The 549,503-nt window shown below is 44.7% G+C and overlaps 6 protein-coding genes and 2 pseudogenes across 13 annotated transcripts; 5 read left to right on the forward strand and 3 right to left on the reverse strand.

Annotated features, from left to right (window-relative positions):
- The first annotated feature begins 111,687 nt into the window (after positions 1-111,687).
- SPMIP3 (sperm microtubule inner protein 3) lies at positions 111,688-179,439 on the forward strand. 2 transcript variants are annotated; one of them, XM_070055623.1, is made up of 6 exons: positions 111,688-112,678; positions 133,306-133,372; positions 162,510-162,578; positions 169,490-169,585; positions 170,787-170,959; positions 179,247-179,439. In XM_070055623.1, the coding sequence occupies exons 3-6, from the start codon at positions 162,523-162,525 to the stop codon at positions 179,363-179,365; spliced, it is 444 nt and encodes a 147-aa protein (XP_069911724.1). In that variant the 5' UTR covers positions 111,688-112,678; positions 133,306-133,372; positions 162,510-162,522; the 3' UTR covers positions 179,366-179,439. The 2 variants fall into 2 exon arrangements, with proteins under 2 accessions (XP_069911724.1, XP_008266397.2); XM_008268175.3 differs by lacking the exons at positions 111,688-112,678; positions 133,306-133,372 and adding an exon at positions 151,181-151,306.
- On the reverse strand, positions 173,398-179,346 carry LOC127483576 (protein SET-like; annotated as a pseudogene).
- A 6,921-nt stretch (positions 179,440-186,360) lies between the features above and the next one.
- On the reverse strand, positions 186,361-229,582 carry ADSS2 (adenylosuccinate synthase 2). Of its 2 annotated transcripts, XM_070055619.1 has the most exons (13): positions 229,260-229,582; positions 213,912-214,014; positions 212,406-212,474; positions 209,766-209,816; positions 201,143-201,209; positions 200,783-200,890; positions 200,034-200,115; positions 198,510-198,636; positions 197,118-197,272; positions 195,315-195,439; positions 193,947-194,044; positions 188,797-188,946; positions 186,361-187,480 (listed from the first exon to the last, which is right to left on the reverse strand). In XM_070055619.1, exons 1-13 carry the CDS (start codon positions 229,440-229,442, stop codon positions 187,428-187,430), a joined length of 1,371 nt encoding a protein of 456 aa, XP_069911720.1. In that variant the 5' UTR covers positions 229,443-229,582; the 3' UTR covers positions 186,361-187,427. The 2 variants fall into 2 exon arrangements, with proteins under 2 accessions (XP_069911720.1, XP_069911721.1); XM_070055620.1 differs by lacking the exons at positions 209,766-209,816; positions 212,406-212,474; positions 213,912-214,014; positions 229,260-229,582 and adding an exon at positions 208,892-208,916.
- A 2,310-nt stretch (positions 229,583-231,892) lies between these two features.
- Positions 231,893-411,176, forward strand: CATSPERE (catsper channel auxiliary subunit epsilon). Of its 3 annotated transcripts, XM_070055618.1 has the most exons (22): positions 231,893-232,183; positions 236,183-236,231; positions 240,211-240,284; positions 240,909-240,982; positions 244,476-244,539; positions 280,379-280,403; positions 295,691-295,768; positions 300,146-300,252; positions 312,955-313,444; positions 325,241-325,718; positions 338,693-339,135; positions 344,625-344,683; positions 347,468-347,543; positions 354,627-354,679; positions 357,902-357,952; positions 359,326-359,359; positions 359,828-359,907; positions 367,453-367,552; positions 382,408-382,494; positions 391,783-391,940; positions 394,769-394,822; positions 402,083-411,176. In XM_070055618.1, the coding sequence occupies exons 1-22, from the start codon at positions 232,119-232,121 to the stop codon at positions 402,234-402,236; spliced, it is 2,853 nt and encodes a 950-aa protein (XP_069911719.1). In that variant the 5' UTR covers positions 231,893-232,118; the 3' UTR covers positions 402,237-411,176. The 3 variants fall into 3 exon arrangements, with proteins under 3 accessions (XP_069911719.1, XP_069911718.1, XP_069911717.1); XM_070055617.1 differs by lacking the exons at positions 231,893-232,183; positions 236,183-236,231; positions 240,211-240,284; positions 240,909-240,982; positions 300,146-300,252 and having other exon boundaries at positions 243,309-244,539; XM_070055616.1 differs by lacking the exons at positions 231,893-232,183; positions 236,183-236,231; positions 240,211-240,284; positions 240,909-240,982; positions 295,691-295,768 and having other exon boundaries at positions 243,309-244,539.
- Positions 322,582-325,217, forward strand: LOC103351012 (large ribosomal subunit protein eL31-like; annotated as a pseudogene).
- On the reverse strand, positions 327,805-328,552 carry LOC100350675 (large ribosomal subunit protein eL42). Its single transcript, XM_002717643.5, has one exon. The coding sequence runs from the start codon at positions 328,184-328,186 to the stop codon at positions 327,866-327,868; it is 321 nt and encodes a 106-aa protein (XP_002717689.3). The 5' UTR covers positions 328,187-328,552; the 3' UTR covers positions 327,805-327,865.
- Positions 411,177-411,309: 133 nt separating the features above from the next.
- Positions 411,310-486,590, forward strand: DESI2 (desumoylating isopeptidase 2). Of its 4 annotated transcripts, none has more exons than XM_070055622.1 (6): positions 411,365-411,406; positions 454,967-455,068; positions 466,543-466,615; positions 469,375-469,468; positions 470,663-470,804; positions 483,197-486,590. In XM_070055622.1, exons 1-6 carry the CDS (start codon positions 411,380-411,382, stop codon positions 483,428-483,430), a joined length of 672 nt encoding a protein of 223 aa, XP_069911723.1. In that variant the 5' UTR covers positions 411,365-411,379; the 3' UTR covers positions 483,431-486,590. The 4 variants fall into 4 exon arrangements, with proteins under 4 accessions (XP_051677464.1, XP_069911723.1, XP_069911722.1 ...); XM_070055621.1 differs by lacking the exon at positions 411,365-411,406 and adding an exon at positions 412,140-412,432; XM_051821504.2 differs by lacking the exon at positions 454,967-455,068 and having other exon boundaries at positions 411,310-411,406.
- Positions 425,045-425,521, forward strand: LOC100349941 (large ribosomal subunit protein eL33-like). The gene has a single exon (XM_051821506.2). It carries the CDS (start codon positions 425,128-425,130, stop codon positions 425,458-425,460), a length of 333 nt encoding a protein of 110 aa, XP_051677466.2. The 5' UTR covers positions 425,045-425,127; the 3' UTR covers positions 425,461-425,521.
- Positions 486,591-549,503: the final 62,913 nt, after the last annotated feature.

Consider the following 549,503-nt stretch of genomic DNA (forward strand, 5'->3'; position numbering starts at 1 on the left):
TTGGCATCAGGGCCCCTGATTGCCATCCAACAAAGAGGAAAAATAGGAATGATATAATGTGGTGGGATAAAACACATCCCACCTCAACCTTTTTTATTACTCACTGAAAAAAATATGGAAGATATTTATGGGAAAGTACCAATGTTTTTGGAAATATTGTACATACATTAGCTACAACACCATTTTTGCCAAATGGGAAATATATTTAAATTATGCAGTCTGCGTCTGTCTAAAAATAAATTGTCATCTTTTCTGATCAATGTATATGTCCAGGATATGGAAATGACTCTGCTAATTGAGGATGCTGTCAACCAGTGCACTTGGAAGTTACCAAGAAGGAAAGTTGTGAAGAAGTCTGGCTGTGTATGCGCATAAAATAGCAATTAATGTGGTTGTAATATAAAGTGAGTGTAAGGAAGATGAGGCTTTGGAAGAGAGGAACTATCCAATGAAGGTGGAGTGTGGAATTTCATAGTTGTATAAAGTATTAGGAGTTATGTTAGGCTGCATCAGAGATGTTTATAAAAAACTAGAATGCAGCAAAGAGTGATGTTAGCCAAGGCTCCAGGAGGGTATCCGTGACCCACCGTATGTGACAAAGGACCAGTATGTGTGCAAAATCCATTGTCATTTCTCCTCATCTGGCTTTGAAATGAGCAGATCAGAGTCCCTTTTGATAAGACTTGTGAAATTTCTGTTGTTGGGCGAGTGACTCCGAAGTCGACCTCTAAGAATGAGAAAGATCGAGATGGGGTCTTCTTAGGTGACCGTGGGACCCCAGCCTTCCCCCTCCACTCGTGCCCAGATTCAGTCACCTGCGACCCCGCCCGCCGCGCCTCTGTAGGCTCCGCGGTGCTGCGAGAGTTGGCTCCAGGAAGCTTCAGCGGAAATGCATGTTGCTTCGGCGCGTTATCACAAGCAAATTTGTCATGAGAGCTCGATGACAGGCATTTGAAAATAGGGACAATCTGTGCGCGAGCAAGGAGAGCGAGAGGGCATCAGGTGAGGCGAGCCTGCGGCCAGCGGGGGGCGGGCTCTGATCCCAGGGGATCCTGCCGGGAAAGCCACCTTCCTCGCTGCTTCTCCAGGTGGGAGCCTGACTGAATCTTCTGTCCCAAAAAACTGAGAATCTGGGACAAACACCTAAAAAATAAATACATTTTTAGTCTACCAGGCAGCAGCTTCTTTTTGAAGTTACCTATTTAAATATGAAGAATTGCAACTCCAATGCTATTTCTTAATTCAAGATCCATGGGTTCCTGATATGAATGAAGCAGACAATTAATTTGAAAATAAATCAGAAGTTCATTCCAGACAGGAATGATCAAATTCTCAAAAAAAATTAAAGTATTTATTTATTTGTTGTTTGTTTATTTGGAAAGCACAGAGACAGAGAGACAGATCTTCCATCTGTTGGTTCTCTCCCCAAATGCCTGCAACTGGCAGGGCTGGGCCAGTCTGAAGCCAGGAGCTCAATACAGATGTCCCACGTGGGTGACAGGGACCAAGGTCCTTGGACCATCACTTGCTGCCTCCCAGGAAGCTGGAAAGCTGGAGTGGAGCCAGGGCTGGAATCCAGCCACTCGGATCTGGGACATGGGTGTCCTCGGTGGTGTGTCTCGACTGCTGGGCCACACGCCCACCCTTCAGAAATTTATTTTTCTTTTTAATTGTTGTTATATTTTACATAGCCCTCACACTTCACAGCAAGGAATGTGGTCCAAACAGACAGAGCATTTCCACAGTAGGATCCCCGCAGATCTTCTAAAGTTGCCGGGTCTTGTTCCAGAGAAGACGATTGCCTTCCAAGGGTTGGGTTCAATCGCCTGCCAGTTCGCTGGGACGAGTGTGGATCCGCAGAGACACAAACGCTTGTCCACAGAGGCTCACGCACCCTTCAGACGAGGACCCCGGGGGAGAGCTGAGAGACTCGTGCTGGTGTTCAGATCCTTACAAAGCAAACCACCAAGGTCTTCTTGCACTTTGTAGCTCAGAGGATGCTGGTCACGGGAACAAGCCGAGTGCATTCCCATCTCTTGCTCCGATTATTATCTGTGCTCAAAGGGTAACAGGTGAGGCAAAAATGGAGACAAAAACATCTACAAGTTTACTCCTCAAAAAGCAACAAAAAGTTTTTTTTATTATTATTATAACACTGGTTAAACCGAGGACATTCATAAAAATGCATTTTCAGTGCATTTCCAAACGGGTGCAGGAGGTGAGGTGTAGCTCAGGTTAACACTGTTATGATATAAAGACAGATTCATCACTGTTAGGGCCAGAGCATCATACATCCCAGAGTGTCAAGCAAATCCCACGATTTGTGTCACTGCAGAGAATGATAAATCACTGCTGGAGACGCAGCAACCAGAACCGGCGCACCGTGTCATAGCTCATGATGCACCCCGATCTTTTCCAAGCGTTATTTACGGTGATCAGGGGTTGAGGACAGCAGAGCAAAAACGGATATTCATCTCTGCTCGCTCTCAGGGCTCGGCCGACCCGGGCTGCCTGTCTCCCAGACTCTACCCATAATTTCCAGCAACGTGATAAGCTCTAGTTATGTGCCGTCTGTCCGGAAGGGATCACATATAAATATTTCCAGAAAGAAAGAGTGTTTCAAAGCCCATCCATCAGCGAGAGCCTTGGGGAGCTCTGCTACTGTAGCATCCTGGAAAGGATTGCTGGGGGAGAATGTGTTCCGAGAGGAGCTACTGAAGACAAGGGCGGGGGCCGTGTCATGGAAAGCGGAGGGAGGCGGGTGGGCAGGGCGGCCACGCCCACAGGAGCCGGAGCTCTGCGTGGGGCAGCGCGCCGACCCCAGCACCGGAACCTGAGCGCTTTGCTGGACAGCGCACGTGGGAACAGCTCTTTTGTCTGCATGTGTCTGTGGAACGCGATGGGTGCTCGTGCCCGGACATCTGGCAGATCAGCCCTTGACGCCCCTACTTATGGAGGCTCTGTCCTCACTCCATGTCGCACGCATTAAAATGTACTCACAGCCCACATTATGAAATTCAGAGGGTATTTTTTTGCTATAAAAATACATTTTAAAATTGTAATTTTGCTTTTGAAATTTTGTTGGCTATGAGTAACAATTGTGATTGGTGGTGGATTCCTGGCAGTGCGTGTACCTCCTTAGGAATTCTTGCAGATATAAGCTTCATGGATGCCATTATTCTCAAGTATGGGGTCTTTTTATTTTTTTCATTAAAATATTTGCTTATTTATTTGAAAGTTAGAGAGAGGGGAGAGAGAAAGAGCGAGAGCGAGAGCAAGAGAGAGACTCTTCCATCTGGTTGTTCATTCCCCAAATGGCCGCAATAGTCAGAGCTTGGTAGGGCTGAAGCCAGGAGCCAGGAGCTTCTTCCAGGTCTCCCACATGGGTGCAGGAACCCAAGCACCTGGACCATCTTCTGCTGCTTTTCCAGGTGCATTAGCAGGGAGCTGGATCAGAAGTGGAGCAGCTGGGACTCGAACTGGAGCCCATATGGGATGCTGGCACTACAGGCAGTGGCTTTACCCGTTGTGCCACAGCACTGGCCCCCAGGATCATTTTTTGAGTATAGTTAGCTCTCCGTGTCTGTGAGGTCTGCATCTGAAGATTCAATGAACTGTGCAACGGAAAAAAAATTGCTTCAATCTTTAACTCTTTTCTTGTCATTCTTCCCCAAACATGATTCCCACATTTCTAACCATGTCCTTGTCAATTGTAGGTGATTTGCATGGCACTTACATTATCACTAGTGGAGAGATGATTGAAAGTCTGTGGAAGGGGCTGGCGCTATGGCGTACCAGGCTAAGCCACTGCCTGCAGTGTCAGCATCCCATATGTGCACTGGTTCGAGTCCTGGCTGTTCCACCTCCAATCCCGCTCCCTGCTGATGGCCTGGGAAAGCAGTGGAAGATGGCCCAAGTGTGTGGGCCCCTCCACCCATGTGGAAGACCCGGAAAGAAGTTCCTGGCCCCTGGCTTCTGATGGGCCCAGCTCTGGCTGTTGTGGCCATTTGGGGAGTGAACCAGCAGATGGAAGACCTTTCTCTCTGTCTCTCCCTCTCTCTGTAACTCTACCTCTCAAATAAATAAATCTTTAAAAAAAAGTCTGTAAAAGACACATGTGGGTTATATGCAAAGGATACACCATTCTCTTTAAGGGACTTAGCATCCTCAGATCTTAGTATTTCAAAGATTGTGGAAACAACCCCCAGGGGATACAGAAAGATGAGGAGACAAGTTTAGCAACTAAAGAAGTCATCAAAATGCCATTTCTGCAAATTAAATATTTATGAATTTAAATTTTATAGTTTTCTGTCAGGCAAATTAAATTTTTCAATTCTCAAATATTTTCAGAGATTCCCTAAACACCTCATACCTAATGGCTGAAGTCAGTTTGTCCCAAATCTTCAAGATCAAAAGTGTTATACAGGGGCCGGCACTGTGGCGCAGTGGGTTAAGCAGCCACCTGTGGTGCCAGCTTCCCATACGGGCGCTGGATCTGGTCCCAGCTGTTCCACTTCTGATCCAGCTCTCTGCTATGGCCTGGGAAAGCAGTGGAAGATGGCCCAGGTGCTTGGGCCCCTGCACCCACATAGGAGCCCTGGAAGAAGCTCCTGGCTCCTGGCTTTGGCCTGGCCCAGCTCTGGTGATTATGGACAGCTAGGGAGTGAACCAGTGGATGGAAGACCTAGCTTTCTCTGTAACTCTTTCAAATAAATAAAGAACACGGAAACCACAGCTCATCTGGGCGTGGCTCTCATCTTGCAGGTTTGCCTCTTGCAAGCTTCCAGAGTTTCAGAAATCACCCTATGGCTTTGCTACCTTCTGGGCCTCACTTGCAGGCACAAGCAGAAAGCTACCTCCTGTCCCTGTCAACAAGAATGGCTGCACTCACAGTCAGACAAGATCTCCTTTCTCAAAGCTATGGTTCGCAACAACTGGAGCACATTTAGCATTTAAAGGTAATGCTCCATAGTGTCTACCGTGACTTTGAAAACACTCAAGAAGGGCTGTCAGTGTGGTGTGGCGGGTAAAGCCACCACCTGCAGTGTCACCATCCCATATGGGCGCCGGTTCAAGTCCCGGCTGCTCCTCTTCCGATCCAGCTCTCTGCTATGGCCTGGGAGTGCAATGGAAGATGGCCCAGGTGCTTGCGCCCTGCACCTGCATGGGAGGACCTGGAGGATCCAGGCTCCTGGCTTCAGATGAGTGCAGCTCCAACCATTGTGGCCAATTGGGGAGTAAGAGGATGGAGGACCTCTCTCTCTCTCTGCCTCTCCTTCTGTGTCTGTGTAACTCTGACTTTCAAATAGATGGATAAGTCTTTAAAAAAAACACTCAAGGTAGCAGATCTATGCTTTACTTTCTCTTGGTTTTCCTCCTACCTCCCTAGTCTTTCCTGATAAGTCTCTTCATTCAGTTGTCACCTCCTCCATGAAGCCCACCCAGATGCCCTCTTTACAATAGCAACTTTCTCCTCCTCTTTCCCAGTATTCCTGCCCCTACACTTGCTCTCTGTCCCCCCCCCCCCACCTTTGGTTTTTCACCTTTTAACCTACAATGCAGTTTACTTATTTATTATAATGTTCTAATATACTTTTTAAAATCCCCTCATCATAATGTAAGCTTTAGAAGAACAAGAATTTGTATCTGTTTGTGCTCTGATGTAACACAAACATCCAGAACCAGATAGCTACTCAGCAATTATTTGCTGAACAAATAAATAAAAAACATTTCCTCCCACCCCTAAGGTAAGGGCTTAAATAAAATCCTCTCCGTACTAGTGCTGTGGTCTCCCGGTGTCGAGTGCTAACATTTATAAACATAAAGTGTCTCATCTCCAAGTCTTTTGCAAATTTCTTATATCCTTTGCTCACCGGTCAGACTTGATATGCAGCCATATCATTAGCTATGCAAACATTGCAGAGGAGAGAAAAGTCAGCATTCAGGTAAGGTTTAGTGATGTGTGGCACACAAATTGGGTTGTCGGTGTCTCAGATGCCAAACGTATCGAACAAGCATATGCAAAAGGCTTTCTGTCCCTTGTTTGATTGGGAGTTCACTGATAACAGGGGTGACCGGCACAAATGTGATGATACATTTCTTGTTCTCAAAATACTCTTCTACAGCATACCCTGCACAAGAAATACACTTGGCTGTCGGTACTGCGCGTTCTGCATCAGCAGATCCAGCCAACTATGACTTGAAAATATTTGGAACAAATATTGCATCTGTACTGAACATGTTCAGACCTTTGTTTCTTGTCATTATTCCCTACACAATACAGTATAATGACTATTTGCATAGAATTTACATTGCATTAGCTATTATAAGTAATCTACAGATGATTTAAAGTATGCGGGAGGATGTGCGTAGGTTATGTTCAAATCCTGTGCCATTTTATACAAGAGACATGAGCATCTGTGGATTTCGGGGTCTGGAGGGAACCTTGAACCAATCCCCAGAGGCTCCTGAGGGACAATTACGTGGCTCTAAGAGAAATCAGACCTGAGAGTTAACATGTGGGACGGATTGCTTTTGTTTTCCTTTGCTTCAAAAGGCAGAACTGAAACCATCAGGTAGATATTGTGGAATGGTGTAGGAGTAGAAGGAAGAATGTCCTAGCAATTAGACTTAGAAATGAAAGGATTGTCGTGAGCATGGACGGTTCCAGTCCCTGGGAGAACTCACTCTGGAGCCGAGTGCACCTGTCAGAGACACAGTGGAGAGCATTCCTGGGATGAGAGAAGGGTCAACCAGGGTGACCTTGACGTCCTTCCTTGGCTGAGAGTCTGTAAACACATGGTTTGTAAAGAGTTGCTTCCACGGCTCGCTCTTCATGGACGATGAGGAGTACAGACGAGTAAACTGAGGCATGAGAAAATTGAACAGATGACCAGAATTTTCAGAGTGAAAAATTCATGAAAAGAACACCCATATTTCTGAATTCCATTTTTCCTTCACATCAGATATAATTAGCTTTCCAAGTGAAAAGTATCAATCAAATGTGAAGGGCATGGCAGAAATGTTTCCATGTTCTTTCTACTTGGATAAAAAGGAATCTGCTCCTAGCATTCAAAATTCATGTCACAGAATCCAAAATTAAGTTAAGATAACCTAATGGGGCCGAGCAACCATTTTTTAATTGCCTCTCAGAGAGGCCCAAACGTTCCAAGACGGAGGAGACAGGGAGCAGATAAAGTGAGTGCCAGAGATGGATCGCGAGGAGAATGGACTCCCGGGCTTAAAGCAGAGAGATCACTGCTCCTGGGGAGACGCCGACTCACAAACTCAGTTCAGCAGCAGGTGCTCGCAATGGCAGTGACCGGCAGTGGCAGCCCCTTCTCCATCGCGCTCTCGGGGCAGTCATGCAGAATTTGTTTTTCTTTTTGACAGGCAGAGTGGACAGTGAGAGAGAGAGACAGAGAGAAAGGTCTTCCTTTGCCGTTGGTTCACCTCCAATGGCCGCCGCGGCCGGCGCATTGCGCTGATCTGAAGCCAGGAGCCAGGTGCTTCTCCTAGTCTCCCATGCGGGTGCAGGGCCCAAGCACTTGGGCCATCCTCCACTGCCCTCCCGGGGCCACAGCAGAGAGCTGGACTGGAAGAGGAGCAACCGGGACTAGAACCCGGCGACCCAACCGGGACTAGAACCCAGGGTGCCGGCACCGCAGGTGGAGGATTAGCCTAGTGAGCCGCGGCGCCGGCCAGAATTGTTTGTTTTGACCCTATCTATAAAGCTATTCTGTCTGTCATGTGGTGTGTCTCAGGAACCTGGTCATCAACTCCAAAATACCCAGCAGAGGGGAACTCTCTCTCTCTCTCTAATAAGAAAACACTTTTTTTTCTTTATAAAAGGATGACATGTAAGGAAAGTACTGCGTTAGAGATTTATCCCATTGAGGAACCTGAGATTCCAAGCTCACGGAAACCCATCAGTGCGGGGGCTTCAAGGGTCCCTGCCCTTCTATTTAATACACAGTGGCGCTGGGCAAAGGGCTTCTTAGCCTCACACCACACCCGCTGCCATCTCTGCCCCTGACTGCTCTTCTGTCCTCTCGCCCTGGGCCGACTTGCAACATGGCCAGGCACTCGCAAGCTGTGGTCTGAGAATTTTTTTAACTCCATTTTCCCCTAGAAGGGTGCAGGAGATGGTTCTGGGGAATGATTATTGATTTGCTTTAGTTCTTCAATCAACTGCAATCTAAACCCCTTCTAAAATGAAGAAGCAGTTTGCTAGAGGTAATTGGAAAGTTGACAGCATTACCGTGCCTCAGAATCGGACCTCACCCCTAATTAGTGACCCTTCCTGAGCTGAAAAGTACTAATTGTCAGAGCTATCTCTCTTCACGCTTTCTTTGCTCGAATGATCTCTTTTGGTTCAAGTTCACAAAGCTGGCATCTTACTTCTTTTTTATCTTTTTTTTTTCCTTAAGATTTTATTTATTTATTTATCTGAGAGGCAGAGTTACAGACATAGGAGGGAGAGACAGGTCTTCCATTCACTGGTTCACTCACTAAATGGCCACAACAGCCAGAGCTGCGCCAATCTGAAGCCAGGAGCTTCTTCCAGGTCTCCCACATGGGTGCAGGGGCCCAAGGACTTGGGTCACCTTCTATTACCCTCCCAGGCCATAGCAGGGAGTTGGATTGGAAGAGGAGCAGCCAGGACACAAACTGGCACCCATATGGGATGCTGACGTCATAGGTGGAGGCTTCACCCATTACGCCACAGCGGCAGCCCCTCTTTTTGCTCTTTTAAGGGTGCAGTGTAAGTCCTTGGCTGCTCTCTGATTCCCTGAATTTTGGAAGAAGTTCTGTCTTCCAAATTGCCGATCCCCGGTTCTACCTATGACTATTTTCTTGCCACAGAGGATATGTTGGAAGAAGAGAACAATCCAGAGCACCTTGGTTCAAATCCCAGCTCTGGCTCCTCACTCCAGGTTCCCACCAACAGAGACCCTAGGAGGCAGCAGTATGGCTCAAAGAACTGGGTTCCTGCCACCCATGTGGGAGGCTGGATTGCTATGGCTCGTGGACCAAATTGGACCCAGCCACCCATTTTGCTTAAATAAAGTTTTATTGGAACAAGTTTTGGGGTTACAGAGAGCTGGGCGGTGGCTCAGGTGCTCTATGGTGCACAAAGCCTTGCACTCTTACTATTTGACCTTTTATCGAAAGAGGGGCTGGCCTCTGGTCTGGGGCACAAGATGACAGAAATAGCCCTTGGTAGAGAGTTGAGTTCCAAGTAGAGCCAAGACCCAACTTTGCCTTCCGTCACCTCTCTGTCACTTTACCTCCCCGCCTCTCCACATGCAGATCAAGAGAGAGGGCCAAATGTCTGCAGAGTTCCCCTCAAGATCTAAAAGACTGACGTCTGTGAACAGGACACACCCTGCTGCCTCCTTCCCTCCAAGACCAGCTCGAAGCACACGGTGGAGCTGCCCAGGCTCCCGTGCCCTTCTCTCACCCCCATTCAGCAACCTGCTTCCATCCGGGTGTGTGTGCAAAGGAAGGCGCTCCCTCCATCCCTGTCATTAGCCGCCTCTTCCTTCTTCAGGTCCTTGCCCTGTGAGTGCTCAGCCAACCTACAGAAGCGACCCCAGGAAAGCCTTTCACCCAGGGCCCTGCAGGAACAAAGGACCAAGCTCTGGCTCGCCATTCCCTCTCCTTAAATAAATGACCAGAAACCAGAAACCCAACAACAACAAAACCCGCAGCATTGTCTTTCATCAGAATTCCTGCTTGGAAATTCTTTGTTGCGACTCTTTGCCCAAATCTTGGGGCTGTAGTTAGATAACCATCAGCCGAACAGCCGACCAGCGCCTCCTGTCTATTTTTGGAGAACGTCTGCCGTGTGAGTTCAAACGCGTGCTAGGTCTCTAGCTCGCTGTGAGAGGAGGCCTGGGGTATTTACCCGCTCTGGCCTCAGCTTGCTGCATGTGAAGAGGGGAGATAACAATGCCCACCTTGCACGCTCATGCCAAGATCACAGAGAGTGGCTGCAAAATCCCTGGGGTGGAGCAGACACTCACGGCCATGCTGTCATTAAGGACATTGCTTTCTAAAGAATTCCTCCTCCTGGGCAGTTGCTATCGTCCCTGCCTGCATTCCTCCTCCTGGTGGGGCCTGGCTGGGCTGTCTTTTCTCTGAAGTCCTCGGGTGAATTAGGGAAGCTGCAAAGACCTCAGGTGGGAGTCACTAGGCCAGCCAGGGAACCACACTCCAGTCTGCTCCAGTGTCGACCGCTGCCTCCTCTCTGAAGACATGGGGAGGTAGGAGGATGGTCGCATCATGGGATGATGACCAGGGATAGTTGTCCCAGGGACTGCTAAGTAAGTAGAATCAGCCTTCTCTTCTGGTTCTAATAGCAACCATGGTTCAGAGACCCTTGCTTAATGATCTTCTGGCTGAAGCTGATGTTTGGCTTTTGACCTCTCTAGATTAAGTAGAGAAGCTTCCAGAGGTGAGATGCCATGTCTACCTCCTATCTGTGCTATGTGTACTGTGCCTGGCCCAGGCCTGGCCTATAGACAAGGGTCAGCAAATGATGGGATGATTAATCTTGACTGGTTAATGGATGAGTTAATAAATGAATGAGTTAACTGCCTGGATTTGGGGAAGGGGGGAAGCTTGGACTTCTTTGTATAGAATCAGGATGGAAACAGAAGGGAAGAGAAAGGCGCTGTGGAAACGGAGAGGATTCTGAAAAGAGAAACGGCATCCAGCAGAAGCCGGAACTAGTAGCAGCCCGGAGTGGCCCAACTGTGAGCAGTCCAATTGTCCAACTCCCGGGTTCTCGGCGCCAATCCCCAATCTCCGAGCCGCCAGGCCTCCCTGGGCCTGGTGTCAGAGCCCATGCTGCTGCCGGGAGCAGTCATGCGTGTTACCTGTGCAGCCCAGGCCTGGCGGAGCCGTGCCAACTTACCTTCTGCTGCAAGGGCCAAGTCGCTTCCTCCAGCAGCTCTCCAGACCCTGGCCCTCTCTGACATTTGGGGGATGGTGGCTCCCAGCCCCCAGCGAGTAGCTGCGAAGGAGAATGCGAAAGTCTTTGCTTTTATTTTGGCTGCCAGAGTCCCTCCACCGTGGCTGGCTGAGGGCTGCCTCTGGAGGCAATGGTTAGGAATGGCTTCTGCCTGCTGTTCTCTCTCGGGGATACCACACAGGCCCACACACAGCTCCAAGACCCCACCCTCGACAGCCTGCGCAAAGCCCATAAAGCCGGACCAGCGCTGTGGCTCACTTGGTTAATCCTCCGCCTGTGGCGCTGGCATCCCATATGGGTGCCGGGTTCTAGTCCCAGTTGTTCCTCTTCCAGTCCAGCTCTCTGCTGTGGCCCAGGAAGGCAGTGGAGGATGGCCCAAGTGCTTGGGCCCTGCACCCACATGGGAGACCAGGAAGAAGCTCTTGGCTCCTGGCTCCTGGCTTCAGATCAGCACAGTGCTGGCCGTAGCGGCCATTTGGGGAGTGAACCAATGGAAGGAAGACCTTTCTCTCTGTCTCTCTCTCTCTCTCACTGTTTATAACTCTACCTGTCAAATAATTAAAAAAAAAAAAAAGCCCATAAAGCCAAGCCGCAAGCATGTTCTGTGGGTGCTGCTTACAAGGCTCCCTGCCCATTGGGAGACCGGCTGTTGGCTGGGCCGGGCAGGGGGCACACTCCCCAATGCAATCCCACTCACTGTGGCTCAGTTCCTCTCTGTTCTGGGGAGTTTGGGACTGAAGGTCACAAAGGCCCTTGTTGGGCAAGACTCATTCCTATGCGGGTGACATGTTTCCCTGCTGTTGGAGACTCATGGAGACACTCTCTGCATCCAGCCCTGGGCAAGCAGGCAGACCCACCGGGCGTCTCCCCCTCTGCCTGGACACGTATGGTGACCAACACAAGACAGCCCTCTGGGATCCAATCCCGCCTCTGCAGCTTACCGGCTGGACAACCTTGAACCTGTCGCGATTTCCTTGCTACCTCAATTTGCTCATCTGAAAAATGGGGATGAGGCTGGCACGCACGTCCCGGCTTGCTGTGAGAGTCTACGTGTGAACACAGTACGTTAGCCACATTAGGGCTTGAGTGACTTAGTGATGACAAATGACACCCGGGCTACCACAGTCTCAGGGACCCGGCCGTACTGTTGACAGTTGAATGGAAGCATTGGGTGTTCCCATCATGTCTGGGCGTGGCACTGGCCGTGTGATCCTGGACAAAGCCTAGCTGTTTCACAGCCACTGCTGTGAAAATGAGGTCCTGCCAGTGTGATCTGTGAACAGCATGGCGCTGGGTGGGTGCTCAGTGGCTGGGGAGTACGTCCAGAACTCAGGACTGATCTGTTCTGTCTTTTTTTTTAAAAAAAAGTCTCTCCTGGGAGAGGGATTCCCGAATCTGCCGCTGCCAAAGGCTGATGTTCTTTCTGCTCCCCAGTGTTGAAAAAGGTCTTCTTTACATGACTGAAATTCTCATTCTGTAAAAGCACAAACAAAAAGTAGTCCTCAGTGCTTCATCAGAGGGAAGCAGGAGAAGCCAGGGCAGGGGCAGTAGGCCTGTTTCCAGGGAAGCGCCCATGACACTGGTGCAGGCCACTCAGCTTTTTCTTTTCTTTTCTTTCTTTCTTTTCTTTTTTTTTTTTCTTTCTTTTTTTTTTTTTTTTTTTTTTTTTTGACAGGCAGAGTGGACAGTAAGAGAGAGAGAGACAAAGAGAAAGGTTCTCCTTTGCCGTTGGTTCACCCCCCAACGGCTGCTGCGGCCGGTGCACTGTGCTGATCCGAAGCCAGGAGCCAGGTGCTTCTGGTCTCCCATGCGGGTGCAGGGCCCAAGGACCTGGGCCATCCTCCACTGCACTCCCCGGCCACAGCAGAGAGCTGGCTTGGAAGAGGGGCAACCGGGACAGAATCCAGCGCCCCGACCGGGACTAGAACCCAGGGTGCCGGCGCCGCAAGGCGGAGGATTAGCCTAGTGAGCCACGGCACCGGCAGCTTTTTCTCCATGGAGATCTCGTGCACTAAGAGACCCAGTAGGCACACTGCTTGCTGTCCAGTTGCTACTTCAGGAGCTGGCAATCACAGCCTCGTCTGCCACCCGCCCTGCGTGGGCACAGAGTACGTGGACAGATCTGATGGGATTCTCACAGGGAAGGCGACGGGCCGGCTCCAGAGGCAACTCTGCAGGTCCTTTCCAGCTACTGTGGGAGCTCCAGCTGGCTCTTTTTCCATAAAGCACCCCCAAGTTACATTGCTCAGGTTGCACTTTCGTGGGTACCACAATCCTCCCATTCCAGACCCAAGCTCTCCATGGGTACTCTCTACAGGTACTGAGAGGCCCAGAGGTGCTATTCCTAGGTATTTTTTGTTGTCTCCTTTTGATTTCCTCAGTGCCTGCTCATTGCTGGACTCCCACATTGATCACCTCTGTGTCAGAGATGCTCCTAGAGGGTGCAGACCCCCAGGAGGGCACAGCCTGGAGAGAAGGCTCTGGTCTGGGTGCTCCCTCCAAGCTCCTCAACTCCACCCCCCCCCCCAGAAGAGCAGGTGCACTTTTCAATGTACAGGGAATGCACAGAGACCCACCCCTTCTTGTTGGTCCCCATGGCAGCAGAGCACCTGGGTCTTAGGTACAGGGAACGATGGCCACCCACAGGGGTTGCCTGGTCCCCAGAGTCTTTTCTGAGCAGCCAACCCCAGGGAGTCAGATCCCTCCGGAAAACATGCCATTCTTGCTTCCCTGAATCCACGGACTGTGGTTAGCGCCTCCTCTTCTGCCTCCATCACCCCCCACTAACAGAGCCCTGAGAGGCTGAGTTTGGCAGACACCCGGGCTCAGCATGTAGCAGAAGCCAGGGAGCCTTCCTGGCCGGAAATCCTGAGTGTTGGAGGTCAAGCCTCAGAATGCTTGTTTAACTGGCCGGCAGCAAGCACCCCTCCAGGCATTTTATTGGGCGGCAGGTGTGCGGGGGAGAGCCATTTGCCAAGCGCACAGTGTGCTAGATGCTTCACTAGGTGAGAAAACAGGACATACATGAAGGCGGCTGGACAAATGAGTGTCGCGGGGAACGCAGAGGAAGCAAAGAAGGCACGGACGGAGCAGCCCTCGCAAGAGCAAATGAAAACCAATAAACGCCAAGGTCGGCTGTGAAGAGAGGAAACTCCCTCTCCTGTACATTGCTACCAACCCTGAGCCCCAGGCTTTGGGTCCCGTTTCTTGGAGAGCCAAGTGGTGGTCCTTAATAAGGACTGTGGATGATCTCTATTATTGACCTAGTCACTGAACTTGCAAGTCTATAACCCAGAGAAATCATCCAAAACGAAAGGATGGACTCTATTCAAAGACGAATTTGTAAATTACAGATGTAACTATGTAAATATAATTATTCATCCCAAATGCTGAGGATTTTGAGGGTTGGGAAAAATATTCCGTATGATACTATAGTGGTAGATACACATTATTGTGCATTTGTCCAAACACATTGAATGGCTTACACCAACCGTGAACCTTAATGGAAACTCTGGACTCTGGTGACAATGACGTTCAATGCAGGTTCATCAACTGTTACTGTTCTACTCTGGGATGAAGACATCTTGGGAGGAAACTGTAGATATAGATACATGGATACAATGACCAAGCCACTGGGATAACACCACCTATTCTACACCCACCGAAAGAGATAATAATGGGGTCTCTGCTAAGCTATGGGCTATGTGCAAAAATCACAATCAGAACACCATGCAGTGTAGTAAGGATGGGGCGACCACCTCCTCCACGCCAGCCCCCTTCCTGACCTCCATCCAACCCGCTGCCAGGCTGCCAACTCTACCTCCTCTTCTTTTTACAGGCTTCATTTCTTATTTATGCCTTTTTTTCCCCCCTCTAAGGTGAGAAATCAAGGCCAGTGGAGCATATCTGAGCTCCTCCCTGGCCTGTCTGTCCCAGGTCTCTTCTACAAAGCCCGGTTGCCTGTGATGCAGGCTCCAGAGCTTTCCAAGAGACCCGACTCCACATGGCATGCCCCAAGCTCTTCCAGGGCAAGCGTGTGCAGGGAGAGAAGGCACACCACACAGCCCCAGAGTCCAGAGTTGCCACTGGCAGCAAGGCCCAGGGCCCCAGATCCAACACTGGGCTCCCCTGGTCCACCCGCGAAACATTTATAACCTCTCGAAGCAGTGCTCTGGCAGAGAAAGTGAACTGGGAGCTCAGGAAGCTAATGACCTTGAAACTATCCATTTATCTTGGCCTTTCCCCCTCCGTGTGAAATGCCACAAAAAGCGCCAGTCTCTCTCTTTCTCTCTGAAGAAGAGTCAGGATCGCCAGAAAGCCATGCCTCGCCCTCGCGTTGCCTCCTGGGCCAGCCCCAGGGTTGGAAGACCAGCGGGCACCAGAGAGGAGAGGAAATTATTCTTGATCATCCAAACTGCCTTCCCGAATCCTCGGTGTGGGGCAGAGAGCTCACCTGGGTTCTGTTTCAAAGCCTAATGTGTGCCGGCTTCTCCATAAATCTTCATAAGTAGACAATGCTGAGTGCTAACAAACCTCCTGCCCGGAGCCAGCGACTGGGGACAGCTCTCCCAGTTCGAGCTGTGCTGGCAGCCAGCGGCGGGCGACACAGCTCCCAGCTACCTCCACCCTCCCGGCAAAGGAGGAGGCGGGCGGCCACCCCGAGGAATCTGAGCTTCTGAAATCAATAGTTCTCAGTTGCCCAGCATCTGCTTCGGCGGCTGCCCTCACCCTGGCGCAGGGCGTCAGCTTCCCGCTGGGCGTAGCTGGAGCCAAGAGCTGGCAGAGTGAGCCTCCTCTTTGTTTACGGTGTGGGCCACTTGGGTGTGAGATGTTTCCTCTTCTCTTTCCTGCGACACTCAATTGGATTTGGGTTAAACAACAGATTCGTGGACCATGGCTAGGTTGAGAAGGCAACTTGTCTGAAACCCAAAATACAAACAAAAGAACAATGAAGGAAAACCAAAGGACCGTGCCTTGCAAAAAGACAAAGCTGGTTGGGGGATGAGGAAACCCATCTCCCCCAGTACTTGTGTCTTTGATTTTGTGAGGTCTCCATTTTCCTCCCGCCTCTTCCTTCTCAACCCTTCCCACCAAAGCCATGTTTCTCTTCTGTAGTGGAATCCTACCAGGGCCCTGTGTGAGCGCCCCATCTCAGAGCATAACCAGTTCCCTTCTCATCTGCTCTCGCTCACCTCAGTCCCAATGCCCTCCAGAGGACAATGAGAAGGAAGGACATTTGGGGAAAACAGATTGGGGAGGAAGGAAAAGAAGTAGGGGATGATATAATGGTCTCCCATTCAGATCACCAGTTAAGGGTTCTTTGTCTCCCATTCATTCTCTCAAGTTCTTTTGTTGTTGTTGCTTGTTTGTTTGTTTGTCTTTCTCTCATGTCTGCCTTAAAGGATAAAAATATGTTATTTTCAGGTAAGTCCACAGTTGCATTTAAAATTCCCAGGCTGCCTTGGATACATGAAAAGGGAGGTTAGTTTGTTTCCCACTGTATTAATGTGTGAAATGGCTAAATTCATCCTTCCATATGATGTCTGAATAGGTTATTATAAGGTGCTTAGAGATTTGGCAGGCTAAGCTCCATCTTTCTTTCAAGATGTTAAGAAAATAAATGTAAATGCAGGAAACACGGCATGTGGGGCATCTGCCGTCCAACTTTATAATTTGAATGTCAATGTAATATTTAGAAAATTTTAACTACGAGAACAAGGGCACACGATTCTCGCTGGAGTCGATTCTTCCTCTGACCCTCTGTTCACTTGCACTTGATCCCAAGGGACTTGAGACTTGATCGCCTTCCAGTTTCTCAACCTTTTTGCCTGAGTTAAGATTCCTTTGTCTTCTAACAGAAACCAACTTGACCTAGTTTGAACCAAGAGGGGAATTTATTAAAACGTTACTAGGAAATCTCACAAAAGCCAGAGGGAAGGGGGCCTGGCCAGGAAGACAAAATGGGAATCGGAAGGGCATCAGGAACCCAGGCCGTGGTCTTGCTCTGCTGGCTTTTCTCTGCGTTCGCTGTTCGTTCTGTTCTTTGGTATAACTCTGGAGGTCAGTTTTCTGTGTTGCTGCTTCTACATGGGGAAGATGGCAAGTCCAGCTCCCTACTTTTCAAACATCCCCAAATCCTATCCCAGCTAGGGATAGTGGCCACCCAGGGTTAGAAGCTCACGTTGTCAATCAGTCCTGCGTTTGACACACCGAGCTGTTTTTCATCTGCACTGCATCTCCTTTTGGCCCATTCCTTTCTCAAAGCATGCTGTTCTTGTTATATGAATGTGATACTTTTCATCTCTCCCATAGGAGACCACCAAACATGTGTGTTCTTATTTATTTTGTTGATTTATTGGCAGAGCCAGTTCACTGTGTTTCCATGCACGTCATCTTATTTTCATATTACTCGCTGTGTTCTGAGGTCTGCTTAACTTTTGCTTGCCCTTTCTAATGAAGGGCGGAGGAATGGCTTGATTCATTTCTGGGTAGCTAGGTGGATTTTCATTGCCATTCCACATGGCTGCCTGTTGCTTTCTCTTTCATAAGTGGACTCTTTGGGAAATTTGTACATGTGATTAGGGTTCAACAGATGGCAGAGTGCACTTATAAAATCAGCAAAGGAGGAGCTGGCCAGGTAGGGTACCAAATTTGGAGCTTGGGGGATTCACAGTGCAAGAATGGGACATTCTTTACTTTACTCTGAAACATTGATGTCTACCATAGAGATCCTAATTCTCCCTGGGCTGGGCCCTCCTTTATTTGCTTATGGATACAGAAATGGGCTGCCATCCTAGGGAGGCTGAAGAGGAGAGGGGAGGAACAACTGGTACTGTCGTTCAGTGGGAGACTCCCCAGGCCTCTGTTGGGCAAATTAACCCCTCTGTCTGCTTCCTCCCTCTGTTTTGCCTGTCAATAGATTTCCAGATTCTCTTTATATTCCAGAAGAATATAAATGAAACACCTCACCCCTTGATAAATATCTTCATATTTGTGAACCGATTCCTTTGCATTCTATTGGAGTGTCTAAATGGAGGAGAAACAAATACTTGTGCTCATTATACTATACATATTTTTAATGATTTGTTTATTTATTTGAAAGACAAAATGAAAGAGAGAGATAGACAGAGAGAGATCTTCGTTCTGATGATTCACTCCCTAAATGGCTGTAACAGCCAGGATTGGGGTCCAGGAGCCTGGAACTCCATCCAGATCTCTCACGTGGGTGGCAAGGACCCAAGGACTTGGGCCATCTTCTGTTGCTTTCCTAGGCATGTTAGCAAGGAGCTGGATCAGAAGCAGAGCATCAGGGACTGGAACTGGTGCTCTGATATGGGATGCTTGCATCACAGGCAGTGGGTTAACTGGCTGCACCACAATGTTTACCCCTCATTCTGTCACCTTGAAAAAGAAATTACTGAGTCCTGATTTGAAATGCCAAGAGAGAGAGAGAGAGAATGTGATTGATCTATGTCAGAGGATGTATCACCCCTGGTCCAATAATTTGGGGTGAAAGGGATTCATAGACTGGAGCACGGGGGTCATTACAAGGCAGGGTCTACACCACAAGTTTTAAGGGTTTAGATACTTGTTACGTTTGTGGGCTGTCTCCCCCCCCCCCCCCCCCGGTCATTCTGGCAAAGCCCTGTTCCTCGGAGTGTCCTCACTGCATCCTGAAGCAAGGTGAAGTCTGGTTGTGAGCTGGTAAATGTTTAACTAGGGGCCCACGCTGTGGCAAAGTGGGTAGAGCTGCCGCCTGCAGTGCCGGCATCCCATATGGTTGAGTCCCGGCTGCTCCACTTCGGATCCAGCTCTCTGCTATGGCCTGGGAAAGCAGTAAAAGATGGCGCAAGTCCTTAGACCCCTGCCCCTGCATGGAAGACCTGGAAGAAGCTCCTGGCTCCTGGCTTTGGATTGGCTCAGCTCTGGCCATTGTGACCATTGGGAGTGACCAGCAGATAGAAGATCTCTCTCTCTCTCTCTCTGCCTCTTTGTAACTCTGCCTTTCAAATAAATAAATAAATCTTTTAAAAATAGTATTAAGAATTCCAAGATGACACAACAGAGCATTAAATCAAATGTAGAGGGCCCTTCAAAGCACAGGGCCCTGTGACAGCCCAGGTCATAGGCCCATTACCTTAGCCTTGGCTGTGGGCTCACTCCTGCGGTCAAACTGTGACTTGTGCCTTTGATTCTCTCTCTTATTCTCTCTTGAAATCATCATCATGGAATATCATAAGGTAATCCCATGGAAAGACCACATAGCCAGGGACTGAGTTATCACCCATCACCTGAGTACACCCCTGCCTACCACAATTCCAAGTCCTCTGATGGCCTGGCAGCCCCGCATGGCCCTTTCAACCTCGTGAGAGATCTTGATTCAGAGACACCCAGCTAATTCATGCCCAGATTCCTGACATGCAGAAACTGAGAGGTAATACATTTTTGTGGTTCCAAGTTTCATTTATTTGATTTTTTGAGAGGCAGAGAGACCAAGAGAGAAACAGAGAAAACTCCCATTTGCTGGTTCACTCCCAAAATGTCCACAAGGGCTGTGGCTGCGGCTGGATCAAGACTGAATCCAGGAGCCAGAAATGCAATCCAGATCTACAATTGCCTGAAACACCTGCGCCATCACCGCTGCTTCCCTGGGTCTGCCTTAGTGGGAAGCTGGAGACAGGAGCCGGAGCCAGAAATCGAGGCCAGGTACTCGGATGTGGGATGTGAATGTCTTAACTGCTAGGCTAAACACCTGCTCCCATCTTGCTGTAAGTTTTTGAGGGTAATTTGTTTCTCTACCATAACAACTTTTATATAGTCATTCATTGCTTCTGGTTTATTGAGATGTATTGGATTTACACTTGAACATTTTGCATTAGTCTATGGATTGTATTGTTTCTATATCATCAATATATATCATATCATATATTATATCATATCATCTATACATGGCTGGACATGTATAAAATCACAAATGAGTAAATGTTTATATACATGTGCATATTCAAAAATATTTCACTGAAGAGTTGCATGATCCAAACAGCTTGGTGACTGTTGAGTCCCTCTGTGGAGTGAGGGTGGTAGGACCACCCAGTCCTCTGTTCTGAGGCCTTATGTTTATATCCACGTCCAGGGCAAGGGAGGGCACCAATCAGGTGGCCCAGATGCAGCCTGGGGGAGCAGCTGGGAACGAGAAAGCACTAAAAATAATCAGGAGACAACCAGTGTCTCCAAGTGACGGCGAGAAGACGCTCTAGGACGCTGGAAGGAAGAGGAACTCCTACGGGGCAGGCACTGGACGCGGCAGGTGAGTCACTGCTCGGGACTTGCAGGAATGCATGGTTTGAGTCCTGGCTCCCCTACTTCTGATCCACCTTTTGGTAATGCACACTCTTGAGAGGCAGCATGAGACGGCTCAAGAACTGGGGGACCCCACCATCCACGTGGGACACTTGGTTCTCCGCTCTTGGCTTTGGCGTGGCCCAGCCCTGGCTATTGCAGACATCTGTGGAGTGAACGAGCAGATGGAAGCTCTCTCTCCATCTGTCTCTCTGCCTCTCTCAGACCTCTCTGCCTTTCAGCTAAAACGAAAAATAACAAATAAAAGGAGAAGAAATGTGCACTATGAAAAATGTATAGTTTTCAAAAAAAAAAGTTTTTGTATGAAAACAAGCTTACTTTTTTAATATTCATTTGAAAGGCAGAGAGTTACAGAGAGGCAGAGGCAGAGAGAGAAGGAGAGAGAGAAATAGAGAGAGAGAGAGAGAGGTCTTCCATTGGCTGGTTCACTCCCCAAATGGCCGCAAGGGCTGGAGCTGTGCCTATCCGAAGCAAGGAACCAGGAGCTTCTTCCGGGTCTCCCACGTGGGTGCAGGGGCCCGAGGACTTGGGCCGTCATGGAGAGGTCTACTTCCGGGGAAGAAAGTCCTTGTTAAGGTCCCTGCGGGTGCCTAAAGGTCAACCAATGAGGATCAGACCCGCCTCAACCTTTAACCCCCATGCCCTGAATCTATAAAAGGAGCCCTCCCAGTCTCTGACGCACGACTTCCCCAGTCCCCGCTCTGTTGCTTTGTTGGGGCCGGGGCACCTTGCCCAGGAGCGGAACCCCAATAAAAGCCTATGAATTAATTGATTCATCTGCCTGGGAAGATCTGTTACGCGCCGGACACCTTGCACTTACCTTCTTTTAAATCTTATCCCATGACTTTTTTGAGGTACCCTCCTCTGGTTAGCAAATCCACAAAGTCCTTCACTGTCGGCTTTCCTCCATGTCGCCCTCTAGGAAGCCGGTGTTGCCTCTCCCAGGGGCTCCCCTCTTGCCCCACAATCCTCTTGTGCCGCTCACCCATGCTGAGCCCTGTTCCCTTCCCTTCCAGCCTAAAGCTCAGTGCACCTCAGGGCCCCAAGCTCCCGCACAGGTGCCAGGCACCTCTGTCATCTAGAGGGAATGACTAAAAGCAAATGAATAATAAACAGGAAGTGAATTGTGCGGGTATATGCGAGTTACGGAGAGTTTCTTACCAGGGGGCAGTCTTTCGAATGAAGCGAACTAATTGCAACTTCTTCGTGATAACTCAGTGATGAATTCCCCTTGGAGAGGATCTCAGGTAGAAACACCTTGTCCTGAATTGCGGTCGTAGTGAGCAGGGCTCCTGAGGGGTCTGCCACAGTGCACGCATGCATGGATGTGTATGGGATATAGCATATATGTGTATATATATATATATTTTTTTTGCTTTAAAAAAACTTACAAAAATAAAGAAAATGTCAAAGGCTTTTAAAGGGCGCGATCACGCTGAGTAATACAACCCTTCCTTTGGTTTTTACATTATTTCAGTAAGAGATGTTGTTATGGCTCTTGCTAAAAATAAAAGACATTTCAGTTTCTCAGTAAATGAAGCACTGCAGACTTTTCAGTTTTGTTGTTTCCCCTAAAATTAATATAATTAATGAAAATCCACTGTTAGTCTGATTTACAATCCGTGAGGGAATGAGTCACAGCATCTTATGCTAACGGGGCAGCCTTCTGAGCGCTCAGACCTCAACCCCATCCCAGCCAGGGGCCACCGAGGCCCATCGAGAAAGACCCTCTCACCTGGTGGGATCTATTTATGTTGTGTTTGCAATAGGCGGATCTGAGAAGGATTTGCAAAGACAACTGCTTTTATCAAGTGCAAGGACTTAGTTTAAATGTAATTACAGGGGCAGCTGGTGAAGGCTAATTTCTGTTCAGTCTGGTTTCCCATTCTGTTCCCTGGGACAGGATCAGGTTTCCAGCTTTACATCACAGATGCCACCCCAGAGGCCCGGTTTGGCCTGGGGGTCAGTGCTGGGGCCGCAGGGGTGACCCCCCCACCCCCCACCCCGGTGTTTACCGAGTCAGGTACGTGTGCGCCATTGTTGTGGAAGGCTCTGGTGTCTCTGTGGGGATGGCTGTCCCAGTGGCGCCTGACCTGGCATGTAGGAGTCTTCCAGTTCACGGTGATGGGTTCCTCTGCGATGAGAGTTGGTGACTTCAAGAATCGGAAAGTTCTGAAATGGCCTCCACCTTGGCCAAACTGCTCGCTTCACAGTTCAGAACTGAAACCAGGTAATCTGACTGCCAATCCAGTTCCACCACCCCATACACCATAACCCTACCGCCCCCAAATAGGGTTAAAACTCACCCCCTCCCACCTAGGTCAATATTCAGCTGTAAGGCTCACCTTGAATGTGCCTAACCCTGCACACAAGTATTTGGGCCTTTTCATATAACGCTACCTGTACTTCTTAAAATATCAACCTTCCAGAATGTGGAAGACTTTTCAGTCATTTACACTCTAGTATAAATGAACTGATAGAATTATGTATAGGAGAAGAGACTGTCAGATAAACAGGCCCTAGAGGGCTCTTGCCAGCTGGCCTTCTCCTGCCCACCAAAACCAAGCCAGGGCTGGGCAGAATGAGGCAGCATGGAGTTTGCCTGCAGGGGTCTTGAGAGCCACCTCATTCTGGACTCCCAGCTCCAAAAGTCAAAAGGAGAAGCCAGCTTACCATGAGCGTAAACAGGAAGTTGGTGGGGAAGAGAAGTCACAGCAGCACGAAGTTTTCGGGAGGGGAGCAAGGCGGGGAGAGGCAGGAAGAATAGGCGGATGAGGATCTCCATATATTTCAGCACCTTCATCTGCCTCATTGCAGGTCTGCTCCCACCTTCTCAGTGTCCCTAAAATCTCCTGGTACCTGTCTACTGCCTGCAGTTGACATGAGCCAGGGCAGGGCTCTGGGCTCCCACAGGAGCTGCTTAGCCGAGAACTTTCTCCCAGGCCATAACCTGGCTCCCCAGTTCGTCACCTGCATCCCACTCTGCGTGTTCCTCCTTCTTCAGTTTTGACACAGGGCTGCTCTGCCCATTCTTGTCCATTGCCTGGGCCTCTCCCTGGGTCAGAGCCCAGCCACACGTGTGCTGGAGATATGAGACGCCTTTGCACCCTAGTCCTCCTTGCAAGACTTTTCCTGTCCTGCAGTTCTCCTGTTTCCAGATCCCTTCTGCCCCTAACAATTCTCCTTAGCCCCACACGGGGCAATATCCAAGGGGTGGGGCAATATCCAAGGGGTCCTCAGATCGTCCCCATTGTTAGCATTAGTCTTAGACTGATTAACACCTACAAAGACTCTTCACCATAGCCCCACGTGGGTATTTGGCTTGCAACAAGCGAAGAGCTGCCTCACAGCACCAAGAGTCAAGACTTCCAGGTGCAAGTTCCCAACCTGATCCTTGTACAGTTGCTGCCCAGTTCAGGTAGGATGAACATGAAAAGTCTTCCTTCCTTTCTGCTGGGATTTGCACATTCCAGGGGCTTTCTCAAATTACTGGCAGAGGTGGAAGAGGATGGGGGAGTACCCTATACATATGCAAATATTAATAAAATCCACGGGTGGAGGGGCGAAGAGGGAATTCCAACATAAACACCAACCACTCACACACCCACCACCTCAGTTCCCTAGAAGGTGTGCAAGGAGGTGGGCCAAGCAACCCAAAGATCCTCTTCCAGTCCCTTGGTTCTGATGCTATTTATAGCACCTGCCAATCACTGGGAAGTGACCTGGCTGCGGAGAAGTGGTTTGTCTCTGCTTGTGAAGGGCGATCAAGCTGTCGGGAAGATCTCGCCCAGACCCTTCCCATCCTGGCTCAAATCACAGAGCCTGCAACCCCCCCCCCCCGCCCCCAAGCTGGGGTAGCCTCAGTGGGATGCTTCTGCTGTCAGGCAGCAGCATTCACTCTGAACTGACCGCCTGCCTGTTTCTTTTCTAGGCAGGTGTCTCTCTCTATAAAGTCATTTTGCTCAATCCCTGCTAAATGCATTGCTGCTAGCATTCCTTAAATAAGCAGCACACAGGAAAAGGTCAGGTGGGCAGGAGGGCAGAGGGTTGGGCATGGTGGGGTGGGGATAGAGTTACGGGCTGCCGAACACCACCGTGAGATCTTTCAGGGTCAGGCAAAAAGTTGAGCAGGCAAAGTGAACTTCAAGTTCAGCCGGCAAAGGCCGGAAGCTGGCCAAGCTCCTGCACAGGCCTGGACAGGAGGAGCCCTTTAGGAACAGACAAGAAAGAGTTTTGTTTTCTGAGGACCAACTCGCAGCTCAGCCCATGTGAGAGCTGTTCACCGAGGTGTCTCGGCCAGGTGGTGGCTTTCTCCTGTTGTCCTGTAACTTGGCTTGAAGCGGAAGATGACCCATGTCACCTGGCGCCCTGAAAACAGAGAGCGAATTCCAGCAAAAAGTGCCCATGCCTCGGTTGGCCATTACCATACCCAGCAGGCTGCTCCCTGCCATCTGGCTACCTTAGAGAGATCACAGCCGCTCTGCTCCTCGCCCACCTGGCTTCAGCTGCCTCCCAACCCCAGTGACAGGGTAGCGTGGCCAACACTGGGCACAGACTGGGCTCTGATTTACCTGCTTCCCTGCTCCAGGGACTCTGGGATCAGATCCCCTAATGCTGTTGTGCCCCAGTTTTCCACACAATTGATGCCCCCTTCCCTTGGGGTAAGCAATCTTTCAACCTTATTTGCAAATATTGAAGAATTCAAAGCTCACATGCATTTGTGGCATTCAGAACACTAATATTTGCAGTAGAGCGTTCTAAAAGTGTTAAGTGTAGAAAATAAGTACCTGGCTACAAAGACGGTCAGGGAAGAAAAGCACATGGACGCCTGGGTGGTCACTTATCCTGATGTAAAGTTAGGAGGAGGAGATCCAGACAGATTTCCCAGAGATCCCGGGCGGTAAATGATCTCCCATCATATCACCATGTTTCTTTTCCTTTTTTCTTTTTAAGCAAAGCCCCCATCATTCATCTTTAAAGTTTTTTAATTTGCCTATTTTCATTTTTATTTGAAAGGTAGAGAAGCAAAAAGAGACAGTGAGACAAAAGGAGAGAGATCGTCCATCTGCTGTGTCACTCCCTAAATGCCCACAACCACCAGGGCTGGGCCAGGCCAAAGGCAAGAGACAGGAATGCAATCTGAATCTCCCACAAGGGTAGCAGGGCCCCAAGTGCTTGGGCTATCTGCTGCCTCCCAGTGTGCATTAGCAGGGAGCTGGACTGGGAGCGGAGGAGACACTCTGATGTGGGATGTGGGAGACTCAGTGGCAATTTCCCCACTGCACCAAACACCGGCCTCATCATGCTTCTTGTAAAGGGGAATTAAATATGGCTCAGGGCATTCCTACAAATCTGACAGCTTCAGCTACTGGTCCACATGCGCGTTGGCTTCATTCACAAGTGGATGATAAGAATGCATGCATATTTGATTCCATGCAACGATATATAGAGGTGCATACAAAATGAGAGACAGCACATTTTGGATAGAAGGACTAAGTCTGGCAGCCGCCATATGGACATGGGGTTATCCAGAGGATATGGTTGAGCCCTGAAGATACATACGAAAACCTGTTGGGGAATGAATGAGTTCCGAATGCTTCCTCCTCACTAGTGTTGGTGACATTCATCGGTACCTGCATGAGCGAGGTATGGCTCCATGTGGGGTAGGATGCACTCTTAGCTCCCAGAACTCCCAGAAGCTCAGGGATCTGGAGCAAAGAATAGGGATTTTTCCTTACAGTTCTGTATTCATCCATTCTGTCACTACTATAACAAAATACCTGGGGCAGACTAACTTGATACATGAAAGAGATTTATTCAGCTCACAGACTTGGAGGCTAAAAGTCCAAGTAGCATGGCACAGGCCCCCTTCGGGGGTCCTCCTTGGCTGTATTGCATGGTGGACGGCCTCTTCTCTGTCTCTTCCGTGGCAAGAGACATGCAGTGCACATATGTGTGTGTGTCCCTCGTTCGTGTTTCTCTCCTGCTGCTTACAAAGCTACTAAGTGTCATGGAAACTCCATTCAAAACATGACAATTGGAGCTGGCACTGTGGCATAGTGGGCTAGGCCTCTGCCTGCGATGCCAGCATCCCATATATGCACTGGTTCGAGTCCCGACTGCTCTAGTTCTGATTCAGCTCTCTGCTATGGGCTGGGAAAGCAGTAGAAGATGGCCCAAGTCCTTGGGCCCCTGCACCCACATGGGAGACCCAGAAGAAGCTCCTGGCTCCTGGCTCCTGGCTTCAGATCAGCGCAGCTCTGGCCATTGCAGCCATCTGAGGAGTGAACCAGCAGATGGAGGACCTCTCTTTTTCTCCCCTCAACCCCACTGCCTCTGCCTTGCAAATAAATGAATAAATCTTAAAAAAAAAAATACACCATAATTGGTTTAAGTTCCCACCAGTTTATTTATTTATTTTTTTTAAAGACTTATTCATCCATTTGAATACCATTTAATACCATTGACATATGTCTTTGGAGGTTAAACTCCTGCAGGAGTGCGGGGAAACAAACCATAGCCCATATCCAAACAAGTTCTGACGTGAACTCTTCGGGGGAAAGAAGACTGGGGTCAGCAAGGTGACATCTCCGAGGCCGGGGCTAGGTACAGGTGGGAATCGACACTGTCCCTGCTCATGCCCGCTGCACGGTCCCTCCCTGGGGACCCATCCAGGCCCATGCAGAACTTCCCAGTGAGGAATTTCCCCCTTCCTAAATAGCCCCTTCGCTCCTTGCCCTATTCTCTGAAATGCTCACCGGTCACCCACATGGGAAACCCAGCTCCTGGCTTCAACCTGGCCCAGCCCTGGCCACTGAGGGCATTTGGGGAATGAACAAGCAGATGCAAAATCTCTCTCTGTCTTTCCATCACTCTGCATGTCAAATATATAAACTTTTTTTAAAAAAATGTTCAGCATTGGAAGCATGTCCGGTGGTTTAAGCAAGTCCTATTTTAAAGTTTAGTAACCGGTCACTAAGTATCTGTATGGATTTGCTAATCTGATGAATTGACTGGAAGACTGTCCCCAAGACAGGGGTTCAGTATGTGGAAGGGGGAGAAGAAGCCTGGACCAAGGGCCCAAGCTTCCCGCATCGACGCTTCGGGGGTCCTGGAACCCCCACCTCAGAACACCAGAATAGCAAAGAATGGAAGAGATGTTCCCCTATTTCCTAATTTTGCTGATGTGCTGATGACCAAGATTCCTGGATCAATTTTTAACGTCACTTAAGCAAAGTCAATGTTATAGTATTTTTTATTTCAGCACTGATTTGCTTTCCCAGAGCAAAATATTCTGGATTTGGTTTTGGTAATTTTGGAAAGAGACACATTGCATTTCAGTGCCCTTGGATTTCTCTTCACAGACCCTTCACAGACCCCACCCCTCAACACTCAAGTCTTGCACTGTCCACTGGGTATTCAATTTTTTTTCCTTTAACAGACATTAACAAGAGTAGTTTTTCCTCATCTCAATATCAAGTCATTAAATTAGCTAAATGTGATCACCAATATGTACTTACAAAAATAATTCAATTAAAACTGAAAACTGAGGTTTCCAGTTAATATTTCATTATTTTAGATAATTTAATGCTAGCATTTATTTTAATATCAAATTATCCAGAATTTTTCTTTCTGAGTTGAAATCCTGCTTGAGAATGAGTAAGGCTCTACACCAGCTCCATCCCAGAAGTTGAGCTTCAAGACCTGCTGGTGTCGAGCCCTAGCTGGGAGATGCCATCCATGCTTGGGTCCAGCAGACCAAGGGCCAGGGGCATAGACTGGGCTCCAATGCCTGCACAACCACTCTGCAACTATCTCTGAGCCTTGATTTTTTCACTGACATGAAGAAGTGCATAACACCTACTGCACTGGCATCCTATAAGGATTAAATAAAGTCATAAATGTGCAAAGTTTAGCCAAGTGCCCAGTGCTCAGTGCCTGAAATGGCCATCACCATTCTCCTCTTGTCATCATTTTCACAGCCACCATGAATTCTTACAATGTACCCAAGAACACAGATCACACTTTTCCTATAAATTTCTCATCACCAGTGGAAGGCTGACCCTGTGGAAAGACGATGAGATTCGGAGTCCATCCTGGCTGTTGGTTCTGTTCTGCCACCTCGGACAGTTTGCTCGGCTATTCCAAGACCCATCACTGCACCTGTGAGGTGGGGACCACAGCCACATCCTTAGGGGTTGCTGGGAGGATCACTGAGACATGTACACAATGAGTCTAGGTTAACGGAAGATTGGTTTCCCCTCCCCTTCATAACTATTTCTTTCCATGTGACAAAATAATCAAAGAAACCCCAACAAAATGAGATGGCACACATCAACCTAAAAGCCTGTTAAATGGCGTAAGCAAAATATTTAGTGTCATTTCATCAGATTCGATTCTCTTTAGATTCTGCCGGTTCACAATAGGTATTAATCACATAATCATACAAGCTAATTTATACTCACCTGTTAATCAGCTAATGGCTCTTCTGTTGGCATTTACATAATGTCTGTAGCCAGAAAAAAGTGCAGTACCTCCTGGAGGCTGCTCCAAAGTGGCTATGTGGTGAGCGTCTCTGGCATGGGCCTGCCGTGTCCAGTGACGGGGTGGCTGTTAGGTAGATTTAACTCTCCAAGAGCAGCCTGCCTGCCTGCCTGTGCCCCAGGTCGGCTGTCTGCTCCAGATTCCCAAGTGTTTGCACACATCCACCTTGCTGCCTGCCCTCGCTCGGCCAAGCTTCTTCCCAGGTCCAGAAGCACAGCACAACATACTTCCTTGCTACAATTAAGGCACAGCTGGACTTGCATCTTATGAGCAGGATGAGAAAGCCTTAACCTTCCAAATGTGAACACCTCTGTCTGTGACAAATACAAACCCTAATATGTAAACTTGGGGATGGGCCAGCACTGTAGCGCAGTGGGTTAAGGCCCTGGCCTGAAATGCCGGCATCCCATATGGGCGCTGGTTCGAGACCTGGCTGTTCCATTTCTGATCCAGACTGCTGTGGTCTGGGAAAGCAGTAGAAGATGGCCCAAGTCCTTGGGCCCCTGTACCCACGTGGGAGACCCAGAAGAAGCTTCTGGCTCCTGGCTCCAGATTGGCACAGCTCCGGCTGATGTGGCCAACTGGGGAGTGAAACAGTGGATGGAAGACCTCTCTCTCTCTGCCTCTCCTTCTCTCTGTGTAACTCTGACTTTCAAATAAATAAATAAATCTTAAAAAAAATAAACTTGGAGAAATTGGCATAAACAGGATGGATGGTCACTGTAGCAAAAAGGAGCACGTGTGATGTGAAGTTTACGTGCCTTGTAGAACAACTCTGAAAATCAAAGCTAAACGACTTATTGAGGTTACACAATATGCCCAAGACACAAGTGACAATGCCTCTTTGGGACTCAGAGTGTCCAATGTCACACAGTTTTGATTGGATCAAAGTGTTGTTGCACTGCTGTCATGGAACGGACGGCTCTCCACCTGTTGAACACAACTCAGCACGGACAGTCACCAGGGAAGATGCGTTAACCCCTACAGTGAGGGAGGCGTGTTCAATCCACTAGGCATTACTTTCAATCGTAGAGGAGTATTCTGGAAATCAGTCACTGCATCTACCAAAGGAGGAGAGATAGAAGGAGTCTAAATGGAGGTAGGTCAAAGACTGACCAAGCTGGATAACGATTGACAAGTGTGAGTGACACTCCCAGAAGTTAAGCGACTCTGCTTATATTTGAACACAAACTGCAGATTAATGCTGGAGCTTGGGCATTTGGCCACAACAAACACTTGGAAAAGGCTTTGGCCAGAGCAGCCACTAAAGGAGCACTTGACCTTTGTCTGTGCTGAGTAACGTGGATGTGAAGGGGCACAGCAAATGCTGTGAGATGAGTGTGGGTCAAGAAAACAAGGACTTCTGCAGACAGGCCACATCCTGGTGAGTTAATGCAGCTCCATGTTATCTTCAGAGTTGGTGCTGCTGCTGTCCTTGGGGCCACAGAGAAGATAGCCAAGGTCTGGTGTGGTCTCTGATCACTTCCAGCACACTGGCTTGGGACGCAGCTTTGGGCTCCAAGGATGGACGCATCCATGGCCAACCATCTGGTTAATGCTCATTGTTCTAGTGCGGGATACAGACAGAGAACATACTTAATCCATAATCCAGCAAAGAGGAGGAAGTCTGCAGTTTTGCAAAGCAGCTCTTTAATTTATTAAAGGTACATGATATGGCAAGCAATGTGGAGAGCTTGCTTGGAAGATGGAGGAGAGGTAAGATATTATAATAAAGACGTAGAAAAATACACCCCTCTCCGTATAAATATAAAACCCATTCTGGAGAAGCCATGTAGATATCTCATTAGAATACAACTGGATAAGTACTGTTTCTGTGGATGCATACAGAGTATCCTGGACTATAGAGGAGTATGCCGTTACCTGAGAATTCCATTAAGCTTCATGGAGGAAATGACACGAGGGCTATGCCTGGGATGATGACTGGAAAGGGTAAAGGAGAAAGCAATAGCCTTGAAAGTCAGAAAGAGCTACCTTCTAGTCCTGGAGCTAACTGTAAGCTTCTGTTCATTATCTAGCCTTGGCGGTACTCTGTTTCTCCTTCTGCAGAACTGTGAAAGGGATTTGAGGTCATCCGTGTTGAGTGTTTGGCAAAGGAGTGGACACAGACTAAGCGGGGGCTTTATTAAATATCCCCATGGGGCTGGGAACAAGGGCATGTCAGAGGCAGGGCATGCCACATGTGAAACCAGACATGTGTGAAGAAGTGGGCTGTTTCGGCAACAGAACGTGGTTTTCTGTGTCGGGAAAGCAGGCCTTCAGAGTAGAAAACAATACAAGCCGAGGTTGGATGGGTTGACCGGGGTCAGTTTATAATGGGCTCAGTCTTGTCTTAGGCGAAGACAAGGCCAGCATCATTCAGGCTTACCTGAAATTGCTCTACCGAGGTCTCTCTCTGAGTTTACTTTCACAGGTGGCTTCAACTCACGTCTTCCTCCTTCTTCCTATTCTTCACCCCTTCCCAGCCCATCCCATTCTGGAAGTCACCACACCATCTCCACGGCTCCTATCTTTGGCTGAGCCATATGCTGTCCCTCCTGATGGCTGAGCAGTCACGTCTATTTAGAGATCCATTGAAAGTCATTTCCATCAGTTCTCCTGCAGGTGCGTTGTGTCCTAAAAATACCCACCAACAAACACACAAACATGCAAACAAAGGAATGCCAGAGAGATTGCGACGACACCAAGGATTTGTTACTCTCAAGACATCAGTCTCTTCAGGGTTTAATTGGGAATAAGAACGTGCTGGCTTCATAGGATTAAATGAGATAATTACGGGAAGTACACAGGAAGTGCTCAAACATGTAAGCTGTTATTGTTATTATTATTAGCTTTATAAAACAGTTTACCACTCAATTCATTCGAGTGCTTCCTACGCATGAAGTATCAAAGAATTCTTTCACAATTTACCTACAAGTTTTCAGGACGCATAATTCATCTACAGCTTTTCAGGCAGTTAATATCCTGCATGAGAAGAAAGTGCAAACATATGGGGGCAACGCAATTTAATCATCACCTAATTAGCCAAACTATTGAAAATAGGCCCCACAATGACGATGGAAACATTCCCACTTGTAAATACCGGAAACTGTGTCTTCCCGTCATTCTCTCCCGCGGAAACTGTGAGCAGAGCGACTCGGCTCCTGGCTGAAGCTTCCTCCCCTTCACATGTAGGCCTCACTCATTTCCTTTCTTTGTCGTGAGAGGAGGCGAGCGCCGCTTCTGCATCTTTCCTCCTGCGATGCTTCTCCTAGTAAGGCTGTGCTCTGTGTGCCCGGGATGGACATGGCAAGAGCTCACATCCACGATGCCGTATTCCTCAGCAGAGGGTGCTTAAGCCTTTCACATCTGATCCTCCCAGCCACCCTATGAGATTAATATGGCCAATCTCTCCAGTTACTGGAAAGAACCAAAGTTCTAAATGATAAAGTAACCTGCCATGTTCTCTGAGCTGGTAGGTGGTGCGGGGAAGGGCCTCCCTCACCCGGGAAGTCTGCTTCCAGAGTCAGCAAATCCAGAGCCATTGAAGAGGTGGCTGTTGCGAGCTGAGCCAGTTCTTACCTTTATCTTCCAGTCAACTCAAAGCTTCTCTTGCAGGGTTTAGAACTATCCAGTAGTAAAATGGTGGGCACCCAAGCCAGGTGAATAAATGCTCAAGAAAAGATTTCTGTCAATGAATGACTGATAAAAACCTGTTATGATTTTTTACAAAAAGGACGGAGAAACCTAAAACTGGAAGTAAAAGATACTTTGAAGTCTTTGAAAGAGAACCAAAAAGGAAAAAATATTCTAACTACAGGGAGAGCTCAAGGCTTACTGAGATTGAAGTGCTGGAAGGTCAGTGGGAAAGTTGTAGAAAGGGGCAGGTGCAGTGGGTTAACACCCTGACCTGACGCACCCGGCATCCCATATGGACGCTGATTCGAGTCCTGGCTGCTCCACTTGATATCCAGCTCTCTGCTATGGCCTGGGAAAGTAGTAACAAGATGGCCCAAATCCTTGGGCCCCTGCACCTGCGTGGGAGACCCAGAAGAAGTTCCTGGCTCCTGGCTTTGGATCGGCACAGCTCCAGCCATTGTGGCCAACTGGGGAGTGAACCAGCAGATGGAAGACCTCTCTCTCTCTCTCTCTCTCTCTCTCTCTGCATAACTCTGACTTTCAAAGAAATAAATAAATCTTTAAAAAAAAAAAAAGGTCAATAAACAAGTGAACTAAATGGGATTTTTTTTTTTTTGAGATTATGTATTTGAGAGTCAGAGTTATGGGGAGGTGGGGGAGAGACAGAAAGACAGAAAAAGAGAGATCTTTCATCCTCTGGTTCGCTGTGCAGATGGCAACGCCAGTCTCAGCCAGGACTGAGCCAACCTGAAGCCAGGGCTCAGGAGCTTCACCAGGGTCTCCCACGGAGGCGGCAGGGGCTCAGATACTTGAATCATCTTTTGCTGCTTTTACCTGGGCATTAGCAGGAACTGGATCAGAAGCAGAGCAGCTGGGATATGAACCAGTGCCCTTATGGGACACCAGCATCACAGACCACAGCTTTACCCACTAGGCCACAACATCGGCCCTGAACTAGGTAGGTTTTAAGGACTTTCATAAACCTGAGATGCCATCACTCATTTGTTAAATGTCCAGTTGCATTACTTTCACTTTCAGGAATAACCCACGGTGGACCAGCACAGTTTTGTGCTTCCGTCTGCCTCCTGAGCATGTCCACACCCCGACTCCACTGTGCCACAGTCTCTCTGCATCGCAGACCCAACATGTTGGCTGCACTGCTCCCTTACTCTGTCTGCTTTCTTCCGTGGTGGTCTCGCTATTCCCAGCCACCCTGCCTTGACGCTCAGGGTGCTCAACTCCTCCCTGCCCCCCAGGCTCTATATCCAGCTGGTCAACGTCTTCCCTCTTCCCCAGTTCCACTGCTGCCCCATTGGGATGAGCAACTTATACTATGATATTTACTGTCAACTAAAGTTACAAAGATGAAAGCATCGTCCTTCCTCTCAAATAGCTCATGGCCTAGTTCAGGGGGCAGACATACAACATGTAACTGAAGATATTGTGGCGAGAGGTATAACGGATAAAGTAAACGTGCAATAGCTCAGGATGTGCACGGCATCTCTTTACCTCTCACCTGGACACAAAAGGCTCCTAACCCACTGCTTCCCTACTGCATACCCATGCAGCCACCCCTCACCCTGCCACGATAATGCTCTCCCGTGCAATGCCTCTTGGTGCTCAGGAGCTTTAGGTACTTGTCCATGGAGAAGTCGTGTGTGTTACGGGCAGATTTCTCAGTCATGGTATCTGTAACTTGGGCTTGAAGTGATGGGAGCATATGAGCTTATTTGGAGATGGCATCCAGGGTGAGAGAAGAAACAGTGAGAATGGGTTGCTGCGGAAACAACGGCCTTATAAGACTGGCAGAAGAGCCAGGGAGAGCCCTAGAAAGGAGAGGCATGGGAACCCAAAAGGAGAGAGAACACAAAGGTGATCGCTTAGCAAGAAGTCAAAAGCACTCAATGGCATTGAATGCCGCTACCATTTTAATCAAGAAGAGAACTGAAGATGGGCTATTTTTTCTTTTTCTTTTCTTTTTTCTTTTTCTTTCTTTTTTTTTTTTTTTTTTTTTTTTTTTGACAGGCAGAGTGGACAGTGAGAGAGAGAGAGACAGAGAGAAAGGTCTTCCTTTGCCGTTGGTTCACCCTCCAGTGGCTGCCGCAGCCAGTGCACCGCGCTGATCCGATGGCAGGAGCCAGGTACTTCTCCTGGTCTCCTATGGGGTGCAGGGCCCAAGCACTTGGGCCATCCTCCACTGCACTCCCTGGCCACAGCAGAGAGCTGGCCTGGAAGAGGGGCAACCGGGACAGAATTTGGCGCCCCTACCGGGACTAGAACCTGGTGTGCCGGTGCCGCAAGGTGGAGGATTAGCCTAGTGAGCCGTGGCCCTGGCTGAAGATGGACTATTGACTGCCTATTACTGATCTGCCGAAGTTACAGATTTCATTTGATCGGCAGGATTAAAAAATCAGAGTTCTCAGATTTGTGCTTTGAATACACGGTGCAGGGGGGACAGCAAGAGATGTGATCTCCCCTTTTGAGAAAGTTGGAAATTAAAGGAATATATATGTATATGTATAAGCTGCCTGTCATGTTCAGTTTATTTGAGCAGGTAAGTGTAAGTACTAGGAGCTGAGACCTTCTCATGTAGCTTTATCTCCTCACGCCACCCCCATCCCACGGCAACCAGCAGCGTTCTGTCCATGTGTGTTTATCTAGGACCGTTAGCTCTTCTAAAATGTTCGAGGGGAGCCCTCGAAAACAGTGTGTTTTATCAATGATTTTAAACATTAGTCATCAATGAGTCTAAACATTGCTCTATCAATTTGTATTCTCTGAGAAGAAACAGCTAAATAGACAAAGATAGACTTTCAGAGATTTACGTCTGACTTACCACAAATTCCACCCCTGTAACGGTCGGCCCAAACCAGGATTTATTTTGCAATATGGGCTGTCCGCGACCCTGCCGGGTAGTCAGGAAGAAGATGGTGTTTGATTACCAACTGGCTTAGCTTACAGCACCCAGAACAATTCATAACCGACTCTGATGGAAACCCCCACCGCATAAGGCAAAAGCTCCACCAGCAGGCTGCGTCGGGACAGGTAGTGGCACCAACTCCATGGTTGATTGAGATTTCTCAGTGCCTGACATTAAATGTTCCCTTTAGTATCAGAGTCATGATTCTTCCCAGCACTGGATCCCAAGCCGCCCCATTGGCTGTGCCTTGCAAAGCCACTTGGCGCACCTATCAGTAACGTGATGCCCACGTGCTTTCACACAGACCATCATTAGCCATTCAAGCAGCTAGGGCTCCCATCTAGCCATCCTGAGAGCCCTCTCCAGCTGCTCTTCTTTGGGTTAGCTCCAGGATATTCTGGAAGCCCCTTCAGTCATAATCCTGGCCCTACATCTACGAAATCTTGACCAAATCCACACGGTGGAGAAGAACCAATTCTCTGCACGGACCTGGAGCTTGCCAGATTCTCTCAACATCTTCCCAATCCTTCCCATAGTGGAGCTCTCACCCTGCCCGCCCAGTGCCATGGTCCATCAACCCTTACCTGCACAACAGACACCTAGCTGCCCCACTTGGACATGTGCCCAGGGCAGCCCATGAGTCAGCCATCTAGCAGGGCCTCCACAACACCCAGCCTATGCACAGAAGCCCTCAGCAATGGTGTCTGTGTCTCTCTGGGGTATGGGAGGCAAGCAAGTAAGCACACCATGAAACACTGGGTGAGCAAGTCCCATTGCTCCTGGCCAGAAAAGAAGCCATGGAGCAGAAGGAATGGGCGCTGTCCCAGCCATGGTCCTGGGGCAGAACTGGAACTTCCAACCACAGCGCCCTCTTCCTTCTGCAGGCTGTGCTGCAGGTCAGGGAGCGTCCAGGGCCTCCCCAGGGACAGGCGGTGCCAGAGTTCTGCTTGGCCAGAAAGTCACCTGGCATGCCTCCTTTTTGTTACAAATGCGAGGGAGTACCTTGCACACAGGCTTACAAGCACAAAGGCTCCTAATCAAGCCAGGCTCCGCCCTGAGCCAATCTGGGGAACAGAAGGGTAAAGAGAGGCATGACCCACGCTTAGCCTCTTTAGGAGGCATTGAATTTGTAACTGACATATCAACACGGTGAGTACTCGGACCCGTTGTCAACCTAACGTGGTTTGCTCCTGCTTCCTCTCAGCCAGAGAGGCACTTAGTCATTCCGTGTCCATCAAAACAGGCTCTGCTTCCAAAACATTGCCCAACTCCGATCCTGTAATTCCCTCTAAGTCTATCATAACCTTCCAAAATAAGCTTGTTAGTTTAAAATAGCCTTGTAAATAGCACTCACCAACCGAGCAAATAATGATTTATACCTGAAAAAAAAGGAAAAACTGTCAGCAGTTGAGTCATGTTGGAGGAAAGAGTGATGTATTTATGCACCGCTGTTTTAGTAATCTTCACTTTAAAACACAAATTTTCTTTTTTTTTTCCAAATGACAAGAACGAAATATGACCTTAGGAAAAATTTTAGGAAGTACAGCTAAGCAGCAAACTAAAACAGAACTCCAATGCCACCCCAGAAATGTAATTTGCGCTAACATTTTGGTCTGTATTCTTCCATATTACACACACACACACACACACTCTCCCTCTCTCTCTCTATCTCTCTCGTTCATCTTCCATGTGGGATCCCAGTGCCCATTTGCAGGGTCATTTGATGTGGTGAAATCCATGTCAAGAAATAACCCCCAAGCACTCTGTGGTCGCCAGCGAACCCCATCCAACCCCGCTGGAGCATCAGGTCCTGTTTTCGCTGGCTTCAAAACACAATGGCTTCACCGTGTGCTGGGCCACATTCTAATTCCATGTCCCAGTCCCAGGCACTGGGCAGGAGCAGGAGACAGGGGAGCCAAGAGGGCTTACTGTAAGTCAACATGTTTGTTGATCCTGGACCAGCAGCCCAGCCAGAGGATAGGATGCAGCCGTGGGGAGATGGTGTTTGCCTCTTGCCTCAGGGGAAGAGACTCGGGATTCTCTCTGTCTGTGGAGGGGACGGTGGTCAGTGCCCCGTGCTCTGCAAGGCTTCAGGTCCGGCACAGGAGACTGCCCCCCAGGGCGAGAATTGCTTATTTGGCAAGTCACCAAAGGCTCCTTTCAGAAACACTGGATCAGGGGACCAATTACTGTAGCAGATCCTGTGCAGAAAAGGAGGTCAATCTAAGGAAAGTGTAGGTAAAACAACAGCAGGAACAACAAAGCAGTCTCTTTAAGGGGCATCGATGTGAACGCTCGGTTTCTAGGGAAGGGGCACTGACCCCATTCCCTTGAACACGGACAAAGAAGCTCACGAAACCCAGGCAGTCATTCATAAGCATGAAAGAGGCCCTCCTGCCTCTGCCTGCTGGCCAGGACCCAAAGGCGCCATCAGCTTTGACACAATCAGTCCCATTAACATGGAGAGGCCCTAGAATGGGAGCACATTCCACTGGGCAGCCAGCTTGCCTTCCACAGCCTGCCAGAGCCTATCCAAGCACTGGTTGCACTCTAGTTGGGAAATATCAGTACTTCCTGCCGGGAGAAAGAGAAATGGAGCTCACGCTTCCTGAACTCTTGCTAACGACAGGGCACCCCATGTTACCTCAGGTAAGCACCACCACCCTGGGAGGCTCAGTAGTACTGTTCCCATTTCACAGATGAGAAAGCTGAGGTTCAGACTGCTTACGGGACTTGCCCACGATCTCCTAAGAAAGCATCCGACTTAGACTTCCAAGCCCTGCGTGTTGCTTCCAGAACTCACATTCTTAACCTCTATGCCTGGCTGATCCCAATCCCCCTTTGCTTAGGATTCTTTTGCTGTGCTATTGACCCTTTCCCTCCTCTTCATCAGAGGAAGAAGGAGCCTATCAGGTGATCACAATGAATGTGAAATCTGTTTTTCAGAGGCTTACACTTCATGTAGGGAAGAACCAGGAGCTAGGCTGGGGGTGACCCTCACGTAGATGCAACTTTTGCATCCCCTTGCCTTAGCTTAGGTAACAAGGAGGTGCGTGGTGTGATGACTACTTGGCCTGTACTATTTGCCTACTGCTTAGCCAATATTTCAAAAGACAGACTCAAGGGGAGTCCAGCACGAAAGGCAGGAGAGAGAAAGCGAGGCATAGAGAAGACACCAGAGGTTTGTCACCCTGTGCGGTTTTACATATTGTCATTCTGTGCCCGAAGCACGCCAACGAGTGTCACTGCACTTCCAGTAAAAGAGCAATGCTTCCCTAGGCAGGGAGCTGGCCACAGTGCACACTGGGAGACCCTGGTCCACAGGACATAGATTCCAATTGTGGTTTTCCAGGGGTGGGACCGATGGCTCTGGGCCATCTGTGCTCGGCCGGCCAGACCCCACAAGGCTTCACCATGACAGCTGAGCTGGGCTAAGATTGCAGCCTTCAGCACTCTGGAAAAAAACAGCTGCTGCGGTTCCTTTGCTTGCTGGCCTGGCCCCCAGCGGCCAGTGGGACATTAAGGTCTTTGTTATTCACGTAGCAGTTGGAATCTCTGTCCTTTTTAGGAAGGAAGCTGCAGGGTAATCCCGTCCTGGCTGTGCCATTGACGAGTGACTCACTCATTTCTGCCACGTGAACTGCGGATGAACCCGGGCCCTTCCTCAGACGTGGTCTACAGCCTGCACTCGATTAAACTTAATGGATTCCCGAGGAATATGTGCGGTCTATATATTAAGTCACATTGAACCCCATGCACCATAAACCGTGCTCTCTGTTTGTTTTGATAACATTAGAGAGTAGGAAGGAAAAAAAAATCCAGGTCTGGGAAAAGAGCAAGAATGTGGCCACATTGGTTTACCCCAAAGGGAATCCACGCCTGTGCTTGCTTGGTGGTCTGAAGGGTTTCAACCAGACGCACACCAGGCAGGGAAAGGCTAAAGAACAGCACAGGGCAGAGCCCAGGCCTTGGCATGAGGAGGCACTGCCGTCAACCCCTGCTCTGCTCTTTTCTAGCCACATAGCCTGCGTAGCTAACGAACATCTCCTCCCCACCATTTCCTCGTCTCTAGAATGGTCCATCCCTGTTTCCAGCAGAGTTGGCAAGAGACCAAAGTAAGTAAAGTGTTTGGCACAATCCATAGCAAGGTGCACAATAAGTATTAATAAAATGGACACATGTATATCTGTGTCTGTATATCTGCATGTATGTACATGTGCATATGCAAAAGGATATATGTATGCATAGGTGTATCTGTGCACGTGTGCATGCCTACATTGCAGTGTATATATCCGTGTATCTAATATACACCAGTATGTATACACCAATGTGTACATATAGAGAGAGAGACTCATAGATCTTGGGCCACAAGGTTCCCGAGCTTAGGCAAGATGGTTAGAGAGGAGGGCCCCCCACATCTCACAGAGGAAGGGGCGTGACTTCAGGGACCCTACCCCCCCTCAACAGTGCAGAGTACTCCCACATTGTCCCCTGCAGCGGGCAGCCCAGGGAAGCTGACGTTTATCGGGTGGGGCCCTTATCAGAGAAGGGTTGTCCTTTCAAGTTGTTTTCGCTGTTTCTAAAAACAGAAACTAGAGCCCATAACCGCTGCCAAGATCTTTAATGGGGGGAAAATCCATCGGGAACCAGTAGCTAACGTGCCACAAGGAGCAACGTCAGAAAGTCATGCCTGTGTCATCTGAGCCCGAGGGGAAAGGAAAGGATCGGGTGGCGCAGGGCCTGAGCGAGGAGGTGGCCAGTGCGAGCTCAGGAATGCCACCGCAGATGCCTGTTTTGCTGGGCCTTCCTGTCTCTGACCCGGGAGGGAGGCACTCAGTCCAAGCAGTACACAGAATGAGGAGGGGGGTGACTTTTAGGTAACAAACGCAAACGATCTGTTGCAGTGATGCCACTAGCCCTCGGGTGGCCCAACACTGTCTCCGACACATTTCTCTGCACAGCTGCCCTCGATGGCTCCTCCGCTGTGTTTGCAATGTGCTTCTGTTCCTGCCTCAGCCTTGCATCCGAGGACGGGTGGCGTGCAAAGGCGATCAGGATCCTCAAGGCAACTCTGTGCTGACTCAGGAAGGGGTCTCAGACCTGGTGGTTCCGCGGCCCTCGGTGGCCTCCTTTGCAAACTGGGACAGGTGTGCTGGCTCTGTGAGCCTCTCGGGGTTCTTGTGGGGGATCCCTGGTGATCCTGTGCGGGGGTCGAGAGAGAGACCTCCTGTGGAAATCAACAGATCTCTGCACGTGCGTACCCCTTTCAGGGACCTGTGCACGCCAGGGACTCCAACAAGTTGGCTCCTGTTTCATTAGTACAAACACAGCAGCGTACCGGGAAGCTGCCCCCTCTCCAGCCTGAGACAGCTGGGGTGAGACTGCTAGGGCAGCAGGTTGGGGTGTGTGTCCCCCAGTGCCATCCCAGGGGAAAGATTCCCAGCCTCCCCGCACGACCTCAGTAGCTGGGAACATCTAATTATTATGGGATGAGTGAGTACTGAAATTCTCAAAAAGGTCTTAACACCAATGTTGTTTTCCTTTGAGCTTTAAATTTGAATGACTTCCCCCAAAGATCCGGGGTTTCAATGTGGGCTGGGCGTCAGTAGCAGGAAAGCGCAATGATACAGGTTCTTTCCTAACGTGCAAGTCTACCCCACGCAGTGCTTTCGGGAGCACGTGGGTAGGTGAAGATGGGGACGCAGCAGAGAAGATGGCAGGCTGGGAGGAGACCCAGAAACCATGGCTCCTGGCTCACAGACATTGGCACCGCCACATTTGCCCTCTTTCACATAGAGCAAGTACACATGTCCCAGGCAGGATGCTAATCTCTGCCTGGTCAATAGTTCTTCGCCAAATAATCAAAACAAACTAAATCAAAGCCCCATTTTCACGTCCAAGGCGCTTCTTTTATTCTTTGTTTACACTCATGAAGGCTGGGGCCATATCTATCCATCTCTTCCTCCTGTTTCAGTCCACGCTATGGTGACTTCAGAGCCTGCCCCTTGCCCCTCCCCACCCCGGGGGTGGTGCTGACCCTGCCCTTGAAGGAGAAACCCTGGGCAGTGCGGGGTACGGAGGCTCCAGTGTGGCTGGAATGAACCAAGGCACCAATCCCAGGAGACTAGGTGGCTATTGACTCCACCTGCCAAGTGTGCAGAGGGAGAAGCACAAAGTGCCCACTGTCACAGGTGCCTATCAGAACGCCCCGATCTGTCAGGGGACCACAGTGTGTGCCTTTGTGAGCCTGGGGCGGGGAGGAGTTGAGAGACAGCCTCCTCGGGGCCTGCGCGCTCGTTCGGAGAGGACGCTCCAGTCTGCGCTGTGGCACTGTCGCTCCCCCATCCCACTGCAGGCAGTTTGCCTCGGGGAGATTCTGTGTCAAACGGAAGACGGAGGCCAGAGCCAGCCTGCGAGCGTCTCTGGGGGGAGAATGGAAAGGCCAGCTCCCTGCACCGCTGGACTCGCTGGGCAGGGAGGGAAGATGCCGCCAAGCAGCAAAGAGAAACGGAGGCTCTTGTCTCCCAGAGTGCGCATCTCGCGCCATCAGCGGCCTTGCTGCGCCACCACTGAGTTCGGGGGTCCCTGAAGTTCTGAGCTCTGAGCCTTGTAAACGGTGACCCTCGAGGCGCGTGCTGAACTGAAAAGGGGTGGGGACGCGCTGCAGAAATGGCCTCCTTGCTGCTCTTCTGCCCATCTGGCGCAGTACCAGGGATGCCGGGACGCAGCCAACCCGGGCTCTGCCGGCCTTTAACCCGCGGATTTTCCCTGGATGAAGGCGTTAATGCTGCACTGGGAAAAGGGGAAAGGGAAGGGAGAGGGGCTGATGAGGCAGGCCCAGTGCTGTGGAAACTGGGCTTGTCCTGAGGGCAGGAGGCGGAAGGAGGAGACGCGGATTCCGGTGCGGAGAGGGCTGGGCGGGGCTGGACTGGCCCAGTACCAGCTCCAGGAGAAAGAGCTGTGCATGTGGCCGGGCCAGGCAAGAGGGGCCGCCCGGTGCGTAGGTCCAGGGCTCCCTGCCAGGTATCCAAAGAGGAGAGGAGAGGTCAGCTCCCTATTGGGAGCCGCCGCCCAGATGCAGGAAGAGCCACCCAGCTGTCCTGCTATGCCCAGGCCCGCCACCAGGGGTTTGTGAGGACTGTGGAGGAGGATACAGAAGTTCCCAAAACCCTTCGTGAATTCCAGAATGGCAGCAGGAAACTACTGGTGCACTGCAGAGAGCCTGCCCTCCTCCCCCTCTCCTCTGTCCCAGGGTGCCGAGCGTGCCCTGTTGGGCAGGAAGGCAGAAGTGCTTCCAGGCAGCCCCTCCCTGCCCGGTCTCTTTATCTCCTCTCACCTCATCTGAAGGGAAAGAAGGCACTCGAGAGGAGCTGGACAAGTAGCAAGGACTCACACTGAGCCTCAACGTGGAATGTCAGTCCCTGGGACTATACCAGGTGTTGTGGGTTACCCTTGTCTCTCCCCCAACACCCAGCCACTCACACAGACACTGTGAATTCACTACAGAGCCAGGGGGTCTTCCCTCAGATGCGGCAAGACTGGGGTTCAGACAAGAGCACCCTAAACAGCTGAGAGGAGTTGAAGGCCTGGAGTCTCACAAAACTTGACATGGTAAGGGATGCGATTCTTTTCGTGAATTCCCTCAAAATCTGAAGCCTGTGGCCAAACTTTACCTCAAAGGGATAGGGCCTTGGGGGCAAGGGTCCTTTCAGCTGTTCTGTGGCAGCTCAACAGTGCTCTGTGTGTGTACCAACCACTGCACACCCACCAATCACTGCACACCTGCCAGTCGCTGTACACCCACCAGTAACTGCACACCTGCCAGTCACTGTACACCCACCAGTCGCTGCACACCTGCCAATCACTGCACACCTCTCAGTCATGTACACCTGCCAACCACTGCACACCTCTCAGTCACTGCACACCTCTCAGTCACTGTACACCTCTCAGTCACTGTACACCCACCAGTCACTACACCTGCCAGTCACTGTACACCCACCAGTCACTACACCTGCCAGTCACTGCACACTCACCAGTCACTGCACACCTGCCAATCACTGCACACCCACCAATCACTGCACACCTGCCAACCACTGCACACCTCTTAGTCACTGCAAACCTGCTAGTCGCTGTACACCCACCAGTCACTGCACACCTGCCAGTCACTGTACACCCACTAGTCACTGCACACTCACCAGTCACTGCACACCCGCCAGTCACTGTACACTCACCAGTCACTGCACACCTGCCAATCACTGTACACCCACCAATCACTGCACATCCACCAGCCACTGTACACCCACCAACCACTGCACACCTGCCAATCACTGTACACCCACCAATCACTGCACACCCACCAGTCACTGTACACCTGCCAATCACTGTACACTCATCAGTCACTACACACCTGCCAATCACTGTACATCAGCAGTCACTGCACACCTTCCAGTCACAGCACACCTGCCAATCACTGCACACCCACCAATCTGATGGTCTGGAAAAGCTCAGATAACGTAGGGATTATTGGAGTAGAAGCCAGAGTGTTGACACAAGTTATTGGGAAAGGGAGACTAACATTCTTGAATCCTCAGTTCCCACAAAACGTCACAGCCTCCTGCAAGCAGCCTCCTGCCAAGTGGAGAGGCAGTGGCCAGAGGTCCGGTCGCCCGTCGTCCGACTGACACTCAGCCGAGGGGACAGAATGCTGTGGAGAGTGGGCTGGCTGTGAAAGAGCGCTGCTGATCCAGCGAGAGGCAGGTGAGAGCCCAGGGCCGCCCAGCCAGGCCGGCTGAACTCCCTGTGATTGGAACATTGCCCTCCCACTCTGCCTGGCCAGCCCCTTGCACACAGCCTGCCTGCCTGGTCTCCAGAAAAATGATTCTCCAAACAGAAACCTCAGTTCACACCTCGTCCCTTCTTCCCAAGCCGCCCACCGCCCCGCTGGAGCCCACTCCTCACGTACACACCACGGCTACAGCTCAGGGCAAGGAGAAAGTGACGAGGGTCACGGAACTTCTCCTGGAGACCAGGTGGAACTTGAGTGAGGAAGTGGGGTCCCAGTGCAAGCACAGCACTGGTAACCTGGGTGGAAAGTGTGGGAAGCTCCATGGTCAAGGCTTCAGCGTCCCCCGAGACAAGCCTCATCTCAAATATTCCATCCTTGTAAGCCACTGACACTGTCCAGGCTTCCTGATAGATACAAACACACAAAAACGGCATCTATCAGATTGCCTCTCGCTTCGGGAAGCCACACAAAATCTTTTTTATTGTTCAGACAGTGTCTGTTCTAACTTGGAAACTGGGGTCCGTGTGAGCGACCCCAGGGAGGGTCACAGGTAGGGGTGGCCAGAGAAATCCCCCAGAGGAGAGGACAAAGCCGGGGAGCACTGAGCCAAGGAGTCGCAGACAACGGGGTCTCTGCACAGAGAATGACCAGAGCCACAGGCTGAGACCTAAAGCCCAAAATAAGTCCCAGGGTCACCTAGTGGTGGGCGTGGGTAACACAGGAGTGGAGAATAAAGCTGTGGCCCACCTGGTATGAGCTGAGAGTGTGGGATCTGGGAGGCCCAGCCCTGGGGTCCATGGCTTATGTCCATGCTACCTAGTTAGTGTTGTACCAGGACGGTGGCAGGTGCTGCATGGGGTGAGGGGGGAGCTGACTCCTACTGCCCACCCTTCTTGCTCTGCCCTGTCCCCTGGGAGAACTGTATGACCTGGGCTTCTGTGTCCCTTGGGTTTGGAGTGGGTGGAAAAGATGCGAGGGATTGACAGGTGACCGGAGCATGAGACGAAGAAGAGGCCAGTGTATCTACCTGTGCTGCTCGGCTCCTGATGGCAGCTTCAGCTTGCCTTTCCCAAGCCCCTGCCCATCCTGGGCTCTGATCTCCCCTCCTCGACTTGCCCCAAACAGAAACCTCAGTTCACACCTCGTCCCTTCTTCCCAAGCTGCCCCCCGCCCCGCTGGAGCCCACTCCTCATGTGCACACCACGGCTACAACTCAGGGCAAGGACAAAGTGATGAGGGTCACGGAGCTTGATCCTCCCCTGGCTGGTGTCCTTCCTCTGCCTCCACTTTTTTTTTTTTTAAGATTTATTTTATTTATTTGAAAGACAGAGTTACAGAGAGAGGTGGAGAAAGAGAGAGAGAGGTCTTCAATCCGCTGGTTCACTCCCCAGATGGCCACAACATATGGCCGGAGCTGTGCTGATCCGAAGCCAGGAGCCTCCTCCAGGTCTCCCATGCAGGTACAGAGGCCCAAGGACTTGGGCCATCCTCTACTGCTTTCCCAGGCCGTATCAGAGAGCTGGATGGGAAGAGGAGCAGCTGGGACACAGACCAGTGCCCACAAGGGATGCCGGCGCCTCAGGCCAGGGCGTTAACCTGCTGCGCCACAGCGCCAGCCCCTCCACTTTTGTTAATAGTCCCTGCAACTACCCCTTTGAAGGAGCCATCTGTTCCCTGTCAGGATCCCCAGCAAGTAAATGCCAGAGACATGCTCAAACCTTCACAATATTTGTGAGCTCATAAAGCACCAAAAAGTCCTGCCACAGAAAAAATCCTGCATTTTGTTTGGCTTCAAAACCCTTTTTCTTGGAATACCCATTGATCCTTACAGAATAAAAAAATTGCTGCTGTAAACTAACAGACAAATGAGGAGGGGAGTGACAGGCACAAAGCAATGCTTTAAAAAACAGATTTATTTATTTGGAAGGAAGAGAGACAAAGATACAGAGATAGACACAGAGAGAACCTTTCAACTGCTGGTTCACTCCTTAAATGCACTCAACAGCCAGGACTGGGCCAGCGCAAAGCCAGGAGTCAGGAACTCAATCTGGGTCTCCCACGTGGGTGGCAGGGACCCATCTCCTGCCTCCCAGCACGTGCATTAGCAGGAAGGTGGATCAGAAGCAGAGGAGCCAGGACTCAACCAGGCACTCCACAAAAGGGATGTGGACGTCCCCAGCAGTTGTACCAAACCCTCACTTCCAAAGCAACATCTTAACAAGAGAAATCTGGCTACTTGAAGGACGGATTGGGAACAGAAACAGGGAGACGTGGATGAAGCAGAGGTAACAGTCCCAGCCTGCAGGAGAGATCTGGGCTATGGCAGTGGAAGGGGGGAGCATGAACATGTTCTGTGTGTCCCTCCCTCCAGTCCCCCGGCACTGCGCAATTCCTGTTGCCTTCAACAACAACCAAGGCTCCGCCGGTGGTAAGTGCTATGACTCAGGCCCTGTTCCTCTTTTTTGTGTCATTAAACTTTACTAGAAATCTTGTTAGAGACTCTCAGAAAATACTCTCTGCTATCCCAAAACTCCATGAGACCCAAAAGTAGCACAAAATTTGTCCTTCCTAGTGGCTGTTCCAATAAAAATAGAAGTAATTGCAATGAGAAAACTGCAGACTTTAATAACCCAAATGGCACGTTATTAAAGAGGCGTGGGGAGGCTGAGGAGTAGGCTTTGGCTCAGAGCAGTTAATAGGCCCGCCTTGGCCTGTTAATGAGGAACTGCTTTTTTCCTGAGGATAACCTTGGTCAAGGGCCCCAATTTGTGAGGCTTTGTGTCAATAGGACTTTGGACGCAGCTGTCAATAAAACTGTTACTGCTCTGTTCTCCTGTCTACAAACTCTGTGGATCAAGGTTGTCCCAATATTTCCTCTTTTCCTTGCTTGGGTGTTGCATCATGACCTGGGCATGCCCTCATCCACTTCTGTCTTCCTGCACTCACGTTTCTGCTTAACGTTTCTACCCTAATCGAACTTTTTCACAGAAATCCAGAGACAGAGCTGAGAACCCCAGGCCTCCAAATAGACCTGTTGTTAAAGTTGTATAATCAATTCTCAATTATCTGCAACACGGGAAGGAAGCTCAGCAGGGCTGGAGTCACAGAGCAGGTGCACATCCTGCAAGCTCTAAGAGTTTTTGGTCAAGATCAGAAGCCAGCTTATTTCTCCTGGAGCCAGTGCTATAGCATAGTAGGTAAAACCACCACCTGCAGTGCCAGCATCCCATATGGGCACTGGTTCAAGTCCCGGCTGCTCCACTTCCTTGGGGCCCTGCACTTGCGTGGGAGACCTGGAAGAAGTTCCTGGGTCCTGGCTTCAGATTGGTGTGGCTCCGGCCATTGTGGCCATCTGGGGAGTAGTGAACCAGTGGATGGAAGACCTCTCTCTCTCTCTCTCTCTCTCTTTGCCTCTCTGTAACTGTGCCTTTCAAATACATAAATAAATCTTTAAAAAAAAAAAAAAAAAGAAGCCAGAGGTGGGGTGAGGGCATTTGACGCACTGGTTAAGATGCCCACATCCTATATCAGAGTGTTTGGGGTCAAGTTCCAGCTCTGCTCCAGATTCCAGCTTCCTGATAAGGCAGACCTTGGGAAGCAGCAGGTGTGGCTCAAGTGGTTGGGTCCCTGCCAACTCTGTAGGAGACCTGGATTGAGCTTCTAACTCCTGGAAGTCCCAAGCATTTTGGGGAGTGAACCCATGGGAAGGAGACAATCTCTCTCTCTCTCTCTCTCTCTCTCTCTCACTCATAATAGATACATAAAAGTTTTAAGAGCAAAGCTGGAAGGCGCCTTTTCCTGATCTGAACCCAGGGACAACAGCTGTCCTGCAGAAGAGTACATGGTGGCCTTGAAGACACAGTGACAATCACCAACACCCAGGGGCAATCATGGGAGGGGGGAGGGGACTGATCTCTGAAGCTGCGAACGGCACAGCGAGAGCTAATGGTCAGTGATGCTCGGGCCTCCACTGATAATGATGTGTCCATATAGGTTCATCAGTTGTAACAAAACTTCTGCTCTTGAAGGGAATGTTGGAAGTGGGAGAAGCTCCGGAAGTGTAGGCGGTGTGGAGCACTTGCAGAATCTCTGTGCTTTCTGCTTATTTTTCTTGTGAACCTAAAACTGCTCTCAAAAATAGTCTACTGAAAAAATTATGGACTTTGGCTCAATTTTCATGGAACTGAAAAAAAAACTGCTGGTATCTGTGACACCTCTCAGAGAACTGATAATAATTGCGCAGATTTGTCTATTACTAGGAGTTGATTGTAAATCAACTCTACCTATATTTCAATAGATAGTAGCTCTTCTTAACTTTCCCAAGCAAAAAGAAGCAGAGCTCTCCAGTGATCTCAATGCATCACAAAGACACGCAAGTCTGCTTCTAGAAGAGGCTTTCAGCATCTGGATGTGTTCAACATCTTCCCTCGACACGGAGTCTGCACAGTGGTCCACCCCACTTTTCTCAGGAAAGGGCGGGTCAATTTCAAAATTCCAAATCTTCATTTCCAAAGGGACTGGGCAAAAAACAAAACCTCTTACAGAGTTCTCCCTATTAGGAGCTGGAAAGTGCTGGGGAATGGGGAATTTCATGTCAGTCCAAGGGTACCACTGTGTGTGGTGTTTGGGATTATTACTTGCCAAACTAAAAGCTTAAACACACACACACACACACACACACACACACACACACACTTAGAAGACATAAGGATCTGAAAATAGACGGCCGGTGCCGTGGCTCAATAGGCTGATCCTCCACCTTGTAGTGCCAGCACACCAGGTTCTAGTCCCGGTCGGGGCACCGGATTCTGTCCCGGTTGCCCCTCTTCCAGGCCAGCTCTCTGCTGTGGCCCGGGAAGGCAGTGTAGGATGGCCCAAGTGCTTGGGCCCTGCACCCCATGGGAGACCAGGATAAGTACCTGGCTCCTGCCATCGGATCAGCGCAGTGCGCCGGCCGCGGCGGCCATTGGAGGGTGAACCAATGGCAAAGGAAGACCTTTCTGTCTGTCTCTCTCTCTCACTGTCCACTCTTCCTGTCAAAAAAGAAAGAAAGAAAGAAAAGAAAAAGAAAAAAAGAAAATAGACTTCCAGAGCTCTTCCTGCCTACTGCAGATCATGAACTGTATTGGCAGGGTATGGATAGCAAAAAAAAAAAAAAATTTCTTTTCCTCCCATCAGCTCTTCCGGTTTCAAGGTTTACGTAGACCCAAACAGAAGCAGCGGCCGTCCCACACTGACCATCAGAGGTGCTTTTTGTCTGAATGTGTCCCCCAGAGTTCCTCTGTTGGAAGCTTGATCCCCAGTGCAATAGTGTTGAGAGGCTGGACACTAATGGATGATTAGACTGTCCCTTCATGAATACATTAGCATTAACATTGTTATCACAGGAGTGGGTTTGTTTTAGTAACTGCATGTTTGTTATAAAAATAAGTGGGGGCAGGCACTGTAGTGTAGCGGGTAAAGCTGCTGTACACAGTGCCAAAATCCCATATGGGTGCTGGTTCGAGTCCCAGCTGCTCCACTTCTGAACCAGCTCTCTGCTATGGCTTGGGAAAGCATGTAGAAGATGGCCCCAGTGCTTGGACCCTTGCACCAGTGTGGGAGACCCAAAAGAAGCTCCTGGCTCTTGGCTTTGGATTGGTGCAGCTCTGGCCATTGTGGCCATTTGGGGAGTGAACCAGCAGATGAAAGACCTCCCTCCCCCCATCCCCATCTGTCTCTGCCTCTGTAATTCTGCATTTCAAATAAATAAATCAATCTTTAAAAAAAAAAATAAGTGTGGAGCCAGCGCTGTGGCTCACTTGGCTAATCCTCTACCTTCGGTGCCAGAATCCCATATGGGTGCCAGGTTCTAGTCCTGGTTGCTCCTCTTCCAGTCCAGCTCTCTGCTCTGGCCCGGGAGAGCAGTAGAGGATGGTCCAAGTGCTTGGGTGCCTGCACCCACGTGGGAGACCAGGAAGAAGCACCTGGCTCCTGGCTTCGGATCAGCATAGCTCCAGCCATAATGGCCATTTGGGGGGTGAACCAAGATCTTTCTCTCTGTCTCTCCCTCTCACTCTACCTGTCAAATAAATAAATAAAAAATCTTTAAAAAATAAAAATAAAAAAATAAGTGTGGTTCTGTCTCCTCCACACCCCCCATGCTGTCTTGACTTTCTGCCTTCCACCATGGGATGGCACAAAGAAGGCCCTCACCAGATGCTGGCCCCTCAGTATCGGAATCCCCAATCTCCAGAACTGTGAAAAATAAGTGTGCTTTCTTAATAAATCCCACAGTCTGTGGACTTGTGCAATAACAACATAAAATGAACCAAGACAACAGGAAAGATGTGGCTGTTGAGGCTACTAGCATGAAAAAGATTACTAACAGCTGAAGAGGGAAGCCACCTAGAGAAGACGGGGGATCTGATTACAGCTGCACTCGAGAACGGAGCCACCGACTCCAGGATGAACACAGCAGCTCCTCTGGTCGTGGCTGCATCATGTGGGCAAAACCAGTCAGCGGAAGAACCGCCTTGTGTGCGAACAACCTACGGCTGCTAGGTCTTCTAGCCACTGAGAGCCTGTGCCCGAGTCTCCCTGTTTCCCTCCAGAGGCCTCATTGTCACTCAGCCAGAGAGTTGGCTTCCTGGAAGTCAAGAACCTACAGACCAAGGGTCCCAGGCTCTTTAGGGAGAGGAACAGTTGTTACTTTCCCGGGTGCAGGACATCCTGGTGCCGTCTGTGGGCCAGGCCCCGGGGCACACCCAGCCGAGGGAGGACAAGGTAGAAAGCTACTGCTCTTTTTCTGGGGTTGTGTGGAAAGGATATCACCGTTTTCTCTTCTGTAGCCCCAAGTACCCCCAAAGAAGCATCCCATCTGCCCTCTAGCTGGGGCGTGTCTTGGATGGGAACAAATTCAGTGGACAGCTGATGTCCACCTTGCCCCAAGCACCTGGAGTTCCCCATGCAGTAGGAAAGGACTCTGTGCAGCCTTATTGGTTGTTGGGGTGAGGAGGAGGATGAGAAGGGTTCTCAAGCTTCTAAAGTTTTCAAGGAAGGAGGAGACTGGAGAAGGCTTGCCCTTCGTCTCCTTTCTCTGGGGTCTGTCTTAGCATCGGGGGGCTCTGGCTCCCTCCATGGAGGCCTGTCCAGGCCACTGCCTCTGCCCAAAGGGAGAATTGACCTGGAGAAAGCAGCAAGTATTCAGGCGTTGTACTGTCTGTTTTCAGGAGAAAAGCAAACATGTGACGGAAACATGGAGACTGTGTCTCATAAACAGGATCAGAGGAAGGGCAAGGGGAGAGAGAATGGTGATTAGCTGCCTGTTCTTGCCAATTATTATATGCTCTGTTTATGTTTTCAACAAGTGATTTTCCATTGCTGGTGGATTGGCCGAGGAGGGTCACCGAGACTGTCCCTCAGGCACCAGGAAAAATACAGACCCAAACAGAAGCAGCAGCCATCCTGTCCAGGGCCCAGCTCGTGCCAAGCTCGTGCTGATTCTACTCTGGAGTGTGGCTCTCCTCCTTGGGCGTCTGGGAACCTGCTTGCTAACTCCTCTCAGAGCTGCACGGGGGACCTGCGGGAGGCCTGTCCGCCAACATCCAGCTGAATCGGGATAGCCTGGGCCTCTCCTGCTCTGTCTGCTGGCCTGAAGTCATCAGCCAAGATGGAAACACCACCTCTTCAGGGAAGCCTTCCTTGATTCTTCCTGACAAGCGTCTCCCAGTATAGCTCACTTCCTTCACTGCTTGAAACACTACTATAACCAACCCATTAATTAGATTGTGTGCGTGCCCATTTGACCTTGGCCTCTGCACCATATGATAACCACCTATCATCAGGAAGTCATTGAACTTTTTGAGAGAGGAGACTCTGTCCATCAAGTTTATCTCCACCTGCTAGAACAGAGCCAAATATACTGTAAGTGCCTAATATCAACCTGTTGGGTGAATGGCCGAGCAAATGAGAGGCACTCTTCTCCAAGAAGACACTGTCACTTGGAAAGAAGGGGTGCATCTCAGAGGTCTTGGCCAGGAGTTCATCCCCCAAGCTGCTCAGTGGTACTGAAGGGCACAGGAAGGTCATAGGCTTGGGGATCCACAGTCCATGATGCACACTCCAGCTGTGCTACTGACCGACAGTGTGGTGTTGGGAAAGATGGACTGTCCCAGTTCCTCAGTGGTGTGATCTGTGAAGTGGGAAGAGCGCCAGGACCAAGTTCAATGACTTCCTGATGCTGGGTGGTTAGCACAGGGTCTGGCACATAAGAAGTGGTATATCAAAATCAGCTTCCTTGGACTGTCCAGGCAGAAAGCAGCATGACTGGAGAGGGGAAGCTGAGAGGGCCTCCTGTGGTGGGAGAGAGGGGGTGCTCTAGCTTAGCAAGGGCCCCCCAAGGGGAAAGATGATCGAGCACCCCTGCCTGCCTGCATTAGCTACAGGGGAACACTTCACAGAGATGGTCATGATTTCTTCAAAAGCAAGCATATGACAAAGTTGCAACATCCCAGAAGCAAGCCCAGAAAGACAACCATTCATCCCCAGGACCAAGGTCCTGAGCTCGGCGTGGTTCTGGCCCTGGGTTCCCTAGGCTTCTCTTCCTCCTGCAAGCTTGCCCTGACCAGGGCACTCCCTCCTCCCAGACTCAGGATAGACAAGGAACAGCAGGCAAGGAGGTGTGGCTAGAGAAGGCAGCCAGGAAGAGAGGGGACCTGCAAGTGGCCAAGAGGCAACGAAGCTGGGGAGAAGTGGAGGGAGAGAGAGGAGGGGACAGGTCTGGGGACCGGGGAGGGGACCCAGGGTTGCATATGTGACCCCGCATCTGTTCTTTGAATGCTCAGAGTCCCTCTCTTTCAAGTGGGTCCGGAAGCAGTGGAGGCGCTGAGCCCAGCCTCTGGGTCGCCCCTTCTGCCTTTCCAAGCCATTTCTCAAAGCTGCACTGTGTGCAGAGTCTGTGCTGGGGACAGTGGGCAAGGCAGAGGGTCCAGTGGGGAGAAGAGCCACCAGGGAAGCATCCCAGGCACACAGCGCCAGGACGGCAAAGGGTGTGTGCGACCAACAGCCTGGCCGGGGCGCCCAAGCCCTAATTCCTGTCCCCCTTTCTTCTGTGACTGGAGTGTCCTCAAGAGCCTCCCTTCTTCCCCAAGACCGGGAAAAAAGCAGGAAGCCAATGACTGTGCCTGCATGCTGGTGATCCCTGGGCCACAGCTGAATGACAGAGTGCAGGCCTCTGGTCCTGGAGCCAGGAGAGTCCCTGTCGCCGCTCTGCCTTCCTCACTGGGACCCACTGCCCTCAGTGCTTTACATAACGTCTTATGGAGTCCTAAGAAAGGACAGCGGGTCAGGTGTGACCTGCTCCATTTTATAGATCGGAGACTGAGGCCCGGATTGGCTAAAAAGGTTTCCCAGGGTCCAGGGGTAGAGCTGGGACCTGTCTCAGCTCCTCGTGGCTCCATAGCCCTTAACTCAGCACCTTTCCGCCTGGGCTTCCTGGGGCCCCCACCAGCCTGCTTGGAGATTCGCCACACGCCCCTGAAGCCGCAGCCCTGTCCTGGGGGACCCTGCGAAGCAGGCACCCGGTAGATCCTGGCACTGACGTTAATGCTGAGCACTCACTTAGCCAGGGCCAGAAACGTCCAGCCCCCTCCTTGCTCTGGGCAGCAGCCTGTGGGAGGCCTCGCCTGCCCCGCCCCCTCCGCAGAGGCAGGGCGCAGCAGAGCAGCTGGCGAGCAGAGCCAGACACCTGCGCGCCAGATATTACAGCTGCGTGTGTGAAACGGGATCTGTCCGCAGCGCCTGTCACATGCCACGTCCAGTTGTTGTACTCTGGGCAGGTTGGGAGAGGATCCAGTGGAGAGAACTTTCCGTGGCAGGATTTCAAAGCAGAGGCGGCCCCACCGCCGCCACCGCTACCCCCACTCCCCTTCCTCCCGCCCCCTGCATTTCATTCGCTTCTCTTTGGCACGCGGTGTTTCCGGCGGAGTTTGCCTTTCACTCACTCCAGAGCAGGCACAGTGCTGGGACGTGATTCCTCTGCATAGCGACACAGGCGACGCGGCAATAATCAAGCTACTGAGCGTGCTCCGAGGGCTTTTCATCTTCAAAGCGGTTGTTCAGCTACTTGCAACAGGGAAGCTACACAACTAGCAGAAGGGCCCAGGGAGGCCGACTCCGTGGGTTACCCTCAAAGCTGGGGGGCTGGGGGACACCTCCAGGTGTCCTGCAGTTCGACACAGCTCCCCCCACCCCTGGGGCTGCCCACACTTCCCATCCCAAAGTGCCTGCTCCTCACCTGCTTAGCAGAGACCTGTTCATTTTCTGCCAGGATCACTTCCAGGGCTTTGGCTGATGTTAGCAATTAGCTTGCATATGGAAAAGGGAAAAGATAGGACATTTTACAGGTGCTCAAGAGGATGGGAGAGAGGAGGCAGGGAGAGAAGAGCCCATTGTTTCCGGACATTAACTCACAGAATGTCTTTTCCCAAAAGGCAGCTTTGTAGGGGCATGACAGGGGTTTTAGCCACAATCACCTCTGAGGCATCTACCCTGATGGAGCAGAAGAAAGGAAATAAAGGCAGAATAATCAGAGCACCCCTCGACTGCGCCCTCCACCCCGAGCCTGCGTGTGTGACCCGTCTTATCAAACCCACACGCTTCACAAGGATTATCTCCGTTTATTCAGTTGGGCAGCCCGCTAATATTTGTTCCATCAATCCACGCAATGACCTCAGGCAGTGATTTCTATTATTATCCCCTCTTCAGAGATGAAAACACTAGGTTCAGGAAATTAAATAATCTACAAACGGCCATCCAGGTAGTAAGTTGGCAGAGCAAGATCTGAGCCCACAAGTGACAGCGGGGCCTCAAAGTGAATGGATCAAGCAGAACTCTGGCTGAATCTCGGCCCAGTACTGAAACACCAGGCCAGGGCAGGTGGGAGGGGGCTCGTTCCCTACATGCTTCAAGGCGACACTTAACAATCCTTGTTTCCCAAAGTTCTTCTGGCTTCTCTCTCTCAACTTTCAACTAAAACCAAAACAAGGGCAAATTGAAAGAGAAATCACTTTATGTGGATCAAGAACTCGTTCTTGTTTTTGTCACTTCGACAAATAGCACAGAGACCACCTCCCCGTGCTCCACGTCATCGCCAACGTCAGCCTTGTCACCACTCTAGGTGGCACGCTCTTGGGGCTGTACAAAATGTAATTCTCACTTGCCCCTGGAAGATCAATATGGAAAGGTTCTAATTCCCTAGATTTTGATTTTCCAATAAAAATGTGAAAATGAAACTCTGCGGGACTGCGGCCAAAATGGTGCCCTGAGCCAGTCGCAGCCTGGAGGAGGACGACTCAACCAAGAGTTTCAAAGAAAGACGCCAACTTTTCACATTGCTCTCCTCTGATGATGACCTGTACACGAGAAAGGGAGCAAGGAGGGCCCACAACGTGTGGGAGATGAAACAGTGCTCCAAGCGCGAGCGTGGGAGCCTTCTCCCTCTAAAGAGACCTGGTGCAAAGCTCAGCCTCCTCACCCATGGGCAGTGAGCAACTTCATCATCAAATGAACTAAAATCCTATCTCCCCCAGATAATAGCTGCTTTCCACTTAGCAGCTCTGAGCATCTTATTTCCTCAACCCAAAGGAGGACCAGGCGAGAAGCGGAAGTTGTTGATTGCATTTGGAATCGATGAGAGGAATAAATAAAACCATCTAAGGGAGGGCCCATGCCTGACTTGTCCGCTGGGTTAGTTTCCTTCCTGCCGGCTCCGCCCCCTCTTCCCCTATAACTTAAGCTGAACAGCTGGTACCCTTGGGTACATAGCGTTGCCAGTGGAGGGCCACCGGGAACTATTCTGTTACTTACTGGGGCCTCCTAATCCACCCGCGACGGCCTCAGACTTAATGAAAATGTCACCGCCCGTCACCAGACTCTGCCGCTAGGGACCCTCCAAAACGGAACCGCCCGGGCTCCGACCTGCCTCCTTCCATGGCTGTTTTTGCCACAGAACTGAGAGAAAGAGCAGCCCCCAGCTTGCGATTCTGCCCTGTAACCCGAGCCGGCTCCCTCACCGCTGCGTGCCCCGCGGGCGGCTCTGCCTGCAGCGCGCGCCCCAGGACTCTGCCGGGCGCTGCCACTTGATCCTGGGCGGGTCACGTAGCTTCTGGGCGCTTCAGTGTCCTCAGCTGTCGAACAGGTTAATAATAGTGAAGCATTCTAAACCCAGCAGCAGGCTTTAGCAAAGAGAATTCACCCTAAGAAGTTCACCCACGGGACAAAATGAGAGGAAATTGAAGAAAACGCAAGCACACACATAATAACATGGACGTTTATTATTTCAAGCCTTTGCCCCAAAGGAAAGGAGATGTTTAAGGCCACCGAGAAAACGCAGCGCCTTCTCTCTGCTGCAGACTGCTCAGTCTTGTGAGCGATTTCCTGCCAACCCCAGTGGGCTGCAAGCCTGGAACCCAGAGACTGTGGGAGCCAGCGGAGCCGAGGAGAGAAGACAGGGAAGTATGGGCTGGCTGTTGCCCACACTCACACCTAGGATGGCATGAGCTGAATCCTGCAGGAGACTGGTAATTCCCTGTGAATTACTGTTACCAGAAGGACTCTGAAGAGGCACAAAGAATTGATGCCAAGAACAATATAAAAGCATTGCTGAGTTTTCCTAGAAAAACAAAAATAAGTAAGCAAGCCCTCTTCCCTGTACTGTGGGTGGAATGACCAGAACCATTCGTGGATATCAAGCCTGGGAGCCTTTTGCACCGTTTTCCCACTGGGCATGGAGGGGTGGGGACTACTGGCCAACGGTGCTTTGGGATTTCCCAGATGATGATGCCATAGGTGATGAAGGGTTCAGCCAGCAGGACAAGAGCTGCCTGGAACACACCCAGAGAGTAGCCTGTGTGTCCGACCTTACCCAATAGCAGGAAGTTGGATGGGACCAGCATGAATGGCCATTTGCAATGCCAGCGTTCCGTTCCACATTGCAGCACCAGTTCGAAACCAGGCTGCTCCACTTTCAATCCAGCTCCCTGCCAATGCACCTGGGGCAGCTGCAGAAGGTAGCCCAAGTGGTTTCTGCCACCCACATGGAAAACCAAAATGGAGTACTTAGTCTTGGCTTTGGCCTGGCCCAGACCTGGCTGTTGCAGCCATTTGGGAGTAAACCAGCAGTTGGGCTCTCTCTCTCCCTCCCTCTTTCCTTCTCTCTCTCTCTCTCTCTCTGTGTGTGTGTGTGTGTGTATGTGTGTGTGACTCTGCCTTTCAAATAAATAAATCTTTAAAACAGGAAGTTGAAAACAGCCCAGTGTGTCTACCAGGAGGAAGTTGGCTGAGTTATTCACACAATGGAATGTCATTGAAGGCTATTAAAAGGAAAAGAAAGTAAAGAAAAAATGTGCTGAAGATTTATATATTTTGACAGAGAAAGATGCCTCCAAAATACAGTATAAGACAAAGAAACATCTAAGATGCATGGAGAGGTGTCCTGGAAGGTGTTCATGCAAATGTTCCCTGTGGTTTCTGCCCTTGAGTGAACACCTTTCCTTCTTCCTTGTTTTTCCTTCTGTATGATTTGACTTTTCTTTTCTAACAAGAAGGGAAAAGACTATCTCTAGGAGATATACAATTTCATCTTTTTATCCTGGTGAAAATTGGTGATTACAAAGTGAGGAGGGCATTGAACATCGTGATAATACAAGACAAACCATGGGGCCAGTGTTGTGATACAGCAGGCTAAGCCACCACCTGTGATGCTGGCATCCCATATCAGAGCACTGGTTCGAGCCCTGGCTATTCCACTTCCGATGTAGCTCCCTGCTTATGCACCTGGAAAGGCAGCAGCAGATGGCCCAAGTGTTTGGGCTGCTGTCACTGACATAGGAGACCTGATGGAGTTACTGGCTTCTGACTTCAGCTTAGTCCAGCCCTGGCCACTGCAGTCATTTGAGTCATTTAGAGAGTGAACCAACAAATGGATCTGTCCCTTCCTCCTTCCCTCCTTCAGCCTCTCTCTCTCTCTCTCTCTCTTTCTCTCTCTAATAAGTAAATAAGTAAAAATTTTTAAAGATTTATTTATTTGAGAAGCTGAGTTAGAGAGAGAGGAAGAGACAAAGAGAGGAGTATTCTATCTGCTGGTTCACTCCCCAAATGGTCATAATGACTGGAGTTGGGCAGATCCAAAGCCAAGGGCCAGGAGATTCTTCTGAGTCTCCCACATGGGTGCAGGGGCCCAAGCACCTGGGCCATCTTCCGCTGCTTTCCCAGGCCTTAGCAGAGAGCCAGATCAGAAGTAGAACAGCTGGGACTTGAACCCATGCCCATATGGGATGCTGGCACTGCAGATAGCATCTTGCCTACTATGTTACAGCTCTGGTCCCAATAAGTAAACTTTTTAAAATGTCTCCCTTGACTCCAACCAATCCTGTTTCTCAACCCTCTTGCAAAGAAAACTTACACAAAAGATCTGTCTTTACAAAGCCATGCCTTCCCCTTCTGTCTTTAGTGCTTTTCATACAAAATTTTTGAGCCAGGGCAGGAAGGCCTTCTGTGGGAAAGTCACTGCGTCATTGGTTGTCCATGTGTTGTTTCAGGCCCATTACCCAAAAATACTCTTGGGTAGTGGTCTTAGAGACCAGGCGCATGGTGGAGGCAGGTGGCCAGCTACTCAATCAGGGTCTCCTTGTCCATGGAGCGAGTCAGTGCTGACTACAGGGCATCTGAAGCCTCTTATGGTGAAGTGTGTTTGCAAAAACAGTTCCTCCACCATGCGTTCATACATGATCCCAAGAGTCGTGATACAGAGAAAGCGACAGGGAGCTCCCATCCACTTGTTCACTCCCCAAATGCCTGCAACAGCGGGGTCTGGGCTGGTGCCTTGCTGGAATCCATGTCTCCCGTGTGGGTGGCAAGAACCCCATTATTTGAGCCATCACTACAGACTCCTGGTGTCTGGATTAGCAGGAAGCTGGGGTCAGGAGCAAGGATGGAATGTCAAACCCAGGTATTCTGATGGGGATGCGGGTGTCTTAACCACAGGGACAAAGGCCTGTCCCAAGAGACACAATTTTAAAAGAGAAGGAGAAATGCACATGGATGTCATTCAGGAAAACAGAGAGCCCTGCTGTGGGTTTCCTCCTTTGCGTAATAGTAGTTCTATTGACCGTGCAGGAATCTGATGTCTTTCCCCAAAACGTAACATAAACAGTATTCAGTCAAGGATCTCAGAAAGCAGAACTGGCTGCAAGGCAACATTCGAGTTCCGAGCAAAGTGGTAAGTCCCTGTGAGTAACAGGGCCTTGTCCCTCCTTCTTGGCCAGAGTGGAGGGCGTTTCCCCATCTTTTCTCAGAACCTACCTTAACAGTAAGGACAAGCCTCAGTGCACCCTGGGCTGCTGCACAGAATAATGAGCTGATGCTTTCTTCATGTAAATCCCAAACCACAGTCCTGTCATGTTTTATTTTTAGCACTAAATTAATAAAAGAAACCAATGAAGCTACTGATAAAATTAATAATACCTTATATTTATGCGATATCTATCACGTGCTTTACAAATGTTTATATACCTTGCTAATTTCATTCTAAGAACTCTTAGATGCTAGCTTTCCCCACATTTAACTGTTCAGGAAACTGGGATCCAAGCAGGCCAAGCAACTTGGCATCCAGTTTCACGGGTGGTAGAACTGGAACCCATTTCTGTCTGCATTTAAATCCTGTGTTCTTAGCCTGTGAGCTACACTCCCTCTGACATGGTGCTGTCCACTAATCAATGCATGATGCCCATGGGCAAGCAGAAAGTCTCAGGTGCTCGAGAATTTAATAAAGAACAGTAGGGAACCACCAAGTCCAATGGAGAGAACAAAAAAGTGGGCAATGAAGTGCTAAAGAGAGGAGTCGGGCTGAGCATGCAGGAGTGGCCAGACCCCAGGAGCAAGTGAAGCACGGGCCATGGCATCAAGGGTTGTCACCATGAGCAGTGTACAGAGCTGGGAGCCTCTGTGTGTGTGTGTGTGTGTGTGTGTATGTGTGTTCACACTCAACACGGGCCAGCTAGGAGGAAGACATTCTCCAGTTGGGACAGAGGGTCTATTTGGCACCTACCAGCTACAGAGCTGCCAACTCCCAGCAGTCCAGGACTTAGAAAGATGAGCCTTCAGTAGATTTTCCTAGCAGCTGCCATCTTGCTGTGACCTGGACACTCTGCTAGGTGCCTGCTATGCATTAGTGCACCTAATCCTTACTACCCCAAGAGGTAGTTTCTCCATTTCACAGACCAGTTACATAAAATGGCCAAGGACTTATGGCTTTGTAGGAGCCTTGGCCCTATTCAGGTTGATTGAAAAGCCAGCATCTCAGAACCAGTGTTGTGACATAGCTGGTAAAGCTGTCGCCTGCAACACTGGCATCCCATGTGGGTGCCGGTTCAAGTCCTGGCTGCTCTACTTCTGATCCAGCTTCCTGCTGATGCACCTGGGAAAGCAGCAGAAGATGGCCCAGGTGCTTGGGCCCCTGCTACCCATGTGGGAGACCTGGAAGAAGCTCCTGGCTCCTGGCTTTGGTCTGGCCCAGCCCTGGCTGTTGCAGCTATTTGGGGAGTAAACAAGTAGATCTCTCTCTCTCTCTCTCTCTCTCTCTCTGTATAACTCTTTAAAATAAACACAAATAAATCTATCTATCTATCTTTTTTTTTTTTAGAAAAAGCCAGCAACATAATTTTCAGGCATTCAGAGGATATTCAGTTGGTATACACTGTGCGTGCGTGTGTGTGTGTGTGTGTGTGTGTGAGAGAGAGAGAGAGAGAGAGAGAGAGAGACAGAGAGAGACAGAGAGACAGAAATACTCCATCAGGCGCTGAAAGCCTGGGCAGAGTCTGCAGGCTCAGTCTTCACCCACACCAGCAGTGTAGTGTGCACAGAGGAGAGGGGTGTGGGGCTATTGTCCTCACCTGAAGTGCTGCCACTGTTTATAGAACCACCTTGCAAAGTCTCTCTCTCAGAACAAAGCAGCCCACACCCTAGGCTGGGCAGGTGTGTCTAAGGCTGGGTTTCCTGGCACAGCCGCACGGGCTGTAGGGCAGCAGCTGTTCCCAGGGCCTCCACGGAGGCCTCTTCTGCCTCCCTGCTCCACATCACTCGGTCAGGCTCACTGCATCGTGCACAGGGCTGCCTGCTGTTGGCTGCTCTTGGCACGTGTCCACCCAGCAGGCCTTGTCATATCGAGGGCCGTCAGTATCAGCAGATGGACTCGGCTCTCCAGGCTCATTGTGAGAGGCACATCTCCCCACCCAGGGCTCAGAGGAGATGGGAGACCACTGGCAATGGCAAAGCCTTCAATATGTGGAGAAGCGATGCTCGAGTAGGTCCTCACCTCAGAGCCCAAAGCACTGGAAAGCCCTGGTCACCTGCAGCACAGTGGCATCTGAGCTCCCAGTCTGGAGGGCGCATCCAACGATCGTGGACTGAGCACCTACAAGTCCTATTTGTTGTTTTGTCATTTTAAAAAATGACATTTATTACATCTTAAGAAATGTAAAAGGCTTTGTCCATTCACATTGGTGCATGACCTTCTATGCTATAAGTGACCATTTGAAAATCTTCATTTATTTGCATCAATTTGAATCAAGTCAGTCTGGGCAAGGTGTTTGGCCCAATGGTTATAAGATTCCAGTTAAGGTCCTTGCAACCCCTTCTGGAGTACCTGGGTTCAGCACCCACCTTCAGTTCCTGACTGCAGACCCCAGGAGGCAGAGGTGATGACTCAAGTAACCAAGTTCCTGCCACTCACATGGGAGACCTGGACTGCGTTCCCAGTGTCTAAATTCACCGAAGAGCCTCACCCAGTCCTAGCAATGGCCACTTCGCCATGTTGGGAGTGAACCGCTGAGAGCTCTCTGTCTCTCTGCCTCTCAGATAAAGAAATAATCCTTTTAAAAGATCTATAAATCAAGCTGATCTGAAAATGTTTAAAGTTTCACGTGCCTTACAGAAGCACACGAATGATCTCCTTTCTATAAAAAAGGAAATCCACACATGCACATTGTTCATGTGCACAGAGAGACATCCTGGTGTGTTCACGAAAATGCTGTCTGCATTTTTTTTTTACCAAGGATGAGGTTTTTTCCTATTTTTTTGTTCCTTTTTGTATTGTTTGGGAGAAGACTGAGGAGGAGGAGGATGAACACTACCTAGGCCTGGATAACAGCTGTACAGAGCTCAGTGCCTCTAAGGTGGTTTCCAACAGAGCACTGTAAGGCACTCAGAAGTGGGAAGAGGGGACCTAACCTCACCCAGGACAAAGGCAGATTTCTGTGAAGACGTGGTGAATCCTTAGAAGTCATGTCAGTGTTGCATTGCAGCCCACGCAGTCCTGCGTAACCACGAAGGTGTTCTCGCCAAGCAAAATCAATGCTCCAAGAAAACTGTCCCAGCTCACCCTGAGGCGCTCCACGCCCCCAGTGTAGACTCAGGGCCTCCAGGCCTCGGGTCTTTCTTAGCAGCAAGGAGTAGACCATGAGTTGACACTGAGACTCTAGGAACTTTCAGATTCTCTGCCAGCCTGTTCTTCCATTTGTAGAAGATTCCCCAGGCATGAGCGCAGGGCGCTTAAACCTGGAAATGCTAGACAGGGACATCTGAAATGGGCCTATTTGAAGGGCATCAGAATCTTTCCACTAGCATTGCTCCTGAAACAAGCTGCAGGCTCTAAAAAATCTGTTCCATGAAAGATTCCACTCTGATCTTTGATTGGTCTTTTAGATATGCCACACATGTCTTTGGACTAAGGGTTCCTGCTTGTTGGCTTTTGATCCAGTTTCTGGCTTTTTAGGACCTACCAAGTCTGTTTGACCAGTTATGTGACTCTGGTTTTTAAAGCCCTTATGAGCTAGATGAGCCTTCTAGAGGCTGACAGAGGCCAAGACACAACACAGGCCGGCACACATAGCTCAACCTCCACCAGGGTACAGTCAGTGCAAAGCGCCATCCTTTGTGATGTGTGACTTCAGGAACAATCGGCTGTGCTCTGTTTTCAGGTGACACTCATCCAATCTCGGGGCTGTTGCATAGCTAATGTGGATGGGAAAGCTTAGGGCTCTACTTTCTAGTTCTAAGACGATTCGGTTGTTTATGGTGGGAAAGACTGGTGTTGCCCATTTATACCGGAGAAAGGCCTGGCAAGGAATCATGGACTTTGACACAGAGACCATTCCAGGGCAGCATAGCTTAAGGTGCTGGGCCCTTCAGCACAAGGGAACTGCCTTTGCAGTTGGTTAAGCTACTGTGAAGACTACCAAAACACACAGTCAAATGTATCAGTTACATAAATACATGCATTTTTAACATAAATAAATGAAACATACATGGGAACATATGATCCTATTCCTTATGCTTTTTCTCTACCTGACATATGGCCAAGATCATGCTGTATAAACTAAAGTAATATGACCTTTTGGGGAATGCTGGCGTGTTCAGCAGTCGATACACAGGGCTTTGGCAGAAAGGGAGAGAGCAGAGACACTAAGTAGAAATATTGCAGTCAACTTGCTTTTTCATTAATGGAGAGATGGTGATAATAGCAGGGAGTACCGCATCATTGGAAGCACAGAACTGTTGCTCCTCACATGCTCAAAATACTATTGAGGGGCCAGCCCTGTGGCATAGAAGGTAAAGCCGCCGCCTGCAGTGCTAGCATCCCATAAGGGCACTGGTTCGAGTCCAGGCTGCTCTACTTCTGATCCAGCTCTCTTCTATGGCCTGGGAAAGCAGTAAAAGATGGAAGAAGACCTTGGGACCCTGCAACCTATGTGAGAGACCCAGAACAAGTTCCTGGATCTTGGCTTCGTATTGGCACAGGCTGTTGCAGCCAATTGGGGAGTGAACCATTGGATGGAAGACCTCTCTCTCTCTCTCTCTCTCTGCCTCTCCTTCTCTCTCTGTGTAACTCTGACTTCCAAAGAAATAAATATTTTAAAAAAATACTATTGATATCTGGAATCACTTGATCTGAAAAACAAGAAAAAAAAAACAGAAAAAGTTTCCTTTAAACTCAGTATTTAGACTGAAATTGTGCTCTCTTCTAGAAGAAGCTAATAAGTGGCTAAGTGAGTTTGGCTCAGGTTTTCTGGAGGAACGTTTCTCTGGATCAGCATCAGCTAAGACTGCATTTGGCCACAAGTCACAGAAAACTTTGCTCTAGCGGCAGAGCAAAATAGGGCTTCATTTTTCATTTCTCTACCTCGATGAGCAGTGTGCAGGTTGCAGTCAGAGCAGGTGCAGTTACTCAGGGATGCTCCTGGGGCCCCAGGTTCTTTGCATCTCGCTTCTCCTCACTCCATCCTTCACACGGTTGGCTTTCATGCACATTTACAGAATGTCACCTGTGTTTTTTGACAGTACATTCTAAGGGAAAGAGCAAAGGATAAAAAGAATGTTCTCTCAGTAAAGGTTTGCCTTTTTTCTTTAAAATTACAAGCTCTCAGGGCTGGTATTGTGGCACAGAGGGTTAAGCTGCCTCCTATGGGGCCAGTATCCCTTATGGGGCCAGTTTGTGTCTCAGCTGCTCCACTTCCAATCCAGCTCCCTGCTAATGCACCTGGGAAAGCAGTGGAAAATGACCTAAATATTTTGGGCCCCTGTCACCCGTGGGAGACCTGGATCAGGTTCTTGGCTCCTGGCTTGGGCCTGGCCCAGGCCTGGTTGTTACCGCCATGTGGAGAACAAATCAACAGATGGAAGATCTTTGTTTCTTCCTTTCTCGCTCGCTCTCTGTCTCTCTCTCCCTCTCTCTCTCTCTAACTCTGCCTTTCGATTAAATAAATGGATCTTTTTTTTTTTTTTTTTGACGGGCAGAGTGGACAGTGAGAGAGAGAGACAGAGAGAAAGGTCTTCCTTTGCCATTGGTTCACCCTCCAATGGCCGCTGTGGCCAGCGTGCTGCGGCCAGTGCACCGCGCTGATCCAAAGGCAGGAACCAGGTGCTTCTCCTGGTCTCCCATGGGGTGCAGGGCCCAAGGACTTGGGCCATCCTCCACTGCACTCCCTGGCCACAGCAGAGAGCTGTCCTGGAAGAGGGGCAACCGAGACAGAATCCGGTGCCCCGACCGGGACTAGAACCCAGTGTGCCGGTGCCGCAAGGAGGAGGATTAGCCTAGTGAGCCGCGGCGCCAGCAAATAAATGAATCCTTAAAATAAAAAATAAAAAAATACATGTTTACCAAGGACTTCTCAAATCTCACAACCAGAATTGTGCTAAATGGACTCCACCAGGTGTACGAAGGAAGAAAAACGAGTATTTAGTCAGGTGTTTTGCTATCCCATATAAAATTGGAGCTCTCCAAGTAAGAAAGCTTAGGAAGACAAAGATGTTGGGTGAACAATCAGCATGCTCTGCCACAGCGGCTGGGGCCTGGCAGGAATTTTGGTACCTGTGTAAAAGTCAGAGCCAGTCCACCAAACACAAGCTGTGGCTCCAGTAACATGTCACCTGAAGTAGGGCAATTGAGTCCCAAGGTCTGAGATGCCTATGGCCTTGAAAGAGGAACAGAATGAGACTAAGTTGTACCCATTCATTCCATTCCAGGTGGCGCCTAAGGGAAACATTTGCAAGCATTGCCAGTAAGGTGGCTCATTCACATGGCTCATGTTTTAATACATAGCTTTCATTTATGGCTAAATAGAGGAAGAGATTCCTTCTATCATTCACTCTTCCTTTTCCCCATGTTAAATTTTTTCCCCACGACTACTGAAATGGTCTATTTCTCAATGATTTGAATGGTTGACTACAACTTGAACACATCTTCCCAGCTATCAGTCTATTAAAAGATTCGTATTCTTCTGACCTGATTCAAGAACTTTCCAATTTCTGGCGTTGTGGTGTAACAGGTAAAGCCGTAGCCTTGCTGTGCTGACATCCCATATGGGCACTGGTTCAAGACCCAGCTGCTCCACTTCTGATCCAGCTCTCTGCTATGGCCTGGGAAATCAGTAGAGGCTGGTCCAAGTCCTTGGGCCCCTGCACCCACATAGGAGACCTGGAAGAAGCTCTTGACTCCTGGCTCCTGGTTTCAGATCGGCACAGCTCCAGCTGTTGCAGCCAATTGGGGAGTGAACCAGCAGATAGAAGACCTCTCTCTCTCTCTCTCAGCCTCTCCTTCTCTCTGTGTGTAACTCTTTCAAATAAATAAATAAATATTTAAAAAGAAGGATGTACTTTTCTCTGAAGGGAGTAAAGAACTTTCACTTTGCATATGGCCCGGTCTAAATATCAACAGAGTCTGTGGACTCAAAAGGCTTCCATAGCCTTGGCAGCTCATGTCAAGAGCCTCGGGTGTTCACTGACATCAAAAATAAGAGTGTCAATTGTTAAATCAGTAACAGGAGTCACTGTACACTTACTCCTCATGTTGGACCTCTGTCCTTAATGAGGTGCACTGTGAGAATTAATGGTAAAACCTGTCTTCAAACAGTACTTCATACTTTGTGTGTCTGTGTGGGTGTAAACAGTGGAAATCTCTACCTAGGATAGAGTTGGTCTTCTGTACATAAAATGAATTAAAAATGAATCTTAATGAAAAATGGAATGGGAGAGGGAGTAGGAGGTGGGATGGGAATGGAAGTGGGAGGGCGGGAATGGGGGGAAGAAACACTATATTCCTAAAAGCTGTACATATGAAATTTGTATTCATTAAATAAAAACATTAAAAAAATTTGTCTAAAAAAAAAACTTTTCAATTTGGAAAGCTCTCTGCCCATGACCAGTTGGCTCAGTAGGCTGGGGTAAGCCTCAATTTTTACATATTTCTAAGTCAATCTGGCACCTACAAACACTATTTTGCAAATAATTCAAAGCTCATGACTTGCTTATAGCTGCTGCTATTATTTTGAATTTGTGAAAGATTGCACAGTATGACTTACAGATCCCAGTAGTGGGACTCTTGAATGCTTGGCTGCTTTTTAAATAATGGCTTCATACAGTCAAACTGTATTTGGTGTATACTTGTGTATGACCTCCAGATCTTTATAAAAATATTTCTCTCCACAACCAGTCAGTTTTCTGTCTTGAAAGTGGGGTACTGTGGGTTTTGATTGTAAGTATGCAAAACACACAGGTGAGAGAAAACATCTCTATTTTTAAACAGGGGAGATGAAAATTGAGTTTTTCCTACCAAAACTAAGTAAGCCACATGGTTGAGAGCACCTAGCAAGGTGTAAATGGGCATCTTGTATTCACATTCACCCTCAACTTGCAGTTGCTATCTTTCTTCATCACGTAAGAAAGCGGCTCACTCATTCTTAGGAAAGGACAATCTTTTCCAGTACAAATGGAAATTATCTTCCCAAAGGGGTAAATTTCAAAGAACCACGCATATTTGTAAAAGTGGCTCCTCCTTGCCCTTGAGAAAAGGGAAGCCCACAGCCAGAGGGGGAAAGAAGGTGTTCTGTCCAGGTTCTGGTTCACATACTGTGAGGTTCTCACTGTGCACCACCACAGGTCAGCACTGAGACCAAGGCACCCTGGGTGTCTCCTAGCGTGATGAGGATAGGCCCTCATACCTGTTCCTGGGAGAAGAAGGAGGATTGTTGAACTGGGTAACCAGGCGAACCCACGCCGGGGCCACGGGGAGTGGATCTCACACATCGCACGTGGAATTGAAGGGAGAAATGACAATATCACGAAAGGCAAGTATAGGGGCTGGCACTTGGTCTAGTGGTTAAGATGCTCCTTGGCACACCAGCATCCCCAGTCAGAGTGCCTAGGTTTGAGGCCTGGCTCAGCTTCTGATTCCAGCTACCTGCTAATGCACACCTTGGGAGACAGCAGGTGATGGCTCAATTACCTGGGTCCCTGCCACCCATGTGGGAGACCTGGATTGAGGTCCCAGCTTCAGGCTTCTGCCTGGCCCAGCCCCAGCCATCGCTGGGAAGTAAATCAGATGATGAGATCTCTCCATCTCTCTCTCTCTCTGCCTTTCAGCCTTTCACATAAAATAAATAAGTAAATTTTTTAAAGTTAAAAAAAAAGTAAGTGTAAAAAGGCCGATCAATGAAATCACTTTCTCATGTGTGAGCAACAGCGCTATAAAAAGAACTTTAAGCAGATTTTCAATCAAACCTTTACAGTCTAGCCACCCAAGAAACAGTCTCAAGTATGTTCTCAACTTTTTATTTAGGGCGTTTTCATCTGATGAGTCCTTTTCTTCCCTCTCACAGGTCAGAATGATCCACCAGCCAGGCTCAGCTGCACAGCCTAATGTACACCCAAAGCTCAAGACATGTTTTTTTTTTTAAGAAAGAAAAGAAAGAAGAAGCATCTCCTTCACCAGCCTGTATTTCAGAAGTAGCAATCATATAGGCAGCCAAAGTGAAATGAAGAAATTTGCATGTCATTTATTAATATCCTCCTTGTCTGTCAAGCAGCTTTCAAAAACATGTTTTCCTCCTTCTGAAAGAAGCAAATTGTAATGATCTCATTCCCACAGAGGATCTCAGACCAGGCTGTATTGCTCCAAGGGGCTGCGGAGGACAAACTTCCCCAGGGAAACATGGACCAACCACATTGCTGTCTGTCCTAACACCTGGTGTCCTCTTCCCAACACAGAGGGCCTTGAGCTTGTCTTCCAAGTGGTCTCTGCACCAGCATAACTGATTTTGAAATCCACAGGGCCATTTACAGTATTCCAAGATGGCTGGCTATTCAATTAGGGGCTTATTAGTTTTTTGGGTGAGATAATGATATTATGGCTCTGGGAGAAAATGTCCTTGGGTTTCAGAGATACATGGTGAAGCAAGAAAGGTGGAAATAATGATATTTGCAATTTATTTGAAAATATATTAGCAAACATTTTTAACAAAAAAAATATGGCAAAATGTCAATGGAGAGATCCAGGACATGAGTTGGTCAGTATCTGTTACACTTTTCTCTCGGTGGTTTTTGGGTGTTTGAACATTTTCACAACAGAAGAACACAACTCCAAGATGGTCCTTGCCTGGAAGCCCACTGGTCTCCTGCACAGGACATCTGTACCCTCTTCCTCCAGCCTCAGCTACCCTGAACCAACCCTCTCCATTGCAGCTGACTCTGTGTTGCCAGGGACTCAGACATTCACAGCCAGAACAGAGGTTTGCAGCCATTGTCATTAACATTCGAGATGCTTTCTGTGTGTGCCAAGCCCCATTCTGAATGATGTCACTTACTTCTCACAACAGCCTGTGCAGTGGGTAACATAGCTATCATCATACCCATTTGCAAAGGTGGAAACTAAGACCCAGAAGAGGTGCTCATGTGCCCAAGGTCATTCAGCTGGTGAGTGGTGCAGTCAGAATTCCTACCAGTCAGTTTTTACTACGGTTTAATAGCCGTCTCAGCCAACAAAGGTGCTTTAAGGTGTTGGCTACACTTTGCCACCCTATGTGATATCAATTACATTTTAGCAGTTCCTTTTCCACAAGCAATAAAAGTTTCAGTGGCTCCTTCTTTTCTTGCATTCCTCTTGGAGGGCAAAATAGTGTCTACTTCTTCACAGACACTCAGTACTTTTTTTTTTTAAGATTTACCTGTCCAGTTTTTTGTAAAATATTTATTTATTTGAAAGACAGAGAGAGAGAGAGTGAAAGAGTTTTCATTTGGTTAGTCACTCTCACAATAACTGGAGGAGGGGATAGGGGGCTGAACTCAGGAGCCCAGAACTCAATGCAGAACTCCCACATTAGTCGCAGACACTCAATTACTTGAGCCATCACTGTTGCCTCCCAAGGTCTGCATTGGCAAGGAGCTGGAGTCAGGAGCCAGAGCTGTCTGCTCCAACAGAGGATGCAGGCGTCTTGACTGAAGACTTAACCGTTGTGCCCAACACCAGCCCCCATGATAGCTGTCTCCTGATTCATCTGCAGTATGTAAACCTCTGGCAGAAAAGGTCAAGGAGAGCAGTAGCCTGATAACCCTCAAAGCCCCTGCCTTTGGCTGCAGATCCTTCGTCTCCAGTATTCAAGTATGAGCAGATGTAGTCTCCACTCAGCAGGTGACAAACCTGGATCCAGTTCTCATGTGAACCTTGGTCTCTGCAACACTACCAGACATGACAAAATGACAGCAAAGAACTTGGTACTCATTACTTGTGTGCCCACAGAACCCGGCTACACCCTAGCATTTCCAAAGGATCTTCAAAAAGTTCATTGAAAATGCATATTGTGAAAACCTGAACATGGATTTCAATTTTTTGGGCACCAAAATAAACTTACCTTTTTTTTTTTTTTGACAGGCAGAGTGGACAGTGAGAGAGAGAGACAGAGAGAAAGGACTTCCTTTTGCCGTTGGTTCACCCTCCAATGGCCGCCATGGCTGGGGCATTGCGCTGATCCGAAGGCAGGAGCCAGGTGCTTCTCCTGGTCTCCCATGGGGTGCAGGGCCCAAGCACCTGGGCCATCCTCCACTGCACTCCCTGGCCACAGCAGAGAGCTGGCCTGGAAGAGGGGCAACCAGGACAGAATCCGGCGCCCCAACCAGGACTAGAACTCGGTGTGCCGGCGCCGCTAGGTGGAAGATTAGCCTATTGAGCTGCAGCGCCGGCCATAAACTTACCTTTTAATTCCATTTTTCCATGAACTTTTTAAAAAAAAGATTTAGTATTTATTTTGAAAGTCAGAGTTACAGAGAGTGGGAGGGAGAGACAGAAAGATCTTCCACCCACTGGTTCACTCCCCAGATGGCCACAACAGCTGAGATAAGGCTAGGCTGAAGCCATGAGCCAGGAACTCTACCTGGGTCTCCCATGTGGGTGGCAGGGGTCCAAACACTTGGCTCATCTTCTGCTTCATTTCCCAGGCTATAAGTAGGAAGCTGGGTTAGAAGTAGAGTGGCTGGGACACAAGAGGGGTGCCCACTGGGGATGGAGGCATCAGAGGCAGTAGCTTAACTGGCCCCCTTCCGTGTATTTTCTGATACCCTCTTTCCTTTCCCCTCACCCTCCATGAATGTAATGCTGATGGCTAGAAGCCAGGCAAAAGCCAACATTTTTTATCACAAACTAGTTTACCTGGAGATATAGGGTTTTTGTATTCATCTCCACTCGCACATATTACAAACATACACTTCAGTTTAGGCAAAGGTATAGCCATGATGCAATTTCAGAATGGAAAGGAAATCCAATTTCAGAACGGTCAAATTGCCATGTGTGATCACCTAAAAGTTGTTCATGGTGAACATGCTCTGTTCTTGCTTTAAAAATGGGTTTCAATTACACAATCTCTAAAAATTATTTTCCATTCTTGGTTCCTATGTTTTCTCGTTTATTCTCCAAGTGCTGGCAGCTCAGAAACCATGGGATGGAGGAAGACAATCACCACATTAGACAGGGCCAGGCTCCCTGCAAAAGAGCTGACAGGGGTTGCTGGCGCCCACCCCGGCCATTCTACAGATGCCCCTCCAGCAGAATTCAACAGGGCTGAGTAGCTCAGTTCACTGTATTCTCAGCGCTGCTCTAGGCAAAGGCCAACGCCAAGGCCAGGCGGGGCAGGTCCCTCTGCTGTCGCCCCTCTCCTGCAGAGAAGGTGGACCTCACACTGAGGGAAGGTGGCTGCTCACTCACTGGACCTTGAGGACTTGGGTTCTGACTCAAGGCAGGAGAGGCACCCTGCCGGAGTCTCCCAGTGAGTTCAGCTGAGACACCTGCTGGATCGTAGCCATAGGCAGGGACTGAGCTATTCTTCAGGACAGGAATCTCTAGATGGATGGTTCTAGCTGCTGACAGGGGGCCAGGGCACCATATGAACAAAGAGGGTCATACAAACCCTTCTGAGGCTTCCTGGGGAGCTGCCCTGGCTGACACACCCTGTCTCCTGGCTGCACGTTGAGTCTGTGGCAGTCTGTATGGTCATGTGGCCTAGGAAGTGTTGGGAACTTGACTGCATTTGCTTGTGGACCTGGCCATCCTAAATCCTAAGCCTCGTCTCACAGGAGCACCCAGTTGCCTTCAAGTGGCTTAGAAGGCACATTTCGGTTGTTTTTTCACAAGTGCTTCAAATTACCAATAATCGGAGAAACACGAAAGAAAACAACAATGCAACAGCCTTTTCCTCCCATCAGGCTTGCAAATGTTTCAAAGAATAACAGCCAGTGTTGACATAGGCTGAATTATTCTTTTATGCCCTAAGCCCTGAACAATGTCCAAGAAGGAGAAATAGTCCCTAGTTACCATTGTCCTCTGCAATAATCATGTCGTAGGCATCAACAAAGATAAACATCAACCGGGCCAGAGAGCTTTGGAGAGGAAAACCATTCCATGGATGTATTCATTAACTAACTTGTTCATTCAGGAACTCTTTCGTGGATATTTACCAAGCACAAAGAATGAAGCAAGAAAGCAAAAATGTGCCAAACGCTGATATGGGAGACAGAGTCAGGTTGTTGGATGAATTATTCTGTGAGTTGGGTGACAAGATCACCTTCTCACTGATGAAGAGAGTGTGAGTCAGTTACTGAGGTCATCCAGCTGAAATCTCGCGAGAAGCTCCATGAGGCAGGAGAGGCAGAGTGAGAGCTCCCTGACCCCTGGAGTTGGACATCTGTAGAGGAGATGGGACAGGGCAAGTGATGCCCACATGAACACGGAGTCCTGAACCTTGGGAGACTCAGGCAATGCCCACGCCAGGGAGTTCACAGTGTGAGGTTATCCTGGTGCAGGCAAGGCTGAGCTCAGGAGATTTCTCAGAGAAACGTTTGAACAGAATGGGTCACATTATTAAATGGATGAGGGCGGAGAAGCCAGAGGAGCAGAATGTTCTAGAAGGAGAGACCGGCTTGAGCAAGGCAGGAAAGAAGAAAGTTCCTAGGCATGCTCAAGGGAAAAAAATGCCAGGCAGGCAAGCCCAAGGCTACAGCCTCACGGCCCTTCAGAAACCCAGGAGGAGGAGAAGTCACCTGAGACTGGGGCTCAGTCAGCATCCTGTTGTTCCCAAGACACCAACACTGAGTCCTGCGTTTGGCAAAGCATTCGGGACTGAAGATACCCATTGTAGAACCGTTGGCTTTGCAGTGGTTGGGGGAGCCTGTGCAAGGGGCAGGCAAGATGGGCGGAAGCCAGAATGCTGCTGCACAAGTGTGGTGAGGGAGTGATGGAGGCAGAGGCGTACAGGAGAAAGCAATTCTTATGTAAAACCGGCATTTTTAGCTCCTCTTCAGTGCATGGCACCCTGCCTTCCACAGCAAACTGTGCTGAATGAAGAAAGGAAAAATGAACCCAAGCCAGGAACCCAAATACTTGTTTGTGTGAGCACGGACTTAGTTCTAAAAGTGACAAAAGAGAATAGAGTAATCTTTCTTGAAGAATCACTAACTCAAGTCCCCTGAGTCCTGCTCCATTGTGTAGGCGAAAGGTCATTGACAAGAGAAGCCATGGGAGCCTGAACAGCATGAGTGGGCGCACGACAGTCCCTTCCCAATATGTGTGCAAGACCAGCAAGTGCGCGCTGTGTGCTCCGAGTTCTTCCAGGGCTCTCCAGATGTCTCTGATTAGCTCAAGAAAGGGATGTAGTGAAACTCTCAAATAATTAATATTCATCCCAATTCACCCCATGTGTATGGAATACGTGGACCATGGAGCCTCCTGAAGGAAAGCCTCTCACCAATTGAACAAAGGTTACAGCCGCCACGAACTGAGCGGTTCCACGTTCTAAGCAGGGAGCTAAGCGCGTTCATATGCAGATGCTCAGAATACAATCGGGCAAAAGACACAACCTCTACCTCAACACTTCGTCCCCACTTTTTCATTTCCTCCTTGTAATGATCCTATCACTAATCCTATTGTATAGTCGTGGAGACCACAGTTATGTAATTTGCCCAACATCATGCACAGAGGAATCTGCATCCTTAAGCCCCATACGCCAAAGCATGTCTGCGGCTCACAGGACCATGGGGTGGCCCTGAGAAGTCACAGGCAAACACAGAACGCCATGTGTGAAGCCTGTGAAACAGAGAGGGCAGCCTCGAGCCCCGGGAGACGTCTCCCCAGCCCTTCAGTTTGCAGCCTGCCTGAGCCCAGCAGCAGGAAGCAATTTCAGTCTTTGGTCCAGACCTTGAGTCTTCTAAACAGTTCTATCTAATTAAACTTCAGTGGCTTTCATTTCTGCAGTCCTCCTGACAGGGATACTCCATGTAAAAGAAAGAAAGAAAGACAGAAAGAAGGAATGGACTAAGTCAACTGTGAATTTATCTCATTTCCACATCTGACTCTATGAGTAATTTGCTTGGGAAAGGGCAACGTCTGTCCAGGTATGACTGTGTTTTGCATCAAATCCTATGCATGAAGTCACTCTATTTGCAATTAGGCAGGATCCACATTTCAGAAACACTCCACCAGCTGTTGTAAAGGTCCACTAAATAATAAATAGAGACAGAGTTATGGCATCTTCGCCTGCACTGTCAAAACTCTGGGAGGCAGGATTTGATGCAACGGTTGTGACTCCTCCTGAGATGCCCACATTACATACTGGAGTACCTGGGTTTGAGTCCTGGCCCTGCTTCTGATTCCAGCTTCCAGCTTTGTGTACTCTGGGAGGCAGCAGATGAAGGCTCAAGTAATCGGGTCCCTGCCATCTATGTGGTAATTAGGGATGGAGTTTCAGGCTCTTGGCTTCAGCCCCAGCCCCAGCTGTTGTAGACACTTAGGGACTAAACCAGTAGATGGAAGATCTCTCTCTCTCTCTCTCTCTCCTTCTCTCTGCCTTTCAAATAAAATGAAAATTAATCAATTAGTTAATTTTTTAAAATTTCTGGGGACAGACTCTCCTGGCCTCCACACTTGCTTCTCCAAACCACTGAGGACACTCCTGGTAGTTTAGCCCTTTCAGGGTCCACAGCCCCATCTGTGAGCTCCAGGATCAGCCTCTTCAACAACTGAGCAAACCAGCATCAACACCTTCACTCAGCCTAATGTAACTGCATGCCTAATGCCTAATGTGCCTGATGCAGACTATTCTAGTCTCTGAGTCCCTACCTGGGGCATCCGTGCAGGGCTCAGGCCTGCTGCCTTCCTTGTGGCACAGGCAGAGATAGGTTGGTCTCCCACTGCAGCTGTGCCACCATTCACGAGTCTTCTCATACTCCTCTTAGGAAAACTTCAGAGTCACGGCCTATCCTTTCCCCATTAGCTGAGGTTTCACCAAACTTCAGTGTACATAAGAATCACCTGGGAAGTCGGTTACACTGCAGGCTCTGACTCAACAGGGTTGGGATGGTCAGCATTTCTGACCAACCATCCAGGGCAGGTGTTGCAAATAGTTTAAGGTTAATCTGTGTCAAGGATGGATGACCAAAGTAGGCCGGTAACTACAAGCCACTACTGTTTTTGTCTGTTCTAGAACATATGCTTTTCCACATTTTTTTTTCTGGTAAGAAATTTTTCTCTTTTCAACAGAAATGGGCATACAGCTCAGTCTTGGACAAGGAGAATCCTGCTCAGAAATGCTGTATGGGTGGTGGTGGGGGTAGGAGAGTGAGGATAGGTGGAATCAGGCTCCCCTCTCTCTGCTGTTACTGAATCGGGATGCCATCATCTTAGAGTTGCCAGTAGCCATTTTCTTTGGCATGAGAAGGAAGCTCATCTGTAGTGACAAAGAGTGAGTTGACCCTACAGAAAGAAATGAAAGGGGCAGAGACACAATGCCAGTATTTGAACTCCTGGATCCAATTGTATCTGATGCCATATCACTCCAGCCTAATGATGTGAGCCAATGAATTTGCATTTTCAATTCCATTGAGTTCACCTCTATCACTCACAATATAAGAACTATGACTTATTTAGTGAGTAAGGCACTTTGGGGTCAAAAACAAGGTATATAGTGAGGATGATTCATGGGATGACTTTAAGAGCAATTCCTGGGATGCTAGTATCTCATATGGATGCTGGTTCGAGTACTGGCTGCTCCTCTTCCTCTTCCGATCCAGCTCTCTGCTATGGCCTGTGAAAACAGTGGAAGATGGCTTAAGTACTTGGGCCCCTGCACCTGTGTGGGAGACCTAAAAGAAGCCCCTGGCTCCTGGCTTCAGATCAGTTCAGCTCTGGCCATTGTGGCCTTTTGAGGAGTGAACCAGCGGATGGAAGACTTCTCTCTCTGCCTCTGTCTATAACTCTACCTCTCAAATAAATAAAATCTTTTTTTAAAAAAAGAGCAATTCCTAATGACTAGTTCCTAAAGTATGTGAGCAATGGCAGTTTTGTTGGAATAATTACTTAGCCTTTGTCTGGGTACCACTAAGAGGATAACATTCACTTGGAATTCTTTTCAATGACCTTATAACTTCATTATAGCATTTCTTAGGAACCTGAAGTTCCCTGGAGCGAAACAAAATGAAGCCATGTATTTGAGACATCTGTGTTCCCTGGACAGCAGACCAAAGTAGAAGAGAATACCATGAGTAGAGTCAAGAAAATATCACGAAGAATGGAATCCAGGGTGGGCGATTGGCACAGTGGTTAAGACAGCACTTGGGGCACCCACATCTGGTATCAGAGTGCCTGGGTTCAAGTCTCAACTTCCAAGTCCAGCTTTCTGCTAATATGCACAGAAGCAGCAGTGATGGCTCAAGCATCCTTGGGTCCCCACCACCCAAGGAGCCTTGGGTTGAGTTCCCTGCTCCTGGCTTCAGCCAGGCCCCAATCCCAGCTATTGTGGGCTTTTGGGGAGTGACTCAGAGAATAGCAGTTTTCTCTGCATGCCTATTTGCCTCTCTGCCTTTCAACACAAAATCAAAAAACAAAGAAAGAACGGAACCCAAAGGGTTCAGTCTCCAAGGGCAGATTATGCCAGGAGAGGGATCGAGCTCCTTCCCCAGGCAATATTTGCTTCACACCTTGCCATGACTGTAAGGAAACGTGTGGCAGAAGCTCCACGCCTTGCTGGTCTTCCCTGGGTTTTTGGTTATTCCGGTAAAGCTTAATGTTAACACAAGATTCTCACTCAAAATCAAATTCAGGACTGGCCTCGTCTCCACCCCCAGCCACTGACGTCATCTCTCCATGAGCCGTCATCCCTAGCCCTTTGGGGGCTTCCATCTGAGCTCATGTGCAGATCCGGGAACAGCAAGGGATGCGCACACCGAACAGATGCAGAGTGCACCTACGTGAGTTGTTGGAAACAGGCAAGGCTGCGGTGGGTAAAGAGGGAAGAGGTGCTTCCTGCTTTTTTGTAACTTCCCCATTTCAGATTAGGGCAGCCCCACCCTTCTGGGCACTCAGGTTCAAAACCTCAGAGCCTTCTGACTTTCTCCTTTCCTTCCTCACTGCTGCCTGAGATGGATCCTATTCCAATCCCAGCTCAGACATTCACCCCTTTTTGTCTGTTCTCTCTGCCCCGCCTTTGTCGGGCCTTCTTACTTGATCTCTGCTTGAATCTCTGTGGCAGCAGCCTTGTAGCCATTCTGTTTGTCTATTTTTCATACTTTTTTTTTTTTTTTGACAGGCAGAGTGGACAGTGAGAGAGAGAGACAGAGAGAAAGGTCTTCCTTTGCCGTTGGTTCACCCTCCAATAGCCGCCGTGGCCGGCACGCTGTGGCCAGCGCATAGCGCTGATCCGAAGGCAGGAGCCAGGTGTTTCTCCTGGTCTCCCATGTGGGTGCAGGGCCCAAGCACTTGGGCCATCCTCCACTGCACTCCCAGGCCACAGCAGAGAGCTGGCCTGGAAGAGGGGCAACCGGGACAGAATCCGGCGCCCTGACCGGGACTAGAACCCGGTGTGCCAGCGCTGCAAGGCGGAGGATTAGCCTAGTGAGCCGCGGCGCCGGCCTATTTTTTCATACTTCTGCCAAAATTCGGTTGAGACACACTCTTGACTTACCCCTTGTATTTCCCAAGGCAGCCACAGCCATCCTTCCCATTCTGTAAGTTCTCACAATGTGATGGCATTCTCCCACGGCAAGAGATGGAGTCGATGCTCCCTCTTTTGAACCTGGAGGGACTTGACATCCAGCAGAAGTGATGCTTCTTCCGGGGGTAAGACCTAAGAAGCGACACAGCGGCTGCCCGGTTCTCTTGGGAAACTTGCCTTCAGACTCTCAGTTGCCAGAACAGAAGCTCAAGGGGTGCTGAGCTGTGGGGAAGCCCAAGCCACTGGGAGATGCTAGGTCTCAGTGATCCTAACGTGGGGTCCTAACTGACAGGCAGGAATGAGAGAAGACACCTCTCGGTAATTTTCCACGCCAGTCAGTGGAGGCCTCCCAGCCTTGGGGCTCTCCCAGGAAAGGCCACGGGCACCATGAAGCCGAGCTGTTTTGAATTCCTGATCTACAGATTCTGGGAGCATACTAACATGGTTGTTCTATGCTGCTAATTTGGGGGACCCTTTGATACACAGTCAATAGATAACTGATATTTTACTTGGAAACTCTTTGATCTTTACATATAACCTCAATCATCGGCCACAACCTGCAAGAAGCTACTTAGAGAAGAGGTGAGAGTTGGCTGGCGTCAAGACTGGAGGGGCCATTTGATGAGGGGGGAAATCCAGGTGTTCTATGCGAGTTTTCAACGCTTACTCTGAACGAGCTGTGTTACAGACCTTATCTTACTCCAACATCTCCACGGCCATTAGTGCCATGAGGTAGGCACTAATTCTCTTCTCTAAAACTGCAGAAACTGATGCTCAGTGTGGAAACATAAATTTCCCAAGTCTGTCCTGCGTCTAAGTGGCAAAACAGGAATCCAAACCCAGAGCCCGATGACGCCAAAGTCCTTGTGGCGGTTACCACACTTCTTCTCTCAAAGAAAGAGAACACAGATGCACACCTGGCGCAGCCTTGCTGCCCCTACCTTTCCCAGGACAGTATTGAAATAACCTCTCTCCTTGGGACAGAGAAAAGCAAAGCAGTCTGGTTTGGCTAGAGAGGCTTCCAGCAACAATGTCAAACAAGCCAGGAGTAATTTGTTTCTATTCTTTTCCATGTGACTGCCGGAGGTGATCCTGGTTTTCATTAGCCCAAACTTCTCCTTTTCAGAAGATAATTCTTTGAAATCTTCTGGGAAATTAACATGGCTCAATCTGGCTCTGGGCTGGTCACCACATGCTCACCGAATGAAGAAAACCTGAGGTTTTTAACCCTTGAGCGTCCTATACACATGCACACTAAACAGAATGTACCCCTGTATCTGTGGTGGTTAAAACGCCGTACAGAGAAAACTCACACTGAATGTGCTGTGAAGAGTCTGTTTTCTCCTGGGAAAAATTTCATCTCCTGGATCCATTGCAGTTTTACTCAGGGGCCGGTGCTGTGGCATAGTAGGTTAACCTCCGCCTTTGACACCAGTTCGAGTCCTGGCTGCTCCACTTTTGATCCAGCTCCCTGCAAATGGCCAGGGAAACCAGTGGAAGATGTCCCAAATGCTTGGGCCCCTGCACCCAGGAGCTCCGGGCTCCTTGCTCCTAGCTTTGGATCAGCCCAGCTCCATGCTGTTGTGGTCATTTAAGGAGTAAACCAGCGAGTGGAAGACCTTTCTCTCTGTCTCTCCCTCTCTCTATCTGTAATTCTGCCTCTCAAATAAATAAATAAATCTTTAAAAAAAGTTTTATTCAATGTACAGATTTAGTTACAAGGCAAAATCATTAGGAATCTTTTAAGAAATATCAGGAGCTAATTAATGTGAAATGGGAGCATTTAGCTATGCTAATTATTTTCCAAACTTACTTAAGGAAAATTTATTAAGACCAAGTGACATAAAATATTTTCAGTAGAAAATCTGAATTCCAACTTCTCCATATTACAATTACATTAAGAATGCTCATTTTGCTTTTCTTATTTTCTATCTTCTATCAAGGAATTTCTGAGGTCATCTTAAGTATCACAAGAAATGCAAAAAGTGACACAAGTTAGGCAACTACTTTCCTGCTCTCTCAACATTTCCATACGTATGGCTCTGGCTGGTAGCACTTTGCTTTTCTCGGGGAAGTTTACAGGGGAGAAGCAGGCAGAGAACCAGTCCCCCAGCTCCCATGGCCTCTCCTCTGGCACCACCTCACAGATAAGGCTTGGGGTCTTCGCAGCCAAGGGTGCCCCAGGGTGTCCCGTTTCCTTCCTAGCAAAGGTCCCAAGGTATCACTCAGGACTTCCCTTTGGGAGCTGAGAGTGGAACACGTGTTTTGGCAAAGGCCCAGTGTCAAGCCTACACTCAGAAGGAGGCATGTTCCGGAAGAAGATGAGTTTTTTTTTTTTTTTTTAATTTTTTTTAATTTTTTTTAAAATTTTTTTTTGACAGGCAGAGTGGACAGTGAGAGAGAGAGACAGAGAGAAAGGTCTTCCTTTGCCATTGGTTCACCCTCCAATGGCCACCGTGGCCAGCACACCGCGCTGATCCGATGGCAGGAGCCAGGTACTTATCCTGGTCTCCCATGGGGTACAGGGCCCATGCACCTGGGCCATCCTCCACTGCACTCCCTGGCCACAGCAGAGAGCTGGCCTGGAAGAGGGGTAACCGGGACAGAATCCGGCGCCCTGACCGGGACTAGAACCCAGGGTGCTGGCGCCACAAGGCGGAGGATTAGCCTATTGAGCCACGGCGCCGGCCAGAAGATGAGTTCTTCAGGACCAGGTCAGAGGCAAGCATTAGGTGTCCTGTCTAAGACACCATTTGCAAAGTCTGCATTCTATATCAGAGTGCCTGGATTCTAGTTTGGGCTCCACTCCCGATTTTAGCTTTCTGTGAATGTGTACTCTGGGAGGCAGTGCTGCTGGTTCAAGTACTGGGGTTCTTGCTACCTGAGTTCCAGGCTCCTGGCTTCAGCCTAGCCCAGCCCTAGCTGTTGCAGGCATTAGAGAGTAAACCAGAGAATGGATGCTCTCTCTCAGTCTGTGTGTTTTTGTATGTGTGCATGTGTGTCACACCTTTCAAATAAAATAAATACAGATTTTTTTTTTTAAAAAAAGGGTAGAATCCTGGTCAGGCCAGTGTGGTGACCCTCAGGCCTTATATCACACCTCACAAAAGTCAAATAACTGGGCTCAATACAATCATCTCTGTGATAGGAACAAATGGTGTTCAGCAGCAGAACTGCCTGCAGACAGTGATGGCCTGGGATTTAAGTCTTGTTGAATGAGGGGCGCCACAATCACTTTCATTAGTAAAAGCAGACACTGGAATGGGTCCTCTTCAGGAAAGAAATCTGAGGGCCAGCATTGTGGACCAGCAGGTTAAGCCACCACCTATGATGCCAGCATCCCATATCAGTGCTGGTTTGAGTTCCGGCTGCTCCACTTCCAATCCAGCTCCCTGCTAATGTGCCTGGGAAAGCAGCAGAGGATGGCTCAAGTCCTTGCATCCCTGTATCCATATAGGAGACTCAGATGGAGTTCCAGGCTCCTGGCTTCAGCCTGGCCCAGACCCAGCCATTGCAGCCTGCAGCCATTTGGGGAGCAAGACAGGAGATGGAAGATCTCTCTCTCTCTCTCTCTCTCTGCCTTCAAGTAAATAAATCTTTAAAAAAAAAAAATCTGAAAAACTGAGCAGCTGACAAAGTGTCTGGGGATTCAAGTCTACAGCCCAGGGAGACTAGAGGACAAGGAAGAGTCTTTGTGACAAAGAACCCAAGTCAAACTTCCTGACTGCATACTTATCCCCAAAGTTACCAAGGAGGTGTGATGGTTAATTTGTGTCAACTTGACTGGGTGAAGGGGTGCCCAGTCAGAGGACAGACTTTATTTCTGGGTGTGTCTGGGAGGCTGTTCTGGAAGTGACTTGCATTTGAATCAGTGGACCAAGTAAAGAAGACTATGTGGACAGCCATCATCTAGTCAACTGAAAGCCCATATGCAGCAAAAAGCCAGAGGAAGAGGTTGAATTCACCGTCTCTTTGGTGCTGGGATGTTCATTTTCTTTTTAAAAATATTTTTCCGGGGCCGGCGCTGTGGTGTAGTGGGTAAAGCCGCCGCCTGCAGTGCTGGCATCCCATATGAGCGCTCCACTTCCAATCTAGCTCTCTGCTATGGTCTGGGAAAGCAGTGTTCTAAGCGTCTGTCTCAAGAAGTTAGGGGGAAATGGCAAATTAAATCCACCCCAAAGAAAGTAAAATGAAGAAGATGAAAATATCAAAGGTAAATAAAATAGACAGCAAACATAAAAAAGAATAAGCAAGGCAGAAATTTGATGATTTGAAAAGATTGAGAAAATGAATAAACCCAAAGTAAGACTAATCAAGAAAAAGGAAAGAAGACTCAAATAAAAATATTAGGAATGGAAACAGGAATTTGATTCTATATCCTCATCTACCAAAAAGATAATAGGATGATTTTGAGAGCAAATTTATGACAATAATTGGAAAGTTAGATTAAATGATAACTTTTAAAATATGATTTACTAAATAGACACTAAAAAAGAGAAAATCTAGTCATATGGCTATTAAAATAAATCCCAAATTAGGACCCTTCCCAGGCCTCGCAAGGGTACATTCTTTATAACCTTTAAGAAAAAAAAATACCAATCTTACCCAATGCTTTCAGGGAATAGAAAAAGAAAGACTACTTCCCAACTTTTTGTTTAAGACTGAACAACCAAGAAGAAAATTACAGGGCCAAGTTCTTTCATAAATACAGAATAAAGAAAGAAAGATATAGAGACAGGAAGGAGGGATGGAGGAAGGGAGGGAAGCAGGAAGAAAGGAAAGGAGGAAGGAGCAGTCAATGAAATCCAAATACATAAAATAAAATATAACAAGGATGAGACATCATGTCATAGTGAGGCTTATTCTAAGAACACAAAGTTGGTTTAACTCACATATATGAATAGTAGTGTACCAGTGTTTAATTTCCTGTCCTTACTGAATTCTGGTCATAGAAGAGAATGCCTTGGTTCTTGGTAAACGCACGCTTAAGTATAAGGGCTAAAAGAGCATAATGTCTTCAAGTTGCTCAAAAAAATAAGTAACATATAAGCACACACATGTGTAGATATGGGAATATGATGAAGCAAATGAGGTAAAATGCACACAACTGGTAAGTCTGGTAAAGCATTGTGTGAGTTTCTTGTACAAACCTTCCATTTTTATGTTACAAGAAAAAAAATTAGTGTCATTAACCTTGTAACAGAACAGAGAAGAAAAATCATATGGACATTTCCATAAATGCAGAAAATAATTGGATAAAATTCAAGATTCATTTATGACAAAACTCTTGGCAACCCACAAAAGGACACTACCCTAAACTGATGAAGAGAATCTATCTACAAAAAGCTACAGATAATATACTTAATGGGAAAATGTTGACACTTTTTCTCTGAGATCAGGAATCAAATAAAGATGTTCCTATCACAATCTGTATTTCACAGAAAATCCATGGAAAAAAAGCAAACCCTCCCTAGAGAAACAAACCAAACGCCTGCTCACTACAGGTTTCTCACTCCCAAAGGCAAGGATGGCGCTGAGCTGGGACAGTCTGGAAATTTGGTGTTAGGTGAGTCATAGCATCTTTCCAAGCATGACAGAAATCAAGATGGAAGAGCAAGATTACTCTCTGACAACACTCAACACCCTCTGAAGAGAGTTACAGAACATTTTTAAAATCCTGAATAAAGAGAGAATTAGACCACATTCATGGGTGAGAAGGCTACATATTCGAGTGGACACTTAGCCTAGCAGTTACAATGCCTGCATCCCACATCAGAGTGCCTGGGTTCTATTCCCAGCTCTGGCTCCTGACTCCAGTTCCAAACCAGTGCAGACCCTGGGAGACAGTGGTGATGGTTCAGATAATTGGGTTTCTGCCCACACGTGGGAGACCTGGATTGTGGTCTGGCTCCTGGCTCTGATCTCAGCTGTTGTGGGCATTTGGGGAGTGAAAGGAGCAGATGGAAGCTTTCTCTGTCTGTCTCTGCCTCTTAAGTAAATAAAAAATAATTTTGAAAAGGTTTAAAGACTATATTTCATAAAGAGAGCAATTCTCCACAAATTCTCCATAATTCTCTGTTATCCAGTGAGTTTGAAATTTGTCACGCTGGTCAAAATTATTCAGATGGAAGAACAAAAGGCCAAGAGCATCCAAAGCCGGCTTTGAAAACAAAGAACAATGAAGGGCAACAGGCCTATCAAATGCTAAAACTATTGATTAACCCTGCCTTTCCTAAGAGAGTGTGTTATCAGCACAGGGGCAAACTGGAAGGGAGCAGAATAGAGGCTGAAAAAGGAGCCCAGGAATACACATAAGCATATATGATACAAGGAGCACTTAGAACCCTGAACATACAAAGAATTACCAAAACTCAGCAGTGCAGGGAAGATAATCCAATTAAATAATGAAAACCAGACAGGAACGAGCAGACATTTCAGAGAGGAGGACATACAGACGGCTCGAGAGCGTGGCAAGGGCATTAGGTTTCCCTGCCTGCTGGGCAGAGGACGTGGGAGGCACACGGGATATGACTGTGCATCCATGAGAGTGGCTAAGGTAAAACACAGTGACAACCCCACACGTTGGTGATGCTGCAGATAAACTGGCCCAGTCGCACTGCTGATGGGCACCTGCTCTTGGTCTTTCCCACCCTTTGTGTCTTCACCACCCCTAATGACCAGTGAGGTCTGGCACCTTCTGAGGTGTCCAGCAGTCATTTGGCTTTGTTCTTTGGTAAAATGTCCTTTGTCCTTTGTTGTTGTTGTTGGTGGTGGTGGTCATCTATCTCTTTCCTCTTGATTTGTTCGATGTTTGTTTGCTTTTCATAAATAATGGATGAGTCCTTATTGTCTCCCACTCTATGTGTTGCTTTTTATACTTAAGGATGTATTTAAGAAATAAAAACAGGCTATTTGCACAAGCTTGTACAGCCCCTAGCTTACAATGGTTTGACTTGAAATTTATCAACTTTTGGTACATTCTCTGAAGTTTGAATTTGGATCTTCTCCAGATGGTGCTGTGTGCTGTGACACTCTCCTGAGACGCCAGGCAGCAGCAGTGAGCTGCAGCCCAGTGACCATGATGGGAAACAGCCAATACCCTACAGTGAACGACTGTGTTGCTAAGCTAGGCTATTCCATACGTTGGGTGCATTAAATACATTTTCAACTTTTGATGGGTTTGCTGAGATGCAATTGCATTGGAAGTCGAGGATGATGTACACATGTATAATATATAATGTTATGCAATTAAGAACAAGGTAAAGCTATGTATACTGGCATGGAAATGTCTCCATGAGCCAGAGTCATATGCAGAGAACCAAGCTGTAGAATGATCCGTATTGTATGTATATGTATTTTACTTATATAAAAATAATTGTCACATACATGCTTGTGTGCATACACATACACTGCAAATTTAGAGAAAGGCTGAAGAATTCATACATCAATTGTTAACACTAGTTGCCTTTGGGAATGTAATGGAATTGAGTGTGAATTTGTTTTAACTTTTTTTCTGGAAAATCATGCATGTATATACACACACACATATATAAATGGGTATGTATCAATTAAAAATTTAAAAACTATTTTAGATTTAAATGTAAAGAATAAAGCCATTAAAGTAGTACATGAATATGCGATCTTATATGAAAAAGAAAAAACTTTGGATGCACAAAAGCAATGTAAAAAAAGGATAAAAGCAACTATTTCCAGAATTAACTACATTAAATGCTCTGGTGAAAAATAGACAGAATTTAAAAGGTAAACAAAAACTGAATGATAGAGGAGAGTGTTTGGCTCAGTGGTTAAGACGCTGCTTGGGATGCCTGCATTCCCATTTTGGAGTAGCTGGGTTCTAGTCCCAGCTCCAGCTGCCAGTGCCAGCTTCCTGCACACCTTGGGAAGCAGTCTCTGGAGGTTCACATTCCTATGGCCGGGAAACTGGGATGGAGTGCCTAGCTCCCAGCTTCAGCCTGGTCCAGTCCTGCCTGCTGTGTACATCTGGGGGAGTCAAACCGCGACGGGAGATCTCTCTGTCTCCTTGCCTTTCAAATAAATACAATAAAAGTATTTTGAAGGGTGGAATAATAATTCAGCACCAACTGTAACTAAGGATCAAATCCTTTATATTATAAAGGATGAAAATGTCTCAAATAAGATCACCTGCAAAAAAGTAAGAAAAAGCAAATACAAGTCCTGACCCTTCAGCCCACGCTGTAGGCAATGGAATGCACTTCGGGCATTGGCATCCCGTATCCTTATGAAAGACTACGTAATAGGCCAAGGCGGCAGAGCACCGCTCAAGTGGGCAAGCTTGGAGCAGGCCCTCCTGCAAGGGCGGGCGAAGCCGGCGCTCTACCTAACCCGCCTGTCCATCATGCCCCTCACCGACACCGTCCAGAACCCGAGTTCCTGCCTGGCTTGCAATCTCTTCTCTTTCGGATTCCTCTTTGAGGATGCATTTAGGCCTGCCCCCTCAGAAAGGAGAAGGCCAGGTACAAGAAGTCCAGGGTTTCCACAGGTGGCTCCGGGCCCGCGGGGAAGCCCGGTGCTTGTCACATTTCCACCTATGAGGCTTTCACTACCCCGTGCGTCACACGGCGCCCCCCGGGGTGTCACTGCTGCTCTCTCTTCCTCTAAAGGCAAAGGGCATCACGGCGCCTGACCCAGCCGCAGAAGGAAACTGAAAATGAAAGAAATGACTTCTCCAAAGTCACCCGGACACCAGCCACCAACCAAGCGACGGAGCACTGGCCTGAAGACCGCTGGGTTGATGAGGAACGCCTTGCAGGCCACCGAGCTCCAGAAAGAACGGGACCCCAAGACCCTAAGTGGCGTGACTTTCCTTGGTGAGAAGGCCATTGCCGGAAGCCCCACCCAACGCAGGAAAGTCCCAGGGTCTCTCCTGACGTCATGCAGATCAAAGGGGCGACCCTGTACCTGTAACAGTGTGGTGGTCGGGTTGATCCGAGACAGTGGTGAACTGTCTTCAAGTACTTACTTAGCTCCAGGAACACGTAGCGGACACGGACACAGAACGAGTGTGCTGGGCTTACCCACAGACAGCCTGTCCTCGTCCGGGAACACTTCGAGATTCCTCTCCAGGAGAAGTTCGACAGCCCCAGCCTCTTGTAATACTTTCCTGGGTCACACGTGCCGCAAAGCTGAGGCTGAATGCTGGGAGTTAAACTTTTCAGCTCTAGAATGAGCGAAGGCTAACAAGGCTCAGGGGTTGGAACGGAAACCCCAGTGATTCTGAAGAGAGGAAAAGAGAGGCCTCTTGCTTATTACGGTACAGTGCTGAAGACAACTGTGGACTAAAATGAGGCTTTAAAGAAAAATAAAGAGGGTTTTTCAAATGTGTGGCGAAATAGAAGTGACACTAACCTGGGAGACAGCTGTGCTCTCCTTCCTCCTCTGCCACCAATTAGATGTGTGCTGAGGGCACTCCCTTCCTGGGAGCTGTAACTTTGTAAAACAAGAGCTTACCCGGTCACTGAACAGCCCTACTTCCGAGGGCGCGTGGGCCATCTGAGACACAGCCGTGTGGACCTGATCCTCTCCACTGCTGCCGTTCAGGCTATAGCCCTCAGCTGCCACTGAAATGCCCAGTGAAAGCATCCGCAGCATGGCTGGTGACGCTGTGAGACAAGCCAGGAGTTAAGACACACAGAGTGGTTTCCGTTCCACTGTGTTTCAGTGATATTCACCATGCTAGCAATCTAAGACAGTCTCTCTTTGCAAATAGAGAGACTACTATAACAGAGTACAGTCCATCCAATGACTTTCTGCCATCTGCGAGGGAGGTGGCAGGCCCCAGACAGCTGTGGAAGGGACCTTCAACTTGAATTTTCTAACAGTAACAGGCATAAGCAGATTGGTCCTTGGAATTAGGCTTTCTTAGAGTGGCATTAACATGAATTCACGTCCCCTAAACTCGTACCAGCAGATACGGTAAAAATGGCTTTATCCCTAGAGTAATTAATCCATGTAGCAAAGAGATCCTGAAGGTGCTGCCAGCAATCTTAGGATAATTGAGATCTGACAGCAAATAAATGCTGTGGATCAGGACAGCTTTTGCTACCCCAAAGCCCCAAAGTGAGGACCGCCTTCCAAAAGCTCAGCATCCAAAACTTGTTTATCCCCTTTTGTGGCGAGCCCATCATCCTGGACTGCAAACCCTACACTCCCCGCGCCCCCATGATACCCATTCAGGGCAGTGACCCCAGTTGGCAACCAGGAGCCGCATGGACTGCGGTCAAACACCCAGATGAAATGCAAACTGCAGCTGATGGCCTGGCCTTTCGGGTCAGTGGCTGCTGTGCACAGCTCTCTCCCAGCCTCCTGAAGCTCAGATGCCAGCCCGATTTCTATCTGGAAATGTCCCAGCCCCAACATGGAACAAAAGTTCCCTCTGACAAGCGCATTCGGGTTCCAAAGTATGTTTTTATGTTTGTTGGCAAATAGAACTGTCACCAGCCACAATAACAACACTGTTTTCCCTCGACTGAAGCTACTTCATTTCTTCACATTTGTTCCAGGGCTGGAGCTGGACAGATGAATAATGTAGGCTAGGCGGCTGGCCCAAATCCTGACCTCGTGCCTCCAAAAGCAAACACAGAGGTGAAAATGGAGACTTGTTTGTTTGAACTCCCACTGCCTAATGTTAAAAAGAAAGAGAAAGAAGGAAAACAAACCTCCCACCATCCTATTTCACTGAGGGTTTTTGTTTTGTTTTTCTTTTCTTTTTTCATTTTTCACTTTTTCTAAGAAGGAACTACAGCCCTCTACTGGTGTAAGGAATAAAGCCAGTTTCTCAATTGTCAAGGTTACTCTGCCATCTTGTGGCCATGTTAGGGTGGCTCAAGGCCAGATAAGATCTTATCTCAAGTTTTATAACATATGGCTGGGTCAGGTCTTTGGAGAATTTTTTACAGAATTTAGATAGATTTTCACTTAAGACATCTCATGAATATATGTTACATTTTGGGGGGAAAACTTAGATGTTTGGAGTTAACATTTTAGCTTTAAGATTTTTGTTTTATTTTTGAGAGGCAGAGTTATAGACAGAGAGGGAGAGACAGAGAGAAGAGTCTTCCATCCACTAGTTCATTCCTCAAATGACCACAATGGCTGCAGCTGGGCTGACCCAAAGCTAGGAGCCAGGAAGTTCTTCCAGGTCTCCCACATGGGTGCAGGGACCCAAGCACTTGGGCCATCTTCCACTGCTTTCCCAGGCCATAAGCAGAGAGCTGGATCGGAAGAGGAGCAGCCAGGACTAGAACCAGCACCTATATGAGATGCCAGCCCTGCAGGCAGAGGCTTAGCCCACTATGCTACAGCACAGGCCTCTAGAATTTTAGCTTTATATTCAAGCACTAAACAGCTACTTGTGGCAGCATGCTTGAGCAAGTCATTTCATTTACGTGTGTGTGTATATGTATGTATTTGTTTTTATTAAAAGGCAGTGAGAGGCCGGCGCCGCGGCTCAACAGGCTAATCCTCCACCTTGCAGCGCCGGCACACCAGGTTCTAGTTCCAGTCAGGGCGCCGGAATCTGTCCCGGTTGCCCCTCTTCCAGGCCAGCTCTCTGCTGTGGCCAGGGAGTGCAGTGGAGGATGGCCCAAGTGCTTGGGCCCTGCACCCAATGGGAGACCAGGAGAAGACCTGGCTCCTGCCATCGGATCAGCGCGGTGCACTGGCCGCAGCACGCCTCCGCAGTGGCCATTGGAGGGTGAACCAATGGCAAAGTAAGACCTTTCTCTCTGTCTCTCTCTCTCACTGTGCACTTTGCCTGTCCAAAAAAAAAAAAAAAAAAAAAAAGGCAGTGAGACATAGAGGGAGATAGAGCAAGATCTTCCATCCATTGATGTACTCCCCAAATGCCCACAACAACCAGGGCTGAATATGCCAATTCCAGGAGCCTGGAACTCAGTCTAGGTTTTTACATGGGTGTCAGGGACCCAAACACCTGATCCATCACCTGTTGCTCCCCCGGTGCACATTAACAGAGGCTAGATAAGAAGTGGCAGAGCCAGGACTTGAACTAGCCACCCTGAAATGGAAGGTGGTTGTCGCAAGAAGCAACTTAGCCACTGCACCACACCTCTGCCCGTTATCATTTTAGTTCTATGAACCTGTTTTCTTATCTGTAAAATGGAAATCATAATAAATGTTTGACTCTCAGGGTTTTAAGAAGTTGAATGAGATAATGTGAATAGAAAGAGACTCATGGAGGTGATAAGCATGTTCACAGAAACATGTTAAACATGCATAGACGAGTGGAATCTGTAATCACACTCGGTAAAACTTCAGGAACACAAACCTACTGAGGCAGGCATTGAGGCACAGTGGGTTAAGCCAGCACTTAGGATGCCTGCATCCATATTGGAGCATCGGTTCAAGTCCTGGCTACTCCACTTCCAATACAGCTCTCTACTAATGCACCTAGGAAACAGTAGATGATGATCCAAATAGTTGGGTTCCTGGGAGACCTGGGTCAAGCTCCTGGCTCCAGGCTTGGGACCAGCCCAAGCTGTTGTGGCCATTTGGGAATGAACCAGTGGATGGAAGGTATCTCTCTGATTCATTTTCATTCTCTCTCGCGCACCTCTCATTCTTTTTTTTTTTTTTTTTTTTTTGACAGGCAGAGTTAGAGAGAGAGAGAGAGGGAGAGAGAGACAGACAGAGAGAAAGGTCTTCCTTTTTCCGTTGGTTCACCCCCTAAGTGGCTGCTACCACCAGCGCACCGTGCCAATCCGAAGCCACAAGCCAGGTGCTTCCTCCTGGTCTCCCATGTGGGTGCAGGGCCAAAGCACCTGGACCATCCTCCACTGCACTCCCCAGCCACAGCAGAGAGCTGGACTGGAAGAGGGGCAACCAGGACAGAATCCGGCACCCCAACCGGGACTAGAACCCGGTGTGCCGGCACCGCAGGTGGAGGATTAGCCTAGCGAGCCACGGTGCCGGCTCTTGCCTCTCATTCTATCTTTGAAATAAATCATTTTTAAAAAGAGAAGGAAGAGAAGAAGAAATAGAATCCTGTTTTGGTGTCTAATCTGCTACAGTACAGATCTCTGGCCTTAGAATAAGAAAAGAGAGGGCTTCTCCCCGTCACGTGCTTTCCTAAATGTACATATTGCCAAATACGCTCAGCTTGCACTACTCCCAGTAAGGTCCGTTTCTTCATCTTTTTTCATAGGACTCTCAAACGGATAACAGCAACCGTCTGTGAGGTTAAAGAAGTTCACTTACATGGAATTTCAAAGCGTCCACGTGTTTGGGGGCTTAGGTGTTCAGCTCCCTTGTCTTTTGGAAAAAGCCTAAGCCAGACCAGCCGCTAAAGGAGGCCACACGGGACGTCTGTGCCACACAGGGCTGACGCAAGATGACTCATCAGACACAAGATGGCTTTGGCCACTGCTTCTGTGCAGCTGTTAGGAGGAAGCCAAGAATGCCTGGTGCCAAGCTTGGGACTTGGTGTTTAAACCCAAATTTCACAGTCCTCACCTCTTGCTGAATTTCAGTTCTGCTTGGGCCAGTGGACCTGCCGACACCAAGTCTGCTAATTGGTCTCTCTCCCAGATGATGAGGTACAGCTGGCTGCAGGAACAATCATTCGGCCATGAGACAATGGCATCCCAGCCAAAGGGACAACAAATCCTTGGGTGAATGCTGAGGACTTATGACTCAGATGTCTAAGCTGTCTTCCTCTAGGCTGGGCCCCGGTACCTCCACATTCACCTTCTGTTTCCAAGTTTGGCTCACATAGACTGTTCCTCTGGAAGCCTCCATTAGGATCTGCAATGAGTCACCCGCAGCCCCGTGTATTTTAGCCAGAGAGGGATAAGGAAGACAGACGTAAACTGTCTCCAGGAGTGTCTCTGGCAGGCCTGGGGGTGGAAGTGAAAGGCCATCCCTTGGCCCTACAGAGTACATAGCTTTCTCAGCCGCCAAAGGGTGACATACCAGGACTACAAAATCAGAGAAGTGCTTGTCCCTCCTCCCACAACTCTTAGCAAGCTGCCAATCTGTGCTTGAGGACCTGAGGCTTTGTCCTTCTCAGGCCACCTCTGAAAACAAGAGGTTCTTCCTTTTTCTGTCACTAGGAGAGGGTTAGCAGTCAGGCTGTTCCCCAGGAAGGTGCGAGAAGGTGAGGATTTTCTTTAAAGCGTTTCCATATGCTTTATAAACTCTTTATGTGAGTCAGGTGAGCGTGGGAGTCAGAAGAATAGTGGCCAACATTTCACAGCTGAAGCGAGGGTTAAGGTGATTACCGGCACAGGGCTGCTGACAAAGTTAGGAGCCTTTTGTGATGGGAGGGAAAAGATAGGCCTTGGCAATTCACACCCCTGCTTTGAGTGCCAGCTATGCGTCCAGGAGACTGTGGAAGGCCTGGGGCCAGGGCTGAGGGTGTCTCCACGTGTTGAGAGTCTGGAGGCCTTCACATCCACATATTCAACAGTGACAGACCAAGGTTTACTTGTAAGACTGGAAAATCTGACAGTAAAACATTGGGGGTGGGGCAGTGCTAGCTTTAAACACAAACCAGTGAATTGACTTATTGGATTAATAAAGTTATTTCTAGAGCAGTCTTTTAGAATTATTCAAAACAATCATATTAATACAACCCAGTAGTAAAAATACTTTATCTTCTCTATCAGTTCTCAGGGAAGTTTGAGACAGGAATGGGAGATTAGGGAGTCGGGGTGTGGTTTAGGCCGAGACCAGACTCTTATCAGAGTCTGCATTTTTCAGATCATACATAAACCTCTTTCTAATGAATCACCTCAGGTTGCTAAAGTCAAATGCGACTCCAGTCCTAGCCCTTATGGCTAAGTCAGCTGTTCTCACTAAAATGGGGATGCTTGGGACAGGTGTTTGTCCTAGTGGTGAAGATGCCTGCTGGGATGCCTGAAGCCCATATCAGAGTGCCTGGGTTCAAGTCCCAGCTGCTCTCAAATCCAGCTTCCTGCTAACATACACCCTGGGAAGCAACAGGTGACAGCCACCATGTGGGAGACCCAGATTGAGTTCCCAGCTTCTGGCTTCAGCCTGCCTCTTACAGGTCTTTGGGGAGGTGAATTAACAGAAGGGAGATCTATCTTTTTTTCTTCCCTTTCTCTGCCCCCATAAACAAACAAAATGGGAATTCTGGAGCCTGGCAATATTAACAAGTAGCTAATTGTGCTATTAATTGTATTCTTGGGTTTAACCTCCTTTTAATGCCTAGCATTCATATTGTCAGACCTAGTAATTCTCCTGTTATGCTATAATCTCTTCTAAGTGTGAGAATTAACTGCTTGTGCCAAAATTTTTAGCTGAGAAAAACATGCCTTAGTTAAGGCTTGAGTAGAAGATGAGCCCTACTGCTTTTTAAAACACATGATATATTTTCTGCTGTTTTTAGATTTTTAATTGGCACATAATTGTGCCTATTTATGGGGTACAGTGCGATATTTTCACACACATACAATTTAGAATGAACAGATCGTGGTAACTGGCATAACCATCACCTCAAACATTTTTGCCATTTCTTTGTGTTGGGAACACTCAAAATCCTCTCTAGGAGCTATTTTGAAATATGCAATTAATTGTCAACCATGGCTATCCTAGAATGCTATAGAATGTTAGAGATTACTCCTCCTACCTAGCTGCACCCTATCCTGGTTAACCATCCCTTCTCCACCTCCTCCCCACTAGCTAGCTCTTCTCAGCTTCTGGTAACCACTGCTCTACTCTACTTCTATGAAGTCACCCTTTTAAGCCTGTACATGTAAGTGAGAACACACTGTACTTGTACTTGTCTTTCTGTACCTGGCTTATTTCACTTAACCTAAAGTCTTCCAATTCTTTCCATGTTACCACAAAAGACAGGAATTTCTTTCTTTCTTTTTTTTTTCTTATGGTGAACATAAAAGTCCTACTGTTAAGGGCCTGGGTGTCAGCCTCACAGCTACCAAGGACAAGACCATAGGTCAGCATCACCAAGAAGGAGGCTTAGACCATTGCAAGTGTACATGAACGGGAAGGAGAGTGGTTCTTTCCCAGGATCCCCAGTGTCTTCAGCACTGTCTTCTAAACACATTCCCTTTTTATGGAAATACTTTTCTGCTGTGAAAGCCAAAGAAGGAGCACATGGCCCAGACTGAGGTAGCCCAGGGGGAGGCCAGCCCCAAGGGCAAGGAGCCCAGGAGTCCCAGAAAACCATAGGACATCTGTGGCTTCCATTCACAATAGAATGGGGGGGGGTCTGAGACAATGTCACCTGGAGAATCTCAAGTGCCATCTGGGTTAATCAGAGATTAACCCAGGAGTTGGCATAAAAGGATATTTATCATAGAATCACACATAGCATTGAAAAACTGGAAACCTAAATGTGTGGTCATAGGATCTGGTTAAATAAGTTGAAGGAGAGCTGAAAGAAATAATATATGACCACCATTAAAAATAGTGGTCAATAGAAATTTCAAAGAATATTTAATGACCTGGGAACAACCTCTACTATAAGATCCAGAAAAGAAAAAAATCAAAATGTACTATTGGTTTTGGTTCTGTTTTGCTATTTTTTTTGAAGATTTATTTATTTATTTGAGTGGCAAAGTTACAGACACAGAGAAAGGTCTTTCATCCACTGGTTCACTCCCCAAATGGCCACAATGGCTGCAGCTTGGCTGACCCAAAGCCAGGAGCCAGAAGCTTCTTCCAGGTCTCCCACCCAGGTGCAGGAACCCAAGCACTTGGGCCATCTTCCACTGCTTTCCCAGGCCATAAGCAGAGACCTGGATCAGAAGAGGAGCAGCCAGGACACAAACTGGCACCCATATGGGATGTCAGCACCACAGGCAGAGGCTTAACCAACTATACCACAGCTCTAGCCTCTATTTGTTTTGTTTTAATAAGCTCTCTTTGCTTAAAGGAAAAAGAAGACTAAAATTTTCACACAGATCATTCCAGAGCTTGCGGGATTTATGAGTCTTGTCTTTTTGTTTGTTTTACTTCCATGTGACTTCTAAAGTCAAAGGAACTTTAAAATCAGGAGGAACAAACACCACTTTTCAAGAGAGGGAGTGAGGTTTGTTGGTGTTGGTTGGTCTACTTGGCAGAGACTCAGGGGCCACAAGCCATAGGGCTGGACAGGGCTGGACAGGGCTGGTGCCCTCAGGTGGTGTTGGGCCGGGATGTATTTATCCCTGTTTGGGCTGCGATGACATGTGTTCAGCAGATTTGTCTGTCATTCTTAGGGGAGCCCTGGTCTTGTCAGGAAGACAAAGAAAAGAAAGGAAGGAAGAAAGGAAAACCAGGGGAGAGATGGGAAATAGAGAAACGCTAGGCTGAGGCTTCTCTTCCGATACCAGTTTGGCACAGCTCAGTGATTTTCTATTTCACTTTTCAATGGCCCAGTTTCCCAGTACCTAGGCAAAGAGGTGGAAGTTGGGGCAGTGGAGGTGTGGGCTAGTGTGCTGGAGAGAACTTATGTGTATTTATTGCTCACCAATTGACACAACACCCCCTTCCTGTTCATTCCATGAATTTCCTGGTGTAGATAAGGACAAGTAATATAGGGGACCTTGACCCTTTGACCTCTGCTCCCCATCAACCCTCACAAGAATGAGGAAACCTTGATCACAGTTCACAGCAGATTATAATGCAATAGTTTTCAAATCCAGGTTCACAGAGACACGAGGCCAGACTTGACATACTTTATGATCCAAGATATTTGAAGAGGAAATTATATCAGACATTCTGAGTCAACCAGGTAATGCATCCATCCCCATGCCACATTTCAGACTTTGGGGTCACAAAGACACAGCTGACCCCACAATCAACTTGGGAGGCCCAGACATGACTTAGAATTGAGTACAAGTTTTGCCACTTGGGCCTGCATGATGCTATGTCACCTTGTCAGGCCTCAAGCACCTCACCTGTGTAAGGAGAGCTAGGGGATTTCCAAGGTGCTTTTGAGGCCCTAATGGTCTGTGATTCTTTGTAGAGAGCAGTGAGAGGAACAGACAGAGAGAGATGCTTATTTACCCAAAGGAAGAATAGCTAAGGGAGTGGATGACAATTTCACCAAACTGAACCCCAAGGGGAAATGAAAGGTAACACCACTGGTTGAGCAATTTCTGAGACTCTGGGACTATTCTAGGTATTTTTACCAAGTTACTTCATTTGATTCTGACAATAACCCTAATCACTCTATGACGTTATTGCACATTTTGTGGTTTGGGAAACTGAAGCTCAGATGTAAACTGACTTGCGGAAGCTCAGCCGGCCATTAAAAGCCACAGGTGAGACACCTACTCAGCCAACCCCAGCGCTGTGGGACCCCTCCCTTGCATAAGAGGGGAAGCAAGTCCCATTGGGCCTTGATGCTGTATTCACTGCTGAACTCTCACCACTGCCACCCTAGACTCATTCTGCCGTCACTGCTGGGGGCTCCTGAAGTTGGAGGAAAGCTGATTATAGCCCCACGTACTCCCTCAAAGGCAACCTTGTCTTGCTTGCAAAATGTGTGCCCCCAAGGCTGGATGGTAGAGTCACTAACTGAAAGTCACACTCAGGCCTCACCGTGCCTGGCTAGGTTCCAGGCCCAATACCCACCTTCCAACTCAGGGTCACTTCTCTGCTTTCCCACTTCCCACCTCCCAACCCCTTGCAGGTGGGAGGCCTTGTGAGCACGCCAGGCTTTCAACTACTGCACTAAATGCCACTTCTCAGGATATGCATGCCGATAGAAGCAGAGTATGGGCGAGAACCCAAAAGATCAGAGTCCCGTCCTTTTCTATGCACTCTGCCACATGGCCTCTTGAGGAGAGTTTTATTTGGGAGAGAGCAAATTCCAAAAGTCTGACACATGCTTAGCCATTTAGCGGGGCTCCACACCACTGAAAAGAGCACTGGCCTCGGCAGCCACCACCGTGTCAGCTGCATGCAGTTGTGAGACAGTGGGCAAGTCCCCAGACCTCTGTGAGCCCCAGGGAAAGGAATTAGGGAAGGCGATCTCACACCTGCTCCACGTTAAAAGTCCACGATTCGCTCCAGGCTGCCTCCCAGTTCTAGAGATGGCACTGCACAGAATCACTCCGGTTCACCTTTTGCGACTTTTCCGAGTTTACTTCCTCCTGGCATTATCCAGTGCTGGCCTCCTTCTGTCGATCTGTGTGGTTCAGAGACTGCCGCAGAGCCTGCGAGCCGAGCCGATGCCAGCCACCACTTCGCTAGTGGCACCATCTAGCCTGCCGCGGGGACTGCCTGCCGACCTCTGCCCACGGCTGCTGCCACGTTGCAGCCCTGGCTGGCAAGCCTCACCAACAGCTCGCAGGTGCGGCCCCCAGACACCGCCTGAAGCGTCATCTGGCCCTGGCGCCTCTGCCTTTGGGAATACTGGCACCAGCTCCTCAGAGCGCATGGAGCAGTTGGACCCTGAGGGCTTGAAAGGCGCCTTGCACAGACGAGTTCCCACAGGGTGGATAATCTCACCCCATTTCACAGATGGGCAACTGTGGCCACAGGACTGCCTCATCTTCCAAGAAGGAACAAAGACCAGGTGTCAGCCAGGGCCGAAATAAAGGCTGCAGCACCCTCCTGGAGCAGGGCAGCCTTTCGTAATCGGTCATGCATCTTTTTCCCTTTTGAAACTTTGTCGGATTTATATATAGCCTCCATCTTGTCCCTCTGAACTCGGCAGGGCTCTCCATCAGTCACTGGGCTGAACACCTGGAACTCTGTGGGGACCATCATTAGAAGGATGCGAGGCCAGGTGTGGTTTTGGACCAGAGGCCTATTGGAATAGGGAGGGTTTCTCACTTTCCAAGTTTTCTCTGCTCAAGTTAAAACAATTAACCTCCTTTCCCCTTCAAGCAACTGCGCCCGGCGGCTTGCTACCAGCAATACCGCACCCAAAGTCACAGGGTCAGAAGCGGGCCTGCTCTATCTACCCTTTCCACGTCCTCCTAAGGACAGGCTAAGGACGAGACCTGACCTTGGGGCCTCTTTCTGCTGCTGCCCTCTTCTCCCCACGAATTTCACCTGCTCCTTCTAGACACACAGACCTCTGGAGAGCAGAGATGCTTTTCTAACACTGGGGGCATCAAGAGATTGCAGCAAAAGAGGTCAGACCCCCTCACACTCACCTCTTGAGAGTTTGCCAGGCTGGCCAGCAGGGAAGAAAGGGCAAGTGCAAGGTCAGCCCCAACCACTTGGGGTCTTTGCTTTCTGAAGAATGTAGCTGTCGGCATATCCCCATCAGCCCGCAGTATCTCCCAGAATGTGTGTGTGTGTGTGTGTGCACACTCAAAAGCTCTTGATTATATTGATATTTTCAGGCGATCACATAGCACTTCTTACATAATACTACAGCTACCATGAATTGGACACTTATTCCATTCTGGGCACGGAGTTGGGTGATTTTAACGCACTAATGACCTGATTTAATCCTCACCATAATCCCATGAGGAAGTATGCATGATGAATTTGAGGGTCAAGAACAGAAGTAAATAGCCCAGGTCCCACAGCCTGTAAGTGACAACACTAGGGCTGGAGACTGGGTCTCTGACGGATGAGTTTGCTGGCTATTGTCTGAGACCTTGTCCATAATCTGGGGGCTCTGCTGTCAAGCCCTTGCAAGTGGGGCCTTGTGTTGAGATGAACATCTGGGGCCAGCCCTGTGGCACAGCAGGTCAAGATGCTGCCTTGCAGTGCCGGCATCCCATATGGGTGCTGATTCGGAGTCCTGGCTGCTCCACTTCCAACCCAGCTCTCTGCTGTGGCTTGGGAAAGCAGTGGAAAATGGCCCAAGTCCTTGGGCCCCTGCACCCGTGTGGGAGACCTGAAGGAAGCTCCTGGCTCCTGGCTTTGCATCAGCGCAGCTCTGGCAGTTGTGGCTAACTGGGGAGTGAACCAGCAGATGGAAGACCTCTCTCTATTGCTCTGCCTCTCCTCTCTCTGTGTAACTCTTTCAAATAAATAAATCTTTAAAAAAAAAATAAGAGCGAGATATGAACATCCTTAGCTGCCTCCTTGCCCTTTGCCCTCTGCCATGTGCTCATCCACAAGAAGACAGATCCAGAAACCAACCATGCTAGCACCCTGATCTGGAACTCCCAGCCATGAACAGGAGACACAAATCCCTATTCTCGTGGAGCCTCCACTCCAGTGGAATGCCTTGTGTTAGACACTGCGCTAATTACTTTATAGCCACGGTTGAGGATGACAATAATTAACCATGATAATTACAACCTACTTCTACTGAGCACTTACTCTAGGCCAGACCCTTGGTTCAACCTGACAATATCGCTATGAGACGGGCACTTTTATTATGCACTTACAGACTACTCTTTCAGTTAGGGAAAGAGAGCCTCTAAAAGCAGTAAAACTGCACCAGCATCCCATATGGGTGCTGGTTTGAATCCCAGCTACTCTGCTTCCAATCCACATCCCTGCTAATGGCCTGGAAAAGCAGTGGAAGGTGGCCCAAGTGTCTGGACCCCAGCCATCCAGGTGGAGAACTTGGATGAAGCTCCTGGCTCCTGGCTTCAGCCTGGCCCAGCCTTGGCCATATGCAGCCATCTGGAGAGTGAGCCAGTGGACAGAAGATCAATCAATCTCTCTCTCTCTCTCTCTCTCTCTCTGTTTCTCCCCTCCCCGCCCCCGTCTCTGTAACTCTGAGTTTCAAATACATAAAAAAAATATTTTAAACAAGAGTGAGAAAAGCTCATAGAAATGCAGCTAGCACAGCACTTGACACAGTAAACACGTTCTCTTCAGTCCCAGCAAAGATGGCCATGGACACTGGGATATTTGAGAAATTGCCCTGAATTAACAAGATACCACTCGACACACATCAAATTAGCAAAATTCAGGAAGTTGGACAATGGCAAGTGGTGGCAAGGCTAGGTGGAAATGTGAACCTTTGAGCCTTGTTGCTTGAAATGTCAGCTGGTATGGCCATTGCAAAGTGCATTTTCTTTAGGGATTCCCCAGCATCCAGGAAAACCATTCTTGGTGATGTTTCCCAGAGGAGTTATCACACAAGTTCACAAACAGGTTCATGGAGGGTTATTTGTACAGGGCTAGAGGCAACCTAGGGGTCTTGACTTGGAAAATGGACACACAAAATAAGTTATAGGGATTTGATGGAATGCTTTGCAATTGACAGAAGGAATCATCTAGGCTACAGATAAATCCCAAAATCATGTCAAGTCAAAAATGTAAGAGAATATTGATAGCATAATGACACAAGAATTTTAGAACAATACACCAAATACTTGTACATTATGAAAGGTCACATACTCACACAAACACCTGGGAGGTGGAAGATAGGAGACGGATCACATGTGTAAGAGTGGGTCTGCCGGGAGCAGGGTGGAGGGAGGGCAATGGGATTGGAGAGACAGGTTACTAAGAGGGATTGGCAGCAGTTGATTTAGAAATAGCAGGGGCTGGCTCACTTGGTTAATCCTCCTCCTGAGGCACTGACATCCCCTATGCGTGGTGGGTTCTAGTCCCGGTTGCTCCTCTTCCAGTCCAGCTCTCTGCTGAGGCCTGGGAGTGCAGTGGAGGATGGCCCAAGTGCTTGGGCCCTGCACCCGCATGGGAGACCAGTAGGAAGCACCTGGCTCCTGGTTTCAGATCGGCATAGCTCCGGCCATAGCGGCCATTTAGGGGGTGAACCAAAGAAAGGAAGACCTTTCTCTCTGTCTCTCTCTCTCACTGTCTAACTCTATTTGTCAAATTAAATAAATAAATAAATAAAAATAGCAGAGGCCATGGGTAAGTGGCCCAGAGGTTAACACTCTGTTTGGGACACTCGTATTCCATATCAAAGTGCCTGATTTAAGCCCCAAGTCTGTTTCCAATCCAGCTTCCTGCTAATGTACATCCTGGAAGACAGTGGTGATAGCTCAAATACTTGGGACTCTGCTACCCACCTGGGAGACCCAGACTGAGCTCCCAGCTCCTGGCTCCAGTATGGCCATCTCTCTGTCTCTCTGCCTTTCAAACACAAAATGAAAAAATTATTTTTTAATTTTTTTTGACAGGCAGAGTGGACAGTGAGAGAGAGAGAGACAGAGAGAAAGGTCTTCCTTTGCCATTGGTTCACCCTCCAATGGCCGCCACGGCTGGCGCGCTGTGGCCGGCGCACCGCGCTGATCCGATGGCAGGAGCCAGGTACTTATCCTGGTCTCCCATGGGGTGCAGGGCCCAAGCACTTGGGCCATCCTCCACTGCACTCCCTGGCCACAGCAGAGAGCTGGCCTGGAAGAGGGGCAACCGGGACAGAATCCAGCACCCCGACCGGGACTAGAACCCAGTGTGCCGGCGCCGCAAGGCGGAGGATTAGCCTAGTGAGCCGTGGCGCTGGCCTATTTTTTAATTTAAAAAAATTTTTTTAAATAAGAGTCTTGTGCAAACAAGCATTAAGTGCACGCTATGAACTAATGATTGTGATCAATCTGATTCTATGCCAAGGAGCAGAATAACAGAGGAGAGGAGGCAGTGCATGAAGAAGTGCACGAAGATCTTTGGGAAAAGGTGATAGGAACATTCCAGAATGAGCTTCTTTGGTCTCAACCCTCTCCAAACCAGTCCCTGTGGGAGAAACTAAGTCTTCAGAACAGACTCTCATCATTTTGTATCTTACTTGCCTAATGAAAACAGGCCTGCATCGATGTTTGTCTGGACCCCCACCTGGACCCCCCAGCACCCCTGACTGTTCTCCTGGCTGTTGCCACAATTCCCTTCTCAGCGAGAGAGTCCGGAGTTGCCCTGGCTCCCCACTTACGGGTGTGTGACCCTGACTGAGATGCTTAACTCCTTTTTGTTCTCCCTTTCAAAAGCGGATCACACGAGCTAACTGAAAGGGCAGCTTGGAGAAACTGATGCGGTTCTGCCTGAATAAACACAGCCGTAGGGTGCTCCCTCCTCTCCTTCCCTAGAGAATCTCAACAGGACCCGACATCTCTGCCCACCAATGGTCACATGTGTCTCCAGTGGACACCCGGCAGAGCGCCCTGCCTTTTCCCCCTGCCTCGCCATGCAGCCATCTCCCAACCACCCTGTGGCCCATGGTTGGACAACACTTTCTGAAGCACAGTTGAGTCATGCCTCTGCCCTACGCCAAATGGCCAGACGTTGCCACGAGCAAGCTGTTTCGAGCCACTTCCTCCCGCCTTCCTCTGTCCAGATACCTCTTCTCGGAACTCCCCGCTCCCTTCAGTGTGGCTCCTTGGCTTACTTTTGCCTGGCTGGTCCTCCCCATCCTTGGGGTCTCAGCTCAGCTACATTCTTTGCAGACTGGACTTTTCTGGCCACTCTCTCTGCAGGCTCTGCGCCAACCCCACTGATCACAGCAGATGCCCCCTGCTGTGGCCTGCATGGCATTTGTGGCAATCCTGAGCAGCCCATTGTTTGTCTTTTTTTTTTTTTTTTTTTAGTTTCTTGTTTATCGACTTCCTCCCTCCATGCCTGGCAGAGTGTCTGCAACATAATACATCCTTGTAGCAGATTGAATTGCATCGAGCCTACCACCACCCCCTACAATTCATGTCCTCCTTACTCCAGAAGGTGACTTTATTCCTACATAGGGTTTTTGCAGATGTAAGTGTGTAAGAATTGAGATAAAAATCATACTGGATTGGGTTGGACCCTAAATCCGACACAAGTGTCCTTACAAGAGACAGGAAAGGACACACAGAGAGACTCGAAGAGGATGCGTGAAGACAGAGGTTGGAATGCTGCTGCCACATGGCGGGGAGTGCCCTAGACCACCAGAAGCCAGGAGAGGTGAAAGGACTCTTCCCTTGAGCTGTTGGAGGGGGCACGTCCCTGATGACACCTTGATTTCAAACCCTCACCTCCAGAACCCTACAGAATTAATATCTGTTGCTGTAAACCCCCAAACTGGTAGTGGTTTGCTCAGGTGGCCCTGGAAGACAAATATGGCCTCAGCAAACATTTGCAGAATGCGAGTGAGAGCCTAGGTGAGCATCATCTGGAAACTAACCGCTGCCTCTTGGTGGTCCATCTCCCACGCTGCACCTGCTGTGGCACCCTATGCCGGGCTCTCTCACTTTTGCCTTTGCATAGACACTTTCCTATGCCTAGGCTTCTTTTCCCAAGATGGGTGCACCAGGGTCCAGGGGAAATTGCAGAGACTCAGGATGTGGGTGAAGAAATGGGCTTTCCTGGAAGAAAGGCAGGTGTGGGTCCCTGACTTGCTCAGAGACATGGGAGGACCTGGGTGCTAAAGGCCCCTCTTGCCTGCTCTATCAAAGGGCGAGCTTGACAGTGAGACCCCACTGATACACATGGGTCGGCATAGGTCTTTGAGGCCCAGCAGCCAGGTGCCCCTGTAAGCCGTCTACAGGAGCCACCTCAGGAGATGTAAGGAGGTAGCGAGTGAGGGAGTGGAGAGAGCCTCCCTCCCCTGGAAAGTCCAGCAGGGGTGCAGGATGTCCTACTGGGAAAGGGGCGGAGCAAGTCCAAGCTCACATCCTCCTGCAGAGTTGTGCCCCTCCGATCTCAGCCCTTAGGCAGATGCCTCTTGCTCAAGTGTCAGCCATACCCAGCTCCTCACTGGGTAGCTCAGTAGCCTGGGGGCTCCTTTCCTGGCCCCCATGCACCCTACAGGCATCTCCAGTGTTCCTGTCTAGTCCTGTGCATTTCTTTCTCCCATGAAGTGACAAGCTCCTAGAGAGATCGGGGCCATCTTCCCACCCAGACTCTGTTTTACAGGCACTTGAGAGAAGAGGAGAGGGGAGGAGAGGGGGAGGAGGAGAGAGGAGAGGAGAGGGGAGGGGAGAGGGAGGAGAGAGGAGAGGAGAGAGGAGATGAAAGGAAAGGAGGGGAGGAGAGGGGAGGGGATCACAGTTCTGCTCTCACTGTTGGATTCTGAGAAGGCTCCCAGAAATCATACCACCATATTTTCAATATCGTGAAATAAAATAATAATAAAAGAGCAGCTTTCACATGCGCTCCCCAATCCCTCCTACACTGGACACCAGTCTGGGGCTCCTGGGCTTCCACATCCTGTGGGCACCACATTATCTTCTCCGGGAGGGCGCTCCCTCATATGCCAGGTTCACCTGCTGACTTTCAGTGTAAACAGGAAGACTCCCATGACTCCAAGGGTAATCATGGCCACAAGCTTCCCTCTGGCCTCTAACTCAGCTTCCCAGAGTATAGAACTGTCTCCCACGGCCCTGGGGGAGCTGCCCTCAACTCCTGCGTGAGCCTCTCCTCTCCAACACACCTCCCTGTCCCATCCACGGGAGCTAGTGGCAAGGTCCTCACCCGGATCTTGATTCTGTCTGCTTGGTAACACATGGGCTCTGGCTGTCTTCACCAGGTGTAAGTACCCACGTGGGTGCCCGATGTTTCTACACACTGTTCTTAGGTGACTAACATACCTCCGGCCTTCATGCCTCTCTTTTCCTTATAACCTTCCCATAGCTCCTCCGGTTTTTCCAGGTGTCACTGCCCCAACTCCCCAGCCCCATGACTCTGTGCATCCAGGAATCCCCCCATGCATCTATATGGCCAGTTACTTCTTCAATGAGTACATTTTTAAGTTTTATGTATGTGTTTGAAAAGCAGAGTCACACACACACAGAGACGGAAACAGACTCAGTGAGATCTTCCATCTGCTGGTTCACTCCCCAGATGCCCGCAACAGCCAGGACCAATCCAGGCCAGAGCCAGGAGCCCAGAACTCCATCTAGGACTAGCATGTGGGTGGTAGGAACCCATGTATTTCGAGCCATCACTGCTATCTCCCAGCGTACACCTTAGCAGGAAGCTGGAGTTGGAAGCAGCATAGATGGGACTCAGAAACAGGCACTCCAACATGGGATTGTGAAAAATGGCCTCACCTGGCCACTCAAAGGATGGACTCAGGAAGTGCGGAAAGCAAGACTTTATTAACAATCTTGCACGACCAGGTACGTGGAGGGCCGCACACCTGGGTGCTTTACAGCACGCGATTTATCTCCTAGAAGCAAGTCCCTCCCCTAGTTCCTCACTGGCTGAGTATCTGGGATTCCAGTCTTCCTGGCATTTGGTTCAGCCACAACAACCTGTTTGCCTATGAACTTTTAGGTGCATGTAACCTAGCTGTTACGCTAGCTAGCTACTTGGCTGCAAGCTGTTATGCCAGCTAGCTGTCTACTTACTGCTAAACACCTTATTTTGAAAATGAACCAAATATTTACTTCTCACAGGGACGCAGGCATCCCAAGCAGTGGTTTAACTGCTGCAGCACAGCGCCCACCCCAAGAAGCATTTCTGAGTGCATCATCACAGCCATGTACTGTGTAGGGGCACAGAGTAGGAACATGCTAACATGCAACTCCAGGAGAGAAGCAAATATTAAACCAACAAACATGGGGATGTGCTAAAGGAGGCAATCCCAGGATGCCATGAGAAAAACTAAGAATGACTCTTCCATGGCAGGTGGAGGGGAAGAAAAGACAGCAAATCAACCACAGAAGGTTACAGAAATGCTGGAGGGGGAAGGAGAGAGAAGAGCAAGTACAAGGCTAAGGAGAGGCTGGGTGTGCCTTATCAAAGCCAGCAAGAATGTGACTGGAGCTGGCTAGGAAGGGTGAGGACAGGCGGCTGTGCAAGGCTGGTGGGGCCCTGGCCAGCTTCTCCATGAGGTTCAGTGCTTCTCCTACACTCATACAATGTGTAGCAGAGCCTGTAGGAGCGCTGTCCTAAAGAGGAGAATTTTCTGATTTATATTTCACAATGGTCACCGGGGCTGCTGAACGGAGAGCAGGTTTGTGGGGGCAGTAGTGAGAGCAGGGCCTGTTCCGGAAACCTCAGAATAATGGGATCTCTCGGGGCAGCCACCCGCGGGAGCTCTGCACCTGCTTCTGTCTTTCCCTTGCTTTGTGACAGTGTTGAAAACCACTCAGTTTCTTTGCAGGTTTAAAAGAGAAGAAAAGTAGTGACAGAAGTACTAGCCCCCTTCCCATTACCAGTCTGGATACCTGCTGAGACACCCCTGGGTGCCATAGGGACTCTGAACAGGTGTGACCATCTTTTCCTACCCAGCTTATGGCAATTTCAGTGGGTTTGCACCAGCATGGTGGATCAGCTGGGACCTGCTTGGGTTCTTCTGCTGGATGGACAAAGGCCAAAAAGGCCAAAGGCCAAGGCCAAGGGCAACAAGGGAAGAACTCAGCGCAGCAGCACGCCTGCCTGACCAGGGACGCTATTCTGATGCCTTCTGAGCTAAGTCTGCTTTCACACACAAGAGTGCCTCTTGGACTCCAGGGAATCACATTCAGGTTTTGGAAGCAACTTCCTCTCCTTTTTCTCCTCCTCTCCCTCCCCCAAAAAAGGTTCTCAAGATTTCCCTATGATGCCAAAAGCCTCCTCCTCAGAGTCTGACCAGGTGCCTCTTCGGCCTGGAGCCCTGGCCACCTGGTGTCTCCGCCTTGTCTTTCCTTCTCTGGAGAGCCATCTGCAGTCACACCCCAGCAGCTCCCAGGAGGGCAACAGCCACTGCAAAACAAGGGCTGCAAACTAGAGGGGCTCCCTCTTTTCTCGCCAGTATATCGGGACACGTTCACCATATTAGCTGGAGACTGCCTTTTCCAGACAGAGGTTCTTGTTGGCTCTTATCCTGTCCCACTCTTGTGCATCAAGGAGCCCGGAAATATCTTAATAACCATCTAAAAGTTCTTGATTATGGCTGCATGTTAGAACTTTCTGGAATTCTTTAAACCTATCCAAGCTTAAAATATGGTATATCCAGAGCAGTCATTTGGCACAGTGTTTAAGATGTCGCTTGGGACACCCACATCCCAGACCGGCATGCCTGGTTCAATTCTTGGCTTTACTTCTGATTCTAGCTTCCTGCCAACGCACACCCTGGGAGACAGCAGATGATGGCTCAAGTCTTTGGGTTCCTGCCATTCACATGGGATACCTGGACTGAGTTCTTGGCTCCTGGCTTCAGCCTGGCTCAGCCCTGGGTGTTGCAGGCACTCAGGGAGTGAACCAACAGTTGGAAGATTGCTCTCTTTCTCTTTTTCCTCTCTCTACATTTCAAATAAAATGAAAAATAATTTTAAAATGGTATATCCACAAAATAGAATATTATTGGGCCATAAAAATGAATGAAGTCTATGCTACAACATGGATGAACCTTAAAATTATCATGCTGGCTGGCACCGCAGCTCAATAGGCTAATCCTCCGCCTGTGGCACTGGCACACCAGGTTCTAGTCCCGGTCAGAGCACCGGATTCTGTCCCGGTTGCCCCTCTTCCAGTCCAGCTCTCTGCTGTGGCTCGGGAGTGCAGTGGAGGATGGCCCAAGTGCTTGGGTCCTACATCCGCATGGGAGACCAGGAGAAGCACCTGGCTCCTGGCTTCGGATCAGCGCAGTGCGCCGGCTGCAGCGCGCCGGCCGCAGTGGTCATTGGAGGGTGAACCAACGGTAAAGGAAGACCTTTCTCTCTGTCTCTCTCTCTCACTGTCCACTCTGCCTGTAAAAAAAAAATGCTAAGAACCAGCATTGTGGCATAGCAGCTAAGCCTCTGCCTGAGGTGCCAGACTCCCATACAGGTGCTGGTTTGAGGTCCAGCTGCTCTCTTCTGATCCAGGTCTCTGCTATGGCCTGGGAAAGCAGTAGAAAATGGCCCAAGTACTTGGGCCCCTGCACCCCAGTGGGAGACCCAAAAGAAAGACTATGAAACTTTAATAAAGTCCTTATGAAAAAAAAAAGACTTTAAAAAAAACCTATCATGCTAAGAGAAGGAAGCCAGCCATAGAGAACCACATATTGTAGGATTCCCACAGGGGTGACAGTAGATGAGCAGTGACCCAGGGCTTGGTAGAGGTGGAAAGAAGGAGCAACTGAGAATAGGTGCATCGGTGTCATTTAAAGCTGATGAAAATGTTCTAAAATTAGGTAGAGGTGATGACTGCCCAACTCTGTGAACAGAGAGCCTAAAACTGTGGAACTATAGACGCTCACAGGGTGGATCTCGAAGCCTATGAATTATATCTCAGTAAAGTTGCTAAAATATACCTGGTGCCTGTTCCCCACCTTACAGCAGTTCAGTCAGAACAGCGGGATGTGCAGCCCAGTGTCAGTGGGTGTTCGAAGCTCCCAGGTGAGTGTAACCTAGCAACAGCTGCAAGCCACCGGTCGGGTCTGACCCTCTGTTGGGCGGCAGACGACACTGGCAGCTGGAGAGCTCCCACGACTCTCAGTGTCACTGAGCAGAATCAAGACTTCCCGGCTTCCAAGCCAGGTCACCTCCAGGCTGCCTCTCTGCTTACTCCACTGCCTGACATCCCAGACCGCAAGCCCTTGGGTCTCTCGGACCACTCCCTCTCCCAAACATCCAAATGGCCTCCCCTTCAATATTTCTTTTCTAAACCTGCTGCTATACTCCCCAGCTCATCCAGTCACCTTGAGTCATCTCTGCAGCTGTGATGCCCCCTTCACACCTCCCACCTGCCCTGCAGTTTAGCTTGTTGTTCCCAGACGTCCTCTTTCCTTCCAGTCAATTTCCTACCCATTATGAATTTGCAAGTACCAAAGTGCCTGCATTTACATCCAACACGCAAAACCTGTGCCGTCTTCACCTGAACGGTTCTAACCTTCCAGCCTTCACAGAGAGAAAAAGCGATTCTTCACATGGGGCTGGGCCCCTCGGGGAGGCTGCATAACTGATGCTCAGTACCCCCACTTGGAGTTACATGGCTGTTTAGACTTTGAGGAATCTGAACGGCAAGTTGATATCCAGAGAGAACATAAGAACCTTGTGAGTGATGGCACTGTCAGAGCTGACCACTGGTAGGAATCCAGAAACTGTGACAAGCAGGGTACCATGGGTTTAGCAGGAAAAATAGAAAGACAAAGCTGAATGCTTTCAAAAAATAAAGCTTTAAAAGCAGTATTTTTTTAAGAAGCTGAGAAACAGAGAGGGATTCTATCTGCTGGTTCACTCACCAGATATTTGCAATGGCTCAGGGTAGGCTGGGCCAAAGTCAGGAGGCAAGCTGAAGCCAGAACTCCGTCTGGTTTCCAACCAGAGGCAGAGACCCAACCATCTAAGCCATCGCCTGCTGCCTGCCAGGGTCTGCATTACCAGGAAGCTGGAATTGGGAGGTGGAGCTGGGACTTGGCCCCAGGTACTCAGATATGGTATTCAGATGCTAGTTGGTATGCATCTTACCCACTAAGCCAAATGCCCACTCCTAAAGACAGTTTTTAAATGTTCATTTTTTGTGCACAATTTGCTCAGTGAATGCATCGGGGTTTGTGTCTCCTAAGCACGAAGATATCTGTAATGCTTTCTCCTGGGCACAAAGTTGAGAGAAGGATTATATTTGTTTACATCTGCGTCCTTTCTCCCATTTTTGGCTTTAAACTTTCAAACTTAAAGGGTTTTCTTATGCACTTTGGGGATCTGTCCCCTCTTCACTTCTCCCATTGGTACCTGGCATAGAGCCAAGGCTCAAAAAATACGCTCATTTTAAATTTAATTTTATTTATTTGAAAAGTTGCAGAGAGAGAGAGAGAGAGAGAGAGACTGATTTCCTATCTGTTAGAATACTCCTCAAATTGCAACATCCAGGACTGGGCCACACTGAAGCCAGGAGTCAGGAACTCTATCCAAGTCTCCCATGCTGGTGGCACGGACCCAAATACTTTAGCCATCATTTGCTGCCTCCCAGAGTGTGCATTAGCTGGAAGCTGGAACCGGGAGCAGAGCCGGGACTCAACCCCAGGCACTCTGACATGTACGCAGGCATACCAGGCAGCACCCTAACCAATGCAGGACATGCCAGCCCCCAACAAGTGTGTCTTGAGCCAAGCCCAGAGTAGTGAGTTTCAGATGGAGACGGGGGAATAGGAGCTGGAATTAGAAGCATCACGATGCATATATTTAGTATTATATTGCAAATGACATCACAGGACAAATACTGAACTCCTCCTGTGCTCCAGGTACTGCTGTGGGAACAGAGGCTCATCGCCTCTGGAGATACCTCCACGTGACAGAAGTGAACTTCGCCACACTGGTGGATGGCGACGGAGGAATCCAGTGAATCCTGGGGAAAGTCAGAAACATGGAAATAAGACACTGGCCTCGTTTTTCCCTCACTCTCTCTCCATGGCTCCTTTCTGGGTTTCTTTCCCTCTGTTAAGTGACAAAAGAAGGGAAAGTGGCAAGAAAGGGCAAAATCCCACTCTCTGAATGGCTGCATGAAGTCTGCACGGCACTTGCTCAGATTTTGCATCATTTACTCTCACAACCCCGTGGGCCGCAGGGCATTGGGTCCCTGTGTCTTAGCCCGTTTTCTGTTGATATCACAGAATATCTGAGCCGGGTAATTTATAAAGAAGTTTCCTTGGCTCACAGGCCTGGAGGCCGCATCAGGACACGGCGGTATGGGCCTGAGTCTGGCTCAGCCATCAGGATGCTGCTTGAGATGCCCGTATCCACATCAGAGTTCGAGTCCCCGCTCTGCTCCTGATGCCAGCTCCCTGCTAATGCACACCCTGAGAGGCAGCATTTGATGGCTCAAGTACTTGGGTCTCTGCCCTCCTTGTGGGAGCCCCAGATGGACTTCCTGGTTCCTGGCTTTAGCTTGGCCCAGCCCAGAATGTCGCTGGCATTTGGGGTGTGAACGAGTAGATGGGAGGGCTGTGCGCCCGCCTTTCAAAAAACAAATCAATCAATAACATCTAAAAAGCAAGCAAACAAAACACAGTGGCAGGCAAGCAGAGGGGCAAGCAGGTGCAGGAAGAGAAAGCGAAACACGAGAGGCAGGCTGGCTTTGTAAGATCTGCTCTCACAGTCACTAATCCTCCACGTGAGAACTCCATTAATCCCTCTTAGCTACCCAGGCATCTCAGAAAGGTACCACCCTCTCTCAGCACTGCGTGGGAGACCAAATCCCGCACACTCGGGAGGGGACAAACCAGAGCGCCCTTCCATAGGCAAAGAAGCCAGGGTCACAGAAGACACGGGGTTTGCCACCACCGCATGGCAGAGGCCTGGCTAAGTGTGAATCACTTATGTCTCCACACTCTCCCGCTCAGTTTCCCAAGGAACCTATAAAGCTTTGGGGCTGGGAGGCAGGGTGCAGAAAAAGGGTGGCTAATGAGGCTGCACACATAGCTTTGAGTTGATGGAAAGATGGAAGTTCTGTCTTTAGATACAAACCTGAGACATTTGCATCCACGGCCTGCAATGTCTGCATTGCACATGGGCACTGGTTCAAGTCCTGGCTGCTCCACTGCTGATCCCGCTCCCTGCTAATGCGCCTGGGAAAGCAGCCGAGGATGGCCCAAGTGCTTGAGCCCCAGCCACTCACGTGGGAGACCAAGATGGAGAAACAGATTCCTGGCCAGGCCATTGTGGCCATTTGGGGAATGCACCGGCATACAGAAAGTCTCTCCCTCTTAAGTCCATCTTTCAAATCAGTAAATAAATCTTGGTTATGAAAAAGCGCACCACAGCTCCCCCACCTCACCAGCAGGAGGCAGTCACGGGAGCCCAGCGGCTCATTGGCTCCTCCCGACAGCCTTCGCGCAGGACACGTGACTTTGCAGGCCCTTGGTGCTGGGCGTGGCCTTTGAGTTTGCGTGCGGCCTGCTAGGTGGTTTGCGGCCCGTGGAACCCCCGAGGGCTGCCAGGTGCGGCTGTTGGCACAGCTGGGCGGCAGCCTGGGGTCAACGTGAGGAGGAAGCGGCACCCTGGCCCCGCATTCCCAGCGTTGTGCTGCCTGAAGGGTGTGCCCCAAGGCACGCGCCCCAGCCTCTGGGACCAGCAGGCCCGAGAGGGACGCTGCGCTGACGACGGCGCCTGACGGACCGCGGGGTTCGCCTCTCACCTGGGCTGCTGCTGTTGCTTCGGTTCTGCTCCCCGGGAGCTCCAGCCACCTTCTCCCTCTCCCCTCACCCCATATCGCCGCTCCCACCGGCCCGCTGACTCAGACTGGACCGACGTCGGGCCGATACCACGGACATTTTGGCTTCATCCAGCAGACGACAGGCCGCCCCTGAAGGACTTTGTGCGGAGAGGCAACCTCAGCGTCAGGAAGATTCGTCCTGGCAGGGGTTGCTTGGGCGAGTGGGGCGCCAGCGAAACTTCTGGATTCGATCCCAGAGCCGGCGCCCTTTGAAACGATGGCGCTCTGCTGCCACCTAGAGGCCGCCAGCCTCTATGACAGGAAGCGGTTTACCGGGAGTGGACCCTTCTGGAACAAATCTGGGAACGGAAAATCGCCCGTTGACTTGATAGGCCTGCTTTAAAAGAAAACAAAACAAAACAAAAACAAGAACAAAAAAACGGCGGCTGTGCTGGAGCTTCCAGGGCTGGCCTGGGATTCCATGCCCTGCCTTGAAAGAATGCGGCTTATAAGGAATTCTTGAGTTGCTTCAGGTGTAAAAGCTCCTGGGATGGTCTGGATCCGGGCAGATCAGCATCTTTGCCAAAACACAGGCTTGTCCATTCTCAGGGAAAGAAGGGACAGACAAGTTCTTGCTTCAAATGCCCTTGTGAGGAAGGCAGAGCCTCTTCAGCGGCACACAGGAGAGCGGTTGGCAATGCCCCGCCACCCCCACCCCCAGTCCACCTGCACTGGTAAGGGCCCTGTGATTTACAACCCAATCCAAGAATTAGCCGGTAGGGACGACCAGAGATTGGAATGCAGCAGTGTGAGAGCTAGGCCGAGACCCAAGTCTTTGAATCCCAGGTCCTTTCTGCCAGCATCCACATAACCACAGATTTAAGGGTGGAATTCTTAAAATATTACGTAATTTGTTCCTCTCTTCTCCAAAAGGGGTGCAACCTTATTCCCTATCGATCTTCTCCGGGTCACTAACTCCTGGGAAGTTTACTGTGGCTAAATTTTCTCTTGCCGTTAACTCTGCCTCCTTCCTCGTAGCTAATATTTTCTCAAGAAAGTTTTTCAGTGTAGACAAACAAGGTCATTTCTTTGAGTCTTTGCCAAATCTGCAGTGCACTCTTGCTTGGAGAGAAAATGGAACTCGCCAGCAGCCCAAGACCAGCTTTCCTGGGTCGCGTAGCAAAGGAAGGGCTGTTTTACTCACTGTGCCGCAACTCTAAGAGATTTGCACACTGTTTGCATTTACTCAAAGAATAATTGGCCTAAAAATACACAGTTTGAAGGTAGAAAAGCTAAGATTTAAAATCCCATGGTTGGGGCAGGCATTTGGCCCAGCAGCTGAGTCGCTGCTTGGGACTCCTGCATCTCACATCCAAGTGCCTGGCTCAGGTCCCTGCTCCTCTGCTTCCGACTCTGTTTCCTGCTGGTGTGCACTCTGGGAGGCAGCAGGCGTTGGCTCCAAGACTTGGGTCCCTGCCACCCACATGAGAGACCCACATCCTGTTCCAGGCTTCTGGCTTCAGCCTGGCCCAGCCCTAACTGCTGTGGGCATTTGGGGAGTGAACCAGCAGATGAAAGATCTCTGTCTCTCTCTCACTCTCAATCTACCTTTCAAATACAATGAAAATTTCTTTAAAACATTATTTTTAAAATCCCTGGTCTCCTGACTTCAGATTCCCCTTGCTTCCGAGAGAGCACCTGCCAGAGCCTCACCTCATAAGAGGCCAGGCGGTGGGAGCCCTGAGTGGGGTCCTGGGTCTGCACAGAGGGGCCTGGTTGGGATTGGGCAACAGGTGGGGACTGGGAAAAGTAAAGGTGGGGATCTTGAAAGCAGCTTGGTTGGTGAAAACTCAGACTGATTCTTCTTTCTAGTTGTTGCCTATTTTCGCACTGGACCATGGACTTTTCTAATTTATTCAACTGTGTATTTACTAGAGCCATGTGAGCCATGGTATCTAAGTAATAAGTAAAATACTAAGTTAAAGATACAAAAGTAAGAATCAGACTGGGGGAAAGAGTGTGTGCCAAGGCCCGGTGGTCAGGAGCAGGCACTGGGGACACTCAGACCTTGAAGACTTTCTGAAAAGCCGGCCTCAGGGCCTCCCCTCTGCCCTGGGCGCCTCCGCTTCCCCCCGCCATCCACTGCCTCTTCCTTCTCACAGTGCCTGCTCTCTCTTTTCTATCGGGCTTTCCTGAATTGCGGATATCCTAGAGGAGCCAGGAGAAAGTCAGGCCTCAATTCAGGAGTGAACTCTGTGCTGCCATTCAGGGTGAAGGCCGGGCTGAAAAATCCAAGTCTACCTTTTGCAGTCAGCTTCGCTGAGAGCCAGCTTCCCACCACCTCATCCCCGTCTTTCTTTGCAACTGCTTTTGGGCTTCTTCTTCCCTTCTCAGATGTGTCGCTGTGAGTCTTGGGGCTCAGCTGCGTGGAGGTGGGGTACGCGGTGTCCTCACGGAGGCGGTGATGAGCTTGGAGAGGAGGGACAAGGAGCGAGTAAGTCAGGAAAGGGAGGAGGATGAAGAGGCCCGGAGCAGGAAAGACCACAAGGGAAAGGGGAAGGATGGGAAGAACCTCGAGGTGCGGAATCCCAATTGGAAGTGTGGTCTGGACTTGTCATTTCTGGGTATGTCGACAGGGCTAGGCCTTTGCCCTTGCAGTTAAGATGTTTCTTGGGATGCCTGTATCCCATATCAGAATGTCTGGGTTCGAGTCCTGGCTCTGCTCCCCGTTCTAGCTTCCTGCCAGTACGCACCCAGGGAGGTAGCAAGTGATGGCTCAGAGAGCTGGGTCTCTGCTACCCAGGTGATTGACCTGTACTGAGTTCCTGGCTTCTGGCTCCTGGCTTTGGCCTGGCCCAGGGTAGCAGGGACCCAGCTCTCTGAGCCATCACTTGCTGCTTCCCAGGGTGCTCATTAGCATCAGGAACAAGCCAGGACTTGAACCCAGGCTCTCTGATGTGTACCCCAAGAGGCATCTTAACCACTAGGCCGAACACCTGCCCCCTTCAGGAGCTTTAAAGGATCCTTTTGGGTGGATGAAATGTATTTCAGAGGGCACAGGTTTAAAATTTGGTCATGACCATCAGAGGCTTTGTTCAAGTCAAATGCAGGAGTAAGAAAGAGGCTTGTTGGTCCACAGAGCCTGGAGCCAGGGCTGTATGCCCAGGCCTGGGGCACCCAGGCACTGCCTATCACCAGATGTGCTGTGTGCCTTTGATTTTTATTTTCAAATTTTGACTTTAGACTTACATTTACCTTACTTTATGTTGTTTGGTTTCCTTTTTTTTTTTAAATTTCTAGCGAAGACAGAAAAATGTAATTTGGTTTTGTCCATTACACATATTTCTAATATCAATCTACAATCTACCTCTGTGTATTTTTAGCATTTCCATTTAACCAGTAAAAGGGTTTCAGCATTTATTTATGCTAATTTCAATCTCAGACATTTTACATTTGGTTTTTTTATTGCCCTCTGGGCTTAGCAGATGATTTATTTTGTTTTATTAATTTGACTTTTTTATTTTTCTTGTGTTGAACTTTCATCCCCGATCTTCCCTCAAGCTCTCTTAGCCCCTTTATCAACTTGCCCTAATTTCCTTTCTTCCTGTTTCCTTCCCCCTCTCGTGCACTGACTGGCCTTGACCATGACTGTAAAGAAGAGTGGCCCCAGGAGTCTTAGAAGTGCAGAGCTGCCAACGTGGAAGGGGTTTGACCCTGCAGCTGTCTGGGAGGCTGCCCGTCTGGCTGCCACGATGTACAGAAGATTGTTCTCAGAGTCCTCACCCTGCATTTCCAGACTTCATCTGTTCCAGGCTGTATTCTCTGAAATATTCAGTCCTTGCTTTTTAAAAATCAGTGTCTTCAATATCTAACCAGATTTGCTGAGTAAACCACACGGTGATATGACATGTGACAGTGTGTCGGGGGATGTGGTCAAGGAGGTGACAGCAGCCTGGCCCAGCTGTGGTTGCCCTGTTGGGCCCTGAGTCCTTGATGGGATCTCTATAGGAGCACAGTCACTTGGCCTAGGCTAAGACTTAACTTCTTGTCTGTCTGTTTCCAAGTTGCGCCACCTGCCTTCCAAGGATGTTATAAAAGAGCACTGGGTCTGTGACTCTCCTAAGCATCCTCCCCTCCTTCTGACAATCCTGGGGGAGAAAATGGCCAATACGCACGTTCACCTGAATGGATTATTAAGTAATAGCATTTGGTTCTAGGCAGAGTGAACCATCCATTCTGCATATCCCAGATACATAACTAAAGAACAATTTTCTCTCACACTGTGGGCCTTCCTTTGTTCCCTACCCCCTAAACCTCTCCTTTCTCCCCTGGGTCTCCCTCTGCCAACCCCCAACTCACCCCCAAAGCCACAAAGTATCTCTAACCTCTGCCCTTTACCCCAGGATGTGATACTGGCTTTCCTTTACTGTCTTGGCTGATGAGAGAGGCTAATTGGAGTTTGAAAGACTCCCTTGCTTCCTTCTTAACTGTAGTAGTTTTTGCTTTCAAGGCCAAGGAATCAATATGGGGGTAGAGCTGACAGCAAGTATGTCCCTTACTACTGTATATTAGGTTCTGGGGAAATGACCACCAGATGGGTCATGAGGCCCAGTGGAATCAGTGAGAGCCAGTCCTGGGCCAGCATTCTATTCACTACCCAGGCCCTGTACGCCTGTATTCTAATAGCTCTGTTTCACAGCTCTGAGGCTGATCATTGCAATTAACGAAAACAGGACTACAAGGATCATTGGAGAAAGATTGGGACAAATATTGCTACCTGCAGTTGGGATGTTGCAGGGTTTTTCTCATGAGGACCCTTCCTCTTCTTTAGTCACTGGATTCTGGGTCTGAAAAATATCTCAGGTCTCAGAAACCTACATAAGTACACTTTCCATTAGGGCGCTCATCCATTCGTCCTTCAATCTGTGGTTGTATAAATTAAGCCACGCCCATGTTTGGGCCATTTGTGGTGCCTTAGGAACATGGTAATCTATTAACCATCTCCATAGCTCTGTGCATGGGCTCGGTACCTAGTTGAGCCACTGATCTCACCACTCACTCTGATCATTGTGCCACTTGGATTTTGATAGTTAAATGTAACCACCTGGACTCTAATAGCTGGGAATCCTAGAATCCTTGTTGTCATCAGGAATCCCAGTTCTCCAGTTTTATTTTTTTTTTTTTCCCGACAGGTAGAGTTATAGACAGTGAGAGAGAGAGAGAGAGAGAGAGACAGAGAGAAAGGTCTTCCCTCTGTTGGTTCACTCCCCAAGTGGCCGCCATGGCCGGCATTGCACCGATCCGAAGCCAGGAGCCAGGCACTTCTTCCTGGTCTCCCATGCAGGTGCAGAGGTCCAGGCACTTGGGCCATCCTCCACTGCCTTCCTGGGCCACAGCAGAGAGCTGGACTGGAAGAGGAGCAACCGGGACTAGAACCCGGCACCCATATGGGATGCTGGCTCCGCAGGCAGAGGATTAACCTAGTGAGCCACAGTGCCAGCCCCTGGAATCCCAGTTTTTTGGTTTTTTTTTGTTTTTTTTTGTTTTTTTTTTTTTGACATGCAGAGTGGACAGTGAGAGAGAGAGACAGAGAGAAAGGTCTTCCTTCGCCGTTGGTTCACCCTCCAGTGGCCTCCGTGGCTGGCGCACCGTGCTGATCTGAAGTCAGGAGCCAGGTGCTTCTCCTGGTCTCCCATGGGGTGCAGGGCCCAAGCACTTGGGCCATCCTCCACTGCACTCCCGGGCCACAGCAGAGAGCTGGCCTGGAAGAGGGGCAACCAGGAAAGAATCCGGCGCCCCGACCGGGACTAGAACCTGGTGTGCCGGCGCCGCAGGAGGAGGATTAGCCTATTGAGCCCGCGGCGCTAGCCCCCAGTTCTTAAAACAGGTGTGTTCTATTGAGTACAACCAACTTTTCAACAAGGCTGGTGTCCCTCTCCCAAGTTCATTTCTTCTTCTTCCTGACTATAGTAAGTCCCCACTTCTCTGAATCTTTTGGTCTTTTCTTTCATTTCCTGGCACAGGAGTTCTAGCATATCTGCTTCATTTAGCCTGGGCCATTGTTTTCTCTGATCTCCCAGAAGCTATAGAAGCAAAATTTCTGCTTTGCCTCCGGGATCTTTGCCAGGTATGAAAAATTACTTCCTAGGAGATTGCTCCCATATCTATACAGTTTCCATTGTTCAACTTTATGTTGTACCTCTATGTTAAAAACATACCCATGGGGCTGGTGATGTGATGTAGTAGGTGAAGCTGCCACCTGCAGTGCTGGCATCACATATGGGCACCAGTTCAAGCCCCAGCTACTCCACTTTTGAGCCAGCTCTCTTATATGGCCTAGGAAAGCAGTGGATCCAAATGGGCCCCTGGCCCTGCATGGGAAACCTGGAGTGGCACAGCTGTGGCCTTTGCGGCCATCTGGGAAGTGAACCAGTGGATGGAAGACCTCTGTCTCTCTCTGCCTCTGCCTCTCTGTAACTCTACCTTTCAAATAAATCTTAAAAAAAAATCTAGGATTTGTTTTAATCAGGTGCAATGAAGGAAGAAATTTATACTCTCAGATCCCTAAACACAGGGGCACCATGCACCGTGTAGAGCTCCAAGGGGAGCGCTCCATCAGAAGATAGAAGGAAAGGGGCAGCCCAGAGCTTTTAATGGGGCTTTCTCCCGAAGGAAAGGAGGAAGCATGCCAAGTGTGGGGTTACATAGTTTGAATAATATCAGCAGACTCTGGGCTCTAGGGATGATCCCAGGTTTACTTTGGAGTGATTTAGGGCAGGTGGAATGTTGGCTTGGAGTGTGAGAGTTTGATGAAAGAGGTGGTTCAGAGTGGGTTTTGGATTGTTTGTTTTTTGTTTTTTGTTTTGTTTTGTTTTGATCAAAGGTGTCCTAGGAGAGTCAATTAGTTTCTGTAGGAATTATCTGAGCCTGGCAGTGTCCCCTGAATTAAGTCCCCAGTAGTCATGAGGGCAGCCTTTTGGCCTAGCACTAAGATACTGGTTATGATGCCTACATCCTGGGTTGATGTTGTGGCATAATGGGTTAAGCCACTACCTGTGATACTGGCATCCTGAATGGGTGCCAGTTCGAGTCCCAGCTGCTCCACTTCCAATCCAGCTCCCTGATAATGGCCTGGGAAAGCAGTAGAACATGGCCCAAATCCTTGATCCTCTGCACCCTCATGGGAGACCCAGAAGAAGCTCCTGGCTCCTGGCTTTGGCCTGGTCCAATGCTGGCTATTGTGAATATTTTGGGGAGCAAACCAGTGGATGAAAGATCTCTCTCTCTCTCTGTCTCTCCCTCTCTCTCTGTAGAAAGAAATAAATTTCTTTGAAAGAAAGAAAAAGATGTCCACATCCCACATCAGAGTACCTGTCGTTGAGTCCCTGCCACTTACACTAGGCACTGGATTGACATCTTGATTCCCAACTTCAGCTGTGGTCCAGCTTCCACCATTGTGGACGTTTGGGGAGTAAACCAGCAGATAGAAGTGCACACATGTGCTCTCTCTCACTTGTCCCCCCCCCCCCACACACACACATCGTCTCTCCCTCTCAAACAAATGTTTTTAAAATACAGAAAATGAGAAAAAAAAGTTTATAGAATCCCCAGTCTCCCTCCCTAACTCTCCTGATTCAGCACTCTCAGAAGCCAGCCCTGTGTCCTCTGCTGGCTCTCATGAGTTGGCTCTGGCTCGGTCCCATACATCCTTTAGGATATATACTTCATTGTCTTTTCTCACAGGTGTGGCACCTCCACATTGGGCTGTAGAATACAGTTTTAGCTTAATGGTCAAGAGTGAAGGTGAGGGCAGGCCCTGATGAGAGTGTTTGCCGTCTTGCAGCACCCTGGCTGCTGTACCGTCTTCAAGCAGGTTGGAGAATGCTAACCCTTAATTTGGAGGAGGGAGTATTTCTTCAGGTTCCAGGGTTCCAGGGAGTCAGGATTTTCCATTCAAGAGTGTCAGCCTGAATGCCTCAGCCTCCTAGTTCCAGATTTTGTGCCTTAGAAATCAGAGCCCTGACTTGGGTCAAGCAGAACTACCTACGTTGAGGGTTTAACCCGGTCTAGGATCCTGTTCCTCTTGTGATTAAATCCTGCGCCTGATCCTTAGCTTTTCCTGCCCTCCGACTGCTGGGGCTGGGGATTCCTTTATATGCTGCCAAGAAAGGCCTTTGACTTTCACACTTAGATTGTAATTTGTGCAATCGCTGTCATCCAATTCCATTGTCCTTCTAATTCCGATTACCCCCCTACATACATTTCTCAGATGCCTTACATATTTCATCTGCCAGTGAACTTCCTTTCACTGATGGAATGAAATTTCCTCTGGACAAAAATTTTAGCAAGTGCATTGCTGTCTTTTGCCAAGACTAGCAGGTAAGAAGTCATCATTGGGGCCGGCACTGTGGTGTAGCAGGTAAAGCTGCTGCCTGCAGTGCCAGCATTCCATATGGGTACCAGTTCAAGTCCCAGCTGTTCCACTTCCAATTAAGCTCTCTGCTGTGGCCTGGGAAAGCAGTAGAAGACAGCCCAAGTTCTTGGTCCCTGCACCTGTGTGGAGGATCTGGAAGAAGCTCCTGGCTCCTGGCTTTGGATCAGCGCAGCTCTGGCCATTGCGGCCAACTGGGGAGTGAACCAGCAGATGAAAGACCCCTCTCTCTCTTTCCCTCTGCCTCTCCTTCTCTCTCTGTGTAACTCTGACTTTCAAATAAATAAATAAATCTTTTTTTAAAAAAAGTCATCATTGGCCGGCGCCGTGGCTCAATAAGCTAATCCTCCACCTTGCGGCGCCAGCACACCGGGTTCTAGTTCCGGTTGGGGCGCCAGATTCTGTCCCGGTTGCCCCTCTTCCAGGCCAGCTCTCTGCTATGACCCGGGAGTGTAGTGGAGGATGGCCCAAGTGCTTGGGCCCTGCACCCCATGGGAGACCAGGAGAAGCACCTGGCTCCTGGCTTCGGATCAGTGTGGTGTGCCTGTAGCAGCGGCCATTGGAGGGTGAACCAATGGCAAAAGGAAGACCTTTCTCTCTGTCTCTCTCTCTCACACTATCTACTCTGCCTGTCAAAAAAAAAAAAAAAAAAAAAAAGTCATCATTGCCAGCCAGACAGCAGGTGACTGAACTGTAGAATCCTGTCTCAGCCTCTGTTTCCTTGGACATTTCCTGCTGTCATCAGTTACACGTTGATTCCCTGGGAAACACTGTGAGCTGAAGGTGAGCATGCAGGAAGTTTTAGTGTTCTTTTGATGACCCGCCCTAGAGCTTTAAAGGGCTGGAAATGATCAGAGGGAGAAGTTGGCTGATGCTGTGGTTTCACCAAAGACTTCAGCTGGCCCCATGGGGAGCTCTGATCCTAGGATGGCTCTTCAGAGTTGAGGATTTGGGGTAAGCGTTCTGAGCCATCTACCTCTGCAATGAACAGTCATTGGATACAGGCGGCCTTAGGAAGAAGAGGTGACCTTGGCCAAGGGGCTCTCTGCAGGCAAGGGCAATGTCTGGAGAAGGCCAATAGCTGAAGGCTCTTAGCCAGCAGCACTGCCAGAGTCCTTTAGATCTGCAGGGTAATCTGGATGGCGCACATACCATTCCACACCTGGCAGCCTGGACATGATTTATCTTAACGTGCTCATCCCCCATCAAGGGGCAGGCTGTCTGCTTGGACATATGGTCTCTCTTTCATGATTATTTAATCTGTATTTTCATCAACTCCTCTGTGGGAGAATTACTTAGCTTTAGGATCTTAAATACCCAGATTTGTGGTGGGCCCAAAAGGCAAGGAATGAGAAGGGCAGCATCATTTTGTTAAGGTTCATTTTTCTAGAGACAATGGGCTAACCTAAATGGGATCACGTCTAGCATTTATTTAAGAATAGGACCAGGCGGGCGCCGCGGCTCACTAGGCTAATCCTCCACCTTGCGGCGCCGGCACCCTGGATTCTAGTCCCGGTCGGGGCGCCGGATTCTGTCCTGGCTGCCCCTGTTCCAGGCCAGCTCTCTGCTGTGGCCAGGGAGTGCAGTGGAGGATGTCCCAAGTGCTTGGGCCTTGCACCCGCATGGGAGACCAGGATAAGTACCTGGCTGCTGCCATCGGATCAGTGCAGTGCGCCGGCCACAGCGGCCATTGGAGGGTGAACCAACGGCAAAGGAAGACCTTTCTCTCTGTCTCTCTCTCACTGTCCACTCTGCCTGTCAAAAATAAAAAAAAAATAAAAAATAAAAAAAAAGAATAGGACCGGAAGTTCAGGACCTAGAAAACTGATCATGTTGAAGAGGAGTACTTACAGGTGATGGTTGGACAACCCATTACCCAATAAGGACTCTGGAAGAACAATGCGATGCTACACAGTTTAACACCTCAGCTTTGAAGATGTGCTAATTATTGGATAAGTTTGCTGCCTTTTGAGGTTTTGGAACTAGTTTAAACCATTCTAATTCATTTCTTCTTTTTTTCCTATTTTATTTTCCCATTTAGTTGAAAGGAAGAAAGAAAGAGAGAGGGAGAGAGAGAGATCTTCCATCCACTGGTTCACTCCCCAAATGCTTAACTACAAAGCCAGGGGCCCAGAACTCCAGCAAGCTCTCCCAGTTGGGTAGCAGGGACCAACTATTTGAGCTATCACCTGTTGCCTCCCAGGGTGCACATTATTAGGAAGATAAAATGAGGAGCAGCGCCAATGATATGGGGAAGTAGGCAAGAAGATTAGGTAGGAACAATTGAGCTAGAATCATAATTTCTGCCTCCAACCCTATATTGTAACTTCTCCCCCTTCCCTGTCAATCCTGTATGTCCAGTTTCCCATGATGCACTTGGGTCTCATCCAGGACCAGGAAAGAAGTGATGTCCTGATGGCCATGTGGAAAGTAAACTCCATGCAGAGGCACCACGAAAGCCTCATGCATGCTAAACTCCACCCTGTTTGTATATTCAATTAGGGTGATACCCCCTATACTATATAAGAGACTGACAACATGGGAGGGACCCTTCTGTTACTCTGGACCATGCTTATGGGTCCGTGTTTGGCCACCACTCACTCTTGCTTCATGGGCAGCTCCTTGGCCCACTCATGACAGGTATCTCTCCAAGTGGGGTGATCCACATCTATGTATGAATGTATATTCACTCTCTTTCGCTAATAAATCCTACTTGCACTTATGTATTTATTTATGTTTCTACTTTGAATTTTTTTTTAAAGATTTATTTATTTGAAAGACAGAGTTACAGAGAAGGAAAGATAGAGAGAGGTCTTCCATCTATGATTCATCCCCAAATGGCTATAACAGCCAGGGCTAAATCAGGCTGAAGCCAGGAGCCAGGAGCTTGGGTAGGAGAGGCCCAAGCACTTGGGCCTTCTCCACTGCTTTCCCAGGCCCATTAGCAGGGAGCTGGATTGAATATGGTACAGCTGGGAATCAAACTGGCACCCACATGGGATGCCAGCATCACAGGCAGCGGCTTAACCTGCTGTGCCACAGTGCTGGCCCCATGCTTTGAATTCTTATCTCCATAGGGGCAAGAACCTGGAATAAAGATTAAGATACATAGACCTTGACCAGGACTTGAACCCAGGCTCTTGTATGCAGCCTGTCTCAAGCAGTATCTTAACTGTTGTGCCAAACACTGACCTCTCTAGTTTATTTCAAACAATTTGGTAGGCCAGCGCTGCAGCTCACTAGGCTAATCCTCCACCTGCGGTGCCAGCACCCCGGGTTCTAGTCCCAGTTCAGGCGCCGGATTCTGTCCCGGTTGCTCCTTTTCCAGTCCAGCTCTCTGCTATGGCCCGGGAGGGCAGTGGAGGATGGCCCAAGTCCTTGGGCCCTGCATCCACAAGGGAGACCAGGAGAAGCACCTGGCTCCTGGCTTCGGATCAGCACGGTGTGCTGGCCGCAGCGCACTGGCCACAGCGGCCATTGTGGAGTGAACCAACGGCAAAGGAAGACCTTTATCTCTGTCTCTCTCTCTCACTGTCCACTCTGCCTGTCAAAAAATAAAAAATAAATAAAAAAATAAAACATTTTGGTAGACAGGGGTAGTTCCTTCTCATACAGCATTTATTAGAAAATACTGATCAATATAGAAGGCTCTTTGGGTAGGCCCCAAATTTATCACATGAGGTCTTTGGCTTAAAGGAATTTGGCCTGTGTTCTCATGGCTACTGGCTAGAATGTCAAAGTTGCGTAGTTTCTTTTGAGCTAGGCCATCTCTGGTGCAAATGAAAGGAAACTATCTCCAGTTCAGGGGCAGGGGAGCTCTTTTGAACCCCCAAGCCTGAAATGATATGTGTGTGGTACATGCATGTGTGTAGTTGTGGTACAGTCATGGCCTGCATGTGTGTAGTAGCTATAGTACATTCATGGTCTGTGTAAGTGTGGCTGTGGTAAAATTCATGGTCTGTGTTGTCACTCCCCGTCTTCGTGGAGGAACGACACAGGACCCTGCGCTGTTCTTTTGTCTGCTCGGCCCTCCCCGGGTTTGCTGCTGGTTCTTCCCGGGTTGGCTACTGACCCTTCCACCTCCGTGGAAGGGCGGTTCCCCCTGGCCACTTTCCCCACTTCCGCAGGGGAGCGGCACACCGCCGGCCGGCTCTCTCGGGGGCTGCACAGGTGTTCCTTCAGATAGATGTTCCCCTTAGATGTTCCTGGTGCATGTTGTCTCTCTCCTCCTTTATAGTCCTCTTCCGCCAATCCCAACTCTGCTACCCACACGCCGAGTACGCTGCTCTCCTCCAATCAGGAGCAAGATCAGCTCCTGCAGCTCAGTCAATCAAGTTGGCGAGAGGCAGCTGCATAGAAGTTGTTGCTCCCTTCTCAGCGCCATATTGTGGGAGAGCAGATGCATAGAATAAGTCTTAATTCCAGTAACTTAGTCTAGTCCGGGTTGCTCCCCACATGTGTATGTGTAGCTGTGGTACAGCCATGGCCTACAAGAGTCCAGTGTGCACTTAGATGATATTCTAGGTGTGATTAGCAACTGTTACCATCAGTTGATGGGCAGCAAATCCCTAGAAGGAGCTCTGAGTGTGTTTTTGCTTTTTCCATTTTGCTTTTAAGTCAGAAAAGAAAAGAAAACAGTTAGAATTAACTTTTATTAGAAGTAGCAACAGTATGGGTGGAGGCTATCATTTTCTCCCTCTCTCAGTGTTCTTAACATTGAAAAGACATTGATGTTTGCCAAAAGAGGACCAGCTTGTAAGTTGCATATGAGACCCACCTGCACATTGCACTGCTTCTGGGGTACAGAGGCAGTTGTGTTTTACATATTTTTAAAAGATTTGTTATTTGTTTATTTGAAAGGCAGAGTGACGGAGAGAGAGGGAGAAGAAAGAGAGGGAGAAATCTTCTACTGCTGGTTTATTCCTCAAATAGTCCTAACAACTGGAGCTGGGCCAGGCCAAAGGTAGGAGCAAGGAATTCTATCCTAGTCTCCCACATGGATGTTAGGGGTGCAAGCACTTGGGCCATCTTCCACTGCCTTCCCACGTGCATTAGCAGGAAGCTGGATCAGAAGTAGAGTAGCCAGGATTTGAACTGGTACTCCGATATGGAATGCTAGCATTGCAAGCAGTGACTTAACCTTCTATGCCACAACACCTGCCTGGAAGTTGTCTTTTAGTGTGGCAAGATTGAGTAAATACAAATACAGAAGCTGGGGGCTGGCATTTGACCTAGTGGTTAAGACACTGGAGTTTGATGTCTGGCTCCTGAGTCCAGCTTCCTGCCAGTGCAAACCTCTGGAGTCAGCAGATGACAGCTCAAGCAGCTGTATGCCTGCTACCCATGTGGGAGGCCTCTTTGCAGTCCTGGCTCCTGACTCTGGCTGTGGGCCTGGACCCAGGCCACTGTGGGCAATCTGGGGAGTAAACCAGCAGATGGGAAATCTGACTGTCTGATTACCTCTCAAATAAAGAGAGGGAAAGAAAAACAGATACTAAAATTCAATTCAAATGAAAAATTTGTCACATGAACAATAAATGGTTTTTAGTGTTAAGTATGTTCCAAATATTGTGTAGTATCCTGCATTTTATGTACCAACTCTACAGTCTCTTGAAAACAAAACTATTCGGTTATACAAAACAACTTGCAAGGTGAGGGGGACCAGCATTGTAGCTGACCTTGACAATAAAAAAGGGATAATAAACGTAAAGACCCATGAAAAAAGTAACAAAGAAGAAGTTATAACTGTGTTAGACAGTCACATAAAATTAGATTGCCCAATTAAATAAAAATAAATTTAAAATGGAATTTACATGCCAAAGCAGAGCACTAGAATTGCCAGACAGTGGGGACAAAGTACAAATGATTGCTGAAATGAACTAGTCCTGATAGGCATCCAAGACAAAGAGGGGTGAAGCTTGATGGTGGTCGCCATGTTGATTTCCAGTGAGAAATGAATAATGTTCATGTTGATCTGTGACTCTAGAATTTTAAAAGATTGGGCAAGCCTTCATTGTAATTAACCTGCTCTCTGTCAGGAGCTCTGGCATAAAGATACATTGGCCACCATCAAACCAGAGCAACAAAGCATCCCCATAACCCTTTGTGGGTCCTGGTGTACCCTGGATCAGCTCAACAGCAAGTGTGCACAGGTCTCTCAGGAGCCACAGATCCTGTCTTGACATGCCCATCTTGGTGACAAGGGGGCCTCGTCCTATAAAACCACAATAATTAAAACCGTGTACAATAGTTGCAGGGTTAACGGATTTATTAGCACAAAAAGACTCTTATTTTCTGGGATATTATCATGTAATGAAAGCAAAGCATAAAGTGATTAATAAATGATAGTAGGACAACTGGTTTGCCATTTGGAGAAAAATATTACAATTAACAGACCTTTCTTTTGGGGAGAATTAATGTAACGGTCTTTTTTCTGGGCCATCGATGTGGTAAAAGCAGTAGTCCTCAGAAAAGTAAATTCCAAACTGGCATTTGGGGCTGCAGGGGATTTCTGGGACTTTTTCTGTCCCTCGGTCTCTTCTTGGCTCAATGCAGTCGCCACTAAGACTGCAGATAAGGAAGAGAACACAGGAAGAGCATCAAGAAGTCACAGTCCCACATAAAGCAATAATGAAATCTAACCTACACATCCTCTGGAAAATTAAATGTGCCTCCCTAGGCTAGGATAGAAATTGAGGTATATTCCAACATTCAAGGATTTCCCAGGCTCTGAAAGACTCAGGGGTGTCCGTAACTCTAGATATGATCTGAGAAATTTATAATGGAAAAGAAGACAACATAAAAGTATTATTAAAAAAAAAAAAAAAAAAAAAAAAAAAAAAAAAAACCTCTTCCACCTCAGCACTTACTGTTGGAAACCTCTACCCTTGGTGACATTTAATGACATGGAATGAGTAGAAGACCTCTGGGTGTGGTTCAGAAGAAGGAGACCATGACCTTGGCAGGCCACTTGCTGTGTCCTTGGCTTCTGTCATTCCTAATGCATGGCGAGGGGATGGAGCAGCTGATCTCTCAGGTTGCTTCTGTGATCACTCAAGTGCAGCACTGCATGATGGGTCCCATCTACACTCGGAGCAGGCAGCTCAAGCTCTTTATTTGAAAAAGTGCCTCTATCCTTGACATCTCTGTGTAATGTCCCTGGGTCTGGGAACACAGACGCAAAAATGGAAAAACCTTAATGGAAATGATTTTGAGCTCTGTCTCTCTTCCTTTCTGGATTTGCCCTATACCCAGTCCTGGTTGGAATGTTTTCTTTTTATAAGCAACTCAGAAAGATGAGAGGCAGTAATTGTAGAAAACCACGGTTGTTTATCAGTAATCGGAAAAGCATAATCTCCTACTCAGTTCTTTCTTTCTCCTCTTGCACTGAGGTCTGTGGAACTGGTTTACCCAGCTTTGGAATAATTAATAAATGTTATGTTCGTAGTAGTAAATTTGGATTAGCTTTGGGGAAGACATTCCAAAAAGTGGTACCAGGACAGACTGGAAAAAGACAGTCCGAAACCATCTTTTAGGGTAGAGAATAATCCAGTCTTCAAACACCATGGTAAACAAAATCACATTTGCAAGTGAACCATCCAAAAAATCATGAATCAGAGGTGACTACAGAAGTACATTTACTTTATGCAAACATTTCCTTGGTGGCATAAAAAAAAAAACAAAGTTTGTTTTCTGGCTGGAGAACATACCACAGCTATGACTCAGTCCTGACAGAGCTTCCTGACCAGTCTGCTCTGTGGCGAGAAGGAACAATCAGGCTGGTGAACAACCAGTCACACGGCCTGGCTTCCTTGCGCCATAGACAATGTGACTTTTCCTCATTGTTTCCTTTTTCTCCTTCTTATTTAAAAAACAAAAATCCTTTATGGAGAAATTTCAGGATAGTCAAGTCAAGTGAGGTATGCTCCTTGTGCCTCAATTTCTACATCTGTAAATGTGATGAGAAGCAAATGTTCTATACATATGAGATGCTGAGAATAGGACTTGGAATGAAACAACTGTTCAGTCAATGTCGCATTATCATTATCTTATTGGAAAGCTTGCCAATGTCCCGCCTTCTGGTCTCATTTCATTCTACCCTTCTCACCAGAGGCCTTATATATCTGCCACACTATATTCCTTACATAATGGTTGTTAAGGGTTAAATCACTCCCCCCCCACCACCACATACACACAGATGTATGTGTTTGGAGCAGGTGTTTGGCTCAGGGGTTAAGACTCCCAAATGCTATATTGGAGTGTCTGGGTTCTGATTCCAGCTTCCTGCTGGTGTATACCCTGGTAGGCAGCAGGTGATGACTCAAATACTTGGGTCCCTGCCACCCACATGGGAAACCTGGATTGAGTATCAGGCTCCTGGTTTCAGGCTGGTCCAGCCCTAGCTGTTGTAGGCATTTGGGGAGTGAACTAGAGGAGGAAAGATCTCTGTCAGTCTCTGTCTTTGTACTCTGCCTTTCAAATAAAATGAAAATAAATAAATAAAAAATTTAAAACTATGTGTTGAAGTCCTATTCTCCAATATTTCAAACTGTGACCTTGTTTGGAAATGGTATGTAAATGGCATTGATGTAGTTAAAATGGCACCAGTAGGGTGGACCCCTTGTTCAATATGACTGATGTCCTTATAAAAAGGGAAAGTTTGGACACAGAGGAATACACAGACACCCATACCCAGGGAGACGGAGAGGGGGGAGAGAGAGAGAGAGAGAGTATTTGTGTGTTGAGGCCATGTAAAATTCACAGGGAGAACACTGTGTAAAGATGAAGGCGGAAATCAGGGTGATGCTTCCACAAGCCAATGAATGCCAGAGAGTGCCAGCAATGTACCAGAAGCCAGTAAGAGGCATAAAACAGACTCTCCCTCAGAGGAAACCGACCCTGCTGATACCTCAAGCTCAGACTCCAGTCTCCAGAGCTGGGAAACAGGAAGTCTGAAGTTTAAGCCATGGAACTTTCTGACAGTGGCCCCAGCAAACTAATGCACTGGTACATGACTTGCATTTTCCCACCTCTGTGTTTCCACCAAGCTATAACCTTTAACTGGAAAAATCAACTCATATCTCAAATGCCATATTTGCCTGCTCAGATTACTGCAATCAGAATTAATGTATTTCCTATGCTGTTCTATTTATGTGCCACTCATAGCTCTTATCACAGTCCTTGTCAATTATTAGTTATTTGTGACTAGGCCTGTCTACCGCAGTAGCATACACTGCATTTCTTGTGATATACCTTGTATAGATTATAAATCACAACTTACTTTTCAAGGACACATTTTAAAAACACTGACTATGATACTTTTATTAGCAATAGTAAAACAGACACATTGCAAGACATGAAACACAAGTTTAAGGGGGATGTTGTTCCAAAGTATTTATAGCGTAATCAGTAAATGCAAGAAACTTTCAGTAAACTCTGGCAAGTAAGCAAAAAAAAAAAGTAGACATATTCTGTATTGCTGTCTATCTGTCAGACATATGTATGATATTGATGGGTCGATTCCTTCACAGGAAGCTGCATTGCATTTGACTGGCAGGTGTCTGCTGTGTACTCAGTAGCAGCCAGACTTGACCACAAGGAGCTAATTAGAAAAGACTTGTATTATAGTATTTCCTTTTTTATTATTATTTATTTTTAAATATTTATTTTATTTATTTGAAAGGCAGAGTTACAGAGAGAGGTAGACAGAGAGAGAGAGAGAGATCTTCCATTGTTGGTTCACTCCCCAGATGGCCACAACAGCCGGAGCTGCGCAGAAGCAAAGTCAGGAGCCAGGAGCCCCCTCCAGGTCTCCCATGCAGGTGTAGGGGCCCAAGCACTTGGGCCATCTTCTACTGCTATCCCAGGCCATAGCAGAGATCTTGATCAGAAGAGGAGCAGCCGGGACTAGAACCGGCGCCCATATGGGATGTTGGCAATGCAGGCGGCGGCTTCACCTGCTACACCACAGCGCCGGCCCCCATGGTATTTCCTTTTATTCAGGGATTATTTTTTATGTAGATGTGTACCAGTATTTTTTTTTCTATTTCAGAGGGAAATAGACACAGTGAGATTATGTAAACTTCCTTTTTTTTGGTGAAACCAGCCCTTCAGTTTACATCTTAAGGTGATCACTTTTCCTTTTCCCAGTGTCCACACTCAGGAACCACTGCTCCTTCCGTCCCACTGGCACTTCTCTTACCCCTCAACCCAACGTAAAATGCATTTGTCAGGGAGCTCACTGGAGGATAGGAGGGAGAAACATATTTTACTCTTGAGCAAGTCTAATAACCTCCATCAGGGAGGAATTTAATATATGGGAACTGGTGGCCTCATGTTTCTTAAATCTAGTTAAATGGCTCCAGTCCAAGACCGGAAACCCCAGTGAGCATTGTATTTGATTCCCTTCTCACACTCAGGGCCAGCCAGTCAGTCCTGGAGTTGTGTTGATTCCACCTCCTGGATATGTTTCCAGCCTGTCTCCTTTTCTGTCCTCATTGTCACCTCCTTAGCTCAAGTCACCTTCAATTCTCATTTAGATAGCCAAACAGGTCTCTCACAACCTCCCGGCAGCCAGTTGCCTACCAACCACTGTCCACACCCTAAAACACATATTTGATCACTCTGAGTGAGTGCTTATTATGTTGCCAGAGAAATGTGGAAAACACATCTCTCATTTACTCATCATAACAATCTAGTGAAATGATTTCCTTTCAAACAGATGAGAAAACTCCTGAGAACTTTAGGCATTTTCCAGAGTTTCCAAAACAAGTAAGTGACAAAACTAGGATTCAGATTCATGCTGGCTCCAGAACACAGTGAAGCCCTGCGTTGTATGATCCCTTTGATAACTGTCCTGAAAATTCCAGAACAAGAGCCAAACTCACTAAAGTGCAGGGAGAGGGCTTCCTCGGACTGACTCCTGGTTGCTCTTTGCCTCCTCATTCCTCCTGTCTCTCCTTCAACCAGACAGAAGCACTTGCTTTACACACTCTCTCCCCTCCAAACTTCTGCATACACTGCTCACTCTCTGGAATGAGCTTTCCACCTCTCCTGCTAGACTCCTGTCGTCATCATGGCTTCTGTGTATTGAGTGCTAATTTGGTGGCGGGTACATTAACTATTCTAATTCATTCATCATCATAACTCTGTAAAATGGAAATGTTTGTCTCTTATATAGAAATGGAAACTGAGCCTTGAGAGGCAAAATAAATTTCTCACCAATTTAGGCAATAAGTCAACCCAGGCTTGTTGTGGCCAAGCTTTTGCCCAACCACTTAAAGAACTCATTTTTTTAAATTGAGGTATGTTGGGGCTCATAAAATGGTAGCCCAAAGACTAGTGCTTTATTAAGCTATAAAGTGACAGAAGTGGCCTCAGGGTCAAGTTCCCTGCAACCTTGAGTAAGGAGGAACTCCCTCCAGAATCCCTTATTTCACTGAAGAACACTTCTTCCAAAATAGTTGCCTTGAACCCCATCCCTAAGAATCTCATCAAGTAACCAGGAAAGATTAACTGTGGGCAAAAGAAGAGACCACAATTCTATATACCTACCACATCCCACCTAGACAGAATTGCCTACAAGACTTTATTTCCATTATGACAACGTTAGTTCATCATGACTTTGCCACTCATCCCTTCCATAGGTTGTCTCAGGAGACACCCACCCATTTATTTTTTTTCAGTAGCTTGGCCCTCAGAGAGACTCGGACTTTGTGAATGACTCTCCTGTTGTGATTTTTCTTGTGCATGTTAATGAATTAGTACAGCCTTTTGTCCTATCAGTCTGCCCATTGTCAATTCATTTCAGCAAACCTTTGGAGGGTAAAGAGACATCTTATGTCCCTGAAGGTATTACATACAAGAAAATTCAGCCATTTTCAGTGATAAATTTGATGTTACAGTTTGATAAATTTGATAAATTGTATGTGACCATGAATAATCACTACTACCGTTTTTTAAAAAATGATTTATTTATTTGAAAGTCAGAGAGAATATTTCATCTGCTGGTTCACTCCCCAAATGGCTGCAACAGCCAGGGCTGAGCCAGAGGGCAGCCAGGAGCTTCATCTGGGTCTTCCACGAGGGTGCAGAGACCCAGACACTTGGATCATCCTTTGCTGCTTTTCCAGGCACATTATCAGGGAGCAGGATCAGAAGTGGTGCCCACATGGGATGCCAGTATCATAGGTGTCAGCTTAACCCGCTGTGCCACAACGTGGGCCCCAATCATCACCATAATAATTCCTTTATTCTAAAGGCCTCCTTTTGCCCTTTTTATAGCAAATCCTCCTCTCCCAACCCTCAAGCAATCACTACTCTGATTCCTGTCACAAAAGTAAATCCTCACAGGATATCCTTTGGTCTTTTCCTTTGACTTTTTTCATTCAATTCACTGTATTTAAAATGCATCCACATTTTCATGGATATTAATATATTATTCCTTTGTATTGCTGAGTAATATTCCATAGTATGAATATAGTAAGTTGTTTGTCTACTCATCAATTGATGGAAATTTGAATTTCTTGCAGTGTTTGGCTCTTATGAATAATGCTATCAATATTAAATACACATCATGTGTTGATATATTGTCATTTCCCTTGAGCAAACAACTAGGAGTGGAATTGCTGGGTCATATGTGAGATAAGTCTGTGTTTAACTTTACAAGAGACTGCCACACTGTTCTCTAAAGTAGATGTACTGTTTGACATTCCCTCTAGAATTTTACTTCTCCTTTTCCAATATACTTGCCGTTTATTTCTTTTTCTTGCCTAATTATACTAGCTAGGACATTCTGTGCATGTTACATAAGAGTGGCGAGAGCAGATACCCTGTTCTGGTTCTTTGTTTTAGCTGGAAAGCATTAGCAGCTGTAGGTAATACTCCTTCTCCCTCACTGAGAAAAACAACTCAACTCTGTTTCAATCCTAGTTAAAATCAACCAGATGTCCTTGAAGGCAGACATGAGTTCCAGTTGATTGGATGAAGACACATTCAGGTAAATGCCCCTTGAGAAGAAACCTCAATCCCCAACCCAGCTGAAACGGGGTTAGAGATTTCACACATAACCATCATTCTTGTCCTCAGCTTCACATTTCTAACATAGAAAGCCAATCCCGGGCCGGCGCCACGGCTCACTAGGCTAATCCTCCGCCTTGCGGCGCCGGCACACCGGGTTCTAGTCCCGGTCGGGGTGCCAGATTCTGTCCCAGTTGCCCCTCTTCCAGGCCAGCTCTCTGCTGTGGCCAGGGAGTGCAGTGGAGGATGGCCCAAGTCCTTGGGCCCTGCACCCCATGGGAGACCAGGAGAAGCACCTGGCTCCTGCCACCGGATCAGCGCGGTGCGCTGGCCGCAGCGCGCTGGCTGCGGCGGCCATTGGAGGGTGACCCAACGGCAAAGGAAGACCTTTCTCTCTGCTCTGTCTCTCTCTCTCACTGTCCACTCTTCCTGTCAAAAATAAAATAAAAATAGAAAGCCAATCCCAAGAGAGGGAGGAGATATACAATTTGGGACATGCTCAATCCAACTTGCCCCTAACGGTAGAGTTAGAAACATGCCAGGGGATTCCATTCAATCCCATCAAGGTGGCATGTACCAATGCCATCTCACTAGTCCAAGTGCTCAATTTCAGTTCACAATTGAACATAATGATAGGTCTAAGAGTCAAAGGGATCACATAAACTAAGGCTAGTGTCTGCCAATACTATCTGATAGAATTAAGAAGGAGAGAACAATCCAACATGAGAAGCAGGATACACAGCAGACTCATAGAATGGCAGATGTCCTAAACAGCACTCTGGCCTCAGAATCAGCCCTTAAGGCATTCGGACCTGGCTGAAGAGCCCATGAGAGTATTTTAGGCATGGAAAGCCAAGACACTCTAGCAAAAAAAAAAAAAAAAAAAGAAAGATCTCTGCGCGTGAGATCCCAGTGGAAAGAACGGGCCATCAAAGAAGGAGGTACCTTTTGGCCGGCACTGCGGCTCACTAGGCTAATCCTCCGCCTGCTGCACCGGCACACCAGGTTCTAGTTCTGGTCAGGGCGCCAGATTCTGTTCCGGTCGCTCCTCTTCCAGTCCAGCTCTCTGCTGTGGCTCGGGAGTGCAGTGGAGGATGGCCCAAGTGCTTGGGCCCTACACCCGCATGGGAGACCAGGAGAAGCACCTGGCTCCTGACTTTGGATCAACGCAGTACGCTGGCCGCAGCACGCCCCACAGAAGCCATTGGGGGGTGAACCAACAGAAAAGGAAGACCTTTCTCCCTGTCTCTCTCTTACTGTCCGCTCTTCCTGTCAAAAAAAAAAAAAAAAAAAAAAAAAGAAAGAAAGAAAGAAAAAATAAAAAGAAAGAAGAAGAAGAAGGTACCTTTCTCTGAAGGGAAGAGAGTTGGCAAACTCAAAAGGCTTCCATAGCCTTGGCAACTCCTGACAAGAGCCTAGGATGATTACTGATGCCATAAACAAGAGTATCAATTTGCTAAGTCAACAACAGGAGTCACTGTGCACTTACTCCTCATGTAGGATCTCTGTCCTTAATGTGTTGTACAATGTGAATTAACGCTATAACTAGTACTCAAACAGTATTGTTCACTTTGTGTTTCTGTGTGGGTGCAAACTATTGAAATCTTTGCTTAATTTATACTAAATTGATCTTCTGTATATAAAGATAATTGAAAATGAATCATGATGCAAATGGAATGGGAGAGGGAGCAGGAGATGGGAGGGTTGCTGGTGGGAGGGAAGTTATGGGGGGAAAAAGCCATTGTAATCCATAAGCTGTACTTTTGAAATTTATATTTATTAAATAAAAGTTAAAAAAAAAAAAAGAAAGCCAATCCCCACTTCATTATAATGTTAAATCTCTACTCCTAAAGAAACATGGAGCTCACGTAATAATACATGATAACATAGTGGGCATGCCTGCTTGCAACGTTTTGAATATACATAAGCCTTCTCAGAACTTCCCTGAAACTTAATAAATATTTATAACTTCCCCAGAAGCAAGTCCTGTAACTCCTGGCTATTCAAGGAACCTAAGTTTTGGTAATGAGAACTTCTATCTCCCTGGCTTGGCCAACTCAAATATGTTCCTTGCTGCTTACAACTCAAATCATTTTATTTTTCCATTGGATTACAAGGGACTTTAAGGGTTTTTTTTTTTTTTTTTTTTTTTTTTTGCCCAATTACATAGGTGTTTTTTTAGTGCATGTTAGTTATATGTATATTCTCTTTAATATTTATTTATTTGAAAGCAAAACAGAGGTGGAGAAATAGAATGAGAGGGATCTTCTGTCTGCTGGTTCACGCCCCAAAGGACTGCAACAGCTAGATCTGAGTGAAGCTGAAGCCAGGAGCCTGGAACTCCATCTTGGTCTTCCATGTGGGTGGCAGAGACCTCCCTGCCTAAGCTCTTGGATCATCGTCTGTTGCCTTGCCCGCCATATTAGAAGGAAGCGGAATCATGAGCAGAGCAGCTGGGACTCAAACTAGCGCTCTGCTAATGGGATGCCAGTGTCACGAGCAGTGAATTAATCAATTACACCACAGTGCCAGCCCTTTCTATATATTCTTAGTTTCCTAAGAGCTGTTATCTTGCAAGGCTACTGAAATTTGTCACTAGTTTTTTTTTTTTCTGCCTTCATTGCAATGATTATATAGTTTTACTCTTTTATTCTTTTTATAGTATGAACTACACACATCGGTTCTAGATATTAAATTAACCCTTCATTCTCAATATAAATACCACTTGGTCATAATGTCTTAGTATTTTATATATTGTTGAATTCAATTTGGTAATAATTTTTGAGGATTTTTTATCTATGTTCATGAGTATTAGTCTGAAGTTCTCTTGTTATCTCTTTGTCAGGTTTAGAATCAGGGGAATGCTAGTTCCCCAAAACAACTAGGAAAGCATTCTGTTAAACCAAAACTATTCAGAGTGAGGAATCTCTGAAATCAAGCATTTTTTGAACCATTACTGTTGCTAGCCAGAAAAAGAAAGGGCCAAGTCCTACCACAGTGGCAATAGGCTAAGCAGCAGTTGGGAAAATGTCCGTGCAGACCTACAGTGAAGAGTATTTTTGTAAAATTTGGGGGAAGGAAAGTAGGTTCAGTTTACACAGAACCTACCAGGGCCATAGCAGAGGAAAAGGGAAAGCTTTGAGGTAGAAGAGCAGTCCATATGAAGAAGCAATTGTCGCTTCTGGATTGGCTGGAGTTAACCACCCCAGCTTGTATGTACACGGGTGTAGTGGGCCTGGTAGTTTCTCTTGATGGGAGGTAGGTCAAAGTTTCAGTATAGATAAGCAGTCTGCAGCTGTTAACTGGTTAATTTCCCTTATTTCTTCCCCATCCCATCCTCTGGCCTTTTAAATTAATTTTAGGATGTCTCACCCTTTTTATCTAATCAGTTCTCTCCTCTGCTTCTAAAAGGCTAAAGGGATGGGCATTGTGGTACAGTGGGTTAAGTTGTTACTTGAGATGCCTGCATCCAGTTTCAGAATGCTAGTTTGAGTCCCAGCTCCTTTGCTTCCAATCCACCTTCATGCTAATGTGCCTGGAAGGCATTAGAAGATGGCCAGAGGATGGAGTATCTTTCTCTATGTCTGTCTCTTTCTCTCTGCCTCTTCTTCTCTGTTGTTCTGCCCTTCAAATAAATAATATTTTTAAAAATTAATCAGTAAAGGGGCTGGCGCTGTGGCACAGTGGGTTAATGCTCTAGCCTGAAGCACCGGCATCCCATATGGGCGCCAGTTCGAGATCCGGCTGCTCCACTTCCAATCCAGCTCTCTGCTATGGCCTGGGAAAGCAGTAAAAGACGGCCCAAGTCCTTGGGCCCCTGTACCCGCGTGGGAGACCCAGAGGAAGTTCCTGGCTCCTGGCTTCGGATCAGCACAGCTCCAGCCGTTGTGGCCAACTGGGGAGTGAACCAGCGAATGGAAGTCCTCTCTCTACCTTTCTGCCTCTCTGTGTGTAACTCTTTCAAATAAATAAATAAATCTTTAAAAAATTAATCAGTAAAGCATTCTAGACCTAGAGTTTTATTTGTGGCAAGGTTTTTCTTTATAAACCAAATTTCTTAAATTGATACATTGATATTCAAACTTTCTATTTCTTCTTTGGTCAATTTTGATCATTTGTGGGTTGTCATAGTGCCGTAGCAAGTAAAGCCACTGCTTGCAATGCTGGCATCCCATGTGGGCATCACTTGGAATCCCGGCTGATCCACTTCTGATCCAGGTCTGTGCTAATGGCCTGGGAAAGCAACAGAAGAGGCCCAAGTGGTTGGGCCCATGCCACCCACGTGGGAGACCCGGATGAAGCTCCTTGCTCCTGGCTTCAGTCTGGCCGAGCCCTGGCCATTGTAGCCATCTGGGAATGAAACAAGGATGGAAGATCTCTCTCTCTCTGTCTCTGCCTTCTTTTCTCTATAACTCCCATTTTCACATAAATAATTAAATGTTAAAAAAATTAAAAATAAAATTAAAAATGCTGCTTCAGGGTGGGTATTGTGGTACAATGGGTTAAGCTATTACTTAGAATGACTGTATGCCACATTGTAGTGCCTAGTTCAAGTCTCAGTTACTCCAGTTCTGAACCAGCTTCCTCTGATGTGCCTGGAAGACAGCATAAGATATCCCAATTACTTGGGTCCCTGCACTCATGTGGGAAACCTGAATGGAGTCTAGTTGTTGGAGGAGTCAGTAGTTCTAGCCACTTGGGTTTGTGTATTATGACCAAAAACGAATGAGCAGTAGCACAAGGAAGGGTGAACAGGAAGGAAGGTTTGTTGAGCAAACAGAGAAAGCAAAGTTGTGTTAAAGCAAAGGAAAGTTCTCCCACAATAGAAGGGGTTCCTGGACAAGAATCTGTTAGAGGAACGTGCCCAGAGTTTTAAATCCTCTGGGCTGTGAGGAAGTGCAAACAAATCAGTTAGTCACAGTGACCTTCTCCTTGCTGGAGCGTAGGTAGCTGGAGCTGAAAGGGTCCAGTTGTAACTGCACACTGTTTTGTTTTCAGTTTCTTTTTTCTTTATTTTTTTGAGTAGTGGGAGCATTTTGTTCAGGCGTGTCAGGCTTGTGCCTCCCTCTGCATAACAGGGTGAGTCACTTGGGCCTTTTTCCCTGGCTGTCTACCCCAGACCACAGCTGTCCCCTGTTTCTGTCACAGGCTTCTGTCTTCGGCCTGGCTGAGCCTTGGCTGTTGCAGGCATTTGGGGAGCAAACCAGTGGATGGAAAATCTTGCTCTCTGTCTCTCCCTCTCTGTTACTCTGCCTTTTAAATAAATAAATAAATCCTTTTTTAAAAGTGCTACTCCAGTGATTGCGTGGATGATAAGAGAGTGGCACAACGTTATTGTTATTGATATGAAGAAAGTTTTGGTGGTCTGGATGGAAAAGCACCAATCAGAGCACTCCCCCAAGCCAAAGCCTCATCCAGAGCAAGATCCTCTCTTCCTTTCATGAAAGTGGAGAGAGGCAAGGAAGCTACAGAAGAAAAGTTTGCAGCTTGCAGAGGCTGGTTCATGAAGTTTAAGGAAAGAAGTCATCTCCATTAAGTAAACATACAAAGTAAAACAGCAGGTGCTGGTGTGGAAGCTGCAGGGAGCTAGCTAAGACAGCTGATGAAGATGGCTACCTCTAAACAACGTATTTTCAGTATAGACAAAACAGCTTAATATTAGAAGAAGATACCAACTAGGACTTTCATAGCCAGGTAAGAAAAGTCAATGCCCAGTTTCAAAGCTTCACAGTGAAACAAGGAGAAGGAAGTGATTGAACTACCTAAGGGGAGTTCCTATTATCTCAAGACCTGCAAAATATTGGCTTGGTTCCTCTTGTCCTGAATATTTTTTAAAGATTTATTTATTTATTTGAAAGGTGGATTTACAGAGAGGGAGAGACAGAGGCAGAGAAAGAGAGATCTTCCATCCACTGGTTCACTCCCCAAATGGCCACAGTGGCTGGGGCTGGGCCATGCTGAAGCCAGGAGCCAGGAACTTCTTCCAGGTCACCCACGTGGGCTTAGGGGCCCAAGAATTCGGGCCATCTTCCACTGTTTTCCCAGGTGCATTAGTAGGAAACTGAATTGGAAATGGAGCAGCCAGAACTTGAACCAGCATCCATATGGGATGCCATATAGATGGCTGCTTAACCTGCTAAGCCATGATGCCGGCCCCAGCTGGTGTCTTTAAGTGGAAGCCAGTGCTTGTTTATATCATTCTGATAACCCTAGGGCCCTTAAGAATGATACTAAATCTACTTACCTGTGCTGCATAAGTGAAACAACAAAACCTGCATGATGGTTTACTGAAATTTTCAGCCCACAGTTGAGACCTACTGCTCAGAGAAGAGGATTCCTTTGCTGCTCATTGACAACACACCTGGTCACACAGGAGCACTGATGGAGATGTACAATGAGATTCATGTTGTTTTCATGCCCACTACACAACATCCATTCTACAGCCTGTGGAGCAAGGAGTAATTTAGACATTGAAGTCTTACTATCTCAGAAATAATAAACTGCCATTGATAGTGATTCATTCCTCTGATGGATCTGCAGATTAAAAATCTTTGGAAAAGATTCACCACTGTGGATGCCATTGAGAGCATTCATGACTCATGGGAGGAGGTCAGAATACCAACATTAAGTTTGGGAGAAATTGATTCTAATTTCCAATAAATGATTTTGAGGGCTTCAAGACTGCAGTGAAGGAGATAGCTACAGATGTGGTAGAAACAGCAAGAGATGAGGCTGGCACTGTGGCATAGTAGGCAAAGCCATCGCCTGCAGTGCCAGCATCCCATATTGGTGCCGGTTCGAGTCCTGGCTGCTCCACTGCCTATCCAGCTCTCTGCTATGGCCTGGGAAAGCAGTGGAAGATGGCCCAAGTCCTTGGGCCCCTGTACTCACATGGGAGACCTGGAAGAAGCTCCAGGTTCCTGGCTTCAGATCGGCACAGCTTCAGCCATTGCAGCCATCTGGGGAGTGAACCATCAGATAGAAGACTTCTCTCTCTCTCTCTCCCTTTGCCTCTTTCCTCTTTGTAACTCTGCCTTTCAAATAAAATAAATAAATGTTAAAAAAAAAAAAACAGCAAGAGAACTGAAAGTGGAGTCTGGAGGGAAAATTTGCCGCAGCAGTTAAGATGCTACAGATATTGTGGGTGTTTGAGTCCGAGATTTGAGAAAGAGATCATATCTACTGATTCACTCCTCAGATGCCCACAACAGTTGGGCCTTGGTAAGGTCTGCATTGTTAGGAAGGTGGAATTGGGAGATAGAGGCATGAACTGAACCCGACTACTCTAAGATGGGAGGCAGATATTCTAACCACTAGGCCATATGTCCATTCCTTGGTCTGTTATTTTATGTTTTGTCTTGTACTTGTCTTCTATTCTTTGTGCCTCTGTTCTTACATTTCTGTCTTTCTTTAGAGGAAGTATCTCAAAAGGTCTTGATTGTGTTTTAATTTTCTGCCTGGATTTTTATCCATTTCTTTGTTTTATTCACCTAGTGGTTGCCCTAGGAATTACAACATATATCTCTTAGCTTCTATAGGTCTGTTACAGTAAATATGTACTATTTTCTCTGGAATATACAAATATTACTTCATAGATCTATGTTTCCCCTCTCTCCTTTATATCACAGTGATTACATGTAAATCTATATACATTTTACACACCATAAGATAATGCAATAATTTTTGCTGTGATCAATTAGATTGCTCTTGAAGAAATTAAGAAGAAAAAGGCAAAAAGAAAAAATAGTCTTTTGCATGTTCTGATCATTTGCTATTTCCAAGGCTCTTCTTTCACTTCTGTGAAACTTTATTTTCCTCTGGTATCATTTTACTTTATTTTTTTTTTAAGATTTTATTTATTTATTGGCGGGCACCGTGGCTCACTTGGCTAATCCGCCTGCGGTGCCAGCACCCCGGGTTCTAGTCCCGATTGGGGTGCCAGATTCTGTCCCGGTTGCTCCTCTTCCAGTCCAGCTCTCTGCTGTGGTCCGGGAAGGCAGTGGAGGATGGCCCAAGTGCTTGGGCCCTGCACCCACAAGGGAGACCAGGAGGAGGCACCTGGCTCCTGGCTTCGGATTGGCGCAGCTCGCCGGCCACAACGCACCAGCCATGGCGGCCACTTGGGGGGTTAACCAATGGAAAAGGAAGACCTTTCTCTCTGTCTCTCTCTCTCTCACTGTCTAACTCTGCCTGTCAAAAAATATATATTTTATATATTTATTTGACAGGTAGTTACAGAAAGTGAGAGAGAGAGAGACAGAAAGAAAGGTCTGCTTTCCATTGGTTCACTCCCCAAATGGCCGCAATGGCCAGAGCTGCACCGATCCAAAGCCAGGAGCCAGGTGCTTCTTCCTGGTCTCCAATGCAGGTGCAGGGGCCATTCCAGGCCATAGCAGAGAGCCTGACTGGAATAGGAGCATCTGGGACTAGAACCGGCACCTATATGGGATGCCGGTGCCGCAGGCGGAGGATTAACCAAGTGCACCATGGCACCGGCCCCATCATTTCCTTTTAAATCAGAGGACTTTTGTTTTTAAACTTTTATTTAGTAAATATAAATTTCAAAAGTACAGCTTATGGATTTCAATGGCTTTTCCCCCCATAACTTCCCACTCACCTGCAACCCTCCCATCTCCCGCTCCCTCTCCCATTTCATTCACATCAAGATTCATTTTCAATTATCTTTATATACAGGAGATCAATTTAGTATATATTAAGTAAAAATTTCAACAGTTTGCACCCACACAGAAACACAAAGTGAACAATACTGTTTGAGTACTAGTTATAGCGTTAATTCACATTGAACAACACATTAAGGACAGAGATCCTACATGAGGAGTAAGTGCACAGTGACTCCTGTTGTTGACTTAGCAAACTGACACTCTTGTTTATGGCGTCAGTAATCTCCCTAGGCTCTTGACATGAGTTACCAAGGCTATGGAAGCCTTTTGAGTTCACTAACTTCAATCTTATTCCGACAGGGTCATAGTCGAAGTGGAAGTTCTCTCCTCCCTTCAGAGAAAGGTACCTCCTTCTTTGATGGCCCATTCTTTCTACTGGGATCTCACTCGCAGAGATCTTTCATTTAGTTTTTTTTTTTTTCCCCCAGAGTGTCTTGGCTTTCCATGCCTAAAATACTCTCATGGGCTCTTCAGCCAGATCTGAATGGCTTAAGGGCTGATTCAGGATCACTAGCAATCAGGGAAATGCAAATCAAAACCACAATGAGGTTTCACCTCACCCTGGTTAGAATGGCTCACATTCAGTAATCTACCAACAACAGATGCTGGTGAGGATGTGGGGGAAAAGGGGCACTAACCCACTGTTGGTAGGAATGCAAACTGGTTAAGCCACTATGGAATTCAGTCTGGAGATTCCTCAGAAACCTGACTATAACCCTACCATACAACCCAGCCATTGCACTCCTTGGAATTTACCCAAAGGAAATTAAATTGGCAAACAAAAAAGCTGTCTGCACCTTAATGTTTATTGCAGCTCAATTCACAATAGCTAAGACCTGGAATCAACCTAAATGCCCATCAACAGGAGACTGGATAGAGAAATTATGGGACATGTACTCTATAGAATACTATACAGCAGTTAAAAAAATGAAATCCGGTAATTTGCAACAAGATGGAGGAATCTGGTAAACATCATGCTGAATGAAATAAGCCAGTCCCAGAGGGACAAATATCATATGTTCTCCCTGATCGGTGACAACTAACCAAGCACCAAAAGGGAAACCTGTTGAAGTGAAATGAACACTGTGAGAAACAGTGACTTGATCAGCCCTTGTCCTGACTGTTGGTGTACAATTTAATACTTTATCCTTTTTAGTATTTTTTTTTGTTCTACTTAAATACTATTGGTTGAACTCTGTAATTAACACACAATTATTCTTAGGTGTTTAAATTTAACTGAGAAGTGATATCTGTTAAATATAAGAGTGGGAATAAGAGAGGGAGGAGATGTACAATTTGGGACATGCTCAATCGGACTGGCCCCAAATGGTGGAGTTAGAAATGTGCCAGGGGATTCCAATACAATCCCATCAAGGTGGCATGTACCAATGCCATCTCACTAGTCCAAGTAATCAATTTCAGTTTATAATTGATCATACTGATAGGTCTAAGAGTCAAAGAGATCACACAAACAAGACTAGCGTCTGCTAATACTAACTGATAGAATAAAAAAGGGAGAGAACGATCCAACATGGAAAGCAGGATACACAGCAGACTCATAGAATGGCAGATGTCCTAAACAGCACTCTGGCCTCAGAATCAGCCCTAAGGCATTCGGATCTGGCTAAATCAGAGGACTTTCTTTAGCATTTCTTGTAGAGAGGCTCTACTGATGGTATGTTTGTTCTTTTGTTTGTTTCACTTTATTTTACCTTAATTCTATTTTGTTTTGTTTTTGTATTATTTTATTTTTCACCTTAGTCCGTGAAGAATCTTTTTGCTGGGTATAAAATTCTGAGTTGACCCTTTGTATTTGAACACTTCAGTGATATTGCTCTACTTTATTCCAGTCTTCAGAGACTGAAAAGAAATGAGGTAGTAACTGGATACCTGTCTCAAAGTTTCCACAACTCTTTTCAACTCTCCTCTATTCTCTCGATCTCTTGCCAGCCTTTTCCATTTACAACAGGTAAAAGCAGTGTTCCTGTACTAAGAATCTTGACTAGAGCCCTGACAGGGTCATGACCTTTCCAGGAGTTATGAAAAGGGTAGTGGAACACAGGTTTTGCCCTGGATCTGCCTGCAGCCTATGATGTAGCCACTGTATACACAGCACCCAATACCATATCCCACACACTGCATTAACATGTGTTGAATGTATGAGCAAACCTTTCTGTGGGTTTCAGCAGTTTCCCCTTTTACCAAATGGAGCCTTGAAGTCACTGCCCTCATAAATGGAATTACGTGCCCTTATAAAAGGGCTCGGCAGGGGGCGTTCCCCCTCCTGCCAGGTGGAGACACAGTTTTCCTCTCTTGAGGCAATCACAGTATCCAAGACACCATCTTGGAAGCAGAGGTCAGCCCTTTGCTGACACAGGGGCTCAGATCTCGGACTTGCCTCCAGAGCTGCAAAAATAAGTGTGCATTCTGTATAAATTACCCAGTCTTGGGCATTCCTTTACAGCAGCACAGATGAGCTAAGACTGGACCCAAAGTTGAGAAGAGAGAGGCTGTCATTTCCTGGGCTGGCCTTGTCTGTATTATACAGGCTGCCTAGGTAACTGTCAGTTATACCGTGAATTCTTCTTGTGGAGCCACTTGCAAGTTTCAACTTTGCTGCTGTGCAGTTTTGTCTCTAAATGAATGTGTTGTGTTGAAAACTCTGCTCTTTTTTGGAAGTGAGGTGAAAGTTCAATCAGACAAGAAGAGAGGTTGTCCCAAATGAAGCAGCCTGCAGTGGGATGTCCTGCAGGTACAGAGCTGCACCCTCACGTGGTCCTCTCATCAAGGCTGCTGCAGTCTCTCGGCAGAGTGCCAAGAACTGGGAACAGAGGCCTTGCCAAGAGAAAGCTCAGACCTCAGGCCGCCAGCCAGTGACCTGGGAGTCTGCCCAGGCCCACAGCTCCCTGTCCTCCTGCCCCTGTGGCTGATCCATTAGACTCATGCACAGGTTCTTGGATTCACGCTGATCTGAAGTAGAGGGGTTTTTGAGACTTTGAACTCAACTCTGGGACTCAACCTGAAGTGGTTCCTGTTGCCCAGCATTAATCTGGTCCCTGGTGCTGATAACCAGGTATCCACCTTCTTCCTAAGACTGAGTCTCCCTCCCACAATGTGCTTGCTGGTTCTTAACACAGCCCCTGGATTTTTCCTTTTCTGGACTGCTGAGCTTCCCCACATCTCACCTCCTGGGAAAGAGGAGTGCTCTCTAAGCATTTGCCGAGTGCCTGCAGTGTGCCCATGTCCCAGTCCTTTGGCAGCCTCGCAGCAGCTAGTCCCCAGTAGGTGGATGAAAAACCCCGAAGCTGTTGAAGTTCAGGAAAGTGAGTATGTTCCCCAGCACCACCCAGCTGAGAAGAAGAGGAGCAGAGGTTTGAAGCTAGGAAGCTTGTGGTCACCGTTCCAAGCCAGGGCCTCCCAGGGGTTGAAGCACACTGAGTCTGGGTGTCTGCCTATCAGCCAGTTCCCTGCCACTCCATCACTGTCAAGTGCTGCCCATCCTGGATTTGCCCTGCCTCTGCCTCTCCCTCTCCCTTGATTGGGGTCTCTCATGGTGGAACCTTACATCCCATGATGCCAACCAGCCTTTGGGGAGAAAGCAAACTCTGGGGTCATACTTGGGCTCGCCATTGACCCGGCCACTGAATAGCTTCTCTGTGGCCCTGTGACAAGTTTCTTGGCTTCTCTGAACCTCATTTTCTTCCTGCATAAAGTGTGATGATAAAACCCTATCTCATAGAGTACTTGCTCAGAGGCAAAACTAGCTACACTTTAAATCCTGAATTTAGAAGCTCACTTCTCTGTCCTTTCATCATTTCAGACTTTTTTTTTTTTTTTAATATTATGTATTTGAAAGGCTACGGGGCCGGGGGGGAGACAGTGAAAAAGAGAGAGAGAGAGAGACAGCAAGAGAGAGTTCTTCCATCCGCCGTCTGCTCATTCACTCCCCAAATGACTTCAATGATCTGGGCTGGGCCAGGCCAAAGCCAGCAGCCAGGAGCTTCTTCCAGGTCTCCCATGTGAGTGCAGGGACCCAAGGACTTGGGCCATCTCAGCTGCTCTCCCAAGCACATCAACAGAGAGCTGGATCAGAAGTAAAGCAGGTGGGACTTGAACCAGCACCCATATGGGACAGCAGTTTTACTCGCTACACCACCGCGCCAGTCCCAGATGTTTTGTTTTAATGGGTGTTATAAAACAAAACAAACCCGAGATGACATATGCAGAGAAGTTTCTCAGATGATACTGCTGTTGAAACTCATGCATTGCATTGTGTACAAAACAGGACATAATGGTGTCACCCAGCATTTACTCCATAGGCAGCCACCAGGCTACAGAGGCCAAGGGAGACTGCAGCGCCCTGGAAGCGCATCTCACAACAATGCCCCTTCCCAGATGGGGCCTCTGTGGCCACGGCTGACAATCTCCTTCAAGCCCATCAGTGTTTTTCGTTGTTTAAAGACACACATTAATTTAAAGTCTCCTCCCATTTTCTCTGTAAATTACGGCATTCAGAAGAAGTGGCAGCTGCTGTAATTAAGACACAGTTAATTGCCTGTCTTCTTAATTGCAATGATAGGATTTTGACAGTTTGGTAAATAAGAATTGTTTGGTTTCCTCTGGCAGCTTCAGTCAGCTCTGCCCTGCAAGTTTGAGTCACCCCATGCCAGGACAAAGGGCTGTGGGTCTGATGGAGAGGGGACAGGAGGGGAGCCACCTGGTTTCCCTCTCCCTCTCCCCCTCCCCCTCCCCCTCCCCCTCCCTCTCCCTCTCCCTCTCCTCCCCCAGGAGGCCAGGAGAAGCATTTGTACTGGCCTGCCATCCTATGTGGTACTGCAAAAGAAAAATAAGGAGAGACAATGTGCATGCTCATAGCCTACCATGGTTATGATTAGCATTAAAAACATGACTGTGAACTATGATTGCACTGTGACAACCAAGTTATCAGTCAATCAACTTCAACATCTGGAACGCCAACGTGACTGAGAGAGAGATGGCGTGTTGGACTCGGCGAGGTCCCCCCTTGATTTCGGCAAGTAGGCCCCTCCGTGTTTTGTGTGCTGTTCAATTCTGTGAGGGTGAGCACAGAACCCCCTTCCATGCCCCTTTCCTTGTCCTTGTCTTCGGTCTAAGTGACCCCAGGTTAGGCACACACCGCCCAGAAGCGTACGTCGCTTCTCGGCTCCTCCTTTTACTTTCGGTTCGCCTGGTGAATTCACATAAGGGACTGATCATCCCAGAATTCGGAACCAAGTCATCTTCTCTCAATCGAGAGAGGTGACGCTACGGAGGTACCGTGTGGGCATACGTCCTTGACCTAACGAATCAAGGAAGTCCCCTACTAAGCACAGGACATACTTAAAATCTGATACACCACTGTCTGTTCGTCTAACGTAGGGAACCCCTGCATAATGCCATCAGCCACGGAGGTGCTAGGAATTTGTTTTGTTATGATAGCAGTGCTGTGCGTGTCTTTCCTTTGGCTAGTGTTGGTGTGGCGTGCTGCTCTTAAGTGCTCAAATATGGGAAAGATACCCCCCTCTCAGAATCCCACGCAGATTACCAAACATAATGAATCTGTGAGTGATAAGAGCCTGTCACTCCAGGCCGCTGCCTCACAGGCAACAGTTGATGACTTAGGGAGAGAGAGCTCCTGAGCTCGGAGCTCCAAAAGTGAAAATGATATGGCAGCAAACAATGTAGCAATGCCTAGTCAGCCACCCCCCAAATACCTGTGGGATGAATTTAGACGACCTCGAGACAATAACAGTCACCCAGAACCAGCTGAACAAGACTGAGAGTCCGCCTTGTTAGCAGACGCACCTGCCTTATCATCCTACCCTGAGAAACTGCCCATAGCCATGTCTGTTACTGTTTTATACCCCACTAGCTCTGGTCAGCCACTCAAACGGCCCACAGCCTGTGTGCGGTCATGCCATTCCTGATAACCATTGTTCCTCATTTCTACCCCTATCTGAGCAAGCACTCCTGTGGTCTCCCATTTGGAGTGCTGATTAGTCAACAACGGGTAAGATCCCCTGGGGGACAACCTAAGACAGGCATAGCCGCATACGGAGGAAATGGGGTCAACAATGGTATGGCCAAGAATCATGCCTCCCATTGCTCAAAAATAAACGAAAAGGGGGAGATGTGGTGGAATGAGAAGACCATGCCAAGTTGGCCTCTGGCAAGCGAGCATCAGTTACTCAGGAATGGCTTTGGAAACCCCCTCACAATGGAGCCTGCCTGGCAACAGGCTGTGATTGGATGGCTTCGGATACTGCCTGGCAACAGGCTGTGATTGGTTAGGGCGTAGACCGCCCCTTGACCAGATTGGCTGCCTTGGCTATTTAAGCTGCTGTACCAACTGAAATAAACGAGTCTGTGGGCTGCTCGCCTCTGGCCCGCTTTCACCCGACTCCCGGGGTCTGTGTGGTGACTCCGCGCCTTTTGCCCCCACCACGCTCCTCCTCTCAGAATGAATCCCCAGCAACATCCACCTGCTTCCCAGAGACCACACAGGGCTGGTAACTAAAAAAGGGTGTTAGTGACAACATTTGATTTTTCTGAGTGCCACTGTTTTTTGTTAGAACTCCGCTCCATCCCTAACTTTAAAGCAAAGGAAGAATTTGTATATAATACCAAACATTTCTTAAATGAAAGGCTGAATGAAGAGGGGGGTGAGTGGGCAGAAAAATTCTATTTAAAGACAAGACTGCCTTTAAGGTAAGTAGATCTTGCTCAGGACATTTGTGGATTTGCCTCTGCAAAGATGGACTTAAACATGGTTGAAGCTCACTGCCTTCTCGTCTAAAGCAAATCCAGAGGAAGGCAGGAGAGGCTTGGTTTGGTAGCTCCACGGCTACCAGATCTATGTATCTGTCTGTCTTTCAAATAAATGAAAATTTTTGAAAAAGAGGTCACATATGCCTGAAGCAGAAGTGAAAGCAAATCAGTCCTGAGGACTTAATCTGGGCAGAGCACCATGTTCTCCACTATAGAAATCCATGCGTGGAGGCTGGTGTTGTGGCATAGAGGGTGAAGCTTCTGCCGGTATTGCCAACGTCCCATATGGGCTCCAGTTCATAATTCAGCTTCTCCACTTCTGATCCAGCTCACGGCTAATATGCCTGAGAAAGCAGTGGAAGATGGCCCAAGTTCTTGGGCCCCTGCACCCACATTGGAGATCTGGAAGAAGCTCTTGGCTCCTGACTTCAGCCTGGCCCAGTGCTGGCTGTTGCAGCCATCTGGAGAGTGAACCAACAGATGGAAGATCACTCTCTCTCTTTCCCTTTCTAACTGCCTTCCAAATAAACAAATAAATCTCTTTTTTAAAAAAGATTTATTTATTTAATTGAAAGAGTTACACAGAGAGAGGAGAGGCAGAGAGAGAGAGAGAGATCTTCCATCCTATGGTTCACTCTCCAATTGCTGCAATGGCTGGAGCTGAGCCGATCCAAAGTGAGGAGCCAGGAGCTTCTTCCGGGTCTCCCACACAGGTGCAAGGGCCCAAGGACCCGGACCTTCTACTGCTTTCCTAAGCCATAGCAGAGAGGTAGATTGGAAGTGGAGCAGCCAGATCTTGAACCTGCGCCCATATGGGATGCCAGCACTTCAGACCAGGGCATTCACCTGCTGCGCCAGAGCACCAGCCCTACTCTTAATATCAATCTATTTATATTTTCAGAATGACAGGATAACTGACGTTCACTACTTGGGGGCAATGGTAATTTCTGACTAATAAAATTTGTGTTCTCTTTTTAAAATTATTTTATTTACTTGCAAAGTAGAGACATAGAAAGGGATCTCTCATCTGCTGACTGACTCCACAAATGTCTGCAATAGCTAGGGCTGGGCCATGCAGAAGCTGGCTCTATCCCAGTTTTCACAAGGCAGGCAGGAACCCAGTGATTTGAGCTGCCACCTGCTGCTTCCTAGAGTATACATTCACAGGAGACTGGGATAAGGAACTGAGCTGGGATTCAAACCCAGGCACTCCAGTATGGGATGTGGGTGGCATCTTAATGGTTGTGCTAAACACCCACCCATATGTTTTTTTTTTTTTTTTAAGATTTATTTCTTTATTTGAAAGGCAGAGTTACAGAGGGAAAAGGAGAGACAGAGAGATCTTCCATCCACTGATTCATTCTTCAAATGGCTGCAATGGCTATGGCTGGGTCAGGCGAAACCCAGGAATCAGGAACTACTTCTGGGTCTCCCACGTAGGGCAGGGGTCCAAGGACTTGGGCCATCCTCTGTTGTTTTCCCAGGAGCATTAGCAGGGAACTGGATCAGAAGTGGAGCAGCCAGGACTTGAATCAGTTCCCATATGGGATGCCTGGCCACAACGCTGGCCATTCTGTGTTTCTTTTTAACTTTCTTCTTTGTGCTTTTTTGAATTCCTACTTCCATTTTCATGAAGACACAGGAATTTTTTTCCTTGTTCATTCATTTCCTCCATGGAGAATATGTTATTCTTCTTAAAAATTGAGATTTTTAATTAAAATGTAATTCCATGTAGGCTTCAGTGTCAAACAGAGCTGGATTCAAATCTTAGAACCATTGTGGCCTGGTTGTGTGACTTTAGCCTAATTCCTTGGCTCTTAGACTTTATTTCAAATGGACAGCACCCGGGACCAATCTTTATAGACAAGAAAGTTCTAGTGATTAGATAGTCTGAGTTATATAGCTACACAATTTTTCCTTTCATACTAATTTTTTTTTAAATATTTATTTATTTATTTGAAAGTCTGAGTTACAGAGAGAGAGACAGAGAGCTTTCATCTGCTGGTTCACTCCCAGATGGCTGAAACAGCCAGGGCTGGGCCAGACCAAAGCCAGGAGCCAGGAGCTTCATCTGGGTCTCCCAGGTGGGTGCAGGCGCCCCAGGCTATTAGCAGAGAGTTGGATCAGATGGCAACAGCTTTATCTGCTGTGCCACAACTCTGGCCTTCTCACACTAGTTTTTGCCCTTTCGTTCATATGCAGCTGTATTCCCAATAGAGACCAAGAGGTCTCTACTTTCTGTAAGCCCAAGACCTGAAAGGCATTGCCTAGCAAAACTCCCTAACCCAGAGTACATCACAGTACCCTTTGAATGATGTAAAGAGATCAGGCCCTGCAGCTCTGCAGTGTGCCTTGGCCATCTGTCCAACACCAGGAGGAGGCTGAAATAGCTGCTCTCCTTTAGGGGCAGCTTGTAAGAACAAGGAGGCCTCTGCAGCCCAAGCAAGGTAACCCTGAGTGTGGGTGCTACGGCCCATCTCTGTCTGTCATCTCACTAAGAGGTTGCATTTCTGTATAGCTCATAGCATTTTGACTTCTAATATAAGCACTCATGATAAAATGAAACTTTGTCAAACATTTTGTAAAGCCAAAATTCTTTTAGAAAGTGAACAGTTAGCACCGTCAACTTGAAATTATTTTACTAATTTTAGCTTAACATTTTAAAATACATATATTTATAACTGGGATATATTTGTATTTCATAATGTATTTGGCTCTATATAATATCAGAAGTCCAGAGTTTTTTTTTTTTTAACTTTTATTTAATAAATATAAATTTCCAAAGTACAGCTTTTGGTTTACAGTGGCTTCCCCCCCCCCCAATAACTTTCCTCCCACCCGCAACCCTCCCATTTCCTGCCCCCTCTCCCATCACATTCACATCAAGATTCATTTTCAACTATCTTTAAATACAGAAGATCAATTTAGTATATATTAAGCAAAGATTTCAACAGTTTGCACCCACACCAAAACACAAAGTGTAAAATACTGTTATACCATTAATTCACATTGAACAACACATTAAGGACAGAGATCTTACATGAGGAGTAAGTGCACAGTGACTCCTGTTGTTGACTTAGCAAACTGACACTCTTGTTTATGGCGTCAGTAATCACCCGAGGCTCTTGTCATGGGTGCCAAGGCTATGGAAGCCTTTTGAGTTTGCCAACTCCGATCTTATTTAGACAAGGTCATAGTCAAAGTGGAAGCTCTCTCCTCCCTTCAGAGAAAGGTATCTCCTTCTTTGATGGCCTGTTCTTTCCACTGGGATCTCACTCACAGAGATCTTTCATTTAGGTTTTTTTTTTTTCCCCCCAGAGTGTTTTGGCTTTCCATGCCTAAAATACTCTCATGGGCTCTTCAGCCAGATCCGAATGCCTTAAGGGTTGATTCTGAGGCCAGAGTGCAGTTTAGGACATCTGCCATTCTATGAGTCTGCTGTGTATCCCGCTTCCCATGTTGGATCATTCTCTCCTTTTTAATTCTTTCAGTTAGTATTATCAGACATTAGACTTGTTTATGTGATCCCTTTGACTCTTAATCCTATCATTATGTTCAATTGTGAACTGAAATTGATCACTTGGACTAGTGAGATGGCATTGGTACATGCCACCTTGATGGGATTGAATTGGAATCCCCTGACACGTTTCTAACTCTACCGTTAGGGGCAAGTCTGATTGAGCATGTCCCAAATTGTGCATCTCCTCCTTCTCTTATTCCCACTCTTATATTTAACAGATATCACTTCTCAGTTAAATTTAAACACCTAAGAATAATTGTGTGTTAATTAAGAGCTCAACCAATAGTATTAAGTAGAACAAAAAAACTAAAAGGGATAAAGTATTAAGTTGTTAAGGACAAGGACTGATCAAGTCATTGTTTCTCATAGTGTCAATTTCACTTCAACAGGTTTCCTTTTTGGTGTTCGGTTAGTTGTCACAGATCAGGGAGAACATATGATATTTGTCCCTTTGAGACTGCCTTAATTCACTTGGCATGATGTTTTCCAGATTCCTCCATTTTGTTGCAAATGACTGGATTTCATTGTTTTTTACTGCTGTATAGTATTCTATATAATACCAGAAGTCCAGAGTTTTAAAAACTGTTAACTAGAGCATCAGGTGACTAAGTTGACTTGACAATTGATTCTTTGATTTATCCATTCATTCCGAATTATGCATCAAGCACTTATTGCACAGGGAATATTTTGCAAGATAATGAGATAAAAGGATAAAGAGAGCAAAGAGAGTGGCTACCCAAACAATATGGTCCCCAATATCCGAGGGGCTTACATTTTCGCTGAGGAGGCAAAGTCCTGTATGAAACAGGTGTCTTGTTTGAAGAATCTTTCAAACCTTATCCTAGCACAAAGTTGTCATTTACTAGATATTTTCTTAAATGATAGAATGAATACGTTAATTTAGAAACCGCTAAATCTAAGAAGAAAGAAGTCAGAATCAAAATGCATAATAGAACTTATCAAGAGTTCTGAGAACTTGGAGGTGGCAGTGGGCCATTTGGAATTCAGAACGGAGGCCTTTTACAGGACTTAACATGGGACTCAACAGTTAGTGCTCTCACATCCCACATCCCACATCCCACATCCCACATCCCACATCCCACATCAGAGTGCCTGGATTTCATTCCTGGCCTCAGCTCCTGTCTTCAGCTTCCAAACAGTGCAGACCCTGGGAGGCAGCAGGTGATGGCTCAAGTAGTTGGGTCCCTGCCATCCTCGTGGGGACTTAGATTGGGTTCCTGATTGCAGCTTCTGCCTGACCCAGCCCTGGCCTTTTCAGGCATTTGGGGAGTGAATCAACAGATGGGAGTGTGTCCTCTCTCACATTGTCTCTCTCTCAAATAATTCTTTAGTTAAAAAAAATGGACTCAGGTAAGGCCCTGAAGAATTAGACTAGTGAAAGAGAAAAGAAGGAGCATCCAGGCAGCAGAATTCACAGGAGGGCTGGTGAGCGAATCAGCTCTCCTGACCTGGGAAGGCAGGCTGCCGTCACACTCCAAGCCAGGGTGAATCATGCAAATCTGAGAGGCCCCCACCCCTGCCTCAAAGCCTTCCCTGCCCCATCACATCACCAGGCGTGGCTTTCCCTGGGGACTGAACTTCCTCTAAAGCCAGGAGCACTGCCAGGAAAAGAGGCATTATAAAAGGCATCCAGGGGTGGGCATTTGGGACAGCTGCTACTAAACCATTTGGGATGCCCATATCCCATATAAGCATGCATGGGTTTGAGTCCTGGAACTGATTTCAATTCTAGCATTCTGCTATTGTGCACCCTGGGAGGCAGCAAATAATGGCTCATGTATTTGGGTTCCTGCCACCCACATAGGAGACCCAGATGGAGTTCCCAGCACCTGGCTTCAGCTTGGCCCAGCCCTAGGTGTTGCAAGAATTTGAAAGTGAATCAGTGAATGTAGAACTCTCTCTGTTCCTGTCTGTCTCTGTTTCTCTACCTTTCAAATAAAATGAGATTAGAAAACAAAAGAAGCCAGCGCCGTGGCTCACTAGGCTAATCCTCCAACCTTGCGGCGCCGGCATACCAGGTTCTAGTCCCGGTCAGGGCGCCGGATTCTGTCCCGGTTGCCCCTCTTCCAGGCCAGCTCTCTGCTGTGGCCCAGGAGGGCAGTGGAGGATGGCCCAAGTACTTGGGCCCTGCACCCCATGGGAGACCAGGAGAAGCACCTGGCTCCTGCCATCGGATCAGCGCGGTGCGCTGGCCGCAGCACGCCGGCCATGGTGGCCATTGGAGGGTGAACCAACAGCAAAGGAAGACCTTTCTCTCTGTCTCTCTCTCTCACTGTCCACTCTGCCTGTCAAAAAAAAAAAAAAAATCCAGAAAATCAGTTGATACTATTTAAATATCATTTAAAATATCACTCCCTTTCTGTTCCTTGAATTTTCCAAATCTTACTAAGTAAATACTATCAGAGCCTTGCGATCATGGCTCCAATATTCTGTCTCTGCTCCTCTGAGTAGATGGATAAATTGGTAGTCATTCCATGGGGCCCATACGTTGATTAAACTTGCCAGATGATTGCTACTGGTTCTACTTGACATTGTACTGGGGACACCCAACTTTTGATTTAACAATCTTATTTCCAAACTTTCCTACCATACAAATAGATGTCAAGCTTTAAAAATGCTTTTCTAAGCAACTCCTCAGAAAGCCCATTTCCAGGAGAATGCTTCTTTTTTAGATTGATGTATTTATTTGAAAGGCAGAATTGCAGAGAGGGGGAGAGATCTTCAGTCTGTTGGCCCACTCCCCAAATGGCCACAATGATCAGGGCTGGGTCAGGCTGAAGCCAGGAGCCAGGAGCTTCTTCCAGGTGTCCCACGTGGGTGCAGGGGCCCAAGTACTTGGGCCATCCTTTTCTGCTTTGCCAGGCACATTAGCAGGGAGCTGGATCAGAAGTAGAGTAGACGGTATTTGAACTGGGCACCATTTAGGGAACCCACGCCCACATGGGATGCAGGCACTGCAGGTCACAGCAGGCCCCAGGAGAATGCTCTTAATCTGGGAAAACTTTCAGGCTTTCTGAAGCAAATGTGACTTAATTTGCTTAGAGTGCTTTCCTTTAGAACTTTAAAGAAGGGAATTACATGAAAGGTCACTGGGCACTAAAGGATTCCGTTTCAGATGTTACTGTGCTTCATTTTCTGCTTACCTGTGTGACTCTTGCAGTAATGCTTGACTTCATCTGCACTCAGCTGTAAGCAACATGACAGCAGAATCACATATTCATAGGTACCTTATGCCTGGCAATGTATGCAAGGGCAGTGGGTCAATGAACATTTGTTGAATGAATGAATCAGTGCTACTTCAGTGGGAGCAGCTTGGGTTTTGGAAACAGACAGACCTGGCTATAAGACCTTAAACATGTAACGTTTTCTACACACTAAAGTTAAAATGAGCAACTTACAGCACTTTTGCAAGGACCGAATGAAATCACGTATTGAATTGTCTGATACATTGTGTGTGTCAGCTGAAAACTTGGTCTTTCCCATCTTTTACCAAGAGTAATTGCTCTGTTTCAAAATTGCTTTGTCTATTTTAGTTCCCTTGTTCCAATTAAATTTTAGAATTTACTTACTTGTGTCTACAAAAGATCTTCTTGAGATTTAATAAAATAATATAGATCAATTTGAGGAGAATTGTTATCCTTCCCATATTGAATCTTCTGATCCTTGAACACCATATATCTCTCAGGTTTTTTATTTCTTTCATCAGCTCTTTGTAATTTTCAGCACACAGATCCTGCGTATTTCATGTAGATTTTTATATATTTCAATTCTTTTTAATAATTATAAATAGCTGTTCTAAATTTTTTCAAAGTTTTTATTTATAGATATATATGTATATATTATATATATGATTGTGTTTTACATGTTGACCTTGTATCTTATAATCTTATAACCTTGACTTTAGTTTTAGGATTTTATTTGTAGCTTTCTTGAGTTTTTCTACAGAGACCATTACATCATTTGCAAGAAGGGATAGTTTTTTTCCTTTCCCATCTCTATACCTTTTATTTCTTTTTCTTGTCTTATCACACTGGCTAGGACTGCCTGCACTGTGTTGAACAGGAGTGGTGATAGTGAACATCCATTAGTTTCTTCCCAGTTTTAAGACAGTGTTCAGTCTTTCACCATTAAGTATGATGTCAGCTATAGATTTCTATAAATGCTCTTTATCAGGTTGAGAAAGTTCTCTTATAGTTTGCTGAGAAATTTTACTATTAATGAGTAGGTTTTATTCATTTCTTACTCTTTCATAGTATGTTGCAGAAATATGATTTAATCAGTAGTTTATTATGGAATAATAAAAAATTGCTGAGAAAACTGACAAAATAATGTTCATGTTCCATAACATGAACTTTGAGAAAGTTTGTTGCAATGTCTATCTTTTATTCATTTACCTTAGTTCACCTTCTGAACACCAGCATAATAAAATTTTCTATTATCAATTTTAATTTCTGTGTACTGGAATTCTAACCTCAGTGATTTAGAGGCCATTAATTAATGGAAATGGCTAAAATCCTTCTGGGTAAAAAACATGAAGATGCCTAAGACTTCATTCATTCTTCAGAATGTATTTGAGAAAGTAATTTTAATAGAAGTAAATAATGTATGGAGATATTCAGCATGGACAGTGCTACAGTTTGGATATTAGTTTGGTCCCCAAATGCTTATGTGTTCAAGACTTACCTCCTAAAGTCTTATGTAAATGGTACTAGGAGAGAGAAATTAATCCAGTTATGGTGGTTAAAGTGAGGCCTCTGGGAAGTGATAGGATTGGATTACGTTCTGATAGGGTGGTACCCGCATGAGCAATTTGTGGGGCTTCATAAGGAGAGACATAGACTCCTGCCATTCATTGCTGTCCCCTGCCCCCAAGCAGGATTCTGCCGGCAGGAACACCCCCACCAGACTGCACCTTCAAAACTATAAGTGGAAATACTTCTCCTTCCTTCATAAGCTTACCTCAGGTATTTCATTATAGTGATGAAAAGCTGACTATACAATCAAAAGGTCCAAAATTATGGGATTGGGTTTTATAAACCATGACACATTCAGTTAGTCAATAAACACTCATTAAATATCTCCCACAGGCCAGTTATTTCCTTAGGCCCTAGGGCTACAGCCCTGAACAAAACAGACAAATCTTCCAACCTGCTGTGGGGAAAAGTAAAGCATTGAACAGGAGTCTGAGGGGTGGAGGTGGAGTGGGGTTCTATTTTAGTTAGGGTATGGGTGGGCCTCACCAAACAACACAAAGAAGCATTAAATGTTGTTGAGACTGGCCTGGTGGTGGTGAAAGAATTCACCATCAGTCAGTGAGAGGGAGCAGAGTGAGATTTATTAAAAACAGTGCAAGGGAGCAGTAGGAAAGCAGGACGTTGGGAGCTGACTGCAGCTGCCACGGGGATTATAACGTGAGAGACGCATGTCCGCTTGCCACTGGCCAGAGGCCTTTCCACCTCTAGGGTCTTCCTGATTGCCGGGAGCCCTGGTGACCTCCACATGTTGGGATTTGGAATACACTGTGGCAATGTGGAAAACCTTTCATGATACATTGTTAGACAGAAACCAAAGGTTATAAAATGAATACTCGCTGTGGTTTTTAAAATGTTAAGTATATACATGCACTCATGAATATCAGGAATATAAAAACATGAAAACAACTTGTGTAAGAGCAGAATTATGGATGATTTTAGTATTATTTTATAATATTGTAGACTCTGGGCATATTTTCAGTTTTAGAAAGGAAGAATGTTTTAAGGTTTCTTAAGATTAATTTGAATTTGAAGGAAAGGTAGGGCAAGGGTACAGACAGTTCATGTTTGCTTGGGCTAAAATTCCCAATAACACCTCTCAAATATTTTAGTTGCAGTAATGAAAAATTTACTAATATCCTCGTTGTGGTCCTACACTTACACATGTAACACATACACTTGCTTGCTAGTCTAAAATTTCATATTACATCTGATTGTTTACTGGGGAAAATGGCTTGAGTACAAAAAAAGTGAAAGCTGTTAGAATCAAAATGGAGCCACCTGTGTCAGTCCTAACACAAATAAAGCTGGAAAGTTAGGAAGAAAGGGTTCTTAAGGGTAAAATTCTTGCAGGAATTTTCTGAGACAACTGAAAAATTATTTATTGTAAAGGAGATGGAATCATGTCATTCCTGCTTCTGAGAACAGCTGTAGAGGCTGCGAATATGGAAATAAGCTGACCATGTGTGCATACTTGAGTTATCACATTGGGATTTGGGATATGACTATGTATCTAAGACTGACTAAAATAAAATGGTGTATCTTAATGCGCATGACATTTTTTTGTCCAAGAGATGTTAATAAATGACACAAAGTGTGACCTGGTATCCCTTGTAGAAGGTAGAAGAAATCCTCTACAACATAGAATGACAGATCTGTAACCAATCCCAGAGATTGTTTTGGGAGATCAGGCTTGGACGCAGAATCAGTTGTCAATGTGTGCCACGAAGAATGTTTTTATAGCGTGGCGGAGCAAGGCGACTTCTGACTGGTTCATCTCCTTTGACGCTGCTTCAGAAGTTCTAGGCACTGAGCAACTGCCCTGTCACCAAAGGCATGGTTGGTGCTGTATTTGTTAGGAGCTCAAAAGTCCTGACTCTCTTGTATTTTTTCTCTCCAGCATATCATTTTTGGTAAAGTAAAATCTCAGCAATCACAAAGTTTTCTGGGTTTGGATTATCAGATTAAACAGAGCTCAGTCGTCTTACCCGGACTTTCTCTCCCTTCTTTCCTTTCTTCACTTTCCTTCCTTCCTTCATTTCTTCCTACCTACCACTCTCCTTCCATCCCTCCATCCCTTCCTTCTTTCCATCAGTAATCACAGCAGTGCTAAAAGTAGAAATGCATTATATAATCAACAGGCTCCCTTACACAGCCAACTCTTCCATAATAATGTAATGCTGTTGAAAATGTTCAAGTTGCTTTGAAAACCACACTCATAGATGAAATAAAGCAGCTAGCCAGTCTGAGCAGTGAGTTCAGTTTTGACTATAAAAGGGAAGAGAGGGAGGCATCACACACTCTTTTTCCATTCCTTTCTTTCCCCTGGTAACTTTCCTGAGCTCCTGGCTGCGTTTGAATAGTTCTAGTTTTGTTTTGGCTGATGGTCTGGGCGCTCTGTGATTGTTTCGATACAGCATAGTAATTAAGAGGAATGTTTCTGGAGCCAGGGAGTTCCAATCCTGGTTCCCTGGTAACCTCGTACGAGTTATTGCACTTGTTTGTGGCTCACTTTTCTTGTGAGTAAAATAGCGATGTTACCTAAGGGTTTCTGGTGTGTGTGGGGGGGTGCTAATGTGAGTTAATATCTGTGACTTGACATGTATTATACTCATAAATAGAAACTCATATTTCTGTTTTCTCAAAGGTGCTCTTCAGGTTAGAGAGCATTCTCACATATTTAACCCCACAGAGAGGCATTGTAGTCAAAGTGTGTCATTGGGAAATGGCTTAGCACAAACCACCAGGGCCTTGGTCCGTTTGCCATGTTTATGCAGATCAGAGGCCCCACTGTTTCTTTCTGTATATATAACAGAGATAGAGTGCAAAATAAATAAATAAAAAGCTCTGTATGGTACACAAAAGGTGAGCTGTGCCTATGTGTCCCCCAGTAACTCAGTTTCCTCCCCATTGTTGGTGCTTACTCATGTGAATATTTACATATAGTAGTTTGTTGTAGCAATTAATAACAGAGAGAGAGAGACATGCTGTCCAATGAATGATGATATTTATTTCGGAATAGCATAGCACTACAACAGTACTAGTAGAGCATTGTAGTGTGAATATGTGTGCTATAGTAAGCTATGGGCACATTCAAAGAAGTTGAGATAAAGAAAAGTTTTTTCAGGCAAAAAGGAAGAGGATTACATCAGATATTTTGAAACAGTAATCTTTGGCCACAATGATGAGTAACTTGGGTGACATTAGTCTGAGGTTGAACAGAGTTGCTGGGCGGTTCTCCTTGTACAGTACTTTTTTAAAAGATTTTATTTATTTATTTATTTGACAGGTAGAGTTACAGACAGTGAGAGGGAAAAACAGAGAGAAAGGTCTTCTGTCCACTGGTTCACTCCCCAAATGGCCGCAATGGCTGGAGCTGTGCCAATCCGAAGCCAGGAGCCAGGAGCTTCTTCCAGGTCTCCCACGTGGGTGCAGGGGCCCAAGGACTTGGGCCATCTTCTACTGCTTTCCCAGGCCACAGCAGAGAGCTGGACTGGAAGAGCAGCAGCCGGGACTAGAACCAGTGCCCATATGGGATGCTAGGACCGCAAGTGGAAGATTAACCTACTGTGCCATGGCACCCACCCCTATTTTTTTTTTTTTTAAGATTTATTTATTTATTTGAAAGGAAGAGGCAGAGAGAGAGAAAGATTGAGAGAGAGAGGTCTTCCATCCACTGGTTCACTCCCCCGATGGCCACAACAGCTGGAGCTGCAGTGATCCAAAGCCAGGAGCCAGGAGCTTCTTCCAGGTCTTCCCACGCAGATGCAGGGGCCCAAGGGCTTAGGCGATCTTCCACTGCTTTCCCAGGCCATAGCAGAGAGCTGCATCGGAAGTGGAGCCGCCGAGACTTGGACCGGCGCCCATATGGGACTGCAGGCAGCGGCTTTACCCGCTATGCCACAGTGACTGCCCCTGTAGAGTACTTCTTTATAAGGTCATGGTGGTCTCTGTAATGTTGTGGTTCTAGATACTACCAGGCAGCTATGAGTAAGAAAAGTCTTTCTTCATAACCTCCCAGCTTTATTTATTTTGGGGGGGGGGGTTGACACAGGCAACTCCATTTTGGTTCTAACATTTTTTTTCATGCAAGCCATATTCCCCAGTAAAAAATCAGATGAAATATGAAACTTTAGACTAAAACTATATACATTATATGTATATACATTAAAGCTAGGGTCAGAATCAATGCTTCATTACTACAGCTAAGATACTCAAGAGGTGCTTCTTAGGAAGGCAGGAAGGGAAGTTTATTTGGGCTTACAGTTTTGGAGAGTCACAGTCCAAGACTGGGCAGCCCCGTTGGTCTGGTGAGGATAGTGGGTGGTGGAATGCATGTGGAGGGAGGGTGACGTGGTGAGCTGGGGAGCATGCTGGTCCTGCACATCCCTGGCTCTCTTCATAGAGCCACAATGCTTCCATTAACAGCCTCATCCAATCTAATCACTTTTCCGAAGCCCCATGTTCAGACACCATAATTCAGTGATGTTCTGTCCTCAATCCGTTAACGGAAGATTATGGGGATCAAATCTTTAACACATGGCCCTTTGGAGACACCCAAACTATTTTCCAAACCATCACAATGGGAACTACAGAAAGGAGTTTAATACAGAGAATGAGAGATTTACAAATTTGCTGGAAGGTTGGAAGAGTAGGCTCTAGGATGGTCCTCTAGGAAGTTTCTAGAATCCTTCCACAAAAACCAGGCAGCTCCTTCCAGGCCAAGGAAGTTCAAAAACTACCCTTGCCACAGCAGCTCCCTGTCTATACCCATGATGCTGTTGTTTGAGCCCTGGGACACAGTGTTCAGACTCTGCCTCTCCAGTAATTGCTCCTGGACATCCCCAGGGCTGAAGACTGGAGCCTGCAGTTCTGCTGCCGAAGACTGCCATATCCGCACAACTTTGCTCGCCAGTAGAAAAGACCAGAGCAGCAGGAAACAACCTCTGCCTCACTGCCCCTTCCACATCCCATGAAAAACGTGTCTGACCGAACGACTCCTCACGCGTGTCTGGTGATGGGGGACTCTGAGAACTGTAATGTTTGCCTTGTGGCCTTGAGCAGTAGAAAGTGAAGCTAAGAAGGGTGAGAAAGGAAGCTGGGTGCTCAACTAACGTTACTGGCACAGTATCCCTTGTTCTTAAAGAAAAGTCTGCCTTTGTGTATTGGCTTCTGCCTTGTATTTCTTTTTTATGTTTCACTGGTCTTTTATTTTCTTTGAATAGTCTAGCAGAAACCAAGTCCTTCTCCTCTGCCAGTTTTCTTCCTGCAGGACAAGACTTTCTTGGGCACAAGACAGCTCAAGCCTGGAAATTTGTGTAAACTGACAATGTGAGCCTTCGCTCTTCTTTCTTTCAGATTCCCACCCAGCATGGCTGCCATCCGACTGAGAGAATTTGTTGATCGGCGCCCAGTGGTCCCACCCAGGTAAGGTCCTCCCAGAGCTGAGGCAAGGCAGGCAGACTCCTGGGGATTTAGGATTTGTCTCCTTGCTGCCTCGTGACTGAGCCATGACTGCCACCAGAGTGTTCTAGGGAAGCTTCTTTAGGTTTAGGTAAAATTGCAAAAAAAAGAAATCCTACCCATAGTTCCGAATGCAAGCAAACAGGCAATTCTAAGTTCCCCTCAAAGATCGTAAAAACATTAGTTTCCCACAGGAAGAAGTATGAGGTGGGATCCACCTCGGATGGATGGCATCCCTGTTCTCTGCTTGGGGTAAAACCAACCACCCCCATGCTTCTGTGACGTGAGGGCTGATGGCATAGACGTAAACAGAAACTTGAACTCTTTCTCCAAGTTCATGCACACCACAAGAACCACCAGCCCCAGACGTGTTTACTGTGCTGCATTCGTCTTGCTAAGAGACGTTAGGTGATCCACCGTGAATCCTAACCCCACTCTCTCTTCGCCCCCTGCTGTGAGCTCGGCAGGGATCTGCAAGTTGTGAGCTGTGGCAGCAACCCTCACACTGTGATTTTGAGGTCAGCCTCTTACAGCCCCATTGGCTTCGTGGATTTGAGCAAACCTCACAATTATTTTAGTATTTTAGCTATGACAACAATGTTTAGTCAACACAAAGTCCTTTTGCTCCCAGCAGTCTCTAAAGGAGAGTAGATGGAAGGATGCTTAAGAAGCCTTAAGAGGCCTCTTCTCAGAGAATGCACAGTGCCTCCCCTCCCTGAAATCCACAAGATCAGGGATTGCTTTCGGTATTCCCTGGTTCCCCCCATCCCCACAGCCCTTGGTCTGAGGGCTTGAGACCTGTGTTGGCTGCAGTGGGGTTGGTTTAACTATTGACCCCACATCTCCTGGGGCAAATGAAAACAAATCTGCCTCAGTTGCTGCTGCCTGGGGTTTGTCTGCGCTGGGCCTGCTGGTGGCCTGCAACTGGGCTGTGCTCAGTGCTTGTTCATCATCAGGGCCCCATGAGCTGAGCTCCCCCTCCCCCGCCATAGCCCAGCCCTCCCCCGTCAGACTAGTGCCTCCACCCTCCCCCTGCAGGGATTTCCGCAGCACTCACGGGGGGGGGGGGAGGGGGGGGGGGCTCTTTGCCTCCTGTTGCCAACAGAGGATCTGGCCCATCAGCCCATCCCCTGGATTCCACCCCCAGGAGTGATCTCCCATCTGAAGGGTTGTTTCGGGTTCACTGCCCCCAAGTGCTCTAGATGGCCACTGCCTCTCTGTGCGTCTACAGCAGTGCCCACCCTTGTCCTCCAACAGTCCTTTTTCCAGCATGAGCTTCATGCAGTGTAACCTGGATCCTGTAAACCCTTCAACCCACGGCACTTAGCAGGAAACCCAGCCATGGGGCCGCAGCCTGCCTAGCGGGCAGCATCCCTCTCCAGCCTTCCCCAGCCCCAGCCCCTTGGCTTCCCTTTGATCCCTCAGAGGCTCAGCTTCTTCCTGACCTCAGGCCGTTGGAGGTCGTCTTCCTTCTGCCTGGACAGCTCCCTTTGGCCTCCCTCCTGCCCCTGCGACCAGCTTCCTCTCTGTGTTGTTGCCAACTAGTCAGACGGCCCCTTCTTGACCACCCTGGCTATCCCACTCTGTTATTCCCTATCTTGTGCCCTTTTGGGGTTCCTTTACACCCCTTATCACAACTCCCAGTTATATGATTTGTTTCTTTTCTACCTGTTTCACCTACTGGAATGATAACACTTGACACCGAGGCTGACCTTAGTGTGCGCCAAGGATTATTCTAAAGGCACATGAACTCCTTTCATTTTCACAACAACTCTGAGTTCTTGATGAGGAGACTAAGACATGGTGTGGTTAAGCGACTGCCCACAGATGTGGAAGCTAGACGGCTGGTCTGGCTCCACCGTCTCCAGGGTGGGCCCCCTCGGGCAGGGGCTGCTTGCCTCTTTCTGTACTCACTGTATGGCAACCTCTGCAGCACAAGGCTGGCTGTCTCTGCACAATTACTGAACACATCAAAATGATGACTGAGCGGAAGTTTCTGCTGTGTATTTGTGACTTAGTCTCCTGGTGATGGACAATACCTTGGCCTCCTCTCCAGCTGTTCTGCACAAGCAGTTAGCCAGTTCAGCCTTAAATGCCCAACCCTGGGGGTGATGCAGGGAAAACAGAAATAGGTACAAAGCAGTATAGGCATCTAATAAAGGTAGATATTAAGTGGCTCACAAGTAGTAGAGACCACATAAAATTCCCAAATTAATGATTATACCATATTCAAGTGTTAATGGGTGCCATGCCCAAGCCACACACCATTGGCTGGGTGTTGAGTTGGTTTGTGGAGAAAAATATCACTTCCAGTGGGGTGAACTCAGTGTGATGTGGAAGATGAAAGATACAGAATCTGTGCCAGATTTAGATGGAGTTTAAAAATGTCCACTGGGGCAGTCTCTGAAAGACCCAGAGGCAGTGACAGGTCCGCTCATCCTGCCTTGAATGATGGCTACACCTAACATGGGGGAGTTTTGATGACCAAGTACGAGTGTCTCATTTATGCCCATGAGGTCATTAGCAGGGATGACAGTCTTAGTCCTGTCTTCTGATGAGGAAACTGAGGCTCCCTCCTTCTTTGAGGAGACAGTGTGGCTCATAGAGCCTGCCAATGAGGGCCGCGCTGGCGGTCTCCCAGCCCTGACCTTTAACCCCATCTCCTATACTCATCAGCCTGTGTCTCCAGCTCAGTCACTTATTTCCCCCTGGGCCTCAGCATGCTAATGGCAATGGCACCCACCCCATTGTTGCAGATGAGTTGCCTGAACAGGGTTTTCCTTATCAAAACAACGGGCAGAGAGTATTCTCAGGTGGGGAGAGAGGATTTGTCATCACTGTGCCTAGTGCTCCACATCCAGACCAGAACTGGCAACAAGTGTGTTGTTCACTGAAGTGAAAGCATCTTTCCACTAAAATTGCCGTGTCTTTATCTCTTTTCCTATTCTTTTGGTATAACTTGTCTCCTTGCTGTCTGCCCACAAGTGGGACAATCAGAGATCATTCAGAGATAGCACTGGGGCAGGAGTTTGTCCTGGCTCTGAAGGCACTACTGGTGACACTTGCATCCTATATCAGAGTGTCTGGGTTTGATTCCTGACTCCAGCTTCCTGCTAGTGTGACCCTGGGAGGCACACTCAGGCAACTGGCTTCATGCCACCCACATAGGAGGCTTGGTTTGCCACCCTGGCTCCTGGCTATTGTGGGCTTTTGGGGCATGAACCAGTGGATTAGAAGATCTCTCTTCCTCTCAGATAAATAAATGAAAGAATTTTTTTTTAAGTGGCACTGAACTCTTGGGAAAAAAAAAACTTTCTGTACACACATGGATGACTTAGAAAGCCAGCTTTGATTCATGTCTCTGGCACGGACAAGCTGGGTGATGTTTAGCAAGGCCACTTAACTTCTCTTAGCTTCTTTTTTTACTTTTCTAAAACCAGAAGTTAATCATCGTTATTTGCAAGGGGACTGAGGGGATAAAATGAGGTCAGTGCCTGGCAAAGCATGAGGCCCTGCATGGACTGCAGGGGAGAGATCTGCACAGTGTGCGGCGGCTGGGCGCTGGGCCAGGCTCTGCAGAGGAGCACACCCTGACCTGTCCTGTGCATATAGAACTTTGTCTGAGGCTAAGCCCAGATCCTGCTCTGGTTACAGTCACCCTCCCAGGGGACAGCATGGCTCGTGTGCGGACTGAAAGCATTACCTCAAAGAGCCAGGCTATCGGGGACATGGCAGAAATGCACGTGGAGTCTCACGTGCAGGACTGCCTGCTTCCCCCCTGGGGGATGATGAAAGAGGACCCCTGGAAGCCAGCTCCACGGGATTGACCTGAAGTCTGGGAGGGGGCTCCGCTGCTGAGTCTGGAGAGTGGACAGGCACAGGTGCTTTCATAGCTACTCATTCTCTCTCAAAAAAGTGATGTGATGAAGGCTGCATGGGAAAGCTGTCCCAAAGAGCCGCAGGCAAGGTTGGCTGTCCTCGCACTCCCACAAACTTCTTCATTGCTGTGTCCAGCTGGGACTCCTGCCTCCATGCATACAGGGTCCTGTGCACTCCAATCCTGCCAAAAGCTGCCCAGGGCCCTCTTGGGGGACTTCAGGTAAAGAGTGTTTTCTGGCACCCGTGAAGGGCTTCTTCATTCTCAGTGCGGCTTGTCCAGGCTGCTTCTGGGGAGCAGGGTTCAGTTAATGCACCTGTCCTCTGTGTGTGTTTTTTGGATGCGTGCCACTGAGGAATCTGTGGTCAGAATAGCCAAGAGCAAACAGAGCAGCTTCTGAGAAAACCCAGAGTCCTTTGCAAACGCCAGAGACTCTCACCAAGCTGGATCCTGGCCCCAGGGCGATCTCCTAGGTAGTGCTTTAGCAACTGGATGGGCGCCTAAGAAAGCTGCGGCTCGCACTCCCTTGCATTCAGAAATGCCATCCATGCCTTTTTTCTTTCTTTCTTTCTTTCCTTTTTTTTTTTTTTTTTTACCAATTCCTCCCTTTTCTTATGACTTAACCCTCCACTGTTATTTACCACTCAGGGCTCAGTCATATTATCCCAACCACTGGGCAGGCCCAGACAGCCCGTGGGTTTTCTTCCACATGTCCTGTCTGCACAGACGGAAACACAACCTGCCCCTGCTCAGCCTTGGCCTTTCTCAGCAGACAGGCCTGCCCACCATGGCCCCTACATGCTCGACTTCAAACCCACCCCTGCCCAGGTCGTGGCTTCTGTCATTCCATTCTCCTGGAATCCTCCTTCCCCACCTGGATTTGCCTGCCCCAATCCTCCCTGTGTCCCCTTGGTTCCTCAGGAAGGTCACTATTTTCACAGAAGGGCATTTCTGAAATCCAGGCCTGCTTTGTCAGCTGTGTGTGGCAGAACCTAGCAGAGTACAGAGACCTGCCCACCGAATTGAAGGCGTAATGTAAGTTTCCATTCATCATCCAAGACCTATTTAGTGAGCTGCTTTGTGCAAAACCATGTGCTAGTTTCTACTGACTGTCCCCTTTCCCGTCAAGTCTTATTTTTTTAACTTCCAAAGGCAGAGAGAGAGAGAAAGAGAAAGTGAGCTCCTCCTCCACTGGTTCACTCCCCAGATGCTCACAATAACCACAACTTTGCTGGGGCTGAAGCTGGGAGACAGGAACCCAATCTGGATGTCCCACATGGGTGACAAGAGCTCAACAAGTGAGCTATCACGACTGCCTCCCAGGATCTGCATTAGCAGGAAACCTAGAGACAGGAACCAGAGGCAGGAATTGAACCCAGGGATGGGATGCAAGTGTCTTAACCACTAGGCTAAATACTCACCCTTTCTGTGAATTCTTAAGACATCTACTGAGTGCTCAGAATGTGTGGACGAGCCCAAAAATGCACTCTCTTTACATTTCTCAAGAGTACACTATGTCATCTCCACCTGAATTTCCATCACATAGTTCAGACCCTTACCATGTCCCACATAAAGTACTAGAGTCACTTCCTAACCTGTCTTACTGCTTCTAGTCAGATGGCCCTCACACTTGCTTCCCACCTTACCATCAGAGATCTTTCCATAGCATGTCCTTAACCTTAAAAAAATCTTACATTCCTTACCACCTACATCAATTAATGGTCCTCAACTTTCAGATACAACATCCCCTCTCTTAATTATGAACACTTTGTAATGTCTGTGCTACTCTTCTGAAATAAAATCTGTAAATAATATAATTCAACTACATGAAGAGTTCCTCTTCCAAGCTTACAAGTGTCTCATGCTTTGACATCATAGTGCTGCTTCATTTTATTTATTTATTTTAAAAGATTTATTTTATTTGAAAGGCAGAGCTACAGAGAGAAGAAGAGAGAGAGTTCTTTCATCTGTTGGCTTACTCCCCAAATGGCCGCAACAGCCGGGGCTGGGACAGGCCAAAGCCAGGAGTCAGAAGCCTCCTCAGGGTCTCCCACATGGGTGCCAGGGACCCAAGGACCTGGGTCATCCTCTGCTGCTTTCCTAGGTGCATTAGCAGGGAGCTGGGTTAAAAGTGGAGCAAGTGGACTCAAACCAGCACCCATATATGGGATGTTGGTGCTGCAGGCTGTGGCTTAACCTTCTATGTCACAGTGCTAACCCCTTGCTGCTTCATTTTCAGCTCCTTTATACTTATTACAAGTTTTAAACATCTCTAAAATTAATTTATTTTATTTGAAAGAGACAGGCAGACAGTGAGATCTCCCATCTGCTGGTTCACTCCTCAAATGTCCTCAATGGCCAGGGCCAGGCTAGGTCAAAGCCAGGAGCTGGGACTCAATCCAGGCCTCCCACATGGCTGGCAAGGACCCGAGTACTTGAGCCATTACCTGCTGCCTCCCAGGGTGCCTATCAGCAGAAAGCTCGAGTCAGGAGCAGAGCTGGAACTGAAAGCTAGGCACTCTGACCTGAGATACACACATCCCAAGTGGCTTCTTACCACTGCGCCAGGTAACTGTCCTCTTTTTAGTTTAAAAAAATTATTGTGAAATGTTGTCAACATATCAAAGTAAAAAAGTATACCGAGTCTCCACTTGTCCATTCCCATTTCAACAACTATCAACATGTGCCTCACGGGTTTTACATATCCTCATTTCTTTTTTCCCTAATATTTTGAACCTAATCCCTGCCTTGTTAAATATGAATCCTGAAAATAAATTACATTTTATTACAGATACTGGAGAGTGTGATGGGTAGAGGGAGGCCTGTAACTCTGGTATGGTGGAAGGTGTTTCATTATCAGTTTGAAAGATACAACCAGGAACTCGTTGCCAGGAACTGAGACAAAAACCAAATGCATTTTTTTTTTATCCTAGCAGTTAGTATTCTATAGAGGAGGTGTAGTCCTTGATTTTTCTCACCATCTCACTTTCTCCACTAGTTTATTCATTGTCCATCAAGGAAAGGATCTCCAAGGCTATTATCCTGGGCAACTAGCAAGATACCATTTGGCCCATGGTGTGAAGAGAGCCTCCAGGTGAGACACAGCCCTAGATCTGAATTCTCAGGGAGCTCAGCAGAGCTACAGTGATGAAGGGGGAAACGAGGATACACCATTTAAATGATACCGTGATTACAACAAGCCTCATTTAGTGGGTAGAAAAGTTTTGGAAGAAAATAAACTGCGAAAAATATTTTTAATGAGTAGTACGATTATTAGCATTTTGCATTTTATTTTTAGATCTTTTTCTCTACTTCCCAGATTTGTTTCTAATGAGCAAATGAAATGTAGAATGTTATTAAATTATAAAATTTTAGACACACCCTAGATTTAGAATTTTGACTTGGTCAACTAACTTCACCTTCCAGAGACTCAGTTTCTTTCTGAGTAAATTGATGAATTTGGCCTTACAGTTTCGGCCCTTCTAGGTGTGGTTTTAACAAAAATAAAACAAAAACAAAAATGTAGCCACCTTCCAGAACATAGCACCCATTCAACATATGACTTAGCTACTCATAAATCTCATTTAATATTTTTCACATCTACAGCAACTTGGTTCACCTGTTTTACAGTTGGCATCACCTTTCATGGTGGGGTAGTATTCCTGTATGACTTTAACAGTTTGGTATCCTTGTCTACATAAATCCACATTTTTTTTACATGAGGATGGTTTCTACTCTTTGTTATCATAAAAACACTTTGATAAGCATTCTTAGACTTTGCTAATTTCTGGAATTGCTGGGATAAACTACACGTGCATGTTCAAGGTCTTAGTATCCATCGCCAAAGTGTTCTCAAACACATTGTGTGGTGAATGTACACAAGTGCACGGAGATATTTGGTCATTACATTTGCACCTATTAGAGTCATGCTGCAGGAAACTTGGGACTAATTTCAGCTCCATCAAACACCAAGACCCATGGTGGTATAGTCTGGTCAGAAGAATGCATTGGTTCCTTGGAAAAATCACCCTGGGACAGGGCACCAGGGAGATGTGGAATGCAGGAAGTGGCTGCGCATGGGCCGATGCAGAGATTTCCATGCCAGTCACCCCTGTGGTCTGTGATTTGGAAGGAGGGATGGATGCTGAAGCGAACCACAGAGGACCAAATTCCCTGGGCAATCTACTGCTGCTCTGCCAGTGCCAGCTTTCATTAGCCTTGCGGCCGCTCCCAGGGAATGACTTTCAGCTTTCCTTGTAGCAGGCATTCAGGAAGCTATTTCTGTTTCCATTTAGACCACTCATAGACTTGGAAATGCCACCCAAGAGAGAAGGTCCGTATCGGCCTCAATTAGACCAACAGACACTCATTCGATATATTTGCTTCCGAAGACATTCAAGGCCTGCTGAACCATGGTATAAAGAAACCACTTACCAAAGAGACTATTCTCTGCCATTTTATAAGCTTGGTAAGTCAGACTAGCTGGCCTGGGCCCCACAGCAGCATCTCCTGCGGGCTTGCATCTCAGGGCCCATGTTTGGGGTGCGTCAGTTTGGGGGCAGGCATTGAGTGTGGGTGTGGATGCAGGAAGAACTCAGCCAACTGCCCCGAGGGCCCTCCCTCCCTTCTCTCAGAGCTCTGGCAGGGCAGGGTGGGGGGTGGGGGGTTATGAGATGGTAGGGATGGAGAGGTGCACAGGTCCTTGCTAGGAGGCAAGCTCAGGTCTGAGCACTCTTCCCTGAGCGCCTCGTCCCATGCCACATCACTGGTGTGCCTGAGCACAGCATTGAGGGAGTTCGTTTTTGCTCCTGCATTTCCTGTTTTAAATGACTTCATGATAGTGACTTGTTATCTAAAGGCATGTGTCAGACACACCTCTCTGGGCTGGGACCAGGGCACCTGGTTGAGAGGACTCTGGGGTGTTCATGTAAAACCTAGTCCAGTAGTACTTGTGTTCCTGTAGTCGTGGGTGCTTGGTTAAACAAATGACTTCCCTTTCAGACTCGCTGAGTACACACATCCCAGCTCTTGGGGTTCCCTATTCTGAGGCAGGCAGAACCCCCTCCCCAGCTCTCTGAGGAACGTGCTATTATTTTGCCCATTTTATGGCAGGGGAGGCCATGTCACAGAGATAGTTCAGTGACCAGCCCCAAGTTCACCACAGCAAGCAGGTGGAGATGCAAACTTCAGACCCAGGCCGTGTCATTCCCAAATGGCGCTCAGATGTCACAGTTCAGTGTCACCCACACCACTATCTAGCAGTTTGCTGTAAAGCAGACCACTTTATTTTTCCAAAGGAAGGAAGGAAAAGGAAGGAAGGAAAATGAACAGATAAAGAGTAGTGGGTGGGGCTGGCGCCGCGGCTCACTAGGCTAATCCTCCACCTAGCGGCGCCAGCACACTGGATTCTAGTCCCGGTCGGGGCGCCGGATTCTTTCCCGGTTGCCCCTCTTCCAGGCCAGCTCTCTGCTGTGGCCAGGGAAGGCAGTGGAGGATGGCCCAAGTGCTTGGGCCCTGCACCCCATGGGAGACCAGGAGAAGCACCTGGCTCCTGCCTTCGGATCAGCGCGGTGCGCTGGCTGCAGCGCGCCAGCCGTGGCGGCCATTGGAGGGTGAACCAATGGCAAAAGGAAGACCTTTCTCTCTGTCTCTCTCTCTCACTATGCACTCTGCTTGTCAAAAAAAAAAAAAAAAAAAAAAAAAGAAAGAGTAGTGGGTGGGAAGGTTCTACTTTCCTTCTTTCCCTCCCAGAAGAAAGACCTGAGGTGTAGCGAGGCCGAGTGCCAGAGCAGGGCAGGGAGGAGATGGCCGGGGCAGATCTCGGCAGAGGGGAGCCAGGAGGAGCAGGCAGTAGATGAAGCTGAGGTGGGGATGGGACAGGCTGACAATAGGGGCTTGGGATAAGAGGTTGAAGCAGGGTAAAGCTGGGTTCTCGAACCCAAGGGAAGGTTGGACACAGAGAAGGGAAGGAGCTGAGGGACTGAGGGATGAGATGAAGGTCATTTAGGAAAGGAGGAGCTGGGAGAGAGTACAGGGAGCTAGAGGCTGGGGTCCAGGGGCCTCGGGAGGGCTGTGGCCAAAGAAGCTGGGAAATGGGTCAGGGAGAATCCTTTGGGCAGTATTCTCAGCCTCCATGAACCTGTTTGCTTCTTTGTAAAATGGAGACCCAAAGTCTATCTTGAGAATAGCTGTTAGGATTTAAAATATCCATCACATGCCTGGAACTGTGCTCAGCTGACATACTCATGCACACGTGTACATATTCATTGTTGCAATCAGTTATCAAAGAGGGCAGTGTGATTAGCTCCAGGTCAGCAGAAGAGGAAACGAAGGCTTAGAGATGATAAAAGTCTATGCAGGCAGATTGCCGGTTAGTGCTAAGTCCAGGTCAGACCCAGCTGTGTCACACTCGAGAGCCCCTGCCCTTAAATGGAACCAGGAGCTTTCAGGGGAAACTCACATGGCAGAGCATCTGGAGCATCTGGAGCTAATCCAAAACGCAAAAGACAAAGTAAGGAGAACGCCACAGCACATCACTTCTACAAGACTGCGGGTACCTCCGATAGAAATAATGGCTTTTGGAAGAAGAGATGTGGTCAAGTGGGGATCTACAGAAAATTGAAAATACAGTGCTGGATAGGGCAGGCTGGGCAACAGAAGATGAGGAACAGCTTTGGAGGGTCCCCTACTTAGTGAGGTATACGCCTGACCACTCTAGAGATCATTTATACAGAAACCGTCATTGCTGCATTCATTGAGTCATGGATTGAATCTATATTGGTCATCTGTTGCTGAGTGACAAATCACCCCAAAACCTAGTAGCTTAAACACTCAGAATTTTGTTTGTTTACTGAAACTTGAACAAGCTAATTCTTTTTGTGTGTGTACACATTTAGGGTTGTTGTGTTTTTTTGGTTTTTTTTGGTTTTTTTTAGATTTATTTATTTATTTGAAAGTCAGAGTTATATAGAGAAGGAGAGGCAGAGAGAGAGGTCTTCCATCTGCTGGTTCACTCCCTAGTTGGCCACAATGGCTGGAGCTGTGCTAATCCGAAGCCAGGAGCCAGGAACTTCCTCTGGGTCTTCTGTGCAGGTGCAGGGGCCCAAGGACTTGGGCCATCTTCCACTGCTTTCCCAGGCCATAGCAGAGAGCTGGATCGGAAGTGGAGCAGCCGGGACTCAAACCGGTGGCCATATGGGATGCCAGCCCTGCAGCAGGCGGCTTTACCTGCAACGCCACAGCACCAGCCCCACATTTAATTTTACTGTAACAAAGCAACTTGCACACTTTTGACATTTAAAACTGAGCATCATCTTTTTTTTCCAGTGAAACAAAATTTTAAAATAAACAGGAACAAAATTACAATAGAATGTCAATTCCAAATAAGATCCTTCAAGTTCTGCTGATTTTCCCATCGAGTGGCAGGGCTCAAGGCATCATTAGGAGAAAATTTTATTTTTCAAAGTGTCATCTTAAACTACATGGGTGTCCGTTAAACATCACAATTAAACATGCCAAAAGAGAAGCCATGTTGTCAAATGCCCACTTAACCCACCCAAACATCTCAAACCCTCCCCTTGATGACCTTCTATAACCCCATTTTTAAGGTGTTTTTTTTTTCAACAAGAGGAAGTAGACAGATACATGTTGGTAAATGCTAACTGTCCGTATTCGCATAGACACAGTGTAATCTCTGAGCCCAATAACAGAGAAAGGAGGGGGAAGCTAGAGTTCTATGCACTGCTACACAGGCCTGGCACCCTCCAGCTTCCAGCGGAGCCGGGGGCAGGAGCGATTCTTTTTCCCGCAGAGCACGGTGGTGTTGATTCCATACAGTTTTTGTCGAGACAAGAGGAATAAAATGAATTTGGAATAGAAAGGGGTAGAGATTCTTTTCCCATTGTATTCTGCTTCAGGTATTTTCCCCACAACAAGTTGAGAACCATGGTGTAGAGAGAAGAGACCACAAAAACAGGGAGACTGAGCACAAGAGGGAAAAAAATAAAAATAAGAAGATGGCAACTTGCTCCCAGGGACTGGAGAGAATTAAAAAAAAAAAAGTTGGAATCCATCAGTGTTCCTATTAGTCATCTTCATCCTCCTCTCCTTCTTCCCCGTCATCATCATCTTCATCTTCTTCCCCTTCTCCCCTTCATCCTCATCCCCGTCTTCATCAGTGTCTTCCAATCCTTCATCATCATCATCATCTTCTCCTTCCCCTTCTTCATCATCCATATCAGGACCCAAGTAGTACTGTAAGGGATCCGGCCAGACACCATCCTTGATGGCCTCTCCTACCTCGTCTGCACCTGCATCAGAATGGCCGGTGAGCCAGGTGAAGAAGCTCTGGCTCCTCCTGCTGCCTCCTCCTGCTGGCTCCGTCCTGTGTTTGACTTGAACGTTTCGTCAGATCCTTTCCAGATTTCCATTTGATTTCAGGGGACTTTGAAGATGGATCACCGTTCTCATTCAGATGAAATTCTATGGAGAGAACTTTATTTTCGAAGTAAAGATTTTCATCCAAATAAACTCTATTCTGTAGCCTGATTTAATATCTTCAAACTCTGTCACTTCAACCCTGGTCAGATAGTGCAGCGCCTCTTCACCCTCCTCCCCGAGCAGTGCAGACACTTGCGGATGGCTGACAGATGTTGTTACCCAGGGTAATTTTGGCAGTCGGTTCTGACCCCTTTTGAAAAAATGCATGGCGGAGTTTGTTATACTTCTGTTCTACTTTCAAAATCTCCTCACTGGCTTGTTCATTAAGTCTGTCTATTTTATTTTGTACTTCATCAATACACTCAGTTGCTTCTTGTTCTTTTTCTCCCATTGACAAACCCCAAGAGGCCAATGTGTCCGCCGGCCTCAGGCCAGGAGCTGCTCTCAGCTTCTTCGTTTGCGGAAGGAGCAAAGACGGGCGTTTGGGGGCCATGCTCCCAGGAAACTCCTAGCCCCAGGGCCAGGCAGGAAGGAGCTCTGAGAACTGCTAATTCATTTTTTAAAAACACTTATTTTACTTATTTGAAAGGCTGGGTTACAGAGAGGGAGACAGACAAACAGACAGATCTTCCATCCGCTGGTTCCCTCCCCAAGTGGTCACAACAGTTAAGGCTGAGCCAGGCCTAAGCCAAGAGCCTGGAACTCCTTCAGGATCTGTCACAGGAGTGGCAGGGGTCCAACTACTTGGGCCATCGTCTGCTGCTTTTCCTGGACCATTAACAGGGATCTGGATTGGAAGTGAAGCTGACAGGACTTGAACCTAGCACTCATATGGGATGCCAGTGTCACAAGTGGAGGCTTAACCCGCTGTGCCACAATGCTGGCCCCAAGATGATATTTTCTATCTCTCACAGTTTCTGTGGGTTAGGAACTCAAGAGCTGCTCAGCTCGGCAACTTGGGCCCAGGGTCTCTGAGAGGTTTCAGTCAGATGTCCGCGAGGGCTGCAGTTTCACCTGAAGGCTTGGCAGGGGCTGGAGAGTCCACCTCCCTGGCAGCTCACATGGTTTATTAAGCTGAAGCTGGGGGTCTCAGTGCCTCCCCGTGGGGCTGCTGGAACGTCCTCAGAACCCAGCAGTTAAATTCCCTTACAATGAACAAAGTCTTTTGAAGAGTCACACATTATCATCCTGCTGTATCCTACCATACATGGCCAGCCCTAGGGCAGTGGAGGAGAGAAGTACACAGGCCATGTACACCAGAGACAGGAACCACCGGGGTCCGCCTTGAAAACTGGCACCCACAGTATGCTTCAGTCATTTACTGAGCACCATGCTGACCGAAACACTGGCCACTGACTAGGAACACAGTGATTGGGTAGATAAGACACCCACTTCTGCAGAGCTGACGTTCTGGTGAAGACACAGAGCATAATCAAGAATGCTGTTAAAACATTACAAATGGTGCTAGTGCTACAAGGAGATAAGCACAGTGGAGGAAGGTACTTCAAACAGAGCAGTCAGGGAAAACATCTTTATAATGTTAGCGGAGCCCTGAAGAGTGAGACTGAGTGATACAACAGCATTTCAGGTAAAAGGAGCAGTAAATGCAAAAGTCTGAAAGCTGGAGAGGACTTGACTTATTTAGGGAACAGAAGGGAAGCCGGGGGCGGGCGCTGTGGCACAGTAGGTTAAGCTTCTGCCTTCAATGCTTGGCATCCCATATGGGCACCGGTTTGAGTCCTGGCTGTTCCACTTTTGATCCAGCTCCCTGCTAATGTGCCTGGGAAAGCAGCAGCAGATGGCCTAAGTATCACCTATATGGAATACCTGGATAAAGCTCCTGACTCCTGACTTTGGCCTGGTCCAACCCCAGTGGTTGTGGCCATTTGGGCAGTGAACAAGGGGATGGAAGATTCCCTCTGTCACTCTGCCTTTTAAATTAATTAGAAGAAAGGGAGCCAGTATTGCTTGGTGGGTGGTGAGTGAGGGTGAGAGTGTTATGGTGATTGGATCCTATTCAAAGAGCAAGGACTCAGTGATAGAATAGGCACATTTTCACTCATTCATATTTATTCCTTCAGTAAATATTCTGAGAGCCCATTTAAATGCTTGTTGGTGTGCTAGGGTTTGGCGATATCAAAAAAGGAAAAAAATAGACACAAAATTTCTATACTCAAGGAGCTTCATAGAAATAATCGTCCATGGGACTCCAAATCCCATTAAGTTGGCATATACCAATGCCATCTTACAAGTTGAAGTGATCAATTTAAGTTCATAATTGATCATAAAGATAGGATTAAGAGTCAAAGGGATCACATAAATAAGACCAGTGTCTGCTAATAATAATTGATAGAATTAAAAAGGAGAGAATGACCCAACATGGGAAGTGGGATACATAGCAGACTCATAGAATGGCAAATGCCCTAAACAGCACTCTGGCCTCAGAATCAGCCCTTAAGGCAGTCAGATCCGGCTAAAAAGCCCATGAGAGTTTCTCAGGCATGGAAAGCTAAGACACTGTGGCAAAAAAATGACCTAGATGAAAGATCTCTGTAAGTGAGATCCCAGTGGAAAGAATGGGCCATCAAAGAAGGATGTACCTTTCTCTGAAGGGAGGAGAGAACTTCCACTGTGATTATGGCCTTGTCTAAATAAAGTCGGAGTTTGTGAACTCAGAAGGCTTCCATAGCCTTGGCAGCTCATGACAAGAGCCTCGGGTGATTACTGACGTCATAAACAAGAGTGTCAATTGTTAAATCAACAACAGGAGTCACTGTGCAGTTACTCCCCAGGTAGGCTCTCTGTCCGTAATATGTTGTACTATGTGAATTAACAATAAAACTAGTATTCAGACAATACTTTATACTTTGTGTGTCTGGGTGGGTGCAATCTGTTGAAATCTTTACTTCGTGTATATACTAAGTTGATCTTTTGTATATAAAGATAATTAAAAATGAATCTTGATGTGAATGGGATGGGAGAGGTAGTAGGAGATGGGATGGTTTGCAGGGGGAAGGGTGGTTATGGGGAGGGGGGAACCACTATAATCCAAAAGTTGTACTTTTGAAATTAAATCTAAAAAATTTTTTCTTAAAAAAAATGAAATAGTCACAAAATTCCACCTGTCATAAGTGCTCTGAAGCCCATTTGTGGGATCCCATGTTCATGGTAGATGGTATTTCTAAATTAGCAATGATCTGTATTTCACATTCAACTCTCTGAGGTTTCTGACTTGGGAATTTAATGTAGACCCTGAGAAGCCCTGGTTGTTGCTCAAGAAACTGTTATCTAGTGAAAATTCTTTCCCAGCACATACAAGCTCACTTATCTATCTAGGAAGCATTTATTGAACACCAACTATGTGTAGGACACCAAAGAGGATCTGCAGAAGACTGACTTCAGAGAACTTAGAACCTGACAGGATGAGACAGCCCCTCAGAACTCCTGCCTACCTCATATGGTATCAAGTACTTCAAATAAATATGAAGAATCCTCAGAAAGTTCATGGAAAATGCATGCTATGAAAAAAACCATACATGATTATCAAAGGAATTTTTTTGCATTAAACTGAACTTATCTTTCTTTCCAGACTCTTTTTAAAGTAGCTCCATAGCCTTGAGCAACAGGGTGACCCCTTAGGCTTTCTCAGCCTCAACTTCCACATCTGCAAAATGGATAAAAAAGAATATCTAATAGAATAGAGATATTCATATTAAGGATTTATGCATTTTGCCTACACCTAACATCAATAAGCCTTCAAAAAGTGTTACCTATGATTATTATTGCTCAAGAATAAATCCACACCGTTGTAAATATTTCTAAAAAGCTAGTACATGGAATTGCATCTTATAATGAGATTAGGTTCTAACACCAATGGATAAGGTAAAAAGAATCACAACCCAAGTTATCTTCACAATCTCTTAAGAGTGAGTGACATTAAATGCTATCGAACCATTAAAGTATTTGGAATACATGAAATTCTCAGTTTTGTTACAATGTTATCAGTGGAATACTCTGGTCTTTGGCTCACTGAACAATGACTGTATTCATTTCAAGCCCTCCTTGAACTCTTACCCTTTAGATAGGCAGAACTGTTACTGATTGTAGACAAGAGGCTGTAAGATATGAGGGAACTCCAAAGAGTATGAATTTTGGGATAGGAACAAGTTCAATTTGATACGAAGATGATACAAAATAGCCTCTTGTTGATGTAGGATTAAAATGGTTTGGGCCATGGTTCTTAAATACCACAGATTATTTATTACTTTGCACAATTAGTAAGCTTAAAATAAATGACAATTTGTTTTAAATTCCAGATTGGGACCAGAAATTGGCCACTATTGCATTGAATCCTCGACCACTTAATTCGCTGCCAGCACTCTGCAACTGTGAGGAAAGAAGTGGCTTTGAAAGAAGTGCTTTTAAGCCAAGATAACCATGAAGTTCAAACAAGCTCACATTTGGTCCCTTTGAGAAAGGCTGGAAGAATAATTAACAGCACAAAGTTTCTGTAGTGTCTGGGCATCCTTCCTTAAGAGCTTCTGGGCTTCATTCAAGGGGTTCTGGTTCTACAAACAGGCTCATAGTTGGGACTGATTGAGGGGGTCATGGCTGTCTGTTTTTATGATTTGAGTTGGGCTTTCAATTCCCTTGAGCTAGAACCAGACCTTTTCTGTTCATACAGGTCAAGTAAGAATCTGGTGGACTTCCTCTCTATTTCACTTCTAGAAACACCATGGTTAGCCAGCAATGCCCTTAGTCTTCATAAACCAAGACTATTTTGATTGCTACTTTAACTCTGTCACCAAGCAGGCTCACCTTGCCTTTGCAGGTGCAGTGCCACCATTTGGCCTGGCGACACCAGGTATCCAATTACTCCCAGTGCATTTAGGCTTTCTAGTTGAGCAGCAGTGGTTCCCACTCTAAGTTCTGGTCTACAGAGAAGAGCAATCACAGAGCTCTTCAAAGATGCTGGGACGTCTCTCACAAATACTTATTTTTCAAAGGATCAATGAAAGGGATGTCTTCTGGACCCTCCCTTTGTGTAGGAGTAGGTCTCAAATGACAAATCCAGTCCAGCATCCCAATCTCACTAAGCCTTTGAGCCTCTCCCTCTACATTAATCCAAGGCAGGTTGGGTTTTTCTAATTCATTCACAGTGGGCAACATTTTGATCCATTTCAGTTAACCAAATAGAGCCTGTTCTGACACCCTTAGCTGCAACATTAAATGCAGAAACTCTGCTTTCTAGAAGAGCCCTTATCCACAACTTACCCTCACCATTACCCCACATTCTTGATATCCATTCCCACACATGTTCTCATGCTCTCCAGATTTCTGCTTATATAAATTAGAAAACTGCAGCAGCTTTTCTGGAGCGCAGCACACCTCTTCCTAGGTCACACCACATCACATCTGCTGGGACATGAGCCCAGTCTCAATTCTAGAAGCAAAGAAGGGTGGCCACGGTGAGTCCCAAGACCAGTCAGCACGTCTTGCACAGTAACTGTCTCAGGGAAACTGTTACCATTTTCTCAGGTGATGCAGGGTTAATGCCCTCAGATGGAGGTGGAAAAACTGATGCTACTATGGATGTGGGGGCCGCTACCAACAGAGGTGGAGATGTCAACACCACTGGCTGGTGGGAAGGCCTTGGGCAAAACAACGTTCATTAAAATTAAGGGGCTCATGTCCTCAGCTTCACCAGGGTCTTTCTATACATTCCCATTCCAAATTTACGGAATTCCACTTTTTCCTAATCAATGCCTTTACTTTAACAGTAGATGCCTTGTGACGCTGGGAATCCTGCATGCATTGCATTTCAGCCAGTCACATGGTGAGGTTCTATATTTGATTTTCAGCAATTTCAGCAATATTAACAACAACCAACCAACATTATATCCCTTACTTTTGTAAAATTATTTAAAAGTATCATAGAGAGTCACTGGGCTCCAGGCTTAAAAGCAGTTGTTTAGGAATACCCAATGCAGACATTTTGAATGTTGCTATAATAAACAGTTCATACCATGGATTATCAGTGCTCTCTTTACTACTGCAATAGAATCACTAGCAACCTCAAATCTAATCAGACTACACATTTCAGAACCCCAGAATCAACTCAAAACACTTATCCTTAAAATTTTCTTCTTCTAGTATTACTACTCTTGGTACCTGATTCTGTATTGGTTAAGGTTCTCCAGAGAAATGAAACCAACAGGATGGATGGATATATGCAAAGAGATTTATTATGAGAGATGGGCTCACGTGATTTGGGAGGCTGAGAAGTCCCACAAGCTGCCATCTGCAACCTGGACGCTCAGGAACACTGGTGGTGTAGCTCCAGTCCCTGTCTGGAAGCCCGAGACCCAGGGAGCCCATGGTCCCAGCTCAGCTTGGAAGACTGGAGAAGATGAATGTTCTTGCTCAAGCAAAGAGAACAAATTCCACCTTTCTTCTGCCTTACTGAGTCTCTCAATGGGTCAGATGATGCCCACTCACTCCGTGAGTGAGGGTGATCTTAGTCTACTGATCCAAATGCTAACTTTTCCAGAAACAGTGTACCCAGCTGACTGAGCACCCCTTATCCCAAAATGATAGGTTCTCTTAACCATCACATAATGATATAATTCGACTAAGGATGTAGCAAAATAATTACATCCACAAAACATGAAAAAGCAATCATCCTACAAGTTCTCACAAATCAATCACTGGAATTACAGTTCTGACAGAGGGGCCACTGCCTGCAGCACCTGCATCCTATATTGGAGTGCCGGTTTGAGTCCTGAAAGCTCTGCTTCTGGTCTCATGGCCTGGGAAGGCAGCAGAAGACAACCACTGCCACTCACGTGGGAGCCCTGGATGGAGTTCCTGGCTCCTAGCCTTGGCCTGGCCCAGTCGCGACCATTGCAGCCATTTGGGGAGTGAACTGGCAGATTGAAGAGCGCTCTCTCTAACTCTGCCTTTCAAATAAATTTTAAAAATGAATCTTTAAAAAATGTTTGAAAGAGAGTAGTATATCAAGAGGTCCATCTTCTCATTAATCAGCATTCTAGATAGAACAGAGAAAGAGTAGAAGAAATTAAAGGAGACATTTTTAGAGAGCTAAATACCAAAAGCCCCAAATGAAAGGGCCAGTGCTATTGCCTAGCATGCACAAAATATGAAAACTAAAAAAGGAGCCAACTTTTGGTTCCACGTTTTTTTTTTTCCTATTCTCTTGTTTATCCCCTATTTTGATTTCCTTCCATCAGCTTTATGCCCAGTTTTCTTTTTTATAGTTCCTTAAGTTGCACTTTTTTATTTCTATAAACGTCCTTCTGAACACCATCTTTGCTGCACCCATAAGTTTCAGTGTGTTCCATCACTGTTTTCATTCATCTGAATACTTTCTGATTTCCTTTTATCCACTGGTTAAGATTGTACTGTTTAATTCCCACTCATCTGTGAGCTTTCCAGTTTTCTTTGTTATTGAATTCTAGCTTCATTTTATGTGGTCTGATAGTTTGTATGATCTCATTATCCTTGAGACTTTGTGACCTCACAGCAACATAAGGCCTAGATAATGCTCCCCAGGCACTTGAGAATGAATATTCTGCTATTGTTGGATGAAGTCTTCTACTAACGCCTGTTAGTTCTGACTTAACGTTCCTCAATTCCTCTATTTCCTTATTGATCTTGTCTAAATATTCACTGCATTATTACAGTGGGGTACTAAAGTTTCCAACTATTATTGTAGAACTAGTTCTCTTTTCATACCTGTTGATGCTTAATTCATATATTTGGGGGCTGTGAGTGCACGCTTATACCTGTGACATCTTCATGAGCCGACCTTGTTATCAATACTTAATTCCCTTTTTTTTTTTGTTAACAGTTTTTGACTTAAAGTCCACTTTTGTGTGATACCCTTTAACATCTTTACACTTTCAACCTACTCAAGTAATGTGCTTTAAGATACCATACAGGTGGATCATTTTTAAAAAATCTATTCTCCTGGGGCGGGCGCTGTGGCGCAGCAGGTTAAAGCCCTGGCCTGAAGCGCCGGCATCCAATATGGGCACCGGTTCTAGTCCCAGCTGCTCCTCTTCCGATCCTGCTTTCTGCGATGGCCTGGGAAAGCAGTGCAAGAGGCCCAAGTCTTTAGGCCCCTGCACCCACGTGGGAGACCCAGAAGCTCCTGGCTTCTGGCTTTGGGTAGACGCAGCTCCAGCTGTTGCGGCCGTCTGGGGAGTGAACCAGCAGATGTAAGACTTCTCTCTCTGTCTCTACCTCTCTGTAATTCTTTCAAATAAATAAAATAAATCTTTTAAAAAAATCTATTCTCCCAATATTTCTTCTGGAGATTTTAATCCATTTACACTAAAGTAATTGCTAATAAGGATTCACTTCCACCATCGAACTATTTGTTATCTGCATGCCATCCCTTTTTCCATTACTGCCTTTTCTGTTCTGTTGATTTTTGTGCTGCTCTGTTTGAATTTACTTATAAAATCCTTCTGTAGACTGCTAGATATTTTCCTTATTGCTACCAAGATTAAATTTGTAATAATGCAGCTTTAGATGATAGCCAACTTCAGTTACAAAAACTTTCCTATCCAGTTGTCCTATCCCACCCTTATATTGTCACACTGTCACAAATTACATTTTTAAATGGAATATTTAATAATGTAAATTTATAATTATGTATGTCTAAATTTAAACCATGTAAGAAATGAAGAGTAGAGTTACAAACCAAAAACAGGGGCTGCTAGTAGTTACCTTTACTAGAAATCTGTCTTTTCATTCATCCTGTCTGCAGGGGAAGATGGACAAGTTGTCATGTTTTTGTTGTTTCACATTTGTTTGTAGATTGTCTGACACATTTTTCGCTCATTTTTATATTACATATTTTCTTCTTTGTATAATGTTATATTGAAATATTTTTTCCAAGTTTTTTTGATTTTGAAGGTTTTTTTGGAAACTATGTAAATCTTAATTTGGTCGAATCTGTTCATTTTTTCCCCCTTAGCGTTCCTGAGTTTCCTGTTTTTCTTCAGAAATCTTTCCTTAAGATTACATATTTCCTTATATTCATTTTCATCACTTAAAATTTATTTTTATTCTACCTGGAATTCATGTTGAGATTGTTCTCTTCCAGAATAATAAGTTGTATACTGTGATTTTTCTTCTTTAAAAAATGTATTTGAAGGGCAGAAAGAGGGAGTAACAGAGAGAGAAAAAAAGAGATTTTCCATCTACTGGTTCACTCTCCAAGTGCACACAGTAGCCAGGGTTGGGCCATGCTGAGGCCGAGAGCTCAAATCTCAATCTGGATCTCTCCCACAGGTCACAGGAACCCATCACCTGCTGCCTCCCAGAGTGTGCATTAGCAGGAAGCTGGAACTGAGGGGAACCAAGACGCAGGCCCAGGCAGTCCAATTTGGGAGCAGGTTTCCCAAGCAGAGTTCTATCTGCTGCAAATACCAGCTCCCACTATTTTTTTTTTTTTTTTTTTTTTTTTTTTTTTTTTTTTTTTACTTATTATTTTCTATTTGAGAGGCAGAGAGACAGACACAGTCAAAGAGCACCATCCACTGGTTCACTCCCCAAATGCTTACAATGGCCAGGTCTAGGGCAAAGCCAGGAGCTGGGACTATAATCCAGGTCTCCCATGTGAGTGGCAGAAACCCAATTACTTGAATCCTTACTCCTGCCTCCCAGGGCCTAGGTAGGTAGGAAGCTGGAATCAGGGGCCCCAGTGGGGAACTGAACCCAGGTACTCTAATGAGGAACATGGGCATCTTGGCTAGTTGGCCAAACACCTACTCTGCCGATTTTCATTAATGCATCTTTTCCCATGGAAAAGAAATACCATTTTAGTTTTCATACATGCTTGCATCTATTTCTAGACTGTCTATTCCATTTGCCTTATATATTTGTTCTTTCCAATGACAGAGCTATATATTTTGATTATAATAGCTGTGTTTTAACATCTGGTGAGGAAAAACCAGTCTCAACATATTAACTTTTCAAAAACATGTTAGAAATTCGCCATTCCCACTTAGCTACATTTATCATCTAATGTAGAAAGTAGACACATCACATAGGCCCTCTCCCCATGGAAATGTCTTGTTCTGCCATCCGGTTTCCTTCTGAATTTTGAAATTCAGAGGACATGCTTCTTGTTTTTGCAATTTTCCCATGCTCTCATTATATCTCCTTCAGCCTAAAATGTATTAAGTTTTGGCTCACCTCTTCTTTCATATGAAACATGATTTGTTGGTTATTTGGTTTAGAATTCCCTAAATTTGCTGCCAATCTCATCAACCTCATCAGTGCCTCAATTACTTTATTCAGTTGCTCCCGCTTTCTAAGTTCTCTCCAGCCTCTGGGCCTTTGCACATTATATCGCTGTCTGACTCCTCATCCAGTTGATCTGTTAACACATTATTTCCACTAAAGCCTTCTTTGATCCTTTCCATATTTAGATCTCTAACTATCCCCTGAACTTTTCTACAAACGTGTAGTGGGGTGTTGTGGTGCCGGTTAAGCCACTGCCTGCAACACCAGCATCCCATATGGGGCACCGGCTCAAGTCCGAGGTGTTCAGCCCCCATTCCACCTTCTTGCTAATGCACTTGGGAGAGCAGTGGAAAGTGGCCCAAGTGCTTGGGCCCCTGCCACCCATGTAGGAGATCCAGATGGAATTCCAGGCTACTGGCGTTAGGGTGGACCAGCCTCAGCTGTTGGGGCCATTTGGGGAGTAAACCAGTACATGGTTTCTTTCTCTCTCTCTCATTCTCCCTCTCTGTAACTCTGCCTTTCACATAAATTAATAGTAAAAAAGTACATATTTAACAGGCTGTACCCATTAAGTTTTAGGAAAATGGTATACTTGTCTGTCACCAACATATATCCATTAGTTAGCAGAGTCTGATATACGACAGTTATTCTGTTCTGATTACACCCTATCCATGTACTGAAATACACTGTATTGTACAAATTTGTACCATCACCATGTGTCAATTTTAAAAAATATACAAATATTGAAAATTGAAGAAAGACAGCTATTATCTGAAGAACAGTCTCTTAACCAACACAATTAACAAACAGCCCACTTTGAAACAATCACCCAAAGTGGCTGAAAATGAGAGAAATGTCTGTAACATCAATAAGACCTTTTTAGTAAATAAATAAGAGAACTCCTGATTTGGAAGGGAGACTAGGTTCTTTATATTTGCCTTTGGACGATTACTAATAATGTTTCAATAATGCAATGGTCATAGACAAGATAAGAATGTAGACTTTAAAAGACAAAAGCTATTTAGATCCTTTCAAAGATTATATTTTTGACCTCTCGCCTTACCGTCACACACTGCAGGGATAAAGCTCTTTCTTATATACTAGTATTATTATTACTTCTCTTATCAGGAACAAAAACACAGTACACAAACATACTAGAAATAGTTGGTTCTCTTTAATCAGCTATTGATGGTATAATAAAATAAGTGGCACCTAATTTAAACATTTAAAATAGTTCATTGAAAGATAATCTAACAACACAATATGTAAGCCTAATTGTCAAAATAACACCTCTTTTTTTCCCCCCTAAGAAATAAGAAATGAAGGCATGATCAAAAATTATGGCCAAGAATTTGGGTTCATTTGGACACTTACAGATGATTTTGTAGGCATACTGACAGGCACAATGTTGAAAAATCTATCAGACTTAATATAATGGTCTGATAAAAAGGGAAATATACTTCAGAGTTAATGTCTGAAATTAAAGAAAATATCCACCAATTATCACAATAGATTTTTTAATGACTAATCCTATTTAACATTAAGGTTGTTGTTTGGGGGAGCATCTTTTTTCTTTGGACAATTAATTAGATGTTCAAAGTATTAAATAAGAGAAATAAGTTGAGTCTGTACAAATTAAAGAACCTATGAATATAACTCCCTCCCCTCCCACCAAAGCTCAATTTTGCAATGGTCTCAGCAGAAAATAAACAGTTCACAATTTAAACAGAATTCATAGCATTATAAAAGTTTACAGAACCCCTATATTTCCATCTTTCTTTTTTAACAGCAAAGATTACAATGACAAAACTGAATGATCAGAATGTAAAAATATTTGTGCAAAACTGCATTAAATGTTCTTACCATCTAATAGGGGTAAAACCTAAGAACACATAATGACAATAATGAAGAAAAACTACACTGAGAGTATTTCTATTTTCAATTTCAAACAACATAGATCATACTATCACTAAACAGTAAAAGAAAACATGGCACCATGAGCAGCAGAGCAACAGATGATTCGGCAATTAGGCCAGCTAAGGAACGCTGACACTGGAATATGCCAAAGTGTGTATCCACAACAGCCATCCATCTTAAAAGACTGGAAACCACTGCAGGGCTTGAAACTCACTTCAATGTCTTTAATATGCAGCTAATAGAGAAACAGTAAAGTCTTTTCCTTCCCTCTCAAGGAGTGTTGCTTGCATTGCTGGCAATCCTTAAAAGAGCTGAATCATAGATTCTCTGGATTTACCTACACCAATCCATTTAACTGGGGAGAAAAAAGGTACAGAAAGAATAAGATTAGCATTAATTTCTTTATAATATTCAACCCCTGGGAGTGAGAAATAGGTGGTCCCCTGCTTTTCTCAGCATCACCATTTAATGTTTCCTAAGGAGACTTTCTGCTGTTTCTGGGTTAGCAGAGCATGCCTATTTCTAAAGAGAATACAAGGTCAAGATCCTGCACAGAAAAGTTTGCCTCACTGTTCCCTGTTCTAACTGCCAGGAATTTCCTAATTTCATAGTAAAACATTGGCCCAAACCAACAGAGACCAAGGGAGGCCGTGATCAAGTTCCTGATTACTAGAAAACACATGCTTATCTTTGATAAATGGTTGATGCTAAGAAGATACTGAAGTACTACTGGAACGCTTAGCTCAAAAATTAGAAACATCTAGAAAAGAATACAATTTAAAATTTTAAATACAATTTTAACTGCTTATTGCATAATCTATGAGAGTTTCTAGTCACCTAAATCACATGGTGTTAAAATTATTTGCAGAATGACTACATTGAATAATGTACTGCTAAGATGAGTTTTCATGGTGTTTTACAGAACTCATTGTTAACAGTCATCAGTTTTTGGCTTTCATAAAAAGTTGACCATGAGCAGTAAACAAATATGTTTACTAAATCTGACATCAAGTTTGGAAGGGGCATTAGCAATTTAAGTCATGTGAAATCAGAATAAGTACATAATAGATTTTATATGAATAATACCTCCCACTTTCTCTGGTCTCAAATTTCCATCAACACAAATAAAAGGATAAAAGGAAAAGACAGTCAGTTAAAAGAAATTAGATATACTGGTAACTTCATTATGCCTAACTCCCTGGTCATCTCATACTTGTTTTAAAATAAAGTTTTAATCATTCTTTTCTAAGGGGATTAACTGTGCTAATTATTTCCTAATGTCTATTCAAGAAAAACCCCAGCTTTTAAGAATAGTTTAACCCAGAATAAACACAGCACATCAAAACAAAAAACCCGTAGTAAACTATTCTTGGTGGTGGTGAAGAGATAAAAAGAGTAGTTACTAAGAGAAAGGAATAAGAATGAATGTCACAGAGTAAAAAGCAGACTAACAGAATTAAAAGACAGGATCAGAAAGGATGGAAGCTAATCTATGATCTTCTATTATAAGATAAGTACCATAGTTATTCTAAGGCATAAAATGGTTATTTTATATTTCCGTGGGAATTTATGCAAAACATGAATACTTGGCCAAGTAATAGTGATCTTTTATTCTATTTTGAATACAGAAAGGCAAGTTAAAAGATAATTGTTCATAAAGTGTTTGTTTACCTGGAATTTGAAGTTCATCTTCAATAAACCGGACATAGTTTTGTGCATTAACAGGCAGTTCTTTAAACGTCCTTGCATTTGATATGTCTGTGTTCCATCCTGGGAGAGTCTTATATTGAACTTCAACTTTATTTAAGACTTCTTGGTTTGCTAAAAGTTAAACAGGATATTTGTTCATGGTACATACTACTTTATTGTCAAGGATTTTTTAATACCACAGGCTGGCAATTTTTTTTATCAGGATGCTTGGAGACAGATGTATTTAGGAATTTAGAATTTTTCAGATTTTAGAAAGACAAAATAGTATACATAGCATCTGGGGTAATATCCTACAAACCAAGCTATTTCTGCAGCAACACATGCGTTGACTCTAAGTGGACAGGTACTCCAGCTCCAGAGTGCCCCAGGAGAACAGCTGTGGGCTTTCACGCAGCTCTGCCCAGTCCTGCTGCTCCTGCTCCCTCACAGGCGTTGGTGCTCAGAGCACTTAATGAAGCAGCTACCTGGGAGCAAATCTCTGAATCTGAGTGTCTCCCAGGACACTCAATCTAAGACAGCTGGTGCCAGGAGTGATCTGAGGAACTTAGAGCTAGATCGCCGGCTAGCAGGCCAGCAATGAGAACGGTCATTGGTAGTGGGCCGAGCAGGGACAGCCTGTGACACATTGTATGACTGCTAAAATGTTCCTGGGAGGTGAACCAGGAGACCATACTCGGGGAAAGAAAAGCACTGAGGATATTTAAGGCATAGAAATGGGTACAAAAGGGGCTCAGTGCTGTGGTGCAGCAAGTTAAAACCATGGCCTGCAGCACCAGCATCCCACATGGGCTCCAGTTCAAGCCCTGGCTGCTCCACTTCCAATCCAGCTCCCAGCTAATGGCCTGGGAAAAACAGCAGAGGATAGCTTAACTGCCTGGGTCTCTGCTACCCATGTGGGAGACCTGAAAGAAGCTCCTGGCTCCTGGCTTTGGCCTGGCCCAGCCCTGGCCGGTGCTGCCATTTGGGGAGTGAACCAGCAGATGGAAGCTCTCTCTCTCTGTCTCTCCTTTCTCTCTGTCACTGTCTTTCAAATAAATAAAGAAATCTTTTTAAAAAAATGAGTACAATAGTCATAAAATTGGATCGCTCTTTATGAACGCCATGCATGAAAGACTGAGGGATTTTCATCCGTTTAAAAAGCACAGTGTGGAGGAGGGCGACAGGTATCCTGTGAGGAAAGGATGAGGACGGGGCTTGGGACTCCACTACAAAGGAGCAGAGCTCCACAGAATGCTGAATTCTGAAATCCAGCAAGTCTACCACAAGGAAGCCAAAGCCCTTTTTTGCGAAAAGTGGGACCCTGTGATTTGGATGAGACATTTGGGCTGATGGCAGTCAAAAATTCTAAATCCCCAGACTTGCCAAAATTCTCTGAAGCTACAGAGCGTCCCATTTCCTCTTATTAAAGGCTAAGGCTGTCCCTTGTTGGAAGATGACAGAAAGATCTCTGCCTCGCAAGGCAGCAGGTGCCTGTCTCAGATCTACCTCTACCTTTCCTCCTAGCCAGCAAATAATATCTAGGCTCAAGTCCCAGCTAAACACAGAAAAAGCAGCAGTAGGCCCACAAAGGGAGAAGAGACTACCAGTAGGCACCTAGAGTATACCTGGAACTGGATCAAGGGGACAGCAGGTGCTGGAACACAGAGTTGAAGAAAATACATTGGTATGGGAGTACAATTCCATGATGCATGACACAAAGATGATGAAAACATACTACTAGGAATGTTTTGGGGATCTTAGAGAAAGCATTGAGGCCCACTAAGTGGAAATGCCAAAGCTGCTGTGGTGATGAGAAAGAGGAATCAGGAGACTCAGAGAGGCTCCCATTTCCAGCTAGTTTCAGACTAGGTCTCACAAAGTATATGACAACTCTTCAGGCAGCACAAAACTGTGGTTCCTGAGAGAAGGAAAATTCATAATCAAGTCCTGCAACCACTCAACTCTCTAAGGACAATTTCTTGACAACAGTATAGAGATGGGCAGCTCCACTGAACTGAGGAGGCAGTCATCAGAACTTACTAGAACCAGCACGGTTCAGGCATCAAAGAGGGAGCCACAGAGAGAGGGGCCACCAAAAGTCCACAGGGGAATGCTTGGTGATAGCTTAACTGAACCTGCAAAGAGTTGGGATAATGAGAAGCCTGCCAGACAGTAGGTGTTACACAGCAGGTACCAGGATGAATACTCCAGAGGTCAAGCAGAGCTGGTGGGACAGGGAACACTGGTGCTGGAGAGATCTCATTTTCACACCGTGTTCACTTTGCTGGCATCCAGCTGGGACACCAGAAAAGCAGCTCCTTATGAACAAAAACCACACCTTTTGAGTAAAACCTACTAAAGATGCCCCCATAATGAAGATCAAAACCACGCTATGCCAAGATCCACAGAGGGGATGGAATTTGAAGGCTGACTTACAGCTGGTTTGTGAGAGATTTGGGAAACTTCACAGGCTTTCTACATACCTACACTAACAAGGCATAAAACCAGGCTGTACCAGCTCAGGATAAGCAGCCAATAATTCAACTGTCTCCAAAAATAAGAATCAGAGGAAAATAACAGAATCCAGGTCTCTGCAACATACAATTCACAATGTCCAATGTTCAACCAAAATTCATCAGGCATAGAAACAGTGGTCCACAATTAAGGGAAAGGATAGTCATGAGAAACCAAACATAAATTAGACTAACACAGGAAAAAAGAAGTGCTAATAATAAATTAATTTGGTCATTAATGTGTGACAAATAGGGAATCTCAGAGGGAAACAGATAGTATAGAAAAGAACCAAATAGAAATTCTAAAAATGAAAATTCACTGGATAGGTTTCAATGCACAGAAGAGAGTGAACTTGAAAACAGATGAGTAGAAATCGTTTGGTCTGAAAATCAAAGGGAATCAAAGTAGGAAAATGAACTTCAAAGACTTATGAGATGATATCCAAAAGCCTAATACCAGGGTGCCTCCAAAAGTTTATGGATAATGGAACTAAAAGATAAATTTTGGTGGAACAAATTTGGTGTCTATCAGGAATCTTAATGATACATGGAATATACATATTATTTAAAAAATGTATGTTGGGGCCAGCATTCTGGAGTAGCAGGTAAAACTGCTACTTGTGATGCCAGCATCTCATATGTGCACAGGTTCATGCCTCGGCTGCTCTACTTCTGATCCAGCTCCCTGCTTAAGGCCTGGAAAAACAGTAGAAGGTGGCCCAAGTAATTGGGCCTCTGCCACCCACATGGGGAACCCAAAAGAAGCTCTTGGTTCCTGGCTTCAGCCTGACCCATCCCCAGCCATCTGAGGAGTGAACTAGCCAATGGAAGATCTTTCTCTCTCTGTGGTGGAATGAGAAGGCCAGGTTAAGATGGCCGCTGGCAACAGAAACTGCCTGGCAACAGGCTGTGATTGGATGGCTTTAGATACTGCCTTGACCAGATTGGCTGCCTTGGCTATTTAAGCTGCTATACCAACTGAAATAAACGAGTCTGAGGGCTGCTCGCCTCTGGCCCGCTTTCACCCGTCTCCCGGGGTCTGTGTGGTGACTCTACACCTCTTGCCTTCACGATGGTCCTCCTCTCAGAACGAATCCACAGCAACATCTCTCTGTAACTTTTTTGTTTTGCTTTGTTTTTAAAGATTTATTTGAAAGGCAGAGTTACAGAAAGGCAAAGAGAGAGAGGTATTCCATCTTCTGGTTCACTCCCCAAATGGCTGCAATGGCTGGAGCTGTGCCGATCCAAAGCCAGGAGCCTCCTCCAGGTCTCCCACATGGGTACAGGGGCCCAAGGACTAGGGCCATCTTCTACTGCTTTCCCAGGCCATAGCAGAGAGCTGGGTCAGAAGAGGAGCAGCTGGGACTTGAACCAGCACCCATATGGGATGCCGGCACTGCAGGTGGTGGCTTTACCTGCTACACATCAGCGCCAGCCCCTAAAACTCTGACTTTCAAATACATAATTTTTTTTTTTTTTTTTGACAGGCAGAGTGGACAGTGAGAGAGAGAGAGAGACAGACAGAAAGGTCTTCCTTTGCCGTTGGTTCACCCTCCAATGGCCGCTGTGGCAGGCACACCACGCTGATCTGAAGCCAGGAGCCAGGTGCTTCTCCTGGTCTCCCATGCGGGTGCAGGTCCCAAGCACTTGGGCCATCCTCCACTGCACTCCCGGGCCACAGCAGAGAGCTGGCCTGGAAGAGGGGCAACTGGGACAGAATCTGGTGCCCCGACCGGGACTAGAACCCGGTGTGCAGGTGCCGCAAGGCGGAGGATTAGCCTAGTGAGCTGCGGCGCCGGCCAAATACATAAATTTTTTAAAAAGTATGCATGGATTTCAAAGTGGTATTTTTTTTGCATTGATACTTTTTAACATACGTATAAAAAAAAAAAAACACGCTTATTATCTAAGAACTTAACAGTTATGAGTTCCCAAGAACTGGTGATCATTAGGAAGTCGCAGAACTGCCTAGGCTACCAAGGTTCATTAAACTCATTAATATTCTTTTATTTGGCATATTCCCAAGCTTAATGATTAAACTAAAAAATTAAGATTCTGTTTCTGAAAGCATTTGTGGAACTTGCTGAGTAATTAAAGAAGCTATGTAACTAAAGATAAGCCTTGACTTAAGCAGGAAGTCTTCATCTATCTACCCACTTCAGACACAGAGCGTAGGATACAGCACATCACTCACGGAGCTGGCGGGACAGGCTAGGTTCACGTATTTAGAGCACGCTCACCACCACAACAGGCGGGGCTCTTTTCTCTTGCTCTGTTCTTCCCCAGGATAGGAGGAACCTCTATCGAAGTTACGCTCAAATCAGAGAAGGCAAGACTCAGGAGCAGCCTAGTGGGGCTCCGGGTGCCATGTTTCCTCCTTCCTGTTTTGAGTTTTTGTAATTGCTTGTTGTGACCCAACATATGAATGGCAGCTATGAAGTCAGTGTTAATACCAGTCAGCACATTTGCACTATTCACAAAGATCACATCAAGTCTGTTGTTATATATCATAAATTATACAGAGAAGCTTTATGAACATTGCTCTAGTGCATTCCCCTATCCGTTATTTTCCAGTAATTATAATACTCTTTAGACACAGACTAAAAAAAAAAAGAGTACCTGGGAAATGAGGTATGATTTCACCATCTAACTTATAAGCAACTCCAACTTTGATTTCTGTAAACATGTCCAAAATATCCAACTTGGTAAGTGCCAACCTAATTTTAGAAGAAAAGACAATGTGAAAAGAGCAAATTTAAATTGATTCGTGGGAGAGTAAATGAAAATTCATGCAAAGCTTGAAGTTTCAAAGCGATTCTGAAAACTGGTTAGAATTCGATTTTAAGGCAGGCCACATAAAACTCCAGGACAATATACTGATGTATATTCTCCATAATAAGCGACTGAGTTACTCTTCTTGTTGTTATAACAGATTGTCACTGATGGATACGAACACTCTGGCTTAGCTTTGTAAGGATCAGTCGATAATACCCATTTGCCGGAGCGCTGCCTGGAGACAAGGATGCAATCCAGCCCTGGGACAGGGCAGAACTCAGGGCTCCACAGGGATGAGCGGGAAACACATGTACATTTACCCCCGTGCCATCAGCCTCAGCCCTTCCTCTGGTTACCATCACCTGCACTCTCTGTCAGAAAGTGTCAAAGAAGAGTGAGGAAACCACACCAAGGACCTCTTGCTGATACATCAAAAATTCCCGGTAAACTGTCTGGAAAACAGCTTTTTAAGGAAAAATCTGTGGAAATTAGATAAAATACTAGGCTTGGGATTCTCATTTGCAATTTTTAAAATTCTCTATTCTATTTGCTAGAAGTTCAGGCAAATTAATGCAGATATGAACACATTTATTTACATAATTATGTATATGCATTAATACAACTAACTTTTACTGCTGATTTTCAGTGAGTTGGGCAGTGTGCTATACACTCGTACTATACTTCTCACATAATTTTCAAAATATATCTACATTTTAAAGACGAAACAGATACAGACAAAGATTTCTTCACCCAGCTATGTAAGCCTAATAACGTAGAGATCTGAGATTTGCATCTAGGAAGTCAGATATGAACTCTGCACTAAATCACGACATGTTACAGCCTCCCCCTGAACAACACATTGTGCTTATTCGATTTTCCCAGCCATGCACCCACTCACCAGCCTGCCTGCCTACCGTACTATCTTGCCCCCTTGTATACATAAATACATATAAGACTATCATGATAATTTATCATGGTAATTTTTACCACCTTTGGATATCTAGGACAATAACCGGGGGTCCCTTCTTTTTGGGTACGCTACCCCTATATATCTTGGTCCACTTCTTCCTGGAACTACAATTTCAATTTGGAGGCTTAAACGTGAAATTTTTCTAGTACGGTACTACCTCATGTTACACTCCCCAAAATTAAACAGGTGATCATGAATTGTCCCATGATTTCCTGAAATAAATATTGCCAAAGAATACTCACGCGGTAAATCCATTGATCATATGTGCATATTTCAGTAAAACAAGGTCCAACCAGCCACACCTTCTTTTCCTTCCAGTAGTTACACCAAACTCTCTACCTCGTGTTTGTAGTAATTCTCCAATTTCCTAAAGAACAGAAAATAGAACTTTCGTATTAGAATACCAACGTGACAAATCTAGGGGACTAGGTATCATATAAGTCAAAACCTCTTTGAGATAAACAGTGTTCAGAAAATAAAGATAGAATTACACAGAGATAATGGATTTTATCTGAGGAAGGCATTATTTAGGACAGATCCACTTTTAGCTCCGATTTTTAACCATGTTTTTTAAACCAATGGTTTCCTTTCTTTCTTTTTTGAAAGTCAGAGTTACAGAGAGAGATATACCTTCCATCCACTTGAACCGATACTTTTAATGATAATAGATATAAGTAGGGTGTGATTCCCCACTCCAGCTCCTGATTCCAGGTTCCTGCAATTGTAGACCTTGGGAGGCAGTGACAGCTCAAGTAGTTGTGTTCCTGCCACCCACAGGGAGACTTAAAGTGAGTTCCTGGATCTCAGCTTCAACTGCTACCTTCCCCTGCTGTTTTGGGCATCTGGGGAGTAAACCAGCAGATGGGAGCTCTCTGTCTCTCAAATAAAATGAGTTTTTGAAGGAACAAACAGGGGCTGGCGCTGTGATATAGTAGGTTAATGCCCTGGCCTGAGGTGCTGGCATCCCATATGGGCACCGGTTCAAGACCTGGCTGCTCTGCTTCCAATCCAACTCTCTGCTATGGCCTGGGAAAGCAGTAGAAGATGGCCCAAATCCTTGGGCCCCTGCATCTGCGTGGGAGACCTGGAAAAAGCTCCTGGCTTCAGATCGGCGCAGCTCCAGCTGTTGCGGTCAGTTGGGGAGTGAACCATCAGATGGAGGACCTCTTTCTCTCTCTCTCTCTCTCTCTCTGCCTCTCCTCTCTGTGTAACTCTGACTTTCAAATAAACAAATAAATCTTTGAAAAAAATAAAGAACAAACAAGTTGCTAACAACTGGTTCCTAAAAATAGACAGGTCCAATCAATTTTTCCAAGAACAACTGTAGTTTAAGATGTTTTCCTGAAAACTGTCAGGCAAACACTTCTGTAAGTAACTGTTGATATTACAGTGCCCTTTTGGGAGAGAATTCAGACTCAAAACAATGCTTAGCAATCTAAGATACAGGGGCCAGCTTTGTGGGGAAGCAGGTAAAGCAACCACCTGCAATGCTGGCATCCCCTATGGACACCAGTTCATGTCCCAGTTTCTCCACTTCCAATCCAGCTCTCTGCTAATGACCTGGGAAAAGAAGCAGAAGGATGGCCCAAGTGCTTGGGCCCCTACCACCCATGTGGGAGGCCTGGATGAAGCTCTTGTCTCTGCCTGGCACAGCCCTGGCTATTCTGGCTACTTGGAGGGTAAACCAGCAGACAGAAGATCTCTCTCTGTCTCTCCCCGCTCTCTACTCTGACGTTCTGACTTTTTAAAAAAGTCTAAGCTACAATCACTCCTTAAATCTGTTTCCTACCTATGATCTACCTATTCCTGAATTTGCACCTTTTAATTAATTAAAGGTATACTTTGTGACCTTTTGCATTCTGGCATCATTAAAACTTACATGCATGTTGTGCAAATACATATACCTACATACATGTGCTGCTGTGATCAATCATGTAAATAAAGTAAAGGGCATGAGAAGTAAGAATTTGTTCAGGAAATAAAAAGGATGCATACATTTTAATTTTAATATTTTTTGAATTAGATTTACTAAGAAATGGGCTTACATTGTCTTGCTCTGTAGGAAACGCACCAATGCCAACTCTAGTTGTGTAAGCTTTCACAACTCCATACACTTCCCCAACATTCTGTGGGGGCATTCCCAAACCTGTACAAACGCCTCCAACAGTGCAGTTGGAAGAGGTTACAAAAGGGTAAGTCCCTACAAATAGAAACAAGCATTAACATATATTCACATATAACTTAAAACAGAATGCCATTAACATGATGTGCAAGCATGTTCTAGGCTTCCAACAGACTTGACCATATTGTAACTGCCCTCTCAAAGTCTCAGCTTTAATCCAGGGCTCTTCTTTGTACTGAGATAAAACCATGGGTGACTTAAGCGTTTTCCCATTTCGGCCTTTGTGGTTTCTATTCGGGGAACGACCCCCGAATCATAGAATGCTGTACTCCCCTCCACCCCATTCCTTTCACAGTAAACTGTTCACTGTGCTGGTTAGACATGCTTCTTTATTCCCAAATTTCTTTCATACCAAAGCCATATGATGGTACCAAAATTACACAGAAATATGCTTTTTAAAATTGGTTTACTTGGCATCAAAAGCCAGTAAGAGCTGAGAACGATCAGACTAACCACGCAGATTACATTTACACAAAACAGCCAACAAACAATGAGGCTGTGCTTTGAAAAAGTCAAACATTAACCTTTGGAAGATAGGAAGATGGAGGACATGCTCTGCATCCATCAGGAGTTACTTAGTGTAAACAGCAGTTGACTGCATGTTCAATATGCAGGCATCAAATAAATAACACTTCTAAAGAAGACTTCTAGTTCCAGAGAAATGAGTCTGGGAGTTGAACCAGGAACCAAGAATGAAAATCACAATTTATAGGACCCCCAACTTCACTGAACCCAAATAATGACTTAATTTTTCTAATGAACTAGAAAACTTAAGACCTGTTTTGCGTCTTTCACAATATTCCTTTAAAAAGATTGGCATGGGCCGGCACCGCGGCTCACTAGGCTAATCCTCCGCCTGCGGCGCTGGCACCCCGGGGTTCTAGTCCCGGTTGGGGCACCAGATTCTGTCCCAGTTGCCCCTCTTCCAGGCCAGCTCTCTGCTGTGGCCCGGGAGTGCAGTGGAGGATGGCCCAAGTGCTTGGGCCCTGCACCTGCATGGGAGACCAGGAGGAGCACCTGGCTCCTGGCTTCGGATCAGCGCGGTGCGCCAGCCGCAGCGCGCCGGTTGCGGCGGCCATTGGAGGGTGGAAGACCTTTCTTTCTGTCTCTCTCTCTCACTGTCCACTCTGCCATCACTCTTGAGTACACTAGCTTAGAAGCATTATTTTAAAGCTCCTTAATGCTACCATTAATTATTCATATCTTAAGTACTTTGGGCTCCGTTAAACTCCCTATGAAGTCAAATGTCACTTACCAAAATCAATATCTAATAGTGCTGCATTTGCACCTTCTACCAAGATTTTCTTTGGTGGTCCATGTAGGGCCTCATATAGGAAATAAACTCCATCTCTCACCATTGGTTTAATCCTTTCCATATAACCCTATACACAAAAGCAAAAACCAATTTCCATGTATGCCAATAGAATATACATAACCAGTATGAGTACAAATTACCCAACTATGATAGTGAAAACTGACATGTTGAAAGCAGAAAGGAGCCTGGGGTAACACTCATCCCAGGGCAACATGGGGCTTAGCAGTGCTTTTTCAGGTTGTTTTTCAGGACCAGAACAGTGATATTAGCTTAAGAAAAATTAGAAATAACAATGATATTCAAGATTCTGTAAGAACCTCACTGCATCTCATGAGCCCAACTGAATTTATGACACCAATTGATGAATGCATGAACCCTGGGCTCTATAGTCTCCAATCTTTGGCTTATTCCAGTCATGGTCCTTTTTTTCCCATACCTGAAATGACTATGTCATTCATCAAACCCATTGTTTAAAGTCCTGGTTCAACATCTATCACCTCTAAAACTCTTCTTACCAAATTCTACATTATTCTTTAAATTAACACAGAACATCTGCACAACTGAATTGAAAAGTTACATCCATACTTCAGCAACTACGTATTTCCAATTTGCTAATAATAAATTTAAAACCTTCAGTGCATAAAAATGAAAGAGTGGCTATCTATTTAAGTAACAATCAATACATTAAAATACAAATATCTAACATTTACAAGGGTCCTTGGAGGTCAATTTTTTGGGAACTTAGTTGAGAGAACAGACCGAAAGTCTGCAGCCCTTTTAGAGTAGCAAAAGAGGCTTACGGATCTTATTCAGTTCTGGGACTGAGTTGATAATTTATCTATAGATGAGAAGGAGTTTTATGACCAGCTACATAAGCAACAACCCCAAATTCAGCAAAGACTGTGGAAATGGAAAGATGGTGATGAGACTCAACTATTAACTAATTAGGAACCACTGACACCTAACAGTTGCCAATTATGAGCCTAATCTTTGGTCAATTACCCTATCAGTCTCTTAAAAGCATAGTGCTAAAGAAATTGACTCTGGGCTCTCATTCCTGAATGAGCTGGTTAGCTTTAAAAGTAATCAACTGTCACTCATCTCTTCGCTGAACTATCTTCCAACTGCTATGAGTGATTTTTATTTAATGCAGATCTATTCTTTCTGCTCACTATTACTCAATAGCTTTTCATTATCACTAAGGGAAAAAAAGGCTAAATTTCCTACCTTTGCATTTAAGATCTATGATGTGGTCCCTATTTGAGATAAGGTATTACTCTCACTCCCTTCTCCCCACTCAACATCTTATCTAAGCCTAATTGTGTGAGGTCACTCAAACATGTCACATCTGGGGCAAAAAAATCCCCTTTACCAATTCCTAGACAAAGCATGAATGAATAAAAGATCTAGAGGCCAGTTTGGAAACAAGTGTTAAAAAGGACATTAAAGATCAAAAACCATTACCTTGAGTTTTTGTAGTTCACCCTCAATGTCAATTTCCAAAGTGGGGTATATAGATTTGTACTGGTTAGCTAGAACTTTGAATCTGAGAAATACAGATAAATCAAGACATTAACTCTCTTTAGAAAATATTATTATTCAACTCTAATATTCTTCAGTGGAGGTGCCCGGCCAATGCAGACAAACATAAATTGTTGATTAAAAAGTGACACACAGCACCCCATTAAAGCTTTGATGTCTCTTGTTATTGAACACAACCATCCCCTATCACTGAGTCACTTTATAGCTTTCTGATGATTATTAGGTTTGTTTGGAGATTTTTCTACAGAGTGTGCATCAATGTGGTATTTTTATTTTTCAAGATGAGCTTGGAACACAAGTCACCAGGATCTGGGAAGCAAATTACCTCTAGATGGAAGGACATAATGGAGTCTTAGACTTAAAAATCCAAAACGTATGACCCTAGAACATAGCAACCACAAACTACTGCACACTCCCCGCAGGCATTCCACATCTTAGCAAACCATCCCATACGCCAATCCTTAATATAATTATGGCTTTGTCTTTTGGGTAAGTTAGCATTATAAAATCGTCATGTTATCTTCCATGAAGTTACTCTGAAATTAAGGACCCATTAGAATATAATGAAAGCTAATACCACTACTCAACTAGATAGACTACTGACTTTACCGTTTTATACTCTGGAGTGAAAATCCATTCGTTCACTTGATTTTGAAACACATGTTAGTTACCTCTCAGAGAAGCCATCGAAGTCAGAAACAAGATCACACATCCTAAGTCCACTCCGAGCTGCTTTGGAAGAATAAACTGGGCCGATGCCCTTTTTTGTGGTCCCCAAACTTTAAAACAATTCAAAAAAAGCTCTGAGTTAGATGAGAAAGACATAGGTTTATGATCAGATCATCATCAAAATAAATAAATAAATAAAGTTACATATGCCTATTTTCTGTTTAACTTCATTTTCATAATCCTGTCAGTTTTCTTTGATGTCTAAGCGGAGTATTCTAATACTTATTTTTCTTAAACTTCAGGCCTGGAATTTAAACATAAGGATATAGATATGTTTAAACTGCACAAGATACAAATCATACTTTTTTCCTGCTTGTTCTTGTCTCTGTTGTTCCTGGATACCATCAGCTGCTTGATGAAAATCAAATACTGAAAGGAAATAAAATCACAGTTGTCAAAACAATGGCAACATATAAAAGCAAAGTTGCATTTTAAATTACTATTTTTGTAATATTTTAAAATTTTACTCATTTGATTTGAGGAGGGACCCAGTGGCCACAACAGCTGGGGCTGATCCGAGCTGAAGCCAGGAACACGGAGCTCCATCTGGGTCTCCTACGTGCATGGCAGGAGCCCAAGAACTTGGGCCATCCTCTGCTGCCTTCCCATGCCCATTAGTAGGGAGCTGGAGCAGAAGCAGAGCAGGAGACTCTCGAACTGGAGCTCCAATATGGGATAACAGCATTGCTGGTGGCAGCTTAGTTCACTGCACTACAGCGCCAGCCCTTGAACTTCAAATTACTGAAGCAATAAATCCCTTCTGTCTAATTTCATTATGACAAATTAAGTAGATAAATTATAAAAAAAGTAATAGCAGAAGAAAGAAAAACTATAATGCCAGCCTGTACATTAATACACAGAAAAAAATGCTAGATCTTATACTCTGATTGATTGCAGTTATTTTACAAAGGAGTATATAATATCTTAAACATGAGTCCTTGATGGGCAGGAGTTGGGGAATAGTTGCTGAAGTTGCCCCCTGAGATGCTGACATCCCTTATGGGCTCCACTTCTCCAGGTCTTTGCTAATGGTCTGGGAAAAGCAGCAGAAGACAGCTCAAGTGTTTGGAACCCTGCAACCCACAAGGGAGACCGGGATGAAGGTCCTGGCTTCTGGCGTCGCCTGGCTAAGCCCAGGCCATTGCGGCCGCTTGGGGAATGAACCAGTGGATAGAAGATCGATCTCTCTGTCTCTCCCACTGTCTCTGTAACTCTTTCAAATAAATAAATAAATAAATAAAATAGTAACTGAGAAGGTATTTTGGAACAGTCTACCTTAAAATTCTACATAGCTCAATTTACAAAAATATCCTCCTTTCTTCAAGTGCCGGACTCTAGAAAATTAGGGATTGCGTTGATACTTCCCTACCAGTCCCCTGCTCCCCTCATCTTTCCTAATGTGTGTAACTCTGTACTTTTGGATATCTTTAGTCTCACACTGGCCTTCTTTGCAGTGCTGGCTACAAATGGTGTATGCTTACCTTGCAGAACTATGCCGCCTGCTATGCCTATACGCACACTGTACTTTCCCTTCCCTACCAACACTCTAAGAATTATGACCATGTCAATTTAGCAGACCAGTTAATCTCCTGTGCCAACAAGTTCTCAAGTATTTACTGACTGAATAAATAGTCAATTTTACAGAAGAGGCAGGCCTAGAATTCTGGCCTCTGAAATTTTTACCAAGGTTTCTGTGATTAAAAACATTTTTAAAAAGAGCTTTATGCTGATCTTCTGTATATTAAGATAATCGAAAATGAATCTTGATGTGAATGGAAGGGGAGAGGGAGTGGGAAAGGGGAGGGTTGTGGGTGGGAGGGACGGTGGGGGGGGAAAGCCATTGTAACCCATGAGTCGTACTTTGGAAATTTATATTCATTAAATAAAAGATTAAAAAAAAAATAAAAAAAAAAATAAAAAGAGCTTTATGGGAATGTAACTTACACACCAGAAAACTCACCCACTCTAGGGGTACAATTCAATGACTTTTAGTGTGTTTAATTGTGAGTTCTTTTTACTAATGTTACAATTTCCAAATAAGTAAGTTGAAAAATGTGAATATTAAACAGAAACACTTGGGGCCAGCGCTGTGGCACAGCAGGTTAATGCCCTGGCCTGAAGCGCTGGCATCCCATATGGGCGCTGGTCTGCAAGACCCAGCTGCTCTACTTCCAATCCAGCTCTCTGCTATGGCCTGGCAAAGCAGTGGAAGATGGCCCAAGTCCTGGGCCCCTGCACCCATGTGGGAGACCTAGAGGAAGCTCCTGGCTCTTGGCTTCAAATCGGTGCAGCTCTGGCCATTGCAGCCAACTGGGGAGTGAACCACAGATGGAAGACCTCTCTCTCTTTCTGCCTGCCCTGTCTCTGTGTAACTCTGACTTTAAAATAAATAAATAAATCTTAAAAAAAAAAAAAAAAAAAACTGATACAAGGTTTTTTGAACTAGTGGTGTCATTTTTAAAAGAACTTTTCAGAATTATGAGAAGGCTAATATTGTAGTTATAGATGGTGGACTAGAAAAATGGATGAAGCTGGCCTAAAATGACCCTCTAATTAACCCTAAACCTTAAAACCACACAAGTCCTCTTCCCTAATTCCTTCCTTTTGAGATAATGAACTATCAAGGTACTTCTCCACCCCCACTCACTTTGCCTGGTAAGGGCCAGAACCATAGCTTTGTAGGATCAACAACAGCTTCCCCTGGTGCTCCCAGAAGGTGAGTTCTGGCAATCCCAACACCAATTAGTTACCCTACATAAGCTAAATTTGCATTGTGTGATTTAAAATTCTGTTTGTCTCAGTGCCACAGAACTAGATTAACAGCAACATCCTTAAAACCACATTGGCATATTGTGCACCAAAAGACATCTACAAGAATGTTTAGAACAACATTACATATCAGTTCAACACAGGAAGCAAGTCAAATTTTCATCGATGGGGGAATGAATAAATAAATTGTGGTCTATTTACACAATAGGATACTATTCAACAATGAAAAAAATTTTTGCTTCATGCAACAATAAGGATGAATCTCACACACAGAATGTTTTGTATTAGCCAGAAATAAGTGATCATCTAAGGGTGGGCATATGGTGCGGTGGGTTAGGCAGTCACTTTGGATGCCCACATCCCACATCAGAGCACTGATTCAAGTCCCTGCTATTCCACTTCCAATCTAGTTCCCTGCTAATGCACTTGGGGAACCACAGATTGATAGTTTAAGAACTTAGGTGCCTGCCACCTACATGGGACACCTGTTCCTGGCTACTGGCTTCAGCCTGGCTCAGCCCTACCTGTTGTAACCATTTTGGGAATGAACCTGCAGATGGGAGATCTCTCTCTCTCTCTCATGCTGCCTTCCAAATAAAAATGTTTTCCATAAAAGAAAAGGTCATATAGTATATAACTTGATATTATGTTCAGAAACAGACAAAAGTAATCTGTGATGAAAGAATCAAGAAGAGCAGTTACCGTAGATGAAAGGAAGTTCAGATGATGACCAGGGTGTGTATGCGCACGCACCTTGCTACTATTATATCATCTGTTAAAATGTTTACTTATTTCTAAAACACAGATTCTAGACTTTGTCCAATAGCTATCACATGCTACAGGATTGTTTATTATTATGTTTCTATTTTGTTGCCCAGTCAACAGCCTTTGCTATGTACTTAAGGTGACAGAATAATTCCTAAGGAGCATTTCATTGCAAATCACTGAGATCTTAGAATAAGTTGCTTCATTTTCTCAAATGAAAAAATTACATTTAAATGTTTTAGTTTCTACATTTAAAGAAGTTAAAAAGGCAACTGGCAAACCAGAAATAAGTGGCTGATGAAAGCAAGTGACCCATATTTCCAGAAACTAATTTAGTATCTTTTCAGAGAGCGAATGTGTTCCTAGGCCCCAGAATGGTATTAGTGCAATTTCAATAATTACTTTCATGAAGCTTATCATGGCACAGAGCTCTGACACGTCTGCTACTACTGTTTTGAAAGAGCAATCTGTGTTTGAGGTCGCTTTGCTCTCTATCCAGTCTGTATATCAAAACCAAAGAAATGCCACCTTGGGAATTCAGTCTAACTTTTAAAAATTAAAGATAATCACACGTTCCTACCTTTAGTACTTATGTTAATACTGTTTCGTTTTAGACATTCACAATTTATCTCACCAAGTATCTCCTCCAAACTGCATGGCACTGCCTAGCTCCTTCCTCTGATTTATGATTTCTGCCAGTCTACGCCATGTGACATTTAGTACATATTTATCTTGCCTACTGCTTGTGTTCGCTACCATACTACAAGCTCCATCAAGGAATCTAAATAAAAATCTTAAATATGCACTTAACAGAGCTTCAAAGGGCACAGAGCAAAAACTGAGAGACCTGAAGAGAGGAAACAAGCAAATCTACAGTTACTGTTGAAGCTTTCAACATTTCTTTCTCAGTACCCAACAGAGCACAGAGTCAGAGCATGAGTTGACTTATGAATATAGAGACGTAAACAATACCCTCAATGACTTAACTGACCTCTGAAGACGTGCAGTGCATAGTCTCTATCCACAATAAAATTAAATTCTTAGAAATAAAGAGAGGAATTAGGATAATCTTCTCATATTAAACACAAATATCATAGCTCTGAATCAAACTTAAAAGAAATTTATAAATTAAACTGAATAAAAATAAGCATACAAAAACATAAATATTTGTGAGATGCAGCTAAAATAGTTATGTAGGGACATATACAGATTTAAATGCTTGTGTAAGAAAAGATCTAGGGCTGGTGCTGTGGCTCACTTGGTTAATCCCCCACCTGCGGTGCAGGCATCCCATATGGGCGCCAGGTTCTAATCCCGGTTGCTCCTCTTCCAGTCCAGCTCTCTGCTGTGGCCCGGGAAGGCAGTGGAGGATGGCCCAAGTGCTTGGGCACCTGCACCTGCGTGGGAGACCAGGAGGAAGCACCTGGCTCCTGGCTCCTGGCTTCCGATTGGCGTAGCTCCGGCCATAGTGGCCATTTGGGGGTGAACCAACAGAAGGAAGACCTTTCTCTCTGTCTCTCTCTCTCACTGTCTAACTCTGCCTGTCAAATTGAAAAAAAAAAAAAAAATCTAAAGATAATGAACTAAGTTTCTAAAGATACTAGAAGAGCATATTAAAACCACAAGAAAAAGAATGCAAAACGTTCACATTAATGAAATATAAAGCAAATACTGAAAAATCAGTAAAGCTTAACAAAAAAAATTAGGGAGGGGCCCCAAACCAATAAAATGGAAACTAATCAAGAGAAAAAGAAGATATAAATGAAATTACTACTAATATTAGGAAGAAAAGAAGAATATTACCAAAGATTCTATAAAAGTTAAAAGGAAAATATACAAATATTGTTAGATGAAATGGACATATTCCTTGAAAAATAAATATGAGAATCATCGTAGGGCCTCCAAATTAATTTCTGGGCATAAATATGAAAAAACAACTTGTGTGAGGTGTCCTGATGGGGAGCTTTAAAGCCTGGAAAGTAAGCAAATTGCCACAAAACACACAGTTGAGCTTCTAGTTCTGTTATACTCTGCTCCGGTCACCCAGTACTTTATCCTGACTTAATCTCATGGTATTATGGAATTTTAAAAAAACTCTCGGAAATTAATTAGTAGTTTTCAGCATCTATGTATCAGATCCTTTGCATGGTTCTGGAATGAGGGCTCTAATGCCATAAACTACAACAGGGCTTATACCTGTTCCTTTCAGATCGGTGGTGAGGGAGCGAGTTCCTGAAGCAGAGATCTGAAGTAGGTTCACAGTAATGGGGCTCAGTCAACTTTCCAGTTATTTGAGTTTTTTAATACCATCATTTCCCCTTTTTACCATAATGGAATGGGTCACATTAAAATATAGGTCTCACACAGGCTTTTAAGTTACCTACACTTTATGCACATACATCTATTATTAAACATATTACCACCAACCATCTAAATTCGCATCTGAACTTATCCTCTCAAAGCTTAGCCCTCTTCTATCCAGAATGTTCCAGTAAGGACACACATTTATAGGGAGAAAAATTACTAACAAAACATAAAGTTATAAAGCAAATATAACTCACACAGTTCACCTAATAGTAGTTCCCATTTGCTATGATTTAAGCCACATTACGTTTCTGTTATTCTGGACCTTTTGACCCTTTTGCATTACTACTTTCTTTTTTTGGCAGTCTAAAGTAGTTAAGTGATTTGCTTAACCACCGCTCTGTCCCCAGGGTGATGGACTCAAAGCACTTGCAATAAAGAAGGAAGGTGCAGTCAAAGGGACAAAGATCCGTCTTTTAACCCTGTGTTCTTCCCAACAGGCTAGTATAACAGGTGTTCACCTCTACACACAGCCTAACTAATTATATGCTGAGGAAATAATGTCACTCAAAGGGCAAGTATCAGGTATCACCCTATTCTGTGTGCTCAATTAAGGCACGCTGATCAAGATGCTGAATTTCACAGAGTAGACAACAGAGGGTCATTAGAAAGCTTCTGCAGATGGACAGTAGTTTTCACCATCTAACACAGTGCCAAACTTTATCCACACAGATAAAGGGCAACAGATCCCAAAAGGCTACACATAAAGGCCACAAAGTAGAAAGAAGTTAAGAGATGTATTATAGTAATAGAATAAGATTGGGGCTGACATTTGGCCTAGTAGTTAGTAGTTAAGAACAGCCACATCGCACAGTGGAGTGCCTGGGTTCAACTCTCATCTCTGGCTCCTGATCCCAGCTTCCTGCTAATGCAGACCTTGGGAGTCAGTGGTGACGGCTCAGGTGATTGGGTCCCTGCCATACACATGGGAGACATGGATGATGTTCCCAACTCTAAACTTTTGGCTGGTCCACCCAGCTGATGCTGGCATTTGGAGCGTAATTAGCAGATGGGTGCTCTCTATGACTCTACTTCTCAAATAAATAAAGTTTTAAAAAATTAAAAAACAAGGTTAATGAGTATTGGTATAAACAGACAAAAATACTACAAAAGCACTTCAAAAAATACAGTACTCTCTCTCATATACCTAAGAGATCATGAGAAAAAAATATAAATAACACTACATTGCTTTCTACATATACGCTATACGCTACAGTGATGGTATGTTTAAAATACAAGTTCTAAGACAAACTGATAACCAAAAAAGTTTTTAAAATCAAGTCAGCATCAAAGGTAACAGATTTACAACCTCCTGCTTCTAAAAAGCAAAACAAAACTTTGATGATTATATTATCATAACTTACATACAGTCAGGTACAATAAAAACTCTGTCTTCCTTTGTTTTAGGGAAAAACAGAAGTATTCTACAGGTCTCATCTGTCATACAACTATCAAAGTCCTATATGTAAGTATAACTAGTCTACTCAGAAAGCATCAAAGATAATAATAGATATCAATGTAAATTTTTTGCAGTCATAATTTTAAAAAACTATACTTTTTGGATGTAATGGATTAAAAAGTCCATGAAAAACTAGGTAATGAAGAGGACATGCTCACATAAAAAACTGTATGCTGGGGGCATGCATTTGGCTTAGAGATGAACACACCCATGTCCCACATAGAGCAACTGGATTTGAAGCCTGGCCCAGCTCAAGCTTCCTGTGGACCCTGGGAGGCAGCAGTGATGGTGCATTGGATCCCTGCCACCCATAGGGGAAACCTGGATTGAGTTCTTGCTTCCTGGTTTTGGCCTGGCCTGGTCATTGAAGGCATTTGGGGAGTTTATCAGCAGATGGGAGAGCTTGCTCTTTCTCCGTCTGTCTCTCAAATACACAATAATTTAAACAAACAAACCTGTATTAATTGAGTACAGTCTACTTCAAAGAAGTACACATAAGATTTGAGTCTGTGGCTACCGTCTGGAGGCACCATCATTTAATTTCTCCACTCGGCTGAGAAACGCTATAAAAACCTTGATGCAGTTGCCTTTTAAACAGTGGTCAGCACTAAACCAGCGCAGCTATTGCCTTATAGCACATAAATATTTAAATATAAGAGTTTGGATCAATCAAAAACTCATAGAAGTATCTTACTTCTCTTTCCTGGTTATTGTCTCTTATTGAAGTCACTGCTAATGAACAGTTCTATTGGTTCAGAAATACAGATGAAGATTCCAAATGTATCAGTGGTGGCTTCAATTAATTTTACAAGGCAGTTTGCTCTAATAATAGAGAAAAAGGATAGTCTGAATTTTAAAAACAATAATGGTTACATTTTAGCCATAAAGAGCCACTTTAAAGATTTGCCCAACTCTTTGCTTACTCTTATGTGAATATCAGTATGTGCAAATAAATGTACTTTCCATTTTGATATGGCTTTTTAAATATAAATTAGAGATGTTTCATGAAACACTGCTTGTATTATCCATTTGCTTAGCTAATCCTGTTTTTGGAAATAGGTACATTCCAGACTAGCCCTTGTCAAAAACAGAAAAAAAAGTCAAGAATTATTTTTATGCATTTGGAATCCAATTATCACAATTTAAATAAAAAAGACAAAATTGGGGGCCAGCATTGTGTCACAGCACATTGAGCTACCACCTGTGATGCTGGTATCCTGTATGAGTGCCAGGTTGAATATCAACTGCTCCACTTCAGATCCAGCTCCCTGCTAACAGGCCTGGGAAAGCAGTGAAAATGGTCCCCCATTGGGGAGACCTGGATGAAGCTCCTGACTTTTGGCTTTAGCCTGGACCAGCCTCAGCCATTGTAGCCATTTGGGGAGTGAACCAGTGGATGGAAGATCTCTCTCTTCCTGTCTCTCCCTCTCTCTCTCTCTCTCTCTCTCTGTAAGTCTGTATTTCAAAAAAATAAATCTTTAAAAAGATAAAATTGGTTATTAAATACTCTCCTTTGACACATTTTTGATAAAAGATACTTATGAATAAATACAACATGTCCTGCTTACCAATATGAGCTCTGTCGGATATGATAAGCCTTTTTTCCCATCCTTCCAGACCTAGGGGAAAGGGGGGAACATTTAATTGAACATTTTGTGTAACAGTTTTTACAATCTATTTCTTTAGAAATATAATGCCTTTTTTGATTAAAACAATCAATTTTGTTATCTTTGGCACAGGAAACATGTTTAACAGGACTTTTCTTACCTGTAATTTATTCTATATACAAGCTCATTCACACTCTATCTTTCTCAGTGTTTTGCTCTAAAAAGCTCCAAATTTAAACATAAAACACTTTCAGGAATCAAAAATCAGATGATAGGGAAATTTTATTTTTTGCTGGACACAAGGATCAGGGGACAGGGGAAGGGGGTAGGTATCAAGGAGAGAAATTCAAAAGAAGGGAGTTAACTTTAAGATAGGTACCCCCTTCCCAAAAGGCTATTACAAAAAGTGTCATGAAACCAAATAATAAATTTTTTTCATTAATTCCAAAGTATGTGCATCTGTCCCTCTAACTATGAAAGCCTAAGAGTGGGCACTGTGAATTTCCCAATAACTATTAAAAGAAATAATAGTTGACTGAATAAACAAATCCAGGTATGTTTTTCTTTAAGGACCGTATCTTACTAGGCTATGTGGTTCCAAGGACAAACACTAAGTTCCCAGAGTTTTCAAAATGAGTATGGTATCTGAATATTAAAAATTAGTCTGAACCCTCCACTGTGGTACAGTGGGTTAAGCCCCTGCCTACAACGCTGGCTTCTCATATGGGAACTGGTTAGAATCCTGGCTGCTCCATTTCTGGTCCGGCTCCCTATCAATGTGCCTGGGAAAGCAGTGGAAGATCTGGATGAAACTCCAGGCTCCTGGCTTCAGTCTGGTCCAGCCCTGGCCATTGTGGCCATCTGGGGAAGGAGTCAGCCAGCAGATGGAAGTTTCTCTCTCTCTCTCTCTCTCTCTCTCTCTCTCTCTCTCTCTCCACCTCCCTCCCTCCCTCCCTCACTGACCCTGCCTTTCCTTCTCTGTAACTCTTTCAAATAAACAAATCTTTTTTAAAAAAATTAGTTCCTAGTTTGATAATATACAAAAATGTGTCTTGAAAATTTGTTCTTTGTAGATAAGGAAGAGAATCACCCCAATAATGGGCTAAAATAGGTACCGGGTCTATTAAGCTTCCCATCTATGGTTTTTTGACAAGTATTCAAATTACTTTAAGGAATATTAGATAAAGAAGATATTACAAAAAAACTCAACAAGCTGGATTCAGCAGTGTCAGACCAGAAGGAACACGGGAGTAGGGTGAAATCACTCGACGATGAAGGAGAGCAGAGAGCAGCATGGGAGCGTGAAGTCCACCCGTGTAGAAAACAGGGACTAGGGAGTTCAGGTCCTCCAGGAAGCAGAGCACAACGCAACTCTACCCTAGAGTTCTGCCACCAACAGACAACAATTCTAGCTACCTTAAGATAAAGTTTGGGGGCCAGAGCTGTGGCATAGCAAGTAAAGCCACCACCTGCAGTGCCGGCATCCCATATGGGCACTAGTTTGAGTCTTGGCTGCTCCACTTCCAATCCAGATCTCTGCTATGGCCTGGAAAAGCAGTGGAGGATGGCCCAAGTCCTTGGGCCCCTGCACCCCATGGGAGACCTGGATGAAGTTCCTGGCTCCTGGCTTCAGATAGGCACAGCTCCAACCATTTAGGGAGTGAACCAGCAGATGGAAGATCTTTCTCTCTGACTCTCCCTCTCCCTCTCCGTAACTCTGCCTTTCTTTTTTTTTTTTTTTTTTTTAGACAGGCAGAGTGGACAGTGAGAGAGAGAGACAGGTCTTCCTTTGCCATTGGTTCACCCTCCAATGGCTGCTGCGGCCGGCATGCTGCGGCCAGCGCACCACGCTGATCCAATGGCAGGAGCCAGGTACTTATTCTGGTCTCCCATGCGGGTGCAGGGCCCAAGTACCTGGGCCATCCTCCACTGCACTCCCTGGCCACAGCAGAGAGCTGGCCTGGAAGAGGGGCAACCAGGACAGAATCCGGCGCCCCTTACCAGGACTAGAACCCGGTGTGCCGGCGCTGCAAGGCAGAGAATTAGCCTAGTGAGCCGCAGCGCCGGCTTGCCTTTCAAATAAATAAATATATACATATTTTTTTTTTAAAAAAAGATCAAGTTTAGGGGCCGGTGCTGTGGCGCAGCAGGTTAACGCTCTGGCCTGAAACGCCGGCATCCCACGTGGGCGCCAGTTCTAGTCCCGGCTGCTCCTCTTCCAATCCAGCTCTCTGCTATGGCCTGGGAAGGCAGTATAAGATGGCCCAAGTTCTTGGGCCCCTGCACTCATGTGGGAGACCTGGAAGAAACTCCTGGCTCCGGATTGATGCAGTTCTGGTTGTTGCGGCCATCTGGGGTGTGAACCAGCAGATGGAAGACCTCTTTCTCTGTCTCTATCTCTCTCTGTAATTCTGTCTTTCAAATAAATAAAAATAAATCTTTAAAAAAAAAAAAAAGGAATAAAACTTAGTAACAGACATTTAAAAATTTACCCTACAATAACCCAGGATTTTAAAGTACAAGACAAAAAAAATGTTAACTTAGTCATAATAAAATCTTAAAAAACATAACCAGTTACAAGATGGACTCGTTCTTTCATACCTTTTCCTTTTTGGACATTTTTCTCTGCCTCTTCAAACAATCCTGGTAGATGAATTACTACACCATTTCCTAAGGGAAAATAAATAGATCCAAACCTCAAACATCCATAATAGACATATACAATGATCTTAAAATGTAGGCATATATTGTAACCCTTTAGAACAGAAGAGTGAACGGTCTGGTGCTGTGGTATAGTAGGCTGAGCCTCTGCCTGCAGTGCCGGCATCCCATATGGGTGCCGGTTCAAGTCTCAGCTGCTCCACATACCATCTAATTCTCTGCTATGGCCTGGGATAGCAGTAGAAGATGGCCCAAATGCACGGGCCCCTGAACCCACATGGGAAACCCGGACAAAGCTCCTGGCTTCTGGCCTCGGATCAGTTCAGCTCTAGCCCTTGTGGTCATTTGGGGAGTGAACCAGCAGATGGAAGAAGACCTCTTACTCTCTCACTCTCTCTCTCTCTCTCTCTCTCTCTCTCTGCCTCTACCTCTCTGTAACTCTGCCTTTCAAATAAATAAATAAATCTTTAAAGAAAGAGAATAGAAGAATGAAGTACTTCAATAGTTGACATTCTGGTTTATCAGTTCCCACAGAAATGATTACAATTTTTAAACATCAGTATGAGGGTACATCAAAAGTTCATAGAAAAATAGAAATAAAAGATAAGTTTGTTTTGGTATTAAAAATTTTGAAATACATGCATGATTTTTCAATAATATGTAGTTTCAGAAAGTTTTTGAAGACCCCTCATATGCATGGATTTCAAAAAATTTTTACACCGAAATAAACTTATCTTTTAATTCCATTTCTCATGAACTTTTTGAAGTCCTTATATAATTCAAATATATAATATAATACATAGACTATAGAACACAAAATTACATGCAGCATAATCTGAAACTGTTCTGAAGTTTAGTGAAACATGTTATGAAAGAAACTAGTTTTACAGTTCTCAGGCAAATTGAACCTGGTCACAGCAGATTTGTTTTGGGGAATCACACCCTACTAGTGGTCACAAAATCAACTTAGTAGGTTGAAACTAGCATCTTTAAAAAGTAGAATAAAAATATTAATTATATCACATATTTTAAGGATTAAGAATCAGTCCACAAGCCTCTTATATTTCTGTGAGTCAGTTAAAATTATTTAGAAAGCTGATTTGATGATCTAATTATATATATATATATATATATATATATTGTCAATGATCACAAAGTAATTATTTCCTAGAGGAAAGTGAGGGAAAGACATACTTCACTGAACATTTTGTGTAACAGTTTTTACAACCTAATTTCCTAGTAATTATTCTATAAAAAGGATTACTACTAAAACATCTGAAAGACTTACAAATAATCCATTAGGTCTATTCCAGAAGCTACCATGGTCGAAATTAATAAGGAATCAATGAACCATTAGGTTAGTAAGAGAAGAAATCAGTTTTGATGATGAAAAATTAATGTCATTATCATGGGGCAGGGCAGATCCCAACAGTTAACAGTACTTACCAATGAAGGCAGTAACGTTTGGGTTAATTATGCCACTGGGTAAAAGATGAAAATCATATTCCACAGAATCTACAACAACTGTATGGCCCGCATTATTTCCTCCCTGAAATACAAGATGGGGAAAAATTGAGCCAGACAACAAATATTACAGTAACGTATCTCCATCCAAAGTAAATTAATGCTTTCCTGATAAAATCACAATATAATTTAAAGATATTTGCCATGTATACTGATTCTTTGTAAAGACTTTAAATAATTTGGCTGGCTTCCTCCTTTCCCTGCTGTGGTAACCTTGAGTGATTAACCTGAAAGAATCTGAAAATTGGAGAACAGGACAGAACATCAGATCCCTTTTTAAAATAGAAAAAAAAAAAAAAGAATAAAAGCACAGAGAGCAGTTAGTTTCTTTGTCTTTGGCACTATGTAGTATGTATAGCAATCTAATGAATTAATATTTTAACTATCTCCCCCTCAAAAATATCTGGGGTGGGCATTTGGCCTAGCACTTAGATACCAATTAGTACGCCCGCATCCCACAGTAGAGTGTCTGGGGCTGCTTGCTGACTGCAGCTTCCTGCTAATGCACACCCTGGGAGGCAGTGACCAGGGCTCGAATAACTGGTTCCTACCATTCATGTGGGAGGCCCAAGGTGAGTTCCTCAGCCCAGCCCCAGCTGCTGTGGGCATTTGGGGAGTAAACTAGCAGGTGGGAGCTCTTTCTCTCTTATCTATCAAATAACAAGAAAAATCTCTATGACAGAAAAGAACAATCTATCCAGTCACTGTAATTCAATATAAATAATCTTAGAATTTCCATTGTACTAAAAGTGTGTCAAATAACTCTGTGATTTGTTATCTGTATCTTTATTGGAACTCAACAATTAGGTAACCCAAAAAATTTCCTCAAAATACTGGTTATCACGAGACTTTATAATTCAATCTTGTGAGTTTGGTTAGTGATGGATTCCCTAGAATCTGCTCTTGTTTGGATAAAGTATGCTGGAAAACCCTAACACTGAAAATCATATGCTAAACCAACAGTGGAATTTTTACTTATGAAGCTTTTCCTACACGGTAAATACAAAGTAAAATGTGAAGTCAAAGTATAAAAATCAAATGATGGCCCAAGTAGTTTGGCCCCTGCCACCCAGGTAGGAGATCTCAATGGAGTTCTTGTCTCCCGACTTTAGCCTGTCCAACCCCCAGCAGTTGTGGGCACTTGAGAAGTGAATCAGCAGATTGAAGATCTCTCTGTCTCTCCCTCTACTTCTAATTCTACTTCTATCACTCAGCCTTCCAAATAAAGAAATAAAGAATTTTTTAAAAATTAGATATAAAAGAATGGAATATAAGTGACTAGATAATTTTCCTAATTTCTAAGTTTAGGAAGCATGGGAAAAATGCATTCAACCAATTATTACATATTTGCAAATTTCTACACATTATTAAACTTTTAAAAGTAAACAAGCTAGGAATATATTTGCAACATTTAAAAACTTTAAGAATGACTAGTTTCACAATCACAAGGAATTTGACAATGAATGTTTGAATAATGTTTTTACCAAGTCATCACAATCATGAGTTCACAAATGTGCTAGAACAAACAGTTCCTGCTTAAAAAAAACTTCAAAAAGCAAAGGCCTGGGTCTACCATGTTTTGCAATGTTTGAAGACTAATGTATGTACTTAAAAAAAAAAACTTTAACAATAGCAGTCTGTAGTCTAAAAGATAACAGATGTGTGTAGCAAAACAAAGGAAGACAGAGGCAACACTAGCTTCATCTGAAAGCAGCAAGGAAACAGGTGAAATTTTTTTTTACTATTTGTTTTTTAATAGGAAATTCCGGCACACGACACAGACTGCAAAGGGCCCAGAGACATGCACAGTAAAACTGTCAAGTCATTCTCACTCTTGCTACAGGGCAACCAGTTACCACAAGTTCTTGCTATCCTTTCTGAAGTAACTTATGCATATAAAAACATACACTCATTCTTTTAATAGATGTATTGTATTCCTTTGGATGTACGCATTTATTAATTTATTAAAGTGGTCCCATAGTGAGAAGCATTTGGGTTGTTTCCAATTTTTTGCCATTAACACTGTTGCCATACATCTTTTAACAAGCAGATGGAAGAATCTTTTTTATTTCACACTTGTACAACTTTATCACCAACTCTGACAGACTCATAAAACATATATTACACAACAAAAAAGACTTATTTTAACTTAGCATTTTTAAAATAAGAAAACAAATCTTAATTATATTTTAGTTTCTCTTTCTTTTTGTGCCTATACTAGCCCTTTTATCACAATTATTTTTGTAACTTAGGAACTATCTCTCAAACTTTCAGGAAAAATGTTTAAAGAAAAAAAAGATTTTCTGGGGCTGGCACTGTGGTGTAGCAGGTAAAGCTGCTGCAGGCAGTGCCGGCATACGATATGGGTGCTGGTTCGAGACCCGGCTGCTCCACTTCCGATCCAATACTCTGCTATATGGCCTGGAAGAGCGGTAGATGATGGCCCAAGTCCTAGGGCTCCTGCACCAACATGGGAGACCCGGAGGAAGCAGGGCTCCTGGTTTCATATCAGCACCACAGCTCCGGCTGTTGCAGCCATCTGGGGAGTGAACCAGTGGGTGGAAAAAACCTCTCCCTCTCTGCTCTCTGTAATGCTGCCTTTTAAATAAATAAATAAATCTTAAATAAAAACAAAAAGATTTATTTATTTGAAAGGCAGAGTTACAGAGAAAGAGCAGGGAGAGAGAGGTCTTCCATCTGCTGGTTCACTCCCTAAATGGCCACAACTGAGTCAGGCCAAAAGCAGGAGCCAGAAACTCCATCCATGTCTCCCACATGGGTGCAAGGGCCCAAATACTTGAGTCATTTTTTGCTGCTTTCCCAGGCCATTAGGAGGGAGCTGGATTAGAAGTGGAGCAGGCCCAGACCCAAACCAACACTCAAAAAGGACGCGGACATCACAGACAATGCTTAACCCACTGCATCACAATCTTTTAAGATTATGAAGCTCATCAAAATTTCTTGAGTTCTCAGAAAAATGCTGTAATTCTAATTATTTCTTTTTTTCTTTTCCTTTTTTTTTTTTTTTTTTTTTTTTTTTGACAGGCAGAGTGGACAGTGAGAGAGAGAGAGACAGAGAGAAAGGTCTTCCTTTTTCCATTGGTTCACCCTCCAATGGCCGCCACGGCCAGCGCACCGCACTGATCCAATGGCAGGAGTCAGGTGCTTCTCCTGGTCTCCCATGGGGTGCAGGGCCCAAGTACTCGGGCCATCCTCCACTGCACTCCCGGGCCACAGTAGAGAGCTGGCCTGTAAGAGGGGCAACCAGGACAGAATCTGGCACCCCGACTGGGACTAGAAGCCGGTGTGCCGGCGCCGCAAGGCGGAGGATTAGCCTATTGAGCCACAGCACCAGCTATAATTATTTCTAACTTGTTACAATTTTTACTAAATTGTTATAAAGTATTGGTACTTTGAAACAATCAATCCTGCGTGTATCATTATCTAAATAAAAACAATCTTTAAAAATCTATGATTTAGGGGGCCAGTGCTGTGGTATAGCAGGTACAACCACCACCTGCAGTGCCAGCATCCCATATGGGCGCCGGTTCAAGACCCGGCTGCTCCACTTCCAATCCAGTTTTCTGCTATGGCCTGGGAAAGCAGTAAGATGGCCCAAGTCTTTGGCCGCTGCACCCACATAGGAGACCCGGAAGAAGCTCCTGGCTCCTGCTTCGGATCAGCACGGCTCCGCCATTGCAGCCAACTGAGGAGGGAACCAGCAGATGGAAGACCTCTTTCTCTCTCCCTCTGCCTCTCCTTTCTCTGTGTAACTCTGAATTTCAAATAAATAAATAAATCTTTTTTAAAAAATCCATCATTTAGGAGCTGGTGTTGTGACATAGTGGGTAAAGCCATTGCTTTCGATGCTGGCATCCCAGCTGGGCACTGGTTCTTGTCCCAAATGTTCCACTTCTGATCCAGCTTCCTGCTAATGGTCTGGTAAAGTAGAGGAGATGGCCCACATGGGAGACCTGGAGGAAGCGCCTCGCTCCGGGCTTCAGCCTGGGCCAGCACTGACCATTGCAGGCATCTGTGAAGTCAATCAGTGGATGGGAGATCTCTCTGTCTCTCCCTCTTTGTCTGTAACTCTGACTTTCAAAATAAGTAAACAAATTTTTTTAAAAAAAAATCCATCTTTTTTTAATGTAAAAAACAACCTCCTCTATATCTTTTGGTGTAAAACTTCAAAGTAAGTGTCCTAATTTGCGTAAGATCATTTTTACACATACACTAACATAACCAGAAGAACCCTACATTATTCTATCAAGGATTCAGGGGAGAAGAGATCAGTGCTTGTATCTGGTTCCTTGTACCCTGTGGGGGAACTGGGCTATAACTTCTAATTTTGAAACACTGTGCGAAAGGGGCTGGAGTGGAGACTGAGCCACTCTCATGGAGTTGCTGGATGAGGTCATCTACATCTAAACTAAGTTTTACTATCCCGTCGTATTTCACAGAATGCAATGGACACAGCTTCATATTTGAAGTGCCTATTTGGATGCTGATCTAAAATACTGAGAGATCATATGGAATACAGTACACAGAAGTCATTCTGGAAGCTCAGGCAATGTCCTTAAACACAGATTTACACTGCTCCAAAGAGAGGGCACATTTTATTAGCAGACAGCAAAAATGAGAAGGTTTCAAATACGAGCACCCCACTCTCCCACCTACGAACTTTTAAGGGCAGAAGAAGCTGTTTCCCATATGGGCACCCCTACACAGTGTGTGCCAGGCTGGGCCACAGCAAGGCATGCTTGGTTAATCATGTTTAATGATTCTCTTAAGTACCACTTGGGAGACCCAGGGAGCACTAAATGTTGAGAGATACTTTGTTATTGTTATTATTCTGCTTTTAACAGAGACACACTATCCCCTGCTCAATTTTCCCCAAAGGAACTTTGATAAGTATCCAAAGAAAAAAAGTAGCACCAGTCATGCACTCACATTGGTATTTATTTATATGTAACTACATCTCACTGTTTTGCTAAACTGCTAACACTTAGAATCCCAGTATCACTTAGGTCACTTAGGTGGCATTTATTTATTTATTTATTTGAATTTTGTTTGAAAGGCAGAGAGAAAAAGACATACAGTGAAAGATCTTCCACTCTTACTCATTCCCCAAATACCCACAACTGCCCAAGTTGGTGACAGGAACCCAATTACGTGAGCCACCACCTGCTGCCTCACAGGGTGTGCATTAGCAGGAAGTAGATTGGAAGCAGAGCTGGGACTCAAACCCAGGTACTCTGGTGTGGGATGCAGGTGTTATAAGCAGCAGTATAATAACTACTGCTCCAAATGCCTGCCCCTAACAGATACTTTCAATTACCACAGCTGTGTGTTCTACATTATTTAAATAAAAAATAAGAATATAGGTAATTAGTTATGCAAAGAGCTGTGGAATAGCTAACATTGTTTCTGAAATGATTGCATCAACAAAAAATATTTCTTAATGATTCTCAATGTCATCATTTTTCAATACTTTTAATTTTGAAATATATTCCACCAAAATTCCCAAGAAACAATGTGAGTCCAAAAATAGTTGCATGTTACCGTGGCAAGCTTCTTTGAGCAAAAACATATATAATGCTCTTAAATACCAAGAATAAATGCAACTGTATTAATGTGTAGAATAAATATATGCAAGAAAATTCAATTAGCTCTCATCACTGTCACAAAACATGCCTTAGTACGGTATATATTTTACCAATTCTCTTTGACTGCTATTCTTATAAAGAAAATAGTAAGTATGGCCGGCGCCGTGGCTCATTAGGCTAATCTGCCGCCTGCGGCGCCGACACACTGAGTTCTAGTCCCAGTCGGGGCGCCGGATTCTGTTCCGGTTGCCCCTCTTCCAGGCCAGCTCTCTGCTGTGGCCCGGGATGCAGTGGAGGATGGCCCAAGTGCTTGGGCCCTGCATCCGCACTGGAGACTAGGAGAAGCACCTGGCTCCTGGCTTCGGATGAGCGCGGTGCGCCAGCCACAGCAGCCATTGGAGAGTGAACCAACGGCAAAGGAAGACCTTTCTTTCTCTCTCTCTCTCTCTCTGTCTACTCTGCCTGTCGGGAAGGGAAGGGAAGGGAAGGGAAGGGAAGGGAAGGGAAGGGAAGGGAAGGGAAGGGAAGGGAAGGGAAGGGAAGGGAAGCTCCTTAATGAGCAGGAAAAATGTATCCCATCATCAGGCTATAAAACACACTGGAACATTACGATGGAAATTAAAACAAGCAGAACAAAATCATGTAACATTCTTCCTCCATAAAAGCACTAGAGACCTACAGTTACTAGATTACTGAAAAACAATTTACAATAATAACGACCCAGAAGAAATGTTTCTTTATACTGTATTCTCCTATGTGAAATTCACTCCAGGTCAGTTACAGCTTCTATATGCTCTGCCCCTCTTACTTTGCAAATCAAGTAATCGTCCCCCTCTGCCCACCCCCAAGTGATGGATCCAGGCTGAACAAATCAATCAGCTCCTCTCTCTTGGGAAGTTGCAAGTATGAAGAAAGCAAGGGTTGGAGAGAGATCCCTTTCACCTAATGGAAACATCCTAAAAAGAAAAGCTGCCAGCTCTTCTGTTGAGATACCAGGAGCAGCTTTGGTCTTCGGCTACCTAAGCCCTGGCCAATATGCTCTTATTGCAAATCAATCCTCAGTTTGCTTAACATCATTCCTTAGGGCTGGCACTGCGGCATAGCAGGTAAAGCTGCTGCCTGCAGTGCCAGCATCCCTAATGGGAGTTAGTATCATGGCTGCACTGCTTCCAATGCAGCTCCTTGCTAATGTGTCTGGGAAAGCAGCAGAAGATGGCCCAAGTATCTGTACCCCTGCCACCCATGTAGGAAATTTGGAAGAAGTTCCTGGCTTCTGGCTTTGGACCAGCCCAGCTCCAGCAGTTGACGCCATTTAGGGAGAGAACCAGCTTTCTCTCTCTGCCTCTCCCTCTCTCTCTGTAAATTCTGCCTTTCAAAGAAATTAATTAAATGTTAAAAAAAAAAAAAAAAACATTTTTCCCCCAAAGTGTGAAGAGTTCATACAATCACCAAAACAAACTCATTACAGAACACAATGTGGCCGGCACCACAGCTCAATAGGCTAATCCTCCGCCTGCGGCGCCGGCACACCAGGTTCTAGTCCCTGTCGGGGCGCCGGATTCTGTCCCGGTTGCCCCTCTTCCAGGCCAGCTCTCTGCTGTGGCCAGGGAGTGCAGTGGAGGATGGCCCAAGTCCTTGGGCCCTGCACCCCATGGGAGACCAGGAAAAGCACCTGGCTCCTGCCATCGGATCAGAGCGGTGCGCGGCCGCGGCGGCCATTGGAGGGTGAACCAACGGCAAAGGAAGACCTTTCTCTCTGTCTCTCTCTCTCACTGTCTACTCTGCCTGTCAAAAAAATAAAAAATAAATAAAAAGAAAAAAAAAGAATACAATGTATACACCTGGGTGTCTGAGTTCACATCATGTACCATAAAAACAAACAATGTTAATTTCAGATCAGGAAATGATAATATATGTACGTTTCTAACTAAGAAGCTTCAAAAGGCGATAGGATGTTTTAAAAAAAGTTTAAAACAAAATGACATTAATCTTTCAAAGTGATCCTTTTTTTTTTTTAAGATTTATTTATTTACCTGGAAGTCAGAGTTACAGAGACAGAGGGAGATCAAGAGACACAGAGAAAGAGCTCTTCCATCCACTGGTTCATTCCCAGATGGCCACAATAGCCAGTGCTGGGTCAGGCTGAAGCCAGGAGGCAGGAGCTTCATCTGGGCCTCCCATGTGGGTGGCAGTGGCCCAAGAACTTGGGTCATCTTCCTCCACTTTCCCAGGCCATTAGCAGGGAGCTGTATCAGAAGTGGAGCAACCAGAACATGCAATGGCAATCATATGGGATGCCAGCATCACAGGTGATGGCTTTACCTGCTACACCACAACACAGGCCCTGCCAAAGTGATTCTTAAATCGTAACTTGGTTGGCTATTTGGCCTTCTCCTTCCCAAACCACTCTCCTCTTCACTCCAAGTGTTTTCTTTCTGCTGCACTAGTGTAGATGAACACAGAGAATGACCTCTTGACAGCACCATAACATGAAACAATGGTGTCTCTTTTCCTGCAACAGTAGAGGCCCAAGTGTTAACGGCCAGTAATTTCAAGCACATAGCCCAAAGGCATTTCTCAGGCCACTTAATGAGGCCTCTAAAATGGTCTGTGACTTCCTCTTTTTCTTTTTTGCTCTGAGTACTGCACTGTAATGAACAGTGTCATCATCAAGCTCAAAACGAACATCAATCAGGAAGTTGGGATTACCGCCATGGATTACAGCAGAGAACAGCACTGCCTCGCCCTTGAACTAATTCCTCAACCTAAAATGGGTTGCTGTTTCTTGTCTAGAGTTGTCAAGCTTCTTAAAAACTTAACAATCTTTTCAGTCAATGCCAATTTCCTGTGTTGCTTTCTTGGTAAAGATGGTTAAGACCCATATAGCCCCTTTCCAGATAAACATGTCCCTATTCACCAAAACTAAGGCACTTGTGACCACACAGCAACCAGGTACTTATAAACAAAGAGGGCTGTTCTTCTAAGAAAACATACATATAGCAGCAATTAACTTAATGATTCCAAAGTAGAGCAGGTTAAGTTACTACCAGCAGGTCGATTGAATTAAGCTGTTCAGCAGTAACCAGACACACCAGATAGCAAACATATACTGGGTATCTAAATTTCTTTTTAGCAAAGACATCCTGGTGCACTGCTCAGCTGCCTTTTAAAGGCTGAAACACACCTGCTTTACCTTACCTTATGGTTACCTTCAGTTTCATACGCAAATAAGTGTCACAAAAGATGAAAACCTTGGGTACCCTGAATTTTAAATGGTCATTATGAAACAACTTCGTACAATGAAAGTGGAAAGGGGCATTGCCTTGAAGGATCTTGGGTTCCTAATTAAGAAGACTCCAAGGATCAAACTTTCACTAAACCAAAGTTATATATGGGAGAATGAGATATGCAACACAACATAAAAAGTATATAAACCAATGATGTTACGCACTTCTTGAACTACAGATCAAGTCAAAAGACAGTTTTTTAACATTAATACAATCTTTGCTTTTAAAAAAGATTTTTATAGACTGATACAAAAAAAATCCCATTTTTAGAAATTTAAAGGTACTTTTTAAAAAAAAAAAAGAATCATGTTTAATTGAATTAAATATATTTAAAGGCTGGATTGATGAAGGTGAAAAACCCCTCCTACCTAAAACTACAGTAACCATGGGAACATCCTTAAATTTACTGTTCTTTTCCTCATTTTACTAGGCAGTAAATACTTCAATGTCCCCTTTTCTACTGGGAAAAGTATTCTAATAATTACCAATCCTCACTTTTCAGTATGTGACTCATCCACACTAATCTGGCATTAAAAATCTGACATAGTCCTCAAGAGATAATATAGCAGGATCTGTATCCAGTAATGGTAAGTCAGCTATGAAGTACAGATCAATTTACTGATCAACTGCAGATTTGTTCTAGGCAACAGTATTTCATAGAAATACTAGAAAATACCCAATGAACCCACTCTTTCCCAATAAAAACAAAACAAAATTTGGATCAGATGCCACTGCGATGCTCTCAGATAATTTAAAAATTCATGCCTCAAAAATAAATGATGGTTTATCGCATAGATAATACAATAAACTTAAGTGTGAATAATTTGGGGCATCCTCACTGAGTGACCAAACTCTGAAATCTATTATCCTCAGCAGAGAAAAACTGTTTACTAAAATTTATGGTATTCAAAAAAATATGCCAAGGGGATACATGAAAGAGATACAAGGTATCACCTACTTTCTCATAGATAGAAGAGATATATAAGATCAACTAAAGCCTGTGGACACAAGACACAATGTAAAACAAATACTAGTGAAAACACTAAGTAACATGCTAATACAAGGTGACCACGCCTCCTTAAATTTATACCAACAGTCACTTAACTTGTCCAGAGAGATGTGAAGATAATTCACAGGAAAGGATTAAAATACTGATTTCAAAGAAATTTCTAGAGATAATCTAGCCACCCAACAAGCATTTGCCAAGGAAGAAAACCTAAAAAGGGAACAAGCATGCTTTGAGAAAATTTACATTCTAGTAGGAAAAGCACAATAATCAATGAGAACAAGATTTAACCAAGTGCCTCAAAAAGTGGCAAATACTATGTATTCAGGGGGCTACTATAAACTATATAAGCTACCCTGACAATCAGGAAACACTGAATAACAATCACTAAAAACCTGGCAGGATGGTGTATCTTAAATGTTAATTCTCGACCATCTGCACATTATGAGAAGTGGTTGGGAAGGTAATTTCAGCTGTACAAATTCAGAACCTTAACTAATACTAAAGTTAATTCCTTTCTTTCACCTTTTCTGTCTCAAGAAGAAAGGCTCAGTTTGCTGCTGATAGGTCTTTTACACCTCCTTATCACTTACTACAGGGCTTCAGAGCCTTCAGTAGATCCAGCATCTAGCTACATATTAGTAACATGCTTTCATGTGTTCAGTTTTATGGCAAGCTTTTATATATAGCAAGAAATAGGATGGACATTCCTTTAACATTGATTTTAGCTAAAATTTTCTCCTTATGTTGACTTTAATATCCTGGAAAAAACAAACAAAAGGCAATATTGTTCTAGGCAATCTTATGCCTATCCTTTATAACCAAGATCATCAAGCTCTCCTTCTCCAAGAACATAAAACAGGCCCCTGTTTAAGTCCTGGTACAAATTGCCATCATTCAAATGTCTATTTAGTTTCTATTCAACAAAATATAAGAAGCAAAGCATAGTATTTTACTTTGAGAGTACCTGAGGGGAAAAACAAACACTCATCAGCTTCCTAACAAAACTACTTTTGTGCTGCCAGAAAGGGGCCTTCCTGTTCCTAGACTTTAACCTGGTGAGAAGTGCCCTCCTCCATCCCCACCCTGGCCATACTTGTTTACAGCAGTTAGCAGTTGTCCAGGAGACTATGAGCTCCCCGTGGGCATAAACACTGCCCTGTTCAGCTTTTGAACTTCAGTAGTTTCCTGTAGATACTCAATATGTGCTTCTGGGATAAATGATCTATATCTGGAGTTGGTCCTATACTAACCTCTTCCCTTTTTCTTAAAAGATACATTGATTTAAAATTAACCCATCAGTATTTGTCCTTTGATCCAAGTCCTGCACACCTATTTATGGATCTGGGGTACCTACCAAGTGATGAACAACCCTTCATAAATCCTGACTCTGAAGGACATAGGCCTAAGTGCTAGAATGATGAAAATGTCATTAGCTTTGCATCTATTCTTTGCATCCAGAAAGGCATCTTACATATTAGAATACAGAGTTTATAACAAGAACACATAGTTAAATGCAGTACCATTTTTAAAGATTTATTATTTATTTGAGAGACAGAGTTACAGAGAGAAAGAGAGAGAGGGACAGAGGGAGGGAGAGACAGAGAGGTCTTCCATCCACTGGTTCACTCCCCAAATGGCCACAACAGCCAGAGCTGGGCCAATCTGAAGCCAGGAGCCAGGAGCTTCTTTTGGGCCACCCACAAGGGTGCAGGGTCCCAAGGACTTGGGCCATCTTCTGCTATCCCGGGCCATAGCAGAGAGTTGGATTGGAAGGGGTGTAGCTCGGACACAAACTGGCACCCATATGGGATGTCAGAGGCCACACAACAGGGCCATCCCCCGTTTTTCTTTTTATAACTAGACTTTATATTGGAAAAAAAATTATTTTATGATTCCACTGTTGAAACATGGATACATTAATACATAATATGTATACCACTTCTGGAGAAACAATGCTGTAGAAACTTGAGTTTATGGTATATAACCCTATCAAAAGATATATTTTCAGTAATATGCAAAACTTGAAACATCAAAGCAACCCAAGCTCAAACTATCTTGCCCAACATTGACTTTCCTCAGCTATCTACCTTCACAAAGAATTTGAACAATCTGTATTCTTCAATTTTGTAACCTAGAAGAATTTCATTAAGCAAATGCCATAAACTTTTGAAGTAACCTTTATGCTTAAATATATGTTACTTAATTATTTGTTGCTAATAAGAGTAACAAGAATCCTAATCATGAACATGTATCAGGCACTATAGGGGCTGAGTGTTAGGATACAAGTTAAGCTGCCCCTCAGGGCACCCACATCCCATAGCAATGTGCCTGCGATCCAATCCTGACTCTGCTTCAGATCCAGCTTCCTGCTATTATACACACTGGGAGGCAGCAGACAATGGCTCAGGTACTTGCTTGTGTTACCCATGTGGGAGACCTGGACAGAGTTCCTAGCTCCTGTCTTTGGACTAACCCAGCCGCAGTTGTTGTGGGCATCTGGGAAGTGAATCAGCAGGTGGAAGCTCTCTCGCTCTCTCTCTCTCTGCCTTTCAAATAAAAATAAACATAATTTTTACAAAGCACTGCACAGCAGGTTAAGCCATGGCCTGCAGCACCAGCATCCCATATAGACCCAGGTTCGAGTCCCGGCTACTCCACTTCAGATCCAGCTCCCTGCTAATGCCCCTGGGAAAACAGCAGAAGATGGCCCAAGAGCTTGGGTCCCTGGAGAGACCCAGATGAATCTCCTGGCTGCTGGCTTCAGCTTTGCCCAGCCCTGGTCATTGTGGCCATTTGGGGAGTGAACCAGTGGATAGATGATCTGTCTCTCCTCTCTCTTCGTAACTCTGCTTTTCAAATACATAAAATAAATCTTTTTTTGTAAAAAAGCACTGCAATAATATAAAGATAATATAAGGAAATAATTAAATCAAAAGTTTGAAGGTGAGCAAAGTTTACTACCAAGTCTGATCATTTTTTTCTCCACTGTTAGATAACATTTTATTTTATTCTTACTTATTTGAAAGGCAGAGAGACACAGAAACAAAGAGAGATCTCCCATCCACAGGTATGCACAATAGCCTGCAACAGCCAAGGCTGGGCCAGGTTCAAGCTGAAAGCCAGAAACTCAACCCAGGTCTTTCACATGGCGGCAGTGACTCAACTATTTGAATCACCTGGCACCCACAAGATGTTCATTAGCAAGCAGCTGTAACCTGGAGTCGTGTTAGGACTGGAACCCAGGCACTCTGACGTCCCACACAGCATCTCATGCACTACGGCCAACACCTGGCCATTAGCTAGCATAGTAACGCTAAACTTGGTTCCTTCTCAGTTAATCAGTCTTCCCGGGGCATCAGAATAGCGTGGTCTGTAACTCCTCAACACTACTTTGATAATAGACACCTTCTCCAAACTACAAACTAATTCTTGTAGTTTTCAAAGGAATTGAATCTTTTTTTTAAATTATTTATTTTGAAAGGCGGAGTTACAGAAAGGTAGGAAGACACATACACACACACACAGAGAGAGAGAGAGAGAGAGAGAGAGAGAGATTTTCCATCTGCTGGTTCTCTCCTTAGAAGCTGTAACCCCAGTGCTGAGCCAGGCTGAAGCCAGGAACTAGGGGCTTCATCTGGGTTTCCCATGTGGGTGCAGGAGCCCAAACACTTGGGCCATCTTCTACTGCTTTCCTAGGCCCATTAGCAGAGAGCTGGATGGGAAGAGGAGCAGCCAAGACTCAAACTGGTGCCCATATGGGACCGCGTTGATGCAGGCAGCAACTCTGCCTGCTGCACCACAGTGCCGGCCCTCCTAATTCTTTTAGAATAAATGCTACAGTGGTTACATTTCCCCAAACCTTAGAGCCCTTAACTGAGCCCTACATGAATGCTACCATCTAGGTGAAGGAGATGACAGAGAGGAAACAAAGAGACCTCAGGTTCCTCTGAATAAGTCTTTCACCACAGCATGGTCAGATCTGATTTGAAGACAAAAGGGGCAGCAGCATGGCAGGAATTCAGGGCAACACCTCTGGGGGTGCCCAAGTGTGGAGGTAGAACAAGTGTGTTGCCAGAGGGGCAGAGGAAACAAGGCTGAAAGGGAGGGAGGCTTATCCACTCGGTGCAACAGCCATCCTAGCCAGGAAACCTGCAGAGGAGATTTCTACAAGCAGGACAATCAAGTTGGGGGAGGCAGAGCTTGCTTCTGTTTCGCTTTGCACACTCTGTGACTTGCTTGTTTCTGCACGTTCAAATGGTGTTCGATTCCAGGTAAAGGTTCCCATCCCGCCGCCCTCCGGACTTGTTTCCTCACCTGCAGCACCATCTCCTCCTAGTGTGCCAGGAATATTCTACAAGAAAAACGAGTGCAACCTACAAAGGCTATAGTTAATTCCAAAGATTACATTTGGTTTCAGAAAAGGATTTCTCATCGATTTCTGATTTTGAAATTGGGGCTGGTTAACTGAGGGCCTTTCCAAAGGTCTAGCCACCAGGCTGCTTCAAGAGGAACGACAAATAGGAAGAAAACTTAACGCTGAAAACCACGTGTCTCCCGGTAGGAAGTGCATTACCACTCGGTTTCCCTGAAGGGAACTTTCGATGTGACTGTGACACTGTAAACAGTTCCAAATGCCCGATGTGACATCCATGTATTTCCTTGCCTCACTTTGTAACAGAGCGGGGATTCCCTTCTTCTGGGAACACAGAGTAAAGAATCTCTCCTGCAAACGTAAACAAAACCCCACAGGGCCCTTTAACAGTCCAAAGCCCAGAAGGTGGGTTCTGATGTCAACAAAGTAGACCTGAGAAGGCAGCACTCGGCACTGCCGGGGCCTGCAGGTGGGGCAACGGTGAGTCTGGATTTCAGGGCATTTTGGAAAAAATCCACTCCCACTTGGCCGCCCTGGATGGGTGGGTGATGGGCAGGTTCTGCGGCCGCGCCTGGTTCCCGCCCCGTCCCCGCCCGGAGTCGGGAGCAGGCCTCGGGCGGTAGCTCCTCAAACTCCGACCGCATCCCACCCCGCGCCCGGCCCCAGTCTCCGAACCGGGCACCGGTCCCCACACCGAAATCTGCAACTCCCAGGCACCGCGCGTCTATCGAAGATCCCCCGTCAGCCGCATTGTCCTCCAGAGCCACCCAGAGCTTCACCCGAGACTCCAGGTTGGGGGGGGGGGGGGTCCCTGACCTCCCGCCATTTCTGCTTGTCGCCGCAGCTCACAGCAAGAGCAGAGAACCTCAAGGTGACACCTCCTTTTTGGCCGGCAGATCTGGGTTCTGGGCCCGAGTTCCCGGGCACCAGAAGCCCAGCGGCCAGGAAGCCGCGGCTCCCGGGCCCGGCTTCGCGGTCAGAGCCGCGCCGCCTTACCTGGCAGCGGCACACGATGTCGGCGTCCTGCGCCAGCAGATCCACCACCTTCCCTTTGCCTTCGTCACCCCACTGCGCGCCGAGCACCACCGTCACCCGATTGCCTCCCGGCTGCGCCCTGGGCCGGCCGCAGTCGCCGTTGGGCAGGGAGGATGCTGCCGGGTTGGTCTCGGCGAACGCCATGGCTCCGCTGAGGCGGCGAGGACAGCCCGAAGGGGACGCGGCCAACGAGGAGTGCGCGAACTAAACCGCTCTGCGGCCGCCAGCCACATGCGGAGGAAGAAGGAGCCAGAGGCCGGCCCCGCCCCCGCCCCCGCCCCGCCGGGCCGCCACCCTCCAGCCAGGCCCCGCCCCGCTCTCCGCCGCGGCCCGCTCACGGGGCGACCACGACTGCCCCGCGCAGGCCAACCTCGGCAGCACCACCCGCACAACAAGCCCGCCACCCCGGGGCCGAGGCCGCGCCCCTTCCGCGGCCAGGCGCGCCACTCCAGCGCGGACCCCGCGAGCGGAAGGGGCAGGGGCGGGGCTTCAGTCGCGCTTCACCTCCAACGCCCCGCCCACTCCCCCGTCCTCCCGCTTTCAAACTTCAGAGGCGCGGAGGTGCGTCGGACTACAGCTCCCGGCATGCAGCGCTCTGGGCTGCGGCGCCGTAGTCCCGTGCCCCGGTGTCCCGGTGTCTGCCATCTGCCGGTTTCCGTCTCTGGAAACGTTCGTTTTTGTTTTAAAAGATTGATTTCTATTAAGGGCTGAGATACTGTACATAGAATGAAAAAGGTGCGATTTTAAAATGCAAACAAGAAATGAGAACGTGTACCTTCAGGGATGGAAAGTAAAATTCCACAGTAAGAGCAGAGATGGAGGCACAGGTCAAAAAGGGCAAACTCAAAAGTAAGGCACAGGATATTAGCTCAGGAAATCTAGAGATCAAGTAGAGCCCTTACCCTTCTTATGCTACACGTTAGTGATAAAGGCTCAGGCTCCGAGAGGAAGGAATTATCTGTTAATTATGTACAGATGAGAGTACACCAGTAAGGTCATAGAAAAATGGAGGTAAAGCGCTAGTTTATGATGGCGCAAAAAATTTTGAAATCCTTGCATAGTTTTTTCATAACACATTTTCCACGAGCTTCTTCAAGTGCTCCTGTACTATGATGAAATTCTGAATTCCTCACAACCTTGCAGATACGGTAGGTGATACTATCTTATCCTTATTTTGCAGGATGAAAGCGAGGTCGCTAGGTAGGCATTTGGAGCAGCAGTAAAGATGCTGTTTGCGATGCCCACATTCCATATCTGAGTGCCTGGCTTAGCTTCCCAGCCCGCCTCACTGCTAACGTGGTTCCTGGAAGGCAGCAAGTGATGGTGCAGGTGCTTGTGCTAGCGCCCATGTGACAGACCTGCGTTGAGTGCCAGGGTGCTGGTTTCAGCCTGCTGCAGCCCCAGATATTGTAGGTATTTGAGGAATAAACCACTAGAGGAAATTCTCTCTCTCTCTCTCTCTCTCTCTCTCCTCCCCCTGCCTCCCTCCCTTTCAACTTTCCAAATAAATAATTTTTGTTTTGTTTTGTTTTCAAGTCAATGTGTTTTTAATTAAAAAATGGAGCTGTTGCACAGCTGGTTAAGCAACTTCTTGGGACACCTATATCCCACATTAGAGTGCCAGTTGGAGTCCCAGCTGTTGTTCTTCCAATCCAGCTTCCTACTAATGTATCCTGAGAGGTAGCAGATGATGCTTCCAGAGCTTGATCCCCTGCCCACCCACGTGGGAGACCCAGAGAGAGTTCCTGCCTCCTACGTTTGGCCTGGCCCAGCTCTCACTGTTATGATCATTTGGGAAGTATATGGGTAGATGAAAGATACTTCTTTCTCTCTCTCTCTCTTTCTGTCTCTCTCTCTCTCTCTCATTCTGCCTTTGAAGTACATAAAAATAAACATTACAAAACATTTTAATAAAAGCTAGGTAACTTGATGCAGTGGGCTGTGAATTGGTACCTAGACAGAGCCCAGAGCCCAGTCCCTTACTGAATAGCCTACTCATTACTTCTAAGTGCCTTTCAGTGCTAGATTATAGAGTATGTCTACTGTTGACCCTTTCAGTTGCACAGAAATTAACTACACATCTCATTAAGATAAAAATTGCTTGGGAAAAGGTGGGAATAGAATCGTGTCATATGTAGTGTCTCCCAAATCATATACGACACCACATTCTCTAATGATCTTTCAAGGCGTTTCAGTATTTTTTTTTAAGATTTATTTATTTTACTTGAAAGAGTTACACAGAAGAGAAGGAGAGGCAGAGAGAGAGAGAGAGAGAGAGAGAGAGAGGTGTCCACTGGTTCACTCCCCAATTGGTCACAACGATCAGAGCTGTTCCAGTCTGAAGCCAGGAGCCAGGAGCTTCCTCTGGGTCTCCCACGCGGGTGCAGGGGCCCAAGGACTTGGGCCACCTTCTACTGCTTTCCCAGGTCACAGCAGATTGTAGCAAGTGCCCAGTGTTGAGCATGCAGTAGGTGCTCAATAAGCAACGCATTACTCTTCAGCTCTGCTCCCTTTAGAAGTCTGTGGCAGCACGCTTTGCTCCCTGGCACGCTCTGCAGGAACGCCTTTGCTATGGCAGTGGTGCTGGAGTCTCGGGAAGAACTGGGCGAAAACCTACACTCAGAAGACGCCAGAGTCACGCCTTTCCGCAAACCTGGTTTACACTTGCGCGCTCCCGCCAGCCGTCCGGCCTCCGCACACTTCCTCGCGCGGCTGGACACGTGCCCCTGCCCTGGCGCGCCTGTGCAGCCCGCAGCCCCGCCACCGCGCGGAGCCCAACGGGCACTGGTGAGGCCGTTGGGCCGAGGTGAAGCCGGTGCCATGGCGACCCCGGGAGTGGCGGTGCTGCTGTCGTGGCTGAGCTGCTGTGGCTGGGCCTTGTGGAGGTAGAGAGACGCCCCGTTCCCGCACCCCGTGAGTCCACGGCCCGCTCGCCCTGGCAGTCCTCGTGCCAGAGGGTGTTGCGGGGCCTTGGTGTTGCGGGGCCTTGGTGTTGCTGGCCCCTGGCCCGCCAAGAGCCCTTAGGGATTCTGCTTTCCCGCTGCGGGACCCCTGGGCCCTAGAGGAGAACAGTGAATGGGAACCAGGAAGGCTCTGGCAGTGGGCAGGGAGGAGGCACTATCCCAAGGCAGCTAGGGGGAACCAGCAGCCTAGGCCGAGTAGTTGCTTTCTAAAACATAACCACCATGCAAATGGAAGGTGCGTTGACTCTGGGGGTAACGTGCTCCAAGTTCTGGAAGATTCACCAGGCAAATTTGACTGTTGTTCAGTATGTAGTGCTGGCAGCGTTGCAAAGGGTATGGAATTGTTTTAGATGGCCGGCTTTTGGCTCAGTGGTTAAGACTGACTGCACTTGGACTGGCGCATCCCATACAGGAGCGCCTGGGGTTCAAGTCCTAGCTCTACTTCCCATCCCAGCCTCCTGCTAATACAGAATCTGGGAGGCAGCAGGTAATGGCTCAAGTAGTTAGATCCCGCCATCCACGCGACAGACCTGAATTCTGCGCTGCTGGCTTGGAAATGACCCAGCCCTGGCCCTTGTGGGTATTTGGGGAGTGAACCAAGGATGACAGGTCTTTCTGTCTGTCCCTTTGCCTCTTAAATAAATAAATATATATTGCAATTTTAGAAATATTTTTCACTATATGTTAAAACACAGATGATTAACCAGAAAAATCACATCCTATGAATATTCTGTTTTCACCATACTGATAATCATTGCCTGTAACATAAAAGGTTAAGAATACTAATAAATCAAACCATGGTAGTGGTTTCAGAGGGAAGAGACATCTCATTAGAAAGAAGAGATCAAATAAAAAGTAATAGTAGGAACCAGCATTGTGGTACAGTGGGTTTCACTGCCATTTGCTGCACCGGCATGTAATATCAAGAGTACTGGTGGGAGGCATGGCTACACCACTCCCAAACCAACTTCCTGCTAATGTGCCTAAGGAATCAGCACATGATGGCCCAAATGCTCAGCCACCTGCCACCGATGTGGGAGACTAGGATGGGTTCCTGGCTTCAGCTTGGCTGTTGAGGCCATTTGGGGAGTGAGTCAGCTAATGGAAGGTTTGTCTCTCTGTCTGTTTGTCTCTCTCACACACACAGGCCCCCCACTCCTTCTTACTTTCTTTCTGTGCCTCTTCCTCTCTCTGTCTCTCTGCCTTTCAAATAAATAAATGAGTCAATGAAGTAATGAGTAAGAGAAAAAATGTTGCATTTTGACAGAATTTTGTTAAGTTCATTTTGTTTTCTGGATAATGAAGATAATTTTTAAAAAAGATTTGTTCATTTGAAAGGAAGAGTTCCAGAGGCAGAGGAGTGGGTAGACAGAAAGAGTGAGCAGTCTTCCATCTGCTGGTTCACTCCCCAAATGGCCAAAAGGCCAAAACCAGGATCCTGGAATTCCACCTGGGTCTTCTATGTGGGTGGCAGGAGCCCAAGCACCTGGGCCATCTGTTGCTGCCTTCCCAGGTTCCCAGGTGCATAACGGGGGAGCTGGATTGGATGTGGAACAGCCAGGAGTTGAACTGGTGCTCAAGTGGCTTAACCTGTGTGGCCACAGCACTGACCCCAGCAACGAAGATAATGAAACCATAGGGTTGTTGTGAGGCTTGGCTGCAATGATAGGAGTATGGTTAGAGTTCTTAGCACAAGCAAGCAATGGATCGATAAATAGTGACACCTGATGTTCCTAAGGACAGCCCCTGAACCCGTTTATAAGCTTTTGTTATGTTGAACACCCCAAGTCACCAAACGTTTCTACAAGAGACCAGACAGTAAATATTTTAGGCTTTTCAGACAATGCCATTTATGTTACAGCTACTCAAATCTGTCCTAGGAGGAGACAGCACACACCAACAATGGTGGACAAATGGGTGTGGCTGTGTGCCAATAAAAATACGACAACCTGTGGAATTTGACTCACAGGGCATAGTTTCTCAATCCATGATCTATGATTGAAGGAAGTAATAACTGTGGTGGAATGAGAAGGCCATGCCAAGATGGCCGCTGGCAAGCGAGCATCAGTTACTCAGGAATGCCTTTGAAACCCACCTGGCAACGGAGCCTGCCTGGCAACAGGCTGTGATTGGATGGCTTTGGATACTGCTTGGCAACAGGCTGTGATTGGATGGCTTTGGTTACTGCCTGGCACAGGCTGTGATTGGTTAGGGCATAGACCGCCCCTTGACTGGATTGGCTGCCTTGGCTATTTAAGCTGCTGTACCAACTGAAATAAACGAGTCTGCGGGCTGCTCACCTCTGACCCCGCTTTCACCGGACTCCTGGGGTCTGTGTAGTGACTCCGTGCCTCTTGCCCCCACCATGCTCCTTCTCAATCCCTGAACTATGAAGGAAGTAGTAACTTTCAATTAGAGGTTAGAGAAAACAAAGATTTTATTTTTCCTTTTGGAAATGAGAGATCCCCAATTTTACTTCTTAAAATTTTGTTTGAAAGGAGGGAGAGAGTGAGTGAGAGCAGGAGCTTCCTTCTGCTGATTCACTCTCCAAATGCCTGCAACAATCAGGGCTGGGCCAGGCTACAGTCAGGAAGTAGGTACTCCATCCAGGTCTCCCACTTGGGTGACATGAACCCAGCTATATTTGAGCCATCCTCTGCTGCATCTTATAGCTCACATTAGCAGGATGCTGGATCAGAGGCAATGTTGCCAAACTTGCACCAGGCGTTGGATGTGGAATCCAGGCATCCCAAGCAGTCTTAACTGCTTCACCAAATGACCACCCCAGTGCAAAATTTTAGATCTCCCCCTTAATACTTTTTAATATTTTTTCTCTCCTGAATCATCAGCCATCATAGTCTCCCTTTTTGTCCACCCGCTGAGATGTATAAAGGCTTCTGGTATCCCTGGGATTCGGTTGAGGTGTGAAGGCAGCCAGAGCTTGCCTATACACCAACTTGAAACCAATTCAATGAAAGTACACACCGTAAGAATGAAGAAATAATTTCCTATGTTTCTTCTTGTGCTTTTAATGTGGATACTGGAAAGTTTTTAGTTAGAAAGGTGGGTTGTATTATATTGCTCTTGGACAGTGCTGCTTTAGGTGGGATTATGCAGACAGAAATTAGAACCCCATATAATAGCAAAAAACAATAATGGACAAGGACTAACAGAAATTTTCTTTCTCCTTCAGTGTTCTAGACAAGAAACACTGGTTTAAAATTATTTTTAAAGGATTTTTATTTTTTTTTTAAGATTTATTTATTTATTTGAAAGGTGAAGTTGCAGAGAGAGAGAAGTCTTCCATCCACTGGTTCACTCTCCAAATGGTCACAATGGCCAAAGCTGGGCTGATCCAACCAGGAGCCAGGATCTTCTTCCAGGTCTCTCACTTGGGTTCAGGGGCACAGCACTTGGGCCATCTTCCGCTGCTTTCCCAGGGCATAGCAGAGAGCTGGATCAGAAGTGGAGCAGCTGGGACTAGAACTGGTGCTGATATGGATGCCTACACAGCAAATAGTGGCTTTACCCACTATGCCACAGTCCCAGCCCCTAAAAAATATTTTTATTAAATTTAATTCAATTTATAAATGGATTTAGAGCCAATATTCTTCAACAGTTTTTATCCTAACAAAAATGAAGTGAGGAAGGCAGAGGGAGGGTTGGAGGGAGGTAGAAGAAAGAGTATTCGCTGCCCATTTCATTTGAGTGTCTTCAGATATTGCACAAAACCTAACATATCTAGAGTGGTAGGTAGATGTTACTGATGGTCTCAAGTTTATCCCTGTGTTCACTTTCCAGGAAGGGGTTTATGCAGAAAGATAAAGTTCTTGGCAATCCAAATATGCCCTGATCATGTATAGACTCATATTTGGAGGAGAAATTAGTCTTAATATTCTTATTTGGCCTTTTCCTCTACAGGTATTCCAGTAACAGCCCGAACTATCTCATTTTTAGTACCAGAAGTACTGTAAGTGTTGACTTCTTTAAAAAAATTTTTAAGATTTATTTGAAAGGCAGAGTTACAGACAGAAACAGGGGTCCTCCATCTGCTGGTTTCTTCACCAAATGGCTGCAACTACCAGAGCTGGGCTGCTCTGAGTCCAGGAGCTTTTTCCAGGTCTTCCACGAGGGTGTGGGGGCCCAAGCACTTGGGCCACTTTCCATTGCTTTCCCAGGACATTAGCAGGGATCTGGATCAGAGGTGGAGCTACTGGGACTTGAACTGGTGCCCATATGGGATGCCAGTGCCATAGGCAGAGGCTTTGAATGCTGTGCTAGATGCCTGCCCCTTTCTCTTATTTAAGTCAGTCTCATTGCTACATAGGCTATTGTGATTTTCAGTTCTCTGGTGACTAGACATTTTGAGCACTCTTCACATAGTTACACAGGATTCTTCTGTGAATTGCCTGTTTGTAGCTTTTGCCCCTTTTCTATTTAAGTTTCTACCTATTTCTGTTGATGTAGAGAGTGCTGTCTATATTCTACTCCATATGTTAATCAGGTATTGATTTCAAACACTTAACCTTAAACATTATCCATGGATACTAAATAAATTTGGGGGGAAAAAGCTGAATTTTGATGAACCAGTTTCCTCCCCACTTTCACCTTACTTTTGGTGGATCTTATTTAAGAAAAAAATCTTTGCTTACCCGGACTTGCAAATATTTTTCTAATACATTTCCTTATTCATTAGTAGCCTCTCTTTCTTGTGTCTTTATTTTCACTTTCCTACTCATTTAGTTTTCTTCTCTCTGTGTTTCTGTTCCCTATAGATCCTTGAAGTAGAAGGCATCTTTGGCTGATTGGTTTATCTTTAGTTTTTGTTTTTTTAAAGATTTAATTTTTTGAAAGGCAAAATAACAGAGATCTTCCATCTGCTGATTCACTCCCCAAATGGCCACAACAGCCATATCTGGGCCAGGCAGAAGCCAGAAGCCAGGAACTCCAGCCAGGTCTCCCACATGGCTGGAAGGGCTCAAATAATTGGTCTATCTTCTACTGCCTTCTCAGGCAGCATTAGCAGGAAGTTGGATCAGAAGCAGAACAACCGAACTCATACTGGCACTCCAGTATGGAATGCCAATGTCACAAGCCTTGCTTAACCTACTGTACCGCAACATCGGCCCCTCTGTGTTTTTTTTTTGTTTTGTTTTGTTTGTTTGTTTGTTTTTGAAAGGTACAGAGAGAAAAATGAGAGAGATCTTCCATCTGCTGGCTCACTCACCAAATACCTGAAAGACTGGGCCAGGCAAAACCCAGGAGTGTGGAACTCAATCCAGGTCTCCCACATAGGTGGCAGAGACCCAAATACTTGAACCATCATTTCCTGCCTCCCAGGGTGCACATTAGCAGGCAGCTGGAATTGGAAGTGAAACCAGGACTTCAATCTAAGCATTCTGATCTGGGACATAGTGTCTTTTTTTTTATGTTGTTACTTTATTTTTTTTCTTTTTTTAAACTTTTATTTAATGAATATAAATTTCCAAAGTACAGCTTATGGATTACAAAGGCTCCCCCCCCCCATAACTTCCTCCCACCCACAACCTTCCCCTTTCCCACTCCCTCTCCCCTTCCATTCACATCAAGATTCATTTTCAATTCTCTTTATATACAGAAGATCATAGTGTCTTAGCTGCTGTGCCAAACACCTACCCCTGACTGATTGGTTTTAGAGTTTTTAGGTCCCGGATCCTCCTGTCCTTTCAGATAAAACTGATCCTCTTGTACTTAGCTAAAAGTTGGAAAGTGCATAGTCCCCTGCAGTTAGGGTAGGTCCTTCAGTTTGGCCTGCCATAGCTTTCCTGAATACCTGTGACTAACTGAGAGACCTTTTTTTAGGTTGAACATATTGCTTTCTTTTGCTTCCTTATGCTAATCTCACATGAGTCCAGTAATTTTTGATGATTTATCCCAACTCATTTAAATTTTGTAATTTTGAGGGTTAGCTTCTCACTGAGTTTTTTTATTATGTTGTCTAGAGCATTTTGGTACTATCCTTTTTTTTTTAGCAAATTCCTATCTTTTCTATCTTTTCTCTTTTTTTATAACTTTTCTTTCACTTTGGTGAATTTTCTTAATTCTTGTCATCTTTCATTGAAACTGAGTTCATTTACTTTCAAATATCTTATTTCTTTTGTGTATATTTAATGCTATAAGTTTCCTTTGATAGATATCTAACATATCACAAGTTTTGATATCAACTGCTTTTATTATTTATAAATATCTTGTGATTTATATTATAATTTCTTCTTCCCTAAATTATTGAGAAATGTGGATTTGCTTGTTTATTTGTTACTTTTTTTTTTTAACAGGCAGAGTGGACAGTGAGAGAGAGAGACAGAGAGAAAGGTCTTCCTTTGCCGTTGGTTCACCCTCCAATGGCCGCCGCAGCACATCGCGCTGATCCAAAGCCAGGAGCCAGGTGCTTTTCCTGGTCTCCCATGCGGGTGCAGGGCCCAAGCACTTGGGCCATCCTCCACTGCACTCCCGGACCATAGAAGAGAGCTGGCCTGGAAGAGGGACAACCGGGACAGAATCCGGTGCCCCGACTGGGACTAGAACCCGGTGTGCCGGCACCACAAGGTGGAGGATTAGCCTATTGAGCCACAGCACCGGCCTTGTTACTTTTTTAAGATTATAGATAGCCAAGCATTTTCTTCTACTTAACTTTATGAGAAATTTTAATTTTGTTTTGCTGATTTCAAAGATCATGGTATATGTGATAATAATTCTTTGAGATTGATTAATATATTTTTGTATATGTAGTCAATTTTGTTAAACGGAAAGAAAGTATATGTTTTATATTGATTAATTTTAATAATGCATGTATTTTAAAATATTTATCATCAACTTTTTTAATTGTATTTTCAAGTCTCTGACTACCTTTACTTTGGGTTTGTCTACAGCTTGAGGAAAATGTGATGAAATCTACCACTACATTTAAGGCTTTAAAAATTTCTCATACTTACTCTGTTATATTTTTCTTTATATGTTTTAAACTTTCACCTTCTGATTAATTGTTCTCATTTTTCTTCTTATACACTGTCATTACTCTTATAATAGCAAACCTATGAAACAACTGGTATTATAATCATTTACAATTTTAAAACTGAAGTGACATTTATATATGTATTTGTACATACAAATATATACATATGTGTGTATATATATATATATATGATTTTCATGTAATAAATATAAGAAGGTAAAATCGGGTTACAACTCTGGCTTGAAGAAAGGGACCAGTACTGAAGCTAAGACTGACAGTGTAAGAAAGTTGGTCAGTATGCTTCAAGAAGAGAATGAATTTATAAATTAAAAAATGGGAAGACTTATTTATTTATTTGGAAGGTAGAGTTACAGAGAGGGAGAGGGAGAGACAGATCTCCCATCCACTGGTTCACTCCCCAGTTGGCTGCAATGGCTGGAACTGGGCCAGGCCGCAGCCAGGAACCAGGACATTCCTCTTGGTCTCCCACGTGGATGCAGGGGCCCAAGCTCTTGGGCCATCTTCTGCCACTTTCCCAGGAGCATTAGCAGGGAGCTGGATAGAAACTGGAGCAGCCAGAACTCGAACAGGTGCCTGTATGGGACGCTGACACTGCAGGTGGAGGCTTTATCTGCTGTACCACAACACCAGCACTGTCGTTCATTTTTTAATCCCAGAACCTTCCAAGGTACCAGCCTCCTTCTATATGCTTAATAGATTACTTCAGAAATAAAATTAAATTAAAAACTTGAGTGTTTGGGAGAGACTATTGAGTATTCCATGAAGGTTAGTAGCCTTTTCCTTTATCATATTAGTTTATATAATTTCACAGGAATTGAATTTGTCATTCTTTCTGTAAAAAATAAGGACCCAGAAAATTTAATTATACAACTGAACACTGAGGTGAAAATGTTGAAGCATTTTTTTTTTGTTCAAACTCATTTCCTTTCTCTTTTAGATTAATTTAGAGTATGAAGGAACAGCATTTTCTGAGTGGAGTGTGCCAGAAAGTTGCTCTATCCAAGATAAAAGGTGATATGATATTTTTGCTATACATATTCAGTATATGTTTATTTACACATAAAAATGCATTCATATAGTATAGACAGATATAAGATAATTAGTGTAAATTTCCTTCCATTAAATAGATATGATAAGAAAAAATACTTTGAAACACTATATGAGTATGATATTGCTATATTTTAAAATTTCTCGGGGCCGGTGCCGTAGCACACTAGGTTAATCTTCCGCCTGCGGCGCCAGCATCCCATATGGGCACCGGGTTCTAGTCCCAGTTGTTCCTCTTCCAGTCCAGCTCTCTGCTGTGGCCCAGGAAAGCAGTGGAGGATGGCCCAAGTGCTTGGGCCTCTACACCACATGGGAAACCAGGAAGCGGCACCTGGCTTCTGGCTTCAGATGGGCGTAGCCCCGGCTGTTGCGTCCATTTGAAGGGTGAACCATAAGATGGAAGGCCTTTCTGTCTGTCTCTCACTGTCTGTAACTCTACCTGTTAAATAAATAAATAAAAAATCTTTTTAAAAATTTCTCTAATCAGCATATAGTTGGAGATTCTAGGCTTAAAATAGTGTGTGGAGGGTTTGTTAATCTCATGTGCATCTATCGTTATTTTTTCTTTCCTATTCTTTTAACTACTAGGTCTCCCAGGACAGAATTGCGTTGTTCTTCTCCTGGTTTTCAAGCTATAAAACCAATTGTTACAGGCCCAGTAAGTTGATTTTAATGATAACTTATTACATCTTAAATAATTGTTCCTGTTATTTTATTTTGCATTTATTTTGAAATTTTCAACCAAATTTAACCTGCTTTAAATAGTATTTATTGTAAGTATGAATAAGAACTATTTTATTTGTATATTTATGGATTTGTTTACTTTTTTTTATTTGAAAGGCAAAGAGACAGACAGATCTTCCATCTGCTGGTTCACTCCCCAGATGCCTACACAGCTGGGGCTGAGTAAGACTGAGCCAAGAGCCTGGATGTAGATGCAGATCATCCAAATGAGTGACAGTGACCCAAGTACTTGAAACATCATCTGCTGCCTCCCAGAGCCTGCATTAGCAGGCAGCTGGAATCAGAAGCATAGCCACTGTGCACAGTTAGACGGGTTGATAGGCAGTCAGGTCTGCTCCCTGTCAGAATGAAAAAGGGACAAAATTGCTCCAAGAGTGGGAAAATACTTGCTTCTTCCCAGAGGCTGCCTAAGGCGACTCTTAGTTTTATTATGAAAGCAGGCTAGACATAGTTATTAATCCCTGCCTTCTGATACATTGTTTTTCTGGCCTCCTGATAAGTTGTTATTCTGCCCTTCTGATTGGTTAAATCTGTACTCACTTCTCAGAAAGAGGCCAGAGGGAGCCACTTTGTGTATAAAAGAACCAGCACTTGCAAGCTTCTCTGGCAACTCCTCCCGTGGAGACCCCTCCTGACTGCTGCAACAGGAGATTTCTTGCTTTCAGTAAACTGCTTTGCTTACTTTGCCTGTCTGCATGGAAATTCTTCTATGTGAGACAAGAGCCTGCATCGTCCTACAACACCTGGACTTGAGCGTGGGCACTCTGATACAGGATGCAGGTGTCTCAAATGGTATCTTAAACACTGTACCGAATGCCTTCCCCATAAAAAGAGCTATTTTAAAGTTAGTATCGGTATATTGTTAATTTTTAGGTATATCATGCTAGAGCTGGCATTGTGGTGCAGGAGGTTAAGCTACCACCTGTGACACTGGCATCCCATATGAGCATAGCTGTGGGTCACAGCTGTTCCACTTTCCATCCAGCTCCCTGCTAACGTGCCTAGGAAAGCAGTTGCTTGGACCCCTGCCGCCCACTTGGGAGACCCTAATGGAGTTCCAGGCTCCTGATTGCAGACTTATCCAGCCCCAACTATTGGGGCCATTTGGGGAGTGAACCAGCAGATGGAAGATCTCTCTCCCTTTCTGTGTCCCTCCCTCCCCACCCCTGTGTAACCTTTCAACGAAATAAATAAATCTCTTTTAAAAACTATATCTCATGTCAAATTATAAACTGTGATTTTGTTTTACCATTAGTGTTATTAAAAAGGATGTGAAAGTCCTTAGCCACCACATTAATGATAATAGTACCCTCAGATGAATGGGTTCTTATATCATACATACCTGTGGCAATATTCGGGATTAAAAGCAGTGTCTAGCAGACTTGTTTTTACTTCACTGCATTTTCTTCAGTTCAAGAAAATCTTGGGCCGGCACCACGGCTCACTTGGCCAATCCTCCGCCTGCAGCGCCGGCACCCCGGGTTCTAGTCCCAGTTGGGGCGCCGGATTCTGTCCCAGTTGCTCCTCTTCCAGTCCAGCTCTCTACTGTGGCCCTGGAAGGCAGTGGAGGATGGCCCAAGTGCTTGGGCCCCTGCACCCACATAGGAGACCAGGAGGAAGCACCTGGCTCCTGGCTTCAGATCAGCATGGCGGCCATTTGGGGAGTGAACCAAAAGAAAAGGAAGACCTTTCTCTCTGTCTCTCTGTCTCTCTCTCTCTCACTATCTAACTCTGCCTGTCAAAAAAAAAAAAAAAAAAAAAAAGAAAAGAAAAGAAAAGAAAAAGAAAATCTTACAAAAAAAGAAGTGAATGCAACATGTAAAATATTGACTCTTCTTTAGGTTACCAAAAACAGAAAAACAAAGTAAAGCATTTTTAGGTCATTGACACTTTAGTAGTTGGTAATAAAGTCTTGGCTGCATACCTCACAACTGATGCCACCTCCATACAGATGTGTTCAAAGCTATTGCTGTATAGGCTGCACATGATGAATCCAGCATTTACTCTGAGACTTATGCCTGATATTAATACGTTTTATTTTTAGGGAACAAGTAGATAGAGTGATATGGGTAAGGCCAGATGAATATGAATTCATTTTTCAATCCTTATAAAGTAAAAGATATTGACAGTTGTCTTTTGTTTTTTATTTGACAGATAGAGATAGACAGTGAGAGAGACAGAGAAAGGTCTTCCTTCTGTTGGTTCACCCCCAAAATGGCCGCTACGGCAAGAGCTATGCCAATCTGAAGCCAGGAGCCAGGTGCTTCCTCCTGATCTCCCATGCAGGTGCAGGGCCCAGTGACCTGGGCTGTCCTCCAATGCCTTCCGGGCCACAGCAGAGAGCTGGACTGGAAGAGGGGCAACCGGGACTAGAACCAGGTGCCCATATGGGATGCCGGCACCACAGGCGGAAAATTAACCACGTGAGCCATGTCTCTGGCTCCTACAGTTGTCTTTTTGAGTCTGTATTTACCAGTTTCAAGAACACAATTCAGGAACCTTCGTTGTGACATAGTAGGTTAAGCCTCCCCCTGTAGCACCAGCATTCCATATGGATGCCGGTTCTAGTCCTGGCTGCTCCACTTCCAGTCTGGCTTCCTGATAATAGCCTGGGAAAGCAATGGAAATGGCCTAAGTCCTTGGTCCTTGGACCCCTGTACCCACATGCGAGACCCAGAGGAAGCTCCTGGTTCCTGGCTTTGGATCAGCCCAGCTCCAGCCATTGTGGCCATTTGGAGAATGAACCAGGGAGGAAGACATTCTCTCTCGCTCTCTCCTCCCCCATCTGTAACTCTGCCTCTATAATAAATAAATAAATCTTAAAACATGCACACACACACACACACACACACAGAGTTCATGAGGAAATAAAGGACTTTTGTTTTTGTTTATGTTGACAGTCTATACTCATGTAAAAATATGTACATATATAAAATGTGGACACGGGCATATTTGCATATGTAGGAATGTATTTGTCATTTATATACCATGTCATCAGATCCAACAACCAGCTGATGAGGTACATCTGACTATGAAATATAATCAAAACCACTTGGTTATCACACACACACACACACACACACACACAGTGTTTCCATGCACTGCCTAATGTACTCTGTGGAGCAGAATCACACCCAATTATTTGATAATATATCAGTGAGGAATAAAAATACAATACAAACTGTAAGGATAACAAGCCATTAAAATTTCTTGTAATTTATTGCACACATTAGTAAATTCTTAGTAGTTCAAAAACTGGACTAATATTGTATGTATATTCTAATGTATATTCTAATGTTCGTTCTTCTTCCTTTAATTTTAGCTAACTTAATTCCTCTGTGACTTTTATGCCTATACTCATGTTTGTATTTTTTTATCATCATTTCTTTTTAATTTTCTTTTAGGAAGAAGAAGAAGAACGCAATTTGTATGTGGGTGATTCTTATACTTGCTTTTTGTGGTATTTTAGAGTTAGGTAAGTAATGCACGATTGAATACAAAGTTAATTAATGCTTCTAAAGAGTATTTAGCTTCAACTTTTAATTAATCCAAATAGATTATCTACATAAAGGTTTCCATACAAGCTTTCATTTCCCAGCCAAGATATTCTCAAATATACTGCAATATATCAATAATAATAATTAATATTAATAGCAATATAAACAAATCATCAATATTACTAATTATTAATAAATTAATAGATAATAATTAATGATAATTATTAATATTGGTAATAATTAATATATAGTACTGAACATAGACTAGATAAAGAAATTATGGGACATGTACTCTATAAAATACTATACAGCAGTAAAAAGCAATGAAATCTGGTCATTTACAACAAAATAGAGGAATCTGGAACACATCATGCTGAGTGAAATAAGCCAGTCCCAAAGGGATAAATATCATATGTTCTCCCTGATTGATGACAACTGACCGAGCACCAAAAAGGAAACCTGTTGAAGTGAAATGGACATTGTGAGAAACAGTGACTTGATCAGCCCTTGTCCTGACTGTTGATGAACAACTTAATACATTATTCCTTTTAGTATTTTTTTGTCCTACTTAATACTATTGGTTGAACTCTGTAATTAACACACAATTATTCTTAGGTGTTTAAATTTAACTAAAAAGTGATCTCTGTTAAATATAAGAGTGGGAGGCCAGTGCCACGGCTCACTAGGCTAATCTTCCACCAGCAACCCGGGTTCTAGTCCCAGTCAGGGCGCCGGATTATGTCCCGGTTGCTCCTCTTCCAGTCCAGCTCTCTGTTGTGGCCTGGGAAGGCAGTGGAGAATGGCCCAGGTCCTTGGGCCCTGCACCCGCATGGGAGACCAGGAGAAGCACCTGGCTCCTGGTTTCGGATCAGCGCGATGTGCTGGCTGCAGTGCGCCAGCCGCAGTAGCCATTGGAGGGTGAACCAAGGGAAAAGGAAGACCTTTCTCTTCATCTCTCTCTCTCTCTCACTGTCCACTCTGCCTGTCAAAAAAAATATAAGAGTGGGAATAAGAGAGGGAGGAGATATACAATTTGGGACATGCTCAATCTGACTTGCCCCAAACGGTAGAGTTAGAAACATGCCAGGGGAATCCAATTCAATCCCATCAAGGAGGCATGTACCAATGCCATCTCACTAGTCCAAGTGATCAATTTCAGTTCACAGTTGATCATAATGATAAGTCTAAGAGTCAAAGAGATCACATAAACAAGACTAGTGTCTGCAAATACTATGTGATATAATTAAGGAGAGAACGATCCAACATGGGAAGTAGGATACACAGCAGACTCATAGAATGACAGATGTCTCAAATAGCACTCTGGCCTCAGAATCAGCCCTTAAGGCATTTGGATATGGCTGAAGAGCCCATTAGAGTATTTTAGGCATGGAAAGCCAAGACACTCTGGCAAAAAAAAAAAAAAAAAAAAAAAAAAAACACCTAAATGAAAGATCTCTGTGAGTGAGATCCCAGTGGAAAGAACAGGGCCATTGAAGAAGGAGGTACCTTTCTCTGAAGGGAGGAGAGAACTTACACTTTGACTATAACCCTGTCAGAATAAGATTGAAGTCGGCGAACTCAAAAGGCTTCCATAGCCTTGGCAACTCATGACAAGAGCCTAGGGAGATTACTGACGCCATAAACAAGAGTGTCAAATTGTTAAGTCAACAACAGGAGTCACTGTGTACTTATTTCTCGTGTGGGATCTGTCCTTAATGTGTTGTCCAGTGTGAAGTAATGCTATAACTAGTACTGAAACAGTATTTACACTTTGTGTTTCTGTGTGGGTGCAAACTGATGAAATCTACTTAATATATACTGAATCGATCTTCTGTATATAAAGATAATTGATAATGAATCTTGATGTGAATGGAATGGGAGAGGGAGCAGGAGATGGGAGGGGTGCGAGTGGGAGGGAAATTATGGGGGTGGGGAATCCAATGTAATCCATAAAATGTACTTTGGAAATTTATATTTACTAAATAAAAAAAAAGAGAGAACGAGCCTGTGGGGAGCAACCCGGACTAGACTAAGTTACTGGAATTAAGACTTATTCTATGCATCTGCTCTCCCACAATATGGCGCTGGGAGAGGAGAAAACAGCTTCTACGCAGCTGCCTCTTGCCAACTTGAGTGATGACCTCCAGGAGCTGATCCTGCTCCTGATTGGAGGAGAGCAGCGTACTCGGCGTGTGGGTAGCAGAGTTGGGATTGGTGGAAGAGGACTATAAAGGAGGAGAGAGACAACATGCACCAGGAACATCTAAGGGGAACATCTATCTGAAGGAACACCTGTGCAGCCCCCGAGAGAGCCGACCAGCGGTGTGCCGCTCCCCCGCGGAAGTGGGGAAGGTGGCAGGGGGAACCGCCCTTCCACGGAGGTGGAAGGGTCGGTAGCCAACCCGGGAAGAACCAGCAGCAAACCCAGGGAGGGCCGAGCAGACAAAAGAACAGCGCAGGGTCCTGTGTCGTTCCTCCACGAAGACGGGGAGCGACATAATGGTGCCGTGACTCGGATATGAAGCCTAGGCAGGGTTTAGTGTCGTTCCTCCATGAAGAGGGGGAGCGACACGAGCCAACATGGGAAGTGGGATACACAGCAGACTCACAGAATGGCAGATGCCCTAAACAGCACTCTGGCCTCAAAATTAACCCTTAAGGCATTCAGATCTGGCTGAAGAGTCCATGAGAGTATGCTAGGCATGGAAAGCCAAGACACTCTGGCAAAAAAAAAAAAAAAAAAAAACCAACTAAATGAAAGATCTCTGCGAATGAGATCCCAGTGGAAAGAACAGGCCATCAAAGAAGGAGATACCTTTCTCTGAAGGGAGGAGAGAACTTCCATTTTGACTATGACCTTGTCTAAATAAGATCAGAGTTGGCAAACTCAAAAGGCTTCCATAGCTTTGGCACTCATGACAAGAGCCTCGGGTAATTACTGACGCCATAAACAAGAGTGTCAAATTGTTAAGTCAACAACAGGAGTCACTGTGCACTTACTCCTATTAGGATCTCTGTTCTTAATGTGTTGTTCAATGTGAATGCTATAACTAATACTCGAACAGTATTTTACACTTTGTGTTTTGGTGTGGGTGCAAACTGTTGAAATCTTTACTTAATATATACTAAATTGATCTTCTGCATATAAAGATAATTGAAAATGAATCTTGATGAAAATGGAATGGGAGAGGGAGCAGGAGATGGGAGGGTTGCGGGTGGGAGGGAAGTTATGGGGGGGAAGCCATTATAATCCATAAACTGTACTTTGGAAATTTATATTTATTAAATAAAAGTTAAAAAAGGTAATACTGAACAACAAATAATAATAATAGCAACCACTATTTGTACACATATTATGTCTATATATTCATATTATATATATGTTGTCTTTCTCAATTTTTATGATAACCAGATACGTATTAAATTACTTTAGAGAAAAAGAAAGTAAGCTTGCATGGGTTAAATCATTTGGATAAATATACAAAGCCGCTACAAGATAGCATTGGAATTGAACTCTGGCTTTTCGAACAGTGGAGCTCTTCCACTTCCATTATATGCGTTCCTAAGCAACTCTTCCTCTTGCCTCCCTCTTCAAACCTACTTTAACATGAGAACTAATGAATATAAATAAGAAGAGAAAACAAATGCAAGAATCCATAATCAACTGCATAGTAAAAGTATTCAGTAAGTTTAAAAAGTGTGAGTGACTCAGAAAATGCTTTAATATCATAGTCCAGGCAATAGTCCAAGCACTGTGTAGGATATAAAGAAATGTATTATGACTGGAATGTATCTATTTCTTTTTATCTACTTAATGTTCATACTCTTGCAAGGACCATTCCTCCCTATTCTATGATAGCATTTCTAATTCCATGTGACTTGTCTGGTACTAACTCCGCAAACCCGCACTTCACTGGCTGCAGTTATTATTTGAAGATTGGCACATGACCCAGGCAGAACCAACCAGAATACTCAGGTTTTCAGTAAAGAGTGATTGTTGCTGAGAGCTTCATTGTCCAGGTCCACATGGACCCTTAAAGTCAGATGATTCTGCAGTTTATATGAAAGTTTTGGACTGTAAATCCTCGGCCAGACTGTAAGTACTGATAATGCTCCAGCAAGCATCACCAGAAGCACCACGGGGCCATTCTTCTCTAACATACTGCCACACCTTCCCAGACTCTCACTGCGGAGCGAGGGTTGACTCTACTACTCGTGGAACTGGCAGATTTCACTCGTTGTTCATAGTTTCAGTGGTGCATGCCGGAGACCAGCTCCAGCCAGTTCAGGGGCCCCGAGGTGTGAGAGGTGTCGGTGCTCAAAGAAATGAGAGACACTCACAGCAAGGCTGACAGCATGGCTCTGGCTTTTGAGCACCAGATTTTATTTTTATATTATAAGCCACACAATGATTTTTTCTTCTTACAATGAAAAGCCTGTTGTCCATTTTTCCTAATTACAATTTTTTTTTTTTTTGATTTTCAAGGGCATACTCAGAGCATAGGTTACAATCACAGACAGGTGCAAGATAACAGGCTGCCCACACAAGCCAAGGCCTCGAGTGCTGCTGAACTTTGCAGAAATTGGCTACATAGGCTAGAATAGTACCTTCCTAATCTAATCTTTACTAGAAGCCCAAAGTTCAAAGCAGACCCTTTTTAAAATGTATCCCCTCTTTGCAATTTTTTCTGTAATTTTTTAATTTCTTTATTGCACTTATTTAAAGGTTTACCCAGGGCCGGCGCTGTGGCTCAATAGGCTAATCCTCCGCCTTGCAGTGCCGGCACACCGGGTTCTAGTCCCAGTTGGGGCGCCAGATTCTGTTCCGGTTGCCCCTCTTCCAGGCCAGCTCTCTGCTGTGGCCCGGGAGTGCAGTGGAGGATGGCCCAAGTGCTTGGGCCCTACACCCCATGGGAGACCACCCGGCTCCTGGCTTTGGATCAGCATGATGCGCCGGCCGCTGCGCGCCGGCTACGGTGGCCATTGGAGGGAGAACCAATGGCAAAAGGAAGACCTTTCTCTCTGTCTCTGTCTCTCTCTCACTGTCCACTCTGCCTGTCAAAAAAAAAAAAAAAAAAAAAAAGACATCCTAACCATTGTAGTATTTGTAGCATATAGTGAATTAAAGCTTTATTAGCATCTATCTTTATTCTAGTGGGAAGTATATACCAGAGCGCCTGTTGCCTTTTAATTCTTTTCTACAAACAGCTCAACCTTGCATAAGGCCTTAACCCTTTCTTCTACACTAACATTCTGCTTGATTAAAATTCTACAAGGCAATGGACATTTTTGAGGTTATGAGACTAAGTTCTCTTCTATAAAATTAGGAATACAGGAATCATTAGCAGGACCACCAGGAAGCTCCAGCTTGTAGTTCCCATCAAACCTAAAACCACCAAGAGGACCGCAGCTGTCCTTCTCATGCCTTGCTGAGACAGACCTTCTGCTGTGACCTTGTCAGCCAACTGAAGTTGCCTTGGCCTCGTCAGGTGCAGATCACCAATATTCCATATATGAGTTCTGAACCAGTTAAGAAATAAACGAAAGTATCTCTTGAAATCAGGTATTGTGATGCCTCTAGCTTTGTTTATGTTGTATAAGATTGTGTTAGCTATTCGAGGTCTCTTGTGTTTCCATATGAATTTTAGCATCATTTTTTCTAGATCTGCAAAGTATGCTGTTAGTATTTTGATTGGGATTACATTGAATCTGTAAATTGCTTGGGTAGTATAGACATTTTGATGATGTTGATTCTTCCAATCCATGAACATGTAAGATTTTTCCATTTTTTAGTGTTGTCTTCTATTTCTTTCTTTAGTGTTTTGTAATTTTCATCATAGAGATCTTTGACATCCTTGATTAAATTTATTCCAAGGTATTTAATTCTTTTTGGAGCTATTGTTAATGGGGCAGATCTTAAAAGTTATTTCTTGGGGGCCAGGCACTGCGGCGCAGCAGATTAACACCCTGGCCTGAAGTGCTGGCATCCCATTTGGGCGCTGGTTTGAGACCCAGCTGTGAGTCTCTTTTTTAAAAAAAGTTATTTCTCAGCCATGACATTGTCTATATATACAAAGGCTATTGATTTTTCCATGTTGTGTTTATATCCTGCCACTTTACCAAACTCTTATGAGTTCCAGTAGTCTCCTCAGTGGAGTCTTTTGGTCTCCTATATATAGAATCCTGTCATTTGCAAATAGAGCTAATTTGACTTCTTCCTTCCCAATTTGTATCCTTTTGATTTCTTTTTCCTTTCCTAATGGCTCTGGCTAAAATTTCCAGGACTATATTAAGTACTAATGGTGAGAGTGGGCATATTTGTCTGGTTCTAGCTCTCTGTGGGAATGCTTCCAACTTTCCCCACTCAATAGGGCTCTGGCCATGGGCTTGTCATAAATTGCCTTGATTGTGGTGAGAAATGTTCCTTTTATGCTCAATTTGCTTAAGGTTTACTTTTTTAAAATTTTTTTATTTGACAGAGTTAGATAGTGAGAGAGTGAGACAGAAAGATCTTCCTTCCATTGGTTCACCTCCCAAATGGCCACTACGTCCAGAAATACACGGACCTGAAGCCAGGAGCCAGGTGCTTCTTCCTGGTCTCCCATGTAGGTACAAGGACCCAAGCGCTTGGGCCATCCTCCACTGGCCACAGCAGAGAGCTGGACTGGAAGAGGAGCAACCAGAACTAAAACCCAGTGCCCATATGGGATGCTGGTGCTGCAGGCGGAAGATTAACCAAGTGAGCCACTGCACCAACCCCTGCTTAAGGTTTTCATCATAAAAGGTTGTTGTATTTATTTATTTATTTATTTATTTGACAGGCAGAGTGGACAGTGAGAGAGAGAGACAGAGAGAAAGGTCTTCCTTTGCCGTTGGTTCACCCTCCAGTGGCCGCCGTGGCCGGCGCGCTGCGGCCGGCGCACCGCGCTGATCCGATGGCAGGAGCCAGGAGCCAGGTGCTTTTCCTGGTCTCCCATGGGGTACAGGGCCCAAGCATCTGGGCCATCCTCCACTGCACTCCCTGGCCACAGCAGAGAGCTGGCCTGGAAGAGGGGCAACCGGGACAGAATCTGGCGCCCCGACCGGGACTAGAACCCGGTGTGCCGGCGCCGCTAGGCGGAGGATTAGCCTAGTGAGCCGCGGCGCCGGCCGGTTGTTGTATTTTTTTAAAGATTTATTCATTTATTTGAAAGTCAGAGTTACACAGAGAGAGGAGAGGAAGAGAGAGAAGGGTCTTCCATCCAGTGGTTCCCTCCCCAATTGGCCACAATGGCCAAAGCTGTGCTGATCGGAAGCCAGGAGCTTCTTCCAGGTTTCTCACATGGGTGCAGGGGCCCAGGACTTGTGCCATCTTCTACTGCTTTCCCAGGCCATAGCAGAGAGCTGGATTGGAAGTGGAGCAGCTGGGTCTCTTTTTTAAATTTATTTATTTTTTATTTTTTGGACAGGCAGAGTTAGACAGTAAGAGAGAGAGAGACAGAGAGAAAGGTCTTCCTTTTTCCATTGGTTCACCCCCTAAGTGGCCAACCAGAATATCACTGCACCGATCCGAAGCCAGGAGCCAGGTGCTTCCTCCTGGTCTCCCATGTGGGTGCAGGGCCCAAGGACCTGGGCCATCCTCCACTACACTCCCAGGCCACAGCAGAGAGCTGGACTGGAAGAGGAGCAACCGGGACAGAACCAGCACCCCAACTGGGACTAGAACCCAGGGTGCTGGCACCGCAGGCTGAGGATTAGCCTAGTGAGCCACGGTGGCAGCTGGCTCTCAAACTGGTGCCCATATGGGATGCCGGCACTTCAGGCCAAGGCATTAACCCATTGTACCACAGCGTCAGCCCCAGGTTATTGTATTTTATCAAATGCTTTCTCTGCTTGATATGACCATATGGTTTTTGTTCTTCAGTTTGTTATGTGGTGTATCGTATTGATTGATTTGAAAAAATTTTTTTAAGTTTTTAAGCATTTTTATTCAGTAAGAGAAATGCATAGGAAAATGAGGGCTTTAATTAGGGGAGAAAGAAGTCTAGAAGGTAAGTTGGGTCCATACAAGGTGCCACGTGGAGCAAGCATGCAGGCAGGAAAGCAGAGGCCATAAGGCCTCACACCCAGAAGCGCAGTGCAATAAGTGGGCAACAAGAGTGTGCAACAAGGTTTGCAAATGTTGAACCATCCCTGCATACCTGAGATAAATCCCACTTGGTCCTGGTGAATGATCTTTCTGTTGTGTTTTTGGATTCTATTGGCTAGGATTTTGTTGAGGATTTTTGTGTCTATGTTCATGAGGGATATTGGTCTGTAGTTCTCCTTCTCTGTTGTATCTTTTGCTGGTTTAGGAATTAGAGTGATGCAGGCTTCATAGAAGGAGTTTGGGAGTATTCCTTCCCTTTCAGTTTTTTTGAATAGCTTGAGAAGAATTGGAATTAGTTCTTCTTTAAATGTCAGGTAGAATTCAGCAGTGAAGCCAACCGGTCCTGGGCTTTTCTTTGTTGGGAGGGTCTTTCTTACTGATTCAATTTTCATCTTGGTTATAGATCTATTTAGGTTTTCTATGTCTTCATGACTCAATTTTGGTAGATTGTATGTTTCTAGGAATCTATACATTTTGACTTGGTTTCCCAGTTTTTTGGCATACAGCTCTTTGTAATAATTCCTGATTATTCTTTTTATTTCTGTGGTATCTGTTGTTATATTTCCTTTTTCTGTTTTTTAGAAGATTTATTTATTTATTTATTTGAAAGGCACCATTAGAAAAAGGCAGAAGCAGAGGCAAACAGAGAGAGAGAGAGAGAGAGAGAGAGAGATCTTCCATCTTCTGGTTCACTCCCTAAATGGCCACACAGCTGGAGTTGACTCAATCTGAAGCCAGGAGCCAGGAGCTTCTTCCAGTTCTACCACACAGGTGCAGGGAACCAAGGACTTGGGCCATCGTCTACTGCTTTCCCAATCCATAGCAGAGAGCTGGATCAGGAGTGTAGCAGCTGGGATTAGAACTGGCACCTATATGGGATGCCAGCACTGAAGGCAGAGTCTTTACCCACTGTACCACAGTGCCAGACCCTGTATTTCCTTTTTAATCTCTTATTTTTTTGATTTGGGTCTTCTCCCTCTTTTTTTGGTTAGTCGGACCAGTGGTGTATCAATTTTGTTTATTTTTTTCAAAAATAAAAACAGATCTTCATTCACTGATTTTTTGTATTATATTTGTTTCAATTTTGTTTATTCTCTAATTTTAATTATTTCTTTTTCCTGCTAATCATGGGTTTGATTTGTTGTTGTTTTTCTAGGTCCTTGAGATGCATTGATAGCTCGTTTGTTTGGTACCTTTCCAATTTCTTGATATAGGCATCAATAGCTATAAACTTCCCTATTAACACTGCTTTTATTATATCCCATAAGTTTGATATGATGTATTGTCATCTTCATTTGTTTGCAGGAATTTTTTTATTTCTCTTTTGATTTCTTCAGTGACTTACTGTTCATTCAGGAGCTTGTTGTTCAGTCTCCATGTGTTTGCATATGATCTGGAAAATCTTGAGTTGCTGATTTCCGGTTTCATTCCATTGTGGTCAGAGAAGATGCATGATATGGTTTCAAATTTTTTGAATTTTCTGAGACTTTATTGCCTAGCATGTGGTCAGTCCTAGAGAAAGTTCCATGCACTGATAAGAAGAATGTTTATTCTGCAACTATGGGGTGGAAAGTTCTGTAGATATCAGTTAGGTCCATTTGCTCTATTGTTATTGATTAGCTCTGTTGTTTCTTTGTTCATTTTCTGCCTAGCTGATCTGTCCATTGATGAAAGTGGAGTGTTGAAGTCCCCCATTACTATTGTATCTTATCAAAACAGCTTGGTACTGGCACAAAAGCAGACTTGTAGATCAATTAGAACAGAACAGAAACTCCAGAAATCAACCTGTGCATCTGCAACCAATTTATCTTTGACAAAGGAGCTAAAATCAATCTTTGGAGTAAGGAAAGTCTCTTTAGCAAATGGTGCTGTGGAAACTGGCTCTCTACATGCAGAAGTGTGAAACACGACCCCTACCTTATACCTTACACAAGAACCCACTCGAAATGGATCAAACACTGAAATCTGTAATCCGATCCCATCAAATTATTAAAGAACACTGGAGAAATTCTGCAAGACATTGGCATAGTCAGACTTCTTGGAAAAGGCCCCAAAAGCACAGACAATCCAAGACAACATTGATAAATGGAAATATATAGAACTAAGAAGCTTCTGCATTGCAAAAGAAACACTCAGCGAAGTAAAGAGGCAACTGACAAGAGTGGAAGAAAATATTTACAAACTACGCAATTGATTAAGAGTTAACATCCAGAATCTATAAAGAGATCAAGAAATTCTGCATCCACATAGCAAACAATCCAGTTAAAAAATGGGCAAAGGACTTGAAGAGGGATTCTTCAAGAGAGGAAATTCATATGGCCAGCAGACACTTGAGAAAATGCTCAGGATCACTAGCCATTAGGGAAATGAAAAAAGAAAAAGAAGAAAAAAAAACACGGTGAGGTTTCACCTCACTCCAGTTAGAATGGCTCACAGAAATCAATGAACAGCAAATGCTGGTGAGGATGTAGGGGAAAAGGTACCCTGGACTGCTGTTGGTGGGAATCTAAACTGGTACAGCCACAGTGGAAGGAAGTATGGAGATACCTTAGAAATCTGAATATGGACCTGCCATATGATCCAGCCATCCCACTCCTGGGAATTTACCCAAACCCAAGTTAATCAGTGTATGAAAGAGTTATTTATACCCCCATGTTCATTGCAACACAATTCACAATAGCTAAGATATGGAATCAACCTAGATGTCCATCAGCTGTTGACTGGATAAAGAAATTATGGAATACAGACACAGACACACACACACACACACACACACACACTATGGAGTACTACTCAGCTGTAAAAAAAGAAATCCTGTCTTTTGCAACAAGATAAATGCAACTGGAAACCATTAAACTTAGTGAAGTAAACCAATCCCCAAAAGACATATATGTTTTCCCTGATCCAATGTGACTTGAAATGTAATGTATTGGAGTGAAATAGACAATTTTGAGATTTGATTTTTGTTTACAGCCCTTGTCTGTTGAGGAACAGTGTCTTTTTTCTTTTTATTGTTGTTTTTTTCTTTCTTCATACTATTTGTTGAACTCTTTTACTTAATGTAGAATTAACTATATAGTCATTAAGTAAACTGAAAATAGATCTTTGTAAAAATGAGGAGTGGGATATGAGAGGAAGAGGAAGGTTTGGAGCATGTGCAGGAGGGGAGGGTAACAGGGGAGTGTCACTCTGTTCCTGAATCCGTATATATGAAATACATGAAGCTTGTGTAACTTAAATAAAAAATTTTTAAAAAGAAATAGACAAGAGCAAATTTAGGGATACAAATTTCTCGTAGAGATGAGTTGGCAAATAGGACCTACCTTTGTAACCAGATGGGCTACATTTTACTTCCCTCACAGAGAGAACTTGGGAAATACCAGAGAGGAGAATTTGTTGCAATGGACTGAAAATTTTTGTCCACCCAGTTCATATGCTCAAATCTAATCTTCCATGTGAAAATATTTACAGGTAGGGACTTTAGGAGATAATTAGGTCATGAAGGTAAAGCCTTTGTGAATGGGATTAGTGCTCTTATAAAAGAGACCCCATATTTTTTCTATACATGCTGTAAAAATACCTTTTGTATATGTCATTAACATTTTCAAAGTCTATCACCTGTAAAAATATCATTTATAGAATAATAGTGAAATCAATACCTATGTATCCATCACTCAAATCAAGAAATAGAACATTACTGGAAACAGAATATTTTTTATGCTCCTTCTTATCACATCCTTTTCATCCTGCAGGAGTTAATCACTAACCTGAATATTGTACAATGAATAATTCCTTGCTTTACTTTTTTTTAAAAAAAAAGGTTACTTATTTGAGAGGCAGAGAGAGAGAAAGAATGAAAGAGAGATAAAGGTAGAGATACAGATACAGATAGCTGTCATACACTGGTTCAATCCCCAAATTCCTGCAATGCTGGAGGCTAGGGCTAGGCCAAGGACCCAAGCCAGGAGCTGGAAACTCAGTTCAGATCTCCAACATTGGTGACAGGAACCCAATCACTTCAACCATCACAGCTGCCTTCCCAGGGTCTGCATTAGCAGGAAGCTGGAGGCAAGAACCAGAACCAGAAATAGAAACTAGACACCCTGATTTGGAGTTTGGAAGTGCCAACCCCCTATCTTAGCCACTTGGATAAATGCCTGCCCTTTAACTGATTGTAATAAATTGTTTCATTTTGTTGGTTCTTAAAAATTACTTGAATTGAATCATTAAACATTTTTCTGTGGCTTGCTTCCTTCTCTAAAGATTATGATTTGGAGACATTCCTATTTAAACAAGAATCTTCAGTTCTTTCATTGTGAATTCTCTTCAGTATTTTCAGTATTTCACTGTATGACTACATTGTTCATTCTTCTGCTGATCACTTCTCGGCCTTTTGGCTAAGATCAAGTGCATTCTTCTGCTGACAGACTTATTTGTAGTTACAAATGATACTATGAACAATTTGAAACATATGTCATAAAAACTTGCTACTCAAAGTCTTGTCTAGGCCCTGGCACCCATGAAGGAGACCCAGAAGAAGCTCCTGGCTCCTGGCTTTGGACAGGCCTAGGCATGGCTGTTGTGGCCATTTGGGTAGTGAACCAGTGGATAGAAGATTTTTCTCCCCACCCCCCACCTCCCTCCTTTCCTTTTCCCTCCCTCCCTCTCTCTCTCCAACTTTGACTTTCAAATAAATCTTTGAAAAAAACATAGTCTGAGGATCAGCAGCACTGGCATTGCCTGGAAGATTGTTAGAAGTGTAGACTGGCTGGCGCCATGGCTCAATAGGCTAATCCTCTGCCTGCAGCACCGGCACACCACGCTGGATTCTGTCCCGGTTGCCCCTCTTCCAGGCCAGCTCTCTGCTGTGGCCAGGGAGTGCAGTGGAGGATGGCCCAGGTCCTTGGGCCCTGCACCCGCATGGTAGACCAGGAGAAGCACCTGGCTCCTGACTTCAGATCAGCATGATGTGCCGGCCACAGCACCGCCGCAGCGGCCATTGGAGGGTGAACCAACAGCAAAAGGAAGACCTTTCTCTCTGTCTCTCTCTCTCACTGTCCACTGTGCCTGTCAAAAAAAAAAAAAAAAAAGTGTAGACTATCAGGCCTCATTCCACACCTACTGGATTATTATCTGCATATTTTTAATTTGAGACTTTTTTTCCCCCAAAGAAACCTTTTGTTTAAGGAATACAAACTTCATGCATTTTGTAAGTACTGCTTTAGGAATATAGTGATTCTTCTCTCCATATCCACCCTCCCAACCCTCCTCTTCTTCCCTCTCCCATTCTCCACTAAGATCCATTTTCAATTAACTTTATACACAGAAGGCAAACTCTGTATTAAGTAAAGAGTTCATCAATTTGTATATGCACACACACAAATAATGTTCCTCAACAGTCAAGACAAGGGCTGTTCAAAGTCATTATACTTCAAAGTTAATTTCATTTCTTTTTCTTTTTTTAGAAACTTAATTAGTATTAAAGAAACACCCAAGAATGATACATCTTTTGTGAGCACTCAGACGTAACTATAACTTATGAGACATAAGAATATCCTCCACTTAATACATTAAAAGAAAATTAGTGCTTGAGGACAAGTTTTATCATTAATTAAGGAAGCGCCAAGAAATCAAACAATGGAGTTGGACACTTAGGCATAATTAAAACTTATGAGACATAGGAATATCCTCTGCTTAATACATGAAAATTAAATAAATCTTTGATAACAAGTTTTACTGTTAATTTTCATAATACAACTCTTTGAGGACAGAGGTGCTGCATGGAAAGTTAGTGCACAGTGACTCCTGTTGTCAATTAACACTATTAAGTATGACATCAGGGGCTGGCACTGTGGCGCAGCAGGTTAAAGCCCAGCCTGCAGCGTCGGCGTCCCATATGGGCGCTGGTTGGCATCCCGGCTGCTCCTCTTCAGATCCAGCTCTCTGCTGTGGCCTAGGAAAGCAGTGAAGGATGGCCCAAGTTCTTGGGCCCCTGCACCCATGTGGGAGACTTAGGAGAAGCTCTTGGCTCCTGGCTTCAGATCAGTGCAGCTCCGGCCATTTCGGCCATCTGGGGAGTGAACCAGTGGGTGGAAGACCACTCTCTCTCTCTCTGCCTCTCCTTCTCTCTTGTGTGGGACTCTGACTTTCCAAATAAATAAATCTTTTTTTTTAAATATGACATCAGGGGGCCGGCGCCATGGCTCATGAGGTTAATCCACCTGTGGTGCCAGCATCCCATGTGGGCACCAGTTCTAGTCCCAGTTGCTCCTCTTCCAGTCCAGCTCTCTGCTGTGGCCTGGGAAAGTAGTACAAGATGGCCCAAGTGCTTGGACCCCTGCACCCACGTGGGAGACCAGGAAGAAGCACCTGGCTCCTGGCTTCGGATCTGCCGCTCCAGCTGTTGTGGCCATTTGTGGAGTGAATCAATGGAAGGAAGACCTTTCTCTCTGTCTCTCCCTCTCACTGTCTGTAATTATACCTGTCAAATAAATAAATAAAATCTTTAAAAATATGACATCTGCAACTACCCAAGGCTCTTGACATGAGGTGCCTAGGCTATGGAAGCCTTTTGAATTCACAAACTTCGTCAGTATTTAGACAAGGCCATAAGCAGAGTAGAAGTCTTCTCCTCCTGTCAAAGAAAAGTATTTCCTTTTTTGATGACCACTTCTTTCCACTGGTATCTCACTCACCGAGGGCCTTCATGTAGGATATTTTTTTGCCACAGTGTCTTGGCTTTCCATGCCTGAAATGCTCTTGTGGGCTTTTCAGCCAGACCAGAATGCCTTAAGGACTGATTCTGAGGTCAGAGTGCTACTTAAAGCAATTGTAATTCCATGAGTTGACTGTGCACTGCTTCCCATGTTGGAGCATTCACTCTTTTTAAATTTTATCTATTATTGTTACCAGACACTTAATCCTATTTACATGATCACTTTAACACTTAATCCTATCCATATGATTACTTTTAACTCTTATGATGGTATTTTTACCACCCAGCTTAAGGGGATTTGGGGTCCCATGGCAAGATTTTAAACTGTACCCTTAGAAGTAAGTCCTTAGGAATGTATGCAGAACTATACAGCTTTACAGTTACAAACTTCATACACTTCATCATTGCAACTTTAGGAACATGGTGATTCTTCGGACAGTGCTCACACTCCCAGCCATACTCCCACCTTACTTCATCCTCCCACTTTTATTCCCACTCATTTTTTACTGAGATCTATTTTCAATTGACTTTATACACAAATGATTAACTCTGTTAAGTAAAGAGTTCAACAAATAGTATGAAAAAAAAAACTCTTCCTCAACAGTCAAGACAAGAGCTGTTCAAGTCATTGCTTCTCAAGTATAATTTCACTTCTACACATTGCTTTTTAGGTGCACTATTAGTTATCACAGGTCAGGGAGAACATATGGTATTTTTCCCGCTGGGACTGACTTATTTCACTAAGTCTGGTGTTTTCCAGATTCGTCTATTTTGTTGCAAATGACCAGATTTCATTTTTAACTGCTTTGTAGTATTTCATAGAGTACATATTTCATTAATTGCTTTTTCCAGTCTTCAGTTGAAAGGCACTTGGGTTGATTCCATTTCTTAGCTATTGTGAATTGAGCTGCAATAAACATGGGAGTGCAGGTAACTCATTCATATGTTAATTTCATTTCCCTTGGATAAATTCCCAGGAGTCAGATGGCTGGGTCATATGGTCTATACTCAGATTTCTAAGGTATCTCCATACTGTCTTCCATAGTGGCTTTACCAGTTTACATTACCACCAACAGTGGATTATGGTACCTTTTCACCCACATCTTCGCCAGCATTTGTTGTTTGTTGATTTCTTTATGAAAGCTGTTCTAACTGTAGTGAGGTGAAACCTCATTGTGGTTTTGATTTGCATTTCCCTGATGGCTAGTAATCCTGAGCATTTTTTCATGTGTCTGTTGGCCATTTGGATCTTCTCTTTGGAAAAATGTCTGTTTAAATCCTTTGCCCATTTCTTAACTGGATTGTTTTATTGTCATTGAGTTTTTAATCTCTTTATATATTCTGGTTATTAATCCTTTATCAGTTGTATAGTCTGCAAATAATTTCTCCCATTCTGTTGATTGCCTCTTCACTTAAATGTTTCTTTTGCAGTACAGAAGCTTCTCAATTTGAAGTAATCCCATTTATTAATTTTAGCTTTGATTGCCTGTGCCTCTGGGGTCTCTTCCAAGAACTCTTCACCCATGCCAATGTCTTGCAATTTCCCCAATGTTCTCTAATAACTTTATGATATTAGGTTGTAGATTTTGGTCTTCAATCCATTTTGAGTGGATTTTTGTGTAAGTTGTAAGGTAGGAGTAGGAGTCTTTTTTTTTTTTCTTTTGACAGACAGAGTGGACAGTGAGAGAGACAGAGAGAAAGGTCTTCATTTACCGTTGGTTCACCCTCCAATGGCCACTGCAGCCGGCGCATCGCGCTGATCCGAAGCCAGGAGCCAGGTGCTTCTCCTGGTCTCCCATGCGGGTGCAGGGCCCAAGCAGTTGAGCCATCCTTCACTGCACTCCCGGGCCACAGCAGAGAGCTGGCCTGGAAGAGGGGCAACCGGGACAGAATCCGGCACCCCGACCGGGACTATAACCCGGGGTGCTGGCGCTGCAGGCAGAGGATTAGCCTATTGAGCTGTGGCGCCAGCCAATAAAGTAGGAGTCTTGCTTCATACTTCTGCATGTGGAGATCCAGTTTTCACAGTATTGTTCTTTAAAAAGACTGTCCTTGCTCCAGAGATTGGTTTTAGATCCTTTGTCAAATGTAAGTTGGTTGTAGATGCTTGGATTTCTGGAGTTTCTATTCTGTTCCATTGGTCTATCCATCTGTTTCTGTATCAGAACCAGGCTGTTTTGATTATAACTGCCTTGTAGTATGTCTTGAAATCTGGTATTGTGATGCCTCTGGTTTTGTTTTTGTTGTATAAGATTGTTTTAGCCATTCAGGATCTCCTGTGTTTCCATATGAACTTCAGCATCATTTATTCTGTATCTGAGAAGAATGTACAAGGTATTTTGATTGGAATTGCATTGAATCTGTAATTTACTTTTGGAAGTATGTACATTTTGATGATGTTGATTTCTTCAATTCATGAACATGGAAGATTTTTCCATTTTTTGGTATCTTCTTCTGTTTTCTTTCTTTAATATTTTGTAATTCTCATCGTGGAGATCTTTGACATCCTTGGTTAAATTTATTCCAAGGTATTTGATTTTTTTGTAGCTGTTGTAAATGGGATTGATCTTAGAAGTTTTTTCTCAGCTATGGCACTGTCTGTGTATACAAAGGCTGTTGTTTTTGTGTATTTATTTTATATCCTGCTACTTTACCAAACTCTTCTATGAGTTTTAATAGTCTCTCAATGGAGTCTTTTGGATCCGCTACATATAGAATCATGTCATATGCAAATAGGGATAGTTTGACTTCCTCCTTCCCAATTTTGTATCCTTTTGATTTCTTTTTCTTTTCCTAATGGCTCTGGCTAAAACTGCCAGGACTAGCAGTTGTAAGAGTGGGCATCCTTGTCTGGTTCCAAATCTGAGTGGGAATGCTTCCAACTTTTCTCCTTTCAACAGGATCTGGCCATGGGATTTTCATAAATTTCCTTGATTGTGTTGAGGAATGTTCCCTCTGTACCAAATTTGCTTGGAGTTTTCATCATAAAAGGCTGTTGTATTTTATCAGATGCTCTTTCTGCATCTATTGAACTAATCACATGTTTTTTCCTTCATTTTGTTATTGTGATGTATCACATTGATTGATTTGCAAGTGTTGAACCATCCCTGCATACCTGGGATAAATCATACTTGATCTGGGTGAATGATCTTTCTGATGTGTTTTTGGATTCTATTGGCTAGAATTTTGTTGAGGATTTTTGCATTTATGTTCTTCTGGGAAATTGGTCTGTATTTCTCTTTGTATCTTTTTCAGGTTTAGGAATTAAGGTGATGCTGGCTTCATAGAAAGAACTTGGGAGGATTCCCTCTCTTTCAATTGTTCTGAATAGTTTGAGAAGAATTGGAGTTAATTCTTCTTTAAATGTCTGGTAGAATTCAGCAGTGAACCCATCCGGTCCTGGGCTTTTCTTTGTTGGGAGAATGTTTATTAATGATTCAATTTCTCTCTTGGTAATGGGAATATTTAGGTTTTCTATGGTAGTTTGTATGTGTCCAGGAATCTATCCACCACTCATATGAGATACCAGTGTCATAGGTGGCAATTTTAACCACAACACTGCCCCCCTACAACTTAATTTCTTTATATGTTTGTTGCTATTGTAAATAGTTAAATTTTTCAAATTACACTTTCTAACTAGTCCTTGTTTTTTTATAAAATACAATTTAATTTTTTTCAAGACTTTTTTTTACAATGAAACTGAACATAAATGTGTGTGTGTATGTTTGTGTGGCTGTGTCTATATATTTGTGTATTACACCTATATTTGTTTTTAAGACTTAGTATATTTTATTTATTTTCATTTTATTTGAAAGACTGGGAAAGTTTTTTTTTTTTTTTTTTACGATTTATTTATTTGATTTGAAAGGTGAAGTACAGAGGAAGAGGAAAAGACAGAAAGAAGTCTTCCATCTTCTGGCTCACTCCCTAAATGACCACAATGGCCCAGAGCTGGCCAGGCTGAAGCCAGGAGCCAGGAGCTTCATCTGGGTCTCCCACATCGATGTAGAGGCCCAAAGAACTTGAACCATCTTCCACTGCTTTCTTAGGTGCATTAGCAGGGAGCTGGAATGGAAATGAAGTGGTTGGCACTCAAATCAGCACCCATAATTGATGCCAGTAACAGTTTAACTTGCTGTACCACAGCACCAGCCCTAAGATTTATTTTTTTAGATTAGTTTTGAACTCACAGCAAAATTGAAAGACATATCCCATATGCTCCCTGTCCCTACACATGGCCATCCCCCACCCCCCTCATTCTCAGTATCCCCTACCACAGTGGTATATTTGGAAGTGATGAGCCTACATTGATACATTAACACTCAAAGTCCACACTTGACATTATGAGTCTCTCTCAGTGTTATATGTTCTGTTTATTTAGACAAATGTATGATGACATGCATGTACCATTATAATATTGTGAATATTATTTTCACTGCCCTAGCAATCTTTGTTCCGCCTGTTCATCCTTCTTTCCCAGCAACCCTGGGTAACCATTGATTTTTTTTTTAAGATTGATTGATTTATTTGAAAGACAGAGCACTGGGCCAAGGGTGTTGGTGGTGGTGGTGATCAATCCATCTTCCTTTCACTGATTCGCTCCCCAAGTGCCACAACATTAGCCAGGCAGAAGCCTAGTCCTAACCCTTGGCCAGGCAGAAGCCAGAAGCCAGAAGCCAGGAATTCCTTTCTAGTCTCCCATAAACCACTGATTTTTAACTGCCTCCATAGTTTTCTCTTTTCCAGAGTGCCATATAGTTGTACCTGTATAGTATGTAGGCTTCTCAGACTGGCTTCTTTTTAATTAATTAGCAACATGTGTTCAAGGTTCCTTTATGTCTTTAAATGTCTTTATAGCTCATTTCTTTTTAGTACTGAAAAATATTCCATTGTCTGAATGTACCACCATGTAACTTCCTCCTGTTGAAGGACATCTTTGTTGCTTACAAGGTTTGAAACTTAGTTGCTTACAAAATGCTACCAATATCCATGTGCAGATTTATGGTAGGTGTTTACTTTTGTAAGAAAACACCAAAGTATCTTCCAAATTAGCTGTGCCACTCATACCAGCAATGAGTGCTCCTGTTGCTTTACATTCTCCTAAACACCTAGTGTTATCAGTGTTCTTTTTTTTAATAAAGATGTGTTTATTTATTTGAAAGGCAGAGTTAAAGAGAGGAGAGAGAGAAATCTTCCATCCGCTCTTCCCTCCCCAAATGGCTGCAATGATGGGGGTTGGCCAGGCTGAAGGCAGGAGCCAAGAGCTTCTTCCAGGTTTCCTGCATGGGTGCAGGGCCCCAAGGATGAACTATCCTCCACTGCCTTCCCAGGCACATTAGCAAGGAGCTGGATTGGAAGTGAAGCAGCCGGTACTCAAACTGGCTCCCCTGTAAGATGTTGGCACTGCAGTTTGTAGCTTCAATCTTCTGTGCCACAGCACTGACCCTTGTGCTCTTCTTTAACATTGTGATGCTTATTCTGAGTCTTTTGCCTCTTTATATAAATTTTAGTATCAGTATGTTAATATCTATAAAATAAATTTCCTGGAGTGATTGGAATAACATCAAATGTATCAAGTTGGGAAGAACTGACATCTTGATAATATTCAGTCTTTATATTAATGAACCTGGAGTTATCTAGTTTGATTTCTTTCATCAAAAGAATTAAATGTGATGATAATGTGATACTCTATTTTTAATTTCAAATTCTACTTCTTCATTGCTGGTGTATAGGAAAGTGATTGTCTTTGTATATTAACCTTGAATATTTATTTTTAATTGAATGATTTTATATACAATCATATAGATCTGTAAATTGAACTATTTTTGTTTCTGCCTTCCAAAATCAATGTATTTTTTGTTTCCTTTTCTGATTCTTTTAGCTTGGACTTCCAGTACAGTGTTAGAAAGTGGCAAGAAGGACACCCTTGCTTTCTTCCTAATCTTTGCTTTAGCTTCCTGAAGAAAAATCTAGTTTTCACCATGAAGTATGATGTTAGCTGTGGGTGTTTTTGTAGTTTTTTGTTGTCAAGTAGAGGAATTTCTCCATTCCTAATTTACTGAGAGTTTTAATTTTGAATCAGTGTGGTTTTTCTAATGCTTTTATGAATATGTCAATATGATTATATAATTTTTCTTGTTTAGCCTATTGATATGACAGATTACATTAGTTGTTTTGCAGGTGGAACCAGTTCTGCTTAACTGTGGTGGATTCCATCTGATTATAATGTATAATTCTTTTTTAACACTTTTGGATGTCAATTGGTAGTACTACATTAATGATTTTTGTATCTATGTTCATGAGGCATGTTGGTCTTTAATTTTATTGTAAAGACTTTGTCTGGTTTGGGAATATGATGATGCTGGTCTCATAGAATGAGTTAAATATTTCCTCTGCTTCTATTTTCTGAAAGAGATTGTTGAGGATCAGTGTAATTTTTCCTTAAATGTTTAGTAGAATTCACCAGAGAACCCATGTAGACCTGGTGCTCTCTGTGTTTTTACAGATTATTAATTATTGATTCTGTTTAAGAGATAAAAACTGATTCATATTGTCTACTTCTTGTTTGAGAGTTGGTTGTTTGTGCTTTACAGGGAATTGTTTCCTTTTATCTAGGTTATCAAATTTGTGGACTTAGAGTTGTTCATGGTATACCTTTATGATCTTTGCTTCTCCAAGGAATTTGTAGAGGTATCTCTCTTTCATTTCTAGTTTTAGCAGTTTGTATCATCTTTCTTTGTTCCTTAGTGAGTCTGGTTAGAAGCTTATTGATTTTAGGGATCTTTCCAAAAACTAGCTCTCAGTTTTATTAATTTTCTCTATTTTTTCTTATTTGTAATTTTAATTTCTGCTCTAATTTTTATTATTTATTTTGCTACTTTGAATTCAATTTTGTTTTGTTTGTTTGCTTGCTTAATTTCCTAAGGTAGAAGCTTAAATTATTGATTTTATTTATTTTTTAAGATATTTTTTATTTATTTATTTGACAGGTAGAGTTACAGACAGTGAGAGGGAGAGACAGAGAGAAAGGTCTTCCTTCCGTTGGTTCACCCCCCAAATGGCCGCTACGGGCCAGAGCTACGCCAATCTGAATCTAGGAGCCAGGTGCTTCTTCCTGGTCTCCCATGCGGGTGCAGGCGCCCAAGCACTTGGGCCATCTTCTACTGCTTTCCCAGGCCACAGCAGAGAGCTGGACTGGAAGAGGAGCAACCGGGACTAGAACCCAGTGCCCATATGGGATTCCGGCTCCACAGGTGGAAGATCAGCCAAGTGAGCTGCGGTGCCAGCCCCAAATTATTGATTTTAGATCTGGGTTCTTTTATATAAAATAAGTATTCACGATTATAAATTTTCCTCACAGCAATGCTTTCAATGCATTCCATAAATTTTGATAACTGGTGTTTCATTTTATGTAGTTCCCAATATTTTAAATTTTTAGAATTTCTTCTTTATCCCATGTGTTATTTAGAAGCGTGTTGTTTGATTTCCGTGTGTTTTGGTGTTTCAAAGTTATTTTCTTTTGGTTTCTAGTTTAACTCCATAAACAAAATTATGTAATATCTATTATTTGAAAATTGTCAAGGTTGTTTTATGGCCTGGAATATGGTATATCTTGGTGAATGTTCTATGTGAGCTTGAGAAGAATATATATTCTGCTGTTTTTGAATGAACAATTAGATTTTTAATATAACTCAATAGTTGTTAATTATATCTAATTGACTGAAGTATTGTTGAGTTCAACTGCACACTTAGTAATTTTCTGCCTACTGAATCTGTCCATTTTTGATAGAGTGTTGTTAAAGTCTCCAGTTATAATAGTAATTCACTTGTTATCCTTGCAATTCTATGATTTTTTTTCCTCAAGTGTCTTGGTGCTCTGTTATTAGGTATATCCATTTTAAATATTATTATGTCTTCTTAGCTAATTGGCCCCAAATGCCTGAAATGACCGTGTCTAGGCCAAGCCAAAGCCAGGAGCCAGGAACTCAATGAAGGTCTCCCATATGAGTAACAGGGACTCAGCAGCTGCTGCGTCCCAGGTTGCATATTAGCAGGAAGCTGGAACCTGGAGCAGAGCCAGAACTTAGTCCTAAGGACTCCAATATGGGATGCAGGCGTCCCACATGGTATCTTAACTGCTGTGCCAAATGATTCCACTGGGTCTTCTTTTTTTTTATTAATTCTGAAAATCTGCCTTTTAATTGATAACATTTGAATTATTAATGTTCATGGTTACCATTGATATAGTTGGATTAATATCCATCATGTTTGTTATTATTTTCTAGTTTTTACCCTTGTTTTTTTCCTACTTTGTCTTCTACTTTTTATGTCTTATGTGGTTTCATTTATTTTTAATAATTTTCTTCTGAAGTTTTCATTAAATATTTTGTATGATTCCATTTTCTCTCCTTTCTTAGCATATATGATACTTCTCTTTAAAAATTTTTTAGTGGTTGTCTAGCAGTTTTCAATAAATGTTTACCAAAAAAATTCATACTTCAAAATAACCCTATACCACTTCACAGGTAGTGTGAGTACCTTATAATAAAATAATCATAATTCCTCATCCCTGTCCCCTGTGTCCTTATTGTCATTCTTTTTAATCTTATATAAGCATACCTAAGCATACACACAAACAACATGTACAGAAGCATACATAATTGTATAGTGTTGCTGCTGTTCTTAACACACTATTATCTGATCAATTAAGACTAAAAACAATAAAAGGGTTTTTTTAAAGATTTATTTATTTGGAAGGCAGAGTCACAAAGAGAGAGGGAGAGACAGAGAGACAGATCTTCCATTCACTGATTCACTCCCCAAATAGCTTCAAGAACCAGAACTTGACCAGGACTAACCCAGGAGCTTCTTCTAGTCTCCCACGTGGGTGCAGGGGCCCAAGCACTAGGACCATCTTCCACTGATTTCCGCGGTACATTAGCGGGAGCTAGATTGGAAGTGAAGCAGCCCAGGTCTCAAACTGGCACCCATATGGGATGCTGGTGTGACAACACTGGCCCCAGTAAAAGTTTTTTATTTTGTCTGCATCTTGTGGTCTGAATGTGTGTGTCTCCCCAAATTCAAATGTCAAAACCACAATTCCAAACTGATAGTATGAGGAGATGGGGCTTTAGGGAGGTGATTAGGATTTGGAGTAGAGCCTTCATCTTTGGGACCAGTGCTTTTCATTAGTGTGAGGAAACATCTGAAGCAAGCTAGCTTTATAAAGAGAAGAGGTTGCATTGGAGGTTTAAAGTCTAAATAGCACAATTCAGTCCCATCATGGTGGGAATGTATGTATGTGTGTGTATGGTCTCTCTCCCTTTCTTTCTTTTTTTTTTTTCTTTCTTTTTTTTTTTTAAGTTAAAGATTTATTTACTTATTTGAAAGTCAGAGTTGCATGGAGAGAGGAAGAGGCAGAGAGAAAGAGAGAGCTCATCTATCCCTGGTTCACTCTCCAGATGGTTGCAATGGCCAGGGCTGGTCCAGGCCAGAGCCAGGAATTTCATCTGGGTTCCAAGTTTCCCATATGGGTGGCAAGGGCCAAGCACTTGGGCCATCTTCTGCTGCTTTTCCCTGGCCATTAGAAGGGAGCTGGATCAGAAGTGGAGAAGCTGGGATTTAAACCGGCACCTATATGGGATGCCAGTGTCACAGGCAGCAGCTTTATGTGCTATGCCACAATACTAGGTCCTTTCCCTTTCTTTATAAAGTCAACAGGATTCAATTATGAGGGCTGTAACCTAATGATGCAATGTAATCTAACCAGATTACATATGCCCTACATCTATTCAAATTAAGTTTCTACCTCATTAATACTATTAGCATAAGACTTTGAGAATTATACTCCTACATGAATTCAAGGTGGGGGCAAATCATGTTGAAACTATAATAGTGCTGACCCCAGAAACTAGCTGGCTCCTGTCACCATCTGAGGACATAGCTGGAAGATGCTGTCTATGAACCAAAAAGCAGGCCTGCACCAGACACCAATTTTGGCTCTTGGACTTGCCAGCCCACAGAACTCTGGAAAATAATTTTCTGTTGTTTATAAGCTACCCAGTTTAAGGTGTTTTATTATAACAATTCAAATGGACTAAGATAAGAAAAACTTCATGTAAGCCTTCTACTATGCTCTTCCTTTCTTGTATCTAAGTTTCTGGCCTAAATTATCTTATTTTTCTCTAAAGAACCATTTTTAACATTTCTTCAACAAATTTATGAAAATTTTGTTTGAGAAGCTTTCTGTTTTACCCTTGAAAGAATTTCACAGGGGACAGAATTCTAGGTTGGTATGTATTTGTTTTCCCTCTCAATGTTTTGTTGTTTTTTTTTTTTTTTTTTTTTTTAGATTTTATTTTTTTGAAAGACAGAATGATGGAAAGTGTGAGAGAGAGATTTTTTTATCCACTGGTTCCATCCCCAAAGAGCTGTAACAGCCAGATCTGGCCAGGCCAAAGTCAAAAGCCCGGAACTCCATCTGGGTCTCCCACGTGGGTGGCAGGGGCCCAGGTATTTGGGTCATCTTTCACTGCTTTCCCAGGCACATTATCAGGGAGCTGAATCAGAAGCAGCCAGGACTTGACAAGCAGCAACTTAACCTACTGCGCCACAGTGCTGGCCTCTCCCAATAGTTTAAATATTTCACTCCATTCTCTTTTTTTCTTGCATCATTTCTGAGAATTTGGATATAATTCTTATCTTTGCTCCTTTAATAGGTAAAGTGGGTTTTTCCCTCCCCTCTGGCTTCATTCAGGATTTTTTTTTTTTTTTTGATCTTTGACTTTCATAATTTTTGAAAATGACATGCCAGGTATAGTTTTGTTTAGCATTAATCCAGCATGATATTCTCTGAATTTCCTGGTTTGTGGGGTGGTATCTACCATTAACTTTGGGGAAATTGTCACTGTTTCAAATTTTTTTTCTTTTCCTCCCTCTCTTCTGAAATTCCCATTTAGCATATTTTATACTTTTTATAGCTGAATCATAGTACTCAAATACTGTTGGGGTTTTTTTTCTGCCTTTGTTCTCTTTATATTTCAGTTTTGGAGGTTTCTATTAATATATCCTTAAGCTCACAGATTCCTCAGCCATTTCTGTGTAGTGGTGAGGCCATCAAAGGGATTCTTCATTTTTACAACAGTGATTTTTGTTTTTTTAAGAATTATTTTATTTGTTTGAAAGACAGTTACAGAGGGAGGTAGAGCCATTCTACTGGTTCACTCCCCAAATGACCACAATGGCCAGAGCTGAGCTGATCCAAAGCCAGGAGCCAGGAGCTTCTTCCAGGTATCCTATGCAGGTGTGCAGGCCCAAGGATTTGGGACAGATTCTACTGCATTCCCAGCCACAGCAGAGAGCTGGATGGGAAGAGGAGCAGCCAGGACTCGAACCAGCACCCGTATGGGATGGCGCTACAGGCTGGGGCTTTAATCCACTGCGCCAAAGCCCCAGACCCTGACAGTGCTTTTTATCTTTAGTTTTTCTTTTCTTTTTATTTATTTATTTATTTGACAGGTAGAGTTATAGACAGTGAGAGAGAGAGACAGAGAGAAAGGTCTTCCCTCCACTGGTTCACCCCCCCAAATAGCCATCACTGCCGAAACTGCGCCGATCTGAAGCCAGGAGCCAGGTGCTTCCTCCTGGTCTCCCATGTGGGTGCAGGGCCATCCTCCACTGCCTTCCCAGGTCACAGCAGAGAGCTGGACTGGAAGAAGAGCAGCCAGGACTTGAACCAGCGCCCATATGGGATGCCTGCGACGCAGGTAGAGGATAAACCAAGTGAGTCACTGCGCCAGCCCCTCTTTAGTTTTTCTTTGTGGTTCTTTCCTAGGATTTCTTTCTCTCTGCTCATATTATGCATCTTTTCTCGTACATTAGAACCCTAGCATATTAATCATAACTATTTTCATTTTCCTGCCTGAGAATCCCAACATCCTGGCTATGTCTGCTTCTAATGCTTGATATATTTCTTCAAACTGTGTTTTTTTGTCTTTTAATATGCCCTCTAACTTTTTCCTGATAACTGGATAAAAGGAACTGCTGTTAATAAGTCTTAATTAAAATAGTGGTAAGGTGTGGTGGAAGGGGAAGCATTCTAATTGTCCTACAGTAGAGTATCAGTCTCTTAGTGAGCCTGTGACTCTGAGTTGTGGACTTCATCAGTGCCTGTCAGCTTTTTGTTCCCTCCTTAGATACAACAAGGTGGCTCGCACAGACTGGAGTTGGGTTTGTGTTTTCTTGGTCTCAGGTCAGATAGGCTCTGGGTAACTAGTTTCTCTTGAGTGCAGACTTCGTTAAGAAAAGAATTTTCTGGGGTGTTTCAGAATGGCATCCTTTTCCTTCCTCCGGCAGGAAGCATGAGGGAACCTTTTTCTGGTATTTACTCTGAGAACCTGGCTGAGCTCCTACAAGTAAAGCCTAGAAAAGTGTGAGCTTTTGCTTCCCATGAATGAGTGCTCCTGGGGGTAGGTATTCGGTGCAGTGATAAAGCTGTGCTTGGGATGCCTACATCGCGTATCAGAGCGCCTCAGTTGAGTCCCAGCACCTCACCCCATTACAGCTTCCTGCTAATGCATATACTAGCAGGCAGCAGTGACAGCTGAAGTAGTTTGGTCTCTCCACCAGGGAGATCCATATTGAGTTCCTAGCTACTTGCTTCAGTCTGGGTCATCCCTAGCGATTGTAGGCATTTGGGGAGTAAACCAGCAAATAGAAGACTTCTCTCTCTTCCTCTCACTCTCCCCCTTTTTCAAATAAAAAATATTGTTAATGGGTCCTCTTGGAGTTTTAACTCTTAGATTTGTCCACACCTAGCCTCCAGCAATTCATCAGTCCCAGTTCAGTATTTCCCACCTCAGCACTTGTTCCCAAGGAGGTTTCTGCTACAGAATCATGCTTCTCTACATCTGCCTATCTGTCTCTTCAATTTTGTGGGCAACAGGATTTAAGAAGATTGCTTGGTTTTTCAGTTTGTCAGCTTTTAACTTGTTTTTAGGATGGATTGGCGATGTCCAATTTCATTACATGCAGAACCAGAAACCACCTTACTTTTGAATATGATATTTATATTCAGCAGCCTCACTAAATTCTTATATTAATTGTAGCAATTTATTTACATACTCTCTTAGAATTTATTTTTTAATTTTTTTTGACAGGCAGAGTGGACAGTGAGAGAGAGAGAGAGAAAGGGCTTCCTTTGCCATTAGTTCACCCTCCAATGGCCGCCGCGGCCGGCGCACCGCACTGATCCAAAGGCAGGAGCCAGGTACTTATCCTGGTCTCCCATGGGGTGCAGGGCCCAAGGACTTGGGCCATCCTCCACTGCACTCCCGGGCCACAGCAGAGAGCTGGCCTGGAAGAGGGGCAACCGGGACAGAACTGGCGCCCCGACCGGGACTAGAGAACACGGTGTGCTGGCGCCACAGGCGGAGGATTATTATTGAGCTGCGGCGCCGGCCACATACTCTTAGAATTTTAACAGCTCACATCACCTCTAAGTAAAGATGGTTTTGTTTATTCTTTTCTGCTAAATATGTCTTTTGCTTCTTCTTACTGCTTATGAAAAGGGTGATACAGACCCTCTTGTGTTATTCCTGATCTCAGAGGGAAGGCTCTCCTGAGTTCATATTTTGGATGATATTTTTTACAGGGCTTCTGGTTGATACCTTTTACCTGGTTAAGGACGTTCCCTTTTATTCTGTTGGCTGTGAATTTTTCTGATGAGCTAGTGTTGATATTTATTCAAAAACTATCTGCTTTCATTTAAAAGTTTAGTTAGTTGGGTTTTTCTTCTTTACTATGTTAATCTGATGTATAATAGTAATTAAGTAATTAAATTTCCATAACCTTAAATTCTGGGACAAGCCAACATAATCTTGATAAATTTGTCTTCTTTGTATGGTTGCAAAGCTGAAACTTAAAGGAATTGAAGGAAGAAAAAAAAATTTGTCTTCTTTATACATTGATGGATTCAGTTTGCTAGTATCTGTTTGCTTCTCCTTGTGTGTGTGTATCCATGAGTGAGATTGACCTGTGATTTTAATCCCTTGTACAATCCTTTTCTACTTTTGGTATTAAGAGTATGTTCAGGGGCCGGCGCTGTGGTGTAGCAGGTGAAGCTACAACCTACAGTGTTAGCATCCCATATGGGCGCTGGTTCAAGTCCTTACTGCTCCATTTCTGATCTAGCTCTCTGCCATGGCCTGAGAAAGAAGATGGCCCAAGTTCTTGGGCCCCTGCACCTACATGGGAGACCCAGAAGAAGCTCCTGACTCCTGGCTTCTGATTGGGCCAGCTCCGGTCATTGTGGCCAGTTGAGCAGTGAACCAGTGGATGGAAGAACTTTCTCTCTCTTCCTGCCTCTGCCTCTCTGTAACTGCCTTTCAAATAATAAAAATAAATAAATATTTTTTAAAAAGACTATGTTCAACTCATAAGTTAAGAATCTTCATCCTTTTCTATTCTTTGAGAGTTTGCACAAGATGGGAAACATGTTCCTTGAAAGTGTGATAAAAACTTGCATAGATCCACTTGGGTCTGAATTTATGGTGGGGGGATTTTCTGATTATAAATTCAGTTCCTTTCATTGTCAGCAGACTATTTTGGAGTTCTAATTCTTGTAAAATCAGCCTATAAGTAAAGTGTTTATAGTCATTTATCCATGCCTTGAGTTAGTTGTTGTGGTATCAGTTTTATTGTCATAAAGTTGTTTATAACATCCTTCTATTTGTTTAATCCCTGAAGTAGCTGTTGTTATACCTCTTTGAACATTTCTAATATTTTTATTTGTGCCTTCCTTTTGTTTCTTTGTTATTCTGAGTTATTTCTATTTTATTCATCTTTTCAGAGAATCATCATTTGATTTTGTTGAATTGTTGTATTACTATCACTCTTATCTTGTACTTGCTTTCTTTTCTTTTTTAAAGATTTATTTATTTATTTGAAAGTCAGAGTTACACACAGAAAGAAGGAGAGGTAGAGAGAGAGAGAGAGAGAGAGAGAGAGAGAGAGAGACAGGTTTTCCATCCACTGGTTCATTCTCCAGGTGGCTGCAATGGCCAGAGCTGCGCCCTTCCGAAGCCAGGAGCCAGGAGCTTCTTCCTGGTCTCCCACGCAGGTGCAGGGGTCCAATGACTTGGCCATCTTCTACTGCTTTCCCTGGCCATGGCAGAGAGTTGGATCAAAAGTGGAGCAGCTAGGACTTGAACTGGCGCCCACATGGGACGCTGGCACTGCATCTGGTGGCCTTACCCACAATGCTGCAGCGCCCGACTTTCTTTAAAGTTGTTCTTCCACAGTTTGGAGATTCCTCAGAAACCTGAATATAGCCCTACCACATGACCCAGCCATCCCACTCCTCAGAATTTACCCAAAGGAAATTAAATTGGCAAATAAAAGAGCTGTCTGCACCTCAATGTTTATTGCAGCTCAGTTCACAATAGCTAAGACATGAAATCAACCTAAATACCCAGAAGACTGGATAAAAAAATTATGGGCTATGTACTGTATAGGATACTATACAGCAGTAAAAAAAAAAATGAAATCCAGTCATTTGCAACAAAATGGAGGGATCTGGAAAACATCATGCTGAGTGAATTAAGCCGGTCCCAAAGGGACAAATATCATATGTTCTCTCTGATCTATGACAACTAACTGAGCACCTAAAAGGAAACCTGTAGAAGTGAAACGGACACTATGAGAAACAATTACTTGACCAGCCCTTGCCTTGACAGTCAAGGAACAGCTCACTATTTTATTTCTTCTAATGTTTTCTTGTTATATTTAATACCATTGGTTGAACTCTTTAGCTAACACACAATTATTCTTAGGTGTTTAAATTTAACTGAAAATTGATCTCTGTTAAAAATAAGAGTGGGAATAAGAGAGGGAGGAGATGTACAGTTCTGCACAGGCTCACTCGGACTTACCCCTGATGGTAGAGCTAGAAACATGCCATGAGATTCTAAATCCCAGTAAGGTGGCATGTACCAATGCCATCTTACTTGTCAAAGTGGTCAGTTTAAGTTCATAATTGATCATAAAGATAGGATTAAGTGTCAAAGGGATCACATAAACAAAACCAGTGTCTGCTAGTAATAACTAATAGAATTAAAAGGAGAGAACAGTCCAACATGGGAAGCAGGATACACAGCAGAATGGCAGATGTCCTAAAGAGCACTCTGGCCTCAGAATCAGCCCTTAAGGCAGTCAGGTCCAGCTAAAAAGCCCATGAGAGTATTTTAGGCATGGAAAGCCAAGACACTGTGGGAAAAAAAATGACCTAAATGAAAGATCTCTGTGAGTGAGATCCCAGTGGAAAGGACAGGCCATCAAAGAAGGAGGTACCTTTCTCTGAAGGGAGGAGAGAACATCCACTGTGATTATGGCCTTGTCTAAATAAGGTTGGAGTTTGTGAACTCAAGAGGCTTCCATAGCCTTGGCTGCTCACGACAAGAGCCTCAGGTGATTACTGACGTCATAAATAAGAGTGCCAATTGTTAAATCGACAACGGGAGTCACTGTGCACTTACTCCCCATGTAGGATCTCTGTCCTTAATGTGTTGTACTATGCAAATTAATGGTAAAACTAGTCTTCAAACAGTACTTTATACTTTGTGTGTCTGTGTGGGTGCAAACTGTAGACATCTTTACTTAGTATATACTAAGTTGATCTTCTGTATATAAAGATAATTACAAATGAATCTTAATGAAGAATGGAATGGAAGAGGGGGTAGGAGATGGGATGCTTTGTGGGTAGGAGGGAGGTTATGGGGGGAGAAACCACTATAATCCAAAAGCTGTACTTTTGAAATTTATTTTTATTAAATAAAAGAAAAAAAAGAATGCAGGAAAAATAGAGGAGTCATTAAAAAACAGTTGTTCTTCCAAACATATTATATTGATTAGCTAGCCCATTGTACATGAAGCTTTCTCTTTTCTAATGTATAGATTTAAGGTAATACATTTTCTTTTTAGGACCATTATAATTGCATTCAATGAATGTTGGAAATATTTCTTAATTGTAATTTTTGTTGTTGCTCAGAACTAATTCTCTAATGCTTGCTATAGTTTTTTTGATCATGAGTTATCAGAAATGCATTTTTCAATTTACAGACATTATGATCTTTTATTTTTTATTGGATTCAAGCCTAACTGTATGGCAATCAGAGAGCTATGGGACCAGGTTTTTTAGGCTTCCAATGTAAAAGATGTTTATAATTGGTCCATGAATACCTAAAGATATGTATTTTTGTATTGTTGGGTGAAATAATCTATTTATGTATAGTAGATTGTATTAAGTGTGCTATTCAAATCTTCAGTGTGTTTATAAGATCACTGTTGGTTTGATCTATCAATTGGTGACAGAGATGTGCTAAAATCTTCTACTATGATATAACATTTTTCCTTGTAGGAATCTAAATCTTAGCTTTATATTTTGAAATTAGCTTTATTTATTTATTATTTAATTTTTAATTTATAGAAGAACAAATTTTATGTATTTCATTATGCATAGATATGTTTTATATATATAAATGATACTTATAAGTGAACATAATGATACTTCCCATCATACTCTCTCTCCCTGCTCCTTCTTTTCCTATTTTTCTTTAAATTTTTGTAATGACATACTTTCAGTTTACCTTATTATCACAAGCTTAAACCTCCACTAGATTAGAATTTAACAAGTAACAAGTAGTAAACCACTGCCCCTCAGAGTATAGACAAGGGCTGTAAAAAATAATCAAATCTCAAAATGTCCATTTCACTCATATACATTACTTTTTTTTGTACTCTGTATACTAGTTACCACAGATCAGGGAAAAATATGATATTTGTCTTTTTGGGGCTGGTTTATCTTTTTGATGCATACAACTAAAATATTAAGCCTTTCTGATTAATTGAAACTATTTGCAGAGACTCTGCTTCTCACTTGTTATGCGTTTTCTGTTACATTCTGGTTTTTTGTATTATTATATTTATATATCTCTATCTTTTGATCTTCAATTTTTATGTAAACTTCTGCTTTAGGCATATCATTTGTATGTGGTATTGAACTGGATTTACTATGTTTCCTGATATGACAAATTTTTGTCTTTCAAGATTGAGCAATTTAGTGTTTTATCTCTATAATTACTGATAAAGTTAGTTTTGTATGTATAGTAGAAATAAACGTGCCTGCTTGAAAACTTTCATAAATCTAGAATGTTCTAATTTTCATCATGCCTTAGCCAGTTCTTTAGTTCTGAATCAGTTTTTTCCTCTTTATTGCGTGTGTGTGTGTTTTTTTTTGTTTTGTTTTTTTGTTTTGTTTTGTTTTGTTTTTTTGACAGGCAGAGTGGACAGTGAGAGAGAGAGACAGAGAAAGGTCTTCCTTTTCCATTGGTTCACTCCCTCAATGGCCGCTGTGGCTGGCGCACCGCGCTGATCCGAAGCCAGGAGCCACGTGCAGGTTAATCCACCGCCTGTAATCCTGGCATCCCATAGAGTTCTGGCTGCTACACTTACGATCCAGCTCTCTGCTGATGTGCCTGGGAAGGCAGCAGGAGATGGTCCAAGTGCTTAGGCCCCTACACCCAAGTAGGAGACTCAGAAGAAGCTCCAGTCTGGCCCATGCCTGGCTGTTGAGGCCATTTTGGGAGTGAACCAGTGGATAGAATATTTCTTTCCCTGTCTCTCCCTCTCTCTCTCTGTAACTCTGCCTTTCAAATAAATAAAACAAACCTTTTATAAAAAAGAAAGATTTGCTGGGAAAACAATTCTATTTTGACAGATACTCTACCTTTGCTAAATGTGCTAAATTACAATGGTTTTGAGGTTATAGCTCTGATTTGTGCTTGAGGTTGACAACTATATATATCCATATAATCATAAAATAAAACAGCATATAGAATTATTTTTATTTATTGGAGAGATACAGAGACCTTGCTTTTTCTGGGTCACTCCCCAAATTCCTGCAACAGCAGGGGCCAGGCCAGACTGAAACCAGAAGACTAGAACTTAATATATGTCTCTTACATGGGTGGCAGAGACCAAAGAACTTGAGCCATCACTACTGCCTCTTAGGGTTCACATTAACAGGAAACTGGAATTGGACTCAAATCCAGGTACTCTTATACAGTATATGAGTATCCCAAGTGATGTCTTCATTGCTATACCTAATGCCCAACCCCTCAAAATATTTTCATTTTATTTATTTATTTATTTATTTATTTTTTTTTTTTTTTGACAGGCAGAGTGGACAGTGAGAGAGAGAGACAGAGAGAGAAAGGTCTTCCTTTGCCGCTGGTTCACCCTCCAATGGCCGCCGCTGCAGCCGGCGCACCGCGCTGATCCTGGCAGGAGCCAGGAGCCAGGTGCTTTTCCTGGTCTCCCATGGGGTGCAGGGCCCAAGCACCTGGGCCATCCTCCACTGCACTCCCTGGCCATAGCAGAGAGCTGGCCTGGAAGAGGGGCAACCGGGACAGAATCCGGCGCCCCAACCGGGACTAGAACCCAGTTTGCCGGCGCCGCAAGGTGCATTTTATTTATTTTTTAAAGATTTGTTTTATTTATTTGAAAGACAGAGTTAGAAAGAGAAAGAGAGAGAGTTTTTCATCCACTAGTTCACTTCCCAAATGGCTGCAACAGCAAGGACAGGGCCAGGCTGAAGCCTGGAGCCTGGAGCTTCATCTGGGTTTCCCACATGGGTGCATGGGCCCAAGCACTTGGGTCATCTTCTGTTGCTTTCCCAGGCCGTAGCAGAGAGCTGGACCAGAAATGGAGCATCTGGGACTCGGACTGGTGCCCAAAAGGGATGCTGGCACGTTAGCAGAAAGATGGGTCAGAAGTGGAGCAGCCAGGACTCAAACTGGTGCCCGTATGGTATGGACCTTCTATGCCACAATGCCAGCCCCTAATTTTATTTTGTGCATAATACTGTACTAGGTACCTTGTAGCATCAGCAAATGAAAGAATATAGTCCTGAAATATTGGCTTTTAGAGATTATATGAAAATACTATATACACAGATAATTTTAAAGTGAAAAAAGCACTTTCTATAAAACATACAACTAAATATACAATTAAATATTGTTTCTTTTAGGGCTGGTGAATGAAGAGATCAACAAATAAAGATATACAAATATAATAATACAAAAAGCCAGAATGTAACACAAAAAGCGTAACAAGTGAGAAGCAGGGTCTCTACAAATGGTTTCAATTAATCAGAAAGACTTAATATTTTAGCTATATGCATCAAAGATAACCAGTCCCCAAAAGAAAAATATCATATTTTTCCCTGATTTGTGGTAATGAAGAATTTGACCTATAATGCAATATGTAAACACTATAGGCTTTTTTTCCAAAGGTTTATTTTATTTATTTGAGAGGTAGAGTTACAGACAGTGAGAGGGAGAGACAGAGAGAAAGGTCCTCCTTCCTTTGGTTCACTCTCCAAATGGCCGCAACAGCTGGAGCTGCGCCTACCCTAAGCTGGGAGCCAGGTGCTTCTTCCCAGTCTCCCATGCGGGTGCAGGGGCCCAAGGACTTGGGTCATCTTGTAATGCTTTCCCAAGCCACAGCAGAGAGCTGGATGGGAAGAGGAGCAGCCCAGACTAAAACCAGTGCCCATATGGGATGCCGGTGCCACAGGTGGAGGATTAACCTGTGCCATAGCGCTGGCCCCCACTATAGGCTTTTTAATGTAGAATGATAATATCAAATTTTTAAAGAAAATTAATCATGCAACTTTGATTATGTGAACTGCAGTATTGTTCATGAAGCATGCTTTCCATAATGACAAGTGAGAGTCATAGACATTGTTAAATATACATACGGAAGTGATTTTATAAAAATGTAGCCTCTATTTATCCATAAATCTGTAATGAAATACAGAGAGAATTTGCAAAGGTTTGGAAATTATTACTGAGGGTAGAACATTCACATTAATTTTTAGCATGCCATTTACTAAAATATGTTTTCTTTCTCTCCACAGAAATCTCTTTCACAACTTAACCCAGGTAAAAATTTTCTAAATTTTATGTATCTTTTGTAAGTCACTACTATACTGTTTCTCATATTCCATATTAGCCGACTAGGAAGTTAGAGCGGTGGTACTTGGAGTAAGTTTTGAGGAGCCATAGTGAGGCTGCATAAGACCTATTCAGGAAGTGCACCCTCTTCCAACCACACATCTGCAAGAGGATGGGTTTTCCCCTATATCCATCTACCAAATGCACAGCCACAGTGTGAATGCAGGAGCAGAGCTGATTATTCAGATGTCTTCTATTAATGTGCACATGAAAGAGATTGTGAAAATATGCAGCAGTCATTTTTTTAACCAATTTTTGTTTAAAATATTTAAATATTTAAATAGTTTAATATTTTAATATTTAAATAAATTTAATTTAATACATTTAATATTTAAATATTTTTAATATTTAAATATTTAAAATATTAATATTTTTAAAAAATGTTAGCTAGCATGTAATAGGTTTATCATTGTTTTAAAAATAAGTAAATACCTTTTTTAAGATTTTTTTTTATTTCTTTGAGAGGTAAAGTTACAGACCGAGAAAAGGAGAAACAGAGAGAAAGGTCTTTCATCTGCTTGTTCACTCCCCAAATGGCTGCAATGGCTGGAGCTGAGCTGATCCAAAGCCAGTAGCCAGGAGCTTCTTCTGGGTCTCCCACTTGGGTGCAGGGGCCTGAGCACTTAGGCCATCTTCCACTGCTTTCCCAGGCCATCACAGAGAGCTGAATTAGAAGAGGTACAGCCAGGACACAAACCAGAGTCCATATGGGATGCCAGCACCACAGGGGGAGGCTTAATCTACTAGGCCACAAAATAAATAAATATCTTAAAATGTTCTCAGTTTTAATCTGCTCTATGGTAAATATTGATAGATTAATCCACATAAATCAAAAGCATTGTAAAATCTTCCATAATTTCTTAGAGAATGAAAGGGCTCTGAAATCTGAAAGTTTTTATCTTTTTCATAAAGATTTATTTATTTACTTGAATTGCAAGTTACAGAGAGAGGGGGAGAGAGAGAGATAATCCATTTGCTGGTTCAGTCCCCATGCGTCCACAGTGAGGGATGAGCCAGATCAAAGCCAGGAGCCAGGAGCTTCATCCAGGTCTCTCAGGTGGGTGACAAGGACCCAAGCACTTGGGCAGCCAAGAGACAAACTGGCACCCATAATGGGATAATGGGATGCTGGCATTGAAAGCAGTAGCTTTACCTCCTACGCCACAATGCTGGCCCCTATTCAGTTATTATTAATGCTATAGCTACAATAATGGTCAAAACCAAGAAAAAATATTATCATTGAGGAATAAATTGTAAGATAAACAGAAATCGAAAGGAGAACTTCCACACATAGAATATATACAGACCCAAATAATACAGGTAACCTCCATCACATTCAAAATCCATTGGAATACCTACAGAAAGTATATGTATTGTGTAAAATGCTAGTGCCCAAGTAACAGACCTTTGCATTAATATAGGTGCGTGTGTGTATAAAATTCAAAAACAAGAAAAGGAGTTTATTGGTAGTCAGAAATAATTGAGACTCACAGCCAGAGTTGTAAGATCGAGTTCTGAATAAAGAATGTTAAAATAGAAGTTAAATGCTATTGTGTAAGGGGTGAGGTTGTAGCATTCATATGAGAATAGGAAACAAAGACTGCAGCCTGTGGTCAAGGAGGAGCTCATCTCCTTATATAAAAACTGGATTTTAAAAAGGTTACGGGGACTAGTAATGCTCTACTCACTGGCATATGTTAATTGCAAAGAAATAGTACATCCCTTTGGGGCTATAGATGGACAAGGAATTACCTAAAATGCCTTTCGGGTGATGTCCTGGTTTAACAGTCTGAGGCTTGACAAACTAGTGCAAAGAAATAAACACAAAAATGACTTTTCACGCAAAAAATTCCAAGAGCACAGACTATTACAAGAACCCATTTCCAGGGGCCAGGTCCATGGCCTAGTGTGTAAAGCTGCTGCTTGCAACACTGGCATCCCATATGAGTGCCAGTTTGAGTTCCAGCTGCTCCACTTCCGATCCAGCTCCCTACTGATGTGCCTGGGAAAGAGTGGAGGATGGCCCAGGTGCTTGGGCCCCGTCACCCTCATGGGAGACCTGGATGATGCTCCTGGCTCCTGGCTCCTCCGTCTGTGTGTGTGTGTGTGTGTGTGTGTGTGTGTGAGTGTGAGTGTGTGTGTGTAATTCTGCCTTCCAAATAAATTGAGTCACTCTCCAAATAAATTTGAAGGCAGAGTTACATGGAAAGACAGAGAGATGTCTTCTATCTGCTGGTTCACTCCCCAGATGGCACCAAGAGCCAGAGCTGATCCAATATGAAGCCAGGAGCTTGGAACTTCTTCTTGGTCTCCCATTGGGTATAGGGGCCCAAGGATTCGGGACATCTTCCGCTGCTTTCCCAGCCACATCAACAGGGAGCTGGATCAGAAGTAGAGCAGCCAGGACTCAAACCAGCGCCTTTATGGGGAACTGGCACCACAGGCAGTGGCTTTAGCCATTATGCCACAGCACCAGCCCCAGTAAATAAGTCTTTTTAAAATTTTTTTTCTATAACTAATAGTACACAAGATTCTCATAGAAAAACTCTGTAAAATACCTCAAAAAATAAGATACAAATTAATAACAAATTGACTGGAATTGACACAAAAATGGAGAAAGCTTATACTATTCAACACTAGATACAGAATCATGTGAAAGATTAGAATTCATATTTAAAACAAAGAGATAAAAGAAGGAATAAAAAAGGGCTTGTTCAGAAACTATAGAAAATTCAGAATTTGAAAATTATCTCTGGGGCTGACTGCTCCACTTCTTTTTTTTTTTATAATTATTTATTTATTTATTTGAAAGGCAGAGTTACAGAGAGGCAGAGGCAGCTAGAGAGACAGAGAGGTCTTCTATCCACTGGTTCACTCCCCAAATGGCCACAATGGCCAGAGTTGGCCCCATCAGAAGCCATGGGCCAAGAGATTCTTGTTGGTCTCCCATGTGAGTGCAGGGGCCCCAGCACTTGGGCCATCCGCCACTACTTTCCCAGGCGATAGCAGAGAGCTGGATTGGAAGTAGAGCAGCTGGGACTCAAACCAATGCCTGTGCAGGATGTCAGCACTGCAGGCAGTGGCTTTACCCACTACACCACAGCTCTGGTCCCCTTTTATTGTTTTTGTTATTTTTGTTTGTTTGTTTTTTGCTCCACTTCTGATTTCTCTCCATCTCTCCCTCTCTTTGTAACTCTGTGTTTCAAATAAATGAAATAAATCTTTAAAAGAAAGAAAAAAATCCCATTAAGATATCTTAAAATGAAAAAAATTAAGCTTCTAAGAATCAAAATCCAATAAAAGATTAACAGCAGACTAGATAAAGTTGAGAAAATTGGAGAACTAATCATTTGGAATGAAGGGCTAGTGCTGTGGCATAGTAAGTTAAGCCTCTGCCTGCAGCACCAGCATCCCATATGGTCACTGGTTCAAGTCCTGGCTGTTCCACTTCCAATCCAGCTTCCTGCTGATATCCTGCGAAAGCAGTGGGAGATGGCCCAAGAACTTCGGTCTCGGCACCCATGTGGGAGGCCTGTTAAAAATCTCCTGGCTACTGGCTTTGGATCACCCCAGCTCCAGCAATGCAGCCATTTGAGGATGGAAAACCTCTCTCTCTGTCTCCCTCTCTTGGTCTGTAACTCTGCCTCTCAAATAAATAAACATTTAAAAATTTTTTGGAATGAGACTCATGTAGAATGCAGCAAATCAATGTGAAAAGATAGAAAATATCCAAAGAAATTTAAGAGTCTTAGAGGACTGAAACATTTCATCATGCATATAATAGAAATTCCAGGGAGAGCTTCCAAGATGGCAGAGGGAGATACTGCTCTAGTCTAGGAGAAGATAGCTTAAAAAAAGTGGACAGAATAAAGTCTCAGGGAAGAGTTAGGGAGAAAATGGCAGAGGAAACTCTATACAAATTAAGGGATAAGGTGGACCTAGGTGAAGGGCATGGATGCCCACAACTTAGGACCCCAGCAGTCGAGAGTCTCTGCACCAGTGTTGGAAAGTGAGGTGAGACCAGACTGCAGCAGCCCAAGCCACTGGTGATAAAGCTGCAGGAAAAGCCTAGAGGAAACTGGGCTTGAAACCCCATGGGGGATGGTGTACCTGCCAAACTAGAGGAGGGAAAAAAAGGAAGGGCATGTTTTTCTCTCCCTGATTACCTTACAGTGGCATCCTGTAACAAGCCAATAAAGCAGGCACCATTTTGGACATACATAATAGCTGTGCCAGCTCGTGTCCATGCCAAGCAACCAGTCGAGTGGAGATTCCTAACTATGGTGGGGAGAAGTAACAGGGGGCAGAGTGATCATGACTGTGGGAGGCTTGTAAGCCAGGACTGTGAAAAAAAAAACTGAGGCTATGTGGGAAGGTTCATGGTGTGGCTGGGACTTTGGGCAGTCACTGTGGGAGACTGCACACACACAGGGCTTCCTGGTTACCTGCTGAGGGACACTGCAGGGGAATCTGAGCTTACACTGAGGACTGAACAGATCCTTTGTGTGGTCGGTCCTGTGGGCAGAGCAGACAAATATTATACCCACTGGGGCTAGCACTCAGGCACAGGTCTCCTTTGAGGAAAGGAGCTCAGCTGAGCAGAATAAACCTCCCTTCTGATAAAAAACAAACAAAAAAAGATCTACTAAGCCAAACCTGGGTGTGTCACCTTAGACACACCCTTTGCCCAGGAGAACTGAACAGAGCTCCCTGGCCACATTCACCACACACCTCTAGATATTCACTGAAAGCAGACACTCCATTACCTACAGAAGCAAGGTAAAAAGATAAAACCGCCACAGTGAAAAATCAAAGAAACTAACAAGTATCTCCACAAATGCCAAGTAATTCAAGAAATAAGAATAAGGAAGACAATACAACACCTCCAAAAGAACACAACACTTCAATACTAGATTGTGAAGATGATGAGATTGAAGAAATGCCAGAAATGGAATTCTAAAAGTTATCATAAGATTACATAGAAGTAATCAGAAGCAAATGCATGAACTACTGAAATCCATATGTGACATGAAAGAAAATTCCTCCCACAAAATTGAGATCTTAAAGGGAAATCAAAATGAAATGAACAATTCAATAGAACAGATAAAAAATGCAGTGGAAAACTTAACAACAGAATTGGTGAAGAAGAAGAAAGAATATCAGACTTAAAAGACAAAGCATAGGAAATTATACAGTCAAACCAAAAACAAGAAGAAATTAGAAAACTAAAAAATAATATTGGGAATCTACAGGATACTACCAAACGACCCAACATACAGGCTCTAGGAGTTCCTGGAGGCATGGAAAAAGAGAAAGCATTAGAAGGCCTAGTAGTGAAATAATAACAGAAAATTTCCCTAATTTGGAGAAAGAAAGGGACATCCATGTACAGGAAGCACATAGAACTCCTAATAGACATGACCAGAAAAGATCTTCACAACAACACATTGTAATCAAACTTTCCACAGTAAAAGACAAAAGATTCCAAAATGTACACAAGAGAAACACCAGATTAATGTCAGAGGATCTCCAATTAGACTCACAGCAGGCTTCTCATCAGAAACCCCACAGGCAAGGAGAGAATGGCAAGATAAATTCTAAGTCCTTAGAGAAACAAACTGTCAACCCAGAATACTGTACCCTGCAAAACTCTCATTTATGAGTGAAGGTAAAATAAAACCTTCAATAATGGGGATGGGACTGTGGGGCAGCGGGTTAATGCCCTGGCCTGAAAGCGCCAGCCTCCCATATAGGCACTGGTTCGAGACCTGGCTGCTCCACTTCCGATCCAGCTCTCTGCTATGGCCTGGGAAAGCAGTAGAAGATGGCCCAAGTCCTTGGGCCCCTGCACCGGTGTGGGAGACCCAGAGGAAGCTCCTGGTTCCTGACTTCAGATTGGCGCACTTCTGGCCATTGTGGCCAATTGGGGAGTGAACCATCAGATGGAAGACCTCTCTCTCTCTCTCTGCCTCTCCTCTCGCTGTGTAACTCTGTATTTAAAATAAATAAATAGATCTTTTTAAAAAAAAAAACCTTCAATAACAAGCAATTGAATGAATTTGTCACCACCCGTCCAGCTCTACAACAGATGCTTAAGGATGTGTTGACACAGAAACACAGAAACATGAGCATCACTACAAAAGAAGGTAAAGGAAGAAAATATCCCAATAAAACTTAAAAGGAAATTCAAAGTAAAAATAGGAATATTTTTTGAAAAATGGCAGTGCAAAGTCATTATTTATCAAGTCACCTTGAATGTAAATGGCCTCAACTCTCCAGTTAAAAGACACAGACTGGATGAATGAATTCAAAACGAAACCCATCTATTTGCTGCCTACAAGAAACATATCTCACCAACAAACATGCATGCAGACTCAAAGTAAAAGGATGGAAAAAGCTATTCCATGCCAACAGAAACCAAAAAAACTGCTAATATAGCCATCCTAATATCAGACAAAATAGACTTTAAAACAAAAACTGTTAAAAGAGACAAAGACAATATGTAATGATTAAGGGATCAATTCAACAGGAAGATGTAACTATTATAAATGTATATGCACCTAGTTACAAGGTACTTGGCTATTTAAAAGAAATGTTAATGGATCTAAAGGGAGACATAGACTCCAATTAAGTAGTAAGGAGAACTTCAGTACCCTACTTTCAGCAATGGACAGATCAACCAGACAGAAAATCAGCAGAAACAGCGCAGTTAATCAACATTGTAGACCAAATGGACCTAAAAGATATCTACACAACTTTCCATTCTACAGCTACAGAATACACTTTCTTCTCATCAGTGCATGCAACTTTCTCTAGGATTGATCACATGCTAGGCAATAAAGCAAGTCTTACCATATTCCAAAAAATAGAAATCATACTATGTATCTTCTCAGACCACAGTGGAATAAGGCTGGAAATCAGCAACTCAGGAATCTTTAGAACATATGCAAACAGATGGAGGTTGAACAACAAGCTCCTGAATGAACAGTGAGATATTGAAGAAATCAAAAGAGAATTAAAAAAAATTTCTAGAAACAAATGAAGACAACAATACAACATATTAAAACTTATGGGATTCAGCAAAAGCAGTGTTAAGAGGAAAGTTTATAGCAATTGGTGCCTACATCAAGAAATTGGAAAGGCACCAAATAAATGAGCTATCAAAGCATCTCAAGGATCTAGAAAGACAGCAACACACCAAGCCCAAAACTAGTAGGACACAAGAAATAATTAAAATTAGAAATCAACAAACGGAATTAAAAAAAATATAAAAAGGTCAGAAAAACACAGAGCTGGTTTTTTTGGGCCCACTAACCCAAAAGAAGAAGAAAGAAGACCCAAATCAATAAAATTAGAGATAAAAAAGGAAATGTAACAACAGACATCACAGAAATAAAAAGAATCATCAGAAATTACAACAAAGAGCTGTGTGCCAACAAACAGGGAAACCTAGAAGAAATAGACACATACAACCTACCTAAATTGAGCCATGTAGACATAGAAAACCTAAACATACCCATTACCAAGACGGAAATTGAATAGTCATAAAGACTCTGCCAACAAAAAAGGCCCAGGACCAGATGGCTTCACTGCTGAATTCTACCAGACATTTAAAGAACTAACTCCACTTCTCAAGTTATTCAAAACAAATTATTTCTATGAGGCCAGTGTCACCTTAATTCCTAAACCTGAAAAAGATGCAATGCAGAAATAGAAGTACGACCAGTTTCTCTGATGAACATAGACACAAAAATTCTGAACAAAATTCTAGCCATTAGAATCCAATAACACATCAGAAAGATCATCCTCCCAGACCAAGTGAGATTTATCCCTGCTATGCAGGGATGGTTCAACATTTGCAAATCAATCAATGTGATGCATCACATTAACAAAACGAAGAAGAAAACCATATGATTATCTCAATATATGCAGAAAGAGCATTTGATAAAATGCAACGCCCTTTCATGATGAAAACTCTGAGCAAATTGGGTATAAAAGGAACATTACTCAACACAATCAAGGCAATTTATGACAAACCCACAGCCAGCATCCTATTGAATGGGGAAAAGTTGGAAGCATTCCCACTGAGATCTGGTACCAGAAAAGGATGCCCATTCTCACCACTGTTATTCAATATAGTACTGGAAGTTTTAGCCAGAGCCATTAGGCAAGAAAAAGAAATCAAAGGGATACAAAATTGGGAAGGAGGAAATCAAACTATCCCTTTTAACAGATGACATGATTTTATATAAAGGGGATCCAAAAGACTCCATTGAGAGACTATTGAAACTCATAGAAGTTTGATAAAGTAGCAAGATATAAAATCAATACACAAAAATCAACAGCCTTTGTATATATAGACAATGTCATGGCTGAGAAAGAACTTCTAAGATCAAACCCATTTACAACAGCTACAAACAAAATCAAATACCTTGGAATAAATTTAACCAAGGATATCAAAAATCTTTACAATGAGAATTACAAAACATTAAAGAAAGAAATAGAAGATACCCCAAAAAAGGAAAAATCTTCCATGTTCATGGATTGGAAAAATCAATATCTTCAAAATGTCCATTTTTCAAAAGCTATTTACAGATTCAATGCGATGCCAATCAAAATGCCAAAGACATTCTTCTCAGATCTGGAAAAAATGATGCTGAAATTCATATGGAAACACAGGAGACCTCAAGTAGCTAAAGCAATCTTGTACAGCAAAAGCTCAACCAGAGGCATCACAATACTAGATTTCAAGACATACTATAAGGAAGTTATAATCAAAACAGCCTGGTCTGGTAACAGAAACAAAAGGAGAGACCAGTGGAACAGAATAGAAATGCCAGAAAATTGGGGCTGGCAATGTGGCATAGTGGGTATAGCTGCAGCCTGCAGTGCCAGCATCCCATATGGATGCCGGTTTGAGTCCTGGCTGCTCCACTTCTGATCCAGCTCTCTGCTATGGCCTGGGAAAGCAGTAGCAAATGGCCCAAGGTCCCAAGTCCTTGGACCCCTACACCCATGTGGGAGACCCAGAAGAAGCTCCTGGCTCCTGGCTTCAGATCAGCACTGCCCTGGCCTTTGTAGAATGAACCAGCGGATGGAAGACTTTCTCTCTCTCTCTCTCTCTCTCTCTCTCTCTCTCTCTCTCTCTCTCTCTCTGCCTCTCCTTCTCTCTGTGTGTAGCTCTGACTTTGAAATAAATAAATAAATCTTTAAAAAAACACCAAAAATCAATCCAAGCATCTACAACCAACTTATATTAGACAAACGAATGGTGCTGTGAAAACTGGGTTTCCACATGCAGAAGTATGAAGCAAGACCCCTGCCTTACATATTACACAAAAATCCACTAAAAATGGATTAAAGATCTAAATCTGTGACACAGCACTATCAGATTATTAGAAGACATTAGTGAAACCCTGCAAGACATTGGCACAGATGAAAAGTTTTTGGAAAAGACCCCAGAGGCGCAGGCAATCAAAGCCAAAATTAACAAATGGAATTACATCAAATTGAGAAGTTTCTGTACTATAAAAAAAACATCAGGAAAGTGAAGAGGCAACCACAGAATGGTAGAAATTATTTGCAAACTATGCAACTGATAAAGGATTAATAACGAGAATATACAAAGAGATCAAGAAACTTGACAACAAAACAGACAACAACAAAATAGACAACCCAGTTAAGAGATGAGCAAAGGACTTAAACATACATTTTTCAAAAGAGGAAATCCATATAGCCAACAGACAAATGAAAAAATGTTCAGGATCACTAGCAATCAGGAAAATGCAAATCAATGCCACAATGAGGTTTCACTTCACCCCAATTAGAATGACTTTCATAAAGAAATAAACAAGCAACAAATGCTGGTAACGATGTGAGGGAAAAGGTACCCTAATTCACTGTTGGTGGGAATGCAAACTGGTAAAGCCACTATGGAAGAAAGTATGGAGATACCTCAGAAATCTGAATATAGACTTACCATATGACCCAGCCATCCCAATCCTGGGAACTTACCCAAGGGAAATGAAATCAGCATGTGAAATAGTTATCTGCACCCCCATGTTTACTGCAGCTCAATTCACAATAGCTAAGACATGGAATCAATCTAAATGCTAGTCAACCGAAGACTGGATAAAGAAATTATGGGATATATACACTATGAAATACTCCAGAGTAGTAAAAAGAAATGAAATCCAGTCATTTACAACAAAATGGATGAATCTGGAAAACATACTTAGTGAAATAAGCCAGTCCCAAAGGGACAAATACCATATGTTCTCCCTGATCTGTGAGAAGTAATGGAACACTAAAAGGCAATCTGCAGAACTGAAATTGAGCTGCCCTTGTCTTGACTGTCAAGGAATGGTTTTTTTGTTGTCGTTTTTGTTTTTTTCTTCATATTATTTATTGAACTCTTTACTTAACATAGAGTTAATCATATTTGTATAAAGGCAATTGAGGATGGATCTCCGCAAAAAATAAGAGTGGGTATAAGAGAGGGGGGAGGAAATTTATAACTGTAAAGCTGTATAGTTCTGCGTATGTTCCTACAGATTTACTTCTAAGGGTACAGTTTAAAAACTTGTCATGGAACCCCAAATCCCATTAAGCTTGGTGGTAAAAATACCACCTTAAGCGTTAAAGTGATCATATAGATAGGATTAAGTGTTAAAGAGATCATATAAATAGGAACAAGTGTCTAGTAATAATATTAGATAGCGTTAAAAAGGAGAGAATGTTCCAACATGGGAAGCAGTCCACACAGCAGATTCATAGAATGACAGTTGCTTTAAGTAACACTCTAACCTCAGAATCAGCACTTATGGCTTCCTGGTCTGGCTGAAAAGCCCGAGCATTTCAAGCATGGAAAGCCAAGACACTGTGGCAAAAAATGTTCTATTTGAAGGATCTAAGTAAGACCCCAGCAGAAAGAAGTGTCCATTAATGAAGGATGTACTTTTCTCTATAAAGGGAGGAGAGATCTTCCACTTTGCTTTTGGCCTTGTCTAAATTCTGATGGAATTTATGGATTCGAAAGGCTTCCTTAGCCTAGGCAGCTGATGTCGGGAGCCTTGGGTGGTCATTGACATCATACATAAGAGTGTTAATTGTTAAATTAACAACAGGAGTCTCTGTGCACTAACTCTCCATGCAGGACCTCTGTCCTCAATCAGTTCTATTATGAGAGTTAACTGTAAAACTAGTTTGCAAACAATTTTTTGTGTATGTGCAAATTGTTGAAATCTTAGTATAGAGTTGGTCTTCTGTGTACAAAGTTAATTGAAAATGAATCTTAATGGAGAATGGGACTGGGAATCAGGGAGGAGGAGGAGGAGCAGTGTGAGTGTGGGTAGAAGGGCAGGTATGGTGGGAATAACTATAGAATTTAGGAATAACTATATTCCTAAAGTTGTACTTATGAAATTTGTATTCCTTAAAAAAATTAATTTTAAAAAATTCCAAAAAGTGAGAAAAAATTGTAGACATAAATAAAATTGTAGACAATACTGAAAAGAGATAATTTGGAGATTCTTTCATAATTTAAGATACAAATTCTTACTAAAAAACTAAAGACCAGGATGCAATAGGTAATATTGAGCAATGAAGTAACTATACAATATACTAGTAGATCTAAATAAGCACTGAATAAACATTTTAATATGTCTTTTTTAAAACAAGAAAAGAAAGGAAAATGAAGAAGAATTTGAGTGTGTATGTTGTGCTTAAAATGTTCAAAATACAGATACTGATTAATTTTAGCCTGTATTAAACATGCCTATAAATATTTGAAGATGTACATTAAAGTTATAGAAGCAAAAATAAAATTACAAAAATACAGCAGTCTGAAGGAAGAATTAGGAAATACCATAAATCAAATAGGAGGTAATAAAAAAGAAAAATCAAATGATGAGAAATTAAAGCAAAATAGAGGCCGGCGCCGCGGCTCAATAGGCTAATCCTCCACCTTGTGGCGCCAGCACACGGGGTTCTAGTCCCGGTCAGGGCGCTGGATTCTGTCCCGGTTGCCCCTCTTCCAGGCCAGCTCTCTGCTGTGGCCCGGGAAGGCAGTGGAGGATGGCCCAAGTTCTTGGGCCCTGCACCCCATAGGAGACCAGGATAAGCACCTGGCTCCTGCCTTCGGATCAGCACGGTGCGCAGGCCACAGCGCACCAGCCGTGGCGGCCATTGGAGGGTGAACCAGCGGCAAAAGCAAGACCTTTCTCTCTGTCTCTCTCTCTCACTGTCCACTCTACCTGTCAAAAACAAAACAAAACAAAAAGCAAAATAGAAACATACAGGTGCAAGGGAAGGAAGGATGAAAAGGATGGTTAACAGACACAGGAGTGCAGTGGGGTCAGAGGAGTGACAGTAGGATAACTCCAGTTGACAGCAATTAACTGAATTTCTCAAAGTAGCTAGTAGAGAGGATTTTGAATGTTCCTAACACAAAGAAATGATAAATGTCTAAGCTGGTAGATATGCAAATTACCCTGTTCTGATGGTTACACATTGTATATATGTATTGAAATGTCACAACTCTACCCTATAAATATGTACAATTACTGTGTCAAAAATAAATATATAAAGCAGAAAAGAATGGAAATGCAAAATAAGATTTAAGAAATCATGGGGGCCGGCACTGTGGCATAGTGGATAAAACCACCACCTTCAGTACTGGCATCCTACATGGGCGCCAGTTCGAGTCCTGGCTGCTCTGCTTCCAATCCAGCTCCTTGCTATGGCCGGAAAAGCAGTAGTAGATGACCCAAGTGGTTGGGCCCCTGCCTCTGTGTGGGAGACCTGGAAGAAACTCCTGTCTCCTGGCTTCAGATTGATGCAGCTCCTGCCTTTAAGGCCAATGGGAAGTGAACTAGCAGATAGAAGACCTCTCTCTCTCTGCCTCTGCTTCTCTGTAACTCTGCCTTTCAAATAAATAAATAAATATTTTTAAAAAACCATTTTTTAAATTTGAAATGGGTTGAAAATGTGAATACAGTGAATCTAATAACAATTGAAGGAAACATGGAAGAATTCTTCTGCAGTAAAGAATTGGAAATCTTTCAAACTATATACAAATCCAAAAACAACCAAAATATTTAATCTTCACTCCATAGAACTAGAAGATAAACAAGCAATAGTTAGCATGACAAATATTACCATAACGACAAAGAAAATGGAATGTATGTGAAAAAATAAAATCAGAATCAATAGATAAATCAATGTCTTCTTTTTTTTTTTTATTTGACAGGTAGAGTTATAGACAGAGACAGAGAAAGGTCTTCCTTCCGTTGGTTCACCCCCCAAATGGCCATTATGGCCGGCGCTGCACCAATCCACAGCCAGGAGCCAGGTGCTTCCTCCTGGTCTCCCATGTGGGTGCAGGGGCCTAAGCACTTGGGCCATCCTCCACTGCTTTGCTGGGGTCCAGCAGAGAGCTGGACTGGAAGAGGAGCAACCGAGACTAGAACCCGGCACCCAAATGGGATGCCGGTTCGGCAGGCAGAGGATTAACTGAGTGAGCCACAGAGCCAGCCCCTCAACCCTCAATGTCGTCATTGTCCTCGTCGTCTTCTTCTTCTTCTTTTTTTTTTTTTTTTGACAAGCAAAGTTAGACAGAGAGAGAGAGAGAGAGAGAGAGAAAGGTCTTCCTTCCATTGGTTCACCTCCCAATGGTCGCCACAGCTGGCCTGCTGCACCAATCTGAAGACAAAAACCAGGTGCTTCCTCCTGGTCTTCCATGCAGGTGCAGGGTCCAAGCTCCTGGGCCATCCTCCACTGCCTTCCTGGGCCACAGCAGAGAGCTGGACTGGAAGAGAAGCAACAGGGACAGAACCTGGTGCCCCAGCCGGGACTAGAACCTGGGGTACCAGCGCCGCAGGCAGAGGAATAGCCTAGTGAACCGCAGCGCCGGGTCAATGACTTCTTAATATGTAAAAAATAATTCTTACAAATAAATAATATAATAGGAAAATGAGTATGGGGGACTGGCATTGCAGCACAATCAGTTAAGCCATTGCCTGCTGCACCAGCATCCCATGTGGGTGCTGGTTCAAGTCCTGGCTGTTCAGCTTCCATGTAGCTCCCTGCTAATGCACCTGGGAAAGCAGCAGAAGATGGCTCAAGTGCTTAGGCCTCAGAACCTGCATGGGAGATCTAGAAGAAGCTCCTGGCTCATGGCTCCAGCATGGCCCAGCCCCAGCCCTTGTGGCCATTTGGGGAAGGAACCAGTGGATAGAAGAACTAACTCTCTCCCCGCCCTGCCCCATGCCTCTGCATCTGCCTCTCCTCTCTCTGTGTAACTCTTTCAAGTAAATAAATAAATCTTTAAAATAAAAAAGAGGCTGGCGCTGCGGCTCAATAGGCTAATCCTCCGCCTGCCGCGCTGGCACACCGGGTTCTAGTCCTGGTCGGGGCGCCGGATTCTGTCCTGGTTGCTCTTCTTCCTGTCCAGCTCTCTGCTCTGGCCCGGAAGTGCAGTGGAGGTTGGCCCAGGTGCTTAGGTCCTGCACCTGCATAGAGACCAGGAGAAGCACGTGGCTCCTGGCTTCAGATCAGCATGGTGCGCCGGCCGCAGCGGCCATTGGGGGGTGAACCAACAGAAAAAGGAAGACCTTTCTCTTTGTCTCTCTCTCACTATCCACTCTGCCTGTCAAAAAAATTAAAATTAAAATAAAAAAGAAATATAAGGAAGAACATAGTAGCTACCTCTGGGATGCAGGTGAACTTACAGAAACTAAGCAATGGAGTGTAGAATCAGAGGGACAATTTTTGCTATATTTCTAATTAATTTGTTTTAATTATACAAATTATCTATTAAGGAAAAATAAACAAGAAAGAATAGGATTTATATGAGATCTATTTTTGGAGTGGCCATGTTGCATAAAGTCACTAAAGTCAGGTGCAAATGATGTATTTGAATGACTTCATTTTTGTAAAAAGCATATGGATGTGAAGGTTATTGTATCTATTTATGGGTGTAAAGAAAGATGCATAAGTATTCACATGAAATAACAGTCTTTCAAGAGGTGTAAAGAGATGTTATCAACTCTTCATAGGTCTTTAGATTGTTAAACTTATTAAAAATGTATACTTTTGATTTTTAAAAATAGGATAATAAAAATGTTTAAATAAAAAACATTTTATGGTTGTTTTACCACAAAGAATGACACGATTTGTATAAAAGTAAAGAACTGTACACAAATTTTATTTTTTAGATTATTAGTATATGGATATATGATCCAGAAAACGCAGATCCTGAAGAGCTACTGTGGAAAGCAAAAGAACCTTCATTAGTAGGTGGCAACATTGCATCATAATTAAAATAATATGCTACATTTTTTGTAAGGGCTGTGAATAAGTTATAATCAAATGATAGGATTTTAAACTGTCAAAGCTAACTAAATACATTTTCATTATCTATTTACATTTAGTTTAGCCATTAGAGTGATTTTGAATTTGTGCTAAATATCTACAGTTATAAACTATACTTTAGAATTCTGTTTTTAATAATATATATAAATTTTTTTTCTTAATGTATTTTAGCTTTATTTGAAAAGTATAAAGAGAGGGAGAGCTGTCTGATGGTTCACTCCCCAAATGGCCAAAACCAGGAGCCTGGATCCCGATCCATGTCAATGGCAGAGACCCTAATATTTGAGCCGTCATCTGCCTCCAAGGATGCACATTAACAGGAAGCTGGATTGGAAGCATGTAGCCAGGACTTAAACTAGGCACTTTTTTAAAAAAACAGATTTTTATTAATTAATTTATTTTTATTTGAAAGGCAGAGTTAGAGAGAGAGGGAGAGAGATTGAGAGAGATCTTCCATCTGTTGGTTCACTCCCCAAATGGCTGCAATGGGCAGAGCTGAACCAAAGCCTGGAGCCAGGAGCTTCATCCTGATCTCTCACGTGGGTGCAGGGACCCAAGGACTTGAGCCATCTTGCCCTGATTTCCCAAGCACATTAACAAGGAGTTGGATTGGAAGCGGGGCAGGCAGGACTCAAACCAGTGCCCACACGGGATGTCTATGCTGCAGATGGCAGCTTAACCCACTGTGCCACAGTGCTGGTCCCTGAGCCAGGACTTTTGATATGGGATGTGGATATCTCAAATGGAGGTTTAAGCTGCTATACCAAACACCCAAACACCTAAATTCTTTTTTTTTTTTTTAAGATTCATTTGAAAGAGTCACACAGTGAGAGCAAGGGAGAGAGAGAGAGAGAGAGAGAGAGAAAGCGAGAGAGAGCGCTCTTCCATTTGCTGGTTCACTCTCCAAATGGCCACAATGGCTGGGGCAGGGCCAGGCTGAAGCCAGGGGTCAGGAGCTTCATTTAGGTCTCCCATCTGGGTGCAGGGGCCCAAGCACTTGTGTCATCTTCCTCTGCTTTCCTAGGTGCATTAACAGGGAGCTGGATCAGAAATGGAGAATCCAGGTCTTGAACTGATGCCCATACGGGATGCTCGCATCACAATCAGAGGCTTTACCTGCTGTGCCACAGCAGTGGCCCCAATGCCCAAATTCCTATTGAGCATTCTTGTTATTTTCTATGAACCTCATCATTTATATTGTTTTAAAAATATTCCTTAACCATCTATATGATGTAGAAGTCTGTGGTTTTAATCACTCACATTTGTGTCTCGTGACCAAGAAGAATGAGGAGCATTGTCAGGGAAGGACAAGCAAAGAAGCAAAATTTGTTGAAGCAAGAGAAAGCTCTCACTTGAGGGAGGGGCAGCCATTAGGGGGAAGTTGCTTAGGGGTTTATATCCTTTGGGCTGTGAGAGAGTTTGTACAGGTTTTGCAAACAGGTTAGTCGTGCATGATCTTGTTACTGGAGGGTAGGTATCTGGAGCTGGATGAGTCCAGCTATAACCACATCCTGTTTTGTTCTCACTTTTTCTATTTTGTTTTTGAATAGTGAGAGAGAGTATTTTGTTTCAGGTGTGTACCTCTGAACATCAGACTTGAGTCTCTTGGGCTTTTTGTTACCCTATCTGCTTCAGGCCTCAGCTGTCTCCTATCTCTATCATATATTGAAGGTATCCTTCAAAAGTCTGTGTAATCCCTTATTGAACTGGAAACAAGCTTTCTAAAAGTACAACGTAGTGAATAAATAAGCCTTTTGATTAATTTGTTATATATATATATATATATACACACACACACATATATATATATCTTTCAAGATTTAAATTCTGTTTTCTGTTACAATCAGAATGTATTAAAGAAAAATATAAAATGAACTGTTAGCTAACTGTTAGTTTCTCTTGGAACTGTTTGAGTCAACATCTGTCTGTTTTTGAAATAGCATGTTATCCCGAGTCATAGTATTCAAATTCCCCATAGATGGACTGATAAATCAGAATGTTAGGCAACTCATAGGCAATAAAATAAATTAATGGTAATTAAATACTATAAGCATGACTCAATTTCTAATTTTTTAAGTGAAATATTCACATTTTCATATTAGTACATGCATGAATAGTACTTGACTCCCCCCCCCAACATCTCCATGTTTACCCATAACCATGTCATTTTCTTGTAACCTATCATGGTTTTCCATTAAAACAGCATAGACTTATCACTGTAGGCCTCTCAACAGAGCATACAAAGCTCTTGATACCTGTCTGTGACCTCAGCTCTCCACACTTGCAGATACTGGCTGTTGCATGCATCTGCTTGTCTTTGCTTATACTATTTCTTCTGTATCAAAACCCATTCTCTTCCTTCATTGGTAACTTCTACTCATTTTTTAGGTCTCCGGCCACATGCCACTGTCTCCACAATCCCTGCCATGACCATATCAGGGTTTTTTCTCACCTGAGTAACTTGAGGGAGTTGTTTGCATCAGTTATCAACAAGATGGCTATGACAAAATATGGATGGTCTAATGTTGGGTTGGGGTTGTTTTGCTTTGTTACAAATAAGATATAAATGTGCCTAACAGATACTCAACCCTTAGTTTTATCCCTGACTTCATTCTCTTCCATAACCATCCCTGGTTTTGACCTGTAAATAGTCACATATTTTAAATTCATTCTTGTGTTTTATTCCATCTTTGAACCTGAACCCACTGCCCTATCTCATCTCATTAAATCTCTGAGCCTCAAGCTATTCCCAACATCCACTCAAGGGAAAAGAGGGCCAGCAGTAGAATGAGACTCAGGAATGGGACCAAGAATAACTGTTTTGTGCAATTTGGTCTCTCTGTCTTTCAAATAAAATGAAAATAAATAAATAAATAAATAAATGTTAAAGTGTTCATAAAGTAATCACTCTCCCAAGAACCTTATCCTCAGAAATAGTCCTAATCATGGAGAAGACTGTATATCTGATTATGCCCATGGCAATATTATTTACCTATAATGAAAAAAAAATAAGACTACATGAATGTACAACAGAGGAGTATTAAGTAAATGATGATAATACACTCAAAGGAATATCTTATAGTAGTTAGAAGCAATACACATATAGATTCTTATAACCTGATAACATGAATAGCCTATACTTGGTAAATCTGAAATAAAATACCAAATGTGTATTTTGTCTTTTTATCACTCATATTTGATATTTTTTTCTGTATTTATAAAATTTAATAACAATAAATTTCCTTTTTAATGGAAAATATTTTTAAGCTTTTCTACATGATTATCTTAGCTTTTCCTTGGTCATTTTTTATAATGTATATTATATATACGCATTGTGATTATTTCCATCTTATTCTTTGCTCCACGAATAATGCTTTTACTCTTTTTCTTTGGAGTTATTTAAACCAACATTGCAAATAAAATTCTGAAAAGTGAATAAGATTTTCAGAAACATAATATCTATCATTCATGGGGTATTTATTAGGTACACCTATATTTCTCTGTCAAAATCATTAAGTGTATATTCTTTGGGAAGATCTTTTAGGGCCATTGTTCCTACTCCAAACAATAGGTTAGGATCTCCTATTAGGCAGTCCTACAGCCCCTGAAACTACTGACACATATCATAGCAATCTCTAGCACTCCTTTATGGGAGATTGATTTATTTATATAAAATTGAATAATAGTTGTATTAGAAGATTAGAACAGAAGGAGCTATGGAAGTCTAAACTGGCCCTCATTATCCAATATTTTATTCTAGGAATTCCTCATAATAAAATAGTTGCCTCTGTTCAAAAAATACCTTATTAGGAATGATTCCAGTTCAATTCACCTTCTCCTTATTTTTCATGAGAAAAAGAGGAAGCATGTTATATCTACCTGAATTCTAAAAAGAATTTTTCTTGAAGTCTCCATATTCTGTTTAAAGTCTTCCTTTTAAAAAAGTGTGCTATTTTGAAAGTGCAATCATATAGAAATACTTCTCACAGATTACTTTTAGAAACTTCATTATATATTTCACAAGATAAAAACTATGATTGCAGAGTTAGGAATCCCCACAGTCCCGGTTCATAAACGATTCTGATCAGAAACTGTGACGTGACTTGTTTATAATTTATGTAGTTCAAATGGGAAGGAGGCTACATGTTAGGAAAAAAAGATAAATCTTGAAAATGTAGTGAATGTAAATGTAGTGAATATAAACAATATCATAACAAACAATAAATTCAATATTTTATAATGCAATTTTAATATTTTAACTATAAGAGTAAAAGAGAAATTTTATTTTGTTTTAACAGCATTCCATAGTGCTAAGCAAACAGTTGGCCATTATGGGACAGAAACCAACCATACATACAATTCTACAGAGAAAAGCTTACTTTCCGTATGAGGACCAGAGGAAAGGGTATTTAATTTTTAAATTTCAAATATAAAATTTAATTTCATAAGTCCAAAAATACCAGAAGGTTATAAGAGATTTAAAAACCCTAGCAGAATTTTATTGGAATATATATATATATATCTTGTATGTAATTTGCAGGTGCTTTGTTATGGTACACAAAAAAATTATAGTAAACAGAACTAATTATCAACTCAGAAAATGCCAGTCAGACTTTTGGATATTAGTTTCACAATTTGTGTTAATAGTTAAACCTTGGGGGCAATCATTTGGCCTAGTAGCTAAGCTGCTATTTGGGACACCCACATCAAATATCAGAGTACCTGGTTTCTTTTTTTTATTTATTTTTTTAACTTTTATTTAGTAAATATAAATTTCCAAAGTACAGTTTATGGATTACAATGGCTTCCCCCACCCCATAACTTCCCTCCCACTCTCACCCCTCCCATCTCCCGCTCCCTCTCCCATTCCATTCACATCAAGATTCATTTTCAATTATCTTTATATACAGAAGATCGATTCAGTATATATTAAGTAAAGATTTCATCAGTCTGCACCCACACAGAAACACCAAGTGTAAAATACTGTTTCAGTACTAGTTGTAGCATTACTTCACATTGGACAACACATTAAGGACAGATCCCACATGAGGAGTAAGTTCACAGTGACTCCTGTTGTTGACTTAACAATTTGACACTCTTGTTTATGGCATCAGTAATCTCCCTAGGCTCTAGTCTTGAGTTGCCAAGGCTATGGAAGGCTTTTGGGCTCACCGGCTTCGATCTTATTCCAACAGGGTCATAGTCAAAGTGGAAGTTCTCTCCTCCCTTCAGAGAAAAGTACTTCCTTCTTTGATGGCCCCGTTCTTTCTACTGGGATCTCACTCGCAGAGATCTTTCATTTAGGTGTTTTTGTTGTTGTTGTTTTTGTTTTTGTTTTTGTTTTGTTTTGTTTTGTTTTGTTTTTGCCAGAGTATCTTGGCTTTCCATGCCTAAAATACTCTCATGGGCTCTTCAGCCAGATCCAAATGCCTTAAGGACTGACTCTGAGGCAAGAGTGCTGTTTAGGACATTTGCCATTCTATGAGTCTGCTGTGTATCCCGCTGCCCATGTTGGATCGTTCTCTCCCTTTTGTATTCTATCAGTTAGCATTAGCAGACACTAGTCCTGCTTGTGTGATCCCTTTGACTCTTAGACCTATCAGTGTGATCAGTTGTGAACTGAAGTTGATCACTTGGACTAGTGAGATGGCATTGGTACATGCAACCTTGATGGGATTGTATTGGCATCCCCTGGCACGTTTCTAACTCCACCATTTGGGGCAAGTTCGATTGAGCATGTCCCAAATTGAGAGTACCTGGTTTCAATACGCAATCTGGTTTCTTTTTTTTAAGATTTATTTATTTATTTGAAAGTCACAGTTACACAGAGAGAGGAGAGGCAGAGAGAGAGAGAGAGAGAAAGAGAGAGAGAGAGAGAGTCTTCTGTCCGATGGTTCACTCCCCAATTGGCTGCAAGGGCAGAGCTGCACCAAACCGAAGTCAGGAGCCAGGTGCTTCTTCTGGGTCTCCCACACCAGTGCAGGGGCCCATCTTCTGCTGCTTTCCCGGGCCATAGCAGAGAGCTGGATTGGAAGTGAAGCAGGCCGGTCTTGAACCGGCACCCATATGGGATGCCGGCACTTCAGGCCAGGGCGTTAACCCAATGCACCACAGTATCGGCCCCCAATCTGGTTTCTAACTCAAACTTCCAGCTAATGCAGACTTTGAAAGCCAATAGTGATGGCTCAAGATAATGGGTTCCTGCTACCTATGTGGGAGACCTGGACTGTATTCTTTGCTTCAAGCTTTGCCCCCAGCCCCAACTGTTGTGGGTGTTTGGAGGGTGAACCATGAGATGGAGCTCTGAATATCTGCCAAATAAATAAATAATTCTTTAAAATGCCTAAGCCTCAAACCAAGAGCCTCATTCAGGATGATGACAAATCCTGGCAATATCTGAAAATATGTCCTGCTGGGAACATGAACTAAAGTGGTATGATGGATGTCACAATCACTGCCACCCCCAGTGCACACAGACACACCACAACAGCAAACTCTCCTTGAGAAGGAATACCTGTTACTACTAAAATAAGTAGGTTATCATGAAATATAAACAGCTTTTTTTTTTTTTGACAGGCAGAGTGGACAGTGAGAGAGACAGAGAGAAAGGTCTTCCTTTTGCCGTTGGTTCACCCTCCAATGGCCGCCACAGCACATCCAATGGCCGCCGCGGCAGGCATACCGTGCTGATCCGAAGCCAGGAGCCAGGTGCTTTTCCTGGTCTCCCATGCGGGTGCAGGGCCCAACCACCTGGGCCATCCTCCACTGCACTCCCTGGCCACAGCAGAGAGCTGGACTGGAAGAGGGGCAACCGGGACAGAATCTGGCGCCCCGACTGGGACTAGAACCCGGGGTGCCAGCGCCGTAAGGCGGAGGATTAGCCTAATGAGCTGCGGCGCCGGCCTAGACAGCCTTTCTTAATCTGTTGAGCACCTTGGCACAGGGCAACATTCTTAAGACCTACAGTGACTATACAGTTAGTGAGGGAGACAGAGAGATGTGAGGTGGAAGTGAACCCAGAGTGTAGAACACATAAAGGGCACACCAGCTCAGGCCGAGAGGAGAGGTAATGAAGGAAGGATTTCCTAAAAAGATGACGCCTGCTTTTTGAAAAGAAATAAAAGCTAGCTGATTGGAGGAACTTTCAAACTGAGACCTGAGAAAGCAGATGTATTCAAGAAGATATGAGAAAGTTCAATTCAGGGGTGAGTGAGGGGTGCCATTAGGGAAATAAAATGGATTTAAAACAATAATACTAATCTAAACTAAACTTCAGGCCAGGACTTTAACCCCCTGCACCATAGTGCCAGCCCCAACCTAAACTTCTTAAATCTTATTTTGTAAAACTTGGAAGGGAAGGAGGTAGGAAAATGTCACTATAATGATTACTATAAAACTAAACTAAAGGGGCCGGTGCCATGGCGCAGTAGGTTAATCCCCCGCCTGCAGCGCTGGCATCCCATATGGGCACCAGTTCTAGTCCCGGCTGCTCCTCTTCCATTCCAGCTCTCTGCTATGGCCTGGGAAAGCAGTAAAAGATGGCCAAAGTGCTTGGGCCCCTGCACTCATGTGGGAGACTGGGAAGAGGCACCTGGCTCCTGGCTTTGGATCAGTGCAGCTCCAGTCGTTGCGGCCATTTGGGGAGTGAACCAACGGACAGAAGACCTTTCTCTCCGTCTCTCCCTCTCACTGTCTGTAACTCTACCTCTCAAATAAATAAGTAAAATCTTTAAAAAAATTTTTAAACTAAAGGCCCCCTCTGATTTAAAAGAAAGGAAGATCAGATACAATTTGTTACTTCCTATTTTTAATAGCATTATTGAACTATAATCTGCATGCCTGGGGCCGGCGCTGTGGCGCAGTGGGTTAACGCTCTGGCCTGAAGTGCCAGCATCCCATATGGGCGCTGGTTCGAGATCGGGCTACTCCACTTCCAATCCAGCTCTCTTCCATGGCCTGGGAAGGCAGTAGAAGATGGCCCAAGTCCTTGGGCCCTGCACCGGTGTGAAAGACCAGGAAGAAGCTCCTGACTCCTGGCTCCTGGCTTCGGACCGGTGCAGCTCTGGCCTTGCAGCCAATTGGGGAGTGATCCATCAGATGGAGGACCTCTCTCTCTCCTGCCTCTCTTCTCTCTGTGTAACTCTGACTTTTAAATAAATAAATAAATCTTTTAAAAAAATTGTGTACCTAACAGTTTGCCCTTTTAAACTATACAATTCAATGATTTTGGGTATCTACAGAGTTATGCTACTATCAGATCAATGGAATTCTAGAACCTCGTAATCAACCCAAAAATAAATCCCGTATTCTCTTTACCCAGGCCCTGGCCCTGCTAATCTATTTTATGTCTGTATGGATTTGCCTATTCTAGAAATTTCCTATCAAGAGAATCATACACTTTTTTGTGACTAAGTTTTTTCAGCTAGCATCATGTTTCCAGGGTCCATACATGTTATAGCATGCATCAGTACTTCATTATTTTTTATTGTCAAATAATATTCTATGAAGTGGCTATATCACATTTTGGTTATTCACCTTCAATCATTGAATGTTTTGGTTGTTTCTTCTTTGTGGTTGTTGTGAATAATGCTACTAAGAATATGTGTGTATATGTTTTCTTGTGGCTTTATGTTTTACTTTCTCATGGATACTATATTGGGAAGCTTTGTGTTATTTTGTAATGAAATACTTAAGTCAAGCTACTTAAGATGGAAAGAGATTTATTTTTTATTTTATTTTATTTTATTTAGTAAATATAAATTTCCAAAGTACAGTTTATGGATTACATTAGCTTCCCCCCCCCATAATTTCCCTCCTACTCACACCCCTCCCATCTCCCGCTCCCTCTCCCATTCCATTCACATCAAGATTCATTTTCAATTATCTTTATATATAGAAGATCGATTCAGTGTATAGTAAGGAAAGATTTTATCAGTTTGCACCCACACAGAAACACAAAATGTAAAAATACTGTTTCAGTATTCAGGGATATTGGTCTGTAATTCTTTTTCAATGCTGCATCTTTTTCTGGTGTAGGGATTAAGGTGATGTCGGCTTCATAGAAAGAATTTGGGAGGACTCCCTCTTTTTCGATTGTTCTGAATAGTTTGAGAAGAATTGGCGTTAGTTCTTCTTTAAATGTCTGGTAGAATTCAGCAGTGAATCCATCTGGTCCTGGGCTTTTCTTTGTTGGGAGGGCCTTTATTACTGTTTCAATCTCTGTCTCAGTTATGGGTCTGTTTAGGTTTTCAATGTCTTCCTGGTTCAATTTTGGTAGGTTGCATGTGTCCAGGAATCTATCCATTTTTGATAGATTTCCCTGTTTGATGGCATACAAGTCCTTGTAGTAATTTCTGATGATTCTTTTTATTTCTGTGGTGTCTGTTGTTACATTTCCTTTTTCATCTCTGATTTTATTGATTTGGGTCTTTTCTCTTCTTTTTTTAGTTAGTTGGGCCAATGGGGTATCAATTGTGTTTATTTATTTATTTTTTTTTTTTTTTCAAAAAACCAGCTCCTCGTTTGGCTGATTTCTTGTAATGTTTTTTGGATTCAATCCTGTTGATTTCTTCTCTGATTTTAATTATTTCTCTTCTCCTACTAGATTTGGGTCTGGTTTGCTGCAGATTTTCTAGGTCCTTGAGATGAATTGAAATCTCATCTATTTGGTGCCTTTCCAATTTCTTGATGTAGGCACCTATTGATATAAACTTTCCTCTTAACACTGCTTTTGCTGTATCCCATAAGTTTTGATATGATGTGTTGTTATCCTCATTTACTTCCAGAAAGTTTTTGATTTCTCTTTTGATTTCTTCTATGAGCCACTGTTCATTTAGGAGCATGTTGTTCAGTCTCCATGTGTTTGCATATGCTCTAGGGATTCTTGAGTTGCTAATTTCCAGCTTCATTCCATTGTGATCTGAGAAGATGCATGGTATGATTTCGATACTTTTGAATTTGCTGAGACTTGCTTTATGGCCTAGTATGTGGTCAGTCCTAGAGTAGGTTCCATGTACTGCTGAGAAGAATGTGTATTCTTTAAGTGTAGGATGAAAAGGTCGTAGATATCTGTTAGATCCATTTGGGCTACAGTGTCGTTTAAATCTACTGTCTGTTGTTGATCTTCTGTCCTGTTTATCTGTCTATTTCTGAGAGTGGAGTATTGAAGTCCCCCAGTACTATTATATTGGGGTCTAAGTCTCCCTTTAAGTCCCTTAACAAATCTTTTAAATAAACCGGTGCCCTGTAATTAGGTGCATATACATTGATAATTGTTATATCTTCCTGTTGAATTGATCCCTTAATCATTATATAGTGCCCCTCTTTGTCTCTCTTAACAGTTTTTGTGTTAAAGTTTATTTTGTCTGATATTAAGACGGCTACGCCACTCTTTTTTCATTTCTGTTGGCATGGTATATCTTTTTCCAGCCTTTCACTTTCAGTCTGTATGTATCTTTGTTGGAAAGATGTTTTTCTTGTAAGCAGCAAATAGATGGGTTTTGTTCCTTAACCCAATCAGCCAATCTGAGTCATTTAACTGGACAGTTCAGGCCATTAATGTTCAATGTGACTATTGATAAGTAGTAACTTTGCCCTGCCATTTGCCAAAGATATTTTCTAATATATGTTCTGAACTTCCTGTGATCTTTTACTGAGGGATTTTCTTCCTTTACCTTCTTTTGTATTGATGGCCATGTTTCTTTGTTTCTGTGTGTAACACATCTTTAAGCATCTTTTGCAGGGCTGGATGAGTGGTGACAAATTCTGTCAATTTCTGTTTGCTATGAAAGGTCTTCATTTCACCTTCATTCACAAATGAGAGCTTTGCAGGATATACTATTCTGGGCTGGCAGTTTTTTTCTCTTAGTACTTGGGCTATATCTCACCATTCCCTCCTATCCTGTAGGGTTTCTGATGAGAAGTCTGCTGTGAGTCCAATTAGAGATCCTCTGAGAGTAATCTGACGTTTCTCTCTTGCACATTTTAGAATATTTTCTTTATGTTTCACTGTGGTGAGTTTGATTACAATGTGTCGTGGTGAGGATCTCTTTTGGTCATGTTTATTGGGGGTTCTATGTGCTTCCTGTACTTGGATGTCTCTGTCCTTCTCCAAACCCGGGAAGTTTTCTGTGAAACCCAGGTTTTCTATGTCTTCATGCCTCAATTTATGTAGGTTGTATATGTCCAGGAATCTATCCATTTCTTCTAGGTTTCCCAGTTTGTTGGTATACAGCTCTTTGTATTAATTGCTAATAATTCTTCTTATTTCTGTGGTGTCTGTTGTTACATTTCCTTTTTCATATCTAATTATGTTGATTTGGGTCTTCTCCCTCTTTTTTTTTTTTTTTTTTTTTTGGTTAGTTCATTTTCTCAAAAAAATAGCCCTTCATTTCGCTGATCTCACTAAAAAGGCCTTCTAATCCTTTCTCTCTCTCCATGCCTTCAGGAACTCCTAGAACCCAAATGTTGGATTTTTTAATAGTATCCTGTAGATTCCCGACAATATTTTTTAGATTTCTAATTTCTTCTTTTTTTTTTTTTTGGTTTGACTGTATACTTTCCTGTGTTCTGTCTTCTAAGTCCGATATTTTCTCTTCCAACTCACTGATTCTGTTTTTAAGGCTCTCTAATGTGTTTGTCATTTGATCTATTGAATTCTTCATTTCATTATGATTTCTTGTCACTATCACAGTTTTATGTTCTACTAGTTGATTCCTCCTTAATATTTCATTTTCGCAAGAGAGATTTTCTATCTTGTCCATTAAGGATTTCTGTAGTTCAAGAATTTGTTTTTGAGAACTTCTTAATGTTCTTACCAATTTTTTGAGATCCGCTTCTTGCATTTCTTCTATCTCATCATCTTCATAATCTTGAATTGGGGTGTCTTTTTCATTTGGGGGCATCATAGTGTCTTCCTTGTTCTTGTTACCTGGGTTTCTGCGTTTGTTTGACATTGTGGAGACATTCTTTGGTTTCTTTGCTGTGGTGCTTTTTCTCATTATACTATAACTCTAGATCAAGTGGACTGTCTGCTTTTGATGGATCCTTAGAGGCTGTGATGGGTATGGCCAGAGAGCTCTGGTTCTTCAGGGTTAAGGGTGTGCCAAAGTAGACTCACCCAGATTGTTCTCTCGCATGCTCTTTCTCTCTCTATCTCTTTTTTTTTTTTTTTTTGACTCAGAGGGAAGTAATTCCACACAGCTGAGTGGAATTGAGGGTAGTTGATGTATGAAATCTGGCCCCTGTGGGTATTCGTCTGCTCTACCCTTGGAACCACACAAAGAGTTTATGCAGCCCTCAGTGTGGTCTCAAATTTCTCCACAGTCTCTCACCAGGTTGCCAAGGTTACCGAGTTTGTGTACTCGGTGAGTTCTCTCACCCCCCTTCAGATTTTCACAGTCTCAGTTCATTAGCTCCACACTTTCACTAGGTCCTAACCTCCTGCCATTTCTCCCCACCAGAGTCAGGTTTTTCTGCTTGGCTAATGGCGAGCACCGCTTTACATACATAAAATGCTGCCTGCTCTTTGTCTTGCTTGCTTTGTAAGGTGATTGGAGAGAGAGGCTAGTGTCCATGCCGGTTCCCCTTATTTATTCACTTTTTTCTCTCCTCCAGTCAGCGTGGTGAACTTTCCCCAGCGGGGCTTCAGGCCTCATTCCCTCTAGGCTCTTTCTGCCTTTCCCCGCCAATGTCTCAGGTTACGGGGTTTTTGTCTTACCTCCCCTTCCAGCGCTGGCACACAGACTCTGAGGCTGGGCTTCCACGTGGTGGGCGACCTTGCTCTCCCCGTAGGTCCTCCACATCACATCCACTAGATCCAGAAGAGTTTCCTCGGCAATTTTTTCCTGAGCCTTTTCCTGAGGCTACAGTAACTCCACTTTTATCAAACTATCTTTTCCCAGACTATTGGTGTGCGCCCTCACTATTCCGCCATCTTGGCTCTGCCCCCGAAAGAGGTTTATTTTAATTCATGGTTTTGAAGGATCCAGTCCAAGATTAAGTGACCCCACTGATTTGGCCTCTGGTGATGGCACTATTGCTGGCCGAGTCCTGAGGTAGCACAGAGCATTACATGGCAAGCAGGAGCATGTGGAGCATGTGTCTGTCTACATCTGGTTTTCTAAAGCCACAATGATTAAATCATGAATACTCCACCCCAGCAGCCTAATAAAATTATGTAAATTTAATTTCTGACATTTCTAACTTGGTTATTGGTCTGTTTAGGTTTTCTATGTCTTCATGCCTCAATTTATGTAGGTTGTATATGTCCAGGAATCTATCCATTTCTTCTAGGTTTCCCAGTTTGTTGGTATACAGCTCTTTGTAGTAATTGCTAATAATTCTTTTTATTTCTGTGGTGTCTGTTGTTACATTTCTTTTTTCATATCTAATTATGTTGATTTGGGTCTTCTCCCTCTTTTTTTTTTTTTTTTTGGTTAGTTCATTTTCTCAAAAAAACAGCCCTTCATTTTGCTGATCTTTTCTATTTTTTTCAATTTTGTTTATTTCTTCACTAAGTTTAATTACTTCTTTTGTTCTACTAGTTTTTGGTTTGGTTTCCTGTTGTTTTTCTAGATCCTTGAGATGCCTTGATAGCTCATTTATTTGGTGCCTTTCCAATTTCTTGACGTAGGCACCAATTGCTATGAACTTTCCTCTTAAGACTGCTTTTGCTATATACCATAAGTTTTTTTAAGGGAAAGGGTTTATTGGGGAAAACCCAGCAGACTGGAGGGAAGGGGTGAAGGAAGAAAAAGAAGGAGAGTGTAACAGACAGAAGGAGAGAGAGAGAGGAGAGGAGCTAGCGAGGAGAGAAGAAAGAGATGAGAGAAGAGAGGAGCAAGAGAAGAGAGAGGAACGAAGAGAAGGGAGCAAGAGCTAGCAAGGAGAGAAGAGAGAGGAGAGGAGAGCAGCAAGACAAGAGAACAAGGAGAGAGCCCATAAGTTTTGATATATTGTATTGTCATCTTTATTTGTTTCTAGAATTTTTTTTTAATTCTCTTGATTTCTTCAATGTCTTCAATTTCTTCAGTGTTTTCTTGTAAGCATGGAATATCTTTTTCCATCCTTTCACTTTCATTCTGCATGTATCTTTGTTGGGGAGTTTTGTTTCTTGTAGACAGCAAATAGATGAGTTTTGTTTTTAATCCATTCAACCACTTTGAACCTTTTATCTGGAGAGCTGAGGCCATTTACATTTAAGGTGACTATTAATAAGTAATGACTTGGCCCTGCCAGTTTTCCATAAATATTTCTATTTACTTTGGGTTTCCTTTATATTTTTACTGAAGGATTTTCTGCCTTCACTTTCTTTGTTTCTTTGTTTATTTGTTTCTTTCTTTCTTTCTTTTTTTTTTTTTTTTTTGGACAGGCAGAGAGGACAGTGAGAGAGAGAGACAGAGAGAAAGGTCTTCCTTTTGCCATTGGTTCACCCTCCAATGGCCGCCATGGCTGGCGCGCTGTGGCCAGAACATCGCACTGATCCGAAGGCAGGAGCCAGGTGCTTCTCCTGGTCTCCCATGGGGTGCAGGGCCCAAGGACTTGGGCCATCCTCCACTGCACTCCTGGACCATAGTAGAGAGCTGGCCTGGAAGAGGGGCAACTGGGACAGAATCCAGCACCCCGACCGGGACTAGAACCTGGTGTGCCAGCGCCACAGGCAGAGGATTAGCCTACTGAGCTGCGGTGCCCGCCCTGCCTTCACTTTCTAAAGACCATATTTGGATTGAGTTTCCACTCTCTTAATATCATTAACATAAAACTTGGGGCCATGCCTTTAATGTATCTGCCATTGGGGGACACCCAAATTAATGTCTAAACCATTTCACTAGGGATGAAATTACTGACATATGAAATCTCTGCATTTAATTTTTGATGAGCTACAAGCCTTTTATAAAATAGTTACACCATTTTCATTTCTATCATTGGTGTATGGGCATTTCCATTTCTCCATACCCTCACTAACCTCTATTATTATCTGTGTTTTCAGTTATAGCCACCTGAATAGATGTGAAATGATGTTTTATTGTGGTTTTGTATTTCTCTTATGATTATATCTTTTCATGTGATTATTGTCCATTTGTACATCTTCTTTTCAAATATGTTACCATATTGTAATCAGGTTATTTGTAGTTTTTGCTTAGTGAGCTCTGAGTAATTTATATATTCTAAGAACAAGTGCTTTATCAGAAATATGAGTACAAAATTTTCTACCTTTATGAGGTTTCTCTTCATGTCCTTCATATCAATGAAGCACAAGACTTTTAGGAAGTTTAATTTATCTATTTTTATTTTGTTCCTTGTGCTTTTGATATCATACCAAAGAAACCATTACCAAATTCAAAGTCACAAAAAATTGATCACATTTTTTTTCTAAGAATCTTAGAGTTTTAGCTTACATTTAGGTCTTTGACCTAATTTGAGTTCATTTTTGTGGTATTAGATATAGATTCAAATTATTTCTAACTGTCTCAGCACAATTTGTTGAAAAAGACTTATTTCCCCATAAGAATTGTTTCAAATCTTGTTGAAAGTCAATTGACAACAAATGTACCAGTACATAGATGGACTTTTCAACTCAGTTCCATTGCCCTATATATTTATCCTTATGCTAGAACACATTTTCTTTAATATTACAGCTTAATAGTAAGTTTAAAATCATGAAGTCTTAGTCTTCCCTCTTTGTTCTTCTTTTTCAAGATTGTTTTGGCCATTCTAGGTCTCTTATATTTTCATATGAATTTTAGAATCAGTTTGTCAGTTTCTTCAAAGAAGTCAGTTGGAATTTGTAAATAACTGTATTGAAATTGTAGGTCAATTAGGGGAGTATATTATCTTAATGATATTAAGTCTTCCTATTCATGAACATGGGATGTCTTTCTATTAATATTGCTCTTATTTAATTCCTTTCAATAATGGTAAAACACTTTTCACAGTATAAATTTGTGCTTTTTTTGGTTAAATTCCTAGAGGTTTTCCTTTTTATTGGATGCTATTGCAAATGGAATTGGCTGTGTAATTTTATTTCTGGATTATTTATTGTACTGTATAAAAATATAATTGATTTACCTATATCAACCTTACATACTGTAATGTTGCTGAATTTATTAGTTCTAATTATTTTTAATTGATTCCTTAGGATTTTCTAAATACAAGATCATGTCATTTGTGAACAGATATAGTTTGACTTCTTTCTTTCCAATATAGAGGCCACTTATTTCTTTTTTCTTTCCTAATTTCCCTGGCTAGAACCTCTAGTACAAATGATGAATAGAAATGGAAGCAAATATTCTTGACTTGTTTCTCCTGTTAAAGTAAAACCATTCAGTCTTTAATGTTTTGATCATGAAAGGATAAGGGTTTTTGACAAATACGTTCTCTGTTTAAAATGTGCGTTAGCAAAACAAGAAAGATCAAAGCATGAGATAAAATTAAGTTGTGACTTTGACCCAGAGGGTAATGAAAGATAACTTTTTTGCCACACGGAAGATATTTTAGTTGCACATTAGAAAATTAAACAAATTGTTTTGAATAACACAATTAAAAACATAATCATAGTACAGTTGTCTCAGTGGTAAACAACACTTACATAGTAATAACAATATAAATACTTGATTAAACTAGTAGGTGTGATATTATTCATTTGAGAGAGAGGAAGAAGATGTATTGGAGACATGGTATATGGAAGATACATCTTCATCTGCCATTAAGAAGGCAATAGATACTGTATAAAATTATATTAAAGAGTATTTGAAAAACTTCTTCAAAAAATGAAATAAAGCTTATTTCAGTACAAAAACTTCTGAAATTTATGTGTAGTTTTTCATAATATGTATTTTCTGTGAACTTTTTGAAGATATCACATATTAAGAAATAAGAATATTTATTTGGGAATATGGAGAATATTGGGGGAGAAAAAGCTGTCAGAGTTAAGATTCTTTTCCTTTGGGACTAATGAGTGAGAATCAATGGGGTTAAATATTAACATTTGAATAATATGTGCTTTACCTAGGTTTATGTTTATAAAAGTTAAAATGTATTAAGTGTGAACACTGCTAGGCAGACCAGAGGATGATCGTTTTACTCTTATGTTTAATTTTTCTCTTAGGATCTGGCACATTTTAGTACCGATGACATCAGATGATGTGATAAAGGAGATTAAAGGGAACCAAGTAATTTTTCAAGATTGCTTCGTTGCAGATATGCTTTTTCTGCTAACTTTTCCTTTGGCAACTATTTCTGAGAATCCTGGTTCTTTACCTATCTCTTCACCAGCTGGGAGTCAGCTAATGTCTTCCTGGATGGCCTGTGTTCCTTCATATGTTGTTGTGGTCACTGATAAGGAGACTTTTCAAACAAATGATTCCTTCCGTACTTGGACCAAAATCAGAGTGCCTCCAAACAGTCTGAGTGACAGTGAAAGACAGAATGTAACTGGTGTGAGCCTATTACGGGATGGAATATATTTTCTCATAAATGGCATTCTTTATTTAAAAAATCATCATTCATTTAGAAAACTAGGAAGAAAGCAAAACCTTCCTAGTGGAATTATTGGCATTAAATCAAGAAAATGGTGTTGGGTCAAATATATGTTCAAGGTTAGTAAAATATTACAAACACATATTATAGGAACAATTTAAATTTATTCACTATACCATTTATTCACTGATTCATCAGAGACTATGCTATGCAGCTTTTTGCAGTTATTTTATCTAGGTCTGTAAATAGCTCTATCTTTTTTAAGATTTATTTTATTTATTTGAAAAGCAGAGTTACATAGAGAGAGGGCAAAACAGAGAGTGGTCTTCAATCTATTGTCCCACTCTCCAAATGACCGCAGTGGCAGGAAGTAGACCAATCTGAAGCCACAAGCCAGGAGCTTCGGTATCCCATGTGGATACAGGAACCCAAGCACTTGGGCCATCCTCCACTGGTTTCCCAGGCACGTTAGCAGAGAGCTGTTTTGAAAGTGGGATATCCAGGGTGTGAACCAGCACCCATAAAGGATGCTGGCACTGCAGGCAACGGCTTAACCTGCTGTGCCACAATGTCAGCCCTGGCTCTATCTTTGTGACTCAACTTCTTAGAGGCCTCTTTGCCATAGAGCCATACCTCCAACAACAGGGAATAAAATTAACCATATATGTTATTATGCAGAGTAGGTCAGTCACACTGTGGAAACTCTGTTTTGCAGTCATATAGGCAAAATCTCCCACCCACAAATTTTTCCCAAAGTAAACCTTTTGTGTGCTCTCAAAAATGAATCTTCTATTGAAAAGTGCTAAGATAAGAATATCCTTTAGTTTTCTTATTACAGAACACCTAAAATGCTCCATAAAAATTTAAGTCTTCTTTTAAGTACATTGCTGGGCTTCTAACAAAATTGAGCTCACATTCAAAAATGACTAAAAGCATATGAAGAAAACAAGTGCCATGAGAGTCAACAGGAATAACAGACTAGACTCATTCATGCAAAGACATCAGGTATTGGAATTGATTGAACAGAAAATATGTTTAACAGAGATCTAAATAAATGAAAAACCTAAATAAGGAAAAAATACTCTATCAAATGGCAAGACATAGTAAAACTAAAAATAAGAAAATTATTACAAAAAAATGTAGAATAGTAGCTACCCAGGAAGGGAAAGCTATAGTGATTGGGAGAATAGCAATTTGGGATTTCTGATGATATTCTATATCTTAATATATATTGTCATTCTATGGAATTTTCCTTTGAGATAAATCTGAATTGAATACATTTATATTTTGTAGTTTTTCTATATGTGGATTACATTTCAAAGTTTTTCAAATATAGAAAGATAATTTACAACATTAATTTTTATTATAATTTGGTCATTTATAACATATGCATTTATGGACTAAAATGATGTTATCTTTTATCAATATAATGTGAAATAATTAAAGTAGGCAATGTATCCATTATCTCAAATACTTAACAGTTTTTGTGGCTAGCACATTTGATTTACCCTCTTAGCAAGTTCAAATATACAGAATTTTATTATTAACTAAATTTGCCATGCTGTGCAGTAGAACCCTAAAAAAAAAACACACAAAGTTTAACACCATATTCCTCCCTCAGAGATGTAGTATCCTTTGGTCATTATCTTTCCATTGCATCCATGTCCCAGCCTCTGTAATCACCATTCTGCTAATTATCTACAATTATCCAAAATGATTTGTTTTAGATTCAACATTTACATGAGAACTCACAGTATTTTTCTTTCTGTGCCTGATTTATTTCACTTAGCAATAATATCCTCCAATTTCATGCATGTTGTCACAAATGACAGAATTTCCTTCTTTCTAAAGGCTGAATGAATAGTATTCCACTTGTGTGCGTGTGTGTGTATGTATTACAGGTTCTTCATCCATTCATCTCTTAATGGATACTTAAGTTGAGTATATAACTTGGCTATTGTGAATAGTGCTGCAAATGAAATGAGATATCTTTTTAAAATATTGATTTCTTTCTTTCAGATATAAATTCAGAAAGGAGATTGCTAGATCATATAGTAATTCTGTTTTTAGTTTTTGAGAAGCTTCCAGTTTGCCATAATGGCTTTATGAGGGTACTTTCAAAAGTTCATAGGAAAATTGAATTTAAAATGTTTATTTTGGTGCCAATTTCTTAAACTAATGCATAGTTCTTGCACGATATGCATTTTTCAGGAGCTTTCTAAAGACTTTTTGTATGCATGGATTTTCAATTTTTTTCACCAAAGTAACCTTACATTTTAATTTCTTTTTTTTATTTGACAGGTAAAGTTATAGACAGAGAGCACAGAGAGAAAGGTCTTACTTCCGTTGGTTCACCCCCCAAATGGCCACTTCGGCCGGCGCTGCACCGATCTGAAGCCAGGAGCCAGGTGTCTCCTCCTGGTCTCCCATGTGGGTGCAGGGGCCCAAGCACTTGGGCCATCCTCCACTGCCCTCCTGGGCCACAGCAGAGAGCTGGATTGGAAGAGGAGCAACTGGGACTAGAACCAGCGCCCATATGGGATGCCGGCACCGCAGGCAGAGGATTAACCAAGTGAGCCACGGTGCCGACCCTTTTAATTTCATTTTCTATGAACTTTTGAAAGTACTCCTATAATTGTTTACATTCCCATCAGTGATGTCTCCTTATTCTTACCAACACTTGTTATCTTTCATCCTATTTTTTTTTTAAGATTTATTTATTTGAAAGTCAGGGTTACGGAGATGGAGGGAAAGGGAGAGAGACAGAGGTCTTTGATCTGATGGTTCACTCCCCATATGGCCACAATGGCTGGAACTGGGCCAATCCCAAAGATAGGAGCTTTTTCTAGGTCTCCCACGTGGGTGCAGAGGCCCAAGGACATGGGCCATCTTGTACTGCTTTCCCAGGCCAGAGCTGGATCAGAAGTGGATCAGCTGGGACTTAAATGGGTACCCAAATGGAATGCCGGCACTTCAGGCAGTGGCTTTACCTACTACACCACAGCACCAGCCCTCGTCTTTCATAGTTTTTCTTAAAATCATTACAATAGGTGTGAGATGATTCCTCAATATGTTTTAATTTGCATTTCTCTAAGGCTAGTGATGTTGAACACTTTTTCACAAATGTTGACCATTTGCATGTCTTCCTTGAAGAAATGTCTATTCAGCTTCCTTGTCTATTTTTTAAATTGGACTTTTCATTTTCATACTATTGAGTTATTTGCGTTCCTGCTGTACTTTGAATATTAAACCCTATTGGCTGTATGGCTTACAAACACTTTGTCCCATCTGTAGGTTGTCTCTGCACACTGTCAATTATAGTCCCATTTGTTTATTTTTGCTTCTATTGCCTGCATGTAAGGGGTCAAAGTTTAAAAAAAAAATCCTTGCCCAGACCAGTGTCGTGTAGTTTTTCACCCTCAATGTTTTCTTTTAGTAGTTTTACAGTTTCTGACCTTACACCTTATTTAATGACTTAAAATGACTAAAGTCTTAAATGTAAATCATTAAACTTTATGTAACAAATGAACCCAGATGTAGTTCCTGGATTTTTCTAACCCAGACCTAGCTAGTGTGGTCATTTGGGGAGTGAATCAGCAGATGGAAGATTGGATCTCTCGATCTCTCTCTCTTTCTCTCTCTCTCTTTCTCTCCCCCCCCCCCACTCTGGTCTCTTTCACTCTCTGTCACTCTGCCTTTCAAATAAATAATTAAATAGGTCTTTTTTTTTTTTTTCAAAAAGAAAGAAGAAACATCAACCCAGGACTGTATTTCTAGAGAAAAATGTATTTAAGGAATTAAAGAGAAATAGAAACATTCTCAGATGAGGGGAAACTAAGAAAATATTTTTACCAGCAGAACTGCTTCAAAAAAAAATACCTAATGAAATTCATCATGTAGAAGGGTGGTAGGAAAGTTAAAATTTCAAGAATAAAAAAAAGCAATAGAAATGATACCTATCTGGGTGAATATAATAAGCTATGTTTAAACCCTTAAGTTCCTTAAAATTTGTATGACAAGTGAAAGCAAAACTTAAAACATAAAATATTTTCTGGTGTTTTTCTTTTTCTTTGAGAATCAGAGAAACAGAGGAAGAGAGCTCCCAAATGCTGGTTTACTCTACCAAATGCCTGTGACAGCCAGGGTTGGGCCAAGGCGAAAGCCAGGAATTGAGAACTCAACCCAGATCTTGAATGTGGTGGCAAGAATCCAATTACTTGGGCCATTCCAGGCTCCCAGGCTCTGCATTACCAAGAAGCTAGTTAGGAGACAAAGCTGCATATCAAACCCAGGAACTCTCATATGGGATGTGCACTTCTCGACCAGTGACTTAACTGCTAAGCCAAACTCTCTCCCCTTTGGTGGAGTTTGTAATGTATGTGGATTTAATACATTTGACAATGACAATATAAATGGAGAAGAGAAAAGGAACTATAAGGTAGTGATAGAAATATTAAAGTATCCATTTTAATAGATTATAAAAAGTATGTATTATACTGCAACCCTGAGACAATCAATCCAATAGATAGATTAAAAAATCCAATAGATAAATTAAAATGGAGTACTTAAAAAAATCAAATTATCCACAAGAGGGCAGAAAAGGGAAATGAAAAAAAAAAATCCAGATGCTAAAAATAGAAAACAATATAGTAGAGCTCATATTTATCAATAATTATCTTAAATGTAAATGTTCTTAAAAACCCAGCCTGAGCCGGCGCCGTGGCTCACTAGGCTAATCCTCCGCCTTGCAGTGCCAGCACACCGGGTTCTAGTCCCGGTCGGGGCGCCGGATTCTTTCCCGGTTGCCCCTCTTCCAGGCAAGCTCTCTGCTGTGGCCAGGGAGTGCAGTGGAGGATGGCCCAAGTCCTTGGGCCCTGCACCCCATGGGAGACCAGGATAAGTACCTGGCTCCTGCCATCGGGATCAGCGCGATGCGCCGGCCGCAGCAGCCGTTAGAGGGTGAACCAACGGCAAAAAGGAAGACCTTTCTCTCTGTCTCTCTCTCTCACTGTCCACTCTGCCTGTAAAAAAAAAAAAAAAAACAAAAAAAAAACAAAAAAAACAGCCTGCTGCTTGTTTTGTAAATAAGTTTTATTGGAACACAGCCATACTCAGTTATCTGTGTATTATTGCTGGTTGCTTTTGCATGGCAATAGCACTAATAGAGATTTGAGACTGTGTGACCCATTACTCCTAAAATATTTATTGTTGGACCCTTTATGTTAACAACTTGACCTAATAAAGGTATTTTTAAAAGGCTTATTTATTATTTATTTGAAAGAGTTAGAGAGAGAGGAGAGACAGAGATGGAGAGAGATCTTCCATCCACTTGTTCACTCCCTAAATGGCCACAAATGGCTAAAGCTGAGCCAATCTGAAGCCAGGAGCCAGGAGCATCTTCCAGGTCTCCCACATGGGTGCAAGGGTCCAAGCACTTGGGCCATCTCCCACTGCTTTCCCAGGTATGTTAGAAGGGAGCTAGATCAAAAGTTGAGCAGAGAACAGTAATGTGAATATTGCAGAATAGGGAGGGAGCTCACTGATAGTCCAGGAAAAGATAGTTTAATAAAAGTGGAGATAGTGTAGTCTCAGGGAAGAGGGTAAAAACTGCAGAGGAAACTCTTCCAGAATTAGAGGGGCATGATGGATCTACGTGGAGGACATGGGCACCTACGGCTCAGGAGCCCAGCTGCCAAGAGCCTCCACACCAGTGCTGGAAAGAGAGGTGAGGTGAAACTGTAGTAGCCCAAGACACTGGCAGAAAAGCAGCAGGAAGAGCCTAGAGGGAACGAGGCTTGAAGCTCCATGGGGGAAAGTACACCAGCCTAACTAGAGGAGAGAAAAAAATAAAAGGGACAGTTCAGACATGATTCTCTCCACACACCTTACAAAGGCTTGAGATACAATAGAGCAGGTGCCATTTTGGATATATGTAACAGCTGCGCCAGCTTGGGGCTGTGCCTGCCCTCAACCAAACAGAAAAACCTGACTCTGGTGAGGAGTAATAACAGGAGACTAAGACCTAGTGAATGTGTGGAGCTTGTGAACTGGGACTATGAAAAAAAAAAACTGAGGGTGTGTGGGAGAACTCATGGTGTAGCTGAGACGTAAGTAGTCTCAGTGGGAGACACCACAAACTCGGGTGGCTTTGGCTACCTGGTGAGAGACATTGCAGGGGAATCTGAGCTTACACTGAGGACTGCACAGATCCTTTGTGTGGTCCTTTGGACAGAGCAGACAAATATTATACCCACTGGGGCTAGCACTCAGGCACTGATTGCCATCGAGGAGAAGAGCTCAGCTGAGTGGAATTACTTCCCTTCCGAATAAAAAAAAGAGAGAAGATTTACCATGCCAAACCTGGGTGTGTCACCTTTGGCACACCTTTAACCCTGAAGAACTGAACAGAGTTGTCTGGCCACACACACCACAAGCCTCTAAAGATTCACCAAAAGCAGACAGTCCAGTTAATCTAGAGTCAGAGTATAATGAGAAAAGCCACCACAGAAAAAAAAAAAAAAAAGAAGAAGAAGAAGAAACCAAAGAATATCTCCACAGTGCCAAACACAAACAACAAATGCAAAAACTCAGGAAACAAGAACAAGGAAGACATCATGATGCTCCCAAATGACCATGACACTCCAATACAAGATTATGAGATGATGAGATAGAAGAAATGCAAGAAACAGAATTCAAAAATTTATAAGAACATTTAGAAGTTATCAAAAACAAATGCATGAATTACAGAAATCCATACAGAACATGACAGAAAAATCTCTTGTGAAAATTAAATCTTGAAGAATCAAAATGAAATGAGGAATTTAGTAGAACATGGAATTGAGATATTGAAGAGAAATCAAAATGAAATGAGAAATTCAATAGAACAAGTAAAAAACACATTTGAGAGCCTTAAAAACATAATCAGTGAGTTGGAAGAGAAAATATCGGACTTAGAAGACAGAACACAGGAAAGTATACAGTCAAACAAAAAAAAAGAAGAGGAAATTATAAATCTAAAAATATCGTCGGGAATCTACAGGATACTATTAAAAAATCCCACATTCGGGTTCTAGGAGTTCCTGAAGGCATGGAGAGAGAGAAAGGATCAGAAGGCCTTTTTAGTGAGATACTAGCAGAAAACTTCCCGGGTTTGGAGAAGGACAGAGACATCCAAGTACAGGAAGCACATAGAACCCCCAATAAACATGACCAAAAGAGATCCTCACCACGACACATTGTAATCAAACTCACCACAGTGAAACATAAAGAAAATATTCTAAAATGTGCAAGAGAGAAACGTCAGATTACTCTCAGAGGATCTCTAATTGGACTCACAGCAGACTTCTCATCAGAAACCCTACAGGCTAGGAGGGAATGGTGAGATATAGCCCAAGTACTAAGAGAAAAAAACTGCCAGCCCAGAATAGTATATCCTGCAAAGCTCTCATTTGTGAATGAAGGTGAAATGAAGACCTTTCATAGCAAACAGAAATTGAAAGAATTTGTTGCCACTCGTCCAGCCCTGCAAAAGATGCTTAAAGATGTGTTACACACAGAAACAAAGAAACATGGCCATCAATACAAAAGAAGGTAAAGGAAGAAAATCTCTCAGTAAAAGATCACAGGAAGTTCAAAACATATATTAGAAAATATCTTGGCCGGCGCTGTGGCTCACTAGGCTAATCCTCCACCTTGCGGCGCAGGCACACCGGGTTCTAGTCCTGGTTGGGGCGCCAGATTCTGTCTCGGTTGCCCCTCTTCCAGGCCAGCTCTCTGCTGTGGCCAGGGAGTGCAGTGGAGGATGGCCCAAGTCCTTGGGCCCTGCACCCCATGGGAGACCAGGATAAGTACCTGACTCCTGCCATCGGATCAGCATGGTGCGCCGGCCGCTGTGGCCATTGGAGGGTGAACCAACGGCAAAGGAAGACCTTTCTCTCTGTCTCTCTCTCTCACTGTCCACTCTGCCTGTCAAAAAAAAAAAAAAAAAAAGAAAGAAAGAAAGAAAAAAAGAAAATATCTTTGGCAAATGGCAGGGCAAAGTCACTACTTATCAATAATCACATTGAATGTAAATGGTCTCAACTCTCCAATTAAAAGACACAGTTTGGCTGAATGGATTAAGGAACAAAACTGATCTATTTGCTGCTTACAAGAAACACCTCTTTCCAACAAAGATACATACAGACTGAAAGTGAAAGGTTGGAAAAAGATATTCCATGCCAACAGAAACCAAAAAAGAGCTGGAGTAGCCATCTTAATATCAGGCAAAATAAACTTTAACACAAAAACTGTTAAGAGAGACAAAGAGGGGCACTATATAGTGATTAAGGGATCAATTCAACAGGAAGATGTAACTATTATAAACTTATATGCACCTAATTACAGGGCACCAGATTATTTAAAAGATATGTTAAGGAACTTAAAAGGAGCCTTAGATTCCAATACAATAGTACTGGGGTCTTCAATACTCCACTCTCAGAAATAGACAGATCAACCAGACAGAAGATCAACAAGGAAACAGCAGATTTAATCGACACTATAGCCCAAATGGATTTAACATATCTACAGAACTTTTCATCCTACACTTAAAGAATACACATTCTTCTCAGCAGTACATGGAACCTACTCTAGGATTGACCACATACTAGGCCATAAAGCAAGTCTCAGCAAATTCAAAAGAATCGAAATCATACCATGCATCTTCTCAGATCACAATGGAATGAAGCTGGAAATTAGCAATTCAAGAATCCCTAGAGCATATGCAAACACATGGAGACTGAACAACATGCTCCTAAATGAACAGTGGCTCATAGAAGAAATCAAAAGAGAAATCAAAAACTTTCTGGAAGTAAATGAGGATAACAACACAACATATCAAAACTTATGGGATACAGCAAAAGGTAGAGAAACAATCCAAATGACCATTGATGAATGAATACAGAAAATGTAATAAAAACAGACAATGAAATAGTAAAATAGTATTCAGAAAATGGCATTTAAACAATTGGCAGATAGAGGTCACCTGTTCATAACCCCCACAACAAGAATTCTGCACCCATCCACAGACAAAATTCTTACTGTAGGAGCCTTGAGATTCAGGTAGAAGGCTGTGGAAATCTGGTGAAACCTAAGACCTAAGAGGATCATATCCAGAATGCAGGCCTGCACCTGGGAGACAGATGACAATAAGCCTAGAAATGGCCCAGTTCTCCCAAGGATATTGGCTACAGCCTTTTTTTTTTTTTTTTTTTTTTTTTTTTTTTTTTTTTTGTAGCCAAAACCATCTGCCAGGGGTTCTAGGAGGAATCCTATGTACCAACACCTCAGCAGAAGGCAAACCTGCGTGTTGACATCAGCCTTGGCATTGACTGTTGGTGTTTTCCTATGGCTCAGCTCCAACTTTCCTCAGATGTGACCCAAGCTTAGTTCTTGCACAATGATCCAAATTTGCCTGTAACTCACAGCCTATCTGTCTGAACCTCCATGACAGACTTGTCAGCCTGCATCCCACAACAGATTTTTTGGAAGTCCAGTCTAGTTCTAGTCCCTCTTTCAGAATTATCCCACCTATGTAGGAAACTGCTTGGAAATGTATACCCATGTAAGCCACTGAAATGGGCTCACAGGCCTCTGTTGCGTGGTGGATTCTGATTCTGAAGGGGGTTCCTGTCTTGGCTCCAATCATTTTCATGGTATTTGGCAAACTGTCTTGCACGTGCATGAAACTGTTAAGAGATATGCCCCTGTGAGGGCTGCCAGAGCAGGCTTGCTGTCCTACAGCAGATCCTAAGGGGGCCCAATCTGAGTTCTACCTCCTCCTGATGAAACTGAGCAGCTTTCATGCCTGTGCAGGGAACTGTGGACACATATACTCATCTGGGCCACCAAGACCAGCTCTCTGAGCTCAGGTTCCTGGTTTGCTTCCCCATACATCCCGGGTGTCCTCCTTGGGTCTTTCCCTGGGTCATCCAGACTGGGACACTGTTTCACCTCAGAGTCCTTGTAAGACTTGGGGAAACTTGGGCTTATGAGAGCTATACTTCTAAAATAGTTGCAGTGGTCACGGGCTTAGAAAACACAAGCCAATCTCCTCAGAACTTATGAAAAGACTTAGTGAAGAAGAAAAAGCACAAAGAAAGCCAAATGTTGGAGGCTGAAATTGATACCTATTTTTCCAATCAATAGACATCAATGCATGCCTGCAATCAAGAGCAAGCAGAGAAATATGACCTAAGCAGAGTGACAATGTGTCAGCAACTGACACCAATGCAATGGAGATATATGATCACTCAGGCAAAAAATTCAAAACAGCTGTTTTAAGGAAGTTAGGTGAACTTTAAGAAAACAGAAAAACTAGAAAATTTTCCAATTTAACAGACATTGAAATAATTTTAAAATGTCTAATGGCTCTTTTACGATTTGGACACTAAAGAATGGGTCTTGCAAAGAAGGGTGGTGAGAAGAAAAAGGACTCTTCTGCCATAATGAGGTGGTGACCAGTGAGTGCACTGTCAGCATTCACAGGCACATCCATGGAGTGGGCTTCAAGAAGCATGCACCTCAGACACTCAAGGAGATCTGGGAATTTGCCATAAAGGAAATGGAAACTCCAGATGCGCATCGATACCAGATCGACAAAGCTGCCTAAGCCAAAAGAACAAGAAATGTCCCACACCACATCCATGTCAGGTTGTCCAGAGAACATAACGAGGATGAATATTCACCAAATAAGCTGTACACTTTGGGTACCTATTTATCCATCACTACCTTCAAAATTCTGCAGACAGTCATGTGGATGATAACTGTTAATAGTCAAATTTATAAAACTGCAAAAAAAAAAAAAAAGAAATACTGGAGCAAAAAATTGCAATGAATAAAATGAAAGATGTAATAAAAATCAGTAACAGCAGAAATGATACAACAGAAGAATCTGTGAACTCAAAGACAGGTTATTTGAAAATATACATTCATTGAAAATAAGAAAAAGGAATGAAAAATGCCTATGGGATTTATGGTATAGTGTTAAAAAAGCAAATGTGCAAGTCATTAGTGTTTAAATGAGTAGAGAAAGGGGCCATCACTGTGGTGTATTAGGCCAAGCCTCTGCCTGCTGTGTCAGTATCCCATATGGATACAGTTTGTGTCCTGGCTACTCCACTTATGATCCAGTTCTTGGGAAACGCAGCAGAAGATGGCCCAGTGGGAGACCCAAATGAAGTTCCTGGCTTCTCGCTTTGGCCTAGCCCAGCCCTGGCCATTGCGACTGATGTGCTTTAGAAATTTTAAAGATTTATAAAAATAATATATAAAGGAATATAGCTACTGAAAAATTAATTTTGGGGCCAGCGCTGTGGTGCAGCGGTTAAAGCCCTGGCCTGAGGCACCAGCATCCCATATGAGCGCCGGTTCTAGTCCCGGCTGCTCCGCTTTCAATCCAGCTCCCTGCTATGGCCAGGGATAACAGTGGAAGATGGCCCAAGCCCTTGGGCCCCCATACTCACATGGGAGACCCGGAAGAAGTGCCCGACTCTTGGCTTCAGATTGGCGCAGCTCTGACCATTGCGGCCATCTGGGGAGTGAACCAGCAGGTGGAAGACCTATCTCTCTATCTCTACCTCTATCTCTAACTCTTTCAAATAAATAAAATTAATCTTAAAAAAAAAAGAAAAGGTTAATTTTATGACTATGTGTAATACCTTTCTATTTAATATATATGCCTGAGGTATTATTCAGAAATACGCTAAAACAAAAGTAAACCTTAGTGGCTACTATTTTTTATTTTTTAATGTAAATTAGGAGACAAGAATAGTTAAAATAGGAATAGTTAGAGCTCTCCCAACAATCAAAGATTTTTCTCCTTATTTTTAATTTTTTTTTTTTTTTTTTTTTTTTTTTTTTTTTTTTTTTTTTTACAGAATAAAGGAAGAAGAAGCCGTATGGTAGTTTGGACAGAAAATGAAATTTACCTCGGATACTCTTCCTTTAAATACTTTCAAGTAGGAACCATAAATGAACTGAAAAGTCTTCTACATGTGTCGCCAGCTGCCACTCTGAGGATACACAACATTGAGTATTCGGCACATCCTGTGGAACTTGCTGTGTTTTTAAGTTACTGTATCACATGCACTGTCACCAACAAGATTTGCATGGTGATATATAATGAAGATTTAAGACAGTGGGTGTTCCAAGACTTTGCACTAGATATCCCTGTTGACAGTTTTTTAGTTCCTCATTTTTTGTTTTCATCATTGCCAGAATTAGTACTCAGGGACAGACATACTATCTATTATTGTTACCAAAATTTCACTGTTACTGGAATTGTACAGACCACTGCAGGACATGGAAATCTGTCATTATTATCAGATAACAGCATTATTCATGACATTTTTACAGGTGAGACATTCTCATTCTGCTAAAATTATTCTAAATTTCACTGTATACTTTATGTTTTTGGTTTTGTTTCGTTTTGTTTGTTTTTGTTTTTGTTTTTGACAGGCAGAGTTAGACAGTAAGAGAGAGAGAGACAGAGAGAAAGGTCTCCCTTTTCCGTTGGTTCACCCCCCAAATGGCCGCCACAGCCAGCGCACTGCAGCTGGTGAGCTGCACCGATCCGAAGCCAGGAGCCAGGTGCTTCCTCCTGGTCTCCCATGAGGGCGCAGGGCCCAAGCACTTGGGTCATCCTCCACTGCCTTCCCGGGCCATAGCAGAGAGCTGGACTAGAAGAGAGGCAACCGGGAAAGAATCTGGCACCCCGACCGGGACTAGAACCCGGGGTACCGGCATTGCAGGCGGAGGATTAGCCTAGTGAGCCACGGCGCTGGCCCACTCTATACTTTATGAAGATGTAATCATTTTAAATACACAAATATATGATGCTTGTTAGTAGGTAAAGGTGCACATTTTACCACCTACAAAAGAATACTTCTTGATTTTAAATTCAATTAACACTAACTAGGATATCACACAGACACGTGGCCAACTGGAGTCCTTTTTCCCAGAGCTTTATTTTGGTCAGTCAGCAGGTACTAATTCAACAATTGACATGGGCATCATCTGTATAGGAGCTGCTGTGGTGTTGTGTTAGTCCCCTAGGATTACCATACAAGTACCACAAACCAAGCTGTGTAAAATCGCAGAAATATATTCTCTCAGGTTCTGGAGGCCAGAGGTCAGAAATCAAGATGTTGCTGGGGTCCTATTCCCCCTGGAGCCTGTGGGGGAATCTTTTCTTGCCTCTTCCTGGTTTACAGTGGCTGCCTGGTGATCCGTGCCCTTTTTGGCTGGCAGCTGCATCATTCCAGCCCCTGCCCTGTCCTCACATGGCCTTCTCCATGTGTGTCTCTGTCTTCACGTGGCCATCTTGTTGTAAGCATACCAGTTATATTAGAGTAAGGGCCCACCCTACTCCAATATGACTTGATCCACACTACATCTGTCATGAACCTATTTCCAAATAAGGTCACACTCTGACGTAGGAACCAGGGCTAGAACTTCTTCCACATCTCTTTTTGAAGGGACATAGTTCAAGCCACAATGCATTATTTTTTTTTTTTTTTTTTGACAGGCAGAGTGGATAGTGAGAGAGAGAGATTGAGAGAGAAAGAGAGAGAGAAAGGTCTTCCTTTGCCGTTGGCTCACCCTCCAATGGCCGCTGTGGCCGGCGCACCACGCTGATCCGAAGGCAGGAGCCAGGTGCTTCTCCTGGTCTCCCATGGGGTGCAGGGCCCAAGCACTTGGGCCATCCTCCACAATGCATTATACTAGCTTTAGGTAGAACTGTATTCAAATCTGCAAGCATTTAATTTCTCTTAAGCCTCAGTTTTCTAATCTGTTTGTTATGAATTGAACAGAATTTGGCTCCACAAGCTCATGCAGCTTTTTAAACTCTGATTTCTTATGTTAAGGTTGATGGATTAAGGGTGGAGGCTTGGTATTATTATGGTGTCTGAGAGGTGGATCTGATGGGAGGGCTTCAGGTCCCTGAGGGCGTGCCCCCAGAAGGTAGCTCTCACAGGAGGACTGGTTATTTCAGCCGAGGTTAGCCTAGTTTCTCTCTGTGTCTCCTGTGGTCATTCTACCACATCTGCTCCCCACTGCGACCTTCTGCCGGATGCCACACTAATGGGAGTGCCACCCTGCGCTCTGAGCCAGATCAACCTCCTCTTCCCAAGAAACTCTCCTCAGGTATTTTAGTTGCAGTAACAGAAGGCTGACTGATATAATACAGAACTGGCATGTTCATGTGGTAAGGGATTGTATAAAATGTACTTAAAGAATGCTTGGCAGGTGTCATTGTTTCTGATTTTATTTTGTAAGGTGGTCTACTAGGAGACACAAAGAAACTGACCCTCAAGGAATCTATTTAGGAGACAGAACAACCATAGAATTTAAAGAAAATATCACTGTAATTTTAACCACTTTTTTTTTCCAAGAGGAGTTTTATTGATGGCTTTGGTTCATTCCCTTCCAAAAGACCAAATGAAGTGAACAGTGGTAACCTTTAGATTTTATTGTCTTCATAACAAAACAGAAGACAAAGATTAGAACTGGATCACTTGCCCCTTTCTCTTCTTATCTCCTCCCAATTCAAAGTGTTTACATCTCTTAATAGCCAACATTCTCTTGGATCTGCAGTTGGGCTCCACACACTCAAGCCTCAGCACAATCTTCTTTGTAGTTTTAGCCTTTTTCCGGAAAATCGGCTTAGTCTGTCCCCCATAGCCACTCTGCTTCCTATCATAACGCCGCTTTCCCTGGGCATACAGAGAGTCTTTGCCCTTTTTATACTGTGTCACCTTGTGGGGCTGGTGCTTGCCACACTTCTTACAGAAGGTCCGGCGGGTTTTCGGAACGTTCACCATGTTGCCGGAACGCTATCGGCTCGGAAAGAAAACAACCACTTTTTCTTGACCCCATATTACCCTTCAAGTCTCAACAATTCAATTTTCTGCTCCTCTTTACAACAAAAGTCTGCGAAATATTGCTACAATCTCTCTCATTCTTTTCCTTCTCTTTTTATTTTGAAAGACTTATTTATTTGAAAGTCAGAGTTACAGAGAGATGGAAGGAGAGACAGAGAGAGATCTTCCATCTGCTGTTCATTCCCGAAACAACAGCAATGGCCAGGGCTGGGCCAGGCCGAAGCCAGGAAACAGGAGCTTCTTCCGTGTCTCCTACATGGGTGCAGGGGCTCAAGGACCTGGACTGTTAGGGTCTGAAAAAGCCCACCACCCGAGGAACGACTCCAAGAGACTTTTCTCTCATGCAACCAGCAAAGGGTTAAAGATTTATTGATTATCCAGCATGCTGGGGCTGTCTGATCATACATGAGCAGAGCAGCCCCAAATAACCAAAGGTTAGGGTTTATAAAGGCAAAAACCGCAAAACCGGGAAGGGGGGAATACACGGTTGCTATGCATGGTTGCTATACACAGTTGCTAAGATCAAAAGAGAGTACATAAAATCAAAAGAGAGAGGGGTATTATGGGGGGGAAGCCATTGTAATCCATAAGCCGTACTTTGGAAATTTATATTCATTAAATAAAAGTTAAAAAAATAAAAAAAGAGAGAGTATGTGGTTACTGGGGTCAACATAACCTAAAACCTAAGTGAAATTAATATTTATCATAATCTTGACAATATCAGTTACAATCTTACAATTAGAATTAGGACTTGACATTAATGTAAGACACAGACAAATCACATCTTCATTATTAGCCCAGGTAACCTAGGTGCAACCTTTTTACTTTTAAGCTTGAGCAATCATGCTAGGGGGTTTTTGTGCTCTGCCAAGGGTGATGTAGTGCACTGCTATTGTCCGACTATTTGAGATCATAGTTTCAGACCAGAGTCTCACGGTGGGGGGGTGCTTTCTCAGAATGGAGTCTCAAGTGCTCCAAAATGGAGTCCCTACTGTCAAGGTGCTACTTCACTCTGTCTTATTTTTACAGCTGTACCAGGAAGGTTTAAACCTGTAAGCTTAAGCTTAACTTTTTACACCCGCACATATACAATTTTAACTCTTCAGGACCATCCTCCTCTGCCTTCCCAGGCCATTAGCAGGGAGTTGAATGTGAAGTGGAGCAGCCAGGACTCTAACTAGCACCCATATAAGATGCCAGTGCTGCAGATGGCAGCTTAATTTGCTGTGCTGGCCTGCCTGCCTGCCTGCCTTCCTTCCTTCCTTCCTCCCTTCCTTACTTCCTCCCTCCCTCCCTCCCTCTCTTTGTTTCTTAAAATTTGTTTATTTGAAAGTCAGAGAGGGAAAGACAGAGAGATCTTCCATCCACTGGTTGGTTCACTTTCCAGGTGGCCTCAGTTGTTGGGGCTGGACCAGGCTGAAGCTGAGAGTCAGGAGCTTCTTCCGGTTCTGCTATGTGGGTGCAGGGGCCCAAGCATTTGGGCCATCCTCCGCTGATTTCCCAGGCATATTAGCAGGGAGCTGGATCAGAAGTGGAGCAGCCAGGACTTGAACCTGTGCCCATATGGGATGCCAGCGCCACAGGCGGCAGCTTTACCCGCTGTATCACAGTGCCAGCGCTTCCCCACCTCATTCTTTCTTAAAGCCAGTTTCATCTTACTTTCCACAAACACTGCTCTTGTCAGGGTCATCAGCAGCCTCCACATCTCTAACCCAGTGGTCACTTTTCAGTCACCTGACATGACCTATCAGCAGCCTTTGAAACAACTCAGCATGGCCTCTTTTTGACACTTTTTTTCCACTTGACTTCTCAGAGAAATTTTCTTTGATTTTCCTCCTGCTTCCCTAGCGACCCCTCCTCAGCCTCTTTTTTTATCATCATCATCATGATTTGCATTCACCCTTTGTCCTCTGCCTGTGATCCCTAAACTGCCCTTGGTCCTCATATTTCTATCATCCTTGTTGCTGTAACATAGACGACCAGTAGTCTTCTCAGACTGAACACATCCCAGACTAAATTCTTGATACTGTCATCCCTACCCCTGCCTGCTCCTTCCCCTGTGTTAACTTGTAAATAGCAATCATCTCCTTCCAGGCTTTCAGGTCACAGATTGTTTTGTTTTGCTTTGTTTAAATTTGAGAGTGCAGAGAGACAGAGCTTCTGTCTGCTGATTCACTCACCAAATGCCTGCGGCAGGAGCCAGGAACTCAGTCCAGGGCTCCTACCTGAGTGGCAGGGACTCACATACTTGAGCCATTGCCTGCTGCCTCCTAGGGTCTACATGAACTCCAGCTTCCTAGTTGGAGTTGGGTATCAAACCCAAGTACTGCAAACTGGGATGCAGGCATTCCAGCCTGAGTCGGGCTTTTTGTTTGTTTGTTTGTTTGTTTGTTTTAACCAAAGTGGGCTACAGGCCTTTTTAAAGTTTTCTTTTGATTAATATAAATAATAGATTTTATGTATTTCTTAGATACAATTTCAAAGATAATCATATTTCCCTCCCTCCATCAAACCCCTCCTTCCTTCCTTCCTCTTTTTTAATTTTTGCAAAAACCTAATTTCAATCTACTCTATAATCACAGGTTCATCGTAATAATGAACATGTAAAAAAGCAGAAAGACCACAGTTCCACAGGATATAAACAAAGTAAAAAACAACAATCAGATCATACAATGCCAGCCAGAGTCTTAACTACTAGGCTTAACCCCACCCCAAGGTCACAAATCATGATCTCATCCTTGAGTCTTCTTCTTGTGCAACCCACAACCAGTCTATTGGCAGATGCTGTTGACTGTACCTGAAAAGTATGTCTCAGCTCTAATCCCATCTCCCTGCTCCCGCTCTAATCCAGTCACCATCCTCTCCTTCCCAAACACACAATAGGTTGTTCCCATGGTCTCCCTGTTTTCACCCTTGCAACTCCATCTTCCACCACATTAGAATCCACCTGGCAGCCAGAGTGAGTGTTTAAAACAAGATATAAAACTTTATTATTCTTTTGTTTAAAACTCTCACTTGACTTCCTGTTTCACTCAGAATAAAATCCAAAACACTTACCATGGCCTAAAAATGTTGAAGTGATCTGATCTGGCCCCTGATGTCACCTACTGTCACATGAGCCTTCATTGCGCCCATGCCCACAGACTAGCCTCTTTGCTGTTTCATATGCTAAGAACATTTGTCACCTTGACATATGCTAAGGACATTTATCACCTTGATATCTATGTGGCTCTTATTTACTTAGTCTATAGTCAAGTGCAGTGTCACCTTATCAGAAAGCCTGTGACCCTGACCTGCCCACTCTGCTCTGTGCCTCCTATGTTATTATTTGTATTGTCTAGTAGATTATATGTGTACTTACTTATTACCTGAATCTTCCACTAGAAAGCAACCTCTGTGTGACTTTGTCACAGTTTTTGTTGCTTTACCCACAGTATCCAGAACAGCATACAATAAGTGCTTTTTGGAATAAGTAAACGGAAAAGAAAAAGCATTCCTTGAGCACCCATTGTCTACAAAGCTCTCTGTTAGGAGTTGGAACTATCACAGTAAATGGGACATGATTTCCAGAATTTATTAAGTTGCAGAGGATAAAGACAAGTGAACATGCAAATAAAGCAGTATGTTTAATTCTATGACAGAGCCGATAACAATGCCATAGAAACACATAGATTGACTCCCACCCAGCAAAACCTGGGGCTAAGGGGCATAGGGAAGGCTTCCTGGAAGAAGTGGTATCTAAACTGATATCTGTTGAGCAGGTGCAGATTATTTAGGCAAGGAAGATGGTGACAAAAGTGGGGGGGGTCACAATGACCCAGAGACAATCAGTGGGGTGCATTCTAGAACATGAAAGGCCATAAACCGCAGAGAAAGCTCTCCCTGGACAAAGGAGTTTCTTCTGGAAAGAATAAGTACGATCCAGATTGTGAAATAATCTTATAGCCATATTTTGTTTTCTCCTAAGGCCCTAGGGAGTTTTAACAAGGTTTTAAGCAACAGATAAGCAAAATGATATTTCTGCGTTTAAAAGACCGTGGTCACAGTAATGAGATAAGAATAGAAAGATAAATTGGGGGGACCAGTTTTGTGGTACAGCAGGTTAAGCTTCTGCCTGTGATGCCAGCATGTCATATGAGCATGGTTTGATCCCAGGCTGCTCCACTTCCAATCCAGCTCCCTGCTCATGATCCTGGAAAAAAGTGGAAGATGGTCCAAGTACTTGGGCCCTGGCCAGCCATATGGGAGACCTGGATGGAGTTCCAGGTTCCTGGCTTCAATCTGGCCCAGCCCTGGCCATTGCAGCCATTTGGGGAGCGAACCAGTAGATGGAAGATCTCACCACCACCCTCACTCCTGTCTGTAATTCTGCCTTTCAAATAAATAAATAAAAACTTTAGAAAGAGAAAGACAAATTGAAGATCTTAAATAGCAACTTTGAGTGTTGCTGTATAGAAATGCTGAAATCAAAGGAGTGCATGCAGTATGAAGTTAAAAGCCCTCATCTCTCAGTGTTCCCATTTCTCAAATAACTCACTATTGGCAAGCTTCTGTGACTTTGTCCAGACTTTTAAAAAAGGAAATATATAATGTGCCAGGCCAGCGTTGTGGTGTAACCAGTAAAACCTCCACCTGCAGTTCCAGCATCCCATATGGGGACCAGTTCAACTCTTAGATGCTGCACTTCCAATCCAGCTCTCTGCTATGGCCTGGGAAAGCGATAGAGGATGGCCCAATTCCTTGGGCCCCTGCACCCACGTGGGAGGCCCAGAGGAAACTCCAGGCTCCTGGCTTCAGATCAGCCCAGCTCTGGCTGTTGCAGCCATCTGGGGAGTGAACCAGCGGATGGAAGACCTTTCTCTGTCTCTCTCTCTCTCTCTCTCTCTCTCGTTCTCTCTCTCCCCCTCTGCGTCTCTGTAAATCTGCTTTTCAAATAAATAAATCAATATTAAATATATATATATGATAAGTATAATTTCAAAGCAATACATTAAATATTAAACTAATACCATTTCAACCACTGCCTAATGTCCCAGTGTCTGTGTATACTATTGCTGAGCTCACAACATGCCTCAGTTCTTTTGCTACTGTAAATAATGCTACAGAGAATACACATACACACCATATACAAGTATTCCTGTGCTCTAGATGACTAGATACAGAATTCTGAATCAGAGGTTATGTATTTTAAAAATTAATAAACTCTTCCCAATTACTTTCTTTCAAAGCTTGTCATGTCTAAACTTCTCCAAAAGTATTAGAAAAATGTCGGTTTTCATGAGATCTCTTTCATGTTTACCAGTTGTAGGGAAAAGAATGTGTGATTCTCATTTTATTACACATATCTTTATAATTACCCACTATGCCTAGTTTTTCTTGTTTATTGACCATCTTGTGTAGATTGTTTATTCATTCAGTGTAGACATTTCTGCTTTGGGTTTTTTTTTTTTTTAAGATTTTTATTGATTTTATTTGAGAGGTAGAGTTACAGACAGTGAGAGGGAGAGAGAAAGGTCTTCCTTCATTGGTTCACTCTCCAAATGGCTGCAACGGCCAGGACTGCATCGATCCGAAGCCAGGAGCTAGGCGCTTCTTCCCAGTCTCCCACACAGGTGAAGGGGCCCAAGCACTTGGGCCATCTTCTACTGCTTTCCCAGGCCATAACAGAGAGCTGGATTGGAAGTGGAGCAACCAGAACTAGAACCAGCGCCCATTTGGGATGCTGGCGCCCCAGGTGGAGGATTAACCCACTGCACCCCAGCGCCAGCCCCATGGGTTATTTGTCTATATTGATGCAATCTTTATTTATAAGTGTGTCTCTGACACATATTGCAAATATTTTCCCCAGTACCTTTGTGGAAGAAGTGTGGTATTTAGAATTTTTACTTTTATGTGGTCAAATTTGTGAATTCTGATACCATAATTTGAAAGGTCTTTCTAGTTATAAAAAAAATTAGCATGCAAGTTCATTATTTTTATAATTCTAATTTTTGTTGGTATATTTAATTCATCTGAAATGTGTATTTCATCTGGATATGGTTTGTATGAATTAGGAACCTAAATTATATTTATTTTTATATTTATTTTTCCATTGAAAGCCACTGTTGTTTCAAATCCTTCTTTTATTAGATAAACCTTTCCCACTGATCTGAAATGTCACCTTTAATATGTATGTATTCTTCACATTAACCTGATTTTGTTTCTAAGCTATTCTGTTCCATTAATCTATCTGTACTAACTCAGTATTGTGTGTGTTTTTTTTAAAGATTTGTTTGAAAGCCAGAGTTACAGCAACAGAAGGGGGAGAGGGGGAGAGAGAGAGAGAGAGAGAGAGAGAGATCTCCATCTTCTGGTTCACTCCCCAAATGGCCACAATGGCCGGGGCTGGGCCAGGTTGAAGCCAGGAGCTGGGAGCTTCTTCCAAGTCTCCCATGTGGGTACAAGGAGCCCAAGGACCTGGGCCATCCTCCACTGCTTTCCCAGGGACTTTAGCAGGGAATTGGATTGGAAGTAGAATATCCAGGACTGGAATGGGTGCCTATATGGGATGCTGGCGCTGCAGACAGAGGCTTAATCTCCTGTACCACAGTGCTGACCCCTCAATATTGTTTTGATTACTATAGCCTTAAACACCTAATACACAAAATAATTTACTAATTTTCATGTTTATTGACTGCCTTCACACAGTCACAAGAGAAGAGTCTTTTTCTAAATACCCAGAACTGTATGTATTGAACTACATTCAATAGATACTTATTAAATAGATGACTACGTATTTGCAGTGCTAGGTCTTACCTCCCCGGGGTATTTTATCTTTTCATTATTTTGTTTTCTCTAGTTAGTCTACTCAAATCTTTTATGTCTTTCTGAGTCAATTTTAGAAGTTTGCACCAAATTTTCCTTTTAAAAAAATCTCTTGATTTTTATCTAGATTTTTCTACTTCATTGGCAAAGGTTGTTCATTTTAACTTTTAATTTTTTTTTTTTGACAGGCAGAGTGAACAGTGAGAGAGAGAGACAGAGAGAAAGGTCTTCCTTTACCGTTGGTTCACCCTCCAATGGCCGCCATGGCTGGCGCACCGCGCTGATCTGAAGCCAGGAGACAGGTGCTTCTCCTGGTCTCCCATGGGGTGCAGGGCCCAAGCACTTGGGCCATCCTCCACTGCACTCCCTGGCCATAGCAGAGAGCTGGCCTGGAAGAGGGGCAACCGGGACAGAATCCGGCGCCCCAACCGGGACTAGAACCCAGGGTGCTGGCGCCACAGGCAGAGGATTAGCCTATTGAGCCGCGGCACCGGCCGTACTTTTAAAATTTTGTATGTACCCATATAATTATATTCTCTTTTTCATGTAAAATTTTGTTTATGCCCCACCTCCTTGTTAGTTTGGCTAGCAAAAGATGTTTATTATTTTTAGGATTTTTTCCCCTTCTTTGTTTTCTTTTCCTTTTGAGAACAAGTCTTAGATTTTATTTATCAAATCTACTTTCTTTTTTATTAAGTTCATTAACTTCAGGTTTTGTCATACTTGTTCACTTCTACTTCCTCTATATTATTTTGATAGTCTGTTACCTGCTTAAGTTAAATGATTGGCTCATTTGTTTTCAGTCCTTTATATTTTCTAAGCACTTAATGCTATAAGATACAAGCATAGGCTGTGACATTTTCTCTGTATGTCTTTAGCTGCATAGCACAAGACTCATACTATTCTATTCTCATTATTTTAAAAATAATTTTCATCTTTGATAATTTAGCAATATTTTAAGTCAGTAGTGTGATCAGTGAGAGACGATGGATTCTGTCCCGGTTGCCCCTCTTCCAGGCCAGCTCTCTGCTGTGGCCAGGGAGTGCAGTGGAGGATGGCCCAAGTCCTTGGGCCCTGCACCCCATGGGAGACCAGGAGAAGTACCTGGCTCCTGCCATTGGATCAGCATGGTGCGCTGGCTGCAGCGCACCAGCCGCAGCGGCCATTGGAGGGTTGAACCAACGGCAAAGGAAGACCTTCCTCTCTCTCTCTCTCTCTCTCTCACTGTCCACTCTGCTTGTCAAAAAAAAAAAAAAAAGCATATGGGAGGAACATCTAATCCAGATTTATGGGATCAGAAAACTAGGTGTGGAGGAAATGACTAGTAAACTGAAACCAGGGAGACAGTGTTTGTTTTAAATGAGCTTACTGGTTAGAATAGGGGATTGACAGGGTGGCATTATGGTGCAACAGGTTAAGCCGCCACCTGCGACACTGCTATGGGCACTGGCACCAGTCCCCGCTGCTCACTTCAAATCCAGCTCCCTGCTAATGTGCCCGGGAAAGTAGTGGCAGATGGTCCAAATGCTTGGGCACATACCATCCACATGATGGAGGTCCAAGGTCCTGGCTTTGGCCTAGCCCAGCCCTGGCTGTTGCAGCCATTTGGGAAGTGAACCAGCAGATGCAAGATCTTTCTTGCTCTCTGTCCTTCTCTTTCTCTGTAATTCTTCCTTTTAAATAAATAAAAATTTAAAAATAGGGGGTTGAGGTAGCATCCTGTGCTGAGTATATGGTATGTGCAAAGATACAGAATTTGCAAGAATATGGCAAGTTTGAAGAACTGAAACTAAATACCTAGATAATTGAGTTTGAGGCAAAGAGGGACAAGAGATGAACCTTCCTAAAGGAAAGAAGGACAATTGTCATGAAACAGTTTGGACATTAAAGATAACCAAAGGACCAGCTCTGTGGTGTAGTAGGCTAAGCCTTCGCCTATGGCACTGGTTTGTGTCCCAGCTGTTCCTCTTCTAATGCAGCTCTCTGCTTATGGCCTGGGAAATCAGTGGAAGATGGCCCAGGTTCTTGGGCCCCTCCACCCGTGTAGGAGACCAGAAGAAGCTCCTGGCTCCTGGCTTCTGATGGGCCCAGCTCTAGCCACTGCAGCCATTTGGGGAGTGAACGAGCAGTTGGAAGACCTTTCTCTCTCTGTCTCTCCCTCTCTATGTGTAACTCTGCTTCTCAGTAAATAAATTAAAAAAGATAACCCAAAAATAATACATTATTTTGTTTTGTGAGGTTCTAAATTCAATATATTATGCTGTATTATTATATATAGTGTATTTTTCTACACTATATACTATAGTATACACATACACACACACACACACACACACATATATCTCCTGCAATTACTTTCTCATTCAACACGGAGAAATATTTTATTATATCATCAACCCACATTTTTCTCCCCTCCCACCTTGTAATCTGGTGCATAGACTTATGATTAAGTAAATATAATTAGAATATAATTTATAAAAGTATTATTGATTTATTCAAATTCCAAATGTAAGATGCACAATCACAACATAACTCTGACTCTTTGAATTCACCTTCCACATTTCAGCCAGTCGTCTCCATGTGTTATTTGAAAATTAAAAAATATATACCCCTAGAGACTACATAGAGAGAATGTCTTGAAACCAAACTATGGAATCAAATAGAGCAACTGCAACTTGTACTATATATATATACACACATATATATATATTTGGTTCTATTCTATATATATATATATATATATATATATATATATATATATATATTTGGCAATAGAACCAAAGAAGTTAAGAGTTGTATACTCTACAACCTGCTCTGGTTTAGGCAGAATACTCTATTAAATGGAGAAAGTCGAGCATTATCAAAAATGAGTCTGCGAAAGTGGGCTCTGCTTTTTACCACGCCCTCTCCCCTATTTCTTTTGCCCAATTGCATTAGTCTTCTACGGTTAACAACAAAATACCATAGGCTGGGTGGCTGAAACAATAGGGACTTCTTTTCTCAGATTTCTTTTCCCAGCTCTCTGAAGACTGGGAGTTCATGATCAAGGTACCATCAGGATTGGTTTCTCACGAGACCTCTATTCCTGGCTTGTAGATGGCCAGTCTTCTTACTGTATCCTCGTGTGGCCTTCCCCCTCCCAGTTCCCAGAAATGTGTCTTCTTATATGGACACCAACCCTATTGGGTTAGGAACCGTGCTTATGATCTCATTTAACTTTAATTAATTCTTTAAAGATCAGATCTCCAAACATAATCATATTGGAGATTATTAGGCTTCAACATACAATTGGAGGGGAGCATAATTCAGTCTACAGTTCCCAATGATACTATTCCTACCATGCCAGTCCTCAGTTTTACTTAATACACTAACTCAAGCTCTTTTTTTTTTCTCTTTATAAAAGTGATATAGTGAATATAAGGAGAAAATGTATTCAGGAAGAAATGTGAATACAGTGAAGTGGGATAAAATTTCTTCAGTATTGTGTAAGGATACAGGCTCATGTCTACATACTCTATTTTTCTCTAAGTATATAAATACTCAATTATTAGGAAAAATATTTTGGTTAAAAGTACACTTAAATAAAACAGCATGGTTGATAATTAGTTAGAATTATACAAACTTTTCTCTCTTTTTTTCCAGATTATTATGGGAATATTTTGGTAAAAATGGAAAATAATATAATATTTTTTTTCAAGATTAATACTAGAGATGCAGTAAAGCTACATGTATGGCTAAGTGATACAACAAAAACATTATTTATGCTGGGTACATCAGGTGAAATATATCTCCTGAATGCTTTCAACAATGGCACAATACAAGCACTGGAATATCCCTTAAATCTGGAAATACAAAGTATAGCTTTTAAAACAGAAGATACATGCCCATACTTGGCATTTCATAATAATATTTTTCGTCGATTTTACATTTTGGACAAGAGAGATATCCTGAGACTTTGGGCTCAAATAGTCTATCCAGAAAATATTGGTCTGTATATTATTCTGGAAACTTATGGCCCACAAATATTAGAGATAAAAGAACACCTTCACTATGAAATTGCCTTAGGATACAGCATTAAAACTATGGTAAGTTAATACTTTAAGTTCATTTGATTTTAATAATAATAAAAGAATAATAATTATATTTTTATCAACAGATTTCCCTTATAGGTTTAACTGAGAAAATTAAGAAATGTGTGAGTTTTGAATAAATTACAATATGGTAAGCCATTAATTCCTGATCCACAATTTTCACTTTCAATATCCAAGGCCCCCTTGCCATCCAAAAACTTAGTATTTCAGAACTCTTAGATTCCACTTGTATTGTTTGCTCTGTCTTCATCTGTTTTCTGTTGACATGGATAATTTATAGAAAACAGAGGGTTATTCGGCATACAGTTCGGGAGGCTGGCAGGTGTAAGAACACGGCATTGGTATCTGGTGAGGGTCTTTCCACTGCATCGTAGCACAGCGGAGGGCATCCCGTGGTGAGACACAGCAGGCAGCCTGCGCAGATCTCTCTTCTAAAGCCACTCGTGCCATCGTGGGGACCCCATCTCCTTCTGACCTCATCTAGTGCTAATTACCTCCCAAAGGCCCCGCCGCAGATACTGTCAGCATGTGAGCTTGGGGATTAGGCTTCCAACTCGTGAGCTTTTCGGGGACACATTCAAACCACAACAACTTCTTTTTCAATGTGCAGCTTTTCAGTCGAGTGCTGGTATCTATTATAGTATAAAAAGTCGCCTCAAAACCTAAGGGCTTCAAACAAAATCCACTTCTCTGGGTCAACAATTTGTGCTCTGAGTAGTGAAGTAGTTCCGCTTGCTTTATCGGGGTTCACTCATGTGGCTTTGATCACCTAGTGGTTCATCTATAAATGCATGGTATAAAATGTGCTCATTTACATGTCACGTTGGTGCTAGCATTGGGTTACAGATCTAAAAGGCCTCTCTCTGCTCCGTGTGCAGAAGGTCTAGCCTGGAAGATAGATCTAGCTTCTGTTCATTGCAGTCTCAATCTGCAATGTAAGAGCAAAAGCTGCAAGGCCCCTTGAGGCCTAGGTTTGGCCACATTCTATTGGTCAAATCAGATCACAAGACCAGCCCTGATGCACAGGATGGCAAGACAGACTCCCTCTTATGGAGATACAGCAAAGTTACACTGCCAACAGACATGCATACAAGAAAGAGAGGAATTATTGTAGCCATCTTTGCAAGCAGTCCATCATAACAGATATAAACAGTCAAAAACTACACACATTATTTTATATATTGCTTTTCTATTTTTAAGACTTATTTATTTATTTAAAAGGCAGAGTTATAGGGAGAGAGGGAAAGAAAGAGAGAAGTCTTCCATCCACTGGTTCACTCCTCCAGATGGCCACAAGAGTCAGGGCTGGGCTTGGCTGAAGTCAGGAACCAGGAGCTTCTTCCAGATCTCCCATGTGGGAGACCACTGCTTTCCCAGGCCATTAGTAGGGTGCTAGATCAGAAATGGAGCGGCCAAGACTTGAATGGACACCTATATGGGATGCCAGTGTCATAGGTGAGGGTCTAACTTCCTACACCACAATGCCGGCCCCTATATATTACTTTTCTAGTCAATATTATAATATGAACAGTTTACATGTGACTTCCATTTCTTAAAAAAGATTGTGTAACCCAAGTGGCAGTTTCTATCCCCTCTTTCTCCCTTATTGTTTCAACCTACTTAAACTTATACAAGGAGACGTAAAAGTTCATGGAAAAATAAAATTAAAATATAAGCTTATTTTAGTTCAATAAATGTTGAAATGCATGCATATTAGAGGTTTTCAAAATCTTTAAATAAATTATGCATGGATTTGAAATATTTTTGCACCAAAATTAACTCATTTTTAAATTCCATTTAATATGAACTTCAAAAATGCCATCATAGTGGGCCTCTTATCTGATATGGAACAGAGGGAAGAGTTGAGTCACTTCCAAAGTCAGTTAAAGCAGAGAATCATAAAAAGTAAAACTGCTAAGTAAAACATTTTACTTTAACTTAGATAAATGAATGTATATCTCTTGGTGTTTTTTAATTAAAACAGACAACAGAATTCATGTGTTTCAAAGATACAGTTCTAAGAACATAAAATCCCCCTCCCTCCTAGTCAGTGTTGTAACATAGACCAAAGCCTCTTTGAAATAAGACCATTTAGTATACCTCCTCATCTCCTTTCTTGCACAGCCTTATCCATGAAATCATCTGAGTTTCTCTTTCAAATTTTCTTTGAAATGAAAAGCTGTTCAACTTCACTGATATAAATTTAAAAATCTCAAAATCATTAAAACTGTTGTAGTATGTCATTCCTATCAGTTTCTTTAACAAATACTTAACACAATGTTTGACAAACCCCTATATTTGTAGCAAAACAGACACACAGACATTTCTGTTGTTGTAGCTTTTGTTTTGATTTTTAAAATTTTCTGTCCCACATAGAAGGAGGGAGCACATGCAGTACTTGTCTTTCTTGTGTCTGGTTTCCTTCACCCAACCTTGCTGTCCTTTCAGTCTCTTGGAGATAAAAGGGAGCAAGGGAAAGCATGAGGACACGCCACGTACTGTAGTATTGCGGGACTTCTCTTGTAGGACCTCAACCCTCAAGGTCATGAGTGGGACTAAGAGGGTGGAAACTTAATCCAGCCTTCCAGGAGGTCTGTGGGGCCCTGGGGGCATGCTAGGCGAAGCAGTTCTCTTGAGAAGTTTGTTCTGAAGTCTGAGTCCGGTCGCCCACTCCCCTTTCTGGCCTTACCGTATGATCCTTCCCCTACACACACTCTGCCATTGCTATCGCCAGCCTCACCAGATGCCAAACCAATGGGGCCATTTGATGTTAGACTCAAATGTCCAAAACTGTCAGCCAAATAAGTCATTTCTCATCATAAATGTGGTTGCCTCAGGTATTTTGTTGTAGTGATGAAAAATTGGCTAAAACACAAAGAAATTGAAGTTCTAGATGTTTGTAGTTTGTATCTAGTATTTAAAAAAAAGATTTATTCTATTCATTTGAAAGGCAGAGTTACATAGAAAGAGGGAAAGGGGGGAGGGCCAGCACCATGGAGCAGTAGGTTAATCCTCCGCCTCTGGTGCCGGCATCCCATGTGGACGCCGGTTCTAGTCCCAGCTGCCCCTCATCCAATCCAGCTCTCTGCTGTGGCCTGGAAAAGCAGTGGAGGATGGCCCAAGTCCTTAGGCCCCCGAACCCGCGTGGGAGACCGGGAGGAGGCACCTGGCTCTTAGCTTCGGATCGGTGCAGCTCCGGCCTTTACGGTCATTTTGGGAGTGAACCAATGGAAGGAAGACCTTTCTGTCTGTATCTCCCTCTCACTGTCTGTAACTCTACCTCTCAAATAAATAAATAAAAATAAAAATCTTTATTAAAAAAAAAAAAAGAGGGAGAGAGGAAGGGGGGATCTTCCATCCGCTGGTTCACTCTCCGAATGGCCACAATGGTGAGAACTGAGCCAGGCAGACACCAGAAGCCAGCAGCTCCATTCTGGTCTCCCACATGGGTGCAAGGGTGCAGGACTTTTGGCTATCCTCTGGTAGCTTCCCAGGTGCATTAGCAGGGAGCTGAGTCAGAAGCAGAGCAGCCAGGACTCAAACCAATGCTCCAACATGGAATGCCTGCTTTGCAAGTGGCAACTTGCAGCTTAATTCATGCGCCACAGTGCCAGCCCCTGTAATCCTTTTAAAATTTCAAGGAGGAGGGGCCGGCGCCTTGGGTCACTAGGCTAATCCTCCGCCTTGCAGTGCCAGCACACCGGGTTCTAGTCCCGGTCGGGGCGCCAGATTCTGTCCCAGTTGCCCCTCTTCCAGGCCAGCTCTCTGCTGTGACCAGGGAGTGCAGTGGAGGATGGCCCAAGTACTTGGGCCCTGCACCCCATGGGAGACCAGGAGAAGCACCTGGCTCCTGCCATCGGATCAGCGTGGTGTGCCGGCTGCAGTGCGCCGGCCGTGGTGGCCATTGGAGGGTGAACCAACGGCAAAGGAAGACCTTTCTCTCTGTCTCTCTCTCTCTCTCACTGTCCACTCTGCCTGTCAAAAAAATAAAAAAGTTTAAAAAAAATTTTTCAAGGAGGAGGGCGGCACCGTGGCTCACTAGGCTAATCCTCCGCCTGCGCTGGCACACCGGGTTCTAGTCCCAGTTGAGATTCTGTCCCAGTTGCTCCTCTTCCAGTCCAGCTCTCTGCTGTGGCCCGGGAGGGCAGTGGAGGATGGCCCAAGTGCTTGGGTCCCTGCACCCACATGGGAGACCAGGAGGAAGCACCTGGCTCCTGGCTTTGGATCAGCATGGTACACCAGCCACAGCGTGCCAGCCACAGCAGCCATTGGAGGGTGAACCAATGGAAAAAGGAAGACCTTTCTCTCTGTCTCTCTCACCGCGGCTCACTAGGCTAATACTCTGCCTTGCGGTGCTGGCACACCGGGTTCTAGTCCCGGTCGGGGCGCCGGATTCTGTCCCGGTTGCCCCTCTTCCAGGCCAGCTCTCTGCTGTGGCCAGGGAGTTCAGTGGAGGATGGCCCAAGTGCTTGGGCCCTGCACCCCATGGGAGACCAGGAGAAGTACCTGGCTCCTGCCATCGGATCAGCATGGTGCGCTGGCCGCAGCACGCCAGCCACAGCGGCCATTGGAGGGTGAACCAACAGCAAAGGAAGACCTTTCTCTCTGTCTCTCTCTCTCACTGTCCACTCTGCCTATCACAAAAATAAATAAATAAATAGAGATAATATAATCTAAAAACAAATAAAAACTGATAAGCGAATAAAGTGAAATTACTGGAAAAGAGAGCAATATATGCAATTAAGTGAGTTACTGTGTACCAGCAAAATAAAAATTTTTTTCAAGGAGGAAATAAAAAGGTAAGGCTATTAAAAAACAGAATAAAGTTTTCCAAGCTCAGGAAATAAATGAAAAATAAAAATAGGAATATTGTAGAGAAAAAAGATGGGGGAGAGAAGCAATATTAATTTTAAAATATAAAATCAAAAGAAAAAACCAAAAATGTAATAATTGGGACTTGTGAAATAGAAAAAAATTTGGGGAAATGCTAAATATATTGTTTCTGTGACCTAGAGATTTTTAAAATTTTATTTATTTGAGAGACAGAACTAGATAGAGAGCTCCCACTCACTGGTTCATTTCCCAGTTGCCCACAATGACAGTAACATCATCCAGGTCTCCTATGTGGGTGGCAGGGATCTAACTACTTGATACATCATTGCTGCCTCCCAGGGTCCACATTAGCAGGAGGCTAGAATCAGGAACCAGTACCAGGCATGGAACTCAAATTCTGCAGGATGGGACGCAGGCATCCTAATTGGGGTTTTAACTGCTAGACTGCACACCTATTCCTTAAAGAAAGATCTAAATCAGTCTTGAGAGTGTAGTGTTCTAGGAGAGTTTGGATGACGGTGATCAACATTATGACACAGCCAAATGAAGGCGTTTTATGTGCCTGGATATGGAAAGCCAATTGCTGCTACAGTGGGCTCCTGGCTCCCAGTTTCCCTCCTTTACATAAACTTTTCCATTTTCCTTTTCAGGCGTTAGTGTTTTCTCAGAGTATAAACTATGAGGCAGTAGATGATTACTTCAAGCTGCAGTAAGTATGGCTTTTTAAAGGAACTTGGTATTAAATATAATGCCCAGATTATTAATTTGTAGGTATTCTTTTATTTAAATGTTAAGCCTCATATCCTTTTAACTATCCAAATCCCAATGTTGTTTAATGTTTGGAATACATGAAATTAGTATTTAAATGTATGAAATTGTAAAAAATTCTTGTAGTTCAATGGAAATGTGATCTATCTGAAGGTTCTCATTCATTCCAAAGATATTTTTTAAAAAAGGACTGTTAATTTAAGAATATTCAAGCATGTTTTATCACTAGTTACCATCTCAAAGTCTCTTCATACTGTCTTTATGAAAAGGAAGAACTCTGTTATCACAGAAAGTCTTTAACCTGAGTAGAATCACATGAAACACCGTCTTTGACTCTTGGGTAATATAGCACTTAAGCATTTAACTTCTGTAGGAAGACAACCAACTTGGAATTCTATTTGAAAGTGCTTTTATGAGCCGGCGCCGCGGCTCACTAGGCTAATCCTCCACCTTGCGGCGCCGGCACACCGGGTTCTAGTCCCGGTCGGGGCGCCGGATTCTGTCCCGGTTGCCCCTCTTCCAGGCCAGCTCTCTGCTGTGGCCTGGGAGTGCAGTGGAGGATGGCCCAAGTGCTTGGGCCCTGCACCCCATGGGAGACCAGGAGAAGCACCTGGCTCCTGCCTTTGGATCAGTGCGGTGCGCCGGCCGCAGTGCGCCGGCCGCAGCGGCCATTGGAGGGTGAACCAATGGCAAAGGAAGACCTTTCTCTCTGTCTCTCTCTCTCACTGTCCACTCTGCCTGTCAAAAAAAAAAGTGATTTATGGTTAACAAGTTTATTTGCTGAAAAATATTATGTTTTCTATGAAAATGTCCATTTTTCTTTAGTCTGCTTCTAATGTAAATGACTGAGTACCTGCTGTATACCAAACATTTTCAAGGTGCTCAAAACAACATGGTAAACAAGAAGGATGAAGTTCTGGTGTCTTGGAAAAGACAAACCTGCAAATAATCAGATAGACTAAATCCCTCCTAATACTTATAAGTACTATTAAGAAAAAGAAAACAAGATGTGACCGTGACCAGGAAGTAGGGAGCAAATGCTGCCTTCGACAGAGTAGTCAGCAGAGGCTCCATTCAGCCCTCTCTCCTTCTCCCACCAACCTTTCTCTGTCCTTTAGCGAGTGTGTGTTCTTTTGGGTAAGTGTGGTTTTGCAATTATTTACTGAAAAGCGCGTTGCTGTAGAATGCATATCAAATTATCCAAGGTTGTGTAAGTGTGTGTGTATGTGTGTTTCCAAAAAGCAAAAACTTTAGCAGGCATGGGGTGTGAATCAAGCTTTTAAAACTTCTTTTGTTATTTTTGAGATTTTTTTGCCTGAGCACAAAATGATGTGTGTTCACTTGCTAATCAAGAGCAGCATCTGTTGGGCCAGCGCTGTGGCTCACTAGGCTAATCCCCCGCCTGCAGCGCCAGCACCCAGGGGTTCTAGTCCCAGTCAGGGCGCCGGATTCTGTCCCGGTTGCCCCTCTTCCAGGCCAGCTCTCTGCTGTGGCCCGGGAGTGCAGTGGAGGATGGCCCAGGTGCTTGGGCCCTGCACCCCATGGGAGACCAGGAAAAGCACCTGGCTCCTGGCTCCTGCCATGGAATCAGCGCGGTGCGCCAGCCGCAGCGCGCTGGCCGCAGCGCACCAGCCACGGTGGCCATTGGAGGGTGAACCAACGGCAAAGGAAGACCTTTCTCTCTGTCTCTCTCTCTCTCACTATCCACTCTGCCTGTCAAAAATAAATAAATAAATAAATAAAAATTTAAAAAAAAAAGAACAGCATCTGTCTGATTGCTCCAGTTTGGATGTGATTTTAAGTGTCTTCCAGGAGTTCATGTGCTAAAAGCTTGGTCACCAATGTGGCAATGTTGAGAGGTGATAAAACCTTTCTTAGAAGTGATAAAACCTTTTTCAGGAAGGTAATTAGGTTATTGAGGGCACTGCCCTTGGAAGGGATTCGTGGAGTTCTGGCAAGATTCCAGTTCTTACGAAAACCGGTCATTGTAAAGGGAGGCCACTCCTTGAGCTGAGTCCCTTCTGTGTGCACTTGTTTCCCTTCCTCCTTCTCTGACCTGTGTAGCCAGTCAGGGTGGTCCTTACCAGAACTGAGCAGATGCTGATGCCATGCTCTTGAACCTCCAAAACTGCGAGCTAAATACACGTCTTTTCTTGGTAACTACCCAGCTTTAGATATTTTGTTAAAGCAGCAGCAAACAGACAAGTGCCTTGATCTACCTTTGGATACTAGTCATACTATGCTGCTAATGTGGTTCTGGAAACTGACTTCATGACTTACTCTATATTGTTCAAAAGGTGTTATCAATAGGAGGGGGAGAATGTGTAAGTACTAGGGGGGACCCTTGCAACACTACCAGGAAGTAAGCAGCTCAAGACGCCAGCAGCAGAACCCCATCATCTGAAACTAAGGGTGTGAATAAAGTAGGAATATTGAAACACTGACAGGATGCTCATTGCTGTATTGCTGTTTTCTACTACCAGCCCTACAGTGGCCCAAACATGGACTATCGTGAGGTGGAAGCAGCTTTCCAACATGAGCACAATGCAGAACTGCCTTAGCAGAAGCAGCGAGAAGTCCCCACCAGCACCACCCGCCACGCCCCCTAGCATTCTCACTGAGGTTCAAACTCACCATCCACACAGGACTTCTCGTTCATCAGGCCTTACCTCTCTCGTGGTTCTATACTAACCTCCATGAGTTGTTTTTTTTTTTTTTTTTCTAGAAATGACAACACAGGTTCTGTGCTTGTTAACCTTCGACCCAGTGAATATTCAAAAATGTGCCCAGCATCCCACTGGGTAAGTGAAATAGGTTGAAGATCAAAAAATTTACTTAAGAAATAATGTGTAAGTGGTAAACTAAATAATAGATATAACCTCCACATAATACCACTCCCTTGTTACTTAGCAACACTTAATAATGCTTTACTGTAAAAACAACACTATTTTATTTTGAATACAGAAGATGAGATTTCTGCCTTATTATCTATACAGTGGGATATACATGTAAATTTGTACAAAAATGTAAAATTATGAGGTTTTGAAGACACATAAAACTGTAAAGGAAAACTAAAATCAATGGGAAAAACTAAAATTGAATATGGTTTGTCAAGTAAGACTGCCAGTCATGTTCATATTTATCCTGCATTTATTCATTCAAAAGACTCAATCACTTACTCATTCAAAAAGCTTAAGAGAGAGAGTGTGATTTACACAGTTATCAACCAGCTCGGAGGTGTCGCTCCCCCTCTTCGTGGAGGAACGACACAGGACCCTGCACTGTTCCTTCGTCTGCTCGGCCCTCCCCGGGTTTGCTGCTGGTTCTTCCCGGGTTGGCTACTATCCCTTCCACCTCCGTGGAAGGGCAGTTCCCCCTGGCCGCATTCCCCACTTCCGCAGGGGAGCGGCACACCGCCGGCCGGCTCCCTCGGGGGCTGCACAGGCGTTCCTTCAGATGTTCCCCTTAGATGTTCCTGGTGCATGCCGTCTCTCTCCTCCTTTATAGTCCTCCTCTGCCAATCCGTGCTCGGCTGCCCACATGCTGAGTACGCTGCTCTCCTCCAATCAGGAGCAAGTCCTACAGTTTATTGGTTGAACTGGAGGCAGCTGTGCAGAAGCTGTTTACTCCTCTCCCAGCGCCATATTGTGGGAGAGCAGATGCATAGAATAAGTCTTAATTCCAGTAACTTAGTCTAGTCCGAATTGCTCCCCACAGGAGGGAGGCATGGGCGTTTAGCATGGTGGTTAAGACGTCTGCCCCATATGGGGGCACCTGGGTTCAAGTCCTGACTTGCGCTTGGTTCCAGCTTTGTGCTTATGCGGACTCTGGGACTCAGCAGTGATGGCTCAAGTATCTGAGTCCCTGCCACTCACACAGGAGACCTGGATTCAGCTCAAAGCTAGCCCCAGCTCCCTCCGCCTTCCCTTCCCCCTCCTCCTCCTCCTCCTCCTCCTCCTTTTTATGTATTTATTTGAAAGCCAGAGTTAAGAGACAGGGAGAAACAGAGAGAGAGAGAGAGAGATAAAGGGGAGGGGGAGAGAGAGAGAGATCTGATCTTACATCCTCTGGTTCACTCCCAAAGTGGCTACAACAGCCAGGAGCCAGGAATTTGATCTGGTTCTCCCATGTGTGTGGCAGGGACCCAAGTACTTGGTCCATTTTCCTCTGATTTCCCAGGTGCATTAGCACTGACCTGGATTGGAAGAGGAGCAGCCTGGATTTGAACCAGCACCCATATGGATGCCATCATTGCAGCCATCAGCTTTACCTGCTATGCCACAATGGCTGGCCCCAAGGCTGATGCTTCTAATCTGAGTTTCCATCCAAGCCCTACCACTCACTGGCTTGAATACTCTTGAGTCTCTGCTGCCTCGTTTGTAAAAGGGGAAAAATGTAGCATCTATCTTGTAGGACTGTTGAGAGTATTAAATGGAATCGTTTGAAGAAAGTCCCCAAAACAGTGCCTATTACAGAGTAGTTACTCAGTGTTGCTGGTTTTGTCATTTTTCTATCCTCTTGGCCCTCCTCCCACTCCCTGGCAAGGATATTTCAAATCTAGCTACCCGCTGAGCCACTGCAGATAGTAGTGCTGACTTGCTCACTGAAATAAAATGGAAAAATGTGCGAAAGTCCTATAGGTAACAGGAAAATATGACCTTGTGGAGGCAAGTCCTCTAGTCAAGGCAGTCAAAACACAGCTACAAAGTTCACTCAACCCCAGTGTCCATTCTTGAGGCTCCCATACTCATGAGTAAGCAAGCCATCAGCCACACAGCTAAATAGCAGACACAGGCCCAGCTCTGTATGGACTCGGAACTATGGCTCACAAAATTCCTTTCCAGTTGATTGAAGCTTGGCCCTTGTTCAACCTGCTAGACCAGGTGGACATGGACTGACCCACTGGAATAGGAAGGAGCCTGTCATCTTTGTCACTTTGTCCTCTGAGCCAAGCAGCAGAGCACCAACAAAACTAGCACTCCACAAGGCTGCATCCCACTTTTTAAGCAAATGCCAAGGACCAGAAAAGCAGAAATGCAGGGCAGACCCCCAGAGGGCCACGGTAATTCCTTCCAGGATGAAATTTCCAAAGGGAGAGAAAACTACAACTCTGTCTCATGCATTCTGATCAGTTGTTCTGTTCCCTTATCTGTATCTGACTCGAAGCTGAGGCAGGAGCAATCCTACCTTACTTCTGCATGGAAGATAAGTGTTTCCATTTATACTGAATGTTAGAATTCCCTCTAACTGAATCTCTGGACCTGGGGAACAAGTAGCAGCAGCGGCGGGTACCCTAGCAAAAGGGCTTAGTCATGCTCACCACACACTGTACCTGCAGCTGCTTTTCAAGGTCCACCTGCAGGTCAACTCATATTTCTCATTCTGGCCATGGTTGTTGATTCTTACGCTTAGGGTTACTTTTAACTAGCACCAAGGAGAGAAGCAATATTACAGATGAGACTACCAAGTGATGATGGGTCTTCAGCATGATAGATTTGAGGAACTTAGTCAACCTTGTGTGTTACGAAAATAATCAGTAAAAATAAAGGGAAGTTCCCTGTTTCTCAGCCTATTTGATGGGAAACTAAAGCCTGAATAATAACCGGCAGCAAGGACTTTGGATAGAATTGTTGAGAGAACAAATCAGGTCCCCGCAGGTGAGAACAGGTGACGTAGGACGTAACATCAGTTAACTCCCACTGTAGAGCATGCCTTCAAGATGAAGCCCAGAAGGTCTTGGTGTAGCAGAGATGACTCTAAATCCATCAGACTTGGCTGCACATCACTCCTCTACCCCCACCCTCCTGACCCCCAAGTCCTTACAGGGTAGGGAGTAGTCAGATCTTTCCAGATTGCCTTGTGGAAATATGGAATATATCAGGACAAGATTAGGAAAGAATGCACATGTCTTGCTCCCACTTAGAAAGACTGGTACAGAGGCAGGGTAGACAGCAGTGAGGCAGTATCCTGGAGCCAGGTAGAAATAGAAGAGACATTGCAGTTGAGGGGTAACTAGGATGCTGGTTAAAAAGTCATGACTCCCTGACTTAAACACCAGTGGTTCTTAGTAGTAAATCTAAAGTATTCATTCTCTCATTTTATTTTCAAATCCTTGCTATTTCTTTTAGGCTTCCTTTCATGTTTATATAGTAATTAAGTATAGTTAGTTCCATATAACCTGTATATTATTTTTAAGCAACACATATCTCATCACTTACAGTGAGAGTTAAGATATTTGGCATTTTGCAACAATTCATTTTCCTAATAACAAAGATTTAATGAAGTAAAAGTCTTTCAACTTTAGATATAACACATTCCAGCTACTAGACACAGCCTGTCTGCAAAACTTTATTTCCATCTAATTTAATTTTTGTATGTAATACTCATTCTGCCATGTTCTTGCTGCAAACTATCCAATCTAAAGAGATGGGAAACATTGCTGCTAATGGCAGAGGTGCGTGGTGGCAGGGATGGGGGTAGGGTAAATGCACTATACCCATCGCATCATACTCCAGTGGAATTGTCTTTGTTGTTTTAAGGCTAGCTTTTTGCATATCAAATGCCGTTCTTGGTCATTTCTAGTCTGAGAAACAAAATGTCATGGTACTACCTGTCTGTGTGATGCTGTTAATGGATTTTATACCTGCCTTTCTCAACTCTGTCCCAAAATTTACTTCCAGAGAATCATGGACTATGTTAGCAAAATTGGCCACAGTCCTGTGACTGACATTGCAGGCTAATTTGTGACATCCTGCATGTTGTGCTATGGGATCCACAGTTTTCAGACCATACACATATATGCATTTCTTTTAAAAAGCAATTACGGGGGCCAGCATTGTGGCATAACAGGTAAAGCCACCATCTGCAACGCCAGCATCCCATATGGGCACCAGTTCAATTTCTGGTTGTTCCACTTCTGATCCAGCTCCCTAGTTAATGTTCCTGGGAAGGCAGCAGAAGATGGCCCAAGTGCTTGGGCCCTTGCAACCATGTGGGAGACCTGGAGGAAGCTTCTGGATTCTGACTTCAGACAGGCCTACTTCCTGCCATTTTGGCCATTTGGGGAGTGAACCAGTGGATGGGTGATCTCCCTGTCTCTACCTCTCTGTAGCTCTGCCTTTCAATTTAATTATTTATTTGAAAGGCAGAGTTACAGAGAGGCAGAGGCAGAGAGAGAGAGAGAGAGAGAGAGAGAGAGAGAGAGAGGCTTTACCTGCTATACTTCAGTGCCGGCACCAATAAATAAATCTTAAAACAAAAACAAGAACGTGATTTTAAAAAAAAAAGCAATTTAAGAAGGGCTAGCGTTGTGTTACAGTGGGTTAAGCCCAGACCCACAGCACCCACACCTCAAATGAGCACCAGTTCAAGTCCCAGATGCTTCACTTCCAATCAAGCTTCCTGCTAGTGCACCTGGGAAAGCAGTGGAAGATGGCCCAAGTGCCTGGGCCCCTGCCATCCATGTGAGAAATCTGGATAGAGTTCTAGGCCCCTGGCTTTGGGCTGTTCAGCACTGTCCATTGTAACCATTTAGGGAGTGAACCAGTGAGAGAAATTTCTCTGTGTCTCTCCCTCTCGCTTTCTATAATTCTTTCAAATAAATGAATAAGTCTTTTAAAAATAAATAACAAACAGTAAAGAATAATGTTTAAAATAAGTATCCACAGAATTAGGGTAAGGGTTTAATATTTAATAGTTGGCCTGGGAACTGGCATTGTGGCACACCGGGTTAAGGTGCTGCTTTTGACACCAATTTCCCGTATCAGAGCACTGGTCCGAGTTCCAGCTGCTCTGCTTCCAATCCTGCTCCCTGCTAATGCACCTTGGAAAGCAGCAGAAAATGGATCGAGTGCTTGGGTCCCTGCCACCCATGTGGGAGACCAGGTTGGAGTTCCAGGCTCCTGTCCTTGGCCTGGCCTATCCCCAGCCATTTGGGGAGTGAACTAGCAGGAAAATCTCTTTCTTTTCTCTCTTTCTCTCTCTCCCCTCTCTGTCATTTTGCTTTTCAAATAAAATAAATATTTTTTAAAAAATGCCAGCACTGTGGCATAGCGGGTAAAACTGCCACCTGCAGTGCCGGCATCCCATATGGGTGCCAGTTCAAGGCCCAGCTGTTCCACTTCCAATCCAGCTCTCTGCTGTGGCCTGGGAAAGCAGTAGAAGATGGCCCAAGTCCTTGGACCCCTGCACCCACGTGGGAGACCCAGAAGAAGCTCCTGGCTCCTGGCTTCAGATCATTGCAACTCTGGCCATTGTGGCCAGTTGAGGAGTGAACCAGCATATGGAAGACTTCTCTCTCTCCCTTGCTCTCTCTTTATCTCTCTCTCTCTCTCTCTCTCTCTCTCTCTACCTCTCTGCCTCTCATCTCTCTCTGTGTAACTCTGACTTTCAAGTAAATAAATAGAGTTTTGAAAAAATAGGGGGCAGTGCTGTTGCATAGTGGGTTAAGTCTCTGCCTGTGTTGCTGGCATCACATATGGGCACTGGTTCTAGCCCTAGCTGCTCCTCTTCCAATCAGCTCTCTGCTATGTCCTAGGAAAGCAGTAGAAGGTGGCCCAGGTGCTTGGGCCCCTGCACTGTTGTGGGAGACTTGGAACAAGCGCCTGGCTCCTGGCTTCAGATCAGCCCAGCTCCTTCCATTGAGGCCATGTGGGAACTGAACCAGTGGATGGTAGACCTTTCTGTCTGTCTCTCCCTCTCATTGTCTGTAACTCTACCTCTCGAATAAATAAATAAAGCTTAAAAAAAAAGTTGGCCTATTTCCAGGGCTCTTATGAATACTGAGTGTTGCCATTTAAAGTAGGAATAAAAGTAAGATGCTATTTTACGTGATGTTACTCAAGACCCTAATTTAGTACTGGTCTACTAAAATGGAAAAAAAAAAGTCAGATTGGTTGCTAGATATGTCATAGGAACCTGCCCACTGAGTCAGGGGCGCAAGCCAGAAGGATGGAGTTGGTAGTCATGGTTGTAGAGATGAAGGGAAATGAGATTCAAATGATTCCCCAGGATACTGCCCTAAGCAAGCAGAGAACAACCCTTAGGCCTCCTGAGTGATAAAGATGAAAGCAAGCAAGCAAAGGGCAAAGCTGATCAAAGAGGAAGGAGGAGAACAGCCCTAAGCAGTAGAGCAGAGCCTTACATTTAAAAGGTCATTGTAGGTGAGCATCTCTAATGTAAAAATGTGACCCAAGTACTTGAACATCTGAAACTTTGTGAGTGCCAGCAAAATACTACAAAGGGAAAATTGTGCACCTATCTTCATGTGATAGATCATAGTAAAAATGCAGGTGCATTTTGCATAAAATTCCCTTCTGCCAGGGACAGCAGGTTAAGCTGCTGCATGGGATGCCCTCCAGACTTCAAGTAAGCTTCTTGCTAAGGCACCTAGGAGGCAGTGGATAATGGAGTGACCAGGTAGTTTTCATTTCTGCAACCCACATGAGAGACTCTGATGGAGTCCCTGGCTCTTGGCTTCTTCCTGGCCTAGCTCTGGCTATTGTGAGCCTTTGGGGAGTGAACTAGTGGCTGAAAGATTAATCAATCTCTCTCTCTGTCTCTCTCTCTCTGCCTTTCAAATAAATAAATACTTTTTAAAACTTACATCTGCCTGTGAGTATATTTTTAAAAAATTACCTCTGCCTATGAGTATAAGGTGTATACAAAAACATATTAATTTCATGTTTAGAGTTGGTCCTAGCCATTCCCTCATTACCTGTAAGTGTTTCAAAGCATTTGAAATACTTCTGATCCCAAGCCTTTTGGATGGGGGATGCTCAACCTGTTATTTAAGATAAAAAATATGACTATTTTTAGCTCTGGTAATGTTTTAGATCATGTGGATCTGAACCGTTAAACTCACTACCAAAACTGCTTCATTTTAGGTATTCCAAATATCTGTTGGCTGTGACATTACTAAAAGCATGATAGTCAAAGGGCAAGTATATTTCCACTTGAACTCTCCTTGTCTTTATGATTAAAACAAATGGTGAATGAAGTGTTATTCACTAATGATAATATGTTAGCCTAGTAACTGACACATCCATGGTGAAATTCAAAACTTAGTTGGGAGCTGGGCATTTAGCCTAGCAGTTAAGTTTCCCACATTCCACACTGCAGTACCTAAGGTTCAATTCCTGGCTCCAGCTCCTGACTCCAGTTTCCTGCCAATGCAGACCCTGGAGGCAGCGGTGATGGTTCAAGTGATTAGGTTCCTGCTGCCCAGGTGGGAGATGTGAATTGAGCTCCTGATTTGGGCTAGGCCCAGCTCAAGTCCTGTTACAGGCATTTGCAAAGTGAACCAGTGAATCAGAGTGCTCTCTCGCTCACTGGCTCTCTCTTTCCCCCTCTCGCTCCCTCCCTATCTCCTCCCTCCCCCTCTCTCTGTTTCTCCCTTCCTCCCTCCCTCTCTGCCTCTCAGACAATTCAGTTGGCATTGGTATCCAGTTTCAATCGATTTGAACCTTTGCAAAGTCAGATATTGTGTTTGAATCATACTAAAAAGTAAATAATTAACATTTTTCTCTATTACCAGTATTGTTCTCCATCTTCCCTAAAAGCTAATTTCTATCTTTTTCCATGATCTCTCCCAGCTCTTTAATTCAGAGAAAGAGGAGAAAGGAACACCTAACCTCTGATCTCCATCCTACTGAAGCCAGTTAGAATTTTTAAAATTCCATTAAAGAGTTGCTCCAGCCCACGTCAGAGAAGACTGCTTCCCGCATCATTTTCTATGGGAAATGTTTTAGAGCAAACCTGACACAACTATCAGTGGTTCCTCCTGAGAATCCCAAGGTGTGAATTTCACTGACCTCCTTATGGTTCTCAGTGAGGCACACTGGGTGCGTGACATTTGTTTGCCGTAACTCTGTTGCCTCTATGTGAGAGAATCAAGGTCAACATATGCAGATCTGTTTAGTTGACATTAAATGTGTAGTGGAGCCATCCATTGGTTTTGAGTCTCTTGCATTGGTTAGAAGGCCTGAGTACCTAGAATCCAGTCCTGCTTTGCCTTCTAATCCAGCTTCCTACCAATGCACCTTGAAGGCTGCGGATCATGACCCAGTATTTGGGTTCTTGCCACCCATATAGGAGACTCAGATGGAGTTCTGGCCTCCTGGCTTTGGCCGGGCACAGCCCTGAATGTTGCATTTGGGGAGTAAGCCAGCAGGAGGAAGGAAGATCTCTCTCCGTGTCTGTCTCTCCTTTTCTCTGTTACTCTGCCTTTCAAATATATAAATCATTTTTCAAAAAAAAAAAAAAAACACAAACTATATAGAATATCAGGCTTCATTCTTTTTCTGAGTCAGAATTTTAACAAAATTTGACAAAAAGGAGATTAGTAGGCACATAAAAGTTTAAGAGTAACTTGTGTTTCAAAAATTTACGTGGGGCCGGCGCCGCGGCTCACTAGGCTAATCCTCTGCCTGCAGCACCGGTACCCCGGGTTCTAGTCCCGGTTGGGGTGCCGGGTTCTGTCCCGGTTGCTCCTCTTCCAGGCCAGCTCTCTGCTGTGGCCCGGGAGTGCAGTGGAGGATGGCCCAGGTGCTTGGGCCCTGCACCTGCGTGGGAGACCAGGAGGAAGCCCCTGGCTCCTGGCTTTAGATTGGTGCAGCGCCCCGGCCGTAGCGGCCATTTGTGGGGGTGAACCAACGGCAAAGGAAGACCTTTCTCTCTGTCTCTCTCTCTCACTGTCTAACTCTGCCTGTCAAAAAATAAAAAAATAAAATAAAAAGTTTATGTGGAATAAAATTACCTGAAGAAATTTATCTTCATTTTGATAGACTTTTCAATTAAGTTATTGTGTGTGTGTGTTTGTGTATGTGTTATCATGGTAACTTCTTGAAATTTTTGAAAAATTTACATAATATAATTTTTTTGACAGGCAGAGTGGACAGTGAGAGAGAGAGAGAGACAGAGAGAAAGGTCTTCCTTTTTCCATTGGTTCACCCTCCAATGGCCGCTGCAGCAGGCGCACTGGGCTGATCCGAAGCCTGGAGCCAGGTGCTTCTCCTGGTCTCCCATGCGGCTGCAGGGCCCAAGGACTTGGGCCATCCTCCACTGCACTCCCGGGCCATAGCAGAGAGCTGGACAGGAAGAGGAGCAATCGGGACAGAATCCAGTGCTCCGACCGGGACTAGAACCCGGTGTGCCGGCGCCACAGGCGGAGGATTAGCCTGTTGAGCCACGGCGCTGGCCAAAAATTTACATAATATAAATTTACCATTTAAACCACTTTAAAATGCTCAGGGGCATTAAGTAAATTCATAATGCTGTACAGCTAGCACCACTCTCTAGTTCCAAAATATTTTCATTGCCCCAAAAGGAAACTCCATACCTAGTAAGCAGTTACTCCCCATTCTCCCCTCTCCCAGCCCCTGGCAACTACTCAGCTGCTGTCTATAGATTGGCCAGCTCTAGATATTTCACATGACTGGAATCATACTATATATGGCTTTTTGTGTCTGGCCTCTTTCAGTTGGCATGTTTTTGAGGTTCACTAATGTTGTAGCATGTATCAATGCTTCATTCCTTTTTATGACTGAATAAAATTCCTTTGTATGGGATGTGCCATATTTTCTTCATCCACTTATCAGTTCACGTATATTTGCAATGTTTCCACTTTTTGTTTTTTGTGAATGGTTTTGGTGTGAATATTGTGACCCAGTTTTTGTTGAAATATCTGCTTTCAATTATTTTAGGTAAATACATAGGAGCAGAATTTTATGTAGGTATATAGGAGTAGACTGAGTCATGTGGACATCCTATGTTTAATTTATGGAGGAACAACCATTTTTTAGCATTTTTCAAGAATACATTGTTATATTGTTAACTATTGTCACCACATGGTACAGTAGATCTCTTGAGTTTATTCCTATCTAACTGAAATTTTGTATTCTTTGACCAATTTTCTCCAACCCCCTAATTTTCTATAAATTTTTAATAAACATGTATCAAATATAAGAGATAATGTTTCTGATGCTTTCAGAAACATTTGTACAGCTGATTTTTTTTAAAATAGAAATGCTAGGGTCACACACTGACCACAGAGATTCTAATTCAGTAAATAATGATTTTGTTATAATATCTATTTTGAAAAATCACTGTTAAGTTTGTTTAAATATATAAGGAATTATAACTTCATTATGTTTTTTTACAGATCTAGTAAAAACAGCTGTATTCCCTATGATTTTTCTTATGTGATTGACAAGTAAGAAATAGTATTTAACATAAACACTAAGTTTTATATTAATGTAATAATAATAATTTATGGTTAATACTTTCTGAAATCTTGTTAGAATCCATATATGTTTAGCTTGACATTGTACAGTTTTAGCATTAAATAAAATGTGTTAGCTCTATAATTACCTCATTGGAAACATACAAGAGAAAGAATCATAATATTCTCCTTCAGTTTAATTGTTTTTTTCAAAAAGGCTCATTTACCTATTTGTAGTCTCAAATTCCCACCATAAGAAAGACTTGAGAACATTTTTTCCTCCCTAGTTTTTCTCTAATGCTACATGACTGCAGTTAAAGTTATGGATTTACCAGGAAAATTTTGACATCATTCTACTAAGTAAATTTGATGCTACATTTTGCATTTAATTTTATGAGTACTTAAATAATATGTTTATTATTAAAGAGTAACTAAACAAAATGTGACTTTTATCTTTACTTTAAAAATTTTAAATTGATTACGCTGTCAAAAGTGTGGAACCCCATACCTCTAAACTGTTCATAAGAGCTTTGGAAAAGCTATGAAATTTTCTAATTCTGTTTCATTAAAATTAGGGAAAGAATGTTGAGCCAGTAGACGTATCCGTTAAGTAGCTGTGTTAACTGCCATGGAAGTCAGGAAGGGAGGGGCGGGGAGCCCACATCCTCCAGGTTGCCGGGCTCGCCACCGACCGAAGGCAGTCAGTGAAATGAAATAGGTGAGGAGAAAACGTTTAACAGTCGGTGATGACGCTGCCTTTTGGTGGCTGAGTGGCAGCTGAACCTGAAAGATAAGAATATAAAATAGGCTGGATCCCTGGGGTGTCAATTCCTTGAGCATGGTGAGGTATGTGGCTGGTGACGGTGATCCAGGTTTGAGGACTGACAAGACTAGAAATCTGTGGGAGAGGGTGCTTTTGAGAGAATATACCTTTGGGTTCATGAAGAAGATGGATTCTGTTAAGGAATCTAAGTCAGGAAGTAGCTGAAGTTTAAAAATACACATCTATACACATTGATTCTGAAGCACCTTTTTCCTTCATCTATTAATATCCTGGGAAGAAGTACAGTAAAATAGCACACTGAGCGTGAGCGTTACAACCGCTCATCCTTCCCAGTAGTATAGGAACGCTTGTCGTCTTAAACAAGTGTCATACAATCTCTGAGAACGGCGCCATAGCTGCAGAAGGAGGACAAGAATGCACAGCTGGTTGTTGTACACATGAAACTTAGTAAGCACTCAGTATTTTATAATTACATTCATCGGTCTGACTCGTGATACCTCCTTACCTCTAAATAAAGTCACACTGTTTTTAAGTTTGGAAAGATGAAGTTTATCATGAAAAAAATGTCCTTTTTTTGCAGGTCATATCTGAGGGGTCAACCATCCAAAAATTTGGTAAGAAAACTGAAATTTTAGGGGCTGGTACTGTGGCATAGCAGTTAAAGCCTCTGCCTGCAGTACTGGCATCCCATATGGGCACCAGTTCTTGTCCCGGCTGCTCCACTTCCAATCCAGCTCTCTGCTGTGGCCTGGGAAAGCAGTGGAAGATGCACCCCCCGCAAGTCCTTGAGCCCCTGCACCCACATGGGAGACCCAGAAGAAGCTCCTGACCTCCTGACTTCAGATCAGCCCAGCTCCACCCTGCTGCGGCCATTTGGGAAATCAAACAGCAGACGGAGGAAATCTCTCTGTCTGTCTCTGTCTCTGTCTCTCTCTCTTTCTCTCTCTCTGCCTCTGCCTCTGCCACTCTGTAATTCCACCATTTCAAATAGATGAATAAATCTTAAAAAAAAAGAAAGAAAACTGTAATTTTGTCCATGGGTCAATTATGTAAAACAACTAAAACAACTTTTCCTTTTCTAGGAAGTAAAATATAACTGGGATGTCTATGGCTGCCCTGTGAGGCTGCATGTCTCCGAAAAGTTTCAACCTGTGCTTCAATTGTAAGTATATTCTCATATTTTTTAATTTATTTCAAAAGTTTCAAAATAAAAATGAGAACAAGACAAATTACTCATGAATTTAATAATAAAACTATTTTGAGTGCTCAGCATTTGCAAGATTTATTTTTTAAAAATTATCTTATTTCGGCCGGTGCTGCAGCTCACTAGGCTAATCCTCCGCCTGCGGCACCAGTACCCCGGGTTCTAGTCCCGGTTGGGGCGCTGGGTTCTGTCCCAGTTGCTCCTCTTCCAGTCCAGCTCTCTGCTGTGGCCCAGGAAGGCAGTGGAGGATGGCCCAAGTGCTTGGTTCCCTGCACCTGCGTGGGAGACCAGGAGGAAGCACCTGGCTCCTGGCTTCGGGTCGGCACAGTGCGCTGGCCGTGGTGGCCATCTGAGGGGTGAACCAACGGAAGGAAGACCTTTCTCTCTGTCTCTCTCTCTCTCTTACTGTCTAACTCTGCCTGTCAAAAAAAAAAATTATTTCTTCAAAGTCAGATTACAGAGAGAGAGAGAGAGATACAGAGAGACAGAGATCTTCCATCTTCTTGTTCATTTCCCAAATGGCAGTAACGGCCAGGGCTGGGCCAGGCAGAAGCAAGAAGCCAGGAGCTTCCTCCAAGTCTCCCATGTGGGTGCAGGGACCGTCAAGCACTTGGGTCATCCTTCGCTGCTTTCCCAGGTGCATTATCAGGGAGCTGGATTGGAAGTGGGGAAGCCAAGGTCTTGAACCATATGGGATGCTGGCATTGCAGGCAGTGGCTTAGCCCACTGTACCACAACACCTACTCCAAGACTTGGTTTTCAGTACTAGTTAAACATAGTCCCTGAATGTTTACGGAGTTTGCAATGGAGCAGCTGAGACCTACGTGGGTGAGAGATGGAAGATCCTTCTCAGAGGTGCAGGCAGCAAACTGCTGCTCCCTTTCTCCTCTCTAGATCTCTCCCCAAGCTCCTACCAGCACCCCTACCTTTTTCATAGAAACTACCTTCCCCAGGTGCCATGTGAGCTGATATTAAATGACAGCTTTTAAGGAAAGAAACTAGACTGCTGGTAAGGACATTGATGGTATTTTTAGTGTTTCATAATAATAATATGAATGAAGTGCTGTAAGGGAGGCTTTTCCAAGTAATTTTGCGTTTGCTTACTTTTCCTCTCTGATTTTATTCTTTATTCTTGGTTTGTGGTTATAAAGTTACATGGCTTGTTACAAAACTTAAAATACAAAAAAACACAAGCAACAAATGTCCCTTGTTTCCAATATTTTAGCTATTATGAATGAAATTGTGGTGAATGTTCCGACTATGTTTGGACACTTGTCCAGCTGTGCTGCTAGGATTAAACACTAGAAGTGGAGTTCCCATTGTACAACACCAAAGGTTTAGTCAAGCCTTGCAGCTCTTAGGGATCTCTTGTGCTCCAATTTAGTTTTGCCACCAAAGCCCTCCCTGTTGGGATCCAGGAGGCCTCTGTCAGCATGTTCTGTTCCCTGCTGCCCCTCCCATAAGGTATAACTCTAAGATTATACCTGTGCCTTTTCCCTCTTGTGTCCTGCTCCTACAGTCCCTCTGCCGTTGTTTTCTGTGCTGTGAGAATCATCTGTCATCTTCTTTAGTTTTATCACCTTCTAGACATCTACTCATGTCAGTGTTTCTGCTGGGCACCCAAGGTACTTTTCCTCTACTGAGGCTGATTTTTTGTTTGTTTGTTGTTTGTGTTTCTTGTATAATACTTAATCCTCCAGGAATTTTTTAAAGAGTCTTTTTTTTATTTTTTATAAAGATTTGTTTATTTCTTTGAAAGAGTTACACAGAGAGAGAAGGAGAGGCAGAGAGAGAGAGAGAGAGAGGTCTTCCATCTGGTTCATTCCCCAATTGGCCTCAAAGGCTGGAGCTGGGCCAACTGGAAGCCAGGAGCTAGGAGCTTCTTCCGGGTCTCCTACATGAGTGCAGGGCCCAAGGACTTGGATCATCTTCTACTGCTTTCCCAGGCCATAGCAGAGAGCTGAATCAGAAGTGGAGCCGCCAGGACTCAAACTGGCACCCATATGGGACACTGGCACTGCTGGCAATTTTACCTGCGATGCCACAGCACTGGCCCCAAGAGTCATTTTTTTTTTATATTTGAAAGACAAAGATACAGAGAGAGAGAGAGAGAGAAAGAAAGAATCTTCCATCCACTGGTTTACCAACTGCCCCAAATGGCTGCAATGGCTGGGGCTGGGCCAGGCGGAAGCCAGGAGCCAGGAGCTTCTTCCTGGTCTCTTACATGGGTGTAGGGGCCTAAGAGCTTGGGCCATCTTCCTCTGCTTTCCCAGACATATTAGCAAAGAGCTGGATCAGAAGTGGAGCAGCCAGGACTTGAACTGGTGCCTATATGGGATGCTGGTGCTGCAGGTTAGCCTTCTATACCACAGTGCCCCACCCCAACACGCCAGGGATTTTTTAAAAAATTAACGTTCTCTCTCAGAGATGTGCCAACTTCAAAGAAGCTCATCATGATTAAACACCTTTACATGAAGCACTGTGCTATCCACTGGAAATTCAAAGATAAACAGCAGGATTTGTACCCTCAAATGCTCAAGAGTCTTGTGCGTTAGATACACACGTGAGCTGGTGTTCTGATTGGAATGATGGAAGGGAACAGCACGTGCATGGCTGGTGTTGAAACTTGAAGATGCCTCCCAGCTATGAAAGGAAAACGTTGCAGAAACTTGCATCTGAGCTTAGTTACGGAGTACTGAAGGATGGTGAACATTTACTTAGAGGCAGAGAAGGAAAGCAGAGCCGTGGAGAGGCCAGTGGCAGATTTCCCTGAGCAAGTCGTTCAGGCAAGAATGATCTTGGGGAAGAAAATGTGTGATTCCAACAACCTGATGTTGTTAAGGGCATAAAGTGAGTTTTGAAATGTCAAGAGCAGAGCTGGGGATCTCCCAGCCAGGTGGGTGTAGTCCAGACCGTGCAAAGCTTTCCACCCATTCAGGATCCAGTGCTGGCTCCAGCTCTGGGGCAAGAATAGGGGGTGAATTTCAGGGAGCTGAGTCTAAGCAGGAAGACCAGCTAGTAATTGCATTTAGGAGGAAAACAGCACATGACTGAAACAGCAAAAAGGACGAAGAATAAAAATCGTGTGTGAGAAAGATAGCGATTATAATAAGCGTGACTTGATAAGCATGTCTGAGTGCCAAGGAAAAGACAAGAGGAAGGCAGGTGAGTCAAGGGTGACATCATCAGAAGATCTCGTCCACACACCTGCACAGATTTCTCGCACCTCGTGTATATATCTTCAAGTATCTGTACCTGTGACCTCTGTCTGCCTCCCTGTCACTGTCAGTGAACTATCCGAGCAGCTGTCTCAGGCCTGTCACTTCATCTGTAAACTAGGGTCCACTTCCTTTCCTAATTAGCAACAAAGCTCCTTACCTCTTTCTCCTGAGTAGCTTCCTCACACTGGATCATCACGTGCAAATGCAGTTCTTTCTTTCACCAAAACAACGAATACAAAAGGCATCTGTCTCTTGACTCCACCACTCTTTCACACTCTTGCTGTTATCAACTTCTGCTGTCCCCTCCCAGTTCCCCTGCAGCCTGGCTTTTCCCTCCACCACTCCCCTGGCACTGCCAGCCAACCTGAGAAAGAAGGGGAGCGATCCCAGCCTGCCCAGCTTACTTTCTAACTTACCAGTCACGTAAGTCAGCTCCTCCTATGAAGCACGTGAGTAGCAGGGCAGAGACAGGCCGAGCGTGTTCCACACACTGAGCTGCCTCCGCCTCGCAGGCACAGTCCTCCTTAGCAATAACGTAACATCAGGAAGCATTATGTGCCAAAGATGAACCCCACCAAAGCAAAACAATATTCAAGAGGCGGTAACAAAATAGAATCTGGAAATAAGATCCAGAAAGAACATTCAGAGAAATGTAAGGACAACATACAAAGAATTATGGAGGCAGTGGGAATAGGAATTTTCTAGAGGAAAAAGGGAGATAAAGGTATCAAATTCAGAGATCTAGTAAATTAGTATTGTCCACTGAATTGGACATTTGTGATCTTTCTAAAGTAGTTTCTACGAAGTGGCAAAAACAAAAGCCAGCCTGCAGTGAATCAGCAAAGTGAATTATAGGTTTGCCAATAGAGGCAAAATATAGTCTACACTTTTTCTTTTCTTTTTTCTTTTTATTCATCTGAAAAGCAGAGAGACAGAGAGTTCTTCCACCTGCTAGTTCATCCCCAAATACTTGTAACAGCTATGGCTGGGCCATGCTGAAGTCAGGAGCCTGGAACTCTACCCAGGTCTCCCATCTGAGTGGCCGGGACCCAACTAGTTGAGCCATCACCACTGCCTCCCAGAGAACATGTTAACAAGAAGCCAGAATTGGAAACAGAGCCAGGGCTTGAACCCAGGCACTCTGATATGGGACATGGGTATCCCAGACAGCATCTTAACCTCTGCACCAAAAGCCCACCCCAGTCTATCTACCTCCATCTCTCTCTCTCTCTCTCTCTCTCTCTCTCTCTCTCTCTCTTTCTCTCTCTCTCTTTCTCTCTCTGCTATTAGCCTTTTATGTGATAGTAATATGGCAGATTGAGTTAATGTGAATCCTTCCCCACTCACAGTAGACATACACAACCTGGAATTAAACACAACAAAAAGTATTTTAAGAAGTAAAGAAGGGGGGCCAGTGTTGTGGCATAGCGGGTAAAGGTGCTGCCTGCAGTGCTGGCATCCCATATGGGTGCTGGTTCTAGTCCTGGCTGCTCCACTTCTGATCTAGCTCTCTGCTGTGGTTTGGGAAAGCAGCAGAAGATGGCCCAAGTCCTTGGGCCCCTGCACTGTTGTGGGAGACTTGGAAGAAGCTCCTGGCTCCTGGCTTTGGATCAGCGCAGCTCCAGCCGTTGTGGCCATCTGGAGAGTGAACCAGCAGATGGAAGACCTCTCATTCTGCCTCTGCCTCTCCCTCTCTGTATCTCTGCCTTTCAAATTAATCAAATCTTTTTAAAAAATAAAAGAAAGGGGCCAGCGCAGTGGCATAGTAGGTTAATCCTCTGCCTGCAGCGCCAGCATCCCATATGGGCAGCCGCTCTAGTCCCGACTGCTCCACTTCCAGTCCAGCTCTCTGCTATGGCCTGGGAAAGCAGTAGAAGATGACCCAAGTCCTTGGGCCCCTGAGCCCACGTGGGAGACCAGGAAGAAGCACCTGGCTCCTGGCTTCAGATCGGCCCAGCTCCGGCCGTTGCGGCCATTTGGAGAGTGAACTAATGGAAGGAAGACTTTTCTCTCTGTCTCTCCCTTTCACCGTCTGTAACTCTAACTCTCAAATAAAATAAAATCTTAAAAAAAAAGAAAGAAAGAAAAGAAACAAGTCCCAGGCATGTGAGCCAGCTGAGGATATGTCATCCCAGCTTCATCGTATTGCCAGCATTTAAAGGACAAAGGAGGTACTTGGAGGTATAGGCTCTGGATTAATTGATTTGCAGTTGTAAAGGGCTCTTGGAAGAGTCATTTATTAGCTCTAAGAATTGGTTGACCCTGAGCAGTCCCTACAGGGTCAGCAAGACTCCAGATGTTAAAACATTGGGGCACAGAAAGTAAAAGACGTGATTAATACAGTGGTCTATGCGTAAAGGTTAAACACAGTGGATTTGGAGGTCAGCAGAACTCCGTGAGTACAAAAGTAGATCTGCCATAGTGGAGAAGTTACAATTTCTTGGGGTAGTTGCCAACTAGAAAAATTTCTGAATTTCTCTAGTTGAATTGTTATCCTAGCCTACATGAAAATAAACTATGTTAATATAGGCAAATATTTTTGTCATGTATTCTCAATGAAAAAAGTAAAATAGCAAATATAAACACAGAAATTTTGTATCATGCAGTTCATCCTTCCAGCCACTAGATGACACTACAGCTCATCGCTTGTCTGAGAGTCAACGGAGGCAATGCAGCTCACATAGTTGAATTAAGATTTTTTTTTTAAAGTAAAACATGGCTTTGCAACTAGTTCTAAATAATTTAAAAATCTGATGACTTTCAAAAGGTGCAATCAAGCATCGTGCTCCTTCCAAAGCTGCTATAATTAGTTTTGCTAAACCTAACCCAAATTTTTGCAATTATATATGTAAGTGTGTGTGTGTGTGTTTGCGCGTGCCTGCCCCCACATATTTTCCTGTGGAAAGAGGACCTGGAGCTCTCCTTAGGGTTTTACAGTTTTCTTTGGTCCTCCTCCCCCAGCAAGAACAAAATCAAGCGCCAGTATCCTGATCTCTAGCTGGGCATAGCTGTTTGAGTTCTGGCCTTGAGTTCATCTCTTTGAGATTTCTTAAAACTAATGACAATGAAACAAAATAGCTCCTTGGATACCACTTTTTGACCCTTAGAGTTTTTCTGGCTCAACTGTGAGAATGGGACAATAACTGACTTTTGTAGCCAGGATTAGATGGTAGCAAGTTGCAAAGCCAAATGCAACAACTGCAGGCTGAAACAGAGATTTGGGCACTGAATAAGGAGTTGCTGTCAAGGATCTATGATTTTTATCTATGAATAGACACAGCTGTGAAGCAAGAAATTGTATCAGAAAGTGGGGCAGCAGTCCCAAGAGTCAGCAGCCTGGAAGCAAGTGTCTGAGAACAAAGTCCTAAGTGATATTTCCACCCAAGGGATACCAGAGACAAGTTCATTCAGAAAAAATGAGCAGTAACTAATAGAGAAAGAAGACATGTAACCATTTTTATAATCAGAAGTTGTAGTATGCAACGTGTGACTTTATCAGCAACTGAACTTTAGTGTTGGTCTCATGCCCTATTTTCCTATAGCAGCAGCAGGGGAAAAAAAGTAACATAAAATGCTACATCTCTTTTAGAACCCCCTGAGTTTGTGCTCAATGGGGCTTCTACCCAGTCCCAGCATCAGGGAAGGGGTCTCCTTTCCCTGCTGGACTCTGTTGGTGTCCGTTGTTGGTAGATACCATTGTCCATTCCCTGGCAACTTTGCATCCCAGCCTACCCCAGCGCTTTCCCACACTGTGGAGCCACATCTTCCAGCTGCCTCCTCCTGGGACATCTGCTGCATCAGTTCTCAGCACAGGGATTGTGCAGCTTCGCTCTGGTCCATAAGTGACCACCCGTATTTGCTGATGAAATGATACCAGGGGTCCTTGCTTTGTTCTTCCTTCCATCCTCCCTTCCTCTCTCCCTCCCAGCATCCATGACAACCTGGCCTCAGCTACTGTCACCCTAACAATATATGGTCCCTGTCAAAGTAAAGAGAACTTAGGGTTCCAACTGTTAAGGAAAGTAAGTTTTCTTCTTCACTACTACTAGTTTTTTTATTTTGAAAGCTGAATGAAATAACATATCAAAATAGACTCATACAGTAAATACCATTATTTTACAGGTAAGAAGATTGAGGCTTAAGAGTTTAAGTAACTTCCCAAGGGTCACAAAGCTATCAAAGTGAAAAAGACAGGATTTAAACTTAAGCCCATCTGAATTGAGCTCTTGACCCCTCTTGCTTTACACTAACCTTTTGTTTTCGTGTTCTCTGTGCCTTTCAGATTTAACGATAGTGGCCACATGGAAGACATTCCAGTAAATTTCTTAGTGTGGGAAATACACGGCAGGGATGACTATAGCTTTAATAACACGATGAAGCAGGTATGGCATCTTTTACATTTAAAAAGAATTTAGCATGCAGTTAGGCCTTTCTACATGTGCTGTCCTATTTCTTAAGATTTTTAAAAATATTTATTTATTTATTTGAAAGTCGGTGATATATAGAGAGAGGGAGAGACAGAGAGAAAGAGAAAAATCTTCCATCTGCTGGTTCACTGCCCAAGTGGCCGCAATGGACAGTGCTTTGCCACACCAAAGCCAAGAGCCAGGAGGTTCATCTGGGTCTCCCACATGGGTGGCAGGGTCCCAAATGCTTGGACCATCTTCTAGTGATTTTCCCAGGCCATTAGCAGGACCTGAATTGGAAGTGGAACAGCTGAGACATGAACTGGTACCTATATGGGATGCCCGTATCACAACTGGTGGCTTTACCACTATGCTACAATGCTGGTCCAACATGCCTTTCTATTTATTGACTTATTAATTTTTAAGTAGAAATACCACTGTTTCTCAAGAGTATTGACAAGGGCTATAAACAATAATCAAATCTCAAAATGTCAGTTTCGCTCATATACATTATATTTTTTGGACTCTATATATTAGTTACCACAAATCAGGGGAAACTGGGGCCATCGCTGTGGCACAGTGGGCTAAAGCCTCTGCCTGTGGTGCCACCATCCAACATGGGCGCCGGTTCTAGTCCTGGCTGCTCCTCTTCTGATCCAATTCTCTGCTGTTCAAGTGCTTGGGCCCCTGCACCCATGTGGGAGACCTGGAGGAGTCTCCTGGCTCCTGGCTTCAGATTGGCCCAGCTCTGGCCATTGCAGCTATTTGGGGAGTGAATCAGTGGGCGGAGGACCTTTCTCTTTGCCTCTCCCTCTCTGTATCTGTAACTCTACAATCAAATAAATAAATGTCAATAATGTAAATAAAAAGAAAAAATCAAGGAAAACCTATGATCTTTGTCTTTGGAGGACTGGCTTATTTCCCTGAGCTTAATGGTCTCCAGTTGCATCCACTAGGTTGCAAAAGGCAAGATTTCTTTTTTTTTGCAGCTGAATCAGAAGTAGAGCAACCAGGACTCTAATCAGCACTCAGATGGGATGCAGGCACCTCAGGTGGAGGCTTCCCCTACTGTGCCACAGTGCAAGCCCCAAGATGTCTGTTTTTGTGCCAGCACCAAGCTGTTTTGATGATAACTGCTATGTAATATGTCTTGAAATCAGGTAGTATAATGCCTCCAGCTTTATTTTTATTATTTAGGTTTGCTTTAGCAATTTAGGGTCTCATGATTCCATTTGAATTTTAGGATCATTTTTTCAGATCTTAGAAAAGCATATTTGGTATTTTGGTTGAGATCACATTGAGTCTATAAATTGCTTTGAGTAGTATGGACATTTTGATTATATTAATTCTTCCAATCCATGAACATGGAAGATTTGTCCATTTTTTGTGTGTCTTCTATTTCTTTCCTTAATACTTTATAATTCTCATTGTAGAGATTTTTTGTAGCTATTTTGAGTGGGACTGATATTACAAGTTCTTTCTCAGCATTGGCATTGTTTTTGTATACAAATGCTATTGATTTTTGTGTATTGATTTTTTTATCCTGCAACTTTGCCAAAATCTCTTATGAGTTCCGGTAATCTCTTAGTCGAGTCTTTTGGTTCTGCTATGTATAGGACCATATCATCTGCAAATAGGGATAATTTTACTTCCTCCTTTACCATTTGTATGCTTTTGATTTTTTTTTTCTTATCTAATGGCTCTGGCTAAAACTTCCAGAACTATATTGAATAGTAATGGTGAGAGTGGGCATCATTGTCTGGTTCTGGATCTGCTGTGGGTCTGTTAAATATTGCCTGCATTGTGTTGTGGTATTTTCCCTCCATACCCAATTTGCTTAAAATTTTTATCATGAAAGGATATAGGATTTTATCAAATGCTTTTGATACCTATTGAGACAATCATATTTTTTTTATTTTTCAGTTTGTTAATGTGATGTATCATATTTATTGATTTGTATATGTTGAACCATCCCTGTATACCAGGGATAAACCCCACTTGGTCCTGGTGAATGATCTTTCTGATGTGTTGTTGGGTTCAATTAGCTAGTTTTTGTTGAGGATTTTTGCATCTATGTTTATCAGGGATATTGGTCTATGGTTCTCTTTCTTTGTTGTAACTTTTTCTGATCTGGGAATTAAGGTGATACTGGCCTCATAAAAGCAGTTTGGAAGAATTCCCCTCTTTCAGTTGTTTTGAATAGTTTCAGAAGAATTGGAATTAGTTCTTCAGCAGTAAAGCCATCTGATCCTGCACTTCTTCTTGTTGGGAGGGTCTTCATTACTGATTTAATCTCTGTCTTGGCCATAAGCCTATTTAGGTTTTCTTTTTTATTTTTTAAAAGATTTATTTATTTATTTGAAAAGCAGAGCTTATGGGGAGAGAGGGAGAAGTCGAGAGAGGGAGAGAGAGAGATCTTCCATCCTCTGGTTCACTCCCCAAATGGCAGCAACAGCCAAAGGTTGGCCTGTCTAAAGATAGGAGCCAGATCTCCCACCTGAGTGCAGAGGGCTAAGGACTTGGGCCATCCTCCACTGCCTTCCCAGGCACATTAGCAAGGAGCAGAATTGGAAGTGGAGCAGCCAGATTCAAACCAGCGACTTTACGGGATGCTGGTGTCACAGGTGACAGCTTTACCTGCTACACCACAATGCCAGCCCCAATTTAGGTTTTCCAGGTCTTAATGACTCAATTTTGGTAGATTGCATGTTTCCAGAAGTCTATCCATTTTTCTAGATTTTCTGATTTGTTGTCATACAGCTATTTGTAGTAATTCCTGATGATTCTTTTTATTTCTGTGGTATCCATTGTAACATCTCCTTTTTCATCTTTGATTTTATTAATTTGGGTCATCTCCCACCTGCCCCCCCTTTGTTTGGTTAGTTGGGCCAGTGGTGTATCAATTTTGTTTATTTTTCAAAAAAACAAGCTCTTCATTTCATTCATCTTTTGTGTTGTTTTTTTTTGTCTCAATTTTCTTTATTTCTTTTCCAGTTTTTATTGTTTCTTTCATTCTACTAATTTTGGGTTTGGTGTGTTCTTGTTTGTCTAGATCCTTGAGATGCATTGTCAGATCATTTGTTTGATGCCTTTTCAATTTCTCAATGTAACACTAGTTGTTGTAAACTTTCCTCTTAACCCTGCTTTTGCTGTGTCCCAAAAGTTTTGATATGTCATGTTGCCATCTTCATTTGTTTCTAGGAGTTTTTTGATTTCTTCTATGTCCCACTGTTCATTCAATAGTATGTTGTTTAGTCTCCACATGTTTGCATATTTTCTAGAAATTCTTTAAGTTGTTAATTTCCAGCTTCATTCCGTTGTGGTCAGAAAAGATACATGGTCTGATGTCAGTTCTTTTGAATTTCTTGAGACTTGCTTTGTGGCCTATCATATGGTCTGTCCTAGAGAAAATTCCATGAACTGATGAAAAGAATGTTTATTCTGCAGCTGTGGGATGAAATGTTCTGTAGATATCAATTAGGTTCATTTTGTCAGTAGTGTAGATTAGCTCTGTTGTTTGCTGATTTTCTGTCTAGCTGGTCTGACCATTGATGAAAGTGGGGTGTTGAAGTCCCCCCTTATTATTGTATTGGATCCTATATCTCCCTTTAGGTCCATTAACATTTGTTTTAAATAGCTGGGCACGCTAGCATTAGGTGCATATACATTTACTATATTCACATCTTCTTGTTGAATTGATCCCTTCGTTATTACATAATGCCCTTCTTAGTCTCTTTTAACAGATTTTGTGCTAAAGTTTGTATTGTCTGATATTAGGGTGCGTATTCCTGTTCATTTTTCCTTCTGTTTCCCTGGAATATCTTTTTCCAACTTTTCACTTTCAGTCTTCATGTTTCTTTGTTGATGAGGTGTGTTCCTTGTAGGCAGCAAATAAATGGGTCTTGTTCTTTAATCCATCAGCCAGTCTGTATTTTTTATTGGAGAATTTAGGCTATTTACATTCAAGGTTATTATTGATCAGTAACAGCTTGGTCCTGCCAGTTTTTCATAAATATTCCTATTGTTTGTTTTGTATTTTTTGTGCCTCTGAACAATTTTATCTTTAAAAAAAATAAAGGGAAAGAAAAGGGAAAAACCACACCATAAGGGGGAAGGCCCCAAGTGGACCCCTGCCTGCTCTCCTCCCTGGCTCCAGAGACTTCTGCATAGGCCTGCACTGCTTGCTAGCAGCTACTCTCCCCTTTGTGGGACAGCAGCCACTTTTACTTTTTCTAATTTTTTCTTCTCTTTTCCTGTCTAAGAATTTCCAAAGATTAGTCTTGTAGCTCAGATATTCTTTCTTCTGCCTCACCAAGTCTATTGTTGAGACTTTACACTGTATTTTTTATTTGACATATTTAATTCTTCTTTCTAATATTTCAGTTTGATTTCTCTCCAATATCTCTATCTCCTGGCAGAATTTTTCATCCATGCCACATATGGATTCCTTTAACTCATGCATTTGCTTCTATGTGTTTTTGAGTAAACTTATGATCATTTTTTTGAATTCCTTTTCAGGCATTTCATCAGTCTCTTTGTCTTCACATTATAATATTGAAGTGGTGTTTTGTCCTTTTGGAAAGTCATGTTATCTTCTTTGTTCATGTCTTCCTTGTTCATGTTTCCTGTATTTCTCTATTAATTTTTAGTCATTTGTGAAATACTTGTTGGCTTTCTCCTCCAAAGGCATTTTTCTTTGAAATATGACTCTGTGGCTTAATGGAGTGTCTGCTCTTTCAGTGGCTATCCAGAGGCGTGTGCTAGGTGGGGCCAGGGGTTCTATCCAGTGCTTGAGGATGGGGCAAGAGTCCAGAGTGATACCCATTATACCTCAGAATTAAACACTCCTAGAGCATTCATCAGTAAAAGTTCCTCAGAGGATATCACACACCCTAGAGTCCTACTGAACTGAGGGCACTCTTCCTCTCACCCCATATACTTAAGGATGAGGTATGAGTTTGATGTTTTACCTAACTCATACTCTCATTTCCAGATCATTGTCTTGTCACTTTAAGAAAAATCCATTTTTTTTTGGGGGGGGGGGGGGGTCCTGTCATCCAGTCAACATCTACCCCTGTCCCTGCTTATGGATGCTGTATACTCAGAACTTAACCACTTTCTCTAAAGCCCTGAAAACAGTATAGCTGACTCATGAATTCTGTCATCCTTCATGTATTGGTATTGCCGGCAAGGTTTTCTAGACAGGGAATACATTTCCTAGCCTCATTTGAATCTCGTGATTCTCACGAGTGGAAAATGAACAGAAGTTCTATGTGTTATTTCTAGATGAAGTGTTTAAAAAAGAATCCCAGGGCCAGTGCTGTGGCATAGAAGGTTAAGCCTCCGCCTACAGTGTTCACATTCCATATGAGCACTGGTTCAAGTCTCTGCTGCTCCACTTCCAATCCAGCTCCCTGCCAATGTGCCTCGGAAAGCAGCAGCAGATGGTCCAAGTACTTGGCCCCTGCACCCACTCGGAGACCAGAAGAAGCTCTTGGTTCCTGGCTTCGAACTGGCCCAGCCCCAGCCATTGCAGCCATTTGGGGAGTGAACCAGCAGATGGAAGAAATGCCTCTCTCTCCCTCTCTCCCTCTCTCCCTCTCTCTCTCTCTCTCCCCTTCTCTCTCTCCATCTATCTCTATCTCTCTATCTCTATCTTTGCCTTTCAAATAATCTTTTAAAAAAAAGGAATCCCAGGACCTGTGTGCTTTCTATCTCATCTCACATCAGTCTGTTACAGTAATAAGTAAGGATGGAGTAGATGAAAGCTGGTTGCAAATGATCCAGTAGAGAAACTACAAGAAGCCACCAGATGTGAAAAAAGTTGTGCTCCTAATTCATTGCTCTCAGGGGAGCCACCCAGAAAAACTGTCTAAGCAGAGACATCTGCACTGAGGTGTGTGTGATCAAGACTTAAGCCTGATGTGTAATACTCTGAGAACTAGCTTTATCATTGTAGCACCAAGAAACTACTTTGACCAGCATAGCTTCTCTGACTAAAACTGTGTTTAAATTCAGCAGTTCAGCCTTGTCCCTCATCCCCAATCCTTATTTTCCCCCAGCTCTGGCTCCAGCTGCGGCTTGCTCTAGCTGGTCCTTCTCCAATCCTTTAGTTTTTCTCTGCCCTCTCATTGTTATTACCAGTATTTCTCAGTCTCTTCCTTTGACTCCCAGAATGTAGATATCTACTATGTTTAATCCTGTGCTTCCTCCTCTCCATCATTCCCCCCCACACTTTTTTTTTTTTTTTTTTTTTTTTTGGCCTTCTTTTTCTATCCAGCTTGAGTGCCATGGTGGAATTCTTGCACCAGTATTTTGCTGTTACCTATTTCTATCTCACTTTCCCCAGTGTTGTTCACGATCACTCTTACTCTTATGGCAATTTAATTTTTAAGATTTACCTATTTATTTATTGCTTTCAAGGTAGAGGGATAAAGAGAGATAAAGATCTATCCACTGGTTCACTCCCCAAATGGCTGAAACAGCCAGGGCTGGGCCAGGCCTAAGCCAGGAGCCAGAAGCTTCTTCCAGGTCTCCCACGTGGCTAGCAGGGGCCCAAGCACTTGGCTGTCTTCCACTGCTTTCCTAGGTGCATTAGCAAGGAGTAAGGGAAGCAAAGCAGCTGGGACTCGAATGACACTCCAGTGTGGAATGTCAGCATCATAAATGGCAGCTTAGCCCACTGTGCTACATCAGCCTCGTGTATGGCAACCTTGAACACCCATGCTTCTGCCTTGTCTGGGTCCCTTTTTGAGCTATCGATCACTTCTAGAAAAAATAAAAATCGTAATAACTGGAATTAAGAATTCAAAGAATTAGTCAACTAAAAGAAATGTCAATAAAATATTCAGAATTCATTTGGGGCCGCAGCGCGCCGGCCGTGGCGGCCATTGGAGGGTGAACCAACGACAAAGGAAGACCTTTCTCTCTGTCTCTCTCTCTCACTGTCCACTCTGCCTGTCAAAAAAAAAAAAAAAAAAAATTAAAAAAAAAAAAAGAATTCATTTGGAAAGACTAAATGGTATAAAATCTAGAAAAGAACATAAGGGACATCGCAGATTCAGTGCTAGCATCTAAGTGGGGCCCTGGTAACAAAGGAAACAGATCAGAGGGCAGAAGCAAGACTTCCTGAAGTTGGTGGGAGACAATGAGACACAGGTAAAAGTAAACTGTATCTAGAAACACTGTAGCAAAATTTCTAAGATCAAAGAGAAAATTCTTAAAAGCAGCCAGAACAAAAATGATAAATTACCTTAAATGGAGTAACTATAAGACTTAAAGCTGATTTCTCAATATGCTTATAAATAATTCAAGCCAGAAGACTGAACAAAAATATCTTATAAACTGATGAAAGAAAATAATTGCCAACCTCGAATTCTATACCCCAAGTAAGTAGCGTTTAAAACCTGAAAGTGAAGGTCCAGCACTGTGGAATAGCAGATTAACTGCTGTCTACTGTGCTGGCATCCCATATGGGCATCAGTTTGAGTCCTGGCTGCTCCACTTCTGGTCCAGCTCACTGCTAATGTGCCTGGGAAAGCAGTGGAAGATGGCCCATGTCCTTGGAACCCTGCACCCGCAAAGGAGACCCAGAAGAAACTCCTGACTTCTGGCTTCAGACCAGCCCAACTCTGGCTATTGTGGTCATTTGGGAAGTGAGCTAGCAGGTAGAAGATTTCTCTTCATCTCCCTCCACGATCCCCTACCCCCATAACTCTGACTTTCAAATAAATAAATAAATAAATCTTTAAAGAAAAATTGAAAGTGAACAACTAATGTCTTAAAAGATACACAAAATTAAGGAGGGAAAAAACACTAGGGAAGGAAGAAAAGAAGGATTGAATGAAAGGGATTGGACAGAAAGTGACAAGTGTTGGAGATAGACCCCAAAAATCCACTGTGCAGATGAGCAGAATGCCTGCAAAAGAAAACAAAGGAGCAAAACAAACACTTAATTCAACAAGAACAAAAACAACCAAATCAAAATTAGGAAACAGAACAGAATAGACAGTTCTCCGAAGAAGATATGCAAATATCCACTAAGCACATGAAGAGGTGGCTAATCATTAAGGAAAGACCTCAGTGAGATACTAGCTCACATCCAATAGGACGGTGACTATAAAACAGAAATTCACAAGGTTTAGCAAGGATGTGGGAAATTAGAACCCTGTGCATTGTTGGTAGGCATATAAAATGGCACAGCCACTGCAGAACACAGTATGGCAGTTCCTAAAAAAAATTTAAAAATCATGTTACCATGTGATCCAGTGTCTCCACTTCTGAGTATATACTCAAAAAATTTAAAACAAATTCTCAGAGATATTTGTGCATTCATGTTCATGGCAGCACTATTCACAATAGCCCAAAATTGGAAACAACCCAGTGCCCAGCAACAGATGAATGAACAAGCAAAATACAGTATGTACAAACAACGGAGTATTACTCATCCTTAAAAAGAAAGGAAATTCTGGGGCTGGCATTGTGGTGTAGTGGGCTAAGCACCACCTGTGATGCCAACATCCCGTATGGGCACTGGTTCAAGTCCCAGCTACTCCACTGCAGGTCTGCTAATGGCCTGGGAAATGCAGCAGAAGATGGTCCAAGTCCTTGGGCCACTGTGCCCATGTGGGAGACCTAGAAGAAGCTCCTAGCTCCTGGCTTCAGATGGGCCCAGCTCCAGCTGTTGCAGCCATTTGAGGACTGAACCAGTGAATAGAAGATTCTCTCTCCTTCTCTCTCTCTCCTCCCCACCTTCATAACCTGCCTTTCAAATAAATAAATGAATGAATCTTAAAAACATTTTTTTTTTAAAAAAGGCAGGAAATTCTAACACATGGTACAATATGGGTGGCCCCTGAGGATTCATGATAAGTGAAACAAGTCAGTCACAAAAAGACAAATACTATCTGACTCCACTTATACAAGATATTAGGAGTAGTCAAAATGATAGAGTCAGAATGTCAAATGGTGGCTGTTGGGGCAGTGGGGGGAGGGAAATGAAGATTCACTGTTCGCATAGAATTTTTGTTTTATTCTATGAAAAGCATTCTGGAGATGGATGGTGGTGATGATTATACATGAATATGGATGTATTTAACACTACACCTTAAAAATGCTTAAGATGGGGTGAGTATTTGGTCTAGTAGTTAAGACTCTGATTAGGACACCTGCAATCCCACATTGGAGTACCTAGAGTCAATGCCTGTTTCTGGCTCCTGATGCTAGCTCCCTGCTAATGCAGACACTAGGAGGCAGCAGGTAGTTGGGTTTCTGCCACCCATTGCAGGGAGACCTGGATTGAGTTCCTGGCTCCTTGTTTCAGCTCCAGCCATTGTGGTCATCTGGGGAGTGAACCAGTGGATGAAAGCTCTCTCCCTCTGTCTCTCTCCCTCTCCCTCCCTCTTCTCTCTCTCTACCACTCAAAGAAGTTTTTTGTTTGATTTTTTATATTGTTCATACAGTAAATGGTATGTGTTTTTTACCACAATGTACAACATAGGGGAAAATTAGATGATCAAAATTTGTAGCAGTGCTTTATGTCAGAAGAAAGTAGAGTAACATCTCTAACACACTAAAGGAGAGTAAATGTGTGTGAGCCAAGGACCTTCTGTCAAGCAAAATCGGTCCATACTGAAAGGGCACTGGAAAAAATACAGTCATCTTCTAGGAAACTCAGGAAACGTTGTTCCTAATGGCCCTTCCTGAGGAATCCACTGAATAATAAGTTTCAGAAAGCCCAAGTCTTGATCACACACGCCTCAGTGCAGATGTCTCTGCTTAGACAGTTTTTCTGGCTGGCTCCCCTGAGAGCAACGAATTAGGAGCACAACTTTTTTCACATCTGGTGGCTTCTTGTAGTGTTTCTGCTACAAGTGTAAACTGATACAAAAGGCATCAAGAAGTATCAATGTAAGAACTAGAAAGATTAAATATATTTACTTGTAAAACAAAAAAGCATGTGTAAAGGGAAAATTAAAAGAAGAAAAATTTGAAGGGAAAGAGTATAATAATAATGGGTGTATTGTCTGAAGACATATAGTACATTTTTTAAAAAAGATTTTTTTTTATTTGAAAGAGTTACAGAGAGAGGTAGAGAGAGAGAGAGAGAGAGAGAGAGAGAGGTCTTTCATCCACTGGTTTACTCTCCAATTGGCTGCAACGCCCGGAGCTGAACCAATTCAAAGCCAGGAGCCAGGAGCTTCTTCCAGGTCTCCCATGCAGGTGCAGAGGCCCAAGGACTTGGGCCATCTTCTGCTGCTTTCCCAGCCCATAGCAGAAAGCTGGATCAGAAGAAGAGCAGCCAGGACTCAAACTGGCACCCACATGGGATGCAGGCACTGCAGGCCGGAGCTTTAACCCACTGCACCACAGCACCAGCCCCATAGTACAATTTAAAAACACAGTGTAGGACAATGTGTAATGTATGTGCAAAGTGAAAAAATTTATTTCAATCATCATAACAGGTAGTAGTGTTTTTACTGTTATTCTGAAGCTGTGAACTCTAATATAAGATAAAACTGCATAATTATGGGATAATCTAATACTCTCATTCCTCACCAAATATTTTTGGGGAGAAAGCAGAGATATATATGTAAGGTGGAAGAAGTTAAACAAAACTTCTGAATTTGGATTAGAGTCGGTATACTTAATGCCACTTAATTGAATAATTTAAAACGGCTAAAATGGTAAATTTTTTTAAGGATTTATTTATTTATTTGGAAGTCAGGGTTACACAGAGAGAGAAGGAGAGGCAGAGAGAGAGAGGTCTTTCATCTGCTGGTTCACTCCCCAACTGCCTGCAACGGCTGGAGCTGTGCCAATCCAAAGCCAGGAACCAAGAGCTTCTTCTGAGTCTTCCACGCAGGTGCAGGGGCCCAAGGATTTGGGCCTTCTTCCACTGCTTTCCCAGCCCATAGCAGAGAGCTGGATGGGAAGTGGAGCACCGAGGACTCAAACCGGCGCCCATATGGGATGCCGGCACTGCAGGTGGCGGCCCCATAAAATGGTAAATTTGATGTTATGTATATTTGACTGCAAAGAAAAGTAAAATGTAAGGCACCCTCTTCATCATGTCTGTTAGCTTTTACCAGGTGTTCTTCAGTCTTCAAACAGGTATTCTTCAACTTTCAATGTGATTGATAACCACACTTAACTCTATACTGTAAACCTGATTCAGTGTGTATACTCACCCTGTAAGTGTAAAACCCATTACCAAACTCAGGTTTGTGGGAAAATGGTTGTTTCCAAGTTTAAATCCTCAGTTTGACTAGTTAGATAAACTTTATTTTTAATTTTTCAACCAGACTCTGATCATTTCAGCTAACGATAATGAAAAGCAGATGTCAAAATTCACTGGGGTTAGCTAACATCATGCTCTGGGGAAAATGTCTAGGCTTCATGAGTATGCTGAAAAAGCCTCCACATCTAAAAAATTAGAAAAGCAGTAGAAATTATACTGAAATGAAACGAAAGGAGCAAAAATAAAGAACAGAAATTAATATAATATATACAAACATATGATAAAGTGAATTCACAAAGTGAAAAATTGGTTCTTTGGAGGCTGGCTCTGTGATGTAGTGGATACAGCTGCTACGGACCCTGGCTTTAACCCGCTGCGCCACAGTGCCAGCCCCTATCATAAACATTACAAGTAGTTCTGCGAATTTTACAATGAACAAATGCTTCAAAAAACAGAACTTACAAAAGTTTCATGTTTTATAAGGAAAAAAAATAGAAAACTCTAACCTTGGATGGCTTTCCTAATAAAGACCACCAAACATTTAAGAAAAATTCTCTTCAGCTTTAGAAAAACTCTTCCAGAGAATAGCAGTTCAGGACAGGGACTTTTCAACTCATTCTGTGTATCTAGGAGAACTTGATAAGAACCTTAAAGCAAAGAGAATTATGAGCCAGTCTCACTTATAAACTTAGGTACAAACACCTAAAGGAAATATTGGCAAATCGACCCCGGCTGTATATTAAAGAAGAATACATTATTATCAAGTTTTGTTTATTTCTTGGATGGAAAGTTGGTATAGCATTAGAAAACCAAAGCAACTCTCTATATTAATAGCATAAATGGGAAAAAGTGTAAGATTATTTTAACAATTCATGAACGATTATTTGATTAAAAATTTATCATCTATACATAACATTACTTTTCAAAAAATTTTTAAAAATTATAAACATCATCAACCCAAGTAAAATACAGATACAGAAAAGTTACAGGAATCATTCTGACCCCAATGGAATGAAACTAAAAATCAACAATGAAAGAATCATGCACATACATACAGACTGAACAATATACTTCTGAATGAACAGTGGATTATTGAAGAAGTCAAAATAGAAATCAAAAAATTCCTTGAAACACTACACCCCGGTTAGAATGGCTCACATACAGAAATCTACCAACAACAGATGCTGGCGAGGATGTGGGGAAAAAGGGACACTAACCCACTGTTGGTGGGAATGCAAACTGGTCAAGCCACTATGGAAATCAGTCTGGAGATTCCTCAGAAACCTGAATATAACCCTACCGTTCGACCCAGCCATCCCACTCCTTGGAATTTACCCAAAGGAGTTTAAATTGATAAAGAAAAAAGCGGTCTGCACCCTAATGTTTATTGCAGCACAATTCACAATAGCCAAGACCTGGAACCAACCTAAATGCCCATCAATGGTAGACTGGATAAAGAAATTATGGGATATGTATTCTTTAGAATACTATACCGCAGTAAGAAACAACGAAATCCAGTCATTTGCAACAAAATGGAGGAATCTGGAACACATCATGCTGAGTGAAGTAAGCCAGTCCCAAAGGGACAAATACCATATGTTCTCCCTGATCGGTGACAACTGACTGAACACCAAAAAGGAAACCTCCTGAAGTGAAATGGACACTATGAGAAATGGTGACTTGATCAGCATAGCCCTGACTGCTAATGGACAACTTAATACATTATCCCTCATAGTAAAAAAAAAAAAAAAAAAAAAAAAAAAAAGAATCATGCACATACATACAGACTGAACAATATACTTCTGAATGAACAGTGGATTATTGAAGAAGTCAAAATAGAAATCAAAAAATTCCTTGAAACAAACAAAAATGGAAGCACAATGTACCAAAACATATGGGATACAGCAAAGCAGCACTAAAAAGGAAGTGTATGGCAATAAGCACCTACATAAAAAAAAATTAAAAGATGACAAATAAAAAACCCACCAATGCATCTCAAGGACCTGGCGCAGCAAGAACAAACCAAACCCAAAGTTAATAGAAGAAAAGAAAATATAAAAATCAGAACAAAATAAAGGAAATAAAAACTTACAAAAATACAAAAGATGAATGGAATGACGATTTTGTTTTGAAAAGATAAAATTGATAAACCTGTAGCTAGACAAACCAAGAAAAAAAAGAGACACAAATGAGTGAAATCAGAGATGGAAAAGGAGATATTACAACTGATACCACAGAAATACTCAAAGGATCGTTAGGGGATATTATGGGGCATTTATGTCCCATTTTGGAATGCCTGAGTTCAAGTCCTGGCTCACCTTCCAGTGCAGCTTGCTGCTAATGCATACTCTGGGAGGCAGCAGAGGATGACAGTTCCTGCACTTGGGCCTCTGCCACCCAAATGGAAAACCTGAATTGAGGTCCTGGCTCCCAGCTTCCACCTGGCCTGGCCCTGACTTTTGTGGCGTTTGGGGAAATGAATAAGCAGACAGAAGAGTTCTCTGTCTATTCCTCTACCTTTCAAATAAACCAAAATATATAAGAAAAACTTAAAAAAAAAAAGAAAAGAAAATGCATATTAATATACACATCTACCTAATGGTAAAAATCTGAAAGATTCCCTTCTGAAATCAAGAATGAAACTAGGGTGGCTAGCTGGTGCCGCGGCTCACTAGGCTAATCCTCCACCTAGCGGCACCGGCATACCAGGTTCTAGTCCCGGTCGGGGTGCCGGATTCTGTCCCGGTTGCCCCCTTCCAGGCCAGCTCTTTGCTGTGGCCAGGGAGTGCAGTGGAGGATGGCCCAAGTGCTTGGGCCCTGCACCCCATGGGAGACCAGGAGAAGCACCTGGCTCCTGCCATCGGATCAGCGCGGTGCACCGGCCGCAGCGCCGGCCGCGACGGCCATTGGAGGGTGAACCATTGGCAAAGGAAGACCTTTCTCTCTGTCTCTCTCTCTCACTGTGCACTCTACCTGTAAAAAAAAAAAAAAAAAGAAAGAAACAAACAAACAAACTAGGGTGGCTACTATCACTACTTCTCTATAATATTTCTCCTGGATAATCTTTGTTAAACAGCAAAGAATAAACGTGGTGCAGCAGGTTAAGATGCCCCTTGAGAGGCCTGTGTCCCACACTGGAGTGCTGGTTTGAGTTGCAGATACTCAGATTCTGATCCAGCTCCCTGCTGATGTGCCTGGGGAGCAGCAATGATGGCCCCAGCACTCGGGCCCCTGCCACCCACGGTGGAGACCTGGATGAAGCTCCTGACTTCTTGCTTCAGCCTGGCAGGTCCCTAGCCATTGCAGCCATGTGAGGAGTGAACGATGGAAGATCTCTCTCTGTCTCTCCTTCTCTCTCTAACCCTCCCTTTCAAATAAATACATCTTTTAAAAAATTTACAATAAGTAAATATTTTAAAAAGTCATCTGAAAACAAGCTCAGTAAAAAACTTAAATGTTTTCACTCCACTATTTAAATAATAAATTTTTTAAAAAATATAAAACCTTCAATGACATCAAAATATGTTAAATACCTAGGAATAAATTGACCCAAAAACTTTGACACATCCATACATGTACAATCTTTTGACAGAGCGGTTGTTTGAATGAAGCACAGACTTGGAAGTCAATGACTGAGCTGAACAAGCACCTCCCGTTAGAAGCAGCCTGGGGACCTGAGGTAAGAAATCATTGTTTATTTTGAATCACAGATTTGGCATTCCAATATTAGCACAAGCTTGATAGGAACTCTTTTGATTTTTAAATTTTGTTTTGGTAAAAATTCCATGTTTCTGTTATGTTGTTGCAAAAACACTTCATCTTCGTTTCTGTTTGACCTTCGGTAGATTCTGTGTTATTGCTTTGATTTTTACTGCTGAAAATGTGTGTTTGCAGATTATTAAATATCTGATAAACATGCAAAAGCTTTGGGAAAATATCCTTTAAAAAGACTACCTAGCTCCCTTAATTTATTTCTTGCCTAAAAAAATCAAGTAGCCAACAAAGACTCCTCTGGTCACCCAACTGAAGGATTGAACCACCATTGCATCTTAGCCCATATCTTCTTTTCCTGTCTTCTTTAATATCATCAATACATGTAACTCTGACACATACATAGCCTTTGCCATCCGGCCACCCAACTAGAATGTAAGCTCCAGGAGGGAAGAGAAGCAGTTGTGTTCACTGCGCAGCTTTAATATCTAACCTACTACTATTGGTGCTCAATATATATTTGTGGAACAAATTAACCAATCATAGATCATATACCTATTATAAAGAGGACTATTCAACTACTTTAAAAGAATAAGGAATTAAACTAATAATTGAATCAGGTAAAACAAAATTTACCCTCCCTACTTCTTTTTGAAGGAATTGGGGATAGGTGTAAATCATAGTCTATATCCCAGAATTGTACTCAGGGCACCTGAATGTGCTGAGATCCTGCCAACACAGCGTGAGCATACTAGGTCATTACAAATCATGGAGCTTGCCTCAATCCATGTCACTTAGTGCGGTGATGCTCAAACTTCAGCAACTGTCAAAATCACCTGGCGAGCTTGTTAAAATAAATTGCTGGGTCCCACCCGAGAGTTTCTGATTCAGCAGATCTGGGGTAGAGTGCCAATAGTCTAATATTTCTAACAAGTTCCCAGGTGATGCTGATACAGCTGTTCTGGGGACTACATCTGGGAAGCCATTGAAATAGCACATGACAATCTAGAAAGATTCTGAAGTGTCCAGCCAGGCCCTAAATGTTCAATTCACTTTGTATGAGAAACAGAGCTTGCCACTAAAAGGGTGAATTCCGTCTGGAGTCTGAATATTTCAGAAAGCAGGTACCTGAAAGGACTGGTTAGTTATGCCCTGGTGGATAAAGCTACTCCTGCTGAGGGATGTGACTGAATATTCACTCAAGTCAGCAGCAGTCAAGGATGCTTCCTTCCTGAAAGATAGACCTGAAATGAAATAGAGAGCCTTCCAGTTCTTGGAGCCACACCGATTGCTAACATTCTTCTGTTTCTACATGAATGAATGGCGCTTACATGAAAGATTTGGGCAGTTGCTGCAGGGACTAAGTTCTCAGAGAAAAAGCTAAAGAATTCATGAGCAAACGTGGTGTTGTCACAAGTTCTTCCGAGTTGGAGATTGCGAAGGAAAGGAAGAATGTGGGCGTTGCACGGCTGGCTACATACATGTCATTCTTGTCCAGCATGGGAATTCAGTTTCTGGATGTGGCTGAAAATACTAGACTGGAAAGGCTTTAGCTAGAAATGGGGTGCGATTCCTGAGGCTGGGAGAGGTTTGTTTTTGCAGACTAGATGACTTCATCAAGTGGCTTCCAAGTGAAAAGGAAGCAAAAGACAATCCTTGCAGGGAGAGGGGTACATCTAATACTACGATAGGAAATACGAGGATGTAACACAAATGGAATGGAGGTCAGTAGATATTATCATTCATATTAGGAGATAACCAAGTAGGAAATTAGAAACAATCTTCCCAGATGTCCATGTACAATAAGTACATGTAATAACATAAGGTAAGTCCTGATTGCATCACCTTTTTATGCTGTGAAATGTTCAGTTCCTGCATGTAGTTAGTATATGCCAGATTTTTTTCAGTTAAGACCATGGGCCCATGTATCAGCTGCATTGGTGGAGCAAGAAGTTTCAAAGTTCACTGTTGATTCAGTAGAACCCTCCACCAATACATACATACATACATACATACACACACACACACACATATATAAAGATAATTTGTGTTTCCAAGTTATGATACATCAAAAACTAATGAGAGCTTTTTACTTGGTTTTCATTAATCTACATCCAACATATTGTTTTGTGAATATTGCTAAAGATTACATTGGTATGAATGCAAAGACCAGAAATGGTAAAAGATGTAGTTTAAAACAATTATCTTGGGGCGGGGGGAGGGGTGCCAGTGCTGTGGTGTAGTGAGTAAAAACACCACCTGCATCCCATATGGGTGACAGTTTGAGTCCCAGCTGCTCCACTTCCAATCCAGCTCTCTGCTATGGCCTGGAAAAGCAGTAGAGGATGGCCCAAGCGCTCGGGCTCTTGTACCTGCTTGGGAAACCTGGAAGAAGCTCCGGGTGTGCGGCCATTTGGGGAGTGAACCAGCAGATGGAAGACCTTTATCTCTGTAATTCTGCCTTTCAAATAAATAAATCTTTAAAACAATTATTTTTATAATTTATCAAAACAGCATAAAAGTGTACTTTATTAAATTTCACAGGATCAAGAGTTTTAGGTAAGGCACTTCTGAGTAAAACAGTTATATAACGATTCACCTATATAAAAGAAAATGACTTGCAAAGACAGAAAGTAGATATAGTTTCAGTGTGAATTGTCACAAAAAGAAAAAAACCTTTGCAAACATGATAGTAGAGTGTGTGTAAATGAAGATAAAATGAAAGAGCTAGAGAAGTAATTAATGTATTTATGAAACATTATATAGCCAAATAAAATAACTAAGTGGTGTGTTCCTGCCTACCTCCAATATTAAGATAGAATATTATTATCTGTGATATCATTGTATTGACAAATGTCAAGATATAGGGAAAGTGTAAAGGAAATAACAAAAAATCCATGCCATTTGGATCAATCCAGCGGTATTTTTGGATTCAAAGACTAAATTTAGGAAGGACGCAGCCACCATGAGATATGTTACTGGGAGATGAGCCACAAGGTCCAGGACAAATGGAAGCACAAACTCCTAGATCCCCACAGGTTTAGCAAGTGTGTAGTTAGAGGTGACATTCACTCTAATGAGTCTGAGTCACCTCACTCCTTGTCCAATCATGCCAGACCCTATAAACATAAGGTTAGAACGTTTTGTACATAGGCTTATCTGGACAGTTGCTATTATGGCTAACTCTATGGCAAAGCTACAGATTGATACTCTTTCCTCATTCCTTCTACTTTTCAGGTTTTTTTTTTTTTAAGATTTATTTATTTATTCAAAAGTCAGAGTTACACAGAGAGAGGAGAGGTAGAGACAGAGAGAGAGGTCTTCCATCTGCTGGTTCACCCCACAACTGGCCGCAACAGCCAGAGCTACACCCATCCAAAGCCAGGAGCCAGGAGCTTCCTCCAGGTTTCCCACGCGGGTGCAGGGGCCCAAAGACCAGGGCCATTTTCTACTGCTTTCCCTGGCCATAGCAGAAAGCCAGATGGGAAGTGGAGCAGCCAGGACTCCAACCGGTGCCCATATGGGATGCCAGCACTGCAGGCGGCAGCTCCACCCACCACACCACAGTACCGGCCCCTACTTTTCAGCTTTTATACCTCCTCTTGGAATAGCTAATCCTCATATGTCTCCATTGAGGTGCCTCTTCTAGGCTCTCACTCCTGAACCTGTTGTTGCTTCTGTTGTTTTATCACACTAAGGACGTACTAGCCTGTATGCAGTATCCCTATCTCTTCAAAATTCCTTCCTGGATGATTAGGCAGTTCGGGCAGTATGTGTGCCAGGCACTGTCTATCACCATGGACTCCCTCAACGTAGCCCAGGCTGTTTCCTCAGAGCATATGCAGCTCACACCACCCCATGCATGAGCCAAGTTGTCCGGCTTTCTTAAGAGTTTCCTTCCACAGAGACCACCATCACACAGAGCAGGTGTGGGAACATGAGTGCACACAGCATTTGGGTTCTTTTTATAAAAAAATATTTATTTATTTATTTATTTATTTATTTAAAAGGCAGAGTTACAGAGAACGGGAAGAGAGGTCTTCCATCCACTGGTTCACTCCCTAAATGGCCGCAATGGCTGGGGCTGGACCATGCCAAAGCCAGGAGCCAGGAGCCAGGAGCTTCTTCTGGATCTTACACGTGGGTGCAGGGCCCCAGGGCCTTGGGCCATCTTCTGCTGCTTTCCCAGGTGCATTAGCAGTAAACTGGATTGGAAGTGGAGCAGCCAGGGCTTGAACCAGCACCCATGTGGGATGCTGATGCTGCAGGCCGTGGCTTAACCTGCTGTGCCACAGCCCCAGCCCCAACATTTGGGTTATTTACAACTCTAACCAAAGCCAGAGGGTACATAATAGACCTTTTTTATCCAAAAATATAGTTATAGTACTGATCCATACAACTCTGTTATGCACAACCCAATTCTGTCCCTCTTGTGTCTTATCCTTTGTTATTCATACAAATGTCTTCCATAATTTTCCTAGAACGCCCCTAAAGTGGAGCTAAAACACATGAATGTTCCATCCTTGATTTCCACTCTTGGGTTGTACTTTCCCTTGACAGGATCACAACATTAGGAGGAGCCCCACAGCACAGGCAGTTGGCCAGCGTACAGGCAGCTGGGCCTTCTGCGCCATGTAGTCTATTCTCGGGTTCAGTTCATACCTATGGTTATTCACCTGGATGTCCCGCCTATGGGTATTGCTCTGAATTCAGTGACTTAACACTGAAATGCATTCGGACCTGAAATGCATTTTAGCCTAAAATGTTTCAACTCCAAACAGTTCTTCTTCAGCCTAAGTGGGATGCTGCTACTATGGTGACTTATCTGTAACCATTACTCCCTTGCAGTGTCCCTCATTTTTAATTCTAATTCTTGGGATAGAACTTCGATTGCTAATGTGATGAGCTTCCCTCTCCCCACCCCAGCTATGTCCTTGGATGGGGAGAGAAAGGATCTGTGTTTGTCTGCTTTGATTATGAAAGGCATGGACTTGAAATTACTCTCCCAACTCTGATGACATCCAAAAGGAGTTGGAGTTCTGTTGAGAATGGTAATGATACTGGGCAGGGGACGAATGCAGATATCCACAACTACTGCTCTCAGGAAGAGGTAATGCTGCAATTCTCATTTAATTAAAGTAGTACTATTAAGTTAGCTACAGACAACAGTTTCGTCCAGAAGAAATTAAGAGTTGATTATTAGAACAGAGGGAACAGTGAGTGGGATAAGGGCCCATATCCTCACATTTCATGATGCCCGGGAAAGCACAGGAGATAGAACCAGGATTGTACCTCACACTTGAATGAAGCAGTCTGCAGAAATTTCAAAGTGAACTCTTTGGTCAATATAAGGTTCTGCAGAGAAACTAGGGCATGGTTGCCTAGCATACCAATGCCTTGAACAAATAAGGAGCAGATGAGCAGTGAGAGTCCCCGAGAATTGCTGAGGAAGTGGATAGGGCTAATCCAAGATACCTATGAGGGATCTTAAGAAAGTTCATAGTAAAGATGTATTACAAAGGCCGGCGCCGCGGCTCACTAGGCTAATCCTCCGCCTAGCGGCGCCGGCACACCGGGTTCTAGTCCCGGTCGGGGCGCCGGATTCTGTCCCGGTTGCCCCTCTTCCAGGCCAGCTCTCTGCTGTGGCCCGGGAGTGCAGTGGAGGATGGCCCAGGTGCTTGGGCCCTGCACCCCATGGGAGACCAGGAAAAGCACCTGGCTCCTGGCTCCTGCCATCGGATCAGCGCGGTGCGCCGGCCGCAGCGTGCCAGCCGCGGCGGCCATTGGAGGGTGAACCAATGGCAAAAGGAAGACCTTTCTCTCTGTCTCTCTCTCTCACTGTCCACTCTGCCTGTCAAAAAAAAAAAAAAAAAAAAAAGATGTATTACAAAAAAACGATGAATGGATTTGAAAACTTTTTTTGCACCAAAATGAACCTATCTTTTTTAATTAAAAAATGATTTTAAATTACATATACTCATGGGATATAGTGTGGTAAGTCAACACATGTGTTCAGTAGGTGAAGAACAAGTCGGTTTAGTTAGCATCGATGTATCTTTTAATATAGTTTTTTTTTTTTTTTTTTTTCCACAGAGAGAGAGAATTCCAGTTAGCTGGTTCACTGCCCAAACTCCCCACTTGCCTGCAATGGCTGGGGGAGGAGAGCAGAGATTAAAACCAGCTGGGGCCTCCCACACGCAGTGCCAGGAACCCAATTACTTGAGCAGCATCTGCTGCTTCCTGGGATCGGCACTGGCGGGAAACTGCAGTCAGGAGCCAGAGCACTCCAGCGTTTGATTCAAGCATCTTTCTTTTTTTTTTTTTTTTTTTTTTTTTTCCGAAAGGCAGAGTTAGTGAGAGAGAGACAGAGAGAAAGGTCTTCCTTCCGTTGGTTCACCCTCCAAATGCCTGCTACGGCCGGTGCACTGCACTGATCCAAAGCCTGGTCTCCCATGCGGGTGCAGGGCCCAAGTACTTGGGCCATCCTCCACTGCTCTCCCAGGCCATAGCAGAGAGCTGGACTGGAAGAGGGGCAACCGGGACAGAATCTGGTGCCCCAACTGGGACTAGAACCCGGGGTGCCAGCGCCGCAGGCAGAGGATTAGCCAAGTGAGCCACAGCGCCGGCCTGACTCAAGCATCTTAACCATTAGGCCGAATGCCTGTCCCAACTTATCTTGTAATTCCTTTTCCATGAACTCTTCAAATTATTGGTCAAATCTATCTTTCAAATTATCTGTAAAATTATTTCTTTTTTTAAAGACTTGTTTATTTGAAAGGAAGAGTCATGGAAAGAGAGGGAGAGGCAGAGGGAAAGAGAAGTCTTGCATCCACTGGTTCACTCCCCAAGTGGCTGCAATGGCCAGGGTTGGGCCAGGCTGAAGCTAGAAGTCAGGAGCCAGGAGTTTCTTCTGGGTCTCCTACATGGGTGCAGAGTCCCAAGTGCTGGGGCCATCTTATGATGCTTTTCCCAGGCCATTAACAGGGAGCTGAATTCAAAGTAGAGCAGCCAGGACTTGAACCGGTGCCCAAATGTGATGCCAGCATCACAGGTGGTGGCTTACCTGCTACACCACAGTGCAAGCCCCTACTTTTCTATTAATGGAGTTCATTCAGCTTAGGTTACAAGTACAGACAATGTAGCTAGCTCTAAAATATTTAAAAAAATTAGCAATGTTTTAAATTAAGATTAAACATTAATTCAAGAAATAAATACTGACTACCTACTGTTTGCCAGACTAAAATACAGCAGTAAGCAGTAAGCCACTTCCTAGAGTTCGTCATTATCACCATCTAATCATGACGCTTTTGTTCCTGTGGTTGCCATGGGGAAGTCCCTTTGAGACTGTGCAAGAGCTTGATTGATCCCATGGTCTGTGGACTGGGAGGTTATTCATGAAAGAGAAGTATTTCAAGATAGATAGGAAAAGAGAAAAATAGCATTGTTTTAGCCCATTTTGTGCTGTTGTAACAGAGTACCTGATACTGGGTGACTTACAATGAACAAAAATGTATTGGATCACAATTCTAGAGGCTGTGATGTCCAAAATCAAGGGCTGGCATCTGGCAAGGGCCTTCTTGCTGCATCATCTCAGGGCAGAAGGTGGAAGGGGCAGGGCAAGGTAAACAGGCGGGACAGACTAACCCTCTCATAAGGAACTCCGTCCCACAGTAAGGAACCCACTCCAGTTACACCAGTATTAATCTACTCATGACAGCCTACTTTCCAACACATGAATTCTGGGGGATACATTCAGGCCACAGCAACCATGAAGGGTGGTGACAGGCAAACGCTCAGACACTCTCTACATAATGCCCTCACAGGGCTTCTTGCTTCCTTCAAAGGAGAAGCTCCCAGAGATGAAGGAGGACCTGAAAGAACTCAGCAAGCTATGCCGTGTGTTGTTGTCTGCTCAGATAGCTAATTGGTTTCTTATTTTTACAAATTGACTTTTTAAAATATAGGCTCCTATTGCAATGAGATGTCTGAGTGCAGATAACTCAGCATTGCTACTAGTTCATATACTGAGACCCACAGTGAGGCACAGTAGTGGTAATGGAGGTTGACGGCAGTTCTGGGGGAAGATAAAATCTCAAGAACATACCATCATCTTGACACTTGTGTTCATACCTTACGATCAACAGTTTCTGTCCTAGGATAAGCATATTTGGAAGATTTTGTGCTTTGTTGATTTCAGGAAATGATATGCTTACATACAATACTGTCATTGTTTACAAATATCAAATAAATGAAGCATTTGCTTTCACTGAGATTTACTTTTTTATCTGACTTTTAACTCCCTATGGTCTCTAAAAATGGTGTGGAGCACATTTGTATGCTGCAGCGGTAGAATAGAATTGGTATTCCTTCTCTAAGTGATTTTCTTTCTCTCTCTCTCTCTCTCTCTTTTTTTTTTTTTTTTTTTTTTTTTTTTTTTTTTTGCTAGGCAGAGTTAGACAGTGAGAGAGAGAGAGAGACAGAGAGAGAGTTATTTACAGTGAGAGAGAGACAGAGGGGAGAAAGGTCTTCCTTCCGTTGGTTTACTCCCCTAGTGGCCGCTACGGCCGGTGCTGCGCTGATCCGAAGCCAGGAGCCAGGTGCTTCCTTCTGGTCTTCCATGCAGGTGCAGGGCCCAAGCACTTGGGCCATATTCCACTGCCTTCCTGGGCCACAGCAGAGTGCTGGACTGGAAGAGGAGCAACCGGGACAGAATGCGACGCCCCAACCAGGACTAGAACCAGGGGTGCCGGCGCCGCTAGGCGGAGGATTAGCCAAGTGAGCCACAGCAATGGCCTGTAATTGATTTTCTAAGATAAATATACAGGCCGGCGCTGCGGCTCAACAGGCTAATCCTCCACCTAGCAGCGCCGGCACACCGGGTTCTAGTCCCGGTCAGGGCGCCAGATTCTGTCCCGGTTGCCCCTCTTCCAGGCCAGCTCTTTGCTGTGACCAGGGAGTGCAGTGGAGGATGGCCCAAGTGCTTGGGCCCTGCACCCTCATGGGAGACCAGGAGAAGCACCTGGCTCCTGCCTTCGGATCAGCACGGTGCGCTGGCCACAGCATGCCGGCCGCGGCGGCCATTGGAGGGTGAACCAACGGCAAAGGAAGACCTTTCTCTCTGTCTCTCTCTCTCACTGTCCACTCTGCCTGTCAAAAAAAAAAAAAAAAAAAAAAAAAGATAAATATACAAGACTGTAATTTTGTTTATTAAAGTCAGAAAATGACCTTAAAGTTTTTGTCTGTGTTTCTTATTCAGAACTATAAGCACTGTTTTTCTTATGCTCATGGAAAACCAGGAGACTTAAATCAACCATATGAGATTATCAACAGTTCTAATGGTAATCATTTAATCTGGCCCTTGGATCATTCTGGAATGTATGTGTTTCGTGTGAAGATACTGGATCCAAACTATAGGTGAATATAAATGTTTTACTATAATAATTTCATTATTAATTCCTCAAAGTTAAATTTTTATTTTATTGATTTAATTTGATGCCATCTAGATGCCCAATTATTGTTATACTTGTTATTTTCGTATTTACTTTTTCATTTTGTAGCAATTATATGAAGCATATTATGGGGGTGGGGATTTTATGTTGAATATTAAATAGATTAATCACCTTGTCATTACATTCTGAGTATTCTACTATGTTACATTGCCATCTTAGTCCAACTCTAACACAAGCACAAGCGCAGACTTCAAGGTGATTTTAATGTAACTAGTGAAGCTGCCTGGGGAAGGAGTGGAGGCACACATCCAAACCAAGAGAGGTGAAATCCAAGCAAATACATGAGATGTCTTTTAGATATAATCATTTGTACTGCTGATAGGCGCAATGATAATTCAGAGATGGGAAACATTAGTGCTCTTTTGAGCAGTAAAAGAAAACTTTCGGGAGAACATCGAACCTTTAGTAGAATTTGCATTGCCAGAGGAATAGGATAAACACATTAGATGAAAGAAATTGTACTAATAATAGAGGGAATCTAAATATTAGCGCATTCTCTCTCTACTGCCTGAGGAGTCAGGAAGACACATGGAAAGTCCCCCAAGTGAGGAATGTGGGAAACAAAGAAGAGAGATAAATTTAAGGCAATAATGTTTGTTTGTTTGTTTGTTTTTGACAGGCAGAGTGGACAGTGAGAGAGAGAGACAGAGAGAAAGGTCTTCCTTTGCCGTTGGTTCACCCTCCAATGGCTGCCACGGCTGGCGCGCTGCGGCCGGCGCACCGCTCTGATCCGAAGGCAGGAGCCAGGTACTTCTCCTGGTCTCCCATGGGGTGCAGGGCCCAAGCACTTGGGCCATCCTCCACTGCACTCCCTGGTCACAGCAGAGAGCTGGCCTGGAAGAGGGGCAACCGGGACAGAATCCGGCGCCCCGACCGGGACTAGAACCTGGTGTGCCGGCGCCACTAGGTGGAGGATTAGCCTATTGAGCCGCGGTGCCAGCGGCAATAATGATTTTTAAGGAAATTTCTGTCTGTGTCCTAGAGAGCCTCTTTAGTATCCTCCCTAGGAGAGTGTTGTGATAAAAACATAGTACCAGGAAAATTAGCCTGAGAACAACACAAAAAATGAAATAGACAGAAAATAAATTCTATGTCGATAAATGAGAAGAGTGAAGTTAACGTGGCAAAATGTCAGAGGAAGGCCTGGTGGCAATAAGAATGGAAAGAAAGGGGTGAAAACTCGTGAACACATGTCAAATGAAGAAAAAGAAGGAATCCCCGGGGTTTTGAGTTTTCTAGACTAGGTAATTAAAATAATAACATTTTTTTTGACCAGGCTAGGAAGAAGGTGGTTTTTCTCTGGGGGAGTTACTGAGATTAGAATTTTGACTTTGAATTTGTGAGGACAATGAGTGATCTGCATGAAGATGATATACTATGGACAGTTAAAAATTCTAATTTGGGGACCAGTGTTGTGGCTTAGCAGGTAGGGCTACTACCTGCAATGCCAGCATCTCATGTGGGCACCAGCTCATGTCCCAGCTACTTCACTTTTGATTCAGGTCCCTGTTAATGGCCTGGGAAAAGCAGTTGAAGATGGCTCAAATGTTTGGGCCCCTGCACCCCATATGAGAGACCCGGATGAAGCTCATGGCTCCTGGCTTCAGCCTGGCCCATCCCTGGCTATTGCAGCCATCTAGGGAGTGAACCAGCAGATGAAAAATTCTCTCTCTTTTTTTTCTGTGCAACTCTGCCTTTCAAATAAATAAATAAATCTTTAAGAAAAATTCTAATTTGAGTCTGGGGTAGGAGGGAAGAGCTGAGGATAAAGTAACAAATGGGATTATCTCCTATAGTGACTCCATAAGCTTACATGAGTTAACTGATTCTAAAGAAAGAAGAGCAAAGCATTGGGAGACACCCACAGTTAAGTAATTGAAGGTGTTAAGAAAAGGAACACGGGAGCCAACGCTGTGGCATAGAGGGTAAAGCTGCCACCTGCAGTGCCGGCATCCCATATGGGTGCCAGTTCGAGTCCTGACTGCTCCACTTCCTATCCAGCTCTCTGCTATGGTCTGGGAAAGCAGTAGAAGATTGCCCAAGTGCTTGGGCCCCTGCAACCATGTGGGAGACCTGGAAGAAGCTCCTAGTTCCTTGCTTCAGATCAGCCCAGCTCTGGCCATTGTGGCCAATTGGGGGAGTGAACCAGCAGATGGAAGCTTGCTCGCTTGCTCGCTCTCTATCTCTCTCTCTCTCTGCTTCTCTGTGTAACTCCAACTTTCAAATAAATAAATAATCTTAAAAAAATGTTTAAAGAAAAGGAGCAGAATAGTAAGCTAGTTAATTAAAAGAAAAAATGAAAGGGAGAAATACAAAATTAATAGGAAAACATAGTAAAACAGAATATTTAAATGTGATTGTCTTACAGTTTAAGCAGAGGCCCCAATGCCATTTTCTCTTGTGGTTTTTTTTAAAGATTTATTTATTTGAAAGGTAGAACAACAGAGTGGGATTGCGGGGAGAACCAGGAAGGAGTTCCTGGCTCCTGGCTTCAGCCTGGTCCAGACCTCACTGTTGTAAGTCATTCGGGGAGTGGGCCAATGGATGGAAGCTATCTCTGTCTCTCTGTCTCTGTCTCTCTCTGCCTTTCAAATAAATTGATTTTTAAAAAGAAAGAAAATGACGTTAACTAAGATTATATGTGGCTTGATTGTTACCATAGAGATGCGGAAGTATTTTTTAAAAACACATTGTACTTAATTTAATCTTTAATGTTATTTTTCTATTTTGCAGTTTCTGTAACCTAACAGCCTTCTTCTCAATAGAGACCTATGGAGTGACTTCCAGGTAATAGGTGGCACCTGATTGCGTTTTAGTGCGGGGGTTTCTTTTTTTTATTTATTTATTTATTTATTTTTTTTTTTTTTGACAGGCAGAGTGGACAGTGAGAGAGAGAGACAGAGAGAAAGGTCTTCCTTTGCCATTGGTTCACCCTCCAATGGCAGCCGCGGCCGGCGCGCCGCGCTGATCCGATGGCAGGAGCCAGGAGCCAGGTGCTTTTCCTGGTCTCCCATGGGGTGCAGGGCCCAAGCACCTGGGCCATCCTCCACTGCACTCCCTGGCCACAGCAGAGGGCTGGCCTGGAAGAGGGACAACCGGGACAGAATCCGGCGCCCCGACCGGGACTAGAACCCGGTGTGCAGGCGCCGCAAGGCGGAGGATTAGCCCAGTGAGCCGCGGCGCCGGCCTAGTGCGGGGGTTTCTAAAACATGCGAGTGGCAGCCAAAAAGGAAAAGCTCTTCTTCCAAATGTCTCCCCAAAACAGAGCCTGTACAATTGCTCTTCAGGGTCCCCAGCTTAAATCCTACCAAACAAAATACTATTATGTGGTGTATAGTGGCTTTCATATGCCTATATTTAAAAAAAAATTTTTGGGGCTATCTTTGAAACCTGTCTTCCCAAATGACATAAACGCTACTTTCAAGAAGCCCTATTATGTATACCCTATATACGACTCCCTAAAAATTGTAGGTTGTTTTACCCCAGGGATAAAGCAGAAGAAATTCCTGAGAATTACAGCTAGATTAAGGGTTCCCTTTTGTCCGATTACACTCAGCAGCTACTGCCTTAGCAGACACCTCTCTCAACTCCATGGACTTGATGGACAGTGGAAGTCAGCAGAGGGAACGTGGAGGCCATGTTCTCTCCCACTCTCAGCCCGAGCCAGCCCTCAGCCACTACCCCTCATTCTGACATGCCCAGGAAACAGACAGGACTCAGTTCCAGTTCTCTGGGAGTAAAAAGTCTTCATTCTCAAGTTAGGTCCTCGGATGACTTAGTCTTTGCCCTGGGCCAGGTGGTTTTCAAGTTTTGTGTTAAAATGTTAAACAAAAATAGAAGATACACAATTAAGTTACTCAGGACCTGGATTTAAATGTCACTGATTCTTCAATATTTTGTGTGCTCATGGGGGTACTATTGTGAATAACCTACAAATGATATAACGCGAGTTGTTTCTAATTTCTCTAATTGAGAAGTATGTATAGTCTTTTTGCAGTGACTTTTCCTCTTCAGATTGGTACCTGTGATCTAGGTGAATAGTAATAGAAGGATCCAAGAGCAGGTGTTTAGCCTAGGGGTCTAGAGGCCCCTGTCCACTTCAGAGTACTTGAGTTTGATTCTGTGCTCCAGCTTCTTTATTTTTTTCTTGAAGATTTACTTATTTATTTGGAAGACAGAGTAAACAGGCGGGGCGGGGTAGGGGAAAAGGCGGATCTTCCATCCACTTGTTCACTTCCCAAATAGCTACAACAGCCGAGACTGGACCAGGATGAAGCCAGGAGACAGGAGCTTCATCTGGGTCTCCCACGTGGGAGCAGGGGCCCAAACACTTAGGCCGTCCTCTGCTGCTTTCCCGGGTGCATCAGCGGAAGGCTGGGACATGAAACAGTGTCCATATGAGATGTCGGCACTGCAGATGGCGGCTTAACCCACTGCACACAGCGCTGGTCCCATGCTTCAGCTTCTGATTCCAGCTTCCTACTAATGCAGTCCCTGGGAGGCAATGGTGACTGGGCTCCTGCCACCCACATGGGAGACCTGGATTGAGTTCCCAGCTCCAGCTTCAGCCCCAGCCCGGCCCAGACCACTGCACTTGAGGCAGGAAGCAGCAGAACCAACAAATGGGATCATGCTTCCCCACCCATACTCTCTACCTCATAAATAAATAAATAAATAAATAATTTTTTAAAGAGAGAGAACAGTAGGCACACCCAATTACCCACCAACAGAACAAGGAGTAGGCTGAGTTAGGGAAGAGAAGAGAAAGGGAAAAGGTGGAGGATCTCAGCCACTTGCCCAGCTGTCACCTGCCAGCAGCTTGATGTCAGAGTTAGGGAATACAATGATAGTATAGGGGGTGGTCCATTAGGTTAGTGACCATAGTTCAACTCATATTAACACCTGGGCCCCTGGAGGGTACCAGAGGCAGACAGGGGGCAGCTGGTGGTGGTCTCCCTAGTAAGAGGACGCTTTTCATGTGCAGTGACTGGAGAGCAGTTTGTAGAAGACACAGAGTTTAGTTTTTCCCTGCTTCTAGCCCAGCACTCAACCCCTCCCCCATTCCCAGGTTTTCCATTTTGCCCTCTGGAATTGCCATCACTGAACCAAGTCCTCAAATGCCCTCTGAAACCTCCATCTATCTCCTGATTTGAAACCAGGCTCTCCCTGAGGATACTGCTTCACCCCTCAGCCCTATCGAGCGATGCTATTTTTTTTACCCCTATGTACCCCAGGGTCCCATTACCACTTCCAGATCGTTATTTGTCCTGGTTCTTCTACAACAAAGCAAAACACACTCTGATCCTTTGAGGCTCATGGTGTCTGCTGCAGCCCCAGGTCTTCCTGTCATCATGCTGCTCTTTATGCACTGCTGACCAGCCCTGCCGCAGGGTTACTCTCTACTTCAAGCCCCACTCTCGGTGTCCACGTGGCCACTGTGTCCAGCATCTGATGTCATGGTCCCGGTGACCTCCTTGCTATTGCACTCTGGCTACCACTCCCCTCCACGCACCTTGGACCTTGTCATTACTTGTAACCTCTCTGATCCTAAAACATCAATCCAGGTGTTGCATTCCCTGACCACAACCTCCTGCCCTTCCGCCTTGTGGATTCCGCTATGGCCTGTACAAGCCTTCTTCATCCTCACTGGAATCTGTACCTCTACTTTCAATATCTTCTTTTCTGGTTCCCATTCCTTACTTTTCAAAGTCCGTTCTTTCAATACCACACTTAGCAGTACTCACCCTTCCAGGACTTGGTCACCCATATGGAAAATCCCCAACCACCTACTTTCTCTGTGACTACACTTGAGCAGTCCAGACCTGGTAAAGCAAGTCACACAATAGGACAAATTGCTACCAGCCTTCAATAGGCCACCCAACTGCCTGGTACTCTTACTGTCTTTCTCTGGACAGCCCACCCTAATACTCTCTGCAACAATTATTTTCAGAACTTGGTTCATTAGCTTCTTCCTCAGACCTGCTTTCAACAATCATCAGATGAGCTTATTTCCACGTTCGTAGAGAAATTAGAAGTTATCAGACAGACAAGGACACCCTCTATTCCCAATTCCAAACATAAAAATATCTACTAATAACTGTACCTCATCTCTCCTCATTACAATAAAGGAAATATCATTTATCCTTTTTAAATATCATTCTTCCATCTGTGCCCTATTGCTTCCCACTTTCTTAGGAAGTTTCCAAATCAAATTTTCCTTCTCTTTTCTGTACATTCAACGTACTCTCTCTACTAGATCTTTCCAGTAAGTTTCCAGTAAGATCTCTCTACTAGATCTTTCCAGTCAGGTTTTTCCTTTATAGGACAAAACTTTTCAAAAGCTTTTGTCTGCACTTCGGTGTCTATTTCCCTGGGATCCAGTCCTGTTTATCTAATCCATCCATCTTACCCCTCCATCACTGAGTTCTCTTAGAATGACTTTGACCATATTAATCTAACAGGTATGTTTCAGTCCTTATTTGATCTTTCATCAGCAGTTGTCTCTTCCTTTGGATTTTGTATAACCCTATGCGTTTTCCTAAACTTTTTCTTTCCCTTCTCTCTCTCTCTCTCTCTCATTTCAAGAAGAGCTCCCCTCCTCTACCAGCAAGTAAATGTTGGTCTCCTTTGAGGCTCAGTCCTGTCTTCTGTGCTTCTTACTCTAGCAAGCTCATCCTCAAGCGTGAATTCAGTTAATAGCTAAATTCACATGACTCCTGGATCATAAACCTCTCCCACATCAAAGCTAAATAGCCCGTTGTCTACTAACCTCTTCCCTTGGATGTCTCAAAAACTAGTCAAACCAGACATGCCCGAAAGTGAGCTTGTGATCTTGCTACCTGCTCCCTTGACCTGTGCTTCGTCATACTCATTAAAACTCTCCCATAAAGGTCATTACACACGGTCATGTGGATTGGTTCTTGCACAGGTCCAGGAAATGCATTCACATAGACTGTTATAAATGGTGCCCTTTGGAATTGAACAGCAGGGTGATCCTGGTTTCCAGGAAAGAATTCCTCTTCCAGGAAAGAATACCTCCAACTATAGAAGCCAAACACCTCGGAGTCAGAAGTTCAAAACCAAAGCCTAGGATTCACATTCATTCCTCTCTCCACCCACCTCATCTCATCCAAGCCATCACTGGCTCCCATTCAGTTTATCTCCTAAATAGCTCTTGAGTATACTCACTTTTCACTCGCTCCATCACCATGACACAAAGCCAGCCTATCATCCCTGCAGGGGCTTGGAACTGATCTTCCCCATCTACTCCTGCGCCAGAGTAATCGTTTCAGATTGCTAATTTTAGTATCTTGCAATCCTTAAGTTTTTTTCTATAAATTAAAGAACATGGCCTGTAAGGTCTTGCATGATCTAAGCCTCCACCTCCTTCCCAGTCTCATCTGGAATCATAATATCACCCTGATTCTGGCAGCTCCAGGTCCAACAACCTTCTTTCAGCTCCTAGCCTTCTCTAGATTTCTGTCACACAGGACCTTTGCATATTTTTAAAAGAGTTATTTATATTTATTTATTTATTTGAAATACAGAGTTACAGAGACAGATTGTCTAAACGCTGGTTCACTCCCCAAATGGCTTCAAAGGCTGGGGCTGGGCCAAGCCAAAGCCAGGATCCAGGAACTTCTTCGGGGTCTCCCAGGTGGTTACAGGGGCCCAAGGACCTGGGTAATCTTCTGCTGCTTTCCCACGCCATCAGCAGGGAGCTGGATTGGAAGTGGAGCAGCCCAGACTTGAACCAGTGCCCATATGGGATGCATATGAGGTGCCGTTGCACCACAGCGCCAGCCCCTTGTGCACATGTTTTGCCCTCTATCTGGAATCCCTTCCTTCCACTCTCTCCCTAATTTGCCAGTTTCACTTCTGTTTATTCATTAGATTTCAGGATAATTATCTTCTCCCAATGAAGCCATTTATTGATCCCATTCACCAGGTCAAGTCCTGCAATAGTAAACCACTGCATTGTCTTGCTCTCCTTCTTAGTTCTTATCATAATTTGAATTTTAGATTCATTTAACCATAGTTTGGTTAATGATTGTGTCCCATTAAAATGCAAGCAAGTTTCCTTAGGATGAGAACCATGTCTGTTTTCACTCATTGTATCACCAGCACCTAACACCGTGCCTGGCAGGTATCAAGTGGCTATGCTAATTAATTTTCTAAAAGCCATTCCCTGGAGCCAGATTAAGTTTATAGCCACAGGGGACAAAAACCAGACTAAAGTGTCTTGGGGCAAGTGTAACCCTGAAAACAAATACCTGCAATTTGAAAGGAACCAAAAACTAACATTAAATATTAGAACACCAATATAGAAAATAGCCCAGTGTTTGGACTAAGAAATAAATCTACTCTGATAGGAGGCACCCATGCAGAGTCCCAAGGGAAGAGTCAGAGGCCTGGCACCCAGCTGAGCATGGCATCCAATAAGCGGAACACACACACACGCACACGCACACGCACACGCACACCTGGTTATATCACATTTTCTTTATCCACTCACCCATTAATGGACATCTAGGTTGATTCTGCATCTTGGTACTGTGAGTAGTGCTACAGTGAACATGGAAGGGTAGACATCTCTTTCATGTGCTAATTCCATTTCCTCCAGCTGCATCCTCAGGAGTGGGATAACTGGGTCATATGATTAATCAACTTTTGGTTTTTGAGGAACTTCCGTACTGTTGGAACTTCCATAATGGACTAATTTGCATCCCCCGCTAACTGTAAAAGTGTTTCCTTCTCTTTACATCCTCACCAGCATTTATAATTTTTTGTCTTTTTTGAGAATAGCCATTTTACCTGGAGTGAAATGATATCTCATTGTGGTTTTTTTATCAGCCTTTTCTCGATGGCAGTGATGCTGAGCATTCTTTTTTTATATTTGTCAGACACTTGGATTTCTCAATGTATCTTTTTTTTTTTTTTTTTTTTTTTTTTTTTACAGGCAGAGTGGACAGTGAGAGAGAGAGACAGAGAGAAAGGTCTTGCTTTGCCGTTGGTTCACCCTCCAGTGGCCGCCGCGGCTGGTGCGCTGCAGCCGGCGCACTGCGCTGATCTGATGCCAGGAGCCAGGTGCTTATCCTGGTCTCCCATGAGGGTGCAGGGCCCAAGCACTTGGGCCATCCTCCACTGTACTCCCGGGCCACAGCAGAGAGCTGGCCTGGAAGAGGGGCAACCGGGACAGAATCCGGCGCCCCGACTGGGACTAGAACCTGGTGTGCTGGCGCCGCAAGGCGGAGGATTAGCCTAGTGAGCCACAGCGCCGGCCTCTCAATGTATCTTAAAGCTTTTACTTTGCTCCATTTCTTCAGTGTCTGATTAAAACCCTCATTATAGCTTACCTGGATTATTACAAATCCTTTATAACTGGTTTTTCTGTTTCCCACACTCATGCTTCCCTTTCATCCATTGTGCATAATGTAATCAGAACCAGCCGTCTAAAATGTCAGTCCCACATCATGTCTCCGAAACTGCCTCTTGCCTTTAGGATAAAAATCCTTGCTGTCTAGCTTGGCATAAAATAAGCTGGCTCTCTTAGTTGGCCCCTTCCCTCCTCATTTCATTTCCCATTCCTCCCTTCTAAGCATCTGGCCTGGCCCATGAGCTCTCAACAAACTCCACTGTTTCAGATGGAGAACGCCTGGGAGTCATCTTTAGGTTCGTCCATACTTCCCTGCCTTAGCATGTGCATCTCCCTTGGCCTAAAACATGGTTCCCAGCTTAGTCTCTTCCTCCACCACCACCCCCACCAGTTCAAGCATCCCCTCCCCGGGAAGGCCTTCTGTGGTGCAAAGCTCCCACAGAACTTCCCGCTTCCTCATCGTGGTGATCCCTCAACCTAGTTTCCTCCCTTGTCAGCCCCAGATACTACAACACCTTAAAGGCACGTCAGATCCAGTCTTATTAATCACCATTCCCTGTCAATAGTGTAGTAGCTAGCTGTTCAAAAATTGTTCGACTAAATAAATTAACGTCCAAAGTGTGAACAATGGCTTCTAATGTTACTCTTTTTTTTTTTTTCTCTCATTTCAGACCAAGTGGGTACCTGGTCGCTTCTGTCCTCTTTATCCTGATGCTACTGTTCTGTAGTATTCTAGTTTTGAGCTATTTCCGGTTTATGACAATTTATAGACAATGCATTTATGAGCCGCTTAACAAACATCAAGGGAAACCAAAGCAAAAATAGAAAAATTGAAACTGTGCTTTCATGGGCCCATGTACATGAAGAGTATGTATATATACCTACAATGAGAGTGTGTGTTTCACCAAGAAATATTCAATATAAGCACTTAAGAAGTAGCATCAAATTTAAGATCTGAAAAATGTTCTTAAATGACCCCTAAACAAAAAAAATTCATATATATTTTATTAGTAAGTAGTCCTTATTTGCATTCATTTTCAAGATACTCTTATATGGCATTTTAAAAATAATAAACTAAATTTGGCTTTAATAATCTTTCCTAAGAAGAAAACTAAGTGTTTGAAAATGTTTAAATATGTCAAATATTATTTTGCATAATTTTCATATTAAAACTTTAAGACTGTAGTTAATTTATATCTAATGGACTTAATAAAAGAGTGTGGACTTAGATAATCTTACTCAAACAGCTTTTAGAAGCTTTCCTGTAGTCAATTCATATATAAAATGCAAAACTTCTGAGGAGTCTTTAAAAAGTTAATGAAAATATCTATTGTGGAAAAATTAAATTATGCATGGATTTCAAAAATATTTTGCACCAAAACAAACTTACCTGCTACTTCTATTTTTCCACAAGTCTGGTTAAGCATTGGAAATGAGCAGCTGATGCTCTAAGTTTTAATTCTAAGTTCCAAGTTGATTTTGATGCTCAAAATACACTTCTTAATTTGTCCAAATATTATCATGATTTTCTGAAAAATTAGTATTTATGCCAGTCAGACTTCAGAAAAAGCAGAACCAGAGAGGAGTGTGTATGTATGGAGATACCTATTTTAAGATATTTGGCTTCTAAGGTTGTATAGGGTAGTCTAACTAGTCTGAGATCCATGGCACAGGCAATCAGGAATGGATGATCCCAAGCAAGATGGAATCCCACAGACCAAAGCTGCTATCCACAAAGACTTTCTTCTTTTACTAAAATCAGGAATAAGACAAGGATGCTTGCTATTCATCACTGTTTTGAAAGTTCTAACAATATGAGAGAAAAATAAAACAGTGTAAACATTGGGTGGGAAATGTAAAAATCTCTATTTAAAAAGAAAGATGGTATGTGTCTAGAAAACCCAAAATTCATGACGAGTTTCAGCAGAATTAGAAAACTTGAGGGCTCGATACCAGACTAATATTTTTAAACTGACGCTTTGTCCCATTAATAGTTATAATCTCCAATAGTGGCAACTGGACTGGTTGTCAAAAGATCCACATCACACAAGAGGTAACGAGAGTGTCTGAGAAATCAGACAATCATTTGGTCCCTTGGAACTGGCTCCCTTAGCACCCAGTAGGCAGAGAGGAAGTCTGAAGTGTGTTGGAGTATTGTAGACCGTGATGTAGGTGGTGGTTCAGTTGCTAAGGTTTCTTTTTCTTTCTTTCTTTCTTTCTTTCTTTCTTTCTTTCTTTCTTTCTTTCTTTCTTTCTTTCTTTCAACGGGCAGAGTGGACAGTGAGAGAGAGAGACAGAGAGAAAGGTCTTCCTTTGCCATTGGTTCACCCCACAATGGCCCCTACGGCCAGCGCTGCACCGATCCGAAGCCAGGAGCCAGGTGCTTCCTCCTGGTCTCCCATGCAGGTGCAGGGCCCAAGCACTTGGGCCATCTTCCACTGCCCTCCTGGGCCACAGCAGAGAGCTAGCCTGGAAGAGTAGCAACCGGGACAGAATCCAGTGCCCTGAGCAGGACTAGAACCCAGGGTGCCAGCGCCGCAGGCGGAGGATTAGCCTATTGAGCCGCGGCACCGGCGAAGTTGCTAAGGTTTCTATCAGTAGTGACCAGAGAAATTGTCCTGCAGGAGGGAAGTGCTATGGCATGTGAAAACGTGAGGAAAGCAAACATAGCCAAGTTGGCTAGATATATGCTAAATATATATGTATATAAGATCTACATACAACATCATTTTTTTGTTTATTTATTTGAAAGGCAGAGAGAGACAGACAGGGATTTCACACCTCCTGGTTCACTTCCCACATGCCCACAATGGCCAGGGTTAGGTCAAGCCAAAGCCAAGAGCCAGGAATGCAATCCAGCTCTCCCATGTGGGTAGCAGGGATGCAAGTACTTGAGCCATCACCTGCCGACTCTGGAGGAGCACAGTAGTAGGAAGCTGGAATCAGGAACAGAGGCAGACTCAAAACCAGGCACTCTGATACAGAAGCAGGAACCCCAAGCGGCTCACTACACCAGACACCAGACTCAGCTAAGTTAGGTTGATAAGCAAAGGAGGCTAGTCAGAGACTGAGAGTCATATTAGTCAATAGTTAACTACAAGAAATAAAGTGTACCAGGGGCTGGCATTGTGGTCCAGTGGGTTAAGCTACCACCTGCAACACCAGCATCCTGTTTGAGCCCTGGCTGTCCCACCTCCATTCCAGCTCTCTGCTAATGTGCCTAGGAAAGCAGCAGAAGATGGCCCCAGCGCTAGGGCCCCTGCCACTGATGTGGGAGCCCCAGATGGAGTTCCAGGCTTGTGGCTTCAGCCTGGTCCAGCCCTGGCCACTGCAGCCATTTGGGGAGCGAACCAGAGGATGGAAGATTCATTCTAATTCTCTCTCTCTTCCCTTTTTCTCTTTTCTCTCTTCTCTCTCCCTGTGTAACTCTGCCTTTCAAATAAATAAGTAAATCTTTGAAAAGAGACTGCTTTGGTGCTGACTGATCACGGGATGAAAGCCCTGGGGAGGGAGACAGGCTGGAATAGATACATTAGAACAGGAGATCCAGGATTGCAAGGGGATTTCAAAAAGTTCACAGAAAGTGGAGCAAAAAGGTAAGTTTAGAGTGAGCATTTAGTCTAGCAGTTAAGCTACAGACCCTGGGAGGCAGCAGTAACTGAGTACCTGCCAGCCACATGTGAGGCCTGGGCTTCATTCAGAGAGCCTAGCTCTGCCCTTGGCCCAGCTTCAGCTGTTGTGGGTTTGTGGGGTATGAGCCAGTGGATAGATATGATCTCAATAGCTAGCTATCCACCTCCCAAATTTAAAAAATAAATAAATTTATTTTAATGCAAAGCAAATTGAAATCCATAGAAGTTCATGGAAAAAGTATGTTATGGGGGGAAAAAAACTGTGCATGGCTTTCAACTTTTTTTCACACCAAAATAGATTTATCCTTTAATTTCATTTGTCCACAAATGTTTTAAAGTACTTTTGAGTGTCCCATGAAAGGGTCCGTGTGGCTCACCACACTCCTGATGGAAGGGACACCAGCAACACTAAAATGTTTAGTGCTGACTCTCCTCTCTGGTTAGGAATGACCCAGGTGGGGCAGTCACAGAACTGGATTCATTAGCATCACGGGAGGATGAGGCCTTGAAGTAAGAGAGGCCTGATGGTGATGCTCACTTCTAGAAGCTGTGAGCTCCCATCACCATAATGACAGGAAGGAGAAACCAAGGGGTTTCCAAATTGGCAACCGGAATGAAGCATCAGGGCCCCGGTCTATGGAGTAGGCACAGTCACAGGAAGGGAAGCCGATGGCCACCACTAAAGCCGCTCCCTACGCACACCCTAACAAACTGAGGAAATCATTTTCATTTTCTGAGGGTGGAGTAGCCGAGATTGGTGCTGCCATTAGAGACCTAAAAAATACAGGGTCCATGGGCCCTGTCACATCCTTATTTAATCACCAGTCTGATTCCTACAGAAAATGGATGGATCCTGGAGAAAGACTGTGAACTCCCACAGATCAAACCAAATGGTAGCTCCAGTGGCAGCTGTTATGCCAGATGTGGTCTCACTGCTGGGGCAGGTTAATCAGACCTCAGGCATTTGGTGTGCAGCTGTTGACTTGGCACACGTGTCCTTTCCCATCCCATTGAGACAAGAAGATCAGAAGCAGTTCACATTCACATGGACAGTAATATTCAGTTCTTCCCACCCTAAGGAATTCCCACGTATACGTCCTCATGTAGATAACCAGAACAGCAAACCAAGTTCATGTCTGGTCTGCTGATGTATAAGATTCAATGCTATTGTGGGCCCCAGTTTTCATGTACCAATTAAGAATGAAACAGCCCACAAGGCAGTTAATGGCCCAAATTTCAGTAAGAGTGATTTCCATCTTGTTACCATTATGGAATTCCTAGAGACGAGGGAAGCAGAGAAATGACAAGTGAGCCTTGTTCAGTTCTAACTTCCCAGCCAGGGACAATTTCATGCCTTGCCTGAAATGATAACCCACTCCACAAACAGCTAGCAGTGTCCACCTGAACAACTTTTGCATCCAAAGCCCTACCAATCACATTTCACTTCCATCTGGATGGCCTGGAACAATTACCAATAGCTTAAAAAGTCACCACATAACTAAAGACAGCTAAGGCAAAGTTTTCCATTATCTCCTGAATTTTTCAACTATGCAGTCTCAGATACAACTTTGACATAAAAAATGGACTATTTCAAGGGACGAGCATTTGCTTCCATGGTTTAGACACCACTTGGGATGCAGGCATCCCATTTCAGAGCGCCTGGTTTGAGTCCTAGCTACGCTGCTTCCAATTCAGCTCCCTGCTAACGTGCACTCTAAGAAGGCAGAAGATGATGGCTCAAGTACTTGGTTCCCTGTTACTCACATGGGAGATCCAGATTGAATTCCTGGTTCCTGACTTCAATCTGGCCCAACCTGGCTGTTGCATACACTTGGGGAGTGAACCAGTGAATGGAAGATCTCTGTCTCTCTGGCTTTCAAACAAAATGGAAATAAATAAAAATGGACTATTTAAAGATCCATTAGAAGAATCCACATGCTCATCCTTTAAAGCTGGACCAAAACAATCAAATTGTCAACCTATAACATCTGGCAGAGACTGGGACAGAGGGGATGGGGAGAGAACTGAGTGTGACCTCCTAATACAGTCCTCCTCACTATCCTTGAGGGATTGGTTCTAGGACCCCAACATGGAAACAAAAGCTATGGATGTCAAGTCCCTTATATAAAATGGCAAAGTATTTGTATATAACCTGTGTACCTCCTCCCATGTACTTTAAATTGTTTCTAGATTATTTACAATACCCAATACAATGTAACTGCTATGTAAGTTGTACCATATTGTTTAGGGAATAATGACAAGAAAAAAGTCTATATGTGATCAGTACAGACTTAATTTTATTTTTAAGTAAGATATTTATTTGAAGGACAGAGAGAGGGAGAGGAAGAAAAAGAAGGAAAGGGAAAGAGGAGAGAGAGAGGTCTTCCATCCACTGGTCCCTCCCCAAATGGCCGCAACTGCCAGGGCTAGGCCAGGCCGAAAACGGGAGCCAGGAGCTTCTGCATTTCCCATGTGAGTGAAGGGGCCTGAGGAATTGGGCGCATTAGCAGGGAGCTGGATCAGAAGTGGAACAGCTGAGACTCGAACTGGTGGCCATATGGGATGACAGCATTGTGGGCACAGACTTAACCCATTATGCCACAAAATCAGCCCTCAGACTTAATTTTTGAAAATGTTTCAAATCCATGATTGATTGTATCTAGGGATGCAGAAGCTGCAGAGGGCCGGCGCCGTGGCTCACTAGGCTAATCCTCCGCCTTGCAGCGCCGGCACACCAGGTTCTAGTCCTGGTCGGGGCGCCAGATTCTGTCCCGGTTGCCACTCTTCCAGTCCCGCTCTCTGCTGTGGCCAGGGAGTGCAGTGGAGGATGGCCCTGCACCCTCATGGGAGACCAGGATAAGTACCTGGCTCCTGCCATCGGATCAGTGCGGTGCGCCGGCCGCAGCGCGCCAGCCACAGTGGCCATTGGAGGGTGAACCAACGGCAAAAGGAAAACCTTTCTCTCTGTCTCTCTCTCTCACTGTCCACTCTGCCTGTCAAAAAACAAAAAACAAACAAACAAAAAAAAAACTGCAGATACAGAGAGCCAGCTGCCTTTCTCATGCGAGTGGAGAGGACACCAGCATTAGCCATTCTTCTCTGTGTCACACCTCAGGGGAGTGGCAGTTTTATAGAGCCATCAGAAGTAGCCAGCTTCCAAGATGGGTTCCAATGACCCCTGTCTCCTGCTATTTACACCCTTGTGAGGGTCCCTCTCATAATGCCCCAGACTTGGTCAGTTGGCCGATAGAGTAGACGTGAAGGAGGCTGTTCTGAGATCAGATTATAAGACACTGCCCTTGGTCACTCTCCCACTCTGTTTGGGGTCAGTTCCTCTGGGAGAAGCAGCTGCCTTGCTCTGAACAGCCCTACAGAAAGGCCCACGTGGTGATAGACTAAAGCTTCCTCCCAACAGCTGCAGAGTGGGCTTGGAAGGAGGGTCTCTAGTCGCAGATGGCTGCAGCTCTAGAGAGCCTCTGAGCAGAGGCACTCACACACACTGCCTTTAGATTCCTGACCTTGACATACTGCGAGACATCATCTGTTTTAAGCTGCAAAAAATAAAATACAACTGGACTCAGTTTCCCTCTTGAACATAGGTAGCAATAAACTCTCATGTTTATTTTCCTTTATACTGGTTTGGGCAGATCCTGTCTCCCTCTAGGTTACCTAAGAAATAGTTTGTGTGACTATGGGAGGTTTCATCAAAGCTACTTCTTCTTTTTCAACCCAAGCTACTTTTATATGAATTGCTTGGTGTTGCGGGGGCCTGCACTCTGCAAAGCACATTTCTGCTTTCCCTGGGTTTCCCTGGTAGGCTTCCCTGGTTGGGAACTCTGGAGGAGGAGGCTGGAAGGCGGGAGAGGAAGGAGGATCTGCTGCTCTCCACCTTTCAGACAATAGAAATTAACCAGGGCCGCCTTCCCTCCACGCACCTGATTTCAATAACAATAGTTGATTCTAGCTTAACATTTTTTTTTTAAGATTTTTTTATTTGAAAGGCAGAGTTACAGGAGAAAGAGAGAGTGGGGGCGTTGCAGATGGAGGCTTAACCCGCTAGCCACAGCACTGTCACCGTCCTCTGGGTTACCATTTTTTAGTTTCCAGGATTAGCGTCATTGTGCCCCTTTAGAAGTACCAGCAGCTCCTCTCTTTAGAATTTGGAATGCCAGCTCAGTGAGGCTCTCCTGCAAACTTCGAAGGTTTTAAAATTCCAGTCCCTTTGTCCTTGCAGGCCTGGGGTGCCAGCTGTTCTGGCTTTCTGCTACCTTAGTGTTCCATTTTTGTCTTTTTTAGGTCTCCATTACCCAGTTTACAATTCTTTAAGTTTTCCTTGTTGTCTCCTGACAACTACCTTCAATAAGTCTTCTTGTTATACTCAACTACTGCTTGTCTCCTTCGGCTTAAATTATTAATCTATGCATTAGCATTAGTGTGTGTGTGTGTGTCTTTCACTGGACTGTGATTCATGAGAATAGGAATCATATCCATTTTGTCACCAATGAACTAGTGAAACACCGTGGCTGACACAGAAAAGGGACTCGTTTAATGCTTGTTCATTGACTGGATGATGGATCATTTCCATTATTGGATCAATACCCAAATTAGATGAGCAATAAAACTCCATCATCAGATGATGAATTCTATTTTACACCTGATAAATTCAAAGGGATCAAGAGATTTTCACATGTGATCCCCAGAACCCAGAAGGATGTTACCTTTCACAGGAAAAGAGGATTTAGCAGACATGATTAAGGATCTTCAGATGGGGAGATTATTCAGGATTATCCGGGTGGGCCCAATCTTATTGCACAGATCTTTCTGTGTGAGAAAAAGAATGTCAAAAAGGATATGATGACACGAATAGAGGTTGCAGTGGTATGGCCATGAACCAAAGAACAAGAGTAGCCTCCAGAAGCCGGAAAAGGCAACAGAGCACATTCTTCCCCAGAGCCTCCCAATGGGACCCAGATCTTGATTTTAGCCCATGGAGTCCATACTTAGACTTCTGATATCTAGAATTGTACGATAATAAATTAGTGATTTTAGACCATAAGCTTGCAGTGATTTGTTGCAGTGATGAGTACATCCTGGACGGGAAGTCAGATAGGCTGCAGGTTCTACAGCACTCAGGAGGGAGCAGAGGTTGAAGCTAGGGACAGGCATCTGTGAAGGTAGCAGGTGACAGTTACAGCCCTGAGAGTGGATGAGATCACAAAGAGCAAAGGGAGGGTGCAGAGTAAGAGGGGAAGTGAACTGGCTGTTCATATAAAGTAGAGCAGCCAGGACTAAATGAATTTTAAGTATTCAGTGCTTGTCCTCACAATTCCTGGGAGAAAGGGATTTAGAAGAAGGGATTAAGTAGGGGCCAGTGTGTGTAGCAGGTAAACGCCGGAATCCTAGATGGGGCTGGCTCGTGTTCCAGCCGTTCCACTCCCAATCCAGCCCCCTGCATAAAGATGGCCCAAGTCCTTGGGCCCCTACCACCCACATGGGAGACCCAGAAGAAGCTCCTGGCTCCTGGCTTTGGCCTGACCCAGTCCCAGCCATTATGGTTATCTGGGAAGTCTACCTCTGTAACTCTTTCAAATAAATAAATCTTAAAAAAAAAAATGGGATTAAGTGGTATGTTCATTGGGTTAGGTGGGGAGGGATGCCACAGCAGGAAACAAATTTTAGAAACAAATTTTAGAACTTTGTAACCTGAACAATCAAATTACAACCGGGGGTACAAAGAATTTGCTGCCCCTCAATACTGCCTGGCAATCAAACCATATTTCCTTAGTATACTTATTTTCTCTATTTTACATCTTTATTCAAACTTGCTACACCCCTTTTCCTCACTTCTCATCTTGCTTTGCAATTCATTGAGAAGATAAAAATCAGAAAAGGATGCTCACCTTCCTCATCTCAGTTCTGACCTATTGCTATCTACCTTGCCCTTAAAAAAAAAAAAAAATTGAAAAGCAGAGTTACACAGCGAGGAAGAGATAGAGAGAAATCGTTCATCAGCTGGTTTACTCCCAAAATGGCCGTATGGGTCAGGTCTGGAACTCCATTCTGGTCTCCCATGTGGGTAGCAGGGGCCCAAGGACTTGGACCATCTTCCCCTGCTTTCCCTGCGAACTCCAACTTGGCACTCGGGTGGGATGCCAGCGTCGCAGGCAGTAACTTAACCTGCTGAGCCATAACGCGGGTCCTTATCTTCCTTGCTTTCTATGCCATCACAATGCACCCACATCTTGCACCCAGTCTTCTAGCCCATTCTTCCTAATAAAGGTCAACCCCTCTTGTGCCCCAGATCCTCCCCTTCTTGTGCCCCAGATCCTCCACACCATGGTCTACAACACCGCCTGGCATGTGGTAAGAACGTAAGTATTTGTTGAACACAGAAGCGCCTCTATACCCCTGGGTTGTGCTGTACTTTTTCCATCTCAGCAGGATAGTTTCATAAAATGCAAGTTCTATGTTGAAGATTAACTGGATGCACATGACATCTCATTCATACCAGTAACGCTTCCTTTATTCCCCCACACCTCCTCTTGCTAAAAAAGAGAGCGATCTGGAAAACGGATTCATCACTGTGGTCTTTGCTACATTTGACTTCATTGGGCTCAACAAGATATAACCAGTAGCACCAGCACCAGCACCAGCACTAGCGGCGATAGGTTGAAGGTAGAGGACTTCACCTCCTGTCAAGGACAGGCAGCAAAGGATCCGCCCGCAGGTGCAAAGCGCTGCATGCTGGGATCTGTAGTCTCCCTGGGAGAACTAGTCTGGTAGGGTCGGAACCCCAGCAGCATGCTGGGAGTTGTAGTCGAAGGCAGTTGAGACAGCCTCTGCCCTTCCAGTAGCGAGACGGAGTGGGGGTGGGGGTGGGGAGGGTTGGGATCCTCGCTGCATGCTGGGAACTGCAGTCTCTCTGGGGCCCCGCTCCTCCAGGGCGAAGAGATGCCGAGGCTGCCGCCATTTTAGGTCCTGAGGAGCGGCAGCCAAGTACCACAGCGCAAGCGGGCTCAGCCCTGGCGCCGGGCCGGCCCCGCCCACGGGGCGCCCGGCGCCCGCCCCTCGCTCAGGCCCCGCCCTTCCCCACGTGTCTGCCGCCTAGGGGAGGCGCCTGAGCCCGAGCGGGCCCGCCACCGGTCCGGCCCGGCCCCGCAGTAGCTCCTGTCGGCAGCGCCTCGGAGCGGCCCGGCTGCCCGATGCTTCCGCTCCGGCTGCGGCGGGCCGGGCTGTACGCTTAGCGCCCGGCTCAGGCCCCCTGAAGCGCCGGCGGGGGTGGGAGCGGCCTCCGGCCCCGCGGAGACGGAGCAGCTCGAGGACGAGGCGGCGGCGGCAAGGAGGAGGATGGGGGCTAACCAGTTAGTGGTGCTCAACGTGTACGACATGGTGAGTACGGCCCCGCGTCCTGGCCCAGGCCGGCGGCCTCTCTCCGGGCGGGCTCGGCCCCGACCCCCGGCCCCCTGCGCTGCCAGGCTCGCGTCTCCGCCTCCAGCTTAGTTCTCTCGAGGTGGGGGCGGGGGACGAGCATTAGATTGTAATCCTCGCACCCTTCGGTGCTCCGTTGGTGCTGCCCAGTCAGTGCGAGGGCTTTGGGTCGGCTTGGACCTTTCCCGTGTCCTCTGCTCGGCCCGGACCCTGGCCCTGGGCCCGACCCCTTGGCCGATAGCGGCGTCCTTTCTCTAAGAGCTTCCGTCGCGGTGCCCACCTCCCCGCCGCCACCCGGCCCCCGGAGCTGCCCCTGTGCCCCGCTCCCGGCTCCTCTGCCCCTGCCACACCGTACATCTCTCTGCATGCTCAAGTCTTCAGAAACTCCCAAGTCCAGAAAGTCACAGCTGTCGATTCCCAAGCTAGACTCTCTTTTCGAAGGTGACCTGGAGTCACTGCGCCCTGGCCTCCAAGGCAGCGTCGTTAAAATGGATGAGGCTACAATTTATTAAGAAAATAGCACAGCTGAATAATTTAGAGATCATGGGGGTGCTCCTTCCCTAGATCCTGGCGCCCACTTTCCAGATAGTGCAACAGGTGGATGACGCGACCACGGCAGAGGGAGAGGGAAGAACTTGTTTGTTGTGTCACCTAACTTTGGAGTGCTGCAAGCACCCGGGCCGGTTTGCCTGACTGATGTACTTCAATAGCCCGGAAAGGCGCCCGGTGGAGAATCTTCACTGCAGGTGGCTACATACTTGGGTTGACTTGGCTTGCTTTAGGCAGATTAATTTTTTGTTTTGTAAAGGATTACCTCTGCCTACAGCATTTAAAATTCCTTCAGTGGATGGGCAGATGAAAAATCCCTCGTCGGAATTTCTGTTGGCTTATCAGATGAAGAGGAGGAAGTACTGCAGGTCGGAAGTTTTGGTTCTCATTTGCAGGTCTAACCTTTACACCTTCATATTGTTCACAAGTGTTTACACTTAGAGTGCGGTGTTGTGGGCAGAAAGGAATTCCTCCTGCCGTGCCTGGAAATTATGTCGGAAGTGCATGGGGTCTGCCTGGGGCTTGAAGTGAGTGCTGATGTGAGCCTGGAGGCCAGGGGAGGTGGGCTAACAGAAATCAGAAGTATGATAGGAGTTGAAAAGTAGAATAACTGGAGAAAGAGATCCCAGGAAAGCATGACACCTTGAAAGATCTTTGGGCTGTGCTACTGGTTAAGAGAGAATTCTCTGGATCTAAACTGTTTGCATTCAGTTCAGCTGGGTACCTTCTTTCTCAAGGCCTTGTACTGTTTCCCTGCGCCTCCCTTCTCCTCCCCCTCCCCAGTGATCTGAATTTGGTTTCTTTTTAATCCATGAACACTGTTAGAAACCATCCCTCAGGATAGATTCTTCTCTTGAGAACATACCTTGAGATATATCCTATTTTTATAAATTAGATTTATGCAATGGCCACAAGCCACGGTTTCAGAGCCGACAAGAACTCGGTGAAAGTGGAGATAGAGAGTTGTTGCTTTTTAAATAAAATTGAAAAATCACTCTTCAATATAGTGTGCTTCTTTACACTTTACTATGTGAATCAGGGAAATGACTGCTTATTATGGTGCACTGGGAAGGGCTAGAGATGGTATTAATGTTTTTAAAGAGGAATTCACTGAACAGTGTTAAAATATTAACTAATCAACAGCATTCTTATTTCTCATCATTTTTGTAAAGAGGTAGTTACAGGGGAGGCAGGCAGAGAAAAGGGCAAGTGATCTGTCTTCGTGACTAAAAATGGGAGCCAGAATTTTTCCACCCCAGGCTGATTCATTATTTCTCTACCAGATAATTCCCATTTCTCTTTGCTTTTTTTTTTTTCTTCTTTAAGATTTATTCGTATGAAAGGCAGAATTAGGGAGAGGAGAAAGAGAAAGAGAATATCTTCCAGATATTCATTCACTCTCCAGATCCCACAGCAGCCAGGGCTGGCTGGCCAGGCAGAAACCAGGAGCTTCACCTGGGTCTCCCACGTGGGTGCAGGGGCCCAAACACTTGGGCCATCTTCCACTGTTTTCCCCAGCCATTAGCAGGAAGCTGGACTGGAAGTGGAGCACTTGGGACTGGAACCAGTCCCCACACGGGATGCTGGCGTCACAGCTGTCGGCCTCACCCACCACCGGCTTTACTACTACTTCACCACAATGCCGACCACCCAGTGTTTCTTTCTTACTGCTTTTTCTTGTCAACGGGAGATGAACCATTTGAAATGTTTATCAGAATGGCAAATAGTTCTAATGAACCTGCCCTCGTGTATTCTTTTGAGGACTTTTGGCCTATGAGTGTTTCATGTCACTAATTCAGCACCCTGTGGTTGACTTGTTAGTTTTGATCCTATGGGAGCCACAAGGGTGAGTTCATCATCCCCTCTTTCAGGAATTTAGGTGATGTAGCCAGCACTGCAGCACAGCAGGTTGGACTTGTGCCTGCAGCGCTGGCATCCATATGGGTGCCTGGCGTCAGCCTGGCCCAGCCCTGGCTGTTGCAGCCATCTGGGGAGTGAGTGAACCAGCTGATGGAAGATCTCTGTCTCTTCCACTCTCTGTAACTCTGCCTTTCAAATAAATCAATCTTTTTAAAGAATTTTTAAAAAGGAATTTAGGGTGTCATAAGTGGGATACAACTAACATTCAAGACATAACAACATTAGTTTAGTAAGAGCTAGCGGCTATGTTGTACGATCAGGGATGAAACTCGTAGGTTTGGTCATACCAAGGACAAAACAAGCAGTATGAACAAAGTGGCAGAGGTGGGAAAGCACCAGTTGAATTTGGGGCGTATCAGCTGATTCAGTGTAACTGGAGTGTGGGATGCGTGAAAGGAGACAACTGAAGTTCAGAGGTGCTTTACTTATCCCTGTTAGTCATGCAGGGGAACAGTGTGATCAGTTAGGTTTCAGAATGAAAACCAATAGATTGAGGTATAATTTTTTGCCTGTTAATGCTCATTTTTCTTAAGTCAGTTTTGGTATTTGAAGCATTTTTGCTTGCTGCCAAGGATAAATCTTTTATCTTTGATACTACTTCGTATTCATTGTAGATGCCTTTGATGAGAATTGCTGTTGCCTCCTGTGTCTGGTCCAAACCTTGTAAGCATAAAAACCTTTGGCTTGCTGTTAGAATCACTGTGTTTTTTTTTTTTTTTTAAAGATTTATTTATTTAATTGAAAGAGTTACACAGAGAGAAGGAGAGGCAGAGAGAGAGAGTGAATGAGTGAGAGAGAGGTCTTCCATCTGTTGGTTCACTCCCCAATTGACCACAACGGCCGGGGCTGGGCCCATCCGAAGTCAGGAGCCAGGAGCTTCTTCCAGGTCTTCCCACGTGGGTGCAGAGGCCTGCTTTCCCAGGCCATAACAGAGAGGTGGAACAGAAGTGGAGCAGCTGGGTCTTGAACCAGCACCGATATAGGATGCTGGCACTGCAGATGGCGGCTTTTACCAGCTACACCATAGCACAGGCCTCAGAATTACAGTTTATAGGGACCTCTTGCCAAGTATCCTTGTGCCTCTTTCTCACATCACCTGCCTCAGTTGTGTTGTTTATTTTTTTTTTTAAGGGGAAACAGTTTATTGATGGGGGAAACCCAACAGACTGGAGGAAAGGGACGAAGAAGGAAAAGAGAGAAGGAGAGCGTAAGAGAGAGATACAGAGAGAGAGCGCCACGTGTTCAGGAACAGATCCTGTTAAACCTTTACTGGGGAGGGGGTAGAGAAGCAGGGAATCCTATTAGGAAGGGGGTGGTTGGGCCATGTGGTCAGCTGACTTCCAGCAATGCCATCGGGGGCTAGAGCCTAGGATGGTGTCAGGGTGTAGATCGTGCCATAGATAAAACTGCGCCATTTTACTAACATTCCCCCTTTTGTTTTTTATAAAGCAAGAGTTCTATGGAATTACATTAGCCCCAAAAGTCCAGAGTGGGTAGAGGGACGATGATCTGTCTTTAGAGCTAGCTGCTTCCTGCTGACATGGGGTGATGTCTCAAGCTGCGGTCTCCTGGGTGGGGAGCTGAGTATATCCCTGTAGCAGCATTTGGTTGACTACCTGGTTGGTAAAGGCCTTAGTTCATTCCATTATCAACTCCTGTAAACACTTAAGCAGACACAGTACTATAAAAGAAGACTGAGAAGAGCAACCAATGATCCTAAGAGTGGCATTAACCAGGTAATGAGAGGATATCATAGAGGGGAGGAAATGAGGGGGGTCTCTGGACTCTTGTGAAGATTGTTGATGGATGTGGTTTAAAGCTGATCCCAGCCAGGACTAGGAGAAAGGCCATTCATCTTTTGCAGGCAGAGGGGTTTGTCTGTAGAGAAAATTCTGAACAATCATACAACATTAAGTGGGGGGAGAGGACCTTCAATACACACAGGTCGGGAGTAGAGCCATTGATGTATGAGTAGAGGCTATGATTTTATAAAGGAATGAGGCCCCAAGTGGGCTAGAACAAAGGACAGAGTCATTATTAGAGGACCTAAGAAAGCTGCTGTCTAAACATGAATAAGTTTTCCGATTGAGAGGCAAATAGATCCTGACAGAGGTTTGATGACAATCAGGTGGGCTTTAAGGCCTTGCCAGTTATGAGGCCCAGAGCTGTCTATCTCCTCACACGGGGTACATCATAAGGAAGGTGTGAACCTCCTTGGGGAAGGCACGCTGTTGACTTCCATTACCTGGCTGACCTGGGAGGAGAGCTGGCCAGGTAAAGGTAAGTGACATCTCTAACAGGAAGTTTACAGTTCTGCCTGTAATGTTGTTGACCCTACTTGGCTGTCCCCTCCACAGCAGTGGTTACTTTGGAAGCCGGGCCGAGTGAAAAGCTTTTCAGGTTAGAGCGAACAAGGTCTGTGGCTCTGTCCTCCAGGGCAGGTCCACTTCCAGTGACCCAGCTCTTGGCTGGCATAGCTCTTTATAAGCTGACTTCTGCTGAACCTGCTTCAGTTCTGACTGTATTTTTTGTACTTCCTAGATTGGGTGACTGCGGATCATCCCTCTTCTGCTATAACCCTGACACTATATGAAAATAATTGTATCTGGGTCACCTGCATTCACTTCCTTCTTATGGAGGAATGAATAATGTAGTCCTCAAAAGTTTACTTAATCATCCATAGTGCTGCTAAATTATTGCTTGCTGCCTTCACTGTGATCATGTTCTCTGTGTACTTTGGAGTAATCTACCACTAATAAAATATATCCTGGAGTTATTTTCTGAGTCTTGGGAATGAGGTTATTCACATAGTCCTAATTTATTGGCATATATAGCAAGGCAGAAGAGTCAGATTAATTTCACTTACTGGCATGGATCTCTGATGCAGTAGCTTTAGCACCAAGTCATCATTCTTCATAGATCCAGATTTTGTGCTTTTCCAATTATCTTGGCTACAAACAAATTTTTATAAAATGAAAATTCACAAGTGTTTGTAATGTAAATTCAGGGTATAAGTGAATTTCTTCCTGTTTTAACATAGTATCTGTGCATTGTTAGAGTCCTAAAATAAAAGAAATGCTTTCTAGGACTCTTCAAATGAGGTCATTTTTGTCTGCTCCATTCTTTTGGCCAACCTGTCTCCATTAGACTCCAAGGAATGATGATAGGTCTTACTTTTTAAGCATGTGCAGATCTAATTCAGACTTTCTGAATAAATTCTGGATCATACATCTAAACACGCTCTGCACCTGAATGGTCCATTATCTCTCTAAATCTACATGCCCAGAAACAAGCTGTTTCCCACCTCATACTCTTCCTTCTCACCCCATGCTCTCGCTCAAAAAAAAAAAAAAAAAGGACACTTTTGTTGTAACTATATTGATAACCACTGTTTTCTTCTCAGTTTCCCAAAGCAGAAACTTGAAGTAAACCTACATTCCTCTTCGTTATAAACCCTTAACACAGTCATTCACCAGTTTCTGTTTTTCTTTGGTTGATTCTGACAGTGAGAGATCTCAGCAATCAGACCAGTGTCTTGGATTGAAGGATGCTTGTCCTAAGTCCCTGCGTTATTCAGAAGCTTAGCTGTATCTTCAAAAGCCAGGCTTTTCCATCCTTCTGCCCTCCTCTCTGCCTTAGCTTGTTGGCTTTCCCTTAGGTTTGTCCTCTCAGGGTTAACAGAATGACTACCATGGCACCATACATGATGTCCTCTGGCAGCAGGATGTCAAGAAGCAAGAGAGCGAAGTCTTTCTCTGAATACACCTTTCTCCCTTTTTTCTTTTAATTTATTGTCTTTTTTTTTTTTTTTTTTTAATTTGAAAGGCAGAGATTTTTCATCTGCTGGGTCACTCCACAGATGTGACAGCCAGGACTGTGCCAGGCTGAAGGCAGGAGCCCAGAACTCCATCCTGCTCTTCCATGTGAGTGGCAGGGACCCAGGTACTTGAGCCATCACCTGCTGCCTTGCACAGTACACGTTAGCAGAAAGCTGGAATGGGAAGCAGAGCCAGGACTCGAACCCATGCACTCCAATATAGCTATTATAGTCTTATGTACATTATAAGCTGATGCTACCCCAAGTGGCATCTTAAATGCTGCACCAAATGTCAGCCCCATCTCTCCTTTAACAGAAAGAGAATACTTTGTTAGAGCCATGCTGCTTCCCCAAGAGGTGTCCAGAATTAATGTACATGCAACTGATGAAGCTGAGTAAGTAGATATCTGCCTCTTCTAGCCTATATGGCAAGTTGTGGATAAGGAAGGCAAGCAGTTGGAAATGGCAGTTAGCTGGAAACCTAACCAGTTTCTGGTGTTATTTTACTCTAGTTCACCTTCCAATTACCAAAGTAACCTTTTTGAAACAAATGATTGTGGTGTTCCTCAGCTTAAAAATCATTAAAAAAAATTAAAGTGTAATGGCCTTATGACATGACCCCTACCTGACAGTTAAGGCCTGTCTGTCACTTTGACATGCACACTTTGTTCACACAGTGAGACTTTTAGTGGTTCAAACAGACTGTATTACACTAGTTCCCACATAGGATCTTTATTCCAGCTGGTCATTCTGTCTGGAGTGTCTTACCCCAACTCTGACCCATTGCAACCACCCATTCCTTCTGGCTGCAGTTGAACCTCTGGTTGACCTTCTGTGCCCTGGTTGTACTTTGTGCATGGCGCAGTTACTACATGTGTGAGTGTTATCATCTTATGCACTCACTAGGGAGTATGTCCCTTGATAGCATCATACTCTCACCAGTACCTAAACAGGACATGTCACTAGAGGGTGCTCTGTAAATATTTCCTAAATAAATGGGATTTTTATTAGAAGAAGTGCCAGTATTTAAATGTCGTGAAAAGATCATGTGATCCTCCTGTTTGTGCCAAATAACGGATTTTTTTTCTTGCACGTGTCTGAATTTTTGCTTTGATTATTGGAATAGTGTGATTGATTAAGGAGGGACAGATCATAGGAGTAGGACAGGAAAGAACCATTCTTTCTTTTTTTTTTTTTTTAGAGCTATTTATTTTTTTTGAAAAGCAGTTACAGAGAGGCAGAGGCAGAGAGAGAGGTCTTCCATCCTCTGATTCACTCCCCAGATGGCTGCAATGGCTGGGACTGGGCCTGTCCGAAGTCAGGAGCCTGGAGATTCTTCCATGTCTCCCACACGGGTACAGGGACCTGAGGACTTGAGTCATCCTCTGCTGCTTTCCCACGCCATAGCAGGAGCTGGATCGGAAGTGGAGCATCCGTGACTTGAAGTGGTGCTCATGGGATGCTGACACTGGAGGCGGCTGCTTTACCTGCTACGCCACAGCGCCAGTACCAAGAACCATTCCTTTTCAGAAATACTGTCTGTCTTTTTGTTTTTGTGTTTGTTTTTTAAACACTGTGGGGCTAGACTGAGGAAATGTGTTAATTTCTTGCAGTTGGAGCTTAGCCACTTCTTAGAAGACAGGCTCTGGAAAAACATTGTCAGTTCTTGAATTTTAGCATAGATTAAATAGTAAATAGGAGCTGGTCTTATTTTCCTTACAGCAGTTATGTTTTTTAGGCCCCTTCTTCCACTTGATACAGAAACAGTGACCCATGCATGAGTCTTGGGGAGCAAAAAGGACAATCCTAAATCTGCCCTGTCCCCCTACGTCCTCCACTCCCCGTGGCACTTTCTCCTGCTGCTTCCCCCTCCCCCTTCTCCACCCCCTCCCCTTCTCCTTCCTCCTCCTTCCTCCTCCTTCTGTTTAGTGTATGTAAATATGTATATATAAAATCTCCATATTGGTCTTCTTTTGCTACAGTAACGAATTGTGAGCATTTAGCCATTTGAAACAACACAGATCTGTTAGCTCACAGTTCTGCAAGTGAGACTGCAGGTGAGCGATGCTGCTTCCTCTGTTCATGCCTTACTGGGCCAAAGTCAGGGCTTTAGGCTCCGGGTGAAAACCTGCTTCCAAGAACATTGTTAGCAGGATTCAGTTGCTTCTAGGTGTGCATCTCAGATACTCCTTGCAGCCTTCAGATGGGAGCCTCTCTCACCTGCCCCAGTGTTTTCGCAGTCCTCATCTTCACACCAGGAGTGCAATGCTGAGTCCTCACGCTGCAGATATTCTAACAACCTTTCCTGCTGTACGTGTTCTGCCTCCAGCCGAAGTTCTCTACTTTTAAGGACTCATGTAATTAAATGAGACCTACCTTGATATTCCAGGATTATTTCTCTGTTTCTAAGGGCATAGTTTTAGTTATATCTGCAAAGTCATTTTGCCACTTAACATACTCACAGGTTCGTGGAGTTAGGGTATGGCTATTTTGGGGAATCATTCTGCCTACCACATCATTGGTGAAGGTATTTTGTAAACCTAAAAATGTCCAGTGTTTGTTTATTTTTGACAGAGTTAGACAGTGAGAGAGAGACAGAAAACTCTTCCTTTTTCTGTTGGTTCACCCCGCCAAGTGGCTGCTATGGCCGGTGCGTTGCGGCCGGCACACCGCGCTAATCCGAAGGCAGGAGCCAGGTGCTTCTCCTGGTCTCCCATGAGGGTGTAGGGCCCAAGCACTTGAGCCATCCTCCACTGCACTCCCAGGCCACAGCAGAGAGCTGGACAGGAAGAGGAGCAACCGGGACAGAATCCGGCGCCCCAACCAGGACTAGAACCTGGGGTGCCGGCGCCACAGGCGGAGGATTAGCCTAGTGAGCCACAGCAACGGCTCAGTGTTTGTTTTTAGTAGTTCCTTGATTTGGCATGGAATAAATATTGTCCTAATAACTTAAAATGGAAAATATGGTACATAAAAATGATTTTGTTTCATTTTATCTGGAATATATTTTGGTATATGAAATGTGGCTCCCTACCTCTAAAACAATCATTCAAAAATGAAGTAAGTGGCAGGTGTTTGGCCTGTCACTTAAGATGCCAGCTGGGATGCTGGCATCCTGCGTGGTGTGCCTAGGTTCCATTCCTTGTTCTGGCTCCTGACCCTAGCTTCCTGCCAGGGTCCCTGTGAAGCAGTGGTGAGGCTCAGGTAACAGGATTCCTGCAGCCTGGTTATGTGGGAGACCCGGATTGCTTTCCTGTCCCCTAGCTCTGGCTCTGTCTCAGCGCCAGCCATTCTAGACATTTAAGGAATGGGCCAGTAGAAAGGAGCTCCTTCTAAATAGATCTGCCTCGCAAATAAGTAAATAAAATTAACCAAATTCTTTGAAATAAAATAGCCTTTCCACATTAAATTGTGATGTCATCCTCATCGTAATACTAATTTCTCGCCCATAGGCAATTGTTGATTTTAGCCTCATTACCTTACTATTTTAATTTAGTCATTATAATTTTACATTATATTTAGTACCTGGCTGGCAGTTTCTCTTCATTATCTGAAAGTTTTCTTGGCTATAATTCATTTCCTTTCCCAGGAGTACTTTGTCAGGCTTTCTGGAAAAAAAATTCATATTTTTTGTTAAAAATATAATAAAAATTTACATGTTAACCATTTTTAACTGTACAGTTTAGTAGTGCTGGATACATTCAAATTATTATGCTAGCAATCTCCAGAACTTTTTGATCTTGCAGAACTGAAATCCTGTACCAGTGAATTAACAACTCCTCATCTCATCTGAGCCCAAGTAGCTAGCTACTAGTCTGCTTTGTCTCTTTGAACTTGACTGGGTGTCTCTATAACTGGAAGCAAACAATATTGGTCTTTTGTGACTTAGTTCACTTAGCATAATGTCCTTAAGATTCATCCATGTTGTAGCATGGGTCAGAGTTTCCATTTTTTTAAAGCTGGATAATATTCCATTACATGTATGTACCACATTTTGTCCATTCATCTTCACATGGATACAGGTTACTTCCATTCCTTTTTTGGAAGGTTTATTTTATTTATTTCAAAGGCAGGGTTAGAGGGAGAAGGAGAGGCAGAGAGGGAAAGAGGGGCCTTCCATCTGCTGGTTCACTCCTCGAATAGCTGCAATGGCCAGGGCTGGGCTAGAATGAAGTCAGAAGCCAGGGACTTCTTTTGGGTCTTCCATGTGGATGCAGTGGCCCAAGGAATTGGAAGTACTCTGCTGCTTTCCCAGGTGCGTTAGCAGGGAGCTGGATCAGAAGTGGAGCAGCTGAGACTTGAACTAGCACCCTTATAGGATGCTGGCGATGGCATCATGTGGCAGCTTTACCCACTATGCCACAATGCCAGCCCCTACTTCTGCTTTTTGGCTATTGTGAGTAATACTTAAGTGAGCACATGTATACAGATACCTATTCATGTCCTTCCTGCCTTCCTTCCTTTTTTTTTTTTTTTTTTTTTTTTTTTTTTTTTTTTTTTTTAGAATTCTTGGAAAGGCAGAGAGAGAACTCTTTCAGCCATCATTGCTTCCCTCCCCAGATGGCTACAACAACCAGGTCTGGGCCATGCTGAAGCGAGGAGCCAGGAATTCCATCTAGGTCTCCCACATTGGTGGCATCGTCCTAAGTGCTTGGGCCATCTCCACTGCTTTCCCAGGCACGTCTACAGAGAGCTGGATTAGAAGCAGAGCAGCTGGGACAGGAACCTGCACTGTGAAATGGGATGCTAGTGGCACAAGGGGCAGCTTAACCTGCTGCCCTTCATATGCCAGCCACAAGTTCCTACTTTAAGCTCTCTTGGACATAGACCCAGAAGTTCATAGGTGTTTTTACAAATTGGACACACACTAAGACAGCACTGGGGCTCAATAGGCTAATCCTCCGCCTGCGGCACCTGCACACCGGGTTCTAGTCCTGGTCAGGGTGCCGGATTCTGTCCCAGTTGCCCCTCTTCCAGTCCAGCTCTCTGCTGTGGCCCGGGAGTGCAGTGGAGGATGGCCCAAGTGCTTGGGCCCTGCAGCCGCATGGGAGACCAGGAGAAGCACCTGGCTCCTGGCTTCGGATCAGCGCAATGCCCAATGCGCTGGCTGCATCGCGCTGGCCGCGGCGGCCATTGAAAGACCTTTCTCTCTCTCTCTCTCTCTCTCTCTCTCTCTCACTGTCCACTCTGCCTGTTAAAAAAAAAAAATTTTTTTTGGACACACACTAAACCTATAAATTAACTCGAGAAGAATTGACATCTTTCATGTCATATTTTTCCCCTCATTGATGAAAAAGGATTGCGTGTTATTTTGCTTTTTGAATTTTTTTAATTCAGAAAACACATGTAGATAGTGTCAAGCATATCTACCCAAGCCATCTATTAATAGGATGAGCAGAGTAATTCAAATACATGGAATTTTAAGTGGGTGTGAGTCCTAGAGAAGAGAAGGTAGGAAAAGAGAATATAAGTCAGGATAAGATAGTTGCCCATGGCCGGTGCCGCGGCTCACTAGGCTAATCCTCCGCCTTGCGGCACCGGCACCCCGGGTTCTAGTCCTGGTCGGGATGCCGGATTCTGTCCCGGTTGCCCCTCTTTCAGGCCAGCTCTCTGCTGTGGCCAGGGAGTGCAGTGGAGGATGGCCCAAGTGCTTGGGCCCTGCACCCCATGGGAGACCAGGAGAAGCACCTGGCTCCTGCCTTCGGATCAGTGCGGTGGGCCGGCGCCAGCCGTGGTGGCCATTGGAAGGTGAACCAACGGCAAAGGAAGACCTTTCTCTCTGTCTCTCTCTCTCACTGTCCACTCTGCCTGTCAAAAAAAAAAAAAAAAAGATAGTTGCCCTTTCAAAGAGTGCTCTAGAGATGCTTCAAGGCAGATGTCCTAGCATAGTGGGTTAGGGTGCCAGCAGCCTACATTAGAGTGCAGGTTCCAGTCCCAACTGCCCTGCTTCAGACCCAGCTCCAAGCTTGGGAAAGCTGCAGAACATGACCCAGGTACTTGAATTCCTGCTTCCCATGTGGGAGATGATGGAGTTGCAGGCTCCTGGCTTCAACTTGACCTAGCCCCAGCTGTGAACCAGCAGATGGAAGATATTCCCTCTCTCTCTCTCTGCCTTTCAAATGAATGAAAAAGTAAAAATAAAACAAAAAAAGACCTCACCAAGAATGCATTCCTGAAAGATGAAGAAGTACAACATGTCGATATCCGGGGGAAAAATCTTCCAAACAGAGGTTAACGACGTACAGAGGCCCCAAAGTGGGCCATATGACACCTCCTCAGTAAATGTACAGCAAGAAATAGGGGAGGTGCTCTCTCCGCCATCTTGGAGCCTGTGGAGGCCTGCAGGGAGCAGGACTTCTAGAAGGCAGCTATGTCTGGAAGACTGTGGTGCAAGGCCATTTTTGCTGGCTATAAGCGAGGTCTCCGGAACCGAAGGGAACACACGGCACTGCTTAAAATTGAAGGTGTTTATGCTCGGGATGAAACTGAATTCTACTTGGGCAAGAGGTGTGCTTATGTGTACAAAGCAAAGAACAACACAGTGACTCCTGGCGGCAAACCTAACAAAACCAGAGTAATCTGGGGAAAGGTAACTCGTGCTCACGGAAACAGTGGCATGGTTCGCGCCAAATTCCGAAGCAACCTTCCTGCGAAGGCCATTGGACACAGAATCCGTGTGATGCTGTACCCCTCAAGGATTTAAACTATTGAAAAGTAAATAAATAAAAATGGATTTGTTCTCTTGTAAAAAAAAAAAAAAGAAATAAGGGAGGTTTAGAGGAATAGGTAACGTATGTTCTGAAGTAGATTCGTGAGGACCATTGAGAATGGAACAAGCAATACCAAGTAGGGACTAATCGGAGATTAGGGTAGTTTCCATAAAGATGAAAAGAACTGTTACCTAATTTAAAAGTACAGTGATAACTCATGAACAGCAGGTTGGAAACTAAAGAAAAAAATGACAAGATTGAGATAGTATCTCAGAACTCAGTATAGAAGGGTAAAAGGATCAAGTGTTATGCAGAATTTTTTTTTTTTAAGATTTTACTTATTTGATGAGAGGTAGAGTTAGAGAGGAAGAGGCAGAGCGAAAGGTCTTCCATCCGCTGGTTCACTCCCCAGATGGCCTCAATGGCTGGTATTGAGCTGATCCGAAGCCAGGAGCCAGGAGCTTCTTCCAGGTCTCCCACCCAGGTACAGGGTCCCAAGCCCTTGAGCTGTCTTCCATTGCTTTTCCAGGCCATAAACAGAGAGCTGGATTGGAAGAGGAGCAGCTGGGACACAAACTGGTGTTCATATGGGATGCTGGTGCTGCAGGTGGAGTCTTAGCTTGCTGTGCCACAGTGCCGACCCCATCGGATTAGCGCGGTGCGCCAGCCGCAGCGCGGCGGCCATTGGAGGGTGAACCAACGGCAAAAGGAAGACCTTTCTCTCTCTCTCTCTCTCTCACTGTCCACTCTGCCTGTCAAAAAAAAAAAAAAAAAGTGATAACATTCAACCAAAGCCTTTGGTTTAATTTGCAAATTGTAAGAATAAAACAATGCTACATGTGGTAGAATGAGGTGAAAAGGTCATATCAAGATGGCCACTGAGGTGAAAAGGTCATGCCAAGATGGCCGCTGACAACAGAAACTGCCTGGCAACAGGCTGTGATTGGATGGCTTCGGAAACCACATGATAACAGAGGAAACTACATGACAACAGAGCCTGACTGACAGCAGGCCTTGATTGGATGGTTTCAGAAACTGCCTGGCAACAAGAGCCTGACTGGCAACAGGCTGTGATTGGATGGCTTTGGAAACTGCTGGCAACAGGCTGTGATTGGTTAGGGCATAGATGGCCCCTTGACCGGATTGGCTGGTCTTGGCTATATAAGCTGTCATACTAACTGAAATAAACGAGTCTGCGGGCTGCTTGTCTCAAGCCCACTTTCACCTGACTCCCCGGGTCTGTGTGGTGACTCTTGCCCCCACCATGCTCCTCCTCCTCTCAGAAAGGAATCCACTGCAACATTGTTGGAAATCAACTACAACAGCTACATATGCACAGGAACAAAAGTTACTACCAGCAAACAAAAAAAAAAGTTAATTTTAGATTTCTCTTTCATGACATGAAAGCTGCAATAAAATGGAGGATTATCTTCAGAATATGGAAAGGGAAAAGATTTTTCTCTGTGTTTCTCAAATTGTCATTGATGCAAAAGGAGATAGTAATATCCAGGCTATTTCGTGGAGATCAAAAGATGTTTCCAGCAGTAAAGAATGGGGTGGCTATGGTGTAAAATAAAAAGCTGTGGGCATCAGTACTCATTTAAAATAGTTAAATCTTTTTATAAATGTGGTTAAAAACAAGAAAACACACACACACACAAAATTAATCCAGAAAAATTCTTCTAAAGTGAATAAGCATGTTAAAAATTAAGTCTCAGTTTATATTGAGTGAGAGGCTATAAGAATATCCAGCAGCCCTACTTAGTTGGAGGTAGGGTGGTAGATGAAACTGATTCTTGTTGGTATTGGATATATTTGACTGTATATGTACAGTTTTTAAAATTAAAATGTCAGTACTCTTGGGATAATGTCATGGGGAAAGAGCAAAGAAAACTTTGTATGGTGTAAGAGAAAACAAAACAAAAATAAAATGAAAACAAGTAGGACTACACATGTAAGATAACAATAATAAATCAAAATTTTCTGTTAAGTACACTTATGTTGTCCTTTGTCTTCCAGAAATTTTGAAGTAATTGTAGCCCAAAATGTTGGCCTTTTGTGATGTTTCAACTTCATGGCATCTCTAGAAAGGTTTTCCCTAGCATAAAATTATAGAATTAATCTACCAAGTGGAATGTTGGTTATTCCAGCACTGGTAATTGAAAAATCCTTTTTTTTTTTTTTTTAGATTAAAAAAATTGTTTTGCAAGGCAGAGTTAGATCTTCCATCCAGTGATTCATTCTCCAGATGGCTGCAGTGGCCAGGACTGGACCAAGCCAGGAGCTTTATCTAGGACTCTTACATGGGGGCAGGGGCCCAATCACTTAGGCTGTCTTCTGTTGCCTTCCCAGGCATGTTCGCAGGGAGCTAGATCAGAAGTGAAGCAGCTGGCCGGCGTCATGGCTCAGTAGGCTAATCCTCCGCCTAGCGGCGCCGGCACACCAGGTTCTAGTCCCAGTCGGGGCGCCGGATTCTGTCCCGGCTGCCCCTCTTCCAGGCCAGTTCTCTGCTGTGTCCAGGGAGTGCAGTGGAGGATGGCCCAAGTGCTTGGGCCCTGCAGCCGCATGGGAGACCAGGAAAAGCGCCTAGCTCCCGGCTTCGGATCGGTGCAGCAGCGGTCATTGGAGGGTGAACCAACGGTAAAGGAAGACCTTTCTCTCCCTCTCTCTCTCTGTCCACTCTGCCTGTCAAATAAATAAATAAATCAACAAGAAAAAGTGAAGCAGCCAAGATTCAAATTGGCTCCCATATGGGATGCCAGTATCACAGGAGGCCACTTAACCCGCTAAGCTACGCTGCTGCCCACGTCACCCCACCCCAGGTCCATACTTCTTACCCATGTTAATTTGAGGTGCTTGCCACATTTCATCTTGTACTATTATCTTGTGTGTATAGGTCTACTTCAAAACTTTATGTACTATTAGCTTTCTTAATGCCTCTTCTCCATTTTTAGGTATTTAATTGCAGTAGTCTTACAGTGTGTTTCGATATTTGTTGATACTTATTCTCTTTCAGAATTGTTTTTTCCCCACACATTTATTTTAGAAAATTTCTCAAAAAGACTCACTGAAATATTAAGTGTAATGTCTTTACATTTATGGATAATTTGGAGGGAGAATTAGTGGATTTACAGTATTGAGTCTTTCCATAAGAGCTTTTTTTTCATAAGATTTATTTATTTACTTAAAAGTCAGAATTACACAACAAGGGAGAAGGAGAGGCAGAGAGAGAGGTCTTCATCCACTGGTTTGCTCCCCAGATGGCCTCAACGGCCAGAGCTATGCAGACCCGAAGCCAGGAGCTTCCTCCGGGTCTCCCGTGAGGGTAAGGGGCCCAAGGACTTGGGCCATCTTTTCCCAGGCCATAGCTAACATTTTTTAATGCTTCCATTGTACCAGGTCATTCCCTAATGTTACAACACTTGAAGACAATGAAACTGGGGCTTAGTTGAAAACCCTGCTCAATTGTGAACTCAAGAGGCTTCCATAGCCTTGGCAGCTCATGATAAGAGCCTCAGGTGATTACTGACGTCATAAATAAGAGTGTCAGTTGTTAAATCATCAATGGGAGTCACTGTACACTTGCTCCCCATGTAGGATTTCTGTCCTTAATGTGTTGCACTATGCAAATTAACAGTAAAACTACTACTCAAACAGTACTTTATACTTTGTGTATCTGTGTGGGTGCACACTGTTGAAATCTTTACTTAGTATGTACCAAGTTGATCTTCTGTATATAAAGATAATTGAAAATGAATCTTGATGAAGAATGGAATGGGAGATGGGATGGTTGCGAGTGGGAGGGAGGTTATGGGGGGAAAAGCCACTGTAATCCAAAAGTTGTACTTTAAAAATTTATATTTAAATAGAAGTTTAAAAAAAAAGAAAAGAAAACCCTGCTGAGAATCATGCCTTAAGTGGTATAGTTGTAGTCTTTTTTTCTTTTACTGATTTGAAGGTTGAAGTTACAGAGAAAGATTGTTCATCCATTGGTTCACTCTCCAAATAGCCTCAACAGCTAGGGCTGAGCCAGGCCAAAGGCAGGAGCTAAGAGCTTCATCTTGGTCTCCCACATGGATGCAGGGACCCAAGCACTTGGGTCCATCTTCCACTGCTTTTCCGGGCACATTAGCAGGAAGCTGGATTGGAAGTAGAGCATCTGGCTCTTGAACCAGTGCCCATATGAGATACTGGTGTCGCAGGCGGTGGTGGCTTTATTTGCTATGCCACAACACCAGTCCCTAGAATTGTAGTCTTAAACCAAGAGCTCTTAACGCTAAAATCTGTGCTCTTAACCACAACATCTTTTATTTCTCCTACATCACCTTCCACAACCCATGAAAGTACAAGTTTCTGTTTGTTCTGATCTTACACTCCATCCTTGAGGTGACTTCCCCTGGATTCTTTGGTACTTTTGGATAGGCAGTGACCAAAGTAAATGCTCTACATCCTAAGCCTTTTCTGTGATGGTTAATTTTGTATGTCAATTTGGCTAGGCCAGGTTACCCAGTGTTTAGTCAAAAACCAGTCTAGCTATTACTGTTGAGGTATTTTTTTATACTTACTTATTTATTCTGTTTATCAGAAAGGCAGAGAGACAGAGAGATCTTCCATTCCCTGGGTTATTCCCCAAATGCTTGCAGCCGACAAACTGAAGTCAGCAACTTGGAACTCAGTCTGGGTCTCCCAAGGGGATGACAGGGAGCCAAGTACTTGAGCCATTGTGTGCTGCCTCCCAGGGTGCACATTAACAGGAGGCTGGATGGGAAATAAAGCCAAGACAGGAACCCAAGGATTTCCTATCTGAGATGCCAGGTGCCCCAGCAGTGTCTGAACTGCTAAATCAAGTTTCTGCCCCAGGGTATGTTTTACTTTGAATGAAGCAAAGTATCCTCCATTATGTGTGTGGGCCTTGTCTAATCAGTTGAAGGCCTTATCAGAAAACATGGAGGCTTCCCGATGAGCTGCAGCCTATAGCCTTGCCCTGCAGAGTTTACTTGTCAGTCCCCACAGCCACGGGAGCCACTCCGTTACTACTATCTGCATCTGGGGGACATTGTACAGTCTGCTCCTGACATCACTCCCTCCGTCATCCTTTCTAGCAACCCTAGTTCAGTCTTGGTACTGAAGTAGCTGCATGCAGCTAGAGAAGAACATGCAGCCAAGCTGACGGGTCTCACTTTAAAATCATGACCACAGATCCCAAGAGGGCCCTCAGTACTCTCTGGCAATCCTTCCTTATTTTTCTGGTCAGTTGAATTTCTCACTCTCCAAGGCAAGCACAGTATCATACACTGTCCCCATCCCTCACAGAGATGACGTCACAGTTCATTTAGCTGTAAGGGAGAAAAAAAGGCAGTTGAAAAGAATTTTCTTGCCAGAGCCGCAGCTCAATAGGCTAATCCTCCGCCTTGCGGCACCGGCACACCAGGTTCTAGTCCCAGTCGGGGCACTGGATTCTGTCCCGGTTGCCCCTCTTCCAGGCCAGCTCTTTGCTGTGGCCAGGGAGTGCAATGGAGGATGGCCCAAGTGCTTGGGCCCTGCACCCCATGGGAGACCAGGAGAAGCACCTGGCTCCTGCCTTCGGATCAGCATGGTGCGCTGGCCACAGCGTGCCGGCCGTGGCGGCCATTGGAGGGTGAACCAACGGCAAAGGAAGACCTTTCTCTCTCTCTCTCTCTCTCTCTCTCTCTCTCACTGTCCACTCTGCCTGTCAAAAAATAAATAAATAGGGGGGCGGAGCCACGATGGCGGAATAGTGAGGGCGCGCACCAAACAATCGAAAAAGAGGGAATCCTCCCAAATTCGTTCTATGAAGCCAGCATCACCTTAATTCCTAAGCTGGAAAAAGATGCAGCATTGAAAGAGAATTACAGACCAATATCCCTGATGAACATAGATGCAAAAATCCTCAATAACATTCTGGTCAATAGAATGCAATAACACATCAGAAAGATCATCCACCCAGACCAAGTGGGATTTATCCCTGGCATGCAGGGATGGTTCAGTGTGCGCAAAACAATCAACGTGATACACCACATTAACAGACTGCAGAAGAAAAACCATATGATTATCTCAGTAGATGCAGAGAAAGCATTTGATAAAATACAACACCCTTTCATGATGAAAACTCTAAGCAAACTGGGTTTGGAAGGAACATTCCTCAATACAATCAAAGCAATTTATGGAAAACCCACAGCCAACAACCTATTGAATGGGGAAAAGTTGGAAGCATTTCCACTGAGATCTGGTACCAAACAGGGATGCCCACTCTCACCACTGCTATTCAATATAGTTCTGGAAGTTCTAGCCAGAGCTATTAGGCAAGAAAAAGAAATTAAAGGGATACAAATTGGGAAGGAAGAAGTCAAACTATCCCTCTCTGCAGATGATATGATTCTTTATTTAGGGGATCCAAAGAACTCTACCAAGAGACTATTGGAACTCATAGAAGAGTTTGGCAAAGTAGCAGGATATAAAATCAATGCAAAAAATCAACAGCCTTTGTATACACAGGCAATGCCACGGCTGAGGAAGAACTTCTAAGATCAATCCCATTCACAATAGCTACAAAAACAATCAAATACCTTGGAATAAACTTAACCAAGGACATTAAGGATCTCTACGATGAAAATTACAAAACCTTAAAGAAAAATAGAAGAGGATACCAAGAAATGGAAAAATCTTCCATGCTCATGGATTGGAAGAATCAATATCATCAAAATGTCCATTCTCCCAAAAGCAATTTACAGATTCAATGCAATACCAATCAAAATACCAAAGACATTCTTCTCAGACCTGGAAAAAATGATGCTGAAATTCATATGGAGACACAGGAGACCTCGAATAGCTAAAGCAATCTTGTACAACAAAAACAAAGCCAGAGGCATCATAATACCAGATTTCAGGACATACTACAGGGCAGTTGTTATCAAAACAGCATGGTACTGGTACATAAACAGATGGATAGACCAATGGAACAGAATAGAAACACCAGAAATCAATCCAGACATCTACAGCCAACTTATATTTGATCAAGGATCCAAAACCAATCCCTGGAGTAAGGACAGTCTGTTCAATAAATGGTGCTGGGAAAATTAGATTTCCACATGCAAAACCATGAAGCAAGACCCCTACCTTTCACCTTACACAAAAATTCACTCAACATGGATTAAAGACTTAAATCTACAACCCGACACCATCAAATTATTAGAGAGCATTGGACAAACTCTGCAAGATATAGGTACTGGCAAAGACTTCTTGGAAAAGACCCCAGAAGCACAGGCAGTCAAAGCCAAAATTAACATTTGGGATTGCATCAAATTGAGAAGTTTTTGTACTTCAAAAGAAACAGTCAGGAAAGTGAAGAGGCAACCAACAGAATGGGAAAAAATATTCACAAGCTGTGCAACAGATAAAGGGTTGATAACCAGAATCTACAAAGAAATCAAGAAACTCCACAACATCAAAACAAGCAACCCACTTAAGAGATGGGCCAAGGACCTCAATAGACATTTTTCAAAAGAGGAAATCCAAATGGCCAACAGACACATGAAAAAATGTTCAAGATTACTAGCAGTCAGGGAAATGCAAATCAAAACCACAATGAGGTTTCATCTCACCCCAGTTAGAATGGCTCACATTCAGAAATCTACCAACAGCAGGTGCTGGAGAGGATGTGGGGAAAAAGGGACAGTAACCCACTGTTGGTGGGAATGCAAGCTGGTTAAGCCACTATGGAAGGCAGTCTGGAGATTCCTCAGAAACCTGAATATAACCCTACCATTCAACCCGGTCATACCACTCCTTGGAATTTACCTAAAGGAAATGAAATTGGCAAACAAACAAGCTGTCTGCACATTAATGTTTATTGCAGCTCAATTCACAATAGCCAAGACCTGGAACCAACCCAAATGCCCATCAACAGTAGACTGGATAAAGAAATTATGGGACATGTACTCTATAGAATACTATACAGCAGTCAAAAACAACAAAATCCGATCATTTGCAACAAGATGGAGGAATCTGGAAAACATTATGCTGAGTGAATTAAGCCAGTCCCAAAGGGACAAATATCATATGTTCTCCCTGATCGGCGACAACTCACTGAGCAGCAAAGGGGAAACCTGTTGAAGTGAAATGGACACTATGAGAAACAGTGACTTAATCAGCTCTTGTCCTGACGGCTGATGTACAGTGTAATACTTTATCCATTTTTAGTATTTTCTCTTTGTTTTGTTCTAGTACTATTGGTTGAACTCTGTGATTAACACACAATTATTCTTAGGTGTTTAAATTTTAACTGAAAAGTGATCCCTGTTAAATACAAGAGTGGGAATAAGAGAGGGAGGATATGTACAATTTGGGACATGCTCAATTGGACTTGCCCCAAATGGTGGAGTTAGAATCATGCCAGGGGATCCTAATACAATCCCATCAAGGTGGCATGTACCAATGCCATCTCACTAGTCCAAGTGATCAATTTCAGTTCACAATTGATCACACTGGTAGGTCTAAGAATCAAAGGGATCACACAAACAAGTCTAGTGTCTGCTAATACTAGCTGATAGAATCAAAAAGGGAGAGAATGATCCAACATGGGAAGCGGGATACACAGTAATTCATAGAATGGCAGATGTCCTAAATAGCACTCTGGCCTCAGAATCAGCCCTTAAGGCATTCGGATATGGCTGAAGAGCCCATGAGAGTATTTTAGGTATGGAAAGCCAAGACACCCTGGAAAGAGGGAAAAAAAAAAAAAAAAAGGAAGACCTAAATGGAAGATCTCTGTGAGTGAAATCCCAGTGGAAAGAACGGGGCCATCAAAGAAGGAGGTACCTTTCTCTGAAGGGAGGAGAGAACTTCCACTTTGAGTATGACCCTGTCAGTATAAGATCGAAGTCGGCGAACTCAAAAGGCTTCCATAGCCTTGGCAACTCATGACTAGAGCCTAGGGAGATTGCTGACGCCATAAACAAGGGTGTCAAATTGTTAAGTCAACAACAGGAGTCACTGTGTACGTATTTCTCATGAGGGATCTGTCCTTACTGTGTTGTCCAATGTGAAGTAATGCTATAACTAGTACTGAAACAGTATTTTACACTTTGTGTTTCTGTGTGGGTGCAAACTGATGAAATCTTTACTTAATATATACTGAATCGATCTTCTGTATATAAAGATAATTGAAAATGAATCTTGATGTGAATGGAATGGGAGAGGGAGCAGGAGATGGGAGGGGTGTGAGTGGGAGGGAAATTATGGGGGGAGAGCCATTGTAATCCATAAACTGTACTTTGGAAATTTATATTTAGTAAATAAAAAATTAAAAATTAATTAAAAAATATTTTTCTCAACCTTCAGCACCACTGTTGGCAGAGTACCTTTCCCCCACTGTGTGGCATGAATTGCCCGTTATCTCTGAGGTCAGACCCTGTGCTGTTGAGTAGATCCCGTGCTCTCCTATCTTTGCAGGGAGTTCTCTGAGTGGCATCACTCTCTCCAGCCTCATCAATTTTCCTGTCATTCTAATCCACAAATGAATATGCCGTACTATTTTCCAGTTCTAGTTCATTTAAACTAGGAGAGTTAGTGGTGTACTTAAATATTATCTTCATTTACTAGCTACCATACTGTCATGCCCAGGCTAGAGGTTTGTCTTTTTTAATCAGAAATACATATAGAGATATGGAGAGGGGTCGGGGAAGAGACAGAGATCTTCCATCTGCTGGTTCATGCCCCAAGTGGCTACAACAACTGGGGCTAGACCAGGCTGAAGCCAGAAACCTGGAGCTTCATCCAGATCTTCCACTTGGGCCACCATCTCACCATTCCCAGGTGCATTAACAGGGAGCTGGGGTGGAATCTTAACCCCCTGCCCCACAAGGCCGGCCCCAAAATGTGTTAACTCTTAAATCACAAGAAAGGAAAGAATTATATTTCAGTCCCATTCATTCTAACCTGTTGCTCTTTTATCTGTATCAAACAATAATGCAACTTAATAGCCTTTTAAGTTTCTCACTTTGTTGTGACCTTGAGAACAAAAGAATAGTTTCTGGGATGTATCATGCTAGAACAATCCTTTTTCACTGTCCTTGGCTTGTTGCTGCTGCCTCCAGGCAGATAAATAGAAGCATGCTGCTGCTGGGGACCTGCAGTGGCGTGGGGCTTTGAACCCTTTGGCTGCTCACCTCAAAAGGCCTGTTCCTCCGCTGTCCTGATGGATCTCCCTAGCGTGGCAGGTGGCAGGTAAGAGGCCCAAGGCATTGACACTGGTCAGTGGAAGAATAAGAACTGAAGAGAAGGGGACAGCAAGAAGCTGTACTGTGGGGCCGGTGCTGTGGCATGGTGGACTAAGCCTTGTTCTGCAACACTGATATCCCATATGGGCACCAGTTTTAAGTCACAGCTGCTCCTCTTTCAGTCCAACTCCCTGCTATGACCTGGGAAAGCAGAAGATGGCCCAAGTGCCTGGGCCCTGCAGCCATATGGGAGACCTGGAAGAAGCTCCTGGCTTCTGGCTGGTCCAGCTCAGAAGTGAACCAGCAGATGGAAGACCTCTCTTTCTGTCTTTCCCTCTCTCTGTCTATAACTCTACATCTCAAATAAATAAACTCTTAAAAAAAAAAAAAAAAAAAAACCTGTACGGTATACCTTCTCCTCCTTAGTCAAACCTACTGTCTGGAATCTAAGAGGTAGTGGAATACAGTTCTTGTTCTTTGTGGTATGGCTTGGATCAGGATGCATGTACCATCTGCATTTTAGCTGTGTGACCTTGAGAAAGTTATTTCTCTGTGCCTCTGTTTCTCTCTAAAATGGAAATAGACAGTAATGGTACTTAGCTCATAGGGTAATTGTAAGGATCATATGAGTCAAATTGGCAAAATGCATGGAATGCTGCCTAGCATGTAGTAAGCCCTAGAAAATGTTAGCTATTGGCGGCGCCACGGCTCAATAGGCTAATCCTAATCCTCCGCCTTGCGGCGCTGGCACACCAGGTTCTAGTCCCGGTCGGGGTGCCGGATTCTGTCCTGGTTGCCCCTCTTCCAGTCCAGCTCTCTGCTGTGGCCCAGGAGTGCAGTGGAGGATGGCCCAAGTGCTTGGGCCCTGCACCCCATGGGAGACCAGGAGAAGTACCTGGCTCCTGGCTTCGGATCAACGCGATGCACCGGCTGCATCGCGCCCAGCGCGGCAGCCATTGGAGGGTGAACCAACAGCAAAAAGGAAGACCTTTCTCTCTGTCTCTTTCTCTCACTGTCCACTCTGCCTGTCAAAAGTAAAAAAAAAAAATTTTTTTTAAAGTTAATAAAAATGTTAGCTATTGTTACTGTAGTGTTATTTGCAGTTATATACACTACATGAGCTGCCTTTGATACTTTCAGCATTTGCAACACTTAGTAAGTTGATCTTTGGAATTTCCTTAATTGTCTAAAAGAGTGCTATACTGTAGAGAAAAAAGTACTATCCACAAGAAAGAAAAAAAGTGCTACCCAATTGAAATATTAAAAGCAAGATTGTTATACTGTGAATTTCAGAAATTTTTTGCGCCAAAATAAACATTTTTATAAGGGCATTTTGGGAAATTCATTTAAAATGAACTTAAAAATAATTATAGCTTTTTGTAATGCACATTTTTAAAAAAGATTTGTTTATTTGAAAGTCAAAGTTACAGAGGCAGAGAGAGAGAGAAATCTTCTGTCTGCTGGTTCACTCCCCTAATGGCCACAATGGCTGAAGTTGGGCCTATCCAAAGCCAGGAGCGTCCTCCGAGTCTCCCACCTGGTTGCAGGGGACCAAGGATTTGGGCCATCTTTTGTTGCTTTCTCAGGCCATAGAAGAGAGCTAGATCAGAACTGGAGCAGATGAGATTTAGACCGGCGCCCATATGGGATGCCAGTACTACAGGCAGCAGCTTTATCTACTATATCACAGTGCCGGCCCCAGTAATGCACACTTTCTATAAATCTTTTGAACTACCCTCATATGTTTTACACTAATTCCAAAATCCCCCTCATATGTATAAAATAGGGATTAATTGTGTAGCCTTTTTTTCCTCTTGTGGTAAAGTTAACAAGTAGTCTTACCTTTCAGCCACATGAGCTTAGTGGCACAAATTTATAAATCTTTAAACATTTGTAGAGGGCATAAAAAAAACATTAAAAACAATCCCAAGGTTGGTTTGTACATAACATAATAATAATTTCTGGGTTGTTGTCCATCTGTAAGTTAAAAGAATCACCAGATAAGGATTAAACACGGTCATTGTCTCCAGTAGCTCTTAATATATTGTGTGTATCCTAGCTTACTTAATAGTATTATAAAAAGAGCTACCTGGTTGAAGTTCATTTGAAATTCTAGTTTCTAAAAGGGACATTTTCTCTAGATTTTCCCTTTCCTTCAGATTTGGGTTCAGAATAGGTCTCTACATTATTAATTAGTGATGAGGTGAGCACATTACAAGACATGTAGGTAAAGGGTAGGTGATGACAGTTTTTTTTTTACTTGGGATAGTACAGGAAAGGTTGTCACATACTAGGGAAAATGAAGAATGTACATTAATGACTTCCATTTTATTCTGAAGTTATTTGAGATACTTCCAGGTCATGTAAAGAAAAGGCCACATGAGGCTGCCTGTAACTAAGTAGAGTTGTGAGATGGCAAAAATAAAAAATAAAAACAAAAACAAAAAAAAAACCCAGTAGGTGCAGGCTCAGAAGCCTGGGCTGTTTTACAGCTTACCACGGATGTGACCTGGGGTGAGTTACTTGCCTAAATATGCCTAATGTGATTTACACGGTTTACATGGGTTATTAATTTGAAAATAGAATAAGTGAAAGTAGATTTTAGAATGGTATCCCAAAAATGAGTTTCTTATTGATTGAACAGGGGAGCTTCAAAAGGTTCATGGAATAGCTACATGACATCTTTCTTGTGAAATATTTTTTAAAGATTTATTTTTTATAAAGCAGAATTACAGAGAGGGAGTGAGATCAATCTTCCATCACTGGTTTACTCCCCAAATGGCATCAGTGGCCAGGACTGAGCCAGGTCAAAGGCAGGAGCTAAGAACTCCATCTTGATCTCCCACGCGGGTGCAGGGGCCCAAGCACTTGGACCGTCATTTGCCAAGCACTTTAGCAGGGAGCTGGATCGGAAGTGGAGCAGGCGGACACAAACCAGTGCCCATACAATATGCCGGCACTGCAGGTGGCAGCTTAACCCTCTATGGCACAGCATCAGCCATCCCATGAATTTTTGAAAACCCTTTGGAATATGTACATGTTTCTTTTTTTTAACACTTAGCAAATTGTAACTGCTTGTTTACATTCTTAATGAGGTCCTTAGGGACAGGGACTGGAAATTAATCATCCTTGAATCCCCTCTGTCTAGCAGAGTCTCTGACACAATTTAGGAGGTGTGCGTGAATTTTGTTGAATCAGTGTTGTCTTGTTTGTAGACTTGCTGGTAAGTAAACATTTAAAATGAGATTTCAACTAAGATGCAGTTTAGAAGGACTTTCTAGGACACTTGTTTCTCATCTTTATCCTGAATCAACTAGGAAATACATTTTATATCCCATCCATTAAGCACACATATAACTAAATCAAATGTTCATTCAGGAAACATCTTACTATGTGCCCTTTGATTGAGTTCTGTTTGATTATATTTAATTCATTTAAAATAATACTAGTGTAACCCACTGAGATGATTTCTGGATTCTCTAATGAATTGTAGCCTGCAGTTTAAAAGACACCTCTCAAGAAGGCACATTTCATGAGAGCAGGGACTTGGCATGTTTTGTTCCTATAAAGTCTTTAGCAGATGGAGGCTTGAGTGCTTGAGCCTGTCAGCAAACATTTTTAAAGAATAAATTAATCTAGGGCTGGCGTTGTGGCATAGTAGGTTAAGCTACCACCTGCAATGCCAGTATCCCATATGGGTGCTGGTTCAAGACCTGGCTGCACCACTTTGGATCCAGCTCCCTGCTGATATGCCTGGGAAAGCAGTGGCGAATGACCCAAGTTCCTGGGCCCCTCTGCACCTGTGCAGGAGATCTGGACAAAGCTCCAGACTCCTGACTTCTGTTTGCAGCAGTTGGAAGACCTCTCTATCTCTCTCTGTTTTTTTTTTTTTTTTAAAGATTTATTTGAAAGTCAGAGTTACACAGAGAGAGGAGAGGCCGGGGGGGGGGGGGTGTCTTCCATCCACTGGTTCACTCTCTAGATGGCCACAACGGTTGAATCTGTGCCAATCCGGAGCCAGGAGCTTCTTCCGGGTCTCCCACTCGGGTGCAGGGGGCCCAAGGACTTGGGCCATCACCTGCTGCTTTCCCAGGCCACAGCAGAGAGCTGGATTGGAAGTGGAGCAGCCAGGACTCCAAAATGGTGCCCATATGGGATGTCGGCACTGCAGGCAATGGCCTCACCTGCTACTGGCGCCACAGCGCCAGCCCCTAACTCTGCCTTTTAAATAAATTTTTTTAAAAATCTTTTTTTTTTTTAAGATTTATTTTATTTATTTGAAAGAGTTAGAGAGGTAGAGACAGAGAGGTCTTCCATCCACTGGTTCACTCCCCAGGTGGCCGCAATGGCCAGAGCTGCGCCGATCCAAAGCCAGGACCCTGGAGCCTCCTCCAGGTCACCCACATGGGTGCAGGGGCCCAAGGACTTGGGCCATCTTCCACTGCTATCCCAGGCCATAGCAGAGAGCTGGATCAGAAGAGGAGCAGCCAGGACTAGAACTGGCGCTCATATGGGATGCCGGGGCTCTAACCCATTGCGCCACAGTGCTGGCCCCATAATAAAATCTTAAAGAATAGATTATTCTTTTTTTTTTTTTTTTTTTTTTTTTTTTTTTTTTTTGACAGGCAGAGTGGACAGTGAGAGAGAGAGACAGAGAGAGAAAGGTCTTCCTTTGCCGCTGGTTCACCCTCCAATGGCCGCCGCTGCAGCCGGCGCACCGCACTGATCCTGGCAGGAGCCAGGAGCCAGGTGCTTTTCCTGGTCTCCCATGGGGTGCAGGGCCCAAGCACCTGGGCCATCCTCCACTGCACTCCCTGGCCATAGCAGAGAGCTGGCCTGGAAGAGGGGCAACCGGGACAGAATCCGGCGCCCCAACCGGGACTAGAACCCGGTGTGCCAGCGCCGCAAGGTGGAGGATTAGCCTATTGAGCCACGGCGCCGGCCCAGAATAGATTATTCTTAAAAATAGTTAAGGGACATTTGATTCACTTATTTATTTATTTCACTTATTTATTTATTTTAGACGGAGAAGGTAGAGAGAGAGGCAGACACAGTTTCCATCTGCTGCTTCATTTTCAAATGCTTACAGTAGCCAAGGCTAGATGAGACCAGAGCCAAGAACTCAATTCAGTTCTCCCCTGTGGGTGACAGGGACTTTACCACTGAACCATCATCTGCTGCTTCCCAGGATATGCATTGTGGAAGCTGGAATTAGAAGCCTGAGCCAGGTATTAAACTCAGGTACTCTGATATGGAATGCAGGTGTGCCAACCACCATCTTAACCCCAGCCTTTTAAAGTCTATTTTTTAAATAACAGGGGTGAGCATTGTGGTTCAGTAGATTAAGCTGCAGCTTGGGCTGCCAGCATCGCATATCCGAGTGCTGATGCAAGTCTTGGTTATTTCATACTTCAAATCCAACTTCCTGCTAACACTCTTGGGAGGCGGCAGATGATAACCCAAGTGCCTGAGTTCTATCACTGTGCCTTTCAAATATAATAAATCCTTTAAGAAATGAAAAATAAATAATAGTGCATAAATGATTCTCGATCTAGCTTGTTTTGAGGCCTAAAAGTTAGATTCTTTGACAAACTATTTTTAGAAATTAGTTTTCCAGGTGGGTAAACAGGCAGTAACTTTAGCTGTGTCCAAAATGTACAGCACTATACTTTCCTTGATTTGGGGCTATCACATTAAGTACAGTCACACACCATTTAATGATGGTTAATGGCACATAGTTAAGAAATATGTTGCTAGGAAGTTTCATTACTGTGTGAACATCAGAGTATATGAAAACTAAGATGACTACAGTGTCACTAGCTGATACGACCTTAAGGGACCACCATTGTATATGTAATCCCAAAAGATTCTAATGGGGCTGAAAAATTCTTACCTACCTAGTGACATCATAGGGTAGCACATTTACTCACGTGTGTGTGATAATGCTGGTATAAATAAACCTGCTCAGCTGTCCTACCAGTTGTATAAAAGTATAAGTCACAAGGGCAGGTTGGGTTAGGTTTAGCAGTTAAGACACTTTTTGGAACACCCCCATCCCATATTAGAGTACCTGCGTTTAAGTCCCAGCTCCACTCTCAATTCTAGCTTCCTGCTAATGCATACCTAGGCAGCGTTGATGGCTGAAGTAATTGGGTCACTGCTACCCACATGGCAGACATGGCTTCAGCTGGGCCTGGCATAGCCCTGACAATTGCAGGCCTTTGGTGAATGAACCAGTGAGTGGGAACGCCCTTGCCTCCATCCTCTTCCCTCCCCCACCCCAGTAATTTTAAAAGCTTATTGCACATATAGTTATATACAGTAAATATTTTATAATAAATAACTATGTTGTTGACTATGTATTTACCATGATATACTTTTCATTGTTTTTTTTTTTTAAGATTTATTATTTATTTTATTTGAAAGAGTTATAGAGAGGCTGAGGCAGAGAGAGATCTTCCATCCACTGGTTCACTCCCTAGATGGCCGCAACAGCGGCCTGAGCTGCACCAATCCAAAACCAGGAACCACCTTCTGGGTCTCCCACATGGGTGCAGGGGCCCAAGAACTCGGGCCATCCTCCACTGATTTCCCAGGCCACAGCAGAGAGCTGGATCGGAAGTGGAGCTGCCAGGACTCAAACTGGCGCCCATATGGGATGCCGGCACTGCAGGCAGCAGCTTTACCTGCTACACCACAGCGTTGGCCCCTTCATTGTTATTTTTAAATGTACCCCTATTTAGAAACAAAAAAGTTTACTGTAAAACAGAATGCCATCACCAGCTTCATACTTCTCGTTTGCCAAGTCTCTTGATTGCATTGGGAGGTCACACTGAGTGACCTATACCATCTAGGTTTGCCTAAGTGCACTACATAATTTTCACACAAAAACAAAATTACCAAATGGTGCATTTCTCTGGATACATTCCATCATTAAGCCATGCATGACTGTATCATTTTGCACACTCCAACTCATGAGTTCAACACCGTTCTCATGAGCATTTAAGAATCAAAGTACAGTGATTAGGAAGACCGGTATTAGTTAGACTGACCTTCATGTTTCTCATCAGACCTGGGATTTGAGAGGAAAAGGGGGTACAGGCTGAATGCTTCTGCCGAACCATTTGAAAACTGGATTTGTCTCGGCTAGAGCTTAGCCATTCCGAAGCCAGGAGCCAGGAGCTTCTTCCAGGTCTCTCAAGCGGGTGTAGGGGCCCAAGGACTTGGGCCATCTTCTACTGCTTTCCCAGGCCATAGCAGAGAGCTGGATTGGAATTAGAGCAGCTGGATTTCAAACTGGCGCCCTTATGGGATGCCGGCACTGCAGGCGGTGGCTATATCCACTATACCACAGCGCCAGCCCCTGATATATTCTTAAAAGGGAGGGGAAAAAAAAAAAAACGTACAGAACATTTGCAAAACTAGTAAAAGTTACTGGCAAATCTTTTATAATCAGAAGTAATTATTTTCAAAGGTTAAGGCTTTTTTAAAATAATTATTTATTTATTGGAAAGTTAGAGGTAAGAGATAGGGAGAGAGAAAGAGATCATCCATCCGCTGGTTCACTCCCCAAGTGGCCATGATGGCCTCGGCTGTGTCAGGCCAAAGCCAAGAGCAAGGAGCTTCATCCAGGCCTCCCATGTGGCTGGCAGGGTCAAACACTTGGACTGCCTTCCCCTGTTTGCCCAGGCCATGTGCAGCAAGCTGGATAGGAAATGGAACAGCTGAGACTTGAACCAACACCCATATGGGATGCTAGTGTCACAGGTGGCATCTTTTTTTTCTTTTTTTTAAAGATTTATCCATTTATTTTGAAAGTCAGAGTTACACAGAGAGAGAAGGAGAGGCAGAGAGAAAGAGAGAGAGGTCTTCCACCTGCTGGTTCACTCCCCAATTTGTCACAATGACTGGAGCTGCATGGATTCGAAGCAAGGAGCCAAGAAGAAAAGGAGCCAAGAACTTCCTCCAGGTCTCCCCCATGGGTGCAGGGACCCAAGGACTTGGGCCATCCTCCCCTGCCTTCCCAGGCCATAGCAGAGAGCTGGATTGGAAGAGGAGCAGCCAGGACTCATACTGTCACCCACATGGGATGCCAGCACTGCAGGCAGTGGCTTCACCCACTCTGCCACAGCACTGGCCCCACAGGTGGCATCTTTACTTGCTATGCCACAATGCTGGCCCCCAGACAGAGGCTTTTTTTTTCTTTAAAGATATATTTATTTTTATTTGAAACAGAGTTACGGAGAGGCAGAGAGAGAGAGAAGTCTTCCATCTGCTGGTTCACTCTCCAGATGGCCCCAACAGTCTGAGCTACACCAGTCCAAAGCCCGGAGCCAGGAGATTCCTCCAGGTCTCCCACATGGGCACAGTGGCCCAAGGACTTGGGCCATCTTCCATTGCCTCCCCAGGCCATAACAGAGAGCTGGATCAGATGTGGAGCAGCTGAGACTCAAACTGGTGCCCATTTGGGTTGCTGGCACTGCAGGCGGTGGCTTTACCTGCTATGCCACAGCCCCATCCCCAAACTGAGGCCTTTTAATACTTTAAGTTATCAATAATACATAAGTAATGTTATAATAAAAATACTTTTGTTATATAGGTTTTCTTTCCCCTAAGACTTAATGAGTGATATACTTATTTTCCGTAGCATTCTCTGGTAATGAAAAGATAGGATATTTTCTTGGAAATATTAATGGAATAGGATTTGTATAACAGTGTTATTTTCCTTATAGTATAAAGCAGGTGAACAGACATTACCATGAATGTTTATGATTTCATCTAAAAATAGAATATCTCAGTTGATTTATTTGGTGGATTTAGATTTGGGTTTTTGTCTTTCTGCTTTATGATTAGTCTGTTGCTAAGGAACTATGATAGCATTTGAACATAAGTGATACTAAATAACCTTTGCTGTAAGATTATCTTGGACTCAGTCCAGTGGTATCAAAATAGACCACAGAAGGTAGTTTTATAATGTAAATATCAAGAACAACTTTATATGATATAGCAGTGTAGTTATTAGCCCAAAGTCTCCACTAATCATTTTTTTGAGGATTTTTAACTCAATAATTGAAATTTCCTCTATTCCCAAGCACTTGTTTCAAACGCTTGCTTTTACCCACTCAACATCTAATATAAACGTTAATGCAAGTTTTTTGAGGGGAAAAGTCATACTTTATACTTACTCAGTTAAATAGTGCCTTTTATAGAATTCAGACCTAGGCCATAAGTGGTACTAATAAGTATTTTTTATGTTTATTTTTTATTTATTTGAAAGGCAGAGTTACAGAGACGCAGAGACAGAGAGAGAGGTCTTCCATCTACTGGTTCACTCCCCAAATGACCGCAATGGCTGGAGCTGAGCCTACCCGGAGCCAGGAGCTCCTCTGGGTCTCCCACGTGGGTGCAGGGACCCAAGCCCTTGGGCCACCTTTCACTGCTTTCCCAAGCCATCTGCAATGAGCTGAATCAGAAGTGAAGCAGCTGGGTCAAACCAGCACCCATATGGGATGCCAGCGCCGCAGGTGGAGGCCTAGCCCGCTATGGTACAGTGCCAGCCCCATATATTAAGTGTTTTTTAACCAGACCAGGGAAGTAGCGTTTGTCATGTTGCTTTCAAACTAGAAGCATAACATTTTATTAACTTTATAAAGGCAAGTCATTAACTAAAATGAAATTTAATGAAAGTTCTGTATCAGAAGAATAGCATAACAGTTCATTTCTGTAACCAATGCATTAAAATAAGAAATAGAAATATTTAGGCCTGTTTTTGCATGGAGGAAGATTGAACTAAGGGATAATTATACTTGTGTGTTTACTGCCTTTTCATAGTTTTCATAGCAATTGTTTCCCCTTCCCTTATATTAATATTTTGGAATGCTTTGTGGAAAGCCTTCTAGGCTTCAGTAGTCACAGGTTCGTGTCAGAGGGGCCAAAGGGTGTATTAGTATTGCCCCTCTCTGTACACTTCCTGTCTCAGTGGATTGACTTTAGGAAGCGTGGGTCTGTACTGGCATAGCCCCAAAGTGAGATGTGGTTCTCCAGTCCCCTCCTCGTGTCTCTCATGAATATAGACATCCTGTGAAACCACTCTCACTCAGATCTGTACCTCTCAAAAATATAAATAATTCTCGTAGAAGTCCTAAAGTAGAGCCCAACTAATTCTTCCATTGTTATTCAATTTAGTGAGTCATTGCCCTTGGTTAGTTGGACATCAACTCCAGAGATTCTTTAGAATTCTGAGAATTCACAGATAATCAGAATGGACCTGCCTATTCACACATTCATACAACCTTTCCCAGTATGTATGACAAAAATATTAGGGAAGGATCGTATGTCAGTAAATATGCGTTTGCTACTTTTTTTTTTTTTTTTTTTTTGACAGGCAGAGTGGACAGTGAGAGAGAGAGACAGAGAGAAAGGTCTTCCTTTGCCGTTGGTTCACCCTCCAATGGCCGCCGCGGCCGGCGCACCGCGCTGATCCGATGGCAGAAGCCAGGAGCCAGGTGCTTTTCCTGGTCTCCCATGGGGTGCAGGGCCCAAGCACCTGGGCCATCCTCCACTGCACTCCCTGGCCACAGCAGAGGGCTGGCCTGGAAGAGGGGCAACCGGGACAGAATCTGGCGCCATGACTGGGACTAGAACCTGGTGTGCCGGCGCCGCTAGGCGGAGGATTAGCCTAGTGAGCCGCGGCGCCGGCCGCGTTTGCTACTTCTAACAATGTTGTACTAGGGGTTGAGTGCTCATGTGCAAGTACTTATATTAATTCATCTGACCCTCACAGTAGGCCTCTGAGGGCAAGTCTAATTGTGAGACTCATATTCTTGTGTGTAGTGGAGATGGAATCTGAAACAAGCATTCTAGCTCCAGGATTTTGAATTAGAATCAGACATTTTGGATATAGATTCTTTATTTCTTTTTAAGATTTATTCATTTATTTGGCAGAGTCACAGACAGAGGGAGAGACAGAGAGGTTTTCCATCTGCTGGTTCATTCCCCAAATGGTGGCAACAGCTGGAGCTGGACCAATCTGAAGCCAAGAGCCAGGAGCTTCTTACAAGTGCAGGGACTCAAACACTTGGGCCATGTTCTGCTGCTTTCCCAGGCATGTTCGTGGGGAGCTGGATCGGAAGTGGAGCAGCTGGGATGCTGATGTCGCAGGTGGAGGTCTAACCTACTACACCACAGCGCTGGGCCCTAGATTGAGTCTTTAAAGAATTTCACATATATTTGAGGAAACCAAGTAAAAGTGTCCAAGTCTCTGACAGAAGCCAGTGTCTTTCACTACATTTTAAATACTTCTATTGGGGCTGGCATAGCAGGTTAAGCCAACCTCTTGTAACAGTGGCATCCTGTGTCAGAGTGCTGGATCAAATCTCGCTACTCCATTTCCATTGCAGCTTCCTGCTAATGTGTCTAGGGAGTCAGCAGAAGATGACCCAAGTACTTCATGCCATGCCACCTGTGTGGGAGACCCAGTTGGAGTTCCTGGCTCCTGGCTTTAGTCTGGCTCTGCATTGGCTATTGTGGCCATTTGGGGAGTGAACCAGCAGACAGAAGATTTGTCACTGTGCCTTTTAAATAAAGAAATAAATCTTTGGGGCTGGCTCTGTGGTTAAGCTGCTGCCTGCAGCTCCGGCATCCCATATGGGTGCCAGTTCATGTCCTGGCTCCTCCACTTCTTTTTCTTTTTCTTTTTCTTTTCTTTTTTTTTTTTTTTTTTTTTTTTTTTTTTTTTTTTTTTTTGACAGGCAGAGTTAGACAGTGAGAGAGAGAGAGACAGAGAGAAAGGTCTTCCTTCCAATGGTTCACCCCCCAAATGGCCACTACAGCCAGTGCGCTGCGCCGATCCGAAGCCAGGAGCCAAGTGCTTCCTCCTGGCCTCCCATGCGGGTGCAGGACCCAAGCACTTGGGCCATCCTCCGTTGCCTTCCTGGGCCACAGCAGAGAGCTGGACTGGAAGAGGAGAAACCGGGACAGAACCGGCGCCCCAACCAGGACTAGAACCTGGGGTGCCAGAGCCGCAGGTGGAGGATTAGCCTAGTGAGCCATGGCACCGGCCTTTTTTTTTTTTTTTTTTTTTTTTTTTTTTTTTTTTTTTTTTTTTTTAAGATTTATTTATTTACTTGAAAGTCAGAGTTACACAGAGAGAGTTGGGGCTGGCGCCATGTGCCATGGCGCAGCGGGCTGAAGCCCTGGCCTGAAGCGCCGCATCCCATATGGGCACCATTTCAAGATCTGCCTGCTCCACTTCTCTGCTATGGACTGGGAAGACAGTAGAAGATGGCCCAAGTCCTTGGGTCCTTGCACCCGAGTGGGAGACCCGGAAGAAGCTCCTGGCTTCAGATCGGCACAGCTCTGGCCATTGCAGCCATCTTATGAGTGAACCATCGGATGAAAGACCTCTCTCTCTCTCTCTCTGCATTTCCTCTCTTTGTAACTCTAACTCTCAAATAAATAAATCTTAAAAAAAAAAAAATAGAATGAAACAGAGTAAGAGAGGCAGAGAGAGAGATTCTTCCATCCGCTGGTTCACTTCCCAGCTGGCTGCAATAGCCAGAGCTGTGCCTATCTGAAGCCAGGAGATTCCTCCAGGTCTCCCATGTAGGTGCAGGGGCCCAAGGACTTGGGCCATCTTTCACTGCTTTCCAGGGCCATAGCAGAGAGCTGGCTAGGAGGTGGAGCAGCCAGGACTCAAACTGGTGCCCATAGGAGATGCCAGCACTGCATATGGCGGCTTTACTCACTATGCCACCCTGCCGGCCCCCTGGCTGTTCCACTTCTGATCCAGCTCCCCACCAATGCACCTGGGTGCTTTGGACCCTGCACCCACATTGGAGACCTGGAAGAAGCTCCTGGCTTCTGGCATCAGCCTGGCCCAGTCCCCGCCATTATGGCTATTTGGGGAGTGAACCAGAGGATGGGAGGTCTCTGTATCTGTCTCTGTCTCTCTGTCAGTCTGACTTTCAAATAAATAAATAGTTGTGTTAGTTGTTAATACTTGTGTTTTTTTTAATCTAAGCACTAATTTCTGAGATTAATTCAAATAAAATAGGAGAAATACTTTTGTGATCTAAACTGGAATAGAACATTCTGGGCTTTCCTCTCTGACCGTAAGGAAGTAGATCCTTAAGGTGAACTGATCAAATGATAGCCTCAGTGCAAATGGTTTAGATAAGTGGTTGACTTCAGGATGTTGCGGCGACTTCCGTTGTGCAGTTGAGAGCTACTATTTTGTAGTCATATCTGGCTGGTTTACTGTTTTCTTTGATATGTTAGGAAGGGTATGAGGAGAATCAAGCTAAACTTTCAAATGAAAACATCTCATATGTAGTATAGTAGCACTGGGTCAGCTTGAATATAGAGCCCTCTTTTGTGGACTTGCCTCTAACGTTCTCTGTCATTTCTCTCTTACATAATGCCCCATTTATGTGATAATTTTTCTGCAAGGCTGATCTCCAGGGGCTTCATCCCGTCTTCTGTAGTTGTCTCAGCAGTTCTTAAACTGGTCTACTAAATACTGGTTTTTATCTTACAGTTGGAGCAAGCAGTAGGAATAAAAGTGGTCTTTGTGGGGCCAGCATTGTGGCTCAGCAGGTTAAACTGTTGGTTATAATGCCAGCAGCCTGTGTCAGAGTGCCAATTCATGTCCCAGCTGCTGGGCTTCTGATCCAGCTTCCTGCTGGTGTGCCTGGGAAGACAGCGGAGTATGATCTAAGTACTTGGGCCACTGCCAGCCACATGGGAGACCAGGATGGAGTTCCTGGTACCTGGCCCAGACCTGCATCTTGGGGCCATCTGGAGATAAACTAGCAAATGAAAGACCAATCTCTCTGTCTCTCTCTCCCTCCCTCCCTCTCTCTCTCAGTGATTTTTTCTGGGGCAGGCTGTTAGCCCAATAGTTAAGCCATCGGTAGCCCATATTGGCTACCAGTGTCCCAGCCCTGCATTGAAGTCCCAGCCCTGTTTCCAGTTCCAGCTTCCTGCTAATACAGACCCTAGGAAGAAGTGGTGATGGCTCAAGTAGTTGGATCCCTGCCACTCACGTGGGAGACCTGGAATGAGTTCCTGGCTCCCAGCTTTGGACTGCCCCAGCCTCAACCATTGTGGGTATTAGGGGAAATTAACCGCTAGATGGAAGATCTCTCTCTGGCATGTGCATGCTTTTGTGTGTATGTATGTGTGTCTGTCTCTATCTTTGTCTCTCAAATAAATTTTAAAAAACAAAATGGTCTTCCCCAGTTCAAATAAAAAGCCAAACTTCTAGGACTTTATTTGGGTAAAAATGTCCTGGATTATCCATTTTCCATAAGTATTTTTAAACTTTTGGCATCTGCTACTATTGAGACAACAAAATCAATGAAGACATATCCAACAGAAGTAACAAAAATCTAACATCCAGTCATTTCTAGTTCAGCTGCTTGTTTTGTTTGTTTTTCATGGATACATGTTCTTGGCGGTGATTTCATTTTTGCATATTTATAATTTCTGTTAGAAAAATTGTTTAGATTATAAAATGGAGTTAAACATTATGAGTGTTCTATGGTATTCTGTACAAGTATAGATTTTTGTAGTGAGTTTGAGAAGCTCTGTTGAACTTTGTAGGGAGATTTTTATTCAAGAAATGCCATGTGAAATCAGTTCTGACAGCAATAAATTTTTTGTAAGTAATGACAAAGATTGGAAACCAAGTTAGAGAAGCATTGAGAAACCATTTCAGAAATCTTACTGTGAAAACATAGCAGTTACTGCATTGTGAAGGAATAGCAATAGTAAATCCTTGTTGTAAGGGAATTTCACAGCTGAAGTCACTTAGTAAAAGGCTCAGTCTTTTATATACTTTTTGGTTTTTTTTGTTTACAGTTATCTCTTCAAATAGTTATCATCCTTATTGTCTGCAAGGGCAGAGGGACTTGATAAGCCATGCTGACCTTGAATTAGACTCATGTCTTCCTCAGGCAGCCTGCTCAGTTTGTGAAGAGTGAGCCTTCCAGGCGTGGTGGCTGATACAGACCTAGGAGCCTTCAGGACTGGAAACAGAGGGAGGGCATTTCTCCCTAACCAATTCTCCCTCTTTTCTTCTGAATTTATTCAGAAAAAACATCACATCCAAGAAAACCATCTACTTTGTTTGCTTTGCAATGTAAATTTGATAAATTTCTATAGCAATAGAAACTGTTCATAAATGAAGAGATGGGTGACCAGAGTACATATTTAGAATTACTCTCTTTCTGTTGTTGTGGATGTGTTACTTTGTTTTATGCTGTTTTCCTGATAACGTAAAGCACATTTTTAGAAGGTAGCTGACTAGAATTAGGAATATATAAGATGTACCTTATTTAAAGATTTTGACTTAGAAAGTTAAGCAACTGATTGGACCTAGTAACATCTTGTGTTATTAGAAAATGTTTTAGGGTAACTAATTTTTTGTTTTTGGCATTGAGAGTCCCACACTCCTATATTCCACTCATAGTTGAGTTTATATTGGACCGTGTCTCATAATAAGGAAAGGAAAAAACAACCAAAAAAAGGAATGGAAAATCTTATCCATTTCTTGTTTGTCATTTTGCTAACAGAGGACGAACTGTTATAATGCAAAGTCCTCCGCGGCTTTTTTAAAGGATTAGTATGTTATATCTGAAGGAAAATTTATCTTTGGGGATTTCAGGTATATACAGCATGCTTCTATGGGGTGGCTGGGCACAGATTCTTGTTTCTAATGCAAGAAAAGAATTTGACAAAATGCTGGTAAAAGTGGAGGCACATGATTTAATATATGCAAAATGAAAGTACACACTCAGGGAGGAGTGTGGGCATGCTTAAGAAAAAGCTTCAGGGCCGTCCTTTCATGTGACCTAGGGTCGTGGGGAGTGGTCTCTGGGACAGGGCTTAGTTGAATACAAAGGGAGTGGGGTTTGAGACAGGACTTGAATACCACCAATTTCCTCGCCCTCTTTTGGAAATCTCAGAAGTGTTAAGGCATCAGGTACATGATGGGAGTGAGTAACCATGGTGATTTTATTATTACGACCTTATCATTAGCTGAAAGTCATTTTCGGGACCCAGCCAATAACCATGTTGGCTTGTGTTACGTGGTGGCAGTGCAGAAACTGTAGTTTACTGATTGTGTGGAAGGGGTGGGTTTTGGATGGTGCAAAGTAATAGTTGCAGTGCAGGCTGGGCTGCAGGGAGGGGCTGCTGCCCTAGCTCTTCCTTGCTAACCACCTCTGCATACATCACTTCTTTTTGTTTAGTCAAAACAACTATGAAATGCTATAATCTTATTAACAGCTTTATTGAGATGTAATTCACATACCATGCAATTTGCTTATTTAAAATGTGCAGTTCGGGCCGGCGCCGCGGCTCACTAGGCTAATCCTCCGCCTAGCGGCGCCGGCACACCGGGTTCTAGTCCCGGTCGGGGCACCGGATTCTGTCCCGGTTGCCCCTCTTCCAGGCCAGCCCTCTGCTGTGGCCAGGGAGTGCAGTGGAGGATGGCCCAGGTGCTTGGGCCCTGCACCCCATGGGAGACCAGGAAAAGCACCTGGCTCCTGGCTCCTGCCATCGGATCAGCGCGGTGCGCCGGCCGCAGCGTGCTGGCCGCGGCGGCCATTGGAGGGTGAACCAACGGCAAAAGGAAGACCTTTCTCTCTGTCTCTCTCTCTCTCACTGTCCACTCTGCCTGTCAAAAAAAAAAAAAGAAAAGAAAAGAAAGAAAAGAAACATGTGCAGTTCGGTGGGTTTCAGTATATTCATAGAGTTGTGGAACCACCATCACCACAATCAGTTGTAGGAAGTTTTCATCACTCCCAAAACCCCGTACGCATTAGCACTCTCTCTCCATAACCCCAAACGTCCCAGACATAGGTACCATTTATCTACCTTCTCTCTGTGTAGATTTAGCTATTCTGGGTATTTGATGTAAATGAAATCAATATAGTATGTGGTGTTTAGTAATTGGCTTTTTCACCAGACACATCTTCAGGGTTTATTCATATTCTAGCATGCATCCTTTTTATCGAAAAATAATGTTGCACTGTATGGTTATACAACATTTTATCTGTTCAGTTGATGTACATTTAGGTTGTCTTCTACTTTTTGGCTATAATAAATAATGCTGCTACTAAAATTGATTAAAAATTTTTGTAAGGCTATAGATTTTCATTTGTCTTGGGTATATGCCTAGGAATGAAATTGCTAGGTCATATGGTAGCTCTAGGTTTACAGTTTTCTAAAGCAGCTACACCGTGTGACATTCCCAGTAGTTATGTATGAAGGTTCCAGTTTCTCCACTAATGTGTTGTTATCTGTATTTTGATTATGGTCATCTGATATATGTGAAGCAGTATCTAACAGTAGCTTTTCATTTGTTTATCTTCTTTGAAGAAACTTTTTTAAAGATTTATTTATTAGGGCTGGCACTGTGGCACAGTAAATTAAGCATTTGCCTTAGGCACTGGCATCCCATCCGGGTGCCGGTTCAAGTCCTGGCTGCTCCACTTCCAATTCAGCTCCCTGGTGATGGCCTGGGAAAGCAGTAGAAGATGGCTTGGGCCCCTGCACCCACATGGGAGACCTGGAAGAAGCTCTGGGCTCCTGGCTTCGGATAGGCCCAGTTCTGGCCGCTGTGGCTATTTGGGGAGTGAACCAGAGGATGGAAGACCTCTCTGTCCCTCTCTCTGCCTGTCAAGTAAATAAATAAATCTTAAAAAAAAAAAATATTAAAAAAAAAAAAGATTTATTTATTTATTTGAAAGATTTACACAGAGAGAGGAGAGTCAGAGAGAGAGAAGAGAAAGGTCTTCCATCCGATGATTCACTCCCTAGTTGGCCGCAATGGCCAGAACTGCGCTGATCTGAAGCCAGGAGCCTCCTCCAGGTCTCCCATGTGGGTGCAGGGGCCCAAGGGCTTGGGCCATCTTCCACTGCTTTCCCAGGCCACAGCAGAGAGCTGGATTGGAAGAGGAACACCAGGACTAGAACCGGCTTCATGCCAGGGCATTAACCTGCAGCACCACCGCGCCTGCCCCTGAAGAAACTCTTACTTATTTAGAACCTTTGCCTTCGTTTTTTAATTGGGTTGTCTTATTCTTGAGTTATAGTAAGAGTTCTTATATGTTGTAGATGCAGGTCTCCACATCAGGTATATGATTTGCCAGTATTTTCTGCCAGTCTATGAGTTGCATTTTTATTTTCTTGATGGTATCCTTCAAAACACAAAATTTTTAATTTTGGTGGTTAGTTTGCTTTTTCTTGTTTTGCTTGTGCTTTTGATATCTAAGAAACAATTTTCTTAATTCAAGATTATGATAATAACTTTTTGTTAGACTTTAAATCTCTTGCAGTTAGGTTTTTGACCCATTTTGAATTAACCTTTTATGTGATCTGAGGTTGGAACCCAGTTACTTCACGTGCATGTGGATGTCTAGTTGTCCTTCTACCATTTGTTGATAAGACTATTCTCTCCTTGTTGAATTGTGTTAGTAGGCTTGTTGAAGAACATTTGACTGTAAATGTTAAGAGTTTGCTTCTGAACCTGAAATTCTATTCCATTCATCTGTATTGGATCAATGGAATAGAACTGAGGTTTCAGACATGAGCCCTCACTTGTATTGGTAGGCCAGTAATACACTGTCTTGAGTACTATAGTTTTGTGCTAGTTTTGACATCAGAAAGTGTAAATCCTCTGATTTTTTTCAAGATTTTTTTGACTATTCTAGAGTCCTTGCATATCCCTATAAATTTTATGATTAGTTGAGGCCAGCACCGCGGCTCACTAGGCCAATCTTCCGCCTCGCGGCGCCAGCACACCAGGTTCTAGTCCCGGTCGGAGCGCCGGATTCTGTCCCGGTTGCCCCTCTTCCAGGCCAGCTCTCTGCTATGGCCCGGGAGTGCAGTGGAGGATGGCCCAAGTGCTTGGGCCCTGCACCCCATGGGAGACCAGGAGAAGCACCTGGCTCCTCCTGGCTTCAGATCAGCGCGATACGCCGGCTGCAGCGCGGCGTCCATTGGAGGGTGAACCAACGGCAAAGGAAGACCTTTCTCTCTGTCTCTCTCTCTCACTGTCCACTCTGCAGAGTAGCATGTACAGCCCCCATCCAGATATGCATTGATCCCAGAATCGAGGATCTGTTCTATTTTGGCCTTCTCTAGGGAGGTTATCCAAGCTGGGACCTGTCTCATTAGCCTGAGAGTCACCCAGAGAGGACAGCAAATCTCTGTAAAGGTTTGAGTTGTACACTCTGGCATTTCCAAATTCCAGATGAGGACATCTTCCATCTGGAACACCAGGGAGCGTGGTTTGCCATCAGCTCCCATGATGATACAGCTCTTTGAGGAGTCCGGTGTGAGAATTCAGTGCAGAGTAAGTGGCTCCTCTCTCCTTAAGAGATCAGTATTCCTACCTGTCGCATCCAGGATCACCTATGACTCCATAAGTGAGATGTCTGTGTGGGTTGTGGGAGCTGCCTGAGTTCCAGGGACTATCCGTCCTCAGGCAAGGACGTGAGGAAGCTTGGGAGACCTTCTCTCCCTTCAGCACCGAGAGCAATCTTATTTCCAGTGCCTTTTTTTTTTTTTTTTTTTTTTTTTTTTTAATTCATCCAAGACAGGGGCAGGTGGACTTTTCAGGTGGGACATTCGTTGTGCCAGTCTCCCAGCTTTCCACAGCCAAAACTTTCTTGGGCTTTTCAGTCATAGTAGGACACCCCCTGAGAAATCTTTTTATTATAGACAAACCATTATGTGTATGTTTCTTTTTGGAAAATATTCTGTTTTGAATGAGAAGAGGAGAGACCACTTCAAAGTAGAGCTGCCTGAGGCCTGGCATTGTGCTCAGCAGGTTAAGCTACCACTTGTTATGCCCACATCCCATATCAGAGTGCTGGTTCAAGTCCTACTGTTCGATTTACTGTCCAGCTCCCTGCTAATCCACTTGGAAAGGCAGCAGTTGATGGTACAAGTACTTGACTTGACCTAACCCCAGCTGATACAGCCATCTGGGGTGTAAGCCAGAAAATAGAAGATACCTCTCTCTCTCTCCCACTCACTCACTCACTCTTGCTTTTGCTCTGCCTTTCAAATAAATAAATACTTCTCTTTTAAAGAAGAGAGCTGTCTGCATCCAGAATGAAAGCTTGATGCTGCCACTGTTAGGCAGATCAGCATGTCTACCAAATTACTGGTTGCAAATGGAATAAAAATTGAAATTTCTCAATTGGAAAAGGCAACCTAAATCCTACAAATTGGCTGTCAAGGACACCACTAACCTCAGGGTCATCACAGGAAACCAGCCTGGACAAAAGTTGCTGAAGGGGGAAATGACATGGGCAGGGAGCGAGCTGGCAAAGAGGAGCTGTATCCCTCAGCAACTTTTGTCCTTTAATATTTGGGAGAGGCTGAGGGAGCAAGGTCCATCTTTTGTAGCTTCTTCAAGCTGTGTCAGAGTAGCATATCAGCTGCTATAGAGATTCCAATAGAGGAACGACAAGGTTGCCCACAGCTGTTGGTGATGATCAGAATCTCTACATGACCATCATTTTCACAGGAAGCTCTTGAATTCTGGAAGATAGAGATTTAACATGAGTATACATGAGCCAAAAAACAGAACAGGATAGAGAACCATGTCTGAGAAGAGCAGCACTTTTTACTTTCCAGATGGTGGAAGCTGATGACTTTCTGTTGCCAAAATCATGGAACTACCTGACCTCATCATAAATCCTTTTGATGTCTTTTTCCATTAGCCCACTGTTTTGTTTTCAATTTTCACAAAAAAAGTTTATTAGAAAACAAAGATATAATTAATACACAATTACTCTTAGGTGTTTAATTAATGCTATAACTAGTACTCAAATATTATTTTACACTTTGCATTTCTGTGTGGGTGCAAACTGTTGAAATCTTTACTTAATATATGCTAAATTGATCTTCTGTATATGAAAATAATTGAAAATTAATCTTGATGTGAATGGGAGGGGAGAGGGAGTGGGAGAGGGGAGTGTTGTGGGTGGGAGGGAAGTTATGGGGTGGGGGGGAAGCTATTGTAATCCATAAGCTGTACTTTGGAAATTTATGTTCATTAAATAAAATAAAAATAAAAATAAAAGAAAACAAAGATAAGAAACTCCCATGACTATAGCCAGGAAGGGAAAGAGTTTCACTGGTTTTTTTGTTTTGTTTTGTTTTGTTTTATTTTTTGTGCAAGGGGTTTATATTCATGAAACACCAAATATCTCTCACAGAACAAAGAAAATACTATTTGGGGGTCTGTCGGGGAGCTGTTCCTCTTCACTATACTCTGAGAATGGTCACAGACAGCTCCGTCCACCTGGCCTTCTACATGACTTTCAGACCAGAGTGCTTTTCTCCTAGCTAATCAACGGAATTCTTTTTTAATTAGTTTTTAACAAATTCAGTGTGATCTGTAGATATAATTCAAAGAACATATGATACTCCTTCCTCCCTTTTTTTTCTTAGCTTTTAAGATAACATTTTAAATTTACATTATAGTAAAAAGGCTTAATATTGCATCAAATAAGAAGTTTAACAAGGAAAAAAGCAAAAAGACTCTAGATATAGACAATGGCTATAGGCAATAATTGAATGGAAAAATGACCATTTCACCCATATACAGCAAATTTTAAAGTAATCGCAATTCATTAAAACTAAAGTAGTGCAACTTTTTTTTAATTTATTTTATTTATTTGAAAGACAGTGTTATAGAGAGAGGTCTTCCATCCACTGGTTCATTCCCCAGATGACTGCAACAGCCGGAGCTGTGCCCATCCAAAGCCAGGAGCTTCTTCCAGGTCTCCCACTAGGGTGCAGAGGCCCAAGGACCTGGGCCATCCTCTGCTGCTATCCCAGGCCATAGCAGAGAGCTGGATCGGAAGAAGAGCAGCCGGTACTAGAACCAGCACCCATATGGGATGCCGGCACTTCAGGCCAGGGCATTAACCTGCTGCACCACAGCGCCAGCCCCTGTAACATTCTTAACTATTAGTTTGACAAAGGTATAAACAAAGTTTTACAAAAGTATATTTGCAGTAATAGTGATATCCCAAGACATTTTTTTCTTGTTTTTTGTTTTTCTAAATTTTAGCTCCCATATATAGGGGAAAACGTGGTATTTGTCTTTCTGGGTGCCATATACTTCATTCAATATGATGTCCTCCAGTTGTATCCATTTTGCTGTAAATGGTAGACTTTCCTTTATTTTTAGCTGAATAATAATTCATTGTGTATATTTACTACTTTTTCTTTATCCATTCATCCGATGATGGATACCTTGGTTGATTGCAAATTTTGGCTATTATGAACAGTGCTGCTATAAACCAGGTGGTGCAGGTACTTTTTTTTTTTTTTTTTTTTTTTTTTTTTTTTTTTTTAGGATTTATTTTATTTCAAAGAGTTAGAGAGAGAGAGATCTTCCACCTGCTGGTTCACTCCCCAAATGGCCGGAGCTGGGCTGAGCCGAAGGCAAGAGCTTCTTCTGGGTCTCCCACATGGGTGCAGAAGCCCAAGGACTTGGACCCTCCTCTGCTGCTTTCCCAGGCACATTAGCAGGGAGCAGGACTGGGAGTGGAGCAGCCGAGACTCAAACCAGTACCCATGTGGATGCTGGCGCTGTAGGCCAGGGCTTTAACCCAGTGGGCCACAGCGCCAGCAGGTATCTCTCTGATATATTGTATTCAAGTCTTTTGCATATAAACCCGGTAGTGGGATTGCAGGATTATTTTGCGGGTCTATTTGTAGCCTTTTAAGAATCTCCACACTCTTCCTACAGAGGCTGCACTAATTCACATTCCCACCAACAGTGTGTAAGTGTTCCCCTTTGTCCACATCCTCGCCAGCATTTTTTAACTCTGTGTTTTAGATTCTAGCCTTTCTCTCAGGGGTGCAGTGATACCTCATTGTTGTTTTCATTTGCATTTCCCTGGTGGCTAGTGATGTTGAGCATTTTTTAATATATTTGTTGGCCATTTATTTCTTTTTCTGAGAACTGTTTATTGAAATCCTTTTCCCATTTCTCAACTGCATTGATTTTTTGTTGTTGAGGGTTTTTTCCATCCTTTTTTTTTTTTTAAGATTTTGTGGCCGGCGCCGCGGCTCAATAGGCTAATCCTCCGCCTAGTGGCGCCGGCACACCGGGTTCCAGTCCCGGTCGGGGCGCCGGATTCTGTCCCGGTTGCCCCTCTTCCAGGCCAGCCCTCTGCTGTGGCCAGGGAGTGCAGTGGAGGATGGCCCAGGTGCTTGGGCCCTGCACCCCATGGGAGACCAGGAGAAGCACCTGGCTCCTGGCTCCTGCCATCGGATCAGCGCGGTGCGCCGGCCGCAGCACGCCGGCCACGGCGGCCATTGGAGGGTGAACCAACGGCAAAGGAAGACCTTTCTCTCTGTCTCTCTCTCTCTCACTGTCCACTCTGCCTGTCAAAAAAAAAAAAAAAAAAGATTTTGTTTCTTTTTTAAGATTTTATTTATTTGAGAGGTAGAGTTACAGACAGTGAGCGGGAAAGACCAGAGAGGTGTTCCCTCCACTGGTTCACTCTCCCAGATGGCCACAGTGGCTGGAGCTGCACTGATCCAAAGCCAGGAGCCAGGTGCTACTTGCTGACTCCTATGCCGTGCAAGGGCCCAAGTACTTAGGCCATCCTCTGTTGCTTTCCCAGGCCATAGCAGAGAGCTGGCGTGGAAGAGGGGCAGCCAGGACTAGAACTGGTGCCCATATGGGATGCTGGCACCGCAGGCAGAGGATTAACCTACTGCACCACCACACCAGCCCCAAGATTTTATTTACTTAAGAGAGTTATAGTGAGAGGGAGAGACAGAGAAAGGTCTTCCGACCACTGGGTTACTCCCCAAATGGCTGGAGCTGAGCTGATCCAAAGCCAGAAGCTTCTTCCTGGTCTCCCACTAGGGTACAGGGACCCAAGGACGTGAGTAATCTGCTGCTGCTTACCCAGGGCATAGCAGAGCTGGATCAGAAGAGGAGCAGCCAGGACTAGAACCGGAGCCCATATGAGATGCTGGCACTGCAGGAGGAGGATTAACCTACTGCACCAAAGTGCCAGCCCCAGGTGTTTTTCATTTGTTTTTTTGTTTAAGATTTATTTTATTTATTAAAAAGGCAGAGTTAGAGAAGGAGAGAGGGAGGTCTTCCCATCCATTGGTTCACTGTGCAAATGGCCACAACAGCCAGGGCTAGGCCGGACCGAAGCCAGGAGCCAGAGGCTTTTTCTGGGTCTCCCACGTGGGTGCAGAGGCCCAAACACTTGGGCCATCTTCTGCTTTACCAGGTCATTGCAGAGAGCTCGATCATAAGAGGAGCAGCCAGGACTAGAACAGTGCCAATATGGGATGCCAGTGCCACAGGCAGAGGCTTAGCCTGCTGTGCCACAGCACTGACCCCCTTATTTGAGTGTTTTCACTTTTTTTCTTTGTTAGTCTGGCTAGAGGTTTGTTTTGCTTATTTTTTTAATTTCAATTTCATTTATTTCTGCTTTGATCCTTATTTTTTGCATCCAGGTGATTTTGGGTTTGGTTCTTGTTTTTCTAAGTCTTTAAGATGCATCATTAAATCTTTGAGATTTTTAAATATGAGCACTTAATGCTATAAACTTCCCTGTTTGTACTGCTTTTTCTGCATCCCACAGGTTTTGATATATTTTCATGTTCATTTATTTCAAGAAATTTCAATTTCTTCAGTGACCCATTGATCATTTAGTAGCATGTTTAATTTCCAAGCATTTATGACTGTTCTGTTGTTGTTCTTGTTGATTTCTAGTTTTAATTCCTTTACGGTCTGATATATGATATGATTTTGGCCTTTAAATTTGATGAGATTTCATTTGTGGCCTAATATGTGGTTTATCCTAGAAAATGTTGTATGTGCTGATAAGAACAGTCTATTCTATAACTGTTGAGTGAAGAAGCCTGTAAGTGTCTGTTAGGTCCATTTGCTCAACAGTATATTTCAAGTGCAATGTATCTCTATTTACTTTCTGTCTGGATGACCTGTCCATTGATGAGTAGGGTTGAAGTCAATCTCTCCCTTTAGGTCTAATATATATATATATATATATATATATATATCTGGGTGGTCTTGTGTTTCATGCGTATATATTTATGATTGTTATGTGTTCTTGCTGAATTGAACCTTTTATCAAAATATAATGTCCTTTTTTAAAGATTTATTTATTTGAAAGGCAGAGTTACACAGAGGAGAGGAGAGGTGGGGGGGTGGGGTCTTCCATCTGCTGGTTCACTCCCCAATTGGCCGAAACGGCCAGAGCTGTGCCGATCAGGAGCCAGGAGCTTCTTCCGGGTCTCCCACAGAGGTGCAGGGGCCCAAAGACTTGAGCCATCTTCTGCTTTCCCAGGCCATAGCAGAGAGCTGGATTGGAAGTAGAGCAGCTGGGTCTCAAACCAACACCCATATGGGATGCTGGCACACCACAGCACCGGCCCCTGTCCTTTATCATTTTAAAGTCTGTTTATCTGGTATCAGGGTAGTTAGAGCTGCTCACTTTTGGTTTCCATCTGCCTGGTATATATCTTTTTCCACCTCTTCACTTTTTTTTATTTAAAGTCTGTTTTATCTGATGTCGGGATAGCTATGCCTGTTCACTTTTGGATTCCATTTGCCTGGCATATCTTTTTCCAACCCTTCACTTTCAGACTGTGTGTATCTTTGTGAAGTGAGTTTCTTTTAAGCACCATATAGTGGGGTCATGGATTTTTATACATTCAGCTAACCTAAGCCTTTTCAGTTGGTGAATTTAATCCACTTATGTTCAAGGTTAGTATTAAGAATTAAGACCTGGCCGGCGCCACAGCTCACTAGGCTAATCCTCCGCTTGCAGCGCCGGCACACCGGGTTCTAGTCCCAGTTGGGGCGTCAGATTCTGTCCCGGTTGCCCCTCTTCCAGGCCAGCTCTCTGCTGTGGCCAGGGAGTGCAGTGGAGGATGGCCCAAGTGCTTGGGCCCTGCACCCCATGGGAGACCAGGATAAGCACCTGGCTCCTGGCTTCGGATCAGCACGATGTGCCAGCCACAGCGCGCCGGCCGCGCCGGCCATTGGAGGGTGAACCAATGGCAAAAGGAAAACCTTTCTGTCTCTCACTGTCCACTCCGCCTGTCAAAAAAAAAAAAAAAAAAAAAAAATTAAGACCTGTCATTTGTTGATTGGATAATGATTCTGCCATCTCTGTTAGTGAATTTGGTGGTGACAATTTTTTTTATAAAGATTTACTTGAAAGGCAGAGTTGCAGAGGTAGAGAGCGCGTCTTCTGCTGGTTCAGTCCCCAGGTGGCTGCAATTGCCTGAGCTGTGCCGATCTGAAGCCATGAGCTTCCTGAGTCTCCCACGTGGGTGCCAAGAACTTGGGCCATCCTCCACTGCTCCCCCTGGCCATAGCAGAGAGCTGGATTGGAAGTGGAGCAGCTGAGACTCGAACCAGTGCACATATGGGATGCCAGCACTGCAGGCTGTAGCTTTACCAGCTATGCCACAGCACCAACCCAGACACGTGTTTTCATGTTTACTTCTAATGCAGGACACCCTTCAGAATTTCTTCTAAGCCTGGTCTTGTGGGGGGTGAATTCTTAAGTTTTTGTTTGCCTAGAGAATACTTCATTTCTCCTTCACTTTTAAAGGCTAACTTCACTGGATATAATGTTCTTGTTTGGAAGTTTTTTTCTTTTAAGACATTGAAAGTATCATCCCACTCTCTTCTGACCTCTAGGGTTTCCACTGAGAAGTCTATTAACCTAACTGGTTTTCCTTTATATGTAACTCGATGCTTTTCTCTTAGTCCTTATGGTTCTTTCCTTATCTTCAACTTTTGACAATTTCACAGCAATATACCTCGCAGAAGACTTTTTGGTTAAGTCTTACTTGGGTTCTTTGTATCTGGATATCCATGTCTCTTTCAAGTTCTGAGAAATATTCAACTATTATTTCATTTAGGAAGTTCTTTATGCCTTTTTCCTTTTTTTCTTCATCAGGTCATTTACAGTATCCTATATTGCACATAGACTTTCTTCATTCTTTTAATTCTTGTATTTTTATCTGATTGGGTTATTTCAGAATTCTTGCCTCAAGGTCAGAAATTCTCTCCTCCACTTGGTCTGTTCTACCGTCAAAGCTCTCAATCATATTTTTTATTTCACTGATTGAAGATTTCATCTCCAAATTTTCTGTTTGGTTCTTCTCAATGGGTTCTGTCTCCTTAGTAATATTTTCATTCATGTCACTCATTGATTTCCTCATTTCTTTATTCTCTTGCATCTCATTGAGTTTCCTTACAGTCATTATTTTGAATTCTGTAACTTATTTCACGGATATCCTTCAGTTCAAGATTAATTCTGGAGGAGCAGTGTGTTTCTCTGGAGGCGTCACGTTACCTTGCTTCTTCTTGTCTCCTGTGTCTGTCCCTATGTTGACGTCTGCCCATCTGGTTATAGAATAGGTTTCATTGTAAAAATTGTTCAACTGTTTATGCAGGGTATCACTTGGCTTTTTGGCTCTGATTCTGTGTGAGCCTGGGAGTGTAATCTCTGTGTGATTTATAAGTGACACAGTGGACTAGTGTGCTGTAGTTCATGGGAATAGAAGTGTGGCTTTGAGATAAATAAGGATTTCTTTGGTCCACAGAGTTCAGTGTCAGTCTCCCTAGCAAATATGATAGCCTGGGCCTTGTTCTTGGTGCTGAGGGAGACAAAAGTGGTTGCCCCTTTGTCCTACTGGAAAGCCTGAGTGATGTCAGACTTGTGGCACCAATTGCTATGGCTCTAGGACTGTGTGATGTGGATGGACCCTTCCTCAGGTTCTATTTATAGAGTCCAACTGGTGTTGTGGCTTTAATACCAACAGCCCTAGTCCTACGACTAGGGAGGATGACTGAACCTGTTCCACTCCTACAAGGTAACCATAGGTATACAGGAGATTTTACTGTGGAGGCTATGAGTCCAGAGAGGCGCAATGCAGGTAGGTTTTTCCCCTAAGTCCACTAGGTAGATTCCAGTGGCATCAAGAAATTTAGAATGAATCATTACAGTACTGGCGTTGCAGGGTATAGTAGGGTCATTACCCAGCTCTCCCAGGGTAGGAGCAGATTTTTTTATGGGCTGCTTCTGTTGTTCGCCCCCAGAAGTTAAGGTGAATCCCCCTTTCCCACGTATAGTGCATGAGTGTAGCTCTGGGACTGATGCCCAAAACTCCCACAGCTGCAGAATGCAAAGGACCCATCCTTTGCCCCACACATTGTCCTGACTGCTGGTAGAACAGGCTGACTGCACAACTTTTTACTGTCAAGTATGGCACTGGGGAGGTGCACAAGGTGGCTTCCCTGCTCCAAGCCTGGCAAGTTGCTCAGCACCCAGTCAGCTCTGCAGCCTGAAGTAAAAGTCAGTGGGTGAGTTCGGAACTCTCTCAGCTCAAACTGCAAGTGGCAGGGTGCACAGCAGTTTCTTCCCACCTTGATGTGGTATGATGGCAGCTCCCACCAGCAGCTGGAGGCACCAGGGGGCTGGCTACGGCAGTGTCTGTCTTCTCTCCTTGTGTCTCACAGAGTCTGTGTTTTTCTTCACTTCTTCCCCCAAAATTTGTCCCTCCTAGCCTACCGTTAATGTAAGTGTAGGTTTTATTAATCACTGCACATATTCCACCTTGTTCTGCCAGTAGATAATCTAGGGCTAGTTGGTTGTCCATGACCACCATAGCTAGGGAATCTTATAGTTACTGTAGGGCCCAACCACTATTCTGGGCTAAGTCACCCATGGCAGCAGATAAATCTTTTTTAAAATTATTTAAGAAAGAAACCTATTTGAAAGGCAGAGTTATAGAGAGAGGCCTCCCATCTGCTGGTTCACTTCCCAAATGAATGTTTCGGCCGGAGCTGGGCTAATCCGAAGCCAGGAGCTTCTTCCGGGTCTCCCACATGGGTGCAGGGCCCAAAGACTTGGGCCATCTTCTACTGCTTTCCCAGGCCATAGCAGGGAGCTGGGACTCGAACCAGCACTCTTGGGATGTTGGCATTGCAGGAGGTGACTTCACCCGCTTCGCCGCAGCGCCAGCCCCCAATAGTTTTCTTAAAGCAACTTAATAGAATGTAGTAAGTTTTTTTTTCTTCCATTATAATGGAAAAGTTCACCAGGAAGCTTACCTGACATTAGCAGTTTCCTGAGAAAAATAGAAGTAGAAAACACATGTCAGCAGGGAGTACAACAGCCTTGATGTCTCCGGAAGGAGCAGTGTATGGCAAAAGCAAGTTGTACTTATCTTTCTGAAGAGAAACCTGAGGCCCTCATTTGGCTCATACAAGTAGGCAGACTCATCCTGTGGATGTGCCTGTGAAGACTGATAGGGGCCTTTCCATTTAGGCTGCATCGGTAAGGAGAGTTCCCTGTTGCTTGGGGTGTACTGCATTGGGCACAAGAGATTTTAGGCCTCAGCAAAGCAGCAGCCTGCTTAGTGCTCCCGCATCCAGTTACCAGTGGCCTCCTAGGGAGATTTAGAAGGCCTAAGTGAAGGAGGTTAGCAGTAGAAACAAGGAGAGCCTCCAGGCCCCACATAGCTTGGGAGCAAGTCTTAGCTTAGCAAGTCTTAGAAGCCTCACAAAGGTCCCAAGAGTATCTAATCTGCATGATGTCAACTCTTGGCCTTCAAACTTTCAACAGTTGCTACACAGAGCAGAAATGGTTTGGGTGAAGAGGAATTCATCCATAGTGTGTCAAAGTGAAGAAAAGAAAGGGAGAAAAAAACAAAGACTCTTAAGCAAAAGGAAGTCAAGATCTGGCAGCACTGACTGCTCTGAGTGGGCCTCCAGCTCTTGCTGCAGGCTCCTGGCTGCCTCACCTCTTAAAATGTGGGGATGCCCCATGGCCAGGCTCTGTCCAGGTTCTTGTCGTCAGTTGAGAAAGATTTCAAGGAAGAGATGTGGATAAAGGTCACCAGAGATTTACTTACACAAAAGGAAAGTACCCACTCCATGGAGCGTAGGCAACCTCAAGAGAAGGAGTGTTACCCTAAACCATGTTTCAAGCTGTCCTCTTGCCCCATCAGGAGGCTGATGGGAGTGGGTGTGTTTGCCATGATGATTTTATTATAATGACATTATAAAAGGCCTAAAGGTCATTGCAGAAACCCAGCCTGCAGCCATGTTGAATATTTCCAACTGGCACCAGTTCTTAAGGGCAAAAACCCCAGCAGCTGCAGTCTGCAGGGAAAGACACAGAGCACACAGGGCTGCAGTACCCGTGCTGGCAACCCTCCATTCCTGTTTGCTAGTAGCTACCTCCCTGCCCACATCAAGTGGGTCAGAAGTTAGGACACATGCCATAAATGTTTGTTAAAAAGAAGAAAATATCCCTATCTTCAGAGAGTTCATCAAAGGATGAAAGTAAACTCTTCGAAGAAAAATAGACATGAAAGCAATGGGTTTTTGTTTTGTTTTGTTTTGTTTTACAAAAGCCACTACTTTCCCAACTTACCCATTTTTACATTTGATTGCTTATATGTTAACCTCTAAATAATGTGCTTGTACTCAAATCGAGACATTCATTTGGTCCCAGGAAAGCAGTCCAGATAAAATGAGACACAGGCAAAAGACAATGGTGTCTTTATTATGGGAATTGTAAATACCAAAAAACTGGATTATATTATATTATATTATTATATTATATTACTTTCTCTCTTCAGGTTCTCTGCACTTCATGGAGTGTGTACTTTCCCTTTGTCTATAAAATATCTCTAGTGAAAGATTTGAGAATAATCACTTCCTAAAATATGGTGTCACAAAAAAAATGTATATCCTGAATCTTTCTTTTTCCCCCTCTTTAGTACTGGATGAACGAATACACCTCATCTATTGGAATTGGAGTTTTTCATTCAGGAATTGAAGTTTATGGCAGAGGTATGTGTACACACAATTTAAATATACTTCTTCAAGGTTTTTGTCTTTAAAAACTGCTTCCATATGTTATTGCAGAAAAATCTCCCCATATCTGTTTAGTGTGTTTTAGAAAAATGCGCAAGATAGAATTTTTTGTAAGAATGTACTCAGAATACAAGAGTGTACATCCATTTCATTATCCTCTAAATATTATGTCTCAAAAAATATTTTCCTTTTGAGATTGCCATATCATGATGCTTGTGTTTTGCTTTAATATGAGTGGAATTAAAAGGTAATAAGTTTATTTTGGAGCAATCCAGGCATACTAGAGGTCGTTAGAATGTTCCTGGGAAATGCATACTATGAAAAAATTATGTGGATTTCAAAAATTTACCAAAATAACTAATATTTTAATTCCATTTTCCACAAACTTTTAAAGGACCTCATATATATTGGAGCTCCTAAGTAACCTTGCACCTTGAAACACCATGATAAAAACCAGCATTTTACCTGGAAAAGGTCTGGTGCTAGAGAATGTCAAACTTGAAATACCAGTTTCCTGAGGGAATTTCAGTTATAAATTTATTTCTATAGCCTTAAATATCTACAAACCTGAAAACATCACTGAGCAAACCCTGCCTTTGGTTATACCTAACATTTCATTCAGTGATGGCCTTTGTCTTTATTACCTTTCATTATGATTGCTATGACAGGAGCCACTCAAACCAGGCAGCTGTGTTTTGAACAGCTTTCTCCTTTGTTCCAATACCCACTTTGGCACAAGAATATCTTTCCCTGATCAAGTTGTAGCTAATAACTAGCTGCCTGAGATCACATTACTGATTTGATCAGAGTTGTGATAATATATCAATTTGAACCATAAACTCACCCTGTAGTCTTTAGCCAGGCAATCTCTGTGACCTCTTAGAATCTATTATTGCAGTTTATTCAGGGTTATCCCTGAAGACTACATAGCAGCTTTAGCTGTGTAGTAACGGGGAAGACCCATTCATTGAAGTGTATCCGTATGGTGTTTAAACTGCCCCGTTTTAAAATTTCACATAAGCTAGCATATTAAGTCTTGGCTAGAAATATCTGCCATTCAGGCTCTGTCTTACTTTCAAGGCACACCTACTAAATAATCCTAAAACATAATGAGGGGCTCTGGCTGAAAGTTTTCAGAAATTTGAGTTGCTGTGAGTGGGATCATAGTCAGTTGTTTTGCTCTCATTTGATTTGGATTTAGCTGAATTGGTGTGTTATTATTCCTTTTTAACTTGAATTTGTATGATGTGCCTTGAACCACATAACCAGACTGCAGCAGATCCATGTGGCATTTTCTTTATTTTTCCAATGAAGAAGCTGAGCCTCAAACCTGCCAAGGGTCATATTGCCAATAATGAACAACTAGAATTGCAGCCCAAGTGTCTTCCGTGCGCTAGTTCCTTGCATAATCATTGCTTCCCTTCCTAAAATGAGTTAGGACTTAATTAGAAACATCATTCAAAACATATGTATGTAAACTTTGGGAAAACTAGGACCAAATATTTTCTTGAAAGAGAATTATTGCTCCTTGAATTTAAAAAACGGGGGAGGGTTTTTGTCTTCCTTATTATGACTAGAAAAGTTAAAAATCCAAATAACAATCTTTCTGTGTCCATTGTGATCCAAAATACTAAATTTATATTTCAAAGTTGAATGCTAAACATTATTTCTTATCTATATCATGCTTTTTTCTGAGAGGTCTGAATCAAAATTAAATCAAAATTTACTGTCTGCCTTGTTTTTCCCTGTACTTTATCATAAGACCTTAAAGATTATATTTAATAAATTTTAAGTGATGAGACTAATTTAAACATTGATTTAGAATTTTTAAGTCATTGGGATATCCAAATTGTAGCCAGAGATCTGATTTCAAGTGTCCATTTTGTTCTAGATGAGAGTCTACAACTATGAGATGGACATACAATCACTAGTACATGTACAGGGCACTTCAAAAAATTCATAGAAAATGGAATCAAGGGTTTATTTTGGTGCAAAAAAAAACAACCTTGAAATCCATCAACAGGAAGTTAACAGAAAATATGTATTATGAAAAAACTGCATGGATTTCAAAAAAAATCTTTTTTTTTTTCCCACCAAAACAAACTTTTCCATAAGCTTTTTTGAGATACCCTCATAGTTCCTTCCTGGCTAAAGACTTGGTGTGAAAAGTAAGTGTGTGTGAGGGAGAAAGAAATTTTAAATACATATATATAAGCATCTTATTCTTGAGGAGAATTGAATTCAGTGTCTCAGGTTTGGTAATGTATTGACTTGTCTCTGACATTAACCAAGAGTCTTGATCCTAGGACCCATGGAAACGCACTAGGATTAATTTCTCCAGTGTGAAGTGTGAGTCTGAAATTAGATCACTTTAACTTAGAAGTGGCAAATCACTGACCTGACCACCTGCTTAGCTTGGCATGATGTAAATGAGAAACTGTGTTTACCTTTGAGTGATAGTTACTCTCCTTTTGCCAATATAAAAAATAAATATAGCAGTCAAGATTATCTTTTATCAAGTTTCAGGTCTTGTGACAACTGTTCTATGCTAGTAATAACTAAATGAGATGCTTGTGAAATCATTTTGTAAACTGAAAATTATTTAGGTGCTATTAAAGCTAAAAAGGGTGGGGGGAGTCTGTCTTCCTTGCTATGACTGGAAAGTTAAAAATCCAAAGCATTCTGGTTAAATTTTATGCAGTAAATACTAAAAATTATGAGTTTTCTCTTTTCAGAATTTGCTTATGGTGGCCATCCTTACCCTTTTTCTGGAATATTTGAAATTTCCCCAGGAAATGCTTCTGAACTAGGAGAAACATTTAAATTTAAGTAAGTAGGAAGGATACAGTTTTATTACACTGTCTTAGGTGCCAAAGTTTTATTTTCAGGCATACAGAATTCTTTCTATAGATTAAAATCTAAAAAGTGTAAATGTTTGTTACTTTTAGTTGGCTGGCACTTTATACAACAATGTAAATAGATGTAATTTTAAAGATGGTTATCAGCCCCCCTTCCACCAAAAAAATGCCCTGAAATAAACTTCTATTGCTTTATTCAGGGCCCAGATAAGTTATTTTGTCTACTTCTAAAATGTTATTTGTTTAACTCAGGTTCTGCTTCAAAAACTTCTCTATTGATTCCTTCCTCAATTTCCTGCTTGGAGAGGAGGAAAGTTTTATTGTGACTTACCTACCAGTGTTAAAAATCCAATGAAAGAGAGACTGTTTCTAAATTTGAAATAACTAGATAGTTGATCAACCTGGGAATGATTGCTAAGGTACCTACATCACATGTGATGATAACCCTAAAATGTGTGGATGTCACTGCACTCCAGCGCAGCATTGACATCTGAATGTTACATAATCAAATTGCCATTCTTTAATTAAGGTTTGTACTTAAAGTGATATTTGAACCTTAGCTTCAAGGAGCTTTTAAGAAACTTGTGGGCCTATAGTAATAATAATTTGCCAGAGAAAAAGAGGGAAATGACATTCACAATGTTGAAATTCAATAGAGAGCTACATCCATGATTCTCTTAGCTCATCACCGAATTGAAATATTTACACATAGCAGTGCTATAATGCCATCCTGATTCCATTCTTTAGGTGTCCCTTTGGCAAGACCACTTGATAAAAGGGTTTCCTAAGTATTTTTTGCTTTCTTAAATGCCTAACTTAAAATCCATTGTTTCTAAGTGAAAATATGGCCAACTTTTGGTGGCAAGTCTAAGCAAACATATGTTTCATATGGATCTGGGTCTCTAATGATGTAAGTACAATATAATAGCTGTGAAAATAACTGATGCTATTTTTTTATGTAATGACATTTCATAAAGAAAAGTAGTATACTTATTGCAAATAAGAAAAAGGTAAAGTAATTAAATATTAAACATAAATCTCATTTACCTTTTAGACTTATAATATTTCCAGAAATAAACAACTGTTTAAGCATACTACTTATATAAATACCTGCAAGTCTCACTTCTGTGTTTTTTTTTCTTCCATCCTTTTTTTCTTCTTTAAGAGAAGCCGTTGTTTTAGGAAGCACTGACTTCCTAGAAGATGATATAGAAAAAATTGTAGAAGAACTGGGAAAAGAATACAAAGGCAATGCTTATCATTTGATGCATAAAAACTGCAATCACTTCTCTTCAGCTTTATCAGAGGTAATTTTATCCTGAAAGTTATTCAGATAAGTAGCATGGCTGTCCCACTATATTTGATCTTAATTTTTTCCTACTTATTCACATTATATAAAATACAGTTTTGTATTTGTCTCTCGTATAGATGACCTTTCCCAGCATTGGAATCTTTAGTCAGGACAGTTTTTAAATTGTAATTCTATTCATTTCTTTGTACTAGATAGAGAGTAAGTGTAAATAATTGTCTCATTATTTTATTGCAACCTATAAATTTCACCTTAAAATAAATGCCTGAGAGACTTCTGTGTATTGCCTACTAAGATCTCTCTTGGGGTGGGGAGCATTTAGTACAGCAGTTACCATGCTACGTGGGATACCTGCATTCCATATCAGAGTGCCTGGATTCAGTTCCTGGCTATGGATGTAATTCTACCCTTCTGCTAATGCGTACCCCAGGAGGTGCCAAGTGATAACCTGAATAGTTGGGACCCATGGAAGAACTGAATTGAGTTCTGGGTTTCAGCTTAGCCTAACTATGGCTGTTGTGGGTATTTGGGGAGTGAAATAAAGCATTGAAAACAATTTATGTTAGAAATTTTTAGTAAATTACAAACCTGAATTTTTTTTACGATATTAACAATTGACTTTTCCCATGTTAAAATTTTACTCTCCTAACCTGTGATATAGACCATCTCAGTTCTTAATTCCAAGCAGAAAATCAAAACTAGATGGAAGTTAGACCACAAGGGGCCTGCGGCACAGCAGGTAAGCTGCCAAATGCCGTGCTAGTTTAAGTCCTGGCTGTTTCACTTCGGATCCAGGTTCCTGCTAATGTGCCTTGGAAACCAGCGGGAGATGCCCCAAGTGCTTAGTCCCCTGCACTCATATGGGGAGACCTGGATGAAGCTCCTGGCTTTAGCCTGGCCCAGCCCTGGCTGTTATGGCCATTTTGGGGAGTGAACTAGTAGATGGAAGATGTCTCTCTCTCATCTCTGCCTTTCAAATAAATAAATAAGTCTTTTTTAAAAAATAGACCATAAAAAGAAAATGAAGGGAAGCAATCAAAACGATCGTAGAATAAAGCCTAGAGAATTAAACAGCCTTTGAAGCGCCTCCCTGCCCCCCAGGCTCTTAGCAGATGACTGCTGTGGGGGGTGCAAGGAAGGGGTGAGCTGCTATTTCAGTGGCCCTCTGTGCACAATGCTTAGCTACTTGGCCTTTTTCACTTCCCTTGTGGCTTCTACAGTGTAGTTCTGAAACAGGACTGTGAATTGTCTGTTACTGTGCAACACTAAGTGTGCTTCATGGAGCAGCAGCAGCATCTGAGAATTTGTGGTGGGTCTCTGCCCCACCACAGATGAATTGAATCCGAATCTCCGTCAGGTGATTGTTATGATCATGAAAGTTTGCAAAGAATCTCAGGTCTGGTGGATGCTTAGATACCATAGAGATCACCTAGTCAGTTTTCAGGGAAGGAGAAAAACAGTCCTGAGCTTTCTTGACCCCAGACATTCTGTTTCTGGGAATTCATGCCAAGATTCCTAGAATACTAAAATTGGCAGAGATAACAGACAGCATGTAGACTTGCCTCCTCATTTCACAGAGCAGGGAAATGAGCCCCACTGGGGTGAGACTTAGCACAGGTTATGATGGAGACTGAGGTTAGACCCTGACCTCTTGGTCCAGGGTATGTTACACTTCAGCACTTCTTCTGACTCACTCCTTCCCAAATTCATAGCTTTATTGAACACAGAAACCAGCACCTCAACTCTGCTCTAACCCAAAACCGTATTACAGCTTTGGGGCCTGAAAGCAATTCTAGATGTCTGGAGCCATATTCTTAGGCCACAGTGTTTATGCTGTTCCCCATATAAATGCTAAAACTGGTAAAAGATACTGAGTCCCCAAAAGATGTTTAGATAAATTAACGTGCTTTTACATCTTTGACAATATAGTTTGGAGATGTGGTTCATCTAACTAGTTGTAGATAGACAAAGTCATGGCTAATTTTGATTCTTTTGTCAGCATTGTTCCAAAAATTCTAATCGTTTTCATTATCTAACATCACAGTGTTACCAGTTCAGATGCTTCTTTATTACAGGGCTTAGCAAACACCAGCCTACCATCTTGTTTTCCATAGCCTTACAAGCTAAAAATAGGAATAAATATGGCAACATATAAATTAATGTGAAATTCTAATTTCAATATCCATATTATTGGGTACTGGAATACATACCCATGATGTTGGAACACAGCAATTTTTTTTTAACCTGTCATCTTGATTGTGTCAGACTACATCAGCAGAGTAGTTGTAACGAAGACCAATTCCCGACAGAGCCTGAAATAGTTATTCTGTGGCCCTGAACAGAAAAAGTTTCCCGCCTCCACAAGTTACATCCATTTGATTCATTCAAATTGGCTTGAACAATGAAGCAACGTAATTGTCTCACAAAACAGGAAATCCGGAGTAACGGGAATCCAGAGGCTTCCCTGTCAGTATGGTCAGTGTCTCAACAGTGTGTGTCATCAGGGGCTTAAGGTCTTTTCATCTCTCCCAAATTGTCATCCATAGAATGTTGACCCTGCCCTCAGACTAGCTCCCTTTGTGGATTTCACATAGCTGCTGCAATTTTAAGTGTAGCATCCAGAGGAAGGAAGAAAAGTGTCTCTCCCTCTGGCCCTCTTAAAACGGTGAAGCTTTTTCAAAGGACCTCCCTTTTTGCCTCCCCTTCCAAAAGTAGGCCATGTTTCATAGCAAGAACTGGATCAGGTGCCCAATTCTAAATCAGCAGCCAAACGACTGTCATACCATGACTAATGCAATTGGTCTAATCTAATTCTTTAATACTTACAGTGGAAAATGTAAACATGTATAGAAGTAGAGAGGTTTTTATGATGAGCCCTTTTTACCTATCACTTGCATACGAAAATTACCAGCTCATGGCTAGCCTTGTTTCACTGAAATACCAACCCCTTCCCAGATTATTTTAAACACATCCCAGATACCATTTAATTTCAGTTATATTTCATTCCACAGCTTTAAGAGGTAAATTCTTTAACAGAGCCACAACATTCCATCACACCTAAAAAATTAACATTCATTCCATAATACTATCCATATAAACAATGTCCAGATTTCCCCAGTTGTCATTTTGAATGAGAATCTAAACAAAGTCCCATATAGCCGATTACCTGAGGGACAGTATAGATGGAAAAGGTGAGATAGATGCTTAATTCTTTACCTTTACTTACTGGTTTGCAAACAATGCATGGATTCCTATGGAGAAAAGAGCTGAAGCTGCTGTCCATAGAAAGGCCTCCCTCCATGGTTGTCCTGCAGCTGACATCTGGGAACTTGAGATTTCCAAGGCCTCTCACGGTCCCTGGAACTGACAAGAGCGGTTCACTGTGCACCTGTTTGGCAGATAATCCAACACAGGTGAAACACCTAAGTCTGAACATCTAGATTCTTGGTGCATTCTAGCCAGAACACAACTGCATGACCAGACAACAGAGAAATTAGGATGTCCTATGTGACTCCTCTGGGTGGGGGAACCCTTAAAACTGGCAGTTGGCTTCCTCCAAACTAAGTCCAATGTACCTTTTCCCTTGGCTGATTTTGTTAATATAGTTTGGTTACCATGAGAACACTTACAAGCTAACGTCTGTTGGGCCCTAGTCCTGGTCAATCACCAAACCCGGGCAGTGGGGGAGGGCATGGGGGTGTCTTAGAGACTCCTGACTCACTGAAACATGGCAAAAGGACTGTTTGAGAAAAGAAAGGTTGAAGGGGAAGGGAGTATGGGGAACACTGGTGCCTGTGGAGTCACCCATGATATGAAATATAAGCTGAGCTGTGGTCTTTTTGTGAGAGGTAAAAGTTACTGTGGAATTTCCAAATGATAGATTCAGCTCCAAGAGAGTTGACTCACTGAATCCCTTGGCTACTTTTGGCTATGCTGGCTAACGAGAAGGGCAAAAAAAGTACAGCCCAGTGGTACCTTTGGTGTGTGTTCATTCAAGGTAGGAAGCCCAGAAATTCCCAAAGATGAACTTAGTTTGGCTAAAAAATGTTAAACATTTATCTTGTTTACTCCTTAAAAATAGGAAGGAGGAGTGTTGAATCAGTTCCCAGGGCTGGAGCAAAGTGCCTTTCTTTAGCCTGGCTGCTACCAAGTCTACCCCAGCCTGTTCCCACCCCAATTTCAACTAGGATCTCCCCAAGAGCTACAATGTTAAACCTTTAAGTGCTAAATTTACTAGTGAGGGTTTGAATCCATCTGCAGTGAGGAATAAAAGGAGGGAATTCTCTGATGGCTTTGTATTTTGTGGCTGTCGCATCTATGGATGTACGATAGGAATTGATACAGAATATTTTATGCTTGTAATTTAGCAGATGCTCCGGGAGTGCTGCAGAAGTAGACAACAACATACTGGCTTTTGCTTGGGTAGGGTGGGTAGTTTAAGTCCTTCAAGTATTAAAATCAGTCTCTGTAATTGATGGTTTTTACTGTGATTTTTGCCTGTTGGAGCCTGTGGGGAAAGGGGAGACAACATAAAAAGAAAAGCAATCTCCAGATGGAAATAGGCTTTTAAAGTTTTGGAAAGCAGTTTTTAGTTGCTAATGAGCCCTTGTAAAATCAGATGTCTGACCCACAGAGGCTGGTGATTACCCAACTCGACGTGCGCATTTTTGAGTGGGCTTTGGGAAGGGCTTAGGAAAGCTTTGCTTGCCACTTGAACTTGGGAACATGGCTGTCTGGCCCTCCAACATCACAGCTTTTGTGCTGCCAAAGAAAAGTCCCTGGCTTTTTATAGAATCTCAAATTCACAAATCCTAATTGCTAGGCTTGAATCTTAAGCGAAAACCTGACACTGTCTACCACACACTGTTCTGGCCTCACCACAAGCTGAGTTGCACTGAAAGCAGCTAAAAGGCTCAGGAAACAGGACTTCTACGAGAACAACTTCTCTGTGGGGCTACCTGAAATCAAGTGCCGATCACGTCTGTACATCTGATGCAGGGACTAACCGCGTTCCTCATTTGTGATTATTGCCAAAAGCTACAAGTTGGGGGAAAGCACATCACCAGGACTGTGACCCCATCCCTGCTCCCGATGGACCTCACTTCCCTCACTGTCCCAGGGCTGTGCCACCGCAGTAGACTTAGGACTTCTTCTATTGGTGGCAGTGTGCAACAGTTGACTGATGGCCTAGCTCTGCTCCCTGACACCTTTTAAGGCAGCTTGAGTACTACATACAGCTATCCCCAGAAATGGAATGATTTATTTTATAGACCTGTCACTAGATAAATGATCAGAATGAAAGGAGTAAGTGGTGCTACGATGTTTTTTTGGTTTTTGGTTTTTTTTCTGAAAACTGAAGATTACTCCGAGCCAAGTCCTACATGAAATGTCTTTCTGGTTAAGTTACATAAAAAATATTTTACTGTTGTCCCTATTCAGCACATCCCTTCCAGATGAGAGTGGGCGAAAATTTGTAGAATGTGAAGTGAGCTCAGTGGGACATAGTGATTTTGTAATGATAACAAACAAACCCTTGCCACTTGGGAGGGTTCAAGGAGGAGGAAGATTTATTTTTCAAATACCGAACATTTGTTTTTCAATATTGCCTCTCTCCTCTTCCTAAAGAACTGCCTGTGCCACCTTCTGAAACTGCTGCAAGCATTTTGCATACAAACAGGCTGCTGAGCCTCTGCTCACAGCTGACCGTGCTGACTGTGAGACAGCCAGGAGCAGCCTCGGCTCCCACACTTCCCACACATGCCACACGCAGGTGCCAGCCACACGCGAGAGGCTGCTAACCTGATGTCTTGGACAAACGAACCTGGAGCTGACTGCCTTCACTGTGCCTCAAAGATAAAGACTCAACTAATTTCTCAGACTGGTTGGTAACATGGAAGGTACTCCAGACCTCGCCCAGTTTTCCCCTAATTTTTATATCCTTTCACTGTAATAAATCATATCCATGAATACAACTACACGCCGAGTTCTGAGTGTCCTCTAAGCAAATCAATCAAACCTGGAAATGGCCTTAAGAACCTGACAGTTGCCTAGCATTCTCTACAGATAACCAGTTTTGTTTTTTCCATTTTTAGAAATTTAATATACTGAATTTCCCCTCTTCCCATTTCAGAATTTCATTTCAGTGCAGTTACTATTCTTGTCTCATTTTTGATCAATGAGAACCTCTTCAGGTTACCTCCTGAATCTTTTGAATTGGTCACAATAATCTTTGATAGCCTTTTTGTTTTCTGATGTCACAAGATATTCAACTCATCTATGTGTTTCCTTTTTCAGAACTGGTTGGTTGGTTCCAAACAGAAAACATGAGACACCTTATCTGGATGTTAGGGTTGCTCATTACTACTAAATTGGTGATTATTTCTAGATTTTTGTACTCCCAGTGGGTACAACTAGGATGTTTTTACCGGTTCATGGTGATATTTCTACTGCAGATTCAGGCTGCAGGTTGTACTTAACCTAATCAATACAACACCTAAATCTTAAGTTAAAAATCCCCAATCTTAACAATAATATAGGCCGGCGCCACAGCTCAATAGGCTAATCCTCAACCTGCAGCGCTGGCACCCCAGGTTCTAGTCCCAGTCGGGGCGCCGGATTCTGTCCCGGTTGCCCCTCTTCCAGTCCAGCTCTCTGCTGTGGCCCGGGAGTGCAGTGGAGGATGGCCCAAGTGCTTGGGCCCTGCACCCCATGGGAGACCAGGAGAAGTACCTGGCTCCTGCCATCGGATCAGCGCGGTGCACCAGCCACAGCGGCCATTGGAGGGTGAATCAACGGAAAAGGAAGACCTTTCTATTTCTCTCACTGTCCACTCTGCCTGTCAAAAAAAAACAATTACTCTTTTTAAACCCCTCTATACCTAAAACAACTTTACAGTAATTGTTGTGTCACCACAACCAGCAGTATGATCATGGGAAAGGTGAATTTTTTGGTAGTTCTTTCTTTCTTTAGAGTATGGCATAATATGGAATGTCAAATTGACGTATTCTACAGTTAACTGGAAAAATTAATTTCTATGTGGATTATGCCACCATCTCCATACACAGTTAGGTTCCTTTATCTTTTCCAAAGAGACTGCATTTTTAGTGTTGTTTTATACATATGTACATAAAATCTTTCCATGGTACCACAGTCTAATATAAAAAAACAAGTATAGGGGCCAGCATTGTGGTGCAGTGGGTTAATGCCCTGGCCTGAAACACTGGCATCCTATGGGCGCCAGTTCTAGTCCCAGCTGCTCCACTTCCGATCCAGCTCTCTGCTATGGCCTGGAAAAGCAGTAGAAGATTGCCCAAGTCTGGCCCTCCTCCTTGGGCCTCTAGAGATGTAAGAATAAACGTGCGATACTTGAAACCACCAAGTTTCCACTGATTTCCAAGTCAGTACAGACACTGGTGCTCCTACTAACACAAATGCCTAAAATGGTAGCAGTGCCTTTGAAATTAGGTGATAAAGGTTGGAATGATTTTGAGGGATTTAATAGGAAAGGCCAAGATGAGCTGAATAGATTGTTAGTAGAAATATAGAATTTGGGTTTTTTAAAATTAACATGTAATGCTTGTGCATTTTTATGGGGAATTAAATGTAATACTAGCCAGGATTCCAAGGGAAATGAGGAATGTGTTATTGGAAACTGGATAAAAGGAAATCTTTGATATATAGTAGCAGAAGCTTAACTGAATCACCTCCTACAGTTATATGGAAAGCAAAAATTCTAAGCAATAAACTTAAATGCCTAGTTTTGGAGATTGTCAATTTTTAACAAAAGACTTATTTATTTGAAAGGCAGAGCAATGGACAGAGATCCTCTATCTGCTAGTTCACTCCCCAGTTGGCCTCAACAGCCAGATCTGGGCCAGGCCAATGCCAGGATCGGAAGCAGAGCAGCAGGACTGAACTGGCCCTCTGACGTGGGTGCCGGACTCGCAGGGCAGCTCACCCTTCTGCACCACAGTGCCGGCCCTTCTGGGGATTTTCAAGAAAAGTGCAGGAGGTGCAGTTTGCTTTCTTGCTGCTTATAGTAAAATGTGAAAAGAACAATAAGAGAAGAACTGTTGAGCAAAAGAATGAATCCGTGTGTGATGAACTGGTACTTTCTCAGCCTATCCAAAGCACAGACGGTGCTAAAATTAGGAGCCTCACTGCTAGGAAAGCATGCCACAGACAGAAAGACCAGGGTGTGACTGGCTGGGGTGTGCTGAAGAGATCAAATATATGACTCATGGGTCCCCTTGACCATCTCGGCAGAAACCAGAACTAGAGCTGGGATTACCCAGGAAAGCTCTGTGGAGGAACCCCTTGTCTCACAGAGTGGATATCAGTGTTTTTGAGAATTTTATATTAGCAGAAACACTACCAGCTTAGACTGAAAGGGACAGAAAGGGCAAAATGAAATAAGACTTTGGACTTCCAAAATTCAACAGGCTGGAGAAAAAGGAAGGATAACTCCAAGGACATAATCAAGGACCTAGAGGGCAGAAGGAAGGCCACAAAGCTTACTCCCAGGCCTTGGAACCTCGTGGAGGTTGCCCCATTGGATTGCTTGGGACTTGTACCTCCTTTTTTTGCATTTTCTCTTTTAGAACTGGAATGTCTATAGCAATTGTTTCTGGGCCTCTACCATCACGATAGCCCAGAAACATCCTGTATATGCTTCTCTCCACTTTACTTTTGTTACTTAACAGTATAGTAGTGCCCCCTTATGCAGAAGGGATGTGTTCCAAGACCCCCAGTGGCTGCTTGAAACCATGGTTAGTATTGAACCCTGTCTGCCTGGATGCCTTCTTCCTATACATACATTTCCTGTGATAGAGTTTATGAATTTATAAATTAGGCACACTAATTGAGATCAAGAACCAAAATAGCAGTGATATGTGAATGATTTCTTTGTCTTGAAAGAATCGAGAGAGAATATTTTCAGACTTCAGTTGACCTCAAGTAACTGCAACTCCAGGAGGCAAACCGTGGATAAGAGGGGGCTACTTTACTGTTATGTACAGGTGCTTGTTTTATAGCAACATATATATTCCTCATTTCTGAGCTGAGTAGTCCCCATGTGGATGTACCATGTCTATTCTATTCAACCAGTTTCCTTTTAATGACACTTTATTTTTAGTCTTCTGCTATTAACAAAAAGTGCTGCATGGAATAATACTATATGTATGTCATTACATTTTCTCTAGGATAGATTCCTAGAAGAGGGATTGCTGGATTGAAGCTTAAATGCAAAAGCATTCTTACCATATAAGCCAAATATGATTTGACCACTAGCCACAGTAAGAAATACATTTTCTATTATGACCCAGTTTGTGCACACACAAGCACACATCCATGCAAAACTAAAACAGGTGTCACAGTTACTTCACTGTGGAAAATCTTTCATTTTTAAGATTCAGATTGCAATGCTAAATGATTTATCAGTGGGTCTTGATGCAAAGTTGTAAAAACATTGATTTGACCTAAGAATTGGCACACTTGTTACAAGAGCCACAACAGTAAAAGTTTGAGGCATGTGGACTACCCGTGGTCTCAATTCTGTATTACTGTAACCCAAGAGCCTTAAGCAGTATGTAAACAACATGGCTTGGTTCAGTTCTAGTACAGCTTTGTCTACAAAAACAGCTGTAGATTTTAGGACTCTAACCAGCACCATGGCACAGTAGGTTAATCTTCCGCCTGCGGCACTGGCATCCCATATGAGCGCCAGTTCTAGTTCTGGCTGCTCCTCTTTCAATCCAGCTTTCTGGTATGGTCTGAGAAAGCAGAAGATGGCCCAAGTCCTTGGGCCCCTGCACCCACATGGGAGACTGAGAAGAAGCACCTGGCTCCTTGGCTTCAGATCAGCGCATCTCCAGCTGTTGCAGCCATTTGGGGAATGAACCAGCAGATTGAAGACCTCTCTTTCTCTACCTCTTTCTGTAACTCTGTCTTTCAAATAAATCTTTAAAAAAAAAAAAAAAAACTGTTTTAGGCTAATTAAGGTACATTCCCAGGAGCTGGGATGAAGTTAGCGCTGCCTGTGACACATGGCTATATGGAGGAGGGTAGATTACTGAGGAAAATTAGAACTTTGAAAAAGAATGGATGGGCCGGCGCTGTGATGCAGCGGGTTAAAGCCCTGGCCTGAAGTGCTGGCATCCCATATGGGTGCCAATTCAAGTTCCGGCTGCTCCACTTCCCATCCAGCTCTCTGCTATGGCCTGGGAAAGCAGAAGATGGCCCAAGTCCTTGGGACCCTGCACCCATGTGGGAGACCTGAAGGAGGCTCCTGGCACCAGATCAGCACAGCTCTGGCCGTTGCAGTCAATTAGGGCGTGAACCATCGGGTGAAAGACCTCCCCCTCCACTCCCCCTCACCCTCCCTCTGTGTAACTCTTTCAAATAAAATCTTTTAAAAAATGGAGAAAATGGCTGTTGCCTAGTTAACAGCAGCTGGTACATTCACCTGAGCAGTCTTAACACTTAAATGATTAAACTCCAAATATGCAGATGCCCCTAAATATATCTCAGGTATAAAATGTAATGTTTCTGTACTGGTTTTTTTAAGAGTAGATAAATGGGAATGATGTAGTCATTGCTTAGCTTTGTCCCAGATCTAGCTCATGAACACATTCTTCAAATATTTTTAAGTATCTGCCTCCCTGTCTGCCCCCAGGCACTGTGGCAGGTGCTAGTGAATCCAAAGTGATCTGCACAGGCTACTTCCCTCAAGTAAGACCACTTCACTTCCCATACCTTTAAGACAGAGATGTACTTAAAGGGCCAAATTGTCAAAGAAATAATTACAAATGCCAGCTTATTTAAATTTTAGCCTGTTTTTGGACATGAAATCTTTGAAGTCTCTTTCCAAAGTCAATGGCTAAGATGTGCAGTTTGTTTTGTTTTGTTTTGTTGACTTGTAGAGATAGAGACAGAAAGGTCTTCCTTCTGTTGGTTCACTCCCCAAATGGCCACCACGGCCGGCGCTGCGCCAATCCAAAGCCAGGAGCCAGGTGCTTCTCCTGGTCTCCCATGCGGGTGCAGGGCCCAAGTACTTGAGCCATCCTCCACTGCCTTCCCAGGCCACAGCAGAGAGCTGGACTGGAAGAGGAGCAACCGGGACTAGAACCCAGCGCCCATATGGGATGCCGGCTCCGCAGGCGGAGGATTAACCAAGTGAGCCATGGCGCTGGCCCCTGTGCAGTGTCTTAAGATGGCCCTACCACATCCCATGAATCTGAAGGCAAAACCCCAAAGCGGCAGTGAAGCATGAGCTTAGCTCAAGCCCAGTGTGAGAAGGGGAAGAGGATAATAAGGGGTAAAGTTCGTACTAGAAAGACTGCAGTAAAGGGGTTGTGGGCACAAGAATGAGAAGCAGGTGAATACTGGGAGACCATCAGTTCAGAGGGATTCTAGTGCTACTGGAGTTTCAGACTAAAGCTTAACCAGGCCTCCATGGCTTGCTCAGACCACAGCCCTGCTTCTACTAAGGAACCACAGCCAGGTTTTACTTTGGGCTAACACTTCCTTCTGAGCCTCCCTGAGCTTCCTTGAAGCAAGTGGGTCAGGGACAGAAGTAAAGGGGTGAGATGTAGGCTGGGAGAAGAGGAGCCCTAGAGACGGGGGGAGGGGTGGTGGTGGAAACGACTATGAAAACAGAGGAACGTCCACAACCCACTGCTTCAGCTGCCTGGGCCTTCGGCTACTCCACCAACATGTTGCATTAACAAAGCCATCTTTTCTTACGCGGCGTTCAGGGTATTCCCACAGGTGTCTCAAAGCAATTCAGGAATCAAACACGGAATGAAGCCCAGTAGAATCAGCTTATTTTTACTGATGTATAAAACAAGCAATTTTTTTTTTTTTTTGACAGGTAGAGTGGACAGTGAGAGAGAGACAGAGAGAAAGGTCTTCCTTTGCCGTTGGTTCACCCTCCAATGGCCGCCGCGGCTGGCGCGCTGCGGCCAGCGCACCTCGCTGATCCGATGGCAGGAGCCAGGAGCCAGGTGCTTTTCCTGGTCTCCCATGGGGTGCAGGGCCCAAGCACCTGGGCCATCCTCCACTGCACTCCCTGGCCACAGCAGAGGGCTGGCCTGGAAGAGGGGCAACCGGGACAGAATCCGGCGCCCCGACCGGGACTAGAACCCGGTGTGCCGGCGCCGCTAGGCGGAGGATTAGCCTACTGAGCCGCGGCGCCGGCCAAAACAAGCAATTTGACAAGGTTCTTCAGTAAGCAAAGGAAGGAAGGAAAGGAGCTGACGGTAGGGACCCCAGGCTCCTAAGTTAAGGAGCTGCCTGTTTTCAAAAGCCAAGAGCAACCACCCTGAAGCCCTGCCAGTGGGCCGGGTCACCTTAACCTCTCTCACCTAATACAGAACTCTCTGTCCTCTGTAGATTCTTTGTGGGAAAGAGATTCCTCGCTGGATCAATCGACTTGCCTACTTCAGCTCCTGTATACCCTTTCTACAGAGTTGCCTCCCGAAGGAGTGGCTCACGCCAGCAGCCCTGCAGTCTAGCGTCAGCCAGGAGCTGCAGGACGAACTGGAGGAAGCAGAGGATGCCGCCGCCTCCGCTTCCATGGCGAGCAGTGCCGCGGGCTCCAGAGCTGGGCGCCACACCAAGCTATGAAGATTCTCCAAAGTCACACTTCAGAACTGTCTCTGGCAGGCGAATATCACTAGAGAAAAGTAAACAGAGTAAGCGTCCTTTGGATATTTTGTATGCAAAGATAGCTCTCCCCCAAATCCCAGTTTTTCAGCTCAGGATTATATTTGTAATCAAAAAAAAAAAAAAAATCACTTGGCGCAGGAGGGAGAACTTTGTATGAAGCTGCCCTCTGATTTTTTTACCCACTTGTAAATTTCGATTTACTTCTTCTGTTTTATACGAGCTCTGTTAAGTTATGTTTACAGTATTTTGTATCGCTGTTTACAAATCTTGCATGGACTCCTGCCACCGTGAAAGAAGAAAATCTTCATGTCTTCGAAAACTAGGCAGGCAACCTTTGTACACTTCTGACAATTGCCAGAGCTATGGCATAAACAATAGGCACAGTGTACTTCACACAGTTAGAGTCAGCATTACCTGCTTAAGGACTGTTTGTTGGGTTTGTTTATTTTGTTAACATGTGGGCACCGGGATGCAGAGAGCCACAGCGGCCTGAGGTGAGGGAGCACACGCGCAGCCCACTTCTCTCCCACTCCAAGTAGCACACTCCCGCGGTGCCCACAGAACGGTCGCTTTCATCCCAAATCCCCGTCTGCCTAGGCAGGGAGGTGCGTACCTGTTTCTGTCTGGCTTCGATGCCTCTGCCTCGGGCTCTATACTTAGATGTTTTTCCTTACAGATATTCTTGTTAGGAACTGACAAGTGTTTTTGCACATGTTTGGGGAGGAACTTCATTTGTATTGATACATACTTATCTCCTCCCTGCACAGGGTTTTGTTGATGGGGTAGGGATATCCTAAGTGTAGCCTTCTGAGTAGCAGTGTGAGTTGACATTCAACTGCTTTTAACTATTCAGGCTACCTTTTTATACTAGACCTTGAAAACTAGTCCTAAGTAAAGTACCCCAAAAAGGCTATTCTTTGATATTTCCTACTTTTTATGTACCATATCAGAAAGAATCTGTCAGAGGTTATTAGTTTATTATGGGAGTAGTTTCACCTCACAATAGAATGCCTAGTCTCATTGACTTCTGGTTGAAGAATCCTTTTGTGTCTTAAAAATTCATCTTTTGTGTTCTCGCAAATGTATGTCTCTTACATAACATACTCTAAGATTATTTCAGTTGTCATCGCAGATAAATCCTCGTTAGCAAGGAATCTGTCTGCCCAAGTCTACTCCTAGCGTGACCCTTGGATGTAAGAACCAAGTCACTTCATGTGAAATTCACTTTTTCTGCCTTAAGAATGAATGTCCTACGTGAAATATGGATGCAGTGTATAAAAAGGCAGTGACTTCAGCTTTATATATATATATTGTTAGTTTTAGAGTTATTCACATTTATTTAAACTTTTAGATTGGATTGTTTGCTATTGCTCTGTGTGAAGATACATATCTTTGAGTAAACTACATTTTTAACTTTTCCATAAGCTGATTTTGATTCCTTTTATCAACTTAAGCACACCCTGTTCCTAGGGAAAATCAACCTTGGGTTGTAAGCACTGGCCTGAGGAAAATGAAGCCACTTCACCTAATTTGTGCTTTTTGACTGTTGTGTTTCCAGAGAGGAAAGCCTTTACAGATTACTCTCAGTTCTTTGGGGGCAGAGCACTTGTTCTGAGAGACGTGTTAGGAGGAAGAAAATGTGTGATCTTTATGAAATGTTGACTTGTTTCAGGTCTACAGTGAGATTTGGGGACAAAACACTAAGGCGCTAGCAGTGAGCCGTTCCCTAAAAGCAGAGTCCTGTCACCAACACCCAGGTTAGGGGAAAGTGTTTGATGCAGTTGGCTTGGGATTTTTTTGCAGTACTGTAGTGGATTACAGTTCTTCTAATCCATTCAAGTGTACATTTCAGCCTGCACTCCCGCCATGCAGGAGTAGCTGTTCCTCAGTTAGACGCTCCGTGGTGAGCAGCCAGGATATGTGTCCGTGCCTCCCCAGACCCAGCAACGCAGCACACAGACGCCCTTGTTGTCATTTTGTTGTTTCATCTGCGGCATTTGGAATTTCAGAATAGTGTAGAGTCCTAGTAGAAATAAGTAATGGCCTAAGTCCAGTTACCATACTAACGATCAGCAGACAAAATTCTGGACATGACATTCCTTGCAGTCTAATTGTACCTTGGTCTGAGAAACGAAGAAATAGTCAGGTCCTTCTCTACAGTTCAGACTGAGAATGGATTTGATTACCATTTACCCAGCTGTTCTTGCCCTTGGAGGAAAACGATCTAGTTCTCAACCTGATCTCTGTTAAGAAGTCTTGTATCAAAAATCCAGTGGTTAATTATACATGTGATACGATGGAGTCAGACACTCTGCTGCTGTAACCAAGTGAAACATCCCCTCACGGTGGATTGGACAGCAGTGTAGTGACAGGGGGTTTTACATACCTTTCGGTTCTTTTTACTCCCAAGAAGGGGGCGTCAGCCTCAGAAAGTGTGACTTGTGAGTCTGCAGAAGGCGGTGGTACAGTCCTGCAGAGCCTGCACTTGATGCCTGAACTCCAGCCAATTAGAGCTCTGACCCAAGCAATAGCGCAAGTTACGCATCACCAGCATTCGTCCAGAGCAGGGATTCTGGCTGCCGTCAGCTGACCGCATTGCGTGTATGCAGAGTTTGACCACCACAGACAGCTCCAGGACTCTGTGTCCGTGACATTTTCCCATCACAAAACGGGTAGAAGCACATTCACTGCTTCAGGGTTCTGATCTGTGTTTTTTCTTATGACTCCATTTCTGTAGGACACTCTGTTAACTTTGGACCATGCTGTGTTTTCTTGATCCTCTTTTTAAGTTTAAAAGACTCAAGTTTTGTTCAGCAGGCTGGCCGTACTGCCCTCATAACCCCCCTCCTTCAGTGTGGTCTTAGAGTAGCTCCAGACTTGATCGTCTGCTCAGTTGACGCATACGCGTCTTCACTGTTGGGAAGGTGTAAGCTGTCAGAGAGCCTCCATGGACCTGAAGATCATTTCTTGTGCAGTTGAATGCAAGTGTACTGTCATTCATAGTGTTTATATACAAATACCAGGAATCTTCACTTTTGCTACCTTGATATAGCATTGGGCTATCATGTTGCAACATTGAAATACATCAGTTTATTAAAAAAAATACTTTTGTAAGAAATGTTGTCTAGTGTTTTCTGACTTTCAGGAGACAACTGTTGTGTTTTGTGAGTTGGGGATGAGGGAGGGGGTGGTATTTTCAAAACCCAAGAATCCCACCTGCTGCGCAAGAACATGGCCAGCTCCTCTCCGCCGTGTCTTTCTTTTATATTCACACCTGTGGTCACGTGCACTCCTCTCCTGCTCATAGGCCGCAGTGCCAGCCCAGGCCTCTGGGGAATGGTAGCAGGGCAGAACCAGAGGGCCCCTTCGCTGAGTGTGCAGTGTTAGCACACACAAACACAGAAGCCAGAGAGACTGGGCTCCTCATTGCCTGTGAACCTGTTCTGCTGCTGTGTGGGATCTCCAGCCTTCTCTTGAGTTAAGTGGTGGTAAATAAATGAGTGGAAGTGGTCTGTGGTCTGTCAGTGCTGAGCCACTGTCTAGTAAGGATGATCGACAAGTCATTTTGTCCTCACCTCAAGGGTAAGAGCCAGGGGCGGGTGTTTGGCCCACATCCTTTATCAGAGCGCCTGGGTTCAAAGTGCCAGCCGTGCTTCCAGTCCCAGCTCCCTGCTCATGCACATCCTGGGAGGCAGCAGGCAATGGCTCAAGTAGTTGGGTCCCTGCCTCCCATGTGAGAGAACCAGAATGATTTGCAGTCTCTTGGCTTTTAGCCTGGCCCAGCCCCAGCTGTTGTAGACATCTGGAGAGTGACCCACGGGATGAAAGATAAACCTCTTTCCCTGACCCTTTTCACAGAAGAATTTTAAAGGATAGGAGCCAAAAAAGAACTCTTCCCCTCAGTGTTGTGCAGACTGCTTTGTTTGTTTGTTTTTTTAATGCAGAGAGAGAAGGAGACAGAGAGAGGTCTCCATCCACTGGTTTAGTCCTCCAGTGGCTGCAACGGCAAAGGCTGGGCCAGACCAGAGCCAGGAGCTTCTTTCAGGTCTCCCCTGTGAGTGGTAGGGCCTAAGGACTTGAGTCATTGCTGCTGCTTTTCCCAGATGCATCAGCAGGGAGCTGGATTGGAAGTGGAGCAGCTGGGACTTGAAAGCACCCATACAAGATGCTGGCGCCACAGGCAGTCCTCCAGCTTAACCCATCAACGCCACAGGGCTGGCCCCAACACACTCTCCTGGTGGACGACACTGTGGTTACCAACTCCAGGTCTGGTAAAGCAGCGTTAGGGTCTTGCCTGGAGGAAAGGATGCCAAATATATTGGTGGTGTGTGGGCCTGCCGCACAATGAACTGGGTTTCCTGAAACAGAGAGTGGGAATGCGGGGACAAGGACGCAAAGAATGGAGCCAAGACAAGTCCTGATCAGGAGCCAAGACAAGTCCTGATCAAGGCTCGTTTATTGAATAAATCCAGTAGTATTTAAACAAGACCAGTTGTTTACAAGAAGGAGCACAAAAGATTTACATATCAAAAAGGCTCTTAAGGTTACAATAAAATACTTAGGTGATAAATGCAGGTTTCAGGTGTGACTGATTAACTATATTATCTCTTGTGAGAGGTTTAGGTTCTTCCTGCCTCTTCCTGGAATCTCCCTAGCCCAATTGTCTGTGCCCGGGAAGTCTCCATTCATATATTTAAGTGTAAACAAAGGGAGCGACTACCTGTGGCTGCCCACAGGTGGCAGTGATCTCTGGGTTTTCCCATCATCATCATCCACATAATGGCCTTGTTCTAACTTTGCAAATATCTGTGCTCCATTTAACAGCTCCATGCCATGCTCTCCACAAGGTAAAGTCATGACAGGCATTGCCTTTCAGATTCACAACTCGGGGCCCTGTCAGACATATCCCTGTGCTCCCTTCTCCGAAAGGAGTAACCTTGACCCTACCCTGGGAACCTGAGTAAGCTCCCTTCTTGCCAAGGCCAAAGGGAAGGCTAAAGAAAGTTAAGAGGAGTCCCCTTCAGGGGCCAGCGCTGTGGTATGGCTGGTAAAGCCGCTGCCTGCAGTGCTGGCATCCCATATGGGCGCTGGTTCACATCCCGGCTGCTCCACTTCCAGTCCAGCTCTCTGCTGTGGCCTGGGAAAGCAGCAGAGGAGGATAGCCCAAGTCCTTGGGCCCCTGCACCCACATGGAAGACCTGGAGGAAGCTCCTGGCTCCTGGCTTCAGATCAGCCCAGCTCTGGCCGTTGCAGGCATTTGGGAAGTGAACCAGCAGATGGAAGATCCATCTCTCTGCCTCTGTCTGTTACTGTCTTTCAAATAAATAAATAAATCTTTAAAAAAAAAAAAAAAGTGCCACCGCCCTGCTGTTGGGCCTGCAGTGGAGCTGCCATGCTTGAGGTCCCAGGGACCCAGTCCTGACTGCGGGCTACTTAGTGGGCCAGCTGGGGAAGCCCCTGGCCGCCAGACCCCTCACCACATCCCCAACTCCAGGCAGTCTGTGGGGTTTAGGACCTGGGCCCCCTTCACTGCTGCCGAAGCCTTGGCCTAAACAGGCTGTCCTCTAGCCTGTAAACAGGTGGACCCACCAACCAGTCTCCTCAAAGTAGAGTGCACCAGAAGACAAAAGTGATTCTGTCTGCATGGGACCCTCCCTCTACGTGGCCAGTGAGCAGCCGCTCAAACAGGGATTGGGGTTTTTCGTCACATAAGAAGGTCTGCACGAGGCAGGGCTGCCAGAGGGAACTCATGTCTTCCTCTTCTGCTGAGGTCAGTTAGCGGCTGCCACAGAAACACCCTGGCACGGCCTCCCTGGCAGCCAACTGATACTCCGCAAAAACCAGTGACAGCGCGATTATGAGAAAGCTATCACCTCGCCTTGAAGGGTAGTGCATTCAGAGGACAAAGCAAAGAAATAAAGGGAGCTCAGCACCAGCTCCAGGCTTGGGACCATGCCGGGTACTTTGCACACGTGATTTCCGTTCGCACTCACAACAGCCTACACCATCCAGGACCACACAAGTGCCGTAGCAAATGCCCGCGTTTGCTTCTAGCCAGTCCTAGACTCTAACTCTCTGTTCCAGCATGGAGTGTTCCAGAAATGGCACAACCCTGGCCCACCCCAGACCTACTGAAAGAATCCGTATCTTAGCAGGATCCCCGGGTGAGTCGCGTGTTTTGTTACTGGGTTTGCCTCAATCCAGAGAAATTATTCATGGAGCCCTCACCCCAATAAACATGTAGTATGAACTTGAACCCTACAGGGAGCAGTTACATAGAAGGCCCTGACCCGTGCACTGAGGATTCTGGATTTTGTTTCACGGCATCCCGGTGTGAGACCACCACACCTACCTGCCACCCCGCCACCCCATTCAGTCATCACTGAGAGCCCAGGTGTCCCAGGCACTGGCCCCAGCCCCTCCATGTGTGCCCTCAGCTTCCAGCTGCCCAATCCTCCTCCTTTCACGCCCCCAGCCCCCAAACGCCCAGTGAGTGACAAGTGGCCAATACGCTGCTGGGCTCCATTGTTCCCAATGCCGATGCCTCCCAGGCCCGCTCCCTCTATGTCCCTCCACCTCCCACTGCTGCTCCCAAACCTTCAGTTTCCTTCGAGACCCACAGCTGCACGGAAACAGGTACTGTGCAGTTCTACCGGCTCCTCCCCTGCTCTGCTGTCATCTGCCACTCCCCCTCTTCCCACCTCCCCTACCCTTCGCTGGCATCTTCCTCAGCGACCTCTCATCCACACAGAAGACCCATGTTTCTCATCTCAGGCGCTCCTTCCATCTGGGGCAGGGATGCTTCGTGCTGGACAATCCTGCACCTGCCGTCTGTCAGCTCTATACACCCTGCCCCCCAGCCAGCCTCAGCATTTTACCCTCTCTGCAGTCATACGGCGCCAGATGCCCACCCTGCCCCATCCTCCTGCACGCACACACGCATCCGAGGGTCAGCGGTATAGTTTTGAATTCAGAGCCACGGTCAAGTGTCTGTCTCCCCAGATTTCTTCACTTCAGCCGCGCCCTGACACCTGCAACTTGGCATCCCCAGTAACCTTCTGACCCATCCTAAAATCTTACTGGAAACCATTTCTGACCACTAAGTTCCCTGCCTACCCTGGTGCCCTGCACTACAACCAGCGACACCTCCTCAAGGCCCCCAGTCCACTAAGTCAGCCTTTGTTTCGCCGGCTCCAGCTTCGTGCCCCTTCTCACCCAGCCTAAATGCCATGCTCCATAAGAAAATCATTTTCCTCTCGGTACCCTCCCCTTCTGCGCCCCTTCCTCTGCTCGAACAGCCTGGCAAACCAGCCCCGGGGGGCCCTAGACCTCCCCAGATCTGAGCCCAAGAAGCTGAATGCTGCCGAGGATAATCAGACAACTAGAGTGACCAGCGTGATGTGAACGTCCCTGCCCACGCACCTGGGCGGGCTCTGCCCACCACCCAGGGCCTCTGCAGAGCCCTGTCAGTCTGCTCTCCTGCCCTCTCTCCCTTCCCATTGGCCACATCTTCCCCATACACGTTTCAGTGAACCCCACCTTATGCTTCAATGAAAATAGACATGGGGGTGGGCATGGGGAAGATGTGGCGAGGATGGTAGTTGCAAAGGCCATATCCTGTATCAGAGTACCTGGCTTCAACCCTCAGCTCTGGCTCCTGCTTCCGGCTAATGCAGACCCTGGGAGGCAGTGGTGATGGCTTCCGGCTTGGATCCCAGCCCAGCCTTGGTTGTTGTGGGCATCTGGGGAATGAACCAGAAGTTGGAACATGTTCTCATTCTCTCATTTCTCTCTCTCTCTCTCTCCCCCTCTCTCCCTACCCTCCCAAAATAACATTTTTTGTTTGATTTATTTATTTGAAAGAGAGTTACAGAGAGAGGCAGAGCCAGAGAGAGAGAGAGAAAGAGAGGTCTTCCATCTGCTGTTTCACTCCCAAATGACCGCAATGGGCAGAGCTGAGCTGATCAGGAGACAGGAGCTTCCTCCAAGTCTCCCACATGGGAGCAGGGGCCTACAGACTTAAGGCATCTTCCACTGCCTTCCCAGGCCATAGCAGAGAGCTGGATCAAAGTGGAGTAGCCAGGACTCAAATCAGCGTCCATATGGGATGCCAGCAATGCAGGTGGCAGCCCCACCTGCTACACCACAGCATCGGCCCCTAGACCTGGGCTTTTATGCACTGCGCCACAGTGCCAGCCCCAATAACATTTATTTTTAAAGAGGTAGGTGTTTGGGGCTTGGCAGCGGCAGGAAGAAATGTCCCTACGCTAGGTGTTAACTCGCCTCTCATGAGGCATAGGGCTTTGTGTCCCTGTCACAGGGGGCCCAGGGATCTGTGACATTCAGGAACGTGGCCATGTTCTTAAGCCAGGCTGAGTGGTTGCACCTGGACTCTACCCAGAGCAGCTCGTACCAGGAGGTGACGTTGGAGAACTACAACAACCTGCTCTCACTCGGGATCCTGTTTTCCCAGCCAAAGGTTATCTCCCAATTACAGCAAGCAGACCACTGGCTGGTGAAAAAGGAAGTGCCTCGAGGCACCTGTCTAGGATGGGAAAGTTTGTTTGCAACCAGAGTTCTTGAAGAAAAATAAACCAGGAAGGCATGAAAAAATTCACAAATGGTCCTTTGACTTCATGTTGAGAAACTCCTATATATAAATGACAATAGGTTAGAGAAGCAACAAGGCAAAAAGAACACACTTTCAGGAAAGCATTAGTTACCGTCAAAAAAGAATAAAAGCTATATGAGGGAGCTTTAAAAGCATTGAACTTGGGAAAAACCTTGATCTGACATCATCACTTATACTAGGAAGCCTGGAATTGTTTCCAGAGGAAGGAAACCCGGCTCCTAGCGGTAGTGGATCCTGTTAAAACAACTAGGAGTTAACATAGCACATCAATGCTACAAGTGTAACATCTGCGTGAAGATCCTCCACAGTTCTTCCCGGAGTAAGCACCAGAGAATCCACACCGGAGAGAAGCTCTGCAAGTGTAAAGAATACAGGAAAGCCTTTAACCGATGCTCGTCCCTCACCCAGCACCCGAGCCGAGCGTGCACACTGGGGAGAAGCCCTACACCTGCCGCTAGTGCGGGAAAGCCTTCTGCTTCGCCACCTCATCCGACACCAGAGGATGCATCCCGGAGAGAGGTCCTGCCAGTGTGAGGAAGGCAGGAAGACATGCAAAGGCAGTTCAGCCCTCAGTAAGCGCCAGCCAATCCATACCGGAGAAAAGCCCCATAAGTGTAACGAGTGTGGGACAGCCTTCCGCCGGTGCTCGCCTCTCTCTCATCCAGCAGCACAGAATTCACACCCGGGAGAAACCATGCGAGCACGGGCAAGCCCCTACTTCAGTATGGCGCCTCAGCAGACGCCACCGCATTCGTGCAGGAGAGAAACCCTGCTCAGTGATCGCTCGGCCCTTGTTAGACATCAGAGGACTCACGCTGGAGAGAAACCGTGCACCTGCAAAGAATGTGGCAAAGCCTTCCGCCAAAGCTCGACACTCACGCAGCATCAAGGAATTCACACTGGAGAAACACCCTCCAAGTGCAATGAGCGTGGGAAAGCCTTCTCCTGGATGTCACGGCTTAATGTCCATCACAGAATTCACACTGCAGAGAAATCATAGCATTGCAAAGAATGTGGCAAAGCTTTCCGTTCCCACTCAGCAGTTAACACCCATCGAAAAATTCATACCGGAGAAAAAACATATAAATGCAATGACTGTGAAAAAGCTTTCAACCGAAGCTCGGCTCTCATTCAGCACCAGAGACTTCACACGGCAGAGGAACCATTTCACTGGGAAGTGTGCAGAACGGCCTGCAGACTGAGCGCCCCGCTTCTGACACACCTGGGAATCCACACGGGAGAAAAGCCTTGCCAAGCGTGAAGAGTGGGGGAGAGCATGGGGTCAGAGCTCGCCTCTCACCGGGCACCAGAGGGCTCACATGTGACAAGGGCTGTGAGCAGAACGCACGTGGGAATCTCCCAACCGAAACTCATTCCACACCGAGTAGCCGGGATTCATCCTGGCCGTGACCTGCACTTAAGAACAGCCCCCAGCATTGACAAGCATTGCTAGGAAGCTGTGGATGTGTGTCAAAGTCCAGGCTTCAGGAATCCAGGAATCCATTTTTAAAACTACAGTTAAGTATTATGCAAGCCAATTGTACTAGAATGCTACAGGAAAAGAATCGCACACAGATGACCTGTAGCTACCTCATTGCCATTAAAACACACACACACACACACACACACACACACGCCACAGTATTTCTTAATGATCCGAAAGCAGGTTCTGTCTTGGTTTTTGTTAAAATGTTTGCGTTGTTTCTCTGCTTTCCAAGCCATTCACTATAGAAGATAATCATTGTGTTGGCTATGCAGGGGTTCTGTTTTTCAATTTTTCTTCTTGATTACTTGTTCCAAAGTCTAAAGTCATTTTATTTTTAAGTCACAGAGTGCATGGCATTTCACTTGTCTGAGAAAAGTATTACCTTTGCTGCATTAAACTGAGAAGTAAAGATTATTCTGACAAAAAAGAGAGAGAGAGAGAGAGGTGTTTGGGACGCCTACATCACGTATCACAGTGCTCGGGGTCAAGTCTCCGCTCCATTTCTGATTCCAGCTTCCTGCTAATACACACTCAGGAAAGCAGCAGGGGGTGGCTCAAGAACTGTGGTGTCTGTCACTCATGTGGACAACCCAGATTGAGCTTCTGGCTCCTGTCTTGAGCCTGGCCCAGTCCCAGATGCATTTGGGAAATGAACCAGCAAATGGAATCTCTCTTTCTCCTCACTCTTCTCCCTACCCCCTCTCCCTGCCTTTCAAAACAAAAGGAAAATGATTTTTTTATAAAATAGACCATTTGGGCAGCTGACCTCCAATCTCCTGATCCACCTGAATGTATACCAGGGTCATTGTCCCTGTCACCATAGGAGGTTCCTGCTGCTCACGTGACCCCGTGCCTCCCTTGTCACTGGATCCCCACCTCCCTGGCCCCAGGACTTGGCTTCACAGTCATTTGCCTCTTTGAACTTCAGTTCCTGTCTCTCCGCTAGATCAGTCCTATCAAGCTAAAACACGCTCTGGGGATTTCTAGTCTAAACACCCAAACAAAACCTTTCCAAAACTCCCTCTACAACGGTGACAAAACATTTCTTCAATTCTCTGCACAACTGAAGTTCCTACCACTTCTGTGTCTATTTTTTAAAAACACCTTGATTGTGACACATACATACAAAAGAACGTAGAGGGGTCAGCGTAGTAGTGGGTTAAGCCACTGCCTGTGACGCTGGCATCCCATACGGGCACTGGTTTGAATCCTGGCTACTCCACTTCCAATCCAGCTCCTTGCTAATGTGCCTGGGAAAGCAGCGGAGGATGGGCCCCTGTACCCATGTGGGAGACCTGGATGGAATTCTAGGCTCCTGACTTCTGCCTGGCCAAGCCCTGGCCATTGCTGCCACTTGGGGAATGAACAAGTAGGTGGAACATCACTGTCTCTCCCTCTATAACTTTCAAATCAACCTTTTGCAAAATTGTGTATGTACAGTTTTTACAATGATAAAACGAACACCTCCTATGCCACCACTCAGTTACAAAAGCAACATTAGCAGACCTGCAGAAGCACCTGCCCCACCCCCCACCCCACCCAGGTCATTCTCTTCCCTGCACTGGGAGGCTAATTACTTCCTGAAGTGTCAATGTATCAATCATTCCTTTGCTTTTCTTTGTGGTTCTATGACCTGCCTATGCATCCCTAGACAACATATTCTTTGATTTTATCTTTTATTTATTTGAACAGCAGAGTGACAGAGAGAGAAAGAGAGTGATTAATCCATCTTCTGTTCACTGGTTCATTCCTCAAATAGTCACAACAGCCAGGCCTAGGCCTGTCCAAAGCCAGGAGCTAAGAATCCCATCCGGGTCTCCTTCAGGAAGGTGGATTGGAAGCAGAGCAGTTCAGACTCAAACTGCCATCCCGACACGGAGTGCCAGGGATGCAAGTGCTGGCTAAACCCACAGCAAAGCAATGCCGGCCCTTGGTTTTGCCTATTTTTAAAGCTTATCTAATTAGAATCTCATCACAGAATTCTGTGACTTTTCTGAATGTTATAATTAATGCATACGTGTGTCATTTGTTCATTTTCTTTACTGTATAGTTCTCTGTTGTATAAATATACCCCAGCTGTATATATCTAGTGGACATCTGGGCTGTTTTCACCACCTCCTTTTACTGCTGTTATGAACAACCCTTGCATGAACTTTATCACGTGCGGCTCCTGCCGCAGATGGAAGGCGTTCTCCAGAAATGGAACTGCCAGCTTGGAGGGACGAGCACATCCACCTTTGTCAGTGTAGGAAAAGCAATATAGTCTTCTTACGCTTTTATTAAATGAAATCCTGTTCAGCCCTCTCTCTCCATCTGCTGAACAGAGTTCCACAAACTAGTTACTCTCTCATAATGTCATATAATGAAATTCCAGGGCCAGGCCCTAAGAATAGTTCTCATAATTCAAGGAGTCAGAGCGGTAAGAACCACGGCCAGCTCTCAGGCAGCCACCGGGAGAGGCGGCGCTCAGCATCGCAGAAGCACTCTGAAGACGCTGCGATTGGGCTCCTGCACTCCACAGGCCGGTGCTCCTAGGAGAGCAGACACGTGCGAACCCTCCTCACTGCTTGCAACTGTGTTTGAGCACCATTCCTGTTAGACTATTACACCTTTAGAAACCAAATAAACAGGGCCAAGGCCGTGGTGCAGCGGGTTAACCTGCCACCTGCAATGCTGGCACCCCAAATGAGCTCTGGTTAAGTCCCTGCTAATGGCCTGGGAAAGCAGAAGATGGCCCAAGCACTTGGGAAACCACCCCCATGGGAAACCCAGATGGAGTTCCAGGCTCCTGTCTTGGGCCTGGCCCAGCCCTAGCCACTGTGGCCATTTGAGAAGTGAACCAGTGGGTGGAAGATCTCTTCAAGTAAATATTAAAAAAAAAAAAAAAAAAAAAAAGTGAAAATGTTTGTGAAAATAGTCACCTTCAAATGGAACCTCTAGAGTATTTCGCTGCTTGTTTCTCCTTGATAATTTACTGCCTTGCTCCTAATATCGTAAATGACGTCTCGCCATTCCTCAAAGATACGGGTACTTGAAAGAGCTCCCTGACTGATCAGGGGTGTGAACTTCCCTCCCACACGCAAGATGGAAAAAATCAAAGCCCGACCCCCAGCTACAGATATTATTTAACGAGTCATCTGAGAGTCCACATTCCATCTAATCCACACTAATCAAAATCCTTCCCCTAAGTGGCTGCAACACTTCACACCCCCAAGATTTCAGCCCCCATTACTCCACTCTGGCCTTGACTCTCTAACGGTTATCAGGCTGGCTGGCATCAATTGGCATCTGGCTGTGCTTTCGATTTACACGTCCTTGATGCTTAATTAGGTTGAGAATCTTTAATGTTTCTGGGTCATTTGTGTTTTCTTCTCTGCGAAATGTCTGTCCCATCTTTTGCCCATTTTTCTACAGGATTGTTTCTCTGCTTTCTTGCTCACTTAAAGGGACTCTTCACATAGTCTGGCTACTATTCTTTGACAGTTTGATAGCTATACATATTTTCTCCCAATTTGGGCCTTATCTTTGAAATATTTTGATAAGACAGAAGTTCATTTTAAAGAAGTCAAAAATGTTGGTATTTTTCTTGATGGTAATTAGTTTTGCTATCTTAGGAAATTTCTCTCTCCTTGAATCGTAAAGACAGTCTCCTATATTTTCTTTTTTTAAAAAGATTGATTTATTTGAAAGTCAGAGTTACACGGAGAGGGGAGAGGGGAGAGGGGAGAGGGGACAGGGAGGTCTTCCATCTGATGGTTCACTCTCCAGTTGGCCGCAACAGCTGGAGCTGTGCCAATCCAAAGCCAGGAGCTTCTTCCAGGTCTCCCACATGGGTGCAGGGGCCCAAGGATTTGGGCCATCTTCTACTACTTTCCCAGGCTATAGCAGAGAGCTGGATTGGAAGTGGAGCAGCCAGGGCCGGCACCGCAGCTCATTTGGCTAATCCTCTGCCTTGCGGCGCCGGCACACCGGGTTCTAGTCCCGGTCGGGGCACCGGATTCTGTCCTGGTTGCCCCTCTTCCAGGCCAGCTCTCTGCTGTGGCCCGGGAGTGCAGTGGAGGATGGCCCAAGTGCTTGGGCCCTGCACCCCATGGGAGACCAGGAGAAGCACCTGGCTCCTGCCTTCGGATCGGTGTGGTGTGCCGGCCGCGGCGGCCATTAGAGGGTGAACCAACGGTAAAGGAAGACCTGTCTCTCTCACTGTCCACTCTGTCAAAAAAAAAAAAAAAAAAAAAAAAGGAAGTGGAGCAGCTGGGTCTCAAACCGGGGCCCATATGGGATGCTGGCGCTTCAGGCCAGGGTGTTAACCCACTGCACCACAGTGCCAGCCCCAAGTCTCCTATATTTTCTTCTGAGTGTTTTACTGCTTGTCTTTTGCAAATATCACCTTTAATCCAACCAGGGTCACAGATGGTACACACGATTTCCCAACATCTTGCATTAATGTGGCATATTTATAAGCCAATATTAATCAGTGTTAATACACTATTGACAAAAAGTCATGGTTTAGAACTCACATTCCATGCTGTGTAGTTAGTGAATGTTGCCAGACGCATAACTGCCATTGCAGCATCACACGGAGTAGCCTCACTGCCCTCAAAGTCCTCTGCCCACTGCCTGTTCACCACTCCCGACCCCTGGCAAGCCTTGGGCTTTTTGCTAACTTTGTAACTTTGTAGGTTTGCCTTTTCCAATTTATCACACTGTTGGAATCATAGCCTTTTCAGACTGGCCTCTTTCTCTTAGCAAAATGCATATAAGGTTCTCCTGTATTTTTTATGGCTTGGTAATTTTTTTTTTTTAATTTGGCAGGTAGAGATATATAGAGAGAGAGACAGAGAGAAAGGTCTTCCATTGGTTCACCCCCCAAATGGCTGCTATAGCCGACGCTGTGCCAATCTGAAGCCAGGAGCCAGGTGCTTCTTCCTGGTCTCCCATGCAAATGCAGGGGCCCAAGCACTTGGGCCATCTTCTACTGCCCTCCTGGGCCACAGCAGAGGGCTGGACTGGAAGAGGAGCAGCCGGGACTAGAACCCGGCACCCATATGGGATGCCAGCGCCACAGGCAGAGGATTAACCAAGTGAGCCAAGAAGATTGGTGCCGGCCCCAGTCATTTCTTTTTGTTGAATATGCTGTTGTCTGAATGTTCCACAGTTCATCTAATCATTTACCTACTGAAGGGCATCTGGGTTGCTTCCAGGTTTGGGCAATTATGAATAAAACTGCTATACACATTCATGTGTTGTGTGATCGCAAGCTTTCAACTCAATTGGGTCAATATCAAAGAGTAGAATTGCTGTATTGTATATTAAGAGCATGCTATGGGGGCCAGAGAGAGAGGTCTTCCATCTGCTGGCTTATTCCCTAGATGGTCACAATGGCCGGAGCTGTGCCATTCTGAAGCCAGGAGCTTCTTCCAGGTCTCCCATGCAGGTGCAGGGGCCCAAGGACTTGAGCCATCCTCTACTGCTTTCTCAGGCCACAGCAGAGAGCTGGATCAGAAGAGGGGCAGCCGGGACTAGACCTGGAACTCATATGGGATGCTGGCACTTCAGGGAGGGCTTCAACCTGCTGTGCCACAGCACCAGCCCCTTTCAAATGTTTTTATTTAATCACATCTTAATATTGTTGTCCGTATGCCAGTTATCTGAAAATTGGTGAGGCCAGTGCTGTGGTCTAACAGGTAAAGCCGCTGCCTGTAGTGCTGGTATCCCATGTGGGCACAGGTTCAGGTTCCGGCTGCTCCACTTCCAATCCAGCTCTCTACTATGGCCCGGGAAAGCAGTAGAGGGTGGCCCAAGATCTTGGGCCCCTGTACCCACATGGGAGACCCAAAAGAAGCTCAAACTCCTGGCTCCTGGGTTCAGATCAGCTCCAGCTCCTGTCACTGTGGCCAATTAGGGAGTAAACCAGCAGACGAAAGACCCCTCTCTCCCTCTCCTCCTCTGTGTAACTCTGACTTTCAAATAAATAAATAAATATATCTTGTTGTGTTCTGGATCGCCCAGATAGAAGAACCAGCGAGACTCACCGAAATGCAAAGAACAAAGGGACTTTATTTATAGGTCCAGCATGCTGGGGTCTGGTTCCCTAAGCAATGCAGTGCCCAGAGGCCAAGACCCTCTTCTCTTTGTTCCTGGGATTTTTATAGTTTCTGGGCAAACAAGTATTACATCCACATTCCTTCTTTCCACATATGGCCATACATTGAGGCCACCCACTTTGTTGGTTGTCCCCACCTGGCCCTGCTGGGCCAAAAACTTCCCAGTGTCAGGTTTCATATTTTTGCAACAGGCGTGTCCTGGGCCTGGTCTGTTCCTTTGTCTTGTGAGAAGCCTGTCATGGCGTAGCTCTGGCCTCTCACAATCTTTAAAAAGCAATACAGGGCCGACGCCGTGGCTCAATAGGCTAATCCTCCGCCTGTGGCACCGGCACACCAGGTTCTAGTCCCGGTTCCGGTTGCCCCTCTTCTAGGCCAGCTCTCTGCTGTGGCCAGGGAGTGCAGTGGAGGATGGCCCAAGTGCTTGGGCCCTGCACCCTCATGGGAGACCAGGAGTAGCACCTGGCTCCTGGCTTCGGATCAGTGCTGTGTGCTGGCCACAGCGTGCCAGGCGCGGTGGCCATTTGAGGGTGAACCAACAGCAAAGGAAGACCTTTCTCTTTGTCTCTCTCACTGTCCACTCTGCCTGTCAAAAAAAAAAAAAAAAAAAAAAAAGGCAATACAGAAATGTGAACAAATTTTAAAAAAAAGGAAATTGGTAAGATTTAATAGCCTAGTATGAACACTTAAGTGTGCCACATGTGTCTACATTGGTAAGTGTATTTTTCTATACAGTTGATCACATCAGGTTTGCTAATCACTCTGTTCAAACCTAGCCTTACTGAATTTTTTCAGCAAGTACTAGAAAGGTTAAAAATCCAACTTCCATGTTGACTTTCTCAATTTCTTCTTTGATTTTGGCTAGATTTTCCTTTATTATGAAACAATCTTGTTAAGTACATGTTATGTTTCTGGCGTAATAAACCTTTTGTCCATATGTATGGACTCTACTCATTTCTTGTAAGTTACTTTAAGATCTACTTTCTCAAATAAAGCTTTGGATGCACCAATCTTCTTTTGTATAATATTGGGCAGCACATCGCTAGATTTTTTGTTAGTCTTGAGACTGTCTTTTAACCAAGTCTAATGCATTTGTTGTGATAACATGCAGAAATGGTTCTATTTTGACCTTCTTATTTTGTGCTTTGAGTTTCTCCTGGTTTTTCTTTCAATTCTGTGTTTCTTGTCTTCTGGCTTAAATGAAAGAACCAACCATCAATGTAGTTGCCCTTCCTCTACGGGTGAATGATTCACTTTTTTTTTTTTTTTTTTTTTTTTTTTTGGACAGGCAGAGTTATTGAGAGAGAGACAGAGAGACAGAGAGAAAGATCTTCCTTCTGTTAGTTCACTCCCCAAATGGCTGCTACGGCCGGCACTGCGCCGATCCAAAGCCAGGAGCCAGGTGCTTCTCCTGGTCTCCCATGCGGGTGCAGGGCCCAAGCACTTGGGCCATCCTCCACTGCCTTTCTGGGCCACAGCAGAGAGCTGGACTGGAAGAGGAGCAACCAGGACTAGAACCCGGGGTGCCAGCACCGCAGGTGGAGGATTAGCCAACTGAGCTGCAGCACCGGCCCTTTCTTTTTGACAAATATTGATGAGCATATACTACATGTGCAAAGTTGCAAGGGATCACAAACCAAACAGGTCGACGCCCTGCCTCGGCTGAGCTTACCCCCATTGGTGCCTGGGTCTTTCCCTCCAGCTCACTTTGCCATCTTTGATACCCTCAAGCTTGACTACAGAGCATCTTGGTAGACATCACCTTTTTTTTTTTTAAAGCTTTATTTGAAAGTCAGAGGTACACAGAGAGGAGAGGCAGAAAGAGAGAGAGAGAGAGAGGCAGAGAGAGAGAGATCTTCCATCCGATGGTTCACTCCCCAGATGGCCACAATGGCTGGAGCTATGCCGATCCAAAGCCAGGAGCTTCTTCCAGGTCTCCCACGTGGGTGCAGGAGCCCAAGGACTTGGGCCAGCTTCTGCTACTTTCCCAGGCCATAGCAGAGAGCTGGATTGGAAGTGGAGTAGCCAGGACTAGAACCAGCGCCCATACGGGATGCTGGCGCTTCAGGCGCTGACATTTGATTCTGAGGAGCACCATCTTTCAATGATTCTGAAAACTTCTCAGCTATAATCCTTTTGAATATTTCTTATTAATACCTCTTCTTACAATTGTTATTTTTATTTCAAAGGCAGAGTTATGAGGGGGGGCGGGTGGCGAGACAGCGAAACAGTGAGAGAGCTTCCATCTGCCGGTTCACTCCCAAACAGTCACAATGGCTGGGGCTGCGCCAGGCCAAAGCCAGGATCCTGAAACCCCATCCGAGTCTCCCACGTGGGAGGCAGGGGTCCAAGAACTTAGGTCACCTTCTCCTGCTTCATCAGGCACATTAGCAGGAAGCTGAATCAGAAGCAAAGTGTGTTTAACCCACTACAGCATGCCAGCCCCCTCTGAATCTCTTCTTTCATTCTTTAAAACTTTATTCTTGTTGGAAAAATCACATTTATAAACATTTTATGAGATACAGTGTGATGGTTTATGTATACAATGTGGCATTATGAAATCAGGCTAATTAACATATCCATCACCTCCCTTACCTTTTATTTTTTGTTATCTTCTGTTCTATATTTCGCCCTTTCTGTTCTACATTTTTGGTTAATTTATTTAGATCTATCTTCCAGTTCACTATTTAAAAAAAAAAAAAAGATTTAGATATTTGAAAGGAAGAGCTACAGAGAGGAAGAGGCAGAGATGGGGGTGGGGGGAGAGGTCTTCCATCACTGATTTCTATGTGGTTCCTTTCCTTGATTATTCTTTACAGTCTTTTGATCACATATTTTCCAATTTTAAAGATATATCTACTTACTTTTTAATTTATTTGAAGGAGAGACAGACACAGAAATAGAGAAAGATTTTCCATCTGCTGGTTCACTCCCCAGATGGCCCCAACAGGCAGGGCCAGTCAGTCCAGGCCAACAAAGTCAGGAGCCAGGAACTCCATCTGGGTCTCCTACATGTGTGGCAGGGGCCCAAATACTTGAGTCATCTTCCAGTGTCTTCCCAGGTATTAGCAGGGAGCCAGACTGGAAACAGAGCAGCAAGAACTAAAACCAGTGCTCCAGTATGGGATGCCAACCTCACAGGTGGCAGCTTGGCTCCCTGCACCACACCACCAGCCAATTATTTGAACCTTTAAAGAAATTTAGGGGCCAGTGCCTTGGCAGAGCAGGTTAAGCCATTGCCTGCAGCACCAGTATCCTGGCTGTTCTTCTTCCTATCCAGCTCTCTGTTGATGGCTTAGGGAAGCAGCTGAAGAGAGCCCAAGTGCTTGGGCTCCTGCACCTGCGTGGAGACTCGGAAGTAGTGCCTGGCTCCTGGCTTCAGATCAGCGCAGTTCCAGCTGTTGCAGCCATCTGGGGAGTGAACCAGTGGATGGAAGATCTGTCTCTTCCTCTGTAACTTGGCCTGTAAAATAAATATACCAGAGGTACTGGCGCGGTGGCATAGTGGGTGAAGCCGCCACCTGCACTGCTGGCATCCCATATGGGCACCTTTGAGTCCCGGGTGCTCCTCTTCTGATCCAGCTCTCTGCTGTGGCCTGGGAGAGCACTGCAAGATGGCCCAGGTCCTAGGGACCCTGCACCCGTGTGGGGGACCTGGAAGAAGCTCCTGGCTTTGGATCAGCGCAGCTCTGGCCCTTGTGGCCATCTGGGCAGTGAACCAGTGGATGGAAGACTCTCTCTCTGCCTCTCATTTATTTGAAAGGCAGTTACAGAATCTTTAAAATAAATAAATAAATATACTGGAGGCCAGTGCTGTGGTGTAGCAGGTAAAGCCTCTGCCCCTAGTGCCGGCATCCCATGTGGGCGCTGGTTCAAGTCCCAGCTGCTCCACTTCCAGAGCTGCTATGGCCTGGAAAGGCAGAAGATGCCCCAAGTCCTTGGTCTCCAGTGTGGAAGACCCAGAAGAAGCTTCTGGCTCCAGATTGGCGCAACTCCAGCCGTTGCGGCCATTTGGGAAGATCGCTTCTCCCCCTCTCCCCCTCTCTCCTCCTCCCCTTCTCTCCCCCTCCCCCAACTCTGCCTTTGAAATAAATAAATAAATCTTTTAAAAAGGGGGGGGGGGGGCTAAGGAGCAGAGTGGAGGTGAGAGGGGAAAGGACTGAGAAATTTTAAGGAATAATCTTTGTAGTTATTTTATTGCGTTTAGCAAAAGAAACATTTTAGACCCTTAAATGTAGCCGATAATACATGTCAGGATAAGGGGTTAACAGATCACGTCCCACAGTGACACAGTTTTTGTGTAGAAGTATCTACGTGCGTGGATCACTTGTGAGTGAGAGACGATGCCATTCTCACCGCAAAAGAACAGAATCGCTTCTCTGGGAGACGCGGTTCTTCTCAGAGGAGAGGAGGCGGAAGCCAGCGGCCTCTCCGCGCAGGGCTTCACGTTCAGCCCACGCACCTGCCATCCGAGGCCCGGCTCACGCCCACCACACGGAAACGCCGCCGACAGCTCACGGCGGGGGCCCTGGTGGGCTGCCAATGAGCTAAGCTGCAAGCGTACTAGAGCAGAGCCACTGCTTAACAGACACGGGCTGCACGCCGGCCTGCGCATGACTGCTATCATGTGGAGGAAACCTGCTGAAACCAGGGCCCTTGGGAGCTGCAAAGCGGCAGTGACGCTGTCACGTGGTCCCCTTCCCTAAGCCTGCGTCGCCCCACACCTTTTCCTCTGCGTGTGGGTCAGAGCGCAGCACTGGGCCTTGTGCCGGCTCAAAGTCCCTCGTGCTACACATGCGCGGCTGATAGAACAGAGCCGATGTTAGCAGAGCCCGGGCGTTTCCCCCGGCGCTCACGGGCCCCAGCGGATCTGACTCCACCTGCCTTGTTGCAAGCTGGGGCCTTTCCCGTCCTCGCACTTACAATTTCTCCCTGCAAATGGATGTCACAGGGCCCAGGCCCAGAGGGAATTCTGACAAGTCCCAGCCTGTGTGCAGCAAAAGTCAGCCGAAGCTCACTGTGGAAGGGAGGATTTACCTAAGGAAGGGAAGGGCTTCCAGGACCAGTTTGGCCCAGGAAGTGTTTGCATTCTCAGAACCCAGCCAGCAGAGCGGGCCGCTGCCCTCAGATTCACCCTTGGTCCAGCCTTCCATGGACACCTTGGATGCCCATGCCAGGGGGCGCTGGCAAGATCTGAAAGAATTTCACGCACGGTTCTGCAAGGCAGCCCCCGCGGGTCCACTGCCTCTCCATCCCTGAAACCCAGAGCATGCCCTGGCACTGCCTGCCCCCTGGGTGGGTGGGTGCCCTCTCGTGTGAGTCGGGCTCCACGAGGGCGTCCTCTCAAGTCCCCAGCGGCCCCGCAGAAGCAGACACTTGTGTGGAGCAGCGACACTGCACCGGCTGCAGGCCGGGGGCCGTGTGACAAGTCAGGGTTCAGCCTGCCCCGGGGCTGTGCTGCCGTTGGCTGTGGTTCATCCCCAGTACAGAGCTTAGGTGAGCTAGGGGGAAACAAGGCCTCTCCCAGGATGCGGCCAGCACCTGCTGTGGAGGCTGCTCCCACTCCACAACACCCTTTCGGTGCGTGCTTGCTGTAGGACACTCTGCAACTTTTTTCTGTTGAATTTCTGGTTTGTTTTTCTGTTTTGGAGACAATGTAATTCTGCTACAGAAAGCAAACAGGAAGGCAGCATTGTGGTGCAGTGGGCTAAGCTGCCACCTACAGCACTGGCGTCCCAAATGAGTGCCAATTCGAGTCCTTCCTGCTCTACTTTTTTTTTTTTTTTTTTTTTTTTTTTTTTTTTTGACAGGCAGAGTGGACAGTGAGAGAGAGACAGAGAGAAAGGTCTTCCTTTTGCCGTTGGTTCTCCCTCCAATGGCCGCCGTGGCCGGCGCGCCGCGCTGATCCGAAGGCAGGAGCCAGGTGTTTCTCCTGGTCTCCCATGGGGTGCAAGGCCCAAGCACTTGGGCCATCCTCCACTGCACTCCCTGGCCATAGCAGAGAGCTGGCCTGGAAGAGGGGCAACCGGGACTGAATCCGGCACCCCGACCGGGATTAGAACCCGGTGTGCCGGCGCCGCTAGGTGGAGGATTAGCCTATTGAGCTGTGGCGCTGGCCCTTGCTGCTCTACTTCCAATCCAGCTCCCTGCTAAAGTGCCTGGGAAAGCAGAAGTTGGTCCAAGTGCTTGGGCCCCTGAAACCCACACAGGACACCTGGATGGAGTTCCAGGTTCATGATTTTGGCCTGGCCCAGCCTTAGCTCTTGCAGCCATTTGGGGAGTAAATCAGTGGATGGAATGTCTCTCCCTCTCTTCTCTCTGTAACCCTCAGTTTCAAATAAACAATTCTTTAAAAAACAAAAAACAACAACAACAACAACAACAACAAAAAACAGCCGGCGCCACAGCTCAATAGGCTGATCCTCTGCCTGCGGCACCGGCACACCGAGTTCTAGTCCCGGTCGGGGCGCCGGGTTCAGTCCCGGTTGCCCCTCTTCCAGGACAGCTCTCTGCTAGGGCCCAGGAATGCAGTGGAGGCTGGCCCAAGTGCTTGGGCCCTGCACCCCATGGGAGACCAGGAGAAGCACCTGGCTCCTGGCTTCGGATCAGCGCGGTGCGCCGGCCATGGCGGCCATTGGAGGGAGAACCAACGGCAAAAGGAAGACCTTTCTCTCTGTCTCTCTCTCTCACTGTCCACTCTGTCATATTAAAAAAAAAAAAAAAAAGGCAAGCAAGCAAGCATATAGCAAAGCCAAACTTAGCATTTTCATTACCTTGGCTCAATGTCTAATAGTTGGAGCCGGCACTGTGGTGTAGCAGGTAAGGCTGCCGCCTGCAGTGCCAGCATCCCAGATGCGTTTCAGTTTGAGTCCTGGCTGCTCCACTTCTGATCCAGCTCCCTGATGTACCACAGCTGAGAAAAAACATCTAAGAACAATCCCATTCACAATAGCTAAGAAAACAATCAAATACCTTGGAGATAAAAGATCCTTAATGGTTTGAAATTTTCACTGTAAAGAAAGAAATAGAGGGGCCTGTGCTGTGGCGCAGTGGGTTAACATCCTGGCCTGAAGTGCCGGCATCCCATATGGGCGCCGGTTCTAGTCCCGGCTGTTCCTCTTGTGATCCAGCTTTCTGCTATGGCCTGGGAAAGCAGTAGAAGATGGCCCAAGTGCTTGGGTCCCTGCACCCACATGGGAAACCCTGAGGAAGCTCCTGGCTCCTGGCTTTGGATCAGCTTAGCTCCAGGTGTTGTGACCATTTGGGGAGTGAACCATCAGATGGAAGACCTCTCCTCTCTCTGCCTCTGCCTCTCTGTAAATTTGCCTTTCAAATAAATTTTTAAAAAGCTAATAGCTTGTAATAGACAACATTCATAAATAAGTATACAGTTAATAAGTAAGCCGCCAGTGAGATATTAGACACAGAGAAAATGAGTATTCACATGGATGCTCCACAGAGATGGGGCAGATGAAAGCCAAGGAGGCACGAGCCCCTCCCGAGGCACATGGAGCTCAGCTTCCCTCCTGCCCCCTGGACGTGGTCAGGAGAGAGAAACGCAGCAGGTGAGGCACCACAGTCTGCGATACACTAAGTACACGCAGTGGGCATGAGTTTAAACTGGTCACTGTTTCAAGACGTATGCAGGAATCATTTTAATTGGGTATGGAAAAAGATCTAGATGTGGAGACAGCTGTCATGAAGGGAGTTTTTGTTTTCACAGGTCCCTAGACAGAGGAGGCACAGCCCGCCATGCAGGGCCACCTGCGGAGGCCTTTGGTGCAGTGGGTAGGAGGGTGCTCGGGAGGTCTATGTCTATACCAGGTGCCTGGTTTGAGTCCCAGCTCCTCGGGTTCCAGTGCAGCTCCCTGGGAGGCAGCAGGTGATGGCTCAACTATTTGGGGTCCAGTCACCGATGTGGGAGACCCAGGTGGAATTCTGGGCTCCTGGCTGTGGCCTGACCCAGCCTTGGCTACTGCAGGCATTTGGGGAGCAAACCAGAGGATGGAAGGATCTCTTCACACCTTCCTGCCTTTCAAATAAAGACAGTTCAAACCTCCAAACTAAGCTGAAACAAGCTTTGTTCCCTCCAAAACTGTTCCTCTCGGGTAATTTATTTAAAGTAGGAAAAGCTGGGGCCAGCACTGTGCCATAGCTGATTAAGCTGCCGCCTCTAACGCGGCATCCCATATGGGTGCTGGTTTGAGTCCCAGCTGCTCCACTTCCGATCCTGCTCCCTGCTAATGCACCCGAGAAACCAGCAGAGGGTGGTCCAAATACTTGGGCCCCTGCATCCACGTGGGAGACCTGGATGAAGCTCCCAGATTCGCTCCCCAATGCCCAGCCCTGCAGCCATTTGGGGAGCGAAGCAGCGGATGGAAGTTCTCCTTGTCCCACTCCCTCTGAAACTCTGCCTTTCAAATAAATCTTTGAAATCAATAAAAGTTGACTAGTGAAAGCAGAGAAACAAACAGGATTCTCCACGAAGCTAACAAAGCTCAAGCTCCAGGCCCCTCGCTCGCCCGCGGTGCCAGGTTGCACCCTGACGAGCACTGCAGGTGGACAGCCCGCCCCGCCTGAACCCGTTCTCTGTGTGTTACCGACCCCATCCCATTCTCCTTGCTTGGGGCTGAAGGTTTTTAAACGATTCCATACATGTCCTGTCACATGGCCATCTCTGTTTGGCCTGGGAGCTCAGCTCTGTGGCCTCCGGAGGGCGTGCTTAGAGGCTACCACAATGTCAAGGTCACCTTTCCCCTCCCCCAGGCTGCTTCCCAAAGCAGGACAGTTGAGGAGCAGGAAGCAGCCTTAAGTCTGCAATCAACCAGGATCACTGGCTGACAGCTTGGGGACCTGGGGTTTACCACAATGTGAGAATAATTAGGAAAAAAAATTCCAAATTCCTGCAATCTCAGAGATTCAGATTCTAAGATGTCCCAGGTTTTCCAGAAACACTGACACGGCCATGCTTCCCGATAGCCACCTCCTCGCCTTCCCCCCAGGGGCCCGAGGGGCCTGGGCAGAGAGGCTTGCAGGTGAGGCTTCATCCACTCAGACGCCCCCTTACTGGCCTATGCGGGAAGACGGGAAACCGGGAAACCGCAGAGTCCCAGGCCTGTGACAGGCTGGACAAGTTCATGGCCCTCTCTGGAGCCGCCTTTCGTCCCATACACAAGGGGGCGCTGCTGGTCCCACTGTCGCTCCCTACAGGCTCCATGCAGAGGTGCCGAGTCCACTTGCAGATGCAGGGTACAGCCTGGGAAAGGGCTCCTGGGAGAGACAGCCGGCAGTCCACTGCGGCTTTTCCTACAGTTCCCAACCCTCCAGGGTGTGCTCCATGCTGTCTGCCCGAACAAGCATCCAGAAGCCAGAAGCTTTAAAATTTACTTTTTATTTGAAAAGCTGAGCTGTGGGGTGGGGGTCTGAGGGGGGACCAGGGAGAGAGGTGTTCTTTTCACTGATTCACTCCCCAAGTGGCTGCAATGGCTAGGGCTGGGCCAGGCCAAAGCCAGGAGACCAGAATCCCATCTGTCACGTAGGTGGCAGGGGCCCAAGCTTGGGCCACCCTCCACTGCTTTCCCAGGCACGTTAGCAGAGAACTTGACTGGAAGCAGGGCAGCTGAGACTCGAACCAGTGACCACATGGGATGTAGGTGGTGGCTTAACCTGCTGTGCCACAATGCTGGCATCTAGAAGCTTCTTAATACAGACTCCAGAGGCCGGTATTGTGGTGCAGTAGGTTAAGCTGCTGTTGGCAGCACCAGCATCCACTAGGAGCAGCCAGTTTGTGTCCCAGCTGCTCCACTTCCAATCCAGCTCCTTGCTAATGGCCTGGGAAAGCAGCAGCAGATGGCCCAAGTACTTGGCCTCCTGTCCTCCTTGAGACAGCCACATGAGGCTCCTGGCTTCAGATAGCTGTTGCGGTCATTTGGTAGTGAACCAGCAGATGGAAGCTCTCTTTCAAACAAAATAAATCTTTAAGAAAACTTAAAAAAACAGAACTAGGGCCAGTGCTGTGGTATAGTAGGTTAAGCCTCTGCCTGTAGCACCAGCATCCCATGTGGGCATGGGTTCAAGTCCCAGCTGCTCCACTTCTGATCCAGCTCTCGGCTAACAGCCTGGGAAAACAGAGAAGATGACGGAAATGCTTGAGCCCCTGCGCCACGTGGGAGACCTGGAAGAAGCTCCTGGATTTGGATTGGCCCAGCTCCCCCTCTGAAGCCATTTGGATAGTGAACCAGTGGACTGAAAACCTTTTTCCCTATCTCTCCCTCTCTCTGTCCATAACTCTGACTCTCAAATGAATTTTTTAAAACAATCTGTTAAAAACAAAACCAGGCCGGCGCCGCGGCTCACTAGGCTAATCCTCCGCCTAGCGGCGCCGGCACACCGGGTTCTAGTCCCGGTTGGGGCGCCGGATTCTGTCCCGGTTGTCCCTCTTCCAAGCCAGCCCTCTGCTGTGGCCAGGGAGTGCAGTGGAGGATGGCCCAGGTGCTTGGGCCCTGCACCCCATGGGAGACCAGGAAAAGCACCTGGCTCCTGGCTCCTGCCATCGGATCAGCGCGGTGCGCCGGCCACGGCGGCCATTGGAGGGTGAACCAACGGCAAAGGAAGACCTTTCTCTCTGTCTCTCTCTCTCACTGTCCACTCTGCCTGTCAAAAAAAAAAAAAAAAAAACAAAAACAAAAAAACAAAACAAACAAAAAAAAAAACACCACAGCATTCCCCTAAGCATCCCTGCCCAGGAGTCTGAGTCAGCAATCCTGCACAGATCCACTAGCCTGCCCTTCTAACCAACATCCCCAAGGCTCTGCCCGCCCGACTTGAGGAATGGGGATGGAGAGCGAGGGGCTGCAGCCACACACAGAAGTCTGCTTCTCTCTACTCGTGTTCTCTCATCTCAAGCTCTCCAGTCAAGTAGAGTGGGCCTAGCAGGAAGGAAAACAAGATGTGCAGCACAGGTGCTGAGAGAAAACCAAAGTGGACTTGCTAAAGCCGAGTGTCCCAAGATAAATACCAGCATCACTGGGAAGCAGGAGCTGAGTTTCTGGAGCACCTGCCCCGTGCTGTTGTGTCCAAATTTCCCAATCAATGCACAAGGCACAGTCGAGGACGCAAAAGCAGTTTATTTGTTACCAGCCAGCTGGGACCCCCTACCCGCACACAGCCATTTAGCAGTGCACAGGCAAAAGGCCCTTTTGTTTGCATAAGAGGTTTTTATAGCCTCACACTTACAAGGGTGCAGGTCATCTCCTACGTAGGTTACCTTCTCACTCTCTATATGGCAAGGTATTGGGACCTAACATGTTCATTGGTTCATTTAAACGTATAGGCTATATACGTTATGTGGTGGGAAGGCCACACAGAGGGGATGGCACGGGGAGTGGGGAGTCACTGGCGGGAAGCATCGGGCCATAAATGCCCGGGGAGCTGGTGGGGAGCAGAAGGTCAGAAATTCCAGGAGAGCTTACTTTCTTTGTTCTCAAGGACCCGGCCTGCCTCCTTCCTGGTCCAGAATGAGGCCTGTCATGGCCCTACGGCTGGCAAGCAAGCAAGCCAGAGTGAGAAACCGATATTTAGCAAGCTAGGGACTCTATCCCTACAGTACCAAACCCTCTCGTGTTCAGAGATCTCACCATCCATACTTCAGGGATGTGGAACCGAGACACAGAGGGGCAGAACACCTTTGCTGTGGCCAAGCAACTGTGGAGGAGCAAGCTGGCGTGCAAGCACAGGGCTGTGGGACCCTCCAGGCCACATCCCCCTGTGCTGCCCCTGCCCTTGGCTGAGTTGAGTTTGCTCTCTCCTCCTCTCATTTGCAATTTAGCTGATGCTGGGGCTGGTGCAGGGGGGCTTCCCCAAGACCACATGCTACAGCCTGGCAAAGACAGAGAATCAAGGCTTTGCATGCCACAACATGGCACAGCACACTCCAGGGTCCGCGTCGGTCAGCAGGGTTTCCCACCATGGACACAGAGACGATGCTCCAAAAGCGAGATGACCACTAGCAAGTGACCAGTCACGAAAACAGAACCTCACAGGACCGCCAGGGGCCTTCTGAGCTTGAAGCCCACTCTGTCTGGTTCCTATTGTGTGGGTCTGCCACCTCTGTCTGTGCACGGTGCTTATAAAATCTGCCCCCAGCTGTCCCTCAGGCCACTATCATGCTTGGCTTGAATAGCAAGAAAGATCACTCTGGACCTACCCACCATCCGGATCCCCTCTTCCTATCTTAATATTCTCTTTAGGGAATTGGTGTTCTCTCTAAAATCCCCAATGTCATTCAGTCTCCACTGTCTGAGAACTCTATGCCAGTGCACTGGAAAATCTAGATAAAACTGATAGATTTCTAGACACATACAATCTACCAAAATTGAGTCAGGAAGTTGGAGAAAACCTAAATAAACAAATAACCAAGACCAAGATTGAATAAATGATAAAGACCCTCAACAAAGAAAAGCCCAGGACAAGATGACTTCTCTGCTGAAATCTACCAAACTTTGACAGGTAGAGTTGTAGTCAGTGAGAGAGACAGACAGAAAGGTCTTCCTTCCATTGGTTCACTTCCCAAATGGCCGCTACGGCCAGCGCTGCGCCGATCCAAAGCCAGGAGCCAGGTGCCTCTTCCTGGTCTCCCATGCAGGTGCAGGGGCCAAAGCACCTGGACTATCCTCCACTGCCCAGGACTAGAACCCAGTACCCATATGGGATGCCGGCGCCACAGGCAGAGGATTAACCAAGTGAGCCAATATGCCGGCCCCCCAAATTATTTTTTTTTAAAGATTTGAAAGTCATATTTACACAGAGAGAGGAGAGTCAGAGAGAGAGAGAGAGAGAGTGAGTGTCTTCCATCCGATGGTTCCCTCCCTAATTGGCCGAAATAGCCAGAGCTGTGCTGATCCAAAGCCAGAAGCCAGGAGCCTCCTCCTCCAGGTATCCCACATGCGTGCAGGGGCCCAAGGACTTGGGCCATCTTCCACTGCTTTCCCAGGCCATAGCGGAGAGCTGGATCAGAAGTGGAGCAGCCGGGTCTCAAACCGGCGCCCATATGGGATGACGGCGCCTCAGGCCAGGGTGTTAACCTGCTATGCCACAGTGCCAGCCCCTCTACCAAACTTTTAAAGAAGAACTAATTCTAATTCTTCTTAAATTATTCAAAAACAATTGAGGCCGGCGCCGCGGCTCACTAAGCTAATCCTCCGCCTTGCGGCGCCCATACACCGGGTTCTAGTCCCAGTCGGGGCGCCGGATTCTGTCCCGGCTGCCCCCCTTCCAGGCCAGTTCTCTGCTGGGGCCCAGGAGTGTAGTGGAGGATGGCCCAAGTGCTTGGGCCCTGCACCCCATGGGAGACCAGGAGAAATACCTGGCTCCTGCCATCAGATCAGCGCAGTGCGCCGGCCGCAGCATGCCGACTGCAGCGGCCATTGGAGGGTGAACCAACGGCAAAGGAAGACCTTTCTCTCTATCTTTCTCTCTGTCCACTCTGCCTGTCAAAAAAAAAAAAAAAATTGAAAGGGAGGGAATCCTTACAAGCTGCTTCTATGAGGCCAGTATCAACTTAATTCCAACCCCAGAAAAAGTTATAGCAAGTAAGACAACTATAAACCAATATGATGAACATAGAGGTAAAATCCTGGGCCGGTGCTGTGGTGTAGCAGGTAAAGCTGTCACTTGCAGTGCTGGCATCCCATTTGGATGCTGGTTTGAATCCAGCTGCTCCCTTCCAATCCAGCTCTCTGCTATGGCCTGGGAAAGCAGTAGAGGATGGCCCAAGTCCTTGGGCCCCGGCACCCATGTGGGAGACCTGGAGGAAGCTCCTGACTCCTGGCTTTGGTTTGGTGCAGCTCTGGCCATTGTGGCCAATTAGGGAGTGAACAATCAGATGGAAGACCTCTATATCTCTCTGCCTCTCCTTCTGTGTAACCCTGACTTTCAAAATAAATATTTTTTAACAAATCCTAAAGAAAATACTAGCTAATTGATTCCAGCAACAAACCAAAAAGATCATTCACTCTGACCAATTGGGATTCATCCCAGGGATGCATGGATGGTTCAAGATACGCAACTTGATTTATAAAACATCACATTAACATTTAATAATCACACTAACTTTTAATAAACATCACATTAACAAGTTGAAGAGGCTGGCACCATGGCTCAATAGGCTAATCCTCCACCTGCAGCGCTGGCACCCTGGGTTCTAGTCCCAGTTGGGGCGCCAGTTCTGTCCCAGTTGCTCTTCTTCCAGTCCAGCTCTCTGCTGTGGCCTGGGAAGGCAGTGGAGGATGGCCCAAGTGCTTGGGCCCTGCACCCGCATGGGAGACCAAGAGAAGCACCTGGCTCCTGGCTTCAGATGGGCGCAGCACCAGCCATCGCGGCCATTTGGGAAGTGAACCAATGGAAGGAAGACCTTTCTCTCTGTCTCTCTCACTGTCTAACTCTGCCTGTCAAAAACAAACAACAACAACAACAAAAAAAAAACAAGTTGAAGAATTAAAAACCGTATGATTACCTCAATAGATGCAGAGAAAGCATTTGATAAAATACAACACCCTTTCATGATGAAAACTTTAAGCAAATTGGGTATAGAAGGAACATTCCTCAACACAATCAAGGCAATTTATGACAAACTCTTAGCCAGCATCATACTGAATGGAAAAGCTGGAAGAGCTTCCACTAAGACACAGAACCAGACAAGGACGCCCACTCTCATCATTACTATTCAACATAGTTCTGCAAGCTTCAGCCAGAAACATTAGGCAAAAGAAATTAAAGGGACACAATGAGAAAGGAGGAAACCAACTCATCCCTGTTTGCAGATGACATGATCTTATACATAGGGGAATCAAAAGAGTCCACTACGAGACTATTGGAACTCACAAGAGAATTTAATAAAGTTGCAAGATACAAAAATCAGTAACATCTGTATATACAAACAATTCCATGACTGAGAAAAAACTTGGAAGATCAGTCCCGTTTACAGAACTACAAAAACATTTGAATACCTTTGGATAAATTTAACCAAAGATGTGAAAGATCTCTACAATGAACATTACAGAACATTAAGAAATACCAAAAACAGGAAAACTCTCCCATGTTCATGAATTGGAAGGATTAATCTAATCAAAATGTTCATATTACTCAAAGCAACCTAGAGATTCAACAGGATCCCAAAATACCCAAGGCATTTTTCTCCAATCTGGAAAAAAGACCCTAATATTCATATGGAATCACAAGAGACCCCAAATAGCTAAAGAAATCCTAGACAATAAAAAATAAAGCTGGAGACATCACAACACCAGATTTCAAGGCCTATTACAGGGCAGCTATAATCCAAACAGCCTGGTATACCAGTACGAGAATAGACATGTAGAATACAACGAAGCAAGGCAACTCTCTGCTGGGTTGGGATTCCGCACCAGTCAATACGTCACCCTGCTCTATTTTTTGTTTGTTTGTTTGTTTGACAGGCAGAGTGGACAGTGAGAGAGAGAGACAGAGAGAAAGGTCTTCCTTTGCCGTTGGTTCACCCTCCAATGGCCGCCACCACGGCCGGCGTGCTGTGGCCGGCGCACCACGCTGATCCGAAGGCAGGAGCCAGGAGCCAGGTACTTCTCCTGATCTCCCATGGGTGCAGGGCCCAAGCACTTGGGCCATCCTCCACTGCACTCCCGGGCCACAGCAGAGAGCTGGCCTGGAAGAGGGGCAACCTGGACAGAATCCAGCGCCCCGACCAGGACTAGAACCCAGTGTGCCGGCACTGCCAGGTGGAGGATTAGCCTAGTGAGCCGCGGTGCCGGCCACCCTGCTCTGTTAAAAAGGCACAGGAAGCTGACTGTTCTAGTCTACGGGGAGATAGTTTAAAAAAAAAAAAAAAAACAAACAAACAAAAAAAAAAAAAACAAAACACAGAGAGTGCAATCTCAGAGAAGAGTCAGGGAGAAAATGGCAGAGGAAACTCCATGCATATTAGAGGGACACTGTGGACCTACATGGAGAGTGTGGATGCGCACAACTCAAGAGCCCAGCAGCCGAAAGCCTCAGCACCAGACTGCAGTAGCCTAAGCCACTGGCAATAAAGCTGCAGGAAAAGCCTGGCAGGGTCTGTCTTGGAACCTTGTGGGTGACAGTGTACCTGCCAACCTCAAGGGAAAAAACAGTGGGCACACGTCTCTGTCCCGGAGCACCCAGCACCAGCATCCTGCAACTAGCAGAGAGAGGTCAGGCACCGTTTAGACAAACTTAACAGCCGTGCCACCTCTCGTCTGCATGCCCAGCAACCAGCCAAGAGACATCTGAGTGTGGCTGGGAGAACTGATAGGAGGCTGGGAGCTCATGACTGTGCGAGTCTTGTGTGCCAGGACTGTGAAAACACGGTGGCTGCATGGGAGGGTGCAGGGTGTGGCTAGGACTTTGGGCAGTCACTGTGAGCAGCTCCACATGCTCAGGGCTCCCCGATTCCCTGGTGAAGGTCATTGCTGCCGCATCTGTGCTCACTGAGGACTGCATAGATCCTTTGTGTGGTCCTTGTGGCAACGCAGTCAAAAATTATACTAACTACAGTTAGTGCCCAGGCATTGGTCCTCCTTTGAGCAAAGAATGTGAGTGTGAGAATATACCAAAAGAGCAGAACAAACCTCCCCTCTAATAAAAAAAAAAAATTTACCACACTCAACTTGGGTGTCACCTTGTATACTCTCCTCACTCGGGAGCTCTGAACAGAGCTCCCTGTCCACGCCCAACACATGCCTCTGGTATCCACTCAAAGAGCAGACATTCCACTAAGCCATGGAGGCAGAGTTCAAAGATAAAAGCCAACACAGGTAAAAAAGGCAAACAAAAAACCATACACACACAAACCCAACAAGTATCACCATTCAAAAAGAATAAAGACAGCGTGACACTCCCCCCAAAAAATAACACTTCAATACTAGAACGTGAAAAAGAGATTCAATAAATGCCAGAAACAGAATTCAAAAAATTGATCATAGGGTTACTTAGTAATTAGAAGCAAATCCACAAACTAAAGAAATCCATACATGACATGAAAATTTCCCACAAAATTAAGGTTTTAAAGAGAAATCAAAATGAAATATTGGTAGAATTCAATAGAACAAATAAAAATATGGTAGAAAGCCTTAAGAACAGACTCAGTAAGGCAGAAAGAAATATCTGAATTAGAAGACAAATCAAGAAATTTCAGAGACTAAAAAAAAATGGAAAACTAAGAACAGTGTCAGAGACTTATGGAATACTATCAAACAACCCAACATATGGGTCTTAGGAGTTCCAAAAGGCATGGAAAGAGAATGGATTAGAATGCCTTTTTTAGTGAAATAATTATAGAAAACTTCCCTAATTTGGAGAAAGATGTCCAAGTACAGGAAGCACACAGAATTCCTCCTAGACATGACCAGAAAAGATCTCCACCATGATACACTGCAGTCTAACTCTCCACAGTAAAACATAAAGAAAAGATTCTAAAATGTGCACCACCAGAGCAATGCCAGATTACTCTCAGAGGATCTCCAATTAGACTCACAGCTGATTTCTCATCAGAAACCCTACAGGCTAAGAGAGAATGGCAAGATATAGTCCAAGTCCTTAGAGAAAAAAACTGTCGACCCAGAATACTGTACCCTGCAAAGCTCTCATTTATGAATGAAGGTGAAATAACAATCTTCCATAACAGAAATTCAAAGAATTTGTCACCACTTGTACAGCCTTACAAAAGATGCTTAAGGATGTGCTGAACACAGAAACACAGTCTTCATTTTCAAAGAAGGTGAAGGCAGAAAAATCTCCCAGTAAAAGTACAAAGGAATCCAAAGTAAACAATATCTATGGGAAAATGGCAGGGCCAAGTCGCTACTTATCAATAGTTACCTTGAATGTAAATGGCCTCAACCCTCCAGTTACAAGATACAGACTGGCTGGATGAAAAAAAAAAAAAAAAAAACATCTATTTTTCTGCCTACAAGAAACATCTCATGGCAAATGAGAGAGGAAGATGGTGGTATAGCAGCGGGAGGTTCCAAGTCATGCAGGGGGATGGGAGGAACAGATAGTTAGCAGAGGGGATACAAACCAGTGGTGGAATCATGAGAAGTCCATGCAGAGTGGCTCAGGAGCCCAGAGACTGTTCAGGTCCACACTGGGGTGGCAAAGAGGAGGGAGAGACAGTGAATGTGCAGGTGAATGTGCAGAAAACGAGCTTTGCAGGGACCGAGTGAGAAGACTGGCGCCACTGCCTCCAGTGAACCAGATGAGAGCTCGCACGTCCACGGAGCTGCGGACAGAGGTGGGCGGGGAAGCTTGGTGGAATGCACTGCATTTGAAACTCCAAGCAGGAAGAAGAAATTGTAGCAGAATGGGCAGAGAGGTTGGGCATGCCAGGGTCCTTCTGTGTCTCATCCCCTCCCCCCAACTGGACCTACAGCCAGTGGGGAGAAGGCATATTGATTGTTTACATTTTTGAGTGCAAGCAGGGGACTGCTGCATCTGCCTTTCACGCACACACCCATCGATTGAGGGGGCCACTTCACAATACACCTCACGCGGGAACAAGGATCACAAGAAATTGAGATTTTAAAAGAGAAGCCAGAATGTAATACTAGAAATGAAGAATTCAATAGACCAAATAAAAAATGCAGTGGAAAGTCTTAGCAATAGAATAGTTGAAACAGAAGAATATCAGAACTAGCCTTCCATCCTACAGTCAGAGAGTACACATTTTTTCTAGTGTGGAACTTTCTCTAGGATTGACCATATGCTAGGCCATGAAGTGAGTCTCAGCAAATTAAAAAAAAAAAATCGAAATCATATATGCATCTTCTCAGACCACAATGCAATGAAGCTGGAAATCAACAACTCAAGAATCTCTGTATCATATGCCAACACATGGAAAATGAACAACATGTTACTGAATGAACAGTGGGTCGTAGAAGAAATTGAAAGAGAAAGCAAAAAATTTCTGGAAGCAAATGAATATGGCAATACAACATACCAAAATTTGTGGGATACAGCAAAAGCAGTGTTAAGAGGAAAGTTTATAGCAATTGGTGCCTACATCAAGAAACTGGAAACGCACCAGATAAATCAACTATCAATGTACCTCAAGGATCTAGAAAAGCAGCAAACCAAACCCAAAACTAGTAGAAATGAAGAAATAATTAGAGAAAAACAAAATTGAAAACAAAATTGACACACCATTGGCCAAACTAACCAAAAAAAGACCAAAATCAATAAAATTAAGAGATGAAGAAGGGAATGTAATAACAGACACCACAGAAATAAAAATAATCATCAGAAACCACTACAAAGAGATGTATGTCAACAAACTGGGAAACCTAGAAGAAATAGATAGATTCCTGGACACATAGAAACTACCTAAATTGAGCCATGAAGACATAGAAAACCTAAACAGACCTACAACCAAGATAGAAATTGAATCAGTAATAAATAAATCATCTACAACCAACTTATATTTGACCAAGGAGCTGCAACCAATCCCTGGAGCAAACAGTCTCTTCAACAAACGGTGCTGGGAAAACTGGATTACCACATGCAGAAGCATGAAGCAAGACTCCTACCTTTCACCTGACACAAAAATCCACTCAACATGGATTAAAGATCTAAGCCTATGACCCAACACCATCAAATCATTAGAGAACATTGGATAAACCCTGCAAGATATAGGCACAGGCAAAGATTTCTTGGAAAAGACCCCAGAGGCACAGGCAGTCAAAGCCAAAATTAACAAATGGGATTGCTTCAAACTGAGAAGCTTCTGTACTGCAAAAGAAAGTGAAGAGAAACTGACAGAATGGGAGAAATTATTTGCAAACTATGCAACTGATAAAGAATAAACAGAATCTACAAAGAGATTAAGAATCTTCACAACAATAAAACAAAAAACCCAGTTAAGAGATTGGCCAAGGACTTAAACAGACATTTTTCAAAAGAAGAAATCCAAATGGCCAACAGGCACATGTAAAACTGTTCAGGATCACTAGCTGTCAAGGAAATGCAAATCAAAACCACAATGAGGTTTCACCTCACTCCAGTTAGAATGGCTTACAAACAGAAGTCTACCAACAGATGCTGGTGAGGATTTGGGGAAAAAGGTACCCTAACCCACTGTTGGTGGGAATGTAAACTGGTAAAGCCGCTATGGAAGACAGTTTGGAGATACCTCAGAAATCCAAATATAGACCTACCATATGACCTAGCCATCCCACTCCTGGAAATTTATCCAAAAGTAATTAAATCAATAAATAGAAAAGCTATCTGCACCTCAATGTTTATTGCAGCTCAATTCACAATAGCTAAGACATGGAATCAACCTAAATGTCCATCAACCAAAGACTGGATAAAGAAGTTATGGGATATGTATAATATGGACTACTACACAGTAGTTTAAAAAAATGAAATCCAGTCATTTTCAACAAAATGGACCAATCTGGAAAACTTCAAACTTAGTGAAATAAGCCAGTTCCAAAGGGACAAATACTATATGTTCTCCCTGATCTGTGAGAATAGCATACCTAACATGAAAGCTGCAGAAGTGAAATTGACACATTTAGAAACAATGATTTGAACAGCCCTCATCTTGACTGTCGAGCAACAGTTTTATTTTTATTTTTTTCTTTTCTCAACATATATTGAACTCTTAACAGAGTGGATCATATATATATATATAAAGTCAATTGAAAATAGATCGGTAAAAAATAAGAGGGGGAATAAGAGGGTTGAGGAAATTTCTAACTGTAAAGCTGTAAAACACCACCTTAATTGTTAAAGTGAACATATAGATAAGATTAAGTGTTAAAGAGATCATATAAATAGCATCAAGTGCCTGGTAATAATAGAATTAAAAAGGAAAGAATGTCTAACATGGGAAGCAGTCCACACTGCAGACTCACAGAATGACAATCACTTTAAGTAACACTTTGATCTCAGAGTCATCCCTTAAGGCATGGAAAGCCAAGACACTGTGGCAAAAAAATATCCTACATGAAGGATCTCTGTGAATGAGACCCCAGTGGAAAGAAGGGGCCAAAGAAGGTTGTATTTTTCTCTGAAGGGAGGAGAGAACTTCCAATTTGCTTATGACCTTGTCTAAATACTGATGGAGTTTGTGGTCACAAAAGGCTTCCATAGCCTTGGCAGCTTATGGTAAGAGCTGCAGGTGATCACTGACATCATAACTAATTATTAAATATTAATTAATTGGAATTAATTGTTTTAATTAATTAGATAATTAATTAACAATAATAATTGTTAATTATTAAATTAACAGAAGTCACTGTGCACTTAATCCCCATGTTGGATCTCTGTTCTTAATGAGTTGTACTATAAGAATTAGCTATAAAACATGAACTGTACTTTTTACATTGTGTGTGCAAACTGTTGAAATCTTTACTTAGTATAGAGTTGGCCTTCTGTATATAAAGTCAATTAAAAATGAATCTTAATGAAGAATAAGATGGGAGAGGGAGTAGGTGGTAGGATGGACGTGGGGGTGGGAGGGTGGGTATGGGGGAAAACCACTATATTCTTAAATGAATATGAAAATTCTATTTATTAAGTAAAAAATTTAAAATAAAACAAAGAAATATCACTAAATAGGCCTGGACCTCATACCTAGCCAGGCCTTAAAGCCCACCTGATTAATATCAAGCCCCTTCTGTCAGTTTCTGTTTGCCTCTCAATGGGAAAACTTGCTGGTGGTTTAGACAGCACCTTTCTTAGGTCCTCTAATAATGACCCTGTCCTTGGTTTTAGACTCTTGAGTTTAAACTGCTTGTTAGATTCATTTTCTCCAGACTTGACACAGTGAAACGCTAGGTGGCCATGCACATGAAACCTCAGACGGAAGCAGTTTCTGCAAGCTGGCACTGCCATTCCTGCCCCGCGAGAAACCACCTCCTGCTGGAACCCTCTGCCGTTTCCAGTGATGCCCCTTTCCAGTATGAAGCAGCCAGAGAGACCATCGCCCAGCTCCTCTAACAGGAGTTAGGGTCCATTCTTCTTGAGGGGGGAATGTGAGGAGTCAGAGGGTTGATAGTAAGGGTGAGTACAGTGGACATTTGGGGTGTAGAGTGCCTGCCTTCCCCAAGGGTTGTCTTCAGCAAGGTCAAAAATGCCTTAGGAATTAGATTCCTTAGGAATCTCCAATTTTACCTTGAGAATAGCAAGGGAGTGGTGAGTCCATCCTACTGACCTCACAGTTTATTGTAAAAGCAAGTTACCTACCCCACCCTTATGGATGGCTTTTTTGTTTTATCATGAGCAAGCCAGACAGGATAAAAGATTGCAAATCAGGTCTTTTGGTGGGTTTTGTCCCTGCCTTGTAACTGAATGTCCATCTGTCAAGTTTTTGTTTTTCCCCCAAAATTGTGCTTAGAAACCTGACAACATCAGGCACTTCGGGTTTTTCCCCTCTTGGAGCCCCCTCCATGCCCCTATGGCTAGAGGTCTCTGACGCTAATAAATCTTGCTTGTAAATTTAAAAAAAATAAAAGTAACATCAACAAACATATACTCAGACTGAAAAATCAAACGGTAGAAAAATATATCCCACGCTAACTGAAACAAAAAAAGAACTGGTATAGCTTCCTTTTTTATTTTTTATTATTATTTTTTTTTTTTGACAGGCAGAGTGGAGAGAGAGAGAGAGAGAGAGAGAGAGAGAGAGAGAGAAAGGTCTTCCTTTGCCGTTGGTACCGTGCTGATCCGAAGCCAGGAGCCAGGTGCTTCTCCTGGTCTCCCATGGGGTTGCAGGGCCCAAGCACTTGGGCCATCCTCCACTGCACTCCCAGGCCACAGCAGAGAGCTGGACAGGAAGAGGAGCAACCGGGACAGAATCCGGCACCCCGACCGGGATAGAACCCGGTGTGCCAGCGCCTCAGGCAGAGGATTAGGCTATTGAGCCGTGGCGCCAGCCAGTATAGCTTCCTAATCAGACAAAATAGACTTTAACACAAAAGTTGAGAGACAAAGAAGAGCACTATGCAATGATTAAGGGGTCAAATCAACAGGAAGATGTGGCTATTATAAATGTATATGCACCTAATTACAGGGCACCCGGCTACTTAAAAGGAATGTTAAAGGATCTAAAGGGAGACAGTCTCCAATACAATAGTAATGAGGGACTTCAACAACCACTTTCACCAATGGACAGATCACCAGACAGAAAGTCAGCCAGGAAACAGTTAATCCACACTATAGTCCAAATGTACCTAACTGATATCTACAGAACCTTTCATCCTACAGTTGCAGAATACACATTCTTCTCACTAGTGCATGGAACTTTCTCTAGGACAGACCACAGGTCAGGCCATAAGCCAAATCTCAACAAAATCAAAAAAAATCTAAGTCATACCATGTACCTTCTCTGACCACTTGGATTGAGATGTTAGTAAAATGGTGCCATCTTCCTACAATCACCCTGGCTTACTAGAAATCAGGTGACCAAACAGCCCAATCACAAGTGTCCGCTCCACCCCCACCCTAACAGGATTTGCCACTCCCACTTCCTTACCTCTGCAAAGCTATGTAAGACCTGTTCTCCCAGTACAGGCTGTTGTTCTCTGTGCATGGGGAGGCAGCCTTCTGGTTTCCCCCATCCAACAATAAACCTTTTCCCTTACTCCAGTGTTTGGTGTGTTTTGTGGTGGCCTTTCCTCTCAGAAGCCAGAAATCAACAACTCAAGACTCTCTAGAGCATATGCAAACACATGGAGACAGACAACATGCTCCTAAATGAACAGTGGGTCATAGAAGAAATCAAAATACAAATCAAAATCTGGTGAGGAACAGTATTTATACACACACACACACACACACACACAATTTGTTGAACTCTACTTAGTATAGAGTTACTCTTCTATGTATTAAGTTAATTAGAAGTAACCATGCACCTCTGAGAGACCAGTGCAACTGTCGAGGGCAATAGCTCCAGTTGGATTCCTATGGTAACAGCCAACAGCTCCTTCATTAAACAAGACAGCCCCTCTACACACACACACACACACACACACACACACACACGTGTTTCAAATATGACCCCAGTTTTCTGATAAGGGCTAAATGAGATGTTAAACAGGTAAACTGGGAGTCTCCCTACAAAAATAGCAAACCATTTAAAAGCCTAATTTTAGGAAAATGTTTGTCTTGTCTTAAATTAGGGAATTATTTGCCTCATGAAAGGATTTCTCGTTTTCCAAAGGTTTACCTATGAGTCCTTTGAATAAGCTCCCTCTGTCTTTAAAACAGTTTCATCTTCAAATACTTTGGGAAAAACTGGGTATCCCAAATGCCAAAGAATCGCACTGGATCCTTACCTATGTCATTGTCAAAGGTAAAATAAACCTGACATTAGCTAAAGCAATGAAAATAATTATATTCAGAAACTACTGGAAGAATCAACAGAAAGAGCTGAGCGCCATTCCATTTGCAGAGGTGACTGGTGCTCTGGAGGGACAATGGGTCAGCAGGAGAGCAGGGAGCAGAACAATGACAAAGGGCCGCTTGCTTGCTCGGTGTGAATGTGACTGCTGCCTGTGTGTCTGCAGGCTGGCAACCATGAGTGTTGGGACTGCACCTCCCACCGACACTGGGAGACGAGGCCCCGGTCAAAGGAAAGGCATTGGGGGCCTCAGGAAGACATTCCTGAGTTGTTTATCTCAGGGGGACAGAGCGAAGACTCATGATGGTAAGCCCCTTAATGCTCCAAGAAAGGAAGGCTGGGGGCCTATCTTCACATGTCGGGCAGAACAAGCTAAATTCTTCTGACAGCCCTGACCTCCTCCAGCAGGAACTCAGAAGGGTTGTTTCAGGGACACGGCCTGAGGCTGCTAGAAGCCATGTTACAGTCTGCTCAAGTCTCTTAGTACAGGGGTTTAAATGCAGTGTTCGGGAAAAGAGACCTCACTGTATACAAAAACAAACTCAAAATGGATTTAAAATCCAAACGTAAGAGCATAAAACTCTTAGAAGAAAACATAAGGAGGAAAGCTTCATGGCACTGGATTTGACAATGACTTCTTAGAACACTAAAGCACAGGTGACAAGACACAGATGAATTGGACTACATCATAATTCACACCTCAGTTCAAAGGATACAACCAATGGAGCAAGAAAGCAACCAATGGAAGATGGGGAAAAATGTGCACATTGTGTGTGATAAGTGTAGCACATCCACATCAGGGTTCACAGCCAGAAACTCGAAGAGGTGTTTGTAAATGCACGTCCACACAGCATTATTCATAAGCGCCAGAGAGTAAAAACAACCGTGTCCACTGACGGATGAGTAGTTCAACAAAAACAACGGAATACTGTCAGCCTTAAAAGGAAGTTCCGACACACACTACAACATGGATGATGCTAAATTGAGTCAATCACAAAGTCGAATTCTGCATGATTCCACTCATGCAAGACATGGAAAGCAGAATGGTGGTGGCCAAGGTTTGAGGGGAGGGCCATGGAGAGCTGGAGTTATTTTTTGAGTGTGGCGTTTGAGTTACGAAGATGAAGAATTCTGGAGCTGGATGGTGGGGCTGGTTGTACAAACATGTAAATATACATAACAGCACTGACCTTGACACTGAAAAAAAAGGCTAAAGTGGTAAATTTTGTTATGTGTATTTTACAATTTAAAATTTTAAAAAGTCAAGTCTCATAGTAGTTAGAGACTACTGAATTGTATGAAATAAGTTCTGCCTTTATAGATTAAACAAAATTAGGGGAACATCTTCAAACTTACTTCTCCTCCAGGGGGCAGAAGTTGGCCTCACCTCCTGGACCTAACCCTGAGTAGTGCTGGGAGCAGCAGGACAACCTACGGGCAGAGCCGAGGCTCCTCCTCTTGTGCTCCTCAGCGTACCCCAAACAGACCTCCTTCCTTTCTCTTGCAGAGAGCCATGCCGTAACCCACTAAAGCAACTGAAGCTTTCCCTTGCATTCTCTTCTCCAAGAACAACCCCTAGCACCACAGATTCCCCCCATGACTCCCACCACCCAGTACTCAGGGTGACATCTCCCTGCCTTTCAAACAAATAAAATCTAAAAAAAAAAAAAAAAAAAAAGACAAAAACACAGACCACCAGTGAACTACAGGTGACCACAGTGATGTCACTGCTAAATAAATGGGAAGGGTGAGCCACTCATTGGGGAAACCCCAAAACCCCATCTTGAGGTGTTGTGGTGCAGAAACACGGACATCCTCCTTCTCTCTGGGTGCCCACCTCTGGACTTAACCACAGGTGCAACCATGACTCTCACCGAGTCAGACTAAACATGCCAATCATGGTGCCTGCCTGACCCAACGGTGTGTTCTCATGAAAACTCCGTAGCCCCCAAACCACCCCCGCTGCCTTTCCAGGGTAGCAATTGTAACTTCTCTTAGCCAGCGGCTTTAGCCCTACCCCAGCCCACAGCAGCTGGACTCCAAGGCTGGCCACCTGTCTGTGAAGGAGCCAGGCTTCCCCAGCAGGGATGGTGGTCGTTACAGCCAGCCAGGCTGTGGCCCTCAGCTCTGGCTGGACACTACCAAGCCATTAGCTATCAACAGTGAGACAGAGTTGGGCAGACCTCTGGGAGCGGAGCTCAGGAGAGGGAGGCCAGAAGCCCATGCCAGAGTGGCCTCAGGTCGGCCAGCTTCCAATCCAGGGCTTCCTTACAGCAAACATTTTGCCCTTGAAGTGGCCTGAAGCAGTTCCCTGAAGGGACTCTAAGGCTCCTTAGAAAAGCTTCTAGAAGAGGCACCTAAGAGAACTTCCCCATGGCAACCTCCTTATGTTCCCTGGCCAAGAGGCACATTTCCGAAATACCCACACTCAGCTGAAAATCCCTCAATTAGGAAGCCCTGCAAGGTTTTATTGTTGTGCAGGTTTTTGTGCTAGAAAGAGGATGGATACAGGAGAAATCAATCTCATACTGGTGCTAACTCCAGCCCCAGGGAGCAGAGAGGAGAGTTGGCCTCACGGAGTCCTGTAAAATCCCTGGCCTTGGGTGACTGGGGCAACCGGGCCGGAACCACCGGCAGGTGCCCAACCTCATCATGCTGAGGCAGCATCTGCACCCAAGGGCTGCGTTTCTGAATTGGGCTTTAGTGGAGACACCTGTTTGTGTATCAACCCCGCAAACCTAGCACAAGCTATGGCTCTCGCCCTGGGAGGGCCCCTTGATAATCAAAGCTGGAAGGAATTGAGAGAACACTGATGGTGGTACCAAAAACGTCGGGCTTCAAGATTTCTAGGACACAAGGAAGACAGAAGACACATTAAAGCACCACAACAAATCCTCTAGGCTAAGCACTTACATTATGCCTTGTGTTTATACTGTACACAGAGCAGACGCACGTTGGTGGTGCTTCTGGTTGGAGGAGACGGATCCAAGCGACAATTCAGGCCAACTGCCCTCACCTAGGGAGAGGAAGTAGCACCCAGGCCACAGAACAGTCCGGCCACATGCAAATTAAGTGTCGGAGAATTAGCTGTGCTTCGGCTTTTCCTTCCTGAAGGAAATAACCACAAGAAATGCTAAACAGTTGCAGCTTCTTACATCTTGTTCCACAGTACCTGCGTCCTGGCATTCTGAAGTCCACGAGTTGGCAGTCTTCCAGCAGACTCTCCTTTTCCTTGACCTCAATCTCTCCGAGCAGGGAGTTTCCATCCGGGTGCTACCTACGGAATTAGCTTTAAATTGAGGCATCATGGGAATCCCTGGCCCAATCAGCTGTAGGCAAGACAACAGGATGGGTTTTCTGGTAAGAACAGAACCTGAGGTGAGGTTTACCAGCCTCCCAGGTTAAAGAAGGCCTTCTCCTGTCACAGGTGTATAGAATAACTTAAGCTATCTACACCATGGCAGGAATAAAGATGCTAGCAAAATACAAAATCCACCTGACCAGTCCCAAGTCAGATTATAACGGATCCTGGCGTGCGGGGCCTCAGTTCTGGTCTACGCTTTACTTTTTCGGCTTCACTCAGCTCCCTAGCTTCCTGCCAGGGGCCAGTCATCACCACTCCCCCATCACTGCAGTAAACCCTGTCTGCTCCCTTCATGTCCAGAGACTGACTCTAAACCAAGGGCCTGGAAGTCATCAGGAATTCCAAGACCACCTTAGCAGCAGCAACCGGAAGTGGAGAGTAGTCCCACTGATGGCGTTTTTAGCTTGTTGGTACAAAGGGCAGTCCTGGCCAGCTGGGGCAGTAAGGGCAGAAGGCGGGTGTGGATGGCCGTCTGGAGATAGCCTACAGAAAAGAGAGTTACAACAGTTTAATGAATACCTTAGAGGTGGGGCCTATACTGTGGCCTTGTGGGCAAAGCAGCCACCTGCAGCACCAGCATCCTATATGGACAGCAGTTCGAGTCCCAGCTGCTCCACTTCCAATCCAGCTCCCTGCTAACTCCCCTGTACCTGTGTGGGAGATCTGGGTGAAGCTCCTAGCTCCTGGCTTCTGATAAGCCCAGCTCCAGCTGTTGCCATTTAGGGAATAAAGACCGACCGATCTCTCTCTCGCTCTCTCTTTCTCAACTGTGCTTTTCAAATAAATAAAAATAAATATTTAAAACAAAAATACTAGGACTGGTGCTGTGGCATAGCTGGTAAAGCCACCGCCTGCAGTACTGTCATGCCATATGGCTGCACCACTTCCAATCCAGCTCTCTGCTATGGCCTGAGAAAGCAGTAGAAGATGGCAGAAGTCCTTGGGCCCCTGCACCTGCATGGGAGACCTAGAAGCAGCTCCTGGCTCCTGGCTTTGGATCAGCCCAGTTCCAGCCGTTATGGTCACTTGGGGAGTAAGCCAGCAGATGGAAGATCTCTCTCTCTCTCTCTCTCTGCATCTCTGTAACTCTGCCTTTCAAATAAATTTTTAAAAAATAATATTTAAAAAACAAAAATACTGCTAAGGTGTGTGGCTCTATCACTTCTAGTGTTTTACTTCCACATTGACCCGTGTGAAAGGTCAGAGTAGCATTACCAGGCTTCTGTTGATGAAGAAAGAGAGGCCGTCTCTTGGAGTCCTCTGCCTTTGCTCTTTTATCTGGAGCACTAGCTTGCAAACGCCCCAGTCCCATGGCTAAGCCTTGGTTCTAACGTCCATCTACAAGGATTCACAAATGGCTTATAAACAGAAGACTTGCTCTGGTTGATGCGGAATGAGGAGCTCAGCATCTCGAATTTAAAAAAAGAAAAATCCTCCAGGGTATTGCAAAGAGAGAAAACCCAGGCCTGCTCCCACCCTCTTTCCTAAGCTAATGCGCTTCCCGCAGAAGGCAGGCTGGAGGCCTGGGGGGAGCCTCCTCCTCCTCCTCCTCCTCCCCGTGGGATGGAGCCCTGACCTCATAACCGACCTCAATTTGTTCCCCCCAAAATGCATGTTCTTTCGTTCATACAGTGTTGGGTTTATTTTCATTTCTTGCCTTTGTTTACAAAATAAAACCAATGCTCAGGATGCGGAATGGGGGCCAGTTTCTCGGGAAGCGGGAGGGCAGGCGGCCGCGGCCAGCGGGCCGGTCTCGGGCACCAGCAGGGGCCACCCGGCTGCGGCCTAGTCGCCGTCCTGCTCGCGGTCCAGCACCAGCAGAGGGATCTCCTCCAGCCTCTGGGGTCGCCCCCCGCTCCGCAGGTAGCGCCTCCACGTCGCCAGCCTCTGGAACAGCCTCTGCAGGCTCAGCGGCCCCCACAGGCCGGACTCCTGGGCCTTCTTCCTGCGCGGGCCCGCGCGGGCCGCCCCCGGTCGGAAGAGCCGCCTCCAGCACCAACAGCCGGAGCAGGAGCCGGCGTCGCCCGAGGCCGCTCGCCGGCCGGCCGCCTCGGGCTCGGAGCGCCGCGGGCAGCCCCGCTCGAGGCGCACCATCTTCTGCAGCAGCTCGTGCTGCGCGCCGCCGCGCCGAGGGCCGCTGGGCCGCGAGTCCGCCATGGAGGGCCCCGGCCTCCTGCAGCGCGCCGGGCGCCGAGCCAGGGTCTGAGTCTCGGGAACTAACGGGCTGAGCACCTCTGCCGCGGCCTCCAGGTCGCAAAAGGGCTCCTGGCGTGCCCCTGGGCGGCCTCCCCGGGGAATGCGCTCGCCACCAGCTGCACAGGTTGCCAAGGAAACCCGAACGCGTGGTGACCCCACAATGTCCAGCGGTGCCCATCCTCCGCTCCAGGCCGCGGCCCCACCCTCAGCCACTGAAGGCCACGATATTTTGTGGGCTTCACCCCTGATCTTCTTCCGGCCTCACCCTTGGGGGATTACAATTATTTTTCTTTTCAGTAGTTTTCTCCTGATTGCAAATGTAAGGTTTAGAAAACACTAATACAAAGATAAGATTTTTCTCCCTGCCTTTTTTTTTTTTTTTTTGCACTTGACAATATTCTCAAATTCAAGTAAGGAAGATTAAAATAATAGCTGCTTTGTATCATGCCTATTGAGTACGGAGATCTGGGGTTACCATTTTCCTGAACGTGTCTCATTTTGTAGCCCTGGTAGTGGAGCAGACTCAGGAATGAGTCCTCAGTGTTCTTTCAGCTCTGTCTTTCCCTGGTTACCAGACCTTTCAGTGCCCCGGTTTCTCATGTGTAAAATTGACATCATAACAAGGCACCTACCTCAGAGGGTGGTTGTGAGAGTCCAAATGAGACTAATGGGAAGCATTTAGCCCGTAGTCAGCACATAGTACGTGAACAATGAATAAATCCATTATTGTGATAGTCTCATTTTGCTGACGGAATAATCTGAAACTCAGAGAGGTAAAATCATTTACCTGAGATAACATAAAAGTGAATCAAGCGGTTCAGAACCTGACCTCTCAAAATATGCTTCTTTGCTATATTGATTATTTGGACCCAAAAGAATCTGAGACCCAGCCTACCCAGGAAAAGCTCTTCGCCTCCTCTCAGCTGCCTAAAATAAATTATACCTTTCCCCTCTTCGAGAGTTTACATTTAAATTATCATTGTAAGGCTGGCTGTACCTGGAAGAGAATCACCAATCACCTACGACTTTCATCTACATACCTTTATTCATAAATGCCCCCCCACCTTCCCAAAATTTATTTCCATCAACCCCACTTAATTCCTTTCTGTAACTGAGTCATTTATTTTTTTATTTGACAGTTAGTGAGAGAGAGAGACAGAGAGAAAGGTCTTCCTTCCATTGGTTCACTCCCCAAATGGCCACTACGCCGGCACGCTGCCCCGAACCGAGCCAGGAGCCAGGTGCTTCCTTCCGGTCTCACACTGCCTTCCCGGGCCACAGCAGAGAGCTTTACTGGAAGAGGAGCACCCAGGACTAGAACCCAGCGCCCATATGGGATGCTGGCACTGCAGGTGGAGGATTAACCAAGTGAGCCATGGCGCCGGCCCCTCAGGATCATTTTTTCATCTCAATCATCTGGCCCCTTCCTGGAGTCTCATGTTTTTGTGGGGCTTCTATGCATACATATTTAATTAAAATTGTTTATCTCCTATGGATAATTTAATTCATAGACCAGCCAAACAACCTAGAAGGGCAAAAGGAGAAACTTTTTCTTCCCTTACATTAAGGAAACTTGATTTAGATTTATTTATTTATTTATTTATTTTTTTGACAGGCAGAGTGGACAGTGAGAGAGAGACAGAGAGACAGGTCTTCCTTTGCCGTTGGTTCACCCTCCAATGGCCACCACAGCCAGCACATCGCGCTGATCCGAAGCCAGGAGCCAGGTGCTTCTCCTGGTCTCCCATGGGGTGCAGGGCCCAAGGACTTGGGTCATCCTCCACTGCACTCCCGGGCCACAGCAGAGAGCTGGCCTGGAAGAGGGGCAACCAGGACAGAATCCGGCGCCCCGACCGGGACTAGAACCCAGAGTGCCGGCGCCGCAGGTGGAGGATTAGCCTAGTGAGCCGTGGCGCTGGCCGGAAACTTGATTTTAACCACAGGTTATCAAACCACTACACTGCTACCCAGCTTTCAGATATTCGCCCAGCAGGCATAGCGTCCATTCATCCCGTGTATCTGTCCGAGACAATAGCCACAGTCAACTGGGCTGGGAGGCAGAGGATGCTGGGAGAAGCTTTATCTAGTCCTATTTTCAGCAACTTTTCGAATTCTTAGAGAGGAAGAAAAATAATCTTCCCTCTTCCCTTTATAGTTCTTGGTTGGGATGCCCCCTGTAAAGAAAAGCTAGGTTAACAAGAAAAAACAAGCAGAAGTTTATTAGCATGATACTTCACACAGATATGAGAGATACGCGGCTCAGTGAGGAAATCTCCAAGGGCTGACTTGGAGTTCACATTTAAATGCCATCTTCAGGCCAGCATTGTGGAGTAGTGGGTTAAGCTGCTGCCTGCAATGCTGGCATCCCGTGTGGGCGCCAGTTCATGTCCTGGCTGCTCCACTTCCGATCCAGCTCCCTACTAATGGGAAAATCAGCAAAAGATGCCCTAAATGTTTGGGCCTCTGCCATCTAGGAAGACCTAGATGAGGCTTCTGGTTCTTGATGTCAACCTGACTCAGCCCTGGAGATGGTGGCCATCTGGAGAGTGAACCAGTGAATGGAAGATCCCTCTCTCTAACTCAGCCTTTCAGATAAAAAAAAAAATGAATCTTAAAAACATAAAATAAGCAAATGCCATCTTCAACTGGAACAAATAACTCAGTTCAGGAGAGCCCAGGAATGGGGAGGAGACACGGAAAACCACACTCCTCGGGATGTATTACTCGGCGCCTTCTCCGTTGGCAAGCTCCCTGGTGATTCAGGGTAGCCTCCTTCTGCTACAGAGGGAGAGATGCCCTTGTGATTAGAGATTTCCGTTCCCGATGCCAATCTTTCCTGCAAAGTGGTGACTTCTGCTCCTGTTCTCAGAGCTCCGCCTGTGTCTGCTGTTTCTCAAAACACTCCTTAGGCTAGAGAGACAGATTTTGGGGTGGCAGGTTCTGCCCCCCACACTCATCTGGGCAGCAGCATTTTCAGCGCCTCCCACATCTGTGCACTCCCTGCCTGTCCCCGGCTCGTTCCCTCACCCTGCCACGACAGCACAGGAGCGGACGCCGTGGCAGGAAAACCGGTGAGATGAGTCTAGGTCGCTGTCCTAGTGTTGAGGACAATTTACAAGACGGATGCAGCTGAGAAGAGAAGAAGCAAAGTTTTATTTGAGTAGGAAACACAGACGCTCCCAGCAAAGGGAGGGGCTGGTAGAGAAAGAGACTGTGGGTGATCCTGTACCTGGCTGGGAGACTGCCCATGCAAGGGGTTAACCTGACTGCTGGCAGGTGGCAGGAGCCCCAGGCATATTTCCCCCACCCCTGCCAATCAGGTAAACTGCTCCCGGGAGTGGCCCAAGCCCTTCAGGAAGGCCACCGTAGCCTACGTGACCTTCAAGCTGATTGGAGAAGTATAGCGGTGCCAATATTGGCCTTACCCTGTAGAATTAGTGTTGCCCTGACCTAGCTACACCCCTCTGCCTGCCCTTTAGAAGGTGGGCTTGATCGTTAATAAACGGACATGTTCATTGAAAAAACTTGTCTCCGGTACTTCTTGTGGAAGTACGCCATGGCCCCACCATCCCGGCGGTGTGCAGGCCTCGCAGGACGAGCCTGCAAGAGACCGAGCCACTGAGGTCTTGCAGTCTAGGGATATTTGCATGTCTCTAGCACATCATCTCCAAAAGCAAAGGTAGTGGTTTTACATTAGCTACTGTGAACACAGAGGCAGTCTTCCTGGCCCCTTTTCTAACTTGTTTTTGTCAAAACCTAAATCTTGTCCTTTGGCAAGTGCTGTTATAATCAAACTTGCATCCTGTTTTGTTTGGTGTATGTATACGTGCTGGACAGCAGCTATGGGATGAAGTGAGTCTGGCCTGCTTCTAGTCCCAGCCCTCAAGCCTCCAAGTCATTCCCCTTTAAAGACTGCTTTATGTTTCATTTGCTGCTTCTCAGTTCTCCACTGGGAGCCTCCCCCTTGGGCTCTGACCGCCTGCACTCCCAGCCTCCTGTGGCACAAGGCACAAGGCCAGGCCTGATGGTGAAGAAACAAGTCTAACTTAATTCATTACTAACAGAGAGAGGGAAGGAAGACTTGCCAAAGACACCAGCTCGCCGTGGCTCTTGCACGGGGCATCACTGACACAAAGGGGCCAGATGACTGCAGAAATGGCAGCACACCCTGGAGCCAGGGAGCAACTTCCACGCTGTGGCGAGCTGATGGCCAGCAACTGTGCCCTGAGCGTGGGCAGACACTCACGCACCCCTCCAGAACATGAGAGGTGGTGGGAAAGGGTCTCGCCCTTCCTCGTGGCCTCCCACACCCTCGGGTTCCCGGGAGGCCACAGGGTATCTGCCAAGCCTTGCATGCAGTTCAAGCCTGAGCTGTGTGGGCACGCACCAGATCCCCAGAGTGCCTTCCCCTGCACCAAGCACTTCCTGTGTTTCCTGAGACTCTCTCTGGCTGTGCCCCAGCCGTCCCCTCTACACGTTTACATGTCGACACAGTGATCCCCAGAACCTCAGAATGTGACGGTATCAGAGCTAGGGCCTTTAAAAAGATAATCAAGTTAAAGTGAGGTCTTGAGAGTGGTCCCTAATCCAGTCTGGCAGGTGTCCTTCAAAGCAGAAGGGATTAGGACACACACACACACACACATACACGCACACGGACATCCATGTGAGGACACAGGGACAGAGCCGCTATCTAGGAGCCAAGGAGAGAGGCCCCAGGAGAAACCAACCCCGCTGGTGCCTTGACCTTGACTTCCAGCCTCCACAGTGGTGAGAAATGTCAGTTGTTGAAAGCACCCATCTGGAGTCCTTTTTGATGGCAGCCCTGGAGAGCAACTAACACTGGCTGAGTGGTGTTTGCCTCTCCCTTCAGCACCCCAAACCACTCTCTTGATCCATGGCTCACTCCATTGTGGAGATTCCAGCAGTCGCTGGCTTGGTGCCGTGTGCTCTGGCTCCCCTGTGCAGAGCAACCATCTTTGGGTGCCAATCGTGCAGTCCTGCCAACCGCCCTCAGGTCCCCGGCTGACGCAGCCTCCTTGCTGGCTCCGGGATTTGGGTTTTCAGAGGCCTGTTAACACCCTCAGCTGCACAGGCTCATCCTAGGGGACTTGGGTTCTACAATTACCAAAAACAACTCAGGATGCCCAGCTGAATTTGAGTATCCGATAGACAAATAACGTTTTAGCGTAAATATGTCCCCAAGATTGCCTGGGCCTACTTATAATAACATACACATTTGCTTGAGGCTCAAATTTACCTGGGCAGCCTGTGCTTTTATGGTGCCCTCTCAGGGGGAGGGGAGAGGTCCAGTGCCCTCCAAATAAAGGCACTTGGGGGAAGTTTTCCTCCAGGTCCCTCTGAAGACTTAGGGCAAGAGCTGCCCCAAAGCTGGCGGGTGTCCCAGCAGCAGGCCTCTCAAACCTGCCTTGTCCTAACCCAGGTACCCAGGATGGCACCAGACGTGGAGACACCAAAGCATAGAAGCTTTCACCCTATGAAATAATGGGGTATGGGAACTCACGTTCCTTCCTAGGATTTTAAGGAAGTGACAGCATGGACACATGCTGGACACAGCCCATGGTGCCCGCTCCCCAATTCAGAAAAAGAGGTAGAATAAAGAGCATAACCACACAGACCTGATTCCAAATTAACAATGTAGCCTTGAATAAGTGACAGACCCTCTTTAAAAAGAAAAAAAAAGGTTTATTTATTTGAAAGGCAGAGTTAGAGAGAGAAGGCGGGGAGAGAGAGACAGAGATCTTCCATTTGCTGATTCACTCTCCAAATGGTTGCAACAGCCAGAGCTGGGCTGATCCGAAGCCAGGAGTTTCTTCTGTATATCTCATGCAGGTGCAGGGGCTCAAGCACTTGGGTTATCCTCCACTATCCCAGGTGCACTAGTAGGGAGCCGGATGGGAGGTGGAGCAGCTGAGACTGGAACTGGCACCCATATGGGCTGCCAGTGCTGCAGACCAGGACTTTACCCAATACACCACAGTGCTGGCCCTGTGATGGACCCTCTGTAACTGCCAGTTTATCTCACCAGATCCTGGGGTTACTATCTCTCCCTCTTTTATGGTATTGTAGTGAGGAGTTCCGTGAGACAGGGCACACAAGGGCTAAGACAGAGGCTGGCGCAGGCAAGTGCTCCATAGAACAGTGCAGCTCACACCTCCTGCCCCAAATACCGCCCCCCCAGCCATATGGATTCCCAAGAGACCCAGCACTGCCTTGGATTCAGAAGGCCAAGAGCCAATGACAAGCTCTGTGAGCTCACGTTCCTGGAAACCCTCCCAGGGAACCTTGGACTGCAGAGAGGTGTGATGGAAGGAAGCAGATGGCTTCTGGTTTTTCTGTGACCTGAGCTGTAAGAGGTCAGAGAGTTCTGTGGGAGGGAGAACGGTGCCAACAGGACCTGGCCTGTGAGAGAGGCCGGCCCTGCCCGTCACAGACACCTGCCGACCACAAGAACAGGTGCAGGTGGAGCAGCGCCAGCCACGCTGTAGGATTAGGAGACTGAGCCAGCGCTTGGTCCAGGCAAGGTGGGGTCAGTGACATCATCGCTGTATGTGAGCGAGGACACATTTGTAAGGAGAGACAGGAGGTGAAAGAATGAGACCCCCCTGGCCATTACCCAGATAACTGGGCCGGAAGCGGGGTCTGAAACTGAAGCGAAGCCATCTATCTTGCCTCCTTTCTCTACAGGGTGCTTTCTTTCCAGTAAATGGACATCGCAAGGCGAATCTTTCAAAGTTGCTCTATTGTGAGAACCAAATGTTTCCTCCGGGTATCTGAGGACATCGGGTAACCGCACCCTCCAATGTTTAAATGCTACTACAGTGACATTTCATCAGAGTGTCAAGGCGACGGAAATGTTAGCGTGAGCTTGAGAGCTGCAGGGCCTTCCCTTGGGAGCCTCCCGAGTCCGTGGCCTGAAAATGCAAGGCTTCCCTCAAGCCTTCTGCGCGGCCTCATCTCCCAGCTCCTTTTCCCCCACACACTTCTCTTTGGCCACCGCAGACTTGCATCCCAAATGAAGCGTGAAACATTCTGAAATTCATAGGCGTTCGTGGTGATCTTTGGAGGCAGAATGAACAGGACACTCACGTCGCAAAAACACGAGCAACTTCCCAAAGAATCGCAGGCATCTCACTTCGCAGGGTAAGCACCGCCTCCGAGGGGCCTCCGCGGCTGTCTCTGGCCAAACGCTAGCTTCTCTCACTCTTCCCAGCTCCTTCCTACATGGAAACGCCCTTGTCCACTCTCTGCCTCCCTGTCTTCCTCTTCCTATGTAGCAAAAACACTCCCTCCCCTTGTTCCTAGCAAAGGAGCTGGACTCCTTCATCCGTCTGGTCACCTGCGGCTTCTGGGCTTGACCTGCCTCCCGAGTGCCTGACACGTCCCTAGAACGGCTATTTCCACCTAAGAGGAATGCTTTTCCACCTCCTTACCTCAGGCACATTTCTGTCATTATAAAGTAAACCACGAGATTACGTCCATGTAAAATCAGAGGTGGGGGCCGGTGCTGTGGCATAGCAAGTAAAGCCGCCGCCTGCAGTGCTGGCATCCCATATGGGTACCGGTTCGAGTCCCAGCTGCTCCACTTCAATCCAGCTCTCTGCTATGGCCTGGGAAAGCAGCAGAGGATGGCCCAGGTCCTTGGGCCCCTGCACCTGCCTGGGAGGCTCTTGGCTCCTGGCTTTGGATTGGCGCAGCTCCGGCCATTGTGGCCACCCAGGGAGTGAACCCGTGGATGGAAGACCTTTCTCTCTGCCTCTGCCTCTCTGTAACTCTGCCTTTCAAGTAAATAAATTAATCTTAAAAAAGGCCGGTGCCGCAGCTCAATAGGCTAATCCTCTACCCAGCGGCGCTGGCACACCGGGTTCTAGTCCCAGTTGGGGCACCAGATTCTGTCCCGGTTGCCCCTCTTCCAGGCCAGCTCTCTGCTGTGGCCAGGGAGTGCAGTGGAGGATGGCCCAAGTGCTAGGGCCCTGCACCCCATGGGAGACCAGGAGAAGCACCTGGCTCCTGCCTTCGGATCAGCACAGTGCACCAGCCGCAGCGTGCCAGCCGTGGCGGCCATTGGAGAGTGAACCAACGGCAAAGGAAGACCTTTCTCTCTGTCTCTCTCTCTCACTGTCCATTCTGCCTGTCAGGAAAAAAAAAACAAAACTTGAGATGGTGAGGCAATGAGTGGGGAAGGCAGGAGAGTATTTCAATACTCAAGAGTATTTCTTGAGTCGGCACCATCAGCATCACCTGCATCATCTCCATTGCCGCCGTCCACCGATCCTGCCATCTGATGGAACAGAAGGGGATTACATGCGCCTCCCATTTCCCAGGTGAGAACACTAAAGGTACTTTGCCACTGCAGGCTCTACAGCTAAGCAGAGACGACAGGCTAAGCCGGGAAGGGCATGTGGCTATAACCCCTCCTTGTGAGCCAACTGAAATTTAACTTATCCTTCCAGATGGAAAATCAGGAATCGCCAGGGAGGGGTGGAGGCAGGGCAGGAAGATTTGAATCAAGCAAAGACATGGGATTTTTACAAAAGAAGAATCTTCTATGTTCTTAAGGAAGGACAAGATGCATAATTAAGTGTTGTTTTGTGTTGGGAACTAGGAAGGCACTGGCCACCTGGAGCTGCAGCAGGAAGGAAGAGGACCCAGACAAAACTGTACTCAGTTCTGGGAATATAAAATCACTCTCTTAAACCAGAATGGGCAAAGGAACCAGCTCTGCTCACTTGTCAGTCACTGTAGCGTGACTGTAGCGTGAGACCCTCCAGCATGTAAACGTGATGCTGTATACTGAGTTCTTTCTGTGCTGTTTCAATATTTCTTTTGCTGTCTTTGTAATGTTGGTTTAGATGATGCCAGCCTACTTTAAAAAAAAAATATTTGAAAGTCAGAGTTACAGAGTGAAAGGGAAAGACAGACAGATCTTCCATCTGCTGGTCCATTCCCCAGATGGCTACAACGGTCAGGGCTGGGCCAGGCTGAAGCCAGGAGCTAGGAATCTCATCCAGGTCTCCTATGTGGGTGGCAGGGACCATCTTCTGCTGCTTTTCCCAGGCACATTAGCAGGGAGCTGGATAGGAAGTGGAGCAGCCAGGACACAAACCAGTGCCCATGTGAGATGCCAGTGTCACAGGAGGCAGCTTTATCTGCTACACCAAAACTCCAACCCCCAATACCAATCTACTTTTAGGTGATCCAATAGAAAGGAGGAATATTTTATAGTCACTGTGACAATGTTTTCTTAAAAGATTTATTTATTTGCAAAGCAGAGTGACAGAGGTCAGAGGGAGACAGAGAAAGAGAAAGATCTTCCATCAGCTGCTTTACTCCCCAAATGACTATAAAAGCCAAGGCTGATCCAAGCCAGAGCCAAGGGCCTGGGACTCCATCTGGGTCTCCTATGTGGATTGCAGGGCCCCAAGTCTTGGGCCATCTTCTCCTGCTTTCCAGGCACATTAGCAGAGAGCTGGATCAGAAGCAGAGCAGCTGGAACTCAAAGCGACGCTTTGATATGGGAGATCAGTATCAAAATTATCAGCTTAACCTGCTGCACTGCAATGCTGGCCCTTGGGACAAAGTTTTAAATGGAAACTGTGTACAGTTTGTATCCAGAGATGTTAACCAGAGAATTTCTAAAGGAAAGGTGGGGTTCAGAGGGGAGGAGGCCGGGACACAGATGCCACCAAACCCCTCTGCCCTGTGCCCTGGATTCTCCACCCACCCAGCACTTTGAGGTCACCACAACCAGCACAACTTGTAAGGTTACCTTTGTAAATTAATCAACTGTAAGGGGCCGGCACTGTGGCGTAAGCGGGTAAAGCCACCGCCTGCAGTGCTGGCATCCCATGTGGACACCAGTTCGAGTCTCAGCTGCTCCACTTCCAATCCAGCTCTCTGCTATGGCCTGGGAAAGCAGTAGAAGATGGTCCAAGTCCTTGGGCCCCTACACCCATGTGGGAGACCTTGAAGAAGCTCCTGGTTCCTGGCTTCGGATCGGCACAGCTCTGGCCATTGCAGTCAATTGGGGAGTGAACCAGTGGATGGAGGACCTCTCTCTCTCTCTCTCTCTGTGTAACTCTAACTTCAAATAAATAAATAAATCTTTAAAAAAATCAATCAACTCTAAAAGGGGAGATTCCAACATGGGCTTGTTATTAGAATTTTGTGGTAATGATGCCACAGTTTTCAATAAAAAAAAATTGAGATGTATTCTAGAGAACTTAGGGCTGAAACAGCATGGGTCTCAGTTGGCTTTAAAATAGGAGGGTGCTTCAAAAAGTTCATGAGGACTTTATTTTAAAAATAAGGTTATTTTGGTGCAAAATAATTGAAATGCATAAATAGTTTTTTTCAGAATACTCTTTTTTAATATTTATTTATTTATCTGGAAGTGTTACACAGAGAGAGAAGGAGAGGCAGAGAGAGCGAGAGAGGTCTTCCATCCACTGATTCACTGCCCAATTTGCTGCAATGGCCAGAGCTGAGCCAATCGAAAGCCAGGAGCCAGGAGCTTCTTCTGGATCTCCCACACAGGTGCAGGGGCCCAAGGACTTGGGCCATCTTCTACTGCTTTCCCAGGCTATAGCAGAGAGCTGGATTGGAAGTGGAACAACTGGGACTCAAACTGGCACCCTTATGGGATTCCGGCACTGCAGGCGGCAGCTTTACCCACTATGCCACAGTGCCAGCCCCCAGAATACTCACTTTCTATAAATGTTTTGAAGACTACTCCCAACCAGTGCAAAGGGAGGGGTGGGTGTGGAGAGATAAAACAAGCCCAACAAAAATGCTTAGATGAGGGCCATCCCATAGTGGAGTGCTGGTTCAAGTCCCTGCTGTTCCGCTTCCCTTCCAGCTTCCTGCTAATGTCCCTGGGAAAGCAATGGATGATGGCCCAAGAGCCTGGGCCCCTGCACCCATGTTGGAGACCCACATGGAGTTCTCAAATGCAGGTATCAGCCTTTAACAGAGGGAACCAGCAGATGCCTCTGTCTCTTCCTCTCTCTCTGTCACTCTGCCTTTCATCATTTATGTATATATATTTCATTTTATAAATATATTTATATTTTTTTAAAGGAAGAGGGGCCAGCATTGTAGTATAGTGGTTAAGGCCACAGCCTGCACCACCAGTGTCCTATTTGGGCACCAGTTCAAGTCTAAGCTGCTCCACTTCTTTTTTTTTTTTTTTAAGGTTTTTTTTTTTGACAGACAGAGTGGACAGTGAGAGAGAGAGACAGAGAGAAAGGTCTTCCTTTTGCCGTTGGTTTACCCTCCAACAGCCGCCGCGGCCGGCGCATTGCGCTGATCCGAAGGCAGGAGCCAGGTGCTTCTCCTGGTCTCCCATGGGGTGCAGGGCCCAAGCACTTGGGCCATCCTCCACTGCACTCCTGGGCCACAGCAGAGAGCTGGCCTGGAAGAGGGGCAACCGGGACAGAATCCGGCACCCCGACCGGGACTAGAACCCGGTGTGCCAGTGCCGCAAAGCGGAGGATTAGCCTAGAGAGCCGCGGCGCCGGCCCAAGCTGCTCCACTTCTGATCCAGCTCCTCGCTAATGTACTTGGGAAAGCAGCTGAGGATGGCTCAAGTCCTCAGACCCCTGCACCCATATGGGAGACCCAGAAGAAGCTCTCAGCTCCTGGCTTTGGTAAGGCCCAGCCTGGCCATTGTGGCCATTTGGGAAATGAACCAGTGGATGAAAGATCTCTCTCTCTCTCTCTAACTCTTTCAAATAAATCAATCTTAAAAAAAAAAAAAAAAAAGATGAAGGAAATGGAACATAAGAGAAACAGCAGCAGGGCCAGCGTCGTGGCGCAGCAGGTTAAGCTGCCGCCTGGATGCCAGCCAGCATCCCACATCTGAGCACTGAAGACCTGGCTGCTGCATTTCTGAACCAGCTCCCCGCTAATGCAGCTGAGATTCAACAGAGGGTGGCCCAAGCACTTGGGCCCCATCACCCATGAGGGAGACCCAGATAAAGTTCCTGGCTCCTGGCTTCAGCCCAGCCCAGCCCCAGCCATTACAGTCATTTGGGAAGTGAACCAGCAAATAGAAGACCTCTCTCTCTTTCTCTCTCTCATGCTCAAATATATCATAAAAAAGAAAAATAAGAGTAAACACTCAAATTCAAAGCAAGAATAAAATAGAACAGAATATGCATACATACACACACACACAAACATATGCATCACAGAAGTGTCTATCCCTTCAATGTACTTAAAACCCTTTCAAACAAGAAATATTCACGCTATTGGGTAGAACACACCAAACTTCTTAACAGACTGTGAAGCCAGGTGTCAAGGTCATACAATGTCTCACTAGAAAATCCAGCTGGAATTTAGATTTCTCAAATCCAAAGTCAGCCTGTACACCCTGCAAATGAAAACTGCTTCCTCTCTTGGAATGCCACCTAGACCATCGTCCCACTACGTCGGCAGGTTCCACGTGCTTGAATTCAATCAACCGCAGACTGAAAATATTTGGAAAAAAGTCTCTGTACTGAACATGTGCAAACTTTTCCTTATTATTATTCACTCTCCCTAAATAATATTGTAAGTCCACCGTTTACATGGCAATTGCCTTGCATTGTAAGGCATTTAAAGTATACACAGGTAATATGCAAATACTACGGCATTTTATGTAGGGGACTTGAGCACTCATAGGTTTTGGTATCCCCAGGGGGTCCTGGAACCAATCTCTTGCTGACCTTGAGGGATGGCTGTACATAATTTCTATTACCCAGATAATGGGAATGAAGGCGTCTGACAGTGTCAGTGCTAGGCAGCCTTGTAACCTGCAGGATTATCAAAGCAGGAAGTCATCAGCCCCTGAAATCACTGCACGCAGCAGACCTTCCAAATTACGTGTATCTTAGGGGACGAATGCTATCTGCGGCTCTATTTTTAGTTTTCCAATCCCACAAAAGCATCTGCAAGAAGAGAGAAGATCTCTGTCACAGGATCTATCAAGTGTGAACTGCTTACCTGCTACTTCAGAGTGGAAACAGCACAGTGTCTCAGGCAGACTTCTTCCTGATTTCTGGAAGGCAAGGCAAACGCATTTTCAGGTTTGTGCTTCTTTGTAGTAGAAAACACTCAGCACTCTGTAATTGGAACATTCCTCAAACTCTGCAAATTAAATCATTAACACTTAACTGGGTTGTTTTTTTTTTTTTTGAAAAAAAAAAACACAACATTACTTATTTATTTGAAAAGGGGCGGGGAGAGAAGGAAAGAAGGAGAGAGGGATAGAGGGAGAGAGAAATCTTCCAGCTACTGGTTCATGTCTCAGATGGCCACAGCACCTGGAGCTGGACCAAGCTGAAGTCAAGAAGCAGTATCTCAACTACAAGAGCCATCCCCTGCTGCTTTCCCAGGTACATTAGCAGGGAGCTGGATCAGAAGAGGAGCAGTCAGGACTCGACCCACTGGTCCAGTATGGAATGCAGCATTGCAAGCAGCAGCTAAAACCACACCCGGCCCCACTTAACTTTTTAAGCATAAATTTTTGAGAAGTCTGAAAAAAAGTAGATTTGGGAAAAAAAAAAAAAAAAAAAAGGAGACATGCAAATCTTGAAACCACCACCAGGGGCTGGTGTTGTGGCGCAGTAGCCTCCTGCAATGCTGGCATCCCATATTGAAGTGCCAGTTCAAGTCCCAACTACTCTGCTTCCAATCCAGCTCCCTGTTAATGTACCTCAGAAAGCAGCTGATGATGGCCCAAGTGCTTGGGCACCTGCCACTCACATGGGAGACCCAGAAGGAATTCAGGGCTCCTGGCTTCAACTTCTGCCCACATCCTGTATGGGCACCAGTTGGAGTCCTGGCTGCTCCATTTCCATTCATGGCTAATGTGCTAAGACAGCAAAAGTTTGCCAGAGTGCTTGGACTCCTGCCTCATGGGAGACCCGGATGGAGTGCCAGGATCCTGCCTTCAGCCTGGCCCAACCCCAGTTGTTGTAGCCATCTGGGGAGTGAACCAGCAGATGGAAGATCTCTCTCCTTCTAACTCTGCCTTTCAAATAAATAAAATAAATCTTTTTAAAAAACTCAACTGTTGAGGTGTCAATGAAAATTGTAATTAGAGGTTCCCTAAGAAGCAAAAGCAACTGTGCAGGGGGTTGTCATGTGGGATATTTGCCCCAGACAGGGGTAGGGCCTGAGCCTCTTCCACCAGGGTGCACCTCTTTAGAGCCCAAGGCTGCTTCCCCAGACTCTAAGGACCTAACGGGTGCTGGCCTAGGATGGCAGCGCCACACTGTGAATTGAGGAAGTTTCCCCACAAGGGTTATGAAGAGGGAACACCCAGGAGATCATGTCCCATGACATGACGTGGGTACACGGCAATGGTCACCATCACTCCTGCCCCCTGGCCACTCTCCTAGAGCTAATCTGGAAAAACAAGGCCCCCGGGGAGGCCACCAGCCACACCCATCCCCCAGCCACTGGTCACAGGGGCACCAGAGAAACTGGCCCAAGACACAAGGCGTGGCACACAACCCCAACCTGCAGAGGCAGCAGCGCTGGGAGTTACTGCTGCCGGGGCAGACCCTCAGTTGCTTCATTTGTAAAATGGGGATTATCACGAGGCCCGCTTCAAAGGTGTGAGAATCCAGCCGGAAGAGACAGGGGTCTTCCTTCAGTGCAGCGAAGGGGCGGCGTGGGGGGGTGGGGTCTCACCACGGCCTCGCGAGGAAGCCGAGGCGGGCGGCCCCCGCGTGTCAGCACGCAGAACGTGGTCCTCTGTGTAGGACATTGGAGGGTGAGCAGGGCTGTGATGAGCATTTCCTCTCGCGACTGTCGTGCCCGGGAAGGAAAGAGTGTTCTCTGACTTGCTGGGAGCTGCAGATCCCCCCGCTCCACCGGGTGGGCTTCTGACGAACGTGGGAGCACGGAGACCACGTGTCCGCCTCCTGCAGGTCCTGGATGCTGTGTCTTCCCTTACAAACCAAAGCGACGGTCTCTTCGGTCTCTTCAGGCTTCAGTTTCCAGGCAACCGCATTCTGCTGAGTCCATGCTGTGGCAGGTCTTTGATGCGTGACTCAGACGTGAGCCGCAGCGACTCCAAGCAAAGGTGCACAACGCACAGCCGCCGTGATGAGACCTTGGTGGGTCTCTTAACCCCTTCTTGCGCCCCAGACCCCTCCGGCCCTCTGGCAAAGTCTGTGAGCCTCTTCTCAGAATAATGTTTCCATTACAAGTAAAATATAGAGAATTATCAAGGAAATAAGTCACACCAAACATTTTTCAATTTTGTGATTAAATGGCATATTTGGGATAAGTTAACATATTCACAGCAAGCCTGAACAGCAAGTAAGTCTAATAAAACTGTCAAAATTGTGAAGTGGTAATGGGTGCAAAAGATAGCACCTGATACCTGAATCAGCTGTGATGTGATATAAAAGTGCCCGGGCTGTCACAGACACCGACAATGCTGCTCGCAGTTTGCTGCCCACATTTCCAATGCTCAGTGTCAGTTAGAGGTCAGCAGGTTTCCCGCATCCCTGGGCCTCCTGAAATACATCCGTGGACTGCCAGTTAGGAATTGCTCCCACATAGCAAACAATTCCAGGTTCTCAGCAACTCGGCGGGACCTCCCTCCCAGCGTGAGCCAGGCTCAGCGCGCCTCTTAGTTATCCATTGTGTTACCTCCGCCCTCTACCCTTGTCTAAGCAGAACCTCCCGAGGCTACCCTGAAGGTGGCATAGGGGTGCCATGGGAAGCATTCACACAGACGAGGGAATGACCATGGCCAGGGAAGACAGGGAGACCAGAAAGCACCTTTGCCGCATCCAAGGGAGGCTGTGTGCAGGAGTGGGCAAGGCTTCCTGCACAGCCCATCACTGCCGGTCCAAGGTCTGCGTCTCTGGCTGGCTCTGGGGGCCTTCATGACGTCACCCCATTGCCTCAGCCAGGTTTCTCCTCGCATGCACACAAGCGCCCCATCTTCTCCAGGTGGACACAGGCACACCCCTGCCACACTCCTCACTGCGGTACCGCCGTGTCCTGCCTGGAGCAGCTCTCCTCCTACATCTCAGCCAAACCAAATTCACCCACCCTGCAAGATGTACCTGGCTGTCCTTTCTCTTGACCAAGTCCAGCTGACCTGTGGCCTCTCCAAAGCCCACCGCACGGGCGTCTGCATGACCGCTTAGCACTGGAGTATTTCCCAACGATTGCAGGAATACTAGCCGCCTCTCCAGCTGAGCTCCAGCGCCTCCAGGTTGGGGAATCACATCACGGAGGCCCTTGTATTGCTCCCTAGGCCTAGATTAATGCTGAGCTGATAGAAATCACGGTGTTGGTCAAGTTCTAGTGGAATGAGGACTTTTGTATTTCATTAGATCTCCTGGGGAAAGCACTTTTCATGTGCTTGGGTGAAGAAACACTTTGACAAACTTACTGAAGATAAAAGTGAGGCCTCCCAAGGCATTCTCGAGCAACAAAAAGACGTTTGCTAAGTTACTACCCATAGGATCAGGAGAGTGATTTATGGGGCATCTGGGTACAAAAAAAGGGAAGGCAGAAAGGAAACGGAGAATGAGACAGGGCCACTGTATATTATGTTACAATGACCCACACTTACTCCCAAAACCTTCAGTGAAATTCTATTAAAACTCACAAAATAATTGTTATGGGTGATTTCTGGTAGAAATCAGTGAAGGTATCAAGTTTTAAATCAATATGAGATTTTGAGATAAATGCATGCAGGAGTCAGATTAACAGGCAAGCCTTGGCTGGCTTTTGGATTATATCCCAAACAAGTGATTGCCCAGTTGACCAGTGTAGAGTGTGCTCATGGCAAAGCTTGCAGTGGTCTACCGGGCCCAGATGTATTTCCCTCTACCGCCTCCACCTCACCGTATTCTGATGACGTGCTCAAGTGATGACACGGTAGGATGACAGGGTAGTCACGCAGCTCGCTCACATGTGCTGCTACTATGAGTTGGGCTTGGTTCTCAGCTCCTCCCAAGATTCGGCAAATCATCCACTCAGAGAACCTATCTCTGGCTGTAAGCGTGGATTCCTGTGGCTACTCTGGGTATTCCCAGGATATCAGTAGAATTTGGCGCTTGCTGGTTTAGTCATTTATAATCATCCTCATTTGGGGAGTCGTGAATCCTGCCATATCAGCTAGATTTAAAATGGAATCACTCACTCTGTGAACGTTTTGATTTTACCAATATTGTAATCCTAGAAAAAATAGACCTGGAAGAAGTTCCTGCTCCTGGCTCTGGCTCTGGCCTGGCCCAGCCCCAGCTCTTGAGGCCTTTTGGGGAGTGACCCAGTGAATGGAAAATCTCTCTCTTTAAATCTGCCTTTCAAACAAATAAATAAATCTTAAAAAAAAAAAAAAAACATGTAAAATGGAATTAAAAGATGTTTACTTCAATGCATTCTTTGAAATCCATGAATAATTCTTTCATAATGAACATTTTTCCATGAACTTTTTGAAGAACCCTCCTATGCATGGATTTCAATTTTTTGTCCCAAAATAAGTTTATCTTTGAATTCCACTTTCCATGAACTTTTTGAAGTATCCTCACAGATACAGATAACTATATACAGAGATTTATTATAAGGAATTGGCTCATGGGACTATGGAAACTGAGAGGTCCCAAACTCTTCCACTGGCAAATCGGAGACGCAGGAGAGCCGGGAGTGGGGTGGTAGTTCTAGTCCAAAGGATCAGGACTAAGGAAAAGCTAATGTTTCAGTTTGAGTTCAAAGGCAGAAGGGAAAAAAATCAATGCCCCAGCTGAAAGGCACTCAGGTAGAAGGAAACGTCTTCTGCCCTTGGCAGGGTCTTGTTCTCTACAAGCCTTCAGCTGATTGGCTGAGGCCGCCTACACTGGCTGAGGAGGGCTCTCCGCTGTACTCAAGTTCATCTCGCCCACGCACATCCAGAACAATGTTTAATCAACTTTCTGTGCACCCTGTGGCCCAGTCAAGACAGCAGGTAAAAGGAACCATCAAGGATACAACACTGCATTCCAACTGCAGAAAGTACAAAACCAGGCAAAATGACTCCGTTCTACAACAACTAAAGCCCAGAGTGTCTATCCTAAGGGGAAAGAGAGAAGCTTGAATTCTGGTGAATGGCAATGTCTTTTTTTTAAAAGATTTTTATTGTATTTATTTGGAGAGCAGAGTGACAAAGAGGAAGAGACAGAGAGAAAGAGACCCTCCATCTGCTGGTTCACTCTCGACGTGTCCACAGCAGCTGGGACTGGGACAGACAAAAGCCAGGAGTCTGGAACTCCATCTGGGTCTCCCATGGGGGTGGTGGGGGCCCAGGAGCTATGAAATTCCTGCATCATATGCATTGGCTTAACCCAGTACACCACAAAACTGGCACCAATAGTAATGCCTCATCTAATGGTTTCATGTTGGTTACATGGGTATGTTCACATTGTGAAAATTTATTAAGCCACACACTTGGGATTTATGCCTTTTTCTTTCTTTTTATTTAATATTATTTATTTACTTAGTTTTATGGCATGTTCTCTTTTTTTAAAAAAGATTTATTTATTTATTTATTTGAAAGACAGAGTTATAGAGATGCAGAGGTAGAGAGAGACAGAGAGGTCATCCATCCATTGGTTCACTCCCCAGATGGCTGTAACAGCCGGAGCTACATCAATCCAAAGCCAGGAGCCAGGAGCTTCTTCTGGGTCTCCCACATGGGTGCAGGGGCCCAAGGACTTAGGCCATCTTCTACTGCTTTCCCAGGTCATAGCAGAGAGCTGGATCGGAAATGGAGCGGTTGGGACTTGAACCGGCACCCATATGGGATGCTGGCCCTGCAGGCAGCAGTTTTACCCACTATGCCACAGTGCTGTTCCCAACAATATACTCTAAACGAGAACTTGCCTTCCGTGTCTGATGCTGTCCTGCTTTCCCAACACTTGCTTCTGAACACCGTTGCTTTGAAATTCCTGGGCAGAGGGAAACTGACTTCAGACTTGATTCATGTCTGACTCTGGAGGAGAGCCACAGTCCTCAGGAGAGCTTTGAATAATGTTGTTGTTGTTGCTAGCTGTAAGGATTTCTTTTGGAAACACGATTCCACACTTTGCTCGGTTAAGAAATATTTTCACTGTCCGGAGGTTCTTCTTGTGTCTGCTTTGCACTAGTTAGCCATGTGTTCATAGGGAACGGGTTCCAGCAGCTCAGGCTCCGTTTGCAGGCTTCTGACAAAGTGGGCTTCTGGGGCGGAGCAAGCAGGCTGGTGCTTCAGTTGAACCCAGGTGCCTTTCTCTTTGGCCTCCTTCTTTCATCACTTTCCTTCATACGTTTTAGGACTCTCTCTCAGCTCTTAGAGTGCTTGTGTGCTCAGTACGCACATTAAGTCCCTTGGCAAGAACCTCGCCCTTAGCTTATTTGTCAGCCACAGGGCCAACAGCATGCTGGTCCCACCGACGACCCTTCTGGTTTTGCATGGTAACACTTACGAGGCACTCCTTTTTGACCAATACCAATCCCCTTCATGTCTACAACATTGCCTTTCCCGTAGACGCACAAATGTGTGACCAAAGGAACAATCCCATGCTTTCCAGAAGGCCTGGAGAACACACATCAGCGCCTCTCCATTTTCCCTTTGTAGTCATCATATGGGTGAACTACTGGAAGATGGCGGTTCCAGTGAAAAGGAATCATTTATTGACAACGTATTGAGGATGTACTCTCCAAAGGAATGTTTTTCCTCTTGCTTTTTCCAAGTACATACCGAAACAAAATCCATAGGCATCCATTGAAATAGAAAGTGACTGATGAGGTAAACCAAGGCAGAGAGCCAATCTGTTGTCTTGGACTCCAA

Source organism: Oryctolagus cuniculus, chromosome 13 (genome assembly GCF_964237555.1).
Source record: "Oryctolagus cuniculus chromosome 13, mOryCun1.1, whole genome shotgun sequence".
In the NCBI taxonomy this organism is placed as follows: domain Eukaryota; kingdom Metazoa; phylum Chordata; class Mammalia; order Lagomorpha; family Leporidae; genus Oryctolagus; species Oryctolagus cuniculus.

Bases quoted from the DNA above. Each gene is read 5' to 3' on its own strand.
- ADSS2 (XM_070055619.1), bottom strand. From the start codon at position 229,442: ATGGCGTTCGCCGAGACCAACCCGGCAGCATCCTCCCTGCCCAACGGC. The intron at 212,475-213,911 runs GTAAGTACTGTT...ATTTTCCCTTAG, and splicing joins AAACGTTACTGCCTTCATTG to GAAATGGTGTAGTAATTCAT. The intron at 187,481-188,796 runs GTAAACAAACAC...TTTTCTCCCCAG, and splicing joins AGATGAACTTCAAATTCCAG to TTAAATGGATTGGTGTAGGT.
- DESI2 (XM_070055621.1), top strand. From the start codon at position 412,391: ATGGGGGCTAACCAGTTAGTGGTGCTCAACGTGTACGACATG. The intron at 455,069-466,542 runs GTAAGTGGCTCC...CCCCCTCTTTAG, and splicing joins GTGTGAGAATTCAGTGCAGA to TACTGGATGAACGAATACAC. The intron at 469,469-470,662 runs GTAAGTAGGAAG...TTCTTCTTTAAG, and splicing joins GGAGAAACATTTAAATTTAA to AGAAGCCGTTGTTTTAGGAA.
- SPMIP3 (XM_070055623.1), top strand. From the start codon at position 162,523: ATGGCTGCCATCCGACTGAGAGAATTTGTTGATCGGCGCCCAGTGGTC. The intron at 162,579-169,489 runs GTAAGGTCCTCC...TTTCTCCACTAG, and splicing joins CGCCCAGTGGTCCCACCCAG to TTTATTCATTGTCCATCAAG. The intron at 169,586-170,786 runs GTGAGACACAGC...GTTTCCATTTAG, and splicing joins GGTGTGAAGAGAGCCTCCAG to ACCACTCATAGACTTGGAAA.
- LOC100349941 (XM_051821506.2), top strand. From the start codon at position 425,128: ATGTCTGGAAGACTGTGGTGCAAGGCCATTTTTGCTGGCTATAAGCGA.
- LOC100350675 (XM_002717643.5), bottom strand. From the start codon at position 328,186: ATGGTGAACGTTCCGAAAACCCGCCGGACCTTCTGTAAGAAGTGTGGC.
- CATSPERE (XM_070055618.1), top strand. From the start codon at position 232,119: ATGGCGACCCCGGGAGTGGCGGTGCTGCTGTCGTGGCTGAGCTGCTGT. The intron at 240,983-244,475 runs GTTGATTTTAAT...TTTAGGAAGAAG, and splicing joins AATTGTTACAGGCCCAGTAA to AAGAAGAACGCAATTTGTAT. The intron at 359,908-367,452 runs GTAAGTATATTC...TGTGCCTTTCAG, and splicing joins TTTCAACCTGTGCTTCAATT to ATTTAACGATAGTGGCCACA.